This window comes from Rhinolophus ferrumequinum, chromosome 12 (genome assembly GCF_004115265.2).
Source record: "Rhinolophus ferrumequinum isolate MPI-CBG mRhiFer1 chromosome 12, mRhiFer1_v1.p, whole genome shotgun sequence".
NCBI classification, from domain to species: domain Eukaryota; kingdom Metazoa; phylum Chordata; class Mammalia; order Chiroptera; family Rhinolophidae; genus Rhinolophus; species Rhinolophus ferrumequinum.
Genome location: NC_046295.1, coordinates 82,549,816 through 83,100,017, shown reverse-complemented (window position 1 = coordinate 83,100,017; position 550,202 = coordinate 82,549,816). Strand labels below are relative to the sequence as shown.

General features: G+C 58.2%; 25 protein-coding genes and 1 long non-coding RNA gene across 44 annotated transcripts; 10 read left to right on the top strand and 16 right to left on the bottom strand.

The window, feature by feature from the left end:
• Positions 1 to 4,838: 4,838 nt before the first annotated feature.
• Positions 4,839 to 26,624, bottom strand: TRAF2 (TNF receptor associated factor 2). The gene is made up of 11 exons (XM_033122164.1): positions 26,527 to 26,624; positions 18,827 to 19,045; positions 18,205 to 18,283; positions 17,861 to 17,959; positions 13,504 to 13,665; positions 12,446 to 12,520; positions 10,420 to 10,494; positions 8,302 to 8,631; positions 7,655 to 7,832; positions 6,154 to 6,302; positions 4,839 to 5,613 (listed from the first exon to the last, which is right to left on the bottom strand). The coding sequence occupies exons 2-11, from the start codon at positions 19,012 to 19,014 to the stop codon at positions 5,395 to 5,397; spliced, it is 1,554 nt and encodes a 517-aa protein (XP_032978055.1). The 5' UTR covers positions 19,015 to 19,045; positions 26,527 to 26,624; the 3' UTR covers positions 4,839 to 5,394.
• Positions 26,625 to 38,490: 11,866 nt separating this feature from the next.
• On the top strand, positions 38,491 to 42,073 carry EDF1 (endothelial differentiation related factor 1). Its single transcript, XM_033124121.1, has 5 exons — positions 38,491 to 38,676; positions 40,169 to 40,220; positions 40,546 to 40,706; positions 41,038 to 41,131; positions 41,608 to 42,073. The coding sequence occupies exons 1-5, from the start codon at positions 38,599 to 38,601 to the stop codon at positions 41,667 to 41,669; spliced, it is 447 nt and encodes a 148-aa protein (XP_032980012.1). The 5' UTR covers positions 38,491 to 38,598; the 3' UTR covers positions 41,670 to 42,073.
• A 1,019-nt stretch (positions 42,074 to 43,092) lies between these two features.
• On the bottom strand, positions 43,093 to 52,069 carry MAMDC4 (MAM domain containing 4). The gene is made up of 29 exons (XM_033123449.1): positions 51,104 to 52,069; positions 50,441 to 50,536; positions 50,192 to 50,365; positions 49,984 to 50,109; positions 49,662 to 49,792; positions 49,492 to 49,576; positions 49,198 to 49,323; positions 48,890 to 49,027; positions 48,708 to 48,796; positions 48,449 to 48,622; positions 48,054 to 48,138; positions 47,792 to 47,971; positions 47,542 to 47,664; positions 47,255 to 47,386; positions 47,004 to 47,140; positions 46,806 to 46,917; positions 46,569 to 46,685; positions 46,301 to 46,435; positions 46,025 to 46,161; positions 45,744 to 45,957; positions 45,484 to 45,621; positions 45,224 to 45,342; positions 45,049 to 45,139; positions 44,766 to 44,912; positions 44,491 to 44,625; positions 44,248 to 44,375; positions 44,058 to 44,166; positions 43,393 to 43,571; positions 43,093 to 43,272 (listed from the first exon to the last, which is right to left on the bottom strand). The coding sequence occupies exons 1-29, from the start codon at positions 51,192 to 51,194 to the stop codon at positions 43,231 to 43,233; spliced, it is 3,690 nt and encodes a 1,229-aa protein (XP_032979340.1). The 5' UTR covers positions 51,195 to 52,069; the 3' UTR covers positions 43,093 to 43,230.
• A 430-nt stretch (positions 52,070 to 52,499) lies between these two features.
• Positions 52,500 to 54,018, bottom strand: PHPT1 (phosphohistidine phosphatase 1). Its single transcript, XM_033123192.1, has 3 exons — positions 53,787 to 54,018; positions 53,318 to 53,442; positions 52,500 to 52,798 (listed from the first exon to the last, which is right to left on the bottom strand). Exons 1-3 carry the CDS (start codon positions 53,944 to 53,946, stop codon positions 52,706 to 52,708), a joined length of 378 nt encoding a protein of 125 aa, XP_032979083.1. The 5' UTR covers positions 53,947 to 54,018; the 3' UTR covers positions 52,500 to 52,705.
• A 444-nt stretch (positions 54,019 to 54,462) lies between these two features.
• AJM1 (apical junction component 1 homolog) lies at positions 54,463 to 61,456 on the bottom strand. Its single transcript, XM_033123187.1, has 3 exons — positions 60,993 to 61,456; positions 59,297 to 59,380; positions 54,463 to 59,221 (listed from the first exon to the last, which is right to left on the bottom strand). Exon 3 carries the CDS (start codon positions 59,160 to 59,162, stop codon positions 56,241 to 56,243), a length of 2,922 nt encoding a protein of 973 aa, XP_032979078.1. The 5' UTR covers positions 59,163 to 59,221; positions 59,297 to 59,380; positions 60,993 to 61,456; the 3' UTR covers positions 54,463 to 56,240.
• Positions 61,457 to 62,498: 1,042 nt separating this feature from the next.
• RABL6 (RAB, member RAS oncogene family like 6) lies at positions 62,499 to 83,995 on the bottom strand. Of its 3 annotated transcripts, none has more exons than XM_033123188.1 (15): positions 83,718 to 83,995; positions 76,209 to 76,343; positions 75,094 to 75,141; positions 72,766 to 72,818; positions 71,934 to 72,025; positions 69,895 to 70,035; positions 69,109 to 69,217; positions 67,564 to 67,667; positions 65,587 to 65,903; positions 65,276 to 65,426; positions 64,601 to 64,804; positions 64,299 to 64,521; positions 63,967 to 64,138; positions 63,164 to 63,225; positions 62,499 to 63,081 (listed from the first exon to the last, which is right to left on the bottom strand). In XM_033123188.1, the coding sequence occupies exons 1-15, from the start codon at positions 83,845 to 83,847 to the stop codon at positions 62,899 to 62,901; spliced, it is 2,124 nt and encodes a 707-aa protein (XP_032979079.1). In that variant the 5' UTR covers positions 83,848 to 83,995; the 3' UTR covers positions 62,499 to 62,898. The 3 variants fall into 3 exon arrangements, with proteins under 3 accessions (XP_032979079.1, XP_032979080.1, XP_032979081.1); XM_033123189.1 differs by having other exon boundaries at positions 69,109 to 69,214; positions 83,718 to 83,993; XM_033123190.1 differs by having other exon boundaries at positions 76,209 to 76,338; positions 83,718 to 83,856.
• Positions 83,996 to 84,380: 385 nt separating this feature from the next.
• CCDC183 (coiled-coil domain containing 183) lies at positions 84,381 to 93,209 on the bottom strand. Its single transcript, XM_033123191.1, has 14 exons — positions 92,790 to 93,209; positions 92,126 to 92,247; positions 91,557 to 91,634; positions 91,205 to 91,372; positions 90,893 to 90,997; positions 88,959 to 89,081; positions 87,647 to 87,772; positions 87,502 to 87,553; positions 86,880 to 86,980; positions 86,100 to 86,260; positions 85,746 to 85,914; positions 85,553 to 85,663; positions 85,357 to 85,453; positions 84,381 to 84,619 (listed from the first exon to the last, which is right to left on the bottom strand). Exons 1-14 carry the CDS (start codon positions 92,857 to 92,859, stop codon positions 84,501 to 84,503), a joined length of 1,602 nt encoding a protein of 533 aa, XP_032979082.1. The 5' UTR covers positions 92,860 to 93,209; the 3' UTR covers positions 84,381 to 84,500.
• A 2,118-nt stretch (positions 93,210 to 95,327) lies between these two features.
• On the bottom strand, positions 95,328 to 97,398 carry TMEM141 (transmembrane protein 141). Its single transcript, XM_033123193.1, has 5 exons — positions 97,171 to 97,398; positions 96,811 to 96,877; positions 96,533 to 96,616; positions 96,154 to 96,261; positions 95,328 to 95,737 (listed from the first exon to the last, which is right to left on the bottom strand). The coding sequence occupies exons 1-5, from the start codon at positions 97,222 to 97,224 to the stop codon at positions 95,724 to 95,726; spliced, it is 327 nt and encodes a 108-aa protein (XP_032979084.1). The 5' UTR covers positions 97,225 to 97,398; the 3' UTR covers positions 95,328 to 95,723.
• A 4,474-nt stretch (positions 97,399 to 101,872) lies between these two features.
• Positions 101,873 to 105,958, top strand: LCN15 (lipocalin 15). Its single transcript, XM_033123634.1, has 7 exons — positions 101,873 to 102,058; positions 102,411 to 102,550; positions 102,633 to 102,703; positions 102,903 to 103,013; positions 103,681 to 103,782; positions 104,140 to 104,206; positions 105,802 to 105,958. Exons 1-6 carry the CDS (start codon positions 101,945 to 101,947, stop codon positions 104,172 to 104,174), a joined length of 573 nt encoding a protein of 190 aa, XP_032979525.1. The 5' UTR covers positions 101,873 to 101,944; the 3' UTR covers positions 104,175 to 104,206; positions 105,802 to 105,958.
• Positions 105,959 to 108,372: 2,414 nt separating this feature from the next.
• Positions 108,373 to 110,998, top strand: LCN8 (lipocalin 8). Its single transcript, XM_033122001.1, has 6 exons — positions 108,373 to 108,483; positions 109,513 to 109,643; positions 110,091 to 110,161; positions 110,482 to 110,586; positions 110,691 to 110,780; positions 110,863 to 110,998. The coding sequence occupies exons 1-6, from the start codon at positions 108,400 to 108,402 to the stop codon at positions 110,979 to 110,981; spliced, it is 600 nt and encodes a 199-aa protein (XP_032977892.1). The 5' UTR covers positions 108,373 to 108,399; the 3' UTR covers positions 110,982 to 110,998.
• A 5,975-nt stretch (positions 110,999 to 116,973) lies between these two features.
• Positions 116,974 to 119,790, top strand: LCN6 (lipocalin 6). The gene is made up of 6 exons (XM_033124044.1): positions 116,974 to 117,090; positions 117,294 to 117,433; positions 118,176 to 118,246; positions 118,740 to 118,850; positions 119,244 to 119,345; positions 119,655 to 119,790. The coding sequence occupies exons 1-6, from the start codon at positions 117,001 to 117,003 to the stop codon at positions 119,693 to 119,695; spliced, it is 555 nt and encodes a 184-aa protein (XP_032979935.1). The 5' UTR covers positions 116,974 to 117,000; the 3' UTR covers positions 119,696 to 119,790.
• A 1,149-nt stretch (positions 119,791 to 120,939) lies between these two features.
• Positions 120,940 to 124,395, top strand: LCN10 (lipocalin 10). Its single transcript, XM_033122071.1, has 6 exons — positions 120,940 to 121,050; positions 121,755 to 121,894; positions 122,378 to 122,448; positions 122,725 to 122,832; positions 123,892 to 123,990; positions 124,367 to 124,395. Exons 1-6 carry the CDS (start codon positions 120,940 to 120,942, stop codon positions 124,393 to 124,395), a joined length of 558 nt encoding a protein of 185 aa, XP_032977962.1.
• A 9,135-nt stretch (positions 124,396 to 133,530) lies between these two features.
• LOC117031598 (beta-lactoglobulin-1-like) lies at positions 133,531 to 142,440 on the top strand. Its single transcript, XM_033122070.1, has 6 exons — positions 133,531 to 133,629; positions 134,301 to 134,440; positions 134,704 to 134,777; positions 135,791 to 135,901; positions 136,610 to 136,714; positions 142,238 to 142,440. Exons 1-6 carry the CDS (start codon positions 133,531 to 133,533, stop codon positions 142,438 to 142,440), a joined length of 732 nt encoding a protein of 243 aa, XP_032977961.1.
• A 4,293-nt stretch (positions 142,441 to 146,733) lies between these two features.
• On the top strand, positions 146,734 to 150,682 carry LOC117031597 (beta-lactoglobulin-1-like). The gene is made up of 7 exons (XM_033122069.1): positions 146,734 to 146,832; positions 147,499 to 147,638; positions 148,212 to 148,285; positions 149,299 to 149,409; positions 150,118 to 150,222; positions 150,305 to 150,326; positions 150,430 to 150,682. The coding sequence occupies exons 1-7, from the start codon at positions 146,734 to 146,736 to the stop codon at positions 150,680 to 150,682; spliced, it is 804 nt and encodes a 267-aa protein (XP_032977960.1).
• An 874-nt stretch (positions 150,683 to 151,556) lies between these two features.
• On the top strand, positions 151,557 to 155,424 carry LOC117032471 (lipocalin). Its single transcript, XM_033124027.1, has 6 exons — positions 151,557 to 151,784; positions 152,162 to 152,295; positions 153,049 to 153,122; positions 153,306 to 153,419; positions 154,107 to 154,202; positions 154,937 to 155,424. Exons 1-6 carry the CDS (start codon positions 151,674 to 151,676, stop codon positions 154,978 to 154,980), a joined length of 573 nt encoding a protein of 190 aa, XP_032979918.1. The 5' UTR covers positions 151,557 to 151,673; the 3' UTR covers positions 154,981 to 155,424.
• A 3,755-nt stretch (positions 155,425 to 159,179) lies between these two features.
• Positions 159,180 to 171,222, bottom strand: GLT6D1 (glycosyltransferase 6 domain containing 1). Its single transcript, XM_033122068.1, has 5 exons — positions 171,101 to 171,222; positions 169,949 to 170,019; positions 166,934 to 166,981; positions 162,244 to 162,381; positions 159,180 to 159,849 (listed from the first exon to the last, which is right to left on the bottom strand). Exons 2-5 carry the CDS (start codon positions 170,011 to 170,013, stop codon positions 159,180 to 159,182), a joined length of 921 nt encoding a protein of 306 aa, XP_032977959.1. The 5' UTR covers positions 170,014 to 170,019; positions 171,101 to 171,222.
• A 12,380-nt stretch (positions 171,223 to 183,602) lies between these two features.
• SOHLH1 (spermatogenesis and oogenesis specific basic helix-loop-helix 1) lies at positions 183,603 to 188,084 on the bottom strand. The gene is made up of 8 exons (XM_033122067.1): positions 188,020 to 188,084; positions 187,594 to 187,731; positions 186,945 to 187,092; positions 186,448 to 186,569; positions 186,262 to 186,359; positions 184,881 to 185,067; positions 184,407 to 184,477; positions 183,603 to 183,820 (listed from the first exon to the last, which is right to left on the bottom strand). The coding sequence occupies exons 1-8, from the start codon at positions 188,082 to 188,084 to the stop codon at positions 183,603 to 183,605; spliced, it is 1,047 nt and encodes a 348-aa protein (XP_032977958.1).
• A 3,545-nt stretch (positions 188,085 to 191,629) lies between these two features.
• KCNT1 (potassium sodium-activated channel subfamily T member 1) lies at positions 191,630 to 256,489 on the top strand. Of its 6 annotated transcripts, none has more exons than XM_033123160.1 (32): positions 202,427 to 202,585; positions 204,116 to 204,274; positions 227,212 to 227,291; positions 227,861 to 227,960; positions 230,185 to 230,241; positions 231,202 to 231,250; positions 231,569 to 231,628; positions 231,734 to 231,808; positions 231,874 to 231,957; positions 232,431 to 232,525; positions 233,683 to 233,863; positions 236,250 to 236,414; positions 236,613 to 236,749; positions 237,635 to 237,698; positions 237,797 to 237,905; positions 238,286 to 238,394; positions 239,104 to 239,253; positions 239,557 to 239,792; positions 240,174 to 240,399; positions 241,467 to 241,572; positions 242,936 to 243,108; positions 243,528 to 243,599; positions 243,770 to 243,904; positions 244,357 to 244,468; positions 248,439 to 248,540; positions 248,988 to 249,071; positions 249,162 to 249,290; positions 249,594 to 249,614; positions 250,376 to 250,700; positions 252,127 to 252,189; positions 255,263 to 255,347; positions 255,481 to 256,489. In XM_033123160.1, exons 2-32 carry the CDS (start codon positions 204,180 to 204,182, stop codon positions 255,599 to 255,601), a joined length of 3,600 nt encoding a protein of 1,199 aa, XP_032979051.1. In that variant the 5' UTR covers positions 202,427 to 202,585; positions 204,116 to 204,179; the 3' UTR covers positions 255,602 to 256,489. The 6 variants fall into 6 exon arrangements, with proteins under 6 accessions (XP_032979047.1, XP_032979052.1, XP_032979051.1 ...); XM_033123157.1 differs by lacking the exons at positions 202,427 to 202,585; positions 204,116 to 204,274 and adding exons at positions 217,555 to 217,717; positions 222,574 to 222,615; XM_033123156.1 differs by lacking the exons at positions 202,427 to 202,585; positions 252,127 to 252,189 and adding an exon at positions 191,630 to 191,802.
• Positions 256,490 to 261,175: 4,686 nt separating this feature from the next.
• CAMSAP1 (calmodulin regulated spectrin associated protein 1) lies at positions 261,176 to 318,344 on the bottom strand. Of its 6 annotated transcripts, none has more exons than XR_004424622.1 (19): positions 317,983 to 318,227; positions 298,614 to 298,876; positions 297,562 to 297,723; positions 288,781 to 288,861; positions 287,845 to 287,880; positions 285,155 to 285,296; positions 277,822 to 277,961; positions 277,635 to 277,731; positions 273,649 to 273,796; positions 273,119 to 273,210; positions 272,534 to 272,618; positions 269,545 to 271,882; positions 268,602 to 268,738; positions 268,133 to 268,341; positions 267,882 to 267,984; positions 266,316 to 266,434; positions 265,760 to 265,878; positions 262,077 to 263,006; positions 261,176 to 261,956 (listed from the first exon to the last, which is right to left on the bottom strand). XR_004424622.1 is itself a non-coding variant. In XM_033122609.1 (19 exons), exons 2-19 carry the CDS (start codon positions 318,140 to 318,142, stop codon positions 262,704 to 262,706), a joined length of 4,734 nt encoding a protein of 1,577 aa, XP_032978500.1. In that variant the 5' UTR covers positions 318,295 to 318,344; the 3' UTR covers positions 261,176 to 262,703. The 6 variants fall into 6 exon arrangements, 5 of the variants coding, with proteins under 5 accessions (XP_032978500.1, XP_032978503.1, XP_032978501.1 ...); XM_033122609.1 differs by adding an exon at positions 318,295 to 318,344 and having other exon boundaries at positions 261,176 to 263,006; positions 317,983 to 318,142; XM_033122612.1 differs by having other exon boundaries at positions 261,176 to 263,006; positions 287,845 to 287,877.
• Positions 318,345 to 324,516: 6,172 nt separating this feature from the next.
• Positions 324,517 to 345,208, bottom strand: UBAC1 (UBA domain containing 1). The gene is made up of 10 exons (XM_033122626.1): positions 344,865 to 345,208; positions 340,352 to 340,472; positions 339,444 to 339,517; positions 335,498 to 335,605; positions 334,361 to 334,463; positions 333,930 to 334,038; positions 333,057 to 333,276; positions 330,129 to 330,215; positions 329,219 to 329,357; positions 324,517 to 325,095 (listed from the first exon to the last, which is right to left on the bottom strand). Exons 1-10 carry the CDS (start codon positions 345,000 to 345,002, stop codon positions 324,980 to 324,982), a joined length of 1,215 nt encoding a protein of 404 aa, XP_032978517.1. The 5' UTR covers positions 345,003 to 345,208; the 3' UTR covers positions 324,517 to 324,979.
• A 24,360-nt stretch (positions 345,209 to 369,568) lies between these two features.
• On the bottom strand, positions 369,569 to 435,032 carry NACC2 (NACC family member 2). Of its 3 annotated transcripts, XM_033122464.1 has the most exons (7): positions 401,876 to 402,300; positions 400,178 to 400,605; positions 399,661 to 399,817; positions 378,413 to 378,577; positions 376,129 to 376,234; positions 375,634 to 375,731; positions 369,569 to 374,327 (listed from the first exon to the last, which is right to left on the bottom strand). In XM_033122464.1, the coding sequence occupies exons 1-7, from the start codon at positions 402,177 to 402,179 to the stop codon at positions 373,825 to 373,827; spliced, it is 1,761 nt and encodes a 586-aa protein (XP_032978355.1). In that variant the 5' UTR covers positions 402,180 to 402,300; the 3' UTR covers positions 369,569 to 373,824. The 3 variants fall into 3 exon arrangements, with proteins under 3 accessions (XP_032978355.1, XP_032978356.1, XP_032978354.1); XM_033122465.1 differs by lacking the exon at positions 401,876 to 402,300 and adding an exon at positions 434,906 to 435,032 and having other exon boundaries at positions 399,661 to 400,605; XM_033122463.1 differs by having other exon boundaries at positions 399,661 to 400,605.
• A 17,933-nt stretch (positions 435,033 to 452,965) lies between these two features.
• TMEM250 (transmembrane protein 250) lies at positions 452,966 to 457,166 on the bottom strand. 5 transcript variants are annotated; one of them, XM_033123930.1, is made up of 3 exons: positions 456,895 to 457,166; positions 455,826 to 456,003; positions 452,966 to 455,414 (listed from the first exon to the last, which is right to left on the bottom strand). In XM_033123930.1, the coding sequence occupies exon 3, from the start codon at positions 455,362 to 455,364 to the stop codon at positions 454,876 to 454,878; it is 489 nt and encodes a 162-aa protein (XP_032979821.1). In that variant the 5' UTR covers positions 455,365 to 455,414; positions 455,826 to 456,003; positions 456,895 to 457,166; the 3' UTR covers positions 452,966 to 454,875. The 5 variants fall into 5 exon arrangements, with proteins under 5 accessions (XP_032979821.1, XP_032979819.1, XP_032979822.1 ...); XM_033123928.1 differs by lacking the exon at positions 455,826 to 456,003 and having other exon boundaries at positions 456,895 to 457,164; XM_033123931.1 differs by lacking the exon at positions 455,826 to 456,003 and having other exon boundaries at positions 456,779 to 456,903.
• A 9,478-nt stretch (positions 457,167 to 466,644) lies between these two features.
• LOC117032452 (uncharacterized) lies at positions 466,645 to 467,463 on the bottom strand. The gene is made up of 2 exons (XR_004424734.1): positions 467,262 to 467,463; positions 466,645 to 467,025 (listed from the first exon to the last, which is right to left on the bottom strand). It is a non-coding gene; the product is annotated as an uncharacterized LOC117032452 (long non-coding RNA).
• A 40,841-nt stretch (positions 467,464 to 508,304) lies between these two features.
• On the bottom strand, positions 508,305 to 515,226 carry LHX3 (LIM homeobox 3). The gene is made up of 6 exons (XM_033123450.1): positions 514,987 to 515,226; positions 512,595 to 512,766; positions 511,772 to 511,974; positions 510,995 to 511,146; positions 510,742 to 510,910; positions 508,305 to 509,824 (listed from the first exon to the last, which is right to left on the bottom strand). The coding sequence occupies exons 1-6, from the start codon at positions 515,078 to 515,080 to the stop codon at positions 509,406 to 509,408; spliced, it is 1,209 nt and encodes a 402-aa protein (XP_032979341.1). The 5' UTR covers positions 515,081 to 515,226; the 3' UTR covers positions 508,305 to 509,405.
• Positions 515,227 to 518,627: 3,401 nt separating this feature from the next.
• QSOX2 (quiescin sulfhydryl oxidase 2) lies at positions 518,628 to 545,981 on the bottom strand. The gene is made up of 12 exons (XM_033123081.1): positions 545,654 to 545,981; positions 534,786 to 534,886; positions 533,189 to 533,237; positions 532,458 to 532,563; positions 532,230 to 532,320; positions 530,483 to 530,628; positions 529,045 to 529,176; positions 528,691 to 528,820; positions 527,140 to 527,262; positions 526,412 to 526,562; positions 522,963 to 523,151; positions 518,628 to 521,177 (listed from the first exon to the last, which is right to left on the bottom strand). Exons 1-12 carry the CDS (start codon positions 545,979 to 545,981, stop codon positions 520,648 to 520,650), a joined length of 2,076 nt encoding a protein of 691 aa, XP_032978972.1. The 3' UTR covers positions 518,628 to 520,647.
• LOC117031988 (translation initiation factor IF-2-like) lies at positions 535,818 to 539,160 on the top strand. The gene is made up of 7 exons (XM_033123080.1): positions 535,818 to 536,854; positions 536,938 to 537,042; positions 537,127 to 537,293; positions 537,451 to 537,680; positions 537,768 to 537,880; positions 538,198 to 538,441; positions 538,843 to 539,160. Exons 1-5 carry the CDS (start codon positions 536,764 to 536,766, stop codon positions 537,841 to 537,843), a joined length of 669 nt encoding a protein of 222 aa, XP_032978971.1. The 5' UTR covers positions 535,818 to 536,763; the 3' UTR covers positions 537,844 to 537,880; positions 538,198 to 538,441; positions 538,843 to 539,160.
• Positions 545,982 to 550,202: the final 4,221 nt, after the last annotated feature.

Sequence of the window (550,202 nt, the reverse complement as noted above, 5' to 3'; positions counted from 1 at the left end):
CATACGGAGTGGAAAAGAAGAAACAAAACTCTCCCTATTCCCAGGTGATGTAATTGTTTATGCACAAAATCTCCCCCCAAATCCAAGAGCCCCCTCAAACCAATATGTGCATTTGTGAAGCTTACAGGATGTGAATGTAACTCACAAAAATCAACTATCCCTCTAAACACCGGGACCATATAATTGGAAACCAAAATTTAAAAATCAAGACCTTCCACATCAGCTCAAAAAAGTAAGAAACGCTTAGGCGTAAACCTAACAAAACATGTACAGACACGTATGCTGATCCTACAAAATAATGAATACAACCAGAGACCTAAAGAGGCAAATTATATTCCCGGAGGGGAAGACCTGCCAGAGGTGTCATTGTTCCCCAAACTTATCCGTAGATTTTCCCGTCAGAATCCCAGCAGGGTGTTTTGTTTATACAATACTCACAATAGAAACAAATACAGCTGAAACAATTTGAAAAACAAGAATAACGTTGGAGGAACCACCTGCTTGAGCAGATGTAATGCTTACTGCAGATGGTGGTGAAGAAGACACACAGATCAGTGGAACACAACACTTCACATGAATATGGCAGGTGAACGTTTTTAAAAAGTACAAAAACAAGTCATTGAGAGAACGGAGAGGCTACAATTACGTCAGCCAAATGATGGAGAGTCAGTTCAGTACATGGTGCTGGAACTGGCAAAAAAAGGGAACCCAGAGTGGAACCTCACACCTTGTAGAAAAATGGACCCAATGGATCATAGACCTAAAGGAAAATTGTCAAACAACGCACACTTCTAGAAGAAACTATAGAAAACCTTCGTGGTCTGCATTAGGCAAAGACTCTCAGACGTGACCCCAGAAGCACAATCCATGTTAGAAAAAGTTAGACTTCAAAACTTCCAACTTCTGTTCTGAAAAACACTTTTTTAAGAGGATGAAAAGGTAAGCTACAGACTGAGAGAAAATATTTACAAATTACATATCCAACAAAGAACTTGTATCTGGACTATATATAACTCAAAACTCAACAGTAAGAAAATAACCAACTCAATTTAAAAATGGGCCAAGAATACAGACACTTCACCAAAGTAGTACCCAACATCAAACATTACAGAAATGCAAATTAAAACCAAGACAAGATGGCACACCTGACACTGGCTGGTGCTTGCACACATACACACACACACACACATATGCGCACACGCGCACGCACACGGCTCGCGAGGACGGGAGCCGACCTGCACGGTGGGAACACAAAGGGCCACAGCTACTGCGTCAGCCCACTCGGGCTGCAACAACCCGACACCACAGGCTGGGGGCTTACACACAGACCCTCGTTCTCACAGCTCTGGAGACTGAAGCCTGAGGTCGAGTGCCAGCGTAGTGGGGAGGGTCCTGTTCAGGTCACAGACTTCTCACGGGGCCCTCGCATGGCAAAGGGGCTCTGGGTCCCTCCCATCAGGGCACTGATCCCATCCATGGGTCCCACCCTCACGACCTCACCACCTCCCAAAGGGCTCCCCCAACACCTTCACCTCAGGGGTTAGGGCTTCAATGTGTGGGCGGGGGGCACAAACATTCAGACCCTAGGCAGCTGCTCTGGAAAAGGGTTTGGCATTTTCTCATGACTTTAAACTACACTCACCGTGTGACACAGCAATGCCACTCCTTAGGGAAATGGACACTTATCTCGACAGGAACCTGTGCTCACGTGTTCACAGCAGCTCGACCCAGAACTGCCAACAGCTGGAAGCACCCAAATGCCCTTCGACAGCTGTAGTCTCTAGACCAGCCGTGCCGTGGGGCGCTGCTCGGCAACAAGAGGCAAGGAATTTTTTACACACAGCATCCTGACCCCACGGCACTGTGCTGAGGGCCAGAAGCCGGCCTCAGGTTACACACTGAGTCGTTCCATCTACATGTCATACTTGAAAAGACGTAACTGGGGGAGGGGTGCGGAGAACAGGCCCGTGGCCGTGGGGATGACGATGGGATAGCATCCAGGGATGTCTGCTTGTCAGGGTCTGGTTACATCAACCGACACCCATGTTAAAAGTCACACGGCACACCCAGGGGGACAGAAATCAGCTTTACACTGTGACTAACTGAAAAGCTACTAGGGAGAAAATGTTTTACCTGAACAAAGAGTAACAAACTTGCAGCCAACTTTTCATCTGCAACAGGCCCGGTGACAGTGGTGTCGATGTTCAAAGTGCTGAGAAAAATAACCATCACCCCAGGATTCTAAACCCAGGTCATCAGCACTCAAAGTGAGGCTGACGCTGTGCAGACAGAGGCCAGAGGCCTCGGGAGAACGTCCGTGGCGCCTTCTCAGGACACGGGACACTGTCCACAGTGAGCCGATAGCACGTGCCGCACCAGGACCTCCGCGGGACTTTGACAAATAATTATTTTTCTGTTGGAAAGAATAAAATGGAACTGAAATTGTAGATAACATGGAAGATGAGGGAGGAGGTGGTCAGACTAAGGCATAAATTAAAATCGCGTCCCGGTGGGTTTGTCCACGGGTGCAGCCACTGTGGAAAATGATGGGGCAGCTCTTTCAACAGCTGCACGTGGCCGGGTCCCCACTCACAGGCACCTCCCCAAGAGAAGTGGAAACGTGTCCACACGGCGATGTGCCCTGTGCTCGCGGCTGCCAGGGGTGGAACCGCACTGTCCCCTATGGGACAAGCAGGCCAGACGCCCGTGCACACCATGGCATGTCCTTCAGCCTGAGGAGGAGGAAGTCCTGACTCAAACTCTAGAGCCGAGAAGTCTGTGCTCCAAGAAGCCAGACACAGGCCATGAAGTACACAGTCCAGGACAGGCAGAGCCACAGAGACAGAAAGCAGGTCTGTGGCTGCCACGGGCTGGGTGGCGAGGTCCGAAAACTACGGTCACAAAGGCAGCTGTGTAAACCAGCTGGCCCTCAGTTGTGGGTCAGCTTGCTGCCTCCCGGGAGGGGATAAAGTGGCTGCACAAGGCCTGCTCACGGGGTCTTCCTCTGGGGCCCTGGGTTTCCCCAGGGGGACCTGCTTCCCTGTGGTGTCACCCTGTGGTCGCTGGCACTCAGGAACAGCAGAGGGCTGGTGGTCTGCAGGTCTGGGTGTGGACTTCTGAGCCTGCCCCTGCTCTCTGCACTGCGAGGCAGGGGTCCTCAGCCCTGAGGTCCTCTGGCAAGTTCTCCAGGCTGAGGCCTCCCCCTTCCAGGCAGGCAGGCGAGGGGTGGAGGGCACCCAGCTGCCCTGGAGAAGAGTAGGGGAGGACCTGGGGGGCATGCGGCACCCTGGGCCCACCCCCCTCTGCTTGGATGCCACACCCCACCTTCCAAAATAGCTCCAGACCTTGCTTATGCTATTGCCTCCTTCCCTCTCTCTCTGACCTTGTATTTGAACACCTTTCCATTCCTCTCACTTTACCGTTCTGTTTCATTTTAAGGGAAGGGAAATAAACTCACCGATCTACTTGGTATAACCTGAACTGATCAAATAAAAAACACATAAATATGGAAATACACACACACTACATGTCAACAAACCCAACGTTAAAAACAAGACTTTAAAACCAACACAATGACATGAGGGTGTTTTTCCACCCTGGGGAAGGTTAGGATTTCTTAAGTGGTCAGTAGCAGCATTCATAAAAGAAAGGGTCACCCCCTAATGGTCTCTTTCTGTAACCACCAGCACAGAGCCAAGGCACCAAGGACCAGTGTCCTCGGATATCAGGACCTCTTTCCACCAACAGGAAAACAAGACGAACGACCCAGCAGACAGATGGGCCAAGGCAGGCCGGCCATTCTCAGAGGGATTCTGGAGGGGCAGGCTGGGGGCTACACCAGAAGCCACACCAAGGGTGACAGCCAGGGACCTCCCCGTCCGGGTCAGGAGAGCAGTGCCCAAGGGACCTGGAGGGGTACCATCTGCAAGCGGGTGCCATCTGCGGCTGGCCGGCGGCGGCAGTCAGACCCTCCGTATAGAGTGTGCCAGCATGCCACGTTTTAAAGCCCAGGGGGTGGAAAACAACTACCTGCAGGTGATTCAGTGTATGAGTCTTAAGGGAACCAAATTTGTGTGGACGGTGCCTTTTAGAGCTAAGGTGACAAGAGGAAAGGAAAAACAGGCCTCAACTTCTCGACATGTCTCTAATTAAAACCTATGCATAGTTGGAAAGGCACATATGTGTCCACATAGGTGGACACACGTGCTTGTTTCCTTCTTCTCTGTGCTTTTCTGTTGTTTAACTCCTCAAAACGGACGAGTGAATGAGTGTCAAGGGCAGTCAGGTGTGTCATGGTTCTCTCTGAAGACCCCCATGCAGCCGGAGCCTGGCTTCGGACTCACAGGTCCTGAGAAGACACAGCTACAGTGCAGCAGGGTGCAGAAAGCCATCTGCTGGGACCCCCGAGGCGAGGCCCACCCTGTGGTCAGGGTGCCAGGTGCTGCGGCTGTCGGAACGCCTGGTGCCCACAGAAGTCCTGGTTCCAGGGGGCAGTGCTGCTTGTCAGACCCCCAAACGCAAATGAAGCCACTGGTCACTCTTCCAGGACTGGGGTCGCTGCACAGCGGGGTGAAGTGGGCCCAGAATTGGGAGGAAATGTGGTCCCGCTTTCAAGGCAGCCCTTGGCAAGGCATGAGGGAAAAGGAGCCAGCAAAGAACATTCCAGAAGAAAAAGCCGCAGGCTTCACCAGGCCCGCAGGCATGAGCTTGGAGTGTCAGGGAACCCACATTAACTGCTCAAGGAGCTGGAAACTCAGGCGGGGCAGGGCACCTGCGGGGAGGGATCTAGGAGGGCCACCACCACCAAAGCTGGAGCCAAATGGACACCACTCACCACAGAGGTTTAATGGTTTAATAACCACTTCTCCACAGCCTGACAGGGCGGCTGGCACCCGTCTAGCGAACAGGCTGAATGTGCACCCCCCACATACCACAGGGACAGCTGTTGGGATGCTCCAAGGACATGGGCCACCTCCCTGCCCACTGGTCTGGCCAGGCTGACACACACCAGGAGTTGCCCTCAGGGCCAGGGGCCAGGCCTGACATCGTCCCTTCTCTCCAGGGGCCGAAGGGTGGGACCAGGCACCAGGGGGCTTCTCGCTGTGGCCGGATGGGGGCAGCCCTCTCCTCATGGGCCCACCTCCACTTTGCTTGCCTCGGCCCGGCCGCTCCCGTCAAGAGCTCCGAGCACCACGCAGGCCGGCAGCTGGGCGGCACCCGCAGGCCCACGGCCCAGCCATGGCCCAGGGCTCAGCGCCCTCTCCCCGGAGGTGGCCCCCCCGTGGGACGTGAACTTGGCACCCGCCCGCTGAAGCAAGGCTCAGGCGCAGCACGGTGGCTCCTCACCAAGCCGCTGGCCAGGCTGCCCCTGACCCCCGGCCCCAGTGAAGGCCGCTAGAGCCCCGTCAGGTCCACAATGGCCTTGATGAAGATGGCATCGTCGCGTACGTAGGAATTCTTGGCCTCCATCTTGGAGACAGGGCAGAAGAGGGGGCAGCCACTTGCGATGTTCATGTCGCTGACCGGCCTCTGGAAAGACGACGAGGTCACGTCGGGCCTGAAGGCGTCGATCACATGCTCCCGGTTGTTCTGGTCAAGCAGCATTAAGGTCACCTGGGAGGACAGTGCCCCAGGGAGGGGCAGCAGTGAGCCCAGCCCTGCCCGGCTCCCCCACATGCCAGCCCCTCTGGTGAATGTGCCCATTTCGGCATTTTCTGTCACAGACACCTGGGACCTGAGGACATCTGCATTATGGAGTGGTGTCCACCTGACAGAACTGGCGGAGCACCGCGGGTCCCTGCACCTGCAAGGGCCGAGGGCCGCCAGTGGCACCCACGCACAGGACGATTCCGTGCTGTCCTCGGCCCTGAACCTTCAATTCCTGAACCCAAAGTGGATTCTGGTTTTCAAAGGGCTTGATCACACCTCAGACCAGGGCCCCAAAGCTGTACTCCTTCCTTGGAAACAAACTCTGAGGTGGCATTTCCCACTGCCGGTCCCAAGTGGCTGTGAAGCCGGGGACTGGCAGCGTCGCTGACACTCGGGAGCCGTGGAACTAACGACACGGCCACAGTGCTCAGTGACAGCGGCCCACGAGCCGGTTCATGGTCCCAGGGGCCCCACAGCGCCCGCGGGACAGACAGGCTCACACACCTTTTGGTTGAAGGGCCACCGCAGGAGGGCATCGTTGGGGCCCTTCATCACCACGAAGAAGAGAGACAGGTGCGTCCCGCGCCCGGTGCCATCCCCGTTCAGGTAGATACGCAGACACATCTTATAGCCGTACCTGCTGGTGTAGAAGGCTGTGGGGCAGGCACTGGTGAGCTGGGCCTGCAGGGGCTCGGCCCCCACCCGGCCACCTTCCCCGAGAAACAGACACAGGACACACTCAGGTTAGGGGGTGCCAAGTACACAGAAGCAGTTGCTAGTGAAAACAAATTTCTTTTTAAAATGTAGTAATTATAAATAGTGTTTTTAAGAAACTTAATATAACCCCAAACCAGCCTGAACTGGCTGTGACCCTGAAGTCGGCTGGGACATCACATGGGAGCCACAGGCTGGGGCTCTGCCAGCCTGGAAGAGGCGACAGCGGGTGACAGCCGGGGATGAACCAGAGCCGCTGGTATCCCTGCTATGCAGCCGGAGCGCAGAACAAGAGCAACAGCCAGAGACGAGCTGGTTGCCATTCAAGTAACAAGACACGACAGAACCGTGGGCCGTCTCGCTCGTGCCTCCAGGATCACCTTCCCTTGGCGCTCTGGCTGCCCACCCAGTCCACACCCAAGACACGTCGGTGGGTCAGGCCAGGCAGCATCTGCCGGAGCAGGACCCACATCCACAGGTGCGCCTCACGGGGCCACCCCAACCTGGACTCATGTTCCACCACCGGCCCCCTCACCCCAGGTCACTCTTGGGGTTTGTGAGAGCAGAACTTGCAGGAAATGAGTCAGCATTGACTTCAGCTACAAGGAGGTGCCAGCCTAGGCCCGTCCAGAGGGGACAGAGCCCGCTCCCACACTTCTCATCGCAGCCCAGGAGCAGAGCCTGTGCATCTGGCCCAGTACGTGTGGGGAGACAGCACGTGTCGGCCGCCACGGGAGCTCGCTGCAGCTCCGCACATGCTGCCCACGCTCAGAGCGGCCACCTTCCCTCCCCGCCCGTTGAGTTCAAACAACACAGGAGCCTGTACCCACTCGGCCCGGACTCTGGGACCCCCGATTTCAGCAGCAGATTCACCAGAGTACACATTAAAATAAAGGGCACTTGTGGCACGTCACTGGAGGTGGGGTCAGGGTACAGGGAGCGAGATGACGGCCCAGGCCGCAGCGCACACAGGGGCCTCACGGGAAGAACCTCGTGGCGAGGCCGCGGGCCTGACAGGAGCACGGGCAGCTACGCAGGCACAGCAGACGCCTTCCTCCACCCCACCCCCCTGCACAGTGCCCCAGACCCCGAGCACCCAGAGGGGACCCATGAACAGAAGGAACAGCCAGCGGCCTGGCTGAGCTGGCGTGGGGAGACCACCGGCGCCGCTGCACCGCTGCCCCTCCTGGCGGCCCACAGCCAAAGCGAGTGCTGAGGGGAGGTACGGTGACGAGGGGCCTTCTGCCCCCCCAGGACAGCAGCAGCTTGAGCACCAGCTCCAGAACAGCACCTGGGGAGAAGATGGCGGGCGTGCGGCCAGCCACAGCTTCCTGGCGCTTCCTGGCGAAGTCCGAGATCTTCCAGACGAATACCCCATCGAAGGTGGACGCCTCCATCTCATGGACCTTCTGCTCCAGGTCGGCCATCGCCAGGTCCTTCAGGCCGATGCTCCTCTCCAGCTGCTGTACCTGGGGGTGCGGGGAGCCCCGTGAGGGGGAACCCTTCAGGACGGGCCCGCTGGCCGCTGGGCAGGGGGCTTGCCCGGCTCGCTCTGTGAAGACCACCTTCATCTGGCCGGAGTGAGCTCACAAAACCGCCCCCACACCCACCTCTCCTGCAGTGTCCCAGGACTGAGGTCGCGGGTCAGCCTTTGGGCTGGCTCTGTCCCCACGAGACCCCACCCCACTTGGCCTGAGGTTCAAAGACTGTATCAGGAAGCACCCTCATGGCACCCACACAGGGCACGAGGCACATGCTCCACGGCCTGCTGTACCCCCAAGTCGGGTCCATCGGTGAACGGGGCTCACAAAGGGGCTCGGCTCAGAGGCAGAAAATGCCGCCACGATGAAAATCAAGACGCTGTCCCCAGAGTCCTGGCTCTGAGGCTCGAGACTCCTGGAAGCTGCCCAGATGAGACGGCCCTGCCTGGGCACGAACCTTGTTACTCAGAGCTTCAATCCGGTCCTGGTCCAGCCGGTGCTGCCGGCCGCAGGCCTCGGCGGTCATGGCCACCCTCTCCACCTCCCGGTTCAAGACGCAGACGATGTTCTCGAAGGTGGCCGTCTTCCTCTCCAAGGCCTCGCACCTCTGCAGGAGCTCCACGGCCTTGGAGAGCCCCGGCCCTGAGCCCAGCACGCCGGCCTCCCAGCTGACCCCCTCGCTCTGGCCCGGGGACCGGCCCGTGGCCTCTAGGAGGACGCCCAGCAGCATGGCCAGGTGCTCTGGGAGCCGCTGGGCCTCGTGCTCCTGCTGCTTCTCGTTCTCTACCTGCAGAGACAAGATGGGGGGCTCGCCCCCACACCTGCACTCAGCCCTGACCCAGGGACCCCTGGTCCACGCGGGTGTCAGCAGAGCATGGAAGTGCCACCTCAGCTGCCAGCCAGCCTTTCATTTGTCACCATCTGAAGTTCATCCTGTTTCAAAACGACAAACCTTCCCACTATGTCACTCGTTCCTGTTCAACGTAATAGAACACAGCATCAGACAAGGTGCCCACGGGGGCGGCGGAAGGGCGACAGTGGCCAGCTTCAGTCTTACTGCACAGAGCTGACTTGGCAACCAAATGTCTTCCAAAGCTCCACAACAAAGGTTAAAATGTTGGAAACTCCAAAAACCAAAAGTAGGGGCGGCTGGATGGCTCGGTTGGTTAGAGTGCCTGCTCTTAACAAGGTTGCCAGTTCAATTCTCGCCTGGGATGGTGGGCTGCGCCCCCTGAAACTAAGATTGAAAACGGCCACTGGACTTGGAGCTGAGCTGCGCCCTCCACAACTAGACTGAAGGTCAATGGAGATGATGGGCCCTGGAGAAACACACTGTTCCCAAATATTCCCCAATAAAAAATTAAAAAACAAACAAAACCAAAAGTAGAAACAAAAGACCTGCATGAGAGGCCTGCCCAAGGGGCATGGCCAGGTGCGCTTAGACGGGAGACGCCCAGGTGTTCCAGGGAGTGCTTCTGGGACAGCTATGCAGGTCACCCGGTAAAAAGCAGACTGTTACTGTGCTGGAGCTCAAGGTCCAGTGTTAGATCAGCAAAGTCAACGCAATGCGAGGCCTTAGCTGGCATTAGACCCATTACGTGTCCTGACTGCCCACTGAAAGGCATGGTGGCAAGTGCCCTGGGCCCACACACAGGCCCCTGACAGCCCCCATGTGAAGGGACCTGGGTCTGAGCGGGAAATGGACCAGCATGGTGTCGCACAGAAAACAGGTCTGACACAGACTGGAGGGACAGAGCAGGTCCTGTCCTTGTGCACTGTCCTTAGGGAAACAAAAGCAAAACACCTGAGACCACATCAAGTGGCAGCACCGCCAGGACCATCACCACCAGAAAGGGGGTTCTGCAGAGAAGCGGAGCACCGGTGTGCCCCGTCTTTACAGGCCCCAGGCCCTCAGTCGGCAGGACAGGGCTGCACACTCCAACCCCTTTGGGGCGACACCAGTTGGGAAAGGGGAGAGAGGGGAGACGTGGACAGAGCTGCCCGGGCCTGAGGGAGCCGCACAGAAACTGGCAGGTGTGCGGCATGTGGACAGCAGGCGGGTCAAGGTCCTGGGGGGGGGAAGAGGTCAGTGGACTTGAGAATGGCCAGGCCAGTGACAAGGGAGAGTGAAGGTCACAGGGAGCCAGGGCCAAAGTCACACGAAGGGAGGTGGGGGCAGCAGGTGGGTTTCGGAACCGTTGCCAGGCAGGGTGGTGGATTTCCGGTGGACTGGACGCGAGACACGAGGGTCCAGAGTGATTTCTGGGCGTTTGGCCAGAGCGGTGGGGTGAACCAAGGTGTCCCTTCTGGGCAGAGGGGGAGTCGTGGGGTGCGGCTGAGGTCTGAGAGGCCCACTGGACGTCAGGGAGGTGCGAGGGGGTGGTCAGGGCTCAGCCACCAGGCGGGGGACATCAGCAGGGGGACAAGTAGGTGGAGCAGACTAGGGACTGGGCTTGGGCACCTCCGGCTGGGGCAGTGGACAGGCAGGGAGGTGGGCGGCGACAGGAGGCCTGTCCAGGAGCTTGGAGACGGGACCCCCAGGAGGACCCAGGTGGCCCCGGCAGACTGCACTCACCATGTCGGGGCAGCCGACGTCGTGGAACCGGCAGGGCACCTGGCATTTGCCACACGTCCTGACGTGGTCCTGAAACTAGAAGGCGTGGCGTCACAGAGGCCGCACTCCTCAGCCGAGGTCAGAGTCCACGCGAGGTTCCTGGGCCCACCCCACCCGCCTCTTCACTCTCATCACCGAAATCCTGCAGCCCATTCCAGAGCCATCGGTGCACGCCCGCACACGCGTGCTGGGTCAATAACCCACGTGGGGGCAGGCGGGGCGTCACACATGGCCCCCCAACACTTCAGAACGCCTGCGGAGACTGGTCCCCTGCAGCAGTGTGTGGGACACGTCATGTCTGAGGCCCAGATTCCTGGACCCGGGAATGAGAATGAGGGGTGCTGGCCTGAGCTGGGCCAGACGCCAGCACCGACCTAGGCAGCGCTGGCCCCCGACGACACACCCGAGACCAGCAAGGTGGAGCACAGGGCCCAGAAAGAGGAGGCCCCCCAGTGAGGGGAGCACAGGGCCACAGATACACAGCCAGGCTCTGTGAGGCAGCCACAGGACAACCTAAAAGTGTCCCTCTGCCTCCGTCCTGGGGGACGGAGGGACCTGGAGTGTGAGCAAACCAGACCTCCGACAGCCCAGGAAACGTGGGGCAGGGAGACAGCCCAGCTCTGCAGTGAGACACCCTGAACAGGCTCCCCAAACAGAAATAAGCAAAGAAAAAGGACAATGACTGCAACAGAGTCCCTTACAGTTCCCCTCACAGGGAAAGCACAGAGCAGAAGCCAGCAGGAAACGGGCAGCAGCCACAGATGTGAGAGACATAAAGCATATGAACTTGAGCAAAACGATGCTCAGGCATGCTCCCAGTTTGAGAAATGCAAATTGCAGCCTCCCCGAGACACCACTTCTCACCCTCCACACGGGCGGGCGGGCGGGCGGGCGGGCGAGCCCACATTCTGCTGGCTGCTGGCGGGCCAGGGCCCAGGGCTCCTCTTTGCTGCTGGGGTGCAGGTTTCTGCACCGCTGGGGACAGCCTCAGGCTGGGATCTGAGCTCTGCCGATGCCTGCATGTCCCTCTGACTTCTCAGAATGCCCCGTTCTAGTTGTCACTTTGGAGCCACGTGACAGATTTCCAAAAGTACAAGACAATCTTTTTTTTTCCTTCCTTAAGGAGAGCGTACCTCACAGTGGCCCGTGCTGGGATAGAACCGGCAACCTTGGTGTTATTAGCACCAAGCTCTAACCAACTGAGCCAACTGGCCACTCCAACAATCTTTTCTTTTTAAAGAGCAATCTTAAACACGCAAAAGCAAAAGGAAACAAATGAGCTTAATGGAATGCTGACACGGCAGCCTGCCCACTCTGGAGCGAGAACTAATCCCCACGGAGCTGAGTCCAGTCAGTGGTGATCTTGGTGCTGTCGTCATATTACTTCATACAGTCAGATCACAGAGGAAACCGCTGCCCGTGTCACTAGGTACCGTGTTTCCCCGAAAGTAAGACCTCACCGGAAAACAAGCCCTCGCATGATTTTTCAGGATGCCATCCCCTGAGCATAAGCCCTGATAGTAGTGTCTTTTGGAGCAAAAATTAACATAAGACCCGGTCTTATTTTCGGGGAAACAGGTACTAAGACTTCCTTCAGCGAGAGCTGTAAACGGAAGTGAGGTACAGAGCCGGACTGACGTCACTATGAAGCCGTGGTGACTGGCTCATGAAACAGCGGTGGGGTCCTGCTCCTGCCCCTGAAGCTGTGCTGTGGGAGGGAGGGGCCGACACGGGGGACGCGGGGGACGCGGCTGCCGCGCACCCTGAACGTCAGGAGCGCCCGGGGTCCCACAGCGCTCGCTCGGCTCACCGCGGCTCTTGTTTGCATCACTGCAAGAGTAGCAGCAAAGCACCCCCGGCGCCCCCACACCGGCAGGCGGCCGCTTCTCTCTCGGGCCCAGGCCGTCACCCCCCACACCGCGCAGGGCGGCCCACGGCCCAGGCTCCCGCCGGCCGCTGGTCCTGGAGGAGCCGGGAAACTACTTACTTTCTCACGGGGGATCTTCTTCTTGCCGCAGCCGTCGCACGTCAAGGGGAACTTGGGGCAGACCTCGTCATGTGCCTGAAGAGACGCGGTCAGGACGTCAGAGCTGGGACGTGGGGCATGCCGCCACTGGGGCCAGGACTGACACCACTGTCCTCGAGACACGGGGCCTGCAGGCACCCAGGAGTCTCAGAGTTCTTAGGACCTCGTCTCATCTGGTGGCCACCAGAGCAGCATGGGGACAAGCCGCTGACAGAGACTTGACGAGAGCAGCACCGTTCGCTGCCCTGACAGAGACGGGCCCATGCGAGCTGGAGAACGGCCGCGCTGGCCAAGGTGTGAGGCTGGCAGGACCTGACCATGAACCTGGGAGCAGCTGGAATGTCTCTGAGACCCTGACAAGAGGCTGCAGGGTCCCTGGCACTCCGATGTGCCCGAGCCCTGAGCAGTCCTCGAGATCTAACAGTTTACGGGCAGAGGGGACAGAGGGACGTGTGAAGGACACCTTGGGGACACACTCAGCTACCACAGAATGGCCTGCTTCTTCAGTAAGTGGCAAAGAAAAAGACACCCACAGGGAACCGCTAAAGATGAAGAGACACCTCGGAGGGACCAATGAAATGCAGGCGGGACCGACTGGGTCCTGATGCCAACAAATCCACCTGACAGACACTTCAGATGCGCAGAACGACAAGGAACCACCATTTAGATGTGGGGGTGACACGTACAGTGCCCCTGCCTTTTACACACACATTTGGAAGACATTTTAGATGAAACGACACGAAATCTGGGACTTGTCTCTAACTGTCTGGGAGGCTGGACGCAGCCTGGCACGTGGTGACCCTGACACAGCGAGTGAGGTGATGTGCTTCACCTGCCCTGCGAGGGAAACGCCTTCACACCCGACCACTTCCCACTGGGAACCTCCTGCCACGTGGCTGCCCGGGAAGGGCTGAGGCGCTGGGACAAGCGGCAAAGGCACCACGCTGGCCCCAAGAGGAGGGCCAGGCCAGGCCAGACCGGCCGGCACCACGCCCGGGCCCTGCGAGTCCCGGCCTCACCTTCATGTCGGCCCAGCAGCAGGGAGCCCTGCAGTGCCTGCAGCGGAGGCTCCTCTCCGGGCACTCGAACTCCGCGTGGTGGTCCTTGTCACTGAGGCGGACCAGGCCTTTACACGCCGGGCACTCAGTCAGCATGAATGGGCAGTGTCCCTCATGGCAGCTCTGGCGACAAAGGGAGCAAAGTGTCAGCAGAGCTCTGCGGGCAGCCATGCAGCTGAGACTCTGCTTCGGTTTCGGTGCTGGACCACTGGACCCGTGTGACCCCAATTGGGACCAATTCCAGCTGGCAGGACCCCAGCCATGCCATGACGCCCAGAACGTCCGTCCCTGCACCTGAGCCATGGGACACTGAGGGGACTGCTGCGAGTGACGTCCAGGGACCACAGGACCACTGGCCAGTGAGAGGATGGGCAGGACGGGACGGGGTGCAGAAAGGCAGGAGCAGAGGGTGGGCCCCCGCAGAACCAAGGCCTGGTGACAGAGGGACAAAGCTGGCTGGGTGCCGGAGACCAGGACACAAGGCAGACAAGTGAGCAGAGCAGACGTGCTGTGAGGAAAACGGGCCACGGCGGCCAGAGTGAGACGCAGAGGAGGCACTCGGGAGTCGGCCACTCATGCCCACACCCACGCCAGGAGCCGCTGGCGAACCCCACCCTCCCGGAGCTCACAGCAGGTGCAGGGTGACACCTCCCAGGCAACAGGCAGGACAGGTCAGTCCTGGTCCCTCAACAGCCCTGCGGGGGCCGCGCGCTGAGCAGCCAAACTGCAGGCAACTCTCGGGCAGTCTGCTGTGAAGGGGACAGAGGAGTGGCAGCAGAAACAGGGAGCTGCAGATTTGTTTGCTACGGGTTTTTTATTACTCTTATTATTGTGGTAAAACATAACACTGACCATCTCAGCCACGTTTCGGTGCCAGCTCAGTGGCATTAGGCCTGTCACCCTGTCGTGCGGCCACCACCTCCATCATCTCCAGGACTTTCTCATCTCCCCAAACTGACATTCTGTCCCCTTTACACACTCACACCCACCCTCTCCCAGTCCTGCACCCGTGGTTCCAACTTCTGTCTCTGTGAGTCTCACTCCCCTGAGGACCTCTAAGGAGTGGGGATCCTATAGGACTTGTCCTTTGGTGTCTGGCTTCTGTCACCGCGCATGATGGGAGGTTTCAGACAGAACACACTAGAGCTTGTTTTGTGTGCTGACGGGGACGGTGCAAAGAAAGGGCGCCTGCTGGGGGAGGGAGAGGCCCCGGGACAGGAAGTTCCGGAGAGGCCAGAGCCGGCGGCCCTTCACCGTGGGGTCAGCACCCCACAAAGATTCGGGCTGGGCAGCTCAGGGCCTCCCTGGAGAGGCAGGAGAGCCTGACGCCTGTGTCTGCACGGCCCCCCAGTTTCCAGGATGTGCACACAGCCTGGTGATGGCTTGGCTGCTGGGGCCGAAGCTCACCATTTGGGAGAGACAGAAGGGACAGGTGAACTCGAGACGCGGCACATGGGCCATCCTCCGGCACTTCAGACATGGCGCCCGGTGGCGCCCACGCCTCCTCACAGGACCCCACAGCACTTGCCTCCTGGACACACACAGACCAAGCACTGCCTCCAATCCAGCCTCCCTGGGGATCCCGTGGCAGCTTGACGGGTGCCGGATGTAGGCAGACCAGGATGGCCCTGATGCTGCAGCAGCACAGGGACGGGCTCCCCAGGGAGCACCCCTGCCACCCCCACCCTGCCCGCTGCCACCATGCAGGCCCCAGGCTGAGCCGTGCTGAGCGCGGAGCAATCAGTCAACCCCCCTGAGCCAGAGGGGCCTTGCAAAAACATCTCCCATCACAGTTAGGGCTCGGAGCCACTGCGGGGTGTGCTCTCAGCCAGGTAACACCCTCAGGGGCATGTGGGCAGCTGAAAGGACACAGGCCCAGGCACACAGCCACCAGGACCGCGCCAGCCCCACAGGCCATGCTCACAGGCCACACAGCTCTGCCCGCTCTTCACTCCCAAGAGACCTTCAGAGAGAAGCGCCACTTCGGAGAAATCACTTCTGGTTCATTCAACCAGAATTCAAACTAAATGTTCAAGCTAGCGGGTGGGAGGCGGGGCACGCCGCCTCTGCTGGCTTCTCCTGCCGCCCGTGTCCTCGAGCGGCCCCTTCTCTGCGAGCCACCCACAACCCCCTCACTTCCAGAGCAGCTGGGAGCCCTGTAGTTCAGCACCAGGATGAGCAGTGAGGAGGCTCCACAAACCTCTTTTACTTCATGGAGCCTTAAATCACTGAGTTCTTAGAGAACAGTAACCATCACTGCAAAGGCAGAACATGCTCAGAAGCTGCTAAACACCATTTTCCCTTTCGTGCCACACTTTCCAAACTCAGCCGCAGTGCAAGCATTTCCTGAGGCCACCCCAGTTCTGAGGGGCCCGAGGGCACACGTGCCGGCTCAGAGAGAAGCGGGGCTCCTGCTGCAGCAAATGTGGTGGCACCTGTGTGCCCAGGCCAGTGGCCTTCACAGCCAGCAAGTGTCCCCGAGCAGCGGCCACCCGCCCACCCTCTCACATGACCAGCCCAGCTCGCAGGGACTTTCCGAGCTCCGGGGCAGCCAGGGACTTTCCAGCCGGGTGGGCGGGCGACAACCCAGGGCTGGCTGCAGTTCCTGCCCTCAGCCAGAGGCCCACGAAGCCACGACCCACACCACCGGCCTGGAGGCGGCAGAAAACCCAAAGAATCAGAAGCGAGGGTCCGTCCTCCTGTCCCCAGGGGCTTCCTGGTCCCCTGCAAAGGCAGCTGGTGCCCCACAGGGGCTGCCCCCCCTGACCCGAGGCCCACTCTCTGGACAGCCAGCAGTAACAGCTGCAGGCCCCTCCTGCTGAGCGGGCAGCAGCGTCACCACTTTTGCAGGTGCAGCTCGGTGGTCTCTGGGCGGCCGGGGCTCTGCACAGAGGCAGGGGTCTCTTGCTCCCAGGAAGGGCACAGAAGGGTGCCATAGTTGCTCCACTTGCAGCACCCCCGCCCCATCTGCCCCACAGAGGCCCCTCCCCAGACGCAGCCCAGCTGTTCCTGTAGAACATGGCGGCCTGAAGACCATGCAGTCAAGTCGGCCCCGAGAGTGAGGGCAGCTCAGCACACGGAGCGGCGAGCAGGAAGGGAGAAGCCCGCCAGGAACCCAGGATCCCACTAGGCCCGGCACCCCCACCCCCCTGTCCCCTGCCGTTGCAGCTCAGCCCCAGCCCGGCGCCCACCCCACGGCAGGGGGCTCCTGTGGCCTGGGCAGCCTGGACGGGAGCTCGTCTGGCTGTGGGAGAGCCAGGGTTCCACACAAATAGCCCCTGCAGCCTCGCCAACTGGGTAGCAGCAGATGGCACCAAGGAAGGCCTCACCATGCTGACAGCTCACCTGTCACCGTGCCACTGACCTCAACCCCTCCCACAGCCGTGTCCACCACCACTCCACTTCCTGTCCCTGAACCTGACTCCTGTGGGGCACTCACAGAAGTGGGTCCTGCAGGGTTTGTCCTTCTGGGACTGGGTCATCTCACCGAGCACAGTGTCCTCGGGGGCCATGTATGCTGCAGCCTGTGTCAGAATTCCCTTCTATTTTATGGCCGAGTGACCTTTTTAGGGCTCATGGTCTGAACACAGCACGTCTTGTTTGTCCCTTCATCAGCTGGTGGACACTTGGCCACTGTGAACCTCTGGGTACATGTAACCATGAAGACGCCAGTTTCTAAAAGGCATTCATTGGTTAAGAAGAAGCGATGGCCAGATAATCAACCGCATGAGCTCCAGCGCCTCTCGGCCTCCACGCGGCAGGGCCAGCAGCCAGATGCCGTCACGCAGAAACCCCGACATGTCGACGCAGGGACGCAAGCCAGCCTGGCCAGGCACAGACAGGCCATGGAGCAGACGCGCACACGGACGCTGCCCGTTACGAGCCGGGCGTCTTTCTGTTACCACAGGACAAATGCACAGATGACATCCGCAATTCCCAACATCAGTCAATTCAAAATGTGAAAGCCCGTGTCCGAAGCACGACAGAAACGTCCTACCAAGTGAGAAAGCTGGTTTCCTGCATGAACAGGAACACGCCGCGGGGACACTTGGGCTGGCACACTGCTGCCACACCGCCACAGTCCACAGCAGGGGACTGCAGCCCCATTTGACAGACCAGGAAACTGAGGCACAGAAAGGGAAGTGCCCCCCCAGCCACGCCACCCGGGCTCCACGGTGCGGGCCTGGGCTCTGCGCAGTTGAGTGTCTAAGGGGACGGGTCGTAAGCAGCAGCCCCCCTTTGCAGGCGTCAGACATGCCAACTCCAGCAGGTGGGAGGGATCGTGCTCCAGGGAGGCTGTGCCGCAAGGGAGCCCTACCTCGTACTCTTTAAGGGTCCCCTTCCAGGTGCAGCCGTCGCTGGGGCAGACGGCCGGCAGGCTCTCCACCTCCCTGCGGGCTGCGTTGTCCGGGAAAGCCTGGGGAGACAGCGCGCGTCCCTGCGGGTAAGCCCCTCCCCGTGGCCCACCGGCCCACACACCCGACACGGCACCTTCCCGGACAGCGGCTCTCTGCCTGCGACTGGGGCAAACTCCAGACGTCACCACAGCAGCAGGGAACATTTTTAGCTGTTAAAAGTTTCATCCGCCATCGGTGTTGTTAAAGGAAATGCAAAAACATTTTCTGTTTATTGTGACATTTTTAGTGTAGATTTTCCACTTACTGAGCTGCTCTCTAAAATAGAAATGCCTTCTTCGTATATGCCCTCGTGCACGCAGGCGGCACAGTTCTGAGGCCCGGAGCTGGTGGGGAGAGAAGAGGGTCCCTCCTGAAACCAGGTGCCAAGAATACGTGAGCATTCCACACACCACGCCACTCCACATACCACTCGGCACCTACAAACCCATCCCAAGTCAGCAACAAGCACATGTCAGTGCTGTGATGTGAAAGCATTTAAAACAGGTCAGATGGTTCGCTCCTCTGATGATCAATCACCCCCATCGTGACGAGGCGCTGGCCACTCAGAGACACACGCCCCAGAACAAGGGCTGCGCAGGCGCGTCTCCCCTCCCGCCCAGCCACCCAGGCAGGTGCCTGCGTCCTAGGGTGGCCCCCCAGCACCACCAGTGTGAGCCGGCAGTGTCCAGTGCCCACCTTAAAAAGCAGGACACACAGCAGAAACCACCTTTCATAATCAATAGGTTTATTTCACCCCCTGCACCCAAACAGCGCGTGTCTCTCCGGGTTATTAACTTCCCAGTCCCGTGGGCAGTGAACTGCACCCACCGGCGAGACCTGGAGCCACCTCTCTGGCCAGCCCGCCTGGGCCGCCCTGCCCAACATACCTCAGGATGCTGCTGAGACAGAAGGAGCAGTAGCGGTGGCCACACTGCGCCTGGAAGGGCCTGCGCAGGACGTTCCTACAGGCCGAGCACAGGTACTTGTCTTCCAGCTTAGTCCCCAGGAGGTTCTTTGAGAAGCCGGGCTGTAGCACGTCTAGGGAGCCAGGAGGGGTCACGCTAGCTGCAGCCATGAGAGCTGCGCGCCCCGCAAACCACCAGGCCCTAAAGAAGAACACAGGCTGCATCAGGGCAGATCCCAAGTGGTACCCCAACTCGAACATAGTCCTCCAGGGAAAACGGCCCCTGCCTGGCGGTGAGGGGTCTGGGTCATCAAACGGACCCGTGGTCCAGAATCTGAGAGCAGGGTTTTAGCGCTCTGGGAGCCTGGACACGATCCTCGTCCGAACATGGAAATCAAGGCTCGGCCACAGTGCAACCTGCCCAAGCCATGGCTGGTGCACGCCTGTCCTGCAGCCTCTGGACCAGCGGGCTGTCCTCAAGGTCACCTAGTGCAGACCTCCACTCCCAGGCCAGCGTGCTGCATGGGACCTGTGGCCAGAGCACGGCTGATGCCTCCTTCCCGCTGACAGCAGTGCCCTGCAGGGCTCGGTCTCTCCTCAGGGTCCTACAACAAGTGTACATTCAGAAGGGTGGACGGCTTTTGCCGTAAGTCTTACACATCTGGCTGTGCCCAGGAGAGGGCCGCACCAGCCAGTGGCCTCTCCCACGTCAGCTTGGCGCAGCCACTCTGCTCCCCGTCCACCATAGTGAGTGTCCTCTCACTTCAGGGCCCCCTCTGCCGTGCGCTAGGCCATGGCAAGGTCCCCAAGGCAAGGCCATCAGGACGGGATGGGGGTGGGGGGCACAGCATTCAGAGACCTTGCATGGAACTCACTGTTCAACATCCACCGTCTCAAAAACCCCTAACAAATCGTATGAGCCCTTGAAAAGGGGCAGTGCCCAAAGCCCTTGAACACGAGGCACTGTCCCCCCAGGAAGCCTGAGGCCAGGACCACCAGCCCCTTTGCAAGACCCTCGAGTGAGGGTTTCCTTCCCGTGTGCCCTGGAGACACGTCCCCTGGGTCTTGTGCAGGAGTCACACCGACTTTCAAACCAGGAAGCTATGAAATGACACCCCTTTTCCAGGAGGAGAGAGGGGTTTGCGCAAAGCAGCAATGACATTCTCAGGCTGTTTCAGTACCCTAAGCTGGTCGGACACCGCAGGAAAGGGTGACAGACAGTGTGTTATCCGGGCAAAGCCACTTTCAGTGAACATGTTTGGATTTGTGACTGACGGGCCCTCACACGTGGATGGCACGCCACAGCCCCCTATGTTTTCATACCCTGCATTTACTCCTCCAGTCAGCTGGCTGAGGGAGGGGACACTGTGTCCAAGGTCGCTCAGCTCAAGGGCACACCGGTCTCTTGCTCGCTCACAGGTCCGTGTGCTCTCCACACACGGGGCGCCTGGGGCCCTGGATGACCCACCCACCATCCAACAGCTGGGCCATCTAATGCTTTCAAGCCCTCGTGGCACAGGTGTGTATGCGCTAGAAGGTCCCTTTATTAAAACCGTTTGGCAGAAGCTCTAAACCAGAAGATGGGAGGCCTACAGACATGCTAATAGTGCCCTCTGGCCAGGGCACCGAGGCGGGAGGACCCTGCAGCCAGATTTTCCCAGGCCCTGCGGTCACCTGCCCCCCCCCCCCCGCCCACAGAACTGGAAAAAGGCCCACAAGAGCACACTCCTGTGTGACAGGCACCCACATTTTCTATTTTACTTCTTTTTTCTGGTCACACTACCAAACTGATTCCAAGAACCATTCGTGGTCTAAAATCACTGCTCTAAACTACATTCAACAGAGGAATTTTTTATATCACTAAAAAAAGTCACCCTTTTTAGGTCAAAACTCTACCGTAAGTTTGCTACGTTAGAATATGAAATGTAAAGACTCTGATGGTGGTCCTGTTTTATACGGGCAAAAGGTAAAATACAGAATGAAGGCCACCTCACAAGCGTCCGCGCAATGCTCTTTTTGCAAAATGTCGCTGATAGCTTCCTGCAGCGTCTGTCACACAGGCTCTGTTCTTTCGAGCCAGCATCCCACCTGAACACAGCCAGGCCTGGCCTTGGCACCCAGCCACACCTTCTGTGGCAGACTGAACCTATTTTATTAACCCACTGACTATGACTTCCGTTAGACACAAAAACAGTGTCCTTTTTGACTGAAAAGAAAGGGAAGAGGCCCCAACACACAGCCAGGTCTCGACATCTGTCAGTCCACTCCTCAGTGACCTCATAAATACTGCCTCTTAGCAGTCACGACTACCTTACACGCAGGAAGGCAGGGATCTAAGCTCACCCAACAGCAGGGCCCCAGCCACAGGTCAGACGGGCAGGCCCACGGGAGTTCTCAGTGCTGCGAGCCTTCCACATCGCTCCAATCTCACTTACAAATACATTTTCACTTTTAAGAACTGGAATGAGAAATGCATGCAAGTGTCACGTCACAATTTCCCCCTCTGAGAGCCACCCACATGCTCAATCCTGCGCCTCCTGCGCTTGTCCAAAGCTTGGAAGAAAATGTCCACATCTCTGGCCGCGTCTGAAATCACACAGGGCTCGGGGAGCCCCAGCTGCCCGCTGCGGGCAGCTGCACAGACACAGCTGAGAGCGGCCTCTGTCCTTACAGTAGTGGCCACGAGGGGTCAGGTGTCAGGGCGCTCCAATGAGGAACCAAAATGCCCGCCTGGTCCTTTCAAGCTGCGGTTTGTTTTCCAAACCCTGCCTCTCTCAGGTAAAGTGATTAAAAACAAGAACTACAAACTATCTATTTGCAATGACTCCGTGAGTGTGCAAATGAGCCATCCGACTTCATATTTCATTCCTCAAACACGCTCCACACGTAAGTGAACTTCGCATGGCAGACTTACACTTTTCTAGAAGGGCGTTTCTGCCAGATACAAAGCAGTGTTATGGGATAATTCCAGTCTATAATGTCAGGGACAGTTCAGCACGCTGTGGTGACAGAGGTGGGACAGCTCAATGAGCTGTGGTGACAGAGGTGGGACAGCTCAATGAGCTGTGGTGACGGAGGTGGGACAGCTCAGTGTGCTGTGGTGATGAAGGTGGGACAGCTCAGTGCGCTGTGGTGATGGAGGAGGGGCAGCTCAATGAGCTGTGGTGACGGAGGTGGGGCAGCTCAATGAGCTGTGGTGATGGAGGTGGGACAGCTCAGTGCACTTGGTGATGGAGGTGGGACAGCTCAATGAACTGTGGTGACAGAGGTGGGACAGCTCAGTGCACTTGGTGACGGAGGTGGGAAAGCTCAGTGCGCTGTGGTGATGGAGGTAGGACAGCTCAGTGCACTTGGTGATGGAGGTGGGACAGCTCAGTGCACTTGGTGATGGAGGTGGGACAGCTCAGTGCGCTGTGGTGATAGAGGTGGGACAGCTCAGTGCACTTGGTGATGGAGGTGGGACAGCTCAGTGTACTTGGTGATGGAGGTGGGACAGCTCAGTGCACTTGGTGATGGAGGTGGGACAGCTCAGTGCACTTGGTGATGGAGGTGGGACAGCTCAGTGCACTTGGTGATGGAGGTGGGGCAGCTCAGTGCGCTGTGGTGATGGAGGTGGGGCAGCTCAGTGCACTTGGTGATGGAGGTGGGACAGCTCAGTGCACTTGGTGATGGAGGTGGGACAGCTCAGTGCACTTGGTGATGGAGGTGGGGCAGCTCAGTGCACTTGGTGATGGAGGTGGGACAGCTCAGTGCACTTGGTGATGGAGGTGGGACAGCTCAGTGCACTTGGTGATGAACATAGGACAGCAATTACTTTGGGGGTGCAATAATCATTAGATATTTGGTCTCTGCACAGAGCTCCCCGAACCCCAGGGATTTATTTCCTGAGTAATGGGGACAGAGGAGCACGCTTTATCACTCATAAGCCCCTTTCACTGCCACCACCCACTCCCGTCCCCTGAGAGGGGAGAGAGGCTGCAGAAATGACGTAATCACCAACGGCCAACAATTTGATCAATCATGGCTTCATGATGGACCCCCCACAAAAACACCTAACGACGGGGTTCAGGGGGTTTCCGGGTTGGTGAACACATCATGATGCGCGGAAGGTGGCACGCTGAAAGGACATGGAAGCTGCGCCCCCTCCCCTCCCCTTGCCCTGTCATCTCTTCCATGTGGCTGTCACTTGTGCGAGTTTCCCTGAACCGGCTGTGTGAGTGTAGGCTAATGGCGTCAGGTGTCGTTACAACAATCCAGTGCTGCCCAAACTGACGTCAAATCAGGTGTTGCAGCACCTGGCTGCCGGTGGCCCCACCCCGCCAGTCGAGGCCATCTGATGCTCAGCGATGCTGTCCCTGACGAGCCTCCTGGAAACCTCCCTGTGCCAGGCCTCCCTCCTGCGATGGCACAGCTCTCTGTCCTCCGTGGTATTGCGGACCTGCGCCCTCCAGCACGGAAAAGCCAGGAGGCAGGGACTGGGGTGGGGGGAGATGGGGCCCCGGCTTGTACAGGGGTGCATGAGCACCCTCTCTGCTCCCAGCTCTGCACACTCATTCCGACACCCCTAACCCAGCCCTTCCAACACACTGACCACTGGCCTCGCCGTGACCCACCCCACTCCAAAGCAGGGCACCTCGCTCCTGAAACCCACACCAGCCATTCCTTCTACCCTCCTCCTCTTCTCCTCCTACCCCACCCCTGCTGTGTATTCCCTAAATCACAACCAGGCCACCAGTCCACCTGCCCCAAATACCATCTCCACCGCTGCTGGGCCCCACAGAGGACCTGGTCTGGACCCTGCCCCCACTCAGGGCACAGCTGGGCACAGCTCAGCTCAGACCCCAGGACCCTTCTGCTGAGCCTGCCTCTGCCTCACCCAGGCTCAGCCCCTCTGGGTGGGGGAGGTGGTGGCGGGGCACCGTGCTGGGACAGTCATGGGCCCTCTCTGTGGCCACATGGTCCAGCGCACAGGGAGGACGGGATGTCAAGCAGTCCTGGACTCGAGACAGACAGAAGGTGCACCTACTCTTGCATGATCTGTGGGGCCTGTGGGTCATTTTTTCTGGATTTTCCTCCCTGGACCTTTCTGCCATTCCCTGTGCACACCCTTGGTGTCCTGTGTGGAAACCCCCCTGCCAGGCCACACTGGATCAGTGCACTCACCAACCACTGGTGGGAGGGCGGGCAGGCTGGCATTTGCCACCTCACCTCATTGCCAGAGAGGGGGCACAAACCCGACTCTCAAAACAAAAGGTGAAAGGCCTTTTTCTTCCTGGAGAACACGCTTTATCCAGCAACAAATGGTCACTGGAAATCCTACACTCTCATCCCCACATTACAACTGTTGTTGAAACAACCTATTCCTTCAGGTCCCCAGAGGAAAGACATTCGGGTTTATTCCCTCAGTAAGTTTAGAAAGTCTTTGAGAGAGAACCCCTGGCTGAAAGCCCCCTCCCCCAAACCCTTGCAGCAGCATATGGCCTTCAGTCTAGCCATGGCCCCGCAGGCACGCTTCCGGGCTCCCGCCATGGCCCCCTGTGCAGCTGGGGAGACTGGTGCCTTACTACCCATGCAGTCCACAGGCCAGAGCCACATGGCACAATACAGCCTCAGGTGGCAGAGGTCGGGGACACAGGGGGACACAGGAAGAGCATTGTCAGGAGCCTGCAGGGCTGCCCCAGGCAAAAGGCCCATGTCAGAGCGGGTGCCTCTGGGAGCTTTGTCCTGAGAGTGAGGGGGCTGAGGTGGGGGAGAGGGAGGGTGGGCGAGGGCTGGAGGCAGGAAGGGCAGCTGTTCCTATGTATGACACACCACTGCTGAAAACAGCTCCTGCTGCTAGGAAAGGCTTTCAGAAAAGCAATGCGAGGATTTTGCTCACTTGAAATTCAAGCAAGTGGGGGCCAGCCCGGTGGCTCAGGCGGTTGGAGCTCCGTGCTCCTAACTCCGAGGGCTGCAGGTTCGATTCCCACATGGGCCAGTGGGCTCTCAACCACAAGGTTGCCAGCTTGATTCCTGGAGTCCCGCACGGGATGGTGGGCTCTGCCCCCTGTGGCTAGGATTTAACACGGCACCTTGAGCTGAGCTGGGCTTTGACTCCCGCAAGGGATGGTGGGCTGTGCCCCCTGCAACTGGCAACGGCAACGGCAACTGGACCTGGAGCTGAGCTGCGCCCTCCACAACTGAGACTGAAAGGACAACAACTTGAGGCTGAACGGTGCCCTCCATAACTAGGATTGAAAGGACAATTTGACTTGGAGGGGAGTCCTGGAAGTGCACACTGTTCCCCAATGGGGTCCTGTTCCCCTTCCCCAATAAAATCTTTAAAAAAAAAAAAAGAAAGAAATTCAAGCAAGAGTAGGTTTTGTGGTATGTAAGCTATGTGCAATAAAGCTGTTTAAGTAAAAACAAAAACAAAAACAAAAAAACACAAAAAAACCTCGAGCAACAATTTTGGGTTGGCTGGAACCTCCACCTGAAACCAGCAACTGACTCATAAACACCACAGTCCTTGCAGGTGACATGTGGCCTCTGTGCGCCTCTGCTGTGGGCTGGGAGGCAGGTCCGGCACACCCCCGTCTGCGGGACTCAGCCCCGGTTCGAGTGTCTGCTCTCACACGTGCAGCTGTCCTGGGCTCTGCACTGTCTCGGTCAATGAAGACCCACTGCGACCAGAGCGCCTCTCACCCACTCCAGGCTCCATCCCTCCCGGCAGCTGCCTCCACTCTGGATCCCAGCGCAGGAGGCCCCTGGGTGTCCCAGCCAATTTCCATGTCCTCACCACCTACCTCTGGCCTCAGTTTCATCCTGGGACACGCACCAGACTCATACAGGCCAAAAGCGGATATCCCAGCCTCCATCACAGGCTTCCCGGTGTGAAAGGGGCGGGGCTGAAGGCTGACCTGAGGTTCCCTGGCAGGTACCCTCATATTAACCCAACTGACGGAGAAGCGCTTCCAGGAAGGAGGGAACGGGGAGGGGCGCAGAACAGGAGCGCCGCGGAGGGCAGTGGAGGGGCCGAGGAAGGAGTTGGGGGGCAGGGGGGTGAGGAGGGAGGCGCGGGGAGGGGGCCCTGGGGCCTGCGGGACAGGCTGCAGGGGGCAGCAGTGAGAAAAGGCCGTCCCGGAGGTCGGATCGCAGAACGCCGTCCTGAAGTTCGGGGGAGCTTGCTCAAACCCGAAGCAAGTCGGAAAGCCCCTCTGTGGGCAAGAAGAGACTAGGTAGGGACAGGTGAGCCCACCGCCGGAGTCAGGGCAGGAAGGGGTGAGACGCCCACAGGCAGCAACCGAAGCTCGGGGCAGCTAGGCTGGGGAAGGGGGGGTGCCAGGACCCCAGGCCGAGACCCCAGGTCATAACCCTGCATCGTGACCCCCGCGCCGTAACCCCGCGTTGTGGGCCCCGAGCAGTGACCCACAGGTCGTGACCCTGCGCTGTGGACCCCGGGTCATGACCTCGGGCCGCAGACCCCTGGCGGGGCGCCCGCGGGCGTTCGCGAACTTTCCTGCACCAGCCCGGCTCCGACTTTCAGTTTCCGGCTCCCCCGCCCCGAGAAATCCCCTCAGGCTCGCGGGGCGGCGGCCGCCCTTCCTCCGGACGCCGCGCGCCTAGCCCGCACCCCGGAGCCGGAATCCCGACCCGACCCGCAGAGACCGAGACGCCGACGCGGAACCCCAAGGTCCAACTCACCAACGGTCGCCGCGCGTCCGGAACTGCGCGCCCGCCTAGCCGGTGCTGCCGCCAACACGGACCCGCCCCCAAGCTCGCCTGACGGACTGACACCAGAGCCTACCGAGAGCGCGCGGGGGCCCCGATTGGCCAGCCTTCTCTCCGCCCCTCCGCCTTGGGCCCGCCCTGCTGACGGATTGACACAAGAGCCTGCGGCGGGACGGCCGGTGGCTCAGGCGGTTAGAGCTCCATACGCCTAACTCCCAAGGCTGCCGATTGGATTCCCACAGGGGCCAGTGGGCTCTCAACCACAAGGACGCCGGTTCAACTCCTCGAGTCCCTCAAGGGATGGTGGGCAGCGCCCCCTGCAACTAAGATTGAAAGGACAACAACTTGACTTGGAAAAAAAGGCCTGGAAGTACACACTGTTCCCCAATAAAGTCCTGTTCCCCTTCCCCAATGTAAAAATAAAATAAAATAAAATAAAATAAAATAAAATAAAGAGCCTATCGGGAGCTTAGCAGGGAGCCGCATAGGGCGCCTATTGGTCGGAGCTGCTGCAACCCGTGTACTCTTACTCACCTCTCGGGTTTCTCCGACTGGAGCCTGCTGGGTTTCCGTGCACCGCCAGAGGACCGGACTCACGCAGCAAAGCCCTCCCGAGAACCTGGCAGGTGTCCACGAAGAGTCAGGCCCCAGCAGCCGGGTAGCAGCACCTTCCCCTTTCCAGGGCCAGGCTCAGAGCAGGGCCCCACCGTGGGTTACATTTACAAGAAAAAGCACGAAAGGACCCACTCATTACGGGCACTAAGGCGATGAGGTCTCCTTTCCAGGTAGTGAAGTGTTGTGGAAGTAGATAGTGCTGGTGGTGGGCCGACATTACGAATGTACACATGACACTGAATTGTATGGTTTAAATGGTGACCTTTATGTTATGTGTATTTTACCACCAAACAAAACAAAAAATGCACAATCTATGGCCTCCAGACACACGGACTGAAATACGGAAATGGAAACATCTAGAAACAAGGCAGTAGTCTTGGCCAGAAAAAAGGGAGCAGCACTGGGACTGCGGAGTGTTGGCCCCATCACTGCCCCTAAGTGTGTGACCTGAGGCCAGGCTGTGTCTTTATCTGCCAAGGGAAGAGTCGGGACAAAATGGATTGATTATCTGTCATCGAACACGTCGTCTCATACCAGCGTCTGGAGAGGGGGACTGCTCTCCTCATTTTGCAGAAAAGGAAACAGAGACCCAGAGAAGTAAGATTCCATACCCCAGGTCATACAGCACAGCTGGCACATCCACTCCAGCGGGTAATCTGAAGCAATGGGAACTGCTTGAGGACAGAATAAACCGAAAAACAGGCAGGCTTTGAAGTGACGTATTTTGAATGGTTCACATGGTGTCAGACATGCTCGAGTCATTGCTGCATCAATCATTACTTTGTTTGGAGTCTGAACTCCCTGATCCAAAACACCACATCCCTAGGAGACAACAGAAAGGCCCCCCTGCCTCTGATAGAAGATCCAGGAATTCAAGCCTGAATTGGCCACAAGCAGCCGTGGCCACCTCCCCAGTTCAGTAGAGCTTTCACCCCAGCCCCATAGCCAAGCGAGCTCTCAGGTGTCCCAGGGGCCGTGAACCCAATAGCAACACTGCAGGAAATGGTTTCTGTTGCAAAAAGGAGGTTTGGCTGCAGCAGTGCACCCCGCTTCCTCGAGAGTAAAGTCGGGCAGTGTCAGACCTCACTCCCCCAGGGTGGGGACACTGCCGAAGCTGTGGCTAGGAGCTACCTCAGCCCTGCCCCGTGTCCAGAGATTTGGTGACTAAGGGCTTGCCTCCTTGGAAAGCAGCCAGCCGCCAATGGACGCCACTGAGACAACCCTGAAGTACCTGACAGTGCTTCTAGCATGGAAATGCTTTCATTTACTTTATTTTTATTTATTTATTTTAAAGATTTTATTGGGGAAGGGGAACAGGACTTTATTGGGGAACAGTGTGCACTTCCAGGACTTTTTTCCAAGTCACGTTGTTGTCCTTTCAGTCTTAGTTGTAGAGGGCGCAGCTCAGCTCCAGGTCCAGTTGCCGTTTTTTCTAGTTGCCGTTTTTTCTAGTTGCAGGGGGCGTAGCCCACCACCCCTTGGGGGAGTCGAACTGGCAACCTTGTGGTTGAGAGGACGCACTCCAACCAACTGAGCCATCAGGGAGCTCAGCGACAGCTCATCTCAAGGTGCCGTGTTCAATCTTAATTGCAGGGGACAGAGCCCACCATCCCTTGTGGGACTCGAGGAGTTGAACCTGCAACCTTGTGGTTGAGAGTCCACTGGCCCATGTGGGAATCGAACTGGCAGCCTTCGGAGTTAGGAGCACAGAGCTCCAACCGCCGGGCCAGCCCGCTTTCATTTACTTTAAACATTGCTGCTTTTACAGGATATTCATGCACACATTGTTTGGGGTTTTTGTTTGTTTGTTTGTTTTGTGTGTTTTTTTGACCCTGACAACTGGCCTGCAAGGTGTGCAGGATTGAGAATAGAGGGAAAAGGAGCCTCACTGGCACGACGCTGACCAGGAAGTGGCTGACCCACCACTGATTGCCAGATCAGAAGGGGTGACACCTCTGTTCTGGCAGGCTGGAAAGGGGTGACTCACTCAGGGGATTCCCACTCAAGTTCCTTCCTGTCAAAAAGAAAGCAAAACTCAGCCTGAGGAGGAAGCCACAGTGGGGAGGGGCCAGGCATCACTGGGGACAGCCCCAAGCAGACCTGGGACAGGGCCAGGGCTGGGGTTTCAGGGGCAGCAAAGGGCACGCAGGGTTCAGGCTGGGACCCAGCCGCTGTCCTGTGCCTCAGTGCCCCCCAGAGAGAGGCGTGGGCCTGATGGCAGATGGGCCAATGCCATGTGGGCGCCCACTGGTCACGGGCGCGGCAGGCAGGAGGGGCTCTGTCAGCTGGGCCTGCAGACCATGGCGTGGGGGTTTGCTGCCACTCTGGCCAAAGGCTCCGGAAGGCAAGCAGCTCACCCCCTGCCCCCAACCTCGGACAGCCCACCCTGTCCCCTTTGTTTTCCTTTCTCATGTTGGCATCTGTGCCCCGAGGACACTTCTGAATGTTAGTGGTACCTCTGCCCCCCACAGGCATGGCCTTCCTAAGGCCCTCCCCTCACGTCCTCTACTTACTCAGGCCTTTGGGAGGACACATGCCAACCTTGCCCACAGGGCAGGAGGCAGGAAGGCTGACCTGGGCCTCTGCTCGGGACCTGGATGTGTGACGTCCCTCATGTGCCCAGTGCTTTCCCCACGACCTCTCGAGGTGGGGCCACCTCACCACTTCTCCTAAGAGCTCACCCCTTCCTCTCTTTTCATTTTTCAGATATTTGAAGGTCAACCCTGGGCTGCAGCTTCTGAATGAAGCCAGTTTCGCTCTGTCCTCATCTGAGGGACTCTTTTCCAGAAAGGCCAGCGCCCCAGGCACTGTGTGAGAATTCCCCTGCCCTAGCGCCAGCCAAGAGGGGCTTCCCCTCCCCGCCTCTTTCCTCCCAAAATACACAGCCAACATGGCCCCTCCCCCAGGGCAACCCCAGGAAAAGGAGAAAGACACCAGGTAGGGAGCCCCCCCCCCGCCCCCCGCCACTAATAGCACCAGAGCTCAGGGACCAGGATGCCGCTCCCAGAACTGCAGGAAGGAGGGCGTGAAGCCCACATCAGAAGTGTCAGCCCAGGGAAAGCCCACCGTGAAGAAAGCACAGCAGAGCCTGTGCCACGTGTGCAGAGCAGAACTAGGAAAGAACAGGTCCACATGCTTTGCATTCTCTGTAGACTGGGGAAAGAGACAAAGTGATAAAGGTGGAGGGGGACATGTAAACTGTTCGCCTTCTCACACTTTTTAAAACCACTTGATGATAATATCGATTCAAAACCCGTTTGTGTTTGAAGCAACAGAAGGTCACTTTGGAAGCTCTGGAAAACACAGAAAAGTACCTAGAAGAAAGCAGAGATCACCCCAAATTCCCCCACCCAGAGTCAAGCTCTGCAGAGATTCCCTATGCAGTTTAACACCCACCTCCTTTCAGACAACCTCAGGACACAAATGCCACCCCACCATCAGAGCCAAAGGCCAGGCGGCAACCTCGCAGGCAGAACTGAAAGTGACCAGGTTGTCCTGGCGGGATCCCCCAGCCCTGCAGCAGGGCCGCCTGTGCGCAGGGCCTTTGCACCAGCCAGGTCCTCACTTACCAGTTCCCTCTCTCCCCCTGACGCTGTGCAGGCCTGGGCTCTGTGCGGGTCTTGGCATCTCCGGATGGAGTCTCTTCCTGGCCTTGTGTTGAGTGGGACCCCCCCACTCTCCCGACGTGACCAGAATCGGTTTATGTGCCTGTTCTACCCCAGATATGAGTCCCTGGAGGGTAGCGGCCCCTTCGGACTCATTGGGGTTATTCTTGCCTCATTCTCGCTGGACGGAGCAAGGCTGAGTGGACACGAATGGCTGGGCAGAGTTCATGTCCCAGGGCTCCCTTTGGAGCCCGGCGTAGTGACGGGTCCGCGCGCGTCATCTACCGGCCGCAGCCTGAACTGTCCGCGAACCCGGCCCTGACCCCCGGCGCAGGCACCTCGCTCCTCCCACCGCGGTGCGTGGACTCCGCAAGCCCTGCTCACACGCGGACCCAGCAAGTGAGATCACCTGAGTTCGGGAGGCTCCAGGTACCCTGTGAGGGTCTCCCCTGCACACTGCCGCAGTGGGCGCTGCCCCCCTCCGCAGCGCTCCCCACCGGGTTCAGCTGTACTGCTCCGGGACCCCCAGCGCTCTTCAGCCCACCTGGGACCTCTGACCCTGGTCCTGCCTCCTGTCCACCGTCCTTCCTTGCTTCCCCAGACCATGCCTGTCCCCACTCTCTCGCTGGCCGCCTGCCCTGCCCTGGCCACCTGTGACGCCCTGCACCTGTCTTCTGCGACTGGCTGGAGGGGCGATGGGTGGGGGAGTCGCTCCCCAGTGCACTGGAGAAGCGGGTGGCCCTCCTCCCCCGCCCACCCTCCCGGCCGACAGCCCACACTTCCCTTCTCCTGCACCCTGGCCTTGTGTCCTCACTGAGGCACCCGGTGGATCCTTTAGACCCTCCTTCTCCACAGGACCAAGGTCTGTTCAGCGACCACAACAATGGCCGGGGAAAAGAACAAGCAGAGAAAAGGTGAACTTCACCTACACAATCCTGCCACTGGAAAAAGAAAACCCTTCAACAACAGAAGAGGGCAAAGTGATGGACCAAGACCTCGTTACATTCACCATTCACGTATTTGTTTCCAAAACCAGAGAAATACTTACACTAACATGTCGGTTTTTCTCAGTAATGAATAATAACATTATAGTCCAGTTTGTTTTTGCATCTTAATGTCTGCAAATTTGGCAACAATTTTGCCATAATCGATCTTTTTCTTCTTGTCATGTTCAGTAGACAGTCCAACCATATTTGTCCATCTATTTTCACTCATAGTTGACCAAAGGACACTTTTTATCAACCTTAATTTTGGTAACTTTCTTTCACTTCAAGCCACAGATACGCACAGTTAGGAAGAAAGTTAAATGTAGGCTACGTCTGGTACAGATTCATAAAAATGCCATTTCCCACTACATTCTAGAAACTGATTCTACCCAAGTTTGGTCGAAGCGGATCCTAGTGGCTTTCAGACATCTCTGCAGTTGGACAATTGTAAATTCGAATGAAAACTCCAAGCGGCCACATAGAATGACAGGCCTGAAATAACTTCAACACAGTGGCTGCACTGTTGTCTGCTCTGCTGGTTAAAGGCAGGAGCGAAAACTTCTACCAGAGCTGGAAATATACACTGCACCCAAATTTTTGGAGCTTCCCCTTGAAACAAAGTGTATAGCTTTTTCCCTTCCCACAGAGGATACAATGTGTATTAAAGGGTCAGGTCTAGAGCCTGCTGTACTGCACGTGGGCCAACAAAAGGTATTTCTAGGAGGGGTACTTTATTACTGACATTATTTAGGATTACTAGCACATGGAAGTAATAGAAACCAAATGAACTTTTGGTTAATTTTGTTACTACAATCCACCCTTTGGGTTGCAGAATGAGGTGAAGTCATGGGAGGTAGCGGCACCACGATTGCACCAGAGCTGGCTGGCTGGGCTGCAGGGAGGGACTGAACACAGCAGGACTGGCTGGGAGTATGTGTAAAGACAGCGCGTCAGCCAGATCTTGCTCTTTGGGACCCTTAGAAGAAATGGCTCTGTCCCAGCTTGATTGCCCTGAAGAGGAGCTCACCCTGGAAAATCCTGCCATGCACACAGGCTCCCAGCTGCTCCCGAGGGGCTCCCTCTGCAATGTGACAGCCAGCCACGGCCATCATCAGACACTAGAGGGAAAGACAGACCCAAACTGATGAAAGCAGCGGGGAGGAATGGTGCAGGAGCCAGAAGAAAACAGGAAAAGAACTGACATTAGTAACCTCAGAAGAAAAGAGAGAAGTATTTGTGAAGCAGGACGCTACAGAATTCGGTGCTGAAAAAGGAACTTATAGGATATAACAGGGAGCACTTAGACATTAAAAATGTGAAATGAACTTCAAGACAAAAGTCAGTAAAAGGGAATCTCCCAAAAGTAGAAGAGGAAAAAAAAAAGTAGTTTAAAAATAGAAAAGATAAGAACAGTCAAGTCTCAGTGAGAGATTCTGAAATCTTAGTAATAGGAATTCCAGGAAGTGAAAACAAACAATGAAGGGGAAGAAGTTATCAAAGAAATAGCACAAAAACTATCCCTAACTGAGGGGCATTCTTTTCCAAATTTAGAGGGACTACAGTGCTGAGCAAATGACGGGGGGAAAGGCACACCAAGTCCGTCATCATGAAGTTGCAGATAAAGGATAAACAGAAGACCCTAAAAACTTGCAAAGGAGGGGAGGGCGAGGGCATACAAGGCAGACCATGTATAAAGGACAGACCACCAGACAGACATGGGACTCCTAACGGTAACATGGAAATCAGAAGACAATGGAGCATGCCTTTGAAATTCTAAGAGAAAACATATTCCAACCTACAATTACTTGCTCAAACTATCACTCAGCCTGAGGATTGGATAAAGATATTTCAAACATGCTGTATCTCAAAAAATATGCCTCCCATGTACTTTTGTTCAGAAAGCTAATGGAGGATGCCCACCATGGTGAGGAAGGAAGGAAGTCAAGAAGAGGCTGACATTGGCCGCAGGACCGAGGAGAGAGGCGTCGTCAGCCCTGAAGGCAGCTCCTGCCGGCCCTGTGTCTTGGGTCGGGAGCCGGCCCACCCAACAAGGCTGTGGAGAGCAGGCTGCAGAGGACGAGGCCCTGGAAACACAGGGAGGGCTGTGCCCAGTCTGGGCTGAATTAAGCGGGGGACATATAGACATGTGAGTAAACAAAAAAATTAGAGACGATTGTCAACACAGGGAATCAGTTACGTGGGAAAGGAAACACAATCCTAGCGCATTCTGTGGATCTGCTGTGACCAATACTTATATAACATTCATCAAAATAGTGACGAAGGATGGAACCAATCACTTTTACGTTAAAAATCAGTTGCACATAGCACGCTGGTCTGTTGATCCAACCTGACACCACTGGCTTCCACAGGGTGCTGAGCCCCGTGCACTCCTCCCACCCCGGCCAATCCAAATCCCCGGCAGTGCTTCCCTGTCCATGCCTTGGCCCCGCCTATGCACCTCTGTCTTCCACACTGTGGCCAGCAGGCTCTTCTCCAAAGGCAAATCTCAGCAGGTCACTCCTCCCCAAATCCTAAAAAGGCTCCTTCTTCTCAGAAGGTGTCTGTCTGAAGGTGTCAGACCTGTGACACCTTCTACACTGGAGCTGGAGCCCAGATGTCACCTTCTGTGATATTTTCTATAATGGAGACAGAGCCTGGTTACAGTATCTGAAAAGAAAACTGTTTGGCCTTCATATCATATTGGTGATGGCAGAAAATAGAATGAGTGATCCTGAAGATAGAACCCTAGAAATTATCCAACCTGAAGAACAGAGAGAATAAGGACTGAAAAAAAACAAAAAACTGTGAGACATAACAAGCAGAATTATATACATTAATTGGAGTCCCAGAAGAAGAAAAGAAAGAGAATGGGACAGGAAAACAAATATTTAAATACTGATAAGAACGTTCCCAACTTAATGAAAATCATTAGTATAAAGAAGCTCAGCAAGCTCAAGCAGGACAAATACAAAGAAAAGTACACTTGGGCACATACTAGGAAACCACAAAAACCAAGAGAAAATCTTGAAGGCAGCCAGAGAACAGGTCACATTACATGCAGGGGACAAGGATAAAATGGATATGAAGAACAGCTCACTTCTCAGAGGAAACAATGGAAGTCAGGAGACAATGGAATATTTATATCTTTCAAAAGTATGGTGGTTACTCAAAAATTAAAAATTACAATATGATCTAGCAATTCCACTTCTAAGTATACACCCAAAAGAATTGAAAGCAGGGTCTTGAAGAGATATGTGTACACCATGTTCATAGCAGCATCACAATAGGTAAACATGGAAGCAACCCCAGTGTCCACTAGATAGTCGAAAAGTGGTTATGTACATGCAATGGAAAGAAATTGTGACACATGCTACATGCATGAATCTTGAGGACACTATGCTAAGTGAAAGAAGCCAGTCACAAAAAGACAAATACTATAGGATTCCACTTATATGAGGGATGTAGAATAGCTAAAATTATAGTGACAGAAAGTGGAATGGCGGTCACCAAGGACTGGGGGGAAGGGAGAATGGGAGTTATTACAAGGGGCAGAGATTCAGTTTTACAAAATGAAGAGTTATGAAGATGGATGATGGTGATGGTTTCACATTATTCATGTATTTAATATCACTGAACAGTACACTTACACATAGATCAGACGGCAGTTTTTATGTTGAGTGTATTTTACTACAATAAAAAAATGTTGGGGGTATAAGGAGAAAGGATTACACAAAGTCTGGACTACCAGGAGGCAGGATAATGGGACCACCTTCGAATCTGTCTGCCACTGTCATCATGAATAGTCCTTAAATATGAGTAACCCCTCCTTCACAAGGTATTCGAACTCTCACATTTACTAGTTTTTAATTGATAACTTTTAATGCTATTTTTCCTTAGGTATACAATATTCAAATTAATATCCTTATTTTAAAAATATAGAAATATCTGGGGTTTTTGTTTCCCAGAAAGCTTTGGAATTGTCTCTTCTCTATGTATGAAGATAAGTGGATGACACTGTAAACTGCTTATCTTAAAAAATGCAGAAGAGGATTATTGAAATGGCAGTGTGGCACCTCTGGAGAGACAAGAACTGCCAACCTGGCCTCCCAAAATGGGCTCTCCATGCCACCTGCAGCAGCTTCATCATGAAGACTACTCTCCTCTGGCCCTGAGTAAAGTAGAAGCACCCAGAGCCAGGAATGGGTGTGCACAGGTGAGCTGAGAGGGAATGGATGGGCAGTGGTAGCAGTGCAGACACCTGCTCCATCTGTGCTCTGGTGGTAGCAGGTGCCACGAAAACAAGGGTAGAAGGGTAGAAGTCTTTGTGGCATCAGGCCTGGACTCTCGACCAAAAGTCAGGTGGGACGGTGGCTATCGTAGCAGACCCCTGCACTGACAGAGGACACCTAGATCGAGATGCCCCATCTCCAGGCCCGACCTAACCAGGATAGATACAACACCACGGTGCTGATGCAACTTCTGCTGGGATGCCAGCCATGCTCTGGAAGAGGGTCTTGCAGTGGATTCACTTAGCCAAGTGTTGGTTAAATTTGCTGAGTAGGATGGTTTAACTGCAATCAGCGAAGACGGCTGCCTCTTGGTAGGCAGACCCCTCCTTCGTCACCCTCTCCCTGGGGCCCACTGGAGTGACCACAAGCATTTTTCAGACCCCATAGTGAAAAACAAAGAAAACCTCAACTAAAATTGGGAGTAGGGAGGGCTTGTAGGGAGAGCTCTCCTGCCCTACCACTCATTGTCCATATCTCCAACAGATGTTTTCTAGGTTACTACCCTAGCAGGAAGATGATTTTCTCCTGGCCTGGGTACAGCTCAGCCAATGAGAGACTCTCACAAACCAGCCAATGAAAAGCCACTACCCTTCCAATTTCCATTTTCTTCCAATGAACTCTTTGTAACAGCCCCTCCCAACCCCACACTTGCCTTTGTTCTCCAGACTTGCCTGGGGTTTTGTTACAGGTTGCACGTCCTGAATTGTGATTCTTTGCTGTTCCTGAATAAACCCATTTTTGCTGGTAAAATAGCTTTTATGTTTAGGTCAATACCACGAAGGGGGACTTGAAATGGGATGCATTTAGTTGGGGTTTATGGGATATTTTCATGCAGTTCAGTCTGGCTGGTCTGTCCTGGGGCGGTATGTTCTCTATGGTTGCCAACTACCCACTAGAACAGTGCCCAGCACTGCAAGTATTCGGAAGTGAAGAAGAAACAGAGTCTATAGTATGAACCAGAAGTGAGTCTGTGCGAAATTCTTCCAATCATCCAACATCCAAAGGTTCTTCTCCCTGGATAAAACGAAAGTTGTCTCCTCTGACGAAATGTATCCCATAATACAGCATATACAATTTAATACACCATACGCCTTTTTTCCTTCTGGCTGGGGATTGCATTGATCAGGATTCCTGTCTTTGTGCAGCACTCACCTGTAGGAATGACACAGTGGGCACTTCTATGTGAAGCCCCGGGTATTACCCAAGCCAGTGTCAGTACTAACACTAACAATCAGATACCAATTAGACCAAACACGCTAGAGAAATGTCTGAATCATCTCTTCTTTCCAGAAAACAATTCTGCTAAGTCATGATGTGGCATTCAAAGAGAACACAGCCAAAATGTAAGCAGAAGCACTAAAGAGATGTATCCGTTAATCCATACAAATGTTATTTTTCTAAATTTTGTGACGTTTGTGATCTTTGTCAGGTTTTAAAATTTATAATTTGAGTTCTCATTATATAAAATTATTGTAAATTAACTGTAAAATATTACCGTATTATAAAATATGTACACATTATATAAAATAGACATTACACAAAAATATATTTCTAACTAATTTTGGTTTCCTAATTTTAGTTTTCTTAAAGAGAGCCCTACCCCAAAATGTACCCCAAACATTTCTGCATCACGTGAGCACAACTCCAGAAAAACAGAACTTCGAATTGCATGCAGGGTGGTAAAATAAAGGCATGAAACAGAAACTAAGTTCAACTACATAAAAATTGATTGAGATACATTTCCCTTGCACCCACTTTGTGAATGGATATCCGCACCCCCTTTGAGCACGTGGCCAGGCTGGGTGCTCAATTATCCATCCTTACCCCCAAAGGTGCGACCCGGCAGCTGGGTGTGGGCCCACTGAGAGCCAGGGGAGCTCTCACAGGTTTGCCGAGAGGCTGCGCAGGGTGCAGACCCGCTGGGCTCGGGCCCCGGGGATCCTGCCCTCCCAACCCTCCCTCCCGTCATCTCCTCCTCCCCCCAACGCCCTCCTCTCCACTATTCGCGCAGCCCCTCTCCCCAAGCCGCCTCTTCTAGCCCCGCTCATGGTCCGCGCCGCACCCCTTCTACTCCTGTGGCCCCCAGTCTCCCTTTCCCTTACAACGGCCCCTCTTCCTCCCGAGCCGCTCTTCTCCTCTTCCCCACCCCTCGCACCCCTCCCTCAGCCCAGTGTCCGGGGAGCATCCCCTCTTCGCCTCTCGTCCCAGCCCGCGCCCCCTCCGCGCCCCCTCCGCGCCCCCTCCGCGCCCCCTCCGCGCCCCCTCCGCGCCCCCTCCGCGCCCCCTCCGCGCCCCCTCCGCGCCCCCTCCGCGCCCTGACGTCGCCCTCCCACGTCGCGCGCCGCCCTGGCGTTTCCTCAGGCGAATCGGACGCGGATTGGTCCCGAGCCGCGGGAAGTGCCTGCCCTTCAGTCCGCCGGCCAATGGGAGGCGGGGGCGGGGCCGTGGCCGGCGCCGGAAGCAGCCGAGCGACGAGCGTCGTAGCGTCGCCGGGTTTGGAGCAGCTGCCGCGGAGCCGCCGGACGGATTGTCGGACTCGCCCGCCCCGCCATGGCCGAGAGCGACTGGGACACGGTGACGGTGCTGCGCAAGAAGGGCCCCACGGCCGCGCAGGCCAAGTCCAAGCAGGTACGGCTCCGCGCCGGCCTCCCGACCCAGGAGCGGCCAGGTGGACCAGGCGGGGCGGACGCGGGGCCAGGGGCCGTGGGTCAGGGGGCCGAGCCGGGCACTAGAGCAGGGAAGGGGCGGAGGATTGGGGTGGGGCCGGGAGGGGGACGGGGCACGGGAGAGGGCCGGTCTGGGACAGTCCGGGGCGGACGTGGGGGGGGGGCAGGATGAAGACGAGCGAAAAGGTAGGATCCGAGGAGGGGCTGTAGTCCGGGGGGTGGGGATATGGGGCGAGGACCAGGGGCTGGGACAGGGCAGGACGGTAGGGAGACGGGAGCCAGGAGGGCAGCGTGGGTGTGGACAGGGCCTGTGCCCCGAAGAGGGCAGAAGGGTCGGGGTTTCCTACGACTGATACAGGCCTGAGGGCGAGGCTCGGGCAAGGTCCCCAGGCCTTAGACCTCTGGGTGTGGACAGGGAGGACCTTGGGGCAGGGACAGGGGTGAGGTGGGACGGGGGCAGGGTGGGGGCCTCCCCCCAGACGGTCTATTCAGTCCAGTGGAGCCCATCCAGGCCACATTGCAGGCCGTAGGGAGTTTTTGTCCCCAGGCTGAGGTGGCTTAACGGCCCAGCAGACAGGTGGACCTTGCTTCCCGGTCTTGCAAGTGTAGACGAGCCCTAAGCAGTACTGGGGCCAGAAGGTTCCCAGGCTGGCCAATCCAGGTTCAGCTGTGAGTCCAGCTAAGCGGTGCAGGGCTGGTTCAGTCACCACCCCTGGAGGGTTTTTACCTCCAGAGGAGCCTTAGATGCACGGTGGTGGGTCTGGGCCAGGACTGGCTGCGGCCCTGGTGACCAGCATTCAGTGACCTGCCCTGGGCTCATTGCATGGTCAAAACCAAATTCACTCTTTTTCTACAGGAAACTTAATAGCCACAAGCTAGGAGTCATGTGAACACGTCCAGAAAGAATCTTAGAACGCATCATGCTTAGTGACCCACAGTCACTTCTGTGAAGTGTGAAAAGCGCCAAGAAATGCTTCACTGTTGGGCAGCTATAGGTCAAGGGGTGTCGCTCTCCCTGGCGGGGCTCTGTGCCATGTGCCATCGCTTTTACTGGAGCCAGATGCCCTGAGGAAGGCACTGACCGGTCCTCCCTGCTTTTGCAGGAGAGTCTAGTAGAGAAATAAATCCCATCCAAGTGTGAACTTCTCAGAGGAGCCTGTTGGCGGGTCTTTCTCAATAGCAAAGAAGTGAGCTATTCCTGTCTCCTTAGCAGCAACTGATTGAGACTTGCCTGGATATTTGGTCGTGGAGGGTTTTGCATAATGAGCTTCGCTTTTGAACCCAGCCCTGGTGTGAGCCCTTGAAGGAGCCTGGCTTGCGCACACGCTGAGTGGACGGCCGGGCTCAGGCAGCCCCAGGCGTCAGCGCTGCCTGGCTCCCAGCAGTCCCAGCTGGTGTTTGCCAGACACTTGCTAAAGCTGATTTTGACCAAAAACCATGTTCTCATATTCTAGGCCATCTTAGCAGCTCAGAGACGAGGAGAAGATGTGGAGACTTCCAAGAAATGTAGGTACTCATGCTTTCACTCACAAATTGGGGTGTGCTGGCAGGGTTCACCTCTGCAGACGTGTGCTGGCACCTGGGCTGGGGAATGCCTGGGACCTGAGCAGAGCAGCTGCGGTGGTCACGGGTCAGGAGGGCTTTGCTACCTACTCCTGCCGCAGGGGGACAGTTGTGTGGACTCTGTGCTCTTGGGCCTGTGAACTTCACATGTCACCTGGACGCAGGGTGCTTGTTGGGCCTGGTTCCTGTCCTGAAATGGCTTTCCTCGGGGTTTGTTGCAAACCCTGTCTCTGCTCTCGTCCCCCCACACACACACACACCGGTCCAGGGGCTGCTGGCCAGAACAAACAGCATTCGATCACCAAGAACACAGCCAAGCTGGACCGGGAGACTGAGGAGCTGCACCATGACCGGGTGACCCTGGAGGTGGGCAAGGTGATCCAGCAGGGCCGGCAGAGCAAGGGACTGACGCAGAAGGACCTGGCGACGGTGAGTGTGGCAGGTCCCCCCCTCTGGGGCTATTGGCAAAGCGCCTGTGGCCCAGGCTCTGCCCACCTGCTGACTTAGGGGCTTCAGGTTGCCCTTGGCCCAGGGCCCCTGAAGGCCTCTGGGGAAGCCATGAGAGGCCAGTGTAACTTGCTCTCGTGTGTGATGTGCCTGCAAATGTGTGCAGACCCCAGAGTTGCTCTCCACTAACGCCCTCAGTCCCTCGCTGTCACAGAAGGCTGCGCCCCAGAAGGCGGTGTGTCACCTGTGTGTGTGCTAGTTCCGCAGTATTTCCTTACTGAACGGACACACATGCAACCCGTCTTCTCCTTAGAAAATCAACGAAAAGCCGCAGGTCATTGCAGACTACGAGAGTGGACGGGCCATTCCTAATAACCAGGTTCTGGGCAAAATCGAGAGAGCCATCGGTGAGTGTCTTTGGGGCCTGGTTGGGTCTGGGCTGCCACTGCCTGAGCAGTCCCGAGGGCCGCCCCCGGGAGGGATTAGTGAGGGTGGGGCCCAGGAAGGCCAAGACCACAGTTTTCTCTCCCCTTCCCATGTCCCCTACCACCCCCTTCTTTGAGCCTGGGAACAGAAGGCTCCCGAGTTCTCCCCTGGCGCTGGTCACATCCTGCTCCCACATGCCCCTTTGTGGTGTCAGCTGGGACCTGGGGCGTGGAGCTCCCAGAGCACTGGTGCTGGGAAGGGATGTCTGCTCTCGTCCATCGGACAGCCCAGCCAGGAATGGAGCTGTGCTCGTCCCTCCCTCCCCTCTCCTTCCTGTGGGGTCAAGTGGGCACCCGCTCTACTTCTGGCCGATGGCTAGGGACGCTGTGGCGCTGCCCTGTCCTTTGAAGTTCCAGAATGGGAGCTGCAGTGGTCAGTGGGCCGATGGCTCTTTCAGGCCTCAAGCTCCGAGGGAAAGACATTGGGAAGCCGATCGAGAAGGGACCAAGGGCGAAATGAATACACAGCCTCGAAATCGGTGCGTTCCGGCCGATCTCGCCAGGCTGGTTCCCTTTGACCACCAGCGCCAGCGTGGGCCTCTTCCGTGGCCGAGCGGAAACTGGGTATCAGCCCTGCCTGGGAACCCCCTCTACCCGAACCTGCTGTCAAACAAAACCTTGCAAAGTGTTCGCTTCTCCAGATTGTTTTGCCTCCCGACTCCCGAGCCTCAAATTGGGGTGCAGAATGCTGCCATCCTCTCCCAAGGTGTCAGCCTAGCTGTGGGTGTGGCTCCTGGGGGAGCAGAGTGGGAGGGTACGGGGTGGAAGACCCAATCTGGTCGACGGGAGAAGGTTCCGCCTCTGGTCCGGCTGTTGGAGAAGCTAATAAACCTTCGCAGCCCTTCCTGCTGCTGTGTCCTCGTGTCCCATCCCACCTGTGTCATCCTTAGCACCCCGTCCCTCTGGCCCCCAGCGTGGGGAGGGGGAGTTTTCATGACAAACACTGTAGGGGGCATCTGAGGGGCCATGAAGGTCACTGAATCCTGAGACAGTTCGTGGGCATTGGCTGACCTCTTGGCAGTGGAGCCCACCCTCCCGTGGCGCTGAGGCCCCGGCCACACCCTTCCCAGCAGAACCGAGTGGGCCAGGGTGGCAAGGTGGAGCGGGCGGCAGGGGAGCACGTGGCCGTCACCCCCCCAGGACAGTCCTGCCCAGTGGGGCCTTCTAGGTCCATGCGAGGTCCTGTCCGAGTCCCATGTGGGCGTGGGGAAGCAGAGCCTGGGACCCTCCCTGCGTTGGAAAGCCCTGACTCCGTTTCATTAGATGAGGATGGCGTGTGGGTGCACCAGGGTTCATGACACATCCGGGGAGTCACCTCCCTCAGACCTCATGAGGCCAGCAGTCAGGGACTTTGGCTGGTGCTCAGGCATCACGGGGGCACTAAGTGACCTCTGCTTTGAGATGTATCATTTCAGGGACTGGTTGGACCTTTAAAGTGGGGTGGTGGACGTGGGGAAGTGTGCCCATGGGACAGTGGGCCCTTCCTGTGGGACAGGCACAGAAGGGCGTGACCCCTACCAGACCAGCACTGTGCCACCTGGGATGGGTCAAGTGTTTGCTCCTCAGACTGTCATCTGTGCCCATGGGCGTGTCTCCCCGTCCAGATCAAGTCACCCAGCAGGGCGGGCCAGACACCTGGTCAGATTCCATCACGTGGGGTCGCCTGCCTGGCCTGGGCAATGGCTCCTCCTCAAGGTCCTACTGCGTCTGCCTCCTGGTGCCTCTAGCTCCTGGCCTTGTCTGGTATGGCCTGTTTCCTGCCACTGACACGTGGCCCAAGTGTGGCCTCGGCAAGTCTGGGTTGGGGATCCCAGGAGCCAACTTTTGGCAGGCGGGCAGGGCAGGATGCACAGACCGGCCTGAGAGCAGGGCTGTCTTCATAGGTTGGGGTGTTTATTGGGGTGAGGGCTGTACCCGGGCACTGGGTGGCATTCTGTGCAGGGTCAGGGATGTGAAGCTTAGCCTGCCTGGGGGGGGCAGGGCTGACAGGATTGGGGGGGCGCTCGTCTTCTCTGGGTCGTCTATGGGTTGTGGGTGACCAACGCAGGCAGGGTGACCTGATCCTAGGATGGAGGAGAGGCGCTCGGTGACCGCTGATGGTGGGGGTCCCACCGCTCCCAGCTCCCCAGGGCCAAGCCGAGTGTGGCTGCGGTGGCCTCCCGCCCCTCCCGCAGGGCCCCTACCGCATTGAAGAGAATGTTGTCAAAGCCGGGGGCCGCGGCCACAGTCCTGCCCGGGGAGGGGCAGCCCCCCTTCTTCCGCAGCCAGAGCCGCCCCAAGAGTCCGAGCAGCACCAGGAGCACGAGGAGGAGGAGGGCGCCGCCGACTGCGGCCGGCACTGAAGTGGCCACTGCCGTGTCCCCTGTGGGCCACGGGGCACGTGATCCTGAGACTCAAGCCCTCCCTGTCAGCCCCACACCCAAGGCCAAGGACGATGCTTGGGGGTGGCTGGTCCCTGCAGCCCATGGGTTCCTGGGTTCCTGGGGTGCACCATCGTGCCAGCACAGGCTGCAGGCTAAGGCTGGGAACTTGGCAGACGGGTGTCAAGGCCCCGACTGGACCCCGCTTCACTGTGAACTGACAGCCAGTGCACGCCCCAGCAACGGGCTGCCATCAGCATCCGGCCTGACCAGCCTACACGTGCCCTGGGATGGCACCCAGGGACCAGGGACCAGGGAGGGGGAATGGTCCAGCCCAGGAAGGGAGGGGACAGTAGGTGGAGGGAGGGGATGGTGCAGAGGCCTGCCTTGCTGGCAGTCCTGGCCTCTCCAGCAGCCAAGTGGGCCCCGAGCTGCCAAACCGCAGATGCCCAGACGCAGAGCGGGCCGGCAACCTGAGCAGGGCTTACCCTGGCTGGGTGCAGGCAGCTGGCAACGCTGCCCGGCCAGATACTCAATGTCGTCCAGGGCAATGGGCCCCAGGGATGGCTGACCGCCCAGAGTGGCTTCAAACACGATCTGATTGGGAGGGAGGAGAAGCTGTGTGGCCTCGGGGAGGAGGACACCCCGCCTGAGCTCTCCCGAGCAGCCCGGCCTTACCTGGAACTCTTCGCTGCTGGCCAACTCCACCTGGCCTTCCAGCCACTGGTGCCGCCGGTGCCCGCCTGCGCCCCACACAGCCAGCTGGCCACGGGCACTTCTCAGGAGCACCCTCAGCTCGCCCTTGTCTGAAATCAGGGGCCGGGGAGGCGGGGGTGAGGTCCCTGACCCAGCATGACGCAAGGCTGCCCCCCGGCCTCTGCTGCCCCCACTGCCCAGGGACCGCTGGCCCGGCCGACGTACAGAATTGCTCAGGAAAGCCCATCTGGTACCAGAAGCGGAGGCAGGAGGCCTCGGTGGCAGGCAGAGGCTGGCTGCGCAGCCAGGCCGCCCGGCCCCCTGGGCCCAGCACACTGGTTTCAAAGAGAGCAAAGTGGCCTGGAAACAGAGAGGGAGGGGCCAGCCCACAGGACTTGAGGCCTCTGACCCTGATGGCGTGGGCTGGTTGGCCTGGGACAGGGTGGGTGTGTGCCCCTGGGTGTGTGTGGCTCTGGGGTCCCTTCCCAGTTCAGACCCACCTGCGTCAGTGCCCAGAGTGTGGTCCACAGGGGGCTGGGGGTAGCGGGAGGGTGTGGCTCCACTGCTCCAGTCCCAGCTGTACCTGCCCAGGTCAGGCCAGGGCAGATGGCTCCAGCCACACAGGCCAGTCTCAAAGTCACAGGAAGCTGCAGGAGACCGAGGCAGTAAGTGGAGCTGCCCCTGCCCCTCCATCCCCTGGGGCAGCACCACTGCTGGGGGCAGGGTTGGCACAGCTGGCGCCACCCACGAGCCAGGGCCAGGGCCAGGCGGCAAGGCTCCCACCTGGCCGAGGGCAGGGTCCGTCCTGGAGGAGCAGGTCATCCACCGCCATGTAGGAGCGCTCTACCCCAGCAGCCACGGCCTCGAACACCACCTGGGCAGGTACAGGGCAAGGTGTGCTCACAGGTGGTCTGCACAGCCCTTGCGGGTGAGGAAGGACCCTCCCCCAGGCACTCACCCTCCAGGCCCGCTGGGCCTGCACGTCCACGCTGCCCAGGCGCCAGGCAAGCCCTCCGTGGTCACTGATGCTGAACACCTGTCGTCTCTCAGCCTCCTCCACGTGGACCTGCAGGGTACCTGCCACACCAAGCAGCCAGCCTACGTCAGCAGCAGTGGAGGAACAGTGCTGGCTCAGGGCCCTGCACTGATGGGCTCCCAGGTGGCCTTGGTACAGGGGCCTGGGTGGACCCCATGGCCCCTCCTCCTGGCAGCCCTCACCTGGATTTTGGAGGCTCAGGTGGTACCAGAAGGTCAGGCAGGAGGGCTGGGCCAGGGGCCTGTGCTCCTCTGAGGTCAGGGAGGCAATGTGGCCTCGTGGCAGTGTCTGTGGGCTTGTGTTCACCACCATATAGTGCCCTGGAGTGGGGGTGTCAGCTCCAGCCTGCAGTCGAGCCCACCTTTGGCCCCGCCCCTCACCCTGGCCCCGCTCCACCTGAACCCTGGGCCCCTCAGTCCTCAGCCCCACGCCCGGCCCACACCCTGAGCGGTCTCTGTGGTGTGGTCAGTGCTGGGGCCCCAGGCGGCACGGCCAGTGGTATTGGTCTGGCGTGTCCAGAGGCCCCCAGTGGAGAAGCCGCAGGCTGAGTCTTCAAAGGAGCAGCGCTTGGGGGCCCAACAGGGCCCGGGCCGCAAGGCCACGTCATCCAGTGCCATGGTGCCATGGTACCCATCCCGGAGGCCCTGGAACAGCAGCTGGGGGCAGAGAGTGTTAGCACTGGGGCTTTGCCCTGCCCCTCACCACCCAGGCACCGGGCCTCACTTGGTACTGAGCACCAGAGTCCATCTGGTGGTGGAGAGTGGCCCAGGCCTCATGCCAGCAATTGCCATGGGTGCCTGACTGTGACCACAGGTACGTGTCTGCCTTCCCATCCTGTCTCATCACTAGGCGCAGTGTCCCTAGAGGAAGAGTGGAGTTTAGAGGGAACTAGATCCCCACTCCTGATAGCTTCCCACCCTCTCCCGATTCCCTGAGGGGCAGAGACAGAACTCGGGCCCCTGTGGGTCTCCTAGCCCTGCCCAGCTCCAGGTCACTCACCAATCTGGGGCCCGTGGAGATGGTACCAGAAGGAGAGACACTCCTCAGAAGCTGTTGGCATCTGGGGCTGGGTGAGCAGGTGCCCACCAGGGCCCCGGGCTGGGGGGTCCGTGGGGTTCAGGAGCACAAAGTAGCCTGTGGGGTGGGGGTGGGGGACACGGCTGAGGTGCAGAGATGTCAGGCTCCAAGAGGGGCACACGCCGTGTGAGCATGCCCCCACCACCCAGGTCTGGGCGCTGCCTCCCGAGTCTGGGTGTCCTCGGCCTACCTTCGCCTGTGGTGTGGTCATATCCAGGGCCACGGCTCTCCATCCGGTGCCAGTGGGCATCTGTGAGGTGGCCCGTGTGCCAGCCACACATGTCCCGCTCAAAATTACAGGAGACCTCTGGGGTGGGGCAGTGGTGGGGTTAGCAGCCCTCCTGAGTCCTCAGAGGTTAGGGGGACTTGCTCTCTGGAATGGGTCTCCCAGAGGTCTGGGTGGGGACGGGGCGAGGGAGGGAAAGACCTGTGTCTCTCTTGGTGGCCACTGAGGTACTGCAGTTCTTCATGATCACGTTGTCCACCCCAGCGCCTTGCTGGCCAGGGCCATCCAAGTCCACCAGGCCGACAAACTCCAGCTTCATGGGGGGCACGAGGGAGGACGGAGGGGCTGTTAAGTCAGAGCCTGCTTCTTGTGCCCACGCCCCCAGGCTGCCCTCCTCACCTGGAAGGGCCGGCGGCGTGCCCCCAGAAGGACTGTGTCCACCTTCCAGCCCCTCCTGCTGCTGCCGCTGTTGCTGCTCGGGGCCTGCCACACCAGCTCCCGGGTGCTGCCCTCCACCACGACCAGTGCCAGGAAGCCTGGCCGAGGGGGTCACCATGGGTAGGCCCGCCCACCCCTACCCTCCCACAGGATGCACCTCAGACTTCTCACCGCCCCAGGGCTGGGCAGAGGGCCTAGAGGGACAGCGGTACCTTGGGGGTGACTTTGAAAATGGTAAGCCAAGTGGAGTTCACAGTGGGGGCCTGAGGGGCCTAGGGGGGGTGTGAGGACCCGGGCCTCCGCTGTCAGCTGGCCCCAGGCCTTCTGCAAGGACAGGAAGTGCCCTGGGGAACAGCAAGGCAGCTCAGAGCAGATTCCTTCCAGGGACCCCCCCAGCTCAGAGACCCTCCCTAGCAAAGAGGCAGAGCAGGGGACCCCTCTGGGGGTACAATTCACAGGCAGGCTCCAGGCTTCCCTGGGCAGGGAACTGGGGCCTCACCAGCAGCAGCTCCACTGGTGCCAGAGTCCCCGCTGTCCTGGGCCAGGAGACGCCCCCACTGAAGCCGTCCCACGCTGGCGTCCTCCCAGCCCCCGGCCGTGGGAGGCTCGAAGTCTGTAGTGCCTGCGACACAGCGACACAGCGGGCACTGAGCCGCTTTGGGCCCAACGCCCAGCAGTGGGGAGGGTCTGGAGGGAGGACACACACCCCCTCCCCCTCCCCCTCTCCCCACCTCCCCTCCGCCCCTCACCACACTCCTGCTCATCCTCGCCCCCCTCGCACTGCTGTTGGAAGTCACACAGCTGCTCCGGGGGGACACACAGGTCACCACAAGAAAGATGTCCTGGCTCACAGACCCCTTGGGGCTGCAGGCTGGACGGGGCGGGCCAGGATGCTGGGGTCCAGGGCCCAGGAGGTGGGTGGGAAACCTCTGTGGGGGCAGAACAAAAAGAGGGTCAGGTGGGCGGGTGGGGGGCTGCGCTTGCCTGGGGGGAGGGGCTCAGCAGGCTCACCCAGGACTGGTTTGCAGCAGTCAGACAGGATGAGGTCGTCCAGGCCCACGACACCTCCTGGACCCGTGTGCCCTGCCAGGTGAATCTGAGAGCACAGGGGGCTCAGGGCCGCCCACATCCCTCTGTTGTCCCACGTTGGCTCCCCTGACCCACACCTTGTACTTCATGATCGCACATCCCTTCTCCCATCCCACCCCCACAGACCTTCAGGAGGGGCCATCGGAAAGCCACCCCGGCTTCGCTCTGCTCTCTCCACACGCATGCTGCCCACAAAAGAACCCACGAGCTTCCTGCAGACAGCCTGGAGGCCCCGACCTGAGCTCCCTTCCCCGGCTCTCTGAGGGGCCCCCTGGGCCACCCGCCTGTCCCCCCAGCGCTGCCCTCGCTGGCCTCACCCGGAAGGGGTGCTCGCTCTGGATGTCAACTCGGTCTCGGACCCAGGCGGCCCCCAGCTCCCCATGGCGCCTACGCAGCAGAATGGGGACCTGGGGGGCACTGGGGCTCTGAGTCTGCAGGAATAGCTGGAGACAGCTGGTCTCAGCCCCGTGCAGGTAGTAATAGAAGACGAGCTGGGAAGGGACGGGGACGGTCAGGGGAGACTGTCTGGGGCCACAGTAGCCAGGACAGGCAGCCCTGCGTCCCCCACCGCCTCACAGAGCAGTTGTAGGGGCCCGGTGCTTGGAACTCGGGGCTGGAGAGGACGGCAGGGACACCGGGCTCGGCCATGGACACCAGGAAGTAGCCTGGGGAGAGAGCAAGCATGAGCCGGGCGGCAGGGCGGGCGCTGCGGTGGGCGTGGGCCAGGGCGGCGGCTGAGGGTCCCCACTCGGCCTCACCCTGAGCGCTGTTCCGGCTGTGGTCGCGGCGAGGCCAGGCAGGGCGCGCAGGGCCACCAGCGCTGTGGTTCCGAGTCCAGCCCTCAGAGAGCTTCCACAGGCCCAGGCCCGTCTCAAAGTCCGTGGACATGTGGTGGCCTAGGGAGGGAAGCGGGGTTCAGGCCACCTCTGTGCCCCTAGCATCCCCATTGGTGCTGCCTGCCCCAAGCCGTGCGGCTCCATCTCCAGGTGGACAGAAGCCACCCCACCTCCAGAAGGGCCGAGCCAAGGAACAGCCCCCCCATGTTCTCTCAAGGATCCCTGCTCACTGCAGGTGGGCGTGTCCTCATCTGAACTGTCCCCACAGTTGTCGTCCCCATCGCACAGCTGGTGGAGCTCCACGCAAGCCTTGTTCCGGCAATGGTGATGCCCCAGAGGGCAGCGCGCCTGGGGGGCTAGGGTGGGGGAGGGTTAACTCATCACCCTGGCCCCAAGACCCTGGGGCTGGGGCAGCTGGGGAAGAAGCTCAAGACCTTGTGGGCCAGGACCGAGCAGGCGAGGGGCTCCCGCTAACCCATTGTCCCCCAGGTGTGGCCCCCCTCCCCTCCCGCACAGGGCCTTACTGGGCAGTGCACAGCCCCAGAAAGCTACGTCATCCAACGCCACAGCGCCCCTGTGGGTGGCATTGCGGGTGGCAGAGAAGGTCACCTGAAGAAAACAGGGTCCTTACGACCTAAGTCAGGGCTCAGACCTTTCCTGCTACACCCACCAACCAGACCACCCCACAGCTCACCCGGAAGTCACCCCGGATGCGGCCGGTGGCCACCACCAGCTCCTGCCAGCCTGGGCCCCAAGGTCCCGAGCTTTGCCACAGGGTCAGTGTCTCCGTTCCATGGGTCAGCTCCAGCCGCAGCTCAGCCACATCTGTAGTGGGGGGTGCTGGGGCACTTAGGCCCCTCTGGTGCCTCCCAGCCTGCTGGCTGTGCCCTGCCCCAGGACCCTTACCCCTTCTTTGGGGCACCCTGCCAGTCTCTGCAGCAGTGCCTCTTCCTTTTCCAGTCCCTGGGTTTGGGGCACCCCACCCAGGCCACAGGGTCGGGGGTCCGGGCGCACACCTGCAGAGGCTGCGTGGTACCACAGCCTCAGCTTACAGGTGGGGGCCGCCTCGTGTAGGACAGGGGAGCGCAGGGCTGCGGTGGACGCCTCTTTCCCACGGTGGATGCCAACCGCCACATACCAGCCTGAATGGGCAGAGAGGTCAGATGAGGCAGGAACCCAAGAAGGAAGGGGGTGGCATGGAGACGTCCCCACACCAAGCCTCACCCAGGTCAGTGCCAAGAGTGTGGTCTGAATGGAGCCCTGGGCCCTCTGACACAGCCCCTGCCCGGTCTCGGAACCATCTGTAGCCTGAGGTGCTGATGTCTCGCCAGCCACAGGAGTCCTGTTCGAAGTCGCAGGTGAAGGGGGCACCCGGGGGGGGTGAGGTCCCATCGTAACCTGGGATAGTGGGCGGTCAGGTGAGCTGCCTGTGGATGACTGGCCCTGCCCGCTCCCTGCACAGTCCTGGCTCACCACACTGGGTCTCGTCCGAGCAGCTGCTGCAGTCACACACGAAGTTGCACATGGCCTCGCTGGGGGTCCTGCAGAGGTTGGGGACCCAGGCCCAGCCTGGGGACCTGGCTGCCACCAAAGAGACAGCTAGGTGGTCTGGGGCAGCATGATCCCCCACCCCAGTTGGTCAGAGACTGTCCCAGTTCTCAGAAACCCCTCAGACTCGGGCATCCCAGGACGTTGGCCATCCTGCTTTGGGGCCCAGGCCAGGGGGTCGAGAGAGTGGGCTGGGTCTGCGGCTGGAGGCCCCCTGTCAAGGCCAAGCAGAGCACATCTGGCCTGCGAGAGGCTGGCTACACGTCAGTACTTGGGGGATGTGGGTCTGCATGGGACCAAGGGCCCCCCAAGGATGGAGCACCCCCTGGGGAAGGAAGCAGCAGCCCAGCAGGGAAGCAGAGGCCCTGCCAGGAGAGTGCCCCCACAGGAGGCATCATGGGTGACCCCGGCCCCCTCAGGATCCATGCAGTCCAAGGGCGGTCCTGCCTCCAGGACCCTCTCACCTTGGGCCTGGGGGGGCGGATGTTTTCCCTGGTGGGACAATCCCCAGGACCCCAAAGGCTCACCCTGGGGTCCCCCATGGCCTTGCACCCAAACCCCGGGCCAGCCCTGCTTCAGGAACAGGACCTGATGACTCACCCAGGAGCAGGACCAGAGTGGGCAGGAGGTGGCTGGGCAGAAGCATGGTCAGAGCAGAGGGTGCGAGGCCAGGAGCCATGCCTGCACTGGGCAGCTGGTGGGGACTTTGCTGGGTTATCAACCTGCGGCCCCATGGGCTGACTGCTCTAATTGGAGAGCGGCCCCCTGGCCAGCCCCTCCCCTTGCTGATGAGGTACACTAGGTTGTAAAAGTGTCCACAAGGGGCCCCTGCCCCAGGTCAGCCCCCACCTGCCCGGCAACTTCAGATCGAAGGTCAGGCCCCACTCGTCATGCCTACTGCCACACAGCCCTGCCTGGTGGCAGCACCAGCTGGGGAAGTGCAGACAGCACCGGCTGCAGCCACTTCTCCCAAGGCCTCTGTCCCCACCTGGCTGAGAGGTCAGCATGGCCCAGGGCTACCAGCAGGAGCCCAGCTTGTGCAACCCGTCACTGCGGGCGTGGGGCAGCAGCCAGACACCTTGACCATGTCCATCCATCACTCAGTCTGCAGTTCGTCTATGAAAAAGCACTTATTTGTGGACAGCTGTCCTGAGCAGCATGGCTGGGCGTCCAGGGGCCTAAAGTGTTATGGCCAGACCAGACCCCCAGGGCAGGGTTGGGAGTCAGGGTCTGCCCACAGTTTACACTGACCTGAGAGTTTGTGTCACCTGAACCTGTTTCCTTGTCTGTAAAATGAGGTGGCAATAGCACCTGCCTGGCGGTTACCCTGCGCTCACCTATGCACACGACGTGATCACAGCCAAAGCAGGAAGCACCCCCAGTCAGTAGCCAAAGGGACATCTGTGCCTCAGTGTATCTGGCCCTGCCCTCCGTGTGACCCCCCTACAGCCTTGCACCCAGAAAGGAGAGGGTTCTGGGAGAGGAGAGGGGCTTCCAGTGCCATGTTGGAAGCCCTACCCATTCACTTTGAGCAGGAGACTTTGGCTGTGGGACCTGTTCTTGGAAGCAAGGTGTCACAGGTCACTTTCACGTGTGACCTCGGCTGGCCAAGCAGAGACAGAAATCAGGCAGCCACGATGGTGGTCACTGGCGCCCTCTCTGCCCTGTGCCCTGGGAAGGCTGCCCTGCCCTGGCCGGCCCTGAGGGACCAGGCACTAAGCTCTTGCGTAAGGGCCAGCTGTGCCTCCTCCCAGATGTCCTTGGGGATAGCAGCCTCGTGGAGAAGCAATTAGGCCATAAACGGGGACAGCAGCTCCAGGGCTCCCTTATCAGACCCCAAAGGGCTGAGTATGCACTGCCACACCCTGGGGCCCCAAAAGGTGGAGTCAAAAGGGATCCCAGGGCTGCCTCTGGCTCTCCACCACCCACCTGCTTTAGTCAGGGGTCCGGAGGGGTGACCCATGAGCAGAGAAGCCAAGACACATAGCATCCAGGGACCAGAAGGGGTGACAATGCTTTTAATTCCCACGGGCGAGGTAAACCCAGGCATTGGGGCCAGGCTGCTGTCTGTCTCCCAGGCTGGGCCAGGGTGGTCCAGTGCCGGGGGTGCAGCCCAGCCCCTCAGGAGGGGCTTCAAGGGCAGAGTTCAAGGGCAATGGACGGCTCGAGGCAGGGGGCCTCAGATGGGCGTCAGTAGCCGTCATCAGCCCAGGTGACCTCATAGTCGGGGTACCTAGCTTTGATCTTCTCAGTGGAGACAGAGTGCTGGGCTCGACCGTATCCCTGAAGAGAGAAGACAGCTCTTACAGCCCCTGTACTGGCTCTGGGTGGCCAGTTAGCAGGTGACACCCAGGAGCCAGATTGGGGAGGGGGGCAGGGCGGACCAATCACCCCTAAACACCCCCGAGAGCTGTTCTGCGGAAAGGTGGCCACAAGGTGAACAGACCTGGATGGCGAGCCCTCTAGCCCAAGGTCTGAGCTATGCTAGGTGCCAAGAGAGCACCCATGTCCTCTGATGGCTTGGTGATGGGAAAGGGAGGGGCCTGAGTTTCACTCCAGTACTGACTGGCTCAACGAGCTGAGGGACAGCGACAGCCCAGCCGGTCCTCTTGGGTGGGACAGGACTCAGCTCAGTGTAGCTGAGGGTCAGGCAGCCGCCCCCCCCCCCCACCCCATGTGCTTCCGGCCCCATGTCACATGGGAAACCGGACTGTCCGGGCCCTGGACTGGGGTTGTGCAGTTGAGACAGCAATGGGTGCTTGTGAGAGCGGGCCAGGCAACTGCGAGGGCCAGCAAGCTCACCATGGAGTAACCGTACACGTGGATCTTCTTGTCCTGGCTCTGGTGGGAAATGCGCCCGCCTCCCATGCACTCGCAGCCATACCCCTTCTTCTGCATCTCGCCAGATACCCGGTCGTAGATGTCGGCTGGGAGGAGGAGGGCGGCTCAGCACTCAGCTGTGGCTGCCCTTAGGGCCCAGGGGGTCTGTAGCCCCAGCTCTGAGCAGCTCCTTCCTCAGGACAGGAGCCCCTCCAGGCTGGGGAGGGATGAAAGGGAAAACGGGGGCTCCTGGGCAGGGGCGCTGGGACTAGGAGAGCCGGGTTCGGGCCGTGGTATCTTCTTGGTCTCCCGGACCCCCCCTCCCTGCCCACGATCAGACCTGACACAAGATCAACTCCCACGACGTCCCCTCGGCCCCGCCCCACAGCGGTGGCTGAACCCGCCCACAGATTCCGGCGGCCCCGCCCCTGGCCCTCCGCCCCGCCCTCACCGTGGTACTCGGCCCACTTGTAGCCGCGCACGATCTCCTTACTCTCCCCTGCAGGGGCCCCGGAGGGAGCCGTGGCATGGACTCGAATCAGCACGTATTTGAAGACGCCATCGGAGTCGATATCCACATCGGGAATGTGGACGAGGTCCGCCGCCGCCATGTTCCCCGGAGCGCACCCGCCCCTGCGGCCCGCGGCCCTTCCCCCACACAACCCAGTGCAGGAGGCGGGCTCTGGGAGTCCGTAGCCAATCCCGCGGGGGCATGCTGGTTTGCCCCTCAGCCTATCGTGCCGCCGACCCGCAGCAAGGACTGGCCAATCGCAACCTAGCTCCTTGCGGCCCTGAGACCACGTGGGTCCTACTTAAAGGGGAACGTGGGATCCTGAGTGGATGGTGGTTAAAACCTGCGTTCCTTTCCAGCCCGGTGACAGGCTGGTGGCAGTTGCCTTTGGAGGGGGTTAGGGGGCCCATGAGTTCGGGAGAACATTCGCTGGCTCTGACCGCCTACCCCACCGTATCCGAGAGTCTCCCTCCCCGGTCCGCCGCCCTGACCGAGGGCCGCCCTCCCGTCTCCCCCACCGTGTCCGGAGGGTGGCCTCCCCCGCCCCCTACCGTGTCCGAGGGCTTCCTCACCCCGTCCCACCCGCGCCCCCGCACAATGAGGCAGCAATGGCTATATTCGAGTTGTTTTACTTGGTTTGAAAAGCGCTCGCCCTCTAGAAACAATCCCGGTTCAGGGATCTTCCAGGACGGCCGGCCCTCAGGCGTGGGGCTGAAGGCGAGTGGGGCAAGCGGGGCGTGTGGCCGGCACAGACGCGCGGGGCCGAGGCGGGCGCGCAGGCGTGTGGTGGAGGGAGGTATAGGGGGCACAGTCAGGGGAGAACCGGAAAAGGAGGCGTTCACAATTTAATTTGAGGACCCTCAAATTCAATTGATGCCCACTCCCGGCCCCAACTGGGTGCTGGGAGCTCCAGGAGGGCACCTTGAGGGCGCCCAGCCTCGCCGCTTCTTAGGGTCACTTGTCCTCCATGGAGTCCGGGCCGGGGCCAGATGCAGCCCGGGGGAGGGCGGGTCCGAGTGTCACCCCAGCGTGCGCTCCCGAGGGCCGGAGTCGGTCGCTGGCCTCGCGTTTCCAGCTCGCAGCACAGGGCACTGCCAGAGCAAGCGCGCGCGCGCGCGGGCGGGGGCAGTTTGTGCAATGGCTCCCCCCACCCCTCGGGTGGACCCCTGCCCTAATTCGTTTCCGCACCTGCTTCCACCACGCTTTTCCTGCCCCACTCCCAACTGGGAATCCCCTGTGTCTCCCTACCTGCTTCCTGCCTCACTGTGAGGTTAGGGCTTGCGCTGCCGTTTGCAGCCCCGCTCTGCCCTGGCACCTGCCTCGGCCCATCCTGTCGGGTGTGGGCAGGCAGCTGGACTCACGCCCAGCCAGATCTCAGCTTTGGGCTGGCGCCTGGCCTGCGCCCCCACCCACACCCTTTGTTTCCCCTGGCCGGGTCCTCCTCCCCTCTGGCTGGGCCGAAGACCTCGAAGTACTCCTCCCCTGCCTTTTACCCCAGCCCCTCCTGTAGGGTGGCCTGTGGTGAGAAGAGGCAGGCGGGCAGCAACGCAAAACGTGCGGGCTCGGGGGCCGGCTATTTCCTCTCCAGCCGGAGCTGGGATCAGCGGAACGCACCGCGCGCCACCAAGGCAGGGCGCGCTGGGGACACGGATACACCGAAACCAATCAGGGTGTTCGCCAAAGAGGAAAGGCCTCTGAGCAGGACGCATCCCAGACCACGGGGGTTGAAGGGGACAGGACTAGTCTTTGGTCAATTCGGGCCCTTGGACCAGGGCAAACCAGGGTTGGAGAGGTTCCAGGGAGGCCCTGCAGACGACAGGGGACGGACGAACCGGATCTGCGCGGTGGGGTCTGCAGTAGTGACCCCTCCGCTTGAAGGCAGGGCTGGGCGGTCCTCAGGCCCACCCCGCCTCCCAGCGGGGAGCACCAAGTGGCCAAGGACCAGACTCTGGGTAGGGCCGAGGGAGGGCTGGGAAAGGGGTAGCAGGGCTGGACTGGTGCGGGAGACGCAGGAGGGGAGGAGGGAAAGACGCGGCGGGTGGAGAACACAACGGGGTGCGACCTGGGCGGAGCTCTTGGAGAGCAGGACAGGGGCTGGGCGAATTTGAGGAGGGGCTTGGGAGAAGCAGGGGCGGGTCTGAGCGGACCCTAGGTGAACTGGGCAGGGCCTGAGGGTTGGGCGGGGCGTGGGCCCTTGTGGACCCGTCAGAGCCTGAATGGGGTGAGCAGGGCTCGGAGCATCCCTGGGTGGGCTGGGCGGGGCCTGAGTGTCTTGGGCGGGGCTCGGGGCGGTCCTGGGTGGAGTGGGCGGGGCCTGAGAGTGGTGGGAGGGCCCAGGGTGGACTGGGTGGGGCCTGGGTGGATTGGACCGGGCACTAGCGCGCCCCTCGCGGTTCACATGATGTCGTCGAGCAGGTTGGCACTGGCCACCCAATCGAGCGCGCGAGGCTCGGAAGCGGCCATGATCATGCACATGAAGGGGCGGCCGGTGCGCCGGTCAGTGGGGTAGATGGTGGTGGGAGTAAAGCGCCGGTTGGCCTCGACGAATTCGCAGAGCTGTTCGTAGACGCGCGGGAACTCGTGGCGCAGGAAGACGCCACGCAGCCGCAGCTCGCGCTGGATGTGGATGAAGGCCACCTCGCGTGCGCGCCGACCCGCCTCGCCCTCCTGGTCCAGGCCCGCCGTGCCTGGCGGCGGTGTCAGGATCAACGTCTCCATGTCGGGTTCGCGGCCCCGGGCCGGGGGTGGCCGTGCCGGGCTGCCCGCCGCCAGCGCCACTTTGGCGAACTTGCGCACGGTGGGCCCAGGGCTGCGCGGGGCGGGCCCGGCGAGGCCGCCGGGAGGTGCGGCCCCGGGGCCTACGGCCACCGACACGCTGAGCAGGAAGCACTCGGCCGGCTCGTAGAGGCGCCCGGCTGCCGCCAGCTCACGCGCGTAGCTGCCCAGGGGTGCCGCGTGCGTTGCCAGCTCACGCAGCGACAGGTAGGTGGGCGACAGCAGCAGTCCCTCGAGGCCGAAGCGCAGGAAGTTGTCTGCGGAACCAGGGCTCGGGAAACCCAGGAAGAGCACACCACGGCCGCGCGACAAGAAGCCGACACGTGCGATGCGAGAGAAGGCGCGGTGCACTGGGCCGCTGTCGCGGCAGAACTGCAGTACGTGGCGGCACACGCTGCCCACGCGGCCATACACGCAGCGTGCCTTGTGTGCGTCCCAGTCCTCGCGGCGACACAGCCGCGAGCAATAGTAGGTGTAGCAGCTGTGGCAGGACTTGAAGTATAGGCAGGCATTGAACATGGTCTCAGTGCGCCGGCAGCGCGCGTTGGAGCACGTCATCAGGTCGTCCTCATCCGCGCTGGGCTCCGGGGATGCGTCGGCCGCCTGCCCCGGGCCTGTAGGCTCCTCCGCGCTGCCCGCAGAGGCGGGTGGTGAACGCGGCGCCAGCGCGAGGACCCCGGGGCCCGCAGGCCGAGAATCCAGCAGGCGGCGAAGCTGGCGGCCCAGGCCGTTGGCCGCCGGTTCGGGGATTTGACCGGCCGGGGGCCTCGAGTCGATAACCAGGTCAGTGATGAGCTCGTCCAGCTGCTCGAGACTGCGCTGGCGGCCAGAGGTGGGGCCGTCGGGGGCAGCGCGCGGGGGCGGCCCGGGGCGGCCCCCAGGCAGCTCCCAGCCCCTGGCAGTCGGGCGCTCGGCGGCGCGCAAATCATTGTCGGTGATGGTGATCTCGGGCGTCACGTACCAATTGCGACCGGGGCCCTCGCCCGCGCGGCCCTTCTCCGACAGCGAAGTCTCAGACAGTGACAGTGCCGCGTAGCGTCTGGGCGAGGTGGACAGGTTCACGACGATGGGCGGGCGCCGGCCTTCCGGGGAGGCGCCTTGCGGCTCCCGTGCCTCGCGCCCTAGCAGGTTCTCGTAGCTGCGGCCGCGGCCCAGGGGATCCTCGCGGCGCGGCCCAGGCGCCAGGATGTTGTCCCAGGAGCGCGAGTAGTGGCGGCTGTCGGTCGCCAGCCGGGGCGGACCGGTGCCGGTGCCACCGTGCCAAGAGGCGAGCAACGGGCCGTGGTCCGGGGGAGGCGCCACCTGCAGGGTGCGGTAAGGCCGCGGGCCCCAGTCGCCCCAGGCCTGGCTGCCACGTGGGTGTGGGTAAGTCCGCGTCACGGTGTCGCGGTCGCGGTACCATCCGAAGTCCTCTGTATAAAATGACCTGGCGGCGGGGTGGGCCTGGGGCTCCTCGGGAGGATAACGGGGGCCCCAGGGTGGGCCGTAGGCTCGGAGTGCCTCCCCATAGTTGGAACGGGAGGGAGGTTCCTGGACAGGGAAGGTGCGCACTTCCCCTGCATAGTAGCCGCCCCCGTGCCTTGGATTGGGGCCGGGGTGCTCCCCGGAAGGGAAGGGCCTGGGGTAGTAGCTGTTGAAGTGAGGACCGGGGCTGGCTGTAAAGCCGCCGGGGTGGCCCTCAGGTTCCTCGGTGTAGAAGAATTGGGTGGGGCCCGGCGGGGTGGTGAAGGGCAGACTTCGGCGCTCCGAGTAGTCCCGGGGCCCCGGTAGGGGCCCGTCGCAATACAGCGCTCGAGGGTCCGCGCAGTACAAGTCACTGGGGGTGGGGGTGCGCGACAGCGCCATGTGGCGAGGCCCGGGAACTGTGAGGCCGTGAAGCTGCGGGGCGGCTCTGGCCCAGGATGTGGTCTCGGCGGGTCCGCAGGGCCGCGAGCCCCGGACCGCGTGTTGCAGCACCGCATCGTCAGGCTTGATATCCAGGCGGCAGCGGACGTGGGGGGCGGGCACGGCGGGCGGCTCAGGAGGCGCGCATCGGCCGGCGGCGGCGCATAGGGGCGCGATGCGACCTGGGCCGCCCCGCTGCGGCTGCAGCTTGATGGGGTGCAGCTCGTTGGCGAGCGCACGCAGCGCGGGGTACGCCGGCTCGCGGCGCGGCGACCCCTCAGCCCGCACCGCTCGTTGGGCCTCCCTGCCTCGGCGCGGCAGCACTGGCGGTGAGGCAGGCGCGGGCGCCAGGCCAGGGGGCGCGCGGGGCGCACTCTTGGAGCGGGCGCGGCGCCGGGGTTCGCCGTCGCGGGGCCGGGCGCGGGGCCCCGGGGGCTCCGTGGGCGGCGGCTCAGGGAGAGCCTCCATGGCCGCCCCGTCCAGCGCCTCCAGGAAGTCGAAGCTGCGGCAGTGGCGCTTGTTGAAAGGCGCGGGCGCAGCAGGCCGGGCCACGGGGCGCTCATATGGCGGGCGCCTGGACGCGGGCCCTGGGGCCGCCACTTTGATGTCCTGGTACACGGTCGACACCAACAGGTCTGGCGGGTCCGTGCGGGTCATCTTAAAAGAGGTTCCCAGAATGGCTGCTGCAGCTCACTCGGCCTTGTGGGGCTTTCGCCCTGGTGGGAGACACGGGTCAGGGCTGCCCCTTCGCATCCCAGGCCCGGCTACACACACGCGCTGGCCCGACTTACCTGGGGCGCAGTGGGCAGAGCAGCCCTGATTTTGGGCCTTGGCTGAGGCCACAGGCACTTGCTCCATGCCGGCGTCAGAAGCACCTGCAGGAGGAACCCATTTGTGCAGCCACTCAGGTCCTTCCCCCACGCCACCATCTTTGGGCCATTTTCTACTGGGATGGAGCTGGGATGGGTCAGCTAGAAAGGTGATGCCACTGCTATGGTGCCCGAGCTCCTGGCCCTAGTACTGACCGCTGGACAGGCTTGGTTAGATCCCCTTTCCTGGGACAGGACAGGGTAGGAAGAGTAGGGGTACCGCCCTCTCCCCCTCCCATGCCCACAGGCTGGAATGACGGTCAGCTCATTTGGAGCATCAGGTACAGATAAGACGACTTTGTGACTTTGTGGCTGTTGGCTCCACAAAACCGATGGGTGACAGAAGCCCCCTCCTAGCGTCCTGTGCAGAGAGAGCCCACCCCTGGCCTTGGCCTTAGCCAGCTCCGCGCAGTCTCCTGCCCCACCTGCTGACCAGGCTGGGCATGGAACCCTTCCCCTAGTGCTGCTGCACTGGGGACAGCCCACTGTGCCAAGCCTCAGTGGGCCCTGCGGTGGTCCCATTAGGTCTAGGCTTGGTCCCTAGGCTGACGAACTGGCACATCCCACTGTTGACACTTACTATGGCCCAGGCCAAAATAATGTCCCCAAAGAGCATACTGGGCCCTAAAGCCTCCTTTCTTTCCTTTACAGAAACCTGACTCCAGCTATCTTGAGCTGGTTGAAACCCACCAAGCTCACTGGGGTATCATGACAAGGCCTGGAAAGTGACCCACTAGCTTTGCACCCTGCCCGCTGCAGCCTGGAAACCCGCTTCAAGACCACGTGGGTGTGTGAGAGCCATGGTCATGGCTGCCCTTTTCCTCTGAGTAGAGCACCTGGTCAGGAGGCCGCCAGGGGAGAAGGCAGGGTGGTGGGCGGCTAAAGCCCCTCCCCCCTTCTAAGGAGCAGCCCTCCCCCCAGCAGCTCTGGAAGGCTCCATGGAAACCTGAGGTTCCAGGCCTCTGCGATGCTAGCTAGGTTGGGGTCCACCCCTCTGCACCGGGCCCACAGACTTGGGCCACCCGCCCCTCTAGACGGTGCTGACAGGGCCCCACCTCCTCACAGCCTGGGGGCGCATGTTCAGGGTGAGCTGGGGAAGGAGGAGCTGGGCTCTCATCTGGCAGGACTTCTGGTGGGGTAGACCCTCTGTGCCAGGTGGCTACGGGGCTTCCCACCAGCAGGGCTGTTCTTCTGGGTCAGGGCCACTAAAGCCCGTTGCTTGTCCCCATCCCGGCCTCGCATCCACCCCAACTCTCCCTGGTTCACAGGACATCCCCCACCGCCTCCTGCCATCCATCCTAAGCTCAAAGCCAGGCCGGAATTGGGGGCCATATGACAGGGTGAGACTCCGCCCCAGGGAGGTGACAGCCTGGCCTTGCCGCTGCGGTGGTAAGCGAGACACCCCACTCCATGGGAATGGGGGTGGTCTGCCCCGCTTGGGTCCTAGGCCTAAGCTTCGTGGGTGGCCCTCCCCACCGCGCAGCCTGGCCCTGGTCCCCGGCCCGGAGCGGCCCTCGCGGGACCTGCCGGTGTCGGCCAGGGGCGGGACCCCTCCCCCCATCTTGTGGGCGCCCCATCCAAGACATGGCGCGCGGGGCAGTGGCCCCCGACCCCTTACCTGGGCGCTGCTCTCCCGCGGAGCTCAATGGGCTGCGCAGGCCCAGGCCCACCCGTCGTCCCCCGCTCCACCGCGTCCCGGGCGCATCCGCGCCGCGTCCCCGGCACCGGCAGAAGCTTCGAGGCAGCGGCGCGGAGGCCGTCCGGCCGCTCAGTGCTGCCCCCGATGGCCGCCGGTGGATTTGCATTTAAAGGGGCCGCGCCATGGGCTTGAGACCCGCGTGGCCCGCTGGCTCCCCACTGGGGCTGTGCTGGGCGCTGCGTGACGAGCCCTCCTGCATCCGTAAGGGTGGGGTGTAACAGACCTGGGGGCTAACTAGGGTACTCGCGCCTAGGGAGCAGCCTACCCATCCTGCCAGCCCCTACCTGGTGTCCTGGAGGACACCGCCCCAGGGCAGCTGGTGGCCCAGCAGGATGTGGGAGCAGGGCTCTGGAGGAACCCCAAGTCCTGGCCGGGGCTGTGGACAGCTCCCACAATGCACACCTCGGGTTGGGCCCAGGCAGGAGCAGATGGGCTGCTCCCTGCCCTGCTGGCTCTGTGCTGCACTTGAAGGCGCCAAACTCTGCAGGTACCTGGGGCCATATGGCTCCATACCCGAGTGGGCCCTGAAGCCCCGTCCCCTGAGGCCCAGCCTCTTCCAGGCGAGAACACGCTCCTGGTTCCCCCCTCCCGCCCCGGCATTCAAAGGCTGTCACTACTCTGGGCAGGTCTGCAGGTGGACCACTCATAAGCCACATGAGGACATCGTCTCCAGCCCTACCAGTCACTCCCAAACAAGATGCCAAGCCAGGGAACATTCTAGCTTGGCAGAGGCTGCAAAGAGCAGGACCTGCCCATTGTGGGTTCGTTAGATGTGGGCAAGTCCACTTCATATTGGCCTTGTCCCCACATCCGGGGGCACCACAAGGATGATCAACCTCAGGTTGTGTAATAAAGGGAGTCCCTACATCTCAGCTTCGTGCCTGTCCCCCTCCCCCGCACAACACTCCAGGCACAGGAATTGGGGACCGGAGGCTTCCTGGGACTGGGAAGGGAAGGCCCAGCCACCATCCTCCCACCTGGAGCACAGCCTGCGCAGCCCTGGAGGGAGGGGCAGGTCCAGTATCAAAGCTGTTCTCATGGCAACTGTGGGAAGTGGGAGGAGCCAGGTGCTGCAGGCCGCTGGAGGAGGCAGGGCCTGAAGGTGGATGACTGTCAGCAGGGAGTAGGGAGGTAGCTGGGACAGGACAGGGACTCTCAGAAGCCAGCAGGGCAGAGGCACACACCTGCCCTCAGGGCTGGACACCCCCAGGTATTCCCCAGGAGCAACTATCCAACCTTGGCCTAGGCGGGCTGGGACAGGCACGCAGGACAGTGGCCATGGCGGGGCCGTCCTCCGAAGATGTCTGGCCAGCTCCCTGCCTTTCCCACCAGCCACAGCGGCTAGGGGCAAAGGGGGCCTCCCGGCAGGTGTTCCCACCTCGCTGCCCTGGGAGCCCAGCAGCAGGGAAAAGCACACACAAGACGCGCAGTAAAACAGGAGAGCTTTATGGTTGGAGTGGAGTGGAAGGAGAAAAAGGAAATGAGTGAGGTGTCCCGGCTCTGGCTGGCGGGCACGCCCATGCAGGTGCAATGCTGGACACCGTGCCTGGGAGAGGCGCCTGCACTGCCCAGAGGACCAAGGTCCAGGACGGGCACTCCGCAGCCCTGGTGGAGCCACGGCAGGAAGCCGAGCACGACCGCATGCGGGGGCTGGGCAAGCAGGAGCCGGTGCCGCGAGGACGCCCCGCCCCTGTAAACAGCCTCACGGGCCTCCGGGGGCCTCAATCCCTCCCTGAGAAGCACTGGGGGCCTGCCGCCTGCTGCCCCCTCCCTGCAAGGCGGGCCCAGCAAGCAGAGTGGGCGTGCCGCCCGCCGGAGGCCAGGCCTACAGCTCCTCGTAGTCCCCGCCCCCGCCGTGGCCGGCTGGGGCCCCGCCCCCCAGGAAGGCCTCCAGCTCGTCCAGCGCCGACCTCTGGCCTCGCGGCCGCCGGCGCCGCTCCTCCCTGCCTTCCTCCTTCTCCTTGCCCTTCTTGTGCTTGCTCCTCTTCTTTGCAGCCTTTTCTTCCTCCTGGGGGCACAGCGCCGCGTCACTGGGGCGCCGAGAGACCAGAGCCCACCAGAGACCCCGGGCGGCACTGGGAAGCGCTTACCTCTCTGCCCTTCTTCTTCTTTTTCTTCTCCTTCTCCTTGGAGGAAGGCCTGCCCTCCTTATCTGCACGGAGAGGACACAGCAGGACACTGCGTCAGCTCCCCCACTTGGCTCCCTGCCAGTGTGGGAGGCAGAGGCTCCATCGCAACCAGGTGCCAGTGGGAGCACTGCCAGTGGGAGACTGCCCCTCAGCCTCTGGCCAGGGTCTGAACCACAAGGCTGACCGGCCGGTGACCCTAGTATGCTCACTGCCGTGCCAATACTTCAACCCCAGGACAAGCCTAGGGAGGTAGTTTCCTCTCCATCCTGGGGACCAGGAGCTTCTGGGACATATCCCAGGTGGCACTGCTAGTTGGGGCAGAGCTGGGCTCACGGGGCAAAGGGTGGGGTAGGCCCAGGGAGCCAAGGCGCCAGCCAGTGCCAACACAGACCATGAGTGCTCATCAGGCCTGGAGACCACACCAGCTTGTACGGAGCGCTGGACTCGGGGTACATAAGGGCTCGGCCAGCTCCCAGCAGTGCCATCAAATCCCTCCTGTGTGGACACCTGGTCAGATCCTTCCAGTCTGGTCATGGCCTGCTGCCTGACCCCGAGAGCCTGGGATGTCATCAGAGCACAGCTGGACCCCAAGCAGGGCCGAGGAGTGCCTGCGTGGGGCTTCTCAGGGCCCCGCTGCTCTGAGCATCCCGGGGTAGAAAGGACAGTAAGGGGTCAGAAGCATGAACCCGGGCTGGGCTGCCCCAGGTCATCCAGCACCCAGGAAGATGGGGATGAAGACAGGATGTGAACAGGCCCCCAGCTACCTTCACTGCTGCTCGTCTTCCGGCCTGTCTCCTCCAGCCCCAACCCGAACAGGTCCGCGTCATTCTTCACTCGGAAGGAGGGGACCGGGGGCTGGCGGGGTGGGGGCGGCTGGGCAGGACCAGCATCCTCGTCGGTCACATCGGACAGGTCCTCTCGGACCGGGAACTCATCCTGGAGAAGGAGTGGGCAGGTCAGGCTGCCAGCCCCACCCAGGTCCCTCCATCACGGGACTCCCATAGTTAGGCTCCCCTACTTCCCAGGCATGTGACAAGCCCCCTCGCACACCTCCTTCCTGGCCCGCCCTGCTCAGGGTGTCCTCGGGGCTCCTCACCACTCTCCTGGGAGTGTCAGAGTCGCTCTCGAAGTCGGGGTCGTCCATGACAAAGGATAGCATCTGGGCTGCAATGGGCCCCTCAGGGTCGCTCTCTGAAGACGCTGCTGGTTCACCCGGCTCATCCGCGTGCCCTCCAGAGGAGCCCTCAGCAGGGGGCCCTCGCGGCCCTGCAGCCTTGGGAGCTGCGCCCCTGTGGGGCCTCGAGGCCTTTGTGGAGGACCTTCGGGACAAGGAGCTGGTCAGGGGGTCCACAGGCGCCCCATCCCAGGGTCCCTTTCCTCGGCGACCCCTCCACATACCGTTTGGTCTCTGGCTCCGTGCACTTTTGGGGGGCCAGGACAGTGGTTTTGGGGTACCCTGCGACCTCCTCACTGGAAACAATGATCTTCTCCGTGGGGGCGGGACTCGTGGGTCGCAGGGGCCTGCCAGGTGGCTTATCTTCGAGGTCCACGTCGTCCTGGAAACCTGCCACCATCGGGTTTCCTCCTGGGGCCTCCCCATCGCTGCAAAGGAGGGGCAGGGCGGTCAGAAGTTACGAGGGATACTGAGCTTTGGGCACTCGTGGTATCCACAGGCACTGGCTGTCCCCTCGGCACCAGGCATGGACACTGCGGGTCTGATGCCCGCGGTGCTCACGTTCCCGTGGGGGGACAGACGGCAAACGGGGACCTACTTCGAGGATGGCTGCAGGGCTGCTTTGAGGAGGGGCCCTACTGCTGTGGCAAAAGCGGCAGCAGCATGGAGACCAGGCTGGTGGGAGCGGGGCCTGCTATCTCCTGCAAGCTGGTGGGTAAAGGGCGCGCCTGCAGGTGGTGGCGGGTAGGAGCATGGTGCTGCCTTCAGTCTGTCATTTTGCATTTTACAGGGACGTGGTGACGTTGCATGTGCAGGAATGTGGGGGTGGCTGAGGCTGAGAAGGGCAGCTGCTGGCTGTGGCGGTGCCATCGAGGGCACAGGCCCAGCGCCACCCTCACCTGTCACTGTCCTGAGGGACCTCGGCCCCGACTCTCTTCTCATCCTTCGGGGGGGCTGTGTCGTCCAGGAAGTCACGGTCAAGGCCGTCTGCAGGAACAAAATCCTCCACGTCTTGGACTTTCGCTGGGGCCTCTGCAGCTGGGGTGGGATCTGTGCCCGCAAGCAGGGGTGATGTGTGACTGGAACAGCAAGCTGCCCACCCAGGAGTAGGGGACCCCATCCCAGGCTGGGGGAGCTTGTGGGGGCCAAGGACACAGCACCAACACCACTTGGGCCGCCCACACCCTGAGGGGCCTCGCCTGGGGCCTACCTGGGGGCGCAGGGGCGGCCTCAGCGGCGGGCGTGGTCCCAAACAGCCGGGAGATGATGCTGCGTCTTGGGGGGGTGGGAGCCACGGGATGTGCTGGGGGCAGCGGGACCTCCGAGGGCGACGTGGGGGAGGGGCAGGCCGAGGGGGTGTGCAGGGCCAGTTGTGGGGCCGGCTGGGGTGTGCTGGGGCTGGAGCTCCCCGTGGACACGGCACTCGGAGGCACCACTGGGGACTGCGAGCCCGAGGACGGGCTCTGCCCATTCGCCGCCAGTGGGGACGCATGGCCCCGGCTACGCGCCTCCATCATCTCCAGGAAGCTGGGAAAACAGGGCAGAGGGACAATCCTGACTACTGGTCTCGTCCAGATTTGCTGGCACTGATGGGGTAGCAATGTCCCTGTCCCCAGGCTCAGCAGCCCTTGCGCCCCATGGCATCAAGCAGCACATCCCTGGGCAGGGGCGGGGGCTGGCAGGCAGGCCTTGCCCCTCCCCCCCCACGCACAGCTTCCCCATAGGGACTGAGCCCCCGACAAGCCGTTGTCCTTGGGCTGAGGACAGGTTCTCTAAGCTCGGAGGAAGGCCTGTGTCCTTCGAGGGGGCTTTCTCCCAGGTATGGGGAGGAGCTGGCCCCTGCTCGCTTGCGGGGGTCCCCGGGGACCAGGAAGGGGGTGTCGGCTGGCTGCCCTCACCTCTAGGTTGGGACTTTGGGGCTGGGGCTTGGGAGTAGAGTCCAGACTGGCCCAGTCCTCAGCCAGCCCCCATCTCCTACGGGTGGGACATGGGCACAGACCGCCATGTCCCTGAGACAGCGTGCTGGGTGGCGGGGGTGCATAAGCTGTCAGAGGAAACCTGTGGGAGCGGGTCGGCAGCTCCTGGGCAGGGCTCCCTCTGGGTGCACTGTTTCCAGAGACAACAGCCAGGTCTGGATCCAGGGAGAAAGACCCAAAGCCCTTCTGAGAGTCCCCCTGGGGACAGACACCTGCTGGGGGAGCCGGAAGGGGTCAGTCTCCCGCCAGGGCCGCCGCCAGAACCAGTGTTCCCGGGGCCCTGACATTCAGGTGCTTTCTTTGGGAACCACGTGTCTTCAAGAGCACTTCAGGTTCTACCCATGCTGAAATACAAGCACCTCTCCCTCTCCTAGCGGCCGCGGACACTCCAGGGACCCCAACAGGGCAGAGGTGCTCCGCCCTTGGCCTTCTCCGCAGGGGTGCTAAGCACCCAGGCAGGGCCAGGACAGTGCCCCGCCGTGAACGCCAGCCCTCGCTATCAAGGAGCCCACACGCCTCTGCCACCCACACCCTCCCAAGGTCGAGGAGCTCTCTGAAGGCCCTACTCTGTGTTGGTGTCAACCTGGGAAACCCAGCTCCAAAGACGACAGCCTCGGCCAGAAAATGGGGTGGCTGGTCTTGTCTGGGCCTCGGCTGGAGAGGGCCCCAACAGGCGAGGCTGGTTTGGACAGAAGCACAGCACCAACAGCTGCACCGCCTGTGTGTCCGTGTCCCCATGGCCAGGTGGCTGTCCGGGGAGGGAGCCGAGCAACCATCTCGTGCCCGCCAGCTCGGAGCCACCCGTGTGTGGGTCCTGTCAAGCCGATCAGGACACGGCCACACCCTGCTCAGTGTCTCTGGAGGATCCAGGTATCTTCCTAAGGTCAGGTGGGCTACACTTAAACTTTAACCCACTCGTTCTAGACAAGTGCTTCTTTTACTCTAAATATTTTATTGTTGCACATTAATAATAAAGCACCTGACACGGGGAACAGAGCTGCAGGCCTCCAGGCTCAGTGAGACCCACCCTCACCCACCCCGCGGGGCCTGGGCTGTCCCACCTTTGCAGCTGAAATGACTGGGTTTTTCTGGAGTCCCATAAGTCGCCCAGGCCCACAGAGCTAGGGACAGGTGGCGCTGCCCCTGCTGTCTCGTCAGCACGAGCCCCGCCTATGATCCCGCCCCCACCCCCGCCCCCAGGGCCCACGTACAGGCTGTAGTTCTGCTCCTCGGTCTCCTGCTGCACAGACAGCTCCTCCAGTGTGGCGTCGATGTCCAGCTGGTTCGTCTCCAGCTGCCGCAACAGCGTCTCCCTCTGCGGGAAGGAAGCAGAGACCTGAGCAAGGCTGTTGCTGCAGCGAGCTGCCCCTCTCCGGCCTCATGACCCCACCCGGCCAGCTCTTGATTAACTGAACAGCAGCCGAGGCACGGACGCTCGGAGACCTGGACGCCCACGGGCCACCTAAGTCGCTCAGTGTAGCTACGAGGACGGACCTCAGTGCTGGGACAGACCAGCCAGAGATGGCCTGATGACACAAGGTACTCCGGAGGTTCAGGAAGCCCCAACATTAGTTGAAAACAGTCTTCCTGCCATCTGCTTTTCCACGCTGAGTGAACACGGTTCCCCGCCAGTACCAGAACTCAGCCCTCACATGTGTATCCACTACAGAATATTCTGTCACTGGTCTGACACCGCATGGCACCCACGGCCTGGGACGGAAGGTGGGGCCTTCGGAACCCACCCGGGTTCTGTCCCTGGGGAGGGAGGGTGTCACACTCGGGTAAAAAGCTAAAGCGACACCAGGCATGCAGTGACACCCAGCCCCCATCTAAGTGGGGACACCACCACCCCCATCAACCAGCAGGATCCGTGTTTCTTTTAAAACAAATAGGCAAGAGGAAAGGAAGACCACCAGTCTCCTGAGCAAGTTTCCTGTCTTCCTGGAGAAAGAGCAGAAGCCACTGCAGCTGCACTGGGGCCGCGACTCAACACGCTGGTGACAAGCATGATGGATGTCACGTGCCGAATAAAGGGACTACTGCGTGTGGAGTGGGACAGAAGGACCCCGGACGTGCAGAAGGCAGACGAAGCCTGCGGTTCTGTGGTTTTGACAAAAGCACCGTGCAAATGTGATGGGCTAACACTGAGCGAGGAGCACAGAACCCTGTGCCCCGTCTCTGTAACTAGGAATCACCCCCAACAAAAAGTTTATAAAAACAGGTATGGCACGTAGGCCCAGCGGGCTGCAAACCTGGGGCTGCATTTGCACAGCATGGGGAAGGGGCATGGGACATCTGGGTGGGAGGCTGGGCACCTTCAGGACAGTCCTCATGGCTGCTGAGAGGGGCCAGGTCCACATTCGGGGTGGCTGGCCCAGACACAAGGGGGTCAGGGGAGCTGGGGTGCAGCATGGGCACCCACGGTGAAGAGGGACAGGCCATGGCTCAGCACAGGCTGAGGGGAGGGAGTTGCAAAGCCCGCTGGTCCAGGCATCTGGTTCTCAGCCCGAGAAGGATGCCTTAGGATGCCCACGGGCTCCTGCTGTCTGTCGTTCTAGAAAGGCCCGTCCCACGCCAACCTGGCAGAGGGAAGGGGACAGAGCGAGCTGTCCCGGGGCCACCAGCAACATCACACAAAATTCTAACTGGTGACTGCACTCTGAGCTAACTGCCAAACTGCCTCCTCAGGCTCAGGAGCCGGCTGCCCTGTGCCAGAGCACGTGGAGAAACATGTCCCCACCTGCAGGCAGACTTACCTGGAGCTGCAGAAACGGAATGTTGAAGAACTTATGAAGGTACTTCAGGCCAAAGCTGTTCTTCATGGAGGACTCAGCGTAGCGGAAGTAGGACGAGCCTGGGGGCCTGCTTGCAGAAAGAACAGACCTGGCACCGTGGTGGCGCTGGGCAGTGTGGCGCGTCCCCCGAGCCGAGGATTGCCCCTGGGCCAGGCTGCCCTGGACACCCCGTGGTCTGAGCCGCCTTCTACAGTTGACCACCCCTAGTGGAAGGACAAGAGGCAGCGGCCCCACGTCCCCTGGGCCTAGCCCTAAGGCTCAGTGGGCCCTCCTCAGCTGAGCGCCCAGCGGGCGATGGATGACTGGACTAGGCCCCTGAGCCCTCCCTCCCGGCCTGCTAGTTGCCAGGAAGCCAACTGCCATTCCTGGTCCTCAGTTTCAGGTCCCTGCTGCAGAGCGGTCCTGCCATCCGCCACTACCCTCCAGCCCTTACTGCCCGAGGCGTGGTCCAGAAGGCCCGCCCTTCCTTCCTCCCTACCTCCCATCAGGTCCACGTCTGTGTCCCACCCTCACCCCCACTGTCCACCTCAGCACCATGACTCCAGGGGCTGGGACCACCATGCAGGGTGGCCCAGCTGTTTGCCTGAAGGTGGTGCTCGTCTACCTGACGGGACTAGAGGGCGGGGCCCTAGAGCAGGGCCGCTGGTTGCGGATGGAGCCCGTGGGAGGGGAGGCCAGGCCAGGAGCAGGTCTCACCCACAAGGTGACAGGAACGCAGGCTCCCAGGCCCTGGCTGATGGCACTCACCTGTCCAGGCTGTTGATGAGTCCGTGCACGTCGTCGGGCAGGACGACGCGGTGCTCGCCCATGTCACGGTAGTTGCCCAGCACGCACACCGGCACGTGGGTCGGCACCTTCGGGAGCTCCCGCAGGATGTAGCTGAAGGTCCTTTGGAGCATGGAGGAGAGATCTGCCTGAATTTCAGCCCGAGACCCCAGACCCAAGGGCCCTCATGTGCACAGAGCGCGACGGGACAGCATGGTGGGCGTGTGCGGACCCTCCCCCACTGTTGTCACAGCTCCGCCCCGCCGAACAGCCTTTGGTGTTTGCCTGTTTTCAGCTGCTCCTCAGTCCCCTTCCTGCGTGTATCCTTTCACGATTCGCGCAGGTCACGGCTGTGGCTCTCCAAGGTGTCCTCCTGGCTCAGCGCTTTGCTCTTGTGGACGTGAGGCCTCGCACGGTCCCCTCAAACAGAGGGGCTGTGGGGCTGATGGTCATTCAGTCGAACAGCTGTCACACAGCGTCTTCCAAATGGCGCGCAAGGAGTAACTAATGGGAGTGTGACGACACTTCCCTCATGCAGAGCAAGCCAGTGTCAATCGGTGAGAGGTACAGCACACACCATGTTTACGGCCTGACTCCATCTTATTTACACACGTACTTGAAACTGTTGCGGGACCACAGGGCTCAAGAAGCGACTGCTCCCCAGCCTGGCACCACCTGCCCTCTAGACACCTGTGCCCAGGTCTCATGGCCTCACAGACACACTCTGCCACCACCTCCTCGGGCCCGCCTGCCCTGTCTCCCATGCTTCACAGGCCCAGGGGGCCCCAGCTCATCCGCCCGTAGCTTTCCTGTCACTCTTCTGTACTTTGGTCACTGCTTGTCCAGCAAAGGCTACAGAGCACTCCAGTAACGCTGGGTGGCCGAGTGTCTGCCAGACACAGCCGCACCTGACTCCCCGGGCAGCTCCCACAGCACACAGGCCGGTCTCCCCCGGCGAGGGGAGCTACTGCCTCTCCCACAGCAGCTGGGACGGATCTAGGATAGGTATGCTCCGCCATCCTACTCCACACGTGTCTCCAGCATGCTGCCTGCTGCCACCCAGGGGTGTCACGCGTGTTGGCAGTCAGTCCGCACTGGGAGGTGTGTCCCTGCAGGGCAGCACAGCTGGGCACCGGGGACGTGCCCCTCAGGAAGCATCGTCTGCAATGTTCCAGTTCTGTAGCGAACGTCATGTGCAACGCTCAGGAGACCTTGGCTGGGTTCCACCACACGACCACAGGGAGGCCTCGTGACGGGGTCCATTTTTCTCCGCATGTCCCAGTTTTTCTACAGCAAGCGTGGATTCCATATGCAGTAATAACGGTCACCCTCGAAAAGCACAGCAAAAGGGCAAACACCCCACAGGCCGTTTGTAAACATGATGCTGTCAGCTCCTCCTTCGGCATCTTGAAGACTGTCCTTCTGGGCGGCACCAGAGTGGCCCAGGGAAGGCCCGGCCTCGAGGCTGCTGCCACACTAGCTCGGGACGCCGGCCTTTCTGCGGGGTCAGGAGTCCCACGTGCTTCGTCCCACATGGTTCCACGCAGACAGGCCCTGGGAGCTGGAGCCCTGCACTCGCCCTGGCACACCCCTGCCCCCGCCATCTCGCTCTGGAGCCTTTCACTGGGGTGGGTCTTAGCTGTGCATCCTCTTAGCATGACTCAAAGAACGGGGGGTCCTGGAGCCCCCAACACAAGTGGCCACTGGCTCCTGCTGAATTTTAGACGGTGTTTTCAGGAAGGTGCACACCTGGTCCCACCACCTCGAGCAAGCCTACCTTCCACACACAGACATGAATACTGCCCCACCTGGCCCCTGCCCACATGTGCAGATACCCAGACATGAGGGTCGGGGCTTCCGTGTGGCTGAACCGCCAGCACGCACACTCACAGCTGGCCCTCGAGACTCAGCACCAGCAGGGATGCTGACGAAAGCAGCATGTGTTCAGCCACGGGGTGGTCCTTGGGGTGGGGTGGTGGCAGGAGCCGTGGTGGTGCTCGCCAGCCAGCGTCTCGACTTACCACTGCTTGGTGATGTCAAACATCATGACCACCCCGTTACAGTTCTTGTACACGTCCAGGAACTCTGCGTCCAGGGCCATCTCAGACTCAGCCTGGGGACAGGAAGGAAGAGGCATGAGTCGGTGTTCCAGGCGGGGTCCCCCAGGTGGGTGCCCACATCTGGAAAAGGCTGGACAGGACTTTTACCATCTGAAAAGATACCAGCTCATCTCATTTTAGAAAAAAACATGTAAACGTAAGGCCATCCGGTGTGGGGTCTGCAAGCTTTGCCGTAAAGCATCTGGCAGTAACTATTCCAGGCTCTGGGCCCACATCACTCTGCCTCTTCTCTACTAGCCACTTGCGGCACCCCACCCTCCGGGTCCTGAGCTCCTCAGCACTCAGAAGGATAAGGGTGCCGGGACAGCCAGAGCCCCATGGCAGGACGTGCACTGCAGCGCCGAGGAACCTTCTAGAGCATACAGATCGGGGCGGCAGACCTGGCCAGGCGGTCACTTAACCATCCTGACATGAAAGGGAGTGAGGAGGCCGACTACGGATAGCAGGACAGAGCAGGGCCCTTGGAAACACCTGGAAAGCTTCCCTGGAACAGAGAATGCCGGTCGGCCCCAACTTCTGTGTGCCCAGGGCAGTGACTGCGTGAGAGCCCCCTGGGAGTCACGCCCATGCCCACCTGTGCCCGGGCCACAGCTTGAAGGCATGTCCTGTGCTTTTAAGGGCTGAGGCCTCTGTGACAGGGATGTAAAATTTGGCCAGGTCACCTAAGCCCCTCTCAGGTCACTCAAGCTCTGCGTAGGGTCTGGCAGGCGTCACAGGGCAGGACTCAGCTTACCTCCTGGGGGTCGTTCTCCATCTTCAAGCCATCACCTCGCTTTTTGCATTTTCCTTATTGAAAGACACAAACATGACTGGGTACTCTCCAGGCCCAAGGACGGCCTGAGGCAGGAGCACCCCTCCCCATATCCACCCCCACCTCCAGTAGGCACCACACTGACTGAAGGCCCTGGGAGCCCTGCCGATGGCAGGACGCACTGGGACCCCAGTGAGGCCTCCTTGGCAGCTCCGGTCTGGACAAAGGCCCCCCCTGGGCCTGGCCTTGAAGGCATGGGCAGGCATCGCACGGCTCAGTGGCTGCATGGTGACACCACCCTGATGCCCCGCCAAGCTCTGCTTCAGATGCAGGCACTTCCTTCCTGGACTGATAAGCACCAGCTGGCCCAGCCTGAGCAGCTGACTTCAAGGCCGTGGCGGGCTGAGCTGTGCTGAGGGTGGACAAGCTGACGGGGGCCCAAGAAGGCCCCCGGGGCTGAGGCTGGGCTCTCGTGGCTCCTGAGAAACAGCTGCTCCGCCATCACCCGCTCTCCCCTTTGTGGCTGAGATGTTACCAACCAAGGCGGAAGGACTGCTTCTCACCCTGGGAGTTCCAGCCCACCGTCTCAGAGCAGCAGGTCGGCAAAAGTAACAAACAACCCCCAGAACAAATGAGTTCGTTTGTTAGAAGACCGACCACTGCCTCTTTCCCCAGCTTCTTCCTGAACCGCTCACCGTCTCTGACCCCATCCCACAGACGACAAGTTAGGGTGGTAGAGGGAAAATGCCTTTTCTCCACTCAAGAAGGTTCTTATCGCAGGAGAGCCAGGAGACATGGAGCTCAGAGGACGCCGAGGGCTGCCATGGAGCCCTGTGCCCACTGGCCCGCCCGCTGGGGACCTTCCCCTGCTGTGCAGCCCCGCCTCCTTCCCAAGCCACCGGGGGACTCTGCCCTGGGAGCCTGCCCGTGACTTCACGGTGTGAGGTTCATGCCTTACATGGGCAGGAAAGGAGGCGCGCAGAGGTCCCCTGCGATGAGCAGTGTCTGCCTCTGCACCCCGGGACAGTTCCCAACCAGGAGAACACATGCTACTCAGAAGGCGCCCGTCCCCAAATAGGGACCCCAGTCCGGACACATATCCCACCCAAACGAGGGCAGACCTAGGGGTCCGGAGCTGGGCATGGGGCAGGGGCGGCCGGGAGGGGGTGCACCCAGGGCATGGAGGGCAGCTCTGGCTGAGCGACAGCTTCTCCTTGCCCGGGACAGTGACCGGGCTGCGAAGGGCTGCCTTCCAAACGTGCCCAAGTCCCCACACCCGTGACGTGCTGCAGGCACACTCAGGAAGCACCAGGCCCTACAAGCCCCACCTGGCTTAAGGTGTCCTGGCACTCCTGCTGGCGCTCACTGTCCTTCCTGTGCCAGCTGAATTGGTCCTCGACACCCACGCCCACCCCAAAGAGCATGGCAGGGGCAGGGGCCTGGACACTCTGCACCCGGAACCACCAGCTCACAGAGGACACGGCCTCCTTTGTCACTGGAAGACGCGTGCAGCTAGTGTGCCCGTGAGGTCAGACGGTGCTCAGCAGCAGGGTGGGACGTGGGTCCCCCCAGGGATCACAGAGGAGGGACTTGTGACCTGAGTGTGAGGGGGAAACAAAACAAGGCGCCCAAAGGGGAACCCGCCGCCCTCACCACTGGGTGCACACGGCACAGCCCGGTGGCTTCGAGGGGGTCTGTGTGTGTGTACTGGGGTCTCTGACAGCTCAAGTGCTCCCCTGTGAGGGCATGGAGACAACACAGCTGGCAGCGCCTGTGAGGCAGAGCCAGATGGACACATTGCCCCAGGGACGGCTCCTTCGGAAGCCAGGGAGCTGGTCCTGGGCTCTGGGCGCCCATCCACAGGGGCTCTGATAAGTGGGGTGCTATACTAGCGGCACTGCAGGAGGGGCTCCCAGAAGGGCCTCATGGAGGCCTCTGGGTTTGGAGCCCACCCGCCTCCGCTGGCCATGTCTGCCCGCACTGCCCTGGCCTCGGTTTCAGCGGGCGAACAGATGTTTTCACAGCACAGACCGTGGTCCCTCTCAGGTCACTGCTGTGAATCCCATCCATCCACCAGACACCGGGGAGCTGGCCCGGGACCCAGACACTGAACGGACAGCTAGCTCCAACCCAGACCTCCTACGGCCAGGGCTCCGCAGTGAGGAGAGCCGACACCAAATCTGACCGGCCAGCAGAGATCTGAGGGACATGCAAACGAGCCAGGGAATAAGGGGGGAGGGGGCGGGCTCATCTCTCTACAGGAAGAATAAAACATGAAAGAAAGGTACTCGTGATAAAGACACGACTTACCTTTGTCAACTACGTCCCAGACCTCAACTTTTACGATGTCATCAGTGGCTAAAATGGGGAAAAATGAGGATTAGTACCCAAGTGAACTGTCAGTTTCACAAAGATGGGCTTTCCAGCAGCTGTCCTGGTGTCAGTGGAGACACCGGCCCCTACTTGGGTGCTGTCCCCAAGGGCACCCAGCTCCTGCTCAGGGCATTTGCATGTGCAGGGACCTGGAACACTCCCTCCCTAGATGGCAGAAAGGCTCGTGGCAGTGGTCCCACCTCTCTACCCCAAGGAGAACTGCCGCGCACCTGCCCCAAGCTGGGGGGCAGCTTCACCCAGAACTGGGAAGGGGGTGCCCTGGGTGGGTGGGTGGAGCTTGCCATGCTGCCCGAAGGCTCCTGTCAGCCCCTGGCAGGACGCGAGATCATGCAGGTGCCCCAGGACGTGGTCTGGCTGCCACCAAGTGGGAGCCAGAACTTGTACCAAGGCCCCCATGGGTCCTGCAGTTGACCCACTACATTTTTTTCTCAACGAAACGAACTTTTAAAATGTTTCATGATTCCTAACATGCAAAGCAGCCCACCTGGCTGGGGGCCGAACACCAAGGAGCGAAAGTGCAGGCAGCTCTGGCCACGCCCAGAGGCCGCCAGGTGCATTCTGCTCACCAATGGGTCTTGTAAACCAACCACCTCCCGGCACTTTTGGGGACAGGTACTTTACAAACCCTGGAGTAAAGACCTGGGCTCAAGGGGACGGAAGGCACCTTTCCTCTGGTGGAGCAAACGCGCGGCTCAGGGGCGGCAGCACAGAAGCTCCACCTGGGGGAGGCCTTGGCTCCCCCAGGACGTGCCTCCAGCTTAACTGGCGCTTTTATGTCGCCAAGGTCACCAGGATGGAGAGTGGATTTCAGGGCCCCAAAGCAACTTAAATGAGCACCCCCATGACAGCCCCTCTGAGGTCACGGGGCCTCCCACGCATGTACAGTTTCTATGACGACAACTGGTTGAGAAGGTGTCTCCAGGGAACTGAGGCCAAGGAAGGGCAATGGGATGAAAGACCCCAACCTGCAAAGGCGCTGCACCTGCGCTCAGCAGCTGCCCCCCTCGCCCCGCCCCTAACCCAGCCCTCACTTTTGTAGTTCCAGTGGATGCTGGTGACCTGGATCTCCTGCGTGGGGATGTACTCTTCCACAAACTTCTTGCCCTGCAGCCGGTGCCACAGCGCGGTCTTGCCGGTGTTCCTGTCCCCTCGGATCACTATCTTCACTGGCGGGAGGCAGAAAGGGCAGATCAGGTAAATAAACCAAAAGCAAACTTGAACTTCCCCGACAGGTCGGATCGCACATATGGCAGCCTGTGCGGCTGGTGAGCAGGGAGGAGCCGAGTGCTGGGGTAGGGGGCGGAGGACACCGCCACCTGCACAGCTGTGCAGACCAGAGCCCCCGTGCCCACCCGCTGCACACCTGGGGGTGCTCCGGGGCGACCAGGCCTCTGCTCTCCCTCCCTGCTCACAGAGGAGGACCTGGGAGGCATTTCCTCCTGGGCTGACGGACTGATAACCTGCTTGCACTGGACTCTGTACTGGCAGAAAAGCCACCTCCCCTAGAGCTGGACACCCAGGAGGGCTCACAGAGTCAGGGTCAGGGTCGGGCTGCGGGAGGTGGGGCGGGGTGCGCTCCTTAGGCAGTTTCCTGCATCCAATGGTTTGCTCTGTACTGTACTTTTAGTGCACAATTCTGCAGAACGCTAGGCTTTTCCAGAGCACAAGTGTGGGCTTACAGCAGAAAGCCTGTGCTCTATTTTGCCCTCTCGACAAGTATTTATTGAGCGGCCTGTGTGACAGGTGTGGATGCGGGAGGACAGCACAGGGTCCCGGAGAGCACAGGTCGGCCCGCTGGCAGGACAAGTTGGGGCAGGAGCTTGCAGGGGCTGCAGCCCACAGCTCCATGCAGGGGCTGCCTCTGAGAGAAGGCATCGGTTCAGCACAAGAGTGCCAGGGTCTGGTCTAATCTGGAAAGATGCTGAAGGAGAGCAGACAGGACTACCATGCAGAGCCAGTGTGGCAGACTGAGGATGGGAGTGGAGATGACAGCCTTTGGGGGGCACTGGACCTCAAGGGAGATGGTGTCAAAAACGGCTGAGGTTCTGGCCCATGAAAATGCGTGCTGGCGGCCCTCTTCAGTGAGATGGGCAGGCTGCGGGAGGGCCTGAGATGTTTATGGACCTCGAGGAGAAGTGGAGGGCCCCGCTGGTCGGCTGGAGCTCCCTGAGTGGCCTCACAGGCCATGTAAACTGGAGAAGGTGCTTTATGCCGAGGGGCTGGGGGAGGCCATCAGGGGGCTGCTGTCCTGGCGCCCTAACCTGGCCAGCTGTCCAGGGCCGTCCAGCTGCTCTCTCCTCGCTCCACTCCCCTACTCCTATTTCAAGGCCTCTCTATTCTCAAGAGACACTTGCTTCTTTTTCCATGAAACTCAGTCACCAAGTCAACTTCCTCACCCCATTCCGTGTTCCCCCAAAGTCCCAACCTTAGTCACTGGAATGGATGGGTTGTTCTCAAACTTTAACATCTCTGGTCGGATTGCAGGGATGTGTCTCTTCCACCCCCTTTACCGTGTCACCAAACAGGACACAAGGAGCCACTGCTCTCACGGTTACAGGCAGCCTATCCCTGATCCTGGCCAGAGGCCAGACATGGCCCTGAGAGAAAAGTCAAGACAGGCTGGTGCTATGAACACAGCTGTGGGCCATGCGCTGGGCCCGTGAGTGTGGTGAGCCCAAGCTGACGGGCAGGCGGCGTGCTGGTCCATGGAGCTCCCTGCACGGGCGGCCCGGCGGGAGCCCTGAGGGGAGCGCCAGGTGGACAGAGAGGCCTCTGCAGCCTGACCCCAGGTCTCCCTTTCACTCCGAACACCTCCCTTTGGGGTACCGTGTTCTCACTTCCTATTGCAGGTTCTTACCTTTTCTTTACTCTCTTCTAAATCCACTTGGTCTTTCTGTGGAGCCTGTAGGTTCCTGCCTATATTTTCAAATCTCTTTTACTTCTTTCAATATTCTGCATGTCCTGACTTAGTGGGTCTGATGTGTGCTGTCACCGCTGCTCCCACTCCTGGGACTTTGTTTCCTGCGCATTTCTTTCTTGATCTCTGACGGGCAGCTTGTGGTTTCTTGCAATCTTGCGGTGGGGGTTGAAGTGGCAGCCAGCAGAGGGTATGTGTGATAGACAGGCCGGCCTGCAGCCTGGAACACTTCCAACCAGGAGGGACCTCCTTACGCAAATTCTCCACTTGAGATTTTTGGGACCATATTGACGGTTTTGAGGCAAACCCACCTGGAGGTCAACTTGGGTCACAAGTACTCAGAGAACAGGCTCTGTGCAGGGACCTCCCTCCTCAAAGAGGCTCCAGGTCCCCCCATGGAAACGGAAGCCCAGCTCCCAAGGGCGGCCTGGCGCCCTCCCAGCACCCGCCTCCGCTTTTGAGGACAGTGAACAGCTGTGTGCCCTTCATCCAAGCTGAAGAACTGAGTGAGGGGTTAATGTTTTTCTAAATGTTTGATTCCAACTTTAAAAATTGTTTTTAAGGGCAGGGCTGTTCAGGTTATCAATTTTATCATACTGCCCGAAATAGAAGTTGGGCGCTATTGTAAAAGCCATTTTTCAGTCTAGTGTTCAGTTTCTTACACATACAAACATGTGTATGTATATGTAAAAAAAGAGAAAACTCACATTTCTGATTTTGTTAATTTTATCCCCCAAAAGGGGCTTATTTATACCCACCCCCAAGCCCCATTTTTTATTTTTCTTGTGCCGGGCATAATTCCAAACACCGAAGAAAAGCTCAGTGAAAGCAGGGAATCCTTGTCTTGGTCCAGATTTTAAAAGGAAGGCTTTTAATGTTTCGTTGTTTCATCTGGTTATGGGCTTTGGTAGGTACCCTGGAAGAGGTCAAAGAAATTCCCTTATGCTCCCAGTTTGCTCAGAAATGGGCAGTTTTGGGTTTTGTAAACCATGAACGGGTGGTGAATCTTACCAAGTCTTTTCTTGCACCTATTGAGATAATGTTTTTCTGCTTTAAATCATACAATATATATTTTCTGCTCAACAACGCTTACATTCCTGTAATTCTACTTGGAGCCAAGGTCATAAATTGTCATCATTAGTATTTTAATGATTTTCTACACCCGTATTCCTAATCTTTTAAAAGATCCAGACTCAGACTTTCCCCTTTGCCTGGTGAGTCTGCCTATCCGCACCGCCTGTGACGGGACAGGTGGGGTCACTTCTGCCACTGCAGGCGACAATTTCTAGTTCCTGCCGCTGCTCCCACCTTCTGTCGTGTCAGGCAAGGTTCTTTTGTTCCTCGTTTTGCCTGGTCCTTGGAAGAGTTGCAATCTGTTTCTATTCTCTGAATGGTAACTCCTAAATTCCAACATCCCCATTTGCTGTAATAGAGTGTGAAGTTACATTTCTCCGCCGCCCTCCTAAATAAGACAGGACTTTCACGGGCCTCGGCTCTGGTCGGCTCCCTCCTGCGTGATGTGATGTGCGGACTTCTGGGGTTTGTTTCTTTCTTCATTCCCCATATTAACAATCAGCACCGTGATTCACAGAACCAGCGTGTGCCTAGACTTCGCCCACATGTGCCCATCTCTGTGCCTGTTTGTGCCCTGTGAACCCACTCCTACCTCCGAGCTCCGTTTCCGTCTGTCCAGAGTACATCCTGCAGTTTTTATCTTGGCAAGAACCTGAGCACAGGAAGCTGTCCATCTGAGACTACAAATGGGTTTAATCACACGCATCCTGAATAGTGGCTTACCTGGTAGAGGTTTCTAGGCTGACGAGGAGTTTCCCCCCGGCCACTCATGTTACTGTAAGTTGTGTTATCAGTTTATTGGCTGTTCCTCTAAAGACAGTCTTTTTGCTTTGGTTGCTTCTATGATTTTTCTTTTTTGATTTGATGTTCTGAAAGTTTCCAAGGATGTGTTCAGCTGTGGATGTTTCTAGAATGCTGGACTGCGATGTCGTGGAGTTTTATGTATTTCATAATTATGGAAAGTCCTCAGTCTTTTTTTCCAATATGGCCTTTGTCTCCATCCTCGTGGTTCTTTCCATCTGACGTTTCCATCCAACGTGTTGGGAACTCTCGATTCCTGTGCCACATGACTCTCCCCCAGGCACTAACTCTCTCTTCAGCTGAGTTACGCTGACTTTTCCATTTTAATTACCATGTTTTCATTTCTCTTTGGTTCTTCTCCAAAAACTACTTATCTGTTCAGAGTCTTGATAAAATCTTAGAGCTGTCTCCTTCCTTTTATCTTTACCAATTTTAACACGTTTTCTATTCTCTTTCAGCTTTTGTGAATGAAAAGTTTTACTGTGTCTCTCCCGAACTGAAATCCTTTTAAAATGTGAAATTTATTAATTAAGAAAGTTAACTGGAAGAAACCCTATAATGTTAGAAATAAATAAAATGGTCTGGTTTCACATGTTTAAAAAAGTAACTAGGCCCTACTTTTAAGTTAAAAAGTCAAATCAATCTCAGAACCTTAGACACTGGCTCAAGTAAGGCGAGTAAGGGATTCACGTAGGAAACCTTTCATTAAGATTCTTTCACCCACCAAGTGATAAGAGAAGCCCTTTACCCAAGAAGCACGTGGCAAACTAGCTGTTTTACCAACAGGTCGTTAACTCTCGACTGCTATTCTGAGCTGTCCTTTTAGTCTAAGTGAAAACACAATGCAGGAAGCGGGGCTCTACTGCAGGACCGTGGATCTTTTTTTACTCCTTGATTTAACTTTAATTCACTCACAGCCCCAAACATTTCCTGCAAAATAGGGAATCATTTTCTTTCACACCAAAAAAAAGCATATGGTTCATCTTAGATGCAAACGTGCATCACTTCTGGAGGATGCATGAGTCTAGGTCCTACCAACGGCCTTTCCTGGGCCACCATCACCTTACCAGGGTCACTACCACAAACTCCCAGTGGGTCCCCCTGCTCCGGCACAGCTTGTTCCCAACACAGCACTCGCTCTTCTGCTCTGAGCCCTTCAAAGTTCTCTCATTCACAGAGGCCCTGCGAGGGCCTAAAGGCCTGCATCACCCTCACCTCTGTGGCCTGGCCTCTGGCACTTCTCTCCCGACCACTGCACTGCGACCTCGGCCCAGACACACCTTCTGTACATCCATCCCCGCGTCCTCCCTACCTTCTGCTCTACCAGGCCCGCTCTGCCTGACCTGCTATTTCAAGTCCAAAGCCCGTCCCCACCCTCACCTTGTTCTACCTGTTTTTCGTAGCACTCAACCCTTCACAGGCTACACAGTTATTGACTTATTATGTTTACAGTAAGCTCTCTGTCTTCCACCCTCCACTAGAATCTAAGTCCTGCAAGGCAGAGATTAGTGTCTGGTTTTTCACCAAGGAACACTCAATAAATATTTGCTAAATAAATGAACGCTACAGAAGGGAAACCTTTACTGTAAAGGAAAACATGGCATGTCACAGACAGCAAAGGCTCGGGAACTTGCAGATCGGCCCTACTGGGACAGGTCAAATAACTCACCAAACTCACCTGCTTATTTCCTACAGGAAAAGCTCTCTTAAACCTGAAATCAACGTTTCAAAAGGTTTCCTAGTGAGGAAGAGTTGAGGAAGAGTTCAAGTGCATTTTTAAATTCTAGCACGGAGATCCGACTGGCCAGGACTCTGGCTGTGGCACAGCCTGGAGGCTTGCTTGGTGAGGAACGCAGGCCTGAGCGAGGGCAGTCTTCCCAGGTCCTCAAGACTGGCCTCTCCTCACCCAGGAAGCTGCCCCCAGTGACAGCTTCGCCACCAAACCCAGCTGATAAATTGTGTCCAACTGCGATAAAAAAGGTTCAGACTAATTCAGGCAACATTCTTTCAACCAGTCTATATACAGATGGCTTCCAAAGTACAAGTATGGTCCAGTGTCTAATTCAGGTTTTGTTCCCATTTGACTCGTATTCTGGGACTCTGCATGTGACATGACTCACTTCTCATTACCACAGCAATTTAAAAGAAAGTGACCTATTCCCCCCAAGAGGATGACATTCTGTAAGAAACATATACTCGGAAATCTTCAACTCTTACCTATAAAAAGCCTGAATCTATAATTATTATATTGCTGGTCTGTCCCTCTAAGGAAGATATCTTGGGAAATAAATACTAGAAACGTTCTATTCTACTGACTAATAATGGAAATCAAGAAGTCTTACATTTGCATATTATTCAACTCTAGGGACAGCATCCCTCTAAACTGTAATTCACGTACAAATCCCAATTTCTGTCCCCAACTACTTGAGGGTGGGGTTTCTTCTCTGGGCAATTTCACTGCCCTTTCTATTTCCGCCCAGCGACACTAGGGGGCGTGCTCATCAGGGAGTGCTTTTCCAAAGGACTAGGATTAAATTTAAAATAATACTATAAGTAATAAAATTAAATAAAGGATCCAAGTGTAGATTTTAAAAATTTGTGTAAATGCGTTTGACTTACTATTCTCTGAATATGAGAGAAATACATACAAAATTGTGAGCAGAATACATTTACAACGACTTCTTTTAAACCTGCACAAAAGTCTTTCCAATCAGTTTCCTAATATCATACATCACCACCAAAATACGTCATCGTAGACTGGAAGGCTCCCCTTAAAGTAGCCAGGGGGAGACAGGCCCAAAGCACGTAGCATATATGGAAATACTTGAGAGGGAAACAACTTAAAAGCAGATAACATAAAAAGCCTTTAAATACGGCTAGGAAAAAGCCGGAAGATGGAAAAACTTAAAAGAGGTCAAGAGGACGGTCAGCATCGAGGAGCTATACACCCTACATAATTTATAACGGGACTGGGAACGTGCTGGACTCTGGGGAAGCTGTAAATAGCTCCTTGCCGCTGGGGAAGAGAGGTCTCCTACAATAGCAAGAGTCTCTGTGCCTTCTCGGGCTTTCCTAAATGTATCCCTTACAAATACTTCTTTTAAAAAAGGGAGGAGAGCAAAAACGTGTGGCGTAGCTGCTATTCCGTCTTCAAACTGAACACGAAGTCTACAAAGACAAATCCCCCTGCTCAAACTACCAGAGCCAGCTGGGTTTCACCGCTGCTTTTGCAGGTTATCAACGTTCATTGGCCGAGAACCCCTTAAAAAGTGTCACAGACCATAGAGCTCTCTCCACGTTATGTAAGAATTCCTCTTAGACGAAGTCACCGGGGCCAATCGGGGACCGCCTGGACGAACTGATGTGCAAACACACAGATTTCTGACTGTGCCAGCATTCCTCGGGAAGGATCCACCAGTCAGAGGGAAGCTCAACCTCCGGCACAGGGGTCCTGTAGGACCTAGCCTCCGGCCAATAAACGCCCTAGGGCACCCGCAACATGCCCAGCACAGGTCAGAGGTCACCACATCTTAAAACAGCCGGACAGCACCAACCACAATCTCCCCGCAAACGGCGAGGTTCCCAGGGCGCGACAAGGCCCCCGACCAGGGCGCGACCCAGTTTCTGCCAAGTCCCAGGTGCAGCGGCCCGGGCCTGCGGACCCCGCAGGACGGCGCCCTCCCACAGCCGGGCCCTCGGGCTCGACTTTCCACGTCACCCCCCCGCGGAAACCCCGGCCCGTACTCACTGTTGTACTGCACTCCCTTGGCGAAGCGCCTCTGCAGTGCCTGGTTCATGGACTGCAGCCCGGCGGGGATGTTCTTGTCGCGACCCGGAGCCTGCTCCGATCCCACCAGCTTCTTGAGCGCGGAAAACATCTTCCCGCTCCCTCGGCCGAGCTCGGCGTGGCCCGCGAGGTCAGCAGCGGCGGCGGCGCGGCGCGGATGGCACCATGCCCCGCGTCGCGGCGGCCGGGCGCCTGCCTCGAGGGCAGCTCGGGGGCTCAGCCGCAGCGGCTCCGCTCCGGCCCCCGCGGACCCCGGCGCAGCAGCCCTCCGCCCGTCAGCACCGCCATCTTGGTGCCGGCTCCGCGGGACGCGCGGCTACGGGGCGCCGCGAGGATCAAAGGGTGCGGCGGTGCGCATGCGCGGGCCCGGGCGCGCTACTACAGGGCGCCGTGAGGGTCACAGTTGTGTGGCGGGCGGCGCAGGCGCAGGCAGGCGAGAGCGCCGGACCCCGGATTCGGCGGTCCCGCCCCCGGAGCGGCCAACGTGCCTGACCGCATCTCAGCCAGGACCCTGTTTCTCGCCCTCACCCGTCGGGGGTCCACACCGAGCACCCCACTTCCCGCAGCCTTCCCAATGTGGTCCCCCACCTCTGGGTCCCCCAAGTTCACTTTCTGAGACTTCTGTCTCCCCGCCACCCCAGGTGTCTCCAGCAGTCCTGGAAAAATGTTTATTTGTGTAACAAAGCGCCGGCCTGGGAGCGGGGGCTGGGGAACCACGGCACGGTTCCCCCTTCTTCTGGGGGGTCACTTCTTCTTCTTCTTAGTTATCTTGAACTTCCCCTCGATCAGCTTCTGGGCCTGCCTCTTGATCTCGGCCCGCGAGGGCACGTAGCTGTGGTCCACGTCGGTGAACTGGAAGGTTTCTAGGAAGGAGGGAGAGGAGCAGGGAAATGCCTGTGGCCCCTCGGCTCCGCCCGCGGTCCTGAAGCCCTGGGTTTGCCCGCCGGCGTTCACGCATCACAGAGCCCGGCGGGTGTTAGCGTCTTATTTTCTGTATTCCTGATGCTCTGGCTTTTGGGTCTTACAGACCCGGGGAGAGACTGCGACCCGGACTAGCCAAGTCTTAGAGGCCGGTTGCGCGCGCTGGGCGCTGGACGTGTCTTCCACGCAAACCAACCCCTGCAGAGCCCTGCCCCCTTAATCAAACTCACACCAACTCACCCAGGGCCAGGGACCGAGCAGACAGACGGGGCACAGCCCCCATGCCTCGAGCCGAGCCCACTGGAGTTATTTCAAGGAGCTGATCTCAAACTGTTTACCCTGCCTTTCTTGCAGAAACCCCAGTAAGGGCCCGGGGCTCCCCTCGCTCCTCTCTGCCTCCTGACAGGGCTGGTGCTCCTCTGTCAGGAAATGTAACAAATTCTCCTTTCAAGGGCACCAGCCTCTCCATGTGCTCAGTAAGTCACCTCCATCAATTAAAATCCTGCGGTACAACTGACACACCCTTTCCAGACCTGACCCTCCTCAAAGCTGCCCTGGTCAGATGGAGCGAGTGGCAAGTGTCATGCCCAGTCTCTGTCCCTACACAGCTCAGAGCAGCCACCCACCCCACATCTACCCCCACGCAGGGCAGCCTGATGCCCCAGCCCTGAGACAGTACCTATCATATCTTCCTCCAGGTCCTCAAAGCTTATCCTGGTGTTCTGCTTCTCCTTCAGAGTTGAAGACTCCAGGGCGTCCCTCACCTTTGTGTTGACCTGCAGGGCAGGGGGCGGGGAGAGGGATGGGGGGAACTGTCTGCCGGCTCCGAGGGGACGTGGGACAAGTAGGCGCCCCCACCCCCGACCCAGGGCTACCTCCTCAGTCCTGAACAACATCTTCACTCGGTCAGCCAGGTACAGCAACTTCCTCTCGCAGTAGGCCAGCTTGCTGTGCACGTCTAAGCTTTCGGAGGGCACCACCGACTTCTGCAGACCAGGAGGAGGGGCTGGTCTCCCAGGAACGCTGCGTGGGGGCGGGGGCTCCGCCCCACTCCCCACAGGCGGGCACCTGGGCCCCGGGCAGGGGGATGCCCATCAGCCGGAAGTACATGTTGTCGACGCCCGTCTGGATGGTCAGCAGCAGCTTCTGGCTCTTGGTCATGTTAGCGTGGGCCAGCTGGAGCCTGTCCTCCTCCTCTCTCAGCATGTCCCTCATCTTCTCCTGGATGGACTTAAAGCTGTTGAGGACGATGGGGAGGGAGGTGGCACAGTCCCGACGGTGAGCATCCCATGCTGGCTGCTGTGCTAAATTCAGGGGCTCAAGAGCTCCTATGTGGGTGCATGAGTGCCCCGGCCCGTCTGCAGAGCACTTGCAGCCGCACCTGCTGGGTGGCTCCCGGAGCAGGGCAGGGCCCCCGGGTACCTGACGGAGCTGGGTGTCTGGTGGAATTTGAGCAGTGTCTGCTCTGCTTCCAGCTTCTTCATCAAGGCCTCCAGCTGACTCCGCCTGTCCTCACAGTCCTGCATCTGCAGCTCCAGGTTGTTCTCCGTGTTCCTCTGGGCCAGGAACTGGCCGGTGATGTCCTGGCCGGGCCGAGAGGAGAGAAGCAGGTGGGGCCAGGCGAGCAGGGGCCCCACAGGACTAATGTTCTGGGTCCTTCCCAGTGGTCGCTAATGATGTTGACCACAGCCAGGCACTGAGGGCTTGTGAGGGGCCAACCATGAGTGAAGCCCTCACAGAGAGCAGAGGGCAGCTGATCCAAGGCACGCACAGGAGACCCCGCTGAGAGACTGCACGGCTTTGAGCTGCTTGTCCAAGACCGGACAAGCTTCTGTCGGCCCTGGACGGGAGCTCAAGGCTTACTACTAATAAACCCAGATCAGATTAAAATGAAAGGGGCGGACAGGTGGAGAGGCGGCTGCTGATTGTGATGCTGTCCAGTTTGGGAAGGGAAACGGCTGCACGTGGAGGCCATGCTCTTGTGTGGACCCTCAGATTCTGTGGTTCTGTGCGTCCCTGGAATGTGGCTGGGATGTGTTAGCCATGTCCCAGGTGGGCCCTCTACTCTGAGCTGTGGGGGCCACAGCGTGGGTGTCCATTCACTCAAAAGGTGCCTGCACAGCCTGGCCCAGGGCCTTGGGGGGGGGCGCAGGGACCGCACCCGCCCTCCCCCCGTGCCCCAGGAGCTCCAGAGAGCAGTACCCAGAGGCGGGAGCACCGCACAGTGGTCTTGACTTTCTCCACCAAAGCGGTCAGGTACGTCTGGTATTCGATGTCTTCCTTGGAGTTCTCTCTTTTCTTCACTGGGCAGAGCAGAGGGGAAGGACGGCCAGCATGCAGGAATGGTGTGGGAGCTCTTTGCAAGGCCTCGGATGCCTCCGTACGTGTCCGGTCATCAGAGAAGGCCACCCAAGAGCTGGGTCTCCTCAGGTGTCTCCTTAGGAGGCACCTTACCCTTCCTTACCCTTCCTCCTCCTCTGACCCGGCCCTTCATGGGTGCCCCAGGGCAGCCCCATCCAGAGGACCAGAAGCAGACCTCCATGGGGCTCAGGCCAGGGGACTGGACTCATCTCTTCTGAGGAATCACTTGGTGACTGGGCCCTGGGTTGCCAGTGTGGTTCACAGCGCACAAGCCGGGGGCTCAGCCAAACGTGGCCGCGAGCCTGACACCGGCTCTCGGCCTCTGCAGGTATAGCCAGGGAGAGGCAGGGGCGTGTCTGTGTCCCTCACCCCGGCTGCAGCAGGTCACACCTGGACTCATGGTGACCTGACCCGGTGGACCCCCAGGGACCCCGGTCGGGGCGCTGAGGGAGCTGAGCATTACCTTTCAGCATCTCTGTACTCATCAAATTAGAGAAATCCAAGTCCTTCTGGCCCTGATGGGAGGACGGGGAGGTGAGCAGCGGCCTCTGCTGAGAGGCCACCCCCACTTTCCTCGTGCTGCAGTGGAGGTCATGGACGGGACTCACACGGCGGTACTTCTCGCTGGTCTCCTTGGTATGGACCTTGTCGATCAGCTTCTTCTTCTGGTTGAGCTGGTTTTCCCGTGCCCAGCGTTCCTCGATGAAGGTCGCCTCCCCTTGCCTCATGTTCATCTGGGGACACAGGGAGGCAGGTGGGGTCTGTCTCAGCACGGCATGCCATGGCCCTGAATCCGGCAGTCACTCTTGGTCCCCATCTTCCTAGATTTGGGAGCAGCGTTCAGGGCTGTGGGCCTCGCCGTTCTTCCCACAACATGATGCCTGCCGCTTCCTCCGCCGTCTTGGTTTCCGCCATCCTCTCTCCCACCTGGCTTCTGAGCGGCTGTGCCTTCCCTTGGAGGTACACTCCTCGCGGGAGCCACCCAGCTGCAGCCACAGCTCGGGGGCCACTCCCAGGTGGTAAGGGATTTCTCTCTCCAGCCCAGGCTCACGGCTGCCTCCTGGTGGGCTCCATTTACAGCTCACTAAAGTGTCTAGAAACAAACTCATCATCTTCCCCAAACCTGGTCACTTCCAGTGTGTCCTGCTTCAGTGGCTAACCACTGTCCATCCACGTCTGCTGTGGCATCCTGGATGCCGCTCTCTCCCTCACCACTCACATCTAACTTGGTGCCAAACCTCATCGGGTGACTTCTTAAAGGTTTCTCGGCTTCTTCTGCGTTCGGCCACCCACTCCACCACTGGTCTGGCCTGACCGACCAGCCTCTCGGCCCTGGTCCCCTCCAGCTTCTGCAGCCAGAGAGCACTTGTTTGAAAACACATGTCTGACCCGGTTTCCTGTCTCTTCCCAGGACTCCAGGTCATCTGAGGGCCGACACCTGAGCCCAGGATCGCTCGCTTCTCTGCAGCTCCTGGGCTCCCGCTCCTCATGAATCCTTTGGGCCCCGTTCTGCCCCCGGACCTCTGTTGTCCTTCCGCCTCCAGGGCCCCTCTCAATACCAGCTCCCTGAGCAGGTCAGCACCCCACAGCACCCTCTCTCTCTGCAGCGCTGGCCTGAGGCTATGTGACATGGACGGCTGGATGAACGCTGCCTCCCCATCATGCCTTGCAGGGGTCTTGAGGCAACCTTGGCACAGACTTTGAGGCGACCTTGGCACAGAACTGGCCCAGGCCCATTCTCTCCCTCCTCTGCTACCCCATGGCTTCCTGCTTAGTGGGGCTCCCTCTGTCCATAGCCACAGTGTGAGCAGAGCAGGCTGGCAGGGGGGTGGCACTGGCCTCCTCCAGGTGGCATGGGCATGGTAGTGTCCTGATGGGTTCTAGAGTCCTGCAGGGAGCCCAGCTGGTACCTGAGCTCACCTTGACCTCATCCGTAATCATAATGGCGTCTCGGGACATGACTGTCACGTCTGACAGTTCTGAGCAGTAGTCAGCCACGAGCTTCTGCAGCTTGTCCAGCTCCGGGGGGTATCCTGCCAGCTCCTGCACCCAAGGAGCAGGGAAGGTGGGCATAGAGCCAGGCACATGCCACCTGTTCCATGCCCACGCCCTGCCCCGCCCCCTCCTCACTTTTCCTGTGGCCTCTAATCCCACCCCTCAGCCCAGACCGAAGGCGCAGAACAGTGGACTGTGGCCCCGGCCCCCCACCAGACACAGAGCAGGTGAAAGGAAGTGTTTTGGGGACGGCACAGCATCTTCCTGGTAGACCCTCCCACTGCCCGGGCCCAGATAGCCCAGAGACACTTCCGATGAGGTTGCGATGGGGTGTCCCACTGTGGAGAGGTGACTCTGAAACCCAGCGAGGCCTGCTGCTGGGGAGCAGCTGCTGTCGGAAGTGAAGCAGAGGGGCTCAGAGGGGCTCAGAATGGGTTTGGGGTCAGAGGCTCAGGGCTCAAGGCCAAGGCCACCCTGACCAGCTGGCTGTGGGCCTTGGGAGAGCCACTTAACCTCTGTGAGTGTCCCCATCTGTAAAAAGGTGATAATGGCTCTTTCAGAAGGTACTGTCAAGGTCGACTGAGGACATAAGTGAGGTACTTAGAATCGGGCCAGGGTCATAAACGTCCAAGGTATCTCAGCTTTTAGTATTTTGTCGTTAATAACTACAGTGTAGAATCTCCGCTGTGTTGTGTTTTTTGTTTTGTTTTGTTTTAATGCAGGTGATCACTGGTGTTATTAGTATTTTTAAAACGCATATGTTCTGAGAAGAGAGGAAGGTGTGTAGGGGGCGGGGTGGACAACACAACGTGCCCAGGTGAAGGAGGGGTAGACCCTGGGGTGCAGTCGAGTGGGAAGCTGTGTGAGGAGGAGTGGGCCCAGGAAGGAAAGGTGAGCAAGGCCTTCAGGTGAATGTCCAAGACAGGGGACCGAGGCAAGAGGCACAGGCTGGAGGAGGAAGCTTTGTGCTGCCTGGCTCTGGGGGCCACAGTCAGGGTCTGGCTGTGACCCCAGCCGGGAAAAGCTGCAGTGCTGAGCCACCCACCACGTCTTGCTCCCAAACCACACACCTCTGTCACCTTCCCGGCCCCACTGCCCTCCTGCCCTCCAGAGCTCCGCCTACTCCAGCCTCAGGATGAAGAAGTTTCGGGTGCTTCCCTCACTGTCCCTTCTCTCAGCACCTTGGCACCCACCCTCCGGCCCTCCTACCATCTACACCTGTGGCAGGCGCCTGTGCTCTGCTGTGTGGGGGCGAAGGGGGGCCTCGTGTGAAGGCGTTTTGCCTCACAGTGGTCTCATGGCCCCCAGGGGCCTCCGCTTGGCCTCCGCCACAGGGAGCAGGGCAGCTGGGACAGAAGAGAGGTGGGCAGGTGGGCAGAAGACGAGGTGACAGGCCTGCTTTGAGGAAACTTGCCCTGTATGACGCGGGGACTTTCTGAGGGTGCAGGGCTTATCGCTTGCCCTCAGCGGCTGGGCAACGAAAAATGACGGGCAAAACAAAAGCCACACTATACCATCAAGTACATGCAAGAAATCCAAACAACTCCCATTTGTCCCATAAGATGCCTTCTTGGAGTAGTAAATGATATTCCTAAAGGAATGTTTTTTAGGTGCTGGTGCCCTCAGGTGGTAGGCCTGGAGGAGATCGGTAGGCCTGGAGGAGATCGGCAGGCCTTGGGGGCAGGCCTTGGGGGCAGGCCTTGGGGGCAGGCCTTGGGGGCAGGCCTTGGGGGCAGGCCTGCCCAGGAGGCGCCTGTCCCCACGGAGATCCCAGCCCTGCGAACAGGCTGGTGCCTGAGACCCCTGCCCCTGCCGGCCAACTGGGCTCCCTGGGGCTGGGCTGCGGGTGAGAGGCTCACTTTCTTCAGGTAATCCAGCAGGTCCACGTATAGCAGGTGGATGTTCTGACTTGTGGTGATCTTGATCATGGTTTTCTCAATGTTGTTCTCCAGCTGGCGGATAACCTGGGGATCGCCCAAGGGCACAATGAGAGCCAGGCCATCTGGAGCCTCAGAGGCCAGCCCAGGATGAGGCTGGGCTTTCTTCCAAGGGGGGGGGTCCCATTCACCTAGCCCCGCCTTCCTCATTAGCCTTGCCCCACCCCGCCCTCGGATCCCCAACCCGCGGAGCCCCGCCCCTCACGAGCTCCGCCCCCAGGCTCCTGTCGCCACCTGCTGCAAGCGCAGCTGCTCCTTCGTGGTGTCGGGCTGGTTCTGCAGGCGGGTCAGCTCTAGCTGCTTGCTTTCCAGCTGCTTCCCGCGCAGTCGCACCAGGTGGATCAGCACGTTGTGCACGTTCACGCGGTCGAAGATGTGCTTGCGCAACTTCTCCCGCGCCACCTGGGTCGGGGAAGGACACGGCAGGCATGTGAGTGCATACGGGGCCCCGGGCCCGCCTGCAGCCGGGCGGACCGGGAGGGACCCTGGGGTAGGAAACGCGCTGTGTCGCGTACCGGCTCCCCAGCGTCGTTTAGTGAAGGGTGCACTGGCTGGGCTGGACTGAGGGGCCCTCCTGAGGTCTTACCTCCATGGTGCAGCGGCAGTGCGCCAACCTCGTCGGCATGTCCCTCCCGCAGGCCTTGGAGATGGTCAGCTGGTCATACTGTGGGGCGGCAGTGGCCGAGCTGGTGGAGGTCCTCTCTGCACCCCAGGCCTCCGGCCCCTCCAGGCATTCTCCCTGGGCCTCTTCTGCCCAGTGCTACCCAGTAGCAAGACCTGCAGAGTGCTACAGGACCCCATCCAGGCCGTCCTAGCCTGGATGTGATGGGGTCCAGAGAGGAGGGCCCACGTGTCCCCTACATGGCCAGAGAGCTAGAGGGGCCCCAATTGCATGGGGCAGCCCAGGAAAGGGAACCTAGTGAGGGAACCGGCCCTGCCCTCTGGCGTGGGTGGTGGGGAACCTGCCTGCTGGGCTCTCTGGAGCCAGCACAGGCCCCTGCGAACCTCTCTTCAGATGCTCCCTGGCTCCAGAAAGGTTGGGGTCAGAAAGGGGAGAGGAACAGAGCTGCCGGCCCTCCACCTGTGTGTGTAGTTTCAGCATGTGCCTGCCCCACCCCCACCCCCAGACAGCACGGAGAGGGCAGGGCTGTTCACCTTCTTGGCCAAAGCCTCATCTTGGGCCCCACGACGGATGTTTCTGCGCAGGAGAGCCATTGTCTCCTTGTTCTTGACTGTCTTCTCCTTCACTGCCTGGATCTGCAGCGCCCGGCATTGCTCTGTGGCCCGGGGGACGGATGGGATGGCCACGGTGTAGGCCAAAGCCCTGGCAGATTCCAGGGGACAGGGGCGGGGAAGCTGGCAGCAAGGGGCGCTGCCTCTACCGCCATGCTCCTAACTCCTTCCCGGCTGTCCCTGCCAGTGTCACTGCTTAGCAGTGCTCATCTGGACGGCGGGTAGTGCACAGCTGTGCTGGGCAGTGATGGAGAGGCAGAAGCCAGGGATGGGAAAGTCCTGTGATCCCCTCCAGACCTGCTGGCCACAAAGGGGGTAGGTCCCTTCCTGTCCCCTCTGGCTTGGGGCCCACAATGTTCACGGATCTCCTTGAAGCCCCTCCCAGCTTCTGTCCCCCACCCCTGTCCCCTTCTTGGCTGGCCTCTTTGATCCCTTCTCCCAGTTCAGTTTGGGGGGGTGGGCAGTAAGGCGACCACTAGCCCGTTTGCCCTGGACTGTCCTTATGTTAATTGCAATGGTAAGTCCTGCCCCTGGGAGCCCGAGCCCAGTGCGGGGGTGGCAGTGGTCACCCCAGCAGAGGGCTCACCCTGGAGCCGAGTGATTGTCTTCAGCTCCTGGATCTGCTCGTCCGTATCTTCCTCGCTCTGCATCTTCATGGTGGCCCTCTGGGCCCTGTGCTCTGCCTGCCCACCCTGCTCAGCAGGACGGCAGTTCAGATTGCCCCGGAATCCTGGCCATTGTGATGGGTTCCCAAGGTTCCCAATGCCCAGGGAACCCTGGAATTCCTGGCCAGCCTCCTCACCGCCGTCTGCCCCAGCCCGCCTGGGGTGTCCCCTGGACACTGGAGTCTTATGGCTGCCCTCTGCTCAGGAGCGCTGTCTGGGCCAGGCACCCTCCTTCCACAGGGAGGTGACATGCGGTGGTTTGGCAGTGCACCCCACACTGGCCCCCCGCACCCTCTCAACCCCTCCATTGAGCTTCCTACAACTCCCGACCTCACTGCCTTACAGGATCCCCACCCCCCCACCCCAAGTGCAAACTGCACGCTCTCGGTGGCCTGGCTCACGAGACCCCCAGCCTCGGCCCTCACTGCCCAGCCTTCCCTCCCCTCGCCTGCTGCCCGGAGCCACGCTGCTCTGCCTCCACTTCCCTGGGGAATTCCTGGGTCTAGCTTTAGCTGTTTCTCCAGGAGGGGTCAGTCCCCTATCTCTGCACCCCCAGCCCAAGCTTCCCTTAGAGCGCTGTGCCCCAAGCACTGGGCAGCCCTGGGATTCCAGGGGCGCACACCAGATGGGTGACTTTCCCAGTCATACTGCATGAAGTCGCTGGGACGGCCGTACAAAAGTACCAAAGATGGGCGTCTTCAACACCGTTTCCCCGAAAATAAGACTGAGCCGGACAATCAGCTCTAATACGTCTTTTGGAGCAAAAATTAATAGAAGATGCAGTCTTATTTACTATAAGACCTGGTCTTATATAATATAAATATAATACCTGGTCTTATATTAGTTTTTGCTCCAAAAGACGCATTAGAGCTGACTGTCCGGCTAGGTCTTATTTTCAGGGAAACAGGGCAGCAGACATTTATCGTCCCACATCCTGGAGTCTGGAAGTCCAAGGTCCAGGGCAGGGCTGACTCCTCTCATGGCCTCTTCCCTGGGCTTGCAGACAGCTGTCTTCTCCCTGTGTTCTCATCTGTCCCCATCACAGATGAGGACACCCACCTGTGTCCTCATCTCCTCTCATCAGCACACCAGTCAGGTTGGATCAGGGCCCACCCTCATTTGAACTGAAACACCTCTCCAGAGGCCCTATCTCCAGATGCAGGCATACTCTGAGATCCTGGCGTTAGGGCTGTGATATGTGACTTTTGGGGGACACAGTTCAACCATACCAATGGCCTTCACCCATATGCTCTCACAGCGCCCGCCTTCTTCTATGACCTCTCATACAGATACTTTACCTTTACGATCACGCTCAGTTTTTAAAAAGTGAGTCTAGTTTGCTCTAAAACTCCAAGTTCGCCTTCTGCTCTCCCTCCGAGCCCAGGCCTTACCTTCAGGGAGTTGGAAGGACCTGACATGTGCTCCCTTTTCTCCCAGGGCCTGAAGCAGAGCCTGCTTGCTGCTCCCCAATATTGGTTCTCCCTTTTTGCTCAGATATATAATAGAACCCCTGAACTGTAGTGGGGTACTTGGCTGCTCGGAGCAAGGCTGGCTGCCTTCCTCAGTGCCTTTGCACAAATGTACCACACGACTCAGTTCTGGCCAGTGGAGTATAAGCCGAATGGTGAGTGAACTGCCCTCCTTTCTCCTTTCTTTGACTGGGAGTGATGAAGACATGATGGCTGGAGCTGGCACAGCCACCTGGGGCCACAACAGGGAACAGACTGAAAGCAGCCTGGGTCCCTGACTTCGTCAGCCCAGGCTACCCACTTGACTTTGACATAAAGGAGAATTTCGCTTGCTTATACCACGGTTACCCTGGGCTTCCTGTCTTTCTGTCTTCCCACCAACAGACCCCTGGTGCACAGTAGGTGTCAGTAGACGTTCCTTTGAATGACTGGCAAGGCCAAGAGGCGCAGGGGCTGAGCTGGGCACAAGCGCATGGCCCTGACGTGTGTCTTCAGGGTGACAGGAAAGCCAACCGCCAAGGAGGACGGACTTGCCTGTCTTATATCATCCCTGCCTCTTTCTCTGTGGGGGTGGGCGACGCGGGGGGTCTTTGCCCACTCAGGAGCTTTCCTTCCGTGAGGACAGGGCTCCAGTAAGCTGGCTTGGGCCTCCCTCTGCCCCTGGAGAGAAGTGACTTCATCTGATAGGTGTGTTTGGGATGACAGGCAGGTGGGCAGAGCCACTTTCTGTCCCTCACGTCTCCAGAGCCAGGCGCTGGGCTGCACACCTTGTACTCTCCTCCATGCCAAGTGGTACAGGAGCAGACCTCCATGTGGCGAGGCCTTGTGGTCCTACAGGGCCCACAGGGCCAGCACAAATGCCTAATTTTGGGCTTCGGTGTTAGGAACGGACTGGCATGGCCTCTAGTATCAGCCAGGTGGCACTAAGGTAACATTTGTTGCTCAGCTTCCTCCTGCTTTGGATGCTTCCCAATCACTGTAGAACTCAGGTGGGAAAAAGAACAAGGCATTTATTAGTCCCACAACCCCAGCAGCATGTGTCACCTGACTGTGGGGGATGCAGGGCCAGAAAGGGAGTGTGAGCACCCCAGAAATCCTCCCCACCACGTGTCCCAGAGCTGTGCTGTGTCCACCACGTTTCTCGATGCCCTACAGGAGACCAATCCAGCAGTGGCCCTTGGGTCTGACCTCCTGGGCAGGGCCCAGCCGACTGTGTGGGCTTGGCAGGTCTGGCCATACCTGTGAGCAGTGGACATGGCTGGGGTACCTTAGGGTGTGGGCAGGGCCTCTATGAGGGGGGAGGGCCAGCCTGCGGTGTGGAGGCACTGAGGGCTGTGTTCTAGAACTCTCCAGCTCCAGGTCTTTTGCGCCTTGGCTGGAACTCTCCTAGCTGTGCTGATCTGTAAGAGGCAAATGGAGACAGCTCGATCCAAACCCTAAAGCTGTCCCTGCATGGTCCTTGCACCCATTTTATCGTAGGCCTCAGGCAGTGGGGGCCAGGCCTGAGATTCACCAGCTCGGTGTCTGAAGCCTGGCCTCTCACTCTGGGTGGCTGCTCTTCTTGGGGTGCCCACGCTCCTCACTCTTCACTCCCCCACCCCAGGGCCACCCAATGCCTCCTGGGTCTTCTTTCTGCACCAGGGTTCTGAGAGGTCCATCTGCTGTCCACACTCCCACTCCAGATGCGCATGCCGAGGGCTCAGGCCAGAGGGGAGAGGCCCTGTCCAGCCCACACCTCGGGCCCTGGGCTTTCCTGCCTGAAACTTTGGACATCGGAAACTACGTTTCTGCCTCCCAACGCTCCCGGGCCTCTCACCTGTGCCGGTGTCTGTGGGGAGCTGCCCTGTCTCCAGGAAGAGCCAGAGGTTACTGCATTTCTGTGACTCCACTCGGGTCACCCAGTAGCTGGCCACTGAGCCTGCAACTGGGGAGCAGAGGCAGGGGCTGGTGGGCCCAGGACTCTGTACTTCTCAGGAAAGGGAACCTTGGCACCTATTCTGCTGGGCAGATGGTGGTCATGGGCTTGGGCAGGGCTCTTACCGAGAACTGGGGCCCCATCCCAGGATGCAGGGATGCCTGGAACGCAGCCCCCGCCCCCACTCCTAGTGGGGACCCATCCCTGCTGAAGAGCCAGCACCACCCCTGGCAACTGGAGTACATTTCAGGGCCCCTGGGACCGACCCTGGAGTACCCACCGAGGGCCGCCAGCACGTTCCACTGAAAGGGGTACTTAAACTTCCTCTGAATGAACATCTGCAGGCCCAAGGTCGCACCGGTGCCTGCCAAAACACACGGTCCCCATCAGCCAGCCTGTCCACAGAGCTGGGGACTGCCTGGGTGCAGCCTGAGTGCCCACAGCACCTGCCAGACTCCTAGCACCTGCAGGCAGCTGAGCTGGCGCCACCTGCGTGGGAATCAGGGTGAGACAGGAAGGTGAGGTCTCTACACCAGAGGACACCTGGACCCAGCCTACCTGTGACAAAGGTGAAAAGGCCCTTCACGAAGGCTTCCGACTGGCATGCAGCATACTCCCCCAGTCCCTGGGAGGGGAGAGGGGGTTGAAGGCTCAGTTCCTCTCCCTCTTCCTTCTTCCTTCCTCCTGTCCTTCCTTTGGGCACACTCGGGTCTCGGGCGGGGACCACTCCTAGTGAGGCCCTGGGAGGTTGGACGCATCCCACCGCCCCCATGCCCACCCAGGAAGCCCCATCCCCATAGCAAGAAGGTTCGGACTCTCTGCCCCTCTTCCCTGACAAGGACGCCCCCACCGAGCCCCCCGCCCCGCTCAGATCAGCTTCTGAGGTCCTGGGCCTGCCTCCCAGGCCGGCCTTCTCACCGGGTGCTTGGCAGCCACGGCGTCGTCCACCCGCGACAGGCCCAGGTTTACCATGGCTAGCTGGCCGGGCTGTCGGGCGGTTCTGCGCAGGACCGGGAGGAGGGGCCTGGCGGAGAGGGGCGGGCCCGGCGGGAGGGCTTTCGCAGAGTCTGACGGAACCGGCAGGAGGACGAGGGGACGTAGGCAGGCAAAGGGGGCGGAGCCTGTTGCGTCCTTCCCAGCCCGGGCTGTGAAGTTGGGCGGCGGGCGCAAGGAAAGGGGGTGGAGTCTGGCGGGGGGGTTCTGCAGAGATCGGTGGAGTGGACCGTGGGCGGAGCCGGGCGGAGGGAGAAGAGCGAAGCCGAGGGGGCGTGTCCTGACGAAGGGGGCGGAGCCTGAGGCGACTTCTCTACACCGGGCTCTGTGACCTAGGGAAGGGGGTGCCAGGCCCAGGCAGGCGTCCGGCCTCGGTCACCCCACGTCATTTCCACGCTCGCAGAGGCGTAATGATATTGATAGTATTATTTGTTGTGGTGGGGCTTTGTTTAAGGGATTAAATCTCTTGGAAACGACCACGGGGTAGCGAAGTATGGAATGATTATTTAGCAAATTAATTCCCAAAACACTATAAGCCCATACTTGATGCCAATTTAGTGCTAGGAGCTGGGAGTCCCATGGAGGAGTCAGAGCCCCTGCCCTCGTAAAGCAGACAGGTAAACAGACCCAGGAGAGAGATCAGGAAAACCAGCAGGCCCTGAGAGGGAGAGACCTCAGGCAGAAGTCTTTCAAATGTGAACTGCTGAGTAGAACTGAGCGAGGCCTATTTGCAGAATGTTCCGGAGGCCCATGTGGCTGGAGCCAAGGGCCAGGGGACGGGTGAGCCCTGAGATCAGGTCGACACCTACTGTGCCTTGAAACCTGGTGCTCAGCCTGTGTCAGAGCTGGACACACTGCCCTGCAGTGGGTTTGCAGCTCCAGCAGAGGCTGTGGGGGGAGGGACCACCCAGCCCTTGAGACCCTTACTGTGTCCTTCCATCCAGGCTCCGCTCAAGGCTGTGGTAGGGTGGGGGCTGAGCTGGGTTGCATTTCCGTTTCCCACAGGGACCCCCCCTCAGCCCCTTCATCCACAGTTGGGTGGGTCTGTGGCAGGAGAATTGAGTGTTCTGTCCCTTGGTCCTCGGTGACTCCTGGAAGAGGACTGAAGTTTCGTTCTTGCCCTGTAGTCCTGCGTTCAGAGGTCCAGCGTCTGTCGTGCCCCATCCCCGCCCCCACCCTTTCCCTGGTGCTCTGGACTTGTGGCTGGGGACTTAACACGGGCCACCTGCCCTCAACCCAAGAGGCAACATTGTAGGGAGATTGTATATGCATGTACACAAGGTCTGACAATGAAGTTGGCGAACTTGTTGCAATGATGTTGCTAACCTTTTTTGACATCAGAGGGATTATTTATTATGAATTTGTACATTATGAACTTAGTTAATTTGGACAAAGTTAACCAAGTTTACTATTTGGAAGTCCTGAAAAGGCTGCATGAAAAAGTTAGACAAAAACGACCTGAACTTTTCACCAACAATTCATGGCTCTTGCATCACAACAATGCACCAGCTCACACGGCACTGTCTGTAAGGGAGTTTTTAGCCAGTAAACCAATAACTGTATTGGAACACCCTCTCTACTCACCTGATCTGGCCCCCAATGACTTCTGTCTTTACCCGAAGATAAAGGAAATATTGAAAGGAAGACATTTTTATGACATTCAGGACATCAAGGGTCATACAATGACAGCTCTGATGGCCAGTCCGGAAAAAGATTGCTTTGAAGGGTGGACTAGGCGCTGGCGTTGGTATATAACTTCCCAAGGGGAGTACTTCGAAGGTGACAGTAGTGATTTTCAGCAATGACGTATGTAGTACTTTTTCTAGAATGAGTTCATGAACTTAATTGCCAAAAATTACGTATTTTAAGAGATGTTATCTATTCATTATTTTTTGAAGTTGAATTGAATTATGGTAGCAATGTGTAGTATGACGTTTGTTCAAAAAATGGTGTTAATCAAATGAATGCTAGCGTCACCGTGCGACAGGCATGACAGTCAAAGAAAATGGCGGAAGCACGGTTGTCGTTCAAGGAGCACAAGGCCATTTTGAAGTGGTATTTGAAATTCGGGGATGTTGTGGAAGTACAATGATGGAGGCATGAGTGTGCAACAGAACCTCCAACACACCTAATAATTGCACACGTTTGTGATAAGTCTGAGACGCATGTGCTGTGTGTGACGTGCACACGGGAAGATCCAGGAGGCCTCACACAGCAACAAGTCCTGCTGCTTCTGCTGTGGTGTTGGAACATTTTGCACACTCGCCACAGAAGTCTTCCAAACAATGGGCACGTGAGACAGGAGTTAGCGGAACAAGCATTCTTAAAACAGCAAAAGGGGAAGTTTTCATCCCAAGATTATTACGTGCACTGAATGAAGATGACCCTGATCGAAGGGTGCCGTATTGTGAGTGGTTCCAAAATATGGTACGAGAGGATGAGGGGTTTGTGGGGAAAATGGTTTGGTCTGCTGAAGCACAGTTTAAACGGAACAGAACAGTGCACCAACATAATTGTGTGTATTGGGCTCCAGAAAATCCACACGTTCATGTGGAAAAAGAAATCAATGTACCAGGCCTCAACGTCTGGTGGACTGTCATTAAGGTGACTAATTGAACCATTCTTTTTTGAAGGTGCCGTTACTGGTCAAGTGTACCTAGACATGCTACGCACATCCATTTTACCTGCAATTCATACACTTTTTGGGAATGATCGATTTTACTTCCCACAAGATGGCGCCCCACTGCACTTCCACGGAGACGTGAGAGCTTACCTCGATGAGAATTTTCCAGGACAATGGATAGGACGAAGAGGTGTGGTTGAGTTTCCCCCACGTTGTCCTGACTTAACACCCCTTGACTTCTACCTATGGGGGACCTTAAAGGATATGGTGGAAAACCAGGTACATCGGCGGTACTTCTGGAAGAAATTGAAATGGCACATGCAGCGATACAAGTGGACACTTTGGTCAGCGTTGCTCAAGCAGTTCGCCATCATCAGAAGTGTCTGGATGCTGATGGGAACCACTTTGAGCACCTCTTGTAATTGCAGAAGTCAAACGTGACTTGTATTCATCTTTTGTTATAGGTATATATTATTACAATTTTAATACAGATTTTTTCCTTTCTTAAAATGTGTATACATTTTTGGGGCACCCTCTGTATATAGGGGCCATCTTGGGAGGAGAGTTACTTTTTGCACGTGGGTGGCTGGCCGGAGGTGTGTGTACTCACACTGCTGTAATGGTTTTGCTTTTTGTCTTTTCCTGAATAAATCCTCTTTTGGTGGACCACCTGGAAAACTACTTGTCCAGTCAACATTCTAGGGTAAGTCCCTAAGTGGGATGGTCAATGAGTGCTGAACTTTATAAGACTCTGCCAAGCCATCTTCCCAGTGTGGTTCCATCTTTCCCTACCTACTCAGCAGCGACAGTATTTATTTTCAGACTTGTTGCCATTCTGATAGGTGTGTAGTCCTGTCTCAGATGGTCTTGGTTTGCATGCCCCCAGGATGAATGACGTGGGCATCTTTTCATGTGTTTCTTTTCCATCCGAATATCTTCTTTGGTGAAACGTCTTTTTAAATCTTTTCCCTGTGTTTTTTCTTTTTAATTGGGTGGTTTGTTTTTCTATCATCAAGTCTTGAGAGTTCTTTGTAGATTCTGGATCTAAGTCCTTTATCGGATGCGTTTTGTAAATATTTTCATGGGAAGGCTTTGCTGCATTCTCTCCGGTGACTCTGGAAGCTGGTTGAGAGCTGGCGCCTCCTGAAACCCAGTGGAGGCGGCCAGCAGAAGCCTCGGCTCCACCCCTCCTTCACGCTGGGACATGAGGGTCTTTCTCTCACCCTGTACCCCCCTCTGCTCCGGAGCGCTGATAGTACTGGTCCTCCTCGGGGAGCCCTGCCCTGACCAGAGGCGTCTGGGTGGTGTGCCTCATGTCACACACGTGCTATTCCTTGTACAGCGTCCTGCGTGCTCTGTCTGCGTGGACTGGAGGCATTGCCTGTAGAGGCTTTGCCAGCTCCCCGGCGACACTCCTGCCCACATGCTTATGCAACCGGTGATAAGGTGGTTTTGAGACCATAATCCTCCCTAAGCTGAGGCTCAGCCCCACTCTCCGGATGACCCAGCTGGTGGCTGCGTGGGGGCATTGGGGGGTTGGATTGGGGCACCCAGGCCTTTGATGTCACCTCTCTCACAGCTGCCCCTACACAAGGTCCAGAGGCCTGGCCAGTGGTGACTCCACTCCTGTGTGAAGAAGGGAGGGCGTGAGGACTCTGGGCAAGCCAGCCCCTGAGGGACCCGCTGGGCAGAGCAGACCCGGGCCTGGCTGCCTCCCAGTAGCACCCTGAAGTCCCCGGGCCCCCAGCCCCAGAGGTGGACAGAGGTGCGTAGGGGCCAGGTCCCAGCAGGCCATGGCAATCTCTGCTTGGGCCCCCAGACTGCCTGGCAGGTTTGGAGGACAAATCCTCAGCTCAGGGGAGCCAGGTGAGAGCCTGATTCTCTGGAGCCCCTGAGGAAATGACCCCTGGAGCCGGTGTGGACACAGGAGTGATTGTGCCAAACAATGGACAAAGGAGGACTAGAGTTTCTGGAGCCCAAGTGCCTTCCGCTCCCCCATCTGCTCGTCTGCCAAGCCCAGCGGCTGGGCTGGGCTATAAAGCCGGGTCTGCTGGGGTGTGGACTCAGTGCCAGGGAATGAGCACAGCTGTGGGGATGAAGTCTGTCGTGCTGGCCCAGGTCCTGCTGCTACTCTGGGTGTCCACAGCCTGGGCTGAGGTCCTGGTGCAGCCAGATTTTGATGCCAAGAAGGTACCAGAGGCCTCCATGCTGTGCTGTGGGTGGGGCTGGGGGCTGAGCCCCTCTGGAGACAATGGCGACTGACCCCCACCCCACACCTGCTGTCCTCGGGGCTGCGAGCCCTTAGACTCATGCTCCATGTAAGCCTGAACACACATTGTGTGGGGGTGATTACTGACCCATTCCACACTGGGTACTGAGGCTCACAGGTGATGTGACCTGCTCCAGGTGAGTGAGGACAGGGTTCTTTTCCATCCAAGAGGTAGACACTCTGGAGACCTGGCTTCGGACAGGTCCTGGTTCTGGGCTGTCAGCCTTGTGCCCCTGGGTTCCCTGGCCTGCCGCCCACGGAGCCGTCTTGCAGTTCTCAGGCCTCTGGTTCGTGGTCTCCATGGTGTCCGACTGCAAGGTCTTCCTGGGCAAGAAGGACCACCTGCTGATGCCCACCATGGCTGTCACAGCCGCGGCAGAGGGCAACCTCAGCGTCCACCAGCAGTTCCCTGGGTGAGCCCGGTGGCCATGGGACGCAGCTGGTGGGCCGGGGTGACCTGGGCAGCTGCAGAGTGAGCGGGCTGTGCACCCCCAGGGCTGACGGCTGTCGCCAGGTGGATGCCGTGTTCGTGAGGGTGGGTTCCCAGGGGCACTTCAGAGTTCCAGGTAAGTCCGGGCCCTCCTCCCGTCTTCAGGGGCGTCTGACACCGCTTCTCCATGGGGTGACATTGGACTGTCCTTATATCCGGGATCCCCGCCCCCGTTGCCATCTCCTACCCCTCCCCCGTCCCTCCTCCTCCGCCACTTGGAGCAGAGGCCGGCACGAGTGGGGGTGGGTGCCTGGGCCCTGTGCACTTCTCCGCAGCCCTGGGCTTCCTGGACGTGCGCATCGTGAACACGGACTACAGCTCCTTCGCCGTGGTCTACATCTACAAGGAGCTGGAGGGGGCTCTCAGCACGATGGTGCAGCTCTACAGTGAGGCCCAGGCCCAGGCCCCGCCCCCGCCCTCCCTCTCCTCTTGGTCCCGCCCCTTTAGGACCCGCCTCAAGCCGTCCTCCTCCTCTGCTCCGCCTGGTCACACTCCCAAGTCTGGGCCCCGCGAGGATCAGTTGGGGGGGTGGTTAGGGGCAGCGCTTTGGATGGGTAGCGGTTGACTGGAGGCGCCTCCGAAGGACCGGACACTCAGGCCCCACTCTGGCCCTTCTGAGGGTGGGGACCCACCTTCCCCTGTTGCCTGAGACCCTGAACCGGGGCTGAGATCCTTTTACGCTTTAATCTCCTAGGAGATAAGCAGAGTGGGCCGGGAGCGCCCCAAGGTGCAGAGGGCAGGGTGAAGGCCGGAGGGTGGTCTTCGAGCTGCAGGAAAAGATGCCTAAGTGGCGTCGCACTCAGGGGCACATGGCCAAGGAGAACAGCTGGGCCACCCCAACCTCTTGGACACCCTTGTGTGAATTAGGAAAGGGCGCCCCTCTGGGCTGCTTCCAGTCCCCAGGTCCCTCAGCCAGGCAGGCACTTGGGGCAGGGGGTGGCAGACCTGCTGTCAGCCCTCAGGGAGGTGCAGCCAAGGCCAGGAGACCCCGTCTCTCCTTTCCCCTCAGCTCTGTGAGCCGCAGGGTTCACAGGGTCCCCTGCTCTGCCCTAGGCCGGACCGAGGAAGCGAGCCCCCAGGCCCTGAAGGCCTTTCAAGACTTCTACCCAACGGTGGGGCTTCCCCATGACATGATGGTCATGCTGCCCAAGTCAGGTACCCCAAGAAGCCCCACTCGCTAAGCCCCGCCCCCATCCTGCCTCCACCAGGGCCAGGCCCCACCCCGCCAAGCTGCACCTTCAGCTCCCCCTTCCTGTTTCCCAAAGGGTGAAGGCAGGAGGTGGTCTTCTTTTCTGAGGGTGGGTTGGCAGCTCCTCCACCACTCCTGCCCACAACCCCCTTCTTCCCCCACCACACACCAAGGGAGAGGTTTTGGGGAGCCAGGAGGGAAATTTGTCCCCACCCTCTGGCGGTGGATGTGGGAGCCCCGGGCATCCAGGGGTTGGGGGCTGCAGGAAGGGGTGGTCAATCCTGGCCAGCTCAGCTTCCCATGAACTGTTTTTCTTCCCACAGATGCGTGCTCCTCGGGGGATAAGAAGGCACGCTGACACCTCTGGAGACGCACCTTGACACTTCCCAGGTGGGGGACGGGTTAACCCCTCCCTCCCATTCCACAGGGCCAGAGTGCTTTGCCCCTGCGGCCTCATGCCTCCTGCTCTCTCACCAAAGATTCACCAACCCCCTGTTCTGCATGGTTTGTGTGCTGCAGGTCTCAGCTTACACATCACCTCTTCCAGGAAGTCTCCCGATTCCCTAGGGCTGCCATAACAAATGAGCAGTGTAGCTTAAAAAATAGACATTTACTCTCTCACAGTTCTGGAGGCTGTAGGTCCAAAGTCAAGGTCTGGGCAGGGCTGGTTCCTTCTGGGGCCTCTAGAGGCAGATCCTTGCCTCTCCAGCTTCTGGTGGTGCCAGCCATCCTTGGTGTCCCGTGGCTTGTGGACGCATCACTCCCATCTCTGCCCCCATTGTCACATGGTCGTCTTCCCTCTGTGTGTGTCCAAATTTCCCTCTTATAAGGACACCAGTCATGGGATGTAGGGCCCCCCTCATCCAGGGGGAGGTCCTCAACTAATCACCTCTGAAAGACCCTATTTCCAAATGAGGTCTCACTAAGAATTCTAGTTGGACTTGAGTGTTGGGGGACCCTGTCCAACCCAGTACTTTCTGTGTCCTTATACCCCCTGGCTCGCCCCTGGCACAAGGGGCCCTTCCTTCGGATGGCCTGGCTCCTCTTCCTCTCCCTGAGTGTCCCATGAGGTGGGAACTACCACCTTCTGTCATCAGAGGGCTGGGTCCCCTGGAGCCCATGGGACATGGATGCAGGTCGGTTCTTGGGGATACCTTCCCCCAAAGTAGACACCAGGAAACCATAGGGCCCCTTCCCCAAGTTCATCGCAAAGAATTTGGGAACCTACATAAAACAATAAATAACAGAGAAGGCATGACTGTCACCAGAGACAGGAGGCCAACCTGTGGCCTCTCTTGGCATTTGCCTGGTGGGGACGTCCTCATTATGCTGCAGTCAGTGTTCCCTACATCCCTCCACGTCCTTCTGCTCTCCCTGGCTGTCCTGGCTACCAGCGACGTGGAGCTGGGGACATTTGGGCAGTTTTAACTTTTCATGGGTCTAAATGACACCCAGCATCCTGGCTCTGTGTTCCATCCCATGTATGGTTGTTTCAGAAATGTTACTGGATGGGAGAAGGGGGCAGGGAATGGAGCCAAATCCCCCTCTGGAAGATTCCACCTGCGGAGAGTGTGAGCCTTGTCTTCATGCTCTGGGCCCCACCCTCCAATTATCTTAAAAAGAAAAGCAGCTTTGGGGGTAAAGTGCCTGGTGTGGACCACCTGTCAGGTGCTGTGGTTTAGTGGCCATTTTGGGGCTTTCTTCCAACATCAGCCCCCTCACTGCCAGCCAGCGAGCAAGGCACAGGATCCTGGGGAATGGGGACAGCCTGGGACTTCCGGGAGCAGTGGTAGAGTGGTGGGTGTTTCCACATCTGCAGAAGTTTTGGTGGCACACGGGCCACACGGGCCTCGCAGGTGATGCGAGGAGCAGCTGGGAGTGAGAGGGGATGCCCTGCTCTGTGTTCGGGGCAGCTGGGGGCATCTGAGGCGTGTTGGCTGAGTGAGTGGACGGATGGAGTGACTATGCGTTTCCTGTCTGTGCAGGGCAAGCGGGGGCAGCAGGCCTCATCACCCCAAGTCGTCCAGATCCGGCCCTCCCTTTACCCCACACCTTGGGTCACCCCCTCCTGCCCATTCCCCATCCCCAGTGGGGTGTCTCCCTGGGCCTCCCCTTTCCACTCAATAAACAGATTCTGCAGTCTCAAGTCTCCTCAGCTCTTTGGAGAGGCCCTCAGGGAGGGCACAGTGGGCCCCATCTCAACCCTGGGCTTCTGAGTAAACTGAGGCAGGGAGGTGGTGGTGAAGGGGACTCTGGCTTCTGGGCTCCTCCTGGCTGAGGGGCAGGAAGCTCCAGCCAAGCTTGGACCCTGTGGGGGGCTGCACCCCCAGGCAGCACCTAACAACCACCGGCCCGGCCCCCATGGGTTCACAGCACCTGTGGGAAACCGAGGCACCCTGTGGAAACCAGCCTGCTGCGGGAGCTCTGCTGGCTGTGGGAGCTGGAGGCAGACCAGCATGGGGCTTTGGGGCTTTCCCTCCTACCTCTGGTGTGACCTGGACCCTGGGCTCACATGTAAACCTCTGAGGCCTGGAAATGGGTCACGGTTGTGGCCAGCGCTCTGAGTCCTCGCCCGCCGGCCTGGCCTGAGGGCCTCACAGTGGATCCCTGGACTCCCACAGTGAGCTTGTTGTTCTCTTCGCTTTGCAGATCAGGAAACTGAGGCACAGAGAATCAGCAACTGGTCCAGCAAAGGGCCAGGCTGGAGTTCAGGGCCAGTGGTCAGGCTCCAGGACCTGAGCTCTGTGCTGACCCTCGATGAGAGGTGGGGGCATCAGATCCCTCCCTGGGGGACCAGTGCCACCGCCACTCTTGTCCCTGACGCTGTGCCTCGTGATCTTCCTACTAGGAGCTCAGAAAGTCCAGCTTCTGTCCACCGCACACACTTCAAAGGACAGGCGTGGGGGCTGGGCAGGAAGGCACTGGCGGTCCTGCTTCATTGCTCACGGCCCGCAGCCCCCGCAGGGTTGGAGCCGGAAGCACTCAGCCCTAAGGGGCATTAGTCCTCATCCTGTCCCTGGTCACCCAGAGACAATGGGTGTCCTTCATATTTTCTGCCCTCCCTCTCCTGTCTGACCAAGCCTATCCCTGGGGGCCCGGGCTTGTCAGTCCAGGCTGGGGTCAGCCCAGTTCTAGGGTCAGCCTGGCACCGGGGCCAGGAAGTCCTCAGCCCCTGGGCTCCCACCCCCACCGCTCCCGCTTTTTGGATGGTCCCTCTTGGTTTCCAGTGTGCCAGCCAGCTCTGCGCCACTCTGTCCTAGCTTGAGCCCCCCATGGCTGCCTGAACCCAACCCAACAGCCTTTGTCGGAGGGCAGTGCCATATCCAGGATCCCAGGTGGCCAGCCCCTTGGTGGGTGGGCCTCCCGAGTCTGGAGCCATTCCAGGATGGCATTTCCAGACCAAAGGTGGGAAGGCTGCCCCCTGCTGGCCAAGGACCAAGGATGCCATGGGGTGGGAGCTGTTTTGGGCACCCGCAGACCCCCTTGGCCATGTGGCACGGGCCTCTGTGCTTTGTCACCATCACAGATAGGGAAACGGACGCAGAGCAGCTCGTCCTGGGTCACACGGCTGGAGGGGTCGGGGCTGGTGCCCAGGAAGCCTGAGTCATCTTCACCCTGACATGTTTCTTGTCTGGTCTAGGGTTTGTGGGTGGTGAGGGGCCTGGGCGCGGGTGGGGAAGAGGTGGTCGCTAGTGTTCACAGCCCACGCTCAGATCCTGGCTGTGTGCTCACCGGCCTCGGAGTGTGAGCAGGACAGGGCCTCTCTGGGTGGCCATCTGGGCTGGGGGTCCCACCTTGTGTGCATGTGGGGCCTGAGTGAGTCATGCAGGACACTCCACGAGGGCCTGGCACGGGGTGGGGCTGGTTGTTATCATGTGTGGGAGGACGCAGGGCACAACGAGAGAAAGGACAGCTGGTGACTCCTGGCTCCTGCAGGTCCACGAGGCCCAGCTTGACCCCCAACTCTGTCTCCCGTGGGCCCCCCCTACCAGGCCTCGGTGCCTTTGTCATGCTTCCCCCTCTGCACAGAAAGTCTGCCGTGGAGACTTCCCAGGCAGAGGAAACCCCTCATTCACGTCCCCCACCTGGAGGGCAGGACCCCCGCTCAGCTCTGTGCTGCCTCAGGCAGCACCACACCGAGACTTCAGAGCATTTGTCCCAAGACTCCTCAGAAAGAGCCGGGAAACCTTGTGCCCATGGGGAGGTGCCTGCGGTGTGTGCAGGAGGCCCTGAGCCCATGGGGCCGGGCTGGCGCATCTGTCCTGTCAGCCCCTGCGTGGCTTGGAGATGGGGTCCTGTGCTGCCCCTGGGGGGAGGGGCTCCTTCTGCTCTCAGGCCCCCAGGCGGGCGCCTGGGAAGCGTCCACAGTCATCCCCAGGCCGCTCTAGTCCAGGCCAGCCCCACCCCATGGCTGTGGACGTCACCGGGCCTGCATGGCCCTTCTGCAGAATGCCGAGTTTCTCCCAGCAGCCCGCAGCCAAGTTTGCCTGATGACATTCTCAGGTGATTGCGTAACACTGGCCGTCCCTCCAGCTATAAACTCAGATGCTGGGCAGCAGAGGCACTGCGAGCGCTGACCTGCCATGGAGGCCAGGCTGCTGAGCGCCATCCTGGGCATTGCCATGGTGCAGGTGCAGACAGCCGTGCAAGACCTGGACCTGCAGAAGGTGGCTTCTCTTCCGTGCCTTGGGGAGGCTGGGCAGGGGGGCCCAAGTGGCCAGCTGCACCAGTGTCCCGTCACTCCAACCCTCAGCAGATGTTGGAGCAGCTACCTCGGGGGCCTCAGGACCACCCAGGTCGGCCCCCACAGGCAGGCAGGCAGTTAAGGGTCTGAGCAGAGCCTGCCTGGTCTCTCCTCCCTCTGAGAGATAGTGCCCAGGGACAGGCAGGGGCAGAGACGTCCCTGAGGGTCTCCTGTGGGCAGGCCTGGTCCTCAGCCAGGTCGGCTGATCCTCGGAAGTCTCAAGGGTCCAGGCCTCAGTGTGGCCACCTCCGGCTCCTGGGTCAGTGGGGTCCCTCCTGCTCACTGTGGGCACAAAGGAGGCCTGGCCCACTGCTTTGCTTCTCATCTAGATGATTCCCTCTTTGCTGGGTCTGTGTTGGCAGCCAGGCCAGGACAACATCAGCTCGTTCAGAGATGACAGGTGTTGGGGACACAGATTTTTTTTTATTGCAAAAATGATCAGTTTCCAGAAGTTTCAGATGGAAGTTCTAGGCTCTGGGTGGATTTCTTAAGGCAAGAGATCCCCTCTGCGGTGAGCTCAGACAGCGCTGTGCCTCTCCCATGGTGACAGGGCTGCTGGTTGCTGGGGGCCCCACACTGCCACCTGCTTCCGGACGTTTTTCACAACTGGCGCTGTCCAGCCCATCTCTTGTGGGCCGTACCTACCCCTGCCCTCTGGCACCCTCTTCCCAAGGCAGGCAGCAGCAGAGGCCCTTCTCCTGGGCGCCAGGCCTGGGTGGGGAGGGGCTCATCCCGTAGGCATCACTGTCTGATGACCTGAAGGGACCCCTCGGATGGATGACCACCTGCTGCTTTGCCACTCACCCTTGCAACTGTCTGCTGACCTTTTGGAGCCTACCAGCTTCCTGCCCCAGGAGGTCCTGGGGGATGTGCCCCCTGAAGCCTGGGGTCAGGGTCTCTGTCCAGTTGCCCCAGACAGGCTCAGAGGCTCAGCTCCAGCTCCTCTCTCTAGATTACAGGATTCTGGCAGGAAGTCGGTGTGGCCTCCAACCAAAACCTGGCACTGAAGACCCCGAAGAGGCTGGAGGCCTTGTTCCTGACTTGGAGTGGGGACCAGCTGACCGTGAGGGCTGCGTATAGCAGGCAAGGGGCCTAGGGCTCTCGGGGGCTTGGGTGGGAGCAGCCTCGGGCCATGTGCCTGTGAGCAGCCTGGCTACACCAATTGCAGCTGTGGGATCTGGATGGTGGTGTCACTTTGGTGGACCAGCCCTGGCTGTGTCCTCTGCCCAAGACCTTCACCCCTCCCCCCAACTGGCACCGCCCCCTAGAGCTGCCAGACGTAGACCTGCCCCTAGAGCTGCATATTCTCCCACATGTAAGCAGAGATTTTTGATAAAGCCCCCTCAGTTTATGAGAAAGGGAAATGGGCAGGTGGCTCTCAGGTGGTCCCAGAGCCACGGGGAGAGGCTGCCGGCCCCTGCCCTGCACCTCTGCCCTCCCTGTCCTGCTCCAGGTTCTCCTTCCTGAAGACATGCTCCCCACCAGTGCGTGGGCTGGCGTTTTCCTAATGTTCACTTTGCTGCCTTCCAGCTCAGGAAGTTGTGACACAGAAAACATAGTAGGCTCAGGGACAGACGTTTCGGGGAAATTTGTTTTTCCTGGTAAGAACCCTTGCCCTGTTGCTTCAGCTACAGCCCCTGACCCTGCACACAGTTATTTTTGGCCTCGCTGTTCCCTATGCTGTTCCCCACACTGTTCCCTGCACTCCTCCTCATGCCCCAGATTCTCCCATTCTCTCACCAACAAGCCCGACGTCCTACGGGGGCTGCTCTAGTCCTCCCTCTGACCCCTGGCGTTATGGGCGGGTCCGGGTGCTGGGCAGGGAGACACTGGATGTGACCCTGCACACGCCCACCTGGGAGGTCCGCCGACCCCAGGGGTGCCGTTCTGCACAGTCTAACCCGTCCCGCTCACTCCCCAGGCAACAGGGAGATCCATGTCATTGACACAGACTACAAGCACTACGCCATCCTGCAGCTGACCCTCCGCTGGCAGGGCAAGGACTTCCGTGTGCTCAAGTACCTCAGTAAGCTCCCGGGGCGGGGGCTCTGCCCTGCTACTGCCTGCATGGAAGTTCTAGGCTCTGGGGGGGGCAGGGGGAGGCACTGCTCAGTCCCCGGTGCCACACAGCTCGCAGCCTCGAGGACGAGGACGGACCAGGCTTCTGGAGGTTCCGGGAGTTGACAACAGACACGGGGCTTTACCTGGTGGCCCGGCACGGTGAGCCCCAGGTCTTTGGGGTGAGCAGTGGGCTGGGGACCCCACGGGTGCTGCAGCCCCTCACACTGTTTCTGTCCCACAGGGAGGTGCGCCAAGCTGCTGAAGGAGGTGAGCCTACGTCCAGCCTGTGTTGAGCCCCACCTGGGTCCCTGGCCTGATGGAGGCCCTGGTTCCTCTACATCCTGTGCTCCAGGGTGGTGACAACAGGCTGCCAGGCCGGAACCCTGGAGGTTGGGTGTAAGGGTGGGGACGGATGGAGGCAGGGGAGGGGTCTGGGCCCTGGTCCCCAGGCTTCACCCAGCACCCTGGGCAGGGATGCTGGTGGCTCTGCGTGCCCACATCCTGCCCGGTCGGGGCCCTGTGGGCATGTCTCGGGCCCCTGTGTCCCACACACATAACCTGCTCGACCCCTCTGTCTCGACACAGCCCCAGAGGTGGGGACTGTCACCCGCTTTGCAGGTAGAGGAACTGGGCGTGCTTTGCTCAAAGCCACACAGCAGTTAGGACTCCCGGTCCTGGCTGTGGCCCTGACTGCTGCTCGGTGGCTTTTGGGACGGCCAGCCCCTCAGGCCCTGCCCTTCTGAATTGCAGGAGCTGATCTAGAGGGCCCCCCGCTCCAGCCACAATGCTGGGAGCCCCCCCACCCTGCTTCTCTGGTCCTTGCCCAGGGTGCCACCTGCACCAGTTCCAAATAAACCCACTACCAAACCTGCTACCCCTAGTCTTTCCTGGGAGGCCGCCGGGAGACAGGCAGGGGAGGTGCCCTAAACCTGACAGCAAACCTGACTATTGGGTGGTCTTCACTGTCTACTGTGACAATCGCTGCCGAATGTGAGCCATGTCAGATGACACCCCTGGCTGGACCTCCCCTGAAGGAGCTGAATGGGGGGCCACAAAGTTACATGCAGGGTGACAGCCCCCTGTCCTCTCCCTGCCTCCCCCCAAGGGTTTTTCTCTGCCCTGCTCAGAGCCTGAAGGTCAGGCTGCCCCAAGGTCACGCTCTCTGCTAAGCCTCATCCTGCTCCTGAGAGCCCGAGGCCACCCCAGGCAGGGTCCCCGAGCAGAGCTTCTGGTTCAGATGGCTGGGATGAAAGGTGACCACACCCCACTCCTGCCTACATTCTCCCTATTGGGAGAATGGCTCTCAGTTGTCCCGACTCCAATCCCATGGACATTGCTTTCCAAGGCTCGGGTCATGGCTGCTCTCCCAGGCCTCCTCCTCCCTGCCCTGCCCATATGGCCATCCCGGCTTTCTGGAAGGCCTGGGTCCCATGATGGGTGGTCTCGCCCAGACCTGCACTATCGCCCCTTTTTCTTCCATCTGCAGGGGCTGGAGTTGGTGGGCAGAAAGGGTGGTCTGGCTCAGGTCAGGGGACCCGAGCCTCATGCTTGAGGTCATCGGTGCTGGGGGGCAGGGGGCAGCCCAGCTAGAGTAAGGACCACCCATGAGTAGGGCCTGCCCGGGACTCGCCTGAACGAATCTTGAACCAGATCCCAAAGACCCACTGGAGAGATGCCTGGAGGCTGAATTCTGACAAGCAGAGGAGCTGGGAGCCGCTGGATGTCCCATGGCTCTGTGTGGCCACAGTTTGCGGCAAGCAAAGGGGCCTGGCCTGATGGAAAGCGCTCAGTCTGCCTGCGGACATCACAGAGCGCCACTGGCTGGGTGACTGAGATGACAGGAAGTTATCTCCTCAGGGTTCTGGAGGCCGTGCGCCCACGATTGGGTGGCTGACGGCTGGTTTCTGCTGAGGACCCTCTTGACCTGCAGACACGGGCCCCCTGCTGTGTCCTCTATGGTCTCTTGTCTGCCACACGTGGAGAGGTCTCTAGTGTCCCCCTCTCCTGTAAGGGCATAAGTCCCACTGAGTTGGGGCTCCACCCTTATGACCTCGGTTAACCCCATCACCCCCGAAAGGCCTGACCGCGAACACACCGGGGGTGAGGTCTCCAACATGGGAATTCTCAGGGGACACACTTCAGTCCATGACAGACGCCAGCGCCGTTCAGAGGGTGATAATGGAAACCAGGGCTTCTACGGAGGCTCAGCACTAGGGCCAGCACAGAAGCTACTGGACACGCAGAGAAACAGAAAAGTGTGAGCTGTGGGTTCAAGAGCAGCCAATGAAAAGGCTCCTGAGAGGATCCGGGGCTGCACTTTGGAGACCCGGTGCTTAGAGCAGCTACTACACTGAAGCAGTTGTTCCACTTGGCGAGGCTGGCTGCTCCACGCCGCGGCGGCTGTCAGAGCATGAGAGCCGGCTCGGACATCTAGCCCGTCTCCAGAGCCATGCTTCCCTGCTTCTGCCGTCGTCCACGTGCCATCCACGCACCGTCTGTCGGTCATTTGCCTATCTATCATATCTGTCATCTATCTATCATATCTGTCGTCTATCATATCTGTCATCTATCTAGCTAGCTACCATCTATTTACTATATCATCTATCTACCTATCATCTATCACTTATCCATCTATCATCCACCTACCGTGTTTCCCCGACAATAAGACCTAGCCGGACAGTCAGCTCTAATGCATCTTTTAGAGCAAACATTAACATAAGACCCAGTATTATATTATATTATATTATATTAAAGACCCGGTCTTATAGTAAAATAAGACCGGGACTTACATTAATTTTTGCTCCAAAAGACACATTAGAGCTGATTGTCTGGCTAGGGCTTATTTTCAGGGAAACACAGTATCTATCTATCTATCTATCTATCATCTATCTATCTATTTCTTAGTCTAACAGGATAAAACTTGACAAACTGAGTTTTCCTATAAATTTATCCATTTCATTTTGAACTTCAAAATTATTTGCTTGGAGGCCAGCAAAGTATTTTCTGTTGATGAAATTTCCCCGCGTCTGTTCCAAATATCATCCCCTGCTCTTGTCATTTGTTACTTTGTGTGTTTATGGTCTCTCATCTTTTTCTTACTTGCGCTAGCTACTGCTTTCCCTGTTCTGTTCATTTTTCAAAGGATTTTGGTTCATTAAGTACATCTGCTACTTTCTATTATTTACCTATGATTTTCTGCTTTTATCATTATTATTCCTTTCCTGTGGTTTGTTTACATTTTGTTCTTTGTCTAGTTTTAAAAACTTAAATTTATTGAGGCAACACTGGTTATTATATAAATTCCAGGTGTAAACATTGTAATACGATATCTGTCTGCTTTTTTGCGTTGGGGATTTATTTTTATTCTTTCATTTTTCATGGTCTAAATGGTTAAGGCTGTGACGTTCATCTTCTGATCACTGTTTCACGGTGTTTTTATGACATTTCTTTTAAATACATTCTGTAATTTCAGTTTGTATTTTTTTCTTTCATCCAAGAGTATTTTTTAAAATAGAAAGTGACAAATTATCCTAGTTTTATTGTATTTTTGTCAGAGAAGTTTGTTTGTAATAATTCTGCTTCGTGGATGCTTTCTTTGTGGCTTAAAAAATAATTGATTGTGTACATGTTTTACTGTGTGTTAATCCAGATGCAGCGTGACGTGTATGTCCCCGGCGTCCCCGGCCACCTTGGTCCTGACCCACATTGGGTCTGTTCAACCCACTTTTGCTGCAGTGCTGTGGCAGGTCCCTGTGGGCAGTGTGTTTCTAATGGCTTTGCTTGCTGTACAGTTTGCTCTGGAAATTTTGAAGCCAGCTTGCTGCTCGCATCCTGAAAGACATTTGTCATTTGCCTGGAGACGCTGAAGCACCTTGCTGTATCAGTCAAGCCCTGTAGTCCATTTGTTTCCTAAGCACAATCAATTCCCATTTCATTTTCTCCTATTTTTGTTCATTGCTGCTCTTAGCTTTTAAAATTCCTCATTCGAGATGTTCTTTTCCTACCTTCAGTGCATTTAAGTTACTTCGGAGTGTGTGTCACAGTTTTCTTCTGCTTTCCCGCCCTGCAGGGTTTCCATTCGGTAAAGGTTTTTATTTTTGTTTTTGTTTCTCCTTATAGTAGCGAAGTACAGCCTACTTGAATCTGTGCATTTCCTGGACCGGGCTGGCAGTTTGGGTGGCTTATAACTTTCCTAATTCATGTGTACCCACCAATGAGAGTGCAGTAAATTCTCTTTAATGGATGGCATTTTGGGATATGGGTGTATGTATGACATTTGCTTGTTTTGTCTAGAAAGGCATCCTTAGCCCGATCTGACTCTTCTGTGCCAGCAGTGCCGCCTTTCTGAGGTCACCTGAGCCTCCCAGTCCTGTCCCATGGAGTGGGGGGGCACTGTCCTACCCGGGCCCCTTTGCAGAAGTCTTGCAGTCAGAGCAGACCCCTCTCCTATGTCTCATTTTAACCCATTTTTGGTCTTCCCGGCCGGCTCCTCTCTGCGGGTTTTGCAGACCTCCGAAACTCTCCACAGAGGCTCGAGTGAGACCCCTGGTGGATCTTTGGGCTTTTTATTTACAGACAATGGGAGGTTTCTAACATGTTTTTCCCCTTTCAGAGCCACTCAGCTTTCAGAGGATTTTGCAGAGATTCAGTTTGAGTGATTGTTATTGTCTTGTGTTACACAGAAGTCCTTCATCTACACCGCTTTTTGTAGGTTCCATCTGTGTTATGAAAATCATGCAAATTCAACACAATTTCAAATATGGCTCTCAGCTCGTTAAGCAGAGGAATCGCAGCCATTTTTACAGGCTTTGCAGTCTGTGTCCCCAAAAGTTCATCTGTTGACATCCTAACCCCCGATGGGAGGTGGGATGTTTGGGAGGTGACGAGGTCGTGAGGATGGAATCAGTGCCCCTTCCGTCCCGTGAGGACACTGACACTGCGAGAAGTCTGAGACCTAGAAGGGCGCCGTCCCCACCCCACTAGGCATCCTGCAGACTGTGAGAAACAAATGTGTGTTGTAGATGAGCCCCCGCCGGTGCTGGTGCCTGAGCCGGTTGGCCTTGTAGTTCCAGAGCAGGAAGCTGCACACGTCTGCCTGTATCGTCTGTTGCGCTGCGGCTTCGCGCACACACACCATCTTAGTCTCCATTCTTGTCAGGAAGCTGCACTTGACACAACAGCAGACAGGATTGATCTGAAGAATAGGGTGATGTCTTTGTCTTCCTGTTTCCGTTTTCTCTGCCAGGCATCTAGGAAGCTGGCAGTCGGGGACCATCCTGATCCAAGTTCAAGGCCTGAGACTTTCTGGGCCCCAGAGGGAGTAGGGAGCTGAGCTGCGGGTTTGTGCCAGGCTAGTCTACTTTTGTTCACCTTACCCCCCTGTGGGTCTGCCATGGTGGCATGTCAGAGGCCCCTCCTTGGAAAGCCCTGGCTGGACAAATGGCTTCATCTTTCTTCCACCTTCCAAATCTTGCTTATTCTTATGTCAACAGGCGAGAAGCCGACCAGCCAAGGGTTCTGGGAAATGCAGTTTGTACGTTCTCCCCACCCCCCTGGCAAGGACCCTCCAGGCCTTCTTCCCCGGGTTTCGGGTGCTCAGTCAGATTCTGTTGAGCCCTCTGCCCTCGCTCCCAGGGAGCCCTGGGGGACGTGCAGTCCCCAGATGGGCCTGCCAGGGTCATGGGGAGCAGAGGTGGCAGGCTGGCCAGAGTGGGTCGGCCTGGATGGGTGGAGCGGAGGCTGGAAGAGCAGGACATTCTAGGCTGAGATGCTTGCTGTGTGTGGGGGCAGGGGGCCAAGGCCGGCAGAGCAGAAGGTGGGTGGGCCAGGACGGAGTGGGAGCGTTTTTCCTTTTGATTTTGGGGACGTTTTGTATCTTTAACGATTGAACAAAAAGATATACAAAGCCACAGCTTCTGAAAGAACCACTTGTTCTTGGACCTCTCCTGGAACGTGACCTTGGCCTGCTGTTGGCCTGGGCTTCCAACCAGCATCTCTGGTCTTCCCAGACAGAGCAGCGAGGGAGTGTTGGACCACCTAAGGAGGGGAGGAGCCTGGGGTGTGTTTGGCCTGGGATGAGGGTGTTTATTCGGAAGCTCCAAGTGGAAGGAAGTGTTGAGACTCCGGGGGTGTAGGGCAGGGCTGGGCACACATTGCCCGCTCTCAGTGTGTTTGGGCAGGGTGCAGAGGCCACCACTGAATTATAAGTCCCCTCCTTTGGGTAATTTCGCCACCGTGCAAGAAGAGAGGCTGAAATGGTGTCTGGGTAGTTACTGGCCGCCCACAGCGACACATTCAGAGACATATAAATGGGTTTCCAGCAGCTAGAGGGACTGTACCCCGGCCCGAGGAGTGTGCGCTGGTGTGTGGGTCTGGGAGAATGAGGGGTGTGCTGCTGACTGCCCTTCTGGCTGTGGTCTCACTGCCCAGGGCCCAGGCAGTGTGGCTGGGGAGGCTGGACCCTAAGCAGGTAACAGTCCTCCTGTGGGGGTCTGCACATGCCATGGGGCACGTTGGTCCTGGAGGCCAGGCCCTTCGGGGGCCACACAGCCTCTGGGCTACCCCAGGGCCAGCCCAGACCAACACAGGCTATGGGGGATGGGCTGGTCGGTGGGAGGGGTGCCTGGGCTCCCAGGTTGGGGGGGGTGCCTCACCCACCCCTCCTCCATCCAGCTTCTGGGGTCCTGGTATGTTCTTGCTGTGGCCTCTGGTGAAAAGGGCTTCGCGGCAGAGAAGGCCACGAAGAATATCGAGGGGGTTGTGGTGACTCTCACTCCAGAAAACAACCTGAAAGTGCGGTCCTCCCGGCACAGGTGAGCAACGGTGCACCGTGCCCACGGCCAGGCCTCGCTCAGCAGGTGGGCCGAGTCCGATGGCCCCCCCACCACAGAGGCTTCCTGGTGCCCGCCTTCCCTCCCCTCCCCTCCTTGCCCACTCTGCTCCGAGCTCCACCCTCTGCCTGGCCTCTCGAGTCTGCAGAGCATCTTTGAGGCATTTGGGATTTCGCCCTGGGGGAGAACGTAAGGTTTGACTTCGTTCTTTTCTGGATTGCTACCCAACTGCCCAGCGTCATGTAGGACCCAACTGTCCTCTCTCCTGCCCGACCCGAGACGTCAACTGTCCCGCGTGAAACACACGTCTTTCGATTTATCTTCAGACTTCTTGTTCTGTTCCTTTCATCAGTCTATTTATTTGCCAAAACACTGTTGTTTTAACTACCATAGCTCTCTAATATGCGTTATTTGTTGCTTGGCTCGCTCTGGCTGTTTATTCTTCCTTCTAGAGTTTTCCTATTTCCTCGTGACCGTGGGCATGAGCTCATCCTGGCGTGCAGAGACCATGGCACACTTGTTGGGTTTGTGCACTGCCGCTTTCAGGATGCCAGCCCCATGGTGTGCGTACTCAGAGGGGTCCAACTGGGCCAGGAGTAGGGTTCCGGGTGCACAGGTCCCTGAAGAGGAAGATGCTGGCTGGCTGGGCTTGGGGGGCAGTGCTCCCCTCCAGTGCTGAGTCTGGACCCCGAGCTGACCATGGGCCCTTCCCTTTCTTTCCCAGGCTGGAGACATGTGACCTGAGTGTTATGGAGTTGCTGAGACAAAACTCTGGATGGGTGTTTGAGAATCCGTGTAAGGAAGACGGCACTGTGGGCGCTGGCTCCATTTCCCTGCCTGCAGCTCTGGGCCCTCTGTCCTCTGCAGCGTCCCCAGGCCCCCTGCAGGCAGGGCCAGTGCTGGTGGGGAAGGGGTGGGCCCCATCCTGAGGCTTCAGCATAGCTCTGGGCCAGGACATGAAAGGACCTCATTTTGCCAGAAGTTTGGCACCAATCCTGAGGATGGAGAACTCAACTGCCCTTCATGCTCAGCTGGGTCCCCAGGACTCCCTCTGTAGTGTGTGTGGGTGGTGGGACCCTGGCACTCGGTCCCAGTGGGAACAGGATCCAGGAAATGTGACCTGTGGCACCCCAGTTACCCCCAGGATGTCGCTGTCCATCAGTCACTGAGAGCAATGCATGTGGCACGGGTTGGGCAGGGAGGAGGACAAAGCTCGGGGGCTGTTGGCCTGCTGGGAGGGCCTTGCGGAGGTCTGACGGCCCCACCCTCCGGGGCTCTTGTCCCCCAGCCCTGGGCGTGTTGGAGTACCGGGTGTTGGGCTCCAACTTCAGAGACTACGCCATCGTGTTCACGCAGCTGGAGCTGGAGGATGAGGCTTTTAGCACCGTGGAGCTGTACAGTGAGTGTCCGAGACGTGCTAGGCGTCCATCCTCCGCATGTCAGGGCTACAAAGGCACATGCAGGCTGCAGCGTGCCCCCACCCCAGTGAGCCTGTGCCTCGTTCTGCTCCTCATCCCTGCATGAAGTCGCCAGCTGTGGTCCCCACGCCTTCCTTCCGCGCCTTCATCCCCCACTGTCCTGCTCTTGCTCCGTCTGCAGAAGGCAGGGCCCTGCATGCAGGGAGCAATGGGGCCCCCTGACGCCAGTGCTGGGGGTGGGGGAGGGCCCCACGGGGGTGAAGGGTCTTGGGGTCAGAGGAGGGCGGAGCCCCTGCCAGCCAGCCCTCCAGTCCTGCTGCAGACAGGCCCCCCAGCCCCAGGGCTCTCAGGGCACCTTCCACCCCGCTCCCCAGGTCGGGCGGAGTGGGCCAGCCAGGCGGGCCTGAGCCTCTTCACCAAGTGGAGCCAGGGCCTGGGTTTCCTGTCACAGCAGCAGGCCAGGCTGCAGACTGACCGTGAGTGTCACTGGAGTGGCTCGGGGCCATTCTGATGTCCAGGGGCGTGCTGGGCCATCAAGGACTGACCTATCAGTCTTGGGGACCCTCCTGGCCTCAGGGAGTTAGGCAGGACTGGGGGGTCTTCAAGGAGTCACTCATTCCCTGCCCAGAGTCAAGCCTGCAGGGACGGCCCCATGGCCGGTGAGGCTGTGGGCAGGCATTAGAAGGGCACCCGGGTGCTGGGGTGGCTGAGGTCTGTCCTGGGCAGCCCAGGGGTCAGGTGAGAGCTACCCTACCTCACAGCCCATCTCGCCCCTACCCCTGCAGCCACCTGTGCACGGAAAGCCTTCCAGGTAAGCTGCTTCTGAGCGTCACCCCGGGCTCCCTGTGCAGCAGCTCGACCCTGGGGGCCCTGGGAGCCGCCACATCCCAGTAGGCAGGAGGGGCCAGTGTCTCCACTGCCGGGAAGGACTGGAGGGCCAGGGGCCAGGTGCTTTTTGGGGTGAACCTGGAGTCTCCCAGTACTCTTCTCATTTCCAGTGAATGGTGTAGCCGCTGGGGGGCCAGCACCCACCTCTCTCAGCTGCCCGGTGCTCCCAGGGGATTGGGTGCTGCAGACCTGAATAAAAGCATTCCAGAAGCCCGCCCGTGCCTCCCGTGTGTGCTTGGGGCTCATGTTGGGATGGGGTGGGATGGTGCTTGGCTGACTCACAGAGCAGAGAGCCAGCTCTGGGACAAGATGGCTCACCTGGACCTGCGTCCCTCACAGAGTCCCTCTGGGTCTGGGACACCAGGACTCAGGCCCTGGCTCCGAGGTGGGGCTGGGCTGTGGAGAGCACTGCTCTGCAAATCGGAGGCTGCTGTGCCTGGGCTACAGCGAGACCCGGTGTTCTGGATGCACTTCGGACAGGGTGTCGGGCCGAGGAAGCTGGCACTGGTGCCCGCCAGGGCTCCTGGCTGGGCCACCCTGGTGTCCAGGGCATCAGAACTTGGCTTTCCCTGGCTGGGCTCCAGGCAGAGGCAGCAGAGGGCCTGAGCCGCTCGGCCCTACTGTGTTCTGGGGGCCCTGCCTGAAGTCCTAGAAGAGCAGGGCTGTCGGGGGAGCTGGGAGGGAGGCCGGGTGGGAGCTGCCCCCACTCACGGCGAGGTGCACACGGGCCTCGCTCTTCAAGGCAGAGCGCGTGCATGTCCAGCCCAGGTCTGCCCATCAGCCTCTGCTCGGGCACCGTCAGAGCCCCAGCTGCACATGGGTGTGTCCCATGCAGTGAGTGACTCACAGTGATGCCTCTCTCCCACGGGCTAGGATCGGAGGCCCTGGGGCTCCCTGCCAGCTGAGATAGTTCCAGGGCACACATGGCGACTCGAGGCCAGGGGAGTGACCTCGGAAACGCGATGGCCTCTGTCTTCACGGCCTCCCAGGCGGGCAAGTCCCAGAGTGGCTGTGCAGCTCTATGCCCGGGGGAGGGCCCAAAGCCCCGGCCCTCCCCGCCGGCCCACCCCGCCGGCCCACCCCAGGCTGTCTGAAGGCTCCGGGTTGGCTGGACGCCCACGGCGGGGCAGGTGGGCGGGTAATTTAAAGTCGGTGTTCAGTGGCTAAGGGAGTAGGGCCAGGATGGGGCTAGGGCGGTTGCCACCTGTGCTGGTCTTGGCGCTGGTGCTGCCTGTGGGGTCCCAGCCGCAGCGGCAGCTCCCCAGGGAGTCCCACAACCTCAACTGGAACAAGGTCAGCCTGTGTGCCGTCTCTGGGCCAGGGGCCCGGCCACAGAGGGCCAGGGTACAGGGCGGGCAGCTGGGAAGACATTTCCTGACAGTCTTCAAGTGTCACCATGGGCAGCCCCCCGGTGACAAAAGGGCTCTGCCGGCCCAGCAGGCTGCCCCCCTGCTGCCCACCTCTCCCTCAAGGGCTGATGACGGCCTCTTTTAGGGACAGGCTAGGATTGCAAAACTCAGCTGACAACCATGGGCCCCACGGGCTAGGAGCCCCTGGGTGGGGAAGAGCAGAGAGCCCCAGACAGGTGCGGCCTGAGGTTACCTGGAGATGCCAGGTAGGTGGGGGGAAAGGAGGGAGAGCAGGGCATGTTCTGGAATAATGAGATCATTGGCCAGTGGAAGGTTTCGGTGGGGGTGGCCGTGGGCACAGGCTATAATGGACTGGCCATGCCTGGGAGCGCAGGTTTGCAGCAGGATGTCTGTGGGATGGGGTGCAGGGGTGAGCTGGAAGGAAAGGGGTGCCAGGGAGGCCCACACAGGAAGGAAGTCCTGGCACGCAGCGCCCACAGCTCAGCTGGGCATTTGCCCCACACCCACGGCCCTGGACGTGGACAGGGCCTCAGGCAAAGGTCACTGGTCCAGTAGGTTCTCAGGGGCTCTAAGAGGAGCCCCAGAAACTGGGAGAAGTGTCTGTGCTCCCCAGCACCCTCTCTGCAGTTTTCAGGTTTCTGGTACATTCTTGCCGTCGCCTCTGACGTCCAGGGCTTCTTGCCGGACAGAGACAAGTGGAAGCTGGGGGCGTCCGTCGTGCAGCTTCACAATGTGGGCCAGCTGAAGGTGGTCTTCGCTTTTAGCCGGTGAGGGGATGAGCACAGGGGTCCCAGCACATCCTCCACAGACCACTGGCCGCAAACAGGGTGGCTCCCTTTCCACAAGAGAAAGGGGCTAGGGTGCAGGGCCATGGCTCAGGCTGCAAGTCCCACAAGGACTGTCTGTGCAGCCACGACCCCCATCACTTCCTGACCCTGAAATTCAGGGGGCTGATTTGGGGAGAGGCCATTGCAGCCCATGGGACCCTCGACAGGCAGCAGGCGTTTGGAGGTTTCCTCGAAGCTTTGGGACCAGCCCTCGTTCAAGTTGGAAAGTTCTGGAATAACAGAGCCTTGAATGGACAGGAGTTGGGGAGTGAATCTTCGAGGTGCTCCTGGCCTCAGCCAGCCCCACGGAGCAAGGGCAGGAGGAGGGGGACAGAGAGGGTCGACTTGAGGGCCCTGGGGGGCCCCAGGTGGGAAGAGGGGCTCCCTGGCCACGAATTGGCAACCCCACCTTGCCCCTCCCAGGTCACGGGGCTGCCAGTCCCACACATTAATTCTGCGGAAAGATGGGAAGAAGGCCGTGTTCAGGAATACCTGTACGTATGGGGAAGACCGAGGGGTGGAGGGGCCACGGGCTCACGGCCACTGAGACACTGGATGTGATGCCCCTGACAGCACTGTCCCCCAGGGGTCCCTTTGCCCTGAGAACATGGCGGCAGGCTGGCCATGGGCCCAGAGACTATCCTTCCCAAAGGCCACAACAGGTGTCATCCTGGCACCTGGGCCTGCAGGGCGGGGTCAGGGGAGACCTTCCAGGTGCCCTGTGTGGGCGGGAGGGTCAGCGCAGCTGTCTTCTCTTCCCGTCCGTCTAGTGAAGGGGGTGGAGGGCTTCCGTGTGCTGTCCACTGACTACAGCTACGGCGTGGTGGACGTGCGCCTGGGCCGGGCCGGCCGGACCTCCAAGACCCTGCTGTTATTCAGTGAGTCCAGTGGGCCAAGCCCTGGTCCGGTGTCCTGGGTAGTGAACGAGGAAGGTGAGGGGGGTCGGGGGGGCTCTGCCTCAGGCAGTTCGGTGCGGGCGGCACCGCAGGGCGTGGATTACAGAGGGACATTATTTCTCAGGTGCCAGCAGGGGGGGTCTGGGGAGGGCCCTCTTCCTGGCCGGCAGGTCCTCACATGGTGGGGAGAGCTCTGGCCTCCTCTTCTAAGGACACCAATCCCATCCTGGACCCCACCCCGGCCCGCGCCTGAAGCTCATCACCTCCTGATGCTATCCCACTGGGGCCTGAGCGCATGAAGGGAGGACAAACGAGCAGCCAGCCCACAGCCGTGCAGAGTGGTGGGAGGGGAGAAGTGGGAAGCGGGGCTGGTGGGGAGTGGGGAGCCAGGTGGGTGGGCAGAGTGGGGCCCTGGACACCGAGGCCACACAGGCAGGTCTCCCAAGTGGCCACAGTAGGGGTGAGGGGGGAGGCACTGCAGCGCTGAGGTGAGAAAGTGAGAGTCTGGGAGCAGGGCCTACTATCTGCGTGGATGCAGAACCCCCACTCCAGGGCTGAGGTGGGATTAGGGGAGCAGGGGAGGTGCTGACAGAGAAGGTTCACATGGAACCAGGTTGGGAAGGTAGGGGCGTGACCCACTTCCAGGTGTAGAGGGGACGGTGCAGGGAAGGGGATGAGCAGCCCGCTGGGAATGCTGGAGAGGGCAGGGAGGGGCCTGGGGGGCCTCAGTGGCAGGCCCAGCGATGCAGCGGGAGGGCTGCCAGCGGGGCCTGGGCAGACGGGATTGGATGAGCAGAGAGGGCTACCCGAGGGACCTTGCGTCCTGGGCCTTGCTGGGGACACCCGCCGGCCTGGGAATGGAGAGCACACAGAAAGACATCCACTGGTTTTCGTCTTGCCCTTAGCAGCACCCTTGCTAATCCGCCTGAGAATTCCGAGGCATTTCGGTGTCTGGGGCGGGGTTTGGGGGGGGCGGTCAGGGGAAGCCCCAGACAGCGGAACTGGAAACTCTGATGGTGAGATTGTGCTTCCCAACTGCAGGCAGACAGAACACATCCAGCTTCCTGAGTATGAAGAAGTTTGTGGATATATGTGAGATTTTGGAGCTCACAAGGGGTTCGACCATTCTCCCAAAAGATGGTAAAATGTGGACACAAGGCTTTCGGGCAACACCTCTCCTGACCCTGCCCCTTCCGTTCGAGAGCTGAGGGAAGGGTGACGATGCCATCTTCGCAAAGATGTGAAGCCACTGTGCAGACAAGCCGGAGTGTGATGCCCTGTGCCCCACTCCTGGCTTTTACTGACATCGGGGCTTGTCACTCGGGCAGGCCCTGCACAGGCGGGCGAGGTGGCCCCGGACCATCCCTGCTCCGTGGGATCAGGTCTGCACTGTGGCTGGAGGAGCAGGCTGTGCATGGCTTCGCCCTCTGCGGCGCCCCAGACTAGCACACGGGAAGGTAGGGAGGGCAGGTGACAGCACCCCTGACTCTCTCGTCCCCTCCTCCCTCTCCCACAGCCTCCTGCGCGCACACCATCCTGCCGTGAGAGCCAGCCGTCTTCCTGTGTTTTCCTGTGGGGCTGATTTGTGACCCCCCAGACCCCAGAGCATTGTTCCAGATGGCAGGTCTTCACATCCAACTGCTTGTTGAGAGGTGCTTTGTGGTCCCAGGCCATCGACGGTGTGACACCGAGGGACACAGCTTGAACCTACACGATCACCAAGAGAGGGGGGTAGGAGGGCACGTGCTGACGGGGCGGGGAGGTGCCAGACCAGGCCCCTTCTGCCGTGTCCTCTGGATTACACGGCGGAAAGATGCTGCCGTCCCTTAGCTGCTGCGAAATAGACCAGGGCCAGTCCAGTGTCATCCTTCTCATGTGCCTTCTCTGCTGTGAGTCTCTGCCACCATTCTCTGTGTTCTTGGACATCCTACACTTTCTTGGGAAGCCACTGGCTTATTCATCAAACATTTATAAGCACTTGCTGTGTGCCGGGCATCAAGCTAGCTGCTGGGGGAGGGGGACGAAGCAGTGAGCAAAACAGGCAAAAGAGTTCTCAGACGTGATGCCTGGTCAGGAGAGCCAGACCCCGGAGCAGGCACCAGGCTCACTGTTCCTGACACTGAGAAACAGACCTAGAGGGACCAGCACCACACAGCAGCAGGGCTGACGGTCCGGGTTGGGGAGAGCTTCTTGGAGGAAGTGCCATGTGAAGCTGGGAGTCCAGTAAGCGATGGTGGGACTGGGGGTGCAGGGCCTCCTGGGGGGGAATCTGACTTTGAAGAACCCCTTGGGGAGGTGGTGATGGAGCCATTTGGGGGGCAAGGGGAGGGACTGGGAGAGGTGGGCCAGAGCGGGTGGCAGCCACAGGAGAGGGGATGCCAGCAGGGTGTGGGGGGTGTGCCTTGGAGTTCCTCTAGGACATTCCGCGGACATGTCATGTGGGAGCTGGAGTTCAGAGGAGAGGTCTAGGGTGGAGAGAGATGTTTTGGAGTCACTGGTATGTACTTGGTCATGGAAGTTGCGGCATGGATGAGGACACCCACAGAGGAAATCACAGGAGTGCATCAGGCAGCTCCGACTGCGTAACAAACAGCCACCACGGCACCTGCTGTCGCTGTCCCACCTGGGTCCATCGCTTCTCCAGTGGGACACACTGCAAAGCCCTGGGCAAGGGCACGGATGCAGGAAGGGGAGGAAGCTCCAGGCCCTGAACGCAGCCCGCACCAGCTCTCACCTCGGCCACACACTTCACGTCCCTTCTGTGTGTCAGATGTCTTCACCCCAACTTGCCTCTCAGGTCCCCTGAGTCTCATTTAATCAGGGTGTTGGGCTCGAATCAGGGATCTTGTGGTCTCCACTCCACAGAGGTTCCTCTGGGTCACACACCTGAGAAGTAAATGGGAAGTTACCAGATCCCCACTTGCTCAGCACCCGTGGTGGGACATTGAACACGTGACTGCAATAAACGGTCCCGTCAGAGAGAAGCATGGGGGACATGGAGCAGCCGCAGTCCAGGGCAATTCCACAGCCTGCAGGGACCACGTGGCTGGGCTCGCTGCCCTGGCAGGTGTTCCCTGAAGCTTCTGACTTGGGGTGCCCCCCAGCTCCCTGAGACTGCCTTCCTTCTTCACATGTTCATCTCTCACTTTGGCCACTTCTGAAGGAGACACGGGACACGGCCGTGTCCTCAGCGGGTTTCCTGCCTGCAGGAAGTTGGTGGTCCCACAGGCCTTTTTCCACTTTGCACCATCTCAGTCAGTGCTTCTGCCAATGCAGCTCTTTGAACCACTTTGTGGGTTTTCTATGTAGTGGATTCTAGCTTAATCCAGGTGCCAAAAACCACACCCACAGTTCCGCAGGGAATAGCCTGTCTCTCCATTTGGTTGTTAGAATTCTGGGGCTTTCCGCCTGCTGAGGGACAGTGCCTCAAGCATTCCAGGATCCCATCTGTGCAGCTTGAGAGGCTACGTGACACCCCTTAATCCCTGCATAGGTCCCAGCAAAGACTTCACCCTGGGTCTGGTTTGTCCCCAGTCTCTGCTTCCATGGCCATGTCCTAGATTGGCCAGGGCTCAGCCATCCCATGGGGTTTGCCTTGGAAATGAGCGCCCCTGAGATCCTGGGGGACCCCTGCCCACCTCCACCCATGTGCTGCCCACTGCTCTGGGCATCCCCACGGGGCACAGGCACACACACACACACACACACACTCTGACTGCCCAGCTGGGGGTCAGAAGGGGGAGCTCACTGGGGAGGTAAAAGGGGTTGGAGGCAGCTCTGTGTGGGCCAGGGACATCCAGGCCCCCGGCAAAATGCCTGAGACTCATAGCAGGGGGAGGAGAGAGGTGCAAGGCTGATAGGCAGGGGGTGCCCAAGGTGCCCAGGGCAGGAGCCTGGGGTCTGAGGTCCTGTGTCCACCACTCTGGGTACCTGGAACTAGGAGGAGACCCCTTCAGTATGGAGGGGGCTTCCAAGAGAAGCTGGGGTCCATAGGTGGTATGACACCTGGCGTCCCACGTCCTGCAGAAGAGTCTGTTCCTGGTTCTCCATCATGACCCACTGCTGTCCCAGTCCTTGGAAAATGTGTCTGCTCCCTCGAGATCCTTCTGAGCAGTGGGCAGCCTGGGGTTTGGGGATCTTGGGACCTGGGTAGTGCAGAACGTGACAGAGCACTGGACCACTCGTCTGGGGACCAGGGACAAGGCCATCCTTGTTGGAGCCTTGAGTCCTCATTTGGAAGTTATGTTCCGGCTGCGGTGAGGACGCTTTGTGGATGAACTGGACACCAGGACAGTGGAGTGAAAGAGGGGAGCGAGAGAGGCTTCTGAGGTCCCTGACGTCGCCCCTGCTCCTTTGCCTCCTGAGCCCTGGTGGAACCACTGCCTTGAGGACCCTGAAGGTTCATTATTTTGTTTATGCTTTTTCTGTCTGGGGCTGCAGTTCTGAATATGACCACCAGGGGGAGGGTTGTGCCCACTGTGCTCACTGGAGCAACGAGCAGAAAAGGGACACCCAGGGGTCATTCTGGGTCGCCCCCTGCCTCCAACCAACACGCACATTTATTATTAGCCCCCATGTCCACAATGGGAGCTGCTCAGAGGTAGGAGGGACACTGAGACCCTTTCATCAGTCATTCAGCTACTCTGCCCCCTGTACTCACCCTGAGCAGGGGCCCTGCTAGACCTGGGGGAGGTGCTGAAAGGACCCACGCGGTCCCTGCCTTCCAGGAGCTCGCAGCCTGGAGGGGCAGGTGAAAGCAAATCCAGGTGGGGGAGAAGGGCAAGTGCTCTAGGGAAATGAAGCAGGTGTGGGAGGGAGGGAGGGCCGCTGCATGGTGACACTTATCTGCGACCAGCAGGACAAGAAGAACCAGCCCTGCACGTGTCTGGGAACAATGGGGGGTGGGGGGGTGAGGTACAGAGACTTGGAGGCAGAAGAGGAATCAACCAGTGGCTGGAAAGAGCTGGGCAGCCAGGAGGGAGGGAGCCAGGAGGGAGGGAGCCAGGAGGGAGGGAGCCAGGAGGGAGGGAGCCAGGAGCGCAGGGCCAGACCAGCCTGGAGGGATGTGCAGGCTGTCTCTCTTGTGTGACAATATTGTCCTAACTCAGCACTTACACCAAACGTTGAGCGTGTCACAGTCTCTGTGACCGGGATCTCTCTCGGCTCAGCTGGGAGCCTCTGTTTTAAGGTCCCCAGGGAGGCTGGGGCTGTGGTCTCAACTGAGGCTCACCTGGGCAGGTGTCTCTGAGATCACTCACGGGTTATTGGCAGGATTCAGTTTGGACTGGGGTGGGGGGGCAGTTCTCAGATCTTTCCTGTCTGTGGATGGGGACCCCCTTGGTAATCGCTCGGGAGCCCCATAGGACAACTCATATTATCTGATCTTGCTTCTTCAAAACATGGGATCAAAGAGACAGAGGGACAGAGACAGGGAGACAGAGGACAAAGAGACATAGACAGATGGATACAGAGAGGAAGGAACACAGGGGAGAGGGAACCAAGGTTCTGAAAAATGGGGTCCCAGTCATCTCAATACGTTGAGCACACCGCCTCCCCACTTCCAGGGATCCTGGCCGATTTTATTTTAGGAGCCATGGGCCCTCCTCATGTACATTTCTTAACTAAACGGACCAATTTGACCCAAAGTAACTTAGAACACCAATAGCCATTAGGGGGCACTTTTGACCTCCTTAAGCTTAGTTTCCTGGAAACCAAATTGGACAACCGTATCTCAGAAATTGTCAAAATGGAACGGAACACCTATTTCAATTGGTATTTTAAGGCTTCCAAAAGTTACCAGGAGTATTAAATGGTCTCTTTGCAAAGTACAAATTTAAGATTAGCTGAGGCAAACAAACAGAGAGAGACAAAGTGACTCCTTTGTCTCAGGCCCCGCCTGCTGTCATCCTTTCAGAACCCGTCCCTTCAAAATTAAGCCTTTGGAGGATCGAAGGCTCAACCCTCGTTTCTAACATTCTTTGCATGAAAGCTGAACTGCAAGCCATAGACAAAGATTTTCCCAAAGTAACTGAGGACCCCACAGATTTGCTGAGGAATTTAATATAATTATTCAAACCTTTCAAACTGGTTTCTCGAACTTACAGCAGCCAGAGTGCATGCCTGCTGGTGCTCTCTGAAAGAGAGAGAGCTCAGGTCCGCTTGTCAACACACACAGGGTAAAGGCCACGCGTGGGGTCGAGCTCTGCAGGAAGGCCAGCATTTTCTTCGCAAACAACCTGAAGTCCATGTAACAGTCAAGAAAAGCTTCACTGGGCTTCTGCGAGCAAGCCTGAGTTTTGTTTCAACCAATAGGCTTTGGGGGAAGAGCTGCTGTCATTGCGTGGGGGACGTCCCCAGTGAGTGTTCCAGCATTTTACCAAACATTAGGGTTTGTTTTTATAAATCCCCTTCTGGACGTTCCAATTGGGCAAGCTTCATCCACTGTTGGGTTTGACCCTCCCCAACAAACATATGAACCAACTGGCATAAATGTGAGAAACGAGGCTGGTAAATGTGAATAACTGTGTTCATTCTTCACCAAACATATGGGGTCCCCAGTTATTTTAGGAGATCCTTTAACTAAGGATGGCAATGGGCCTTAGTCCAGGGAACATAAGAAATTGGGGTTTATTAGGACCGTCAGAAGGTAAACTCGAAAGGGGCTGATTGCGATAGGTTTCTACTGGAAGCTATGATGTCTCCCTTTCCCCCAAACAAAGCAAAACAGAACAAAGGAAGCACATGAAACTCTGAGAATTGGGACAAAGCTGAATCTCTTGCCCTCTTTTGCCGACAGGAAGGTGGTAATTTCGGAACTGAGCCTTGGAAGTTGTGGGTCTGCCTGGCTCCACTGTCTGGTGGTCACTGCTACAGCTTCACCTCCCCACGGAGCGGCCATGCCAGCTAAAACCAGCGTCTTCATGGGTTTGATGCTGGCTTTCCGTGGGACTGGGAACTGCCTGATTGGCTCAGAGTGAGGACCGCAGCTCGAGACAGGCACGGTTCTCCTCCGGCGTCTTAAAGGTCAGGTTTGGGAGACACATCCCGTCCGTTTGTCCAGGTGCCTCTTTCCGTGTGGCTGGAAATCAGCAGTGCTGCTGCTTTTGATGGAGGCCTCTGCGGAGCCTCGCAACCCCTACTCCTGACCTGTCACTGCCGGATCTGCCTCTCCCTTGATGCTCACGTCATCGTCACCTACGCCTCCCTGCACCCACAGCACCCTGACTGTCCACTGCCCACAGCACAACTGTCCCAAACACTCACGGCACCCACGCCAGGCATTGTGCTTTGACCCCAGGTGCTGAGTCAACCTGGCCGTGCATCTCCTCGCATGACGGGAGCCTAAGCATTGGGCAGGCTTCTATGATATCATCCAGGACCTGGGCACTTGCCCTGCTCTGCTCGAGGGTCCACAGGGTTGGCTCATCTTAACCGGGATTCTCGTGGTTCTCAGAGGCCCTCTGCATGTCTCTTCTCATCTCTCCCTGGCCCACGTATGCCCCCTCCAGCCGTCCCCAATCCTGGCCGCACTGACCCTCCCCCCTCCTAGGGCAACAGGCACCATGCTCCACAGCAGCCCCAGAGCGGCGCCCCCAGGACCCTCCCCCAGCAGGACATGGAAGGACCCCTGTGGCCTGAGCCTGCTCTGCATTCCCGCCTCCCAGCTCTCCTTCCCCCCCAGCCCGGATCCACCATCCTTGTCCCATGTAAAGAGCTTCAGCGGTTCCTGGTGATTCTGCCTGTCTGTGGGGACCTTCAGAGGGGCTGGGAATGGGGAAGGGGTGGGGAAGCCGAGGTGGGAAGGACGGGAGGACCCAGTGATGTCCTGGTTCAGAGGCGGGTGCCACAGGCCAACGGGCACAGGGGTCCAGGCGGGGGACTGGGTGCTGGTTCTCCGCCCGAGGTCCTGTGGGTGCTTTCTGCAGCTTCTGGATGGTCGTGTGCTAGGGAAGAAGGGGTGGGTGTGGGGATGACAGCGTGGGCTGTAGCCCTGAGGTGGGGACACGTGAGCAGGTGGGTCACCTGGCCCTCAGGTTCCTCCCTGGCTGGAGGCCGTGGCAGGAGTGAGGAGGGAGGCCAGCATGGAGGGTGTGGGCAGGAGGCCGGGCAGCCCAGAGCCCACCAGGATGGGGACCGCAGGGCACTGGGCCCCCAGCCGGTGTGCGACTCTGCTCCTGAATCTGTCGTCACGGTAGTTTCCAGAATCACCCCGGGGCTTTTGTAGTGTGTTGCCTGACAGCCAGCCACCCTGGCCCAGAGTCTCCTTTCTTGCTGTGGGAGGGGCAAACCCAGCCCAGCTTCCCTGGAGACATGGGGTGTGGGGGACTCCCTCTGTGCTAACTGGGAGAGCCATCCCCATTGGCAGGCGTGCCACACCCCGCCCCCAGCCCCAACGGCCTCCGGGCTGCGTGTCTCTGGACTTGCATCTTCTGAGCGTCCATCCTACGCTGTGGCCCCTTCTGTCCGGCTTCTTCCACTCAGTTTGTCTCCAGGTCCCTCCAGCTGCAGCCTGAGGGCTGCACGCCATTCAGGGCGGAGTGATTCCTCACAGGGTGGGTGGGCCCTTGTGCTTCTCCCCGCCGGTGGCTGGTGGGCACTGGGGCTGTCCTCACCTCTTGGATGCTGAGGTCAGCCCCGCTGTGATCGTGGGAGTATGCGGACGTGTTCCAGTCCGTGTGCGATCTTGTTGGGTGGGATGAGTGTCATGCAGGGTCTCTGGTCCCGCTCCCCGCACCAGAACGCTGGACGTGGTGAGGCCAAAAAGGAACAATGACAGAGCCATGGATAGGGAGAGTCACACCACTATATTCTCCCTGGCGGCTGGGTTAGAGACACAGGAATCAGGAGCCACACGATCCGCAACCTGCCGTCTGCTTCTCTGCCAACCGACCCCACTTGCTAATTGCGTTTGCTTTTCGTTTGCTAGCTCAGCCACGGCAGTTACATCAGTGTCTAATGACTAACCGGTAACAGCTGATGGCCAACTAGTCACAGCTGACGGCCATCTACTACCCGAGCCAGCACCTTTCCACGTTTGGCCGAGAGCCTGGAATCTGCTCTCTGGGACTCTGTCCCCACAATGAGTTTTGCAGGCTCTCAGCACCTCCCACGGTCTCTCTGTCCCCTGATGTTCCTGCTCATCGTGCTTTAGTCTCACAGGCCTGGCGCTGGAACGCTGGGAGGCTGGCTCTGCCACAGACTTCTGGGTGAGGCCCCAGGACCCATTTTTTCTTTATACACGTCTGGGCCGTCAGAGTTGTTGACAACGAGTACCAGAAATCGACTCTGGCTACTTTAAGCAGAAATACGATTCCACAGGATGATCCTGTACTCACAGAATTCACAAGAATCTGGACAATGAGCCTGGAGCGTGTGAGGATACCCAGGGCGGTGGTCAGCCAGGGACCCCCCAGCCCCACGCTAGGAAGAGCCCGGTCAGCAGGCTGCCCTGGGCTTTCTGACACTGGGCCCTGCCGCAGGCTTCGTTGGGGTGGGGTACGAACGGCTTGGCTCCCTGCAGACACACACAGCATGCACACACAACACACACACACACACACACACAGACACACACACACACTTGACAGTTATCATTCACGACCCCTCAGCAGCCTCTCCACCCACATTCACATTTGGGGATTGCGTTACACACAAACGTGGCAGGTCAGTCCCTGCCTCAGTGGCTCTGGGTGGACCCCAGGTGAGCTTTGTCCTGGCAACTTTCTCCAGATGATTTCAATGAACCCTCCAGGTCAAGTCCTCCCTAAATAATGGAAAACACCAGGAGGCTGGTTGGCTCAGTTGGTTAGAGCACAGTGCTCATAACACCACAGTTGCCAGTTCTACTCCCAAATGGGCCAGTGAGCTGCGTCCTCCACAACTAGATTGAAAACAACGACTTGACATGGAGCTGATGGGTCCTGGAAAAACACACTGTTCCCCAATATTCCCCAATAAAAATAAAAAAATAGAAAATAATGGGCAACACCGAGATGGAGTCACTTACGTTTATAGAGAAGAGTAATACGGTCATATCTGCACCTGAACCTTTTCTCTGGCAGCGGAATGAGTGAGGGGTAGTGGAAGGGAGGCCAGTTACAGGGTGTTCCAATCATTCTGCTGATAAGCAAATGTTTGTGTGGCCTAGAATTAGGGGAATGTTAGTGGGAACACTAGTGAAGACGAGTTTAAGAGATCATTTTGGGGCGAAGGCATCCAGGCCTAGGGGACACACCAAGGTGACCCCAGGTTTTCTGAACAGGGGTACTGCCTTGGTGCCAGCCACCAAAACAGGTGGAGCTGTGGGACACAGAGGAGGTGTGGGTTGGGGGGACAAACAAGTTCAGGTTGTCATGTCCAGGAGCCCGACCCAGGAAGTGTCCCTCACCTTGGCAGCCAGCCTGGCCCCGTGCCCCAACCCTTCCTTCTGGGCCCTTCCAGGAAATGTCCAGGCCCCGGGGACACAGGGGACCTTCCTGTTTGGACTCAGGTAGAGAAGACCTCCTATTGTCCTGGTTGAGGAAGCCACCAAAGGCTGAGGATGAGCCACGGGGATTCGGGGAAGCGCGTGGCGGGGGCCCCGGCCGGCCCTCCTCCTATATAAGGCCCCAGCCCCGCTGCCGTGGCCTCGCACCTCAGCCTCCCTCTCTGGAGCTCAGAAGTGTGCCCGCAGCTGCAGCCATGAAGTGCCTCGTGCTTGCCCTGAGCCTGGCCCTCGTGTGTGGCACCCAGGCCATCTTTGTCCCCCGGACCGTCCCGGAGGACCTGGACGTCCAGAAGGTATGGGGACAGAGGATGCTTTGCCGGGGGACGACTGCAGTGGGTAGTGAGCTGCAGGTGGACGGGAAGCTGGGGCCTCAGAACACAGAGGGGCCTGTGATGTCAGGGGTCTGCGAGAGGTCGCTGGGGCGGCCGTAACAAAGCACCGCAGATGGGCGGCTTACACAACACACAGGGCTTGTTCCTCCCGCAACCCCTCTCCTGGATTTGCAGACCGCCCTGTCCGTCTCCCTGTGTCCCCCGTGGTCTTTCTCTGCACCCGTCTGTATCTTCAATGCCTCTTGTACAATCCCCAGTCCTACTGGGTTTGTGTCCGAGCTAGAGACCTCCTTCTACCTTAATCACTTCTTTAAAGAACCATCTCCAAATAGTCATGTTCCGAGCTGCTGGTTGTCAGGATTTCATTCAACATATGAATTTGAGGGGACACAATTCAGTCCCTAACAAGGCCCCGGGCTTCCCAACCTTTTCTTATCTCCAACCACATGTCTCCAAGGTCCAAACACTCCCCACTCACTTGTGCAGATGGGCTCCTCAAGGTCCTTCTTTGGGCTCTGATGGGGGTGGCCAGAGCACTGCTCAGCTCAGCAGAGGAGGGGTCCCAGGGCTGGCCCAGGCAAGGGTCGGGGCGCCCTGAGAACCCCCCCGCCCCAGCTTGTGCGTCCCCCCAGGTGGCTGGGACGTGGCACTCCATGGCCATGGCGGCCAGTGACATCTCCTTGCTTAACACTGAACGCGCCCCTCTGAGAGTGTTTGTGAAGGAGCTGAGGCCGACCCCTGAGAACAACCTGGAGATTGTCCTGCAGAGATGGTGGGTGTCCCGGGCTGAGGGCCAGGGGGACAGGTCCAGGATGGGTGGGCGGGAGGGCTCCTGATGGGACCCGGCTCTCCTGTGGGCAGCATGGTGCCCCAGGGGTGGCAGCGGGGCTGGGAGGTTCCGGGTCCCCTCGGAGCCCCACCCAGGGCTCTGGCTCCACAGACCGACCAACCCGGGCAGCCCCGGGGTCGGCCCTTGGTTTGTCTTTGTCACAGCAGAATCTTCACAGGTGGCTCATAGAGACCAATGTCTTCCAGGGAGGATGGCAGCTGTGCCGAGAAGAAGATCTTGGCAGAGAAAACCGAGGTCCCTGCCGAGTTCAAGATCAGCTGTACGTGCTGGCTCTGGGCCGATGTCCCTGGGGCTCTGGGGATGGTGAAGGTGCTGGCGCTGTCCCAACACCAGCTTTCACTGCCCTTCTCCTCCCACCTTCGGGGACCATGGACAGGTCCCTGCTGGGCTGGCCTCACTCCCCGAGGTGCCGAGGCCACGTGTGTGCCCTGTCTCTAGAGAGGGCGGGTCGTGGTCCCTCACCTGAGCTCAGGGGCACCTGTGCATGCCCATACTCTGTGCTGTCCTCCCAGGCCCCCTATGTGGAGCTGGGAGCCACTGCCCGTTCCCCCAGTGGCCAGGGCACCCCAGCCAGCAGCGTAGGTTGCTCCATCTCCCAGACTTGGGGTTCATCCGCTCCTCTGCTCATTCCTCACTAAATTCAAGACGAGAAAGGCCATGGATGGGGGAGTTTCCACCAGGGACGTCCCCCCACCGGCAACCTGGGCCAAGTCCCGCTTTCTCCTCCCTCGGCTGCCTGTCCAGATTGACTGTGATCTGCGTCTACATAATGCCCACTGACTGACGCTGGGCAGCTGCCCAGAGTGCCAGGGGCTCCAGCGGCATCTGCCCGCAGTGGGGTCCAGACACTGGCCTGACCTCAGAAGCCGCTCGGGAGTCCGCCGAGCAGCCGGGGGTGCCAGGGCCACAGTTGGGTCAGCCCCATCTCACTCCCTGTTCCCCCGACGTGACCGTGCCTCAGAACGGTCCTCTCCTCCCTCACTGGGCGGTGCCCAGTCTCACCTGAGATCAGCATGGAAACCCCATTTCTTAACTGCTCTGGGTCCCGGGACAGGGGGGTGGGGATGGGACATCTTGGATTGAGTCCCAGAGGTGATGGACACTCAGGCGGGTATCACAGTTCACAGCGAGAGCCCACAGGAGGGGACAGCCATGCAGGAGCTGGTCCCCACCCAGTCCTCGCCAGGTGGCCGAGCAGCCGGAGCTGACCAGCACTCCTCCTGCTGGACAGAAGAGCCCAGACTTAGCCCGTCCCGTTGGTCTTCCTTCCAGACCTGGACGAGAACAAGCTGCACGTGCTGGACACTGACTACGAGAACTACATGTTCCTGTGCATGGAGAACGCCGCTGCCCCAGGGCAGGGCCTGGCCTGCCAGTACCTGGGTATGTGCCCTGACGGCGGGGTCCTCACTGTGGTGAGTGGGCGGGCAAGTGGCACAGGGGCCACGTGTCCCGAGGTGCGGGGCCCAGGGTCCCTTGGGTTGGGGCTGGTCGGGTGCTGGCACTGTGGGTGGCTGACGAGGGACAGACAGGCAAGCTGAAGGGGCAGGTAGGTGGAGAATACCTGTGACGGGTTTGACAATCTCGACGTAGCTGATGAGTCACTACAGACCCTAAAGTCTTTGCTTACGGAGAGTTTCAATCATTTCACCAAAGAAGTCAGCTACAGAAATGTCTTTAGAATGTCCTGAGAACAGACATAAGGTGACATCCTCACGGTCACAGAAGCGGTGCCATTGGGCATTCCCAGGGCTCCCGAGTTGACCACAGGCATTGGGTTTTGAAGATGCCCCCTGGTCCATAAAGCAGCCAGTTGGGCCGTGGGTCCTTCTCCTCCTGTGACCATGCGGACCCCTCAGTGCTGCCCTGGGAGGAGGAGGGGCAGTGGGCGAGGGGCGGGGATGCAGGGACGTGCAGGGCAGGTGGCCTGAGCCCTGGAGACCACCTCTGGGAAGCTGGGCCAGGCCCAGGTCTGCAGACCTCAGGACGTCCACGAGTCCTTCCTGCATTGACTCCCAGAGTAGGTCCCTGGGCTCCTTAGCTGTGGTCAAAGCCCCCGCAGTCCAGGCACTGACCCACTGTCCCTTCCAGCCAGAACCCTGACGGCCGACGAGGGCGTCATGGAGCAGTTCCACACAGCCCTGAAGCCTCTGCCCGTGCACATCTGGCTCCGCTTCACCCCGACCCAGGCGGAAGGTGACCCCTGGGCCCACGGTGGCTCTGCATCAGAGCGCCCTGGGCGCTGGGAATGGGGGTCTCCCCTTTCCCCCAGAACCCCCAGGAAGCAGTGGGAGGTGGGGGTGCAGAGCCGCTGAGGTGGGGTCCCCCGGCAGAACCCCTGGGCCCGGGGTCTGTCGTGGCCGACCTGTGACCTCCCTATGCTCCCCCTCCTCCTGCAGAGAGATGCCTTGTCTAGGTGAGCTCCAGCGGACCGCCTCCTGGGTAACGTGCCGGTCCTGCCCCCACGTCCTGTGCCCGCGCGTGGGGTCAGTGGCGCCCCCGACTTCCTTCCGTCGGGCCCTGCTCCCCCTTGGGACGCTGCTGGACATCACTCCTCCTGGGACCCTGGCACCTCTGGCCCAGTCTGGGATGTGCTGCTCTGAGCTGATCCCCTTTAGCAATAAAGAAATACCTAGTGATCCTGGCTGCTGAGTCTTTCCTGGCAGTGGGTGTGGGATGGAGCTGGTGAGCGGGTCTGGGGATGAGGGTGGGCTTGGGGACAGGTGGTGTTGCAGCTCCCTACCCATCCCGGAGCCGCATTTAGGCCCCAGTGGGGAGCCTCATCTTCCCCCATGTAAGTGGGTTGGACACAATCTCCCTTCACACTTTATCTCATCTCTATCATAGGCTATGGGAACCCTATTCGCTGGTAGGGCAATACACCTGGAAATCGTAATTTTTCATTTAATTTTCTTAAAAGAGAAATGTCAGGAAGCTTCTTGGCACCTCCTGCCTTCTGCCTTCCTGGAGGTGGTGGTGTCACAGGTCCAGGGGTGGGGTGCAGCCTGCTCTCTGAATGGACTGGTCCACAGAGATCAGTGTGGAAGGGCAGGGAGGACCATCCTGCCTGTGCAGGGCTCCCCACCTAACTGCAGGGGTGACCCCTCCCCCAGAAAGGGGAGGGGACTAGAATCGGGCAGGCATTTCGCTTTTCTCTGTCCTCACCAAGCCCAGGGCGCAGCAGCTCGGTCCACGTGTCCCGGTCAGAGGTGGAGCTGGACGGGGACCCAGGCCATGCTTGCTCCACACCCCAGCTCTCAGCTGACACCAAACTCCCTCCAAAGGGAACACACCCAGATCCCAGCTGCAGGGACAAAAATGATGGACAGGAAAGCAGGACAGGATGTAGCCACAGATGGGTGGGAAGGACGTGAGTGTGGAGGGCAGCGGGTGTGGGGTGTGTTCCACGCTCATTAGCCGTCATCCCGGCCTCGTGCTGGTGAGGCTGGCAGACCTGCACTCAGGAGCAGAGGCTGCCTGGTGCCTTGCTGTCACCTACTTGCCAGGTGTCCCGGGCAAGCTCTTCACCTCTCAGAGTGTTTCTTATGTGAAAATGGGTATTGCAGACCTCGGGTTGTTGCTGGTGAGGCTGGGAAGAGAAAGAGTGCCCTACCCCTGCTTGGAGACTGCACACAGGAAGTGCTGCCAGCCCACCCACCATCTGCCCCGCCTGTTCTCATCCTCGCCAGTGAGCGAGTGGAGCCCCAAGTCTCCCCAGACTCAGGAGCGGCTCGGGGAGGATGTGTGACAGCACGCTCCCTCCTGGGCACCACCTGTCACCACTGTTGTTAGTTGAAAACAAGCGACACCAACTCTGGCTGAGTTTATTAGTCAGAAAGTTTCCTAATAAGACCGTGGGCCATTGGACTTCCAGTCCAGACAGGACAGTGGGGACTCGTCTGTCCTTGCTCAGTGCAATTAGAAACCCTGAGGCCAACACAGGCTGCAGCACAAAGGGAGCCCTGGAAGGTGGCAGAGGAAGGCACACTGGTGTGCGACCCTGGGATCGGAGGGACAGCGCAACATCAGGCCTGTCACTGCCCCCACTCAGGAGATCAAGATGACCCAAGCCCGCTCTTTCCTGACACCAGCGTAGCAACAGGGCAGCCCAGGGGGGCTCATTCCCCACCTGGCAAATGGGGTCCCTCTGAGACAAGGGCCACCCATGGGGGCCCCTCGCATAGTAAGCCACCAGGGGACATGCCCCCCTTCTCTCAGGAAACCAGTCGGAGGTGCCCCTCCCCACTGAGACATGCGGCTGTCCCTGAGGCAGCAGCAACAGGGCCAGTGGCAGCCCCAGCAGATGCCCCAGGCAAACCAGACTGGCACCACGAAGGCTCTGAACACTAGACTGTCACTGGAACTACAGTCCCCAGTAGTAAGCCAGAACCTGCGTGCTGAACCTAAACAGGGAGCCTTCCTGCTACAACAAAAAAGTCAAACAGAACCCAGAGTGTCCTAACGTACCAGTCAAGATGTCAAGGACATAACCGAAAATCACCCGTCACACCCAGAACTGGGAAAAGCATGACTTGAATGAGAAAAGACATCAACTGACCCCGAGATGAGCCAAATGTTGGAATTAGTTGACAAAGATTTTAAAGCAACTGTCATAAAAATGATTCCACAAGCAATTACAAATTCGAAACAAATGAAAAATAGAATACGTCAGCAAAGAAATAAAAGTTGCATAAAGAGACAAATGGAAGTTATAGAACTGAAAAATACACTAACAGAAATTAAAGGTCCACTGGTTGGGCCCAATGGTAGAGAGCAGACGACAAATTCAAAGATACAGGTAGGTTGAAAGTAAAAGGACAGAAAATATATGCCAGGTAAACATTAATAAGAAGGAGGCAGGAGTGGTTATTTTAATACCCCATAAAGTAGACTCCGGAGCAAAGACAATTAGTACAGAAAGGGACTTGAAATGATGGCAGACAGATTGCAACCCTGGAACACGTCACAGCCCGGTGGACACACCAAACATCAGAGCACCAACCACGAGGCGAGCGGACCCGAGGGACAGGTGTGCAATTAGAGTTGGGACTTCAGCATCCCCTCCGAGCGGCTGACAGACGACAGACAACAGCGGACGTAAAACCAGCAGGCGTGTGGATCGGAGCAGCAGTCAACCAGCGGGTTTCACGGGCTGACACAGAACACTGAACCCAGCACCAGAACACACATTGTTTTAGTGCCCATGGGACAGTCACCAGCGGGACCCAAAGCCCAGATCCCACAGGCTATGTGCTCTGTCCGACCAGAACCGCCCACACCCTCACCCCCCACTTCAGACGCCAATCGGAAGTTGTCATCTCTGCTTCTGAGCACTGGCTACTGGTTGGAGGTTCCTGTGACCGCTCCTTGGTTTGATTCATTTGCTAGACTGGCTCACAGAGCTCAGATTTTTTTTTTTTTTTTTAAGGAGGGCGCAGCTCACAGTGGCCACATGGACATTGAGCCGGTAACCTTGGTGTTATTGGGACCACGCTCTAATCCACTGAGCTAACCGGCCGCCCCTCAGAGAAACGTTTTACTTACCAGAATACCAGCTTATTATAAAGGATAAAACCCAGGAACAGCTGGATGGAAGAGAGGCACAGGGCAAGGCGTGTGGGAAGGGGTGAGGAGTCTCCACGCCGCTCCAGGTGCCAATCTTCCCACATCTCCATGGGTTCACACACCAGGACCTCCCTGAGCCCCAGCCTCTGAGGTTTCCATGGAGACTTCCTTCATAGTCACGACGGATTAAGTCACTGGCCATCGGTGATTGAATCAACCTTCAGCTCCTCTCCCCTACTCAGAGGTGGGGGTGGGACTGAAAGGTCCAAGCCTCTAACCATAGGCTGTTGGTTCCCTTGGCTTTCCCTGTCACCTCGTTAACATAAGCCCAGGTGTGGTTCAAAGAGGCTTGTGAAGAATATAAGTCACCTTTATTGTTCTTATCGCTTAGAAAATTCCAAGGGTTTCAGGAACCCTGTGCCAGAAACGGGGAAGAAGCCCAAATGCATACGGATTTCCTATATAAATCCCATCATACGTTCCATCTCAAAGCTCCCTTCTTCCCTGTGTTCGCCCCTTAACTTTCTGGCTGGAATCTTTTCTCACCCAACTAAGACCCACATCTCACTGCAGTGGGTTTCCCTGATCTCCTCCATCGCTCGCTACTGTCAAGGTCAAACCTTAAAAGCAAGACCAGGAACAAGAAAAGGAACTGTTTCCAATTGATCTAACAGTGTCCCAAGACAAGATAAAAAAATATTTGTTATCCAGAACCCAAGAGGCAAATTCACAATGTGTGGCATCCATTGGGATGGCCCGGCCTGGGGGGATGGAGACAAAGCCGCTCCTGAGGACAAACCAACAACCCGACCAGCCCAGGACTAACACAGAGGCTAGACTGGCCAGCCAGCAACACGAAAACCTTTATTACAGCTCTATTTCGTACAAGTGGAGGCATAGAAAAGGTGCAAAAGACCCACATCCAGATTTTAGAGATGGTTGCTACGATGTCTGAGATGGAAAAACAAAAACCCCCTGGATGGGAATGACAGCGGGTTACAATGCAGAAGGAAGTATCGGTGAACTTAAAAATACAGGAATAAAGCTATTCAAATGAAACACAGATGGGGAACATGACAGAGAGAAAACAGAGCGACAGGGAGCTGGGCAACAACTTCAAGTGAACAAATAAATGTATGTATCATTTGGAACCGGGAGGCAGGGGAGGACAGAAAGCCCCTTTGGAGAAATAAAGACCCCGAATGTTCAAAATCTGATGAAAACCATAAACACACAGACTGAAGAAGCCCAGCTAACACCCAGCCCAGAAGCAGGAGGAAAACCAGGGAATGGCATTGTCCAACCGCGTCAAACCAGTGACAGAGAAAGTGACAGATCACGTGTGATAAGGTTGACAGCATTTCTAAGAATGGCTTTGCTGGGAGCTTTGGTTTATCCTTCCTTAGGAAAGCCCTTCCATTTCTGTGTTGCCAGGAGGTGAATTTTGTTCTGTTTTGAACTAGGAGCTGCTGTTAGACTGGAACCAACGTGTTCTTTGGATCGACGGCAGTCACCGAGCAGTCCTTCTCTTTAACCTGCTGAGGGTGTGAGTTACATCCATGTCATCCGAAATGTCTCTGCTGTCGAACTGGACTTTCTGCTGTTTTGCTTAGGAAGTTTCGCATGTATTTCTGGGGTCAGCTTCCACGACCGGCCCGTCTGGCTGCTGTAACAAGGTTACAGCGTCCTCAGAGGACGGGGTAGGGCACATGCCCATTTCCTGTTCCCTGGACGTGTTTGCTTACTATTGGAATCAGAGCAGATTCAGACATATCAGCGTTTACTCACCGTACAGCAGAACTCAGCTGTAAAACCGGCTGAGCTGGTGCTTTCCGTGTGGCAATATTTTCAACCACTGATACAATAGCCTTAATGATAAAGGTGCCCACCCTTCCTCATTCTCTTTTTTCCTAGGAATTGGTTTATTTGATCCACGTTTGCAAATCGAGAAGCAGAAAGTTGTCAGTGGTCTCGTAGCCCTTTCGTATCTGCTGTCTCCATAGTCATGTCCTTTCCTTCCATTGCTTTTCATGGCCTTTCTCTTCGTCCTTGCTCACACTTGCTGTGACCCGCACAGGACCTTGAGGGGGGTCCACATTGTTGAGCATCCCCTCACTGATCCGGGGGCACCCCAACCCCTCTCCTGTCCCACAGCCGGTCCCACTGTCCCCTCCTTGGGCCTCGAGAGGCGTTTCTCCCATCCCACCCACAGCCCTGTTGGTGTCGGTGCCGTGGGTCCTGGGCGTGAATGTGTCCTCAGGGCCCCCGTGCTGGGACACCCGCCGGCCACCAAAGGCCGCATAAGAGGCGCTTCTGGAGCCCGCAGCCTGGCGCTGGGACCTTACCTCCCTGCTTGACCGTTTCCACACTGTTGACAAGGAAACCCTACGTGGACCACAGTATGGTGACCGTGCCTCCTGGTTCCCATCTTCACCTTCACTGTCTGCAGTGCCAACCCAGCGGCTCGCTCTCGAGGCCATGGGCCACACACTGGCTCGTGTGTGCTCATTCTGCCACCAACCTTCGAAAAGACAGCACTGAGTTGGGTAGTGAATCAGCTTTTCTGTCTCCTGTAACGGGTCCACAGGATACAGCGGGAGTGGGACCTCCGTCGTTCTCTGTGAAGCACACTGTGGGGCGGACCTGTATAGCAGGTCAGGAGGACCCTATAAGGGAAAAGGATGTGCAGAGGGGACAGGGAGGCAGGGAGGGGACGTTCCATGTGGAGTAGCTGAGACTTGGACAGAGTGAGGCGCAGACCATGAAGATACTGTTGGGAGAATGCACTAGATGGGGGTGACAGGCTAGACTTGCCGGCACTCTTGCAGAAGACCCAGGGGCTCAGGTGGCCTCAGAGAGGAAATGAGAGTGCAGCCCCACAGGTACTGGGGAGCCCAGCTCCCAGGGCTGCTCCCACAGCAGTGAGGGGGGGTGCGTTCAAGGGTGGTGTGCCTGACCATTTGGCTTTTTACAGAATTGTGGTACAACACACACAACATTGACCCTCTCAGCCAGATTTTGGTGCCAGCTCAGTGGCATTAGGCGCAGTCACAATGTCGTGCGGCCACCACCTCCCTCATCTCCCGGACTTTCTCATCTCCCCAAACTGACACTCTGCCCCCATTAAACACTCACACCCCTCCCCTCCCCAGCCCTGACCCCCATCTACTTCCTGTCTCTGAATATGACTCCTCTGGGGACCTCCTGTGAGGGGGTCCTGCAGGGTTTGTCCTTCTGGGACGGGCTCATTTCACTGAGCAGTGTCCTCAGGGTCCGTCCACGTGGTAGCGGGTGTCAGGACCTCCTTCCTTTCAGGGCTGTGACGCTCCACTGTGTGGAGGGACCCCGTTTGGTGTATCCGGTCCTCTGTCAGGGGACACTGGGGGTGCTCCCACCCCACCCCACCCCAGGGCTGCTGAGGACGTGGGGATGCAAATCTCCCTCTGAGACGTCTTTCTAGTTCTTTCGGGTGTCACCCAGAAGTGGGATCGCTGGGTCATGGGGGCATTGTGTTTAGTTTTTGAGGAGCCGCCATACTGTCCCGTGGTGGCAGTAACTCGGCTGTAAGAGGCACGGGCGACCACACTCTGGGAGTGTTGGCACGCTGGATTTTATTTGCAGTGAGGAGGACGCTGCTGAGGCCCCCTCGTGGTGTGGGAAGGCGTTTGGAAAGGTGTGCCTCCCCGGCAGAGAGTGGCCCATGATGGTGGGTGCACACTTGGGGGCGCCTGGTGCTGGGGCCACGGTCGTGACCACAGAACCCAGACGAGCGCTCATAAGTGCTCTACTGCTTCCCGGTGTCCTGGACTGACGGCTGCGGGGAGGGGGCCTGGGGGAGGCAGGTTGCGAATCGAAGGGAGTTGACAACCAGTTGAGTCAAAGCCCATTGCCATGTCCCCGTTCTAAGAAAGTAATTTCCCGCGTCTGTAATTATAGGCCTGACCTCCGACCCCGTTCTGAAGTGCCAGGGTTCAGGGGGAGGGGCTGAGTGCCCACCGGGGCCAAGTCTCCTTCCAGGTCCCCACTCACTGGGCAGCAACCTGGGGGAAGTTGTGTCCCCCAGGGCTCAGTGTCCCTCCCACGCTGGACGACACCACTGCTCGAGGTCAACAGTTGCCTTTTCCTTTGTTTTTAAGGTATTCTGTGGATCATCTTTCTTGGAAATTATGACTGCATGTGGCCTGAGAAGCAAGCTTTGCGGTCACTGTTGGCAGAAACACAGCAGGAAAGGTGCCCTGCGGTTGGGGGCAGCCAGCATTTCCCAGGCTTCCCAGGAAACAGGACGTCTGTTGTTCCTGGCTGACCTCCCTCTGCTCTGTGAGACCCCGCCAGGCAGTATCTGAGAGGACGGCCTGTCACCTCTGACACCTGGGTCACCGTGGATGCCTGTCTAAGCTGCCTGTGCTGGTGTCCTGGGGTCACCATAGGAAAGGACCACACATGGGGGGCTTCTAACAAGTGGACTTTATTCTCCCCCAGTTCTGAAGCCAGAAGTCCACAGCCAAGGTGTTGGAAGGCCACGTTCCCTCTGGAGGCTCTGGGGAGGGTCCCACCTGCCTCTCCCGGTGTGGGCACACCTTGGCTCACAGCTACCTCACTTCCATATTTGCCTCCGCCGTCCTTCTCCCTGTGTCCCCCTGTGTACCTGTTTTCTCCCGTAAGGACACCAGACATTAGCCTAGTGTCCACCCTATTCCAGTATGGTCTTGTCTGATCTGATAGCCACCTTCTGAGGGTCTAGGTAGACATGAGTTTTTGGGTGACACCATTCAACCCAGCATGCTGAGCTGTTCATCCTAAAACACGAAAGCTGGGAAGACCGAGCTGAGAAGGTGGTTGCAAGGATTACAGGAGATGGTACAGAGAGGGGCTCTGGCAGGTCCTTGTGCCCAGTACCTGCTGATAAATGGCCGATGCTAAGAAGTTCATCTCACTCAGGTCGTCTGAGTCTCCTAACGGGGAGTGTCATGTCCTTGCCAGGCCCACCCCACTTTGCTTCAGCTCAGCAATGACGGCCTACACGAGGCATCTGAGGATGCAAAGCCTCCCTGAGCTGGGGTGGTGCCTGTGCTGGGACCGGCACCCACCCGGTGAGCAGAGTCTGTGGCTCTTGTTCACCAGGAGAGGAGGACCACACCTGAGTTGGCTGACTGGGTAGGGCTGGTGCCACTTGAGACCCTCCTTTCTCATCCCCCTCAGTAGAAAAGGGCACTGGGGTGGCCTGGGGTCTTCTCTCCTGTGGATGAGCTCTTTCTGAGTACAGGGAAAGAAGCCAGAGGCCAGATAATAAAGCAGAGCTAGCCTAGGAGACGCTTCAGCCTCCATTCAAGATGGTGACAATGACAGGTGGGTGGCAAGGCCCACCTGTAAAGACTCCCTGGGGGACCGACCTTTCCAGGGTCCCCACCACCAGGACACAGAGTCTGCTCCTCTCTAGGACACCTTAATGGCAGCTGTGCCCGCCCCTTATCTCGAGGCCCACTTCTCCCCCAAGATGAATAGGTAACCATGTGGGACGTCAGCCTATGGCCTTTGCGTTGGGCACAGGGTACGCACCTCGCACTGTGGTGCTGTTTGCTAACATGGAATCAACGAGACAGCTTCCTGTGTGACTTGCTCTGTCCTCTCCGAACTAGTCAGGGTCACTTTGGAGCCAGCACACTGCAGCTCCCAGGCTGTTCACAGCGGCGTGCCTCCACGTTGCGGGGAAGGAGGGCTCTAGTGGGCTTACAATTTAAGCCCAGTATCGGTAGATTGAAGATTCTGATACTGCGGACACTTGTGTCACACTTACCCATGGGGGACAGGTTGTGCTGCCTTGCCGTGCACACCGCCGGGAGGTCCAGGCACGTTTCCATCTGGACCCGCATCTGGGTGACACGGGTGATTACTGTCACCGTGACTGTCACCGTTGATATCATTTTTACTATTAGCAGCAAATGCAGGTGGGGCGCCATCGGAACCTCACTCCCGTCCCCCCCATACAGTGGGGTGTGGTGACCTTACAGGAGGCCCGTCCACCCAAGGCCATGGCTGTAGCTTGTGCAGGAGGTGGTGCCCGAGGCAGGAGAGTAAAGCAGAAACAGGACCAGGAAGGACCATAGCCTGTCAAGGAGGCCTCCTCCAGCTGGGAGGGGAGAGACAGAGCTAACGCTGGTGGGAGAGGGGTGAAATGTTGGGGGGCATCGTGTGGTCCCCTGTGTGGGAAGGATGGCCAAACACTGACGAGACCTCCAGGGGCTGTGGTGCTAGTACGAGGCACGCCAGCCGTGGGGCCCACCCCCCGGGACACAGCTGTCCTCAGTGCTACCTCTGACCTGTCATGTCCAGGAGCCCGACCCAGGAAGTGTCCCTCACCTTGGCAGCCAGCCTGGCCCCGTGCCCCAACCCTTCCTTCTGGGCCCTTCCAGGAAATGTCCAGGCCCCGGGGACACAGGGGACCTTCCTGTTTGGACTCAGGTAGAGAAGACCTCCTATTGTCCTGGTTGAGGAAGCCACCAAAGGCTGAGGATGAGCCACGGGGATTCGGGGAAGCGCGTGGCGGGGGCCCCGGCCGGCCCTCCTCCTATATAAGGCCCCAGGCCTGCTGCCGCGGCCTCGCACCTCAGCCTCCCTCCCTGGAGCTCAGAAGTGTGCCCGCAGCTGCAGCCATGAAGTGCCTCGTGCTTGCCCTGAGTGTGGCCCTCGTGTGTGGTACCCAGGCCATCTTTGTCCCCCGGACCGTCCCGGAGGACCTGGACGTCCAGAAGGTATGGGGACAGAGGATGCTTTGCCGGGGGACGGCTGCGGTGGGTGGTGAGCTGCAGGTGGACGGGAAGCTGGGGCCTCAGAACACAGAGGGGCCTGTGATGTCAGGGGTCTGCGAGAGGTCGCTGGGGCGGCCGTAACAAAGCACCGCAGATGGGCGGCTTACACAACACACAGGGCTTGTTCCTCCCGCAACCCCTCTCCTGGATTTGCAGACCGCCTGTCTGTCTCCCTGTGTCCCCCGTGGTCTTTCTCTGCACCCATCTGTGTCTTCAATGTCTCTTGTACGATCCCCAGTCCTACTGGGTTCGTGTCCGAGCTAGAGACCTCCTTCTACCTTAATCACTTCTTTAAAGAACCATCTCCAAATAGTCATGTTCCGAGCTGCTGGTCGTCAGATTTTCAACATACGAATTTGATGGGACACAACTCAGCCCCTAACAAGGCCCCGGGCTCCCCGACCTTTTCTTATCTCCAACCACATGTCTCCAAGGTCCAAACACTCCCCACTCACTTGTGCAGATGGGCTCCTCAAGGTCCTTCTTTGGGCTCTGATGGGGGTGGCCAGAGCACTGCTCAGCTCAGCAGAGGAGGGGTCCCAGGGCTGGCCCAGGCAAGGGTCGGGGCGCCCTGAGAACCCCCCCGCCCCAGCTTGTGCGTCCCCCCAGGTGGCTGGGACGTGGCACTCCATGGCCATGGCGGCCAGTGACATCTCCTTGCTTAACACTGAACGCGCCCCTCTGAGAGTGTTCGTGAAGGAGCTGAGACCGACCCCCGAGAACAACCTGGAGATTGTCCTGCAGAGATGGTGGGTGTCCCGGGCTGAGGGCCAGGGGGACAGGTCCAGGATGGGTGGGCGGGAGGGCTCCTGATGGGACCCGGCTCTCCTGTGGGCAGCATGGTGCCCCAGGGGTGGCAGCGGGGCTGGGAGGTTCCGGGTCCCCTCGGAGCCCCACCCAGGGCTCTGGCTCCACAGACTGACCAACCCGGGCAGCCCCGGGGTTGGTGTGGGGAGAGGCCCGTGTGGAGGTCACTGGTGAGCCACGGCCCTGTCTGCCCCTGGAGCGGGTGTGGGGGGCGGAGATGAGGACTCAACTCCAGGATGCCTGCAGAACGCAGGTCAGTGCTCCTGACCACGGCCGAGGGCGCACCCCGCCCGTTTTCTCTGGCTCCATCTGACCTCTCGTGGCCCTGTCCAACCCGCTCGCCTATGGCTATGAGAGGTTGCAGTGGTGCAACCTGGGCCAGTGACCAGCCCCGGGGGCCCAGACACCCTGTCTCCTGGGACCCCTCCTGGAGACGGTGGCTCTGCTCGCCCCTTGGTTTGTCTTTGTCACAGCAGAATCTTCACAGGTGGCTCATAGAGACCAATGTCTTCCAGGGAGGATGGCAGCTGTGCCGAGAAGAAGATCTTGGCAGAGAAAACCGAGGTCCCTGCCGAGTTCAAGATCAGCTGTACGTGCTGGCTCTGGGCCGATGTCCCCCGGGCTCTGGGGATGGTGAAGGTGCTGGCGCTGTCCCAACACCAGCTTTCACTGCCCTTCTCCTCCCACCTTCGGGGACCATGGACCGGTCCCTGCTGGGCTGGCCTCACTCCCCGAGGTGCCGAGGCCACGTGTGTGCCCTGTCTCTAGAGAGGGCGGGTCGTGGTCCCTCACCTGAGCTCAGGGGCACCTGTGCATGCCCATACTCTGTGCTGTCCTCCCAGGCCCCCTATGTGGAGCTGGGAGCCACTGCCCGTTCCCCCAGTGGCCAGGGCACCCCAGCCAGCAGCGTAGGTTGCTCCATCTCCCAGACTTGGGGTTCATCCGCTCCTCTGCTCATTCCTCACTAAATTCAAGACGAGAAAGGCCACGGATGGGGGAGTTTCCACCAGGGACGTCCCCCCACCGGCAACCTGGGCCAAGTCCCGCTTTCCCCTCCCTCGGCCGCCTGTCCAGATTGACTGTGATCTGCGTCTACATAATGCCCACTGACTGACGCTGGGCAGCTGCCCAGAGTGCCAGGGGCTCCAGCGGCATCTGCCCGCAGTGGGGTCCAGACACTGGCCTGACCTCAGAAGCCGCTCGGGAGTCTGCCGTGCAGCCGGTGGTGCCGGAGCTGCAGTTGGGTCAGCCCCATCTCACTCCCTGTCCCCCCGACGTGACCGTGCCTCAGAACGGTCCTCTCCTCCCTCACTGGGCGGTGCCCAGTCTCACCTGAGATCAGCATGGAAACCCCATTTCTTAACCGCTCTGGGTCCCGGGACAGGGGGGTGGGGATGGGACATCTTGGATTGAGTCCCAGAGGTGATGGACACTCAGGCGGGGATCACAGTTCACAGCGAGAGCCCACAGGAGGGGACAGCCATGCAGGAGCTGGTCCCCACCCAGTCCTCGCCAGGTGGCCGAGCAGCCGGAGCTGACCAGCACTCCTCCTGCTGGACAGAAGAGCCCAGACTTAGCCCGTCCCGTTGGTCTTCCTTCCAGACCTGGACGAGAACAAGCTGCACGTGCTGGACACTGACTACGAGAACTACATGTTCCTGTGCATGGAGAACGCCGCTGCCCCAGGGCAGGGCCTGGCCTGCCAGTACCTGGGTATGTGCCCTGACGGCGGGGTCCTCACTGTGGTGAGTGGGCGGGCAGGTGGCACAGGGGCCATGCGTCCCGAGGTGCGGGGCCCAGGGTCCCGTGGGTTGGGGCTGGTTGGGTGCTGGCACTGTGGGTGGCTGACGAGGGACAGACAGGCAGACTGAAGGGGCAGGTAGGTGGAGAATACCTGTGACGGGTTTGACAATCTCGACGTAGCTGATGAGTCACTACAGACCCTAAAGTCTTTGCTTACGGAGAGTTTCAATCATTTCACCAAAGAAGTCAGCTACAGAAATGTCCTTAGAATGTCCTGAGAACAGACATAAGGTGACATCCTCACGGTCACAGAAGCGGTGCCATTGGGCATTCCCAGGGCTCCCGAGTTGACCACAGGCATTGGGTTTTGAAGATGCCCCCTGGTCCATAAAGCAGCCAGTTGGGCCGTGGGTCCTTCTCCTCCTGTGACCATGCGGACCCCTCAGTGCTGCCCTGGGAGGAGGAGGGGCAGTGGGCGAGGGGCGGGGATGCAGGGACGTGCAGGGCAGGTGGCCTGAGCCCTGGAGACCACCTCTGGGAAGCTGGGCCAGGCCCAGGTCTGCAGACCTCAGGACGTCCACGAGTCCTTCCTGCATTGACTCCCAGGGTAGGTCCCTGGGCTCCTTAGCTGTGGTCAAAGCCCCCGCAGTCCAGGCACTGACCCACTGTCCCTTCCAGCCAGAACCCTGACGGCCGACGAGGGCGTCATGGAGCAGTTCCACACAGCCCTGAAGCCTCTGCCCGTGCACATCTGGCTCCGCTTCACCCCGACCCAGGCGGAAGGTGACCCCTGGGCCCCACGTCAGGGTGGCTCCGCATCAGAGTGCCCTGGGCGCTGGGAATGGGGGTCTCCCCTTTCCGCCAGATCTCCCAGGAAGCAGTGGGAGGTGGGGGTGCAGAGCCGCTGAGGTGGGGTCCCCCAGCAGAACCCCTGGGCCCGGGGTCTGTCGTGGCCGACCTGTGACCTCCCTATATTCCCTCCCCCCGCAGAGAGATGCCTTGTCTAGGTGAGCTCCAGCGGACTGCCTCCTGGGTAACGTGCCGGTCCTGCCCCCACGTCCTGTGCCCGCGCGTGGGGTCAGTGGCGCCCCCGAATCCCTTCCGTCGGGCCCTGCTCCCCCTTGGGACACTGCTGGACATCACTCCTCCTGGGACCCTGGCACCTCTGGCCCAGTCTGGGATGTGCTGCTCTGAGCTGATCCCCTTCAGCAATAAAGAAATACCCAGTGATCCTGGCTGCTGAGTCTTTCCTGGCAGGGGGTGTGGGATGGAGCTGGTGAGCGGCTCTAGGGGATGAGGGGGCCGGGTCTCCCGCACTGGGTCCCCCAGGGCCAGGGGAGAGCAGTGATCCTCCCATGTGAGTCACACAAGTCTAGTAGCCCAGCTCAGAACATGCAGCCCACACCCCTGTGCCCGCTGTCTTGCCCATTCTACCTTGCCTCTCGCTGGGGCTCACTGCTAAGACACTCAGTCACTGGACCCTCCCAGGGCTGACGAAGGCCCTGTGGTGCGTCACCTGAGATCCCAGAACACACCCTGGCTGCCCGCAGGGACCAGACTTGGTGAGGGCTGTAAGTGGCCGCTCTGCAGCCTGGCTGGTAGTGGGAGACGCTGCCAGGAGCTGGTCTGTCCCCTTCAACCTCTTTCCCATGTCATGGGTGTTGGTGGATCCCAGAAAGGCAAGGCCAGACAGCACTTCACCCTGGGATACAGGTGGTGCTCGGATGGCCAGAAAGGCTGACCTGTGTGTGTGGCTGACAGTCCCCAGGGCTCCCAGGGCCATTGGAAGGAGCACACAGTGAGCTGACTGCCTCCTTAGGGTGTGTGTAGTCTTCACTCCCCACCGTAAGACAGTGGGAAGTGAGGATGGAAGCGAGTGGTCCTCTCCGTTCTGGCTCTGGAGGATGGATGGATGCCCCAGGAGGAGCACAGGTGGGGCTGGAGACCTGTGTGACGAGCAGACACGCCTCGTGCCCTCCTCTCGCCTCCCATGGGTTCCCAGGACTGACGTGCAATGTGGCTAAACTGCCCCGACAGCTTCCAGCCGCTGACACACTACACGCCCTTTAGACACAGGCAGGCAGCATCATTCCTGTGGGAACGACTCTGGAACTTTCAGTGTGTCTGGAAGGGTCAGCTGGGGTGGGTTGGGCGGTGCATCAACCCACCGGAGGGTACATGTGAAGAAGGGGTGTGGGCTTCCCGGGCTTTCCTCCCTCTGGGCCCCCGAGGTCATGGCCCTGCAGAGAGGGCCACTCCTGCTGCTCACCCTCAGCCTGGGCCTGGCCAGTGCCCAGAAGACTCTAGAAGAAGTGCCGGTGCAGCCAGGCTTTGATGCCCAGAAGGTAACCGTGGTGCTCGGGTCCCAGACTCAGCCCTGGGACGAGGACCTGGGTACACGTGTCACCTGGAGTCTGTGCTTGGGGGTAGCAGGCAGGACACAAAGGGCAAGAGGCCAGTGAGGGGTGAGGGGCATTTCAGGCCCAGGCACAGCCTCCCTGGATGCTCCTCGGGCTGGCTGTCCTGCCCAGCCCCAGGCAGGAGGCGGCTGTCTTCTTCCTGCACAACCCCCACTGGCTCTGGGCAAGGAGGGACCCGCCTGCCCTCACCCATCACCGTGGGGAGTGCGGGGGTGTGAGGGGGTGCCTAGGAGCCAAGCTGGAGGCTCTGGGCGCCACACAGCACAGGACCCTCCCCCACTCCTCCACCTGCACCCCTGCAGGTGGAGGGGCGCTGGCTGACCATCCAGCTGGCCACCAGCGACACACTCCTGGTCTCCCCAGAAGACCCCTTGAGGCTCGCTCTCCATTCCATTCGGACCTGGAACAGGGACCTGGAGTTTGTCTTGTTCTGGACGTAAGCACGGCCCCTGCAGGTCCTGGCAGGTGTTCATGCTCAGGGCCCCCCAAGAGACAGTGACCAGGGGTTAGAACCAGAGGGACCCATGGCACGGAGCTGGGGCTGGAGACGCTGCCCTGAGAGGTCTGAGGCTCCAAAGCTTTAGGACAAAGGGCCTGTGGGAAGACCCTCCCCCAGCTGGGTCCTTCCTGCCCATCAGCTGGGGGTCCTGGTGGGGCTGTGCTGAACTCAGTGACACTGAGAACAGCTTGTAAACACAGCCCCGGAGACCGTCAGGGCCACATCCTACTGATGCTTGGCCAGAGACACCAGAGTCTGTCAGCACACAGCCCACTCCCCACCCACCCCAGATGGAAAACTAAGGATCCCAGGGTGGGGGGCATGGGGTGGGGCCAAAAGGCGTGGTCTGTGCGTGTAGCCCAGCTGATTGGGGACACCAGGACAAGGTCCCCCACCCCGAGACCTGCAGCTCTGAGCCAAAGACAGACTGGGTCCAGCCCCTTCTGGGAGGTTTGGCTGTATCCCAGAAACGAGAAAGCCCCGTTCCTCACTCCAGCCCCTCCCCACCCCCACGGGCCCACTGTGCTCTCCCAGCTGGGTGACCCTCCAGAGCCCAGAGAGCCGAGAGCCTCAGGCAGACACAGGGGACCTCAGCGGGGAGCAGAGTCTGAACTGGCACCAGCCGGGAGGCCGGGGGGCCAGGGAAAGGCAAGAGGGCGACCATGTGTAAGCTCCTTTCTCTTTTTTCAGAGGAAAGGGGGTGTGCAAAGGACTCAATGTCACCGTCCACCCAACTGGGCCCCACGGCCAGTACCAGGGCTTCTGTGAGTAGCCCAGCTCTCTGGCCGGCGTCCCATGCTGGTGGTGGGGGGCAGGGGAAGCTCAATGCCCAAACAGCCCTGGGGGAAGTATTGGTGCGGGAAGCAGATGTCCTCCCTCCCAGGGTCTGGGCCTGAGGGGCGGAGGACAGAGGCACCACTGTCACCGCCTGGGGTCTGTCCCCACAGTCGAGGGAGGTGGCCGCATGTTCGTCCGCTTCGTCAGCACTGACTACAGCAGCCTCATTCTTTATGTCCGGTTCGAGGACGGCGGTGAGGTCACCAGCCTGTGGGCGCTGCTAGGTAGGTGGTGGCTGACCCTAACGCTGGACACTCCCCACGTCTGCCCAAGACACATGTTTAGTGCCTGTTGTTCTGAGGGTGCGAGTGCCAGCCTGACCTGCTCAGAGCTGCACCACCACGCCCCTCCGCCCAGCACCCGCCGTTCACACACTTACCCACCCACAGGTGCTCGCCTCATCCCTACCTCGTCCCCGCCGTGTGCTGGGCGTGTCCTGGGAGCTTGGATTTTCCGTGGATAGATCAGAAACAGCCCTCCCTGTCTTCCATGGGGGGAGGCAGCCCCTTCCATGATGAACCACATAAGTCCCTGCGTCACAGCGGGAAGCAGTGGGGAGCACATTGTCCCGAAGACTAGACAGATGTGAGAGGGGGGTTGGGGGCCACAGCACCAGGGTTCCGGTAGACTGAGAAGGATAGGGGTGCGGTGAGGGTAGGGGTGCCGTGTCACACAGGCAGCAGGCCCTGCATGTGAAGTGAGGACCTTCTGGGGGTCCTTGCCCGAGGGGATAGGGCCTCACTTGCCCCTTCCAGGAGCGCTGAGCCCACTCTGCTTCTGGAGAACCCAAGGCAGGCCAGGGGGCTGCTGGGTAGCGGGCTTGGGCCTGGCAGGGAGCCAGGAGCAGGGGACACGCCTGAGAAAAGCCTCTGGCTTCTCAGCTTCCTCACCAGCAGCCCCTCTGATTTCAGCCAGAAGAGTGCTCAGGGACCCCAAGTGGCTGGGGAGATACCAGGGGTACGTCAGGGAATTCCAGCTGCAGGAAGCCCCAGTCTTCAACCTGGATGGTAAGCACTGCCCAATGCCTCTCCCCTGTGGGCAGGCTGGCGGGCTGGGTCCGGAGCCCCCACTAGCCATAACCACAGGGCCAGAGCATGTAAAGACACGGCCAGCCTCTGTGGGGCAGCCGGTATAGTCAGGCCTGTGCCAGGCACCTCAGCTGCCAGCGCTCACAGAGACCTTGTCACGTGGTGATGTGCACACAAATGTGTCTCCATTCTATGCTGTGGACTCTGAGGCTCAGAAAGGTTCAGAAACAAGGTCAAGGTCACACAACCGGGAAGAGGAGCTGGCGGGCACTGGCCTCCCCCTTGTAGCCCCGCCCCTGGGCGTCATTCAGTCGATCAACAAACACACAAGCCAGGCCATTCTGGGAGCTCAGGATATAGTTCGAACAAGACAGGCACATTCTCCAGCCCATGTGCAGGTTCCATGGGGACACTAGTTCCGTCATTAATTTGTTAGGGACAAGTGCTGAGGTCGTGGGTGGGAGACCATGCTGTGCTTTGGACAGGACAAGAGACCAGGGGCAAGGCCAGGGAGGCTGCCTGGAGGATGGAACCATGTGGGCTTGTGGCAGGAGCACTGGGAGGCCAAGAGAGGGTCTTGGTGGGTCATCGAGAGGCACAGGCTGCCACTAGGGGTGCTGGTTCCCAGTGAGGGACGGTGGTTGTGTGCTGCGTTTAATTTCAAAATGAATGGACAAAGGCCTTAGAATCCCCTTGTTCTCTTCCCTCCACAGCCCGGTGCTCCCCACCCGCAGCCTATGCCAGGGCCGGTTCCTGAGTCTTCCTGCCGGGGGCCCCCCTGCCACGCGGCCCTCGCTTCCCTGCCTGCTCCCTCCCTCCCACTCACCCAGGTATCTTCCCACCCCCTCTGCTACCCAAGGACATCCTTCCAGACTGGCCATGCCCACCCTCTCTTTGTCCCTTTCCTTGCCTCTCCCTCACTGGGTTACCAGGTCCTGCCAGCCAAAAACTAAGAGGCCCACGGCCTCCCCCAGCCTGGGCATGGACCTGAGAACACTGTGGGTGGTGACGAGGGGGCAGGTGGCCTGGAGCTCCCAGCCACAGTGGGCACAGCATTACAGTCCAGCAGATGGAGCCACATGAAGTGTCCTTCAGGGAAGGTGACCCTGCGAGCGGCTGGGCTGGCATCCTCTGACCTGCCTCCACCTGGGTCCTGCTCTGGGGCAGTCCCCGCCCTGGTCACAGGGGCGTTAAGTGACCACAGAGCCAGCACTTGCTCCCCAGAAGAGCCAGGTAAACAACAGGTGAGCTGAGACAGGCCACCGCCCTCTCCTGAGTGTCAGGGCCCTATGAGGGTAGTGCCTGGATGGAAGGCGCCCACCTCTGTCAGGTGAGCCAGGGGCCACCCACCAGCCGGGCAGGCTCTTAGGAATCTGGGTCGGCGGCCTCGATACTATGTCTGGAAATGCCAGGGAGACAGGTATGACCAGTACCTGTCCCAGAAACGCCTCAGCAAGGCGGCTTCCACCACAGCCAGTCGTCAGCATGATGGTGAGAACCAATTGGCCACCTGTGTGGGGTCCGTCTGTGGCTCACACAAAAGCTGGTGCTGAACAGGTGTGCAAAGCGTGCAGCTTCCTACGAATCAGCAAACCCAAGAGGGAAAGTGGGACGGACACATCATCGTCTCAGAGCACATGCTTAGACGCTGAGCAAGAAATCTGCAGAATTTCTGCGGGGAACTTTTTTAAATCCTTACTCTGGGTCATGGAAAAAAATGACTTGAATAAATAGATATGAGATATTCCTGTGTGGTCAACATCGTAAATATTTACCAATCCTCAAATTAACCTGTACATTTCAAGCACTTTAGTCAGTAATCCTTCGGGATATTTCCCCCAAACTGTGAACATGAATCTAAAATTCACATGAAGGGATAAAAGTTTTGAAATGTTTTAGAAGAGTCATGCAAATTGATCAACCATTGTCCACAACTGACATCGGACTACAGTGACTAAAATTGTGTGGCCTTAGCTCAGGGGACAGAAAGAAAGATCAGTGAAACCGGTTACAAACTCAAGAAGTGAACACAAGCCAGTATAATAACTTAATATGTTATACAAATGGCCCATCTTCAAAAACATTATTTATTCCACACTAGTGTTGAAGGAAATGGCTGAGATACTTGGAGGAAAAAAATAAGGCTAGATATCTAACTTGGCACGTTATCTTAAAATTAATTCCTGATGAATTCTGAATCAAAAGAAACAGTGAAAGTTCTACAATACCTGTAAGTTGGGGATGGGAGGGAAACACTGTGGATGTAAAAACCAAGGGAAAAGATGGTCATTTTGAGATCTTCAACTTTGGTACGTCAAAAACATCCTCAACAAAGTGAACATACAAGCGGCAACTTGAAATTAATGTTTTCGACAAATGTGACGGTGTTCATATCACATCTGTGAGTATGTACAGTACCTTTTCACTAATGTTGTTGACAGGCTACGTGAACTGACGTCTGACAGCACCCACTTACCATCGGCCAACTGCCACAGTCGAGGGTAAGTGCCTGGGCATCTCACCAAGGCCGTATGGAAACCACCCTGAACGGAACGTTACTCGATGACCGGCTATATGTCCAAGCTCACCGGAGGACGAAAAGGAACACTTAGCAAAATGAACCCCACAGGTCATTCGCGCAGACACACATCAAAGGCTGATAAAGGTAGTTTAAAAGAAAGTTTGACCTCATAAGGAATCCAAGGAAAGAGATGCTATTTTTGCTTATTTAATGGGCAAAGTAAAAATTTCAAAAAGAAATAAAAACAAAATCCCCCCTCAGTCAGTGTCCGCTGAGTGGGGACGCGTGCTCTTGCTAGGAGGGGCAGGAGCTGGAACAGACGCGCCGGATGGCCTGGAAACAGACCTGTTCTTGGACCTGGGAACTGTAGAATTCATGGAACTTACCTGTTCCATGAACAGGTAAGAACTTACCTGTTCTCCGTCCCAAGATCACCTTTCATATCGATCCCATGCTTTTTTTAAGGTAAAATTTCAGAACTGCTCTCAACAAGTGTCAGCCTTATCCATAAATTGTCAGGAAAAAATAGTTTCTGTTTGTTTCAGTGCAGCACTGGAATCAAGTCGCCTCCTCTCTTCAGGCCCAACCTGAGGTCACCGTGGACATAGGGCTTGTGGCTAAGCGGACATCTGTTTTCTCTGTGTTAAGACCTTTGTAGGTCTTTTTAAATGTCAAGAGTTACTCTGTGACACACCAAAATGAAGGAGTCACAGAAACGGCATCGTAGTTCAGTCAGAGGAGACTCTGCGAGACAAAGCTGCACCCTGACAAGTACCCAAAAATAAGACCTAGCTGGACCATCAGCTCTAAGGCGTCTTCTGGAGCAAAAATTAATATAAGACTCGATCTTATTTTAATATAAGACCGGGTCTTATTTTAATATAAGACCAGGTCTCATTTTACTATAAGACCGGGTCTTATCTAACATGATATAATATAAGACCAGGTCTTATATTAATTTTTGCTTGAAAAGACGCATTAGAGCTGATGGTCCGGCTAGGTCTTATTTTCGAGGAAACACAGTACAAGCTCTAAGAAGGTCTTTGTGGTGATCGTACCAGGAGAGGGGGTGGTGACATCACACGAATGAAAGGGACAGCAGGTCTCAGCATAAACCAGGGGGTAGCAAGTTCTCGGCCCCAGCTTCTGTCCCATGAAATCATTGCCAACGTTCCTTAACATTTTAGTGTCTTAGCTGCCATGACCGTGGGATGCTGCTCACTGCACGTCTGCCTGGGCCGCCATGGCAAAGCACCGCAGACGGGCAGCTGAAACCACAGGTCCACGTCCCACATGTGGAGGCTGGGCGTCCGAGGGCCAGGTGTGGGCAGGGCTGGGTGCTGCCACAGCCCCTCCCCTGGGCCTGTAGACGGCCGTTTCCTTCCTGTGTCCTCACAGCTTCCCTCTGTGCGTGCCTGTGTCCTCATCTCCTCTTATATGGTCAGCAGTCCTAGGGTCAGGGCCCACCCTAGTGACCTCATTCCACCTTAATCACCTATAAAGACCCCATCTCCTAATACAGCCACATTCTGAGGTCCTGGGGGTGAGGCTTCCACCTATGAATTTGAGGGGACACAATTCAGGCCACACACTTACTAAACTGTTTTTCATGTCATAAAAGAGGGCTAAGAAGAGCACTCACTGTGACCTTGGGCCTTCCAGCCCTCACACGGACTCTGTATCCTTTTTCTCTCATGAACCTCCACGGCGCTCCGGGCTACCCACGTCCTCGTCACTTCTGAACTTGCAAAAGAAATGCCACCAACAGCCTCCCCTCTCCTGCCATGCCACGGGCCACTTGAGGGAGGGCATAGGTCTGTTTTGAACTGTTTCCATTCCTCATGGCACCTGCAGGGGGCCTCACCACAGGGCTCAGTACACATCTCTCCTTAAGAAAAAAGACACATAAATGCCTAGAGCTTTAACAAACTGGAGAGCTCTCCTCGTAACAATAAAAGACATGGCTGCCCATGTCCGGCCACACTGCACAGTGAGGCTTTGAGAGGATTAGACTCAGCAATAAATACCCCAAATCTGAGGAACGCACTCGTATTTCATGTGCGAGACTTGATGAACCCTGCTTTCGTTCACCTACACTCCTTTTCCCTTTGGTATATGTATTTGTTTGTTCGTTCGTTCGTTGTTGTTGTTGTTGTTTTTTTTTTTCTGAGCGAGAGTCTTCCTCCGTTAAAATAATTCATTTTGTGCGTCCAGAATTATTTCCAGGCTACCTACAACATACAGACACTAACGTCACTATGTATGAAACATTAACTAGTCATCCTTTTATTCTTTGTCGGGCATTGGCCACATTGGATGGTTCAGCAGCGCAAGAAGAAGTTTCCCCTGGACCGAGGCAAGCTTTCCTGCGTGAGGACCCGGAAGTCTTGCGTGGTCCTGTGCTGCATGGCCCCCGGGGGGGAGGGGCCGCGCGGTTACAGCGCCCCCCTTGTGCGCCGCAGCACCTTGACTGACCGAACCTGCCGGGGCGGGAGGAACGCGGCGTCCCAGCTGTATTCCGGCGACAGCAGCCGCGCGGGCTTGTGCAGGAAAAAATACTTGTTCAGGTGGCTTTCATAGGTGCTGTTCAGCCCATTTTTGGTGTCATGTGTCACTCCTTTCAGATAGTCTTTGATGAGGTTTAAAACCTGCAGGGGCGTGCCACCGACAAGCTCACCGTCATAAAAGAAGTCCCCCTGTCCAAACGGGATGCAGGCTGCAGATCGGGGCCGCCTCTCATAGGGAGCATTTTCGGTGTCTCTGAAGTACCACCAGGCATGGAGCTGGGCCACGGAGGTGCCCAGGGTCTCCACGCCAAAGTCGCCCTGGAAGACCTGCTCCACTGTCATGCTGAACAGGAAATCAACCTCGTCCTGGATGTGGCTGACAATGTGCTCACCTAAGCTCGTCATGCGCACGAGGTCGCGGTTGTGCCACCTGCTGTCCTTGTCAATGGTCAGCACCTGGAACGTCCGAAGAGGGTCCGGCTGCAGGTCTGGCATTCCATATGGGTCCTCCATCATGACGTAGAAGACAACCCGGTATCCCGCCATAAAGTGCTTGTTTGCGGACCGTAAGAACAGCTCCAGGTACTGGTCCACGGTCCTGCAAAACACACCCACGTGGGACCCTCTGACTGTCCCAAATGGTTTCCGGGGAACATGCGTCATTATGCGTGTTGTCTGACACACGATGCTGAGGGGTACAGGGGACTGGGGGCCTGAGGAAAGCTTTTGAAGTTTTGGAACAACTGTTGGACAGAGAGAGAGAACTACTGTGTTTCCCCGAAAATAAGACCTAGCCGGACCATCAGCTCTAATGCATCTTTTAATAAGACCAGGTCTGTGGGGACAGAGCCCCAAAAAGCAGTTTCCAGGCCTCACATAGAAAGGTGCTGGCTCAGGTAGTAAATGGTCGTCGACTGTGATCAAATGGCCATCAGCTGTGGCTAGTTGGCCGTCAGCTGTAACCAGTGAGCCATTGGCCACTAATATAACTGCCGTGGCTAGGCTAGCAGAAAAAGGGGAGCTAGCAAGAAGATGGTGGCTGAGTCTGCAAGCAGCGCAGTGAGGGTTGAGAATTGTGTTGCTCCTGGTTCCTGTGTCTCCAACCCAGCCGCCAGTGAGAGTATAGTGGTGTGACTCCCCTACCTATGGCTCCGTGGGTGTTCCTTTTTGGCCTCACCATGTCCTGCGTTCTTATGTGGGGAGCAGGAGCTGAGACCCAGCAGGCCGCCCCGCGTGACACATGGCGCAGCAAGCAGGGTCCCCTGCACGACAGATGGCGCAGCGAGCAGGGTACAGTGCCGGCCAAAGCTCTCCGAAGTGCAGTGAAGCAATTTGTGCGTGAGTCTGAGGAAGACCAGGAGGAACAGCTGCCGGAGAGCTGGACCCCGTGGAGGGGTGGGAAGACGTGGACGGTTCCCCAACCAGCAGAGGCCGGAGAAAGCGAAGGTTGTTGCGGCCCTGTGGGCTGGGAAGTTCTTGCTGAGACAGCCCGGATGCAGGACTAGGGGTCCCAGGAGGAAAGGCTTGCTGAGTCCTCTGTGGGAGCTGAGGGTGAGGTCAAGGTCATCCCTCACCCTCAGGACAGCCCTGGCAAATGACTATGGACTATGGGGAATTGCCTTCCATCCCTAATTTAATGGACCGCTTGACTGTTTGGGAACATACCACCATGTAGTGGAACTGGCGGATGTTTGCTTTTGTGTCTTGACCGGCCACCATTGAGAATATGTAAGCACCTTGACTGTGAGCCGCTGTTGTTCCAGCACGGTACCCTGAGAGGCTCAGAGAGAGTGGCAGTACCCTGAGAGCCCTGGCTATGTCCAGGAAGTCTGGCTGAGCCCAGAGAGAGTGGCAGTGCCCTGAGAGCCCTGGCTGAGTCCAGGAAGTCTGGCTGTGCCCAGAGAGAGTGGCAGTGCCCTGAGAGCCCTGGCTGAGCCCAGGAAGTCTGGCTGTGCCCAGAGAGAGTGGCAGTGCCCTGAGAGCCCTGGCTGTGTCCAGGAAGTCTGGCTGTGTCCAGAGAGAGTGGCAGTGCCCTGAGAGCCCTGGCTGAGCCCAGGAAGTCTGGCTGTGCCCAGAGAGAGTGGCAGTGCCCTGAGAGGCCCTCACTGTGCCCGGGGAGACTAGTGGTACCCTAAGAAGCCCAGGAAGTCTGGCTGTGCCCAGAAGTACTGGTGGTGCCCTGAGAAACCCTGGCTGTGACCAGAGAGCCTGGCTGTGTCCAGGAAATAGCATTCACCTCCAGGCTCCTCGCACAGGGCCCCTTGCGGAAGACACTTGTCGCGTAGATTGTGAGGTGAGAGCCTGTAGGGGTGGAGTGTGGGGACAGAGCCCCAAAAAGCAGTTTCCAGGCTCTCGGCCTCACATAGAAAGGTGCTGGCTCAGGTAGTAAATGGCTGTCGACTGTGATCAAATGGCCATCAGCTGTGGCTAGTTGGCCGTCAGCTGTAACCAGTGAGCCATTGGGCACTAATATAACTGCCATGGCTAGGCTAGCAGAAAAAGGGGGAGCTAGCAAGAAGATGGTGGCTGAGTCTGCAAGCGGCACAGTGAGGGTTGGGAATTGTGTTGCTCCTGGTTCCTGTGTCTCCAATCCAGCTGCCAGTGAGAGTATAGTGGTATGACTCCCCTACCTATGGCTCTGTGGGTGTTCCTGTTTGGCCTCACCATGTCCTGTGTTCTTATGTGGGGAGTGGGACCAGAGACCCCGCCTGACACCCCGCATGACAAGGTCTTATATTAATTTTTGCTCCAAAAGATGCATTAGAGCTGATGGTCTGGCTAGGTCTTATTTTCAGGGAAACACGGTAGTGCCAAATGGATGTTAGTAAAAAGATACAACCCAGCTAAGGATGCGGAAACATCCAGGTCACACGTCAAGCACGGGGCAACCAGCAGCAGTGGTCCTGGGTGACATGAGCAGCGTTTCAGAGGCAGGAGGACCGTGGTGCTCACTGCATTTCTCCCAAACCAAAAAGTGCAGAGGTAGCCCTACCTGCCCACAGCAAAGACTGCCAAGCCCACGGTGAGGTTCCGCTCTCTGTAACGGCTCCACAGGGCCTGTCTATTGAAAGTGCCTTCCCATATGACAGGCGCACGCCAGTCCGTGGTCGCTATGACGTCAGGGCGTTTTCTGTCGAGCAAACAAGGAACAAGTGACACTGGCCCTGCCGCGGCTGTGACCACAGCACAGGCTGCCCGAGTCACAGGCACCTGCAGAGCCCGTGCCACGTGCCTGGCACTGTGTTTGAGGGCCCTGTGCACCACTCACTAGTACAGTCTTTGTCCTCCATGTGGGGAAACTGAGGCACAGACTGGTCGAGTGACTTGCCCAATACCACAGAGCTAACCAGAGCAAGTCAGGGTGGGAGACACGGCCAGTTCCTGCTTCCTTTTGAGCCCAGGGCCGACCTGCCTCTTGAGCCCAGGGCCGACCTGCCTCTTGAGCCCAGGGCTTACCGTCTTTGAGGTCTCACTGCAGCTTAAACGTAGGCTCAGTCAGAGCATCCTCGGGTTCCTGCCTGCAGCTAGCACTGTGGGCACAGGAGCAATGCCACCCTGTGTGTCCTGTGTTTGTCCCTCCTCCTTTTCCCTTATCTCCTCCTCCTTTCCTAAAAGATATAGAAGGTGCTTTTATTTTTTTAGTTTCCCCTCATGCTTGAAGTCCCTCTGCACCATCCATCAGACATGAAAAGGTCACTTCAAAAAGGGAGAGAGACAGCCGATTGGCTTTCAATAACAAAATAAAAATAGCATTTAAGATACGCAAAGCTGGCTCATCAGAAAAGCATTCGGGGCAACCTACCATATCAAGGAGCCACAGAACAAGTCGGGTGCCCATATCAACTGACACAGAAAAAAAGCATCATACAAAGTCCAACACGTGTTCATGATAAAAAAGAAAAACTCTCCAAAACACTGGCCTAGAGGAGAATTACCTTCACTTGATAAAGAGCATCTACAAAGATCCTGCCGCTGACGTCACACTCAGGGGTGACAGCCTGACTGCTTCCTCCCTAAGTCTGGGAACAAGGCCACGATACCACTCACCAGAGGAAGAGGTTCTAGCCACTGCAACAAGGCAAGAAAGGCAAGAAAAGCATCAGGCGGGAAAGGAAAAATGACACTTCCCCTATGTGCAGATGACTTGATTGTCTACACAGAAAATCCTAAGGAATCTACAAAAAATCTCCTAGAACTAATAAGTGGGTTGTGGGGACAGAGCCCCAAAAAGCAGTTTCTAGGCTCTCGGCCTCACATAGAAAGATGCTGGCTCAGGTAGTAAATGGCCGTCGACTGTGATCAAATGGCCATCAGCTGTGGCTAGTTGGCCGTCAGCTGTAACCAGTGAGCCATTGGGCACTAATATAACTGCTGTGGCTAGGCTAGCAGAAAAAGGGGGCTAGCAAGGAGATGGTGGCTGAGTCTGCAAGCGGCACAGTGAGGGTTGAGAATTGTGTGGCTCCTGTTTCCTGTGTCTCCAACCCAGCTGCCAGCGAGAGTATAGTGGTGTGACTCCCCTACCTATGGCTCCGTGGGTGTTCCTGTTTGGCCTCACCATGTCCTGTGTTCTTATGTGGGGAGTGGGACCAGAGACCCTGCCTGACATCCCACGTGACACATGGCGAAGTCGGCAGGATCCCCTGCACGACAGGGTTCAGCAAGGTTACAGGACACAAGATCAGCACATACACAAGTTCATCTGATTTCTACGTACTAATGGACGTGCCGGAATGGAATGCTATTTACGGTTGCTCCCAGAAAATAAAACACTTTGATAAACCCCTCTGCCATTAGCAGTAGCTCTCCATACCCGCCCCCATCCCCACACAGCCCCCGGCAACCACTCATCTACTTCCTGTCTCTGCAGAGTTGCCGGTCCTGGAAATACCGGATAAATGGAACCATACCACTGTGGACTTTTATGTCTGGCTTCTTCCACTTTATATGGACTTTCTTATCCATTCATCCATTGATGGACATTTCGGTTGTTTACATTTTTTGTCTATTATAATACTGCTATGAACGTTTGTAAACACATTTTTTAACACATCTGTGAACACGTTTTTAATTCTCTTGGGTAGGTACCTAGAGGTGGGATTTCTGGGTCATATTGTAATTCCATGGTTAACTTTTTGAGGCCAAGCTGTCTTCTATATTTCTACATTCCTGCCAGCAGTTTGTAAGAGTTTAAATTTCTCCACCTTCTCTTCAATACTTTTTGTGGTCTAACATTTTCATTCTCATCATCTGACAACATTTACACACCTTAGGTGTGAAGTGGCATCCCATTATGACCTAGATCTGCATCACCATGACGACAGGATCTTTTCAAGTGCTTATGGACCATCTGTGTGTGTTCTCTGGAGACCCATCTATATGGATCCTTTGCCCATTTTTAATCGCTATTTGTCATTTCAATTTAAGAGTTCTTTATATATTCTGGATACTAGACCCTTATCGGGTATATGGTTTGCCAGTATTTTTCCCATTCTCTGGGTTGTCTTTTCACTGTCTTGATAGTGCCCTTTGATTCACAAAATGTTTTAATTTAAAAATGAAATCCATTTAATCCATTTTTTTCTTTTGTTGTGTTTTTGGTTTATCAGGCTAAGGAAGTTCTTTTCCCTTCCTACTTTGTTGAACGTGCATATTGTGAAGGGATGTTGGATTCTGTCAAATAATTGTTCTGCATATATTGAGATGATGGTGTGGTTTTGTTTTTCATTCCATTTCCACTAATGTAATCTGTTACATGATTGATTTTCATCTGTTGGGACATCCTTGCATTCCTGGGATAAATCCCACTAGTTTGTGGTGTACAATCCTTTTCATGTGTTACTGGATTTGGTTTTCTAGTATTTTGTTGAAATTTTTTTTAAAATTAAAGTTTATTGGGGTGACAATTGTTAGTAAAGTTACATAGATTTCAGGTGTACAATTCTGTATTACATCATCTATAAATCCCATTGTGTGTTCACCACCCAGAGTCAGTTCTCCTTCCATCACCATATATTTGGCATTTTGTTGAAATTTTTTGCGTCTATATTGGGGATACAATTAACATCTTAATTTATAACAATCTGGATCAATTAATACCAACTTAATTTCAATAGTTTACAGACTTTAATCCTATATATCTCTATTTCCTCTCTTCTGTGCTGTTGTCAGACTAATCACACCTTTATACACTCTGTATAAACTCTGCCACCAACACAGATTTATAATTGTTTCTTTATGCAGCTGTGTTTTCAATCAGATAGGAGACAATTGCAAACGAAAATATGTGTAATCTGTCTTTTATATTTACCTATGTAGTTACCTTTACTGATGTCTTGTATTTCTTGACATGGATTCAAGCTACTGTTCGCTGTCCTACCATTTCAGCCTAAAGAACTCCCTTTAATATTTCTTGTACAGCAATTCTGTTAATGATACATTTTCTTAGTTTTTGCTTTTCTGGGAATGTCTGAATTTCTTCTTTTTTTTAAGGATAGTTTTTCTGGATAGAGAATTCTTATTTGACAGCTTTTTTTCTTTTAGCACTTTACATATGTCATCCCATTGCCTTCTAGTCTCCATGGATCTGATTAAAAATCTTGTTAATCTTATTGGATCACTTCTCTTCTGCTGCTTTCAAGATCCTTTCTTTGTCTTTGGTTTTTGTTAATTTATGATCCACCTAGTAGTGGATCTCTTTGAGTTTGTACTATCTGGACTTTGTTGAGCTTCTTAGATTATTGATTCTTCCCTCCCCATTCCCCCACCCCCGCTGAAATCTACTGTTGAACTCGTCTAGCAAATTTATTTCAGTTATTGCACTTTTTAACTCCACAATTTCTATTTGGTTATATTTTACGATTTCTATACTTTGTTGATATTCTTTCTTTGGCAAGACATTGTCCTCATACTTTCCTTTAGTTCTTTGAACATATTTAAAAGAGCTGATTTAAAGTCTTTGTCTAGTATGAAAAAGGAATTCACAGAAGATTAAATACAAATGAATGATAAACATATTAAAATATGCTCAAATGTAATAATAATTACATAAATGCACATTGCATTGGGATATTTTAACTAGCAGTTTTGCCAAGAATAAGAGAGTTAATGATACTTTAGTTTATCCGTTGTAGATAAGAAAAGAAAATGGTATGATTGTTAAAGGAAAAATTCTATCAAACCTCCATCAAAATGTTAAATATCTGCCTTCCTTGATTTTATAACTCTGTTTTGGGAATTTATCCAACAGATAAAGCCACGTGACAGTGTAAAAATATATACGTACCAGGTTAGTCACTAAAACATCACTTGCAAAAGCCCCAAACAGTCTAAACAATCTAAAACCAATAGGGAATGAGCTGAATAAATTACATATATAACCATCAAGTGGAATACTCCGTGATTATCACAAAAGCACCTCCCCACCCCGGGAGCTGGTACCAAAATCCAGAGGGGTCGTTCCTGACATTTTCAAGCTGCCGCTCAAGAGATTTTGTCTTTCACTGAATGAACAGGAAGGGTAAACCATGTGGAGTTTGTCCATATTAACAGCCTTGAAAATTAAAACCCCAACTGCTGGGCACCTCCCAGCACAGTTAAAATTTGGTGATTGGGGGGAAAAAACCCTATCATTCCAAATTGAGTTCTACTGTGCGTGTCTGTGTGAGCAGACATTTTGCTCTTACCTAGGATTAAACCAGTCTGAGAGCCCAGGTTCTTCTACTTGGTAGTTCCTGAGTGTGAAGGGAAAAACGAATTATCACATAATTCATTTGTTCAACAAATCCTTGCTGAGCCCCGTGTTGGGGATGGTGCATTTGGTGCTGGTTCTGCTGCTATGAACATACAGCCCAGACCTGCCCTGATAGCAGAGCTGATAGCAGAGGAGCCAGAAATCATCCCGGCAGGCGGTGCTAACAGGAGACAGGGCTTCTGGGAGTGCAAGTGGCACGTTCGCCCCAAAGCATCTTGGAGAGGAGACAGCTCACCTGGGTCAGGAAAGAACAGGTGGTCAGGAAAGGGTGTAGGGTGAGGAGGTGATGGCTAGAAAGGCAAGAAAATTAGAGAATGCATATCCACACAAAATGCAGATTTAATTCACTCACTCATTCATCACGCACGAGTGGTTTTGTTATGTGTTGACGTGAAGGGGTTGGAGTAGGAGTCCCATGTCTTTAATTTTCATTAAAATCTGTGATTCATCTAGTTTTTTTTTTTAAAGATTTTTATTGGGGAAGGGGAACAGGATTTTATTGGGGAACAGTGTGTACTTCCAGGACTTTTTTCCTAGTCACGTTGTTGTCCTTTCAATCTTAGTTATGGAAGGTGCCATTCAGCTTCAAGTTGTTGTCCTTTCAGTCTTAGTTGTGGAGGGCGCAGCTCAGCTCCAGGTCCAGTTGCCATTGCTAGTTGCAGGGGGCACAGCCCACCATCCCTTGCGGGAGTCGAACTGGCAAGCTTGTGGTTGAGAGGACACGCTCCAACAAACTGAGCCATCCAGGAGCTCAGAGGCAGCTCAGCTCAAGGTGCCGTGTTCAATCTTAGTTGCAGAGGGCGCTGCCCACCATGCCTTGTGGGACTCGAGGAGTTGAACCGGCAACCTTATGGTTGAGAGCCCACTGGCCCATGTGGGACTCGAACCGGCAGCCTTCAGAGTTAGGAGCATGGAGCTCCAACCGCCTGAGCCACCAGGCCGGCCCCATCTAGGGTTTTATTGTGCTTTTAATTATTCAATCACCAACCTTTTAGGCAATGAATTTCCTTCCATAACCCTGGTGTATTTTGTCAACACGAGAAATAACTCTGGGAGGGCGTCCCGTTGTGACATTACCAGAGGCGTCCTTGGTCACAGAGACGTCATTATTGCGTTCCCCAGGACAACACTGTCAAAGCCCAGGCCAAATGTCACTAAAAACATGAAGTGACAAAGAAGAAACTTACAAAAAAGTTGTCCTTCTTTTAGAATGTTGGTGTTGTGGACTCCTGGGGTCTGACAGAATGATGGATGAGTGGAACACGGTTGGCTGAAGGAGGGTCCTGACCTAAGGAGGGACACTTGAACTACTGGCAGAGGCAGCCTGGTCCTGGGCAAGCAGGGGAGGCAGGCCATTGAGGCCGGAGGGGGACTGTTACCACGGGCTCCTGTGCCGTCCACGTCCTGAGCCCAAACCACATTCTCACATGTCCAGCTGCTTCCAATGCAGGCCCGACAAGCATCAGTTCAGCCGCTACACATGAAAGTGAGCCCCACGTCCGCTCACCACACAGACAAACCCGGTCTCTGCTGCTCTTCGGGGTCTCACAGACGCCCTCCCAGCTGCTGGTGACCAACCAGACAGGCAGCGCCCTCCCCAATCCCCTTCAGGGTGGGGAGCACTGTTTCCAGAAGGGCTGCTGTTCAATAAAGCTGGTGCAATACTGCCATCTCGTGTTTTGTGCCTTCCCTGCTCCACACACACGTGTGCTCACAGTACATACATGTAACCGACACACAGATATGCACACCTCTAGACTGCTTCTGAACCGACAGGCAGGAAGCCAACACTGGGGGTCTTTGGGGGTTTCCGTCTTTGCTTTTCTGGTTCCGTCACCATTGGAACCGCTTGGCTGCTACAGTGTTGCTCTCCAGCTTGTGGGATCTTTATCCACAGATTCTTGCTGGCAGACATGCAGGTCTGCCAGACACCACACGGGCTCCGGTTCAATGTGGGTTTAAGATAAGCAACGAGAGAGGTTTTAGTGCAAGTGTGTCCCAATGGTGCCTGCCAGAAAGGGTTCACCGTTGATCAGAAATTCAGTCATAACTCGGCATCCTGTAGTTTTAGTACCTAAATTTGTCAGCCCTAAAGAGTCAGTAAACAACACTCTTTAATAAATGAAAAAATTATTTAAGTTTTGAATTTGAACAAGGCCTATTGCAATTTTAATCACAAAAATTCTAGAATTCAGATCCATTTATTTTAACCAAATAATTATTGAGCACCTATTACGTGCCAGGGGGGATTGACAGTTGTGGGCACATGCCAGAGTCCCGCCGTGGACGAGTGGACGAGCGTGGGGGCCAGAGCCCCCTTCCTGCCGAGGAGGGCACGTGGGTCACTGTTGTCACCGCAGCGCCGCTCTGAGTACTGCTGCACCTGGCCACAACCCCTTTCCTTCGGGTGAGATGCCACAGGAAGAGATGCAAAATGGTACAGGGTACCAAAGCAGTGGGCTAACTTTTTCTTCTTTGGTTTTGCATATTCATTTATTTTACTGTATTTCTCCTTCCTTTTTAAACACACTTTATTTTTAGAGAATTTTTACAGAAAAAGAACAAACACAAAAAACAAAACCTGTGAAGATAGCACCTGGCAGGCCCTGAGCCCATCACTTGTCACCAAAAAACCTGGACGACACTGATGGTTACGCAGCAGCACTCAGGTCCGCCCTGCCAGCCCCTCCAGCTTTCCCCTCGTGCACTCTCGCTTTTCCAGGGTCCCACCCGGGACCCACATGACGCTTCATTGCTGCTGCTCAGACGGCACTCGGCAAATAATCACTGAATGTTTAAAATGGAAAGAGTCAACATGCACGTGCTTTGTCCCACAGACAGGAGGTATACGCCTGACCAATTTCAAGAGTGTTGTTAGTATCTGTGGACCAGACTCATTTAGATCACGTCTGCCAGTCGCTACCGGTCATGGATATTTTACTCTTACCTGAAATAGCGTTCAACGCACAGGACAAACAAGGCCAGAAGCAGCAGCTTTCTCGTAGAATTCATTCTGTCCTGGAGGGAAAGAAGAAAAGTCAATTTCAAGTAGTACCACGTTACCCCTCAGCCATCTTCAGCAGCGGATTCGTTTACAGACCGGGGGTGCCATCTGAAGTGGCTGCTTCCCAAAGGCTCAGCTCAGGGGCCAGGGAACCCCTATTCTGCTGGAATGCCCTCCGGGTGCCGCCTGGCCCTCTGGGGGCTGAGCACACACAGCCTGTGACACTCCTGTCACTTATGAAAGTCCACCCTGTTGCATAAAAGGAATACGTTCCATCTCTCCCTGCTCAGCTGGGAAAGAAAAGGAGGTCATGCCGAGGGTGTCCTGAGCGGGAGGGTGTGATCTGCCCCCAACGCCCACGTTTGACAGTTTCTTCTTCACAGAGGTGGTAATGTGGGTCATTCATCCATGACTGCGGTTTTCTGAACACACATGGGCTCTCGAGGTAGGTGCCTGTGCACGGGGACTGAAGCCTGATCAGAGGCGTGACGCTGTGACATGGCCCCGGCCGCTGTGTGGGGCGTTCTCATGGGCTCCTGTCCACAGGTCTGCAGGGACCAGGCCACTGGGGGTGCTGGAGCACAATGAGGCTCCCGACGCTTCATCCCTGGCACTTGTGTGACCAACAAGCCCTTCCGATCGGTGCCGACCCGTTGGGCAGCCACTGGACACGTGACCACAGGGCGCAGGGAACGTGGCTGGTCTGACTTAAGAGGAGCTATGAGTGCACCAGACACATCGGGTTTGAAGACAAAAGTCGGAAGAAAGAACTTAAATGTCTCATCGGTAATTTTATATTTATCGTATAAAACGATAATAGTCTCGAGCCACTGAACTAAACACAAACACATTACGGAAGTTAACTCGCATGCATCTTTTCACCTTTGGTTACGTGGCTACTAGAAAACTGGACATTGCAGATGCAGCTCGCGTTATGTTTCTACTGGATGGTTCTTAGACTCCACCATCAGGCCTGCTCCCTCTGGCTGGCCCCCTGGTGACCCCACAATGCAGTCGAAGCAATGCCGTATGGACAGGGTAGGACAGGGTGACACCATCCAGACCTCCCACATCCCCTCTGACGGGTGGCTTTACCTTGGTTAGGGTGACATGAGACGCCCAAAGATGTCCTGTGAGGACAGGTGTTTTCCAAGCGTTCTGTCTTTGGGTCTTTGTGAAATCACGGGCCACTGTTCTCAGCTCTCCTGGCGGCTGAGCCCCGGGTGGCTGGTGATGTCAGCAGGTCTTTTGATGACACAAGTGTTGGCAAGTCCGTCACAATGATGCACCTGCCACCGGGGGCTTCTTGCGGTTGCCAGACGACGGCCTCGGTCCTGTTGGAAAAATTCAGGGGCATTTGTAAATGCTCCTGTGTTTTTTATTTCCTCTGCTGTCCTCCTTGCTCCCTGGTGGCTGACCCTTGCCCACAGGGACAGGCTGGCACAGGCTGTGCTCATGCATATGGCTGAGGGCTGGTGCTGCGGCCCTCTCTTCCGTCCCCCGTCCCCCAGGCAACGTCCAAGTCACCCCAGGAGGGCAAAGCCCTTCTCATGCTTCTAAGCGCCCATCTTTCTGACTATAGGAACAACACGTCTCATGTTGAGACCCGCCAGATGCATGAAGCACAGTGCCTGGTAACACGTGTCATCTGCCATCCTGAGGTACCATCTTGAGTGGTGACACTGACATGTACCTTCAGTGGAATGAGCTCACACCTCCCTCCAACGTCTCCGCAGAGGCCTCAGCACTGCAGCCGCTGGGAGACCCCTCGGAGCAAGTGGCAAAGGCTGCCCGGCTGCCGCTCCCACTCGGGGGCCAAGGGAACAAGCCATAGGGTGAAGCGATCTTGGCTTTCCCTCTGCTCCCGCTCTGAGGGGCTTCACTGCCACCAGGATGCTATTTTGGGTCCATAGGATGGACTGGCTCCTAAAGCCGGTGACACGCAAAGACTGCAAAGAAGCAATTCACCAAAGAAAAATTCAAATGACCGATAAAGATATGCATGCGTGCTTCAGCCTCCGAGCACAGAAATTGTAATTAAAGCAGTAAGGCTGGCTATTTTTCAACCATCACATTGGCAAAAATTCAGGAAAACTCAATAATTTCCAGTATTCAAAATTAGCAACATGAGCTTCTTTGTGCCAGAAACTCCAGTTTGAAAGGGGAACCATCCTATCGAGTCATCTCCATGTAGAAAAGCCCAAGAGACGGCCGGCCCAGTGGCTCAGGCGGTTAGAGCTCCATGTTCCTAACTCTGAAGGCTGCCGGTTCGATTCCCACATGGGCCAGTGGGCTCTCAACCACAAGGTTGCCAGCTCAATTCCTCGAGTCCTGCAAGGGATGGTGGGCAGTGCCCCCTGCAACTAAGATTGAACACGGCACCTTGAGCTGAGCTGCCTCCCGGATGGCTCAGTTGGTTGGAGCGTATCCTCTCAACCACAAGGTTGCCAGTTCAACTCCCGCAAGGGATGGTGGGCTGTGCCCCCTGCAACTAGAAACGGCAACTGGACCTGGAGCTGAGCTGCGCCCTCCACAACTAAGACTGAAAGGACAACAACTTGAAGCTGAATGGCACCCCCCACAACTAAGATTGGAAGGACAACAACTTGACTTGGAAAAAAGTCCTGGAAGTACACACTGTTCCCCAATAAAGTCCTGTTCCCATTCTCCAATAAAATCTTTAAAAAAAAAGAAAGAAAGAAAGAAAGAAAAGCCCAAGAGAGACAAACGGCCTCCCCCACCACTGAGAAGGCACCGGCCGATGGAAACCCAGGGACACACATGAGAGAGGGGCTGCGGGGAAACGTGGAGGCGTGAGACGTCTCTGGGATGGAGCAAAACCCAGGCTGCACTGCGTGTTGACCAGGGAGCCGCCCACAGCAAAGGGGGATGAACACACAAAAGGACGAGAGTTCCAGCAGGCGGAGAAGTGACAGCAGCAAGGGAGGTGACCTCCCAAAGTTATTATGAGATGGATATGAATGAAGCCAGAGCCACGGTGAGATACATATTATCACTTTGAATAAACCATCATTTGTATCGTTTGTCACGACAGCAAGACACCGCATGGCTAAAGCTTTAGAAGCACAGGACCTGCTGGGGGGGACCTGCCAGTGACCGGTGGTGCTGGGCTGTCCTCTCGGTCTTTTCCTGATCGATAGGCACAGGCCAAGGGGAGAGGAGGTCGGGGGGACCCGCACCCTGAGCGCCAGGATCTTCACAAACACACACCAGGGCATCTCGGTACAGCTCTCCCCACTGCAATGGACAGACAGAAACACAAAACTACAGAAGAAAACCCATCCAGCCCACGTGGTCGGGAAGGACGCCACATCCCTCTGCACCAGGATGGCTCGGACTGAACTGGAGAGGAGGCAGGACCCAGCCGCCACTCCCAGATCATGACCATCCCATTAGCAAGGGCAGGGAGGTGCTGGCCGGTGAGGTCCACCTGCTCCCCCAGCAAATACGGACTGACCTCTGCAGATGTCGGAGGGGCAGGTGACGGGTACAAGGAGTGTGCAGAGACTGCCCCAGGGGGCCGGGGTCGGGCAAGGGGGGTGATGTTCAAAATCACATAACCCCCAGGGGGTGGGGGGTTACACGCTAATGTAGAAGCTCAGAGAATTCACCCTGACGGGGGAGCTAGGAAGCAGGTCTCTGGGCTGGAAAGAGTGAGCGAGATGAGGGGCTCCCGTGGGCGCTCTGAGGTCCACGGTCTAGGATGGGGTGCCCCACCGGGGCGGAAATGCTTTACCCCTCCCCCCACCAGTGAAACCCCGCAGCGTCCAGGACTCGACCCCTCCTGCAGCTGTGCCTGTGGTCCTGGGTACCCTTTCCACCCTCCGTGGGGTGGAGGCTCCATGGGGGGCGGGTTGGGTGTGAGCAGGATCTGAACCCCTCCCACCTGAACTGCTGGCAGGCATGTGGGCATGTGCTCGATGACTGCCAGCCTGTCCCAGCTGCCTGGTGCTGCAGGATTCCAACACGACAGGCTTGGTATGGGACAGAACAAAGACACCTGGCTCTTGGTGCCGCCTGACAGAGATCTGCCCAGCGGGGCAGCACAGGGAATGGCCTCTCAGACAAAGGATGCTGGCCGTAACTCTTCAAGGTGAAATATTGAAAAACCTCTTCCCCCTGGGACTGAGAGCTGAGAAGGGTCACGATGCTGACATGGCTTCGGGAAGATGGGGACCCCTAGTGACCTGGCGTGTCACCAGCTGAGAAAGCCTTCTGCCTTCTCTGTGCCCCCAAAGGGTTCCACGACCCAGCAGTGTGCCGCTGAAGACACCGGAGGCTAGCCTGGGCCCTGGGCGAGTTCGGGGTTGGAGTGGAGTGGGGTTGGAGGCAAGTTCGGGGTTGGAGTTGGAGTGGAGACCGGGAACCTGCAAGAGGGGCTGCAGTGGGCATGGCTGAGTGGGTGTCCCCTTCCTGCTGGGACGGTCCCTGAGGTGGAGGCCACCTGCTTTGCTTTCACCTGGCAACCCCGGCCTGTCTGACGAGGCATGTCTCAGCCTCGCATAAAGGGGCTTTTTCCAGCTATGGGGGCCAGAAACCTGACGTCAGTGTCACTGGTCTAAACCCACGGTGTGTCAGCAGGGCCACGCTCCCTCCGGAGGCTCTAGCAGGGACCGTTTCCTCACCTTTCCCGCTCTCCAAGTCGGGGGCACAGCACCTTCATGTGCCTGCCCACACACCTCGCCCCCTCGGCTTCTCCACCCTAAGGACACCCCTACGAGAAGGTGGTTGCACGGAGCCCACCGGGCACCCCAGGCTCATCTCGATTCAAGATCTTAGCACAATCACACTTGCAAAGTCTCTTTTGCCATGTAGGTGACATCACAGGTGACACCGGGGACTAGGACGTGACGTGTTTGGGGGCCACTGTTCAGCCTCCTGTAGTAACTGATGGGACAATTAGACAGGAGTCCGTAAGGACGCAGAGGAGAAGGGCAATGACCCACGGGCACCCACGGAGCAGCACCCCTCCTGGGGCTGCCGCGTCCCCAGACATCCAGGCGTGGGCCGTAAGATGAGCCTCAGTACATTTCAGAGGACTTAAACCATCCAATGGGAATTCCTTTTCTATCTCATTGCTAATTTTTCCCCATTAAATCATTACACTGAATTTTAAGGAAGAATACCCAAGTGACATATATCTGAAAAAGAGCTCATGTGCAGAATATATGAAGAACTCCTAAAAATCAACAGCAAAAACCAAACAACCCAGGGAGAACGTGGGCAGCAAATGGAAAAGAACGCTTCACCAGAGAAGGCCCAGGAATGGCCAGTGGGCACAGAACGGGTTGTCTCCTCCCCTCGCCACTCCCGAGATGCCAATCAAAGCCCAGGCGTCCCGCCACTGCTCACAGCCACTGGAACAGCTACAACCAAGGGCTGACTCACCAACTTCGGCAACAATGTGGAACAAGAATTCTCAAATGTTGTCGGTGGGAATACAAAATGGTACAGACACTGCGGAAAAAGCCTCGATGGTTTTTAATAACATTAGAAGCACATCTACTCGTGACCCAGCAATTCTACTGCTAAGTAATTAAGTGTAGGTTTTTTTTTTAAATTTAGAATTTAGTACTGAATCTTTGCTTAGGATTGAGGGTTAAGTATTTAACCCTCAATCCTCGGGGGACCCCAAACAGCCCAAACAATCTTGGCAAGAGAAGGTCACAGCTGGAGGACTCAGACTTCCTGGGCGGTGGCACGGGACAAGCACGCAGACCACGGACTAGAACTGAGCGCAGAAGGAACCCGCAGTGTATCACACGAGCTTCAGCAAGGGAGCCAGGACCACCCCGTGGGCAGAGGACCGTCTTCATGTGTGTTCCCACGGGTTGCCACGGAGCTTCCCCAAACATTGTGCCGCTTGTTTGTCTTTAAGCCAGCTCTTCAAGGACCCGGACACCCACACACGTTCCTTGTGCCCCAGCCCTTTATCCCAACGTGCAGGAGACAAATGGATAAATGCCCGGGACAGCGATGACAGAGGCGACCCCACCTGAATGTTGAGCGGAACTCTGGGGCCCTTGCCTCCTCCTCTCTGACCCAGCATGGGCCCATCTGGGCATACCCCTCCCACCAGATCACAGCAGCTCCTGTCCCCATGACCATGCTTGCACCCCGAAATCTCGACCAGCCTCTAAGCCCCCAGAACCCCACTGCCCATTGTCCCTAATGACCAGCGAGAGGGTCAGCCCCCATCGCTGTCTGCAGGCTGGTCGTCCAACGTGACCCGGGAGGTCCTGCTACTGCAAACGCCACGAGATTAGTCTGCACACCATCGTGGACCTGACCAAAGCCACTGGGTGCCCGCCCCTCCCTGGCCTCGGGAGGCCCAAGGGACTGGCTGGGACTCTGCTCAGCACAGCTGCTCCTCTCCTCACAGATTGCTGCCTGTTCCCGACGACAGGGAGGCTGCTGGGTCCAGGTGGGTGACCTGGGACCCTGTGGGGGCTGCAGCAGGTGCAGCCCAAGGGTGGGCACTGGGGGGGGAGGGGCCTCAGCTGAGCAGCAGGTTCTGCTCCACAAGCAGGGGCCACCACAGTGCTGGCCACAGGTGCAGCCAGGCCAGCGGGAACTGACGCCCGGGAGACATTCAAAATGCTGGTGCCGTGGGCAGGACCTGAGGTGAGGATGCCCATCCAGTTCCCTGAGGACCCATGGGCAGGGTGGGCGGGGGGGCAAGGTGGCAGGGCAGCGGGTCAGGTGCACACGGGTCTGTAGGAGGAGGGGTGTGGGAGAGCGGGTGGGGGGTGGTCCTGCACTGTGACAGGTGGCTCCAATCCCTGCCCATGGGGAGGCCCCAGGCAGTGGGGGGAGCCCGCCCCATCCCTCTTGCAGATCTGCCCCGTCTGCCCCCCACTGCCAGCCCTGAGCCCACCGTACCCCCGCTTCCTCACAGGGACATCTCCCAGGTGCTCTGCCACGCTCACTGAAGGACCAGAAAATCATGGTAACCCAAGGAGCCCCTCGGCTGTACCCCAGGAAGCAGCCCCCTGGATATTTCCTGGTGTGTCTAAATGATTGCCCCCGCACCGTGTTCCCTGTGGGGAGAGGGCTTCACTCTGTGTCTCCAGCATGGCCGGGAGTTGCCCACTGACACCCCATGTTAGGGCCTGAACTGCTGGGGTGGAGATAAGGACCCTCCGCTGAGGCCAGGCCACCGAGGGCTCACGTCCACTCCGTCTGGGGAGGCCGCTTTGGGTTCACCAGGACACGTTCAGAGCACAAACTGGGCGACAGTGCAGGGAGGGGTGAGGCCGGACCCTACGACCTCCCTGGTGCCGTCTTGGGCTGTGGTCAGGGGCGGTCCCTGGGCTGCCACCTGGTGGTGAGAGCAGTGGTCTTGCTGCAGTGGGACCAGCCCTGGTCTGGTAGGCCAGCTGAGCCACTCAGCCTCGTCCCTTGATTCCAGGATGGACCAAGCTTAGGGGGCCTCTTCCGGCTGCACACTCGAGTCTCCCCTAAATGACAGTGGCTGAGACCCTGGGGGCAGGGCCAGTCGCTGGGCAGGTAGCAGGGGACACTGCCTTTTGAGTCCCCAGAGCCCAGTGGGCACCTGCCTGCAGCCCCCGAGCCAGGGCTCCCACGGCACCATGCAGGAGCCCAGGCGTTCCAGCTGAGCCCTCCGAGTCCCCCTCCGCTGCAGCCCCGCCTCCAGGAGGATCCCTGACACACAGTGGGCCAGCATCTTCAGGCCATGCATGAAGCCCACTCCCCTGGGCCAGGTTCCCCCGACGATATCTGTCGGGACAGGCTCTGCCAAGTGGCACCAAGGCCTCTGACAATCAGCCCTGGTGAGGGGACATGGCTGCATCCCAGGTGGCTCTGCCCCAGCCCACTCTGTCGGCTCCCCTCTGTGACCCCCACCTGCCCCTACCCCACCTGTCTCGTCCCCCAGACCCACGTCCCCACCTGTGTCTGCCTCCCCTGCCTCCACCTGTGTCCCTTCCCTCCAGCTCACTCCTCAAGCAGGAGCTGACACTGGGAGCTGCCTTCCGACCCCTCAGCCATCAGGTTGCTGCCCCTCTTGCTGGCCCCCAGGGCCTCAGGTCACCCAGCAGCCACCGTGACCATCCTCAGCTGCCTCCATCTCTCTGAGGGTGGCCTCAGTTGCCTGGCCCTGGCTGGCTCCCACGAGAGGTCGCGGCCACTGGGTGTCCCTCCTCCTTTCTGCATCCTGTGCAGCACCCAGCCCTCATCCTCGGGCAGCACCGGCCCCTGGCCACCGCCTGTGTCCCGCCTGTCTGGTGGTGTCTGGGGGTTCCAGGCTCCTCGCTGCCTCTTCACCTCAGCATAAGCTGCTCTCACACCTGAGCACAAGCCCTGGCCCGCACCACATGGCCTCCTGGGGCAGGCTCGAAAGCCTGTTTTCAGTGACCCTCCCATTCTTTCTGTGATTCGTTTCTGGTTTACACCCCAGGACACCGAGTCCCTGGGAACCGCAGGTGTCTCCCCACTGGACAGTGCCTGCAGCCTGACCGCACTGCTGTCCGCCATACAGACAGCACGCTGCCCAGTCCTGGCCGAGGAAGGCAGTGGCGGGCAGCCCTGGCACTTCCTGACCCCCAGCTTGAATGCCACCCCCAGTGCACTGTAGGCGGTGATGGGGGCCAGATAAGAACAAAGGGATTGGGTCCCATCATCAGAGCTAAGCCCATCCCCCCTCCAAGGTCAGAGCTCCCACATCCTCCCCCTTGGGGCCCCAAACAGCACCAAAGACATGACTGGGGTGTTTTAGCCCCTGGGATCCCCCCTATTTGTAAGGCAAAAGCCTTTAAGGGGGCCATGGGTTTAGAGGAGAGAGGGAGGTGGGGTCAGGAGGCCCTGTTTCCCAAGTCACCCCGGAGAGTCAGACTCTGGCCTGTGACCCTGCTGGACGTGACCCCTGGAGTGACCATCAGGAGGGGTGGGGATGCGGCAGATCTGGACGACCCCTCCTAAGTGTCCGTTTGTGCTGCTTAAGACCCTCTCTGTCAGCCCCAGGGGCCCAGGGAAGGGGCTCCGTGCACCAGGGTCTCCGGTGCTCTTGCTCCCGGCCCACAGCTGAAGCTCTGCACTGCAGTGAGCTCGCATACCGCGTCCGGGAGCAGCACGCATACTGCTGGGGAGCTGGGCTGCCTGGACCGCTTGGCCACACGCAACCCCGGGGAAGCGCCGGGACCCCTGCCCAGCTCGGCACCACAGAAAGGCCAGGGCAGCCCCCAGGCCCAGCGTTCATTCCACTCCTGAGGGGTCTGTGTCTTGGTGGCCCCTGTGCTGTCATCCAGCCCCCGACGTCCATCCCAAATCCAGACACGGGGCACTTCTGGGGCAGTCCCCAAGCTGGTTGGGTGGCCACCAATCATGGAAGAATGCTGCCCCCAGGAGGGCCTGGCCCGGAGAAGACCCAGCACTGGGACACACAACCCAGCAGCCCAGTGGTAGCCAGGCGGGGGACTGGGCAGGGTCACCTCTGACCCTCCTGCACGTGCAGTGTCCCCTCCACCTGTCACCCTGCACCTGCCCCATCGTTACCTTTCCGATTAGTGTCCCCAGCATTCAGACGAGGTGAGTATAACTAAACCTCATACTTTACAAGGATAAAATCCAGTTCCTAAAGGCGCAATGTGTTTTCCACCTTGAGGAGGCAGCACACAGCATCCACACGTCCAGCTAGACCTGGTCTAACTCACGGGAGGTAACGTGGGGACTGGGCTGTCAGCTCAATCCATAGTATCCAGAACCTTCTCTCCCATCAGCCCCCGGGAGGCAGAGGCGCCCATGTCCTCAGGACCCAGAACCCATGTCCCTTAGAACTGGCACCATCGAGGGCACTCCTGAGGGCAAGGCCAGCTGGCCCCCAGGACAAAACCAGACGCCAGCTCCGGCCTCTCTGGGCATTCCCCTCCCCCACACCCAGCCCCCAATGTCAGGAGCTTCTGAGCGGCCCCTCACCATTGGCTTTGCACACCTCCACGACCCCTCCTGTACTGTCAGCAGTGGGCAGGCTGTGATCTGCTGACCCACGAGTGGACGCTGTGAGGCCCCAGGGCCTCCCTGCTGGGGCCCTACCTGGTCAGCAGCTCTAAGGGCACCATGTGCCTGCATCCAGGAGCTGGGGGGCTGCCTGTAGTTTGCCAGGAGTGCAGAGATGGCGGGAAGGAGAGGTCCCCAGGTTGGGGCGGGCACCCATCTGTCCGCTCCCCTTCCACTGCCAGCCCTGAAGCCCACTCCTGCTGAGATCCCTCAGAGGAGGGTCAGGAATCACGCCCCCTGCACCTCCAGACCCCCACACCACCATCACGTGGCCCAGCTCCCCTCGCCACGTCCACCAGCACATGGCCAGAGGGGTGTCCTCTTCTCTGGACCCAGTTTCCAGAAGGTTCTGGAAAAAGGAGGTGGAGTGGGACAGACTTGTGGCAGGCCCTGGAGGGTGACCCAGCATGGCCCCCACAGGTGACATCCAGGTCCTGGACGAGGTGTGAACTCCGTGGGAGGGCCATACTGTGGCCGCAGCTTCTGCCCTCCCCTGGTGTCACGTCCAACCCTGAAGGAAACCAACAGAGCAAGGTGGCCCCATTGTGCTAGCTGCGGTGGGCCTGAGATGGCTGCCCTGGGAGCCACTTTTGTGCCAGGGGCGTTCACTGTGCTCAGGTGACAGACAGCTAGGCACCTCTGGGAGACGGCAGGGCTGGAGCAGGACCCAGCCGGTTCCTGGTTCCCGAGGCCAGTAACAGCTGAGTCCAGCTTCCCGGGCAGGTGTCCATGCAGGGTGGGTGCTGGCATGGGGGGGACTGGCTGGTCGGGCAAGGGTCTGGGGAGGGTCTCCTCTCACTCACTCACTTGCTGGGCACCTGGGCTGGGAGATGGATGGGTAGGCACATGCCTGGTGTAGGGCAGGGGCCCCAGGCCCTCTCTAAGGTGGGCAGAAGGCTTTGAGCTGTGCCGGGCTCCAGCGTGGGCTCGAGAGAGAACAAGGAAGCTGGGCAGCACTGGGCATCTCTACCAAAACACTGACACATGGTGACCACAAGGGACCTGAGGTCCAAGGAGCAAGGTGGGCAGTGGGGTGGACAAGCGGGCGGGGCAGGGAGGACAAAACAGCTGGTCAGCTCCCAGCCTGGAACACTGTCACCAAGGCCCAGCCAAATACTGTCACCAGAATGTCCCAGCTGAGGGTGGGTGGGCCTGGAGAGGGTGTGGCCTGACAGGGTCTGGGGTCCCGCTGGGCCGTGTCCCCCTGTGTCCTACTTCCTGGTGGGGCAGGAGGGAGGGGTTTGAGTGGCCTTGAAGATGGAGAGGGGGTTGTCTGAAGTTTCCATCCCAACCGGATGCCCCAAAATAAACTGCAATCAGCAGCACGACGGCTTTCCAAACCCGCCTCTGAACACGCAATTATGTCCAACACAGCTGTAATTTGGATCAAAAAGGGCCCCAGGAGAGGAGGGGGCAGGAAGAAAGCGGTTCCTGGACCCCCACGGCTCCTTTCAGCTCCAGCAGCCTGGGACCATCCTTCCTCCTCTGCACTCACCTGGGGGCTTGGGCTTCAGAAGAGTTGTCATCACTCCTCAGGTTGTCACAGCCTCAGGAGGGAGGCCAGCCCCCACAGCCAGCCAAGGACAGGCCTGCAGTGGGCGGGCACTGCTCCAGCTGCCAGTCCCTCACAGTCTTTCTCAACACTGGCTCCAGGGACCCCCTCCCTGGGCTCCAGGCCGCAAAGGTGAGCCCTCCCTGCCACCAGACATGGGGTCTTGCCCCTCACGGGATGGGAAAAGGTCCCATCTCTACCCCCTCAGGGCCCTGGTCGGGGCTGGAGTCCCAGCTTCCTGACCTCCCTCACAGGCTGTCAGGGTGAGGTCAGCACATGGGGGCACAGGTGAACCCCCGGAGCTTAGGGCAGGGCTCGTCCAGGTCGGCCTGGCCACAGACACCAGGGGCTTCGATGGAGCCCTGCCTGGAGCCCACTAGGCAGGCCTGCTCCCACGTGAGTGGGGGTGGCAGGGCTCAGACAGCTCAGTAACTCTGCCCTGGGTCCCCTCCTGGCCCCTGGGACCCTAACTCACCGCCCAGGGCCGGGTGCTGGCCTCAGCCCAATGTGGCACTCGCCAGCAGGCATCACCAGAGCTCTGAGCCGATGTCAGGGGACCTGCAGTGTCCCACCCCCCGAGGGGAGGCACTGGCCTATACTGGACACGCACACACGTATGCACACGAACCCAGTGTGCACACCAGCACACAGACACGTGTGTGAGCACACATGCTCGTGCATACGTGGTCTTCCAGGAGATACTCTTGAAATCAGGGGCATGGGAACTGACGTGGTGACTAGGGGGCGACCAGGCCCAACACCCTCATGTCCTCGGGGTCGGGAGTGTTTCTGGAATCCCAGAAACTAGGCCCGTGGAGACCCGTGCAGAGACGGGGCTCGTGAGGCAGGGCTGATACCCACTGACCGCAGCTCCGCTCAGGGTCTTCAGAAAACTCACAGGGCATGGGGTCCTGCAGAGAGCGGTCCAGGGGCCACAGGCACCCCCTACCAGCCTGGACCTGGGCCTCCCCCAGGCCCCTCCCCAAAGCCCCTGCTCCGCTGCTCCCCAGCTCCACCCAGGGCCCAGGATTTGTGACTGACACTCACGTGCTGCACCTCCTCCCACGCCAGCCACTCCTCAGCTCTGTCTCAATGACTCACACTAGGAAGGAATGGAACTTTCCACTGGGGGTGGTGGTGTGTATGTATAGGCACAGGAGAGGGGGGCAGGGGACAGCAGAGTCTGAGGTCATTCCCTACTGGGGGACAGAGAATCCTCTGGGCCCTGGAGCCCTCACTGGCCTGGGGGCATCGGGGGCCTAGAGCCCAGTGTCTCCAGCAGGGGATGAGCAGGGTGAGCCCCTGGCTGCCTGGGTCAGAGACAGCACCTGCCTTGCTGTGGCTGGAAGGCACTGGGATTCATAGCAGAGTCAGCCCAGCCAGACGCGGGTCTTGGGCCACCCCTCATGGTAACCCTGGGGACAGGAGCAGCTGGAACTGGAGCTGTGTCCGCCATGGAGGGGAGGGAGGGTCCAGACACCAATGCCAGGTGGTCTCTGTGCCAGGCTCCCCAACACCCCCTTGGCAGGAAAGCAGACACCAGCCCTTTCCTAGGGGCACCCCGGCCTGGAGAGAAGGCACCAGGGCCTCCTGATGGACCCTGTGGGGACCCCTCAGGCCAGCCTCATGGACACGAGGCATCAGGTCCCATGCCCACCTCTCCGGGGAGCTGCCCAGAACACAGAATGCTCAGTCTGTGGACCCCTCACCTCCCCGGGCTCCAGGGCTGGGTTATTCCGGGGTACACCAGGCTGAGAAGGCACAGAAACAAAACCCTGGGTAGGTGCCACACTCTGAATGGAAGTGGTGCCAGGTGCCCAGTGACTCGCATTAATTACACAAGAAAAGGTTGCTTCCTCCAGGAAAACTGGTTTTCCTCTTTAATATCCAGCCTCCGCTTGTCACGGCCCTGTCAGCCTCACTCAGATTAGAGCACAGATGCACCCAACCCGAAATAAAGTGCCCAAGCATATGTGTGCCCTTCCCCTTGGCCTGGTGGGACCCAGCTGCCTAGCAGGTAAAGAAGTCGGGGAAAATGCTGTCCACCTCTTCCCGAAGGGCCAGGCTGGGGCACCCCACGTCGGAGCCCCAAGCCTCCAGCGGGCCGTCCAGAGGCTCCTGGGAGCCGGGCTCAGGGTCTGCAAGGAAGCCCAGCTCTGCCCTGTCCAGTGGGCTGCTCCTGGCTGGAGCACGAGAGGGGGCACCGCCACCTCTGCCCTCCAGCGACCCTGGAAGCAGAAGGGACACATGAGCGGGGCAGGCACAGGGGCCTCAGGAATGCAGGATGAGTCAGTGCACAGAGAGGGGCACCTGTGCCTGCCTGCCCCAACTCAGAGCTCTCTGCTTATCTGTGACACGGGAACAGGAGGTGCCATGGCCGGGGTGGGCCCACGCCTGCTGGCCCCGCTCGCGACCAGGGTGGACCCGGCTGGCCAGAACTACTAGGCTGTTGCCCCAGCATTAGACCCTGCAGACGCTCAAGTCAGCACACGTCCAGACGCCCTTCTCGGAGTCTAGTCTAGACAAAGGGCACTGAGGTGATTCACAGACAACACACAACCAGCCGCTCACACCGTGTCCTCACACTCACGCTCACACATACTCCCACCGCCACACACAGCACCTTTCATTCCTCTCGCTGATGACAACTCCAGCACAGGAAGAAACGGGAACTTAGTGATAAGACATCGGGACTTTGGTGTCACGCAGCAGGCTGGTCACATCATACAATCCTAGCCCCGCATCAGGATGGCTGAGGCGCCACAGCCTGTCCCTGATCAGGGGAGGTGGCCCCCCCGAGCGTCCCTCACTCACCCTCCCACCAGTCTGGACTGGCAGTCAGCAGGAAGGACACCCCGTCTTCCGCGTCGCATCCTGAAACACACCTGGAGGGACAAGGAAACCCTACCCTGAGTGCTCGCCCCAGGTGGACCCTGTCCTCGGTCCTCAAGGAAGGCGTGACCCCAGAAGGCACTTCAGGTTCAGACACAGAACAGCTGCTCCCCGGTCTGCTCCAGCTTGGAGCATGGATGGCCCACTGGCCCCCTCCAGCCGGCACCAGGTCCCTTCCCACACCCCAGCTGGTGCTTACAAAGCTCACGCTCATTTACCATCAACCAAAACAGAACAATTAGCAAGACAAAAAAGTGGTTTCAGAATCACATCAGAAAGCCCCGCTCACCTGGGCCTTGGCTGTCCACACACACAGTGAGAAAGTGAGGGGTGAGGGGCAAAGACCCCCACACCGGGGGCAGGGCGGGAAGGTGCACACACCCACCGGGGACCCACCTGGGGTCTGGAGTCACAGCCCTGTCAGTCCCCTGGGTCAGGGGCCCAGCCTGGCTCAGGCAGCTCAGAGCCTCTTCGCTCACCAGCGTGGAGGTCGGTGGCTGAGAGCGGAGAGGCCAGGGTTGGGACAGCCGTGGGTCCTTGGAGGCACTCAGGGTAGGGGCCCCGGGCACCAGGCTGGGAGGTCCTATGAGAGAAGTGAGGGGTGGGTCAGCTTGCCCAGTGGCGAGCAGCCCTCCCCTGCAAACGTCCACCCTTCCCTGAGCCCTACAGGGAACTCAGAAGCAGAGGCAGGCAGGTAACCAGGAGAAGGTAAACACCCAGAGGTGAGGTGCCTGACACCTGGGGCCAGGGACGCTACCTGGAGGCAGGGCCCACCTGACCTCAGGGCAGCCATGTGGGCTCACACTTGGAGGTCCTCAGCTCTGGCCGGCTTCACCCTCCACCTACCCCACAACCCCTGACTTCAGCCCGCCTCAGGACAGCTCCCTGCTGCGTGACTTCTGAACCCTCATGTCTTGCCTGTGGGTCCTGGAGTCCCCTGGTGGCCCCAGTGCTATGGACAGCCCTCTCCACAGCAAGACCGATCCCCTCCTCAGTGGGTGCACTCGGGGAGTGGGAAGGCACCGCCTCGCCTCCTGTGGGACTCGAGGATAATGGCATATAGCAAACACAGGCAGGCAGCTTAAACGCTGTCACTAGGAGTGACAAATAGCCAGGCGGGGGCAGGAGTCCAGCGTGAGGGGAAGGCAGCCATCAGAGGTGCCCTGTGGGCTTCGCTGGGGGCAGCGTCAGGGAACAAAAGCCCCACGTAGGGGAGGGAACAGCCGCAGGCCCATGACTCACCCAACTGCAGAACAGCGAATGACAGGGCTCAGGGCAGCCAGCCCCCACAGCCAGGGGCGGGGGTGGGGTGGGGGGAGCAAGGCCCCTGTATGGGCAAGGGCTGCTCTCAGGAGCCGCACACAGAAGTGACCGCAAGGACAATGAGGATAGAACAAGTCCCTCCACCTTCCACACTTCCTGGGGGACCCAGCGACCCCTAGAGGCCCAGAGTGAAGGAGAGGGTAGGGCCCTGTCCTTGGGGGTAGGGGCGGTTGGGAGAGCTGCTAGCTTGGACCCCGATCCCTGGTAGAGGGAGGTCCTGGCAAGAGACACGACAGGGGACAGCCAGTCACTCCTGGCAGGACACCTGAGGCACCACAGCCCACACACCTGTCCCTTGTGAGAGCCCTTGCTTGGTTTCAATGGTAAGTGTCCAACGCCTGTTCAGAAACAGACCCTGCTGTCCCCAGGCCTGGAAGACATCCTGCAGAGCTTGCCAGTCTCACCCCGGACAAGGATGGCACTCACCATCATGCTCGTACCCACGCACACTTACCAGGCAGGGCCACTGGCTTGTCCAGCACTTCGGCTACCCCTGTGGGGGCCTCACCCTCATTCACACCCGTGGCCGCACAGCTTGGGGGGGCCTGCTGCCTGAATGGTGCAAAGACAAAAGGGGGGGCTCTGAGCGGTCTACACCTGCAGCCCCTAGGGGTGCCCCGGCCCCACAGGGGACACTAACATGATCACACTGGGTGCTCCCATCCCGACGTCTGCTGCACCTGCGAGGGTCTGACTCGCCAGGGCCAGCTGCAAAATGTCCTTCTGCCACTGGTGCCATATCTCCTTGGAAGGAGCAAGAACCTAAAAGTGAAATAAGCACAGAAAATGGAGATGATGAATGGGAAAATCCACAGGAAAAGTGGGCTGTGGTCCATCACTGGCTGCCCTGCCTGGGTTCCCAGAGATCCACCCTGAGCACAGAACTTGGTCCTCAGGACTGGGCGCAGCGGGGTGAGGGGCTGTGACCCCATGCTGGCTTGGGCACTGTGGGCAGGGAACGGACGTAGGGGCTGGAGGTGGAGGCCACAGTGTCACGCCCACAGGAAGTACAGTGACAGGGACACATCACACAAACACAGGAGCGCCTGCACCAAGGCGGCCAGCGGGGCTGTGCAGGGCGGAGCTGGCCCCCAGCCCCACTCCTTGCGGGGCTGACCGGCACTGCACAACACTCACAGCGTGCGGCTCCCGGCTGGGTACCAGGCTGCCGGCCAGCCGCAGGAACTGCACCGACATCTCCAGGACGGTGGCCATGTCCTCCCGCCGGCCATCGAACTGGGGCAGAAGTGCCCGCAGGCGCTCACAGCTCGCTGAGATTCGCTTCCTGCTTCAGACAAGTGACAAATGTCTGTCCGTGAGCCTACCTAGCCATGGCCGGGAGAAAGGACTACAAGCCCCCTCTGAGCAGTTCTGGGGCTTCCCAGGTAGGACCACAGACCAAGGCCACTAGCTGGCCCTCCGACTGGTCTGAGCCCCTCAGGGATCCATGTCAAGGCACAGATCTGGGGCATCACTGCTTGGGGGTGTGGGCAGGGGCTGGGGCCCAGGCAGAGTCTGCGGTCTAGAGGACCCAAATTCACAACCTCAAGATGCCCAGGGCTTTAGAGAGGGCTGCAGGGGTGGCCCCTGCCTCCACCCTGGGGGTTTTGTTTCCCTTGGGGTCAGGCTGTCAGCTCCCTTACTGAAGAGACGCCAGAAACTTGTTCCGGCTGCCTGAAATCCAGTTGCAGCCACAAATCTGACCTGTGGCACCCACTTCCCCCCCACACCCCTTCACAGGCCAGGTGAGCCCACCCCCACCGTCGCCACGGAAGCTGATGCCCACCTGCGCTCCCTCTCGCTCAGCACGTTCCGCGGGAGGCAGCAGCTGGGACCCTCCGCCGCCACGGGGGTCTTGCCCAGGCCAGAGCCCCGACCGAGGTCCTTGCAGCGGAACTGGCCACGAGTCGAGGAAGAGCTGCTGCTAAGAGGTCAACGGCACCGGGCTCCGTGAACCCCAGACAACCCAGATGCGCTAATGGATGTCTTTGGGGGCGGCTGAGTGCCGGTGCAGGGCAGGGCCTGGGTGGCCCAGGAACACAGCAGGTGCCCGGCCTCCCCTCCCCCCACTGCCAGGTGGGCCATGCTGGGTGGGGTTGGGGACTTAGTCCATTTGATTGGGCGGAAGCGCGGGGCCCGGGAACACCGAACACCCCTGGGCAGAGGCCGGTCACCTCACGCCCTCCCGTGCCTCCAGGCCCCAATTCCTCACCTGCATCCCCTGGAGATGGGGACTTGGAGGAGCTCAGCATTGGGCTGGGGGCCCTGGGAAGCCATGAACTTTGCAGGAGGCGCAACAGGCCTGGGACCCATAAGCTCGCCGCCCCACACGTGAGCGTCCTGCCAGCCCCGCCCACTCACGTGCACTCTGCCCGCCCCCACGTGCTCCCCAGCCAGTCAGCACCTGACCCACTGCGGTTTGCCTCACTGCGCCCTTGCCCCGCCTCCGCACGCGCCTTGCCCCATGCTGCGCTCTACTCCTGGCCGGCTTAGCCTGTGTGCCCCAAAGTTCCCCCCACGGAGAAGGTGCCAGAAAGTGGTGACCGGTGTGACCACACCAAGCCCCCAGTCGTGCACTGGGAAAGGAGGCCGACCCTGAGTAGTCCTGCCCCACTTCCGGGGAGGGTCAGCCCAGCCCCCACTCGGGTGTGGTCTCCCCTCACCTACCCGCCCATGGGTGCCTCCTGGGTGCCAGCTCTGAGCTAGGTGCTGGCCATTTGGAGGTGTGGGCCCTGCCCTAGAGGAGCTCACGACATGATGGACAAGTAAGTTACTAGCCTGTGGAGGGAGAGCGTCCTCAGGGAGAAATGGTGACTTCCAGGACAGCTGTGTTGCATATCAAGCTGGGACACAACAGGAGCCCGGCTAGTCCCTCGACTGGCTAGTGGGCCTGGTGTCCAGGGGCCCAGACGTGGGCAGGTAGGACCCCCCTTTTTGGGGAAGGAATTGGTCTTAACCTGAGAGTAGAGGGGGGCCTACCATGTTTCCCCGAAAATAAGACTGGGTCTTAATATTAATTTTTACTCCAAAAGATGCATTAGGGCTTACGTTCAGGGGATGTCATCCTGAAAAATCATACTAGGGCCTATTTTCCGGTTAGGTCTTATTTTGGGGGAAATACAGTACAAGGAGCAGATGACGATTTCTCGAATCTTGTGTTCAGTCTCCCTTTGTTCAGTCTTTCTGTGTGTCTGTCCTCTTTCTGTCTGTCTCTCCCTCTCTCTCTGTCCCTCTGTCACGCTCCTGTTCATTGAGAGTCTGGAGAGCAACAGGCTCCTGGGCACTAGGACAAAAGGTAGGGCCACACCTGCCGGGCGCGCTACGTGAGGGCACCTGAGCCAGGTGTGAGCAGGGGCCAGGGGTGGATGTGCTCGGGGCCTGCATCAGGACTCTCCTTCCAGGGCAGGTGGGAGTAGGAACCAGGTATGGGGGCACAGACAGGGAGTGGGGAGGCTGGTCTGTCTGAAAACTGTTTAGCCAAGATCTATGGGACTCGGGCCGGTTAAAGACCAGGTGGAGGGTGCCCACCTGCCCCTAAAGGCCAGCAACTCCAGGGCCCACGTGTGCCCACCCCCCCAAATTGCATCCTCTTAGGGTGCTCTGCTTAAGTCGAGGGCCACCATCCACCAAGGAGCAGGAGGCACCCTGAACACCTCCCAGCACCATCCACCCCGGGGCTCCCCACCCCCGTGCCTTCCCCAGCACCCTAGCTTCAGTGAAGGCTGCCTGGCCTTCCTGCCTGCCCCACCCCTGCCCTGGGCTTAGCTCCAGCTCCGCTGTGACACTGTCTCACTCCTGCCTGTCTTCTGCCTGGATCCTTTCCTCAACTCAAGTGTCACCCCCAGGGAGGCTCTCCTCAGAGCTCCAGTCTCCAGCAGGTTCCTTGGAGGGGTGGTCCCGGTGCTCAGAGCGAGTGGTCCCCGGGCCTGTGTGCTCATCTCGCTGGTCCACCTGGGCCTGGCTGTGCTGGGCAGGCTAGAGCTGCTCAATTGGTATTTGTTGGAGGACGGATGGAAGGGAGGGAAAAGAGGGAGAATGGAGACCCCTTCTCTTTCAAGGAGGTTCTGGGGCTTGGCTCCTCCGGCAGAGCGGGGCCAAGTTTTGAGTTCCCTGCAGCTCTCAGAAATGTCACAGAGCTTGTCAGTCCCCATTGCTGAGAACACGCTGATCTGTCATTGAGCAACCAGCTGAGGGGTCTGCAAGATGGACACACACCAGCAGGAGTCCCGAGGGAGGTCAGAGTCCTCCTGGGGACTGTGCCCGGCTGGGGAGGCTGAGACTCTGCGGTAGTGTCCACTGCTCTGGACAGAGAGGGAAAAACCCCCAAGATGTACTACCTTGTTTGCCTGAAAATCAGATCTAGCTGGACAATCAGCTGTAATGCATTTTTTTGGAGCAAAAATTAATATAAGACCCAGTCTTATTTTACTATAAGACTGGATATAATATAATATAATACAGGGTCTTATATTAAATTTTGCTCCAAAAGACGCATTAGAGCTGATTGTCTGGCTAGGTCTTATTTTCGGGGAAACGTGGTACTACTGCCGTGCCAGGTAGGGGTGCAAGGTGCACCCCTACTGAGGACTTTGGAGTGTGCCAGGCCTCTGCCAAATGCCACCCCCCGCAAGCATCTGTGTTCAGCCTGCGGTCTTCTGGAAGTAAACAGGCAGGACCTCAGGAGAGACACTGCAGGTGAGGGGACCACCAGGTACACCATGCCCCCTCCGGATCACCTGGCCCAGTTGTGCCCTGGGGAGGCCCTGCACTGACCACCCCACAGGAGGCTGGGATGGTGCCAGGTCTTGAGAAAAGCTGTGGGTGAGGCTGGCTCTGCTCCCCCCACCCTGTCTGACTCCCCAGCCCCTCTCCCTTTGTTCAGTCTTTCTGTGTGTCTGTCCTCTTTCTGTCTGTCTCTCCCTCTCTCTCTGTCCCTCTGTCACGCTCCTGTTCATTGAGAGTCTGGAGAGCAACAGGCTCCTGGGCACTAGGACAAAAGGTAGGGCCACACCTGCCGGGCGCGCTACGTGAGGGCACCTGAGCCAGGTGTGAGCAGGGGCCAGGGGTGGATGTGCTCGGGGCCTGCATCAGGACTCTCCTTCCAGGGGCGCCTTCCCAGGGTCTTGGGCTGCGGCAGGGTGGGGGTCCTCTGCCCCAGCTGGGCTCCTCACTGCCTGTTTAGATGGGTGAGAGCAGAGCAGGGCGGTGTGCGGGGGGGCAGCTTGCAGCCAATCTGGCCTGGGGGGCAGAGGGCCCTTCCCTTTCTTCAGGCCCACCTGGGTCTCCCAGGTGTGGTGCCTGCCAACGGACTGGTCTTGGTGCAGGTTTCTACAGGACTGACCAGTGTTCTGGGCGGGTAGGTGGATGGGGGGTGGAGCTGCTGCTTTGCCCAGCAGCTCAGAGCCAGGCAGGACCAAGCAGCCTGGTGCCGTCACCATTGCTTGTGCGCTTTAAATACAAATGTCCTGGAGTCCACCAGCCCCTTCGGAGGCTCTTGTGGGACCAAGTGCCCTCCCACCACGGAGCCCAACCCCTAAGGGCGCATGGCCCTGGCGCGCTTGAGGTTTTCTAGCCACTAAAGAGCCCCCTCCAGTTCCTCCCGGTCGGAAGGCTCCCAGCGCCGCGATCCGGGCAGATCCGGGTAGGGACGCCGGCGGACCCCAGCCCCTCCCTTCGCTGCCGCAGTTCCAGGCGCGGCCGGCAGGGGGCGCTCAGGGACAGACGCCCGAACCCGATCCTAGATAGAACACGTTTTTCTGTGCGTCCTTAAGCGGAGATAGAAAAGTATTTCAGGACTGAGCGAGGGAAGAAGTCTCCAGTCGCTCCCGACTCGCTTCTCCCTCGGCTCTGGGTCCTAGCTGCCGCCGGCCCGTATGCCCTTCCAGGACGGGGTGCGCAGCCCGGGAGGCGTCTACAGGGGGGCGCGGGCCAGGGCGCGGGGCGGGGGCCACACCAACCGGACCTTCGTGTTCGATGACGGCCGATGCGCCACCAGGTACAGTCGGCTGCGCCCTTCCCCACGCGGAGGGACTTCAGTCTGGGCTAGCGCCAGTCCCCCAGGACCCTCGCACCTCCAGGGCCCCACTTGCCCAAGATCGCCATTTCCAGGACCATCCACTCCCCCAGGACAGCGAGCTCCACCCCCAGACCACCGTGGGGAACGGGCGCCCCTCAGGACCCGGTCGGGGCGAGGCGGCGGGCACTCGCTCCAGTGATCAACCGATGTGCCCAGGTGGTGTTCATCTGAGTGTCCTTAAAGCGCAGGTGGCCGGAGCAAGGCCATTTTTAGATGCAGGGCTGAGCTGTCTCCTGCGTGCTTGGAGGTGCAGACCCCAAAAACAGGGAAGCTGGGCGCCAGGCATGCCATAGGGGCCGGGTGCTGCTTGAGCCCCCCCAGGCCCCTGGGTGGAGCCTGGAGGAGGGGCCCATTTGGGGTGCTCCTGCTTGGGTGTGGCAGCACTGTGCCCAAGTGGGGCATGAGTACCCACACAGAAGTGAGTGTTTGAGGGCCTCTCTTCCCAGGAAGAGCCCTGATTGGGGTGCACGTGTGAGGTGCTGTCAGGTGAAGGGCAGGAGCCCTGGGCTCCAGCCACTTGTGATTTTCAGCTGGTCACTTCTCTTTCCCGGGTCTCCATTTGCCCATCCATGTGAGGAGACGGTCAACTGACAAGGGCTTCCAGGTGGCTGGGTGGAGCCCTGTCCTCGGGGTCCTGCATGGTTGAGTTCTGAGGCCAGAGATGAGTGGACAAGCGCACCTGGAAGGTGGGTGGCCTGGGTTTGAGGCCAGGTGCTGCTGCTGCTGATTTCTTTTGTGGGACTTGGTCACCCAGTATGTAAAGTGAAGAGGGGTGGAGAGGATGGTCTTTCAGAGTCCTTCCTGGTGTGGAACCAGGCTCGGGGGGCAGGTTTCGAGTCACGTGTCGAAGGTCAGGCTGTTTCCTCCACAGAGACAGCCCTGGCCTGGCACCCGTGGGGACGCTGGGGGCTCAGCTTGGGGGGAGGAGCGCATGCTCTGAGAGCCGGCCGTCACTGTGGTGTCTTTGGGAAGCAGACTTAACCCCATGAAGTGAGTGTAGCATGAACCTCGGGCCGCTCTGAGGGATCAACCAGGTCATGTCCACCAGGCACAGAGTGACCCTGAGAGGGCTCATGCCCACATCTGTGCAGAGGCTGCCCCTCTGCCCATCTTCCTTCTTGGACAGGTGTCTCCCTTCCTGGTTTTCCATCTCCAAGTCCACCTGCCTGCTGACCTCCAGATGAGGCGGGAGCTCTGCGTCCCCAGGGTCTGGGCCTGGTGGGTCAGTGTGCCCAGACAGCTCCATCTCCCCGGCTTGCCTCCTGCCCACTATTCGAGGCTGGCGTCTCTCTCCAGATCTACTGTCATGCTGCAGGCGTGTCTGGAGGGGATGCCAGGGCCAAGGTCAGGCTGGGAGAGGCCCCCCCCCAGGAAAGGCCAGGCTGGGTGAGGACCCCCCCCAGGAAAGGTCAGGCTGGGTGAGGATCCCCTCCAGGAAAGGCCAGGCTGGGTGAGGACGCCCCCCCCCAGGAAACAACAGGCTGGGAGAGGAACCTCCCTCCAGGAAAGGTCAGGCTGGGTGAGGACCCCACCCCCCAGGAAAGGCCAGGCTGGGTGAGGGAGTAGAGCCTGGCTGGGCTGGATGGGAGCAGCTGAGGTCAGGCTGGTGGCTTTCAGGGAGGTGGGCTTCAGCAGGAGAGGAAAGACCCTTCTTGGCCAAATGCGGGTCTGGGTGGGGGGAGGTCTGCAGGCAGCTGCCTGCACCAGGCTTCACAGCGGGTTGGCCCGGGGTCCTGTAGCCTGGCTTTGCTCCCTCCTTGGATCTTGAGCAGGTCTCTGTCCTGGATGGTGTTAGTCACAGCGCGGTGTTTCCGACTGCGGGTGCTGGGGGGAAACCCCACCTCACCCCCAGTGTCTGTCCGGCCCTACTCAGGTGGGGGCCAGCCTCCGAGCTGTGAGGCCAGGCGGTGGGGGTCCTGGGAGTCTGCTCTGGTGCTTGGCCCCTGTGTGGACCCCATGCCGAGGTCACCAGGCACTTCGCTTCTTGCTGGGCTCCTTCCCCAGGTCCAGACGCCTCTGTCCTGGAGGTGACAGCTGTTGGGTAGAGGACCCTGAGGAGGTCCTGGCCGCCCCAGGGCCCGCCAGTGTCACATCCTGCCCAATGGCTTTCCCATCAGAGTTCTGACCTGGCCTTTCCCAGAACTGCTAGTTCCCAACAGCCCCCGCCCGCCTCCCGGCCAGTGTGGGAGCCTCTGGGCCCTGATGGCAGAGGGTGCAAAAATCAGGGCCTGGCATCCTGCCAGGGTATGTGTCTGGCCGGAGGTCCCATTAGGGAGTGGTGCCTGCCGAGTGGCAGGAAGTGGCCTGGGCTCCATAGGAAAGGTTCACAGGGCCTGAGGTTCAGCCCAGCCCTGGCTGGCCGGCAGGAGGGGCAGCTTCCTGGTCTGAGAGGCTGGAGGGAACTCAGGGGTTTGCCTTTGGCCGGGGGTACCTACAGCAGCAGCCATCTCAGATGGGCAGAGGTGAGTACCCGCTCAGAACTCTGCTTCTGTTTGGGTTCAGGTTTGGGTGTCACCTGTGTCCTCATGCCCAGGTCTGCTGCACGTTGCAAGTGTACGGGCCTGGTCACCAGCCACGTGAGTGTCCCATCCTGTCCACGTGTCTGGGTCTGATTAACCCATGATGTTACTTAGGACCATCTGGTACAGCCGAGGTCGTCCCCTTTCCTGGGAGGGTTTCCCCTGAGGTTTCTCCCTCGCACCCCCGCCACCCACCAGAGGATTTGGTGATTTGCAGCCAGTGCCCCAGGTGCGTCCGGCCTTGGGGACATGGCGCTTCTGTGCTTGTGTCAAACACGCCGGGGTTTCTCTGCGATGGGAGCACTCGCACGCATGTCCCAGTCCTCGTGGGAGAAGGTGCTGATGGGTAGGGAGTGTGCACACACTGTTGTCCGTGGACCTCGGCCCCAAACACACATAGTTGAGTGTGTGCGCATGTGTGTACCCTCGTGCTTTCCAGGTGGGAGGCCCGGTGCTGCCTTTGCCTGGGGCTGGGGGGGGAGCACTGGACGTGCATGGGAGCCTCTGGGTGGAGTCCCCAGATGGGTGCTGATTACGTGGACATTTAAAGGTGTCTTGGGAACTCTCCAGGCTGTGAGTGGGGGTGAGGCGCCCATGTCCACCCTAAACCTCTTCCCGGTATGGAACTCGGGAGTGAGCCAGGGGCCTAGCCCTGGGATGTGAGGCCCAAACTGGATGCCGGCAAGTTTAAAACATTTGCAGGGGATGGAGGCAGGGCCAGGGGCCCGGGAAGACCTTTCCCAAGAGGTCTGCTCTGTTGTTGAGACCTCCCACAGGGATAGCGGGTGAGTTGTTCACAGGTTCCCTGTGCAGTCGCTCTGGCTGTGGCTGGCCTGTTCTGTTTAGGGCAGTGAGGCCCAGAGGCAGAGGACAGGCCAGCCGGCCTGCAGTCGCGGCTTCACACAGGCTTGCCTGGCAACAGCCCTCGCTGGCCTGTGACGCTGCTGGGCCTGATGACAGTGCCCAGACCAGAGGCTCCATGCAGGGACCTCAGTGGCACTAGTCTCTTGGTCCAGTGCTTCTGCCTTGGAAGGGCAGCTACCGCTTCCCAGCCAGTGGAGGGAGCCCAGAAGGCCCTGGGAACCCAGCTTCAGGCTGCCAGGCAGCCCCAGGAGGGTGGTGTGGCTGGGACCTAACCAGTGCCTGCGGCAGTGGGCGATCCCTGCAGGGGTGCTCTGTGCAGGCAGATGGCCCTAGCTCGTCCCTCCTTCAGCTCCACCCCTGCCAAACAGTTTGAGCTGTCTGTCATCCATTGAACAGAGCATGAAAAAGCATGAAATCATGTTTCTCCTCTCAAGGTCGGCAGGAAGCCGGGGGCGGATAGCAGGTCATGCTCAGCGTCCATGCGTGGCATCTGTGATGACTGCATAAGAGGAGGGGGGGACGAGTTTTACAGCATGGACCAGCAGTCAAGGACCCAAGGGGACCTGGTGGCCTGAGGGGGTCCTCCCTGAGCCGCCTTGAGGGCCGTGATGCTATGTATTGTGGGGCTAGCGGGGCCCAGGGAGGGGGGTTGAAGGACATCTCCCCCGCCCAGCCAGGTGACTCCGTTCTCCTGACTGCCCAGGTGGAGACCCCGGCCACAGCTGGGGGTCTTGTACCAGCTGTGACATCTCCAGGTGAGCGCGGGCCCAGGGCTCTGGAGAGGCCAGCAGCCTGGCATGGAGCCCTCGTGGGTCCCTTAGGCCACCACAGCCTGGACTGCAGGCGCAGCCCCTCCCCCCAGGACAGGCCCCATGTGAGCCTTCAGAGATCTTTGCAGAGACCCTGGATGCTGGGCCCGAGGCCCCTGCTGGCACCTCTTGGCTGCATCTGGTGTCAGGAAGAGCTGAGTCTCAAGTCAGCAACAGAGGCCCTGGGTATGTGGCAAGTGCAGAATTCATCCCACGTGGCCGACATGGGAGCCCCTAGGGTGAGCCTGGAGGATGAAGGACCAGGAAGCCACGCAGGCAGTTGGGTTCTCTGGGACGCTGAGGCACAAGTCCTAAGGGTCCTGCCAGGTATAAGGTGTGTGTAAGCACGAGGGTGTCCTCCCTCGGGCCTCAGTTTCCACATAAGCCTGGAGCACCTGTGCAGGCTGTGCCAGCCGTTGGAGCTACTTGGCATGGCCAGCACAGGGACCCAGGGACCTGGTGTGACTCTGGGGCTGAGCTGGGGAGTGGTGGTGCTGCCTGCAGCCGTGGAAATGGGGCTGACAGGCGCCCTCCTCCTCCAGGTGTAGCCTGCACACCCTGCTGTGGCAGAGGGGGCGCCATGTCCCCGCCTCAAGCTCTGGGGGCAGCCCCCGCCCCTGCACACCAGTTCCCGATCTGGGTCAGCACTGCCCCAGCAGCTCAGCCCAGGCCTGTGTGTGGTTCCTGGGTCTCTCTGAGCAGCCACCATGTGTCCAGGCTGCTTCAGCCAGAGAACGGGATGCAGCTTGCGGACCAGACCAGACAAGGGTCTCAGGCACCTGGGGGTGATTGCTGGGCCCTGCGATCTGGACTGGACTCCACCAGACACTGAATGGCCCGGGCATGCTGCATGTGACACAGGTGTGTAGCAGGGGGCTCTCTGGAGAGGCTGGACCAGGCGGGTGGCCAGGTGGGTGGTCGGTGTCTGCCTCGGCACGTGTCCGTGGGGACAGACCTGTGAGCTCGGGGAAGGCCAGGGTGGTGATGGCCCCCCCCACCCCTATGTCCACACTGCTGCAGGGCCCTTCCTCCCTGTCCTCTGGGCTCGCCTAGTGCACAGAGAAGCTGCTAGAAGCGTCAGTTTTGATGACGCTTCAGTTTGAATTCAGCTCAGTGATGCGTCTGAGCTTCTACTTAGAATGGGACGCATCCTCTCTGAGGTGGCGGTGAGCGGCCAAGCCCCTTCCCCAGGAGAGGGCGGGCCCCCCAGAGATGCCCTCCCCCAGCTACGGGCTTTTATTGTGCGAAGGAAATGCTTCACTTGCTGTCTTGTGATCAGCAGAGACGTTTGGCAGCTTTCCCCTTGCCTGGGCACTGAGCCCAGTGCTCAGCTGCCCCCACGCAGGTGACACTGCAGTGTCCGCAGGACTGTCCAGGTCACGGCAGGGATGTGTGAGCTGTGCACACACACATGTGTGCACATACATGCATATGCATGTGTACATGCATATGCATGTGTGCGTGCATATGTCACTACACACACGTGTGCACAGATCCACACATATACCCGCATGCACACCTGTACACACATGCACATACATGTGTGTGCACAGATCCACACATACGCCTGCATGCACACGCACACCCACACACGTGCACGCACACCTCCGCCCCCAGTTCCTCTGTCAAACGCAGCTCCAGGCTCCTTGGAAATTTTGATCTGAGTGTGAACAATGGAAAAATGCATCTTAGGAGAGGGACCAAGTCCCTCAGCCAAAGGGGGTGGCCCTCAGTCACACTCCGGCTCCTGAAAGGTCAGTCTGAACATGACAAGCAGTCTAGAGGGGAGGGAACCTTCTCCCAGGATGTCCCGTGTCCAGGCTGAGAAGCAGCCCCTCCGCCCCAGGGCCCGCCCAGGCATGGGCAGGGACACGCCTAGGCTGCAGCCAGGTGACACTGGGGCGGGTGGGAGGGCCCATGGCTTTCTCACGTCCAGCAACAGGAGTCACACATGTTTGGTCTCCTCGTGCGACTTGTGGATGACACACACGGCCTTTAACCCCCCTCACCCCACCCCCACTGCAGTCACCGAGCAGTGGGGGTCATCTGTGCCTGGCTTACTCACTGGGTGCTCAAAGACACCACCGTCACTGGCGACCCCTGGAACCGGGGTGTGTTTGGCGTTTTACATCACTCGGTCCCATTGAAGGGTCACTCTGTGTCTACGTGGGCCACGGGGACCTGCTCACAGCACCGCCTTGTCCCAAGCCAGTGGACATCCAGGCAGCTGTGGCGGGGTCCGTTCCCAGGACGCCTTGTGCACTGTCGGGCATCCTGAGTAGAGGCCCGGCGTCAAAGAGCTGCTGTAATGTCACGGCGGGTATGTGGCTCTCGGCTCCAGTGCTGTCACTCATGGACACAAGCACAAGACTGTGGAGTGCACAGTCCCTGCCCTGCATGCTCGTGACCACTTGGCTCTGCACACCCCCTGCCCTGCGTGTTTGTGACCGGGACCCTGCTGCCCGTTGACAGGGAGGCAGAAGGTCTGCGTACATGATGCCTTAGTTCTTCCTTCTCCCTCCCTTTGAGCCGCTGTTGCTTGCCTGTCCTTTGCCGCGTTTCCCTCATGACTGGCGGGCGTTCCTGCGGTGGCTGGAACGTGACTGCTGTTGCAAACACCTCATCGCCGCTCCTTCCTTTTCTTGATGCGTCTTTGCTTAAACAGAAGCGTCTTGTTCTGACACGGACATCGATAAACCTGTTCCTCTACGCATTCTGGTTTCGTGGATTAAATAAGGGGCCTTCTCGACACTAAACATATTTCTCTGTATTCTCCCCCAGTCTGTTCCCCAGTTTGGGGCCTTGGTGGGTCTGAGCCACTGGGATGCCTGTTCCCAGCACTGGCCTTGCTGAGGTTAGGTGAGTCACGTCACCTCTCTGTGCCTCCATTTCCTGTCCCCACTGCTAGGACATCGAGGCAGCCCTCGATGGTAGAGCTGCTCTCATTCCCACACCGCCCCCTTTCTCAGTCCTCAATGCCCCTTCTGTGCGCCCATCCTGTGCCGCAGCCCAGGGTTTCCAGTGCTGTGGCTACAAGTCAGTCCCCTCAGCTGGCAGGGCCCGTCCCTTCTCTGTTTTCCCCTCATATCCGTCTCGGCTATTTGTGCACATTTATTCTTCGGTATGAATTTTGGGATTAATTTGTCAGGTTCTGAGAAAATGGCCATGTGTGTTGATGGGTGCTGGTTAACTTGCTCGCCGGTCTGCAGCTGTTGCGAACAAGGCTCTGCCTCCAGTTAGTTGCTTGCTGCTGGCTTCCTGCTCTTGCTGCTGGTCCGAGCGACGCTCTGAGGCCTGGCCGTGTCGTCACATTTGTCCTGATGGTTTGGCCATGTTGGCACAGGTGCTCGTGCCTTCTGATCGTTTTTCAGTGGATTCTCTCAGGTTTCCCGGGTAAATGAGCCAGCTGCAAACAGCCCTTTGTCCCTTTCTTGGGCTCACTACTCTTTTCTTTGTCAGTGTCCAGGCTGGAATGCGCACCCATCCTGGGCAGACCTGCACCCCGACTTAGTGGAAATGCCTCCAGTTTCACCGCGGCTGTGATGTTTGCCTAGATTTCTGATCAATTCGTTTTGTTGTTCGTCAGATTAAGAATGTTTCCATCTGTAATTTATTAGTGGATTTTGAATCTTAAATCATTTTTCTGTATATGCTAACGTGATCATGGGGAGTTTTCTTCTTTCTTTCTTCTTTTTAAAAGGTTTTATTGGGGAAGGGGAGCAGTATGTTTTTCCTAGGACCCATCAGCTCCAAGTCAAGTCATTGTCCTTCAGTCTTAGTTGTGGAGGGCTCAGCTCAGCTCTAAGTCCAGTCGCTCTTTTCAATCTTTAGTTGCAGGGGGCACAGCCCACCACCCCCTGCGGGAATTGAACCAGCAACCTTGTTGTTGAGAGCTCACGCTCTAACCGACTGAGCCATCCGCCCCTCTGAAAGCTCAGTGGCAGCTCACTGTCTTCAATATGGTTGTGGAGGGCGCAGCTCACTGACCTATGTGGGGATCGAACCAACAACCCTGTTGCTCAGAGCTCACACTCCAACCAACTGAGCCATCCGGCCGCCCTCCTTTAATTTCTTAATGTTGTGAAGTGTGTTGCATTTTTTCTAGAACAAACCCTATTCACCTTTGGCGGTACATTGTTGTTTTAATACACTGCCAGGTTCCATCTACCAGCAGCTGCCTTAGGGTTTTGCACCTGGAGCCATAAGGGAGCGTGCCTGCTATCCACGTCTGACTTCGGCCGGCCTTCCCAATGAACAGAGTAACTTCTGTTTGTTTTGTGCTTTGCAGCGGCTTGACTGAGGCAGCAGAACCTGACTAGTAAACCATCAGGGCCTGGGGCCTTGGACCAGAGAAGCAGGTTCTGACCCGTCTCCCTCCCTTCAGTCCTGCTGACTGACTGCTTGACCACCAAGGGGACAGATGTGGGAGGGACAGAGAAGCAGAAGTGCTGGGCGCAGAGGGGCCCCCCACCACCCACCGGCAGCATGGCCTGGTGGTAAGCAGATGGCTTCAGCGTCAGGCTGCCCGGCTCCCAACCCAGTGGGCCTCATCCTAAGCTGCAGGAGCTCGGTGGAGCTCCCTGGGCTCTGACCCCAGGTGCTCATCGCATTAGAGAGTCCTGGCTTCGTACACCGCCCTTCAGTGGCCTGTGGCGCCTGGCATGCAGCTGGCACTCCTACTGAGGCTCTCCCTCCCGTGGGGTTGGCGGGCCAAGTTGCGAGTGCACAGGCTGCTGAGGCGGGCTGCCTGTCGTGAGTGCCCGCGTGTGCCCCGCCTCTCTCATCTGCGCCTCTCTGGCTGGATCCCTCGCTGGCACTGAATCTGAGCTCCCTAGGGGGCCTCCCACTGACCTGCAGGGGGCATCGTGGGGAGCTGGTGCTCAGGATCAGGGCCTTTGTCCACCAGAACTCGGCCAAACAGCTGGCTGACCAGCCCCAATTAAAAACTGGAGCCTTCGTGTGCCAGGCACTACACTGAGCACCTGGCACTGTTTCCTTACCCCTCCATCATCGGCCCGTAAGGTTCCGTGGCATCAGGATATTCATTTATGGGCTCAGAGAGGCGAAGTGACTTCCCCAGGGCCACCCAGCAGGGACTGATAGGGCAGGACAGGGCCACACTCATGTCCTCGGGACCCTCAGCTGCTCCCTGGGCCTGGCAGGTTTGTGCCCTTATGCCGACCGCCGACTGGCTCTGAGAGTCTCCAGAGGAGCAAGCGCTCCCTGGCCTGGCCTGGGAGGGGCACTTAGCTCTGCCCTAACTCTGGGGGACGGCAAGTCCCACAGATCAGGCTCTACACCTTGTTCTGAAGGCGCGTGAGGGTGAGGGAGGTGGGCGCCTTCCCAAGCCACCAAAGCACAGAGTCCTCGCAGAAATTGGCCGTCCTTTGGTGCGGCCATCACACAGAGGACAAGAGATAACGGGCGTGGTGTTGGGGCCCCAGACTTCCTCCAGGGCCCCTTAGAGTAACGTAGGGAGGAGCGAATGGGATGGGAGAGGAGGAGGCATAGACTGTGAGGCGACCCCTGTGTCCAGGCGGCTGTGCCAGGATCATGTTCTCACACCACCCAGACTATCTCAGCTTCTTCAAGGACCGACGCCTCCCCTGACTCCCGAGTGCCCAAAAGCTCTGAGTGACCCAGGCCTCCGGGCCCGGGGAGAGGCCTCAACCAGACCCTGGTGACCAGGTGAGCAGCTGCTCACATCCCTCCCACCACAGGCACCTTTCCAGGAGACCCCAGGGCCCTTGGTCACCAACCAGCATTGCAAACAGGTTCGTGTGGACGTGGGCTCTGCCGGGGGACGAGCAGGGTGCCAGGAGCTCAGCTCACCGCCCTGAGCTCCCTTGAATGTCCAGTGTCACGGCCACACCGTGAGGGCAGAGGGGCAATGTACACTTGTCACCGTCCCCAGGCCGCATTCAGGAGTGGACAGGCCTCCAGACTCCTGCTGCCCTTCCTTCCCTGTGTCCCCGTCAAGCTAACACGAGGTCCTACCTCTGAGCTCTTCTACAGGCCCTACCAAGTCTGGGCCTTGAAGCCAGGAGAGAACCCAAATAGCTCAAAATGGGAGGAGGACAGCCGTGCCTGGGGAGCCAGCGGACTCTTGGGGTTCTGCCGCTGAAGGGGCTTTCAGCAAGAAAGGGGCAAAACCGAGAGAACACAGCCTGTTCCTCTGGCCGTGAGGCTCCCCGCGGCCCAGCCAGCTTGTGACTGAGGAAAAACATGCAGTGCTGATGCAATTAGGAAAATGTTATTTTTCAAATGTTGCCAGCTCCTCAGGGTTGAACCAGTGACCTGGGAAAACAGCTTTGGCCTAGGACGGTCCTTAAGCAGCTCCCAACGGCTGTGGGATGGGGGTGCTGACACATGCGAGCTGCTCGTCTGGGGGGCCAGGGACGTGGGCCGGGCCCTGAAGGGGTGCTCAGGGCATGTGCCCACCCTTCTTGGCTTGAGGAGAGAGAGGAGGGTTCCCAGCACCTGTCTGTCTACGTGCACCTCGAGTTCCAGGTGAGTGGCCTTCACTCCCGCTCTGGGTACAGCCTGCCCTCCATTTTCCAGCACAGCTGCTGAGTGTGGTCAGCAGACTCCCACACCTGCTAGGAGGCCAAGCCAGCTCCTCCGTCCTGCTGCCCTCCCGCCCGCCATGCAGCCTTAGGGGGACAGGCCAGACAGGGTGGGCAGCCCCCTTCCCCTGAGCTTGTTCTGCCTCCCTGGAGGCACTAGAAGGGGCCCAGGAGGCCCCTCCTGAGTCATCCACACTGAAGAGTCAGCTGCCCTCCTGGGGGTCTGGGCTCCTAGAGGAGCCAGGTGAGGGCGAAAGGCTGAGCCCAGCGTGCAGAGGCTCCAGGAGGAGAATTCCTGCTTCCCCTCACAAGCACCGGCTGGGGCTGTCTCAGGGGCAGCACTGGGTGGGGGGCGCTGGGCTCACCTGCACAGGGGATGCCAGAGGACCAGTCCAGGGCTGGTTGGAGCCAGGAGCACTGAGGTCTGACCTGAGTGTCCCACTCGTGCCAGTAGCACGGGCCTCCATGTGCCTACCTGTTCTGTGATGTGTCCCCACGGCATCCTGTTAACGGGGGCATGTGCTTGCTCTGCTGGGTCAAATGCCACCGTGCTGTGACAGGGCTGGGGGGGGCACCTAGCTGTCCTCTGGTTTGGAGGGCAGAGAGGTCCTGGTGCTGGTGTTCCGAGGACCTTGGGGTTTCTGCCCCAGTAGCCTGGTGGTGATTCTACCCCCTGCCCCCACCCGCTATGTAACTGTAGCCAAACCTCACTTATGGGGGGTGGGGGCAGGAAAGGTGCGGGAGCCCCAGAAGACCAATTTTTGAACCCCCAAAGGCTGCAGATCACCAAGGACCTCCCAGCCTGGGTCCTCCCCCTGCTCCACACCTCCAGGGACTCCTTAACTCACGTGAGTGGGGCAGGGGTCGCTGTGCTCCCACAGTCCTGATGCTGACAAGGGCAGCTCAGGGCCCAGAGGGTCCCCCGCCCCCCACGAACACCCCCTGCCATGTCCTCATCCTATCTGAGCTGTGTGGCCCAGGCAGGCGCCAGACAAGGGTCTCTTCAGTCTCCTGGTCATGCCCAACCCCCAGCAGCCTGAGGGTCTGAGAGGAGGTCTCTGGGGGCCGAGGTGGGTGTTCTGGACCCTGAGGAAGGCTGTGCGGTCAGCCAGCCTTGGCAAAGGCTGTGTGGGGGAGCTGGGAGGGCTTGCATGGCCGTGGTGGGGGCCCAGGGGTGGTGTGAGCGCCTGCACCTGAGTTGGTGGTGACAAACTTTGCAAGTCCCGGAGGCGCCTCCGAGTGAGGCGGGCAGGTGCGGTGGGCATGGCGGCTGCAGGGGTGCGCTGCTTGGCTGAAGGGGCAGAGCGACTGGGGTAGGAGGGCCGAGAATGCGAGACTAGTCTGCGCAGGGTGAGCGCGCGGGTGGGGGTCGGCGCAGGATCGGCGGGGGCTGCGCGGGGTGGGCCGGGGTGTGCGCCAGGCGGCTGAGCGAGGGGGCGGTGCGGGCTGAGGGAGCGCTGGCGTGTCCCCGCAGGCAGCCCGGCGCCGGGGACGGCGGCCGCGGGGACGGCGTGCTCCTGAACACCGCTGGCCTCAAGATGAGCGACCTGGAGTCGGAGGTGCTGCCCTTGCCACCGCGGTACCGCTTCCGGGACCTGCTGCTTGGCGACCAATCGTTCCAGAACGACGACAGGTAGGGCGGGGGCGGGGGAGGGCGGCGGGGAGATGTGTGTGTGTGGGGGGGGGGGTCCGCGCGTGGAGCTGTCCGCGGTGCTGAAGGCCGGCCGAGCCCTTCAACTTTTTCGGGCTTCCGGGACAGAAGTTTCGGATGGGGGTGGCGGCCTGAAGGATGGGACAGGATGCTTTGTGCCAGGGCGTCTCCCCAGAGACCGACTCCGGGCCTGGCCTCCCAGCCCCGCTGGCAGCTCTGCTGACTTCAGGACAAGCCAGGGTCGGAAGCGCCCCTGTGGCGGAGCCCTGCAATTTGGCGGAGGGCTGGTGTCCTCCAGACTCTGGCTGTGGTCATTTATTATTAATTGAGGGATCGTGTCCTTCAAGCTCACGCCGGTCACCTTAAATTCTCCTGGGCGGAAACAAGCAAAATGCACTTGAGTCTTTCGGTAAAGGACCCCAAAATGAGCCCTTGGGAATAATAATTCCTGCGCTGAGGGCCTGACAGGAAGCTGGGAGAAATGTTGCTTTCTTCTGCCTTTTCCTCAGATGGCTGTCTCAGTAAACACCCAGCACTTTAGCGCTGTGGCCTCAGGGGAGGCGCTTTGACGCCTGCCAGAGAAGGAGAGTGCCAAGGGCTCCCGCTGGGCTGGAGTCTGTGGGCTTAGGGTCCCATCGCGGTCCGCTTTCCTCACCGTGTGTCGGGGGCCGGGGGCGCTGCCTGCACCCTGGGCTGGGTGAGCACATCTGCAGTTCCCCCCACAGTGCAGTTGGAGTTGTGCATAAGGTACAAGGGGTTGAAAGGTGTCAGGACGCAGATTGAGCGCTCAGAATAATCCACGGCTGACACTGCAGCTGGGAAAACATGTCCGTGAGCAAGGTCAGACCGTGAGTGAGGACCTGCCCACAGGGATCTGCTCAAGCTGTGGGGAGGGGCTGCAAATCGCTCTGCTGCTGGAGACGGAGTGTGCTGCCAGACCTCGCAGGACACGCGGTCGCATTCCCCAAGTAGGTCAGGAGGCGAGCTTGCGCCCAGCGTCTTCGCCGCTTAGAATCAAGGGCTTCGAGTCCAGCAAGGGGCTTTCTAATTGCGATGCTGTTTCATCTTCTTGGACCGAGTGCTACAGTAATAAATAAATCCACCCAAGAACACATGTCCCAGGTCAGAGTTTATTTTGACTGCCTGCATGGGCAGAGGCAAAGGTGGCCAGGCCAGTCCTGGCAGGTGTATGTCGCTGGGGGCTTCCCTGGGTCATGTGCTCAGCATCTTGCTAAGTCAGCACCAGCTCCCTTGGTGCCCGCTCCGCTGGACATGGTTCTTGAATGCAGCAGCCCCTGAGAGCCTTGTGTCGGGCAGGGAACAGCGGCTGCCTCCCCGCGTAGGCCCGCGGCTTCCGGATGCCTCAATAAATGCCAGTGACTGTGGCTGATGTAATTGGAGTGACTGTGAAGCCATTGCTGGTTGCACAGCAGCAGTGGCCAACCTTGGGGTGGGGGCCATGAGGAGTGAGGTGGGGGCCTGCAAGGGGTCAAGAGGCCTGGAGGGGATTGTGGGGCTTGGAGGGGTCCGTGGGGTCTGGCAGGGACCATGGGGCCTGGTGGGGGCCTCTCTTCCGCTAGCTGCACAGGGAGTCCCATCATGAGTGTTTCTCTTTTCTCAAAACTTCTTTGCCCAGAGGCGGTGGTTGTGGCATTGGCGGCAGGGCTGGCCAGTCGGGGCTGGCCCCTCATGAACCCCTGCGCTCACAGGCCGTTCTCCCAGGTCTCATTGGGGCAGGCAGTGCAGGACAACAGGACAGGGCACCTGGAGAGGCCTGAGGTCACCTGAGTCCCCATCCATAAGGACGCACCTGTGGAGGCTCCAGCTGGGCTCTGAGCTGACACCCCAGCCTCAGAGAGGGGAGGGGCAGAGATTGGAGGCCCCCCCGGGTGCCTGTGACACAGGCACGCAGAGCCTCCACGTCCCTCCCCTCCCCCAGTACCCCACCTCATCTTCAGTGCCTGGGCCCCGCCCCATCGCTGATTCCGTGTGTGTGGGGGGGTGGGGGGTGGGGAGCAGGCTTCTCCCTGCCTGTCAGGACTCCTCTGAGTGTAAGGAGACAGTGGTGAGAACGTTCCCCAGGGCGCGAGGGGCCGCAAGCATGGTCTGGGTCTGGGGTGGCCAGAGGTCCCGAGAAGTTTGAGGCACAGAAGACCTGCCCTCCCCCCACCACCACCCCGCATGCCCTGGGCGCATTCAGCAGGTGCTCGGGGTCTCACATGGGCGTGGATGTACCCCAGGGAAGGTCCCACAGAGCTCAGGGGTGCTGGAATGGGGCCTGGACAAAGCCCATGCTGAGGGGCATGTAGGGTCAGAGACAGCTGAGCTTGGCCTCCTTCTCACTGTGGGGGGCAGTGATGGGGGACCCGCCTCCAGCACAGGGCTGACCCTGCCCCCACACAGCCTTCTCCCAGATTCCTGCCCCAGAATCCTCTCCCTCCTCCCTGCTCACACCCCCGAGTGCAGGCTCTGTGGGGTGAGTGGGGGTGCTGCCACCTCCAGCTTCCTGCAGGCTGTGAGCGGGTGGGCAGGGCTATGGGCTTCCTGTTCTCCCAGGAAATAAAGCCACAGCTATGAGTCACCACAGCCTCACACAGGGGCCTTTGGGGGCAGGAGGGGCTCGGCCCCCGTGGGTAGAGGAGGCTACACTGCTGTGCGGCCTCTCCAGGAGGGGGTGCAGAGTCAGAGCGCCCACACCTTCCTGGGCAGCTGAGCTCCTGGAGAGCAAGGCTCACAGAGGTACAGCTGGGTCCCAAGGCCTGCGGCTCTGGGCCCCCTGCGCCTTCTCGGGCAGCTCAGCTCCCCTTCGCCCGGAGCCAAGTTGCTGAGGGAAGCACTGGCCCCTCCTGGCAGTGCTGGCCCTGCAGTGAGCCTGGAAACCGGGGCGCTGGCACCTGGTCCTGGGGACAGACTTGGGGGTCAGGGCCTCCTCCACTGCTCAGGGGCTGCAGACCCCAGCCAGGCTGTGAGCCTTTCTATAGGGGGCGAAGACAGCCCATGCTCCCCAAAGGGCGGCTGTGATGCGGCAGCAGCAGAGTGGGAGGGAAAGGCTTTGCAGATGGGTGCTTGGTCACTGTAAGTGTCCCATTGCCCAGCCCCCGGTCTATAACATGGGCATGCAGGCTCAGCCACCACCCCCCAGGCTCAGCCGGGGGCTGTCACACCACGGGCTTGGCCCCCACAACGGTAGAATGACTAGAAGGCTGGGGTCAGGAGCCACAGGTGAGAAAGAGCCTGCCAGGTGCCACCTCCTGGCCTGCATGCCCAGGGCCAGCTGCTTCCCACACCTGCCTGCCTGGTGGGACACAGCCCAGGGGGTCCCCAAAGCCACAGTGGGGGGTGATGTCAGGGTCTGTGCCCTCCCCACACTCCCGGGCCTCCCAGGAGGCCCAGGCAGTGAGAAGCATCTTGGGGCTCCAGGCTCTGGGGAGTGCTGGGGGGCTGCAGGAAGGACACTGAGGCCAGGAGGTCTGACACCACCCCAAAATGTCCCCTTTGCTGTTTCCCGGAGCTCCTCTGACAACAGAGGATGGAGTTGAGCAATGCCAAATATTGTTTCACACAACAAGCCAGAGGAGGAGGACAGGCAGCCCGGGTTGCTGGGGGCGTGGGGGCAGCCCTGAGGACAGACCTGGCCCTGCCCAGCAGGGCTGTTGACAGCCAGACAGGCTGGGGTCTCCGCTGGGGGCATGCCCCTGTCCGCAGCTGCAGAAGTGGATCAGGCAGGCTGTCCCTGGGTTCCAGGCTCTCCCTGTGGGGCAAAGGCCCCCCGGAGGGCGTGGGGTCTCGGGGAACAGCAGGTGCTCAGAACCTCTCACCTGTAGTTGTTAGTAACTCAACACTGCTGAGCTTGCAGCACCTTCCCCCTTGCGGGCCTGCCTTGGTTCTCTTCCTAGGCCTGGAACCTCCCACATCTTGTCCCCTCCCCCAATCTTCTATATCCTGCCTCTTTACCTGGGGCTGCGTGGAGACAGCAGGATGTGGCTTGGGGAGAGGGGGTGGCAGGATTGGGGGAGCCACCAATGTATGCTCACTGGTGCAGGACTCAGGGGCTTCTCGGGGCCCAGAAAGCACAAGCACTGGCAGGGGTTGGGGTCTCTCAGCTGTGGGGTGTTCCGGGAGGAGTTGGGGCCATGGGGGCCGATGTTGACCTGCTGCCCTGGTGGCCTCCTGCCCGCGGCGTGTCCCTGGGGTGGAGAGTCAGGGTGCACCAGGAGGAACAAGCAGGGAGAAGCCTGACCCATGGCTCAAGGGAATCAGGGACTGGGTGAGAGTGGGGACGGGAGACCCCCGGCTGGGAGTCAGGGATGGTGGTGTTTCAGGGACAGTGTAGGTGAGAGAAGGCACAGGGAGTTGCTGTGAGAACAGGAGCTCAGGGTTTGGGGAAGGTTGTCTACCTTTGGGGCTGGGGACCCCACAATCACCCCTGGCCTGAGCCAAAGCCGGCCCAAGCTTTGCACCTGTGGGATTCATGCAAACTGATGGGTCTTGGGAGGACGCTGTCACAGTGGTGGGTAGCTGCGGAGAGCCAGGACATGCGCCCACCAGTGCCGGTCAGGCTGAGGCAGGGACTGGCACTGGAGCAGGCCAAGCCCCACTGCTCCGGCCCCTCTGCTGGCCCTGTCCCCTGGGTCCTGCCCGCACAGGGCTGCTGAGCTCAGGCCTCCTTCTGCTCCGCACAGGTGACTAACGGGGCTGGGCTGGCTGGTGGCTCCTGAGCCACAGTTTGGGTGGAGTGAGGTGGGATCCCAGCCCCGCTCCAGGCCCTTCTGCTCGCCCCACCCTCGCTGGGGGCTGTGTCCATCGCAAACGTGCAGCCACAAGACGAGGACCAGGCCAGCCAGGGAATTGGCCATGGCCCAGGCTGCTGGGGCCCAGGCAAGGTTGGGGGTCTCCTGCCACCATTGGTTCCATGCAGAGTAGGACTTGGTGGTGCCCTGGGTGAGGGAAGGGGGGTCAAGTCGCCGGCACCCAGGAGTATACCCGTCCAAACCCTGCAGCCCCTCCCCAGCCCAGAGCGGCCACCTGGCTGTTCAGGCCCCAAGCCCAAGGGCTCTCCTGGGCGCCTCTGCCTGCTCTCAGTCGGTCACCCCCGCCAGCTGCCCTCCCTCACACCGGCCTCTCCGACGGGCCCCAGCTCACCTCTGCCTCCCTCCCCCATGCCTCAATCCCACCTCAGCTCCCTCGGACCTGAGGCCTGGGGTGCTTGTCCCGGTCTCCGGGTGCACCCTCGTCCTCCCAGCCTGTGTAGTGTCCCCATGGCCATAGTTCCAGGCTTTAAACTACACATGACGGTGGCAAGGGTGCTGGCACGTGGATCCCAGTGGCCGGCCCCAATGTCACCAGGCTGCCTCCTCGTGTCCCTGTGTCTCTGGGACTCGCTCTTCCTCTGCCCACATGATTGAATGAAGGGAAATCCTGGGGTTGGTGCTAGGTTCTGGCAGATTCTGTGTGCTGTACGCGTACGGTGAGAGGGAGTAAGATCTGTGTCGTGGGTCCAGTAGCTGTCTGGGTCCGGGGACCCTGAGATGGCGAAGTGTACATTCCCCAGGAGCCCTCCGGGCTTGTGTGTCCCGGGGCACCCCTCTGCCTCTAAGCCTGCATCCCGAGGTCGTGTGCATGACTCAAAATTAAATCCCCTGAGTTAGTGGGAAGCAGACCCGGACGCCCAGTGAGGGGGTGGCCAGCACCCTCCAGTGTCACCACGAGTGAAAACCACGAGTGATGTCGGTTTCAGGTTGCGATTCCCACTCACTCCTGGAGCCCCCATGGCCCACCACTTAGACTGAAAGGGGGCGTCCTGCATCAGGCGGGCCGTTGGGAATGAGATGGGACCGTGATGGTGCACAGGTGTCCCAGTCGGCTCGAGCCGCGTAACAAGCACCCCGATGGCAGCTTAAACAGCACACACCATGTGTCAGTCTGGAGGCTGGGCGTCTCCCTCAGGGTGCCAGCATGGTGGGGGCCCTGGGGGGCTCTCCTGCTTTGCAGCTGCCCCCTGACTGTGTCCTCACAAGGTTGGGGTGGGGACACAGAGAGATGGAGTGAGGGTATTAATCCCATCAGGAGCCCCACCCTGTGAGGTCATCTGACCCTAGTCACCTCTCAAGGCCCCACCTCCTGGGGGTAGGGTCTCAACATGTGAATTTGGGGGACACAACATTTGGTCCGAAGGAGGCTGGCGAAGTGAAGTTAACACCAAAGGAGATGGAAGGCAAGCCTTCCTGGGATTCAGCGGTGCTATGATTTTAGTCCTTAAGCGTCCAGAGTGTCCCAGGACCCCTGGAGAGGGAGCCTGCTTCAAGCTCCCCGTGCCCCCTCCAGACTGGCTGAGGTACCTGGTGGGTGGAGGCCAGTCCCACAGGAAAGGGAGCTGTGCAGGGTCACACAGCTAATTGGGGGAGCTTCAGGAGGAGGGAGTCTGTAGTGCTTTGAATTCTGTCTCCCCAAGAAATTCATGTCCACCTGGAACCTCTGGACGTGACCTTATTTGGAAGTAGGGACTTTGCAGGTATGACTAAGGTAATGACGCAGATGAGTTGATCCTGGCGCAGGGTGGGCGCTAACCCCCCCGGCGGGCTTGTTACACGAAGGGGAGAGGGCACAGACTGAGCTGGCAGGGATGGGGCCCCCAGGCGCTGGGAGAGGCAGGCAGCACCCGCCCCTAGAGCCCCTAGAGCCCCCGGAAGGCAGCCTGGCCCAGCCCACACCTGGATTTCTGAATTCTGGCGTCAGAACTGAGAGAATGAATTGCTGCTGTTTTAAGGTTCTGTCTGTGGTAGTTGTTACGGCAGCCCCAGGACACTGACAGCCCCCCGTCAGAGGGTATAATTGTGGTGGCGGGGCGACCCCAACAAGCTGGAGCCCTAGTGATCTGGCGCCTGCCTCCTCCTCTGGTCACTAAGGAAGATTCCAGCTTGGGCCTGCAGGGTGGTCACTGCCCTTGTCAGGTGGGACCCTCAGGCAGCCGAGGGTGGACAGCCTGTGAATAATATGGCCCGTCCTTTTGCTGGGCTGTTTTCCTGGGCAGGTCCTCAATTGATTGAAAATATGCTCAAAAGCGGAAATGTTGGAAAAGAGAGACCCCCTCCCACTGGCCGCGGGAGCTGGAGTCGGGGAGCAGGGTTGCCGCCCCCAGCCAGGGAACAATGGTGACAGGCTGGAAGGATCACACCAAGGGGGCGGGTGCCTCCGTCCTTCATGACCTTGACCCCTCAAGAGCCCAGGAAGGAGACCCAAGGAGCACAGCTCCAGTGGGGCTGCTCCCCGTGAGCCCCCCAAGGGTGGCAAGGGGTGAGGCAAAGGCCTGCAGGAGTGTAGGGGGGACAAGAGCAGCTGGGAAGGTATTTGGGCTGGCCTGCGGGCTCGGCCAGGTGCAGGCTATGCAGGGGGAGGCTGAGGGGTTAGACGTGGACGCCCCCAGCTCCTCTCCATGGCTCTGTGGTGGGGGGCTCCCCAGCCTGGAGGGGCCCTGGCCAGCCCCCTGTGTCTCGGTCCCTTCTGGCTGCACCCTCAGCCCCAGGCCCGTTGGGGTTCGAGTCCTGGGCCCCCTTTCTCCTCACCCCCATTCCGAACCTCAGTGGGCCCTTCAGCAAGTGGCCATCTCAGGGGTTTTGACAGAGCAACCTGAGGTCACCTCTGGAAGGAGAAACATCCACCCGCCCACCCCCCCACCCGTCCCCCACAACCTGGGAGCCTCAGACCTTGCTGAGCCTGCCTGGCCCGACCCCCACCCGGCTGACCAGAGGCTCGGTCTTGTGGGCCTCTCTCCCCACCCTCTTGTTTGCCAGTTTTGCTGTTGTTCTAGGGGACCCATCCAGTCATTCACCAGGGCCCAGTCAGAGGGACCCCACGAGCCCGGTGTCCCCTTCCAGACGGGAGGGCGGCCAAGGACTCCACCCATGCCTGGCTGTAATGCCCTTGGGGGCCTGTGGCACCAGGGCCCTGGCAGCCCCCCTCGTGTGGGGCCGGCACTCCACACACCAGCCCTCTCTTGTCCCTCTGGATCCTCTGGGCAGGAAATGGGGTGCACAGTGGGGAGGTGTCAGGATTAGCCCAGGCTGAGGACAGCCAGGCAGGGTCCAGGACCCTTCTCAGGTTGGCTGGATGTCGACCCTCCAAAGATGTCCAGCCCTAATCCATGGGACCTGGGGATGTGACCTCATGTGGCAGACTTTGCAGACGTGATCAGGTTGAGGACTTGGAGGTAGGAAGGTTGTCCTGGTGTGCCCTAAATGCCATCACAGTGATTGCCTCGTTTCCATCTGGGGTAGAAAGCAGACCAAGGAACCTCAAGGTCAGGAGGCCCTGCTCACCCCCAGCTAGTGGCCAGGCCGGCCCCCCCCCCCGCCCCTCAGTGGGAAGTAAGCCTCCCACAGGAAGCACAGATTTTGAGGGGTGATTATGGGGCATCTCCCAAGACTCACGCCCTTCACGGGAGGGGGCAGGAGGCGGCAGAGTGTCCTCACCAGAACTCAGGGAGCCCAGGGGGTGCCAGGTGATTAGAGAGCCCGCAGGTGAGGGAGTGAGGAGTCTGGGTCTGGGGAGCCAGGGTGGTAGTGCCGGGGGGTGGGGAGCATAGACCTGGCTTGGGGCACACGTTGCCGTGGCCACCAGCACGTCCGTCATACTTGTTCAGTGCAGGAAAACGGTGTTGTGTCCTGCGAGTAGGATTCACAAACTCCTTGTACTCGGGGGTGACCCCCGAGACCTCCACCCTGATCCCCAGGACAGTGAGATGTCACCCAGGATTACAGTGGATTATACCGTGTTGGGGCCGGACTGCATCCCTCCAAAATTCGCCTGTTGGGCCCCTAACCCCAGCACCTCAGAACGCGGCCTTACCTTACAGGTAATTAAGTGAACAGAGGTCATTAAGGTGGTCTTAATCCAGTGTGACTGGTGTCGAAAAAGTGGGAAATTTGGAGATAGAGTTGCAGAGGGGAGACATTCAGTCCAAGCCGAGGAGAGGCCTGGGGCCGACCCCTCACGGCCTCAGGATAACCAGCCCTGCCCTGGGCCTCTGGCCTGCAGGATGTGGGACGACAAATGTGTGCTGTTTAAGCCGCCCGGCTGTCTGTGGCTTTGCTACAGCAGCCCAAGGAAGCTTATACACATAGCAAAAGGGACTTCGCAGTACAATTAAGGTAACCAATCAGTGGATTCCGAGTTATCCAGAGGAGATTGCCCCTGTGGGCTCAGTCTAAACCCAGGAGCCCTGTGGAGGCAGAGCCAGTTCTCTGGCTGGAAGCGGAAGACTCGAGGCCCAGGGGTTTTGCGATGCCATTGCTGGCCTAACAGATGGAGGCGCCAGGTACCGAGGAATGAGGGCGACCTTTAGGAACTGAGCCACTGACAGCCAGCAGAAAACAGGGACCTCAGTGCCGCAGCCACCAGGACCTGCCAGAGACTGATGAGTGTGGAGCCAAGTCGTCCCAGAGCTCCAGCTGGGAGCCCCGAGCTGCCCACTGAAAGCCAAGCTCAGCAGCACCGAGAGAGCACGGTGCGGCTTTAAGCTGCGAAGATGTGGAGGTTTGTTACGCGGCGGAGAAAGCGAACGCACCAGGCCTGGGTCCTGCCGAACATCCTGCCGTCTCCACGTGTCTGCCTGCCTCTCCGTGGGCCGGTCCCTTTTTCCTTTGCCTCCAGTAATCCTTGTCAACCAGATGTGGGGCCTGAAGGCCTGGTGGGCCAAACCTCAATGATTTAGGCGAGAGAGCATTTTAAGTGCCACTGGCCTCCGTGTGGCCTCATGTCCTGGTTGTTCCTCCATTAGAGATGGCCAGATGGACACCCTTCCATGGGGCCGTCATGCTCCCCACTTGTCACCTCAAGGGACCCGTCATCATGTGCACATCAATCCCAGCCCCCATGGAAGGTCCTCACTGAGCCCCACGGGCCGCCTTTGCTGTTCTGTGTCCCCGTGTATCAGCCGTACCCTTCTAGCAGGAGCGCTAGCATGTACCCACAATGCAATTCCTGCTGGAAAGCTGGAAAACACGCCCCACCCTGCCTTTCTCTTTACTCGCCAGCTTTCAAAGTGGGGCAGCCTGGAACAGGGACCACTGCGGGCGGTTTTTCCCTGGATTCCTCTTTCTGGGTACCCTGTATTGACCCGTGGAGCTACACCACGTGTGGGAGGCTGAACGGTGCCCCCCAAAGATGTCCGTGTCCTAACCCCGGGACCTCTGGATATGTTACGTTAGGTGGCAGGAGGGACTTTGCAGATGTGAAGGGTCCTGAGATGGGGAGGACCCCATCTTGGCGGGGCCCCTGTAGTCGCGGGAGGGCTGGAGTCAGAAGGGAGACCAGAAGCAGAGGTAGGAGTGACGGAGGAAGGGGCCCAGCCAGGGCAGGCAGACACCTCCAGGAGGAGCCCCCACCCACACTTCATAGATTTTAGGTCTCTCATCTCCAGGACTGGAAGATAATAAATTTGTGTTGTTTTTAAGCCACTCAGTTCCTGGTAATTTGTTACGTAGCCGGAGGGAATGCATATACCATATTTTAGTGACCACCCCTGCTGATGCTCAGTTGTCCCTGTCTGGATCATAGGGACCCTGCCAGCTAGATTCAGTACCCTGTCTTCCTGTTGTGTTTTCATTGTGGTCAGACACACATAACACTGACCATCTCAGCCACGTTTCGGTGCCACCTCCGTGGCATTAGGCGCAGTCACACGTTGTGCGGCCACCACCTCCATCATCTCCAGGCTTTCTCGTCTCCGCAAATTGGAACTCTGTCCCCAATAAACACTCACTCCCCACCCGTCCCCTCGCCCCGGCCCCCATCTACTTCCTGTCTCTGAATCTGACTCCTCTGGGGACCTCCTGTGAGGGGGTCCTGCAGGGTTTGTCCTTCTGGGACTGGCTCGTTTCACTGAGCAGTGTCCTCAGGGTCCATCCATGTGGTAGCGGGTGTCAGGACCTCCTTCCTTTTCAGGACTGAGTGACGTTCCCCTGTAATCACTAGCATTGTCTGGTGGGCACTTTGAGAATGTAACTGACTCCCTATTTGTGCCTCCCGTCCCCATCTCAATCTCAGGGTGTCACCAGCCACCCATTTCCTCACCCTGGTCTACCCGTTCCCATCCAGTCCTGCAGGAAGCTTGGCTAGTTTCCCCTTCAAACACACCTTGGACGCCTGTCCACTCCTTGGCTCAGCTGGCAGTCCCACTCTGCATAGAGGAGACAAAATGACCACCCCTCCCACAGGAAATACTCGACTTTCTATGACAAAAGCAGATGATTGTTTTCAAAGTGAATCAAACCTTTCATAAATGGTGCAGCCACCAGCTGAAAAGGCTGCCCCACCCCACTCAGCTGTAACCAATGCTGGCAGTTGGCTGGTGGTCTTTCCATACACGGTCGCGGCAGTTCTCACCACATCTCTCCATACAAAATGTTGGGCATCTTGCCTGTCACGTGACTCTGACCCTGGACCTCAGACGCCATTGGTACCTGAGGACAGACGGCACTCAGCTAGGAACGGAAAAGACACCTGCATTTGTGTGACCAAGCCCGGGTCTGAGCCTTCCGGTGGATGGATGTGACGCGTCTGCCACCCTGAGCCCCCTGAGACGGCTGTGGTTTGCCACCATTGCTCCAAGCACACAAGCACCGTGTTCTCTTTGTGAAGCCTGGGCAGATCCCCAGGGGTCCCGCAGCCTGAGACGCCCTCTTGCAGCTCCCTGCACCTCCTGTGCATTGACATTGACAGACACATGGACGGGCCTCGGCGTTGCCCTGTGGGTGGGCGGCACCCCTGGGCTGTGCAGGGCACTGCCCGTGCCAGTGGTCCTGCTCGCTCTGTGTCTCAGCCTCTCACAGGGTGTGTCTCCGCACCAGCAGCCCGAGACACTGCCAGCGCTCATTCTTTGCAGCTGCTGCCCTGTGTCGTCACAGGAGGGGCGAGCAGTGGACGCCACCTGCCTGCCCCCTCTGCCCCGGGCAGGCAGGGGCAAACACCTCGTCTCTCGGGCAGATACAGGTCATGAACCTCGGTCAGGGAAATGCACGTGTGTTTGCCGCGACCACCAATAGCCCAGCGATGTCTGGGGAGGGGCTAGGCAGGAGCTGGTTGTTCTGAGGCCCACCTTCTTCCCACAGACCTTCCGTAAGTGCCAGGCCCTCCCTGGTGGCTGGTGGATCACTAGTGGGGTGAAGAAACAGGCAGGCCGTGCAGGCTGGAGCTTCCGGTCCGGCGAGTCAGGAGGGCTTGGAGCCCCTGGCGGCTGTTGAAGACAGCTGTGACTCGTTGAGTCTCCTCCCAGCTGGGCTCCAGGGCAGGCAGACCAGGAGCTAGTCCTCCCAGCACCAACACCTGTTACCTGGCCGTTAGTTACCTCCCAGGCCTCGGACCTTGTCTGTGAAATGGAAGGAGCTGGGCAGAAAATAATGTAGAAGCGAGAAACGAGGCTCCATCAGCCAGTGGTGGTGGGAGTTCTTGCTCCTCTCCTAACTGTCTGGTCTCCTGGGAAAGCCACTTCTTTCCTCAGAGCCTCGTCTTCCCCACCTCGCAAAAGGGACACAAATCTGCACTGCCTCCTGGTGTGCGCGTTCATTGAGCCGGCCAGTGCCTGCCACTGTCTGCAGACCAGCATTCCACCAAACAGCTTCCCCCACGGCTGGGATCGCTTGCCGACACCGAGCAGAGCCTGGCTTATGGGCATGGATAAAGGAATGCCCATGTGGGCTCACTGATAGCTTTGAGGGGAGGGAATGGGGTCGGGGGACCCTGAGTGCCTGCAGGGGGGAGGACAGATAGCAGTTTCCCAACCTGGGCAGGCAGCAGAGCAGGGGCTGACAGGTGGTCTCTGAGCAGGGATTCTGAGCACCACCTGGACCCCCGGGCCCAGAGGCGGTGTGAGTTGGGCACATGGCCCAGCACCAATGCGGAGGTGAATGGCCAAGAGCCACCAGCTGTCACCGCGCCACTCTTCCCGTCATTAGGATTATTACTACTACTTCCGTTACAAGGCAGCCCCTAGCAGCCGCGGGGCGCTGCGACCCCCTCCCGCATGGGGCGTCCTTTGCGCTGGGGGCCTCTTGGGGTGGGGAAGGCTATGAGCCTGGGCGTTCCCTGCCTGCGGCGGCGCGGGGTGGGGGAAGCGGCCGCCTCCCCTCAGCTTTCCAGCACCCGCTCCCCTATCCCTCCCTCTGGCCGTTCCACTGCGGCGGCAACGCGGGGAGGGCGCGAGGTGGTGCCGAGATGGTAGCGCCCGGCGCCGCCCCCGCCTCTCGCCGCCACCGCCGCCGAGCGCTCCCGCAGGATGGCGCGGGCCAAGCTGCCGCGCTCGCCGTCCGAGGGCAAAGCGGGCCCAGGGGGCGCCCCGGCCGGCGCCTCGGCCCCCGAGGAGCCGCACGGGCTCAGCCCTCTGCTGCCGGCCCGCGGCGGGGGCTCCGTGGGCAGCGACGTGGGCCAGAGGTAGGGGCGGGGGCACCGCCGCGGGGAGGGGCTTTGCATCCCCGCCGCTTGCATCCTGCACTGGCTCCGCTGGGCTGCACCTGCCTGGTTGCCTGCAGCCCCGAGAAGTGGGGGATGGCCGGGGTCTCCCCTCCGAACTCCCACCCAAGCGCCCTGACCACCCAGTGTGTCTCCAGGCCGCTTTGGGGACCCTGCTCTCCCCTGCTCTTAGAGGCTGAGTAGAATGGGCCTGCAGGTAACACTGGAGGGGAGAAAGGAATGGGGACCTGGGCGTTGTGCCGTGTGGCTCAGTGACCCCAGTCTGAGCCTTGTCCCACTGGAGACCACACTCATGTTGCTTCCAGTGGCTGCTTGAGGGGAGGCAGGGCTGGCATCTGTGTCCCCACTTCAGAGGTGAACAGTGTGAGGCCCAGGGAGGCCAGGGACTGGTGGAAGGCTGCACAGCGGGTTGGAGCTTGTCAAGGCTCAGGCTCCCTGGCGCTAGCACTTGGAGCTGGTGGCCGCCAGGGTGCAGGAGGCAAGTTCCCTAGGAAAGGAGCCTGTCTGGGCAGGGGGCAGAGCCGACCCCTACCCGGCCCCTCTGTAGGTGTGGGCAAAGCCAGCACCCCCATTTCACTGATGAGGACACTGCGGCTGGGTCCACGGCACTAACACCAGCCAGCACCTTTCCTGTGTCGGGAGCCCTTCTAGAGGCTGCGGGGGAAATGGAGATGAATCACAGCTGCCCCGGTGTGGGCACACGTCGTGGGCACGACACCTGTGCCTGGCAGACAGAGGTGCAGGCTGGGTTGGGGCCTTTCTGGAGCACAGGGACATGGGCAGGGGGCTTCCAGGCAGAGGGAACTGGCAGGGCCAGAGCCTGGGGAGGGCTGACTGGCCATGTCAGGGCTGCAGTGGAGGGGAAGTGGCAGACACTTGGCCTGGCAGATGGCAAGACCCAGGGTGCCTGGGGAGCCTCTCCCCGGCCCCTCCCACCCAGCCACAGGCTGGCCAGTCCCTTCCTTGCCCTCACACCCTGTTTCCTGCTCCTCAAAGCCTCATGGGGGAAAGCGGCCAGCGGTGTTCCCATTGGCCGGAGTAGACTGCTAAGGCTGGACAGTAAGTGCCTCTAAGAGGCCCTCCAGCAGCTAGTGAGCAGCCCCTGGGCAGGAGGGAGGTGGGTGCTGGCCAAGGCCCTGGGGAACAGATTCCTCCGCTCTCCATCCTCTTCCTGGATGCTGGGGGAAAGAGGGGAGTGATTCCAGAGGCTCTGGTTACAGCCAGCCTGGCCCCTATGAGGGTCTGGCTCCCTGCACCGTCCAGTTCCGGCATCTGAGCCCGCAGTGCAGCATGGGAGTTGCAGCTGCCTGGACCCCTCCTCCACGAAGCCTGCCTCTCATCCTGTGCTGACCCTTCATGAGGGCGGCCTCACTCTGTCCCCCAGCAGCCCCTGAGGTGCAGGGTCCTTACCAGCCTCCTTTGCGGAGCAGAGAAGGGGGCTATCACAGCCTCCTGCCTCCTGGTGCCCTGCAGCTTCCCCGCCCCAGGCGCTGGACAGGTGCTGCAGACTTTTCTCTAGACAGCAGCAGTAGGGAGCCATGGCAGATTCCCAAGAAGAGGAGGACTCACAAGGAGGGAGATGGGTGCCCTCCGTCAGAGGAGCTGCTGTGGCCATAGCTCCTGCAGCTGCCCCCATCCCACATGCCTGGCTACCTTCCGGAGTCAGCCAGGGTCAGGACTCGCTGGGTCCAAGGTCCCCAGGTTGGCCGCACCCCTGCTGGGAAGGCAGTGAGCAGAAGGAGGGGTCTCCACTGCCCTTGGTGGACGGAGCCACAGGGAGGTGCCTGCTATGCCCAAGCCCCCGACGCCTGCTATGCCCGAGCTCCAGACGCACCACCCCTCTGTCTTTTGGATGCTGTGGGCCTCACCTCCCCCGAGCCTGGGCTCCCTGGGCTTGGAGCCCATGGGTCTTCTCCTTCCTTCTCTGCCCCACCCCTACAGTGCGAGGTTAGAAGGCCTGACCTGGGTAAGGGTGATGAGATCATTGAGAGCTTTTGAGCAAAAGAGCCCAGTGAGGGAGGGGCTGGCCATGTAGTGAACTCCCCAGGTGGGTCAGGCTGGGCTGCTGCCACTTCATGCCCCCAGCAACCCTGGAGCTGGATGGCCTGGCCCGTCCCGGGGTCTGCCACCCAGCCTCACACCTGGCTGGGGCCCCAGTGCCAGGTGCGCTGACCTGGAAGGAAGGACTAAGTGGAGGGGTAGGGTGGGCAGGCAGGTGGGGCTGGAGAAGAAGGGCCTGGCTCCTCAGCTGCCCCACGGTCTGGGTTCTGCCCCAAGTGAGGGGCTCCTTGGTGTACTGTTGGAGGGTACCCCTGGGGGAGAGTGGCAGGCATGGCAGTGGCCTTGGCGGGCTGGAGAGTGCTCGGGAAGGCTGAGTTTGGGGTACCTGGAAGCACAGCAGGGGAAGAGCCTCAGGCCAGGGAGTGGGAACCCTCATGTGGGTGTGGATGGGCCCTTGGGGAGGTGAGGAGCAGGAAGCCAGGGGCCAGGACAGAACTCTGAGCTTCCATGGGAGGCAGCAGGCAGAGCTCAAGGGGGTCCTCGGGGCAGGAAGAGGGAAAGAGGGGTCCACAGGAGGAGGGGAGGATGGAGGAGTGGATGCCATCACAGGTGAGGCCAGTGAGCTCGGCCATCAGGCTGTTTGAGCATGGCCCCCTCCACCCCCACACGTCTCCTACCCCTGCCATCCCCACCCCCTGCCATCGGGTAGTTTCAGGGGTGGGGCTCACTGACCCAGGACCCTTCGTCAGAGGGAACATCCATCAGAGGAGGGGGGCTTCCTCAGAGCTGGACTCACCGGAGGGTTTGGGGAGAAGGGAGGAACAAAGGCCCAGAGGTGGGGTGTGGCCTAGGGAGGAGGCCTGGTGGAGGTGGGCGGGGCCTGGCTTGCAGGGGCGGAGCCTGATGGAGACTGGGCGGGGCCTGGGAGGAGTGAGGCTGGCACAGGTGGTGCGAGGGCCCCGGCTGGGCAATGGAATCAGCTTGAGCCCTAGGCTGGAGCTGCAGAGAGTTGCCAGGGGGCCAGCTTGACCTTCCAGGACCCCCTCTGAACCTGACTGCATCTCTGTCCACTGAGGACAGGCCTGGAGGGTCAGGTCGCATCTAGGGGCTTCTGGAAACCATGGGGGCTGGGGAGGGGAGGGGAGCAAGGGCTGCAAGAAGCACCCCTCACCTGCCAGCTCCCCACTTGGCCAGCCCAGAACCATCTGTCCACTTTGCTCTGCGGCCGAGCGGGCCCACTCTGCATGCCCACACCTGGCCTAAGGCGTGCTCTGAGCACACAGACCTCTCCATCCCACACCTGCCTCCCCGCCCCCATGCTCTGAGCCCAGCACCCAGCCTCTGGTCTCAGGCGCTGCTCTCCCAGAACTCCTGCTGTTAATGTCCCGTGTCAGCGGTGACCTCAGGCCTGTCAGAGTTCAACTGCGGTTGAACCCCGCCCCCACCCCAAGTCCATGCCCCCTGGTACCCTAGGTTCAGGAGATGGTCCTGGGGCTGCTCCCACTGGGCCCCCTCCTCCCTGCAGGTCCATACCTACACGTGGCCCCTCCCCTCCAGGAAGCTGGACAATCTCCACGTGCTGAGTCTTCTCTCCGGTCAGCCCCCCTCACCCCTTCACCTACTCTCTCTTGGTGAGTTCCTGGTCCCGCTGCCATGGGCTGCGGTCCTGTCAGGCTCCTGCCACCCCCTGATGCAGCTGTCACTTCACCTCAGAGCTGGGGCAGCACCCGGGCCAGTCCAAGAGAACCTGAGCCCAGCAAACAAGCTATCTTCCAGAAGCTCCCAGCGACCCCAGCCCTGACTTCCCAGCCCCACACCCCACCCTGGCAAGACCTGGCCCACCCAGGCACCAGGAGCTGGTCTCATGTGCCTGCGACCCCACCCTTGCAGGCCGGCCCCCTCCTCCCTGCTGTGGCCTCTTTAGGAAGGCAGTGGTCCTCCGTGACCCTTGGTTTCCTCTTCTGCAAAATGCCTGCTCTGAGGATTACGAGAGGGCCCTGTCATCCTCTGGAAGAGCTGGCCCATGCCTGCATCATCAGCAGAGTGGCCCCTGCCCAGCCCCCACCCAGGCCAGTACTCAGAGCTGCTGGGCTCTCCCACCAGCCTCTTCCCTCTGTCACAGGCCACGCCCACCGTCTCAGTCTAGAGAATCCTGGGCCAGGCCCAGTGGAGGGGGTGCACCTGAGGGTCCCCCAAGAAGCATCAGGTCCCCACCTGGGCCTGTGCTGAGGAGCAGGGCGGGTGGTGCCGTGGCCCACAGAGGGCAGGGGAGTGGAGGGGAAGTTGGCAGTCTTGTAGACCCGAGCCCTGGCTGTCGCATCTAGCCAGGTGGCCCCGTGCAGGGACTGCCCCTTGCTGCCATCAGCTTCCTGGGTGTAAAGTCGGGCTAATCATGCCCCTTCCTGGACACCGGGGTCACTTGGTGCCTGGGTGGGCTTGCAGAGGAGTAGTGACAGAGCATTTGTCAAGCCCGCCAATCAGCTGTTGCTCGCTTGGCTGGAGGCAGGTGGCGCAGTCCTCTGCGCAGGCATCTGAGGTGCGGCCATCACGCCATCCAGCATGCGCTGGCACCACCACGCCCTGTGCTTTCTCGGGCACTGAGGGGGGCCAGGGCCGGTCAGAGTGTGGGCTCCTCCCGCCGGCCTGGGGGCTCCAAGGGGCAGGGGTGTGTGTGCATGGGCGTACCGTACCCTCTTCCCTTGGACCCTGCCTGGAGCCTCCCTGCTTGCCTGTGCCACCTCCTGGTCCAGGAGTCCAGGCCCCTCTCCATCAGCTCATCTTCCACATTGACCTGTCTGCTCCGTGTCTGTCTCCAGGCTTCATGTGGAAGATTTCAGCCTGGACTCCTCTTTGTCTCAGTAAGTGCTCTGCAGGGGAGGGGACACACAAGTGTCCTCGCACCGCAGCGGACCCTGGGAGAAGGGCAGCTCGGCTGTGCTAGCCCTGAGGGACAGTCCAGTCTCCCCACACCACCAGCCTTGCAGCCCGAGGGCAGGGGCGGGGTGTGGTGGCCAGCAGCCCCCTGCAGTGTATTGCTGGGCCTGGGGGTGGGGCGAGGTTGGGGACAGGATGGTGGGTGGTCCCCCGGGGTGGAGCGCAGGAGTAGGAAATGGGCTGTCCAGAGGCAGATACCCCCCGGCCCCCTACAGTGGTGGCCAGAGGGTAGGATCCAGGAGACCCACCTTGTTGCCTATATGAGGACAGCCAGGCAGATGACGGCTTCAGCCCACCTGGGCTCCTTCGCAGGGCCAGGCCCTCAGGTGCTTTTCCTGCCTTCAGTAAAGATTTAGGCAGAGGTTGGTCTTGAGGTGGGGCCCAGAGTCCCCTCGGAGCGCCCAGGTCCCAGTGCATTCCCGGGAGAGAGCCCCACCTGCTCAGACCCACCGCCTTCCGTGTGGTCACCGAGTGGGGCCTCATTAGTAGTTTCATGATTAAGATTGCCGTCAGCAGCCACGTTCCCTGCTCCCTCGGTGATGCCAGCCGTGACTCCAGGGCTGGGCCACACACTGGACTTCGGTCTTCCGGCCACGTCTCCCGGGTGCAGTGAGATGGAAGGTGCCTCCACCATTGGCAGGGCCCCCCAGCTCCACCCCGGGCTCCCCAGGAATGGGTCAGGCCTGTGGGAGGGAGTGGACGGTCTGCAGCTGCCCGAGGGCAAGGCTGTGGGTCCTGCTGTCCCAGAGTTGTCATGGAGCAGACGTTCCTGGGCCCTTGGAGGCCCAAGGAGGCTCGCCCTGGCCCCTGGCCCAGCGGGGAGGTGCCAGAATAAGGACCCGCTGGGACGTGTGTGCTGTGGTTGCCCTGGTGCTGCCATTGGGGGGAGTGGCGCAGGCCAGGTCATCTGTTGTTTTGAGAAGTCGCTGCCCACCCTCCCTTTCCTCAGTTTCGCAGTCGGCTCTGTCCCCACAGGTACTGAGGAGGTTGACCAACAAGAACGGAGGTGGGGGTGAGGGTGTCTGTGGTGGCAGGCTAGCCTGGAACAGCAGGTGGCCCCAGGAGCTAGCCTGTGGCAGGGGGCCAGGAGCTAGACGACAGCCTTGCACCCCCTTCCAAGTGGCACCCCTTTGAGGTGGATCCAGACCCCTGATGAGCGTCTGGGGGGATGGGGAGAGGAGGGATGTCCCCAGTAGGGGTCTCTTCTGACGCCCCCACCAGCCTCCCACAGGGGAGGCTGCAGGCTTGGGCTGGGGGTGGGGCGCCAAGTGGCCTTCACACCCCACACCCCACAGCCCCTCGCCCCCAATACTCTGTGCCTCCAGCCCAGCTCTTTGCTGGCCCACCCATAGGACACGGGGCTGCATGAGGGAGGGGCGGGGGGCACACCTATCTGTTCTTGCCTGGGCCCCTGGGCTGCTCACAGGCTCTGCCAGGTCTCAGAATAGCCGGCTGCAGCTTAGTGCCGGGCCTGGGTCCCTTTGCCGCTGGCTCTGTGGGCTAGTGAGTGGAGCCCCAGGCACCTGCCAGAGTCACCAGCAGCGGCGACAGACTGAGGGAGGGAGGCAGGCTGACCTCGGCCCCATGTGAGTGCATGGCTGCCATGGCCTGGAGGGTGGGCCGGCCCCCGCCGTGTGCCCGGTGCCTGGCCCTGTGCTTACAGCTTCCTGGCACAGGCCATCTACGCCAGAGCCGCCTGCCAGGAGTCCCTGAACAGCCTGCCAGTCAGCCTGCGGGGCAGCAAGGAGAGCTGCGCCCCCGGCCTCCACGCGGCCCCCTCGTCACTGGGTGACCGCCCTTGCCTGGCAGGTCCCATCCTGGTGGGGGGTGTGCACACAAGGGGCCTCCTCAGGTCCACCAGGTGTGGGCAGGACCCCAGGCGCAGGCAGGCAGCAGGCCTGGGCTGCACCCAGGGCCGGGGCCACTAGAACACAAGCTTAATTTCTCCATCGTCACAGCACCCCCTGCCAGGCACCCTATAACACCCAGGACAGGCGGTCCCTGTCACTGCCTGGTCCCCAGGTGAGGAGGCCGAGGCTCAGACAGGTGCAGGGTGCTGAGCGGCAGGGCAGGTGAGGGGCAGGCCCAGGTCTGGCCGCTGACAGCCAGGCCGGACCATCCGTGGAGAGCCCTGGGGGCTGCCGGTCCGGGCGGTGTCCAAAGGGCTCTGCATCAGCTGGGGCTGCCCAGCACCCACCAGGCTTGGGCCAAATCATGCCCATCACCTTACATGTGCTTCAGGGCAAAAGGCTCGTTAGTAATTAACGTTCTGTGGTGGTGCTACAGGAGCGGGTGGCCACGGCTCATGAAGAATTAAAAGTGAAGAGGGTTTTGAGCATCCCTGGCTCTGCGGCTCGACCTCATGGGCCCAGGTCTGCGCCCGGAGAGCGCCTCCCTCTGCAGGTGGACACTGCCTCTGAGGCCGAGGGGGTCCACACCCACCTGGGCGAGGGGCCAACAGCCAGCCAGCACTCACCCCATTGAGGGGTGACTCCGGATTCCCCTGGGGCACGGGGAGGGGCCAAGGGGTCTGGAAGAGAAGGCCGGTTGGAAGGGGGGTTGAGATCGGGGTTGGGGTCCCTGGGGAAGGAGCTGGGAGGGTCCCTGGCAGAGGAACCAGGAGGAGCCAGCCACTGGGGGCTTCCCGGCCTTTGCCTCAGTTTCCCAGCTCTGGGCTCAGTGGGGAGGGGGGGTGATGGCATAGGAGAGAGGGCCAAGTGGGGCCAGATAAGGGCTCTGTGTGGGGCATCCTGAGTGTAGGGGCAGAGTGGGGAGACCCCTCCACTCAGGCTTGGCTGTGACAGGGCAGGAGAGTGTTGGGGAGGGTGTGTTTCTGAGCTGGGTGTCCTGGGGCCCGTGTGTCCCTTGGGGACACCATGGGCTCCACTATGGGGCATCTGCCCCCGTGAGCTGACCAGACGGGGCCCAGGTCCAGCCTGGCTTGTCTGAGCCCCACCTTCATTTGACCAACTCCTCTGAGACCTGCTGGCATGTCCCCTGCCTCAGCTCCAGGTGGTGCCTACGGAGGGTGGGATTTAGGGGTTCAGAGGTGAGCTGGGAGGGTAGGGGAAAGCAGTCTGTGCTGGGGTGCAGTGGGAGTGCTGCGTGCACTGACCTTGGCTCTGGGTTGGGACCCTGCTGGTCTGTGGGAGGAGTGTCCTGTGGCCCTGGCCCCAGGAGCCCAGGGTGTGGCCAGGTGACCCACCTGCCCCAAGACCTGAGAGTGGGGAAGGCCCACACCCCCAGGTCCTCCAGGGCTCTTCTTGAGCCCCGTGACCAGCAGAGGCCACAGTGGCTCCAGCCGGGCCTCCAGGATCGCTTTGGCAGAACTGCTCAGCCCCTCTGCCTCCTGTGGCCAGATCGTGGCATGGGACTGTGGGTGAGCAGGCACCGTGCTCCCTGGACGGGCTTGTCCCACCCCACGCCATCCCCAGGGAGGCGGGCTGCTTCCACCTGACATCTGGGGAAGGGGAGGCACAGGGCATGGCCTTTCCAACTCAAAGCCTTTCCCCAAACACTTGGGTTGCTGGTGTCTCTGTGTCATCATGGGGGAGTCCAGCTTATAGCAACGCCCACGGGCTGGCCTTTCGGGATTCCTAAGACTGACCTGCCAATGGGGACAGACACGGCCTGTGACAGAGGGCCCAAGAGGCCATGCGTGTGGGGTGGCCATGCCAACTCAGAGCAAGGCAGGCCCAGTACCCCGGGCATGGGCCACTTGGGGCGTGTGTCCCCTGCGTCCAGAGGGAAACAGTGTGAGATCACCATGCCTACCTGCTCCATCCATCCCGCCTGCTGTCAGCACTGGGGTCCTCATCCCCGTGGAGTGACGAGCCTTCGCCTGGCCAGCGTGCCAGCACAGCCGTGATGTCTGGGCAGCTGCTCATTGTCCCCAGGCCCACATTACCCGGGAGACCAGATGGCCCTTTGCACTCTGCCCTCTCCACCTGACGTGCTCCTGCTTGGACCACTGGGATCTGTCCCCAGGACACTGGGAGCCTGGCAGGGCCTCGGGGTGTCTGGGGATTGGCCGGGGGTGCAGGTGGCCCATCTGCCCAACCATCGTTCAGGTGCAGTGAGCCTCCGGGCATAGCCACCAGGGGCCATCATACAGTGCAACTCGCCATCAGCTTCTAGAACATTCTGTGTAGAGGATGTAACGTGTTTTGAGCCCCATGCCAAGGGCCACACAGGGCACATTTAATCCTGGTGGTGGCTGTGACAACTGAGGCCAGGCGCCCATGAATGTTCACCTTGGAGGGGCCTGGAGGGCCCTGGGCGCTGAAAAGGGAGCAGCAGCTGGCAGCCAGGTGTGCTCAGCGGCTTTGGAAGGTCCAGGAGGCAGATCTGCTGGCGGCACCTGGGGACCCTCCTGGTCCCAGGTGGACTCTGCTGTCATCCATCCCCTTGTCCTCTTGGCTCCTGAAGCATGGGACAAGCCAGTCTGCCCGGGGCTTTTGGGTTTGTCTCCTGGCCAAGCCCGCCAGCCCAGAGCCCCCACACCCCTCTCCTGTCCCCAGGGTCCAGGTGGAGTTCTACGTCAACGAGAACACCTTCAAGGAGAGGCTCAAGCTGTTCTTCATCAAAAACCAGAGATCCAGTGAGTGGGGCCCGTGGGGCAGGCTTGTGAGGGGAGCGCAGGAGCCTGTGGGCGGGGCCTGTGGGGGAGCAGATGGCGCACCTCGGCTTCACAGTTTCACTCCACCTTCCACCCATCTGGAGGTGAGACCCTGCCCCCTGCTGGAAAGCGGTTGGGCCGTGGCGTCGGGCACCCGCCTAGCCTCCTCCGCTGTGGCCCCCGGCCCTGCGGCCCTCACCCTGAGGGGTACCCCAGCCCTCCCCCTGCAGGCTCCGTCCAACTGCAGGAGCTTGGCCACTCAGCCCCGTCCTGGGTGCAGGATGGGGTGCAGGTCGTGCCCCTGGTCCTAGCCCACGGGTGTGCTCCCCAGATCCCCACCCGTCCTGCCCCAAGGAGGGAGCCGCATGGGAATCCTCTGCTCCCACCCAACCCCAGGACTGGCCCCATAGCACGCCCTGGGATGCAGAGCACCCCGCCGTCCTTTGGGGGCGCCCAGATCAGGCGTCCCAGTGTGGAGGGAGGAGCTGTTGGCCCGAGACTAGTGGGACGCAGCCCCGGCCCAGCAGCCCTGACGCGCCCCTCTCCTGCAGGCCTGAGGATCCGGCTGTTCAACTTCTCCCTGAAGCTGCTTACCTGTCTGCTCTACATAGTCCGTGTGCTGCTGGATGACCCGGCCCTGGGCATCGGGTGGTGGGTGACCTGGGGCTGGGCCATTGCAGAGGCCGACGGGGTGGACGTGGAGCTCTGTGCCCAATACCCGGCTGGAGTCCTTCCTTCCCCAACGTGACCCCTGTCCCAGTGTCCATCCCCCAGGGAGCCATGGCTAGATGCTTCCCCAAGGGGCCTGCTGGCCAGCAGCCTCAGCGCCGGGAGAAGGGTGCCCCTGTCCGTGGACCACGGCTGTGTTTGCAGCTGCTCTGGGCCCTGGAGAGCCTGGGATGCCACCCCCCACCCCATGTTGCTCAGGAGGGTCTCAGCCAGTGGCCCTGGGCTCCCTTCGGCTCTGCAGGCAGGGGCCGTGAGGCCCCTTGGACTGGCCGAATGCGAGCCGGGGAGGGTCTCTGCCCCCTCCTGGTTCCCCCTGAGCCCCCAGGGGTCCGCTCCTTTAGCCTCCCCTTCACTTGCATGGAGCACGTGCTGCCGCGACTTCGGTCAGAATAAGCTGCCTGCCGCCTTCAGGTGGGAGGCGGCCCGGGCCCACAAGGATGGCCCGGCTGCGCCATCTTCCTGCTGCGATGGCTGCTGGTGAGATGTCCACGCCCGTTGCATTCGGATCGTGTGGGGCACGCAGTTTCTTCCATGGAGGCTGCTGTGATCCCCTTGGTGCCCCTTTCTCTTCTCTGTGGCAGTCCCGGGGGACGCCAGACGGGGTCCTCACAGGGCCGGGCTTGTCTTGAATGAGGTCTTTGAAGGTCACCTCCCATCTGCTCTGCGCATCTGGACTCCCTGATGTTCGGACGTGGGATTCTGGGACAATCCTGCGCATTTCTTGTCCTCTCTCCGACTTTGCCCCTTTTGCTCTTTCTGGGGGATTTCCTTAGCTTTACCTCCAGCTCTTCAGTTGAGTTGCTACTTCCCGGGATCCTTGTCTGTAGGTGTCAGTCCTTGCGACAGACCGCACTGCCTTCCCACGGCACCCTTTCCTCTTCAGCCCTGCCCCTCCCGAGCTCTCCTGAGTGCACTTCCTCATGCACACCCTTGGCGCTGCCCCACTGAGGGTGGCCACTCCAATGCTGACAGCCTGCATGCAGTCAGGGCATGGGGCCTGGTCGTCGTTGGCGTCTGGGTGGGCCGGTCACTTCTCTGGCCGGCTCCTCAGAGTGGAATCTTCCTACCTCTTCCCTTGAGGGTGAGGCAGGGCCGCCTGGCTCCTGGGGGGCAGAGCCGGGAAGGAGGCCAGGCCTGGAGGCTTGCGGTGCCAGCTTGCACGTGACCCCCATGCACGGGGGGCTTGGCGTCCCCAGGCCAGACTCTCACCCTCTGCTAAGAACAACTCTGTCTTCATCCCGGTGGGGGAGGGCAGATCCCACTGTGGTGGTTTGAGAAGGAAAACGGGGGGCTCCAGCTGATTCCCACACCACTTTGATGGGTTCACCCTACCTTCCCCCACCCCCAGAGGCACCTGGGCATCTGGTTCCCCATCCCCATGGGGACCAGGTCTGTGGTGGTCATTGCACAGTGCTGGCACATGGATGGGTGGGAGGTGAATAGATGGGTGAGGGGGCTGGTGGAAGTATATAGGATGGATGGATGGATGGCTGGAGGAGGATGGATGGGAGGACGATCTCCCACTTCTGTGGGCATTGAGTTTGGACAGCCACAGTAAGGCTCAGGGGGACTGAATCAGTTGAGAAAAGGGGTCGGGAGCTGCCTGTCACCCTGGGCTCTGTGAGAGTGAGGTCCCCTTGGTCCACGACTCTGGCGTTGGTTAAGGTTTGGGGCAGAACTAGCATGTCTGCCATGCCCGTCTCCTTCCCAACAGCCGGGCGTCCGGGGGGCTTGTCCTCAGGAGACACTTAGGAATGTGCCTCCGGGAGTCAGCACCTGGGGTGGCAGCGGCTTCTCTCCGTGCTCGCGGACATTGTCCAGCCTTGTTTGTGGCCCCTCCGGCCATGCGTAGCTCTTCCCCAGCAGCCAGCCATCAGACCAGGAGGAGCCCTAGCCGCCTCCTGGACACACCTCTCACATCACCGAGGGGTCCCGCTTGTCCACCTCTGTTAGAGACCCTCCCTGGGGGCTGCAGGGTTGGGGCAGGCTGCCTCCTCCCCCAAGTGTTCGAGCACAGACGCCCGTCTGAGATGCGGGGTGTTGGCCCTGGGTGGTGGAGAGGGTGCCCCCCATACTCCCCACAGCAGCCCTGGAAAGGGGCAGTGCGGGGAGGGGCTGCGGCCGGGCCAGCTCTGTCTCTCCACAGCTGGGGCTGCCCGAAGCAGAAGTACACCTTCAATGAGTCGTCCTCGGAGATCAACTGGTGAGTTCACGGCCGGCTCTGCGTGGAGGCCCAGGGCGGGGTGGATGGACGGAGGTTCACACTGCGCGACCCAACGTGACAGGTGTTCAGCCTCAGCCCATGGGCCCTGGGTTCCCTGAGGACATGTCCAGCTAACCCCAGGCCAGCAAGTGGGGGGCAGCACTGGGGGCATCCCTGCAGGGTACCCTGAGGGCTCCGGAAGCAATGTGAAAACAGGGAGTGTCACCACAAGCCGGCCCAGCCCCACGTCTGTGGTGCACAGGAGGGGAGGGGAGACGCAGGGTGCCACTTCCTGGGAATAAAGGTGCCCCAGTCGAGCATTGGGAAGTGACCCCAGCCCCGGGGATGCCTGGTTCCGAGGGTAGGACGTGTCCCCGGGGCTTGGCCACGACCCTGTGGGGGCGTCTCCCTTCCAGCCTCCAACACCCAGATGTAGGGACTGCCCCCTCTCAGTGCTCGTCCTGTCCCTCCCTCAGCCCCCAGGGGCCTTGCCAGCAGCCCTGGTCATGCTTTTTACCACAACCAGCATTGGTGCAGAGGCTGCGTCTTGGCAGGGATACCCCTCCCCATGTCACTTCCGTTCACAATAGCCCTGCCAGGGAAACAGGTCAGGAAAACGAGAGGGTCACTTGTTAGCACCTCCGCTCAGTGACACGTGTAGGAGCCTTGTCCCCAGGGGCTGGGGAGAGAAAGGGAGGCCTCCTGGGCCATTGGGACTTGGCCTACAGCCCTGCCCCATGTCGGGCAGCTCGGCCCTGGCCTCGCAGGCACCTCCCTGGAGACCTGCCAGGGCAGCCCTGCTCAGCCTCCTTTCTCGGGGAGCCTCATCTTCCCTCTGAGTTTGCATCCCCTCCGAGGGCAAGGTGGTGCCCGCAGTCCAGCCTGAGGAGCTGATAGGGTTCAGCAGAGGCCCGGGTGGCTGGGCGATGCCTGCCTAGGCTCACTGCCCTCTCTCCCCAGGGCACCCATCCTGTGGGTGGAGAGGAAGATGGCTCTGTGGGCGATTCAGGTGAGTGGGTAGGGAAGGCGTGGCTCTAGGGCGGGCCCAGCCCTCCCCAGCCCTCCCCCAGCCCTCCCCAGCCCTCCCCCAGCCCTCCCCAGCCCTCCCCCAGCCCTCCCCCAGCCCTCCCCCAGCCCTCCCCCAGCCCTCCCCAGCCCTCCCCCAGCCCTCCCCCAGCCCTCCCCCAGCCCTCCCCAGCCCTCCCCCAGCCCTCCCCCAGCCCTCCCCCAGCCCTCCCCAGCCCTCCCCCCCAGCCCTCCCCCAGCCCTCCCCCAGCCCTTCCCCAGCCCTCCCCCAGCCGCTCTTAGGCTCCTGCCCTCTTCCCAGGTCATCGTGGCCATAATAAGCTTCCTGGAGACCATGCTTCTCATCTACCTCAGCTACAAAGTGAGTGCCCCCGGCCCCCGGCCCCCGGCCCGGCCACCAGCCCCATTCCCTGGCCAGTGGTATGTTTGTCTCCCCCCCCGCCTCACCCCGTGTGCCCCCTCCCAGGGCAACATCTGGGAGCAGATATTCCGCGTGTCCTTCGTCCTGGAGATGATCAACACGCTGCCCTTCATCATCACGGTGGGTGAGCTGCTGCCGGGGAAGGGGCCGCCAGGACCCCCGCCCCTGACCCGTGTCCCCCGCAGATATTCTGGGCGCCTCTGAGGAACCTCTTCATCCCCGTGTTTCTGAACTGCTGGCTGGCCAAGCATGCGCTGGAGAACATGATCGTAAGCTGGGGTGGCCCACATCCTCTCTACCTGGTCCCCCAGGTGACAATTGGAAACACGTTATCTCTGTCCCCATGATGAGACGCACCCAGAGCTTTTCCTGACCCTGGGAAGTAAATGGCTGGGGGAGGATACACCAGGGCCACAAACACCAGGACCACGTGGCCTGGGGCCACGGCAGACCCCCTGCTGAGTTCTAAGCAAGGTCCCTTTCCCAGAAATGTCAGCAGGCAGCATGAGGGCTGTTTTGTCCCCAGTAGCCAGCCCCTCCAAGCCCAGACCCCTTGGATTTCCCCGCATCTAACTGGAGAGCGAGGTACAGCACTCAGCCCTCACTCCCCACCCCGACGGCGGCACAGGGGGCGCCCTTCTCCTCGCACTATGCACATGTACATTTGGCACATGCCGGTCGTGGGCAGGGCCCCGGGCTCCAGGGCATCGGGTCTGTGGCGGTGACGTGCCATGTCCCACAGAACGACTTCCATCGGGCCATCCTGCGGACGCAGTCGGCCATGTTCAACCAGGTCCTGATCCTCTTCTGCACCCTGCTGTGCCTGCTCTTCACAGGGTGAGTGCCACTGCCCAGGGACAGCCCACACACTGGCCGGAGGTCACCCAGGGCAGCACCAGTCCCTGTGACCGAGGGGCCAGGAAGGCCTCAGGGTGGCGGACGGTGCCCCAGCTGGCACCGAGGACGGGAAGGCAGCCGCAGTCCATGGCTCCTGGCCCGGGGAGACCCCAGTCTGGCTCCCTGGTCACTGCCTTGGGATGCAGCTCCACGGCCCCTGGCCCCTGGCCGGGTGGGGACCCTTTGGCAAGAGGTTCAACTGAGAGCAAGGTCTGGGAGCAGCCAGAATGAAAGGTGGGGCATGTGGCACCCCATATCTGCCAGTGCTGCCTCCGAGGCCCAGCCTGGTTCTTGTGAGGCTGGTCACCACCTGCTGTCCCCCAGCAGGGACACAGGGCAGGTTTCCTGCCTCCCCTTCCCCACTCCTGCCAACACACACACGGATCTCAGCAGAGCTGGGTGGGGCGTCCATAGGATGATTTAACCCAGTCCCGACCCCCCACCGGCAGCCAGCAAGTCCACCCGTCTGCGCAGGGGTGGGGTGGGGTGAGGGCAGGTTCCTGAGTACTGCCGTGTGCTACCCCATGCCGTGTGCTGTGGGCCCCCAGGCCCTGCGGTCGGCACCTCCTAGTCTGGGGTGGGGGAAAGGGACTACGGGTCGGGCATGGGGAGGACTGTCCAGCTCTGTGCACCCGGGGGCTGAGTGTCTCATATCGTTTGACCTTCTGGGTGAGGACGAGGCCTTGAAAGGCGAGGTGGCCTGTGGGGTTCACAGCCTGGGCGCCACACCACCCCCACTGACCCCTGAGTGTAAGGGTTCTCACTCAACCCTTACAGCCACCCTTACTGTCCACACTCCCAGTGAACTTTCCAGGGGCCTCAAAAGAGCCACCAGGCAGGAAAGGATGGTCCGGGGGAAGCCCCACCTACTGGGTGTGCTGGCTCTGGCGGGAAGCACTGGCCAAACTGGTCCAGGTGCTGGGGGCCTGTCAGTGACAGGGCACCCAGGCTCACCCCTGTGCCTCTGGGTGACCCGGTGACGTATCACTCAGTCTTTGCGTGATGAGGTTTCGTGGGGAGGCAGAGCTGCACTCCAGGGGCTCAGAGGGGGCCGAGGCCCCGCCCACTGTCCCCTGACGGCTTGGACGGACGTGCAGGACCTGTGGCATCCAGCACCTGGAGCGAGCGGGCGAGAACCTGTCCCTCCTGACATCCTTCTACTTCTGCATCGTCACTTTCTCCACGGTGGGCTACGGCGACGTGACACCCAAGATCTGGCCGTCCCAGCTGCTGGTGGTCATCATGATCTGCGTGGCGCTGGTAGTGCTCCCTCTGCAGGTGAGCGCGGCCCCCACTGCAGCCAGCAGGGGGCAGCCATGAGGGGCAAAGCCGGAGGAGGGTACAACAGGGTGCTCCAGGGAGGGGCAGCGAGGTCGAGACTCTGGTGGGGCCAGGGGAGGGAGGGGTGGCCCCACTTCCCATGGACCCTACTATGGGCTACTGGGGGGTCTGGTAACTAGCAAGTAGCAAGGCCCATGGCTGTCAGTGCAGTGAGTGGGGGGGGTGGCATTTTCTTGATGGGGAGACGTGGGTCTCTGCATGCTGCGTGCAGGGTGTGGAACAGGAGGGGCTGACAGGGTCTCCTGTGGGTGAGGCATCAGGAGCCCTCAGCTGGTGCAGCACTTGCTGATAGGACCATGTGGGCACACCTGCCACTGTCCCCAGCTGCTTCCTTGTCACCTGTCACCGAGGCCAATCTGCTGGCTGAGCTGTGGTGGGGGCAAGACCCTAGCCCAGCCCTCATCAGTGGTCAGCTATGACAACTGGAGGCCTGGAGAGGGGGCCAGCTGGCTCCAGGCACTCACTGTTGGGGACACTTCTTGCCCTGCCCCCATTAGTCTGGAAACACTGAGCATTTGCTCAGGGATAGAAGGGGGTGGTCCCAGTAGTCTTCATTCTTCCACGGGACTATAGTTGTCAGTTTACACCCCTGGAGAAGAGTAAAGATGAAATGCCAACTTGGAAATGTCCCTCCTGGAAGGTAGTAGGGAGGACAGATGACAGCATCCTCCCGGCTCAGGCCTGTGTGCCCTCATACGTCAGTGTGGTGGCTTCCTGCAGTGGCCATAACACAGCACCACAAACCATGGGAGTTTAAAGCAACAGAAACGTCCTCTCCTGGTTCTGGAGGCCAGATCTGACATCAAGGTGGACAGGGCTGGTTCTCCCTAGAGGCTCTCAGGAGAGTCTGCTCCAGGCCTTTCCAGCTTCTGGTGCTGCCGGCCGGCTGTGGCTTGTGGCCACATGGCTCCAGTCCCTGCCTCCAGCGTCACTCCATGGCTTGTCTCTCGCCGTGTCCTATCGTCTCCTTATAAGGACACCAGCCGTTGGGTTTAGGGCTCACCCTGATCCTGCCAGACCTCATCTTGACCAGTTACAGCTGCAAAGACCTACTTCCAAGTAAGGTCACATTTGGAGGACCGAGTGGACGTGAATGTTAGGGGTCACTATGGAACCCTCTCCAGATAGATCTTGTAGGTCGTCACAGCCCTGGGACACAGGCACGCCATGCCATTTTGCAGATGACGGCACTGAGGCTCAGAGCTGCACACCTGTGGCAGGTGAGGCTTCAGCTCAGGGTGTCTGCCAGCAGTCCCACCCTGCACAGGCCTCGGGGATCACGCTGGGCTCTCGGGCCCCTCTCGGCTGTGGAGCCCATCCTGGGCTTCAAGTCCATGGGGTCTTGTCACCGGAACCCAGGAGGCGCTCGATAAACTCAACAAGATGATCTCATTTCAAGAGACACATCACATTGCCCAGTGCAGGTGACCAGACAGGGTGCTGCTGCTGTGCCTCATGAATGTGTGAGATAAATGGGTGACCTCAGTGCTGCACACACAGAAGGCTGGAACTCTCACCCTGTCAGGCTCCCTCCCACAGACGTGGAGTCAGAGAGACTGTGGAGCGAGGCCTCGGACAGTCCAGCACCCTGGACAGCTCCACCGAGCCCTGCTGTTTCACCCCGACGCCCACTTTTACATTTTCCTGATTTAAAATGGCTCCCAGCACCTGCAGCTGACATCCAGGAAGCATGGGCCAGGTAGATGGTGTCCCCAGACCTGCAGCCTCGAACTGTCCACAGTCTTGACATGGGCTGGTAACTGCGGAGCTGGACGTGTTTCTTCACACCAGGGGCTGGATTCTTAATTCTGTGGCTGAGACTTTCCTAACACACTTTCACGTTTCTCCAAAATGGGTCTCAGGTGCTGGTGAAGACCCAAAGGGCTCATCTTTCCTGGCTGTCCAGAGTGCAGACTTTGGCACGCACTCATGGTTGCTTGGCCTCCTGGGGCCGGGAGCTGGATGTGCTGTGTGTGTCTCTGGCTAGCCTATGCACCAACTGTGATGTCCACTCGTCCACTGTGCCTTTGCGTGGCCCCCACATGAGCTGTGCTGAGCACACCCTCAGTCCGAGACGTGGTCAGCACATGGCTCCATCTTTGCCCTGCTCAGGCCCCTGCCCAGCCGCCCTCCTCCCCTCATCCCCTGCATGTGCTGCCAGCTGCCAGCCCCACTCTGTGCATTCTGCTCCCACGAGGGAAAGGGCCCTCCCTGACATCACCATCACCCCACGGCTGGACCCCAGGTGCCTTGCTCGGGGCCCTCGCAGCCCCTCGGACCAGGCCCCTGGCACTCACCCGCTGTCACCCCCTGTCACCTGTAGTTTGAGGAGCTCGTCTACCTGTGGATGGAGCGGCAGAAGTCTGGGGGGAATTACAGCCGCCACCGGGCCCAGACAGAGAGGCATGTGGTCCTGTGCGTCAGCTCCCTCAAGATTGACCTGCTCATGGACTTTCTGAATGAGTTCTACGCCCACCCCCGGCTCCAGGTGAGGCCCCGCCCACAGCCCCGGTCCCCTGAGGATGGCCCTGAGCTCCCAGATAGTCTCCCACACCGTCTTCCTCCCCTCGGATCTGCCATCACAGGGAGGGCTGGGGCCCAGGGGCAGCGGGTATGAAAACAAGAAGGCAGGGCGGGCAGGGGCCGGCAAGCTTGCACAGGCGCTGACCCCATCCCCCACCTGCAGGACTATTACGTGGTCATCCTGTGCCCTACCGAGATGGACATCCAGGTCCGCAGGGTCCTTCAGATCCCCCTGTGGTCCCAGCGCGTCATTTACCTCCAGGGCTCCGCGCTCAAGGACCAGGACCTCATGCGAGCCAAGTGAGCCCTGGCAAAGAGCCTCCGGGCAAGCCACCCCGGGAGGCTGGCTTCCCAGAACTTCCCCCCCACACCGTGCCCGGCGTCTGGGGGATGGACATTCTTCACCAGGTCCTAGGGAAGCTCAGCATGGACGGGGTGGGGCGGTCACTGCTGCGTCGGGTGGGAAGACCTGCCTGTGGGTGCGTTTCTTTTAAAGACAAGCCGACAGAGTAACTTGAGGAAAGAAGACTGAGTTCTTAAGTGGAACTTCCCAGAATGTGCCCGCACACGTCTGGGACATCCCAGGAGCCCCGCCCCCATCAAAACTTTATTCCGGGAGCCTGACGTGGTGAAGTGTGGGTTGTACAGAGGCCCAGGGGATGCCCGGGTCCTCTCACCTGCCCACCTCCTGAGCCCTGGGCCCCACCGTCTCACCCGTAAAACTGGGGACAGGAATCAAGTCCCCTGCCTTGGAGGTGGTGGTGAAGCCAGGAGAAGCACCCCTCTGGTGATCCCCTGCCCAGCTCCAGGCCTGAGGGGTGGGGAGACGCAGTGGCCGCCGGGGGTTAGGGGTTTCAGGGTGATGTGCTGGGAGGGGCTGGGGCATGAGTGGACAGCAGCTCTCAGGGGCCGGAGGGGAGCAGAACTGGTCACAGGTCCCCAGACCTTGGACCGTCTGTCTTAGGAGGGGACAGGCTGGCAGGTGGGTTTCAGCATCTCTGGCACCAAGTGCTCCCTTTCTTTCGATGCCCCAGCCCCGTCCTGGGTTAATGGGCCCCCACGGTGGTCAGGTTGTTAGCACGGAGGGGTCTCAACGGGGCCCTCCCCGCCCAGCCTCTGTCCACAGCCGACAGCCAAGACTGGCTGTGGATGGGCCCAGGCGGTGCTCAGCCCTGTGCTTTGCAGGATGGACAACGGGGAGGCCTGCTTCATCCTCAGCAGCCGCAATGAGGTAGACCGCACAGCAGCGGTGAGTGCCACAGGCCCCCCAGCCCTGCAGACACCCCAGCCCCGCAGAGGGCACGTGCTGCTGGCACTGACCACGCCCCTTCGCCCCCTCCGCCCCAGGACCACCAGACCATCCTGCGGGCCTGGGCTGTGAAGGACTTCGCCCCCAACTGCCCCCTCTACGTCCAGATCCTCAAGCCTGAGAACAAGTTTCACGTCAAGTTCGCAGGTACATACACGTGGGGTCCATGTGTGCACACAGGTGAGTGTGCACCTCCCAGGGCTGGGATGGGGGCAGCTGGAGTACCGTGGGCCTGGGAGCGTGCAGAGCCGCCGCCAGGGGACAGCTCCGTCTTCACCAAGGGCGGGTGGAGGGGGCCTCCTGCAGGTCCAGCTGCTGGAGGTGCTGGTCCTGCACCTGGGGGCCCGGTCAGTGAGGGCAGGAGCCAAGGTAAGGAGGACAGGTGCCCATGATGGGCGTGCCCAAGCTGGGGACCTGGGGGAGCAGGTGAGCGGGAGTTTGATGAGCAGAGGGGGCCCTGGGGGCGGGGTCTGCCGTGGGGGCGGCTTCCAGACCTGGACAGGTGGCCCTGACCGCCCTGCCCACAGATCACGTGGTGTGTGAGGAGGAGTGCAAGTACGCCATGCTGGCCCTGAACTGCATCTGCCCGGCCACGTCCACGCTCATCACTCTGCTGGTGCACACGTCCCGCGGCCAGTGAGTGCCCGCCCACCCTGCACCATGCTGGGAGGCCTGTGACGGGGAGGGCGAGCAGCGGGCAAAGGTACTGCCCAGGGAGGTGGGCAACCCCCGGGAAATGGCCTGGATGCCTTGGGGGGGGCCACTGGTATGTACCCGGCGGAGGACACCGGCCCACTCAGGAAGCAGCAGGTGTGGGGGGCTCTGAGCAGACAAATGGGGGGCAGGTCAGGGGCTGCTGCTGGAAATTACAGGCAGGGCCCACCTACAGCAAGGGCCGTGGCCCCGGCGGGAGAGCTGGATCTTGGGCCCAGCACTGGCTGGGGGTGCTTGCTCTGGGGGACAAGGTGCGTTTGGCTCTCAGCACCTGGGTGGGGGTCCCGGGCATAGCCTGGGGCAGAGGAGGGGCGCTGTCTTCTGTTCGGGGAGACCAGGCTGCGGGCCCTGCTGCGGCCCTCAGCTCCTTGGGCGGCCTGTGTGGCACTGGGGTAGGCACCAGGCAGGGGAGGTGCACCCACCGGCTGTGGAGGCCAGCCTTGACCCCAAAACATTTTGGCGCCCCCTGAGAATCAGACCCTTGTGTTCACAGCTTTTTAAAACTGGCCAAGTGACCCCTCAGGTCACCCTTGAGGCTCAGCCAGACTTGGAGGGGCCAGGGGTTAGGGTCAAGCTGGCCAGAAGCTGGGGGGCGGGGACATCCCGCTGAGGTGACACCTCGCCTGCCCAGGGAAGGCCAGGAGTCGCCGGAGCAGTGGCAGCGCATGTATGGGCGCTGCTCGGGCAACGAGGTGTACCACGTGCGCATGGGCGACAGCAAGTTCTTCCGCGAGTACCAGGGCAAGAGCTTCACCTACGCGGCATTCCACGCCCACAAGAAGTACGTGCAGGCGGGTGGGTGGGGCCTGGCGTCGCCCATCCCCCACCCGGTCCGGTCAGGGCGGGGCCCCTGGGTTGGACGTCGGAGGCCACATTTGGCCCTTCTGCCCACGCAGCGTGGCCTCCCCTTTCTGACTCGGATCTTCAGGTCAAGTGTGAAAGGAGGCTCCCACATGAGAGGAGAGCTCGGCCAAGGGCCTCACCCCAAATGGGGCCCCTGGAGCTGGCCTCCAAGGAGCCGAGGAAGGTGGCTTTGGGCCTGCCGGACCCCTGAGTGGCCCCCATCCAGCTGCCCCCCCACCAGGTACGGCGTGTGCCTCATCGGGCTGAAGCGGGAGGAGAACAAGAGCATCCTGCTGAACCCAGGGCCGCGACACACGCTGGCGGCCTCGGATACCTGCTTTTACATCAACATCACGAAGGAGGAGAACTCTGCCTTCATCTTCAAGCAGGAGGAGAAGCAGCGGCGGGGCCTCGTGGGGCCTGGTGGGGGCCAGGGCCCCTCCCGCCTGCCTGTGCACAGCATCATCGCCTCTGTGGGTGAGGCCCAAGGTCCTGGGGACAGGCACGTGACTCTGGGCCCCAGTGGGAGGTGCAGGAGACCTCACCCAAGACCCCGTTCTTCAGTCCTTGGGGCTCGGTGTGCACATCTGACCTGTGGGGGCACCCCTGCCACCTGCGGGGACTTTGCATTGCTGGCCAAGTGCCTGCCCCGGCTGAGGCCACCCTGTGTCAGGACCACTGGTCCCAGTATACTGACGGGGAAATTGAGGCTCGGAGAGGTGCCAGATGCCCCTGGGGCAGTGCAGCTGAACATGACTCTGCGTCCTGGGAGCTGGCTGTGTCCACCTCCCCGGGAATCCGCCACCCCACGGTGAGCCTGAGCGAGAGGCTGCCAGCCAAGTCGCCACTCTGTTCCAGGGACTGTTGCCATGGACTTCCAGCATACGGAGTGCCCGCCGGCACAAGGCGGCGAGGCCGGCAAGCTGGCACTGCCCACAGAGAACGGCTCAGGCAGCCGGCGGCCCAGCATCGCGCCCGTCCTGGAGCTGGCCGACAGCTCAGCCCTGCTGCCCTGTGACCTTCTGAGTGACCAGTCAGAAGACGAGATGACACCGTCAGATGACGAGGGGCTGTCGGTGGTGGAGTGAGTGTTGCCTGGGGAGGCAGAGCTTTTGACAGGAGGGGGAGGAAATGGGCTGCTGAGTGGAGACGTAGGGGCCGGAAGTGTCCCAGGAAGAGGCAGGCCAGCGAGTGGTGGCACTGGGCTCCCACGGGTGTGGGTCCTGGGTCATGCCCCTGCTCTCAACTGTGGCTTCTAAACAGCCTCGCAGGGTACCTTGTTTGGCAAATGGAATGTTCTGGAACCCTGATACGCAGACACCACAGCCCACTCGGTGGGGTGGCTGTCCTCAGCATGGTCTGCAGAGGTCACAGACAGGGGAGCTCTGGGTGACATATTCTCCAGGCCTGGAGGCCACTGGCCCATCCTGAGCTGTCATCCTGCCCTGAGTTTGGGGCCAGGTCCTGCTGTCATTCCCGCTGTCCAGTCTGTCTCCAGCAACTCTCGGCCACGTGCCTTGGGTGGGACAGACAGGCAGTGCTCTGACAATGGCCATGGCTGGCTACAGCCTGGACTTCCCAGTCCTCCCAAGCTGGGCCGTTACCATGGCCACTCTGCTTCTGACCTTTCCCTCTGGGATGAAGTAAACATGCTATAAAGATAGACCAGCTGTGGGGACCAGCTCTGAGATCCAGGGGGACCAGCCAGAGCAGCTGGACACTGCGGCAGGTGGCGGGGCTGCCTCTGAGGGTGTGTCCCAGAAGCCAGCTGGGGGAGAGTAGAAAGCCAGCCCCTCTCCACTCTGCTTGGGCCAGCGTCCTGGCAGGGTGGTTGCCTGCCACCCCCAGGGGTGTGTGCTGGGTGCTGGACGGAGGGTGGCAGCCTGCTGACACCAGCCTGGTCCCGGGGAGCGAGTAGAGAAGGGGCTGATGGCCAGTGTCCACCTGTCACCTGGGGTGCTGGGGGCATCAGGGAGGGGTTGACCAGGCTGTCAAGCAGGGATGTGTCCATGGGGTCTGGCACCCCATGTGGCCACCCAGCACGGCCTGCAGGGAACACTTGGGCTAGGGGCGAGGACGGGGAGGAGCTGGCTGCCCAAGGCTGGGGGTAGGGGGGCGTGCTGAGCCCACCGTGTCCATCTTCCACCCCAGGTATGTGAAGGGCTACCCCCCCAACTCACCCTACATCGGCAGCTCCCCCACCCTGTGCCACCTTCTGCCCGTGAAAGCTCCCTTCTGCTGCCTCCGGCTGGACAAGGTAGGTGTCCTCTCAGCCTCGCTCTGCGTGACTCTGCACTTCGTCATAATTGCAAGGATGAGGAAATCCTTGGCCCTTCCCCGGGCTCATGCCCTTTTGCCCATCTTCTCTCTTGTTCCCCCTGGATGCCTGTTTCCCCTTTAGAGGCATGTGTTTCCCAAAACCCTGGGAGTGGGCGGGAGCCCCTGCAGCAGCTGTTCCTGAAAACAAGGACGTGCCTGTTATAGCCACAGCTCACCAAACTCGAGACACGGGTGTCTGATCCATGGCCATTCTCAAAATGCGCAGTTGTCACAATAGCCCTCATTGTCCTTTATGGCGACACTGTCCCAGCCACACTCAGCATTTAGCTGTCCTGTCTCTCTCAATCTGGAACTTGCCTCGCCCTCCCTTGGCTCCTTTGGTCTTAGCGTTTTTGAGAGCACAGGTGGGTTTGCAGATGTTTTCTTGTGACAAGACTCAGCTTGTGCATCAGGGGCCCCCCCGAGCTGATGTGTGTCCTTCTGGTGGTATCTGTGCTGACACCGTCTTTGACCACGTGGTACCGGTGGCTCGGCCAGGGTCCTCCAGTGTGAAAACACTCTGGTTTTGCCTTTGCAGTTAATAAGTCACTGAGGGGACAGGTGTGGGGGTTGGGTAAATAGCTGCCCTTCCCGCACTTCCACCAGTGTGAGGCGTCAGTCTGTGGTATGATCCCGCATCCTTGTACTCACTTGTGACGTGCTGCTGTGCGAAGCCTTCCCCTGCCCAGCGAGTTTGTTCTCCCTCGTTTACATGAGCCCCTGTGAGCTCCCAGGTTCTTGTCTTATTTGGGGGTTATAATCATTGCTCGTTGTTCTAACATCCTCAATCATCACATGTCGGTATTCTGACATTTGAACTTTTCTGGTTTCACTGGTGGGGGCCCTCCGGCCTGGCTTCCGGGTCCTAACGACAGGTCCTGTCACCCTTTGAACACTTCCATGCTTCCCAGCCCATCATGTTCCCGCCCCACCTTGTACTTGCCCTGCTTCAGTCCTGGAACCACCCACTTCTCCAAGGAGCCGACGCCTTCTAGTGGGAAACGATGCTTAGAAACCAAGACCGGACACTTGGGGTGCTCAGTGCTGCTGGGGTGTCACTACGTCTGGGCGTCTCGGTGGTACACACACATGCAGACACACCACACGTGTTTTATTTCTGTGTCTGCCGAGACCATGTGTTCCCAGACCCCTCCTTCCCTCCCTGACGTGACGTGCGAGCATAGATGGGTTGGGTGCTATGTGAGGCTCCGGAGGGGCTCATACGGGCTGTGAAAGGATGGGGGTTGGGGCGCCTGGCTTCTAGGCAGCGGCCAGCGTGGGTTCTGGCACCTTGTCTGCAGGGCTGCAAGCACAACAGCTACGAAGACGCCAAGGCCTACGGGTTTAAGAACAAGCTGATTATCGTGTCGGCCGAGACGGCGGGGAACGGGCTGTACAACTTCGTCGTGCCGCTGCGGGCTTACTACAGGGCCCGCAAGGAGCTGAACCCCATCGTGCTGCTGCTGGACAACAAGTGAGGCCCTGCCACGCGGGGGCCTCCCTGGTCTTTCCCACCGAAAGCACCCCCCTGGCTCCCCACCAGCTCTGGCTCCCGTGCCCTGTGGCCCTGGGTGGTGCCCCATCATCCTCTTTTATGGTTTCTCGTGTCCCTGTTGCCCCCCCCACAATTGTGAGCCCCCACAGGCCCCTGCAGAGGCTTAGCAGCCCAGAGCCCATGGTCCAGCCTTGGCTGTCTGGCCTGGGCAAGTCCCACCCCCTAGGGCCTCAGTTTCCCCTGGGGTAAAGTAAGGACAGCCTGAATGGCCTCTAAAGGCCCCCAGGCCTGAGATGCTGTAGTCCTGGGGACCCCTGCTCTGTCCTGCCCTACTCACCCAGGGCAGGGGGTGGGCAGCAGGGCAGGATGGATACCTCCAGGAACTGCTGTCCCCACAGGCCCGACCACCACTTCCTGGAGGCCATCTGCTGCTTCCCTATGGTGTATTACATGGAGGGCTCCGTGGACAAGTAAGGCCCGGGCACCCACCCCCACTGCCCAGAGCAGGCCAGCATCTGCCCACTTGTTAGCAGAAGTTACCGGCCTACCCCCCCAGGGAGTGGGGGCGGGCCACAGGTGGGGGCAGGCAGGCACACCCCAGCGGGGCTCCTGGACCCTGGCCACCTGGCTGCCCCTCCAGCCTGGACAGCCTGCTGCAGTGTGGCATCATCTACGCCGACAACCTGGTAGTGGTGGACAAAGAGAGCACCATGAGTGCGGAGGAGGACTACATGGCCGACGCCAAGACCATCGTCAACGTGCAGACCATGTTCCGGTGAGGGCGGCGGGCCACACCCAGGGCAGGGCGGGGACCTCTCATCCAAAGCGCCCCCACCAGTCCTACCGCCCCACCCCGTGACCACTTTGCCCTGACCCGCCACGCCCTCGGCACCACCTTGACCCCGCCCCATGGCGGCTCTACCTTGGCCCCGCCCCTGTTGCCGCCCCACTTTGGCCCCGCCCCCACGGAGGCCCTACCTTGGCCAGGGCCCTACCTTGGCCCCGCCCCCATGGCGACCCACCTGGCCCCGCCCCCGTGACGCACCCACCTTGACCCCGCCCCCGTGACCGCCCCACTTTGGCCCCGCCCCCGTGGCCGCCCCACTTTGGCTCCGCCCCATGGCGGCCCTACCTTGACCCCGCCCCTGTGGCTGCCCCACTTTGGGCCCCCCCCCAGTGACGATCCCCCCACTTGACCCCGCCCCACCCCATGCCCCGCCCCCACAGGCTCTTCCCCAGCCTCAGCATCACCACAGAGCTCACCCACCCTTCCAACATGCGGTTCATGCAGTTCCGCGCCAAGGACAGCTACTCGCTGGCTCTGTCCAAACTGGAAAAGGTGAGCCTCCTGCACCTGCTGAAGCCTGGAGGGAGGGGGAGAGGCCCACAGGAGGCCTGGCACTGCCCTCCTCCCACAGGGGCTTCAGAGATGGAACTCAGCTTCCCTGTGAGGCTCCCGACTGTGTAGCCCCAGCCCAGGGGGCATGGCTGGGGGCGGACATCGCTCCCTCAACCAGGTGCTGGCCTGGGAGCCTGTCGTGTCAATGACACGAACACAAGTGACACCGTGACTGCTTTCTTCTGCCCAGCCCCCGCATCCAATCCTGAAATGTGTTCCTTCTGTCAGCTGCCCAGCAGGTGCATGTGGTCACCGCCAGTACAGACAGGGGCTGGGATCAGAGGGAGGCACTTCCTTAGGGCACAGAGCAGAGCAGGACTCCGTGAGGGCATCAGCTGGGGAGGGCTATGAGCACAGGGGCATGGGGACCCACCAGGGCCATGGGGTCAGGCCACCGAGGACACAAGTACCAGCCAGGGACGGGGATCAGCCACCAGGGACACAGGCTCCAGCCCTGGTGGTGTCACCCTGGCATATTCACTGACCCTGGCCCCTCCCCAGGCCCCTGCTCAGGCCAGTGGCAGCACCGCCTTCCACAGCAAGGGTCACGGCTGGGTGGTGGGGTGAGGGCAGCGCTCAGGTTGCCCAGGCTGAGACTGGGAACAGCGAGTTGCCAGAGGGCCCCAGCGGCCGCCGTGGTCAGGAGCAGCCACCATTCCCTGCGAACCTGCGCTCCCCAACCCAGGCTGAAGTTCCCACCAGGGAGTGGCCCGCCACCTGCATGGCTGACCCGCACCACACAGGTGACCCTAGAGCTGGGCCTGGCCATTAGCACCAGACTGAAGGGACGAGCGCTGGAGTGTCATCCACCCTGCACTGGGGTGGACCACGGAAGTGGGTCCACCCAGCCACGACCAGGATGCCCAGGGGACCCTGGAGCTCCGCTGCTGCCAGAGGGGTGGCTGGAAAACGGGCAGGTGTTCCCCAGGCCTGCGGAGCAGACAGAGGAGCCCCTACCTGGAGGTGGCCACCTGACCTCAGCTCAGGGCCAGCACCTGCCTGCCACCCAGAGCCGCCCTGCAGCCCCCTGGGGCCACCATACACTGGGAGCTGGAACTGTGGGAAGTCGGATTCTGTGTCCACATGCTGGGCTGCTTCCAGATCTGGGGAGGAGTTTCAGGATGTGAAAGGTCCAGTGGACCTGAGCACGACAGGTGACCACCGTGGAATCGGGTTCCAGGCTGATGTCCTGGCAGGGTCCTCCCTCCCCGGGTCCCTGAAGCAGACCAAGCTGCTTGCAGGCCTCGCGCCCACCTGTTCTGGGAGGTGGGCTGAAAGTGGGTCAGCTTGGCACACACGGCACACACGCTCCAGTCCCCGGTCCTTCCTGGACAGGCAGCAGGCTGTCGGCACGCGTGACCGCAGAGGCGGCCTCAGGAAACAGCCCTGGCCCTTCCGAGGTCCCCATGGGACTGAAGCCTTGGGGCTGGGGGAGCTGAGGAGAGAGCCAGCAGAGCCATGGGGCGATACCCACTCTCGGGAGATGGTCGGAGTTGACACCTGGCCACCGCGGGCAAGTACCTGACCCGCGTCGGAGGCCACTGGAGCCCTTGTCTTCTCATGCGCTGGCCAGACTTGGCCTGGGGTCCCCTGAAGGTCTCTGCCACCTTAAGCATGTCTCAGCTACCGACGTTTTAGACAGATGGCCCAACGAATGGTGACAGCTTCCCTCAGGAACAGCTGGGAACATTTCTTTAAAGCACGGTCGTTTGTTGTTATAAAGTGTGCATGTTTGTTATAAACGTGTGTTCTACTTCAAGTATGAAGAAGAAAAGAAACCAAAGGCCACACAGGTCACGGCAGCTTCACAGGCAGAGAGGACGCTGCAGGAGGATGGGGGCAAGGCGGGGGGGTGCTGTGTCCCCTGGGCAGTTTTCACCCTAGAAAAGCAGCAGCACTGGACATTTCTGGTCTTCAGGTTAACGTGCTTTTTGAGAGACTGGGGTTGCAGACTAGAGCGGCTCCCTGGAGGTCGTGCTCAGGAAGATCTCCAAAAGCCAGACGTGAGAGTGAGGGGCTGCTCTCCCCGTCCCCACGCCCAGGGCCCCTCAGTGGCCTCATTGTTCTGACACTCTCCATTCTGACCGTGGCCGCCCGTCACATCCAGTCCCATCTTGCTTCCTGCTCTACGTGAGGCTCCTGGGCCCCAGGATCGCAGGAAGGGCTCGTCCACACGTGTTCCTGCGTCTCGCTGTGCCATTTGTACCCTGATGCTCTGATCGCAGCTCTCGGGTCCCCCAGGGCCAGCCTGGGAATCTGCAGAATGAAAAGGTGGCCGTGTCCAAAAGGCAGGCGTTCTGACGGCTCTTACACCTCTGGGCCTGGCCTGGGTCTGCCCACCTGTCAGTACCGTTCTGAGTGAGGCCATGACATCGTAACAATTTTGGGAAGTTCGTCTGTCACTCTCATCACGTGCTGTGCCAGTTCTAAATGCCACATGTGTCTGGCTGGGGAATCCACACGGTCACATGGTTCTCATGTTCCTCGGTCACACGCATCTCATTCTTGCTGAAAGGAACAGCGACATGTGCCCCAGACTCACTGTCAGTTCCCCATCCCACCACATCTGCCAGCGACACCCTGGACGTCCTGCCGAGTACGGAGGGACCGGAAGGAAGGGGTCGTGTCCTTTGCAGTGAGAGATGTGCCGTGCAGGAGGCGGCGAGAGTCAGAAAGGCGGCAAGCGGCTCCCTGGCCTCTGTTTCGCACCTTCTTTCCGAGTCGGAAGCGAGACGTGGTTCCAGCGGGAGTCGCGGCCTCTGGGGCTGTCACATTCCGCTCCTCAGTCGGGGACGTGCCTTGTGTTGTGGTGATAATGTCCCCGAAGACGTCCTCGTCCTAACTGCCAAGACCTGTACGGAGTGTGGTGTGTGGCAAAAGGGACTTTGCAGCTGGGGTTGCGTTAAGGACCCTGAGATGGGAGATGGCCCTGGGTCCCCAGTGGGGCCCCGCGCAGTCACTGGGGTCCTTTGGGAGCCAGGAAGGTGCAGGAAGGGCCCTGAGCCAAGAAAATGATCGGCTTCTAGAAACTGGAAATGGTGAAGGAAAGGACAGTCTGCTAGGGCCACCAGAGGGTGTGGGCCCCATGGCACCTGGACTCCAGGCCCGGGAAGCCCGTTGGCCTGTGGACTTCCAGAATGTGAGAGAACAAACTTGTGATGTCTCAGGGATTTGTCCTAGTGGCCACAGGACACGTGCTGTGGGTCCCCCACTTCTGTGCTCATGGACCACTGGGTACAAACGGCGCACATGGTTCTCTGGGCTCTGTCACACACACTCTGTTGTGCCATCATCCTTCACTTATGAAACACCACTTTCAGGATGACGTCACCAAGATGATTGAGACTTGGGGTAGCAAGAGCAAGCAGTAACCCAAGCATGGGGCCCTGTGTGACTACCGGGGTCCCACGTCCCCTGGGCCCCAATTCTCTCTCATCAGGGCCCCAAATCCTTTCTCCCAAGTAGGGTTTCCGGGCGGGAATTCCTGCCCGTTCTCAGGAATTTTTTTCTCTTTCGCATTCCCGAATCCCGAGATACACTGTTTTCTGTTCTCCACGATGAATCGTTTCCACAATGTGACAGCCGACACTACCAACCACCTGGATTCAAGGAGCCGATTTTCCCGATTTCCCGACCAACTTTTCTCGGGATTTGGGAACGGGAAAACCAAAAAAAAATTCCCAAGGACGGGCGAGAATTCCCGCCAGGAAACACGACTCCTGAGCTCGGGCCCCAATGTGACCAGTGGGGACACAGCCGGGCACTCGCTTGGCTGTCTGCCGGTGCATGCACTCACGCATTCGTGCACGCTCGTACTTACACGTGGACTTGTGCTCGTGCTCACATCCTGCACACCTATGCGCCGTCATGGCTGTGGGCACTGGCCCATCTGAGCCCCCCTTTCCTGCAGCGGGAGCGGGAGAACGGCTCCAACCTGGCCTTTATGTTCCGCCTGCCGTTCGCCGCCGGACGCGTCTTTAGCATCAGCATGTTGGACACGCTGCTCTATCAGGTCAGCCGGGGGAGCAGGTGGGGAGGCCCGTGGTGCCCGCTGGGAGCCCTGGCCATTGTCTCCATCTTCTGCTGACGTCGGTCCCATTTCTGAGTGATGTGCCTCCCGCCGAGCGGCCCTCCTTGGGTCCAGGGGAGCCCAGGGAACATTGGGTGGCTCTGGGTCCCGTCCCTGCCCTGGCACAGCAGGGGTCCCCTCTAAGTGTCCCCAGCCCTCCTCCCTCCAGAAGTCACTCCAGGGACTTGGCTCTCGGCAGCCTTTGTTTCTGGTGTCTTTTGACCTGACGCGCTTGGCCAAGGCCAGCGAAGGCTTCCCAGCTGTCTGCTCGTTGAGCTGTGCTTGGGGACTGGCAAGCAGGTGGCTTCACGTGCGTGTGCGGAGGCTCAAGGAGCCGGTGGGCGTGCCCCGGGTGGGCGCCTGCCTCACTGTGGCCTCCCTCCTGGCCAGTCCTTCGTGAAGGACTACATGATCTCCATCACCAGGCTGCTGCTGGGTCTGGACACCACGCCGGGCTCCGGCTACCTCTGTGCCGTAAGTGATGGGGCCTGGCTGGGCACCGGCGTGCTGGACACTGCCCACCCGAGCTGGCCCGGCTCAGCTCAGGGTGCCTGCACGTTGCAGATGAAGATCACCGAGGACGACCTGTGGATCGGCACCTACGGCCGCCTCTTCCAGAAGCTGTGCTCCTCCAGCGCTGAGATCCCCATCGGCGTCTACAGGACCGAGTGCCACGTCTTCTCCACCTCGGAGGTTCGCGAGTGGGCGGGGCTGCAGAGCAGGCAGCCCCCCATTTCCCTGTGCGATTCGGGCTGTCCCCATTGGTGGTTTTGGGGACCTGGGCCTTGGCTGTCAGGCCCTTCAGGGGTCCGGTCCACGTGCCCCACATGGGGCACATCTGGTTGGGCGGCTCTGAGCAGATGGGGCGGGGGGGCTGAGCCTCCGGGAACCACAGTGGGCGGCCTGCCCCACTGATGCCCACGAGGGACTCAGGCAGCGTTGGGGGGAAAGCAGAAGCACCCCAGGTACCCAGGCCACTCCTGGTTTCCTTTGCAGTCCCACGACCTCCGAGCCCAGGTGAGCGGCCCCTTCAAGCTTCCCGTCGAGGTGTTGCTGTGCAGAGTCCTGCCTGAGCCTGGACCAGCCCATCGTGGGAGGGCGCAGGGCCCTGGGCTCCGGGCAGCACCAGCGTCAGGGAGCGCGTCCCGGGACATGTGGGCCACGGATCCACTAAGAGAGGGCCCATGGCATCACCCTCCCACACAGATGGGGAAACTGCGGCCCCTGGTGGGAAGCCCGAGCTCCCCCAGACACACGTGCTATCTGCATGTCGTGCTGTGGCCCACCATGGCGGGTATCCCCCTCCGTGTGAGTGAGGCGCCACCCGAGGTGCTGCCTGGATGGGGCTCCCCACATCACCCCCAGAGCCCCAAGTGCCCACTGAGCCATGCCCAGGCCCTGGCGTTTCCCAGTCCGTCATGCTCCCAGCCTCTGATTTCTCCTGTCCCTAAATGGGGAAACCAAGGCCCAAGAGGAGGTAACCCTCCACGGCCAAATCAGGACATGCAGGGCCCAGAGGGAACCCTCAGAAACAGGGCCCACAGATGTGAGGCGGCCATCCTTGCCCACCCAGCAGATTGAGACAGGCCTGCAGTCAGGGCTGGAGGCCGGGCAGTCAGGGGTTCAGGAGGGAGGCTCCGGCCTGGCGCCCCCTCCCCAGATGGAGAAGGAAAGCACCGTGTCCCTGAGCCCTGGGCCCACCCTCCTCCTGTCCCCAGCAGCGCCCTCCCCCTCCTGGGTCCCGCCCCTCCGGCCCTCACCCCTCCTGCCTCGGCCAGTCCCAGATCTCGGTGAACATGGAGGATTGTGAGGACACAAGAGACATAAAGGGGTCCTGGGGCCCGCGGGCAGCGGCGGGCGGCGGCAGCACCCACGGCCGGCACTCAGCTGGCAGCGACCCGGCAGAGCACCCAGTACTTCGGCGCAAGAGCCTGCAGTGGGCGCGCAGGCTGAGCCGTAAGTCCCCCAAGCCGGTGGGGAAGGCGGCCACCGAGTGGATCAGCCAGCAGCGGCTCAGCTTATACCGGCGCTCCGAGCGGCAGGAGCTCTCCGAGCTGGTCAAGAACCGCATGAAACACCTGGGGCTGCCCACCACCGGCTATGGTGAGAACCAGCAGCGCGGCTGGGCCAGATCGGCCACAGCAGGTGACCTTGATGGCCAGGGGTCCCCGCGGGCCTCCTGTAGGCACCACCACGTGGCCCATCAGAGCCCTCTGGTGTGGGGAGGGCATGGGCTCCTCCCAAACTGGTGCTGAGCCCCATAAGGAAGAGCTTATCCCCACCATTCTGGGGCCTCAGTTTCCCCATCTGTAAAAAAGGGGCTGGAGCAGGGTGAGCCCGCATGCAGCGCTCCTGGAGGAGGCTGTGGGGTGTGGCGAGCCAGGCTGGGCTCCCTGAAAGCCCAAGGCGCAGGCTTTCGGGACAGAGTGGCCACCTCCGACCAGTCCTGCTGGACCTCAGGAACGCAGGCCCCACCCACTGTGCCCTCGTGGAGATCAGGGACGTGGCAGGGAGACCCCAGGACCCCCATCCTAGCCCTCCCAGCAGCCAGGGCTTGGGGATGTGTCAGGGAGCTGGGCAAATGGCACCACACACTCGGCTGTTGACCCCATGGAACCCCACTGCCATTCGTGTGGCACAGTCACCCCATTTCTGCTGCTTTGGGGTGACATTCGTCTTCGTCAGCAGATGGAGGCAGCCCCTTCTCACTGTAGCTTGTTTTGGGGAGGTTTCTGAACTTGACCAGTAACAGGCTTGGCTGACTCAGAAGAGAAGCTCATCCTCTCCCTCACTCTGGAGACGCTGCCTCTGTCGATGGGACCGAAGGGGGGGCCTGAGCTCCCGCTGCTGCGTGGCCACGTCCATACCCTGGGCTACGTCGAGGCTCTGGCCTGCACTGGGTTCCACTCGCGGCCTCTGCCCATCGCTCAGGCCTGGCTCTGCCCCAGCAGCACCTGCTCTCCCCACCCTGCTTCCTGCCGTCTGTCTCCTGGGACAGGGAGGCTCCAAGTGGGACCAGACAGCTCAGGGCTCTCCTGGAGCTGCCCAAGGGTCACTCGGGTCAGGCCATCCACTGGCTGTGCAGACCGGGGCCTGGGGCGGGGGGGGGACTCAGCAGTCAGGGTTTGGGGCATAGGTGACCCACGAGAGCCATCCCAGCCCTGTCCCCATCACGTCCCAGCCCCACGAATTACCTTTTCCCCCTGTGCTGTCCCTTTTCGGGGTACACTGATGCTGAGGCTCCAAGTGGGTTGTCTGGGGTTCAGATTCCGGCCCACTGTCTTCCCAGAGCTGGCTCCTGCTCGCAACCCTCTCGGCCTTGCCACCCCCGCCAGCCAACCCAGAGCTTGGCAGAGAAGGAACCGGCTTCCATACAGGGGCAGACTTGCTTCCCAGGTGGCCGGCACTGGCCACCGCGGTCCCGGTGCAGCTGAGCGCCCCACCCTGCTGTGCCGACCGCCGCTCTGCTTGCTGACCTCTCTCTCTCTCTCTCTGTTTCTGTCTGTCCCTCTTCCTGTGTGTTCTGTAGAGGATGTAGCAAATTTAACAGCCAGTGATGTCATGAATCGGGTAAACCTGGGATATTTGCAAGGTAATTCTGCTCCGGCGGACTCGGCTGCCGCCTAAGGGGGCACGCCCACCCTCCGCCCACGGGCAGCCTGGTGCCCGCCCCGCCCTGGCCAGACAGGCAGACAGGACAGGAGACAAGAGAGTCCCTGCAGGCAGGGTCTCGGTGCTCCCAGATGTCCCATTGCAGGGACTTTGACACCCCTCTCCTCCTCCAGCATCTGCTGGTGACTGACCAGGAAGGCGCGTGGTTTATGCTGGTCCCTAGATTGTCACTGTGCAGCTCTGGGGTCGCCCAGCGCTTTCTCTCCCGTTCATTGTCTAAGATGATAAGCCCTGCGTCAGTCTGCCCTGACCTCACAGGTAGGCCACCCCGGCCTGCAGCTAACCCCCTGGATACCCAAGGACCCCGACCCTCCCAGCTCCCTCTTGGGAAGCATCCAGATGGATGGTCCCAAGCCAGGGTCCTCCCACCCTGTGGTAGAACATGGTGAATCCTGGGAGAGGGGTTGGCTCTGCCCTCAGCTTCCGTGGGCCGCCTGAGCCAGGTGGGGCTCCACACCCCAGCTGGGGCTTCAAGAGGGGCATTTCTCTCTGTAGTTGGGACAAAGCCCATTGGTACCCCATGTCTGGACTGGGCCCCCCGTTTCTTCCAAGAAGACACCCCACGGCCCCCAGACCTGCCCCAAGACCCCAGCAGAGGTCAGAGCGGAGTCCAGGCCACAGGCCTCCCTGCCAGGACCCCTTCCTTCCCAGGAGGCTGCTCACGGCCGCAGCTGAGGTCAGAGCCCACATACCTGGCCCCCCGGGGGCAGCCTCTGTACCCAGGGGTAACCTGGGCCCAGAGAGACATTAGCTCAGAGGGCGCCGTCAGGCAGGCCCAGAAGGGACACCTCTGTGGTCCACAGCCCGGGCCAGAAGGGCCGGCACTGCCTCTCCTGGGGTCTTGTGCTTTTCTCTGCCCGAAACCCGCAACGGCGTTCCTGGAAGACCTGCCAAGCCAGCACTGATCAGTCCGGTGGCTTCCACGAATGGTGGTGTCGCCCCCCTCCCTGAGCCTGGCTGCATCTTGCTTCCTGCTGAGGTGCCCAGTGGGGGTGGCCTCCCCCACAGTCACCAGGACTCCCTGGGTGGTGTTGGCTGAGCGCCCCACCATGTGCTGACGTCAAGGGCCAGGACACAAAACCAAAGAGGCGTGATCTTGGAGGCAGGTGGCCGTTAGCCAGGACGGCAGGGCGGTCCGTCCTGCGCAGGTTGTGGTCACGAGGCCCCCGCCCCAGGGCCCACTCACTGCCTTCCTCACATCCACCCACGGAGGGAGGCAGTACCGCGGCTCCCAGTTCATAGAGGAGAAAACGGGGGAGGTGCGAGGAGAGAGTGTGGATGCCCAGAACCCTGGGGCTGAGTGGTCTGCAGGGCTAGGGAGGAGGGGGCCCCCTGGAGGCCGAGAGCGCACAGTGGGGGGCGGGGTGTAGGCACGGGCAAGGGTGAGGGGGAGCGGCCCTTGGCCATTTGCCAGGAGAGCCATTGCCAGCCCCACCCCCAACCCTGGCCCCACCTGAGCACACGGGTCCTGATGAAGCTGGCTCGTCCTGGGGAAATCATGGTCAGTGTCTGATGACTGACCACACCCCCCCGGGAGTGCAGCCGGGGCCCCATGTTCCCCACCCACCTCTCAGCTCAGTGCTCCGAATACAAAGCTTGGCCCAGCCACGAGCTCTGCCTGTTACCTTAGCTCTGTGGTCCATCCACTCCAGTGGGGTGGGGCCAGGCCGTGCGGGGAGGCCCCGCGAGTGAAGACAGGCTCCTGGCTCTCACCCAGGCACCAATGCCCCACACCCAGATGAGTGCCCCGTGCCCATGGAGGAGAAACTAACTGGTGGCCCCATCCTGGGCCCCAGCCTATTGGTTTCATTGTCCCGACTGGGTGTGTGAGTCAGCATGGCTGGCCTGCTGGGGGCTACGGTCCATGGGGCGGGGTCCCCAAGTGCTGCTTCCCTCTCCTGCCTGCATCACCCGCTGCTGCAGGCTCCAGGCACCCGGTCCTCCACCCTGGAAATGCATGCCGGCCACTCTGGGCTGGGAGGGGCCCCGCCTCGCACAGCCTCCAGCATGAGCCACCTACTTGGTGACTGGCAGCTCCCACCAAAGGGCCCCAGCTGAGGGTTTCGGGAACAAAGACAGTGGTGGCCCTTGGTCGGGTAGAGCTCGTGGAGGGGCAGGGTGGTCAGGCCACCCCGTTCCCAGACGTGGACATGGAGGCTGACACCAGGTGACCGCCCAAAGGTCTTGGCATGTCCGTCAGTCCCAGCCCCCGCCAGGCCCTTGCATGCCTCCCTGGAAGCACGTGCGTGACCTGCCCTGGGGGGTCCTGATCGCTGTGGGGATCAGATTCAGCTCAATGTCCCAGCTTCCCAGCTTTGTAGAGAATTCTGTCCCTTTATCAGTGGCCCAGGCGTTTACACTCCTGCCAGGAGGGGGCGCTGCACAGAAGAGGAACTGGGGGTAGCTGGGGTAGAGGTCACCCAGGGCTGGACCCCTCTGGAGTGTTACAAGGTGCCTTTATACATCACAGATGGGTAAACTGAGGCCACGAGCCATCGTTTCCCTGCCAGTGTACTCGGGGCCACTGCCAGGAGAATGACCAACCCTGACCCTGGATTTGGCCAGGGAGACACCTGGGAGGTCACGGATATTTCACCAGAACCTGTTCTCATCCCTGACAATCGGTGGGCCAGGGATGCAGGGCACTGAGGGGCGGGGGACAAGCCTGAGGGCTGGGTTAGGTGTGTGTGCAGCTGTGTGCAGGTGGCAGGTGTGTGCAGGTGTGTGCAGGTGGCAGGTGTGTTCAGGACCACGCCTGTGAGATGCTGGCTGCTCAGGCTGAGCAAGATGCTTGGGGTGTGGGTTGGAGCCAGTGCCCGCTGCCCCTCATGGTTGCACAGTCCTGGCTGAGTTGCCAGGTCAGGGGTTCGGGCAGGATGGCCAGAAAGGCTGGGAAGATTGTGCAGCTGGAGCGCCCGGCTCCTGCGCCTGGGCAGAGCGGAGGTGGGTGGGCCTGAGTGGTAACGGCCGGCCGGGCCCTGTCTCCTTTGCAGACGAGATGAACGACCACCAGAACACCCTCTCCTACGTCCTCATCAACCCCCCGCCCGACACGAGGCTGGAGCCCAACGACATTGTGTAAGTACTGTGTCCCCAAGCAGTGCAGACACTCGCTCCGATCACTACTGTTGTCGACACTGCACCCCGACGCGTGCTGGCTGCCCTGAGTGGAGGGCGGCATCAGAACCCAGGGTCTTCCTGCCCACTGCAGGTACCTCATCCGCTGCGACCCCCTGGCCCACGTGGCCAGCAGCTCCCAGAGTCGCAAGAGCAGCTGCAGCAACAAGCTGCCCTCCTGCAACCCTGAGACCCGTGACGAGACACAGCTCTGAGCCAGCCCTGCACGGATCCCTGCGAGTCGGCACGCAGCGTGACGCGTGGGTGTGCAGGGACCTGGTCTGCGACGCTGGCCTGGTCCACCTGGCCCGAAGCTGCTCCCAAAACTTGACGGAGAGGGGACCGAGGGGGGAGACCCCACGCGGGCCAGGGGCGAGACTGCAGGCGGGGAAGCTTTTTTTAACCTGTTTTTACAGATCAACACAAGTCTCTGCACAAATGTACTGCAGCTCATGCCCGGGCCTGCTGAGGAGCCGCCACGGGGTGGCGGCTGGACGCTGCCCGTTGGCGGGCACAGCTGCGTTTTCAGGGCCACGCACCCACGTTTATTCACGGAGATTTGGCACGTGCTCGTGTTCTCCACTCTGCGGGGCCCAGCTGGTCCTGGGCGCATGACAATCAAGCCGAGGCACTGCCCTGCTGGTGGGAGAACCAGGGGAGCCCCTCCCAGAAGAAAATCAGAGCAACGCAGGCCTTGCGGCTTAGCCAGGAGCCCGAAGCTGGGCGGGCTCTGGAGAGCATGTTGGCAGCCTGGGCACGTGAGAGGGGAGCTGGGCCTGCCAAGACTCGGGGGTTCCCGCAGCCACTGACTGGGGGAAGCGAGTATTTTTAACTGAACTTCCCCAGCCACTGCGTTCGCAGGCCCGGGGCGGTGGGCGGTGCTTTCCCAGCCTGTTCCACGCCCGTCGAACCTCCGTTTTGAAGCACAATTCAGCCGCTGGGCCTGCTGGCCACGTTGGAATCAGCTTTTCTCCTCAGAGGGAAGGACTGGGTGGCGGTCATCCATGAGGTGCCACCCTGGTTCCTCCATAACTGTTTGTGACAGGTTGTGCTCGGGCCATGCTGGAACCTTCTATTAAATGGATGCTTTTTGCAAGCATGAGGACGGTTGTAAGGCATCTCCTGGGCGGCTTCATGCCCCGGGCCTTGGTCTCTCCTCCCAGCTGCCCAGTTTCAAGAGTTAGAAGCATGTGCAGTGACCACCTCCCCTAACCCCCCCAGACCTTGCAGGGAAGCCCCTGCACCCAGGAAATTACATTGGCCTGGGCCCACCCGGAGCAGGAGACAAGGCCTACTTGGTGGGAAGGGGGTGGCATCTGGGTCCTGGCAGCTGGGAAGCCTGGCTGGGGGAGAGAGTGGGGGCCACCTGCCCGGCTCCGGAGCCTGGGCGAGCCCCTGGAGTGATCACAAAGAGCCCAGGATCTGCCCACAGCCGTGCACTTGGCTGTGGGGGCCCTTAGGTGGCAGGGGACGTGTGGCTGGCCAGCAGCAGGTGCCTGAGTTCTTCCTCAAAGTACCCAAGAGGCTGGAAGGGTGAGGACCAGCGCAGCACCAGGTGGTAGGGCACTGGCCCTGAGGGAGGGGTGTGACCCAGGGGCCCTTGGGTGGTCAGGAAGGAGCTGTTGAGCAGGGTGGGGAAAGCCCAGGGCCCCTGATGGAGTGATGGGCCACCAAGGAGGACCATGGCCCGTCCCTGCAGGGTCAGTGGCTCCCGGGTCCCACCAGCGAGTGTCCCCTCTGGCAACATCAGCAGCAGGGCCCCTGCCACTTGCCGGCACCCACGCCTCAGCTCCCTGAGGGAAGGGGGTACCTGCAGAGAGGGAAGAGAGGGGGGACTTTGCCTGCCTCTTGGACCAGGGGCTCTACGGGGAGGGGCTGCAGCACCTCGAAACCTGAACTGGGAGGATGGTGTGCTGGAAAGCCGCCCGACAAGTTCAGGAGACAGGACGGTGGTGGGGCGTGGTTCCCCTCCAGCCGGGGACGGCACCCTCTCCACAGGCCGAGTGAAGACGAGGGTCCCGCAAACGCTGAAGGAGGTGCCACCACCCTGAGTGGCCAAGAGAAGGTGTTGCCCAATGTTCTGTGGTATTAGTTTTCAAACAAAATCAGCGAGAACATTTTTATTTTTTCATTCCTAATCTAATAGAAAATTGCTCAAAATAACAGAACACCGCGTTGGGTGATTCTCGCTTATGCAAGAGTGACATGAATGCCAGAGAAGCCCATGGGCCAGGGGAGGGGACTTGGTGATCAGGTGCCCGCATGCCCCACGGTGCGGTGGCGACGTACCCGGGTCTCAATGTGTACCGCACACTTGAGGGCCACCGACCGAAATCTCAAAGTACAATTGAGAGAGATGCTGGGAGAGGAAAGGATGTGGAATTACACAAAAAGCTGATTAAAACCAGAGAAGGCAGAAAAGAGGAAGAATAGGAAGAAAGGATACGGCAGTGAGAGCACCAGTTAGCAGGGTAGAGGCCAAGCCACCTATGCCTGTGCCCAAGCCGAGTGTCCATGCCAAGTGCTCACACTAAGCACTTATGCTAAGTGCTCACACCAAGTGCTCACGCTAAGTGGTCACACCCAGTGCTAAGTACACTGGTCAACAGACAGACCCACAGAGTGGATGGGAGAACGAGGCTCCAGGCTCGGTGGGAGGAACACTGGCCCCTCATACCCCACCCCACACGTGGATGCGACTGGGCTGCAGGATTCTAATCCCAGATGGCACAAGTCCACAGCAAGGCTTTCAATCGGTCTCCACAGAACCACTGAGGCAGGCGCCCCCCTCATTCTTGGACCTCATCTTTATGCTGGTGCATACCCGATGGCCTCAAGGTGCCTTTTTTGGGGCTCAAGCTCGCATCAGGAGTCTCGTAAGCTGCACATGCTATGATGGGTGGCTCTGTCTTAGGAGTCGGGCGTTTCCTTTTGAAATAGACAAGCTAACAGTGCCTGCGGGCCAGGGGGTGGGGTCCCATGGTCCTGTAGGTTGGACAGCACACCAAGGTCCGAGGTCCAGGGCAGCAGGCATGAGTGGCTCCAAGTCCAGGACCTCAGCCATCTGCCTGCAGCCTCCGAGGGCTGGGGTAGCAGCTGGCATCCCAGGACCGTGGGCAGCCAGCTGGCCAGAGCCTTCGTCCCTGGTGAGGTCAACAGGAGCTTGGGGGACTCAGGAAACCCCCGCGTGGGGCCTCTGGCCTGAGACTGCCCACCGGCGGGGCCGAGCCCGGCAGCATTTCTCTGCATAAGCAGTGTTGCTGGCGTCTCCGCCTTGCCCTGGTCGCAGAGCAATGAGCCGGGAAGGACACCATCAGGTCTGGACAGGTGGCCCTGGGCCTGGCCATCCGTGCCCATAGCGCCCTGCAGGGGCACTTGCCTGGAGCGGGTGGCCTACACAGCCTCATGAGCCACGCAGGCTGGCCCCACACTCTGCAGTCCTACTGCAGTGGGGGACCCCCTGGCCCCCAGCGTGTCACTGTAGGATCAGGGAGGCATGGACCAGGCTTGGGGGTGCCTTGCTCTCCCTGCAGCCCTGCCTCCACTGGGGACTAGGTCCCAGACCCCACCTGCTCACAGCCAGGACGGTTTCTTTCCCTGGTCAATACCTGGGGCCTGCATTCGGCTCCCCGCCGAAGACGCAGAGGCAGCAGGAACTCTGAGACAGACCATCTGTCAGGGAGGGGCCCTCAGTTAGGATGTGATGCTGCTGCCACCACAGGACAGGCGGGGCCACGTTCTTCGATGCAATATATGCAGATCGAGTTAGGCAACCCCAACACAGGAGTCATGCTCAGGTCCCAGCCATTGTCCCCATGAAGGCTGGCTGTACTGGGAAGGCACGATGACTGGGGACATCGTGCAAGGAACCCCTGAAAGGTAGGCTGCCTCCAGAGTGAAGGCACCTTAGCCTCCAACGAAAGACGCCAATCAGCATGAAAAACAGGCCCACAGAAGTGACGCCAGGGCCCAGTTTGTTGGCTTCTGACCTTCATACTACTGCTGGCCTAGACGCCACTTTTATGGGAAACCTGGTTTTACTGAGGACAGACAGGGAGAGAAGGAAGGCCAAGGAGCCCGAGGTTCCCACTGAGGCACGTTCCATCCTGAGATCTCACACAATGTCACACCTGGGCCTTCAAATGTCATCAAGGACTGCGAGTGGGGACCGTGAGAGGAGCCGACAGCCCCTATAGGGGAGACCCCAGGGCGCTGTTCAGGACGCAGCCCCTGGAGGGCTCGGACCACAGCAGGCCCTCTCTGGGCTCCTCTAAGAAAAAGCCTGGCGTAGCTGAGCCACCAGTGCATGGCCGGTTTGCTCAATGATTAGAGCGCAGTGCTCATAACACCAAGGCCGCCGGTTCGATTCCCACATGGGCCTGTGAGCTGCACCCTCCACAACTAGATTGACAACAACTTGACATGGAGCTGATGGGTCCTGGAAAAACACACTGTTCCCCAATATTCTTCAATTAAAATTAAAATTAAAAGAAAAAGCCTGGCCCGGGCCGGTCCTCCCACCACACAACTGAGAGAAACAGCTGGAAATGCACCTGAAGGAACCACTTCTGAAAAGTGAAACCCTGTCTCACAGGATAATCAGGCTATCCAAGTTAATTTCACCAGCACATTTTCCTTCAGGTACTCCCCTCTCGCTCCCCTACTCCGCCCTGCGCCGCAAGTAACAACTACAGTTTCAAGGAATAAAAACCTAATCTTGAAGTAGCTTTAGAATTATTCTGCTTTTAAGTTTTGCCTGGGAGAAGAGTAAAGCTTCGGTCCCAAGACCTGATGAGAGACTGCTCTGTAGGAACACGCTGACAACCTTGAGCCGGGGACACGGTGAGGAAAGTCACTTCGGCACGTGTGTGCAGACACCTCCCCGTCTGTGCATGCTCATGCACACGTGCGTGTGGGGATGACATAAATGCACCTGCACATATATTTGTGAAACAGGACTTGAGTACTCTAAGTTTCACTTACCTTAGATACCAACCCTCTGGGGCTCCCAGAATCCTATGTGATCAGCAAGGACTCACACAGAAACTTCACCACAGTCAAACGCTTTCTTCACAAAGTGAAACTCTATATATGGTTAGACAAGGGCAGCTTGTCTTCAGTAACTCAGAGAGGCAGTCAAGGACACACGACCGTGCCATCCTGAGACACTTACAACATGACACAAAGATTTTGGGTGCTTTACAGCTCAGTTCTACAAACTGAAAAACAAGGCGCGACCACATCCAAGCCAGAAAGGACTGGAATCTCCACCCCAAAGGGAAGCCCTTGTCCGAAACTTTTCATATGAAATGGAAAAGGTCACTGTGCGGATCGACGCACAAAGCACCGGGAGGCGTCTGTCAGCCAGTCCAGCAAGCACCGGCCTAGAGACTTGGGACAGCTGCTCGGAAGTGGCAGCTGCTGTGTCACTGTTTGCTGGCTGGCGTACCAGGGAAACTGTCATGTGCTAACGAGCAATTTCAGGATGCTCGTACATTGACAACTCCATGAGTCTGGCAGGAATGCCATTTTCCGGCGCTGTGCCAGCGGGACCCCAGAATCCTCCTTAGAAACCACCGGGCTGCACTCACTTCAGCAGGACTGTTGTGACACAGAAGCTGTCACCCATTCTGGCTCCCTACAGGAAGAGGCTGGAAAGCCTCACTGCCCCAGAGGCAGAAGAAGGTGATTTCCTAGTAAATTGACTAAGAACAATGTACAACTCCTCTAGAGCAAGAAGCTGGGGACGCTGAGCAACAAACTGAGCCATGACAACCGCGCACACGTGCTTAGCAAAAAGCAATTAGTTAATTACTTTATTACAGTGGAGTGTTTTCTTAAAATAAATACCATATAATATCAAACATACAGTGAGAAATAAAGCACACGTGAACAGCATGGTAAGGAGAGCTCACGGGGACGTTAGAACCACACCACCTTCCATCACGTGTACAGGGCAAAGCCCTGGCTGACACGTGTATGTACACAATTGCAACAAACTTTCTGCTCGGAGGACAGGACAAGACCACCTACAATTCAGTCTAGTGTTTCTATGTTTCGTACCATGTTTCTGCCCTCATCTATCTAAAAAATTATGGGACAATTGTAGTTGTCTGACTTCCTCTCTACCGAGCTTTTGTTTCCTGCAGTTCAAGATAGATTCAAGTAACACTCCCAAGAAAATATGTGCAAAACTAATACGAGTGACTCCAGAATCTTCCGGCAGTCGGAGCTGCTGGCTGTCACGTAGGTGTCAGCAGAGCTGCAGCGCCACATGAAGTCTGGGGCAGGGTCAGGCCACGCGCCCAGGTGGCTGGACTGGACCGCCCGACCACCCTACCCCACAACGGCTGCTCTGGAGAAGCGTGCAGACCGCTAAGCCTAGGAGGGAGTCTGAGCCCATCCCACTTACTCGGAGCTCCGAGAAAACGGCAAATGTCGGTTTAAGTCGGCAGCAAAACAAAGTGACCAGTGTGGACCAAGGACCGCACTCCTCCAGACCGTGCTGTGCCGGAAGCAGGAATCGCGACAATAAAAATGCTAGAAGAACTGTCAGCTCACGTGCATCACCTTTAAGAGAAACATGCTCAGAGTGAAAAATATTCTACTTCACCAAAATCTGTCTTTATTAAAGTGAACAAATCATTAGAGTACTACCCCGACTAACGAGCGAGGGCTGCAACGTGCTACCTTGCCTATCTTCAGTTAGCAAACACCAGCTGAGGGTACCATTCGCCGTCCTCACGAGCGTGCCCGGAAGAGCCATCGCCGTGCTGTACACGTTATTCTAGCAGACAACTGTGCAGATTTCAGTGCTTCTAGGGAACTGGTGTTTTCAGTAAACTTTTTCTGAGCAGCAAAGAACACGAACTGTTTTCAGAAACCTCAGAGCGGGATATAAACGTTGGCAGTAGACACAATCAATCAATAAATATACAATTTCCCAAATGGAAAAGGTTCCTCAATACGAATTCCTTTCCTGAAGACATTCAGACACCCTGACCCGAGAGCCCGTCTCAGTCCTATAACCTCACGAGGTCACAGCCGCCAACGTGAGGGGCCGGGTCATGTGCAAAGGGGGTGGGGCGAGAGACCAGAGAGCAAAGTACATCACTTCCAATTTGCTGAAGAACTTCAAGTAAAAGGGATCCGGCTACACGCACCCCGGGTCCGGGAGCCCTGGGGCCGCACCGTGCACGGTGGCCGCCCTGCATCCTCGCTGTCCCCGGCATCCCCGCGCGCTGGGAGCTGGGGTCTCTTCTGCCGGGAGAAGCCTGTCTGCGAGGCCTGGGAGTGCACGCCGCGGGCCCACGCGCCTCACTTCCGGGTCTGCGTCTTCTTTGGCACCGCGGGCCGCTTGGGCTGCCAGAGGTGGCTGTGAATCGTGAGTGCGTCCACACTGACGGACATGGTTTTGGCTGGGATCAGGTTGAACTGTTTTCGGTCCGAGCTGTATTTGTACAGTTTGTCGATCATTTTCTTGGTGATGCTCTTGGGCCCCGTGCCAGTCAGTTTGTAGATTTCCTCCGTGTCGGGGTAGTAGCAGTAAAGCGCCCTGAACTGGCAGCCGGCATCACGGAACAGGATGATGTAGTGGTTGGCATCACACTTCTCCAGTTCCTGCATCGAGGGAGTAAAGAAGAGACAGGAGGGCTTCAGAGAGGCTCCCACAGCCCCCACCTGAGGCGCTCCACAGTTCGATGGCCGGCGAGCTCCCGAGGCTCACTGAGGCCAGCGACAGCTCCCTTCCTTCCTGACTCTACAATCATCCACTCAGAGGAGCACTGGACGCCACCGAGGCGTTTTTTTACCTAAGCAGCAGGAATGCAAGGAAAACAATGCTCTCACGTTAGGTGGAAAGCCCCATGAGGAGAGCTCACCAGCCCTGGCCATCAGGGAAACGCACAGCCAACCAGTGCGGATGGCGACAGACAGACAGACAGACAGACAGTGACGCTGGCAAGACTGGAGAGACTGAAGGCCTGGCACCGCGGGGGAGTGGGAGATGGCGCAGCTGCTGACAATGTTACACATTAGTTAGCATGGACTCGGCAATGCCTCGACAGTGAGCCACCAGGAATGTCACAGCAGCCCTGTTCACAGTGGCCAAAAAATGGCAACGACCCCAACGTGTATCAGCGGACGAGTGGATACGAAACGTGCTGCACCCACACACTGCGCTCTTATTCAACCATAAAAAGGAACAAACACCGCACGTGCTACATGGATGAGACTCGAAAACGTGACGCACAGAACAGACCCCTGCATGTGACATGTCCAGAGGAGGCTGGTCCGGAGACGGGCAGTGGATTCCTGGACCTGGGGCTGAGGCAGGAGTGTGGGGAGTGGTAATCGGTTTTGGGAAATAGAACGTGCTGGGATTTGACAGTGGTGATGGCCGTGCCGACTGCAAACAGACTCAGCCCCACTGAGTCGTATACCCCGAAAGTGGGGCTTTAGGGCACAGGAGTGAGAGGTGTGCCCCCAAAAGGCACCTGAAGCCAGCATGCTTACGGGTAGTGTCTGCATCTCACCTCTGAACTCTGAATTTTTTGTGGTGATAACTTTAAAAATTACGCCCACGTCATGCCTGACAATATCTAGTTTAACTCTCTACCCCAGCAGTTCTCAAAACATGGTCCGGGGGTCCTGAGACCTGCTCATGGGTCTCCAGGATCAAAGCTGAGATGCCGCCTGCCTCTTCACGGCCCTCTTAGCGGTCAGGGAGCTTCCCAGCGGCTATGCGACACGTGGCCTCGTTACAGACTGGATGGGGAAGCGGTGAGGACCCAGCAGCCTGTTCCACAGCTGGGCATTAGAAAGATGCGTAAAACGAAAATGCCACTCTTCTCACTATTTTTGTTTTAGAAATAGTTACTTTTCACAAATGTATTGTTTTTGTCAGCACATAATGGATTCATTACTTTAAATCATCAAATACATATTTTAAAAGATTAAGTGGAAAACGCAGAAAGCAAAACTACGTTATGTACGTGATACTGATTCCAACTCCATAAAAACTGTGATTAGACATGAACAGAAATAGATGCAAACAGCAGCACGCCTGATGCGCTCCCCCCACCAGCCACTCGGCCCCCGCCTCTGCCGCTCCTTACCCGGCACAGCCCACTTCCACCCTCGCTCTCCTCACGTCCATTCTTGCTCCGGAGGCGGGTCGGCTCAGACCCCTCTGCCCACAGCTGTGTTCACCGTCTGACTCAGAGCAGAGCTGGAGCCCCTCCGCTGCCTGAGGCCTCCGACCCCAGCTCCCACTGCAGCCCCTGGGTTCCCAGGAGCTCCGGAGCTCTATTCCTCAAACTTGTACAGCCCTCCCTCCCTCCTCCAGGTCTCTGCTCAGATGTCATTTTCCAGTAAGAGCCACCCTGACCCGCTATGACCCTGCAGCTGCCCCGGGGCCCCCGTCCTATGAGCAGTGTGTTATGGGGACCGAGCCATGCCTGTTTGGCCACGCTCCGTCTGTGGTGGTTTTTGCGCTACGACATCAAGAGCTGAGCAATGGACAGTGGCCCAAGCTGGAAACCCTTCCTGTCTGGCCTGTGACCCCTCTACCGGGACCGCCCCACAGCTCAGCACGCCAGCCCCCGACCCAGGCCTTAGGGCTGCGCCCCGCCCCTCCCCACCGAGACCCGCGTGACCACATGAACCGAAGAGGAGTCCCCGCCTCCCGCATGGTGGGAACCTCGTCTCCCACCCGAGCCTGAGCTTCAATCCGCTTAAGAGCAGGCAAGTCCTAACCTTAACCCTCTATTTCCAACTGCCTTCTGGATCTTTCTACAATGGCCCAGGGCCCGACAGTGTTCTTGCTGATGTGAAGAACAGTGCTACCCTCAAGGACGTGGCAGTCATGAGAGCAGAAACGACCAGCACTTTACCCCCGAGTTTCCAGGTGTCCACTGATCCTCTCTATCCCTAGAACCACCCTCACCGGCTCCTGCCTCCCCCGACACAGCGAGGCCATCCTTACGACACCGGAAGGCCCGCCCTCCCTCCCGCTCTCCACCTGAAACCACAGTCCTCAGCTACCCAACTAAGTTGACTGGTTTCCTCCACTTAGACAAAAATGTCACCTGTTTTCCGTTCCCCACCGCGTCCCCTCTGGTCCCCCACCCTGGACCAAGAGGGCTTCTCACTGGAGGGCCTGCCCCAGGCTCCCAGCTCCGTCCAGTGTCATCTGTCTAACCAACTCCTGCTCGTCCTCCGGCGCTAGTGACGCCGTGCGGTCCATCAGGCCCGAGCACATGCTCTTACACGTGTGTGAACTGCTACCGAGGGCGTTTTCTTTCACAAAGAACCCTAGTGTATAAACACCTTGCATTCTACACAAAAAGTGAGCAGTAAAACTTGATACTTGCCTCTAATATTGAGTTCTTGTGAGGTTCGTTCACTTTTCCAGCCAGACAGCAGTGGGATATCGCGTTATGAATGATTGGTTTGTTGGATTTGCTGCTGGGCTCCTTAAACAGCTTGGGACCTATGAAAACCAGGCCAAGATTTGCAAGGTCAAGATTCAAGGCACATACACAAAAGAAAACCAACAATGTCTCACAACCAAGCAATGGGCAGGCTGCTTCGGGATGTTTGTGATTGTTTGAAAACGGGAAAAGCCACTTCAAACCTATCTGAAAGAATTCTGAGTTATAAACTTTAAATAAATTTAAAAAAGACTAAAGTCATTAATCAAGTCTCCCCTTTCTAATTTCAGTTTGTTGGACATAAAGAAAGCAAAACAAAACCAGGAATTAATCATTTTTAATGTCCAAGGTTCCAAAGCGCCCAGGACACGCCCCAGCCATGGAGCTGTGCAGACGTACAGATGCGTCACCTGCCACCAAGGCAGCTGGAGGGCCAAGCAGTGCCCATCCCGACCAGATGTGCGCCTGGGACCACTACGGAGAGCAGGGTTGTCACCTGTGTACTCAGCCACCGAGGCGAGGGAGGACGCTGCGGACGCCGTGTCCCAGTCTCTGTCCGTGCTCCTGCTGGCGTTGCGGCTTAATACGGGCAAGGCTTCCAGTGACTCAACTCTGCTGAAAGAAAGGGACACGGGTGGACAGGGATGGTCACGTGCACACGTCCTCTCCCCCACAACTGCCCACGGGCTTGTGGAATTCCAGCCTGAACTGGGCCAACCTGCACCCTAGTGCAAGGACCATCAGCAGTGGCAGGGACTCCACAACGGCGGACGAGCGCACGTGGCTCTGCTACCCGTGAATGCAACTATACGAACGCAATCAACTTTGGGCTAACACAAGTCCAGCACTTGAGGCACCAGAGTGACGAAGGCGGCCAGACCGGAGGGGCCACCTCCATCACAGGAGGTTCGCCTTCATGCAGCCTCTGTCCAGCAGCTGGCTGGGGAAGCTGGAAGATGACATTTGGGCCAAACAAGGGACAAGACCTGGGAAGAGGGGAGGCGACACGGCAGGCCGAGTGCAAAACCCCAGGCCTCAGTGACGCTCCGATTCCTGGCAGGCCTGAGCTGCGTCCCTGCAGAGCAGTCTGCACTGAACATGGCAGAGGCCCCTGGTGGTGCAGCTGAACACAGCTCCCCATGAAAGGGAGGCAGGCAGGGCTGGAGCTGGAACCCAGCTCAGGTAGCCGACGGCCAGGACCAAAGTCCCGCCAGCACTCAGAGTCCCTGAGAGACGTCCTTCACGAAGCCCAGGCAGTAAGAAGCCACCAGGACACTGGCTGCGACCACGGATGCACACACGTAATAAAGGACAGGTGGGCGAGGGGACCCTGATACCAGAAGAGGAAGTGAGGAGAACGCGCGGGGTGGGGAGGGCCCTGAGCAAAAGCCCAGCGGTACCCACAAGGTCCCAGCGTCTCCCCCCAAGTCACTCGCTCTAACGGGACTCATTCAGGGACTCACTCAGTGCCGGCCTTAAGCAACCCGAGGACATGGGACACACAGTCCCCTCTGGGCTGTTCCCAGCCTAACTGCAGCTGGAAGCTACTCGTGGGCGACCCCCACTGAGGGGCAGTCAACAAATGAGTGGCCTGCACATGCCCAAAGTGTCAAGGTCAAGAACGACAAAGAGGGCTGAGGAACTGCTCCGAGGCAGCGACAATTAGGGGGACATGCAGGCCTGACCAGGACCCTCAAGTGCGGAAGCACGGCTCTCAGGGACTCGCTGGGACAACTGGTAACAACTGGACGAGGACTGGATCCGATGACGGTGCTGCCTGACAACGCTGGTTACGTCCTCATCCATAGGTGACACACACCGAAGCATTTAAGAACAAAACACACGATGCTCCCACCTCAGTGTAAAAATGCAATTGCCAGCGTGGGCTGGGGAGGCAGGGGAGAGGGTGACAAGGCATTTGTGCACGTGACCACCGGTGGCCTGGGCATCTCGCAGTCCCTGTGAAATGACTGCAACGGTTCCAGACCGGGGACATTATCAATTCAAGCTCCAGCACCACCTCCCTACATTGTCCGCGACGAACGTGGCGCCGCCTCCTTACCGCTGGGAAGGCGTGCCACCCGAATGGATGCTCTCGGGCTCGGTTGTCGCCGCGGAGGCCAGGGACAGGCTGGAGCCCGACTGGGCCCGGCTGAGGTTATCAGCTGCCAGAGACAAGAAACGCTCTCGTCAGACATGCACGTGTCTGTGTCCGGGACCAGGCACCCAGGAAGCCACCCGCATGTCCTCGCATCGCAGTGTCACCCGGGTGAGGGGAGCAGGGCCGGCGCCCACACCCCCAGGCCTGCTCACGCGTTGAGGAGCACTTGGTGCCCGCGTCGCCGCGTGGCTCTTCCCGGTGGACTGACTTGGGCCGCGGCTTTCTCGGCTTCGATTTGGGGTTAGCCAGGCCTTGCTCCTCTAAGATCTGTTGCTGCTTCCGTCGTAAGTACTCCTGCTTGATCAGCTCTCGCCGTGCCTTCTCCTCCTCCTTCCGGATCCGATCTTCTTCGGCTTTCCGGCTGAGGGGCAAATACGTCAGGACCATCCCCGTCAGAGGACATGCCGGGAACTGGGGGCCCGCATCACTGCCCCCGTCAGAACCACACCTCTCTGCATACTCCCCGCGGCACATGACGCCGGGACAAACGCACCCGGCTCCCGGGGTTGGGCTGGGGACTCAGGGAGGGGACTCCAGGAAGTACGTAAGCCCGAGCAGGACGGAGGGCAGAGGGCGTGACAGACGTGGTCCTGGGGCAGGCAGCGGCGGACTCGCACCCACCGGGCCTCGTCTCTCTTGAGCTCCACTTCCGCCTCCAGCTGCAGCTTCCGTACGCGGGCCTCCTCAGCCTTGCGCTGCTGCTTCAGGAGGAAGGCCGCCCGCTTCTTGGCAAGCTCGTCCTCCGCCTTCTGCTCATCCTGCGGAACAGACATGGCCGGACGTTATGGAAACAGCCCAGATCGCCCAGGCTCTCCTTCCGCCCAGCAGCAGGGTCTAATACAGGCTTAGAAAGTTTCAGTGCAAAGGCTTTCTTACGCTTTTTAATTGACGACTAAGCATATCTTCCTGATGCTAAACATACACAGAAGACACCACACCACTGAGAAAGCGTTCATAGAGCCTGTCGACTTTGCAAAGGTCTGCCCTGGGTTCAGCTCGCCTCAAAAACTGAGCGTGCTGCCACAGGTGGGCCAACACCCACGGACTCGTTTGTCCATCTCTGAAAGGCACTGACGCCACGTAAAGTGAGCTGTCTTGCTAAGATAAACGAGATGACTGTACTTATGGCACCACCTGCATAACTGCCAGGAGGAAGGAGCCACTACTAGAACAGAAGAGAACTGCTCACAGCTCATTTTCCTTTTTCCCCTAAGAAAAAGGACAAGTGAGGCACCACCAGAATCAGAAACGTTTCTCAACGTTTCTGCAGCCATCCAGACCCGTAGCAGGCTCAGCACACTTTGGCCCAGCACCCGTTTCTGTGGAGCCTGTAAGCTAAGATTGTCTTCACATTTTAAAAGGATTAGAAAACCATCAAAAGAAAACGAGTACTTTGTGAGCCACGAAGCTACTGGGAGCTGGCGGTCCAGGGCCCCCATAGCCACACTCGCCTGGGGCTGTCCTGACAGACACGGCGGCTTCAGCCGGGCTCCGGTAACGCCCTCACCACCAGGACGAAGTGACCACCTGGCCACCACTTGCCACCACACTCCCAGCCATTTACCTTGAAGAAGAAGCCGACCCCCAGCTTCTGGTCACCCTCACCGCCGAGGTCCACCGCGCTCTCGTGGCCCTCTGTCTGTCCGTCCTCGTCAGGGGCCTTCAGGTCCGACAGGTCCACCTCAATGAGGCTGGCCTTGTTCCTGGGGGGCCCATCCCCGAGGACGTCCTCCTTTCCCAAGACCGCACCCCCGGGGGCACTGAGCCCGGCCTCCTTCACACTGCTCTCCAGAACTTCTCTGAAGCTCATTTGTTCTGACAGAACGTTGGCGTCTTTGGAAGATGACAGGACCAACGCCCGCTGGTTGTTCTCATCGTGCAGCCGGTAAGTGTCGAAGAAGCACTTCTCGTGAGGATCACTGGTGGGGTCTGCGTCCCAGCCGGGGTCAGAGGGCGTCCTCGGCGGGAAAGGCCGTCCATGGGGCAGGGCCTCCACACTGGGGGTCGGGGTCTTGCTTCGGGATGAACCCTGCTGCCTGTCTTTTGCAACCTTCAGCTCAGCTGGCCTTCCCGGGCGGGAGCTGCGCCCCTGACCGAGACGGGGAGGTCTGCGGGGGCCCGGCACCCCCGGCGGAGAGAGCGGCTCCACGAAGTGGATGCCCGCCTTGACCTTCTGGTCCTGGCAGTTGTTTCTGGAGCCTGGAGCTGGCACTGCAGGGGACTTGAGGAGCAGCTGCTCCTGCTGCTGGGAAATCTTCAGGATGGCCTGCTGCAGCGTGCTGATGGTCTCGTTCAGCTTCTCGATGGAAAGGTCGCACTCGCCCACGTCGGCCACCTCGCCCGCATCCCCCAAAAGGGCGGCAGAGAGTGCTCTGCTCTTCTCCAGCCCGTGCAGTGCGGTGTCTCGGGCTCTGTGCTGCTGAAGGAAAACCAGGCTTTCCCGGTCCCCATCCTGACACTCGCTCACATCTCGCTGCTGCTCCTTGACCAGAAACTCCTCTGTTCTGGACGCGCTCCCACCGAAGTCCTCGCCGTTGTGCTGGGGACCCTCCCTCGCCACAAGCCCCGGCTTCAGCGGCTGGGGGGCCGCCTCTGCCTTGCCCTTCTTGACCACGTGCAGGAAGGCCGCCTTCCCCAGCCGGAGCCGCTGCCGGGCGGACAGCGCCTCCATCTCCTTCTTCTGCGCCTCGATGGCCCTGCGCTTCTCCTCCAGCTGCATGTGCAGCCGGACCAGCTCAGAGGCTAGCAGGCTGGCGTGGTCGCGGCCCTGTGGCCCAGGGCTCTGCTCTCGCTTCTGCCTCCACGTGGTGAGAGGGGGCGGGCAGCTCTCCGAGGCGTCGGGCGTGGTCTTCTGGGAGCTGCTCGTGCTGGACTTGGTCTCACAGCTGTTGAGCCTCTGGAGCTTCCTCTCCGCGAAGCTGGTCATCTTCACGCTCCCACTGGCCACGGAGACGCTGCTGGCCTGAGAGACGGTGCTCAGGCCGGGGCTGGAGCGGCCGCTGGCGTCGTCCTTATCCTCATGCTCTTTCACCCTCATGTCGGCCTGCAGCTTGGCTGACTCCTCCTCGCCGCCATACGCAGCGGTCGGCACGGGGTGGTCGTCGCCGACGAAATCGGGCTCAGCTTCGTCGAAGTCAGCGACGTCCGAGTCGGAGTCCTGCCTCAGGAGCGTCCATGGCTCTGGGTCATGGGCGCGGGGGCTTCTCACATGGCCGACGCAGAGCCTGCCCTCCGAGTCCTCGTCCACTCCGGCCACGTGAAGAAAGAAGCCGTCAGCAGACTGTCCCTGAGACAGCGGATCGAAAGCACTGCTGCGGGCGTCCCCGGCCTCCAAGGACGCAGGGGCCGCACCCACAGGGGGTTCTGAGCAGATCGGGGTAAAAGTCCTATTCAAGTCGCGGCCGCCGTGGCTGCTGGGCACCTTCCTCCGCCCCAGAGGCAGGTGGGCCTCGCCGGGCCTCCTGGACGCGCAGGTCCTTGGCCGCCCTTCTCCGTACTCGTCCTCCTTGGTAACCGTCTGCTTCTCTTTGGCCGGCCGCAGGACGGCCGGCATCAACGGCTCCAAGAAGAAACTGTCAGGCTTACTGTCTAACGTGTCTGCCAGCCTCGGGGGAGACCTGGCACCTGTGGGGCCTGGGTCACTGCCGTGGGGAGCCCCTCCCACCCTAACGATGGCCACGAGCTCTTCGTCCTCGTCCTCAATGTCCACATTGTTCAGGAGGCTTTTTCCAGGCGCCTTTGGGGTTGCAGGGTGCGGCTGGTTCTGTGGGGTCAGGGTAATGATGTTGGATGCCAAACTGTCCTTGCTGATGGAGCGGGCCAGGCTGATGCTGTCGCCAGAGCCGGCGTCTGTGTCGTAGCTCGTAGCAGGATGGACAGCAAAGGGCGCCGCTGACACAGGCCTGCAATGTGGGAAAGAAGCCCATTGGACACGTCGCTATCTACACGAGAGGCGACACCAACAGTGACACCAACACCAGTTATGACAAGAGAACGCGAATCTTAACTATGGAGAGTAAAACCCTTTTTGTGGGCAGAAGAAAACCACAGGTGATTTCAGTTCAGCAGTTCTCAAACATTTTGCTCCCGGGACCCCTTTACACCTTAAAAATTACTGAGAAGAGCTTTTACTTATTATAGTTATCAATATTAATCAATATTTACCATACTGAAAATGAAAGCCAAGACATTTTAAAAACACTGATTAAAAAATGCAATAAAAAAACCTATCACGTGAAAAAAGTCCATATTTTCTAAAATGAGGAAGTTAATGGAGAGACGAGTCGGCGTTACTTGGCACTTCCGCAAATCTCTCCACTACCTGGCTGGGTTCTTGTCTCACTGTGACTCCTGATCTGCTGCCACAACACACGTCATGGGTGTCCTCTGCTTGAGAGAGGAGCAGAGACGCAGATAACACGGCGGCGTATTCTGGCCCATGGGCCACTGGAAGGACCTCGGGGGGCCCCAGGGGTGCCGGTCTGCATCAGGACAGCTGCTGCTAGTCTAACGACATTTTAATCGGAAACTTATTTGAAATGTAGACAGTTTACCTGGTTTTTTTTTCCGGCCATGCTACTGCTATCCCCCGTGGCTGACCATCCACTCGGGTTAAAGAATTAGATCGGTGTCGCTGATCTGGTGATTGAAGGAAACAGTACATGTGTTCAGCGTTAAGTAACCAACTTTAGATCACGTGTAACTCAACACAAAAACCATTTCTCAAGGAAACGCATCATAACTCACACCCATTCAAGGAAAGCAGATAATCACAACCTAATTTTCAATAATATCAATAGTAAGTAATGTGCAATTCAACAGTATTCAGTCCACACCATGAAATGAAATAATCAGGACTCTCAGGGAATGTCATCAACACATGTTAAGTTCTTGCAAGAGTACAACACAGCATTTTCTGTATACTTCATATAATTTACTAGATTTTAATGACATTTCCACTATAAAGACTATAAATACTAAGGTACATCAATACAAATTGAAATTTATGATGCCATAGTTAGTCTTAACTCAAATTATCACGTCATAGTAAGAGTTTAATTTTGAGAACTGTTGCTCTGATGAACTACCGTGAGAAGAACTGAGGAGGAGGATAGAGAAAGTGGAAAGGGCGTTCCTACCGGGGGGGTCCTCTCCCTGCACTGTCTTCTGCTGCTTCTGCCTCAAAGGCAATAAAGGATGCGATGGGCTAAAGGCAGAAGCGCCCTTGCCCCTAGATGGAAAAAGAATGGGAGAGAAAATCACCTAGTTAGCAATCTTCAAGTTCAAAAGCCAACGTAAAAGGAACTACAGACAGTCTCACGAATTCACACTCATCTGTGAGAAATTCATAGGTTCTTTGGGAAAAATTAATTATTATAAAAATGAACCAAAATAGTACCAAGAATTTCAAACTTGGGATAAATAACCAAAAACTGCAACAAGGGGACATGCTGACTTCTGGTTACAATTTATAATAAAACAAGTTCCAAATTCTAACAGCAAAATCCAAGTTATTTTTCTCGGGGGGGTGCAGGGGCCAGAGGGGGGTGCGGGAGGAAAACCTCTCACTTCCGACTCCGGTACTTTCAAGAGGTAACGTCAATTAAAACTGGACACTAACGAGGAGGGGAACCAGGACGGTGACAGCTGCGCGAGCAGACAGACTCACAGGTGTTCCGCCTCCTCGGCAGGCAGGTGGGCAGGGGGCTGCAGCTCGGCCGGGCTCGCTGCTGTGGGGCCGCCCAGGAAGCTGCGCTTGGTGGCGTTGGAGATGGGAACAGGGGGCCGACTGCTTTTTTGGTGTGACACTGTTTTAGCTGCAGAAATAGCAATTTTACAGAAATGTTTACGTTATTTACAGTCACTTACATTAGCAAGAAGCATCTAAAAAAAACCCTACAGCTTTTATAAGCACTAAAAATACAAGTTTTACCTGCAACCAAACTTCTCCCAAAAACCTGGTTTCTAGTTCAACAAATGTGCTCTGTACTAACGAGTACTACGAATATCTCAGCAAAGTGAGTACCAACGTTAGGGCACGGCCTGAGTAGGTAAGGAGAGCTGCAGGCACCTGGAGCACTTCTGACGGCCACGGGGAGCCCCCAGTGTGTGAGCAGCCACCCCAGCAGTCACTTCAGCTCAGTCTTGAACAGGGACCCCATCTCTCAGGCTGCTCCCCAGAGCTGGCCCGAGACGTGGTGCCAGGGCTAGTCCAAGGCAGCAGGAGCTGGATTCGGGCTAGACCCTCCCCGGCCAACTGGCAACAAGGAGCCAGCAGCTTGGCAGCTGGAGCCCAGATAGCCCTGGCCTGGGGGGCAGTCCACTGTGGGGGACACAGTAGCTAAGGTGACGTGAACGTGGGGAGGAGCTCCCGGAACGACAGGCTGGGTGGCTGCCCGAGCCCACTGGAGAGCGAGGAGACAGGGAAGGAAAGGCTGAGACAGCGAGAGGTGGCCAAGTGCCGCCGTGAGAGCGGAGGACAGAGGGTGTGGCGGGCAGCCGGGGCCAGGCCCAGGCCCCATGGGCAGAGAAGCTGGCTGTGGAGGCTGCTATGCCAATCCTGACACACAGGACAGAGACTTCTGCACCTCGAAAAGCTCAAATTCCTTGACTCCCTGGGACTCTGTAGACCCCTCCCTGTGGAGAGCCCCCGGCCCCCAGGCTTGGAGACCTCACAGGCCTCCCGCAAGATGGCATGTGCCCTGCAGGACCTGGCCACCCGCCCCCCGCCACCAGGCCTACCAGCATGGCTGGGCCTGACAGGAGGAAGGGGCCACCTGGGGCAGCCAGCAGGTCCGATTCGGGAGGGCTCTGGAGACCCATGCAGAAGCGACCAGGCAAGCTGCGCGCACAACTAAAAGCAGGGCCCTCGCTAAGCGAGGGGAGCCACGAAGACTACGTGGCGTGTGCAGAGCCGAGGAGGCAGAGCGAGGTGGGGGCCAGTGGCAGCACACAGGGCCTGTGTCACTGCCCCCGAGGGCCGGGCGGCTGCGTGAGCCCGCAGAATCCACGTGGACACAGTGCCTGTGATGAGGCGCCAGGCGGAAGGGCAGCCACCAGGCGGGGCAGCAGAGCTGTGGAACAAGAACGGAACACAGCTTCCCCAGGGGCAAACGGACGGCAGCCATCCCCAGGAAGTCCCTATTCCAAGCTGTCTCTGGGCCCGAACTGGTTGTGCCTGAGCCAACTGCCTGGAAAGGAGTCCACGGCAGCGACCCAAGCCTGCCCCACAGGGACATACACCTCTACTCAGAGGCCTGCGCGCTAGGGAGAGGGAGCTGGCATCGATACCCAGAGGCCCCAAGTGTCATCGTGGCCCATTCGGGTGGGGGAGGGAAGGCCCGGCCAAGGTCCAGTGCACCCACAGGCCAGGATAAATGTAGTTGGTGGCTGGTGCACCAGCCACACTGGGTGTTGGCTCTGCCGAGGAGAGCCTTAAAAACTGCCCCCCAGATGGTAAATGAGAACCATGTCCTGCCAAACATCCGACCTCCAGGACACAGCGAGTGGCCCGTGACCCGGTGCAGAAATGGGGACCTCAATCTGATAAACGCCAATGACAAGCTTGGAGGCAGCCTCCAGACAAGAACGACACCTTTGTTTGGCCTGAGACCCTCAGCAGAGGCCCAGCCACGCCACACCTAGGTGGAGACTCCGGGTCTTGCCACACCAGTGACGGTTTTAGGGGCACACCAGGTCATGGCACCCAAAGTAAAACACAAACACGTCTGCATCCCACCTGTCACTGGGAGGCGGGTCTGGAGGTGGCACACTGCACACGTGGGGCACCGCTCCAGTGAATGACACGGGGGCTGTGAATGGGGACCGAGTAGGAAGGGCTCGTCCACAGGGCGGGCCACACAGCCCAGCAGACCTGGCACGGCAGCTGTCAGTGGGGAGAAGGGCCGCGTGCTCTGAGGCCAGTCCCAGTGGGAGAAGCACAGAGCAGCACCCTGGATTCTGGGGCAGGCCATGCTGTGGCCCCAAAGACCCACACACCTTCCCACTACAGCCCTGGCGTCACGGGCCGTGGCTCACCGCACACCTAGTGAGCGTGCGTCCCGAGCGGAGTCCTGCCAGACGCCGCCAGGCACAGGGGAGAGCTCGCCCCTCATCTCTGACAGACGAGGGACCTGGCGCCGAGCCTGTGGGGGCTGCCAGCCGCATGTCATCCAGGACCCTGGCACCAGCATGCCCTCGGCTCCGGCCTGAGGCGGCTAACAGACGGCCGACTGAAGTTTGCAGACAGATGCTGCTGGTTGCTACCAGCCAGCCTGTCATCAGCCACCGCCATGGAACAATGGGCACACGCGTGAAGTGGCCAGAGGCAGGGATGAACCTACGCATGGGAGTGGAGGACACAGACTCCCACCCACCAGGCTGCCCGGGGCCAATGCCAAGGCCCCGGCACGCAGTCTCCAAGGGGCCCGCTGGCCACTTGGTGGTTGTCAGCTTCACTGGGCCCTCGGGGAGGGCCAGCAACCACTTTGGTCAGACAGACACATACTCTGCTTCACGTGTGCCTTTCCGGACCCGGGCCAGCCACCCCACTGGCCAGCAGCTCAGAGAGCGCGTGGCCGGGCTGCATGGACCCCGCAGATGGGGACACGCCTTACAGAGGGAAGTGCACAGTGGGCCCGTGACCACGAGACCTGTGGGTCATGCCCAGCCCAGAATGAGTGGCACCACAGCTGCTTCCTGGGCATTTCCACTGCAAGGAGAGGTTGCCAACAAGACACTGCAGGCGTGGCGGCCCCGCCCACAGCGCTGTGTGGCTCCCCACGCTGCCTTCCCGGGTGCCTGCTACAGCCCCAGTGCCTGCCCCACAGCGTCCTGCTCAGGGAATGACCATGACGGAGGGAGTCACACTCCTGGGAAAGCACTGGGGTCCGAGGTGAACAGGCAGCGAGGTGACCTCTCGGGACACCTGTGGGTACCAGATGCGGGGAACAGGCCGATGGCCCTTCTGGCTTGGGGAGACATGGAGGTGCCCGAGCTGGGGACCAGGGGAGGAGCACACCCTCACCAGCGGCCCAGCCGGCCCGCCACCTGGTGGGGGTGTCTACACAGCTTCGGTGGGACCAGCAGCGAAGCCCCGCGCCTCCAGGACTCGGAGGGGCATGTGGAGCCCACTTTCACGAAGGATCTGGTCAGGTCTTCTGCTCATTCTTCTGTTGGGTTTTCTTTCACTCGTGGATATGAATGAGCTTTCTGCACATTCTAGGTGCCAGGTAGCCCTTGGAGCCAGTTGATTTGTTTTACTTTTTAATGAAAAAAAGGTCTTAATCTGGTCAACACAGATGTTTTCTGCCTTGTTTGAGGGACAGAAAGTAAGAGCTGTGGAGGGTGAGAACGGCCCCCAGACCCATCGGGTTCACTTGCTGCCAAGCGCGTCCATCAGAACCCCGCTGCCCCTTGGGTGCTTGTTGTGTGGTGAGGACGGTCCCAGGGCTGTGCAGTCTGGAAAAGCTCCTGCAGGGACGGGCCCCAGGCGGGCAGCCAGGATACGACACAGGTCTCTCCTCCCCAGAGAAACCATTCAAACTGAAACAGACAGCACTGCTGTACAGAAAGTTAGGAACCGGTTAAGGACACCCGAGTACTGAAAAGCTCTCAGAGGAAACAGCTAGCAATTCACCGAAGTTCGTCACTCACCATCTTTCAGTTCCTGCACGTCCCTGGGTTGAACAAAATCTGGTCTGACATTCTCAAACCACCAGAAGAGTTCAGCAATAAAAACCATAACGTTCGGCTAGAAGAAAAAAACAAAAAAGCCAAGGACATGGTAAGGAGCTTATTCACACACGGTTTTAAAAATGTGTGTTTAATAATTCATTATTACCTTCAACACTAAGGGAGCATACAGCATATCTTCTAAGGTGAGATAAAAGCATTTGTTAAGATATTCATTTGAGAATTCTCTCAGAAGCCGAATGTTATATAGACTGTCAGCCATCGATGTTACCTCCTTCAAGCATATATCTAATAGATAAAAAGAAAACTACAATTTATTATAAAGATATTCTGCTTCATAAGTGTATGTACATAAATATAAACTCTGAACTGAAACACATTTTTAAATGAAGACAGTGGTGGTATTTTAAAAAGTAGTAACATTAAGAGATTTAAACATTACAATAAGTACTATAAGTAACAGTAAATACAGAAAGAAAACGCTGGAGAAAAAGATCTGAGAAGTGTCCGAGATTTGAATTTAACTGTTAACATCTAAAAAGCGTAACAGAAATCATGGGATTTTAAGACTGGGCTTCCAAAACGGACAGTAACAACCGCCTTCCAGTTTATGAAAGGACTGGCCGCCTCAAGCTAGTTAATGTTTCGCCGAGTTTCTTTACCCATCAGAAATCCCCTGATAAGGTTCCTTGCAGGGCTGCAGGAGGGATAAAATCAGAAAAGCCAGGCTTATCCAAAGAGTAATACAGAAAGAGTACAAATCACGAATTCAGGCCACGGTGCGTGCCGGGGTATCCCTCCGGGAAAAGAGATGGGGGACTGGGGCGATCACCCTCTGGGGCCAGACAGCTTTCCAGTTCAGGGTGCTCCACAGGGCTCGATTGGCCAATCCCAGCACAGGCGTCCGGGGGCCACGAAAACGCCATCCCTTGAGCATGATGCCCTTTGGGGGCGGGGCAGGGGGACAACTGCTCTCAGACAGGAAGCACTAGAACTAAACATAGCTCAGGACTGAAGGAGAAGTAGCTGTACTGATGACTTAAGTTAATTTGGCCTGTAAGTAGACAGATAAGGCAGACAGATAATGACAAAGGGTTTTGCGAAATAGAAATTAACTTGATTTCTAAGAAGCCATTTCTGAGGGTTTAGAAACCTGCACAAGCCCGCCTCACTGAGTTCTGTCCTAGACGGCGTCCGGGACCAGGAAGTCTCAGAGACCCGTTAGAAGATGACCGACTGTGCATGCTGCTATTACTGAGAAATATTTCTTTCAAGTTCTGATCACAAACCATCACAAATGTAAACAATCAGCCGCCCAGGTACCTGTACCCAGATGGAATGGTAACGTCAGCCCTTATATGATTCAGACTTTCTTCCAGTAAGAAGCACCACACACGGTGCAGGAGACCAGCCCCCACCAGGTGGCCAGCTGCTCCCCCAGGGCCGCGTGACTCTTCCATGCGGGGTCAGTGTTTTCATCACACTCGGCCTGTGTCTGTCCCTTAGTGAGGTGCCCAGAAACAGGACACTGCTGACTTGGCTTCTTAAATATACATTCATGACAACAAACTACGCCTCGTGTGCAACCCGTTTTCTTCCTGAACTCAGTGTTACGTCTGTACACAGACCTCCGTTGGTGCGCACAGACGTCAGTCACTCATGTGAATGGCCACGCGGTATCGCAATTTTCATGGTCACGAAAAATGCTCTCTGCACCCGCACACGCCTCACGCCAGGACAACCCACCGGGATTCTGGAGCTTGGTTCCCCCTCGGCCCCCCACCATACACACACACGGCTGTGAAACGTGTCCCTGGTCATGGGTGTGCTGTCACTTGATTCCTATTCTGTGCAAAACCTATTCCTGTGTCTCTGGGTTGTTCATCTTTTCCTTACTGATCTGCAGGAATTCTTCACGTTACGGTTACAGAAGGACTGTGGCGGGTCCTTTGACAACTTACATTTGTTGCAAATACTTTTTCATGAATACAGTTATATCCCTTAATTTTATTTGCTGATGTTCCAATAAATAAAAACTGGTTAAATATCAGGGTCTTTTCTATTATCTGTGCTTTTTTGTAATGTAGGCAATCCGTCCCAACACCACCATCGTACAAGTACGTCAGGTCTTTCACGCGGGGCAGGGCTGTTGCTGTCTCAGTGCGCTGTCCCCATACACGTGGCCATGCGGCCCCACATTCTGACCCGGCCAGGACCCTCACCCTAGCAGCACCCGTGGGCCACCCCACAGGCCCTGGGTTCCCTCCACAGTCACTGTCAGGGCTTCTCTGCACAGCTCCCCTGGACCACTGACTACTCCTGAGCCCCAACCACACTGGTCCAGCCCACGCAGTTAAACGCAGCGTAGTCTTTGTACAGCGAGGACCCCGCCCTCTTATTCTTGAAAATCAGCCTGCCCGAAATCTGGAACAATCGAAGGAAGAGAATAATGAACACGATGGATTATAATCTGCTGAATAAAACTGGAACCCCTGAGGCCATCTAAGACCAATCACAGGCATACGCAGAGAAGGCGCTCCCCTGCAGCAGATGGCCAAGTGACAGATGTAGGAGGAGAGGCGGTGCACATGCTCCCAACGGATGGTGGTAACACTAGTGGGCAGATGCTTCATGAGAAACAGGAAGTTAGTGTCACAGCGTCTCGCCCCAATTACTCGTTAATTACAAAGGAAAATTAGTGATCTCAGAGTGGAGAAACCCATCACCTGTCACCTGAACCAAAGGACCAAAGCTGGTGTCTTGGGTGCACTGCCATCAGGTCCCCAATCAGATGCACTGGAAGGACACGTCACTTCTGCGGCATCCTTACTGAAACTGCACACCCTGAATCTCATCAGGAGGAAACACTGAACAAAGGACATTCACCAAACTAAGTGGCGTGTACTCCTCAAGAAAGACACAGGAGGGCTGGGAAGGGGCTCCGTCCAGATCCCGGGAACCAGAAAGCTGACGACTGGTGAGCGTGCTGGGCCAGCGCCTGCACGGGGGCACCCGGGGTGGAGGACATCCCCGGGACAGCTGACAAAATCCAGACACGACCAGATTAGTGTCGCACCACTGTTAAGCTTCCTGGTCCTCGCTTTGTTCTCCAAGGTACTCTCAAATGGGTCAGAGACCAAGAAATATAACACAAACGTGACAAAACGTAACGACTGAAAAATCTGGGTGAAAGTATGCAGGAATTCTTTGTATACTCCTCTGTAAATTCAAACAAATCAAAATAAAATGCTACAAACATTAGTTTTGTCCCTTTGGCCTTTACCCTTTACACGCATTTTTTACATTACTGTGTCAATTTCTGAAACAAGACAATTATTTACTGGACTGGCAATAAATGTATGACCTGGGAAAATTACAATTTTATACTACTCTTGGCATCTCAGCATACGGTTCAAGTCCTCTCCCAAGTACTACAGAAAAGTTCCGTTTCTCCCAGGGGTCTTCTACCTTTGCTGAGTTTACTCACAAGCATTACGAACAGCTCATTTCGTTCACAACATTCTAAGAGCTCATAGGAGCGGGCAGGGCAGGCGGACAGAGCTGCTCTGTCTGACGTCCGGTGAACAGCCCGCCTGCGGGGACATGGGGTCATGTTCTGAAAGCCGAGTCCATGCATCCTGCAATTACAGGTCCACTTAGGTTTCTCATCTTTTCTTGGTTCCACAGAAAACTGTCCACTTCATCTAACATTTCAAATATATATGGCCTACAGTATTTTCAGTATTTTCCTTAGTATTTATTTCAGTGTCCACTAGATCTGTATTTAATTTTCTCAGCTACTCTATTCTTTGTTTTTGCCATCTTTTCTTGATCAGTCTTTCCAGACGACTATTTCAGTAATCCTTTACAAGAATGGCTTTAGTTCTATACATTTAAAATTTCTGAAATGTCTATTAATTTTTGCTATTGAATTGACCTAAAAATTTTCTTTTAACTTTTAACAAAGTACATAAAAAGTCTTTAAAAAGGAGCTTGTTGAGCAAAACAGCAATTCTCTGGCCAGCCTACCGCCACCTGCCACCCTCTGCGTCTGGCCTGCAAGCACCTCTGTCCAGCCCGCCCCTGAGGGCCACCACCTGTGAAGTGCATTCAGAGCAGAGGATGAGCAGGGCCCACGTGGCCCTCCTGCGGGGTCAGAGGGCAGTGTGTGTGGTTAAATCCAGCTGAGTCTCGCATCACCATGAAACTATTTCTGCTGCTGAGCTGATGGTGTTCCGTTTATCCTGGATTTAATACTCGCCTCATTTTTCCACGTCCTTTGTTTGAACACCCCTCTGCCTCCTCCCTGGCTGCCCCGGTGCCCTCCGGCCTGTGCCTCTGTGTGGGGAGTGCGCCTGCAGTGCGCTCTGACACCCACTCAGGAAGGCCGCGGCTGTACCTTTCCCCATGGGGCGCTCTGAACCAGCCTCCCCCCTACCCCAGACGATCAGGCACTCTGCGGGGAACCGCTCTCCCCGGGACTGGGAGGCACGGGAGCCGCTGTCTGGACTCCCCGTCCTGTGGCCGCTCTGTCCCAGGAGTTCTGGAGCTGCTGTCACATGCTCAGCTGTGGCCCTTCATCAATCACACCAGCCACCAGGTGGGCCTAGCACTTCCTGTCACCTAGCCCTTGTGAATTCTTCATGTCAGTAAGAACACACCCTGCACACACTAACATCTGGCCCAGCCTCTTCCAGCAGCTGGGCCCTGGGCACAAATGCCCGGTGCTCTCCCCACCAGCATTTGCTCCTGCCCGCCCGCAGGGCTCGGTCCATCGGGCTTCCCATTCAGGACGGTGGCTTTCCTCCAGTGTCAGATCTTCAGCAGACCAGAGTGAAGAGTGAGGCAGTAAGGGGGCTTCGTGACAGGGGACTGGGCGGGGAGCCAGTTGGCTGCTAAGGACATGGCAGTGGCGCGGGGGCGTTTGCCGAAGCCAGAGGCCAGCTTCTGCAGAGAACCCATCCCTGGTCCCTGGGCCCCAAAGGCAGGTCAGCATTATGGAGCCAAGTCAGGGAAGGCGGCTTCCTGGGCGGGCGAACGGGGACGAGAGCCGGTCTCCACAAAGCCTGACTTCCCGGCGTCACCTCATCCCTGATATGTGTGGGGTCTGAGAACAGAGCCCGTCTCCCCCCAATCTCCTGAGTGTGTATGGAGAGGTGTCATCATTGTCTGAAGGGGCAAAGGGACCTAGGCTCTCGCTGCTCTCCAGCCCAACTGCCCCATGCCTGTGGCACGTCCGTGGCAGGCCCGCTGGAGCCTTCCTGGGACCCTCCGGGAGTGAGCCACTGGCCTCTCCTCATCCCGAACCCTCACTAGGTGCTGCTGCCCAGAAACCAGAGAGATTCGGGTCCTTCCCCTGGTGCGGGCGGACTCTGTCTGACCAGAGGACACAGGTGCCCACTCACTCTTTGGCATTTCCCTTCCTCTGACTTTCTGGGGCTCACGTCCATGTTCTCTCCTGACCCACTGAGGGTAAGCCAGTTCATAACTGTAAAATTCCTTCCTTCCAGAATACACACTGAGTTTCCTTTTCTCAACCACACTGAGCTGCAGCCCACAAGCTCTCACAAGGATGTCGTTCACTCATTTATTCACCGACTTGTCCCAAACACGACTTTAGATGGCAGATGGCTGGGATGTACCAGTGAAGAAGAGAGATAAAAATCCCTACCCTTGGAGAGCTCTTACTAGAAAACTCCACGTCGCTTTCTACTTTGATCCGCGAGGTGTCTTCTTTGGTTTCTAAACATTAGCGACGTCAGGTCTGGAGAAAGCAGGTGCATGGTTTTGTCACTGGTTTCATGTTTCCCTGTGTTGAGCGGAGACTATCAACTCCCTGCAACCTGCTGAGGTTTCCTCTGTGGCCTCAATGGAGGCCAGTTGTGTAACTACGTCCACCTTCACTTACTCTAAAGGTGCTCAGGAACAGCGGGTGCCTGGACCACGCCTGTGCCACACTCACGGCCGCACTGCCCCTTACCTCCTCCTCAACCCGCTTGTGTGTGGCGCTTCACTTCTCCCTGGAATTCGGTGTTGATGTTCTGCCACTAGACGCGATGAGCTCTGACACTGCATGTCCCCGAGGTCCTGCATCACTACGCACCCCTAGCCCCCCCCTTTGTCTTCCACCCCCAGTGGAGCGCTTGGAAGCGGCCTGACACGACTGCAGCAAGAGCTGCCTGGGTCAGTGAACTGGAGGGAGACTGAGAAAACATCCAGAATAAGAGGGGAAAGGGATGAAAACACGAGAAAAGATGCTGAGGACAAGAGAAAACTCCAGGAGACAGGTAATACTCCCATTCCCTCATCTTTCTCATGGTTTCTATTTCTTCTTTTTTGTCTTTGTCACATTAAACACTGTGTTCTCATTCAGATATCCTTTGTCACCGATGTCTTGGAGCCAAATCTATCTGTTGCATCTGAGGGCTCTGGTGAAGGCTGTCTCGTCGTGTGGCTCGGCTTTTCCCCAGAGCCCACCTTCCAGCGGCGGGGTTCTCTGGGGATCTGGCATGCCCTGGCTCGTGGCAGTCTTCCTGCACAGCAAAACTCCGCGCCCACTCCTGTGGGACCTACGAGCTTCACAAGTCCGGGGCTCCCACCCATGACGCAGCCTGGCGGCTCTCTTTCCTCATGAAAGGTGCCTACCCCCGCCCCTAGGGCCGCAGCCTCAGCCAGGCTCCCTAGTTCCTGGCTGGCATCTGGAGCTTTCCTGGTCCTTCCCAGGGTCCTGGTCACAGCTCCCAACCACACAGGCCCAAGGTCAGATGAGCAGCACAGGCCCAAGAGGCCCCTGGGCGATCACGTGTGATTCGTGGGTTTTCACTGAAACATAAAAACCCTCTCCTGGAACCCGGATTCTCCTTCTCTCGACTTCAGCGATGTTTTAAAAACTGTTTTGTCTACAGGAGCCATATAACCCAGCACTTGTGTCTTTGGAGCAGGAGCAGGACCGTCGGCTCACCCCCACCCCCACCCGTGCCAGAGCCTCCCATTTCACGTGTGGGTAGTATTCTGGGTATTCTCTGGGCCTGGTGTCTTCCTCCCTCAGGAAGGAGGGTGCTTAGCAAAACCTGCATCAGAATCCCTGTTGCACAGCCCTGTACAAACGTCACTGTGGGCGCCTTACAGACACACACTGGCATCACCAAAGAGCATGGAGGGTCGTTCACAAACGGTCTGTAAACAGACTGCATTCTGCACTCGTTTTCCAGCCCCAAACTAAGTTCCAGATGTTTCAAAACAATTGTAGCAGGACCAACAAAACCTTAACCATTCTGAGACTTAAGTGAAGTCACAAATATTTCTCACATTATCCAAACACTGTCTAAGTCCAATTTGTTCATCAGACAGAAAGCAGGTTAAGCACATGCACACCAGTCTCAAATGTTTGCACCTTCACGCCTGCAGCCCCGTGGTACTCGGGGCTCAGGGTTCCTTCCTGGCACCAGCACAGGCTGTGGTGCCAGGCCCACGCCACTCACCCTCCAGTCTCATCTGCTCGGGACAGTAGTAGTGGACCACGGCCAGGAGGGCGGCCCCATCGCTGCTATCTCTCATCAGATCCTCCAACAACGGGAAGTAGGGTGGCTGCCTCGCAGACAGGTGCTCTCGGCGGTAGCGCACCTGCAGTTGATAAAAGGAAAAACGGTCTCTACACATGATGTGCTTCACTGCCACCTATGTCACAGGCAGACTGTGACATCTAGAATTAACACAATGCCCTCTGGACAATGCTCAGAACAGCAGCCACCGCATGATAAAAGCTCCAAATGTCTGGATCACATACTTTGCCTGAAACACATATGTCAAGATCCAGGGAACTGAGCTTCGTGGGTACAGGGGGGTGACAACAACTAGCTGCTGATGACCCCTGGGCCATCTCACTCAAGAGAGCCGTGGCCCAGACAGGAAATGAGGCAGAAGGCACAGACACTACCAGAAGCCAACAGACTATAAACACAGGAGAAACAAGTTAAATGGTGAACAGCCTAAGCAGGGAAGACCCCGCGTTACTGTCACTTGTCTCAGTGTTATCAGCACTCACCTCGGCCAGTAACACAAGTACAGAAGAGCACTGATAATATATTTGAGAAATTTCCGAAAGCCGGTTAGACAAAACGTTGTCTACTACATCAACAGCCCGTCTAAGAAGTGCAACGAAGCATCAGGAACCTGGATGCATTCAAGGTGCTACGTAAAATGCCTGTTTTCTCAGCGTCTCCGGACTCCGCCTTCAGGGGAAACCGTGGGCACAGGTCGTGCTGCCCCAAGCCCCCGGCGCCACCCCCACAACTGGGTGTCAGTTTAGGTGTGTGCAGACACACGGGCCGTCGAGGGATGGGAAGTCAGCACAGGAGAGTGTCCCAAACGTCCCGCTATCCCCTTGCATTTCTGCATTTTCATAAGACAGCTTTAAAACCTGGTGTGTCCTGCAGCCACGTTTTCTCCAGAGGAGGAAAATACACAAGACAAATCAGAGGAAGAAAACCAGCTGTCTATATTGACGACTGTGGATTTCTCAGTGCTGTAGGAGTTCAACCCAAAGAAAAACGGTCTCTCAGCAATCTAGAATTTCAAGCCGTCACCTCAATAAGCACAGAGCGTAGCATCAGCAATACTGATATTTAGTATAGAACATGTCTAACGCATCCTTCTGAAACCAGGACTAAGGCTTAGCTCATGTGCCTGACATCCGTTTGCTGAACTCTTTAACTTGTTTCTCGGGCTGCAGCACAGGCTCTGACGTGGACACGCCCACTGTCCCGGCAGGTCCTGGCTCCAGCATGCAGGTGTGCAGGCATGCGCCAGGCCAGCTCCCACACGACAGACAGACAGACAGACAGCACACACAGTGACCGAGCACAGCATGCAGTAAAGCAAATGGTTTCTCGATTGAAGATGGATGGTGTGAATTTCAAATCAGGGAAAACACCAAACTACAGGGCCCAGGGGGCTGTGTAATTACCTTCCGGTCGGGTTTGTTAAGCCTCTCGGCTATAGAGCGTTATGGTGAAAGCTCAGAACCTGCCGTCTGACCAGACCTTTCTATACTCATCCTCATCAGCCTACCTGTGGGACACTGGAGCCCGACAGGCAAGGCTATCAGGCGCTAACAGGAAACCTGAGTGCTCTTGGTCAACCTTTCAGTTGCTATAAACTCTCATCTGAAACCTTACTTCCTAGAGGACAGCTCAATTTTTTACTACGTCCTCACTAAAGCACGTAACTTTTTAATATTTAGCTCTTTGGCCTTCAGGATTCAAGTTGAAAGATATGTAAATATTCACAAAAACGCTTTCTTCTTTGTTGTTAATAAATTTCAAAGAGAAGCAAAATTGACCGTGAGCTACCAGTAGACCATGTGCCCCTCACACGGGTCCACCCTCCCAGCTGTATCCCTCGTCTCTCCTTCACGAGAAGAAATTTTAACATATCCAAGTGGTTAATGGAGTCTGCAAAGCCCTGAACTCCAGACCTGCACTTGGAAATGACACTCTCGCTTCCAGAGTGGGTGACAGCATAGAAGCAAATCACCACCTTTCACCTTACTTTTTATGGGAAAACTCACACTTCACGTTAACTTGGATTCTAGAAAGCCTGTACTTGTGCTGACCTGACGCAGGCCCCTGCGTGGGGCGGAGCAAGGGGATGGCCCTCTCCCACCGTGCAGGGACAGGCCCTCCCTGCCGCATGAGCGGGCGCCCTCCTACAGGGCAGCCACCTTCCCGATCAGACGCCCCAAGCTACAGTTACTGCAAGCTGGCACGTTCACTCACACCACTAGGGACGGTGACACGGGACCGACCCAGGAGCTTAGCGGTCGGTCCTGGTGTCTATGAGAACAGAGAACAGATCCTACCATTTACATTCACGTTCATCACACAGTGATGTGTCCCAAGGAGAAACACAAAGACTACCTGTAAGATCCCCTAAGAAACGGGCAGACCACTCTGTGCTCTGACATGCAACTCAGAACTCCAAAGCGCCACGTTATGAAGCCCTCTCAGGCCAGAATCAGGTCACCGCGCGCACTGCACAAAGCGTAATAACAATAGCAAGGAGGACATTTAAACAAAGGAAAAGGTTCAGGTGGTGCGAGCTAGTTTGAATGGAAGCAAGTGATTGCAACAGGATGGCGCGGATGGCGGCTGGCGCACACGGAGTCACTTACAGGCACTAACTTCCAGTACCACTTGGAGGGAGACTGCTGAGAAGCAAGGGAGGAAGGCAGGAGAGGAGCATCAGCGTGTGGGTCCACGTGTGGACGGGCGTTTGCACACTTTCATGTCTACACGCGAGGTGAGGTGCCCTCTGAGCAGTCCCACCGTCCAGCGCCCGTGGGCCTGGACGTTCTATGTTACCAGATGCCTGAAGTGGAAGGTCCCAGGCGCTTCTACAACACTAGCCTCAGCGGGGCAAAGAACACTCCAGAAACTCGGCACAGGGTGTGCACCAAAAAGGACGGATGCCAAATGCAACTCGGGAGGGGCTCAGTGCATCGTCTTGCCCATCTGAGGGACAAGGAACAAAAGCGGGCACGGGGGTGGTGCCCACGGCACCCCCCCAGTCCAAGAGTGGAGGGAGGGAGCCAGAGGACGCCGGAGAACACAGACATAGCCAGGCCACGTCGTGCAGACGTTCAAGTCATATATGTGCTTGGTAAAAAATAGTAATGTCAGGGAAAGAAAGGACGGAAATGACCGAATGCACAGACAGCATGTGCGTCACTCCATCGGCTGCGTGGTGCTGCCCCCCGCGATGCCACGCAGCCTCCCGGACCTGTTCTCCTCACTGCTGACCTCTAGAAACTACTCCCAGTGCCCTGTATGTCCCATCCTCAGGCTTCCCAATACCTCCCAACACCCCCCCGCCCCCGAGGTTAAATATAAGACCCCCCCATTGCCAGGGAGAAAGGGCGGCAAGCTGCCTTTCCCACTGCCACAGAGGTGCCGCGCCGCAGAGCCAGCCTGCCGGGGCGCAGGAGACTTGCTCCTTCCTTGTGAGTACAACTAAAATAAAGAGTAAGCAGGTGGTAGACGTGGCCCAGGCCTTTCCGACGGGGAGCAACATGAACTTGGTGCTTTGCAGACTGCAGTTCACCCTTTACCTTCTGATGAGCGGGACTCTCCAGTAACTGCTGTTTTAACTTAACTTCTTTCTCTGTTATCTCTCTCATTTTAAGATTGACCTAAAGTAAAAGAAAAATGCATTAAGAAGGCAATTGCTTTCTCACACTGGTCACCATGTCACCACCCAGAGACCCCACCTCCCTGTTAACTCTCTTAGACACAGGTATTACTGGGCCCATTACACGTAAGTGGAAACATATGCACCCCACGTGACCTGCAACCGGTGTGACCCGGTATGGAGACCTCCCGCCTGCAAGCAGTGCCCCCACCTCCGGCCGGCAGAGAGCCGGTGCCCGTCCTCTGCCACCATCCACAAAGGCCGCTGATGAAACAGCCTGACGGGGGCTCCCACAGTCCCGGACCATACCAACACAACACTGAAGTACCCTCTCCTGGAATGAACAACTCAAAGGTCAAATCAAAATTGCAATTATAAAATAATACCATGGAGGAAAACACTGGTTGGCACGCACGGTAACGTGGGCAAGCTATCAACAGATGAAAGGCACAGAGGTGGGTTGTTTATTATTACACATGAATAGAGACATGAACTCAGGCTACTCAAATCAAGAAGGCTGAAAAGTTGTTTTTTAAAAGAAAAATCAATATAAATTTAAAAATAAATGAATTAGAAGACACAGAAAAACGGATGGGTTAAGTGGTAAAGCAAGTATTGTACAATGTTAATTGTAAAATCTAGGTGGTGGGTACATGGGTGTTCTCTGTGTAACTCAACTTTTCTGCACGTTTCAATTTTTTCATAAAAAATGTTGGGAATAAAAAAATGCCTTTGGAAAATTAAGCTAGATAGCTTCCTAACATGGAAAGGATTTTCTCATTAGATTGTTGGTGATGTTAATGACGTAATTTTTGTTTTTATTAGTTTCAGGTGTACAATGTACTAGACATTTATACCTCTCACAAAGTGATAATCCCGTTCCCCCAATCTACTACCCTCTGATATCATATAAAGCTGTTACAAATGAATGTAATTTTTGAAAGGTGACAACACTGGGGAAAATCTATGCAACTCAACGAAAAAATTTCTAATGGACCAATACATAATGTTACAAAATCATCAGTGAGTAAAGGGCCAGGAAGAAACAGACTGACATAAGAGGGTACAGAAAGCTGACTGATCTAGTAACTAGAATATATGAAAGAATTCTTACAACAATAAAAAGACAAGTTATCCAACTCTAAAGTGGGCAAAGGATCTGAAGAAACAGGTCTCCAAACAAGATCTAGGAAGGGCCAACAGGCACACAGTCACCAGGGAAATGCAAATCTAAACCACAGGGAGACACCACCTCACACCCTCCAAAGCTCGGGAATAAGTGCTAGCACGGATGCTGACAGGTGTGCTGGTGGACACCTGAATGGTTCCACTGCTCTAGAAAACAGTCTGCCAAGTCTTCAGAAGTGAAACACACGACCCAGCAGTTCTACCCCTAGAAAAGTGAAAAGCTATCTACCCAAGAAAAGATATCTACCCAAGAAACGTGAAAACATACCCCACCAAAACGTGTCCTTGAATGTTCACAGCAGCTTTATTCACAATGGCCAGAAGGTGGAAACAACACAAACGTGTCAGCGGAGGACGGCTAAACCATACCAATGATTCGGCCACAGAGAGGAGCGAGGTGCTGACATGCTGCGACGCACATGAGAGCTGAAAACATTTGCTAAATGAAAGAAGTCAGAACAAGAGGCCACAGACTGGATGACTGCATCTACGTGGAGTGTCCAGAACAGGCAAACCCACAGACAGAAAGCAGATGAGTGGGGGCTGGGCGGGTAATGGGCATGAGCTGACGCGGACAGTTTCTTCTGGGTGTGACAGGTATGTCTGGAATTAACGGTAACAGCTGCACAACCCGGTGAACAGACTAAAAACCACTGAGCTGTACACTTCAAACAGTGATTATAGCATGTGAATTATATCCCAATTTTTAAAAAGTCAATTGATAACTTTCCACATTGCAATTAACCTTCCAGAAACTACCACTTGTCAAGTTTTGATGCAGAATCAAAAAAAGATGTGCATAATTATCTGAAAAGATTATGAAATAGTCTCCCCTCTTCCAACTATGTATTCATGTGAAGCCAGATTTTCTTCACACCCTTCAATAAAAACAACAGACTGTAACAGATTAAACTGAAAAGCAGGTAAGAGAACCGCTGCCTGCCAGTGAGACAGACAGGAAAGAAACTTACAAAACTGTAAAATGCCACCGCTTCTTTTCGTTTCAGAAAATTGTTATTTTTCATATAAAATACATTATTTATGGTAACATGACATTTTTTTTACTAAATATTTTTAAATTTTCTTGTTCTTAACTTTTAATATGGTAAATATTGATAAATTAATTTTTTAATTGTTTGAGGTCCACAGTAACTTTTAAGAATGTAAAGGGTGCCTGAGACCAAAACGTTTGAGTGCTCTATCTATACAAAGGCACAAAGAGCAACAAAAATTAAAAATGTGGATAAATGTTATTCTCCATTTTAATTACTTTAAAAGATAATAAACCATTGAAAGCAAAATTAACAGTATCTGGAGCTGTCATAAAACGAATGACAACAGCAGCACAGAGGACACGCCCGTGAAATGGCATTACTTTATCTGAAGGCAGACATGGTAACGGAGAAATGCATATTGTAAACCTTAAAGTAGCCTCTACGAAACACTGGAGGCAAAATGGAATACTAAAAAATACCCAACCCAAAATAAGCCAGAAAAGAAAAAGAAAAAATGAGATAAAGCAAAAGCAGACATGACGGTAAAATCCAGCCATCTGGATAACCACACTAAATGTTGTTGGTCCACACACTCCAACCATAAAACCGGAGTGTCAGAGTGAGTAAAGATGTGAGAAAACCATACGGTATCCATAAGAACCTCGTTTTCAGTAGAAAGACAACACGAGGTCAAAAATAAAAGGAAGGGAAGAGCTCTGCCTCCTACACACTAGTCGTAAGGACGCTGGAGCAGCATATTAAATGACTACACTTCTGGGACCAGGGTTATCACCTGTGTGTGACACAGACAGACATTTCATGATGACAAAAGGGTTAATTCATCAAGATATAAATATTCTCAAAGTGTGTAAATGTAATAACAGACTGAAATAGATAAAGCAAACACTGACACATGACACAAGCAAAAGATAAAACAGTTATAGCGAGAGACGTCACCTCCGCTCCCAGTAACTGAGTGACGGCCAGAAGACGCCAGATCAACCACCACCAACCAACCTGAACTTACACTTACAAAGCCTCCCCCCAACCCAGCACAGCGCAGCTTCTGCTCGCGTGCACGTGAAGCCCCGTGAGACCCCACCCCTACACATCCCCATGCACCACAAGGAGCACGTTGTCGGACCACAGGCCAGGTAAAAACAGAAGCGATGCGAGACACTTAGGACCATCCCCACCTGGGGAACAACACTACGAACTCCTGGACAAGCCACTGCGAAAAGAATCTGCAAGTGAAATGAAATATTTTAAGGAGAACAAGGAAACCACAACATGTAAAAATGTGCAAGGTGCCACTAGAGACACTGCTTAAAGGGCGTAATGGCTTCAGAGGCTTCTGGAAGGAGTAAAGCAAGACTTAAAGAAACTAACTCACTTTCTACCTAACAAACTGGAAAGGAGAGCAAATTAAATCCAAAGAAGTAGAAAGAAAAAATAATAAAGGCAAGAGGAGAAATGAAATAGCAAACAACAGAAAAAACTGATAAAAACCAAAAGCAGAAAACGGGACATCACCACAGATCACACACATATTAAAAGGATAATAAACATTATGAACTTTATGCTAATGAATTTGACAATTTAAATAAAGCTGACAAATTCCTCGAATGTCACAGGTTACTGAATGGACACAAAATTAAATAGAAAAACCTAAATACCTTACAAGCATACTAAAATAATTAAAATTCCTAATTAAAACCTTCCCGCTAAGGAAACTCCAGGCCATGATTCCATCAAAGATTTAAGGACAAAATAATACGAATCACACACAAACTACTTCACAAAATAGAGGAGGAATATTTCCCAACCCATTTTCTGAGGCCAGCATTACCCTGACACCAAAACAATAAAACACACCTTACAGGAACACGTATCCAACAAAGCACTTGACGTGTGTGTGTGTGTGTGTGTGTGTGTGAGAGAGAAAAACAAATTCTTATTGCTCATTAAGACAAACAACCCCATTAAAAAGTGGGCCAAATATTTGAACAAACGCCTAACAAAAGAATCCACACAAACGTCTCTAGTCATGAAGGAAACGCTAAGTGACACTATCTGGAGACATGAATGGCTAAAATGAAGGACAGACTCCACCAGAAGTGCTGGCAAAAGGGCGGGGCAACTCCAACTCTTTTCTCTTGCTAATGGAAGCTGAAAATGGTGCAATCCCTTTGGCAAATATTTTAGCAGGTTCTTCTCAAGTTAAAGATATACTTACACGACCTGGCTATTCCACTCCTAAGTATTTACTCAAAGAAATGAAAACATACCTGCACAGAAATGCCCCTCGCAGCTTTATTCATAACAGGCAAACCTGGAGGCACCCACCTGTCCACCAACAAGTGAGTGTGTAAACAAACTGGTCTGTTCATACAACGTGGCTCTACCAGGCGTAACCGAAACGACTGACAGACGCAACGAGGTGACTCCATTTCGAACACTTTGTTCAGTGAAAGAAGCCAGACAGAGAACATACCACATGATTCCATTTTTATCAAAACCTAGAAGAGGCAAAACTAACCTCTCGTGAAGAAGGCAGGTCAGTACCGTGTTTCCCTGAAAATAAGACTGGGTCTTATATTAATTTTTGCTCCGAAAGACACATCAGGGCTTATGGTCAGGGGATGTCATCCTGAAAAATCATGCTAGGGCTTATTTTCCGATTAGGTCTTATTTTCAGGGAAACATGGTAGTTATCTGTGCTGGGGGTGCAAAGGAGCAGGAAGGAACTTTTTCCAGGTGATGGAAATGTTACCTTGATTGTGAAAGTCACTTGTCAAAAACGCAAAGAACTGCATCCATTTATTGCATGGAAGTCATATATCAGTAAAGCTGGGTTTTGTTTTTTAAAGACTAAAGCAACTGGCTGGGCATCGATAAAAAGTAAAAAGCCACAGCAAGATGGTTCACGGTAAAACCCAGAACTCCTGGGACAGAGCGACCACAGGACGGGGAGTCCAGACAGCAGCTCCCGTGCCTCCCAGTCCCGGGGAGAGCGGTTCCCCGCAGAGTGCCTGATCGTCTGGGGTAGGGGGGAGGCTGGTTCAGAGCGCCCCATGGGGAAAGGTACAGCCGCGGCCTTCCTGAGTGGGTGTCGGAGCGCACTGCAGGCGCACTCCCCACACAGAGGCACAGGCCGGAGGGCACCGGGGCAGCCAGGGAGGAGGCAAAGGGGTCCCTAAGGCAAGTCCCGGGGGACAGGTGTGCCTGAGGTCTATATAGCAGACATCTCTCGTGGGGTGGGACAGCCCCGGAAGTGATGCCACACAGAAAGAGACTCGTAGAGGTCACCTAACAGGCCCCACTCTGACTCCAGAAGTTACTGAAGGGGATGAGGACCCCCCCCAGCTGCAGACAAACATGAAAAGGAAGCGAACCCCCAGAGGTGTCCTCACAGGTGGGAAGCAGGCCAGGGTGCTGCGAGGGAGCTTAAATCTGCACCCAGGTGCAGGCACACCGCAGGACTACTGGGAACAGTACTTATGACCAGTGTTTCGGAGACTCCCGGCCCTACTGGGCGTCAGAGAACTGATGCCGGAGAGAAGTCTCACCACACGCTCACCTGGCAAGAACCCATGCCTTCCTACGCACGCAGCAATTTCCGAAGGAAGGAAACCATTAGCATGGCGAGGTGGAAAGCTTCCTGGGCATCAGGGAGCCACACCTGAGACTAGGATGGGCGTGGGAAAGGCTTCAGGAAAGCCCACTGGGGCAAGTCTTCGAATACAAAGGATGTGGGCGTGCATCTCGTCCTGCATCTGGGAAGTTACACCTGAGAGGAGCCCCACAAAGACATGGATCCCCAGGGAGCACACCTGTCTGACGCTGGAGAGAAACTCCCTGAAAGCAGCAAGGATGGGGAGCCCTGGCCACTCAGAGCTCAGCCAGCCTCGGAGGGGGCACATGATGGAAAATCATTAATGTAAGAAACTTATTCATACGGAAATGCCAAGAAAACAGCAAAACTTGGGAAACACCGAATAAAAATATAAATATTGGGCGAGGGAAAAATAGAGATGAAAAACAGAACGAGTATTAACTCCAGGAACAACGGTGTGGAGAAGGGGCAGGAGCTGTGAAAAAGTCACACCCAGTCATCGCAGCGTCAAGTTCAACTACAGCTCTGACCCAGCGGCCCGTGTGACCAGGGCAGAACAGCGAGGACCGGAGGGGAGGGTCCGTGAGCTGAGTCACCGTCTCTCCTAATCTAAGTCAGAGGCAGACAGACAGGTCAGAGAGGGCGTGTCTTTAAAATACGGGGTAAATAACCAGAACATTCGAGAGAGCAAACAGCGATGTCATGGCACTGTATGAAGATCCTCTGCGGTCAGCCCAACGCACAGACAGAGACAACAGGCACTTGGGAAAGTCAGTTACAAAAACATGGCAAATGGACAATACCCTTTACATGTATGAGAAACCTGAGCAGATCAGGGGAAAAAAGGAACGTAACCCTCCCCGAAGAAAAAGGAGAGCAACCCTCCCCAAGGAAGTATGACCAAACAACAAGCAAGCAAATTAACAAAAAGAAAGGTAACTAGCCAAACACATACTCTCTGTTTAATTTCACCCATCGTCCCTCCCTGCCCCCCTCTGTATCTATGGGTCTGTGTCTGTTGTTTATTCATTTATTTGGGGTTTTTGTGATTCCACATATCACTGAAATCATACTGTATTCTCATCTTTCTCCATCTGACTTATCGCACTCAGCACAATGCCCGCTTGGCACATCCATGTTGTCACAGATGGCGAGATTTCCTTTTTATGGCTGAGGAATGTTCCATGTGTACATGTCCCATCGTCTGCTGATGGACACCTAGGGCTGTTTCCACATCTTGGCCATTGTAATGTTGCAGTAAGATGGGGGTGCAGACATCTTTCTGAGTTAGTTTTTTGTTTCCTTCAGACAAATACCCAGAAGAAGGACTGCTGAATCATATGCTAGTTCTATTTTTAACTTTTGGAGGAATCTCCATACTGTATTTACTGTTTCTCAAATTTCAACTTTACCAGTGAATGAAAAAATGAAAGTCAAAGACACTATTTTTCACCTTTCAAATTGGCAAGTATTTTTACATAATATCCAACATATGGGAAGACCTGGGGAAAAAACACTTGCACAAACAGTATGAGGAAAACAGTACAATCTCTATGATCAGAAATTTGGCAAAAACTGATCAAAAGTCTTTAAAAATGAACCTTGGCTAAACTGCAACCATTGCCCACCAGACACGAGTGGGAGGGAACCCGGGGTGGCCGCCCATGGACACCCAGCTTAGAGCAAGACCTCGGCAGACGGCCGTCCCCAGAACGCCCTCGGGGAGACGCTCACCACGTCTGCCCGATGCAAACCTCAGCTCCAGTCCGATGCCAGAGAAGACCCACCTGTGCTTTTAAGTCTACATATTTACGCCCAAGTAAGTAAAAACTATGAGCATTTATACCCAACTACACTTATGGGTGGTAAGCTTATAGGGAATTTACGTTTTGTTCTGTTTGCTCATTCGTGTTTTCTAAATTTTCTGTAGTAACCAAATCATTTCCTTTAGAAGGCAAAAAAATCAATAAAAGTTTTTAAAGGAAAAAGCGAAGTTACAACTTGACCTTCTGGCCACAGGCAGCTCGTGCTGAGACAGCACAGACATCAGACAGGCTTGGCTCCCCTGGAAGTGAGCTCCAGTCCTGAACCGCTCTCTAAGCGAGTTCTCGCGGTGCTTCCCACACACACAGCATTATGCGAAGCCGGGGACGAGTAAGGTGTGGCACCCGCCACCAAGGGGCGACCTCATGGGCACTGCCAGCTTCTGAGTGCAAACCAGGACCTGACGGTCTCTCTACCCACTGCGGCTCGACCTGCCCACCCACTTGAGTTCCCAGACCCGCATCAAGGCAGCAGACCAAGTAAAGGCAGGGCCAGCCCTCGCAGCAGTCGCCGTGCACGTGACGCACGCCTTGTCACTGCTGCAGGCGGCCCCTCCAGGGGGCCACGCTCGGCCACCGATGTGCACCCCCCATCTTACAAAGCCCTCACGTTCTGAAGTACGTGCAGGCTGCCTCCTGGAACGCCCTGAAATTGTTTGCACACAACTTTGCAAGGAGCTGCTCAATCTTTCGTTTCCTTTGCTTTATTAGCAAAGGGTTCCTAACTGAACATCTTCTTGTAAATAAAAAGGATTAATAACCAAAGGGCTTTGGTAAGGTAATCTTATAATCACATGCTACTAAAAACAACCATTCTTTACACACTGTGTATGAGAGATCCCACTGGAAGCTTCTAAACGGAGCAAACGGCATTTAAGATGCAGGTTTTCTCCTCATCAAAATGCCGTCTCACACGTGCGTCCTTTAACGCACGTACTAACAGGTGCTCAAGACACAAACAGAAGGGACTGGTACCGCTGCACACTCACCCCCGCTCACGCCTCCTCCTCCCCGAGCTCAGGACAAGCGCATGCATCCCGCAGCCCCGGGCCCCCAGGGCCCCCCAGCAGGGCACTCACCTTGTTGATCCAGAACACCATGGCGTCCTCCAGGTCGTACGGAAGCTCCTTCGAGGCGCTGAAGGTGGAGAAGCGCTTGACGCTGGCCACCACCTTCTCGATGCTGATCATCCCCACGGTGTAGGCCATCATGAGGGCGTCCACCATCGCCATGTGAGCGCCCTGCGAGCAGAGCAGCCATCGGTCACCCGCTGTCTCCCTATCTCCCCCCGGCGCCCGGTGGCAGGGAGGGCTCCGGCCCCTCCTCGCCTCCCGACCGCCCGGGGGCAGCCTCGCTGCGGGGCTGTGGGTGAAGGTAGAGGGAGCCCGACGCGCCCGACGCCGCACCCCCGCCCGCCACAGGTCCGGGAAGCCCCGGGAGCTGCTCTGCGCACTCAAGCCGCGCCAGGCCTTCATGCCGCTTCTCCTCAGAATCTGCGTCACATCCCCATGACCCACCAGCCATCGTCCACAAAGTCCAAGAATTAAAAACGGCAGCGCACAGAATGGCAGCGAATGGCCTAAACAAAAGCACGCAGGAGGCATCCCCCAACGGCTCAGACCTGGAATGGTCTGGAAAAGTCATGTCAGGGGTGTGGCCGTCAGAGAAGGGCGGGGAGGGGGTGCAGAGGGGACGGAAAGGCATCTACCTCTACTGAGGCACAAAAATGCTCGCCAGATACACATGAAACAACCTGAGAACGGGCTCAACGATCACATATCACATCTGCAAACAGGCCACCTCCCGATGCCTATACGAGCTGCACGTGGCCCGGCTGGCAGAGCACTCACGACGGGACAGAGGACACGAAGCCGCTCTTCTCCCCACTTGCCAAAACAGTCAATGACTCAGTGACACATGATGCAGGAGGCCACCACACTCGACCATTCCACACCTGAATTTCCGGGCCAACTCTGCCTCGCCCGTGACGCTGAGCTGCAGAGGGACAGCTGGTGACACGGCAGGCTGCTGCACCACAACAGAGCCCGTCACACCAGAGCCTGTCACCGTCCCCAGAACATGCACATGACACACTAGGGCTGGGGGTGCGGGGGCTGCACGGGCCACTCACCATCTTTATGGGGGCATGGCTGAGGTCGGGGTCCGTCACGGGGGTGTCATCGCTCTCCATCACGTAAATCCCTTTCCGGGACAGGGCCTGGATGACAGACTGGTGTCCCTGTAGGGCGGCCACCTGGTCCCCTTTCAGGATGAGGCTGCAGACGCGGCAGTACAGCTCACTGGACAGCAGGAGCTTGGTGACCGGCGGCTTGATGTGCTCCTGCTCGTACTGGTCGATGTAGAAGGGGTCCCTGAGGTCCTCGGGAATGTTATCTGGGCCGAGGGAAAGGTGACATGTCAGCATGACAGGCAGCCTCAGAACGCTCAGAGGACACAGCTGCCAAACGTAACGTGGGCACTGATAGCCTAAGAAGGCCCCGGACACTTCACGACCCCACCACCTCCTCGACTGGCACACTGGCTGCACACACCACGTGGGGGACACGGACCATGCACGTCACTTAGTGACTTCACCATCATGGCCTCTGGAGCAGCTTTCCTGACACAGGACAGCGAGAAGCAGGTGTGGGAGCCCCGAGGGGCTTGTGGGGCCAGAGGGAACCCAGATGCAGTCGGCTAGGACTGCTCGCGCCTGGTCATACCGTGCACCCTCTTTCGGATGGCAATGGGAGATGACAAGAAGTCACACACCATGGTCTTTACAAGAAGAGAGCACCAGGCCTGCTGCCACCGTGACGAAGGCAGAACAGCGGCAGGAGGCCTTCACCTTTGGACCAGGTGGCGTTAAACTCGACAGGAGCCATTTTACCTCAGTGTCACCACAATTCTATCAAATCAAGACTCTGTCTCTATGTTACATATGAAGAAACTGAGGCACAGAGAAAGTAAGCACTGTGTCCAGGGTCACGAAAGGCAGAAACCAACTGTGAACCCACAGTCTGATCCACAGCGTCTATGCCACCCACACAAATACACCAGCCAGTTGTGTGAAGCTGGGGACCCCACTTCCTGGATGGCTGACACAGTCTCCCCAACTGTGTCCCTCACCCTTGCTCTGCAAGATGTCAATCGCTACCCCCCAAAGGGGGACACCGCTGGCAAGTACACGGGGAAATACCACGTTAAAGAGCTAAGCTGACGTCTAACATGCCCCACGCCGAGACCGCCCCCACGATGCCTTCTGGAACTAGCCCGCCTCCGGAAGACTTCAGATAGCCTAGTACAGCAGTGCCCCCTTACCTGTGATTTCAGTTTCCGCAGTTTCAGTTACCCCGTCAACCATGGTCCGAAAATATTAAAAGGAAAATTCCAGAAATAATCAAGTCATAAGCTTTAAATTGTGTGCCATTCTGAGCAGCGTGATGAAATCTCGCGCCGTCCCACTCTGCCTGGCCAGGGACGCGCAGCATATCCACGCCGTGGACACTCCCCGCCCATTAGTCACTCGGCAGCCACCCCCAGGACCAGATGGACCGTCGGGGGATCGCAGTGCTGGTGTTCAAACGACCGCTAAGTTACTTCACGGCGGCCCCAAAGCACAGGACTGGTGATGTGGCGATGCCCATACGCCCGAGAGGAGAGGAGCGCTTACTGTAAGCGACCCGGTGAGCGGGGAAGAGCGAGGCACTGTGGGAAAGCGCCCACACTCACACCCGTTCCTACAGTGTGCTTGGGTAACGGTCCTCGTTTACGATCAGTTACTGCTGTTAACCTCTTTCCTGTCCTGATTCACGACTTAAACTTCAAGAAGGGGACGTCACGCACTGCCCTGGTCTCAGGCACCCCGAGTGAGGGTCCTTGAGCATGCGCCCTTGGATAAGGGAAGTGACTCTCCAGACCCACTGGTGGAGGAAAGCCGACCCCAGCCCTGAGGGTGGCCCAGGCTGCCGGCCGCACACCCTCCTCCACCCTGAGCCTGTCCAGGTGCTCCCACCCTCTACCCCCGGAGCCTGCGACTGCAAGTGATGCCGCCAGCCCCGCTCTGCTTCCTCCCGCTCCCCTCACTCTCCTCACAGGCGCCAGACCCGGGCCTGCGGCTTCGCAGGTCTTCTCAGCACTTCACACTGGTGCTCATTCCTACCAGCGGTGAGCAGGGCTGCTGTTTCTGCAGCACTTCAGTCTCTGGCACTGTGTGCACGTCTCACTGGAGCTCCACGGCAGCCCTGGGGGGCTGGAGGACACCCCCGGCTTAGTGCATGCATGTCACCCTCATCGGGAATCATCTGGAGCTTTGAAACAGAGCAGAACATACCAACAATAAAGAGGTCCGGGCACAGAGCACAGTGGGGAGAGTCCTGCTTTCCTCAGTGATGTGTGAGCAGGGAGCTAGGGAGGGAAGGGAGCTGTCCCAGGGGACAGACCGCAGCCTGGGAGGACGTGGGACCTGGTTCCGAACGGGACGGAGTCAGGGGAGGACGCTGAGCCAGGAAGGCCCACGATCCTATTGCATTTTCGTAAGTTCATGCCAGATGCTGGGGGAAGAATGCAAGGGTCACTTTCAGCAGCAGCAGCCCCGCCAGCCAGGGCTCGGGTGACAGTGTCAGGACATGTCCTCTCCCCCGTCTTCCTCTCCATGCCTGTCCCACCTCCATCTCCTCTGCCAGCTCTCTCACTTCTCCAACCTCACGGCCTAGGCAACCACAGTCAGTCTCTTGGCTTAAAGGACTACGTGTACGTGGTCACCCCCAAACGCACATCCTGACCCCAGCCACTTCCCTGGGTGCCTGTACCCCTCTGCCTCCGTGAGGGCTGCACCTGGAGGCCCAGTGGCCCTGGAGCCCAGCGTTCTTGGAAGTGAACTCGAACGCGTCCCAAGCCTGGCCCTCCTGCGCTTCGTCTCACGGTCAGCGGCTCAGACCAAACGCTGTGGCATCGCCTGCTCATCCCAGCTGACTTTCCCTTTGAAACGAATCCAGCAAATGACAGCCTCCCATCACACCATGGCCACCGACCGCCACCTCCACCTAATCACCCTCTTCTTCCACATGAATGACTGACGGGCTCCCCGCGAGGGAGCAGGGACCTGCACGACTCAGGAGACAGAGATCCCTCCAGGTCATGGCTCTGGGAGGAGGGGACGGGACACAGGTGCAGAAAGAGGCTCCCTGGCACGGCCAGGGAACAGCGACCGTGGCTCTGAAGCCGGCTTCTCTCTGACCACCGACCCAGTAGAAATGTTTCCACAGGGCAGCCCACTTGGTGGAACTCTCAAAAATGATATAAACTGACTCACAGAATCAATTTGTGAACTGTATGTGAGCATGAATACATGAATATGAATCATATCGATTCACATCAACTACAAACTGAAGACAATGAGCGGTAAGGGGAAAGGCTGCATCTACCACAGGCAAACGCTCCGGACGACGACAACGCGGATGCGACGTCCATTCTGCTGAGGGCACCAGCCCCTGCCCTGAGACGGGCTCAGTCAGCTAATGACGCGCTTCCGTGAAGTCCGCGAGTGCAGGGTTTTATGCTCAGTTCTGAAGTGTATTTAAAAGAAAGCCTCTCTGTAAAAGCCTCCAACCTATTTCTAGTGGCTTGGTTTTCATCTCCCCTTAGACCAGTGAGACCGGTTGGGAGGATTATTCCTTTGTTCAGCAGTTCTTACTGAGCACCAACGTGCAGAAGCCGAGGAGGAGGTGACGTCACTGCTCTCAGGAGCGGAGCCCTTTAAGTGAGACATCTGAGACGTCACCAGTTTCCACACAGCGGCTGGGTGCGCCCTGGGGTGCAGGGAGCCATCCAGCCCAGCACCGTGGGGGTGGGAGGGCGGAGAAGCTCCCCACCCAGGAAAGGAGGCAGGCAGGACATGGGGAAATGACCCCAGTGAGAGGCTCCCGGGAGATGGCACGCTCAGGGTCGCATGCAGCAAACGGCTGGATATGTCGGTCACTGAGTCACTCAGCGGGTCCCCACGGGGCACCCAGCGCACGCCTGCAGAGGACAGACTGAAGACGCCAGCTGAGGAGCTCTGAGGGCCCACAGAAAGGGACAGGACCAGTCCAGGTGGGTCGGAGAAGCTGGAGGACCCCGAGACACTCCCTGTTGGGGCTGCAGAGCACAAGGGTGGAGGACCAGCGTGTAAAGCCAGGAGAAGCCACGTCTCCTGGCTGTGGCAGGAGAGAGGGAAGGAAGGAAAGGTGGTGAAGCGGCAGATAAGCATGTGGCGGGGACACAGGGTGAAGAAATGCCCAGCAGACACCTGCTGGAAAGCAGGAGGCGGGGCGTTGGCTGGGCAGAAGTGCCCAGGCGAGAGGGCACTGACATGCACCAATGCAGGACTGCCTGCTGACGGACTGGGCCAGAGCCTGAGGGACGGCGCCTACGACACGGGCTTGAGGGAGAGTGCTCTGCAGTGACATCAGCCTGTCCTCCAGAACCCAGCAGGCAAAGCAGGCTCAGTCGTGTGGCGGCTGGAGATCTCGGGCAGGTGTGTGGGCACGTGACAGGACGGCAGCACGAAGGATCGGAGGATTCTGACAAGCCTGCAGTCCACAGGGCTCGAAGCCCAAGGCAGAAGCACCTGGCAAAGGGCAGAACAGAGGGGGGAGCCCAGGGTCCCTGGAAGGCAGGGCAGTGTGTGGGCTGAGGGTAGGACCCAGGCACACATCTGACTTGGCCTCCGGGAACCTCAGCGCCCAGTGTAATTTCCGGACACTGAGACGGCCGGTCTCCTGGGACTGGGTGGGGACTAAGTTAGGCATGTACGTAAGTCACGTTGCAGACAGCAGAGGCGGGAGCTCAGTAAGACCATCCTAGCTATTATTCTTAGTATCGACACCACTGTCATGAGGTCAAAAAGATGTGCAAACAAGCACTCTCCCAGTGCTGTGTCACAACTTCCCCACCCTGTCAACCGAGGCCACATCTTGGTACCCAGGGCAGGATGAGGGAGACGTGGCAGCACACAGGGGTGGCAAGGACCCTGGAAAGGTGCCTCCATCGTGGCCACCCCAACCTGAGGCCTCCAACTCAGTCTGAGGGAAGAAAAGACTGCGTAGCCACACCACACAGTAGGACAGCGCGTCTCCATCACCTGGGAGCTGTCCAGCCCCCCCCCCCCCAACTATCAGAATGTCCTCTGGGTACCCGGCAGTAGCATTTGTACCGCAAATGGAGAATCACCACTACATGTGCTCCAAGGTGGATTCTCGTGAAAATAAGCACAACTATAATGCGAGGGAAAAATGACCACGGGGCTCCTAATTCTGGATCCCGACCCCGGTGCTGGGGGTGCCAGTCAGCAGAGAAAGAAGACCGCCAGGCACTCACTGCCCGTCCTCCCTACCCCAGGGGAGCGGAGAACATCCCCATGTCCCAGCAGTGGCAGTAGCAGGTAGGTGGCACCCCACAGATTCTCCTCTCCCCTTTGCTCAGCTGCAGGGAGCTCCCAGGCTCAGTTAGTTTGTAGCCAGAAAACCAGGAAGGGGAGAGCCCTGGGAAGCCCTGGGGGCTGGGATGTCACAGAGGTGAGCGGCTGGAGAAAGGGATCCTAAACCTGTGTACACGGTCCTGGATGACCCAAGTGGCCCATGTGTGACGCTAACTGGACCCAGCACAGCAACGCCTTAGAGGACTGAACTGGAGCGCAGCTCGCACACTGGTGTCCGGCGCACAGACAGACGCGACGGCAGCACGGAGGCTCTGAGCGCTCAGACAGCGGGACTGCGGACATAGAGGGGGGCCACCAGGACTCGCGGCCTCAGCCAAAGGGGGTGGTGGCGACCTGACCTGCATAAAGATCAGCGGGACCCAGAGTCTCAAACATAAGCGTCACATTGGCCAAGACACAACCCAAATTGACTCAACAAAGACAACAGAGGGAACTAGGGTTTTCAGGTGAGAATTCCCACCCGTTCTCAGGAATTTTGTTCGCTTTCCCAATCCCAAATCCTGAGAAAGGTTGGTCGGGAAATCGGGAAAATCGGCTCCTTGAACCCAGGTGGTTGGTAGTAGCGGCCGTCACTTTGTGGAAACAATTCATCTGGAGAAGAGAAGTTTGTATCTCGGCATTTAAGAACGGGAAAGCGAAAACAATTCCTGAGAACGGGCGGGAATTCCCGCCTGGAAACCCTAGAGGGAACCTGCAAGTCCCGGGAAAGGCAGGCGACAGACCCAACCCCACGAGGACCCAGGTATCAGAACCATCTCAGCGAGCCGCTGCTGGCAGTCTGTATAACCGCGCTGGCAGAAGGAAGGGCGGCTATTTAAATGAACAAAAAAGAACTGACACAAAACCCTGAGGAGCCCGGGGAGAGAGTCCCAGGACGGAGGGAAACCTGAGACGGACGGAGGGCCAGGCGCTGGTGGGGGCGCGGCAGCCGGGACATCAGGACGCCGGGGAGGGGAACCCGACTCGGGCGGGAAGCGGACCCATCCACCCCGACACCCCGTGCTCCTCACCTCCATTACAACTCACTCGGAGAACAGCTCTTACCAAGGACGGTGCCAGGGAGAGGGACAGACTTCCCAGGGGCACAACAGTTCAGTGGGAAGGTGACAAATGGCAATGGTTAAGCACAGGCTCGAATGCCAGCATCTCTCCAGGCTGAGGCAACTCACCTCACTCCCGCCTCAAAGACTCAGGCACTAACTGCCCCTGTCCCCAGACAAGCGTCCCCACATGCTAACATCCCAGGGCTTCCAACACAAACAACGGCTCAGGAGCACAGCCAGGGTGTCTGTACCTGGCAAGGGAAGATTCAGGACCAAGCAGATGCCAAATAAACAGTAGTACCTGTGGACTCAGTGGCCCGTGTTCTCCCAGTAACCGCAGGGCAGGCTGGGGTGAGCTGACAACATGGTGAAGGGTCACCAGGCCAAGTTCACGGGGAAACTGCAGTCCAGAGACCCCAACATCCTGATACCACTCTCACCTGAGGGGGCGGTCTAGCCCCCCCACCCCTACCCCCAGGGGGATCTGTCCATTCCAGAGGTGACAGGGAAGAGGGTAAGCTGCATTTCTGGCACCTCCCAAGTTATAAGGACAAAACATGGACTCCAGGGCCTGACAAAGGGAGAAAGGGACCCTGGGAACCTCAACGGCTGCACCCTAAGAGCAGGCACGAACCTGAGGCAGTGTAGCCCTCCAAAGCAGCAGAGCTGTGCTGAGTGTCTAGAAGCACACATAACCTTTCCTGGAGGAAGTGCCATCTTAGGCCTCAAATGAGTCCTACCATCTTTCTAACACATTATACCTTCAGTGCAAGTAGAAAACAAGCAGATAAGCAAAACGACAAGGCATCCTGACCGAAACCCAGAACAATAAAGGACAGACACAGGCTCGTGGACCTGTGGTGCTGCCAGGCTGCAGTCAGCCAAGTGACCCCAACCAAAACTCTGGATGGAAGACCAAAACAGCCACCTGGGGATCTGAAAGGTAAACCAGAGCAGGCAACCTGGGCGAGAGAGACGGAGCTTAAGAAGCCCCACTTCCGGGGTGCTGGCTCTGTTTCCTCTTCCTCCCCGGCTTTGACCAAGGCTGACTCAGGACTGTGCGGCACACACACAGCCAAATGCTGAGAGAAACCCCATCTTTCTGGCCAGAGGAGCAGGAAAAGGGCCCTGCCGGCTGGACAGTAGGGTGCAGGGAGGGGGGAATTCTGGGTTTTAGTTCCCTCTTTTCTCGTCCAGCCTGCCGCAGTCACAGACCTGCAGAGACAGCGCAGGCAGCCAACGTTCTAAGAGAAACTCATCTGACTGCCGAGAGCAGCCAGCAGAGGGGCCTCAGTGGTCCAGACAGCGTAAGGGGTGCCTGTTACTTTTCCTCTCTTCTGTCACCACCATATGGCCCCAACAGTGGCCCCCGTTGTGCAGAACTGCACAAGGACAGCACAGGTAGCTCAAACTGAGTGAAGCCGTGTCTTTCTAGTCACATAAGGAAGAGGGGGTTCTTTGAACCATAAAGTATGAGGGGAATTCAAGGAGAGAGCCAGAAAGGGGACCCCTAATTCCGTGTATGAACCCACACAACCCTGGGCTCCCTCCTGAGCTGCAAGTGCGCAGATTAGCCTAGAGAACTGAAATGACCTTGGAGCCCCGGCCCACAAACGCTGAAACAGACTGGTCAGAACCTAACACAGTTTACTGCAGCCCAGCAGCAAAACCAACCACCAAAAAATATCACCAGTATCCAAAAGATTTTAGCAGGCCCCGGAGAACTGTCTCACAATGTAATATTCCAAATGTCCAGGACACAGTCCATAATTACTCAACATAAAGAACCAGGAAAATGTGACCAATTCTCAGGAGAAAAGACAATCAACAGATGCCAACCTCAGAGGACCTGCATGTCAGACTCATCCAAGGCCTTGAAGTACCTAACATGACCAGGCTCCATGAATTAAAGGCAAGCACTTCTGAAATAAATGGAAAGACAGAAGCTCTCTGCAGAGAAATAAAAACTGTTTTTAAAAAGGAACTAAAATTGCAGAACTAAAAAATATAGTATCAACAGAAAATTCAACGATGTTCAACAGAAGAATGAAGACGACAGAGGAAAGAATTGGTGAACTTGAAGGTGGGTCAACAGAAATGATCATTGAAGAGCAGAGACTGAGGTGGCGGAGACCCCTTGGGAGGCGGGGACAGCAGCACAGGCCTTACCTCTGTGTCACTGCAGACAGACTGGTGCACAAGAAGCAGTTGAGTAAATAATGGCCAAAATCACCCCATATTTGGTAAAAGACACCAATTTACAGGCTCAAAAGCCCAGATAACCCAAAGAGAACCAACGTGAAAAAAACTGTACCCACATTCATAATCAAACTGCAAAGAATCAAGGATGAAATAACAGCACCCCCTAACTAGAGGTATCAGCCACATATTTCAATGACTATGAGGTCTGACAACTAAGTTCGCAAACTTGTTGCAACGATGTTGCTAACCCTTTTTGATATCAGAGAGATTATTCATTATGAATTTGTACCAACTGGACAAAGTTAACCAAGTTTACTATTTAGAAGTGCTGAAAAGGCTGCGTGAGACAGTTTGATGACCTGAACTTTTCACCCACAATTCATGGTTCTTGCCTCACGACAATGCACCAGCTCACACGACACTGTCTGTGAGGGAGTTTTTAGCCAGGAAACAACTGTACTGGAACACCCTCCCTACTCACCTGATCTGGCCCCCAGTGACTTCTTTTTTTTACCTGAGGATAAAGGAAATATTGAAAGGAAGACATTTTGATGACATTCAGGACATCAAGGGTCATACAACGAGAGCTCTGATGGTCATTCCAGAAAAAGAGTTCCAAAACTGCTTTGAAGGGTGGACTAGGCACTGGCGTCGGTGCATAGCTTCCCAAGGGGAGTCCTTCGAAGGTGACAGTAGTGATATTCAGCAATGAGGTATGTGGCACTTTTTCTAGCATGAGTTCGCAAACTTAATTGTCTGACCTGATATGTTTAAAACCATAAAAGGGGAAAAAAAGATTAAGAATTTTGGCACAAAAATGGAAATCATGAAAGAAAAAAAAGAAAGAAAAAAGAACTTGGCAGATTAGAAAAAGAACCAAGTAGAAATTCTACAACAGAAAAATACAGTAATTAAACTTAATTTTATACAACGTTGAACGGCAGATCAGAAGAAAAGAAACTGACAGACGATGTGTCACAGAAATGTGATTGGAGGCCCAGAAAGAAAGGAGAGAAAATATGGGGCAGAAACAGTATTTCAACAAATAATGGACAAGTATTTTCCAATACTTGTAAAATTCATGAAACCTAGTAGGATAAAAACGGCAATTTACACACCAAAGAATATCACAGGAATACTGATGAAATCCAAAGACAAAGAAAAACCTTTTAAAGCAGCCAGAAGGGGCTTCTGGTCAGGACAAGATGGCACAGACACCTCGCTATGGTCTCTCCCTGCTCCTCTCCACTAAGTACAACTATAAACCTTGGAAACAAGTCAAAAGACAATCGAAGGAGAACTCTGAAAGGTGGCAGAGGACGGCAAACTGGTTTGGGACCCCAGATTAGAGAACAGCACAGCAACAGGGTATCCCACAACCCCCCACCCAACAGAAGGTGACCCAAGCCTTGTATTTCCTGACCCCCTGGCTTAGCAACAGAAGACAAGCCACGCGGGTTCCTTCCTGCCCCAGGTGGAATGGGAGTCCCACCTACTACACCGGGCCACCTGGTGGAACCGCCAGATGGATGGGAAGCCCCACTAATAAACAGCCTGGGACACTTACCTCAACCAAGCACCCAGCCTGGAAGCTCTCTGTCCCCTGGGCAGAGAACCCCACCCACCCACCCACAGGCACCAGGCTGTCCAGCCCCAGGAAGCTCCTTCTGCCTCCTAAAGCAATGCCAACAGGGCCAGTGGGAGCCCCAGCAGACGCCCCAGGCAAACCAGACTGGCACCACGAAGGCGCTGAACACTGGACTGTCATTGGAACCATAGTCCCCAGTAGTAAGCCAGGACCTGCGTGCTGAACCTAAACAGGGAGCCTTCCTGCTACAACAAAAAAGTCAAACAGAACCCAGAGTCTAACATAACAGTCAAGATGTCAAGGACATAACCGAAAATCACCTGTCACACCCAGAACTGGGAAAAGCATGACTTGAATGAGAAAAGACATCAACTGACCCCGAGATGAGCCAAATATTGACAAAGATTTTAAAGCAACTGTCATAAAAATGATTCCACAAGCAATTACAAATTCGAAACAAATGAAAAATAGAATACGTCAGCAAAGAAAACAAATTATAAAAAGAACCGAATATAGAACTGAAAAATAGAGTAACAAATTTTAAAATTCACTGGATGGGCTTAATGGAAAAGTGGAGATAACAGAGGATAGAATCAATGAACTTGAGGAAAAATAAACAGAATTTACTCAGTCTAAACAACAGATAGAAAATACACTGAAAAAAATAAATGAACATAGCCTCAGGGACGTGTGGGAGAATAACAAAAGATCTATAATAACATTATTATCACTGGAGTCCCCAAAGAGAAAATGAGTGGGGTTGAAAGAGTATTTGAGGAAATGATGGCTGAAAACTCCCCAAATATGGCAAAAGATATAAACCCACAGTTTTCAATAAATTAAGTGAATCCCAAATAGAATAAACTCAAATAAATCCACATCAAGACACATCATAATCTAACTTCTGAAAACTAAAGACAAAATATTTTGAAGTAGCCAGAGTGAAAGGACACCTTCCTATGGGGGAGCACCGACTCGATGATAGTGGGTTTCTCCTCGGAGCCATGGAGGCCAGAGGGAAGTGACACACATTTTTCAAGTGCGGAGGAAAAGAACTGTCAACCACAGATTCCACGTCTGGTGAAACAATCTTTAAGGAATGAAGGACAAATAAAATAGAAAAACTTAAAAAAAAAAAAATTGTCCTAGCAAACCTTAAAAAAATGGCTAAAGGAAGTTCTTCAATTCAAAGAAAATGATAAAAAGGAATCTTGGAGCATCAGGAAGGAAGGAAGAATAATGGAAAGAGATAGGTAAGATAGCAAACACAGCAGACTACCCTTCTGCTTATATGTCTTCCAAATTACATCTGACGACAAACAAAAACTACACCTTCAGATATTCAGGGCACAGGTATTTAGAAGTGGGGAGAAGAAAGGGACTTAAATGGAAAAGATTTCCACACCTCACTGGAAATGGTAAAACAATACCAGTCAACAATCGCAAGTCAGGTGTGTATATTGTAACACCTGAGCAACCACTAAGAAAATGAGACACACCCCAAATCAATATAAATAAATCAGGGTGGAATCCTAAAAAATAAGTAATCCGGAGGAAGGCAAAGAAAAAAAAGGAAACAGGAACAAGAAACAGAAAACAGAATAATAACACGTCAGACTTAAACCCTAACAGCAACAATTACATTAAATGTAAATACTCTAAGTACACCAAGTAAAAGACAAAGACTGGCAGAGCACGACACAACTATACAAGAAACTCACTGCAAATTCAAACAGAAGAGGCCCCTGTGGGGATGAAATGTCCTATCTCTAAGTTATACCATGTCAATAACCTGGTTGTGAGATTATACTATGGTTTTGCAAGAAGTTACTACTGGGGAAACGGAGTCCAGGATCTCTCTGTATGATCTTTTTTAAAACTGCATATTAAAATACAATGTCTCAAAATAAAAGTTTAATAATTTAAAAAAATTGGCCAAACATCTGAAAAGACATTTCATAGGAAAAAAAAACAAAAACGATTCAAATGGCCAATAAAAGCATGTAACAAAATGTTGCCCAGGAAGTGCACATGAAACCACAGAGCAATCACAAGCCACCCCCTGGAATGGCTAAAATGAAAGGAGACGAGGTCACACGCTGGCAAGGACGCAGAGCAACTGGAACGCTCCCACTCCGCTGGTGGAAATAAAAAATGACACAGCCACTTTGGGAAAAAGGGGGGCAGTTAAACACCCCTATGTGACCCAGAAAGACACATGCAAACATACGTGCACACACACACTCTACTCGTAACAAAGACTGGAAGCAGCACACGCACCCACCGCCAGTGAACAAGGAAGTGAGACGTGGGCAGCCGATGATGAAGGACTGCTCAGTGGGAAGGTGTGCTTGTGGGTAGGCCTCGCAGCCACGGCACTGCGGGAGGGAGCCCACGGAGGCCCCCTGATGTGTGACCACAGGCTCAGTAGGCCGGGCCTGGCTGAAGGGACTCGAGGGAACACGCGGCAGAGATGTCTGTACTTATATCACTGTGGTCCTGCCCACAGGGCTGTGATGTTTAACGTCATCACACTGGACTCTTAAGGTTGTGCATAATATCTACCTTACTGTGTGGAAAGAAGACTCCAATCACTGGTGCAAACTGCAAAGTGTGGGGTCTCCGCACGCTTTTCAGGGCCCATAGAATGACGTGCCCACAAAGACCTATGACGTGAGGCCGTGGACAGTGGTGCCCGAGCGCGGGGCAGTGCTGTGGCAGAACAGTAAAGGGGGCAGGGACGCTCCCCTTGGGGTCTGGGATGTGTCTCCAACAACAGGCATTAACCCACATACAGAGACTTCTCTGAAAAGCCCAGGTTTAGCACAGCTTCTCCCCTCAGACTCCTCCCACGGCTCCTAATTCACTCACACAAAACCCCCATTTAGCCAGCAGCCACTAAGGGCCTTCCGAGATCTGGCCCTAGGCATCTGTCCCAAGCTCCGGCCACCTTCCACCTCTGCTGCAGCTCGGTCCGCGTTTCATCCCCAGAACTGAGCCTCTCCTTTAGCGTGAAGGACACCCTACTCCTGCCCCGTCCTGGTTTCTGTGCGTTCCCTGTCCTCCACCCGGGTCTCGCCCACCTAGGCCACCCCTCAGCCTCACTTTCCTGACTGGAACATCCCAGACCCCCAGGGGAGCGTCCCTGCCCCCATTACCGTTCTGCCACAGCACTGCCCCGCGCTTGGGCACCACTGTCCACGGCCTGCGTCATAGGTCTTCGTGGGCACGTCACTCTATGGGCCCTGAGAAGCGTGCGGAGACCCCACACTTCACAGCACGTGCTCAGTGAGTTTGAAGTGGCTGGAGGCCAGTGACCGAGGGGTATTTAAGGGAACTAGTTCGCATGAACAGTTAAGAAAAACAGGGCGAGGCGAGAGCACAGGAAAGAAGTCAGAAATAGAAATAAAAACTCAAAGATGACATTTCTGCATGTGGTAACAAAGCCATGAAAATAGAAAGGCTCCATGGAATAGCTTATGAATGCGCCCGTCCAGCGCACGCCGGCCGGCTGCAGGCGGCCGCCCCAGCTGACTTCTGCCCACTTGCGCAGCTCCCACCCCGCCGACAATCAACCCAGGCCCAGGGCCTCTGCTTTCTACCCCGCGCTGGCTCCATCCAGCCTCTCATGGCCCTGCAGACCCGCGGGGCCAGGCCGCGGCACTTCAAGCCTGAACAACATCAGCCCTGCTATGGACACAATGTGTGTGTGTCCCCAAAATTCACATACTGAAGCCTAACCCCCAAGGTGGTGTTAGGAGGCGGGGCTTTGGGAGGTGACTAGGCCACGAGGCGGGAGCCTTGTGAACGGGACCAGTGCCCCTTCCACCCTGTGAGGACACAGCAAGAAGACAGCCATCCATGAACCAGGAAGCAGGCCCTCGGCAAACACCCAAGCTGCCGACGCCAGGATCTTTAACTTCCAGCCTCAAAGCTGTGAGCAGTAGATGTGTTATTCGTAAGCGCCCCAGGGTGTGGTGTCACAGCAGCCAGGACAGATGAGTCCCCAGATGTTCCGCCTGACCACGGCCTCTACCCACTCGAACCTGCTAGACTCTTGCTGGGCTCTCTCACACCACCCCCCACACAAAAACCTTCCCTGGCACACATGGTAAAAGAAAGCCCTAGCCAGCTTGGAACACCCTGAACAATCTGGCCCAGGCTATTTTCTATACTAATCACCTACTATTTCAGTCCACAAAGCCTCTGTCACAAGGCTAATCAAGTGCCCACAAACACTTCTGCAAGGAACCCGGCCCGACACCCCCGTCCCCTCGACTTGGGAGGCCACCATACCTTACCCATTCTTCAAAGCCTACGAAGCCTCCTCAAGCACCCTTCCCACAGGGACCACTACCCCTGGAGCCCAGGCAGTTCGGCCCCATTCATCCACCTGACAGCTCCACATTCTGCGTCAGACAGCTCCTGGAGAGATGTCCGGTGGCATTTCAGTCCTTGCATTATTTCATTTTCCTTCGTGTATGTCAATAGTTCATGCAAATTTTAAGCAACTAAAGAGAGAGCATCATTTAACTGCCCTTGTATTTCCTGTAGTGCAAAAAACAATTATGCACAGGAAAGTTACGCAACTACTAATAGATGAACGAATGTAATGTTGGCTCCATCCCGGTCACCTTCATATTCGATGAAAAATGAGAGCAATGTGAGTTTTTCAATAGTTCAACTAGAAAGTAAAAAAGAACACTGGTACATATACTGGTGATATGGCCACCAAAAAATCAATAGTGGAAGAAGCCTAGAAGCTATCAGGACATGAATCTAACACAAAGAAGAAAGTATTAAGGGCCTTTTGGAAGAACATTTGCACAAATTTAACATCCTGGAGCACAGTAGTGGTGACCCTTTTGAGAGTCAAACTTAAAGGATCAGGACAGTTTGAACTTAGAGATGGATTTATGCTCTTTAGTTAATATTTAACTTGCGGCATCAAGACAGGAAAGAGAGCATGTGCAGACAGATACATCTATAGCAATACACATTCATCATGTCTGGCCACCACGCCAAAAGTATAAAGCACACCTTTCTCTTCCACCTGTCCCACTTGTCACCAGCTCCTCTATTCATCCGACAAACAGGTGAGCACTGACTCTGTCCTGTAGATATGGCATAAGCACGACAGCCGTAACCCCGGACCTCAAGACACCAGGCAGCTCTCAGCGCTCCAAGCAGAAGCAAAGTCATGCCAGCGATACAACCCCCGTGTCCAGTACCACTGAGCACATACACCCAGGTTGCTCTGTGACCTCCCCCACCATCTCAGAAGCACCCAAATCCCTTGCAGGATCAAAAGACTATTAAAAAGATTACATATATCAATAATCTGAGCAAATCGTCATGTTAAAAATGTAACAGGATGCTTATGAATGGGGTCGTCCCCCCTAAGACGCGCATGGTGGCTGTGCTCACTCTGGCCCAGGGACAAAGCAGAAGCTGGCTTTCACTGCCAGTTCTGGGGCCTGGAGAGGGGTTCTGAGCCTGAGGTTCATTTTACCCAAGTGTCACCACAACAAAGTTAGGTGGTGACCTCCTGGAGTTGACATGAAGGCATTTTTCTCCTGCTATCAATTAAGCTAAGAGAGTCCTAGCTCTTCTGTGGCCCATATAAGGCCGCACTGCAGCGACTGGATCACATATCCCGTCCATGGCTGCAGAGACCAAGACGTCTGTGCAAGGATTTCCCACCCCACAACACGGTTCCCAAACTGGTAGTTCACTCTGGCCAGAGAGGGAGAGGATGACAGCGTCAACCCCTCACTAGCAGTGGGCAATGGACAGCCCCAGGGCCTCTCCACCCCAGTTTGCCGCCAGTAAAACAAGAAGGTTGACCTTGGTGGCCCTTCCAGTCCTGCCCTGTTCCAAGCAGCACAGCCCTGTGGTGAGGTGTTGGTGAGTCTCCACTTGGTTTCCAGGGCTCCTCTGAGGGTGACATCACCACCACTGCACTAATAGCACCATGACTGCAAATAGTGGGTGCCTTCTAGTACTTTCCCTGGGTTGTTTTGTCAGCATTGTCCTTGGGAGGTAACAAAAGCTATTATTCAAAATCCCAAAACTGAGACCTAGATACCATTAAGTTTCCTACAGTCGTGGACTAAAATAAAAACCCAGGAATGGACTAAAATAAAAACCCAGGAATACAGGAGCCCGTCAGTGCTCTATTCTGTAAAACAAGCAGTACTTCAAGTCACCCTTTAAACTTTTTCACCAATTTACTACAACTTTCACCCAAAAATACATCACAAAATATTCCAGCTAAGCAGGTTCTAAACCTTATAATAAGATACTTTTAAATGAATAACTTGCAACATGTCCAACGTATTATTTCTTAAAAAATAATTAAAACACTGTCAATGAAACGAGTTCCTCCCCAAAAGGAGGGCCAGAACCTAAAAACACCACCACAAGACGGCCCCCAGTTCTTGGCTGTGGCCCGGAGATGAAGGAGGGGGAGGAAGCGGTCTCATAACCATATGCCGCCCCAAGGCCCAGCCAAGGGTGTGCTCTGAGCCTCCCCACTCACTACCAACGGCAGCCAGCGGCCCGGGGACACTGAGAGTCCTAAAAGGCAAACGCAGACCACGAAGGCAGCCTCAGAGCACGTCAACCTGGGGTGTCCATGCTTCCTTCTCCTGCACAGGCAGAAAGACTGTCACATTGGGCTACTTCGTGAACAGCCACATAACAAGTAAAACATTTAAGCACTTTCACCATCATACCCCTCAAAAACTGATTCAGGATTACAGCGTGCAGACTAAAAGAACCACGTCTAACTCACTGAAGACTAAGCTGCAGAGGCACATGGAGGCATCCAGAAGAAATAAAGAATGGCCCCTGGAGTAGGAGTCGTCTAGGGGACAAAATCTCTACCACCTTACCAAAGTCCCCTCCCCACCCCGCTCCTGAAGGACTGGCCCCACACCAGGCAGTGGAGACAAGGCTGCCTGGGTAGGCACGACCCCATGCCAACGACATAGATGAAATCACTTCAGCTGAATGCAGAGCTCCCAAATTTGTAAATTTAGAGAGAGCTTCTCCACCAGGAAAACTCTACATCTGCTCCCCTTCCAGAAACGAGGTACAGAATGGAAAAGCCCTCCCATTTAGCAAAAAGGAACAGAGGCCAGACCTCCCAACATCAGTGTCTGACGGGCACCTGGCAGCCGAGGGATGGTGACTGATGGGCACCTGCAATCCGGCCTTAGGTCCTCAGCAGGCACCTACCGTGTTTCCCCAAAAATAAGACCTAGCCAGGCAATCAGCTCTAATGCATCTAATGAAGTAAACATTAATACAAGACCTGGTCTTATATTAATGTTTGCTCCAAAAGCCGTATTAGAGCTGACTGTCCGGCTAGGTCTTATTTTCGGGAAACCACAGTAGTCTCCTTCAGCTCCTGCTCATGTCATTCTATAAATATCCACCTCTAATAATGTCAAAACTGGAAAGCCTATTTTAACATCAGCTTTTGAATTACCTATCTGATGAGTCAACAAGGATTAAAGAGCGACCGGGTACTGGAAATAAAACTAGACTAACCCAACAGTAACACTGAGAAAGACACACGTTTATTTCCAGATAGCTGACAAATCCCACGCTGAATGCCAAAGCCAAATGCAACAGCACAGAAAGGCCTGCACTGGCTAGAACCTGGAGGGCAGACAGGAGAGGCTTCGTACCAGTACCGTCTCCAGCACGTCACTACCAGAGCCGTGGCCATTTCCACGGGCAACATCTTCAACAGTCACGGGAGTGAGGCCTGCACGTGCGCCCCAGCAGCCAGGCCTGAGAATGCACTGGGCTTAGGGCGAAGAACGGAGCCCACGCAGGATGGTGGGCAGGCCTCCCGTGAAACACTACACAGCGGCACGGAGGCCAATGGGCACGAGGCTGGGAGGCTCTAAGGACAGACCGTGGATAAAGCAGTCTCAGAGAAAACATCACTAACGGTGCGACACACGTCCAACTACAGGACACTGGTCCATGATGGGAACGTCTGTGGTGAATCAGAGAAAGGCGAATCAACGGCCAGCACAAGACCAGTGGGTGTGAGCGCAGGCCGCACACCCCCAGAGGTCCACGGCCCGTGCTTCTCCTTAAACCCACTGCTGGACTCCAGCGTGGCCACGCTGGTACTACTCTCCATCCCTCACTCTGAAGTCTATATACGCTTTGACATGTACTTTGGATCAATTCCACCTTTTCCCCCAGATCACGTGAATTCACCTGCGTGGCAAGCATTTCCCCATCGCACTACATGGACAATGCATAAATTTCATGGAGCTGTAAACAAGAATTCGAAAACCGAAAACGGCCAAACAAAGGAGAACAACTCTCCTTGCACACGAGAAACTCGACTTAAAATCAGGTGATGCACTTAATCCCCTGACCTGCGGAGCGTGTTTGTCCTCATGACCGACTCCCGCTGTGGCACAGGCCACTCCAACTGGTGAGATCCCACACAGGGACACGCCTGCTCAGCAAGTTTGGAAACTGGTCCACCACACTCCTGCCTAGAACGGTGCACTGTCCACCTCGCTCCCACTCCACAAACAGAAATGTTTTCCCCAGAATAGGGCAATTTTTAAAAATGCTTCACATTGAAAGAAACAGGACGACACGGTATTAACTCTTAATTTTGTACCGGACTTGACAAAGCACCTGAAATTAATAAGGAAAGCCTTCCGGGCCAAGCAATCCCGGGAGTCGGTTGGTCTGCGAAACTCCGACAGAGGGGAGCACGAGAGTCTTAACCCACGGGGCGTATGCGGGCCTGACAAACTGCACCCGACCCCAGGTGACCCAGCTCTTCACGGCGGGAGGGAACCGGGCGTGAGCATCCGAGGACACACAATCCACGCCAAAGCGGTTTCTCGCTCGGGAATTCCGCAGGTGAAGTTCCGCGAGCGTCAAGCACCGCTGGGCAGCCAGCGTCGTCTCCGGACTCGCCCCCGCCCCGCACCAACGCGGGAGCAGCGGGGAGGCGCGACCCCGCGACCCCGACCCCGCGACGCCGAGGCCCAACCCGGCGACCCCCGCCCCGCGGTCCGCGCGCGCCATGCCACTCGGGAGCGACCGCCCCGCACAAAGGCGCCCCGCCCGCGCCGCACCTGCGGCCCGCCCCCGCCCCCGCCCGCGCCCCCGCCCCGGCCCCGGCCCCGCGGCCCACCTCGGCCGTAGGCCTTGGCGCAGATCCACTGCAGGTTGGCGGCGATCTTGGCGCGCGCCGGGTCGTAGCGGTCCAGCGGCACGATGTCCGCGGCGCCGTCGGGCGCGGCCTCCATCCTCCTCCAGCCGTCCCCGGCCGCGCGGCCGCCCGCGTCCACCATCTGCACACAGAGAGGCGCTGCGGCGGGCGCCCGGCAACAAAGGCGCCGCGCGGGCCGCGTGGGGCCGCGGCTGGACACACTGCACGGCCCGCGCCGCGCGGGGCCCGGAGGCCGCCCCGCCCCCGCGCGGCCCGCCCGCCCGCCCGCCTCACCTCAGAGCCGCCGCCGTCGCCGCCGCCGCGGGTGCTGCTGCTGCCGCATGCTGCGGGGCCGAGCCGCGGTCGCCCGGGAGGCCCGGGAGGCAGCGGGCGGGGGTCGCGGGCTGAGCCGCGCGGGCCGGACGGGGGGCGCGTGCGCGGACCCGGGGGCGGCGGCAGCGGCGACCGCTGAGGAGGCGGCCAACCGGCGAGAGCGCGCACACCGCCCAGGCCCTGCGCAGGCGCACTGCGCGCGGCCCGCCGCCCCGCCCCTTTCCGCACGCGCAGAGGGCGCTGCCCGCGCGGTCCCGCCCCCAGCCCGTGCTCGCCCCGCCTCTTTCCGCAGGCGCTGTGGGCTCTGCCCGAGGGTCCGCCCCTTTCCGCGGGTACTGGGCGCGAGGTCGCGCGGCGCGGGCTGCGCGGGCTGACAGGCCCCGGAGGGTCCCGCAGCATCCCTTTGTTTGCGCCGCGCCTCCTCCTCTCCGGCACTGGGTCGTCCGGACCGAAGGCCCAGTCGCTGCCCGACGGGGCCGAGCCCCTCGCGGAGGCTTCTGCATCCCTGGGGGACCGCGCGGGCCCAGCCCCGGCGAAAGCCGATGGCGACCCCCACCCCCACCGCGAGGTTTCCCCTTCCCAGAGAGCAGCGCTGGGAACCAGGGGCCGTCCCCTCCCACAGCGGGGCTAAGAGCCGGAAACCCCACCCTGGGAGCAGCCCCGGCGATACACTCCCTCCTTCCCCCAAATCAGCGCTGGGACCCGCATAGCGGCCCTTGGTGCAAAGGGGCCCCTTCCCCAAAGTGGCACTGGAAGCAGCACCGGGAATACCTTTTCTCCCCTAAAGCCACGCTGGGAACCAGGGTACGCACCCTCCCACAGCGGGGCTCGGAGCCCCGGGGACCCCACCCCAGAGCAGCTTCCAAGTCCCTCCCCTCCCCCCTTTCAGAGCTTAGAGCCTGAGGGCTCCCCAGAGCTTACCGGAGAACGCTGTGCCTGGGAGCGCCCCAACCGGGCACTAGCCACGGTCTCCAGGGTTCTGTCCAGGGAAGGTGGGCGTCTGGACACCTACGACACACTGAATTGTCCTCACCCTGCACTAGCGGGACCATCGGTAGGAGCCTCGGACATCCCCCGGGAGGGGCTCGCTTCATCCTAATGAAGTCAGCACCAGAGGGCCTGTATTCAGCTAATAGTCCCAACACCGTGAAACCTTGTATGTACCTGTGCTTGTCTGAGGACCTCACAGCCAAACACAAAGGGGTGCTGGCTTTAGACCACCCACCACGGTCCAGAAATCCAAGGCTGAGGAAAGCAGGAAGAAAGTTTCCTCTGGGTAAGGTGTCCTGGGAGTGAAGGACAGGATGGTTCCCAGCCTCCAGGGGTTTTTAAGGTGCTACCAACCTCCACTTCCCGAGCCAACCTCAGCCAGAAAGAAGACCCAGATTCTGCAGTGATGGAAGCTCAGGACCCAGCCAGCCAGTCAACAGATGCATTCATGTGCAGGCCTGGGCCTCACTCTGGCTCACAGCAGAGAACAAAACACCGCCCCCCCCCATGGAGCTAAGGTCCAATGAGAGATCCAAACACTGCACAGTGCACGAGGCTGCGAGCAGCTCCGTGGGAGATAAATAGGAGTGCTGGGAGGGCATCAGAGCAAAGACGCAGGAAGTGAGGGGCAAGCGGGAGCATTTCTGGGGGCACAGTGTTGTGGGCTGGGGGTGCAGTAGACAGAACCCTGATTCTGGAGTGCCCGGTTGTAAGAAACGGGGAGGCTACTGAGTCCAGAACCCAGGATGGAGAGGTACTGGGGGGAAATGGAGGTGGGGGCTGGAGGGGTGGGGGCAGATCTGGCACAGGAACTCTGACCACTTCTCTGAATGAGATGGGAAGTCATGGAAGGATTGGGTCCGGGGACTGTATCAATTTTCTGTAAACCTAAAGCTGCTCTAAAAAACAGAACCTATCACTTAAAAGAACAAAACAAACCTCAGGCCCAGCTACCCAGCCCCAGCTTCAAGACCAGCCTCCAGCCTGGGCAGCCCTCGGCAGCTCCGAGGCTCAGAGAACCCACCAGCTGCTGGAGCCCCAGGCTTGCTCTGTTCTGCCAGCTCTGTCCCCCCTCCTGCCCAGCTCCTCCAGGGGTCTCAGTCCTGTGCCCCTTTCCACTGGACGGGCCCTTGATGTTCCCTGCCTGGACATCCTTCCATGTGCTCGTCCCTCCCAACCAACGGCTGAGGTCCCCATGAGTCACCATTCCGGTACTTCACTGCTGAGACCTAATGCTGGTAGCATCTGAGCAGGTCTGGTGTGATGGGGAAGTCACCATGGCTGGGCGCAGCGGGGCACAGCAGCTCCTCAGCAAACCAGCACTGCAGGACGCAGACCAGGTGTGGGGAGGCCCAGCCCCCGAGGGCTCCATCCTCGTGGGTACAGTGGACTCCATGATCCCACAGCTAACCAACCGCTGTGGGAAACCTGTGGACCCTTCCAGTGAAAACTGTCGCTCTAAATGTGTGCAGGGGTTCGACCATTCCTGACTCAGACCTGGCCACCACCAACCATGGCACCGGACATTTGGCCCAAATGCTCCCCGGCTGGCCTCGGGGGAGCTCAACCCCCCAACCTTTTCTTCAGTACTGCTCGCCCGGGAGAAAAATGCTAATTCAACTTAAACTTAATGGAATGAATTAAAATTTCCCCATTGGGAGAGAAATTAAACAGGAGGGGAGACTGTTGTCGGCTCAGTCGGGCTGTAGAGGACCTCAAACCACTGTAATACTCCACATTTCTTTTGCGTCCCCTCCCCCAGGGAAAAGGGATTTCCACCCCTGGGGACAGGATCAGTCCCCTTGGAGAACTCAGGGCTTAAGGGCAGCTGGGGACGGCAAAGGCTTGGGCAGACACAGGGCACTGGAGTGGGGGTTGGCAGTGCCTCCCTGGGCCCGCAAGCTGGATCCCAGCCTGTCCTTCACACCTTCCTCCGGCTGTGCTCTGAGTGAAGGGACATGTGACCTCATGTCTTCGCCTCCTTGACACTCCCACCTGCAAAGAAGAGTCATGTGGATTTGCTCCCCTCCCCTTCCTCGAGGACAAAGCATCTGGGAACAGCCACCAGTGTGCCTGCCGCCCATGCTTCCAAACCTGTGATGCACAGACACCTGGTGGCCTGGGGACCACTGAAGGCACTACACTGTGCAAAACCGGCCGCGGGCTTCTGCGCAATCTCGTCATCCTTCGTGGGGGGCCTGCACTGGTGCTCACCCCTGTGCCAGCTGATACAGTGCAAAACCGGGCGGCTGAGCCCTTCTCCCTCCCGGGAGCGTTTTAAGGCTGCAAACATCATTCTGTACGGTTTTCAAGGTGCAAATTACACACCTCTTGGGGATTCAGGAATGAGTCATTTTTCCTCTTTCTCTGAAACCTTAGGACCTGGGCTCCAACACAAGGTTTTGACAGTCCGCTCTTGCCAGCAGCAGAATGCATGATGGGAAGAAGGGCCACTGAAGTCATGAGGCCAGGCACCCCTCCTACCCCGGTAATGGAAGGGGAACCAGAGGCTCCAAGGCGTGACACGTGTGTCACAAGTGAGGCACCCTGAAGGTACAGTTGTGAAACGGCCCCAAGCAGTGGCACCAGCAGTACACATTCCAGGTCTGTCTATGCCTCGAGGACCATGGGAAGGAGGCAAGGGAGAGAGAGGACGTGCGTTCCCAGGGCTGCTGGTACTTGTTAAATGACAATGTTCTGTCAGTTCCTGAGCCAGAGTCTGAGATCCTGAGACCGGGTGTTGGGAGTTCCTCCTGAGGTTGAGGGGGACTCTGCTCCAGGCCCCCCCAGGCTCCCGTGGGGTCCCGTCCTGGGGCTCCCATCTCTGCCTCCATCTGCACAGGACCTTCTCTGGGTCTGTGTTCACGTGGCTGCCTCCTTCCCGGTGCTAGGGGATCAGGGCCCACCCTAGTGACCTCGTTTCACCTCACTCACCTATCTATGTAAAGGCCCGTCTCAAACACAGTCACCTCCCAAGGTCCTGGGGTTAGGGCTTGAGCATCTGTTTTGAAGGACACGACTCAACGCCCAACAGCTGCCTACACTGTGTGAGGGGTCTCAGCGCAGACGATGTGGGACCCAGGACGAGCCTCCAGGACGCCGGTCCCCCATCCATGCCACTTCCCCCCATCACCCCTGATGCTGGCTCATGCCTGTCCCTCACCTTTAAACTCAGGCTTCCAGGAGCCAAGAACATCTGCCAAATGTGAGAGCCTGGAGCCACAAGACAGGGCTTGCTGTCACCCACCTGGGACTCAGTGGTGCCAGAGGCGGCATTACATATGCTCCTTCCTCAGGAGAGGGGCCATGCCTCCTCCTCCTGTGGGGGGAGCCCTGGCCCCTGTGTCCTCCCGGACACCTCCTGGTTTAGTCCGTCCACCACCAGGCGGCCCCTCTGGCCCCTGCTGCACTCTCCTCTTTGCTCGCGCCCGTGTTCCACCTCAGGTTCCTGGAGACAGGTGAGCCCACACTTCTGTGTGGTTCCCCAGAGCTCGTGTGACACCACTGCGGCCTCCTCCCGCCCTGGAGCGACTGCCTGGCCCCCAGCCAGCCCCGTCCTCTCGCTGCAGCCGTCCTGCACCACCATTGCTGGCAACTGGGCAATGGAGAGAGTGGACTGCTTCCTGCCACGGAGCCCCCACGCCGGCCCTGGATTCCAGCCCTCATGGCAGGACGGGGTGGGGGGGATGCCTCGGAGTGGATCTTGGCATGTGCATCAAGTGCCCATAACCCCAGTCCAATGTCGGGGTCTCCCAGCCCTGCAGTCAGGGCCAGCACTTTCTGGAACACTCGACTCTGGCCAAATGACCCTCAAGCATCACACCCCATTGCCCCTGGGAACACAAATGACTGGGGCAGACCTGCTCCCGACATCCCCTTCTTTGGGACCTTCTGAGTTTAGAGGCAAAATGCTCTGGAAAAGGATAAATTCTGCAGATGTGCCTAAGGCACTGTATCTGTTGACTGGAGCAGATGCTCCCCACTTCTTTCTGGCCGTCATTTGACTTAAAATAGCCCCTCAGTTCCTGTAGGGACAGAGTGCAGGGAGGGCCACTCTGGGGGACATTATGACAGCCACCTGGCCCCAAACCCCTCATCACGCGTTGCCACTTCAAAAGGATGGCAGGTGGCAATATGGAGATGACAGGGAGCGGGTCCGGGTTGGCGTGCCAACTGGCAGCTCCCAAGTTCCTGGTCCAGGCGAAGGTTGGAAAGTCTGGGTGGCCCGGCCTTGAGGTGGGGCTGCCGGAGCTTCTGGGGATCGTGTCTGAAGGAGGGCTGGCCGCCAAGGCCAGGAACTCTTGCTCCAAGTGTGAAAGGTACAGGGCTTCTTCAACCAAAGCCCACAGCTCGGGCTGCTCCAACAGTGGACAGCCTAGGAGAAGGGACCCGGCAGCCCCACCTGTGCACCGCACCGCGTGCTTGTTAGTGAGGGCACGCCTGACATGTGACAGAAAGAAGGTGCACTGGTGAGTCTGGGACCCGCCCCAGGCGCTCCGCACGGCCACCTGCACCCTCCCCTCTGGCTCGTGTGAGGCCAGTGCCCAGGCTGTCAAACCGAAGTGGAGTGCCGAGCAAATCCCCCGAGCTCTTCACACTACAGCTTCACGGATATTTCTAACTGTCTAACGTGAGGCTTAGAAGATGTGAGATTCACTTTAAAAATTATTTGTATTATTTCTGTCCAGAAGTTTTAAATCTGAATCTCAAGAACAATGAAAACTGTTTGAAAACATCTTCAAACATCCTGGCTCAGCTGAGATGGGCGGGAGTGGCGGGCAGCGGGCGCACACTCACCTGCACACGGGGGCCAGGCCGGTGGGGCTGCTTCAGGAGAAGTTTCAGGAAATCATACCCAACAGCCAACTGCTTTATAAATAACAAGCGGAGTTAAAAAAAAAAAAAAGGAAAAAGAAAAAGGAAACCCGCTTTCTCATTTTAAAACCCAGATGTCTTTACAAAGGGCGGCCAGAGGCGCAGGGCGGGGCAAGTCTGCGGTGCTCAGACTCTGCCTTCAGAGACCTGGGACGGCACTGGGCTTCAGGGACTGTCAGTCCCCTGACACCAACGAAAACGGGTTTCGCTGACACGTGGATGTGGCGCCGCACGCACCCCAGGGGGTGGTGAGCACCCTAGCTTTATCCAGCACACAAACATACAACTTCTCTGGCACTACAATAATAACACTACAGAGAAAGTAGGAAAAGGGTAATTTATTAAAGAAAAGTCATCTGTGAGTTCCTCTACTTAGTCACGGGAACACTCGGGATTAAAACAGCCTCTTCCTAACAGCAAGTGGACTCTACAAGCAGCGCCTATGGGTCAATTCAAGTAGCGTTTCAAGAACCCAGAGGGACCCCCTGGAGGGAGGCGCCCCTCCCTGTGCACAACCACGTGTTTGTAAACACTGTCACAGGCTGGCTGGACTGCCGGCACCCAAGTTTCTAAGCAGTAAGATTGAAGCATGAGAGCAGCCCAGCGCCCTGACAATCCAGGGCCGGGCTCTGAAGGCAGGGTCCGGGGACAGTCCCCCTCCCCCCAGGGGTCTCCCCACTCTCCCCACACTTGGTTGAAAATTAAGAGGTCCGCCCCCTCCCGACCAGGACCCGCCCCCTCCTGGCCAGGCCTCTGGGGTGGCTCAGCAGCCAGGCACCGCCTACGTGCGGTTCAGGGTCTGGAAGATTCTGGAGATCTGCAGCATGACCGGCCCCGTCTCGGGGTCATTCATCCACTGGGTGCTGTTCAGTGGGTTTTCAAGCATGTCTTCAAATGCTGTGGGGAAAACAAAGCCAAGCTGAGTAACCACTCCCTCCTGTCGCACACACGCGCTGGAGGAAGCTTCCACAGGTTCTTAATGAAGACGGCCTGCCTAGGAAACCCAGGTCACGCAGAGACCCCTGCTAACCACTACCCACAGTGTCTGGCCTGCTTATCAAACCAATAGGCTTGAAATCAGAAGACAGTGTCTCCATTCTGGTGGAGGGGGGACATGCCTCTGTGTGTTCCCTGGAACACCGATTCTGGAAAGCAATTTGGCAACAGCTATCAGGAATCTTAAAAACAGTCTCAGCGGGTGGCCAGATGGCTCAGTTGGTTGGAGCGTGAGCTCTGAACAACAGGGCTGCAGGTTCAATTCCCACATGGGCCAGTGAGCTGTGTCTTCTGCAACTAGACTGAAGGACAACTACTTGGAGCTGATGGGCCCTGGAGAATATTCCCCAATAAAACTTTAAAAAACAAAAAACAGTCTCAGCCCGTGACTCAGTAATTCCACTTCCAGTCCTACCCTGACAGAAAAAAATCTGATGCAGAAAAGACTTACATATGAAGATAACGTTGCAAATTTGATAACATCTAATTGGAAAAATCAAAAGGTTCAATCTTAAGAACACGACTTCAAAAAAACAGCACATGAAAAATGTAACTGAGCAGTTCTTTAAAATGAAAACTGATTTTCCAGTTTTACAAAATTGTCCTCCCAGAAAACAGAGGTGCCTTACCAGCCAAAAGCTCTCCAGTCCACACAACACGGCTAGGAAGGAGAGCAGAGGCTGCAGGGCGGGTAGCCGCGCTGCCATCTGGGACGAGGTCTCACACAGGCCCGGCCCCTCAGCAAACTCTCAGCCAGCCACGGCGGCGGCCCCACGTTCACAGGCTTCAGGGGAGGCATTCAGTGAAGGGGTTCACAGCTACTCAGGGTCCCATGGGCTGTGGCCCATTCTGCTTATGACCTGACAACCCTCCCAGCTCTGAGACAATCACCGGGGGTCCCCCTGATTAAAATCCTCTGAAAACCAGCTAAACATATCAGGAAGACAACTTGGCATCTAGGAGAATGAAATATAAAGTCCGGCCACATGGCAGGCAGATCACGGAGGTAAGAAGGGCAGGCAGTTCCATGAACAGTGCTGGGAAGCTCGTGTCCCATTTCCTCCCAGCACACAGCAAAATAATTCCAGGAGGAGGAAAGAGCTGAACGAAAAGATGAAAAAAGGAGATAAATATGAAAATCCACACAGAAGAATATTTATCTGAGGAAGGATTTTCTTCTGCATGTCTTGTGAATTAAAAAAAAAAAAAGTTCCATACAAAATGAAAGGGCAAATAAAAAGTTTGCAACATGCAATAAAGTAGAGTCCTAACACGGAAAGAGCTATTAACAAGGCTAAGATTAATATCACACTGAAATACGGACGACAGACAGAGTTAGTACGTGACAGAAGAAATGCAAATGGCCGGCAGACACATACTCAACTTATTAAGAATAAAGGAACAGAAATGCGGTGACCAGGGCTGTCTGTGGAATGGGAGTGGACAAGAGTGTGGCACAGGGGGCAGGCACTCGGGTGGCGGCTGTGTCACTGTAAGATGGGACAGCAAGCTGCCAGGATGTTATCAACAGAGTCTAAAACGCTCCACACCAGGGTGGTCGGATGGCTCAGTTTGTTAGAGCGCGAGGGTTGCTGGTTCTGAACAACAGGGTTGCTGGTTCGATGCCCACATGGGCCAGTGAGCTGTGCCCCCTGCAACTAGATTGAAGGACAGCTACTTGGAGCTGATGGGCCCTGGAGAAACACACTGTCCCCCAATAGTCCCCAATTAAAAAAGAAGAGGAATTAAAAAACAACAACAACAAGAAACACTCCCTACTGTCTGACTTGGCCTTTGAGTCCCAACTATGTATCGTAGGAAATACGAGTGGCACCCAAAGCAGGGGCACAAAGTTTACTGCAGCCGCAGTTCAAAAGTAACAAAATGCAAATAATTTAAGTAACCAGAAATAAGGAAGTAGCATTTGTTCATTTGTGGCATAGCTACAGAATAAAATACCTGCACCCCCTAAAATCTCTTGTTTTCAAAACAGTAGAGACGAGAAAAGACACCCGATGGGATACGAAATAGGCAGCATGACACCGGACCTCGCTGTCACCACACCCGTCCCACAGAAACGGAAGGAAACCCACCAATGGGGACGTTAGAGGGACTTCGACGTGCTCCTTAATCCTTCCCTGCATGTCCCAAATGTTCTATAATGAGTATCTTACTTCGTCTAAAACAATGACGGTGATTTAAAAAAACACACGCCAAACATGAGCTGAGGGCAGCGTGTGACCGCAGAGGCAGGGCCGTGGGCCTCAGCACGGACAGGCCATTCTCTCTGGGTGAGTCAGAGACTGCAGGGGGCTGGGTACCAGGGCCGGCCGGACGCAAGCAGGCCGGACGCAAGCAGACCGGCAGCACGGTGAGCGCCCCGAGCCCTACCCCCAGTGCAGTCCCGCCGTGTGGCGACAGCGGCTCTCAGCTCAGCTCCACTGACTAGGAGCCCCACCAAGTGGGCGGTATTCACTCTGCGTGGTTTGATCTGGAAACGCGAGGAAGTCTGGACGTTAACAAACGCAGACGCCATGATCATCTTGATAGAGAGGGAAAAAGCAGTAAAACTGACACGCATGCAGGTCTCAAAACTCCCAGCATCTGAACTGGAGGAAACAGGCAACTTCCTTAATCTGACCAAATATATCTTCAAAAGATACAAAAAAGCCTGCAGCTCATCGCAGTGTCCATGGTGAAGCATGGAGAGACAGCGCTTTAGCAGAGGCGCTGGGACCGTCCAGGCGGCAGGCCTGGAGGAGCAGGAGAGATGCTTCTGGGGAAGGGCTGCAGGGGCCCGGCCCAGCTGGGAATAAACACACAGCAAGACACGGATGTCATCAAGGTTTGGAACTGGGGTACAAAGGGAAAATTCCCACCTCACGCCAACACACGGCCAGGTAGGTTACAGACTTAAGTAAAGGTGGACGTCTTCTGACCCTGGACAGAGGGTCACGTCATAAGCACAGATACATTTAACTACATTAAAACACAGGGCTTCTGTTTAGCCACGTGAGCAAATAAAGAAGTCAGAAGCTGGAAAACAGTATTCACAATACAAACAACAGACAGGACCGGTGTCCAGCACAGGTGAGGAACTTATTGAATGAGGAAAACAAGCCAAGAGAAGGGGCCCAGAAGTGAGGCAAACGCCTCCAGAGCTGAGGTCCTGGCAGTGCCGACCTTCTGGAAGGGCTGAGCCTTCAGATCGGGGCGGTGGCAAAGCACACCAACACCTGTGCCTGCTGGGCAGCACATGCCAGGGCCGCCGACCCTGGGGAGCGACAGGGCTGAGCACTGCAGCTGTCCTGACACAGGCTCATCAGGCACACACTGGCCCTAGGGACGGACCTAGAGACCCTCGTGCATGCAGCAGGGGACAGGCATGAGAACGACCAGTGCGTACCCCTGGCCAGCAGAACGGAGGAGCTCAGTGAGCACTGCACAGCACCTCGGTCACGGAACCTGCCGAGGACGTGGCTCTGCCCACACAGAGGCAGGGTGAGGGTACGTCTGCACGCGCAGCCCTCCCAAGGACAGAAAGGAGTGAGAAACACCCAGATGACGTCACGCTGCAGGAGGGGTGCGGGGAGGGTGCCCAGGCTCCACAGGGCTTGGGACGCTCTGGGCTTCTTTACAGACTGTTTTTTTAAGCTGAATGATAACTACATGCTTATCAGTTTCATTATTACTCTCTAAAGTTTCAAAAGTTGTATCTGCTTTTGTGCGTATATTTCACAGGCAAAACAAAGGAAGAAGTCGTGACACGTTGAAGGCCAGGCCCACTCAGGCCTCTGTTCACCAGGTGCGGCCGCTCTCCTGGGCCCTCATAATTCACCGTATCTGGTTTGTCAAAGCTCGCATGGACCCATCCGCACAGGAGCCTGTCACACCACGAGCAGAACCTGGTTTCCTGCCTACAGTGACTCAGGCAGGAGCCACGCTGAGGCCGCTGCAGCGAGCAGGGACAGCTCCCAGGTGTGGCAACACCTGCATGTTGAGGGCGGGAAGGAGGCACACGTACCTAGCAGTGTCTTAGGGTTGGTCAGGCCCAGCTGCACAACTGGGTTATCCAGGATGGCTTGAAAGAGAGGGCTGTCGGGGTCGATGCCCTGGTCCAGCTCCTCAGGTGAGGGCTTCCGGTCTCCCAGCAGCCACTCGCACTGCAGAGGCAAGAGGGCAGGCGGCCGTCAGCTCCTTCTGGACCCACCATCACCGTCCAACACTGCACAGAGAGCACCTGGCCAGCCCAGGGCCGCTCTAACTGGAAAGGACCTCAACACAAAAGCAAACCAGGCTGGCCTCCAGTGCGGCCACGTCAAAACAGGCCAAACGAGAGAAGAAAGTGCCAACCTGGTTTTCTGGGCATTTCCCGGCACTGAGGTTCAATTTAACAGCTGCAACTTCTCCAATCACTGAACAAGGTACCGCACGACCCGCCCAGAGTACTGGGAGAGGAATTAAGAGATGCATTAACCCGGGTTTTGTTCCGGGGAAGAGGCCTGGGTATGGCTGAGTCCCTGTGACGGCTCACCAGTGAGTCCCGAGACGTGTAGAGCACAGCCGCATGCGTCTGTTTCATGTGACCACTGGCTCTATCGCCTGCAAGTGGACAGCCATCAGCCCACCCTCGGCCCCTCCTGGCAGCTCTCGTCAGCAGCCGGTGTGTATTCACAGAATGGGACTCAATCTCAATTTGTTAGAAACCGTCTAACGAATAAACAAATTATACGCTCATTGAATATGAACTCTTTTAGAAAGGCCGAGCCCAGAATTTTCTCAGTACTTAAAACATCTCCCCTATTGTTTCACTTCAAAAGCAACGGCGCGGCCTGCACCTGCCGGGGAGAGTCACCCCCCACGCAGCCGTCATCACATTGGTGACGTGAGGAACCTGCTGGCAGGGGGGACGGGCTGGTGGGCCTGGTACTCACGGCCGCATTCTGCTGGTTGTTGTTCACTCGGAGGGCGTCGAGCACTTCCTTCTCGTCAAACCCCATCTCCATCAGGGAAATGACGGCCTGCGGGAGAGGCAGGGTCACTCGGTGCCGCGTTCTGGGGACACGGCACGGACCTGTGCAGTCAGGCCGCAGCTCACGGACAGTGTCTCAGCAGAGGGATTTGAAAACAGTGCCACGGGATCATCTATTTCAAAACGGTCTCCTGACAGCTCCACTGGAACACTTCCTGGCTTTGTGAACCACAAAGGGCCTAGAGACGGGTGCAGGGGCGCACAGCACTTGGCAGGACCTGGCCAGCCGGGGGCCGCACATCGATGGGGACACTGGCTGACCAAAGGGCCAAAGGCGGGCCAGACTCACTTCAGGTCCCTGAGGTTTGTCCCCGTGTTGGGGGCTAGAACCGGCTTCACAACCACACGTGAGCTCATCACAGAGGACCTTATCACCAGGAGGACTGGCATTACAGAAAGGTCACAGACGCAAGTCCAATCCAAGTGGAGACAAAGGAGCATAGTAATTTGTAAAGAAGGGGTTTTCTTCAGACTTTACCTTTAAAATCATGAAACTGAAATTAATTTTAAATGTCTGACATTTAACCAAATTTAAGCTTTTAGCATAAACATATGCTAATTCTTGGAGGAACCAATAGCCTAATGATCAATTTTTCTTTTTTATTGTTTTTTGAGGGGGGGTATGTACGTTTGCAGGACAAAAATCATGTAACAAGACAGTATGTCCTCAGCTTTGTTCTTGACCGTTATCGTACAGTCCTTAAAAGGCTCAGTTTTGTTTAAAAAAAAAGGAAAGGTTTCATCAAATATTCAAGGACTTCTTAATTCTTTGAAGGTCAAATCATGCTCTTTTGAAGTCCCTAATGTTTTCCTTCTTTTTGACTTCCCACCATGGTTACCTGCTCTAATTCCGCTGGCCCCTGGGGCCAGTGCCGTGGCCAGCATGGCCCCCCAGGCACAACAAACGCCACCTTCTGTAGGACGCACCTGCACTGGACTGTCAGAGGTACAAAGAGAAGCTAACGGAAAGAAGTCAGCTGGGGACATACTCAGGAAAGAGCAAACGAAGCCCGTGGGGCCAGTGAGCTCAGAAGCCAGTATTCTCTACTTAAAATGGATTCCACGTCCTGACACTGGGGCTCCATCACTGAGTGCTGGGAGAAGAGCCCACCACACCATGTTTGCGTATCAAAGCCACAGAAAATCACCTGGGATCCACTGCTAGCTACAAGGATAGGATGGCTTCTTCCGTTAGTCTCAATAAAAAGGATCCTCTCTCCGCATTTCTATCTCTCGGCCCAGGAAATGATGCCCCAATACTTCTGAGAGGTGACCCCTGGCGACACGCCCCCACCCTTCTTCCCAGCCGATGAGGAAAGGCCTTCTCACGGGCAGCACTGGACAATACTTCCAAGAGGTGACAGCTGGGAAGAGCAGCAAAAAGCCCGTTTCGGTCGTGAGCCAAAGCCCTGCCCTCTCACCAGGAATTAAGCTGGCATTTCGGTCCTTAAGACGACTCTCCCGACTGGGTAGGAGAAGGGCCCCTGCAGCCTCGACACCTGTTTATGACGATTGTTAGGGAGGAAAACACCTGTGGGGTGTTTCTACCAGAGAGGAGAGGGAAGGAGTGGCAGCACATGGGGATTTGGGAAAAGGAACATGTTCCAGTAAGACCGTTGAGAACAACCCCTGCATAAAAGGGTTAAGACGGAACCAAGCCTATGAAATGACCCGACACAGGCCTCACAGGACCACAGAGGAGACACGGGGCCTGACGGCTGAGCACAAAGGGCCCCCAGAGAGCGGCCACCCAGGCCAAACAGGTCTCAGTGCTACACACGGACCTGGGCCCCTCACTTCCTTCTAGATCCAGACACCATGAACTAAAATAAGGCAGAAACACTTCTAAACACATAGCTGAACTCACAAGAAAGAAATATCTCCAAGTGAGAAAAACAAAACAGGAAAAGCAAACTAGCAGGAGAAGAGGGTGTGTGGGGGCGGGGAGGGGCATTAGCAGGGCCCAGGGCTGTGGTTTCACACAGCTAGGGAGGTGGAGCTTAAAGCAGGACCCTGAAAAGGTCTGTGTCCCAAGAGGAGAGGAGCTGGACACGGCACATGCCGCTGCTGCAGGGGAGGCCACCCAGAGCGGGGTCAGATGTCCTGGCCCACAACCCTGCCTGGTGATCGGCATGGAAGTGGGTCCCTGAATGAGGTCCCACTCAACCCGCAGAAGCATGGTCCCAGTCACAGGCGAGCCGTGACAGACCCCACATGGACAGCTGCACCCCAGCAGTCAAAACACATGGGGCCAGAGCTGACACATCCATGACGTGAAAGGAACAGAGCACGCTTCCAGTGGCAAAAGCATCCAAGAAGACATTAACACCTAACAAAGGAACAGACCAGGGAATAAAGGAGGGAGATGCAAAAATGTCAGAAAGGAGGGGACAGTGACATGAAGAGGTGGCCATAGACGTGAGCATGTCAGCTGGCCGAGCACAGCCAGGAGTCCCGGGCCTTGGTTCCCCCGACCCCACAGACCCACGGCTCCACCCTCCTCCTCGTCAGCAGGCAATCCCACACAGCGCCCCCAGCAGCCCCACAGCTCACGGACACATGGAACACGGACAGGAACGTAGTGCGAGTCTTTCAGCAGATGACGGATGCTGACTAATTATTCAGAGGAAAATACAGCCACCTGGATTCAGCGAGGACTTAAAAGTGGACTTGGGAACTTCAGTCGGCCCCCAGGCCGCACCCAGCTTTCATCCTCCGGGACCAGGGCTGGGGCCGGCTCAGTTCACGGTCACAGCCATGGCTGTGGCGGTGCAGCCTTACGTGGGGACAGCACCTCTGCCTGGCTGGAACCAGGTCCTTTGACACGTACCCGAGCGTCGGGCCGAAACTCCCTTTTCCGCCGGATCTTCTTGAAGATTTCTGTCAGCTCGTCTCTGGCCTCCTCGTCTCCCTCACTTGGCCCGGCAGCAGCTTCGGCTGAGGCCTCGGCCCCCGCCACTCCGGGTGAGGCTGGGCCTGGCAGGGGTGTGTCTATGGTGGGGTCCTCCGCGTGCTCAATCAACCACTCCATGGCTTGAGGTACCGACATGCTGAAAGATAAGGACAGACGCTTTCCAGCGCTCCCGGGCCCCTCACCAAGAGCCCTTTATGTCCTCCATGTCCTCAGAAAAGCCACTCCCATTTCAAAGGCTTCTCTAGCAGAGCTGCCCACCCTTGTAATGGACTCTTAATAGTCTAATGCCTGGCACTCTGGCCCTCGCCCTAAACTGCCCCAAGGCCATGGCCAGACCACAGACACCCCGCCTTTGGAAGCAAAGGGAACAAAACATGCAAGGTACACGGGACTTCAGGACCGGAGCCAAAAGGAGCGTAGCCCACTGCCCACCCTTTGGTTCACGGATTATTTCTTAGGTCTGACCAGAGACGCAGAGACCAGGAAACTAAGGAAGAGCATTACAGACAACACTGGGCCACCTCTGGGTCGTCAGCGCCCCTCCTAGGAATGGGCTTCGATCTGCATTGTCAAGAAACGACGGGGGCGTTTACACAGCCACCACTATGTCCTGTTGCCAGCGAGGGAGTTGATCTCAGTGTCCTGGACGCTCCGCCCCATATACTGACTTGGAACAACTCACGCATGCTAGACACAAGCCAGTCAGACAGGGAGGGAGGCTGTCGCCCGCGAGCGAGCTCCAGCAGACCGAGCCCCCAGGCCTGCGGCGAGGGGTTGGCTCCAACCTACTGGTTCAGCCGGAGGGCCTTCACGGCCCTGCTCTCCGGGAAGCCCATCTCCGTCAGCTGCCGCAGAGCCGCCTCGTCCACGCGCTCATCCTCGTCCTCGTCCAGCATCGCTGCGGAGAGACGGCAGCCGGTGAGGGCCGCAGGCAAGCAGGGCCCGGCCCGCGAGGGGTGCTTCCCGGGGCCCCCCTGGAGCTCGAGCACCTCGGCTGAGCACCAAACATCTGTGGCGACTGGGCCTCAGACACCCTGAGATGTGACTCCCAGCTCTCACGGTACGAACAGGGATGAGGCACAAGCAGTTCCCTGGGCATCTGAGTACAAAGTCGGCTGGATGTTTCCAGTTGCAGTGCCGAGGGCCGTGGAGCAAAGGGCAGGAGCCACAGGCACTGACCCAGGAGGTGGGGTCACGCCGCCCCCTGGGTGTGCTCGTACCGTTCGCCCTCGTGAATAACTCGACGGCACCGGGGCTCAGCGCCAGCAGCTTCTGTGCCACCTCGATGAGAGACAGCAGGATTTTCCGGAGCTCCGTCTGGAACTGCAGGGCAAGGGGCAGGGGTCTGGTTTCACCAAGGGCCCAGCAAGTTCACTTGGACCCGCAGCTACATGCCTGTCCTAAACTCCCAAGGCGCGAGTCAGAATTGTTGCTTTTCACTGAGACAAAGGGACAGAGTGGATGACACGACACACTCTGGAGGGAGGAGCAGCAGGCAGGAGGGAAGGCTCTGTTGGCACAGACAGCTGCTGACACAGCGGACACCCGTGACATCGCTCGGCCCTTCAGCCAACACGGCAAGCATCTGGCCCCCCCAGTCGCTGAGGAAGCTAAGAGCCCTCCTTTGGCTTCGCTGAGGACAACAGGCTGGTCCCAGAGGCTGCACTGTCACCTGGCTGAAGGAATGGCCGGCACCAACAGTGTCCGCTGCAGCGAATCCACCTTCTCGACCAGAAATCAGACGCCCTGTCGACTGGCCCCTGGTACCGCGGGCGGGCCTGGGGACCCGCTGCGCCTCTCACTCACAATAAGCCTCAGCCACCGTGTGAGGACACCGCACCGGGGCAAACGCACACAGGCTGCGGGGAGACACAGTGCCAGAGCGCCGAAGCCCTGGTCCTCATTGAACTCTCTGAAAGAGCCCCCCAAAGAAGTCTGCTGCTAAAACGAACCAGGGCTGGGGTGGCACGTAGCCCAGATGGGCATGGGTGCAGGGGAGGCACCATCGCTCCCGCTCCCGCGTGCATGGGCGCCCAGGCCTGCCGCGGAGCACTGCGCACGCGCTGCAGTGAGCTTAGAACTTTCCGATCCCAGCGAACTCAGGCCTATCAAGTTTCTATCTAGAAGTTTGGGTCAAACTCAGGACAAAACTGACGTTTTTCCCCAAAGCAGCTATGCTTTCAATCCCGCCTCAGATGTCTTTTTAAACCTCTTACTTCAAAATAACTTTAGGTTTACAGGAAAGTAGCAACAGGTACACAGTTCCTGGAGCACCTCAGCCAGCTTCCCCAGCACTCATGAGAGCTGCTGCGGCCCCCATGCGTGGCGACCCCCCCCAGGCCCCTGGCAGCACTCACGTCTCTCATGCTGGTCTGGACCACGGCCCGGTCCATGTTGCAGGAGGGCAGGCTGGCGGTAGCTCGGACTATCGCGTCTCTGTCTGGGGCCTTCTGCTCTTGTTTTTTCTTCACATCAAAGTAATTAGAGTCAGAAATGAATATAAGAACAATACAGGAAAGATTACGTCAGCTGAACAGCTCTAACCCGGAAAGACGCGCTGGGAGGGTTCTGGAGGCTTCTGAGCACGCCCTTGGGAGCAGGCGACATGATGCTCAGGACGCAAGGCCTGCCTCCATAACTAGGCTGCGGCAGTGCAGGACGGGAGAGGACGGACGGTGTGTCTGGCGCCACAGAACGGCCATCACATGCTCTGGGGCTGGGCTGGGCGAGGCCCTCACAGGAAGCACAGACACCTGCAGCGAGGCCTGGCCACTGGGAACACCCCCACCTCAAGCGACAGTAAAGGAAGAAAGATGGCAGGAACTCATGAGAAGAAACAGGATGGGAGAGGAAATAAGCCAGAAGAGATGGCGGCCAGTGCCCGGGATGCCAGTGGGTGGAGGCGGCATGGCTACAATAGGGAGCCCAAGAGCGTGCGGAGCAGCCTGGCCCGGGGTCCGGCCCGGGGCCGAGGGAGGACAGCCGTGCTCCTGTACCACCTGCTTAGCCGGCGATTACCACGGAAAGAGCGAACTTGAGGAGCTGGGGAGCCCAGGCTAGGCAGAGGGAGAGATGCCATCCTAACCCCCGGATTGAGACCCAGCCACCGTGCTACCCGGCGTCAAGGACGCTGGGCAGGAGGGATGCAGCTGTTTGTCAGGAGGGGCACAGGGGCTGGGTCTCCGCCTCAGTGCAGCCACAGCAGGCACAACCCGAGGCAGAGAGCGGCCCGGGAGCCTCCCGTCCTCCTCAGGGGGATGGACAACAGCCAAGGAGAGTCAGGGGTGTGGGGAAGGCCTCCAACAGGAAGACAGGTGCCAACATAAAAACGGGTAAAAGAAAGAAGCATGAAAGAGAACGCAGGGAAGAGCGTTTACCAACCAGGAAACACCGCTGCACTGAGACGGGACACAACAGGACGCCATAAAGATAATCTGAGAATAAGTGTCCAATTGGAAACATAAAAATGTTACTGCCAGATAAGAAAGGCTAGAGAAGAGTGAGAAGATGAAGTCCAGGAAATCTCTCAGAAGCAGGTCCAACGTCCAACTAACAGGCGTTCCAGAGAGACAGGGAAAAGCGGGAAAACATCCAGAAAAACGTCTGGAACTCGACGCCGTGAACCTCCAGCGTCAATGTGCCAGGCAGGCCAAGGGGAAAGACCTGCGTCAAAGCAGACCGTGACATTTCAGAGCATCAGGGGAACCTGGACGGGGCCCGATGGGGTGGGGGCGGGGAACAAGGGTCAGAGCCCACGGCCCCCACCTGCACATGGAACCAACGCATCTGTCACATGTGGCCCACGGCAGGTGTGCACACAACAGCCCTGAATGCTGCAACGCAGGGCCTCAAGGCAGCCTTCCCTTGCTGGACGCTAGAGGAAGCCAGGCTCCCCCACACCAAGGAGACCAGGCAGGAGCAAGACGCTCGCGTCTGCAGTGGGCAGGCTTCCGGATGGCCCCCAGCTCCTGGCCCAGCGGTCACGCCTGCACGATGACGGGGCCTGCGAACAGGATGGGTTCACTCTGGGGTTAGGTCGTGTCACGTGGCACAGCGCAAAAGGACGTGACCCCTGGTGGGCCTGGCCTCATCAGCCTCGCCCTTACAAGGGCCGAGGTTCTTTCTGGCCAGAGGGATTCAGCACGAGCCAGTCTGGCTCTGGAGACACAGGGGCCCCGAGGCAGCAGCCCCAGGAGCTGAGAGCAGCCCCGCCGCTGACGGCCGGAGGAACACGGGGCCTCAGCCCTTCCACTGCAGAACCGCGCTCTGCCTTAGCAGATCCAGCCACAGAGCGTCCAGGCAGGGACGCCAACCCACCGACATCTGATCTCACTTCTGAGACTCTGAGAGGGGCCCAGCTGAGCCACCCAGACTGCGGAGCTATAGGCTGGGCTCTGGGTGCTGCTATAAGCTGGCAGGCCTGTGGCAGTGTGCTTGGTGGCACCAGGAAACATACACAGACCTAGAGGATTTCCAGGCTCTGACACGGGGGTGCGGCGGGAAAGCCCGGGCCACATTGCAGGCCTGGATGCAACTGGTGCCGACGGACGCAGCCAAGGAGCTGGAGGGGGTCTCCTGGGAAGTGGGGACTGGCAGGTGGCCTCGCACCTGTGACCCGTTTTCAGAGGGGCTTACCAATTCTGGTGAAGAATCTGAAACAATCAGTGATTAGCCCATGGAAAACAAAACAACGAGGCAACCACTGACTCGGGGCAAAGGAAAGCTGTGAAGAAGGATAATCTGAGCGCACTTCGCTCAGAGCGAACATTGATATAATAACACTAATGGAAGCGAAATCCTCCCCAGCCAGCAGTGTGACTGATCCATCTCTCGTGGGAGGAGAGACGGAAGGAAGGCTGGGGGAGGGACTACACCGAGATGGTCAAGAGGCAGCCAAGGGCGTTTAACCCTGACGGCCAAGAAACAACACGCGTGCTGATCCGAAACCAAGGAGAGAATTAGTGAAGCAACAGTGCAGAGGTAGGTACACAGGGTTGCCCTCGGGGAGCCTGACTCAGGAGGGCGGGAGACCACTCATTTGCATTCAAAGATTTACAGTATTACTTGACTTTTTAAATGTCTGTGTTACTTTCACTTAAAAATGAATAGTAACTCACAAAAATAGGCATTAACATCTTACAATGTTCATTCTGCAAGTGTGTGCAGAGAAAAGGGGGGCTGCCGAGTAAGGTCCACAGTACCCTGCAGGTTACATGGCGGCGGTGGGGACCCTGCCATCTGTATTAAAACTGGAACTTGAGAACAGTGACCGACCCGGCTCTCAGAAGCGTGCCTGACTCAGGGACAGGCGGAGGCAGGCCCGGGTCTGTCTTCTGGAGATGGGGCGAGCAGTTGGGCTGGGGCCAGGTGTGGCCGCAGATAAGGAGGGCACCGAAGCCCAAAGGCACCCCTCCCTCACCACCTTTCCCAGCGGACACCCTAAAACAGCTCCTTCCACTATCAGCCCCGTGGCCCGGCCTGCGTCCTCCAGGATGAACGCCCTCCCAGCAGTTCAGAGCACGAGTAAGAAGCTGTCCCCTGGAGATAAGTAAGGGGAAATCGTAACCTGAACATGGCTGCCCCTGTAGAACAGCACACGTTGCATGTGGGCGCAGGCCTGAGACCGGATGGAAGAGCAGAAAAGGGCCAGTGGACAGAATGCAGCTTCCAGTGGGCGGGGGGCTCTGCTTCCGGAGGACGAGCTGCCGGGCAGCCCCTGCTCGGTCCTAAGGCACCTGCCTGAGAGAGGACACGCGGGGGAACGCGACCTCCAAGGACATCTAGCTGCCGTGCAAGACGCAGACAAGACAGGCGGCCTGGCTTCCCCAGGACTCACTCCCGGGTGGGGGCGAGTGCGCCCTTCGCTGCCCCCTCTGCACCCGTGTTCCTTGTTTGTTTTGCGGGGTGGGGTTCTTCAGCAACTTTCTGAGCTTTCTGTCAGGGCTGTTTCGGGGGCTTGAGGAGTGAAGGGACGCGCACAGGCACGTGTGAGGGCAGCACTCACTCGACACCTCAGCCAGCGTGCCTCTCCCCTCCCCGCCCTGCCCTCCCCTGCCCTCCCCTCCCGTCTCCTCTCCCGGCCTGAAAGCAGAGCCAGGTTTCCCTGTGCTGGTCACATGACCAGCAGCCAGAACAGGCGTCAGTCGCCCAGCTCAGCCATGACAGAAAACCCCCTACGACCCTACATCCTGTCACTATGGGACTGGGCTGGCTCTGTGAACACTGAGCACATGCTCTTCCTAACGGTCTTCAGCGGGGGGCTTGTACTAACAAGGACCCCCAATCCCAGAGGTTGAGACTTACCTTTTCTTCTGCTGAGACGTCAGCCATCTTAGGCAGCGGAGATGGAGCACGCTTTTTGATCAGCAACAAGACATCTAGGAAAAACACGTGTCCACCAAGCGAGATGACCCAAGCACAGAAAACCGAGTGTCTACACAAGCCCACCCTTTCCTCAGTTTTCATGTCTGCACACCCCAGGCTCACATACAGGCTCGGGCTTGGCAAGGACCCGGCTGTGGGCCACCCCCGGGGACCGGTAGCGCAGGAGGCACACACAGCCCGGCTGTGACAACCATGCAGACAACTGGTGGAAATGCTGCAGACTGTTCTCACTGCAATGGGCTCTGTCTGGAAGTCGGTGAGGTGAGGTGAGGTCAGCCACAGAGCACGATGGCCCCTGCCCCCCACCCCTGTGCTAAGCTTGACCATCACACTCGACAGAGGTCTGTAAACCACACTCCCAGTATTTTCAAATCTGATTTAAGGGAATCCAGAATCAAAATCATCTTTTGAATGGCACACAGAAAACCAGGGTTTTCTCCCCGAAGGCCTCCAAACACAAAGCCACGAGCGGTGGATGGAGACGTGTAGTAAGAACACCTTCCGACATCCTGACACAGCCGCCACCCCTGCCCTTCTGGGCCGGGGTGAGATTCGCAGCAGCTCTGGAGACCTGGTTTTGCTTCGACACAGAATTAAAACTAAAGCTCACATGTGGGTTCTCAGAGTCACGCTGCAGCTCAGCTGCAGCCGGCTTTCACCTACATTATGTCACGCACACTGTGCTTTTCGTAAGGGAGAATAAAGCCATTTTAGTGGACCGGTTTTCTTGCTGGGATCCAAAGCGAACACTGACTCAACACTATGGGGGCCTTTCTCCGGCCCCCTCCCACTGCTCCCACTGCAGCCGGCCACGGGGGTGCTCTTACCTTGGTCCTGGATGTTCTCTTCCAAGATGGTTTTGGTATCACTCAGCACCCTCTCGGAGGCTGCGTGTATTAATTTGTGATGGGCTACACTTTTGGGGTCTTCTAAGCTGCCATGAGCACACTGGGAAAAAGAATCAAATGTTTGAAGATAAAAAATAATAAAGTGTAATACTCACACGTAGCACCCGGCACCCCAAGCCACACCAGGAATTTACTGGTTTTTCTTACCAGCTAAGAAATAAAGCATAAATAAAGCAAAGAACCTCTGTCAACGTAGAAGCCAAATGAAATGCCGATCCCCCAGGCCACAGATCTGCTGGCCAGCCCACCAAGGACTCCTGAAATAGGGTCACAGGCTGCCACGAAATACCCTTGCGGTGATTAGTGGCAACCTGAGTGGCTTCCTGAGTCTGGAAAGATCTGGAGAAGTATTTTAAAATGCAAAGAGCAGGTCCGTTGTGTCCTGAAACTGCAAAGTTCTATGTGTGATTTGTGTGCTTGTGTTCCTTAGTAGTTCCACCGAAAGGGAGCGGAGAGGCAGCAAAGAGAGAAGGCCACTCCAGAGAGAGCAGCACCTGGGGGCCTGACCACTTAAATGCCCACAAAACCCTGAGAAGACACTCCTGGAGTCACCTCAGCTCCTGGCTCCCTGGGCGACGGCCACAGACACCCCAAAGCAAGGGGCAGATGCTGTTGGGGGCCCTCCCAGGGCGGTCCAAGGGGACTGTCGGGCGGAACACAGCGGGGGGACAGGACGCACCGAAGTCCTCCCCCGTGCGCGGACGGCACGAGGGGCGGCAGTGAGGGGCAGGACCAAACCAGCAGTCACCCTCCAGTGCACACAAGTCAGCGCGCCCTCCTTGCGCCCCGAATGCACCCGCCCCCAGGTCCCTGCCGATGCGTTCACGCTCCGAGCCGCTCACCTGTGCCACCAGAGTGGCACACTGCACCTGCCTGCTGCAGCACCCATCAGCCTGGACAACTGCACCCACCTGATGGACTGCAGCCCCTCCCGTGGGCCAGCATCAGTGGAGCAGGTGGGCACACCGGGGCCACTCAGACAAGACCCACAGACACTTCTGCAGCCAGGGCTGACTGACGCCCTTCGGCTCTGAACACTCCCCTGGCCCCGGGCCTTCCTGAGGTCAGACGCTGGAAAAACCTAAGGCCAGGAAAGCAGCAGCCGGGGACACACTCCCTGGGCGCTCTGAGCACCTGCTACCCACACAGCCGTGGGTGGGAGCAGTGTCCAGGCTGGAGGGCGGCTGCGGCCACACTCGGGATGGCCCCCAGCCCCAGGGTCCTCATGTTAAACACGGCAGACCCTATGGGCAGCTTCACCACCTCCCTTGGTCACCACGGAGGCTTGGACAGCAGCACGCACAACTGCTTACCAGAAAAGGAAAACCTCAGCACGTACCCCACCTCTCAGCCCTGGCATTTTAAGAATAACTATTAGGTTGGTGCAAAAGTAATTGCAGTTTAAAAGGTTAGAAATAATTACAAAAACCGCAATTACTTTTGCACCAACCTAATAGAATTTTCAGTAATCTAACAGGAAACAGGAAAAAAGGATGGTGGACACTTCAGGGGCCGTCCCACATGCCCACAAAACTGGCAGGTGGGGCGGGGGCGGGGGGGGGGCTCCAGCCAGTAGTAAGATACACTTTCACCATTGATGACAGAGCAGAGAAACACCCACCTCTTCCCTTGAATTTGACAATGGCTCTGCTCCCAGAAATACTGGGTACGCTTCTTCTAATTCCAAAATGTGCAGGCTAGTTGATTTGACAAGTTCAGAACACAGTCTAGGAAGCACGATTTTCCAAAACAATCCTCACACTGGTTCCTGAAAGTACTACTCCAGCTCGGCTTGTCACCAGCTGCCAGGAGGACAACAACGTGCCCATGAGTCACCACAGGACACAGGGCTCTCACTCAGTCTCTTTGTTTTCAGGAGAAGCAGGCAGGAGCAAGGCAGGGTGCGGGGCCCAACGCCCACAAGGCCCAGGGCCCGGGCAGGGAGGCTCCGACGCCTGCTGAACCTGCTTGCTCCCCAGAATGGAGCTGGAGTTTCTCGGACACCTGATGTAATTTATCATCTGAAGCCACACACTCATGTGACCTAAGAAATGCTCACAGCCACACTAGCAGATACCGTGCCACGTACTGGCAATGGCGTAACAGTTTACCAGACACAGAAAACACCCCACCACATCACAGGTGTCATTTTCTTAAAATCACTGCCCTCCTCTTAACCTCACAGGATGGTTCGCTTTGCCCTTCCTCCACTCCCGGGCGAAGAAGGCTGGCGACCACCAGGCTGATCTCCCTTCATGTGAAACCAAAGAGGCAACCCGCGCCTTTAAGAGTTTCGGTAATAAAAGGCCCCTTTAATAAAGCAATACACTAGGAGTACTGTGGGGGGAAGAGAGGAAGGAAGAAAAGGAGAGCATTTCAGCAAGCCCCGGGGACACCTGGGGGGAGGAGCGTGAGCCGGCGGCTTGGCCAGCGTGACATTCCGGGACCGGTTTCCAGGGTGACATTCAAGCACACAACTTGAGAATTCCCTTTCTACCTAATGCCTGACTGGCTAAGCGGCAGCGGCTGTGCCTCCGGAGCGCATGGGCACGGCCGTGGGCACACTTTCCGAGGCTCAGCTCTCAGGCCCCTGCTTCTGTCGGCTCTCTGGGCGTGAAACCCGCTGGGCTGGACCCTCCACGCCTGGAGAGACTGCAGAGGGGAATGGAATCTCGTTTTAAAGTAGGATAGTGTCCCCAGATCCCAAGCAATACATCTCAATACTGACTGGAAAAAAGAAACATCAGGAATCAAATAATCGGCATCCTGTTGAAACTGGCTGCCCGATTAACCCCAAGCACTCCTGAAATTCATTAGCAAGCATCTGTGCATCAAATAGGTCTCATTTCCTGTTCCTCTTCATGAAAGAATATTCTACCGTGTTTCCCCGAAAATAAAACTGGGTTTTATGTCATGTTCCAAAAGATGCATCAGGGCTTATGGTCAGGGGACGTCCTCCTGGAAAATCACGCGAGCGCGTATTTTCCGGTTAGGTCTTATTGTCGGGGAAACACGGTAATCGTTCTGTAAATCTGTACCATTAATGAGTTAAACTAAATGCCACCCGCTTTACCATCTGACTTCTCCCTGCCTGCCTCAGCAGGTGACAGGCTGTGTCAGCAAAGACAGACTGGCTTAACCCAGTCTTCTGGTTTCTGCCATTAACCCACACGTTTGTCTTGAGCCCACTCGGAGCCTGGCCCCCAGGGAGCTTCCTTCCTGGGTGGCGGAGGACACAGCATCTCGCTGCCTGGCTCTCACAGTCCAGACACCCATGGAACCCCGAGCCTTCCAGCCTAGTGTTGCCCTGGTGGTTAGCTAAAGGGCGAAGCCCCACCAACGGGGTCAGAAGGAAAATGAGACAGCGGCCAGACATCCCTGCCTCTAGGGTGTGAGCAGGGAGCCCCCTCCTCCTGGATGTGTATCCCTGGGGCCAAGACAGCGCTGCTTTTCCTACCCAGCGTGTTTGGGGGCTGCCTCGTACAGCTACAGGCCACCTTCACAGAACCTCAGTCGCGGAGGTGACTCACAAGTGTCTCTGTGGGTAGTGACCGTGACTGCACGTTTATCCTTAGCTGTAGTTTAACAAAAAACCTCGTCACAAGTATAGATATGGACCTTATCACAAGGAATCCACACTAAAAGCAGAGGCCTCCTGTAACCTAAATTCTGACAAGGAAACAAGACGTCATGCTAAGTACAGAGTTTCTTTAGGCAGCCAGAGGGACAGACAGATGTCAGCCTGCCTTTCTGAGTGCAGAAGGTGACAGAAGTAAAGCTACCAAGAACTAGGTCCACAATTGAGCAACCTGAGGAACTAAATAACTACAAGACTATTTCACGTGAAAAAGCTTTAAAAAGTGCTCTCTGGGCGAGGAGACCCTCCTCCTTGGACCTACCCACTTAATTTAAAGGCCACCACGGGAAAGCAGAGGCACTATTTTAAGCGATTCCCTCGAAGAGGCCCAAGTGGCCAGAGCCAGGTCGCGGCTCTCATGCCAGCCAGCAAGAAACAGCCGCAAGGAGCAGGCTCCGTCGGCTCGGGCAAGGGACTTCCCCACTGTGGGTCCCTTCATCCTCGGGCACTGATTCCCAGCTCTTGGGGGAGCTGCAAACAAACCAACACCCTCACCCCGATAGCAAGTCAGCGCAAATGCTCGAAAACCAGGAGGCCCTGCTCCCCGCGGCGACGTCGCCTCTCCGGGCCTCAGTTTCCCGCTCTGCCCCGACCTCTCCGCTTGTACAAGTTAAACGAGCGGGTTGAGTGTAAAGCGCTCAGCCCGGGGCCGCTCGGGGAAGAACGCCGAGGGGTCCGCAAGAGAGGGTGGCTGAGCAAAGGGGCGGGAGGCGCAGTCCCCGCGCGGCGGAGGGCGGGCGGGCGGAGGGAGGGAGGGAGGCGTAGAGGCCTGGCGCCGCGGTCGGCCCTGCTTACGTGCTTCAGGCAGCGTTCCTTGAGCTGCTCCACCGACGTGTCCTCGGTCGCCTCCTCCAGCCACTCGGCGCCGTCGGACGCGCAGACGTGCAGCCGCAGCACCTTGCCCGCGAAAATCTTCTCCTCTTGCACGAACATCGCACCGCCGCCGCCGCCCGCCCGGGCCTACGCCCGCCGCCCGGGCCCTGAAGGTCACCGGGCAGGGCGGGCGGGGCGGGGGCGGGGCCAGGCCGCCCGCGCGCTCGCTCGCGGGCCGCCGCCGCCCCGCCCCGGGTCCGTCGGCCGGCCGCCTGTCACTCGCAGCGGCCTGAGCAGCCGCCTCGCTTCGCTGCCAAGCTGCCGGGAAGTGCGTCACAGGACGCGCCCGGGGCTTGCCGGGAGATGTGGTTCTCCGGCGGTCGCCGCGCCGGAAGTGCGTCACAGCGTGCGCCCAGAGCTTGCTGGGAGTCGTAGTTCTTTTGCCGCTCCCTCCCTCCCGCACCTTCCTGCGCTTTGCAACTCAGGGCCTGTAGCTCGGGACCGTTGAGCGTGCTGGCCCGTATTGAGATAGGCTCCAAGTGTGAAATACACACCGGATCTCCGAGAGTTAGCAACAAAAAATAATGTAAAGTACATCAATAATATCTGTATATTGATTGCATGTGGAAATAATAGTTTGATTGCATTGGGTTAAGCGAAGTATATTGAAATTGTTTTCACCTGTTTCTTTTTGCTTTTTAAAGAGGTGGTTACCGGAGACTCTTAAATTGTATCTGTAACTGCTATTGTGTTTCTTTTGGAATGAATTGCTCTTGCACAGAGTTTCTCCAGGTGTGGTCCCCAGACCAGCAGCCACACCTGGGAACCGGTCAGCAGTGTGTAGGGCTCCTGCCAACCTGAACTTCTTCTCCCAGAGCCTCAACTGGGGCTGCACAGCCGCTGACATACACTCCGGCGGGCTTACGGACACCTGTAGGAAAGGAAGCCACCCAGGGAGTCTGCACACTCATTTCTGTGGCGTGACAAAAGTCTGTGCTGCAGTTTGGGCCAGCCCTAGACTAGGTGGGTGAACTACACTCACTCACTCATTTCATTCATTCAAAAAACATTTCCTGAGCAGAGATGCGTGCGACCCAGTTCTCCAGGCTGGTGGTCTAAGTAGGAAGACAGGTCCCAGCATCCATCGCCTCCAGGAGTTCACTCTCCACACCAGTTTGTACACACGTTGTCCGTTTTCCTATGTGATCATTCATCTGCGTCTGAATTCAGTTTGTCTAGCCTACTGTTTACTAATTGCCTCCATGAGCCAGAACTGCCACTCACTGAGCATGTAGTGGTGATTGAGGCTGGAGTCCAGGATGCCGTCCTGAGGATGGGTGTGCTGTGCAGGAGATGGAAGTGCAGACTGTTACGCAGTCTCACATGACAGGAGACCCGGGGCAAGCAGGGTAAATAAGAACAAAATCAAGAATGGCATGAACGCTCCCAGCGTGGGTGACAGGGCACACAGTGGTGCCACCGCCTGAAGGAGGAGGAAGAGTAGGTGGTGTGGGAAGTGTGAGCTCAGCCCTGCACGTGATAACTTGGGTCCGTAGAGGGACGCCCAAGGGGATGTTGCCAGGAGGCGCTTGAATGTACAGGGCTCAAGTCCAGGATTGCTGGCAGCGCCCACCCTGGCCCTGGCTCCTGCCTGGCACCGACAGTCTTTAGAAAGAGCCTGAGCTGCCCTGGGTGGTGGCAGCCAAGGGAATGACCCACCCCTCTTCCCATGGTCTCCCCACTCTCACTGAGTTCCTCCTGGATTCAGTCCCTCGTCCCCAAGCAGCCATCAGCCAGGCTGGGAAGGCTGGGGAGGGTCTCCCGGCAAACAGGACTCCCAGTCTGGCCCAGAGGGATGTCCACCGAGGCTCTCTTCGCCCACAGAAAGGCCAACCACTGTGAGGCCCCAAACCCTCCAATGGTGGTGCCTCAAGGCAGCCACAAGAGGGCGGGGGCGAGCTGTGGTCCTGCCTGGGCGGGAGGGTGACTGGGAAGGAGCCGGGGTGACCAGGCAGCCGGCTAAACTCAACCGCGTCAGGGCCCCTGCTGGGAGCCTGACACGCCATGCGTGTGTGCTGAACTCTAAGGACACAGCAGCTCATCCAGCACCTCCAAGGATAGGTAACGGGAAGGGGCAGTGAAGGGTAACTAGGAGCCCACTAGGCAGCAATAGGGGGGAGGGGGAACTGAGCACTCCAACAAGAGGAAACAGCCCCCACCATGCCTGTGGGTGCCCTGGGGAGCCCAGTCTGAAAACCACAGCTCTGGCCCCACCCCTGCAGCGGAAGAGAGAAGAGGGACAGTACCTGGTCACTTATCCCCTTCCCAGAAAAAGCCAGCAGCAGGCTGCACAGCCAGTTCCTGGCCACCCCCTGCTCCCCCATTCCCTCATTTGGCCTCCAGTAGCACCTCCCAAAGGTCACCAAGTGAAGGAGTGTCCTGGGGTGGCCGGAATAAAGTCTCACAAGCTAGGGGGCTTCAAACAACAGAAATTTACTGTCTCTGGGTTCTGGAGACAACAAGTCTGAGATCCAGATGTCATCAGGGCTGGTTCTCTAGGATGCTGTGAGGGAGGATGTGTCCCAGGCCTCTCCCGGTTCTCAGTGTCACCAGAAACCCTCAGTGTCCCTTGGCTTAGAGACACCTCCCTCTGACGGCTGCCTCACCTTCCTTGGTCTTCTCTCTGTGTTCCAGCCTCCCTCTTCGTGTCTCTGTCCTCCCCTCGTCTTAGAGGACATCAGTCATTGGATCGAGGGACACCGTAATCCAGGATCTCCAGACCCTGAACTAATCACGTCTGCAAAGACCTGATTTCCAAAGAAAGTCGTTCTGAGCTTCCTGGTGGACAGAAGTTTGGGGGGACCCCTACTCAGCCCCCAGCTGAAGGGTCACGGGTATTTATTCGGTGGGAGGCTGGTGGGGTGTGGCTTCATCCTCTGGGCTCTGAGTGGAGGTCAGTGCCGAATGCCCGCTGTGTGTGGGGCTGGGACAGGGAGCTGGCCATGGGAGCCCGGGAAATGCGAGTGGTCCCAAGATTAATTGTTACATTAAAAATGCACCCGCAAAGGAGCCCCAAAACAAGAAAGTGTTAATCACCCGTTTCCTCCGAGTGACAAGTCCATTTCCCTAAATCCTTCCGCTGCTGACTTAACCAAATGATAATCTCCTGGCTGCTGCCATTTCTTGTGAAGTCATAGCTCATGAATATTCTGTCATCGCAATTTGCTTTTTAAAAGGACTGACTTATTATTGCATTTTTAAGTTTGCTGTCATGAATAGTAATTTTCCAGGCCCCAAAATGATGAAACGGTGGTGACTGTTCTGGTCAGCCAGACAGTTCCCGGGAGCCAGTCGCCACCCTGCAGGGAGTGGGGTGGGGGTGCCAGGCCTTCCCACAACACCCCAGGGTCAGCCCACGGAACAAGGCTGAGTGAGGCTGAGTGAGCCGTCAGGGTGCTGTGCCCTGGCCCCTCCCCTTGGCGCCTTGGCCCCTGTGTCTCTGCAGCCCCTCTGCAGGATGGGTCACAAAACCATCACCATCTCAGCGGGAGCGTCCCTGCACCGCCAGGCCCACCGACCACCCCTCCACCAGGTTTGAGTTCGGGTCCCTCTTGGTGCCCCCCAGACTCAGGGCCGCGGGGGCCAGAGCCCAGGGCTTCCCATCTCCCCCGTTTGCTCTGCCCCTCCCTTCCACCCCAGGTCTGCTTGTTTCCAGGACCTCAGCCTCTAATACAGGGCTCATGGGAGAGCAGGTGACAGCCAAGGTTTTGTTCATTATGAATGAACGAATTCATACTAGAGGGCCCGTGACACAGGCTCATGCTGGAAAGGAGAGGCATTTATAAAGCATGATCCACGAAGGAATTGCTCCCAGCGAATCACGTCACTCCTCACTTTCCACGGGAGTCATATAGGATGCCATGAAGAAATGGGATTGGGACCTCCAGGGGCCCGCAGTGTCCTCTGCTGACAAGCACAGTGTGGCATGCGGGCCCCGGGAATGGGACTGACCACGAAGTCACCATCTTACAAGGTTAGGTCCTCCTCTGCCGTTCCCCGTATGAAGCACACACCCGTGCTGGGTAAGCACGTGCCCCTCTGTGGACAGACAGCGCTGTACTCACACGAGGCATTGATGACCCGGGGTGTGACGATTGCCTCAGCACTAGGGGAGTTCTAGTGTGACCGGATGTCTCTGACCTTCCCTGGGAATCTTGTTGCAGAGACTGAGTGGCCGGAGCCTCCCGAGGCTCCGTTTCCAGAAGGCTGTGTGCTCTTTGCTGAAATGGCATTTATGGAACTTGACGTGATTTGTCACAGGGACAGCATCCGCCCTGTGAGGCGGATCCTTGGGGGCAGAGCTGGCTCATGCATGGGTCCTGGCCCCTCCGCCCACCCCCCACTGCACTAAATGCCAACACCATGCCCCCTTGCTTCCCTGTGACAAGAACAAGGAGCTCTCCCAGGGGGCGGGGGGGGCACACCACCCCAGGTGAGAATGTGCTGCAAGGAGACTCAGACAGGAGCACACAGGAAGGAAAACAGACGCCCCTCCTCCCTGAGCTGGCCTCACCTGAACCTCCTGCCCTGACCGTAGGTAGATACCTTGGTTTCAGGAATCTCCAGTGGCTGATTGGAGTCAAGAGGCCCCGTGAGGAACCAGAGCCTTCCCGAGGTCATGGGGTGGGGGAGCAATGCAGGAAGCAGGATCTAGGCCCCTGAGGGACTTTCAAAACGACCCTGCCTCCCGTGGGGTGGGGCAGCCCTCGTGTGCTCAGCCTCAGGAAGGAACAGCCCCCATTGCCAGGGGAGCCCTGCAAAGCCAGACCTGCAAAGTCCTGGCAAGTCTCGCCAAGCACCCTCCTGCTGCCACCAGAGCCGGGAGCAGGCAGACTTCAGAGTGGCCGGCACCTCCTGCTGCCGGCCTGTCCAGAGCCTCCCTCCTGGCAGTCAAGGTGCGGCCATGTCCCTCTCCGAGGTGCTGAAACACACCCCTGGCACCTGGCCACCCTCCTGGCTGGCGTCATCCCTTCAACCACAGGCTGCCTGTGCATTCCTGTTTTACCATCACTCCCTGGACTCATAAGGCCTCTTCACCATTCTCATCTTTTTATTTTTATGTTTAAAATTGTGGTGCCACACACATAGCACAAAATTTACCAATATACCCAGTTTTAAGAGTACAATTCAGTGGCATTAGGTACATTCACGTTGTTATACAACTGTCACCACCATCCCTCTCTGGTACTTTCTCATCTTCCCAAGCTGACACTCTGTCCCCATTAAACACTCACACCCACCCCGCCCCCAGCCCCGGACCCCCATCTAGCTCCTGTCTCTGAATCTGACTCCTCTGGGGACCTCCTGTGAGGGGGTCCTGCAGGGTTCGTCCTTCTGGGACGGGCTCGTTTCACTGAGCACAGTGTCCTCAGGGTCCGTCCACGTGGTAGCGGGTGTCAGGACCTCCTTCCTTTCAGGGCTGTGACATTCCACTGTGTGGAGGGACCCCGTTTGGTGTGTCCAGTCCTCTGTCAGTGGACACTGGGGGTGCTCCCACCCCGAGCTGCTGTGGACGTGGGGTGCAAATCTCCCTCTGAGACCTGCTTCCAGTTCTTTTGCTTTGCACCCCAGAGTGAATTGTTGGGTGACAGGGCCATTCTCCGCTTCATCTTTCGGTAGCCGCCATTCTGCTTTTTACCCAGCGGCGCCACCATGGTACGTTCCCACCAGTGATGCCGAGGTCCAGTTTCTCCCCATCCTCCCAGCACAGTTGTTTCCTGTTTGTTGGATAGCAGCCGTCCCCATGGGTGCGTCCTCATCTTCTTTGCCACCTGGTGCTTTTGTGTTTTGCTTTGCCTTGTGTTTGTTCACAGGCAGGCAGGAGGTAGAGGCAAGCCCTCACCTCAACGCTCAGCAGCTACATGACCTAAGGCGGCGTCAGCAGGATTGAGAGCGGGCCTGTGAGGGGCCAAGCACGGTGCGTACGTGAAAACATGGCAGCTCTTTTATGGTCATCGTTACTGACGGAAGGATGGCAGGGTAAGGGGGCCTTTCATATGGACGATGGCTCCAGGTCACTGGAGAGCCAGGAGGCCTGGAGGGGCCGGCGAGTCCCCAGAGATGGGCAGTGGCCACAGCTTCCCCTCCACCCGCTGTCTCCTGAGAACAGCACACCAGGGCCCAGGAGCTGGGCCATTGGTGGTAGCCGGAACCACGGGGGGCAGCTAATAGCCCAGAGGAGCCCCAAGAGCACATGCCAACGATGCAGATACGTGGGGGGGGTGGCGGGGGGTGGCCCCTGCCCCAGGATCACCTGTCCGCTCTGTCCTTTCACCTGTCACCCACCCCGCACGAGGCTGCCATTCGCAGCAGTGATCTAATGCTTCCCAGTTCTGAGATAATGGGCTCTGAAGACGCACAAAAGAGCTGATGTTTGAGCGCCCCGAAGCAGGAAGCACTCGGCACTGTTTCTGGGAACACGAGACATTTAAGTGACTTCCTTGTTGAATATTTCATGATTTACATTAATGGCTTTCTGGTGTTTTTCATAACAAAACTGTCCACATTATGATGGGTTAAAATGTGGTTATTCCGGCCACTCTCCCTCCAAGTGCACCCACTCCGAGCGCAAGGCCCACTCGTCCCTCTGTCTGCCTGACTCTTCTGCCTTCAAGTCCGTGTGTTCTAGACGAGGCTCCCCTCCTCCGGGACAGGCGTCACTTACCTGTACATCCGGACGATCCTGCTCGCAGCACAGACTCAGACGCGGAAGTGGAGGCTGGAGTGAGTGACGGCTCTGGCCCCAGGGAAGGTGGGGGAGGGGCTGGAGGGAACCGCACACGCCCTGGTCCAGGCATCCAGTCCTGAGGCCGTGACTCGCCCGAAGTCACATCTTACCTGAGAACTGCCTGGCAACCCCACGAATATACTTTTATAATTAACTAAAGTCCATACATTATTCAGATTTCCTTAGTTTTTACCTAATGTCCTTCTCCATCCCAGGATCCAAGACCCAGATGACAGTTGGGTCATCATGTCTCTTTAGGCTCCTCTGTGACAGTATCTTGGGCTCTTCTTGTTTTTGATGACCTTGACCGTTTTGAGGAAGACTAGTCAGGGCTTTTGTAGAATGTCCTTCCATTGGGATTTGTCTGATGTGTTTCTCATGCTTAGATTGGGGTGGGTTTGGGGACAAAGCTGACAGAGGTGAGGAGCCTCTTCTCAGGGGTGGCTGCTCTTACCTGACTCGTCACCTCTGGTGCTGGCCTTGGTCACTGGCTGAGGCGTGTTTGTCAGGTTTCTCCCCTGTGGCATCACTCTTTCCTCCTTTTCATATTTCATTCTCTGGAAGGAAGTCACCGTGTGTAGCACACACCTAAGGAGGGGGTCATGCTCCCCCGGGGGTGTCTGCGTGTGTTTTATTTATTCAACTATTTGTTTACATCAGTGGCCTCATGGATATTCATCTTCTACTTTGGATTAGAATCCAATACTCGTCTTTCGTTCAACTTGTTTCAGCTCTGGCGTGCTGGGGCCACTGTCAGGCGGCTCCTGTGTCCCGTATGGATTCCATTCATGTGGGTCCCTTTAAATTTTTAAATTGTAGTAAAACACACATAACACTGACCCTCTCAGCCACGTTTGGTGCCAGCTCAGTGGCACCAGGCACAGTCACCCTGTCGTGCGGCCACCCCCTCCATCATCTCCAGGACTTTCTCGTCTCCCCAAACTGACACTCTGTCCCCAGTCTATACTCACTCCCACCCCTCCTCCAGCCCCCCCCATCTACTTCCTGTCCCTGAATCTGACTCCTCTGGGGCACTCACAAAAGTGGGTCCTGCAGGGTTTGTCCTTCTGGGACTGGGTCATCTCACTGAGCACAGTGTCCTCAGGGGCCATCCATGCCGCAGCCTGTGTCAGAACTCCCTTCCTTTTTAAGGCTGAGTACCTCCAAGAATGTTTTGACCGTACTTTCATTGACCACCACAGAATCTGTCAGTCCCCAGGAAGGCACCCTACCCTTCAAGGAGGGGGCAAGCTCCAGACACACAGAGGGGGCTGTCCCAGACCCTCGGATTCCCCAGCCCAAGCGGACCTTGGCTAACGGTTCTCCACACAGCTGTCACCGGCTCAGCACAGGTGCTGCCCTCCTGCCCACTGTCCACCCCAGGGCCTCAGGCCCTGCCTTGCCACCTCTGGACCCCCGGGACCTGGCACATTGTGGGCCTCCAGGCTTCCTGGAGCCCCTCTAGGAATACACACGGCCTCACCCCGTCTTCTCCTTCTCCCTGTGCTGAGAGTATGTGGGCCTGGCTCACAGGAGGCCCTGTCAGCGCCAGAGCCAGGTTTCATCCCTGTTCTGTGGGCAAGGACTGAGAGTCCCTCCTGGTCACACGGCCACAGGGCAGTGGAGGCAGGACATGTGCCCAGCCGCTTGGCACTCCTGCACCAGGGCGCCCAGTCTATGGGGCAACTCAGCCAGGCCAGGCGAGGGCACTGGCGGGAGCAGAATGCAGGCACCCACCTGGCTGTGCCCAGGCCCTCTCACTCCCACGGTCACCACTCCCGTCCTGCGGGCAAGGCTGGCTAAGAGACGGGGAACGGAGGCACAGAGACGGGCGGTGACGCTTGCACCGGGCAGCTCCTGGAAGTTAATTAGCTCCCCCTGCCCCACCGCAGCCCCCCAGTGAGATCAGAGCTTCGGGGAGCAGCAGCATTCCCAGAGGCCGATTCTGCCATGGAGGGACCTCCCTGGGAAGGTCAGGGGCTCCTGTGGGGGTGGCTGCTGGAGGCCCACAGCCTCCCCGCTCCCCGCCCCCAGCCTGGCATTGCTGGACTTGGGCCTGGGCCTGGGCCTGGCACACACATCGTATTCAGATCAGGCCCCAGCCAAGGTGGTGGGAACACGGCGTTCCCTTGGTGCCTGGCCAGACGGCCACCCACACTCCCTCCTCCACGGGCACTTTTAGCAGCAGCTGAGGTCCCGGGCACTGCCTACCCCAGACACACACTATGCACAGCCCAGACCCTCAGGACACCCCGCCCAGCCTGTAAATGAAAGAAGTCAGAGATGGGTCCCGCCTGCCCCAATGCTGGGATGCCAGGAGCCCCACAGGGCATAAGCCTGGCCCTCGCTGACCCATCCGGGCTGGACTGGGTGGTGGCTCCAGGTCACCCCTCCTTCCTCCAAGTGCAGATGGGCCCTGGTCTCAGGCCTGACCGAGGTTTGCTGGCTCTGCCCCCTTCTCCACCGTATATGGGACACCTGACACTTTGAACGTGTGGCCATCCCCAGGCAGCGATTCAGAAGTGCCCCGTGGTTGGTCGTTCCTCCCAGCACAAGGAGCTGAATGGCACCGTCCCTGGGTAGTCATGCCAGCTCCACAGCCTGGCACCCGGGGCCTCTTGCTGTCCTCCTCCTTGCTCCCTGCCCCATGCTTGCACATCCAGGCTTGCTCCTTCCCGGACCCTGGCCCACACTGGACACAGGGCCTTCTCCAGAATCCCTCCTCCGTGAAACCTCCTCACACTGCTCCTCTAATGTCTCCCAGCTGAGGTGGACCTGCGGTGTCCTTCCAGGGCCTAGGGTCAGGGCCCACCAGGACCCCAGCAGCCCTGCCAGGCAGAAGGTGGGCATGGAGGACGTGGGACGGGGCCACTAGCCCCTGGCTGGCAGAGCCGGTCCCTGACTCAAGCCTCATATGGGCGCTGAACATGGGATCAGTAGGACCCCCCCTCTGTGGGGAGGATTCGTGGCTGGGAGATTTGAGAGCCCCTGCCCAAACCTGCCACGGGATCCTGAGAAGCGGGCCTGCAGGGCCTTGTCCCTCACAGGGCAGGCTGAGAGGCAAGGTGGGGGTGGTGGCCAGGGCAGAAAGGCGGGGCTTCAACCCCAGAGGAAGTGGCCGGAGCTGCGTCTCAGCCTGCACCCTTCCCGCCACTGCCTGTTTATTGTCTGCCTTGCAATATCCCCAGAGCCATGTGAACCTCCATCCAGCCCGGAGGCCCTTGGAGTCCCCCAGGGCCCAGGGACCAGCCACCAACCCTTCACAGATGCCCTGTGATCTGGGGAGGATATCTGCACTTCATCCAAGAGCAGACACCCCCAGAAGGTGCCCTCCCTATTGTGCTGTCCCTAGAGCCTGGACAACCTGAGGCAGCATTAACCACACACCCCAGGAGAAAATGAGTAGGGAGGGGTAGAGGGAGGACACAGGGTGGGGTGCAGCTGGGGGCCAAGAAACTATCACCTCCTACAGACCCCCAGGGAGGTGACCCTCTGGGCTCTGGGGTGGTCCACAGCAGTGGTTGGAAACAGAGCTTTCCATCAAGAAACTGCCCCCCCTGGTGACCCCAGCCTGTTGCCCTCCACCCATATGTCCCATACCATGATAAGGGGACAGCCAGGCTCACCCCAGGCCACCTAGGAAAGGGGAGCTGGCCAGAGCTGGCACCCTGTCCTCCCCGCCCTCTGCTCCCCATAGGACGCCACCTCAGCCATCCCACCCCAAGGTCAGGGTCTCCACTGCAGCTGACCCTCTGCCTGTCCACCACTTCACACCCCAGTGGCCTCTTGGGCCTCAAACACTCAGTGGGTGCTGCCTGAGCCCAGAGACCCCTCCACTCCCCCTCAGTCTCCAGCTGGTGCCAGTGGTTCCTGATAGTTATTCCTAATTAAACAGAACTGAAAACGGGGGCTGCAGAGCCATTCCCCAAACCGGTGAGACTGAAGAACAAATATCCCGTTGACACCACTTCTGCCGATCACACATGGCCATACAACAGGGACAGGGCGAGCCTAGCACTGAATACGGAGGCCTTCCTCTCCGGGATGGCGCCTCCGGAACAGGCCGCTTCGTGGAGAACAGGCGGAGAGAGCACGGCCGCCCGGTCTGATTTATCTGCGCAAACGCCTCGCAGTACTTTAGTTAATAAAAATATTTAATAAAGAATCAAGATGGTTTCTCTGTAATGCAAAGAGAATCCCATTGCCTATATTTTTATTACTGAAAAATTGGAAGCGGGAAGAAATAATGATGGAAGCTACTGTATAAATGACAAAAGTACCCATTCTGGTTACGGCTCCTCGTCAGATCCCGCTCAACCCTATAAACATAATCTATGCGCGCGCCTCTTTCCGCCGATGCCGGAGTCGGCTGTGCGCTGCGGAGTTTAATATCGCCCTGCTCTCAACAGCACGGGGAAGTGATTAAATAAGAAATAAATTTGGCTGTCACTGCATTTAAAATCAAATCAAGGACCATTTGTTACCCTAAATGAACCAGCTCCCCTTCCCGGCCCGTAAGTGGGCTGCTGTGTGCTGAACCATTTAGAAATGTATCTATAGTCAGCTCGGCACATAATGGCTGGACTATAATGTCACCTTTATGGGGCTGCCGCCCGGAGCTGCCGGGAGAACCCATAAACAGCCTATGGCTTTTTAATTTAAAGTTATAGGTGTGGGACTTTGCAGCCCCGTCTGCCTCGTTGGCAGAGGCCACAGCAAGAGGTGGGGGCGGCTGTCCCATCACCCCCCTCCCCCCCTCCCCACCTGCCCTCTGGGGTGCTGAGCCGAAGCCCACCCTCGTGGGCAGGACTGACCTGGAAGTGGCTTAGGAAGGAAGCAGGGCCTGGGGGAAGCACTCTGGCAGGAGGGGCCGCAGACTCACCTGGAGCGGAAGGTACAGAGCCAGACGGGAGTGGTAAACAGCCCCCCAAGCCCGTGGGACTGTCTCTCCTTAAGAAATGTCTCCAGGCTGGGGCGCCTACCCCAAGCCTGGTGGTGGCTGAGAAGCAGAGGGGGCTGGAGGAGACAGACGGGGGTCAGAGAAGTGGGGAGCCCAGGCACTCCCCACGATGGCCCATCCCTAGCAGCTTTCATGATGCGCAGCAGCCCCTCCTGAGAGGCAGGGCCCCAAAGTTCCCAACAAAAGGGTTTAATAGAGTTTAGCATTTAAAGGGGTCGAATCTCAGGAAAGGCATTAAGGATCACCCTGGCCCTCCAACCAGGACATGTCTAAGAGTAGCCCTGAGAGGGTGACAGGAACTCTCACGTGCCTGAGGGGGTGGGGGCTGGGCGCCCCTCTCTCCCAGGCCCAGAGAACTTGTTCAAAGCCCAGACAGGAGCAGTGGGGTCCCCCCACACCCCACTAGCCCCAGGCTGTCCTCTTCATCCTTGCGTCCCTTGGGCCAGTCTTCAGGGCCTGTGTCTGACTCAACTCAAAGCCTCTCCCCACTCGGCAAGGTCTGAGATGGCACCACCAGTGCATCTGTCTTTTGCATTTTTGCAGCTGACCAGACACTGCTTTGAAAGCTGATTGAGATGCTCATCCAGGCCCTGCAGAGGGAACATTGGGGGGATGAGGAAGAGTGGCTGGCCAGGGCTGACTAACTCCCATGTGGCCCCACCTCCAGCCCCCAGAGCCCTCTAAGTTATGGTTGGAGCCGCCTCCTCTGCTCCAGCTGATGCCAGCAGCAGAAGACCCGCGAGAGACACCTGGCCAGCCAGTTGCTCCCAGGTCAGGGGGACTGAGGCCCAGGAAAGGTAGGAGTGCTGGCTTTGGGGTCATATCAAACTGGAGCGGACTCCAGCCCTGTCGACCGTGACCTTGAGTCCAGCACAATGCCCTGACTTTCGAGTCCTCCCCTGCAAAGTGGGGCTGCTGGGAGGAAGAAAGTGGGGAGCAGATTCCTGGTGCCTGGAGCCTGGCAGAGATGGGCGCCCCCTCCCAGGGCAGCCATCAGCTTCCAGGCGTCCCACGCGCCCCGAGTTGGCTTCCAGGACAGCAGTGCTCCCAGAGCCCCACGTCATCGACCAGGCCTTGACAGAGACCCCAGCCCCATGTCTGGGGCTGAGACCCCAGACAGCCCTGACCTCTGACCCCACCCCTGACTGAGCCTAACACCCTCTGCCCCGCCCCTGTCCTGCGTCTACGGGACATGCAGTCACAGGAGGGTCTGTGCAGCCCACCTCCATCCCTCCCGGGGCGGACATCATCACCACCCAAGGCTGAGGCAACCGTCCTGCCCGCCTGGATGCCGGGTGGAGCCCCGGTGCCGGGCCGTGTGGCCAGTGTCCTGTGAGGCCCACAGCTATGTCTGCCAAGTACGTGAAGGTGAATGTCGCCACCTCCTCATGGCTCTCTGTGCTGTAATGTGCAACAGAAACTTAAAAATTAATTACCTCACCTTCTGAAGTGTCTTTAACTGCTCTTGAAAGGAAATATAGCTAATAACCATAATTTTAAAGCCAATTCTTGTTAGAAGATGATGTTTGACCAAATTTCTTTTGTTAGCTCATTTCTTCACATTTTCTCCTCCCTCGCAAAAATCTTTTATGTATGTTCCGGCCCTAATTGTTTAAATGCTCAAAGGAAAATGGACTCATCCTCTGCCGGGGGAAGATCTGTGGGCGCAGGATGAGGCGGGCCAGGGGGCAGATGCGACCCACAATCCTGAACAGCTGCTGCCCAGCGCCCAGCGTGCTGCAGGCTGAGCGCGGGCACTGGCGGGCACACACCCTGCAGGCCGCCCAAGTCTGTCCTCTGTTCCACCCACCACTAGGCAGAGCCTCACTCTGTCCCTCACTCCCAGGAGACAGGGAGTGGGCAGATCATCACCCCTTTCTGAGAGTGGAGAAACTGAGGCCCAACTGGGACTTGGAAGAGCCAAGACTAACCCAGGCGCAAAGACCCCCAGCTGGGGCTCTTCCCCCAGCCCTGGAGAGAGGCCATGGAGTGACTGTGCCACGTTCATGGTGTGCAGTGCACACAGGTGGGGGACACAGCACCCCAGGAACCCTCGTGTTCTCTCCTGGAACCCCTGAGCCCGAGGGCAGCCCAGGCTCCAGGCTGCCGGCGACTCCCCCTGCTCCCCACTCTGCCTGGCAGCCCCCAAGTGCACTGAGGAAGTTCCAGGGCCACCTCCAAGATCCCAGGGTGTCTGAAATGAACGCCAAGGGGAGGGTCTCGCAATCTGAGAGCAGCTGGAGCTGGGCCCCTTCCTCAGGGCTCTCGGGCTGCAGGCTGTGGGGCGGATGCGGGGAGACATCTGAGCTGCTCCCAGGCCCTCGCCTGAAGCAGGTTGGTTTTATTGCCAGAGAACAACAAATCACTCTGTGACAATAATCAGGAAGAAGAGACACTTAATTATGAGGCCACGAGATGGTAAGATTATTAATTTTAAACTGTGCAACCCAGTCTTAAAGACTGAGAAGCTCAGAGGCTGGGGGCTCCAGGTGCCGGGACTGGAGGGGCAAAGGGGAAATGGTGGGGGGAGAAGGCGAGTGGGGGAGCAGATAAACCTCTCCCTCCCGCCAGTCAGCGAAGGGCCCGGGGAGACAGGGCCACAGAGCCTGGTGTGGTCTGGGCTGCAGGGGAGCTGGTGGAGCCCCGGCTCTGACCTCCTCAGAGGCTGTCCTGCACACATGCCCCGGGGTCTGACTGGGGTGTGACCAAGCCAGAGCCTCCTGCGTACAGGGGGCCAATCCAGCAGAGCTTACACCCTTCCGGAAGGGATTTATGACCCTGAATTGCCACCAGGGGTCAGTGGAGGGGACCCCGAAGGCAGACTAGGGCTGGGTGGAGTGACTTGGGTACTGGCACAGGCCTGTCCCCAAGGCTCAGTGACACTGCTCCCTCCTCGGGCCCCTCAATTCTTCCCAGAGTTCTGTGATTCCTCCAAAGGTGTCTCCGAGCTGTAGGGTTTCCAGATTCTTCCTGGGTCCACGGGGTCTTAGGGGCTGCCAAGGCCACTGAGGGAGAAGGCTGGGACATGTAGGTGCTGGAGCCCGGTCATGAGGCTTCAAGACGAAGGGCGCTTGGGGACAGCCCTCCAGGCCGGCTCTGAGGAAGGCCGCGTGGAGCCCGTGCCAGGCTGGGCAGCTTGTGCGACGCCTGTGAGCCAAGCTGGCGGCGGCACTTGGCAGGCGCACAGCAGAGCGGGAAGGGATGTTTGCAGACTGCGGGCGACAGCTTCCCAGCTGAAACCCCACCAGTTAAACAGAAGAAGTGAGCAGCCGGTGGGGCAGGCGGAGACGCAGAGGGTGCCTCCCCTCCAGCCTGGCCGTGCGGCCTGGCCTGGGCACTCTCCAGGCTCTCCCTCCTGCTACCTGTAGGGACAGTGGGCCCTGGGAGAGATCTGGGGGTGGCCCTTGGGCCCCTTTGACGGGGGTTCCTGTTCTACCCGTCCCTCCTGGGGACTGCCAGCCGGGCTGGGCTCGCCATCCTCGCCTGGGAAGGAATTTGGGCAAATCGTTCTTGGCCTTTGTGCCTGCCACACCGTGTGGTGGGCGGGTGCCCACTGCCCTCCTGACTCCCATGGAGTGGAGGGCCTGAGTGCCTCAGTCTCCCTGAGTGTTTGAGCCCACAAGTGTGTGCATGTCCAGTGCATGAGTCCAGCTGCTCAGGACTCAGGAGCCCGGTCTGGGCACCAGCCTCAGTGTGTGGCCCTCAGTTCATGTGGGAGGTACGGGGTGGGGGTGCACCACAGGGAGAACCCCTGAAGCTCCACGGGCAGCCTGGAGGGTGGGGCGACTGCATTGTGGGTGGGGGGTGGAGGGGAGAGAAAGACCCGAAGGGGGCACCTGGACTTCTTCTTATCCTCAGTTTCCTATCTGCAAACTGGGACAGCAGTGGCCCCCGGGCAGGTTCCCCTCTGTGACCCAACATCCCCAATGTCCCCATTCTCCAAGGGGCAGTCTGCAGGTTCTCAGTTCTTTAAAGGGCTGTGTCTGCCCCTTACTCAGCCCCTGTTCCAGGTCCTATGGGGGAATGGAGGGGCTGGGGGTAACCTGAACCCCCACAGCTTGGAGACACCAGGAAACTGTTACCTTAGGAGGAAGTGCAGAGCTCTGGGGAGATGGCTACTCGGCAGGGCTGAGGAGTGAGGGTCGGGTAGCCCTGGGGGTGTGGGGGCCCCTACAAGCAGAGAGGAGCTTGTGTGTTACTGGGAGGACTTCAGAGTTAAAAGACCAGCTACCCTCAGGCACACGGCAAGCGCTGTCATTATTAGTTGTCCTTATTATTACTGTTTTAATTTAGGAATACATAATGCAACTGTGACAGGAGCTGCTTTGTAGAGTAAATTGGTCGTGGCCTTGGAGGGGGCAGAGTGGGGTCCAAAGGGCTCAACGAGGCGGCCCCCGCGGAACAGGCAGGCAGCTCTCCCTGCTTAATGTGAGACTTTCAGGTCCCCGGTTGCGTTTGATCTTCCCGACAGCCCAAGAGATGATGCATGCTGACTGCGGCCCTCCTCCTTTGGTCTCTGTTTCGGGGATCCCCCATATGTGCACCTCGCTGGAGGCAGAGCTCACCCCCAAAACCACTCTGAGGCCCCAGAGGCTCCCAGCAGCCCTGACCGTCAGTCTCCGTCTTTCACTTGTACTGGGGGGTGGGGTGGGGCAGGGTGGAGGGAAGGGCACTGGTGCCCACGCAGTTGCCTCATTCTCACTGGGCTTTCCCGTGACCCTCCTCTTGTCTCTCCCGTGACTCTGTGGGTCCTCACTGTCCCTCAAGAAAAGCAGCTGAGGTGGCTTCTGCTGTCACTAAGAACCAGACTTCCCAGATGGCCACCATGCCCCCCTTTTACAAACGAGGAAACAGAGGCCCAGTCTGTGGGCCGTGGTGGGCAGGGTACCCTGTGGACCAGTGTTGCGCCCAGCCCAGGGCTGGCCAGAGAGAGCAGACCAGGGCTGAGCTCAAGGAGAGTGGAAGACACGGATCCCATCCAGTTCAAGTTCACGTGAGAGCTACGTGCCACGAGCCATGGAGAAGGGACACTGTCACCACCTGGGGATGTGAGCACTGCCCTCCTGGGGAGTGACCCTGAGCCTGGCAGGGGGTCCTGTTTGGTAGACAACCCCCCTCCTGGCTCTCTGGCTACTTCATCCAAAGTCCTTTCCTAGAGGTGACAAACTGAGGAGAGGCAAGTGCTGAGCCAGGCCCCACACAAACCAGCACCTTTGACGGGCAAAGCTGGTGCCAACCTTTGTCCCTGGAGGCCTGGCTCAAGGCGCTGCAGGCCCCAGGTGGATCCAGCGCCCCAGGACCGGCCCCCATCCTCGCTGGGCACCTGCAGGACTGGGGGCAGGCCCTCAGCATCCGCCCCCCTGGCCAGGCCTCCTGCAGGCCCCCGGGAAGTAGGTAAGAACATCTGCTTTCAGGGTGGATTATTATACGATTGATTATTAACAGCACAACTGCCAGTTACAGGAACAGAACAAGGGCGCTAAGCTGGGGGAGGGAGGGAGAGCTGGTTTCCTCCACTCTGGAGACCCAGGACCCCAGCCTCCCTTGTCTCGGGAGGGACAAAATGCCCAGATTTATTGTGACCACAGGAGATCATCGTGCACTTAGCGCTTCCAGCTCCTTGTTTCGGGGGAAAGAGGGCTGGTGCTGGGGGCTGAGATGGGCTGGCTGGCGGGGGTGGGGGTGGCCCTGCTCCTGGAATCGCCCCTTCCCAGCCCCCACTGCGTGGGCAGGTCTGTGGAGGAGGCGGGGAGGCGCCACGGCCCAGAAGACCCCAGCACTGTCCCTGCGCAGCGGTTTTTCTCCCCAGGCCCCTTCCTCCCTGCGTCCCCCTCCCTGGCCCCAGCCCCCTACATCAGCCTTCCACACTGGCACACCCGATTCCGAGAGTGATCTCGCCAAGTCCCTTCCGCTCTCTGAGCCTCAGTTTCCTATCCCCCAAAGTGGACAAAGTAAGAGCGGCTTCTGGAGGATTCCATGGCACCTCCCAGGCAGCCCCAGGATGCACCTGGCCCTCTGGGGCTCGATCACCGGAGCTGTTGTGAGTCCTGGCGTGAGAACCGAGGGACAGGGCTTTGCAAACTGAGGGTCCCAGGGCGCCCGCCCCCTCAGTGCACTCACACGCCCTCCATATAACCAACGGGGTGAAGGACCGGACCTCAGCACTTCCGAGTAATTGACGGGTCTCTAATTTCCATACCGTAACTGTCTTATTAAATCTAAATTGAATGTGCTTTTGGAATCCTTAATTTCAAGTGTTACTGCACCCACCATCTGCTCTACTCTCCACATACAAATGCAGGAAGCACATGACTCAGAGCAGCGCCAGGAAACCAAGGCACCGGGTAACACGCAGACTGTCACTCCTGGGGGCTGGCCCCCTCCTCCGGCCTGGCTCTCAGGGCAGCACAGGCGATTGCCAGGAGAGAGGGATGGCGCAGGCCTCCCGTCTCACCAGGCTGAGGGCACTCGGGCCGGTGTAGAGCAGCGTTGGCTCTGGGCACCCCGTCTTTGTCCAGGCTGTGCCTCTGCCCGGGCCCCCTTCGGAGCCCACCCTGGGCACCTCCAGCGGGAAGCTTTCCTTGACCCCTTACCACGGCCCAGAGCACCAGACCCATTGCCGCCTCCCTCACTCGACACAGCTCGGGCGTCCTGCAAACGCACCATGGGTGCCTGTGGGCCCACCACACTCGCACCCTGGACCCTAGACGCAGAGCCCTGGTCAGCATCTTGGCTTCTCCTCCAAGTGCCAGGCCTACCCAGGGAGCTCTCCTCCCCGCTCCCCGATGCCTGCCCACACCCCTGCACAGATCACTTCTGTCGCAGGACTGGTCTAAAGGGCCCCAGCCTCTGCCGGAGGCATCACTGGGAGAAGGCAGTACAGGGCGGAGCCAGCCTCCACGTGGGGTGAAGGCCGAGGGTCCAGACTCACCACATTCCTGCTCCCAGCAGAGGACAACCAGAGGGGAGGCCACTGCGACCATGCCCCTGCAATGTGCCACATACCTGGCACACAGTACCCTGTCTCTCTCCACAGCTCCTAGGAGGGAGTTACTGCTCCATTTATAGAGGAGACTGACGCTCAGAGTGGCCAGGCCAAGGTGCACAGAATGGATGTAAGCCCAGGTGAACCCTTCACAGGGCTTGTCTCCACTCGATCTCCTTGCCTCCCGGGTAATTGGCTACGGCTGCGGGACCCAGTTTCCCCAGGGTTCTTGGTACCAAATCACCTGCTGAGTTTTTGCCCTGCCCAACGGAGCAGAACCCACCTGGCCCTCATTCACTGACTGTATGCTATGCCCAGGCACCAACGCGTCTTTGTAAACATGTCCCCTCCAAGGCCTGGAAACCCTGAGAGGCAGCATAAGCATGGTCCCATTTTATGGAGGAGAAAACTGAGGCCAAGAGGAGCTAAGTGCGTGCCAAGGCCACACAGGATGTGAGCGGCAGGTCCGCTTCACACCTCCCACCCCGGGCATTGTGCAGAGCTGAGGGTGCTCTCTGGGAGGTCTGCCCCTCCCGCCTCAAGCCCCTTCCTGCCTCCAAACCCCCACCCAGCATGCATTTCCTCAGAAAGTTTCCCATGTTTGGCGAGCTGGCTTTGTGGGGTCAGCAGTCCTCACGGTAATTGACTGCTCTCTAATCAAATTGATTTCCATTCCAGAGTCCTGCGGCCTCCTTGGTTCCAGGAACGTGTTTTGAGCATTTTGAGCACAGATGTATAATCAAACGGCAAAAAGCAGAGGGCACCGTGGGCCTCTCTGCCAATTGAATAAAGCTAAATGGCCGGGCTCTCATCCTAATCACTTATGAATCCCTTTGGGCTGGGCCTCCAGCAGGCCCGTTGGTGCGTGCCGGTCTCATCTGTGTGTCCGCATTGGGTCCCAGTGATCTAATTTCCCTCCCAGCCAGGCCGCCTGGTGGGGTGATCCTCGCTACTCAGTGACCCCTTCCACACCAATGTCCAGTCTGTCCTCTGAGAAGGGCTCTGTCTTGCAGGTGCCACTCTGGGCCCAGCGTGGGGCAGTCCACTTCCCCAGGGCGGACTCAAAACCCGGAGCCCCCAGGGAGGCTGCAGCCAGGGCACTGAGCCAGCCTCTGGGTCTGCAGGAGCCCCGGCCTGGGGGTTCTCGGAGGGGTGGGGTGGCGTCCTGAAGCCACATGACCTCCCAGGGCCGATGTGGGGAGACAGACCTCCAGCACCTTAGCTCCGTTCCCTTTGCAGCCCCAGGACCCTTATCAGCCCCCGCAGCACTGCTGGGCTGTGTGGGATCCGGCTTCACCTTCCTCCTCTGCCCACCACCTCCCGTCTCCCCCACCCCACTCCCTCGCCCGGTGGCCCTCATTTTCACCCCACTAAGCGGGCAAAGAGTGGGCAGCCATCCAAGACCGGGAGCCCATCCTGCCCAGAGCCCATCCCTCCTGCCCAGCCCCCCACCCCAGGGCCCTGACCTTGTGGGGAGGGTGCCCTCGGTGCTCGGTGGCTTCCAAGGGGCAGGGCAGGGCAGAGGCCGAGGGCGGACCACAGTGTGCCATGCGCTCTGGGGCGTCATGGGGAGCGCGGCCACAGGCGATCACTCCCTCATGACAGATGGGTGCTTTGAGGGCCTCCCGGGGCTGATGACGGCCTTGGGGTTGAGTGCCAGGGGTCTCTGGCTACCCCCTACCCCTCCAGAGGGTCCTTGTAGTTCTGCAAAGGATGCAATGTTCCCCTCAAAGCATCACCGCTGACAGCTACCCCTGCTGACCCTGACTGAGGCCCCAGGCTCGACACCAGAGTCCAGCTCTCACCGCTTCAAAACTGTGACCCCAGAGACTGAGGCTAGAGTACGGGCAGGAGCCGCGGGGTCACAGCTGGGACAGCTGCCTGGCCCCCACCCTCATGCCCTGGGACACGGAGGGAGGGGCCTATCCCTTCTGATTCAAGGTCTGTGCCCTCCCTGCCCTTCAGCCCTGCCCCTGCCAGTCTCATCCAGCCTGGGATGGGCAGACAGCTCGTGCCCCCGTCGGTGACACAGCCTGTGGTTCCCCAGACCGGCCGGCCCTCCCCTCTCCAGCACGCAGCTCCAGGCTTACTGGCATTGGCCGTGGTGCAGTCACACAAACTAGGCGGTGGGTTCTGCTGCAGCCGGCGGCTAACCCGCTCTCCCATCAGCCGGGTGGGGGGCCTTCCCCCAGGAGGGACCTCAGATGCCCAATCCTTCTTCCCACTGAAGGGGCCCCCAGCTCAGCAGCCTGGGACGGCTGGAGTCCGAGCCCACGCGACAGTGTGCAGGCATGTCTGTCCTGCCCTGGGTCTGGGGGCGGGGTTACTGCAAGGCGGCGGACGTCACAAATCGGAGCTTCTGCTGGCCCATTACCACCTCCTGCAGAGGGCAGGGCGGCTGGGCCACGGCAGGCCTGCCCTGGGAGGGTAAGGGTGCCGTCAGCACCCCAAGGAAACGCAAATCCGTGCCAGACAATTTGCTAATGGGCTTTCAAACAGCGGATCAGAGTGTGGGTTTTGGCCTGCCAGAGGGGGTTAGAGGGGGGGACACCTCCCCCAGGGTGTCCCAGGTGAGCCAGGCTGTGAGCTGGCTCCTGTCTCTGCCACTCTTCCCTTCTTCAAAGAGCCCCTCGGGTCACCTGCAGCACAGCTCAGGCGCCTCCTCAGAGGGAGGGCCCAGGACGCTCCTTGCAGCGGGGGAGGCACAGGCAGTCCACCCTCCCCGCCCCTGCCGCCTGACCGACAGGTGGCACCTGGTGGCAGGAGGAGCTGGAGCATCCTCCACTGGCCCTGCCTGAGCCCATCCAACCTGCCAACCTGGGGACACTTGCTCCCCTCGGCCAGGGGCACTGCCCAGGCAGGGGCAGTGGGGTCAGCACCCTGCAGGGACCTGGTTCAGATCCTGGCTCTGCCACCTTCCAGCCGTGACCAGACGACTTCCTAAACTGCTGACCCTCAGCCTCCCCGTCTGGAGAACGGGGCTGTAATCGGATGACCTCGCAGGGTCACGGTGGGACTTCAGTGGGGCCCAGCAGAGGTCGGCCCGGGGCCAGCTCCCCCCCAGTGAGGCCTGAGGTAATGCCGCTTCCAGCACAGAGACCAGGGGGTACGTGGACAGGGGCCAAAGGCAGGGCTGTCCGTGGATGCTCTCCCGCCCCCACCCTTCCCAGCCCTTGGGTCCCCGACGTGGGATCCTGTGGGGTCCTATCCCTCTCTGCGCTCTGTGTTTTTGTGGGTGTTGTTATTGGTGTAACGCACACAGACCCCAGCAGTCCCCTCCCAGCTCCAGTCCTCACCGCTGGCCACACACCTCACCGGAGCCCGAGAAGCCAGCCGACCTGCGAGCTGGCCTCATGCCCCTCCCTGGGCACAGGGACCTCGCCCAGGCCTGCTACCTCCACTGTCACAGCAGGCATCCTGTTGACACACTGTCACTGATTGTCCCTCTGTGCTCAGACCTGTGGGGGCAGCGGGGGGGGGGGGGCTGACCACACCCCTCCTCCCCCTCCCCCACCTCCTCCCTTCCTGACCCAGGGCCCTAACCTGCTGGCCACCTGCTACCGCTCTCCTTCCCTTTGCTGTGAAGACCCCACAGCGGTCCCTTGACAAGTGCCTGTGTCCACTTCTAGACCCTCCTGGGCCCACTGACAGAATGGACACACACAGGGCTGTGACTAGCCCGCCCCAAGCCTCCTCGTCAACAGTGGAGATGCTGGGACCCCCTTCTGGCTGGGTGTTGCCAGCACGGCATGGGGTGCTCAGTGTGTGGGGGGCAGTTGGAGACTCCTCTGCCCACAGGGCCCGTCTCCCCCTCTCGGGAACGGTGGGGGTCGTTATAAGCATGCTGCTCAAAGCTTGCCAATCACAGTGGGAGCTGGCACGAAGTGGTCAATGCAGCCCCAGCCCCCCCTTCCCACTTCCTCGCTCACCCCTGTGCTGGCCAGGCCCTCCCCAGGGCCTCTGCCTCCCCCAGCTGGGTCAGCAGCGCCTTTCCCCACAGGCTCAGGACCCACCCCCACCCCCAGGGGTGCCAACCCTTTGTGCAGAAGGACAAAGGGCTCTGGGCAGAGCCTCTGGGTCCTGCTGACTCCACACCCTCTTCCGGGAACAGGACAAAGGGGTGAGGGAGGGAGAGGCTGAGGGAACCGAGGAAGGGCTGATGCAAAGGTTCTGATGCTTCCACCCGTTTCTGTGGGAGGCTGCAAGGGCAGGAAGGCCAGCTGAAGGACGGAGGCCAGAGTGGACAGAGCGCAGGCTGGCAGGTGCCTGGCTCCCCTCCTACACTTCACCAGGAGGCCTTGGGGCTGGGCAGCCGTCCCAGAGGAACCACGCAGGACTCGGGCTCCAGCCAAGACCTTGCCACAGCACCCCTGCCCCCCCCCCCAAATACACACCCTGGACTGCACCTGTCCTGACTGCCGAGGGGCTTGGGGTCTTCCTGGGAGAGGGCACTTGGAGGCCTGTGACGGGGCTTTGGGGCCTTCCAGCTGTGAGGCCCAGAGGCCGGGTATCTCCACCCGCCCAGGTGGGTGACCTGGGAACCCACCCCACCCAGTGGCTTCGAGGCTGGGGTGGCAGGAACAGCTCTGCCAACAAAAGCGGAAGCAGGAAGCTGAGACCCAGGCACTGACTGGGGTGGCCGGAGCTGGGCTCAGCAGCGGGGTGGCATCATGCATGCCCAGCACTCCCTGGCCCCGCCTGGGACCAGGCTGCTTGGGTACTCCTGGGGAAACTCACGTGGCACCTGCAGGAGGGCACTGCACAGGGCCACCCCAGACTAGCATACCCACTGCTGCGCAGGCCACCAGGGCAAAGTGCCCTTTGGATACCAGACGCTGTCCTGCTCTGGGCTGGCCATGGCTCCAAGGGACCGCTTCTGGGAACATCACCAGGAAGCAGATACACAGACCCCTGCCTGATAAACACGTGAGCCAACAAATCCTAGCAGGGGCAGAGCAGGGACTGCGAGGTCACAGCCGGGGTGCTTCTATAGGGTCAGCGTGGCCACTCGGACGAGACCCTAGCAGGACAGAAGGAAGTGAGGACCCCGCCACGCAGGCGTCCAGCTGTGACAAACACGTGCGAGGGCCAGAGCCCTGACCTACATGCACTGGATACAGCAATGCAAAACCCCGCCGGCCTGGGCCCAGGGGGATCTCAGAAAGGTCCTTGTGGATCCAACACAGGAAGAAAGGGGAGATGGCTGCCAGGCCTGAATCTGAGGACCCCAGCCCTGGCCTGGCCTGGGGAGGTGGGGAGGATGCTTCCAGACAGTTGGGAGAAGGAGTGCATGGGCCTGGCTCCAGGGCCTCCCAGTGGGCCAGGCGACCCACTCCACCTACTTGCAATTCCTACTTGCAATTCCCGCTACGTCCACGTGGGGGCGAGTCCGGTGCAGCAGAAGGGGGCGGGGAGGCATCTGCACACCTGGCAGATGGCTGGCAGGTGAGTCAGGTGAGGTGGCTTTTCCAGGTGGCAGACAATAGAAAGAAAAGGAGAGCCCCTGTCTCAGACACGTGACCCCCCAGGACCTCCTGCCCGCCAGCCCCCTTTCCTTATAAGACATGAAGGGGGGTGGACAGTGGGCAGCGAGCGAGCTTGGGGATGGCCCGTTCCCATTGGGGCTCCCGGGTCCTGATGTCATCCTGGGATACTTGGTCACTGTCTCCAACAGCCCAAAACCCCCTCCCTGGCTCCTCAATGCCTCCCCCCACAAGCCCTTGGTCAAGCAAAGTGCAGGCAACTTGGGTTTGAACTGACTTTATTATTCTGTAAATGTGAATTTTACAAAGCGCTTTACAATTAACAATCACATCCTGTTGTCTCTTTGTAACGGATTTCCACCTTAGCGGCTCTGAGCCGCTAGGAGCCCTGTTTCCTGGTCGCTGGCCGACGTTTCTGTAGGTTGAGTTACTGATACAGCGTCAGCCATGGCTACGAAGCAACAGTCTCGCCTGCGGAGTGGCAGCACAGGGACCGAGGACACAGGAAGAACAAAGGTTTCCCCCATTGTCAGAGAAAAAAAACGAAAAAAAAGCTAGCGTCTTCTGTGGCTGAAATCGAAGTCAGTGGTATGTGAAACCAGCCTGTATACAGGAACAGTTTATTTGATTTCCTTGTTTCTTAACAGTCGTGAGTTACAGTACTACCTAACCCGCAGCAGACTCTACAACCGGCTCCTTTGAAAAGTCTCTTTTCCCAAACATTGCGTGCAGAGGGTGAATGGTCTGTTTGCACCCCGTGCCATCCAAATGTTCAAGTCAAAAATATGTATACATTTTATACTTGGTTCTTTTTTTTGTCTGCTAAAAATAGTATTGCAAGTTTTGGCTTCTGTTGACATAAAAATTACAATCATGTGCAAAACGCTAACAATGAAGCGAAGCGACTGATCAGAATTCAAGCAGGTTTGTCCAATCTGAATGCTTTAGATTCTGTATAATTCTCCTGTTCACTTTTTTTTCCAGAGAAATACAACAAACAAACAAACAAACAAAACCCCCAAACCTTTGCCACGTTAGAAACGTCTTGTACCAAGCCCTAACGGCCTCGGGTCTCCGGCAGGCAACGCTCGGAGCCGGCTGGCGACAGACAAAATGACGGATTTAGGCAGCAGCAACACTCTGAAACAGTAGCTAAAGCTCGAGACGGCTACGAACTCTCGATTCTGCGTGTAGGATCCACTGCTGGCAGAGGCAGACACAGGCTCCTTGGACTTTTCAGTTGGTTAACGGGCCATCGGCCTTTTTCTACCGCAGCAAGTTATTTCCACAAAACCAAGTTGTCTGAGGGGAATCTAAGGGTAAATGGTTGGGGGGTGCACTGTGCCGGTGCTAGAACGTTCCCGCCGTTCAGGGCCGGCACCCCAGCGTCCCGCAGAGCCCGGGGCAGGCTGCTTGGGCCTCCCTGCCCCTCCCAGCCCACACCTCTGCCCTCCCAGCTCTGAACACAAACACAGAATGAGTGTCCCCGCAGGAGAAGTACACCAGGCTCCTAAGCCCCCACCGGGCCACAGTCACCCAGCCCCAGACAACCGGGCGGGGGCGGCAGGCTGCACGCCTGGAGTCTCTCCCCCCGGCCTCTAGTCCACATTCAGGGGCAAGGTAAGACAACAGAATCCAACGCAAAGTTATGCGACCACAGAAAACTCTGGGCGAGGCCCGACACAGTGCAGAAAACAAGACAGAGTTCAAGTACCGAGGCACGCAGGCCGGGGGGTGGGCCCCACCCGAGCTCACAGTATCTGTCACATCCCGGTCCCTTCCGAGGGACCTCTTGCACTCCACCCCAGCTGCCTCCTGCAGCAGCTCCCATCCCGCGGGGGTTGGGGAGGGGCAGCTGCCCGATCCAGCCAGCTCCAGCCAGCGGCCACATCAGCTACCAGGCCATCCAGTCCCCTCTCTCCTCCCCAAAAAGGCGCTGCTATGACTTAGCTCTATAATAGACTCTATGTAGTATATGTGTATTGCTAACAGTCAAGCTTAGGAATAAAGGTGCAGACATGTCATAAATACTCAGTGGCTCGTCTCTCCAACATCAGGGTCTGGGTGTCAGGATCACGCCGACAGGACAGGAATTAGTCGTCTTGTAAACAGAGGAGGGGGAGGGTCCGGTTTTCTTAATTGGTTTTCCTTGGGAAAAATGATCAAAAGATGCTAAGGCACTCTGGAAGGCCCCTCCGAGCCCAGGCCGCCGCCGCCCGCCCCGCGGAACATTCAGGACGCGGACAGACGCCCCACAGATACAATCATTAGCCATGCCCGTCTGCGAACGCTCCGGACCAGGTCCACCGCGGGACACACTTAGTGCAAAACGCTCGCCCGGCCCACCCGGGGCACGGAGAGCTCAGAACCCATTCACATTTAATGATTAAAGTGTCACCTATAGCTCTTGCCTTCCTTACCCAGAACACAAAACAGACGGCGATTATAAACAATTAAGGGGCAGAGGTCACAGGACTTTGTGCTGGCCTGGGCAGCGGTCAGGCCTCCTCTGTGCGGCACCCCTCCCCGTCCCGGCCCCGCGCGGGGGGCCATGCCCACTTTAGAGCAGAGGAGAGAGAGGGAGACAGAGAGAGCCCTTCTGTCAACAGCCAGGGCAGGAGGGCCTGTCTCCTGAAGGTCCCCAGGAACGCTCAAATTAAAGTGCAAATTTGGGGGGGTGGGGAGAGGGGCAGATAAAGGGACACTCCAGAGGGGACAGGGGTGGGGGTCAACCTCACCCACCGTCACCTCCACTGCCCTGTGGCCACCCGAGGGTGCCAGGGATTGTGGCCTCCTCCCAATTCCAGGAGGACTTGGTCCTGGTTCCTAGTGGGCCAGAGTCTCAGCCAGGGGAGGAAGATGCAGAGAGAGGCCCGCTTGGGGCCAGGTGGTTACTCGAAGCCCCAGCAGGAGCTGGAGCCCTTTTGGGCCCAAGACCAGAGCTTGGACTTCCCTGCTCAGGAGAGGGGCTGAGATTGGCTTTCACATGCCTGCCTGCCACCCAGGGTCCTCCCACCCCTTTCCAGAAGCTGTTAGATCTTTCTGGAGGGCAGGCACGTGTTTGGCCTGGCTGGAGGCGCCCAGGATGCTGCATGCAGTCTGGGAAGGAGCCCCTCCCCCGGTCCCCCCGGGGGCCTCTCCCACAGGAAGGGTGGCGGTCAGCAGGCATGAGGAACTGGAGTGGCAAAGAGCCAGACACCCCCACCCCAGGCTGCCCACGGTGGGACCCGGCACACAGCTCTGCAGCTGGGGGACTCCCGGGTGTCCTGTGGGTCCTGGTTGGGGCTGAGCACCCCCCCCCGCCCAGCCTTGTGCATACACACGGGCAGAGCGCTGGGGACAGAGGCACAAGAGCTCCCGTAAGTCTGGGACGGAGGGGGTGTTCTGGCCCTGCCTGAGCGCTGACGCAGAGCCCCTGGGCCAGTGGCTACATGAGCACTTTGGACAACCTGTGCCCCTCTCCCCCTAAAACCAGCAATTAAGCTTCAAAGGGAACATTCCAGCCTCAAACCAACCACCAAACTCTACGGGCCCTTCCTTGCTGCTCCTCCCCACCACATTGCAGACCTTCTGTACCTGCTGCCCTGGGTACCCCTGCCAACTGCCGCACCTCAGGCCTGTGCCCACCACCCACCCACCCACAGCCTCTGGCACGTACCCCAGGGCTCAGAGCACAGGATGGAAAGGCCCTCCCAGCCCCAGCCTGGCCCCTGCTCTCCACCAAGCAGCCCTGCCCTGCTGGCCTGAGTGGCCTCCACCTTGCCACACACCCTGGCTGCATTTCTGGGGACCGCCTGTCCCCAGTGGGAGGTGAGTGGGACCTGGCCCCAGGGTGGAGGGACATGGTATACAGATGACCCTACCCCCAGCCACAGTGGGTTGAGGGCAGGGACCTCCAATCCTCCCCAATTTTTTGCTCTTTGGGTCTGAAAGTTCCCAAACCATGTATGAAATAGATCTAAATCAGGACGAAAACAAATCAACAAAAACAAAATCCCAACCAGGCTGAGGACGGTGTGGGTGCAATGGGGTGATGGTCTCCCGCCCCACAGGACAGCGAGACCCAGGCGGACGGAGGGCCCGTGAGCTGTGGGGGCGGGAGAGCAGACACAGCCAACCACCCTAGCCCCTCCCTGCGCTGTCACCACTGCTCCCCACACACACTCAGACGCACACGCTCACTCGCTCGCACACACCCACACCCCACACACACCACGGACCCAGCAGGCCTGACCCCGAGTCTCTCGGAAGAAGGAAAAACAAGGAGTTTGGCCCCTGGGGGCCAAGCCCTGGCCGTGGTGGGGAGGGTGGAGTGGCGGGGGGGGGGGTCCTCACCGGTAGGTAAGGACACTTGCCCCCACGCCACAGGCCCCTGGCTTCGTCCAGGCAGAGAGCAAGAAGGGTGGGAGGCTCGAACAGGGCTGGGCACCAGGGCTTGGTGGCCTGCCTCTCGCCCCCTCCCCAAGAAGAGGGAGTGGGAGCTACGACTTGGAGACTGACCTAGGGTATCAAAAGGGGCCCTGGAGTCTTTCTCGCAGCCAGGCCGCCAGTGGCCTAATAGTTTACAGTGTCACGAATGCGTTTGTTTCCTTCATAGATTTTAAATACAAGCAGAATAAAAATCACATTTTTTTCAGGCAACAGCAGTTCAGTAGGTAAGTGGCTTGATCACATTTGTTTGTATTAGTAACGCATGCAAGCAGCTAGCACAGTCCCTGACGAGCCCTCTACAAGGTCCCTGCATAGGCGCCTTCCTGTCTCCTGGCTGCCGGCGTCTGGGGCCGGCTGGAGCTGGCGCTGCCCTGCTCGAAGGGCTGCGGGGGGCTCTGACCATCGGGGGGCAGCGTCTCGGGCGCTGCCACCTCCTGGATGACGGAGCCGGCGCCGTCGGCCTCCTCGCCAGCTTCAAAGGCAGGGTTGGCGGTGGCGCCCAGGTCGACATTCACGTTGTCAGTTCTCAGAGCCACGATGGTGGCGGCCTCGCCCCGGCGCTCGGTGTAGAGGCGCTGCTCGAACACCGGCGCCGCCGTGGCGGGCGGGAACTCGGGGTCGAGGGGCGCGCTGGCGGCCGAGCCCATGACGCTGCGGTACATGTCCACGCCGTCGGGCAGCATGGACTTGATCTTGGGCAGCCAGCGCTTGCGGACACGGCGGGCGTTGGTGCACATGTCCGCGGCGATCACGTTCATCTCACTCTCCTTGAAGCTGGGGGCGAAGTTCTGACAGTACACTGCGAGGACAGGGCGGGAGGCGGGCGTGAGGGGGCCACTGCGGGGGCCACGACTGCCCACCCTCGGGTCTGCCTCCCAAGGGGCCACGGAGCCGAGACACCCAGCATGGGCCTCGGGGTCAGGGCAGCTATGTGAGAGTGGCCACTCCTGGGTCAGGGGGGACAAAGGATGGGGGACCTCCAGGGACTGCCCTCCATCCTGCTCCCCACTGGCACTGAGACCACGTGGCCACGCAGGGCTGTTCTGACCTCAGCTTGAAGACCAGCAGTCACCCTTCTCACAGCTCAGCCCTGACGGCCACGCCACGCTTTGTGACAGTCTCTGGCCAGAATGTCTGGGGCAAGAGAGACAATCGGCTGTGACCACAGAGTGCCCAGCGGGCTCCGGCCCCTCCCTGACAACTGGATGGCTCTGTGGCCTTGGAAAGGCCCCTTGGCATCTCCGGGCCTCACTTTCCCTCTGTCCCGCCCACCTTGGATCCACGGGCTGGGTAAGACAAGCCTGACCGATATGCCCGCCCTGGCCAGAACAGGACTCAGAGCAGGACCTGGACGAGCAGTGAGGACAGAGAAGGCAGCAAGCAGCCACGACATCACCATCATGACACCGTTACTAACAATAACCCCTCCCCTCCTTTCTCCACCAGGAGCCACAAGACCCAGCTCTCCAAGGGCATGGAGCCAGGAGGCAGGTCCCCCGTGCCAGCCCCCCTGACACCCCTAAGCCCTTCCCAGACCCAGGTCCTGTCCAGGTGGACACGTGCCCTTCCCGGCACCCCACACTTTGGGACATAATCCCCTACCGCAAAGGCCCCTCTTTGCTCTAAATCAAGGGATGTTTTTTAAACAAGAAGCTGAGACAGTGTTTCGGGTGCCCACAGCTACAGGAGGACGTGCATTTGGTCAGGGTGGCCCTCACCAGGCACCGGCTGGCTTCTTCCGAGATGGGGCTGCGGGACAGGGAGGCGTCAGCCACGGAGATGGCCGGGCTCCACCCCCGCGCGCCCAGGCGCGGGAGGCAGAAGCCGCTGAGCAGATGGCAAAGGCTCAAAATAACCTCCAAATGTAAATAAGGGGTTTTGTTCAAAAAGGAAAATTAGATCTATTTCACATATTAAAATAGTTTCGCAGCTGAATTCATCATGCTTGGAAACCGACCAGGGATGTTCACACCTGGAGACTTGCTCCCGGGAGCTGCTCTCCCCTCTCTGGTGCTGGGGAGAGGCTGCCTTTCCCAGGCTGAGACCGAGGGGCTTCCCGAGCTCCTCCAGACCCTCCACCCCCACCAGGCCCCGGGCCCCCTTACGTTTCACAGCATTGAGGACTCGGCTGTCCAGTGGCTTGCGGCTTGGGTCACTCGTAGAGGAACGGATGCCTGTACCACAGCTGTTGGCCAGCGTGTTCCTAGCAGAGGGAGGCGGAGTGAGTCCCTGGCCACAGGTGACGGCAGCACGGGGCTTCCCGCTCACCTGCTGGACGGGGCCACCTGGTCTCGCTCATGGACTGGTGCTCACTCGCAGGGGTTGGGGTACAGTGGGGAGAGCAGGCCCGTGCCCTCCAAGTGCCGTGGAGGGGAGAAAGGAAAGCCCCTCGGGGGAAGGGGCTGCTCTGACCCACCCGTGTCACTGTTGGGGGGGGGCCCAAGACCCCCCCAGACCCAGGTCCTGTCCAGGTGGACATGCCCCCTTCCCAGGACCACGCGGCCCTCAGTCTGACACTGCGGTGTGAAGTCAGAAGCCTTGAGGCAGACAGCTCACTGCTCAAGGAGACTCTAGGAGCTTCTGCGCGCCGAGGGACCCACCTGTCAAAGAAGGTGGCCAGGAGCCGCCGCAGGAGCACCTTGTGCTTCACCCCCGCGCAGAGGTGGCAGTTCATCAGCTGGCCGCGAGTGATGTAGACCCCGGAGCCTGCAGCCGCCAGACAGAAGACAGTGAGGCCCAGGGCATGGCCTCCCTGGGTGCTGCTACGGCCGGAAGGGGCACACTCTGGGCAGCAGAGGGCCTTCCTGACCACAGCCACCAAGCAGGTGCCCACCCAGGCCTGGGGCCTCGCAGGCGGGAAACGTCGCTGCAGACTTGCCTTGGGGCACTGAGGTCCTGTCACTGGAGGAGGCAGCCTTGGTGGCACACTCAAAGGCTGTCCCCACACTACCCTTCCAGCTTCATGGGAACGCCCTGGCTCGGTGGGGGTCAGGGAACACTCTATCCTGCCTCAAGGTCCCTTCCCGAAGACCGGAGTCACAGATAGTGATGGGGAGCCAGCTCGTGGGGGCCGACCTGGGGCCTCTGGGGGCGCGTGGGGAGGGAACCGCCAGCCCAGGGCCGAGGTGCAACCAGCAAGCCCACGCAATGCTGTTTAGCCTGAGAAGCCTGCCAGGCCCGGCACCCCACCGGGCTGCCCACAAAGGGCTGACATAGCAGGTGGGACCTGCCAGGAGCTCGGGGAGGCGTCCACTTACACTGACATCACCTGTGGGAAAGGAACTCACACACGAGTCAGCAGGAGGAGAAACTGTGAAAAGCAGCGAAGGGCACACACGGTGCTCCCAGGCCTCAGGGGCTCTCTGCGGGGATGGCCACGTCTTTTTTGGCCTTTCTCTGTGACCTGAGTGTGCACCCAATGTGCTTACCAGGAAAGAGGAAAGGCAGGGCTCCCTCCTGGGGGGCACGGTGGAAGGCCCTGCTCTTCTTGGGGGGCTCCCAGCTCGGTGGACAGAGGGGGCCTTTCCTAACTTAGCAACGTCTCCTCCACGAGCCAAGTCTCTGGGGAGCCGGCAGCCATGGGTTCAAGAGACACAAGGCTATTATTATCAGGGCGTCTGGTCAGTGGTGTCCCACAGTCCCCGGCCACGACATGCCAGGTGTCCGAGGGCCTCACATCCACCCATCTCATGTCTGCAGAGCCTCAAACTCAATAGCAGAGCAGGTCACCCTGAGCCACAAGAGCTAGACACCCCCTCATTGTGGGGAGATATGCAAAGGGGGTGCTGGGGTACGGTGGGGCCCGACAACCTGAAGTCCAGCTGTGGGCCAGACCAGGGAAGGCGGCTCGCCCTTGCCCCTCCCAGCCCCACACGCTGACAGACAGGCTGCTGCAGGAAGGCGCCCGCTGGGGCCATGCCCACACAGCAGCCCTCAGCCAGGGAACCCACCCCACGGCCTCTCACCACCCATCACAGCCCCACACTGGCACTCCCCGGACAGGGGCCCCGCCAGGCCCTGCTGACAATAGCGACAGCAGCAGAGGCAGGGGCTCAGGGCACAGCCTGGTGTGGTCCCACCCCACCGGCCTGGCCAGACCAGTCTCACCACCCAGCTGCTGTCCTGCCAGCTGAAAGGGGCGGCCACTCTCTGTGCCAGTGGTTCCCCGTAGAGGGGACAGGTCTGAAAGAGCCCCGCGATGCTGCTGGGGTGCCAGACAGGAGCAGGGAGCCCAGAGGCCGGTGGAGGACCCACACAGAGCCCTGAGGCGGTGGGAGGTGCCCATGGTCCTGGGCAGCCCATGTTTGCCCCCCACCCCCAGCCCGTGAGGGAGGGGAGCGATCCCTGGAAAATGCTCCATGTCCACCAGCCAGAGTGGCAGTGTCGTCATGTCCATCTTCCACTCGAATAGCCTTAAAAATCTAGAAAACAGATTCCGACACTGAAGGGAGAAATATTTCTGACAGAGGCACCAGCCCTAACGCGCCTCTGACTCAATCGTGTTGGTTCTGCTACAGAAGAGCGCCAACTCCGTGCCTCTAGCCGTCACCCTGAAGCGGAGGCAATGGGACCCCTCAGGGGCGGGGGACTGGGGGCTAGTAAACTGTACTCCACTTGGTTTTATCTGTGACCTAAATTAAAACACAGTCGTGATTGCCGCCCCGCCAATCAGCAGCGAGACCAGCCCAGGGGATTCAATTAAAATGCTAAGTTCATTCAATTGAATAACTCCTCTTAGTGACACGTTCTTCTAAAAGGAAATTAGAGGAAATATAAGATGTTCTGTCTTTGACTGATTGGTGATGAGTACATCGTTCACAGTTCTGGAGAACAAATACACGCGAGGGCATCTGCACATAAAGGCGGGGCGCCGCCAGGCCTCACCTGCCACCAGCTCCAGCTTCTCGCCGGGGTCGCCCTCTGAGTAGAGCTTGGGGTGGCAGCGGTACCCGATCTGGCTGATGAGGCTGGCGGGCAGGGCCACGAGGTCTCTGCGGATGAGGACGCAGGAGCGACTCTCCAGCGGCACAGGCTCTGGTTTCTCTTGCACTGTGGGCACAGAACCGACCCACTCAGGGGGGCCCCGGGAGGAGCCCCAGGCAGGCCCAGCCAGACCCGCTCTCTGTGCCCACCCTTCATGGTCCCTGGGGCCCAGGTGAGACCCGCTCCCTGCCGGCCTGGTCCCGCCCTCTGCAGGGAGGACCAGAGTAAGCAAGTAAACAAGGAGGAAGGCAGGCGACAGTTGCCCGGCCAGGCCTGGGAACTACCGTGTTTCCTCAAAATTAAGACCTAACCGGAATAGAAGACCTAGCATGATTTTTCGGGATGATGTCTTTTGCAGCAAAAATTAATATAAGACCTGGTCTTATTTTCGGGGAAACACGACAGTTGCTGAGGGCCTGGGAGGTTCCTGGGAGACATCCACCAGGTGGGGGCTGGCGGGTCAGACAGGAACGAGGGCAGAGGGCACAGGGCAGAGTGGGCTCCTGAGTGGGCACTTCCCTGAGCCTTCCCCCTAGACACCGGGCCAAGAAGTAGCTCCGTAAGTATTTGCCGGCAGTAAAGTCGCGTGGGGGCATAGCCTGGCAGGGCAGATGTGGCATCTGGGAATGTTCCAGACAAAACACTGCTGAGGGATAGTCAGGGATCCCTGAAGGAGCCAGACCTGCCGCTATAAAGGAGGGGACAGTAAGGCCCCTCTGATGTCCCCAAGCCACACTGGGCACAAGTGGGTCGGCCTGTCCCCGCCCTCCCGACCACCCACCTGGGCCTGGCCTGCCACGTGCCCTCTGGGTCTCTCTCCTGTGGCCGGGGTGGGGGTTCCCCTGTGGTGCTCACGGAGGCCCCAAGTCTACTGGGCACTTGCTGGCACCCACCACCCCCACTGCTATATCATGTGCTGGGAGGCCGAGGGGGCAGTTCCCAGTCAGGGCTTCAGGTAGCCAGGCAGGGTGGGGGCCGACACTGCCCCACCAGGCTCCACCAGGCTCCACACCCCCAGCCTGCCCCGCACCCCCAGCTCCCACAGCCCCCTCATTTCCTTACAGACCCTCCTCATTTTCTGCAGGATCAGCGAGAGGCCTGCACAGAGCAGGGCTCCAGGGCGCAGCCCGCCTTCCTCCCCCAGCAGGCCCCTTCACAGGGCACGCAGCCACCAGCCTAGCACTCTTCACCCGGCCCAGACAGACGGCGTGCCCCCTGCACATGGGCGATTCTGGGTCACCTTCCGGGAGGGCCACCTGCTCCCAGCCAGCTGTCATCACTGAGGACACACACCTGCTCCAGGGTGGCCCCCTGCACACCTGGCTGGGTAGCAAGGCCTGCGGGTAGAGGCTCCCAGAGCCCATCCCTCCCTCCCTCGCCCACCACAGGTAGGGTCTGCATGTTGGAAAGGCCCCTGGCTGCTCAAATGGCCACTCGGGGTTGGATTGTCCTTGCCGGGAAGGTGGCTCTCCTTAGCAGCCTTAGTAGTCCCTGGGCAGGAGATGGCCTGCAGAACCTTCCAGTAAGTTGGATCCTCAGAGAACAGGGCCAGGCTGGAAACTGCTCCGCAAGCAGGCTCAGGGTAGGTGCCCCTGTCCCCTCTCTTCTGTGACCCCCTCTTAAGTCACTGGAAAATTCAGCAGAGGCACCTGAGCCTGGGGGTGGGAGAGGCCGGGTGGGAGAAGGACCTGGGAAAGCCGAGTGGGGGCTCCTGCAAAGGGGCCTCAGAAGGACGGAAGGCGAGGAAGCGTCCTGGCAACTCTCCCCTCACGCCTGCCCCCCGACTTTCAGAATGGGGAGTAGCTGGACATGAATTAGCCCCAACTTATCTTTGCACCAAGCTCCCAGGGGGGTGGGGGGCCGCACAGCCCCTGGAGGGCCAGTATCCCCAAAACCCCAAAACCCAGAGTCCCTGGGACCCACCTGCTGCTCGGGCCCCTGCCCAGGTCTGGAGTCACCCCAAATCCCTACCCAGGGAACCCCAGGCTACTCCTCCACCCTATGCCCTGGGCTCAGCCCCTTGGCAGAGGGGCACCTGCTAGCCCGTGTGTGGGGGCGCGTGATGTGCTTTCAATGCAGCTGCAGCCCAGTCCCAGGCGGAAGAAGGGAGTTCTCCCCAGGTAGCAGACCCTCCAGGTGCACAGATCAGGGCAGAGTCGGAGAGGGGCTACTGGGGCGGTGGCATTTCCCACCAGGCATGCTGGTGAAACACAGCAGGGTTGGGGGAGGGATCAGCAGGGAGCACCTGAAGAATCTTCCCATCCCAACCCCTCACTCCTGGGGACCACAGGAAAAACAACCGGATGACACTTTCAAACAGAATTCCCGCCCCCTGCCCCTCCCCCCAGCCCGCTGTGACCACAAAGGCGGCGGCAGCCCGGCGCCTGGCATTGACAGAGCGCTCACTGGACCCACAACTCCCCTCTATGCTTTCTCTAGATCGCCCGCATTGTTTGCGCCCTCACGCTGCCCGCACAGCCTGAGGCTGTCGGATCCAGAACCGGCGCGAGCCTTCTATTCCTGCCCCGCACGTGCCGGTCGCGCCAGCTAAAAATACCTAGAGGGGGGCAGCTGCGCATCTGGAAAGGTGCTCCGAATTCCTTCCTTGCCCCTGCCTTGCCCCCGCTCCCCCTGCCAGGGACAGAGGGGACGAGGTATAACTAGGTTCTGGAAACCAGGAGAGCTTGTGTAGAGTGAGATTGGGGGGGGGGGGCACAGTGACCTGGTCGCTCTCATGTCCCTGGTGGCCTTTGGACGGCTCACTCCAGCTCAATCTCAGGGTGGTAGGAGGCCCCTTGGTGGGCACAGGGGACCCGGAGGCCTCCCCTCCTTCCAGGACCAGCCACATGGCGAGCTGCCAGCCTCACCATCCATGGCTCAATTTCAACCAGCAGCAACTCGGTTTCCAGGATTGTGGGCTCCAGATATTTGGCACCATGAAATGTGGAGAGAAGTGTGGGGAGAGCAGTTAGCTGCTTGTACCGGGAGGTGAGTAATCGCTCTGGATGTGGGAAAGGTGAGTCATGGTCATAAAGGTCCCCATGGATGGATCCAGAACAATAGCTAATCTGGGCGGGCGAACGGGGCAGCATGGCAGGCAGGCAGGCAGGTCACACTGCCTGAAGAAAGCACAAGTAGTCATGGGACACGTGGGTGGCCCTCCCGGGCTCTGACTGGGGATCCATAAGGGTCCCTGTGTGCCTTGGTGACTTTGTGACTCTGCATGAATCCAACCGGCAAAGGAGCACTATGACCTAAGGACACCACGCTGAGCGAGACCTGCCAGTCACAGGAGGACAAACCCTGCAGGACCCCCTCACAGGAGGTCCCCAGAGGAGTCAGATCAACAGAGACAGGAAGTAGATGGGGGCTGGGGCTGGGGGAGGGTGGGAGTGAGTGTTCAATGGGGACAGGGTGTCAGTGTGGGGAGACGAGAAAGTCCTGCAGATGATGGAGGTGGTGGCCGCACGACAGGGTGACTGCGCGTAATGCCACTGAGCTGGCAGCGAAACGTGGCTGAGATGGTCAGTGTTACGTGTATTTGCCTACAATACAAAAAAACATAAAGGCGGGGCCGGCCCGGTGGCTCAGGCGGTTAGAGCTCCATGCTCCTAACTCCGAAGGCTGTCGGTTTGATTCCCACTGGGGCCAGTGGGCTCTCAACCACAAGGTTGCAGGTTCGACTCCTCGAGTCCCACAAGGGATGGTGGGCTGCGCCCCCTGCAACTAGAAACGGCAACTGGACCTGGAGCTGAGCTGCGCCCTCCACAACTAAGACTGAAAGGGCAACTTGACTTGGAAAAAGTCCTGGAAGTACACACTGTTCCCCAATAAAGTCCTGTTCCTTTTCCCCAATAAAATCTTAAAAAAAAAACGGAAAGAAAAATGCTGAATCACCCATCTCATTGTAAGACCGACGACCAGCGTCAGTAACCAAGCCTGTACGTACAGGTAAATGGAGACACACACAGTTCATGGTCCACACACAGACTCACACAAGTACACTCAGCTGACTAGCGACAAAGGTGCACACGCCACTCAGTGGAGCAGTGACAGCCTGTTCAACAAATGGTGCCGAGTAACCGGTCACACCCAGGCAAAACGCAAACAAAACAGCCTCGATCTAAATCACCCCTCACACGAAAATGACCAAAAAGGGATCGTAGACCTAAATGCAAGACACAAAGCAATAAAACTTTTAGAAGAAAACCTCTGTGATCTTGGGTTCAGCCGGAAGCTTAGACATGACCCCCAAAGCACACCCCATAAAACAAATCATTGATAAACCAGACTTCATCAAAATGAAAAACTCCTGTCTCAAACGATGGAAAGAAAAGCCAGATATAGACTGGAGGACAAGTCTGCAAATCACATGTCTTCTAAAGGAGCCACGTCCAAAGTACACGGAGCACTCTCAGAACGCAACAGTAGGAAATGAGCAGCCCAGTTTTCAAAATGGGCTGGAGATCTAGATGGACACTTCACCAGAGAAGATCCAGATGGCAAATTAGCACACGAGAAGCTGCTCCACATCGTTAGCTCCCAGTAAAAGGCAAATTCAAGCCACCAAGAGACAGCATGTTGACCTTCTGAGAAGGGCTAAGCCTGAAAACCGTGAGCACAGCCAGCGCAGGGCCGGCGACCCCAGCGGGTGGGAACCAAGGCACACGGACAGGCGCACTGGCAAACAGCTGGTCCGCTTCTTAGACAGTCAGACGTACACTGAGCACGTGACCCGCCACTTCCACTTCTAAGTATTTACGCAGAATAGAAGTGAGGACTGTCCACCAAGAAGCCCCCTCCCCCGACCATGCAGGAATTTTTCCATCCATTCTGTCCTCAAATGCCCCAAACTGCAAACAGCCCCAGTGTCCAGCATCTGGGGACAGACAAACTGGGCACCATCCCTTCGATGGGTCATTGCTGTGTGTATAAAGGGACCAATTATTGATGCACAACTCGGATGAACTCAGATCCATGTGGCCGAGGGCAGGAGCTAGTCTCAAATGGTCACGTGCAGGACGGTTCTTTTGCATGGCATTCTCCAAAAGACAAAATATGGGGACAGAGAGCCGATCAGTGGCTGCCAAAACTGGGGTGGGTGACTATGGGAGCAGCATGGAGGAGCCCTGGGGTGACAGAGCTGTCCCGTATCGTGAACGCCCAGGCCACACGACCCCATGCCAGGGGGCCTCTGCTCCAGGCGGTCTCCACTCATGCACAAACAGAGCACAGTGGACAGTGTCAGCCATCTCTGTAGCTGCCAGCTCAGCACCGACCAGATTGGCAGTTCTGAAAAGGCCACACCCGTGAGGGACATCCGTCTGTATGAACACCACAGTGCCAGCATCCTGGAACACAGCAGGTGGCGGTTCCTGCAGGTGCACTCAAGCCCGGGTGGGAGGGACAGGGTCACGGTCAACACTGTCATCCTTTTGTCCTTTATGTGCCAAAAGGCAGAAATGCCACCACTGTAACCGTGGTACACCACCAAATGTAAGACGCACCCCTTTTCATGGATGCTAAAATGTGAGGACTAGATGCATTTCAAACCATCTCTATATAGTGAAATACAGTGTCGGGTAGACAATGACAAAAACCAGGCAGGGAAAGCCAGGCAGAAAGGAAAGTAGAGGTGGAAACAGAAACAGGAGGTCATGACGGGGGAGGACCTGTGTGCAAACACCAACTGTCCTGAGCTTCAGGGGAGCTAAGACGTTAAGGGACGTGGCCGGGGTCTCAGGCCCCATGCTCAGGAAGGTCAGGCCCACGGGCTGGGGAAGATGCCGGCGGAGAGATAAGACCCTGGACAGCACCCCAGCGGGCCTGTGGCCAGTGTGATCCTGAACTCGGGCCACCAGTCCGGCTGAGCGGCCCCTCTGGGTCACAGCTCAGAATCCTCGAAACTCGCGCTGGGCAGCTCCCCGTGCGACTCAGTCCGTCCCCCTCAGAGGTGGCACCACCGCCACCAAGCCCACTGCCCCGGCCCAGATCCAGTGGATTCGTTGCTCTGTCTCCTGCTCCCTCGCTGGTTCCCCAGCCCTCCCAGCTCTTAGTGCCCATCTGACCGCCCCTTTCTGCTCTCTGGCTTTCTGGGAATTCCTTGGGCGCGTCCAGTGCTGTACTTAAGACAAACGCAGCCTCCATGTCCACTGACCAAGTGACACTAGTCGCTCTGGGCACCCAGCAGGGCTCTGGGAATGTGTTTATGTGAGACGCACACACTTGCACGCCGTGTGTGTAGAGGAAAGACCCAGGATGCACAGTGGGCTGCGTGCACCTCTGAGAGGCAGCGAGGGGCAGAGGGGCCGCAGGGAGAACGACTGCCCCCTGTGTGATCTTTTCTAATCTGATGCGTGCGCATCAGCTGTGCAAAACCAAATGCACTTAACTTGTAATCCCCCAGAGCCACCACTGCGGCCACAAGACAGCAGCCACCACTAGATGAATCCCCACCAAGAACAACCCCAAAAGTTGCATCTAAAAGGGCCGCCTGGGCTTGCAGGGCCCAGGAGAGGGGACAGCAGCCGCGGGCTAAGCAGGAAGGGTCTGCAGGGCCCCAAGTGTGCAGAGTCCCAGCCCTTGGAACCAGCATTCCCTGTGTCTTCCCAGCTTTCCCTCAACGGTCCTGCTGACCACGAAGCAGAGTATGCGGGATGAGATTCAGAAAAACAACTGCCAAGAAACTAAAAAGAATAAGTCTAGCAATTTGGTGTCTCAAGTATCGGATAGACAAACGGATTTGGGGGCCTGCCAAGGAGGAGGTGCTCTGGGGAACCCCCAGGCACTCAGTTGAGACCCAGAAACGGCTGTGCCCAAAAGCACCGGCTGACCTGCTTGGGAGATCACAGCACCATGGGAGGGACCTACTTGGAGCTCACAAACATTTTTATGCTAAGTCCAGCATCAATTAAAAGTTACCAGGAATATGAGGAACAGAACCAAATGCTAAAAAGCAACTTGGAAGATGTCAGATCAGACTCCCCGGGTCATCTCACCAAGGCCCGGTGGCCACGCCCCACACTGCTCCCACTGTGTTCAAGACATGAGAATGGCACCAGACAATGAGAACCAACACAAAGCACCAAGTCCTAGAAAGACGATTAAACAGAGCAGACGAGATGTGTGAGCTGGAAAATAACACAATACAAAATATCCAGGTGGAAGCAGGAAAAAAGAAAAAAGGCAGGTCAGAAAACAGTAAAATCACTGGGACATGTGGGCCAGGAAGGGAGCACAACACACATATAACAGGAGCCCCAGGAGACCAGAGGGTGCGGTGTGGTGCTGCAGTGACTGACAGACCCCCAAATCCACCGGCACGAAGCACGTGAAGACGGGGACCCGATAAGAGGGAGACGCAGGGAGGAGTGAGGAGAGAAATGATAAATATAAAACCACTATTTAAAACGGCAACAAACAAAAGGGTGGGTGGGCGGAGCTGAAAACGCACAGACAGCGCGACAGGAGGGGCGGGGCCCAAAGTGACAGAAGGCCTCTCCTGTAAGGAAAATGTGAGTCAGGATGAATGCTGCAATCTCCAGGCCTTGCAAACTTGTAATAGCCTCAGAAAGGGGGAACGAAACCCGAATAAAACACTTGGTTAACCAGAAAGAAGGGGAGGAATGGAGAAATGACAGAAGACCAGAGGGACACATGGGACACGATCAGTGAGATGGGACACGAAACCCAAAAATATCACCAATGAAATGTAACTGGACTAAATACTCCAATTAAAAATTAAAGTTTGTGGAGACTGGATTAAAAAACAAAACCCAAGAGACAGCCTTAAACAAAAGGACAAAGAAAACTTGAAAGGAAGAGCTGGGAAAAGGTGTGTCACTCGGTGCCGAGGGCATGGGGTAGCTACGCCAAGGAGAGAACACGCAGACTTTACGGCAAGAAACACGCCTGGTATCACTGAAGGCTATTCCACAGTGATCAGAGGGCCCACGCAACAGGAAGACAAGCCAAGCCTGCAGTGAACACACACCCAAGTCAAAACCTCGAAACGGCTGGCAGATCTAAAGAAGGAAGGGCAAATAAAGCTGCCCCCACACTCGGAGACTTCAGCACCCCATCTGTTCAGCCAACCTGAGAAGTCAAAAGCAGGTCGGAAAGGGTACGCAAGACGAGACTTACAGGTGCCGTTTATTAGGCTCAGCAAGGCAGAGTTCTGTAAGTCTCAACAAACTGCAGGGCAATGAAGTGGTCTGAGTCTGTTCTACGACCACAAGGAATTTCATTTAGAAATTATAAAAAGGGGTCCAGAAAATCCAAAACGTGTTTGGAAACGAAGCAACACACCACTACACGACCCAAGGGTCGTCAAAAAAAAAAAAAAAAAATCGCCAGCGCATTAGAAAACACTTTTAACTCAGTGATGATGAAAATATGACATTTCATATTGTGTGGGGCAGAATTTCAGCAGTGCCGACCAGGAAATGGACAGCCCTACGTGCATATACGTTAAAAGGCTCAGAAATCAATGATCTCAAGTATTAATACCTCAAAAACTAGGAAAGAGCCAATTAAATTCAAAGGAGAAGTGAAATCAAGACACATGTAAGTATATATAGCAGAGAAAAAATCCACAAGTTGGTTCTTTGAAAAGGCTAGTACGATGGAAAATCTCTAGCAAGTCTGAATGAAGACAAAGGAAGAAAGGGCACAAGTAACAACCCTGAGCGCACGACACGGCGGGTCCAAGGTCAGGTTCAGCCCTTCTGTGAAGGCCAGAGAGCGAGGCTCTGAGGCTGCCTGGGCCACATCTGGCTTCTGTTGCACAGCCTTCTTCTTCAAAAATGTAAACAGTGTCCTCAGTGTGTGGGCCAGACCAAAACAGGCCCGGGGACAGTTCTGCCCATGTCACAATGTCCCCCTCCCCGCTACAGGCATTCCAAGGATCTTACCGGGAAGGTATTTAAACGTCAAGTCACGATGTTGCGCGCCTGAAATTAATATAATATTGTATGTCAACTAACTGTAATTGAAAAATACATTTGAAAAAAGATCTTATGAGGATATTACGAACAAATGCATACCAATAAATCTGAAAATTAGACGAAGCCGACAAGCTCCTGGAGAAACACAGCTTACCAAAACTGACACGAGAACGTCCCGCAAAGGACACAGACCGAACTGGCTTCACTGTGACTTATGTCAAATGTTTAAGAAAGAAATAGCCCGATCTCATACAAACCCTTCCAAATCATTGAAAGAAAAAGAGGGAAATCATTCTCCAATCATTTTATGAAGACAGATAGCCTTGATAGCAAACCGTGAAATGTTCCCTTAAAGGAAAATTAGAGGGCACGCTCTCTCGTCGACATGCGGCAAAAATCCTCAGGAAATTATTAGCAAATAAGGAAAGGAATGGCTCGTGCCGCGTGGCTGGTGACCACTCACTGCACTGATCAAACATGCGTGGCTTTTACTGCTGTCCCCGGCCCCGGCCTGAAAGCCGCCTCCTCTAATTTGGGCCTGGGGTATCTACACCAGCGCCCACACTGCGTGTGCTGTCTGTGGGGGAGCGTTTCACGGGTTTCCTCGTGTTAAGGCTGCAGCTCGGGACACATGGCGGGGAGGGTACCCTCTTCAGAGTCTCCTATCCTCGGTGCTCAGGGTCTGGCCAGAGGGGGTGGGTCCCCTCCATGTGGCTACTGCTGGATGCCTGGCATCCGCCTGCCTTTTCTGCCCGAGGCCCCTTCCAGGAGATGGACACCAAGGAGGGCTGCTCACCTCAGGACAGTCACCCCCAAAAGGGCAAAGAAAACCCCCAAAACCCTAAAAAAGTAGGAAGTTGACTCCAGAGATCTGTAAAGAAAACACTCCATCACTATTAGGGCAAACTAATGCCAGGAAGGCAAGGTTTTATGTCTGTTTGTTTGTTTAATATTCCCAAAACAATCAATGTAATTTGGAACATTTAGAGTAGAAGAGGAAAACGATATGACCGTTTCAGTATTTAGCAAAAAAGCTTTTGCTAAAATTCAACACTTATGTACGTATGGAGGGGGGGAATAACCCTTAACCTAGGAAAAGGAAAGAATTTCCTTAATCTGATAAAGTGTATCACAAAAAAAATCCTACATCAAATATCCTACTTAAAGATGAAACAGTGAAAGCTTTTCCTGAGTCTGGAAATGTGACAAGGGTGGCTGGGAGTTCTGGCCAGTCCAGTCAGGCAAGAAAGGAAATAAAAAGGTTAAGAATAGAAATAAAGAAATAAAAATGTCGTTGTTACCAGATGACATGATTGTGTGCAGAGAAAATCCAAAAGAATCTGTAGGTAAACTAGGAGAGTAAGTTATTTTATCTAGGTGGCCAGATTTTTTAAATGATCCAAATTGTTTCTACATAGCAACAAACAATGAAAAAAATTTAAATACCACGTAGATTAAAACAAAAATTGAATTTCTAGGAATAAATCCAACAAAAGATGGGCAGAGAATTAACTACGAAATATTCCCAAGGAAAACTGAAAAAGATGTAAATAAATGGAAGGATACACCTCCTATTATAAAGATATCAGTTCATCCCAGACTCATCTACAAAGTCCATGAAATCCCAACCCAAACTAGCAGCCACTTGTGTGGAATTTGACAAATTGATCCTGAAAGGCATATCAAAACACAAACAATAGCCCAGGCAAGGCGACTGCAAGGAATAAAAACCTGAAAGATTGACACTATAGAGAAATTAAGAGGATGTGCATTTGCCACGGTAGCAAAGAGACCAATGGAACCGAGCAGAGCTCAGCCAGAATTCACACATTTTATAGACATCTGGTCTACAACAGAGGGGACGCCACAGTGCAGTGTAAAAAAGGTGGTCCTCGCGATAAAAAGTGGTAGATCAACTGGAAAGTTAATGGGAAAAAAGTAAATCTTGAGCCCCATATCACACCACATTAAAAAAATCAATTCCACATGTACTACAGAAATACAAGCCTTTAATAAGAAAACAGGAAAGTCAGAGTCTTGACTGACAGAGGAGAAAAGCAGACATAAGGAAGAGAAGGAAGCACCGGGGGTGCTGCATTAGACTCTAGATATCAGTATGAACTCATGATATTTAAATATATAAATCCTTAGCTCTGACTGTTAAAAGGGTATAAAAACAATGACACACCAGTTGCAATAAGTAAGCCTCGCATTGAGATCTTGGCTTCTAAGCACCACTCCCACTAGAAGGAAAACAGCTAATTCCAGGGCTGGAGAACAGAAAGTATGAGATGAGCCTGGATGATTTTGCTGAACAAGACAATAAGAAACATGCTTTAGAATAAAAACCTCTATACTAACCCTAAATAAACAATAGCAATAAACAGTGGAAGAAAATTAAAAAGTGGGGGACATGGGGAAGCTCTTTCCCACAAAAGACTGCCAATTAATAAACGTAGAAAGAATCATCAATAAACACTAACTAACGGGTGAGAGGCTGATGATGCAGTGTCTTCTCAGAAGGGAAAACAGTAAGTCTACCTGGCAGCGGTCACCTTAACCGAACGATCAAGGGCAACATCACCAACATGAAGCCAAACTGGTATCGTGTGCCTCCTGATACGACACACTCAGAAGGACGCAGCATGGCTTCTGTAGAATTCCAGCTGAAACGCACAACCTGCATCCCATCATGAGACAAAACCTGACAGACCGAAACACAGGGACTTTCTACAAAATAACTGAACCGTACTCTTCAGAAAGGAAAGTGTCCTGCAGGATGGAGCTTGGGAAACGATTCTAGAATAAAAGGACCAAAGAGAATAACCACAAAATGCAATGTGTGATTCTGAATTCAATACTGGACCTAACCCAGCAGCTATAAAGGACAATCGTGAGATAACTGGAGAAATTTAAACATGGGCTGTGGATGACATAACGGCCCTGAGTTGAAATTGAACGTCCTGAGTTTTGAACACCGTATTGTGTTTATGCAAGAGAATGTCCTTGTTTACAAGAAATGCTCAGTATTTTGGGGTAAAGGGGTATAAGCTCTGCAACTTGTTCTCAAATGGTTCAAAAAAAAAAAAAAAAAGAAAAAGAATGAGAAAACAAATGGGGCAAATTCTTACCAGTGAGTGACTGAAGAGTATACAGGAGTTCTTTGTACTTATCTTTAAATATTTCTGTAAATCTAAAATGACTGTAAATCAAACTTTAAAAAAAAATACACAGAGGAATATCACAATGCTCTTCAGACAAAAAAAAGACTCAACAAAATGTGAAAACTGCTATTGATAAAGAGAAAACATTAATAAAGTTCACTACATCAAAATTATATTAAGAAAATGAAATGGCATTTTGCAGATACTTACGACACAAAAATCTGACAAGAGGCCTATCCAGAGTTCGTAGAGCATGAAAAGTTGTAAGAAAAAGACAGACAACTAACTCACTCTATGCAAAGTGGGACAAAAGACTATCACAGGCACTTCACAAATGAGCTATCCAAACGGCCACAACTACGAGAAGGTTCTTGACGTTGCCACTCATTATGGAAAGTCAACGTAATATCACTGTGAGACTCAGGGCACCAGCCTGCAGGCGCTCATCAATGTAATATTCACAATGTCCCACATCTATTAAGAAATTAGTAGACACATGAAGACCCACAAAAGGGCAGTGGTAAGGAGGAGAAAAACCAGCCAGAAGAGACGACAAAGAGAATGGCATTAGCAAGCAAAGGCTTTCCACCAGCTATAAAACATGACTAGAACTTAAAAAAAAAATGCAAAAGTGGGAACGCAGTGAGGGGAGAAATGATGAGTATAAATGAGAACAAAATGGAACTGCAGAAAAGATCAGTCATCATGAAGAAAGAGCAAGAGGAACTATCCAACCTAGAGCCTGGACAGGAAAAAGGCTAAACAGTAAGTAAACAGAGCCTCAGTGACCTCAGGGACAAACACATGTTTCCCTGGAGTTCCAGGGGGAGGGGCACAAAGACATTTGAAGAAATTAGGGTGTAAACACACGTGTCCAAAAGCTCAGCAAATCCGAAGCAGAACAAACACAAAGAAAACTACACAATCACATCGTAACCAGAGGTAAAAACAGCCTGAAAAGAAAGACACAATACATCCAGAGGAACAAAGGAATGACTAGTTTCCTATGAGAAAAAAAATGCAACCCAGAAGACAAGACAATGACCTCAACTGAAAGAGAAGAATAACTGCCAACCTAGAATTCTATATCCAGCAAAAATACCTTTCAAAAATGTAGGTGACGACTGTACAATAAAAACTGATTAATTTCACTGAACATAAATTATACTTTGATAAGGCAGATTTTTTTAAATGGTGATATAAAGACCTTTTTATAACTTTTCAGAATTCATTACTAGTCCATCACTAAGACCGTAAGAAACATGAAAGGAAATTCTTCGAGCAGGAAGAAAGTGACACCAGATGGAAACTCCAACCTGTACAAAATATGAGGAACAAGGTAAATATGTGGGTAAATAAAAAAGGTTTCTTTTCATATCTTAAATGTTTTCAAATGCACATTGGACACCTGGACATCCACATTAAAATAAAAAATGGAACCTTGACCCATACCTTACACCCTACACAAAAATTAACTCAAAACGAGCCGTAGAATTCATGTAACCTAAGCCATAAAACACATGGAAGAAAAAATAGGAAAATATCCTGTAAATTTTTTTTATTATTAAAATCTATTGGGGTAACGATGGTCAACAAAACTATATAGGTTTCAAGTGTATAATTCTATAATCATCTATACCGGGGGTGCCAAAAAAATGTGTACAAGTGGACACTTCGGTCAATGTTGCTCAAGCAGTAATTCGCCATAATCAGAAGCATCTGGATGCTGATGGCAACCACTTTGAGCACCTCTTGTAACTGCAGAAGTCAAACGTGACTTGTACTCATCTTTTGTTATTGGTATATATTGAGTATTACAATTTTAATAGCTTTTTCCTTTCTTAAAATGTGCGTATGTTTTTTTGGCTCCCTCTGTATATTGCAGTATGTGTCCACCACCTAATCTTCTTAGGTAAACAGCCAACTACAACACCAAAGCCTCTAGAAGAGGAATCATTTAACTTCATAGAAATTTTTAAAATGTCTGTAAGAGGCACTACTAAGAGAATAAAAAGATAACTCCAGTCTGGGAGACAATGTTTATGAATCACCTGTCCAACCTAGGATTTTGATCTAGAATATATAAAGAATGCATGAAACTCAACAATACTCAATCCTCCCAATCCTCACACAACCCACTAAAAAAGGGGCAAAGATTGAAAGAGGCCTTAGAGCAGAGCAGATTTACGATGGCAAATCAATACATGAAAGAGGGTAACTACCTGTTTCAAGTAAAAATAAGGACATACGCGTATTATGAGGCTCATAGCACATGAAGAAGTAAAACATGTGACAACAGTTGCACCAAGGACCAGAGGGGGGAAAAGAGACACATGTTCAAACAGTCTTACGTCACACGAGGGTGTGATCGGATTGAGAAAGGACCTCGGGATAAGCCAGCGATGCAAGTGCAAACGCCACGCAGCGGACGCACGAAGGAGGTGCGACCATGAAGTCAACGGTGGGGCTTAGAAGCAATACAGAGAAAAGTCAATCAACAAAAGTGCCAGAAAAGCGGGAAAAAAGGGCAAATAAAAAACCAACAGCAAGATGATAGACTTGAACCTAATTCCATTGAAAATTATGTCAAACGTAAATGGTCTCAAGACTCCAAATAAAAGACAGATTGTCAGACTGGATAAAAATGCAAATCTCCACCACATGCATCGATGAAAAATACACTTTAAGACTCAGTGAGTTAAAGTAGAAAGATGAAAATGCTAAATATAAGGAAACTGGAATGGCTACATTAATATCAAAGTTGACCAGAAATGGACAAATTCCATGAAAGACAAAAATTACCAGGGCTGCAGCAAGATGAAAGAGAAATCTGAATAGTTCTATATCTAAAGTAATAGAATTTGTCATTAAAAACCTTCCCACAATTAATAACAGAACTGCAGGCCCCAGTGGCTTCGCTGTGAATATGAATTCTATCAAACTTAAGAAAGAAGGAACATCAAAATGACACAAAGTTGGGGCCAGCCTGGTGACTCAGGCGGTTAGAGCTCCGTGCTCCTAACCCTGAAGGCTGCCGGTTCAATTCCCACATGGGCCAGTGGGCTCTCAACCACAAGGTTGCCAGTTCAATTCCTCGACTCCTGCAAGGGATGGTGGGCAGCGCCCCCTACAACTAAAATTGAACACGGCACCTTGAGCTGAGCTGCCGCTGAGCTCCCAGAGGGTTCAGTTGGTTGGAGCGCATCCTCTCAACCACAAGGTTGCCGGTTCGACTCCTGCAAGGGATGGTGGGCTGTGCCCCCTGCAACTAACAACAGCAACTGGACCTGGAGCTGAGCTGCGCCCCCTACAACTAAGACTGAAAGGACAACAACTTGACTTGGAAAAAGTACTGGAAGTACACACTGTTCCCCAATAAAGTCCTGTTCCCTTTCCCCAGTAAAATCTTAAAACAACAAAAAAATGACACAAAGTCTTTCTGAAAATAAAGGAAAAGGGAACTCAAGGTGAGCAATGGCCTGATTCCAAAACCAGACAATGCCAGGATGAGGAAACTACAGATAATCAGCCTTCATGAACACAGATGCAAAATCCCTTAAGAAAATATTAATGAAATGAATCCAGCAATACAAAAAAAACAAACCACAAAAAAACGACAATACATCACGACCAAGTGGGATTTAGCCCAGGAATGCAAAGATGGTCCAACTAAAAATTAACTGATGCAATACACCACCTTAGTAAAATTAAGGATAAAACCCACATAATCCTTTCGATAGATGAACAAAAAACATGTGATGAAATTCAAGCTTCACTTGTGATTAAAAAGAAAGAAAACTAGGGACCTGGTGGGCAGCTGGGAGGGAAACACGCACCTCTGGTGTGACCCGGTAGTGCCACCTGCACATGGACGTTCACGCTGTGGGGCACAGGGGGGAAGGTGACAACGGCCCCACCCTGGTGGCATGTCCACAGACTGGGGGAAGTCTGAGCAATCCATCAAGAAGGGCAAGGACCAACACTCAGAACCACACGGATGAATCTCACGAAAAAAGGAAAAACGAAAAGACTGTTCTGTATGATCCCATTTACAGAGATTCTACAAACCTGCAAACCTGCAGTGGCAGAGCAGGTGGGTGGCTGGCGGGGTAGGGTGGGGTGGGCTGGACCCGGGAAACCTTGTAGGGGAGTCAAGCGTTCTGTGTCTTGACTGACTGATTTTGATTACAGTTACCGAAGTTATCACCTGCACACTTGAAATTGGTACCTTTTTTTGCATATACACACTTTCATAAACAAGAGAGAGAGAAAAAAGGCAGGCCTGATCCACACGGCACAGAGTCTCAGATGCATTCTGCTGATGAAAGAAGCCAGACTCCGCTGATGGGACATTCTAGAACAGCCAAAGGGTCCAGTGTGATAGAAGGCAGATCCAAGCTGCCTGGGTGGGGAAGGGGGATGGGTCGGGGCGTGAGAGCCGCTGGGGTGACAGACTGTTCTCCATCCCACTGCCAGTGGTGCCTCAGGCCAGGCTCAAATAGGTGCATCTTGCACCCCTTCCATTATGATACACAGGCTCTACTTCAATGAAACTGGTTTAAGAAGAGCTCTCAGAGCGCTCACGGGTTTGAGGGCTATTGTGACAGGCATGGAAGCTAAGCCTGGTCCCTGTGCTGCACTAGCAGAAGCCGAGGACCAGGGAGCCAGGGAGCCAGGAGCCCAGCCCTGGAGGCTCTCAGGGACCAGCCCCAGATGGCACCAGGGGCCAGCCCCCTGGGTGCTTGGCGGGATAGGCACGCCGGGACTCCTTGGCCCACAGGAGCCTCAGGGTAAGCCATAGCAGGGAGGGAACACCCCCTCCCTCCATTTGAGTCCCACCCTAGCCAAGCCAGGGACAAACAGGCCCGGCTCCCGAGGCCTCTCCAGGGGTTGGGTGGGGCTGCAGCAGTGTGGACATGCCAGGCCCAGGCCAGGACTCAGTGTGGGGCAGTGGGGACTGGGATTTGCAGAACAAAGCAGCCTTCTTCTCCCTTCTATGTGGAGCCTCCTGGAGGTCCCCTCTGAACCTTGGCCCCAGCTATAGGAAGGGACAGCAGCAACACTGCCGTCGTAGGTGGTACGGGAAAGGGCCTGCCCTTCTCCTCCCAGAGCACATGGGAGCACGGAGCCAGCCTAGGGACAGATGTGCTGCCATGTGCCAGGACCCACTCCCAGTGTCTGTCCTGTGTCCCAGTGCTGGGACAGCTGGGCCAAACTTTCCAGAGGTCCCAGTATCACCACAGCTCACAGGCCTGTCTCACAGAGCTGGACCTGCAGCTCACGGACAGTCACCCAAGTCCTCCGCCTGCATAGTGGCTCACAGGGGACAGTGGGCTGACCCGGAAGCTGGCCATCCCCCAAGTGGAAGGAGGAGCAAGACCACACGGGGCCATCAGGCGCATCCTGGAGCAGCAGCACAGCATCCCGGGAGTCCCCTCTGAAAGGGTCAACGTGGCAGCTCGTGGCTGGCTGTAAACACGAGGCTGCGGGCCTTTGTCTCAGACATCCACCGGGAGTGACACCTGCCAGATGAGCAAACATCTACCCGAGCCAGGAGGAGCCGACCGGTAGTGGAGGCACTGTAGGAAGCCTGGCCCAGGGCGCAGGGCTCGGAGGATGATCAGACACGGGAGGGGTCCTTCCACGCACAGAACTGGGGAGAGCCTGCCTGGCTGCCACCCTCAGCTGCGGTGACATTAGCCACCCTGCCATGATTAAACACTTGTGCAGGGTCCTGTTTGCTGTCTGTCTCTCCCAGTGTGAGGGCAGGGGCCACACCCATCTCAGCCACCACTGCTCTCAACCTGTGGGCACAGACGTGACCAAGGAGCACAGGGACCACAGAGGCAGGCCCTTACCACCCCGGGGTGCCCTCCGTGTCCGCCCACCGTGGAGCCAATACTGACCCCCACAGCGTCTCGGCCTTGACCTGAAGACACCTACCACCTCTTGAGCCCCTTGGAACTGGAGCAGGGGCTGTCCTGAGCCCCAAAGAGGGCCCAGCAAAGCCCGCACCCCGTAGGCGGTGGAGGGGACCCCACTGTGAGGCGGGGCAGGGAGTGTGACCTGGCCCCACAATCAAGGCCTTCCCGGTGGCATCTGTCCTGACAGCAACAAAGTAGAAGCATCCACTGTCTTTCCCTGGGGGCCTGGTCACATCACCATGGTGTCTCCATCGATGGAGAAAGATGCAGGACTTGGAGGAATGGAGGAGATGTGTGGGACAGAAACAGGTGGAAAACGTGGCAGGGGCTGCCGGGGGGCTCAGCGAGCTTTATCTGAAATTTAATTCCTTGATTTCCAAAGCAAGAGGCTGGCCACGTGGCAGCTGCCGACAGCTCTCCGCGAGGGTGAGGGCGCAGAAGGGTCCTGCACATGGGGTGCTGGTCAGAGAGTCCTGCAGGTCACTCAGGCCAACCCCACCTTGGCAGATGGGGAAACGGAGGCCAGAAAGGAGAAGTGACTCCCAAGGGTCCTTACGTCACAGGGTGCACCTGAGAACGGTCCAGGTTCCACCAGCCCAAAGAGGGCCTGCCCCACCCTCGCTGGGGCCCCAGGCTGGGGTCAGCAGGCTGCACGGCTACCTGAGGGCACGTGAGGATGTGCCCTGACCTGGCCAGGAGGGAGCCTAGGGTATGGCGGCCAGCACCCGGGAGGCAGCCAGACCTTGGAGACAGGCCCCTCTCTGCTCCCTCGCCCCCACGGCCCCTCCCCCACAACCCTCTTCCCCGCGAGCCCGTCGCCCAGTGATGCCAGCGACGTCACTGCCAATAACCTAGATTTTAACCAAGAAGTCACACCCCCCACTCGCTGCCCCACTTATGGGCTCACCAAGGAGAAAACCCAGACTAGCATCCCTGGCCAGGTGGAGACAGGGTCCGCCCCCACACCTGGCCCGCGTGCCCCCACCCTCTCCCCTTCTGGCCTCTCAGCTTCCCACCACCAGTCCTACCTCCAACACCCACGGGAGGTAGAGGCAAGGGACTCTGATGGCCGAGGGACTCCCTCTTGTCCCGCACGGCATGCGTGAGCCTGCGCCCTGGCCTCAGAGGGACACCGCACCCTCTGAGTACTGGGGTTGGGGGTGCTGGCGAGAAGGCCCAGGCAGTCAAGGCAGTGGCACAGCTCGGCCTCCCAACCCCTACCCTGGCCCTTCCATGGCCCCTGTCCTATTGTTCCTCGGGAAACCCAAGGACACAGTGGGCCACAACTGCCCAGGTGAGAAGAGGGCTCGAGGCTCATCTAGCCAGAGAGGCAGGTGCACTGAGACGCACCACTGCACCCGCTCCCAGCAATCCCGACACCCTAGCTATTTCTCAGTGTCCCAAACACACCATGGCCCAAGGCCACACTGGCTGGAGTAGACACTGTGCAGGGAGGCCCCTCGGGAGACACGCACCGCCATGGGCCACCAGTGGGCAGCCCCCACCCCTGGGCCCTCCACAGAGCCCCATCCAGGGGGTAGCAGGAGGGCGGGATCCCTCAGAGGCTGCAGGGTCTGCCCTAGGTCCGCGCGACCTGCCCTCCTTGGGGGCTCCAGGTGGCCCTCTCCCCTCCTCCCAGGTGGCTGTCAGCACATGGGCAGGTTCCCAGGGGCCCCCACAAGGCTGAGCCCAGTGGGCCCTCGGAAAGCCCAGCCATTGCTCTCAGGTTTCTTGGTACTGGGAACGGCAAAGCCTTTCCTCCGCCACTGAAAGGAAAAACCAAGTTCGACACAGGAGGTGTACCTGCCAGTTCCCTGCGGAATTCATGCAGACGTGACAACGCGCGTTTAAAGTAATGGATTGAGGGGAAAAACCATCCCCAGAGCCCCTGGGCTGGGCGGGCGGCCGGGGCCGGGGGCCCAGGGCAGTGCCTTCCCTGCAGATCTGAGAGGGGAACACGTTGGGTTCAGAGGCTGAGGCCCTCCTGGGGACCCATGTGTCACCAGGCCTGATCCCCCTGGCACTGCTCCTCAGCACAGATGAGGGAGGCACAGGAGGGGTGACAGTGTCTGCCCCATCTGGGCATGAGGACGTGGGGGGAGCAAAGGGGAGAAAGAGTCCCCACACTGCCCCTCAGGGCCTCAGCTCTGGGACGTCACTTCCCGCTGGCACCATGTGTCCGGATCCAGTCCACTGGACACAGGCCCTGCATGCAAATCAGTGCAGGCAGCAGGCCCAGGCGCACAGCCAGTTTTCGGGGAACACAGAAGGCAGGGGGACACCCGATCTGGGGCCCCAAGTACGGGACCCTCTGCCCAACAATTCCTGAACTGTCTCTTGGGACTGTGACGCAGTCTGCAGTGCCAAGCATCTCAAATGAGGGCATCTCGGGTTTGTAGGTCCCAAATGGGGGAGCCCCCCTTAACCTCAGGGGGAGTTCATTCAGAACAGCAGACACTTTCTGGTCTGTCCCTTGGTGCTGGGCCCAGGGAGGTGGCAGCAAATGCGAAGGGTACAGGAGAATCTCTGGCCTCACTGAGAGGCAAGACCATGCTGGTGGAGAAAAGGCTGAGGGCCTGCTGGGGCGCCCGTGGAGCCTGGCACTTCACAGACAGAAACACGGAGGCCTCAAGCAGAGTAAGTGACACGCCTGCGTCACACAGAACCCTGTGAGCCCTCGGGCAGGTCCCTGGGCCACTGAGGCGCTCAGTCTCCATCTGTCCAATGGGAGACAGGGCCCAGTCCCGCATGCTACACTGTAGCTTCCAGTGGGTTTTGCTCAGCTAGACACTTTCCCGTGGCGGCCTCCTCTCATCCAGGATCAAATTCAAAGTCCTTAGCTGAGGCCCTGCAAGGCGGAGCTAGGATGGTTCCGCCTCAGGCCTCAGCTCCCGCCAGCTCATCCAGCCTGGGTTGGGGGCGACCCCCGCATACCTCCAGCACAGTGGCCTCCCAAGCTGTCCTGGGCCCCCGCCTGCCTACCTTCCCAGCCTGGTGAGAGCGACACGGGGTGGGGGTCAGCTTTGCCTCGGGGCCCACACCGGGCCTGGCGGTCCCCCCATGCCTGCTGGCGAGTGCGGCCGCAGGATGGGGTAGGGCCGGCCTCGCCTTGTTACCTGCGTAGCTGCCGGTGGCCTTGATGTACATGTGGCCGTACTGCTCCTCCACCATGGTGTCGTAGGCCTCATCGTCCTCCTCGTCCTCCTCGTTGTGGTAGGAGGTGGGGCTGTCGGTGGTGGGCAGGCTGCTGGCCCCCGGGCTGGTCCGCTCCCCCTGGGAGTAGGGCACCTGCTGGATGCTGGGGATGAGGGTGGCCAGGCTGGGCACCCCGTAGTAGGAGACCCGGGGCAGCTTGAGAGGGGCTGCGCCGGCCACCACTGCAGCGCCCGCCACTGCTGTGCCATCCCGGGGCCCCGACTCCAGTGGGCGCTTGGGGGCCAGGCCCGGGCCGGTGGCCGGCGGCAGCTCCGTGGCTTCGTGCTTCACGCGGGTCAGCAGCGGGATGGGCACGGAGGGGGACACGACGTAGGGGGGGGCGGGGGCGGCTGGCTGCAGCTGGTTGCAGGGGCTCTGGGGCTCGGAGCTGGCGTCCTCCATCATGGCGGTCTGCGAGTCGCAGTGGGGCGAGCTCACCTTGAACATGAGGTCTGTGCCACGCTCCACGATGTGCTGGATCTGCAGGAAGCCGGCCGTGTACATGACCACGAGCTGCTCGCTGGCCGCCATGGTCAGCCTGCCCGTGTAGCAGAAGGACAGGATCTGTTGGAAGCAGGCGGGCGGCACTGTGCCCGGCAGCTCGAACGCGCTCTTGCTGTTGCCGCTGAACAGGTCGCGGAAGTAGAGGCTGCTGGCGGCCAGGACGGCCCGGTGGGCCTTGAAGGCCTGGCCCTTGACCACGATGGACACATCGCAGTAGAGGCCCAGCAGGCGCTGCTCGTTGAGGCAGCCGAGCACGGTGTTCCCGAAGTTGGGGATCTCAATGTGCAGCGTCTGTGACATGGCGGCCAGGCGCTCGCGGGCTCGCCTCAGACTCAGCACGGGAGCGGCCTGAGCAGGCACATCTGCGGGAGAGAAGGCAGGAGGCACGGTGGTCAGCCACCTGGATGGCCAGCGCCAACCTGCAAAGGGCCAAGCCCCAAACTGACCCCTGGGAAAGGCCAAGGAACTGCGCTCGACCCCCCTCTGCCGAGCCACCCCCAGACTCCCTCCACCCAGAACTATCCAGAGGTCTTGGGATGACCTCACTCCCATGGGACCCTGGCTAAGGGAAGAATCAGAGCTGCACGGGACACTGGAAGCCCCGAGCTGTGGTCGGGCTGGGGGTGGGGGGCTGCCCCCAGAGTCCCCCAGGAGACAGAGCCCCCGGAGCCCTTGGGCGGGGGACACCCTTCTCAGCAGAAGACAGAACAGAGGCCTGCACCACAGCAGGGATAGAAACCAGGAAAGGGGCCGCTCTGCACAACTGTTTTCCCAGGAAAAAGTTAGCAGTAAAAGGGCCCCTCACCGCCTCTCCCCTGGGAGGGGCCAGAAGCTAGAGCAGCTGTGCAGCCCCCCACCCTCCGAGCAGAGTGCCACAGGGGGTCTGGTGGGAGGTCTTTCCCAAAGCTTTTGGCTTCTGGTTGGTTTTCCTCTTTTTCCTCAGAGCAGCGTGCAGAAGGCCACAGGGGGGCAAGGAGTAGGGGCACCCAGCGAAGTGAGCTGAAGCTAGGGGAGGTCCGCGGCTCCGAAGGGCCCCCCACCACCTCCGCTCCCCTTCCTGTCCTGCCAGGAGACATCCAGGGCCAGAGCGGCTCTGAGCTGCGCTGGCTCCCCAGGTCCCCAAGCTGCCGTCAAGGACCCCGCTGCGGGACCAGCTGGGAGCCAGTCGCAGCCCCACTTGCACAGCACCCCCGACCCCCCCCCAGCTTCCAACACAGGCCAATCCCCGTTGGCTGGTTCCCAGCCCAGGTGACTACAGGGGTCATGGGGAGACTGGAGGGAGGGACCGGCCAGGGCACCCTAGGGCTAGGGACCCGGCCCCAGCACTGTTGATGCGAAGCCCAAGCCCGATTCCGGGAAGGGGGGCCGGAACCGACGGGCCGGAGGAGACGCCGGCTCAACTCGCGCAGCCGGAGCCCGCACAAAGGGCCGCTCTGTCCCGCGGGAGGAAAGTGCGAGCGGCCGCAGAGGCGCCGGCCGGCCAGCGTAGGGAGGGCAGAGCGAGGGCGGAGCGCCGGGACCCAGCGGCAGAGTTGGGCAGGTGGGCGGCCGCTCGGGGGAGGGCCCGCAGTGCCCCCACTGCGGAGAAGTTGCCGGCCCCGCCGGGTGGCACCGGCCGGCGGGGAGACCTACCTTTGGCCGCTTCCGCTGGTGGCCCCGGCGCTGCCCGCTCAGCCTGGCAGGGGCAGGCTCGCCCGCACGCCGGCAGCCCGCAGCCGCCAGCTGCTCCGGGAATGCAGCAAACGGAGCGGGAGCCCTTGGGGTGGGGAGGGCGCGAGGAGCCGGGAGAGGAGGAGGACGAGGGGAGGAGGGGGGAGGGGGAGGGGGGCAGAGAGTCTCCGCGCTGGGCTGGGCGGCCGCAGCTCAGCTGCACCCAGCCCGGCTCTCCCGGGCAGCGCACGGCATCTAAATGAAGAGGCCGGATGCAGACGGACATCCAGGCAGCTCCCGGGAATGAATAGCTGCCTTTGATTTGGGAGCCGAAGTAAATGCCAGCTCCCAGCCCCGGCTTTAAAAACAGTGGAGTGTTGGTGCCAGAGGAATGCACGGCTCCGGGTGTTGGTACAAGACAGACTTTTGATGACTCACTGCAATGCAAACAAAGATGGCAGAAATACTGTACTGTACGTGGAGAAATGCTTCGTGGTGCCACGGCAACTGAGACAGCCTGGAAATTTATAGTGCAGTTTTGCATATGAATTGCCCAGTAAACTGCCGCCCTGCCATCCAGCACAGCCCGGGTGTCAAAGCATTTAAACTATTCCAAACAGTCTGCAGAGCTGGCAGAGCCCCTGGCGAGGGGGCCAGGGGTGGGGCAGACTGGACAGAAGCTGGGTGACGGACTGACGGAGCCCAGGACGGAGGGAAAAGGGGGAGATGAAAAAATGAGGCAGAAACAGGAGAGCAAGGGGCCAGGAGGAAGAGGTCCCTGCATGGATGGGGAGGCCATGGCCTGAGCCCCTTGCCCCAGCGCCCCGCAGGGCCCCAGTGCCCACCTTTCCGCTTCTCCTTGGGGTCCCAGAGCAGCAGGCCCAGCTAGTCTAGCCCCAACACCCCGACCCCACTCAAGCAGGGCAGTCACCCTGTCTCCCAACCTCAGGCCAGGTTAGCGCATTTGAAAAAGAGCAACTTTGTGGCACAACTGGTGCCCACGGTGGCCGCAAACTGTCCCCCCACAAAGACCCAGCCCCAGCCCCTGACGGACCTGCCCCAGCAGAGATGGCAGCAAAGGCACCACCCCCACCCAGGCAATGAGCCGGGCTGGGCTGCCTGAGCCGGCAGGCCCACAGTGTCCGACCTCCATTGAGCCTTTCCTGGGGGGAGAGCGCACTGTGCACACGGCCAGTCCTGGCCTACAGGGTAGGTGCCTCGTGTTAGGCTCAAGCTGCCACCTGCTGGATTTCGTGGGCCCTGGGGCAAACCACTGGCCTGCCCAGCCTCGGTTTCCCCACCTGCCACCAACTGTGGCCCTAGGAAGAGAATGGGCAGCTGGCAAGAAGGTTCAAGGTCAAGACGGGAGACGGCCAAGGTCTGGTCCCCTGTGGTGCCAGCATCACTGCCATCACCCAAGAATGAACCGTGGCGGCTGGAGCAGAGCGTAGGCTGGGGTGCCAGGAAGAGCCACCTGTACCTCCCCATCGCACACTGTGGGCTCCACTTCCAGGACCAGATAAAAAGCCGCTGAACGGGGAACAGGAAGGAATCCTAGTGAGGGGCACTGCCGGAGCAGGGCCAGCAGAGGCTCTTAGAGGTGGCCTTGTGCCTCCTACACGGGCTGATGGCAACTGGCTGGGTGACACAAGGGCTGTGATTGGGGCATGGTCAGAAATGGTTCCCACAGGGCTGCCCAAGGACCTGGGGGTGAGGAGACAGGGGCTCAGCAGGATCTCCTCCTGCTCCAGGCCCCTGCTCAGGCTCCCAACAGGCTGCGGCCTCCATCTCGGCAGCAGCCAGGCTTCAGATCCTGGCTTGGCCCTCACCCAAGGGGTGGCCAAGCGAGCCCAAACCTCAGGCCGTTGTTTGCTTGTGCCTGGATAAGATGGAAGCAGCACAAGTCCAGAGGGGCCACTGGGCCAGCCCGGGCAGCAGAGCAAGGGCCCTAGCGCCCAGCACACTCGGTCACACCCCTCAGTGACTTGTCCTCACTGCCCTTAGGAGACCGCCACATCCACGCAGGCCTCTGTCTGCACCCCTTGCGCCCCCAAGTAGCCTGGCCAACCCGGCTTTATCCAGACCCAGGGGGCCTGGCCCTGGAAAGCTCCTGCCAGAAGCCCTGTGTCAGGCCCCCCAAACTGGCTGTGTCGTGCTGGTGGCCCCCCCTTTCCTGGGGCCTAGGAGAAGCTCTGTGGCCCCAAGATGAGGGGCTGGAGCCTTAGGGTGGGAGGTGGGGGCACAGCCCCACGTGCCCACCCAGCCAAAGAGAGGGCCAGATGGGGACACAGGCAGAGCTGATGGGGAAACAGGAGGACACCCAGAGGCCGAGGGATGGCAGGACCGGTGATGGGAGGGGGGTGGGGGCCTCAGTACACAGCCCTCCTTTGCTCCTGCAGGAGCCCTCACCTCTGCTGTGCCCACGCTGCCCTCCCTGGTACAGAGCCACCCCACCTCCGCTGTCAGGCCCCTGCTTCCACCTCCTCGGGAAGCCCGCCAAGTGTACCCCTGAGCTCAGCAAGAGTGGGGCGGGCGGGTCAGCCCAAGGCCTAGTGAGCATTCCACCTACTGCTGGACAGGACTGGGGAGAGCAGCAGGAGAGGGCTGTGCTGCTGCCAACACAGACCCACCGCTGGAGCCTCCCAGAGAGTGAGACGGAGTCCTCTGAGCCAGACCAGGGCTCTTATATCATGAGAGGGGTAACCCAGCCTGGCCAGGGTGGGCAAAGGCCAGCAAAGGTGTACACTGTGCACCTGTCCCCAGAGGGTCCCGACTGCCCAGGGCTGAGCAGGCCAGCAGCTGGGACCTAAACTGAGAGCAGGGTAAAGCACCAACCCCCAGGGCCTGTCCCTTCCAGCAGTGGGTCCTGGGGCCCACGGGCATCTCCCCCCCATGCCAGGCCAGGCCCCAGCCACGTCATACCCGTGCGTCCTGTGGCCTCACACAAATGACACCTCACATGAGATGCTTATCTGTCAGTCAGGGTCACGGGTACCCTTGGGTGGTTACCATAGGGTCGAGGGAGAGAATATTAGTAAAACCCTGCACTGGAGCCTAGCACACTCTTCTCCCAGGGAAGCTGCGCCGACAACTGTTACCTGCAGTGACCTGGGCCGGGGGACGATGGGCTAAGTGGGCATCTCATGAGTCCCCGCACCCCCAGGCCTCAGCCCACACCTGCATTTCAGGGGCCTGTGACCCAGGGCTGGGACCAGACCACTCGCCCAGAGAAGGGACCATTATTCCCCTGGAAGGTGACGAGGCTGTCTGGTTCCCCAGGGATCGAGGACAACTGGTGCTGTTGCCGCCGTGTCCTCATGCCACCTGTGCAGGCGAGGCTGGCGCCCCACAGCCCGGCCCATGGGAGCCCAACATGAGCTGGTTTTAGGTTGCTTTCTTAGAAGCCTCGGCTGGGGCAGGAACAAAGCTGAACTTTAGGAGAAAAGAATAAAATAAAGGCTTGGTTTACATGCCCAGGGCCGACCCTTGTGCGGCAGCCAGAAAGGAGAGGGCCAGGGGCCTGAGCGGGCTGGGGGCAGCGGGGATGGCCATGTGCCGAGGAAGGGAGGCACCACCCGCCTTGCCCTGTCCAGGGGGGCCCAGGCCCACTGTGACCACCCTGTCCCTTTCCTACCTCCATTTCCCCACCCTCTGCTGCCCAAGCGAGACTCGCCAGGGACGGTCGGGAAAAGCCAGAATGTCACAGGTACCTAACTTTGGTCACTCCAGCCATCCTCAAAGCAAGTGCACTACGGAACACTCTCCCTCAGAATACCCTTCAGAATGGAACCCCCTTTGGAAAACCCCTGCTGACACTACAAAGCCAGAGTCCAGCATCCTCCCCCCAAACTGTGCCAGCTTTGGGGGAGGCATCCCTCGGAGACTCTACAACTTCCCCCAGAATGAGAAAACGTGGGTGGCGGGAGGAGAGGAATCTCTTTTCTATGGACCTCCCTCTGGACAGCCAGAGTATCCAGGCCCTGGGGTTACGGGTGACCAGCAGAGGTCTTCTCAGGCCCCGGCCGCACCCCCCCAGGCAGCATACATCCCCACAAGAAAGGGGCGGAGTACTGGCCCCAGCAGCTGCAGGCATGCCGGGGGTCGGAGTTCCACATAAGCCCAGCAGGACCAATGCACTGCTCCCCAGCCTCCCGTGCCCACAGCCTCCTGTGGCAAGGGCACGGCAAGGCGCAGGAATGCGAAGTTTAATTTCTGCAGGATCACTACCAACAAGGGAAAGGGAGGCGAGATAAATTAAATTAAGTAAAATTATTTTGCAGGATTTAATTTTACCAATCTAATAAGAGATCTGGACCTCGGCAAGCGCAGAGCCATCAAACACACCCACAGCAGGGAAGGAGGGAGGCAGGTGCGCAGGGAACATTCTGGCAGGAGGAAAAGGAGCAGGCTCACTGCCCCGCCTGCCCTGCCCCCAGTTGGGGGCCGTCCCCATGGCGGCCCCATATCCCCAGCGGCCAAGCCCTGCAGGTCAGCAGAAGCCAGCCTGGCAATAAGGATGCCTCCCAAAAGTCCAGGTGCTCCCGAGTCTGGGGTGAGTCACCTGCAGCCACATCCCCCAGGACGGTGTGTGGCAGGGAAGCTCGCAGGTGACTCTGTGAGTCAGCATGGACACACGTGAGCAAACGGGGCGGCAGTGACACGGCCGGCAGCAGGGCTGCTTTGCCGAGCCTGAGATGAGCGGAGGGCGGGAGGCTCACTCTGGACAGCAGCCTGCAGAGGCTCCAATGACAGCTTTTCAATGACAGCACAGGCTCCAGTTACGGCCGCAGCGGGGGAAGCTCGCCACCTCCGTCACCCACCCACTCATGCCCTGGCTTTGCTGAGAAGCAGAGCAAGGGGCAGCGGCCAGAGGTGGCCCCTGGGGGTCAAGGTGCCGTCGGCGTGGAGGCTGCCCAGCTTGGGCGTGCCAGGTCTCCTGGGGGCTGGGCGAGGCACTAACTGGTTCAGGCTTCAGGTTTGCATTAAACTTTCAATACACCATAAAGCAACTGCTGGGCCGCCACGGGGCGTCACTGCTAATGGAAGGGCCAAGCCGCCTAGCAAACGGCTGGGCAGGCAGAAGCAGGGCTCCACAGCAGGGGCTTGGGTCCCTGGAGCCCCTCCCCACGGTCTCCAACAGTCACCAACCGAACCTACTGTGTGCTCGCATCCCAAACCCCAGTCCCTCTGGGTGGTTGCAGACAAGAAAACTAAGGCACTGAAAGGACAAGCTTCCACCGAGGCCACGGGCTGGAACCAGCAGCCCGTCACCACCCTCCCTAGCTTCCTGCTTTCCACACCCAGTGTCCTGGGACGGATTTGATCATCAAGAGAGCAAAGACGGACCCCACTGGACACAGGGGCAACTAAGCCCCTACCTGCCCAGGGCCCCAGGACGCTGCCACACACATGAGAATTCCACTGAAGCCCCTGAGTTTGGCTGCTCTGGTGTTCCCTGGGCGCAGGTCTGAAACTTCAGGCTCAGCGTGTCCCTGGCTGGGACCCACGTCTAAGACCCCATCCCGCTCACCGTGTCTGAGGCTGAGAAACAGAGGTGACATGCCTGCTTGCTGGGTCCAGCCAGGCCACTGGGCAGCCTCGGCCGGAGACCACAGCCTGAGCCGGCATCAAGCATAAAAGCCGGTTTTAACTGCTCTAACAAATGTTTGCCTGGAAGCTTTTTTTTTCCCAAACAGAGAAGGGCAGCATGCCAGAATCTGTAAATTCAGAAATGTGCTTATCAGACCTCTTCATGCCATCCCAAGGAGAGAGCCACAGAGCCAGGGCTGGTCCTCAGAGCGATACCAGCAGAGCAAGGGGCGTCACCGCCCAGCACCCCAGTCCTGCCCCCGAGGGCTCAGGACACCCAGCAGGCCACCAACAGCCAGGCTCCATCAGACCTACGGCCGCAGGACCACAGGGTTGGGCACGGGCTGGGTGGACACCCCATCAGAAGGGGCAGCCAGCGGGCCCTGTGTCCCACAGCACGTGGCCTATGCAGCGAGACCTGATAAGGGTCCAGTTTGGGGGTCTGTGTGGCCACGCTGAGCCCGTGTCTGGTAACACGCAGCTTGTGGCTCCCTCTGACATGACACCACCCACCAGGCACAACCACCTGCCGCCAACTCACCACACCTCCCACCCTCCACTCTCAAATATTTTGACTTTTGTGTGGGAGGGGAGTCAGGGGCCCAAACAAACAGGGTGTAACCCTAAAGAAACAGTGGTGCTCACTCAGAGAAGGAGCAGGGCTGGCAGGCAGCAGGCAGGTGGCCCAGTCATGAGCCCACCCCCCACCCTGCTGCCCCCACCCCGCCTCCAGCCCTGAGACCCACCAAGTCCCCGCACTGGTCACAAAACGGTTCCAGAAGGTTCCCAAAGAATGAAGCAGTGTTTTGCACCGAGCTGACAATCCCTCACCCGTATTTGTAATTTAAATACCGTAAGCTTGAAGAGTGTCTCCCTGGGGCACAGTTTAATAACGTAAAAAGCCAGCTCCTCTCTGCGTGCAGGCAGCGCCCTCCTCTAACCACGTCGGCCGAGCAGGGTCTTCCTCTCAGCCCCACACTGGGGGGCCGGGGGGGGGTCCTGAGAGCAGGGGTGGCCCAGCTGAGCAGGCCAGTGGCCTGGGAGCTGGACTCCCCTCTGGCCCACGCAGCACCTCACTCTCCCCTCTTGGGGGTGCCTGTGGAGTCCCAGAGCAGCTGGGGACGGGCGGAGGGTCCTCGCGGAGCTGGCCCCAGGGCGGTGGGCGAGGTGTGATGGCGGCGTGCCAGGCCGTGGTCACCCAACTCATTGAGGACAGCGCCTCCGCACACACTCCCATCGTTAATATTCATAGCTCCCCTCATCTGCATATCGTGCCATAAATAGTCGAGGTAAGACACAAAGCTCCCCTGCATTTCTAATTATGCTTAAAAACCTAATGTAAATCAGACCGACACAGAAACACTAAATCAGCCGCTGGGGGTTGGATCCAATGACAGTGAGTCGGGCCACAGCACACCGGGCCCCCACACCGTGCTCTGGCAAGGTGGCGCTGCTGGCAGTGCCACCTGGCCTGGAGCTGGGCAGCAGGATCCCAGGCCACACCCATGTTGGCCCTCAAGTAAGAGACAAGTGTAGGGCAGGGCAGAGGCCCGCAGCACCTCAGGGACCTCCCACCCACTGCCCCAGGACACCCACCCACCCGTCCCACAGAGGTGCCCAGCTCCTGGGCTCCCCCGGCCACATGTGGGTCACCCTCTGGGCAGGGACTATCTCCATCTTCTTGTCCAGAGGGGCATCTGGGACACCCAAGGGTGGCACTGACACACAGATCTCGAGGCCCCCGTGGGCTGGGCAGCAGCTGGGACACCAGGGGCCTCTGGGGGCAAAGCACCACCCAGTGAGCCTGGCAGCAGAGCAGGTGAGCAGCCCTCCACATGGCCGGGCCTCCTCAAGTCCCACAGCCCAGCTGGCACTGCTGCCAGCCTCTCAAACTGACCCCAACACCCAGCACTGGGCCTGGCCTCACAAACACGGCAGGGCCAGCCCGACCTCTGTCCAGGAGTTGAGACAGTGGGCTGTCTCCTGGGGTGCAATGGCAGGGCCACCTTGAGGGACCCTCAGGAGGCACGGGCCAAAGTGACACCAGGGTTGCCCTGCTCTGCCTTTAGAGAGAAACGCAGAGATGCCTGCCTGCTGCCCACATCTGCCTGGCATCGCGCCCAGACCTATTTTTAAGCCCATTTACTAGAAATCCCACAAATTAAAGGAAATACGGATAATGCAGTAAGAATCCTGAGGGCCGAATAAAAGCTGCACATAATTGTCCTCGTGTTCCAGCGTGAGAATCTGAACCACAAACCCAGATCTCCCCAAAGCCCTGTGTAGCTCGGAGAACTGTGTTAAAGAGGAGAGGGTGCAGGGGTGGGGGTGGGGGGCCCTGGGCACCAGGATCAAAGGCTTACGGGCCGGCCATAAAAGGTGATTACTGATACGGAAAATAAAGACCTCAGATACAACACCAACTTCATGGCCCGGCACCCACAGCACAGCAGGTGGGACCCCTCTCCCCTTCCAGAGAAGGCTCCTCTGCAGGGCAGCAGGAGGGGGGCACCAGGCTGCGACGGGGACCCTCCAGCTTCCAGCCTCAGCCCTGCTGCTTCACGTGGCTTCGTGACAAGCCTGGAGGTGGGGGCTGCAGACACCCAGACTTCCCAGAAACTGAGCGGCCCAGCCAGCGAGTCTACCCAGGACGAGGGGCTCAGTGCTGACAGCAGGAAGGGCCAGGACCCCAGGACAAGCTGGTGGGCCGAGGTGAGGGGCTGAAAGGCCTTCCCTGGGTCCGTGAGGATCAGGCCCAGGCCGGCTGGCCTCCGTCCTGCAGGCTGGCGCTCACCGCACATCAGAGGTGTCATCAGGACAAAGGAGAAGACGGCCAGAACGCGCCCGGGTAAAAGGCATCAAAGACGCAGCTGGGTGGGCACCACGTCCCCTGAAGGCCCTCAGGAGCCCTGGGGCACATCCTCGCCAGCCCTCAGGCCTCTGGGACCCCAGCCCTCCTGCTCGTCCCCCCTGCCAGGTATCCACCCTCCAGGGACCCAGGAGCACGCCGGCCCTTCACCAGAGCCTCCCCTCTGTAGCCTGGAAGCCCACCCAGACCAGCCAGCCCCAGACACACGGGGCCCCCTGAGAGACCAGGGGGGTGGCTGCACATGTGTGTCGCCCCCAGATCCCTGGGCCTGAGGTTCCACTGTTCATCCTGGACTATCACAGGGTGGGGACAAGGTCCGCTGCTGCGACCACATTCTGGGATGGAACAGACCCTCCCTCAGGGGCTAGGGGACCAGGAGCAATGCCAGGTGGCTCAGCTGCTCCCAGGACTGGTCCCTGACTGCGCTGGAAGCCTGTGGGTGTCAGCAGGCTCACACCCTGCCCAACGCCAGGTGTCCCCTACTGCCTGGTGGCAGTGGTGAGTAGGTGCTCCTGACACTCCAGACGCACCAGAGCGAGTCACGTGACGCCTCCAGCCACTCAGACCCACAATGGGCACTGTGGCCGGCCACTCCACGCACCGGGCACTGGCTTCACTCAGATGCTTTGCCCTCTCCCTACAGCGCACAAATCTGATGGCCCAGCCCTGCTCACAGGGCACCCTGGCCAGCAAGGATCAGCTGGGCATTCAGCCTGCAGGGGGTGCTGGGGGCAGAGAGGAGCACGCTCGTTCTGAGGGCAGCAGAGTGGAAAAGAGTCAAGAGAGGCAGGGCAGGGAGCAGTGGGTGCCCCAGAGGAGTCAGGGGGCAGCCCAGGACACCCCTGGGGTACAGCCCTCAGCCCCGACACTGCCGGGACAGAGAAAGGCCGGACAAGCAGGCAGCCTGGGCAGGAAGCAAGCTCAGGAGATAGCCGACTGCCGGTTCCAGATGACGGACTGCTCAGGGACTTACCAAAAGTTTAGAACCACAGCAAAGTGTCACCGCTTGTCCACTGAGCACAGCAGGCAAGCACAGCCCGACCAGCCACACAAGACCACTACCGGGAGAACCACCCTGGACTCACGTTCTCCTGGGCTCTGTCCAGTGCCATGCAAACTCAATCATTTCGTCCAGGAAAGATGCAAAGATTTCGCTCCATAGAGAGGACAGCCCCAGAGTTTGTGGGGTTTGCCCTGCAGGGCAGTAGCCGGCTTTAGGTCCAGCCTGGCACGTGTGGAGATGGCCTGTGCTTTCCGGTGCCCCGGCACACACCCTCCCAGCCAGCTGTCCCACCTGCCGGCTCCTGCGCGCCGAGCTCAGCACATCCGTGACATGCGCTCACTTTCTATCTGTACAGGTCTTGTGTATAACTCGTCACGACTGTACCCGACAGGTGCCCAAATGGGCTCACCAGCAGGAGCAACTCAGGTGGAGCTCTGCCCCACCCAGTCTCCCTCTCGCAGCGGACCCAACAGGTGGCAGCCCTAGGCCTTTGCAGGCATCTTTTTCTGTTTTTATCGTTTATTTTTTTCTCCTGAGACTGTTTTTGCTTTTGGTTGTTAGCCAAGTCTGTCAGTCCATCTGTATCCTGTCTAACTTGTGGTTTGGGCCACATCCCTTTCGGTGGCAAGGACCAGGGAGGAGTAGTGACCAGCACGGCCAGGCTGGTCCAGAACCCCCGAGACCTGGGAGCCAGTGAGCAGGGGTGGCAGCGGCTGGGGGCTGGCTTTCCAGCCTGACCACGGGAGGCTCTGCAGGGTGAATGAGGGAAGCCTGACTCTTCCCGTCGGTCATCTGTCTGTTCATCAGTCAAGGCAACAACTCGCGTGCCTGCAAAGAAAACCATCTCCCTGAGACACAGGGAGATGAGCGCTTTCCGTGCTTCCTTCTGACCTATGGCTGGACTATCACAGGGTGGGAGGAAGGACCCCAGAGCAGCCCTTCCTCACACCGAGGGTGAAATGTCTTCCTGCCTCAGGGTGTCTGTGACTTACAGAGTCTCTTACACAGTTGTCTCCTCGGGAGCCAGTAGATAATAAGCAATTTGATACATTGAATATTCTCAGAATTCCCAGAACATGAAGAAACGGAACTTCCAATATTTTTAATGAGCTAGCATTTAAGGGGGAGGGGACCGTAGTCAGAGAAGCTGGTAGCTCATAAAGCACTTCCATGTCGTATCCCAGATCCCTGTCATCAAGGGGAGTCCTGGACAAATCAGACCGCTTGGGTAACTTGGGTTAAAAAACAACTTGCTGTCTTTTCCCTGACTTACAAACCCAGCTCATGTTTTAGCTTGCATATCCGGATGTTTCCTCACGAGGAGAGTGATGTGAGTTTCCCAAACTCTTTGTACTGTTCTGCCAATCAGAGACGCTAGTATTACTTTTACATCATGCTCAAGATTTTGGAAAGAAATGTAAAAGTATATCGTCAACTACACTGAATGATTTTGACAAACTGGTATCAAAATTAATTGTGTTGGATTTACACTTCTGGGACTGTGGAATGCTGGAACCCTGGAGCACTGCCTTAAAACCCGTCAAATGATTCTAACATCTGTCATCTAAAAATGCGTAACACATAAACAACACATGAAAACACTCAAGAAACCAGGAACAGGGAGAACTTCCTCAGCCTGACAACGCATGTGAAAAACCCACAGCTAACATCACACTCGATGGCGCACCAGGGTGCCTCCCCCAAGATCAGGAACAAGGGAGGGAGGCGCACACTGTCCTGGAGGTCCTGGCGAGGGCAGTTAGGCAAGAAAATGAGCTAACAGACAGTTGGAAAGGAAAACGTAAACCTATCTCTGTCCGCAGGTGATATGATCTTGTGTAACGAACACTCTAAGAAATCAACCAAAACACTGTTAGAACTAATGCACCAGTTCAGCCAGGTTGCAGGATAGAAGATCAGTACAGAAAAATCAAGTGTATTCCTATACACTTATGATGAACAATCTGAAAATGAAATTTAAATTATTCCACGTAAGACATCAAAAAACAGTAAGCTACTTAGGAATGAGCTTAACCAGAGGCGTGTAAATCTTATACTCTGAAAACGCAAAACTTTGTTAAAAGAAACTAAGTGTCTAAACAAGTGGAACGCCACCCATGTTCGGGGATGAGAAGGTCTACTGTTGCTAAGATGGGGCAACGCCCCAAATTTATCTACAGAGTTAAGGCGCTCTCACCAAACTCTCAGCTGACATCTTCACAGAAAGGGACAAGCCAATCCTAAAATTCATATGGAAATACAAGGGGCCCAGAATAGTCAAAACAACATTGACAAAGAACAAAGTTGGGGGGCTCATACCTCCTGATTTCCTAAGAGGCTACAAAGCTCCAGTAGTCAAGACAGTGTGGCACTGGCATATGGACAGACGGGTCGATGACACAGAAGTGAGAGTCTAGAAATAAACCCATGTGTGTAGGGTCAACTGATTTTCAACAACGGGACCCAGGGTCCCAAACAACGGTCTTTTCACAACTTAGTGCGGGGACAGCTGGGCATCCCTCCACGTGCCACGGACTGAAGGTGGACCCCACCTCACACAAAACTGAAAGTGAACCAGAGACTTACTGTAAGAGCTACAACTGTAAAACTCTGAGAAGGAAACATAGCACAAGTCTTTGTGGCCTTGGAAAAGGCAATGGGTTCTGAGACATGACAACAAAAGCACAAGCAACAAAAGGGGAAAAAAGATCACTTGGACTTCATCAAAATTAAAAACGTCTGTGTTCAAAGAACACCGTCGAGAGAGTGAAAAGACAGACTGGAAAGGAATATCCGCCAATCATGTAGATCAGAGACTTGTGTGTCTATATACAAGAATGTAAAGAACTACATAAAGAACTCTGACAATTCAACAATAAGAAGACAACCCAATTTTAAAATGGGCAAAAATCTAAAGAGACATTTTTCCAAAGATACACAAATGTCCAGTAAGCACACATGGAAAGCTACTCAACACCAGCAACCATTAGAGAAACGCAAATCAAAACCAGTCAAATAGCACTTCACACTCACCAGAATGGCCAGAATAAAACAGACAAAATAAAACCGTTGGTGAAGATGTGGTGGGGATGTAAAATGGCACAGCCGTTTTTAGAAAACAGTCTGGAAATTGCTCAAAAGGTTAAACATATGACCCAGCAACTCCACTGCTAGGTGCCTACCCAAGAGAAATGAAAACTTACGTCCACGCAAAGCCTTGTACACGAAGATGCAAAGCAGCGCTGCTCACAGTAGCCAAAAAGTGGGGGCAACCCAGGTGTCCATCAATGGATGGATAAACAAAAGGTGGTCCATACACACAGTGGACTATTCAGCCTTGAAAAGGAATGAAGGGCTGAGTCAGGCAACAATGTGGATGAACCTCACAAAACAATACGCTAAGTGAAAAAAGCCAGACTCAAAAGGCCACGTTACATGATGCCATTTATATGAAATGTCCAGAACAGCCAATTTACAGATATGAAATAGATCAGTGGTAGCCTGGGGCTGTGAGCAGTGGGGCTTAGGGAAAGATGGAAGAAATGGGGGTGACTGCGAAAGGGTACAGGGTTTCTTTTTGGGGTGATGAAAATGTCCTAAAATTGATTGTGGTGGTAGCTGCGCACTTTGAATGGACTGAAAATCATTGTATGGGTGAATTGTACAGTATGTGATTTATGTCTCAATCAAGCTATTATTTCAAAAAGACAAAAATCACAGATGCATCAAAATGAAATTTTAAAACATGTCCAGGTGGGGGCGGCCGGTTAACTCATTTGGTTAGAGCGTGAGCTCTTAACAACAAGGTTGCCGGTTCGATCCCCACCTGGGCCACTGTGAGCTGCGCCCTCCACAACTAGATTGAAACAACTACTTGGCTTGGAGCTGATGGGTCCTGGAAAAACACACTGAAAAACAAAATGTTCAAGTGACCACAGGAAGGCAAAAAGAAACAAACAAACAAAAGCAGAATAAAAAAATAAAATGTCAACTGACAGATCAGTAATTCCATTAAACATAAATGGCCTAAATACACTCTCAAGATTATTGTTTTGAACAGCAGCTTGATTCATCTACCATAAAACACACCCATCCCTTTTTACAGTCAAAAATATTCTATCGTAGGGATGGACCAGTTTTGTTTGTCCATTCAGTCTGTACTATTCACAACTGCACACAAATCTACAATTATCTCAAAATGCAAAGTTTTGAAAAGAGTCAAAAGTAACTTTGTGGCTCTCTGGTGTGTCAACTTAAAATAGCCCAAATCCTGTTCACTTTAACACCCTGGGCTAATACCAAATTCAGTTAGTATTTGACGATGTCTAGATGGCTGGGTAATTTGTAAGTACAGGATGAAAACACTCATCAGTGTTTTCAAAACACAGCTTCCGCTCACGTGTCGTCATCACAGACCACATGACCACGTTCCCGCCACTGTGGCAAGGGGTGAAGGCGTGTGCGTGCGTGTGCGTGCGTGCTCCGTGTTGGAGGGACCGTTTGCCTGATGCGTTAACACGCCTGCGTGAGTCAAGCAGGTCCCACCATCCTCCTCTTGCCACCTGCAGCTCTCTCTGTTGAAGTTAGTGACAGAAGGTAAATAAAATGAGGACGCTCGGAGGCACTGCAGTGGCCGAGCAGTGTGACTGCAGATCAAAGCACAGCTGGGCCTTGGACACCAGGGGCTGGGCTTCGTGGGGCCACTTACACGCGGGTTTTGTCAGTGAATACTGTAAGTGTATTCTCTTCCTTAATATGGGTTCTTTTCTCTAGCTTACTTGATTGCAATATAGTATGTAATACATACAAGAGATGAAATACCTTAATCGACTGTTTTTGCTATCGGTGAAGCTTCCGGTCAGCAGCAGGCTGTCAGTCACTGAATTTTGGGGGAGTCAAACGTCATATGTGGATTTTCGACTGCATGGGGGTCAGCACCCCTAACCGCGCATTGTTCTAGGGTCAACTATATATCAAAGGGTGTTTCTATTATCATGGGGAAAAGAGGTATTTTGTCTTAAAGTGAAAAGTCTGGTTGTTCCTGAATGTAACCAGGGATAGAAGGTAAACTCACGTGACTGTACGGAAAACTGGGAGGTGTGCTGAAAGCTATTTCCCTGGATTTATAATACCTATAAATACTGAGTCTGAAAAGAAGCCACTCAATGTCACACTTTTGACAAAATTGGCTTGGTTTTGATGGCTTTACCCATAAGATAGTTTTCTTTAAGGTGGTGGTGCACTGTTACGGCCCAGCGCTATACGTGTTATTGTAAACCAGAGCCTGATGTCTGTTCCACTGGTGGCTGGTGCCTGGGTGCTGAGTCGGCCGGCAGATGGGGTGGTAAAGGTCACCTCGGCCCCACAGCTGACCCCAAGTCTCCCCAGAGATTTTCCCCACTTTGCACGGTCACATCCCTGACTTTTTGCTTTTCTTAAAGTTCTTCACATCTGCAGTTAAGCTTCCTTACAAAGGTGTTCCTGATTCTAAGATTATTCAAAATACTTTACGGTCCCTTTGACTAATGGAAAGCCAGGCTCACACCATACATCGTTCTACTAACCAGAGGCTGCCATCTCTTCTGATAATGATACTCATTTCACCTTCCCTAAATCAGAGCCTAAGATAAACAAGGTCGGACTGTACATGTGCACACTGTCTGGAGTTTCCTGGAGGGCCCACCGTCCACCGTAAACGTTTGCCTTCAGCTTCTGATGGGGGAACCGGGGTGGATGGGACCGGCCGTGTTGCCCGACTCCGAGGTAAGACGCGCCCAGGAGGAGGCATGAAGTCCAGGGCCTACCTTCGGGGGTTAAGCTTGGACCATCAAGAGTGACTCATGGGAATATGACTCCCACAAGTTCCCGTCCAGACCGGCTCCGTCCTCGCTGTCCACTCAAGTTCTTACAGTGGGGACACAGTGGCCACATCTTCACGCCATGGCTCAGTGCAACCCTGTGCAGTTGACTTCCTCCGGGCTGCCGTGTGAAATAACCAATTCTGTCTGGTCATCAACAGGTGGCATCTTATTGCTGGAGGCCAGAAACAGTCTGTCCACACGGAGGGACACTGGACACTTGTCCATTCACGTCTCCAAAGGGGGCACCCTGCACGGGCTCGGCCCTTAGATGTCCTTTCCCACAGGGAAAGGACCAGGTCTCCAGATGGCTTAGCGGTCCATGAAGTCATGGGCTGCTGACAGGTCCACGCTGACTGCAATGAGCAAGAGAACCGGTATGACATCTAACTGGGGGTTCGTCCTGGAATGTGAGGGGACACACTTCCTCTTCCTTCTGGGTCATCGCTAGTCTTCCTTGTGGACTGGCTTCTGCAAACCACAGGAAATGCTCACACACACGTGCCTTCTCCTAGCCACAGGATCAGAAACACCTACTTGTGGAGCCCTGTCTCTCGCAGCAGACAATACAGCTATGACGCTGGTCCGCTGGGAACTGGGCGTCTTTTACCCCCCTCACCGAGCCAGACAAGCTGACTGTGCAGCTGAGAACCTGGGCGCAGCGCTGTGGGAGCCCACGGACATGACTTGGGGAAAGCAAACACATCAGCTCTGCAGCCATCGAGGCCATTGACCGCCACCTACACGTGCTTGCGAGCTGGCCAGCCAGAAGGGGACCAGCTTTCCCAGCGGCCCAGGGCCCACAGCTCTGGAGCCACAGGCCACACACCCAGGGCCCCATCTGCTGGGGCAAGGATGAAACAGAACACAACGAAACCCACCTTTTACAACTACATTTGGCGACCATGTATGATCACAAGGGGATGCTGCTAAAAATGATGAAAAAAAACGTGGAAATATGGCAAAGGGAGACTGCGTGCCCTTCCTGTGTCACAGGACCGTCTAGCAGGTCCACCGGGATTACATCACACGTGTCTTTTGCTATGTGATATTGATTGCATCCCAGCCTCTGTGACATGCTAACGCTTAGATTTGTGACCCAAAGAGCTGCAAGTGATTTCTGTCCAGTAGCAAAGAGAAGCGCAAAGGCTTCCTTTCCTGTGGACCATTAAGCAATTCTGCAGCCAACTGAACAATCGGAGTCCACAATTCTTTCTTCAATGACTATAAATACTCAGTTCCTGAAATGCTCTGAGCCAGCTTCCCTGTCCAGACAGTGGAGCGTCACAGCCCTGAAAGGAAGGAGGTCCTGACACCCGCTACCACGTGGACGGACCCTGAGGACACTGCTCAGTGAAACGAGCCCGTCCCAGAAGGACAAACCCTGCAGGACCCCCTCACAGGAGGTCCCCAGAGGAGTCAGATTCAGAGACAGGAAGTAGATGGGGGTCAGGGCTGGGGAGGGGAGGGGTGTGAGTGTTTAATGGGGACAGAGTGTCAGTTTGGGGAGACGAGAAAGTCCTGGAGATGATGGAGGGGGTGGCCGCACGACAGGGTGACTGTGCCTAATGCCACTGAGCTGGCACTGAAATGTAGCTGTGATGGTCAACGTTATCTATTTTTACCACAATTTAAAATTTTAAGTTTACTTTATCAGACCTACATGTGAAAGGCACCAGCGTCAAGCTTTAAGAACAGAAGAGAAACGTGTCCTTTGGCAACAAGTTCCCAAACAGGACCAATCAATCACAAAGGAAGTTGCCGATAAACTGTTTCACTAAAAAGTGCGCCCCTGAATGGAAAGGACGACAGGAGGGAGGAGGCATTTGCGATTCCTGTAAAGGAAAGGATGCGCAGTGAGCAGGGGTAAAGAATCCTACAGTCAATGAAGAAACAGAAACATCGGACAGGAGGGCGGGAGGCAAAAGGCTCAAACAGGCACCCATGAGACATGACATCCAGACGGCAAAGGCCAGGAAAGGCGGGAGGGTGTCTGTCACCAGGGAAATGCAAATGAGGCCCCGGGAGGATCTTCTGAGGGGTCACCCGTGTGCAGCTCCTGCCCCAGCTGTTCACCCTGATCCTTCCGCACAGAGGGTGCCATAATAGACCCAAGCAGAAAGGACCCAAGGGCCCACAATGACAGATTAGATACTGAAAAAGTGGACGAGTCCCCACGGAACACCTGCCAAGGTCCTTCTCCAATACCACCTGTCCCCAGGACACACCTGCACACCTGCCAGTCCAAGACTGAGCAAAAGAGGCCAGACCCCATTCATTTACATGAGATCCAAGGACAGCAAAGTCCTCTGGGTGCTAGAATGTGGGGGGGAGGGGTGTCTGGGGGCAGCACCCTGACCTTGACCTTCCCCTTCAGCCCACTCCCCTGGGCGTGTGGGTTGCATAAAAATGGATGAAACCCTGCACTTAGGATCTGTGCACTTTTCTGTAGGCTGCATCGCCACATGTGCTTAAAATATCCACTTGTACGGTGATAAAAGGTGAGCGAAAGCAGTCTGAGAACTGAACGAGGAGTGTAAGCACTGGACTGCACTCCATCACACAAATGCGTGCTCTTCTAAGGAGAAAATAAGGTAAACAACAGCACTCTATTATTAGTTTTGATTATAAAATTTTAGTATTATAGCTAAGCAATCTATGCTCAAGTTTCAAAACCAAGATGTTGACGGTCCGGGGCGGGGTAGGCTGGTGGGGGACAAGGCTCGCCCACAGATCCAGGGCCCAGGCACGGCCCCCAGCCCCTCACTCCCCTCAGCCTGAAGTCCCCCAAACCTCAGTCCCTTTGACCTCAGAATCGTTTCCATGAGAAATACATGTTGGGGGGGGGGGTCCCTAACTAATCCCAGCTCTGTGTCAATGGCCTAAATTCCCAGGTCCTACATAGCTTGTCCATTTCTCCTGAGTTTAAAAAGCTCAGGAGAAACAGCATCACCTCATTTTACAAACAGAGAAACTGAGGCTCAGAGCAGACCGGAGCTTGCTCACTGGCCCAGGACCAGGAACCTGGGTCTTGCGGCCTCGTCCACAGGCAGGACTCCAGGCCAAAGTGCTCCTGGGCCATACGCTGGCTGGGCACACAGGCCAGAGGGACCCAGCCCAGTGCCAGCAAGAGGGAGAGCACCAGGGGTCAGCCACGTGGGGGGTCAGTGAAGCCTGGAGGCGGGGGCTCGGGCTCAGAAGGGCCACCAGTCCTGGTCCCAGCAGCCTGGGGGGCAGCGTGCAGCCCCCACCCAGTCTCCGCCCCGGGGAGCAGGGGGGGAAGCTGCCGGGAGACTAGAGCCAGCACTGCTGGGTGCCACCATCCCTGTCATTGTCACCACATGCTGAAGCCACTGTCGCACCTCTCCAATTCCCTAGCGATCCCCTGGGAGCACTGAAGGTAAATATGTTAATTTGACTTCAATCATGGCTTTTTAAAATAAAGTGCACACTCCATTAGTTTAGGGCCCAGCACCTGGAAACTGCTCACTTGACTGTCTGAGTGACTGTCCTGGCCAAAGGCGGCCAGAGTACAAGGGGGAGGGGTGAGAGTGGAGCCCACAAGGGGAGCGAGGGGGAGGCTGCCGGCCGGCTCCCCAGACGTGAGCTGCCGCAGCCCCACAGAATTGGCAGGGCGTCAGCTTTGGCTTCTAGGCAGGGGACGCTCCCTACCAACACAAGGCTGGACCTTGGGGGGCGGCAGGTGGAGCAGAGCCTGCATCCCAGGACACCATGGCTCCCTTGTCCTTCAGGCTGTGACCCTGTCAAGGTGCAGCCTGGGGACCCCCGGGCTGCCCTCTTCACCTCTGGTTGGACTGGAAGAATAACGCGGGTAGAGGTTGAAGCCCAGGTCCACGCACAGGTGGAGTGGAAAAGCCCTCAGGCCACCAGCTGCAACCCTTCATCCCTTCCATCTACCCATGGGAGCCTCTGCAGGGGACCTGCATGGCCAGCTCCCCCGCACCTCAGCTCACTGCAGTGGGGTCTTAAAAAATGTCAACTCCACCTCAGCACGTACACTGCCTCCAGTCCAGGTGGCACAGAATTTAGTTAACAGAGGACACGGTGTGATGCTGTCACTTATCTTATTGGGGGGGAGGTGGACCAGGTCAGGGGGTCTCCTCTCAAGACACACGCAGGGCGGGGAGGGCTCTGACACTCCAAGAGGAAGGGGCCCCGGAGAGCACACCCACCAGACGCCTGAGCCGGGCGGCCAGAGGGTGGCACCAACACTGACCCACTGCACGGCCTTGCAGACACGCCCTTTGGGGTGACAGGGCCGGAAGTCAGTGAGAGGTCAATATTTCCAGCACTCGTGTTAGGCCGACTGTTTAAATTCAGAATAAGTGACCACACTGCTATGCTCTTCACGTCCAGGAGGACAGCTCTCTGGGCGCCAGGCCAGCACTGGGAGGGCCCACGGGCTCTCGCTCTGTCACAAGCAGACGTGACCCAGCCCCAGGAAGGCCGTCTCCACATCAGCCTGGGCGGGAGCCAGTGTGAGCAGAGGAAGGCCTAGGAGGGCCAGCCCCTGTGCCCTCCAAGAGGCGTGGGGATGGCTGACCCTGCAGGCGGCCGCTCGCAGGAATGGAGGTGACAGAGCAGCGCAGATCTGGGACACCACAGCCCGGGGTCAAGGACCTCACATCATCTCCGGGAAAAGAAACAATATGTTCATCTGTGCTCATAAATTCCAGAACCCGCGAGGAGCTCAGGAAAGAGTCCCCAAGGAGGGTGAGCAAACAAAACTGGGAAACGACACAGCCACTTTGGGACCTGCAGGGCCCCCGGCTGCTGGAAACGCAGAGAAAGGGCTGTGGGTGGACACGGGCCAGCCAGCCGCCAGGGGCTCCAAGCTCAGGGGGTCAGCGTGTGAACCTGGACCTGGACACATCACTCCCACAGGCGACCCGGCCGGTGGAGCAGTGGGGGCAGGGGTGGGGACAGGTCAGCACATGGGGAAGCCTGTGAGCACCTCTTCCCAGCAGGAGCGGCGCTCAGGCGCCACTCTGCCCACGTCCGTCCATCGGAAGGCAGCACGGGCACAGCACGCATCGTGGGGCTTCCGCCTGCACCGCCGGCTCTAACGAACTCCCCCGTGACATTTCTTGGAAATCAGTGCCTGTAATGTAATCACAGCGGCCGGGGCTCTGACAAGCCCGCGCGGTGGCTCCGTTCCGTTATAATTATTACGAAAGCGCAGTGCAGACACAGCAAGGAGGAATCGAAACCTTGAGGAACACCCAGGAGCCCTGGGAGGGGCAGCCACCTCACCCCCGCCCGGGACGTGAAGGCACTGCTCCTTCCTTCTGGTCCCTGGCAGAGCCGTCCTGATCCAGGGCTCCTTCTACCTAGAGGCACCTGGCCCAGGTAAGCAGGCAGTGCCAGGGTGAGGTCAGGGCTGGGAGCAGCTGGGGACCACAGCTGCCTGGGCTCTTGCTGTCTTTGCCCAGCCCAGCCCCACCTAGGGCAGCACCCTGCAACCCTAAGAAAACCATCTGGGGGCATGGATGTCCCCACACCACGCTCTGCTCTGCCACCAACCCCTCTGTGCCGTTTCCCTTCCATGAAGTGTGGGGGGGTGATACTCTCCAGAGACCCTCAGTCCTGGTGTGACCTGCCAGCGGCTCTGGGCCAGCTCATCACAAAACAAGACCAGGATGACCCAGGACACCCTGTATGGATGGGGGGAGAGAAGGGGCTTCTCCTAAAAGGGGCGACAGGGGTCTGATGACGGCGGAGCAGCCAGTGGTGCCATCCCAACCAAGCCTCTGCCTTATGGCCTCGAGCTGGTGACGGGACCTCTAGCACACGGGTACCTGTGAGGTATCTATCCATGGTGGGTACAGCGGCCTGACTCCCTGGGGAATGCCGACCAATGCAAACTCTGCCTTGGGACGCCCTCACCAACGAAGCATGCAAGCCTCGGCCCTCAGAGTCACAAACAAAACAAAAACGGAGCCAAGGCGAGGCCCCCACCTGCCACCAGCCGGCACCCCAATCCAACTCCTGGGATCTCCAGACCCCACAGGCAGGCCAGTGGGTGGAACTGCCCGGCCCACTGCACAGCCCTGGCCCCCACCCTGTGTGCCCCCAGCGCTTGCAGGGTCGGGGGCGTGGAGCCAGAACAGTCCCACTGGCGGCCACTAACCCTGGGTGTCTGCTTCTTTCCTTCTCCATACAAAGAAAACCAGACGACCTTTTCCATAAGCAGCTGATTTTATTTTGCTGATTTTACCCCCATGCATGGCCCACGATATGACTAGGATTTCGTGCTGACAGCCTCCATCCTGTCAGATTTCAGAGCGAGACGAGTGATCCTGTGTGTTTTACGGCTGCTATGACTTCTGCCCCATCAGACACACTGCTGACATGAAAGGGATCTGGCTGACACCCTCCTGTCTGACAGAGAACCCCGCGTGGACACCAGCCCTTCTGGCACTGGGCTGGAAGCCTCGCGCCCCTCGTCCTCCACTCGGGAATGGAGCCATCCCAGCAGACAGGTCATGGCACCCTCCCCAGCCCCCAGCAGACGGAAGGTCAGAAGGTCGGGGGACCCATTCGCAGACTGAGGACACCGGACATCTCCCTGCTCAGGGAGACAGCATGGCCATTCCTTCCAAGACTGGGGGTGACAAAGGGAGGGGGAGCAGCCACGGACAAAAGGGCCCAGGGCAGGTGGACAACTTGGCCTTCACTCCTGTACTGGGCTGACTAGGCTCCCCCTCAAATTCACGTCCACCTGGAGCCTCAAAATGTGACCTTATGTGAAACTAGGGTCTTTGCAGGTGAAACCAGTCAAGTTGCAGTCTTACTCAATTTAGGGTGACCTCTAAATCCAACGACAGTGTCCTCCTGAGAGGGAAATCTGGACACAGAGGAGAAGGCCGTGTGAGAACGAGGCAGAGGTGGGAGCCACATGGCCAGGAGTCAAGGAGTCCCCATACCCCAGCGCCGGGGGCCGGGGGAGGCAGGGGTTCCCTCCCCTGAGCCTCCGGAGGAACATGGCCCTGCAGCACCTTGATTTGGGACTTCAACCAGGAGAGCATAAATTTCTGCTTCTTAGATGCCCAGTTTGTGGTCCGCTTTTTCAGCAGCCCCAGGAAACACACAACCCCCATCCCACCAACCCTGACCTTGACCTTGGCTCAGAGGGAAGGGGGACCCTCTGGCTTCAGACAGATCTGCTCAGACTCAGGCAAGGTCCACCAGGAACCAGGGTGGCCCGGAGCAGCACCGGGTCTGAGGCAACCACGTGCCTCCTACCCCCAGTTCTCCTCACGCTTGTCAACAGCAGAAGGGGACACCAGTTTGGGCACAGCCCCACAGCCCAGAGGAAGAGCCAGCCAGGGACAGTGGCAGCAGCGCCAGCCCAGCACCTGGCTCAGGGCTTCTACACTCAGGACACTGGAAGGACATGGCCACTTCCGAGCCAGGACAAGACCTGCCTGTCCAAGAGCAGCTGGTTCCAATATGACTCCAGCATCACTCGTTCAGGTCCCTCGTCACACACCACTCAAGAGCTTCTCCGCGCCTGGGCCCAAGGCCCAAATCCTTCCACACACACGAGGTCCAGTGTGGCCTGTCCACTCTCCCCGCTACGCACACTCCCCACCGTGACCACAGGCCCAGCTGCCAGGGGTTGTTAAGGAAACACAGCATGAGACAGAAATTGCCCCGAGTGACTAGACGTGACACCCACAACAGGACAGTCACAAGGCTGTCACGTCACTGCCCGAGACACACTGCTATGTACCACGTAGCCTCGGGCATCCTGCAAAACTGGCCAGGACTCCAGAGTCCAGGTCACAAGAGCCAAGGAAAGACCACAGAATGTTCCAGACTGAAGGAGCCTGAGACACAACAAGACTCGAATCTGAGCACACAACATCCGCAACAGCATTATACTCAAGGACGAAAGGGGGACACAACCCTGGGTCCATTGACAGAGGGGTTGAGAAGCAAATTGTGGTCCCTTCACACAGTGGAGCATCACAGCCCTGAAAGGAAGGAGGTCGTGACACTCGCTACCACATGGACGGACCCTGAGGACACTGCTCAGTGAAACGAGCCCGTCCCAGAAGGACAAACCCTGCAGGACCCCCTCACAGGAGGTCCCCAGAGGAGTCAGATTCAGAGACAGGAAGTAGATGGGGGTCAGGGCTGGGGAGGGGAGGGGTGTGAGTGTTCAATGGGGGCAGAGTGTCAGTTTGGGGAGACGAGAAAGTCCTGGAGATGAGGGAGGTGGTGGCCGCACGACAGGGTGACTGCGCCCAATGCCACTGAGCTGGCACCGAAACGTGGTTGAGATGGTCAATGTTAAGTAACTAGAATTTTTTTAAATTAACATTTTAAAAGTCGACCGGACAAGTGCCTGGAACACAGACTCCATCCAACCCTCCAGCTGCAAAGGACGCACAGGGCAGGATGAGGGCCGCTGGGCGCCCAGCAGGACTGCCCGGGTCTCGGTGACGGTGCCCCCTGGGGCCGCGTGAGCCTGAGAAGCAGGCAACCGTGGGGTAACCTACTCTCAAACGGTTCTGGAAAAAGTTCCTTGTTCAGTACATGCAGTTTCCCTGTAAATTCATATTTTTCACCTTTTACCTTTTCCTTTGACATCAGAACCAATCTCCCCAGCTGCCCGTGCTCCTCAACCCAACTCACTGTTGGACAGAACGCCTGTGACATAACGGCTGGGCCACCTTCGGGACCCTCGGGCTGGAGGAAACTGTCACCGTGCCCCCAGCCCGAGGAGAGTGCCTGATCCTGGGGAACCCGTGCCCCAATCCCTGGCCGGAGTAAAAGCCTTCAGCAGCTAGTCTCCAGGCTTGAGTGGCAGAAGCTCGTTGCCTGCCTCCCTACAGAAACCATATCAGGAGAGCACCCCGAAAACCAGAAGTCCCCCAATCAGGCTGGGCACCGACTCCCAGGGCTGCGTGAGGTGCTTTCCATTTTCCTGGTTATTAGGCATCTGAGGAGAGGCCCAGAGCACATCAGCCGGCCAGCCCCCATCACCTCCGGACTCCCGCCTGTCGTCCAGCCCACAGGTCGTCTGCACTGGTGGGGTGGGGTGTGAGAGCTTGGTCTGCTCGGCTTGGAGAGCTGGGGGGAGGAATGGGAGAGACCCAGGGGACTCTGCTCCCCCACCAGGAGAGGCCATGGCCCATCCCACCAGCCACAGCTCCTGCTGACATGCCTGCTCTCAAGCCCGCTGCAGCCGCTGCTCCTCACAGTCCCAGGTGAGTGGCAGGGCCCCCCCCACCCAGGCTGGGCTTGTTTGGACTCCATGGACGGCACAACTCCTTGGCACCCCTCCCACCCCCACCTCCAGACCTGTCCTGGGGACCCACCCACCTCTCTGGAGCTCTACTCTGTTTTCTCTTTGCCTGATTTTTTGTTACTTCCCTGAATTTCGCAGCCCTATTTTTCCTCTTGGGGCATGGAAGAGGCACGGGAAGGGAGGGCTCGAAGAGCACGGAGGCCCAAGTCTGTGCTGCAGCTTGGGTCCAGCGAGCAGCCAGGCCCAGCCCCGGGGACTCTACTGTGACCACACGCTGTTCCTCTCCTGGTCCCTTCACATGACACGGACATTACCCACTAAACTGGGTTACGACAATTAACACAAATTCTGCCTCCTGTCCCCAAACTTACGTAACCACAGACACGGTCTCAGGAAGATCCTCCTCCATCAGTGGCCCCATTTCCTGCCCTGCACCCCAGCTCCTGAGAACAAAGCTCATCCCAGACTCCCTGGCCTACACTGGCCCTTCCCACTCCGCAGGGCACACCGCCGTGGGTCTGGCTGCCCACTTCCTGGGCAAGTACAAGGCTGAGCCACACGGCCCCATCTCAGCAAGGCCAGCCCCACATCCGAGACAGCCCCCTGCAGGCACGAAAGGACTTCTACATGACGCCCACCACACTGGGTTGAATACGGTTCCCCCAAATTCATGTGCACCCAGAACCTCAGAATGGGACTTTATTTACAAATCGGGTCTTTCAGAGGTGATTAGTTGAGGACCTCCCCCTGGATGAGGGGGGGCCCTACATCCCATGACTGGTGTCCTTATAAGAGGGAAATTTGGACACACACAGAGGGAAGGCGGCCATGTGACAATGGGGGCAGAGATGGGAGTGATGCGTCCACAAGCCACGGGACACCAAGGATGGCTGGCACCACCAGAAGCTGGAGAGGCAAGGATCTGCCTCTAGAGGCCCCAGAAGGAACCAGCCCTGCCCAGACCTTGACTTTGGACCTGCAGCCTCCAGAACTGTGAGAGAGTAAATGTCTGTTGCTTTAAGCCCCAGGTTTACAGACATACAGGTCCCGAGACACTGATACTGCCCTCAACACGCCAGGGTGCTCACAGGCTCACGCCCTCTTGCCAGCCTGTCACCCCTCAGAGGGAAATAAACATCGCTGCCCTCCTGCAGCTGGCAGACCCCATGGGAACCCCCAGAGCAGCAGTTACACAGTGGGGGTGAAGCCACAACAGGAGAGGGAAGGGCTCTGTGGGAAAGGGAGAAGCACGGCCAGGTCGCAGAGGGCAGAAGCAGATGGGGACCCCTCCCAGGCCTCCAGCCAGTGTGGCTGGGCACAGAGCCCGTAGGTGGCCTTTTGGAGGCCACTCTGGTGACGAGAAGTGCGATGTACCCCACCTCTGTTTCTCCTTCAAAGCTCAGAGTCTGCTTCTCCCACTTCACCTGTGGAGAAACTGAGGCCAAAGGAGGCTTCAGTGTTGGCCCAGGACCCCACAGCATGCAGTGAAGAATGGGGGTCAAACCACAAGACAATACTCCCTCCAAAGTCGGGCTCTGTGCGCAGCGGCGCTCAGCTGAAGATGGCCCTGGCTGACGGTCCCAACAGGATCCTGGGAGCTGTCAAGGCCCCATCCGGTCCCAGGGTCCCCAGAGCTGTGTCTGCCTCCTGCCTGAGCTGCCCTGAGAAGTGAGGCTCTTCCCCCTGCCCTGGGACGGGGCAACACCTCACGCCAGGCACTGCACCCCGACCCCGCCATTCACGACAGCTTTACAAGAAGTGCGGGTGTGTGACACAGAGGACCGACAGCAGCCGGCACTGGGGTGCGAGTATCTGGGGTACCCACGGCTTCTATGGTTGCCAGGTGCACACTGCTCCTGAGAACCCAGGAACAGTGCTTCTGTTGTGTAGGGTCACAGGCATTTTTACCCCAAACTTGTTCTGTCGCACTTTTTTGTTACGGTGGGACAGAGGGGACATTCGGGAGGGATCTTAAAGTTGGGAGACTGCAGCCCCCGTCAATCAGAACAGCTAGGGGGCTATGTGGGGGGCACCGCTCTTCATAACGGAGGGAGCCACCTTCGCATTCGGCCCCCCTGCCTCTGTCCCAGAGGTCGTGGATGTGAGGGGCAGTCCACGCCCCACGGCTGCCACCTCCCTCAGGGGCTGCCCCAGCTCCGGAAGCTGCAAAGGCAGGTGCTAAGTCAGTCAGCAGGGTCAGCAGCAGCACTGGGAGGCCAGGGCTGTGACCTCAGTCCTTTCCTCGGGGACCAACACACAAGCACTGGGAGCCCATGAGTCCCCAGGTCCAGTTAGAGCCAGAGCCCGTCAGAATTAACGACACCTGACCTCAGGTAAGCCCGACCGGCTCTCTCCTTGCTCAGAGCCTCCCCGTGTCCCTCCCATGTACCCCCTGCCACAGACAAGGGATGAGGCCAGGTGTGGAGGCAGGGGATACACTCCTGACAGTGTCCTGAGATTCAGCCCAGGGACCACTGGTTGGTGGGTCCGGGACCGTGTCACTCCTGGAGGGACCGGCCCCGCGCCCCACACACATCCTGGGAGAAGGTTTCCAGCGGGCAATTTGCATAATATTCTTTGCAAGTTAATATCAAGCTCTGATAATGATCTCGACATAGCCATAGCGTGGCGCGCTGAGGCGGCTGTTACAACACTAAGTAATCATATTTTAAATTATGTTTCCCTTTGTAGAAAGGTGTTGCTAAAACACACAGACATGAAATCTGTCTGTTGCAGCCCCACTGCCAACCACCTGACCAGCTTCCCAGCGTGATGACTGTGATGGCAGCAGCGGGGCCCACCAAAGCCCAGCCAGCCGCCAGACCCGGACACCACAGGCCACAGGCCACCCACGCCCCCACTGCCGGAGCCTCGCCCAGACGAGGGCACTGCCCAGGTCTGAACCACCACTGGCTCCGGCCACGGCCAAGGTGAGTCTGTGCTGAGAAGTGCACAGGGCGTGTACTGCCCGCTCATGCCGGGGTCCCAAGTGCCCTGGGGATAGGCAAGGGGGGCTCCCCCTTCCCCAGCCTCACGCCCAAGATCCCAGCACCCACGAGGCCAGACTTCCATGCGACACGTGGGGGACACAGAAGCCTGAGAACTCAATCCTTTCGGCTCTAGTTCCACTGGAATGTCCATGTTCCACCTCAGGCCTGGCCGGGGGTGATGTCACCCCTTTGCCCCACATCAGGGCTCATCGCACACCCACACCACGACTGTGGCATGGGAGCAGGTGGCCTGAAAGAATACAGACCCAGCACTGAGCTCGTATCACACTTGGTGCCCCTGGGGCCACAGGGTGGAGGCAGGGTCCATGTGGATGGAGGGACGGGGAACCACTGGGAAGGAGAGAGGACCAGGCCAGGAGCTCCAGGGGCAGGCGGCCCAGGGCCTGGGAGGGACGCCCCGCCCACTCAGATGGGAGCCCGACAGAGGACGCCCCTGCTCCACGCCTCTCCTTTCTCTACATTCAGGAGCCAAGGCCACCACTCAACCTCTATTTTCTTAAAAGCCTTTTTTTTCTTTTTGTATTAAAAAAAATCCAATTATAGCCCAAATCTCTCAGCAGGGGTCAGTGTGGAATAAGAATAGCCAAAGTTAATGGACATGACACAGGCAAGATTAATGCCTAAAGGGTTTCAAAAGTTATATGATGCAGATTTCATTAACATTTTAATTGTAATGTATCTTTTTAATCTTCTCTCACCCTAATGGCTTTATATCAAAAAAAAGAAAGAAAAAACTGCTGACAACAACAAAAAGTATCAATATACAAAATTTAACAAAGGCGCTTAGCAGTGCAATGGAAACTAAATTAAATGAGCAAAACTATGTTAACATTGTGATTTTTTAACAGCACAGAAGTCAGGAATGCAGCAAAGGCGGTCACTGTTCCCTTCTAGGCACAGAGACAGGGAAAGGTGAGGACCGGGCACTGAGCGGTAGATGCCAAGAGCCAGGATGGGGACTCACAGCCACAGCGGATGACCCAGAGGAACCCTGGAAATACCAGCCAGAAGCCCCTGGTACCGTGGGGATGGGGAGGGGACATCTGGAGGTGCCACCATAATAAGAGGACCATTTTGTGGGGCAAGGGCTGGGGTTGCAGACAAGCAGGCATCCCGCCCCCAAGACCCACAGTGAGGGGCCCCAGATGGCCCTGGACAGGGCAGCCACACATTACTGCCTCCAATTTTCAAAGATATTGTCTCCAGAAATACATTGATTCTGACTACCAAGGGCCCAGGAAATTTTTATTTTCAATCAACAAACACTCCTACAGCACTAAGCCTGTGCCTGCTGCTATATCTGACACTTTGCCCCAAATCCAGCTTCCCTCAGCACCACCCCCTCCCCCAGATGCAGGCTGCCCTCAGGGACCCGGTGGCTGGGCCTAGGGGCCGGCCAGCCCTGTGCCTGGGACACAGCCCCGCAGACCAGCTCATTGCTCACCCCAGTGACTATATATGGACACTTTCAGGCCCCTGTGGTCCCCGCCCCCGGCCCTGCCTGCTTCCCAGGCACACAGGCAGGCGCTGGGCAGGGCCCAGAAGCTCCCGGCCCACCCATGGCCGTGTGCCCTCCTGGATGCCAGGCACTGGGCCGAGGGGGAGGGGAAAGATTCCTTCAGAGACCCAGAGCCAGCCTCTGCTCCCCATGGGACCAGAGACGCTGCCTCAGAGAAAAGTATGCCTCCATCCTCCCTGCACACTGAGAAGCAGCCTCCCCTTAAAGGGGCACTCGCCCCTCGTTGGCCACAGCCCACTTCCTGGGAGGGGGTATCTTGAGGGGGTCCCCAGGCCAAGCCCATCCTACACAGAGGCCCCAGGCTGGTCCTGCTCACCAACACCTCCCAGGCCCAAACTAAGGAAGCCACTAAGTACACCACAACACACAGGCCAGGCCAGGGCTCAGAAAGGGCAAGCAGCCCACCCAAGCCCACAGCCGTGGGCTGGGTGCGACCCTGGAGAGCCCAGATTCCCTCTCCTGTGCAGATGTGCTCCAGGCCGGCAGCGATGGGACCCGTTGTCCTCATGGGTGCTGCCCTCACCCTGAGGATGCCAACCACAGACCACCAGGGAGCCATGCTCCAAAGTTCACGTCCCAAACACTTCCAGACCCCGTGCTGTCCACCCCGCTCCTCCCTTCAGAGACCCTCACCCACAGGCACCCACTTTCAAAACCTGAAAAGCCAGACGCCCCCCGCAGGGGAAGGCCAGCCACCAGCCCTGCAAGCAGCTGCAGGTGACACAGTGGGGGAGCCCAGCGGCCAGCCCAGGAGCATATTTTGCTAATGATCTCATCCAGAGCCAGGCCTGGTGAGAGTGAGGATTCGCTAAACGAGAAGAAGAGGTGACAGAATGCCCGCCCTGCACGAGAGGTAGGCAGTTCCTCAGGCCTCGTTAGGCCAGTGCTTTCCCCAGACAGCACCCTGGGGTCCAAGGCTGGGGAGGGGCGGGGAGAGACACAGGCCTCACCCAGGGGTCACGGTGCAGGCCACGCCTCTCTGAATTGGGGTACAGACCCACATAGAGATTCTGGCTCTAACCACAAGCTCCAGCCCCACCTGGCAGCACCTGCGGGCCAGACTGCTTGTTTCAGGGAGCACCCAGGGGTGCCTGGAAAAGCATGCCATGCAGGAAGGAGGTGCACGGAGAGCTCCCAGGGACAAGTGGCACTAAGACTCCACAGGCAGAGGCCCAAGTGAGCCAGCTCTAAACAGGCAGACCCCACACCCACCCCGATTTTACAAGCTCTTTACAAGCTCTTTACGTCCCCCAGTGGCACCACACCACAGGGCTTTGCTCCCCCTCAAAAGACCAGGCCTGAAAGGCCAGCCCCGAGTTCCCGGGCCCAGGGCACTCCTTCGGGGTGCTGACCGCAGGTATGAGGCCGGCCCAGGCCAGCTAACACTTCCCAACCATGCCCCTTACCCGGGGGCTGTGCAGAAGGCCCTGATCTCACCAGAAACATGCTGGAGACTTCTGGAGCAAGGGGCTATGACCTGGGCTCCAGCTCACACTTCACCACACTGCCCCCAGCCAGGGTGGCTCAGCCACTCCTGCAGCCCAGTGGACAACACAGCCAGGGAGGGTCAGGACGGAGCCGAGCCCCGGCAAGAGAGCACAGGGGGAAATGGAAGGGGCAGACTGGGGCGGGCTGCAGGGGAGGCGTGGAGACGACGTGCTGCCACGGGTGGAGAGAATGAGGCCTCAGGTGGCTAAGATCTGACCCAATTGATGCAACGGAGGCCGGGGCGGGCAGTGGCTGTGAACTGGGCATCCCGTCGGAGGTCAGAGGGGAGTCTGGGAATATCCTTGAAAGGATCAGTGTCACAGTGCTTACTTTCTGTCCCCCGAGGGGTACTGGGCACCCCCCAGCCCATGGCACAAGCCCGGCAAGAGGAATGCAGGCTGCGAAGGCCCCTGTCATCGTCCCTCTGACGTGAATAATGCACACTCACGTTTTAGTTGGAAAACAGAGAGGTTTAAAGGGTTCTGTAAAATGTCACCCATGAGCCCACCTCCCAGAGAGGGCCCCTCTGAGCACATCTGTGAGAAAGAGCCCGGAAGTATTTCCATGCAGACCAGTGGCGGTCGGCTGCTCCAATGTGAGTTACCCTCACACAGCCTTCAGGAGGCTCTAAATGGCTCCCGGGGATGGACGGAGCCCGACACGGCCAGCACAGCATCAGACACCTCGTCCAGCACCGTCCCCGCCCTGGGTGTGACTACGGAGAATAGACCTCTGGCCACGGAAAGGTGACAAGTGATATCTTGTTCTACTTCTGTGCTCCTTCCAGCCGGCTCACAGAAACATCAGGGGGCCAGTCGCCCTGCGTCTCACCTCCTTCTATTTCCTTGGCTCAGGCTCCAGCCAAGGTGCCATCCAACAACAGAATGACCCACAGGGAAATGCCCGCAGGCCTCCTGGAGGGACAGACACCACAGAGCAGTTCGGTGGGTCACAGGGAGGGGGAAGGTGGTTTGTGGGAAGAGGGAAGGACTGGCAGCTGCCTGACCCTTCACCTAATCCTTCCTGCCAAGCCTTGTTTCCCCATCTGTAAAACGGGGCCATTCATGGAAGCTGCCCCTCCTGGCGACCTTGTGAGTCTTACTAACACCTCGCACAGAGACAATCAGCTGGCTGAGAACCGCTGTACTCCACCGTCATCATCTGGACAGGCTGGACGGAGGGAGGGAAAAGGAGGGGAGACCTGGAGAGAGACCGAGGGTGGACCAGACAGACAGGCACAGAGCAGGTGGGGGTGGTGCTAAGGATGGGGGCACAGGCGTGTGCTTTACCAAATGGTGACCTCAGGGAGGGCAGGAAGAAGAGCTGCCTCAGGCCTCCCCACCCAGCCCCCTACTACACACAGAATGGACTCAGCTACAATGTGCAGCCAGAGGACCCGCGGCTGGGTGCCCAACGGGTCCCAAAAAATACCACTAGAAAGAAGAAGCCATATGCCCATGTGGGCAAAACATCTCAGATCAGGGGCCCTGGGGGCAGTGGGGGGGGGAGGATGGCGGCTGTGGGAATGGCCTGACCCCAGCTCCAGGGGACCGACCCACACCGCAAACCCACAGGTTTTAAGGGTGGAGTTGGCAATGGCCAGCCCCAAGACCAAACTTCCGAGGAGCCCAAGAGAAGAATGGAGGTGACCTCTGACCTCACGACCCCCACACCATCCGACAGGTTTGGGCCGCCTGCCCTGGCCTTGGCCTTGGCGGAGGAGGCGGTCAGTGGGTAGCAGGCTCGGAGCTCACCTCTGAGCTTTCCTGGAGAAAGAGCTTGGGCCCCAAGAGCTTCCACGCAGGCACACAGCAGCGAATTTCAGGTGGGAGGCCCCCCTGTGCAGCCCGCCCCCACGTTCTCCCAGGTTGGGTCCGCACGAGGGGGGGGAACGGGTCCAGAGACGCCCCCGGAAGGGGGCCCGCCAGGACCAGGAGGGAGAGGCGCAAGGCCGGGCTGATGCGCAGCCGCGCGGCCCGCGTCGGACCCCCGCCAGGGAGGGAGGTGTGTGTCCCCTCGGCCCTGGCCCGGGGCCAAACACACCCGGCCTCCCCACCCCTGAGGGACGGTCTCCGTCCACCCAGCGCGGGGATGGGGGGGGCGGTGTGGACGACGAGTGACTGGAGAAGCCCGGCGGGAGGGGAGACGCCCTGGGCTGGGGTCTGCCCGTCGTGCGCAGCCCGGGCTGCCCGCTCGGGGGCGGCGGGGCGGCCCGGCCCGGATCCGGACGCCTCCCCAGGCCCCGGGCCCCGCGGCTCCCTCGGCCCGGCCGCCGCGCAGCGCGAACTTGGGCTGCGGGCCGGCGGCGGGCACTGCGGCAGCGCGGGCGGCCGGCGCCGCGGAGTTTGGGGAAGTGCGGCGGCGACCCCGGCGCGCGGCGTCAAGTTGGGCGTACCTGCGGGCGCCCGGCCCGGTCCGGCCTGCGGCAGCGGCGGCCGCGGCGGCAGGAAGTGCTCCGGCGTCCGCGCGCTCCGCTCACATGGACTTTCTCCGGCCTCGCCCAGCACCGGCCGCACCGCGGGGCGGGGCGCGCGGGGGAGGCGCCGCGGGCCGGTTAAAGGGACAGCGCGCCGGGCGAGCGCGCGCACTCGCCGCCAGGTGGACGCCCGGGAGGGTGGTCCCGGGGAGGGGCGGGGAGGGGGCTGGGCCAGGGGTCCCGGACGCGAGGGTCCCGGGCCTGGTGGGCGGCGGCAGCTCCCCGACTCCCCTGAGCGCCGCCCTCCGGAGCTCCGGACGTCCGACCCTCCGCGGGGCACTGGGTCGGGGCCAGACTCGGCTGCCGGGCACTTTAGGACCGCGGCTCGGACCCACAGCTTCCCCGGCCCTGCGGCACCCGCACGGACCCGCGGAGCCCCGGCCCCCGCCTCCCCCGGGGCCTGGAGCGCCACGCCCCGCGTTTGCACCGAGCAGCCTCCGGGATGCGGCGCCAAGTGGGACTGCTGGCCGGAAGGGGTGCGCGGCATCCGCCGCCACTGACGCCGGGGCCGGCCCTGGAAAACGGGGATGCGGGAGCGCCCTCGGGCGAACCACGGGGCGCCTGCGTCTCCTGCGCAGGGCCGGGAAGTGCGAGCTGCGGAGACACGGCCCGGTCTGCTTTCAGGCCCGGCGTGATCCGGGCGCACTGGCTCATTGGTCACTCCCACCACCCGCCTGTGAACAGAGGTGCGGTTTTTAAAACAAGTGTGCATAAATAAAACTGGTCGCACACCCCAAGGGACCCGCAAACGCCACTCCTCTGTCGCCCCACCCTACCCTGGGTCCTGGAGTCAGGACAGGCTGCCATGGTCCTCCAAAGCTCCCTCCTCCTCACAAGGGTCCTCCAGGAAAATGGGGGCGGTACCAGTCCAGTGATCCTGAGCCTGGGGTCCCTAGAATTAGGGGGTTCACAGGAAGAGCAAGATGCCTGCCCATCCTCCCAGAGCACATTCTGGGCCCCTTGGGGGTCAGAGGCTAAAGCCCTGCAGGACAGTGAGCCAAGGTCATTCCTAGGACAAAGGTCAGAAGCTCAGTTCCCAGCCTCACACTAGGTCCTGACCTTGGTTGTAGACTCACCCCCAACCCCAATTTGAGGGTCTGCACAGGAAACATCCCCCTTGCCCTCTGGGGGATAGGGATGAACCCTCAAGGTCTTTCCGGGTGTGCCCTCAGAACCCCTCTTACACCTAAACACGGTCCCAGGTCCCACACCCCTCAGCCCAGCCCACTGCCACTTCTAAGACCTCAGGGCACCCTGACTGTGCTGGGGGGACTCCATCCGCTGGACACTGTCCGTGGCGTGTGCTTCCAGCCCAGGACGTGCAAGGTGAGAGGGACAGGTAACCTGCCCACACAGCAGCCTGCTCCACACAGGGACCAGCAGCAGAGGTTCTGGGGCCAGGTGGGGGTAGCGGGTTCCTGCCCCTGCCCCCCACCCCTACCCCTGAAGTTCAGCAGCCCCAGATTTTGGCTCCTCCCCGCTATTTAGGATCTCAGTGATGCAAACCCTGGGGCCCCTTGGCAATCCAGGCTTCTACAAATGACACATGTGAGCAGAGGCAGACGGCTAAGCGCTTCCAGCCCAGGGATCAGGCCCCAAGAAGCCACCCACTAGGCCCTGAGGTCCTCCCGTGGCCAGGGTGGGGCGCTGTGTGGATGGAACTCACACAGGGTCTGGAGGTGTGATTGTGTCACCACACCAGGTGAGGACAGGCCTGGGGGCAGTTGGCTCCCATATTAGTACAACCTGACTTATCACTTTGATTCTCTAAATACTAATGAAATTCTTTCTTCCTTAATGAAGGACATTTGAAAAGGAAAGCTTTTAGAAGACAAAAGACAACCAGAACCTGTCCCCCGAGGGTGAGGATGGGGTGTGGGGGGGTGTGGGGGGGGCTGTGCTCGTATCCTACACCCGCACGTTTTAAACGCTGATGTTGAACGCCTTCCAAGTTCCAGGCCTCTGCTGTGTTCTGCGCGTTATCTAACTTAATTTTCACCGTGATCCTGTGAGGTTAGCTCTCTTTTTATTCCTGTTTTACTGGTGAGAACGATGCAGCTTAGGAAGAAAATGCAGTCAGCTTAGGGCTCACTCATTCAGGTCCCCAAGCAGGCAGGGCAGGACGGGACCTGAACCCAGGCCGCGTGGCGCCTGCCCAGCTCCATCGCTCCATGACAGTCAGCCGGCTGCTGGCTGACACGCAGGCCAGAGGCCACAGTCCCCTCCCGAGAGACCCAATTAGCCCCGCAGCCCCTCTGAGATGCCGACAAGGGTTTTCTCCACTCAGGAAGGCCCAACCAGGCATCTGGTCCTGGGCTTCCATGGCCTAAGGCCTAATTCCCCCCCCCCCCTTTATTCAGAGAACATCCAGCTGGAGAGAAGAGTGAAGGCACATAAATCTGCAAATTGATGAGCCACCAAGGTGGGGTGTCGGGTGGGGCTCTGGGTGTACTGGCAGCCATGCTTTCACCTGATTATCTGTCTGTCCTCCCCTAGATGGTGGAAAACTTTGGTTCCCTGCCAGGTGCCGCTGCTGAGGTCCTGTGATGGCTGAATGCTCAGTGAGACCTGTCGGAGAAGCAACCAAATGGAGCTGGGCTCCCATGGGGAGAGAGCTGTGGGCTCCGGTGTCCACAACAGTCAGTCATTTTCACAGTGACCCTGACAAGACCGTCCCGACCACACAGCCAAACTCTGCCGGCTGCACTGTGCTCCTGGGCACCACTCGTTCAGAGGCTCCCACCCTGTGGGCTGGGATCCCCAGGGCTGTGTGTGGACCTCGGGTGCACGGTCCCTCGCACTGAATGCAGTGGGAGGGTAGGTCTGCATGTACGGCTGCGTCAGTTCTGGCAAGAGGCTTACTTCCTCCATCCAAGGCTAGAAGGATTAAGGCCCATCAAGACTCACTTAGCCAGTTGCCCCCTTGACCTGTCCACTTGGGCGGTGGACGGCCATCTGAAACGTGACATGGCCAAGCGGAGCCACAGAACTGCTCCCCCCACCTCCGTGGCAGTTCATCCTTCTGGAAGCTCCATTCCTCCAGCAGTTCAGGCCACCCCCCCACCCCCCCACCCCCCCACCCCCCGCCTTGGGCTTCTCCTTGTCACCTTTCTTACACCACAGATCCAGTCTGTCCCCCAGCCTGGCAGCTCGGGTATAAAGCTCCCTCTTACCCTCTTAGTGCAACCCCCTTCTCCTCAGGTGACTGCAGCTGCCCCGTACCTGGTCCCCCCACCTCCCTGTCTTGTCCTGCCTGGGTCTGTCACCACTCAGCAGCACAGAGATGCTTCTGAACATGGCAGCACACATCCCTCCCCTGCTCAGCTCCCTCCCTCCTCAGAACACAAGCCCTAGTCTTCAGGTGTCAGGACCTGGTCCCCCAGGCCACACTCACCCTGCTCACCACCTCTGCAGCTCCAGCCACGCTGGTTTCTGCGTGGGTTCCCCCAACTGCTGGCAGCCTCTGCCCGGGGCCTTGGCACCTGCTTTCCCACTTGCCTGTACCTTCTTCCCCCAGTGTCCCTGAGCTTCTTCTCTCACTTCCTTTGGGTTTCTGCCCAGATGTCCCTGGACCGTGAGGCTCCCAGACCGGGCCACTGCCTCGGTTTTCCCTGACCCAGCCTTGGCACTCATCCACTCTGACCCTCACAGCCCTTGCAGGGACAGGCTCCCCATCTTGCTCACTGCCCTATCGCTGGCCCAATGGGGTGCGTGGCACAGCTGCAGAGAATGGGAGCCTGAGGGGTGCTGTGCCCTCGCTGACAAGGTGCCAGAGCCCTGTACCACCTGCCTGAGTTCTGGTGCCTCATTCCCATCCTCAGTGTCCAGGTACCTGGTCAGCAGGAAGGGCAGCGGCAGGCAGGGGACCCAGGGTCAGACCTTGGGCTCTGACTGCCATGCTGAGAACAGACTGCAGCGGTCGCAGGCCCGCCCAGCATCCTGGCGGCCTGTCCTGGCCAGGAGCCCACGGCACCCAGGGCCTCCCTGCTAGGGGCGCAGGGCATGGAAAGGCCGTTGGGGACATGGCCGGCCTTCACATGCAGCAGCCTCTTATCCTCCAACGAGCACCTCACTGGGGCAAAGGGACCCGTCGGCTTGAAGGAAACCAAAGTATTGCCGCCCTGCAGCTGCCTTTGGGGTGTTGATATTTCAGCTGTTTATTAAGATACAAGACTCAGAAAGAACCTTTCTGAGCCTTCCTCTTCCTACCCAAGAGATTCAGGTGCAAAGGCTGCTGCAGGAGGGGGTCTTCGGGTGCTCACCTGAGCCTAATTGGAATTAAATGTGGTGAGTGGGGGCCTTGGGGCAGGGCCTGGTAGCTAGATGCCCCACTCCCCAGTGTTTCCGGGTTGCCCAGCAAGCATGTCCCTGCCATGTGTGTTCCACTTTTCCTCAGCTCCCTGTGATCGCCCATCTCACTTCTGAAATGAGACCGCAACCCCCCTTTTATCCCGTGTCCAAAATGTCATAGAGCCCAGGGTAGCCTCCCTCGCTGCCTCTAGATTTTCATGCTACGTGAATTCCCCATGCACGTGCGTTAAAACTGATTTTCTCCTGCTAATCTGTCTCTGTGATTATTAGACCAGCTAGAAGAACTTAGGAGGTGGGAGGAAACGTATTAATCTGTTTTAGCTCCCGCAGACTTAGGGTCCCAATCCACCATCAGAAGCTGCCGGGGGGGGGGGGGGGGGGGCTTCCTCAGCCTGTGTGGGGTGGAGCCGTGGGGGCTTTTCTGCAGGTGTCAGGAGCAGGGGCAGTTATGAAAGACCCAACCCCGACCGACCCGGCAGCTGTCAAAAGAGCCAAAGCTCCCTTCTGCCCACCCCCCAGTGGAGCTCTGGGATAGGCGCAGCCGCCCGGTTTGGGGCCATACGCCAGCAGCCCACAAAGCGCCCCTTTGTTAGGACCCTGCTCTGTGCCAACCAGGCAGTGCAGGGGGGCCAGCAGCCCGGGCCATCCCCTTGAGGTCAGGGTTTGAGCGCGCCCTCAACCTCCCCCACGCCTCTGGGACCTAAGTAGGGCTGGAAGTCAGGCCCTCGGTTTAGCAGCTGGCATTTGCCTGTCCCATCCCCAGCCCCAGGGTTCAAGTTGAGGCCACCACCTCTTTTAATACTAAAACGTCCTGATCTGACCCTGTGACCAACCCTGGGCAGGCAGCACTGCCCCCCCCCCAGTCTGCCCAGGACCCCAAGTGGCACCTGCTGAGCCTCTGAGGGGAGCATCGGCGGCTTCCTGGGCCAAGGGAGTTAAGACCTGCCCGTGCCTCACACCGCTCTGGACACGGGCAGGGCCTCACGGGCCACCCACCAGCCCTAGATCCTGCGCATCGAGCCCTGGTGACGAGCCGAGGTGCCAGCCCGCAGGGCGGCATTGTGTGGAGATTCCTGCGTTAGGGGTGAAACCATGGGAAGGTGCTGTTGGGGCTTGTGGGTCTAAAGGGCCCTGCCCCTGCCCCCCAAGAACCACCAACAAATTGGCCTGCAGCCCAGCTTCCTGGAGGCAGGTGGCCCCTGGCTGCTGGCTCAGGGACCCTCCCACTGCCATTTCCATTCTTGTGACGTGATCCTGGAGAATCAGTGAGAACCCCAGACAGGGCAACCCACCCCCTTCAAAACATCCCCCCAGAGTCCCTCTGCTCCCCTCTGGGGACATGTGGGCTGCAGGAGCTCTGTGGCCTTGGACTCAAGACACCTTGGGTCACTGGTGGCTCTTTTGGGTGCCATTGCTGTGCTCGCTCTGAAGCAAGCACAGTGTGCAGGTCGGGTGCCCAACACCCCTGCAAGGCCTTGCTGGGGGGCATTAACCCACACTGCACCCCGCTTGTCCTCCAGGGGATCTGGCAACAGGCTCCTGGGGTCCCAGCCCTCATTCCCCTGCAGACGGTGGAGTGGCTGACCGGACCCCGTATGAGAAGGAGCACGCTGAGCTTCTGTGTTCTGATGGAAGAGTCCGGTTGTCTTGCAGAATAGGAGCTGGGGACAAGGTGTGGTGGGGGGCGGGGCAGCCAAAATGGAGAAGGGCTGGGGGGGCCTCTGTCCTTTCTGTGCTCAGTGACTTCGCACCAGGCCAGAGCGGTGGGCCTCTGCCCCTCCCCAGCCTGGTCCTTCCCCCAGACTCTCTCTCTCGCTGCAGACACAGGCCACCTGTCCTGCTGGCTGCTCCCCCTGCACCCACTGTCACCAAGCCTTTCCACTCAAGACTCCCCTGCCTGGGACATCTCTCCCTGTATTAGCAAGTGAACGCCCACTCATCCTTCAGGCCAACTAGGGTCCTGAGGGAAGCCACTGGGGTCCTGAGGGAAGCCAACAACCCCCCAGCTGTCTTTTATAGCACTGGGCCCCTCCTTGGGGCCCCCTGGACAGCTGAACTTCTCCAGCTGTGAGCAGATGGATTAACCAGGCCCCTAGGACCAGGAGACGGAGCTCCGCCAGCCTGGGAGGGCTTCAGGGGAGGCCTCCCGGTGGTCGGAGGCAAACAGGCTGGCACACCTGCCTCCCAAGGGAACAGAAAGACGCCCAGGTCCTCAGCAGAGTGTGCCGGCCTGGTACTCGGCCGCGGACAGGATGGGGAGCCGGGGCCAGGGCTGCTCTCCTGGGGCTCCTGTTAAAAACAAACCTGAAAAATACCACAGACTAAAAAGTGCTGTGCACACAGAGATGCCACATTCCCCCATCAGCATGGCTCGAAACAAACAAACAGGAAACAACCGTGCTGGGAGGATGGGGAGAAACTGGCCCTCTGCAGCACCGGTGGGAACGTACCATGGAGCCACCGGGTAGAAAGCAGCCTGGCAGCTCCCAAAACATGAAGCAGAGAATGGCCCTGTCACCCAGCAATTCACTCTGGGGTACAAACCAAAAGAACTGGAAGCAGGTCTCAGAGGGAGATTTGTACCCCACGTCCACAGCAGCGCAGGGGTGGGAGCACCCCCAGTGTCCACCAACAGAGGACCGGATACACCAAACGGGGTCCCTCCACACAGTGGAATGTCACAGCCCTGAAAGGAAGGAGGTCCTGACACCCGCTACTACGTGGACGGACCCTGAGGACACTGCTCAGTGAAACGAGCCCGTCCCAGAAGGACAAACCCTGCAGGACCCCCATACAGGAGGTCCCCAGAGGAGTCAGATTCAGAGACAGGAAGTAGATGGGGGTCAAGGCTGGGGAGGGGACGGGTGGGGAGTGTTTAATGGGGACAGAGTGTCAGTTTGGGAAGACGAGAAAGTCCTGGAAATGATGGAGGGGGTGGCCGCACGACAGGGTGACTGCGCCTAAAGCCACTGAGCTGGCACCGAAACTTGGCTGAGATGGTCACTCTTATGAATATTTTCCCCCAGACAAGTGCAATGCAGGCCCTGAGAGGAGGAGGCTGGCGGAGGGGTGGTCTGAGAGGTGAGCAGGAGGTGGGTGGACAGGGCAGGGGCACAGCTATTCAGATGTCGCCAGGAACAGGCTCCCAGTGGGACGGGGCGGGGGAGGGGTGGCAAGGGAAGGGGCCGCGTGCGGGACCGGCCAGTGGGCCTGGACTCTGCCTCATTCTGCATGTCCAGCGAGCCTTCCACCCTTGTGTATGGCTCTCCCAGGGGCCTAGGGAGGGTTGAGAGGGCTTGGACTGGACCTGGAGGTGGAGCCAGGAGGAGGGGAGCACCCACACTGTGGCAGGGCAGGTAGCCTGTGGTGGCCATTTCCTCAGATGGGGAAGATGGGAGAATCCTTGGGGGGTTCAAGCCTGCTGTGGGACCCTCTGGGCAGAAATGACAAGTGGCAGCTGCTGCCCCAGACTCAAGGCCCTGGGAAGTCAGACCAGACGCGGCTGGGGGTCAAAGGCACGGGGATGGAGGCCCCGCTGTCCCCAGTGCCCCAAATCCAGTGGTCTGTCCCCTATTTTGTCTTAACCTTTAGGCATCTGATCACACAGCCGGCACACCCTCCTCCTCCAAACACCTTCCAGTGGCTTCCGGAGCCACACTGCGGTCCTGGGTCCCTGTCCTCAGTGCCCCTCCTCCTCTGCCCACCCCCGGGCCCTGCCTGAGACCCACAGTTCCTGCGGGCCACCAGCTGTGGGCCCAGGCAGTCCGAGGACTGACGGGGGACGCTCTGGCAGCTTAGACCCCAGACTCCGAGGAACGCCGTCCCCAGGCATCATTGCAGGGCTTGGGGTCTGCACGTGCAGGTGGCAGCTCACTTACCTGGAACCTCCGCCTGACGCCACAGAGAGACCTGGGCCCCACGGGATCAGATATGTGTTCGGATCAGGGTCTGCTCCCGGGAGGATAACCAAAGGCTTGGTGCCTTCGGGACTGAAACCATCCATTTTCCAGGGTGGTCACAGATGGCAGGGTGTGCACAGCGAATGGAGGCGGGGCTGCTAGCAGAGCCTCCACTCAGGGCGGGGCCAGGGCACCTCCCGTGGGGCTAGCCAGCTCCGTGCCATGATCCGCCCACAGCAGCCACTCACCCAGGGGGTGTCCTGGGGCTGAATGCTGCCCATGCCCCGTAAATCGGGGCCTCGCAAAGTGGGGGAGATGACGTGTTCACATCGCCCTCTTGGCCCCTGACCCCGCTGGACCTCATTCCCGTGTAACCATGGGCCACCCCTGCCACCAGGTGGGCCTGCACCCCGCAGGCCTCTCCAAGGGCAATTTCACCTTCTCGATCGGGGTCAGGAGGTTTGGGTGACAAGAACAAAAGCCAGGGCCGGCCAGGTGGCTCAGGCGGTTAGAGCTCCATGCTCCTAACTAACGCCAAAGGCTGCCAGTTCAATTCCCACACGGGCCAGTGGGCTCTCAACCACAAGGCTGCCGGTTCGACTCCTCGACTCCCGCAAGGGATGGTGGGCTGCGCCCCCTGCAACTAGCAACGGCAACTGGACCTGGAGCTGAGCTGCGCCCTCCACAACTAAGACTGAAAGGTCAACAACTTGAAGCTGAACGACACCCTCCACAACTAAGGTTGTAAGGACAACTTGACTTAGAAAAAGTCCTGGAAGTACACACTGTTCCCCAATAAAGTCCTGTTCCCCTTCCCTAATAAAATCTTCAAAAAAAAACAAACAAAAACCAAAAACAAAAGCCAAACGTCTTTCCTCGCCCTGGGAGGGCCCCTTGGTAGGCGGCTCCTCTCCATAGCTTCACCAGCACCTAGAGCCTCACACGGGCAGGGCCATCCCTCACCTTTGGGGTCCACATTGAACCCCACCCCTCTGGGAAGCGAGCACCCAGCATCCGTGCCCTTGATGAGCACGTGCCCTCCCAGGTCCTGCCTGCTCTCTGCTGGGGACGGCCCAGCTGGGCCCCTCGCCTGGGTCCACTGCAGGCCTGGCTTGACCCAGGAGAGGGGCGTGGAGGGGCTGTGCTGTCCTAGCCTGGCCCTGCTGGCCTTTGGGGATGGCGTAGGGCATGGTGGGTGGCGTCAAGGCCTGAAGGGCAGTCAGAGGAGTCCGAGGGACACCCAACATGGCTCCCATCCCCTTCCCCTGCCCTGGCTGTTCTGACTCCAAGAGCCAAGTCCTCCCCCATTTCCCAGGTCCGGCAAAGGGTCGGGGGCTGCTCTCTGCTTAGAGGCGTGGCACAGAGAAGGGAGGCCACAGGTCGCTGCTCTGCAAGCCCTGGACCCAGTGAGACCCTCCCACCCCCACGCAGAATCTGCAGGGCTCAGAATGGCAGAGAGGGGAAGCCATGGTCCCAGGCCACAGCCAGTCATGCATGAGGGTGGCCCTGAGCCAGCAGGAGGGCCAACTGAGTGAGCTCCTGTCACACACTCCACGTGCTCCTCAGGAGAGGGTTCTCCTGCTCATGACGTCACCTCCCAGCCCACTTCCCTGGCCTGCGTGTGGTCATGTGGTCACCGCCCCGTGGCCCATGGGCTCCCCCAGGGAAGGAAGCCAAGTGATGACGGAAGGGCAGCCTCTGCCCCTGGAGGCACCGACTGTCCCCTGGGTGGCGCTTAGGGCCTCTGGATGACTGGATCCAGCCCTGCCCTGGGGGCACCATGGGGTCCCCACAGACTATCGTCATCATTATCCGTTTTCTTTTGTACTGAAACACTCTGGGCAAGGACCTGGTAGCTTAGAATCAGGTGCCTGAATGAGGCGCTCAGGCCGGGGGAGGGGAGAGCAGGTCTCCAGGGGCACCAGGTGTGGCCTTAGCTCAGGCCTGGGCTTTGCGCTAATGGATGAGTCCCCATCCATCCCTGGTCCCACTGCAGCTGGAGCCCCAGCGTCACCAGGGAGCGCCCAGTCATGGCTGCTAGGGGCCAGAGCCAAACCCGCCAGGCATTTTCACGTGAGCAGAGCCAGTGCAGGGAACCAAGCCCCTACAAAGCCATTGGAAGGGCCAGGAGCAAGGCCAGGCTTTCAGAAACGCATCCCAGACCACCCAGAACATCCTGCAAAGGAGCTGGTGCCGCTGCAACTAGGGGTGGTGGGAGGAGGTTGGGGGACGGAAGAGGGCATCGCCAGGACGCAGCTTCCATTCCACAGGCGGCCGCAGGGCCAGGAAGCCAGTACCGCCTAGCACCTGCTGGATGCTGCCCAGGGCCACCACCCTGATGCTGAAGCAGGCTGACACTGCTCATGACCCTGGTCACCAGGAGGCCAGGGGTGTGTCCAGGGGAGCAGAGCCAATGAGGACTCGTGTCACCATGCACTCAGGACACACCCAGGGGAGGCAGCAGCCAGGTGAGGGCGTCACGGGCAAAGAGAGCAGGATGCTGGGGACTCAGGGCCTCCACCCCTGGGCGATGGAGGAGTCTGCCCTGCTCCCGTCACCCCATCTGCCCGCCCGCCCGCCCAGGGCTGCTCCTGGGGCAGGACACTCGTCTGGCTCACCAGGCTCGGCAGGTGTGTAGCAGGTGCAGACACAGACATGGCCGCTCCTCAACCATCACGAAGCTGCCCTTCACTCTCCACAGGGAGGGCGCTGGGCGTTTTACTCAGGCGGGAGGATCAGCAGGCAGCGGGTTTCCCGTTATTTCCACAGCGCACCTCACTGCCAGGACCCTGGGAGGGCACATTCACTGTTACGATGCTCATTCTCCTCGCAGGCCAGGGCAGGGACGCCCGTCCCTTTCAGTCCCTCCTAACCCCCTCGACGGGTCTGTCGTCGAGGCAGAAATCAGTGTCAGAGAGCCCAGGTCCCCAAAGAGCCCTAACTCCCGCGAGAGGTTGGCGCTGGGTCCCTCAGCTGCACTCCCTCCCCCCACAGGGGCCCAGTGACCTCAGTGTCCCGGGCACAGACCCCGCTGCAGAGGAGGTTGAGCCAGGACCCAGCATGGGAGACACAGCCAACACCTGTACTGCAGGGCAGGGCTGGGTCTGGGCCGGGGAGGGAGCCCAAGGCCCAACCGCCAGCCCCAGCTGTGCCTTCATCTGCAGCTGGAAGTTGCTGAAGGCTGCTCTGGGAGTGAAGACTTGCTCGCCTGGCCCCCAGACTCCTCCCAAAAAGCCCTTCTCCGGTTGCAGCCTCTGCTTCCGCTGGACCACCTTGCCTGGTTGGCCGGGTGCATCGCAGAGCTGACCTGCCAGGCGGGCCTAGTGCTCAGCACTCACTAAAGCCAGTGCATGGGCCCAGGCACTGCAGTCAGGTCCCACGTCCCAGGCTCTGCTGGCCCTGGGCTGGGCGGCCTGGGCCCAGGGGGTAGGGTGGGAGCTGGACGGGGGCACCTGTCTGCCCAGGTGGTCCATGCTCCCCACCCGTCCCAGCCTCAGCCTGGCCTGTAGGGCAGATGCACTGGCCAGAGAGTCAGCGCAGCCCCAGGGGGTCTGCTGTGCCCTGGGCCAGTGAAGGCCGGCCACAGGATCCAGGGGACATGACAGGAGACAGCGGGCTCCTGTCAGGCAGGTGTGGGTTCTTGGGTACTTGGGTTCCCGCCAGCGCTGCAGAGCCCATGGAGCTCTGTGCGTGAACCAGGGCAGCAGGCTAGCCTTCTGTATGCCTCCCTGTTTAAATTGGATCCTCCAATCTTCTCCCTTTTGTCCTAAATTTCCCTCTCACATGTTGCGCAGCTGTGAAGCAGCTGCTGCCTCCTGCTTCTGAGAAGGCTGAGGGTGGGGCAGCTGCACTGACCACCACTCCCCTGGCCGAGTCAGGTGGGCACAGCGGCATGAGGGCAGTCAGTGCCCTCTGCAGGACGCAGCTGAGAACTGGGCATGCACTCCTGGGAGGAGTCCGAACAGGGCTTGGGAAAGGCTTCAGCGGCAGCAGCTGGAGACACCCAGGTGAGACAAGTGGAAGAACTTCCGGGCCCAGGTCCTGAATGCTGGGGCCAATTTCCAGGATAAGTGACCAAAAGGCAAGCACCTATTCCTAGGGACAGTTGTGGCGGGAAACGCCCTGCCTGTGGGACCATCTCACGGGGCACTGAGTGACCACAGACACGGTCACTCAGAAAGTGAGCACGGAGGGCCTACTGAGTGCTTGGCCCCAGAGATAGGGACGTGCTATTGTCTGAATGTGTGTCCCCAAAATTCACATACTGAAGCCTAACCCCCAAGGTGGTGTTAGGAGGCGGGGCTTTGGGAGGTGACTAGGCCACGGAGGCGGGAGCCTTGTGAACGGGACCAGTGCCCCTTCCACCCTGTGAGGACACAGCAAGAAGACAGCCATCCATGAACCAGGAAGCAGGCCCTCGGCAAACACCCAAGCTGCCGGCGCCAGGATCTTGAACTTCCAGCCTCAAAGCTGTGAGCAGTAGATGTGTTATTCGTAAGCGCCCCAGGGTGTGGTGTCCTGTCACAGCAGCCAGGACAGATAGAGACAGGACAACCCCATTCACTCATTTGTTCATTCATTCATCCCACAACGGTGTGGGAGCACGCAGCCTCCAGAAGAGGATCTGCCGTCCTACTACTGGCTGACCCCACTGTACGTGTCCCGGAGGTCAAGACCAGGGAATGGGTTTGGGAGGGCCTGTGTGCCCTGGCCCAGGGCATGCAGCCTCAGGCCCTGGCTTCTATCACCTTCCCCTGAGAAGCAGGCCACTGAGAATTGCAGCCCACACCCCCTCTGCAGCCCCCGCCCACCCGGAAGGAGGTGGTGGCCTTGGGCTGCACTCCCAGAGCCCTCTCCCCTCCCATTCTGGGAAGAGCTGTGTCCAGCAGCTCTGTCCACTCTGGGCTGTGAGTCCAGCTGCCCCTCGATTTCCTCTCCCTTATCTCACAGGAAGAGCTAGGCGTGAACAGCAGACATCCACGCTGCACGGCAGCCGGGAACAATGTCCTTCTTCATGCGAATCTGCTCAGACACTGACCATCGGACCCAAACGCGGGCCAGGTGAACAAGGCTGTGCCCTAGCCGTTCGGCCTTCACAGCAGGCTGCTGTCTCGGCAGGAATGGGGGTGGGGGGTGATGGCTACCACGGACATGCCCGTTCCCCGAGGGCCTGAGCCCCTCCGTTCTCTTCAAGAGGCCCTAGAGGGAGCATTGAGTGCAGAGCGTGAGAGGCAAGGACCGTCCACCCTGCCCGGCCGGCTCCGGGTAAGCGGGCCAGGACTGGAATGTGAGGACAGTGGAAAACGGGCACGCATACGGCCTCGTACATGTGTGCACAGGCCCACCCACCCAGCTGCATGCGGGAGGGTGGGAGTCGACAGAACTGCGGCTGCTCAGAAGCGTCTCTCAGGCGCACCTGGTCAGGACACAGGTGGCTGCTGAGCCAGCTCGGGCTGGGCCATCGTGCTCATCAGGCCCTTTTATGCACAGAGGGAGCAGGGAAAACAGACGGTTATCGCAAGGCAGTCGGAAAAGCACACAAATAATTCATGTCACCGTTACGTCTGTCACAGTGTTGCTGTGAATAATGAATCCACACTTAAAACCCAGCTTTACATCATTGAAGGGCGGGCGGCAGGGCACACGGCTCGGCTGGACAGCCGGGTAGCAGCCCAGGCCCTGGGGGAGCTGGAGTGGAGGGGGGGCAGAGCCCCTGTCCCCAGGCCTCATGGAAGCAGGGGCGCCAGCTGGGTCCCGGGGCCAGAGTGGGGTCGGTGCAGTGAGCCAAGATGGAACACAGCAAGGGGAGAGGGCATGACGCCCAAGATGCCACTGGAAGGAGCTGGAAGTCCACGCTCTGTCACGCGGTCCGTTCTCTGGAGCATCAGGTGGTCAGAGTGGCATAAACATTCCTGCCAGTGGGGACACAGGGGGCGAGGGATGGGCAGCAACCAAGCCCCAGATTGCATGTGAGGGCTCCCCAGGACTGGTGCGACACCCCACACACACCTGGCCGTGCCTGGCCTGGGGCCCCGACCATCTATGTCCCCGTCTCCTGCTCTCCTGACCTGTGAGGGTCACTCCCTGCCTGCTTGAGGAGCTGCATCCACTGCAGGGAGGCTGACCTCTGGGGCCGCCCCCCAGGCTCCTGGGCTCCCAGGGGGTCACCTGTTCCACCCAGTCCAGAGCCCCATCCCCCAGGGCACAGGGGACACATCTCCTCCAAAGGCTCCTGGCCACTCACTGCTCCTCTGACCTTGACATGACATCACTGTCAGGCTGGACTGATTGATGTCTGATATTCACGTGGCATCTCGGGCAGGACTAATCATTAATATTCTAGAAAGAATGGAGCCCTGCTCCTCGCAGACGAACAGCCACCAACACAGCTGGCGGGAGAGTGGCTTGGGCATTTCAGACATGCACATCAGCCTGGGCTTCCGACTGAAGACCACAGAAGGGTGGGGGTACGACTGCCCCCTCGGGGGGGGCACCTGTCGTCCCCTCCTTCTCCCCCATCTTTCTGGGCTTTAGGCCTGCCCTTCCCCCCCCTTCTCTGGGTGTTTACCCCATGCCCTTGACCCCCTGTACTGGGGACGCTATCACCCCATCTCCCACGCACGCCTTTCACAGGACCCACTTCACAATGCACGGGCCCCTTCCTGCCCCAGCGTGCACCCTGCCGCCAGTCATTCGGGGCTACCCACTGCACTTAGGAGCAAACCAAACCCATGCTGGTCCCTTGGGGTTCCAGCTCGCGCCCTGCCCCCTCCGGCCCAGGCTGGACTCCACCCCTTTCAGCCTGAGCCTGCCTCAGGTCTGGGTGGCAGGTGACCAGGCTTAGTGGGCCAGCTGGGATGGAGGAACTCTTGCCTCCAACCTGGGCTCCTGGGACACTGTGTGCTGCCATCTCTTGGCTGAGGACGCACTTTCTTCCTGGGGCCCACAGTGCCGAGCTCACCCACAACCCTCCTGTGGGGCCTCTCCTGCAGCAGGCCACAAATGCCACTGCATGGGGCCGCCTGGTGGCAACAGCCCTGTCCCCAGCATGTTTGTGCCCCCTCCCCCAGGCACAGTGCGGGCCACACACCGAGAGCCACAGCAACCCTGCCAGAGGCCCCGGGTGACACAGCTGCCAGCGTGCCTGGGCACACTGCCCGGCTGGGGCTGGGGGCGGGGTAAGGCCAGAAGCTGCTGAATCAGCACGCCCGTATGTCCCTGTATGTCCCTGTCCCCTGCCCGGCAAGGATGCTGGTAAGGCGGGTGCTCTTCAGGGAGGCCAGCCAGCCTGGGGAGGGGGGACTGGAAAGTGGCTCCCACATGGAGCCTGGTGCAGTGGCAGCTGGTCTCCCTGGGCTCGAGGGGCAGGGCCTTCCTGGAGGGGCTGAGGCAGCACAGGGGGGCCCTTTGCAAACACACCAATAAGGGAGAGCCCGCCAGAGACGCTACTGCAGAGAGAGCGAGCACATGCCCTCCCAGAAAGTGCTGAATCAGCACCAGTGCCTGCCATCCGCTCCCTCCCTCCTCCAATCACAGGCTGGAAGTGACAGGGACCTCTCAAGGTCAGGGAATATCAATACCCGCTGGGAGCCCCACTGGGCCACCCTCTTGGGTGGGGGCTGTGTCCCTCCCCCTGGCTCTCTAGCTGGCTGCCACCAGCCAGGACAGGGAAGTGGGGGGGGACACAGGGGGCTGCCAGCAGCAGCTGCAGGGACAACGGGCATCTCCAAGGCCACCTCGGTCACCCCTGCCCAGGCCAGGATGGCCCCTAGACTTTCTCAAAGAAGCCTCTTGTTTCTATAAATGCCCAAAGCACCCCAGGCGCCCTCCTCTTGCCCAGGCATCGCCCTCCCCCGATGTGACCACCTTCCCTGCCTGGCTGCCGCTCCTGTGCCCTTGGCAGGCTGCCTACTGTGTTCATCCTGCAGAGTTGGGTCCAGGCCTGCCCACCCTCCTCCACCCTCCAGGTTGAAGATGGGGCTTGGGCACCCAGCTCGACCCCCAAATCCACAACAGCCCACTGCCACTACTGCCAGTCAGGTACTGTCCCCACCAGGCGACACCTTCTGGCACTCTCCTAAGTGTGTTCAGCTGGCCTTCCTTTCCCGGTGTGCACCGGGCAGCAGGTGAGTGGCCTCCCCCCTCCGAGGTCACTGGAGTCTGTCTGAGCTGCCAGGTCTCCTGCATCACTTCCTTACCTTGAAGGAAGGCAGCCAGGCTTACCGGTCCAGGTCATTTGGAGCTTGACGGGGAGCAGCGGAGGAAGGGCAGGGCTGTGAGGAATACACCTGTCTGGGAAACCCGCCCCCACCCCTTGCAGTTGCTGGGATGACTAAGACTCAGGAGTCGGGGCTCCTCCCACAGCCCCTGGAAGCCCCCAGAAGCTTCGCTCATGTAGGTCAGTCCCTGTTTCTCAGCGATGTGGAGCCTGTGACGAACAAGTAAATGTGCCCTACATGACGTTTCAGCAGAATGCCCACAGCCGGAGAAGCCGCCCTCGCGTGTCCCCTCCTGGGACCATACTGCTGCTGGGGTTCCCAGGCTGTGGCGCCCTGATGGCCCAGAACCCTCTCTGGGTGGCGCCTGAACTGGGAACAAGCGCACGGTCTGGGGGAACGAGGCACAGTCCCTGCCTTCCTTCCATCGCCCGGCAGCTCCACCCATCGTCCTTGAAAATGGGAAAGAGGACGGCTGGTTAATTCAGCCAAGAGGATGGGACCAACTGGGGGCACAGTTATAACCCAGCCTGCGAGGTCCCGTCCAGTAAGGTGACCTTGAGCCACGTGTGGCCAAGTCTGATCAGACTTCAGCTGCTCAGCCCCAGTTCCTTGAGGGACAGGGGACGCACGGACAGTGTGTCCCCTGTGAGGAAGTCCTGTTGGACAGTGTGGGCCTGGAGAAACAGAGGAATTCACTCCCACTGCTGAAAACAAGGCAACACTGGGGGCATGCCCAGGGAAGGCCCTGGGGTGGTAAGAGACCAACCTGGGTCAGTGATGGCAGGGCCATGGCCACCACTCACTCAGAGGGAAGCAAGTGTGGTCGAGTGTGCTCTCTGGGGGTTCACTCCTGCACCCGCACCTGGGCCCCTGGCAGCACCAAGAGCGTCGGTCAGGCCTTGTGAAACCAACTCCGCCTCCTCTGCTGTTCTCTTGGGGGCCAAGGCTTTTGTGAAGAATTTCACCAACTCTGCCATCAAAAGGTAAACCCCAAAACAAGTTTTCTTCTGAAACGTCTAAGTTCAAAATTCCAGAAACAGCAGATGTACGGCTCAGGCAGGGCCCCTTTTCCCCAGACACTTTCCAGCCATCGGGGCTGCCTCGAGGACACCACCCTCCCTCATCACCAGGGTGTGTCCCCGTACAGAAGCCACGGCAACCTTCTCGAAATAGATCCTAAGCAATCTCATGTCTCTCATTTTTCAAACTGCTCTTTGGCTGAAAAGAACTGTGACTTTGCTTTTCTGCCTCTTTTCCTGTGCCCATGTCATCCCTACCGGTGAGCGCCCGGCCCGCTAGAGGTCCGGCCCACACCTGTTCCACCCTCCTCAACCTACGGCGCCCCATCTCATTTAAGGACTCCACGAGCTCTTCTGTCGGCTAAATTCAGCCCTCACGGACCCCGTCAGGCCCCCCCAACCCCCGCAGCACGCTGCCCTCCCCGCCCCATCCGTGGGGAGGCTCCCACCCTGGAGCCCCGGCCTTGAGGTCAAGGCAGGCCTCACTACAGCCCATCACACTTACCCTTCCCCAGCACTGCAGACAACTGCTTTAAAATGCATCCAATTTTACTTGTTTTTGGTTGTTCACATCCTTAAAAAAAGGAATACACTTTCTGAGCTTTAGGCAGTCACTCCATTGACATGTTAAAAAAATAAGTGTAATGCAGTGGCTCATGTCACAAAGATTGAACAGGCACTCCAGACCCCGAGCAGGTTGCTGAGCTGTCGACGCCCAGCACTGCCACGCCGACATTTGAGGTGGCACCTCCAGACCCCTCTGGCCATCCCGAGGGTGTGGACGTGCGCCCACCCCAGCAAGAGACTTCAGAGGAGCTCAGCAACGACAGTTAATTAACACAAACAAAGCTTTTAGGAAAGAAACACCACGATTTTAGTGCAAGAGATTCTCCGCAGCGCGACAAGTAGGGCCTCGCAGGTCAGCCCCTCGCCTAGCGCCCAGCGCCTCGGGCAGACTTCGCTCGGCCCTGTCTTCAAGGAGCCCTTCCCACTGCCCTCAGGGAGACAGTCGCCACAGAGCTGGCTATCAATTAAAGAGCACGGTTTACAGCCGAGTATTTTTTGCTTTCTCTGCCTGATTGGCAGACACCTGTCCTGATAGTACCCCCAGGGCCACCGCCCATGCCCGGGGGTGTGGGGACAACTTGGGGTGAAGCAGTGGCAGTCTGTCACCCTCAATACAGAGCCCTATGTCTGGTCCCTGCTCTCTGCCTGCTGTCCCAGCATAATTATTCAGGGCGCCCTCTCACTTGCCAACAAGGCCCAGTGGCCACTAAGCCACATGGCCACCCTGTCCCCCCGATGGAGAAGACCAGAGCGAGGGGTCTGGGCAAGACGCTGGCCCTCTGGAATGCGCCCTTCTGTGGCTGAAAGCCCCCCCCAGACAACCGCCCTGCTCTTTCCTGGCCACCAGCCCCTGCCTGCATTCATCTTTGCTCTGCATGCCCTGGCGGCTCGAACGGCGCCGAGGCAGGACCAAGGGGAAGCCGAGCCCCTCGCTGGCAGAGCCAGCCCTGGCCCACACCTTCCACCCTAACAGGTGCTTTTAAACACAGGGTCGGACCGTATTTCATGGTGCACACTCAGAGACCTTGGTGCACCTCCCAAGACCTGTGACATCTGTCCCCAGATACAGAAGCCTCAATTCTGGGCGTTCCCCCAAAAGAAGACAGACCAAAGCACCCCCTGGAAGCCAGAAAGAAATGGAGTTGCCTCCTGAAACCCACATTTGAAGAGGCTTGACATTCTCCACAGACCTGCCCAGGATGAAGACGGGTCTGCCCTGGGCCAGGTCGTAATCCCTGCCGGACTGCGCCTCTGCGAACCAAGGCGATCCCAAAGAGTGACCTGGGACTCCAGACCCCCACAGCTCAGGGGGACAGGCAGAGGGTGTCAGACGGCCCCCAGTGAACAGCTCTGTGGCAGTGCGGTGCCTCAGCTAGTGGCGCCCAACGCTTCCCTAAGGTGGGGGCAGGGCCGGGGAGTGCAGCCAGGACCCCCTCCAGATCTGCTCCTGGGCAGCACAGCCCTCCCTGAGGCCTCCCACACCACTGGTGGTGCCAGTGTCCTGGAGAAAGCACAGGGCCGCAGAGGCTCTCCAAGCGCACACGCACGGATGGACCCCCACAGCACAGCCTGGAAGAGTGCCAGCTGGACCACAGGGAGGCAGCCTAGGGGACACTGCCGAAATGAGCTTACAGGAGGGCCAGAGAAAAACAATCAGCAGGAGGAAGGGCCAGTGTCCCCTTTACAGGAGTCTCAGCCTGTTCCTCTCCCGGGCCAGAGGCTGGGGTGGGGCTGCGTCTGCAGCCCCTGTCTGCAGGATGGAGCGGGAAGGACACGGGCCCTGACCTACCCGGCCCACAGAAGCACCCGGCAGCAGGCATCGACCCCATGGGCCACAGTAAACAAGCCCCGGCTGGCGCCGAGGTGCTCGGCCCTCACATGTCCACGAAGACCATGAAGCACCAGCCCAGGCCCCCGACCAGCAGCATGGTCACGTGGATGCCATAGACCAGCAGCTCGTTCAGGAGGCGGAAGTCCACGCGACGGCGGCCCAGCAGCAGCAGCAGCGCCGACAGCTTGAGCTGGAAGCGCAGCAGGACGCGCACGCCCAGGTACTGCAGGCAGAAGAGGGCTGCCAGCGCGCCCCACAGCGCGGCGGTGAACAGGCTGCAGCTGAAGTAGAGCAGGAAGCGGATGAAGCCGTACAGCCAGCGCGCCCGCACGTACACGTCAAAGTTGTTGTACTTGGTGCGCGCCAGGCGCGAGGCGCGCGCCGGCCCACAGGCCGCGTGCAGGCAGGTGGTGTGCGGGCCGTGGAAGGAGCGCACCCGCCGCGGGATGGGCATGACGGGCATTGGAGCCTGGGCGGCGGCGCTAGCTCGCAGCGGAGGCGGCGTCCAGGCGGCGGTCAGCGGAGGCGTCATGGGCACCTAGGCCGGGGAGCTCGCAGCTGAGCCCCGGGGGAGGCGTAGGCCTGCGGGAGGGCAACAAGCAGAGGGGCCACGTCAAGCTGAGGACAACTGGTGCACTGTCCCCACCAGGGGCATCAGCTAGCCCTGGAACACAGGATCTGCCGCAAACGCTAATGAGGACACTCCAAAGGGACCCCCAATCACGTGAAAACCCAACGTGCCAATTCCAGCAGTGACGCTGGCACGAAGGGCCCGGATGGTGGCTGACAGCCCCCGCGGAGGCAGTCGATGCTGGAACCGAGGAGGGCCCTTCCATAGGCTTGGCACCAGGCCGCTTCACTAGACCCACCCTCTGGCTTTTCTCTGGGCGCCCGGTACTGCCCGGATTTCGGAGGCCACTCTATCCAGGGTGAATAAAAGTCCCTCGGTGACGTCCCTCACAGTAGGCCCCGGAGGAAGGAGAGGGCACTGACATAGCAGTTCACTTCAGCCACTTGACACCCACGTGCTGGGGACCAGACAACACTGCAAAACGGAGATGCCCAAGGCGCTGTGATCTGGGATCTGGAGGGAGGCAGGCTGGCTGCCTGGCAGGATGGATGACAGCTGACGGCTGTGTGTCATGGCAGGGCACAGGGCCCCACAGATGGGCTGCAGGAGGGGAGAAATAGCAAGCGGGGCTAGTTTTACCCGGGAACTGCCATTTATAGCTCGCCTGAATAATCTGTGGATGGAAGCAGAGAACTAGAAGCACAGAACGTGTGAACTCAAAGCAGCCAGGTTGGTCCCAGGCCACCAGGAGACACTGCCAGGGGCGGCTGCCTCCGTCAGATGGGCTTCAGCCTGCAGCCCTGCAGAGGGGGTTTCTGCAAGCTCCCTGTCCAGCCGCTGGTCAGAGCCAATGGCCGCCCAAGTGCTGCCTGCACCAGAGACGGACGGGTGGGGAGGCCAGGCCCCACTTCTCCCCTGGCCCACAGGCCCAGCCCTTCCCGCAGGGTTTGGCCAGAACCTGGCCGCAAAGCAGCCGTCCGCTCTCTGAGCTGCTCCATCCAGGCTTTACCTGGGGCTCAGCCCGCCACCTCCAGGAATGGCATTCAGACAGTCGTGCCATCGTCCGGAGGGTCACTCAACAGGCGTCCCTCACTCCCTTCACGCTGCGGGGATGCGGCCATTCTCCGACCACCACCTGGCCCGCGGGCAAGGCAGCTCCTGGTCCCCGAAGACGTCCACGCCACGGGCTGGGTGATGGGGGTCAGGAAGCCAAGGCCGAGGCGCGTGGCCCTAAAGGAGCAGCTCCATCCCACCGCCACCGCCCATCCCCGGCCCCAGGCTCCTTCCCGCCGGGACCGGGGACGTTCAGCCGTGCAGGCGGCACCGAATCTCGGATCAACGAGCCCCAGGCACGAGGTGGGCTCTGCTCGCTCACCTCTGGAGGAGCCGGCGAACGCGGGGGAAGAACTGACCCGCCGGGGCCCCCGGGAGCCGCCCGCGCCCGGCTCGTTGCCCTGGAGACGCCCGAGACACCCCTGCCCGCCCGCTCACCGGGTGCCCTCTCCGCGCCGGCGTCCCGGCCCGCAGGCCCCCGTGTCCCTCGGGGCTCCAGGAGCAGGGCGGCCGCATGGTGCCGACGGCGCGGCGGCTACGGGGCCCGGTGCCTCACGCGTCCCCAGCCGCCCCTAAGGGCCAGGGGCTCCCGCGCCCGGCGGCCGGCGGCGTTTGGCCCAGCGTGGGAGCCGTAGCGCCGTCCCTCTGCGGCCACCGTACGAGTTGCCTCACTCCCTCCGTCCGTTCCGACACCGAGAGCGCCTCCCTTCCCCCAGTGTGCGGCCGACTCGCAACGCCCGGAACTAGACGCTTGCTCAGGGCGTGCGTGCGTGCGTGCGCGTGTGCGAGGCGCGCGCCCCGTGACGTTCCCACGGACGCCACCGCCCCGCGTACGCCGCCGGCGTCTCGGCCTGTCCTGCGCAGGCTCAGACAGTGGGTCCGCGCGTGCGGTCCCCTGGCCGCTGCCCGTCGGAGGCGGTTGGCCGTGCGCAGGCGCGGGGCCGCGTGAGCCCAGGTGGGGAGGGTGCTGTTCGTCCTGTACCCGACGAGGGACTGTCCTGGGTCCCGGACCCGCCCAGGCCCTACTAGTCTCTGCGACCATGTGGGGAGCCTGGGCGGGCTGCGTGATACCCACGGGCTCGGGGGTTGCCCTTTCCCAGGAGAAGACGGATGCGGACGTTTTTATTTATAAGTCCACTTACTAAATATGTATTTAAAAGACATTTATTCAGCGTCATGATCAGACTATTACATTTAGCAATCAGCAGCATGTGTGCAAAAAGGACCTGCATGAAAACCCTCTGTTGGAGTGCTTTACACTACACAAAACAGAAACTAAAACAACCTGGTACACAATTAGGCACCAATACAGTCCGTGCACATGAGTATTGTCTAAAACGTGGCTTCTTGGGAGCAGCGAGGCGCTGCCACCGCTGTGCGGGGCTCAGTTCACAAATCTGCTGTAAGCTGTGGCTTCCCTGTCGCTTCTCTGGCTCTCGTCTCCTGCTAAGATTTGTTTCCTGGCAGTAATTAAAACCTGCCACTGCCATAGCCACTGCTGCTGCTGCTGCTGGAACCGCCATAGCCATCTTGGTTTTGTGGTTTGGCAAAATAGTGGCCTCCACCACCACTGGGGCCAGAGCCTCTGCCTCCAAAGACTCCTCCTTCCATGGGTCCAAAAGGTGAAGATTGATTGTCACAACTGCCCAAATCACGGTAGCCCCCAACACCTCCAAAACTGCTTCCATCGTTAACCAAATTCACAATAGCCATTCCCACTGCCACCACCACACGGGCCACCAAGGCCACCTGGACCACTTGAGTTCCCTCCATGACCAAAGTTGTCATTCCCATCAAAACCAGCACCTTGACCGCCACTAAATTTTCTGGAACCACTTGGACCTCTGTCTGGATGAAGCACTAGCCGTCTCTTGCTTAGATAGGGCTTTCCTTACTTCACAGTTTTGGCCGTTCACACTGGTCATTCTGAATGACAGCCCTGTCGACAGAGTCACGGTCATCAGACCTTACAAAAGCAAAGCCTCTCTCCTTGCCACAGCCCCGGTCGGTCATGATTTCAGTCACTCAGTTTTCCCACACTGTTCACAACCATCTTTTAGGCGATGTTCTCCAGTGTCTTCTTCGACACCAACAGCAGTCTTTTTCTCCGCGAGGTGGATACACCAGGTCTTTGAGAGTCTTCTCTCGAGCCGGCCCTCTCCGGCCCCACAGCTCTGCTGTCCACCTGTGCGGCCTTCATGGCTGCCCCCAGCCCTCCACAGAATGGCTCCTCACATCACACTCTTACCGGCTGTTGCAGGGCTAGAACCTCTGATGGAGAGCTTCCGCAGCTCTTGGGAGACTCTGACCTTGACGTGATGACCCTGGGAGGGGAGGCTTCAAGGATCTTACTCCGTGGTGTCCCCTGGAAGAAAGGCCCATGCAGATGTGTTTAAATAGTTTACTCCCACCCTGGTGTCAGCAATGGGAGACACTTCTCCTGCTTGGGTGTAGCTGGTAAGTTCCATCCACCTAAATTCCATCAAGTTCAGAGATTCTGCAAGTTCCACACACGTGGAAGCACAGTCTGTCCCCCCAGGGGAGGGGGTAGGGGAGTTCTGGTCTTAGTCTCTGTTTTCTTTCCTGGACGCCCTACCTGAGTCCATCTCCTCAGAGGTCCTTCACAGGAACGACCGGGCGTCGCCCTGTTGGGCTGACCGCCAGGGCTGCAGCGCTTTACCTACAGGAGCCAAGTGCTTGTCAAGGACGCCTAACCCCAACCCGCCCACACCCACTCCCTGTTGTGTGGAAAAGGGCCAATATCGGTGGCACGTGTGGTCCTGACCCGTGGGCGTCTGCCCTGTGGTGAGGATGGTCTTGCAGGGTCAGGATGGAGAGGAGAGGAAGGGACGAAAAGCCTGAGGCCCAGAGAGTTTGGAAAAGTGTCCAGAGCTGCTGTGAAGCAGCAGCAGGAGAGGAGGGAGAGAAGGGGAGTATTTTAAAAGGTTTTCTTCAAAGGCGTCGTCTCTGCGGGCTGGTCTCTGCTCTGACCCTCTGCTCTGTGCTCTGACCCACCCACCCGCCGTGGTGCTTTCGCTTTCCAGCCCCTGGACCAGTGCCGTCCCGTTGGGACGCCCCTCCCAGGCACCCACCTCAGCTCTGTGAGGAAGCCCCGTCGTTCTAGTCCACGGCTTGCCCTTTCATACTTGCTTTTACTGCCCCTCCTCCACCTGCCAATCTCCTACTCACCCTTCAGGACCCTGAGTAAATATCCCCTTCTCTGGGAATCCGCCTCCAGCCGGGTGGCACGCCTTCCCTGGTACCCACTACCCCCGACAGGGGGCATTCTAACTATTCTCTACCCCCGAAGCTGCAAAGATTCTTTTATTTCATTTATGGACCCTTCTCTCCCACCAGCTCACTTTTCTTACCACAGTAAGATGTATTTCTACCTTGCAACCCAGTCCACACGTCCCATGTTTTAAAAATTCCAGAAGCTTCACAGAACAGTCCCACACACTCTGGATATGTTCTGTTGCTTCGTTTTGCAGAAGCACTAGATGACACTGACCAGGTCAGGAGCTCTGAGGACGGGGCTATGTCCTCAGGGCCAGCTCCGTGGCAGGGCCTCAGAGGCCCACACACACGCTGTTTGGTTACAGGCTTGCCCTGGTGTGGGGGTCCCCATCTCCTCCCCGGTATCCCCTTCCCCAGCTCAGCCCCAGGCCTCGCTGCTGGCAGTGGCCTGGCGCCACCTGCTGGGATAGTGTATGCAGTGCCACAGGTTTCAAGGCAGAGCTGGAAATGGGGGCACCCCAGGGCTAAACCCCCTGCTCCTGGTTGTCTGTGGCTGCTTTCAAGCTATGGCCGAGCTGAGTACTGACAGAGATCCAAGGGCCCGCAACCTCAGAAACCTCTACTCTGGCCTTTCTGAAAAGTTGGTTGACCCAGCTGGAAAAGGGCATTTATCCCCACTGTGTCTGGTGCCGGGTTTGGGACCGTTGTAGGGGTGCCCCATCCCTCCACTTGCTGGCCCAGAGGCACAGTCCCCATTACGGCTCTGTAGTCACCTGCCATTGGGAGAGTTCCTCCCCTCGGCTTTGGGCTGCCTCAGGGACCAGGACCTGAGGACCACGGATGCCTCGCGAGTTCCGGGCCGGGCCAGAGGCAGCACAGAACCCCTCGGTCTCCTGGACAGTCCCTGGCAGCACCCAGCCGCTGAGATGCTGGGCCTAAGGGGGGTACTGAGTAGCACATGGCGACCATGTGGGACTCAGTGGGGCCTGATGAGCACGTGGGTGGTCACGTGGTCGGCATGAAGGGGGCACATGCAGGAGGCGATGTGGGGCCACATGGGGCAATGGGAGCCATGTTGGGGGCACGTTGATGTCATGTGGAGGGGCCATGGTGGGGGACTCCAGTGCGGAGCCCAGCTGAAGCCAGCCTTTGGGTGTTCCATGCAGGCATCAGACCTGTGAGAGAAGGAGCCTCCGGTGATTGTGGCCCCGGCCCCATGTCACACACCACCAACTTGAGTCTTCCCAGCTGAGCCCCCTGACGGCACAGAACAGAGAAGCATCGTCTGCACCCTGGCTGGGTCCCTGCCCCATGGACTGTGTGAGCAAAATAAACTGATTGCTGTATTCCAGGAAATTGGGGTGGTCTGTTCCATGACCAAATGGTTTGAGCAGAACAATGTATCACCTCAGCTTCTTGGAACAACGCACTGGCCAGGTCTGGCTCTGGCCTCACCCCTTTCTAGCTGGGGCAATAGCCTTCCATTCTCCTGGCCGGCTTGAGCCTTTGAGGTGTTTGGGGAGAGGGAGGTGGCCTCCCATCCCACCCCCACCTGTTCCTCCCCTTCTTGCTCTCCCCCCCACCCCCCCGCCCCTGGCTTGCCCCATCCTTCCAAGTCCAAGGCTGGCTAGAGCTGGTCACGCACTCTCACCAAGGTTGTGCTGGGCTGGGAGGCTTCTCGCTGCCCGCCCCCATCCCACCCCTCTGGAGCTCCTGGGGACAGTCAGCTCCTGCTCCCCTGCTGTCTCCCTGGTCCTGGCACAGCAGGGCCCAGAGCTACTGGCTTGGTGGGTTGGTTGATTGAAGTGCCTGACTTGTGCTGGACATTCCAAATGGGAGGCCCAGGCTTTGGGGAGCAGCAGGCCTCAGTCTGGCATCGCCTGGTGACATCATGACATTTAACCCATCCAGGTTCAGTCCAGGCCCCAAACACGCAGCCTGTGCACCGTGCAGGATACAGGGCGCTGGGGAATCGGACCCACGTCTAGGGGCTTTGTGAGTGACGCTGGGGACTGCCCAGGGCTGCTAGATTATAGTCTATAGATCACAGGTTTGCCCTCATTTCAGAAGTGTGCCCTCACCTGCCCCCAAGCTCCAAGAGGCAGCTCTGAAGACAGGTGAACGACTTCATCTTCCTAAGGGACAGCGCATGGACCCCAGCCTCTCACGGTGGTGAGGAGGAGGCCACAGCCCAGCTTCTCGGTGGCTCTGACCTTCTCTGGGGCAGCAGCCCCTTGGTCGTTTAATGGCTGTGCCCTCCTAAAACCCAGACCCAGGCAGTGAAGGGGGTGCGAGAGGCTTGCATCCAAGGTTAGCGCTCACCCAGGTTTGGCCCCTTCCAGCCGCCCACGTGCCCCGGCTGTATTTTCCTCCTGCACTAATTTCGCTAAAGACACAACTCACCCTCCTGTTGATTGAGCAGCACTGCACTGACAGGAGGCAAGATCTGTTTTATCACCACCCAGAGCGTGGGCGACCTGTCTGGTCCCAGGAGCACTGCCAGGAGGATGTATTTTACAGCACACTCAGAAGACAAACATAAGCATTTATATGTCACTTGTTGCAATATAAATGCTAACTTGTACTTCTTTCAAAACTTTTAATGAATTGCATACATTCCAGAAGATTTATAGGGCCAACGCAATGGCTCAAAATGTTACTTTTTACATATTTGTCACTTTGGCAACAGCACCCAAAAAAAAAAAAAATACCAAGGGAAAAAAAACCAACCTGGAAGATATTGCATTCAGAAATAAATCATAAATAGATGCATCTTAAAAGAGGTTTATTTTGGTCGTTAATGGTTGATGGCCCCCCAGAGCAGAATTTAAAGTTAAATTATGCAAAATCAAAAACCAACCTTATAATACTTAATCAAACATGCATAAAACTGTCAGGCCCAAATAAATCCTCTCAATTAACTTCCTTCAGATTGTGATTGCATTTGCTAATTTAATCAGCCCCGGAATAATCTGCAGGCCCGAAATGATGAATGGCTGCGAGCCGAATACCACCAGCAAGTGCGCGCAGGACCGGAGGGGAGGAGGTCCCTACAGGGGGACCCGTGCATTTATGCTTCCTATCTGCCTGAGGCCGCACACCAGGTTTCACTCAGTGCCTGCTCCAGTCCAACGGGACCGCCCAGACCCCAGCAGAGCACAGATGGCCTGAGACTCGCACTAGGATTTGTGCTTTAAGAAGGGAACCGAAGCTTTGTGGGGTATTTTGTTTCTTTTTGTAAAATTTGGTGAATGTACTTCAACCAGAACCAAATCTGCTTATTGTGTAATTCTAGCCTACAAGAAAGGCAAAGCACGGAGACAGAGAGACAGAGACAGAGAGACAGGAGGCTCGTGTGCAGCTCGTTGGAGCTGACCATGGGTGGGCTGGATCACTCTTTGGTTTAGTCTGAGCTCCTCACTGCTACCCGGGTCTTAGGACCCCACCTTGGGGCCGTGACCGCACCCCCAAGGCCCCTCTGTACCTCCTTTTCCCCATTTTGGCAGAGGGTCTCTATTAAGCCACCAGCACACATTCTGTATCCCCCACTTCCCAGGTGCCCGCAGGACCTCCCAGGAGGACAGGCCAGCTCAGCCCTGGAACCCTGGACAGCAGTGTAGTGGCCGGCGTTTCTTGGCACCTGCTCTCTGGCAGGCGAATTGCTTTGTTTTATTTAGTTGTCCATACAGGCATGATGTTGCACACCTGGTTTGCATTCTGCTTCTTCCTCCCTTGACTTCATACAATGAACAGTTCCCACGCCAGTGAACACGCTTCACGTATCTGGCATGTAAGGGCCACGTGCATCCCATATCCAGTGCCCTGTCACTTACCTGCCCTGCCCTGTCTGCCTGGACATGTGTGTTGGCCCCAGCTTTTGTTCTATAAATAATGCTGTGTGCACGCACACTTCATGTCCCTCCAGATGGATGGCCGACGCGGGCTCTTTTTAAGGCTCCTGATACCGGCTATGGCAAGCCCCGCCCCCTGCTGGCCAGCTACAGCCAACAACTGAGGGGCAAGGTTCTGGGCTGGGGTCTCCCCGCCTGAGGTTCTGCCATCGCCACCCTCACGGGCTTTTCCTGGGACACACAGCCCCTGAGAACCAGCCAAGGAAATCATGCTCCTGTCATTTCCAAAACAAGCCACAAAGAATCCCTAACCCTTGGGAAAAGAGAGCCTCCCTGTCACCACCAGCGAGGGGCGGGCTCCATGGATACCTACCAACGTTCCCTGTGGTGTGACACTCATTCTGGGGCCTCAGGGATGTGTCTGGAAGGAAAGGCCCAAGGCTGCCTGAGCAGAATATGAGTTCCCCACTTGGAACAAGCAAAAAATCACCCTCAAGGAACCGCTCAAAGTGGCCTCCCTAACTCGTTCTTGTCTCTACACTGCTCTTCCCCTCAGGGAAATCAAGACCAAGTGCTCTTGGGACAGGACAAAAGTCAGATGTCCAAGGGCATTAACATCCACGTGGGGTTGACGTTAGGGCAGGCGACGTCCTCCCGTCACTCCCACCCATGTCCTTGGGCCGCGGGAGGCCCGCTGCCGGCTCCTGGGAGCGCCAAGGGTCGGCAGGCCCAGGGCTCACGAGATGGGTGGCCCCAGGGCTCTTCCGCACACACTTTGCGAGTCGTGCAGGGCAGGGTGTTCCGCGGGGCTCCCTTTCGCGTCTGGGTCTGGAGCGAGGCCGCCCCCAGTCCGCCCCCGCCCCTCCCGGGAGTGGATCTGACGTGTGGGAGACCCCGCGGCTCGCAGGCCAGCGTCCTGCCGCAGGTTCTCCGGAGGAAAGGGAATAATCGCAGCCCTCGGAGCCTGCCCACCCCATAGACCGAAGACCAGGTGGATCGCAGGCCCACCGCCAATTTACATGCGCCGGAGAAAGAAAAATACAGCCAAACACCGCCCCTGCCCTGGCAGAGCACAGGTGCCGTCAGCCCCGACAGGTGCGCCTCGCACAGGAGCAGGTGCGCGTCTCAGCGCCTGCGCAGTGCCGCAGGAGTGCTCCCTGACGCCTACCGCCGCCACTGCCGTGGGTGACGGCACCGCAGGACAGGAAGACCCCTCTGCGGGCAGGGGTGGCGCCGACACCCATGCTCCACGCGGGGACTGACGAGGATCTCGCGCAGCGCCCGGGTTCCGCCGCCTCCGCTCGGCCTGGCTGTGCGCGCGGCGGCCGGCAGGGGGCGCCCCCGAGCCGGATGCGCGCTCGGGCCTCCGCCGCCTATAGCGTGGGGTCCGCCCCGCCCCGGACTCCGCGCGTAGCTCCAGCCTCCGTCACCCGGGGCGAGGGGTCGGCAGCGCCTCCCCGAGACGGCGCGGACGCTGGGCAGCTCAGGACCCTGGGGCACCCCAGCTTCCCTCCCTCCGCGGGGGCCCCTGGCAGGTCGCTCCCTCTCTCTATTCCTCAGTTTCCTCCTGGGGTCAGCTAAGTGTGACCTGGCACAGGGAATCAGCACATTTCGGGGTAGAGGTGCGGCGCTGCGGGTCGGGGTGCAGCTGATCTGGGATCCCATGAGTCCTTGGAGCACCTTGGGTGTCCCCTTTTCAGGGGTGAACAGAGCGCTGAGTCCAGAAGGGACGTGCACCTTCTTACATGCGGATGCCTGGGGCAGAGAGGAGGGGTAACACAGATATGGGGGGCGTGGGCCACTCCGAGGGGAGGGCTGTGCATCCTGAGCAACCCACTCCCTGAGTCTCGGGCCGGAGTCTCCACCGCCTGACCAGGGTCTGCAGGATCTCACCAGGCAGTCCCCATCCCTGGAGGCCCATGTCCTTCTCTGCCCCCACACCCCCGGTGGGCTCGGACACCCTGGCGGGGCGGTCAGCGGGGGCCTCGAGCCGCGCTCAGTCCGCCAGTGCTAGTGGGCGGCCTTTCCCTTTTCCTCCCGGCTCCTGGGGCGCTGGTGAGCGCGCCGCGGAAGTGAGGGTGGTCATAGTGGGGATGGGGTGGCAGGACTGCCTCTGCAACCGCCTCTCCCAGCACTAAGACGTGCCCCTCTAGCGGCCTGCAGGGGGCACCCGCTTCCTTCCTCCTCAAACAAGGTTGTCATCAGGTGAGGCGTGGGGGGCTGCAAGCTGCAGCTTGTGTGTGCTCAGAAAGTGAGCATAAGGTTCATCCTTCAATCAACAGCAGAGACAGAGATAGAGAGAGACACAAACAGACAGGGAGACAGAGGGAAAGAGGTGGGAGACCCCACTTTGCAGGTAAGAAGATGGAGGTTGAATGAGAAGCCTACCTGTGGACAGGGCGAGGACGGGTAAGGCTGGCACCGGACACCCACTGAGGAAACAGGGCGAGGTCAGGGGCCCAGAAGCATGTTCATGGAGTCTCCCAGCCCAGGGTGGGGGCGCATGGGGGAGATGGGCATTAAATGACCTCCTGTTAAGGGAGGTGAGTGTGGCTGGCCACTCAGGCTGCTGGGTGCTGAAGGAGCCCTCCGCCTGGCTGCCGGCAGTGCTGCTGAGAAAGGCAGTGGTCCTGAGGACCAGCTGCCAGCCTTCCAGGGATGCCCCCTACTCCATCCTGAGCGGCTGCCTGGCCGCTGGCACTGCTGCCGGAGGGTCTTCCTGCAGGTGGTCAGGGCCGCTGGAGTCTTGCAGCCCTGTTGAGCGGCTCAGGCCATCCCCTCCCCAGGGGATTTTTGGGCACAACCTGGGTCTGTCCACCCCCCAGGCAGCCCCAATCCTGCCCACTGTGCCCTGACTGTCCCACTTAGCTCCTTGGGTTTGAGACAAATACCTGTTGAGTGAATGAGTCTTCCTGGCACAAGGGGGGCTCGCTCGCAGACCTGCGATGCCCGGGAAAGACAGTTCCATTAGGTCTGGGTGGGGGCACCACTCAGTGAGTTCAGAAAGGCCTCTTATAGGAGATGGTCTGATAAAAGCCTTTAAGTAATAATGGCAGAAGGGTTGTGCCCCTGAGGGTTTCACTTCACACCCACACACACAATATTTTAGAGCAGTTTTAGTTCACAGCGAAATCGAGAGGAAGGAACAGATTTCCGGTGTATCCCCCCCCCACCCATGTCGTGTCGACCACCCGTGTCGGCGCCCAGCTTCACCCATGGCGGTGCCCAAACTCCAGGCAGACGACACACACCTGGGAAGTCTGGCTTCGCCAGGTCCTGCGGGTGGCCCCTCCGGTGGGCTGGTCATATTCAGGGTGGAACCACAGCCCCAGTGAGTTGTTCAAATGCTGAGTGAAGGGACAGGGCAGCAAAACAGTAGGCCCTGGGGGACACACGGTGGCCCTCAGTCAAGTGCAGGCAAGGCAGTCCACAGGGCACTGGCAGTCAGTGGTGAGTGGCACCTGTGCATGGGCTCAGACAGCTGTGGAAAGAATGAATGACTGCATGAATGGAGGAATACCTCCTTACACGAATCGTCTTGCAGCCCCAGAAGGCAGGACCAGAGGCCCCGCCAGCTGGCTGTCAGAGCTGCAGAGCGATGGCGTGGCCCCCTGTGTCCACCCCTCCCACCCCCAGGACTATTTATCTGTAGACCCGGTCCCCCCGGAGGACAGAGCTCCACAAGAGCTCCCGTCTGACCCGCCACAGAACACTCACCCTCCTCAGGCCAGCTCCAGGTAGCAGTTGGGGTCTGTCAGCCTTGGGGGACATGCCACAGTGGCCCTGGCCCCTGCCGCATTAGCATTGCAGCAGGGTCCCCCGACTGTTGATATCAGCACTTCAGAGTTATTTATGAATGCATCTGTTTGCCGGGACAAGCCTTCGTGCATTCGGTTGCCATGGTTGCCTTAAAGCCGGCATCTTATTAATTCTGCATGTTATGAAATAAATATAGATCAGACAATCGCAGTGAAGGTTCTTTTTTATTATGCAGTTTGGTTCTCGGTGCCTGGGGCAGGTTGCTTCCAGCACACAGCGACACACATCCATCAGAATCTTGGGGTCTGGGAGGTGGGGGTGGGGTGGGGCTCGTAAGCCACAAGCCTGAGAACTGGGAAAGGGACCACGCAACACAGCTGCAGGGCAGGCGTGAGCTTGAAGGTCCCAAGTGGCCTCAGCAGCTCTTGAAGGGCTCCCCATAGCTGGGTGGGCGGCACCAGTGGGGAGGGAGGTCAGGTCCCCTCTGGGGTGCTACAGCTGGAATTGCAAGGCAGAAGGGAGTTGGAGTCACCCCAAACTGCTGGGTGGGTCCTGCTGAGCCAAGGATGACCACGGTGAGGGGCCACTTTGCTGCCCAGGGGACAATTCACTGGAAACAACACAAGCGTCCTGGTGTCCCTGGCATTTCAGGCTGGTGTGGGAGGGATCCTCCTGGAGGTCTTTTGGTCGGCCAGCTGGGTTTGTTGACTCTAGCTTCTGTTCTTGTCGCCCTTTCAGGCACTTGCGAAGGGGCTCCATGCCCACGATGGGCCCAAATCCCACTGATTTTCCACGTCCGGGTTTACAGAAGCTCTGAGGTGTGAGGCCACAAGGACTCCAACACAGGTCCGTTCACTGCCCACGTGGGCCCTTGCTGGTGCCTCCCCAAGCTCTGAAGCAAAGCTTCCCTCATGTACCCTAAGCTCCTGACCCCCCAAAAGCTACCCCAGGCCTGTTCCCAAGCCCACAGCAGACCAGGAAGCTGCGCCCTCCTGCCTGGCCACCAGGTCACCTACGGTTGAGCAGGGGGAGGCTTGAGGCCCAGTGGGCAGAGTGCCCAGCTGACACTGCCAGAGTCTATGCAAACACACCGCTTTGGCCTGGCCAGACCTTTGCTTGCACCGACCATTAGGACCCGGCTCAGGGCTGGGGAGGTTGAGGAGCCCAGGCAGGGCGGGGGGAGTGGGCAGAGGGGCCATCTCTCTCCACGCAGAGCTCTGCAGGGGGCTGTGGGCAGAGAGGCCGGGCTGGACACAGAGCCCGTGCTGCGTGCCTGTGAACATGACTGTGGCGAGGGCGTCAGCGAGACCCTGGAGCCAGGCCACCGGCTGCCCCAGGCAAAGTAGAGGCAAGGCCCCCAGACCACCCCCAGCCCCAGCTGCTGTGTCACTGGCTCTCAGGTCTCCCTTTGGCCCCTCTAGTCCAGTCCCTCTGCAGGGCCGGGTGCTGTGGGGCAGGAACACACGTACAGTGCCTGGCTGCCCAGTGACACATGCCACACCTGCGGCCAGCCCTGGGGCATGTGGCCCGTCGTCCCCTCCAGCCAGCACTAACCTGGTCTCCTCAGACGCTCCCAGCCCCCCCCACCACCACCACCGGGCCCAATCAGGGCATCGACAGAGCTGCACTTGCCATTTAATTAAGCTTAGTTTAATTAAAACCTGGGATTCTTCATTAGACTCGGTAATTGATTTAATTTTCTGTGGAATTCAAGTGCCAAACACTTCTATCATGTGAACTCCCAAATTCTGGGGACTGGAGATAGACACACAAAGAGCACAGAGCTTCCACAGCTCTGGTGACAGGGTCCCCCACGGCTTCTATTTTAGATTGTGGTAAAAATACAGACCATGTAACACTGACCATCTCAGCCACGTATCGGTGCCAGCTCAGTGGCATTAGGCGCAGTCACATTGTCGAACAGCCACCACCTCCATCATCTCCCGGACTTTCTCTTCTCCCCAAACTGACACCCTGTCCCCATTGAACACTCACACCCACCCCGCCCCCAGCCCCGGCCCCCCATCAACTTCCTGTCTCTATTGATATGACTCCTCTGGGGACCTCCTGTGAGGGGGTCCTGCAGGGTTTGTCCTTCTGGGACGGGCTCGTTTCACTGAGCAGTGTCCTCAGGGTCCATCCACGTGGTAGCGGGTGTCAGAATCCCCCAGGGTTTCTTTTCACGGTGCTGAAATGTTCTAAGATTGGCCTCGGTGATGGTCACACACATTGTGAATATACTAAAAACCACTGAATTATACAACCTAACTGAAGGGACAGGGCAGCAAATCCACCTAACTGGGTGGATTGTGTGGCGTGTGACTCACCAGTAGGTTGGGTCCCAGCTGCTGCCCTGTCTCCTCCCCTACCCTGTGGGAGGCTGAGCTTAGAAACCAGAGGTCATGGGTTTTCCAGCCACACATTGGCAGCACACATGTGGCACCTGGTGACGAGAAGACCGAGTGGACAGCAGTGGACAGCAGCCATGGTGCGTGTCTGGCACCCAGTGGAGGGCTGGTGGGACCAACATGGGGTAGAGCCTCCTGCCACACCCACGGTGGCTGGGCGCCCGCACGCAGAGGCAGATGCGGGCTTGTGCAGGTGGCACTGTCTGCAAAGCAGGTCACACTCTAAGGAGCTGTCCCATGACTCTGTCCCCAAACTCACACCTGGTGTTGGTACTGAAGAGTCTCCAGCCAAGCAGAGGGCTCAGGGCACCGGCTCTGAGGCTGGCCCCCCACCACCCCGTGGTTCCCCTCGAGGTCATCCACCCGCACACGCAGCCCTTCCCCCAGGCTGAATCCTGGCTGCAATTTATTCTGCCTGCTTTACATCGTAACACAGGCTGGCTGTGCTGTGTCCCATAGGTATTGATCTGGCTCTATTTTACTGGTTTTAACCTAATGACTAGAAACCCCAAACAAATAAAATTTCCTTTAAAAACTCAGGGAGATCAATGAGTGAGAGCCGGAATCACTATTCTAGAAGCTGAAGGGACAGTCCCCTGGGCCGCCTGGCGTCATCGCTCATGGCCAGAGGTTCCCCGGGGGCTTGGGCGTGCGTGCCTGGGGCCCACAGGCTTCCCTCATAAAGTGAGACCCCCACCTCTCACCTCCAGTGAGGCCATTTAAAAGCCTGTCTCCAGGTTGTAAAACTGGGAGACTCTAAACATGTGATTCATGCTTGCACGTGTCCCAGGTGGCCGCCACCCGCAGTGACCTCGGAGGCCGACCGGGGCCCCCAGGATGGAGATGTCCCGGGAGGAAAGGGCTGCCACTGGGGGGGGCTCTAGGGGATGGGCTGCCGCCCCAGGAAGAAGGGCCCTGGTGCTGTTCCCCTCTGGATGAGTAGGGGCATGTGAGCAGGTGGCCGCACGGGGGCGGAAACCATCTTTACCTCTGTGGACCTCGGCCCTGTGTGTGGATGTGGACCCAGGAGGCCTCCTAGAAACTCTCAGGCACCAAGGCCCGCAGCCCAAGCCACCACGAGGGTCCCGCCTTGCGTCTCTGACGGGCTTGAGTGCCTCCCAGTGCTCCCCACACCTAGTCTGGAGGACACCCTCTGCTCACATGGAGGCCACCCCTAGGTCCGGCTGCCTTTCTGACCCCAGGGTCTCCCGGGGCCCAGGGGAAGCAGGAGCGCCAGTCCATTTCAGGAAGGGGGAGCTGAGGCAGCGGCCCAGACAGGAGACTTGGAGCAAGGCTCCTACTTTTTGGGGCTCCAGGCTGTGGGCGCTCAAGGGACAGCTCTGTGTCCTCAAAGTTGATGGGCAGGCAGACCATTCACAAGAATGGACATGGTGTGGGGGTGAGCAAGAGAGGAGAAACAGGGAATGCCCCCCTGCCCTCTGCCTCCCAGATCTGCTCCCTGCCCTGCAGGAGGGGGAGATAATGGCAGGACCCCCCACTGCACCATGGTCACCAAGCCAGGCCTGTCCCTCCCAAGTCTGAGGCCCAGGAAGGGGTCCCTCCCAGCCCCTCCCCAGGGCCCAACACAGGGTGTCCGGGGGGGGGTCAAGGCTGGGCAGTGCTCTCGGGGGCAGACTGCCACCCCCACGGCTCGTTAGCGTCACTTGGGAAGGTTTGGGCTCAGCTGAGACCAGTTGTGGGAAATCAATCTCTGAGCCCCGTTAGGCCCGCGTGGGAATGTCCAAGTGCCTCCACAAAGCTGGGGCAGGACCCCCTCCCCAGGAAAGCCCCACGTATGGCAGGCAAGGGGCACGTCCTGCCTTCTGCCCACCAGCCCTAGCCCGTTCCCTGGATTGCCTGGGGTTCGTGAGTTCAGACCCAACATAACTGTCCATTTGGAGACATGGACCACTTCTGAGTGGAGGTCCTTTCCCAGGCCTTTGTGGGGGTGCCCTGGCCCCTCAGCAGCTGGAATCCCTGCTCCACAGAGGTCTGCATACTTCTGAAGCCCACCCACCCCTCCATACGCCCCCTCCTACAGGGCATGCTGTTCCCGGGAGATCCGGTCCCATGGGGAGCAGGCTCTCAGAGCACCGAGGGCATTTCTCAACCAGCAAGGATGGTGTTTGGGACGGCCTGCCCCGCTCCGTCTTACATTCTGGGGACCCCTGTTTTGAGTGGGTGGGAGTGGCTGGGCCATGTGGGCACAGAAGCTCACTGCCCACCCTGGGAAATGCTTGAAAGCTAAACCTGCTCCGCCCCGACCTCCAAAACACCTGCATCGCTGCCATGAGTACTTTGATTGGGTTAAAATGGCACAATCCAGACACTCTATAACGTGAGCAGGAGGACGTCCCTGGGGTGGGCCTTGTGATTGCTGTGTCCGTCACACAAGCAGTCTGCCCAGCGGGGTGCTGAGTCCACCTGGGTCTCAACGAGGAACAGAGGAAGATGAGATGCACAGGTCTGCCCACTGTGTCGCCCCGGCACACAAGTCCAGCCCTTGGCCTCAGTTCCCCTTCAGTGCAATGGGCTCGTGCCTCTGGGCTGACTGAAATTGGGTGCTGGGATGGTGGGCCCCCTGGTAGGGCCAGGAAATGGCCACCTGGCCGGTTCACCAGTGCACACCTGGTCCAGCTCTGGCAGTCCGTCTGGAACTGGAGGGGACTAGCAGGGCTCAGTGGCCAGGCCTGTTGCTCTCCCTCAGCTCCACTGCAGGACAGCAGAGTGGCCTGGAGACAGGATGGGCGGGGAGTGGCCATTGGCAAGTACGCAGTACACACACGTCCATTGCCACCCTCCATGGCTCAGATCTGTGGGCAGGGCCCGTTCAGGGCTCAGTCCCGTCAGCTCGGCAGCCCAGCCCTGCCACTTATGAACAGAACAGGGCAGGCAGGTGGCCTCAGCTCTCAGACCTTGATTTCCCCATCTGCAAACGGGCCTGGTTTTTGTCCCAGAGTCCCAAGGTGACGGTGAGGACTCAGCAGGGAAATGTCCCCAAAGTCCCGGCCAGGTGGCCCTGGCCCCCAGGACATGGCAGTGAGTTAGAGATGATAGTGAGGGAAGACAGCAGGGGTTTGCTTGTTTGTTTCTGTGAGAGGGTTTGGGGGATTCTAGCTCCAGTGGACAGATGGGGACACTGAGGCTGAGGAGATATGTGGCTGGGCCTGGTCGCCAGCTGGGAAGTAGAAGTCTCACCAGCTCCCAAGAGGCCAGCTTTCTTAGGACATGGCTGCTCTGGGCGCATGCCGGCTCCCCAGCCCAGACATCTGGCCCAGGGTCAAGGTCAGCAGAGACATCGACCAAGAGACGGCTTTGGAAGTCCAGTAACTTAGGCACAATTAAGGGATGCCGTGGCCGCATTTCTGTAATGAAGAAATCATTGACTCGGGGCTGGGGTGGGGCGGTGGGGCGCACACTGGAAGGGGGGGCCCTTGCGGGGAGCCAGGGCAACGGCGGGCAGGGCTGTTGCCACTGCTGGGCAGGTCCTGCAGGGCCCAGAGTGTGAGATGCCCTGGGGTGGGGCCAGACTGGGGTGGCGAAGGAAGGGGTGCCATCCTAGGCCCCCAGGCCGCAGGCGCTCTGGGCAGAATCTGGCATCTTGAGGCCCATTGAGGCCAAGACTGCAGAGGCCCCTCTCTTGGCGCTGGGTCATTTATTCCCCTTCTGGCCCCCTGGGCTCAGGGTGCAACCCCACTCCCTCTGTCATGCAGGTATTCAGGCGGGGTCTCGGGTCCCGCTCCCCACATAAGAACGCAGGATATGGTGAGGCCAAAAAGGAACACCCACGGAGCCTTAGGTAGGGGAGTCATACCACTATAGTCTTGCTCTTGCTGGCGGCTGGGTTGGAGACACAGGAAGTAGGAGCCCACTGTCTGCAACCCGCCGTCCGAACTGCAATCCGCACTTGCCAGCCACCATCTTCTTGCTAGCCCCCATTTGCTGCTAGCGTAGCCACAGCAGTTATATTCGTGGCCAATGGCTCACTGGTTACAGCTGACGGCCAACCAGCCACAGCTCACGGCCATCCAATCACAGCTGATGGCCATTTACTACCTGAGCCAGCACCTTTCCACGTGAGGCCGAGAGCCTGGCAACTGCTTTTTGGGGCTCTGTCCCCATGCCCTCCTTCCCCCCAAAGCAGGGGTGCTGCCTGGCTTTGGGGAGCTCTTCCATTTCCTCTCCACGGACATATTTCCCAGACCTGGTACTGAGCCCCAGAAGGTTCCGGAGCCAGGATGCCCCTCAGCCCGCAGGTGGGATCCCTTCTCTGGTGGCAAGCTCCTCGTTCAGGCTGCCTGCCCTGGGGCCTCCAGGCCCAGCTGGTGAGAATCTGCCACGTGACCTGGGCAGGGTGAAGGCAGTGGAGGGTAAGAGTAAGGATTCGGGCATCTGGCCGCCTGGGCAGGTTCTCCCTATCCCAGCCTCAGTGTCCTCAGCTGTAAAATGGGTGACAAGGCTGGCCTGTGAGGACTGAATGGAAGGGAATGAGCAGAAGGGTGCCAGCTCGTTCTCTCGAGCATGGCCACTTCCCAGGGAAGGCCCTCGCTGTGTGGGAACTGGAGGACCGCGTCCCTGGTTGGGCAGGTTAGGAGAGTCCTGCCGGAGGAACACTGGGCAGCAACCCCCCACGTGTCCCCCGGGGTCTGGCCGCCTCCCCTGGCCCTCGCACCGAGGTGCTACATCATGTCAAGTCGTCTCTAAGCCCCTGGAAGTCACCACACCCCGCCTGGGCCCCTCCTCGCCCTGGCTGGTCCACTGCTGCCACGCCTTAGCAGGAAAGACACCGCCCAGGTCTGCCGGCTGCTACCCCTGCACCAGGGTGCAGGCCCCAGGCAGCACCTGCCAGTCTCCTTTCCTATCAGGGCCGGACAGGGAAGGGAACTTTCCAACCGGGGCTGGAAGGGGCCCCTGAGGTCCCCAGAGTCAGGGCGGAGGTGGAGGTCACTCATGGAAGGGAATGTGTGCACGTGTGTGACGCCGTGTGTGCATGTGATGTGTGTGTGTCCAAGCAAGTACGCGTGTGGGTCGTGTGCATAGAGCACAGTATGCGTGTGGTATGCTTGCATGTGTGGGCGCATGCACATGGACACGTGTGATGCGTGTGACCTGTTTGTCTGCATGTCGGGTGCGAGTGTGTGTGCTCGTGAGCACCTGTCTGAGCCCACACGCATCGCTGGGAACAGCTGATAAACACGCTGCCCCGTGCACCCCCACCCTGCAGCCAGCGGGGCAGGGAGTGGGCACAGCTCAGGCGCCCCTCCCACCAGCCAGCAGTCAGTTTAACCTGATGCTGCTGACAGGGTGAAAGCCGTCTACCTGCCAGATGTCCTCCAGGGTCGGTTGTTAACGCTGTCATCAATTATTTAAGGGACGGATCCCCCTTTTCTTAAAAAAGCGTCAGAGGAACCGGCTCAGGTTACCTGCTCTGCAGGTGCCCACTTGACAAGAGAGGTGCCGGGAGGGCTGAGCCCCGGCCACGATGGGTCAGAGTCAGTGTCCTAGAAACAGCCACCCAAGGCTTGGGCAGCGTGGGAGTGTCTGTGGGTCCTTGGTGAGCCCCCTCCCTCCACATCTATGTCTTTTGATCCTCACACAGCGCTTCAAGGCAGCCCCTGGACAGAGAGGGAGGGGCCGGAGGGTCCCTTCTCTCCTCTGGCTTGGCAGAAAGTGTCATTGGGGTCATTGCCTGCCCTATATCTTCCATGGAGTGAGGGGCAGTGAGCTGCCGGTCACCCAGTGGCCCGTGGCATGGCTGAGATGAAGAGTCACTGCTCAGACTTCCAGGGTCCCACAGGGCATGTGACACAGGCCTCGGCTGCAGCAGTGGGTCCCCCCGGAGACGCTGAGCAGCCATGTGGGGTGGTGATGGGTTCTAGGTGTGATACCACAGCCTGAGACCTCATCCTAGAGCCAAATTGCCTCTCCAGTTTCCCAGAATGAGAGGACAGCGTGGGAGGGCAATTGGTACCCAGGGCCCAGAGCAGCAGCCCCGGGGTCCAGCCCTGGTCGCCAGGACGCCAACCTGAAGCTGAGCGCTAGCCTGCTGGCCTGTGGGCGCCATGGCTGGCAGGACACCGTGAGGCAGCCCTCACTCAGTGGTCCTCTTCATATTCCCTTCAACCCTTGGTCCATTTCACAGATGAGGAAACTGAGGCCCGAGGGCTGAGGGCGCAGTGACCCAATCAAGGCCACACAGCAGGTGAGGGGCGGGGCTGGGGTCAGAGCGCAGCGCCACCCCTCCCACGCACGCCCCCCCAGCCCGGGAAGACCACTCACACTGCTCCCTGCCTGGCCTGTCACCGCAGTACACACAGGGCAAAAGGACACATGTCCTGTTCATCAAGTGTCCAATGTCGTGACATCTGATCCGGCTGGTGGGGCCTTGTCGATACCCATTTGCTGGGGCCTTGTCAAGGCACCTGAATTATGCACGAGACCCGGCCCCGAGGGTGGCAGCTGGCGATGCACACAGTAACCAGAGCCTGGGGCAGGCAGGCAGTTCGGCGGGGAGGGGGGGCACACCAGGCCCCCTGCTGCCCATCCCGGGGGCAGTGGACACACAGGAGCCCCTCCTGTCCTGGGGTTCTTCTGGGAGGGACAAAGCCTGCAAGCTTGGGCCTAGGGATGGCCCTCTTCGCTCTTTTTTTGTGCTTTCAGTCTTGATGCGCTGTTGGTTCTGGAAGGTGCCTCTTCCTCACGGAGCTCAGATGAGGACGTGGGCACCTGCCTGGGAAGGGTGTGGGAGGCAGGCTGCCAGCCGAGGCCCAGGGCCTCTTGGGAGAGGTGTCAGCCTAGCTGGGCAGCCAGGGCTGGGCTGTAGCAGGGCACTCTGCCCCGAGGAGCCTGGGATGAGGGACCCCACACCCAGCTGTCATTGGACTCGGTGCTGTCTGTCCCTAGGTGCTCCCAGCCCCCAGGGGAGCCTGGCAACACCTGTCTTTCCCTGAAACACCAAAGTCGTGAACATCCCTCTGGCAGTCACAGGGGGGAGGGTGTTTCCCAGGGAAGTGAGAGCAAAGACACTGGGGCTAGATGCTCAGTCACTGTGAGACAGGAAGACAAGGCGGGGTGCTGAGGGGGGCACATCGTGCCTTTTGCATCTTTGAGAGCAGCAGTGGGCAGGCACCCTTGCCCCCAGGGCCCAGGTCCAGAGCCTGCCGTGGGGTGCAGGGCACAATGTGGGGGGACGCCTGTTGCCAGCACGGCCTCTGGGTACTGAGCACAGCCCTTGCAGACGAGCCCTGTTCCTCTTCCTGCATCCCAGAGCCCTGACACCCCCAAGACTTTTTCTGGTCCTCGAGTTGTTGAAATGGCAGCCCTGAGGCCTGGGCTCACCTCCTGGCCTCGGTGCCCTAGGAGGCTCTGGGGAACACCACAGGGCAGAGCCCTGTCTGCACGTGGCTGCTGTGCTCTCTCTACCTCCCCCATCCACCAGCCTCGGGGACCCCAGCCCTCTTCACTGCCCCCCCACACACGCACACCCCACCGGGAAGGACTCCACCCCAGAATATACTCCTGGGAAGAGGAAGAGCAGACCGTTCCAGCTGGGAGCCCCCCAGGGCCCCTGGTCCCCTGTGGGGGGTGGGCAGAGCATGCCTCTCTCCAAACGTTGATTTATTTCAGAATTAAGTGTATTACACCGAGAACTTGCCAGCCCCGTCCCACCCACCAACGTGCACAGGAAATCTGACTAATTAAATATATTATGCAGTGTAGCCCGGATTGTTGGGAATGAATCAGTTTAATTGTGGTGAGAATCACGCATCATAATCAAGGTTGCAGCTCTAAACCCCGCCCTGGCACGGGAGGGAGACTCAGAGGGGTTCCCCAGAGACCCAGGACTCTGGGCCAGCCAGAACCAGCCTCCAGGGCGCCACGCCCTCCTGGTGGGCTGGCCGTGGGTTCCCTTCAGGGGAGAGAAGCCTCAGTGCTTCCCAGAATGGCCAGCGGGGCTCACGTACGTTCTGCGCCATCAAACGGGGCAGTAACAGCACCAAGCCCGTGGGGCTGAGATGCACACGCAGGGCTCGTTCTGGGAGCAGCTCTGCTTTGCACAAAGTGAGCCTCACAGAACAGACGTGGGGGTGGGGTAGGGCAGACAGCAATATTCACAACCGGGAAGTCGAGGGTGTCGTCATGAGGGCGCAGGCCACTGCTGGTCCAGGCGGCCAAGAGGGAGGAGGTGACCTGGGAGTGGCAAGAAGGAGCCGGCCACACAGGTGGCTGGGGAGAGAGTGACAAGTGCAAAGTCCCTGTGGTGGGGACAGGAGGTGCCCAGGAGGCGGGCGTGAGGAGGGGCGGAGCTCCATCTGTCATCCTATCTCTCCCAATTGGCCACTCCTCACCTCATCTCCATGCCGCCCCCATCACGTGGGTGGGTATGGGCGTGACCGGTGTGGCACAGGTCAGCCTGAGTGAGGACCGGGTACCAAGTGGCTCTAGAAAGGTTGACCACAGCCTTGGAGGCCCTTGGAGCCATCTCAGGCCACGCTCGTCGCAGGTATCTCCCAACATTCTCTGTCGCTCCTGCCACAGAAGCAGCTGCATCCTGGCCTGTGTGCCACACAGGGAGAGGCGTGGTCAGGACCCCTCTAGTCCCCAGCCTGAAATGCCACCACCAGCCATCCCGGTGGGTCCTCCAGACCGCTCCCTCCCCTAGGAGCCCTTCTTTGGAAGCTGCGGTCCGATCAGCTCTGGGGGGCGATGGCCATCTTTTCTGTTTTCAGTGCCAGGTCTGAGCCAGGGCAGAGCCCTGGGTGCAATGAGTGAGGGGCACATAAATGAATAGCGCCTTAGGAAATGAGGCCTCCTGTGTTGACCCCCGGGAGAAGGGAAGCATGGGTCCCCAGCAAACCCCCACCCCATTCTGTGTCTTCCGTGGGTCCAGGGGCCTGAATTCCTATCTCGCTCGCCACGGGCCAGTCTGATCAGGGGGGCCACGAACGCACCCCGAGAGGCAGATCTAGTCTGAACCCTCACATTAGGGACCGGCCTCCACATGCCAGGGATCAAGGCGCTCGTGGAACCTGACCCAGCTGGGGGTCCCGTGGCAGGCAGCCCCCCACCGTGCCCTCTGGAAGTTGTCAAGGTCAGGGCCATCCGCTGATAGGCCCAAACCCTGCCGGTGGCAGTGGGTCAGGGGCCAGGCGGAGCCTTGGAGGGCTGAGGCTGGAGTCTGGAGAATACCCAAGCAGCTGAAGGGCAAATCGCAAGGGGCAGCCCAGCGGCAAGGCTCCGTTTTAATTTCACTTCCCCGATGAAACAACAGGATCAATCTGGCTGACCATTTAGCAAGGTGTCCCCATTTGCATGCTTAAAAGACGCCGCTGGTGTGGGGGCGGGCAGAGGTACTTCAGGCTGATTGAAGCCAGGCTCGGTTTGGCTAAAGGGAATTTAATTTCCAAGTGCGCGTTCAGAATAGATTTCAGGCCACCCACAGGATGCCCACGCCAGAGGCACCTCTTAAAAGTGTCCTTAGAGCGGCAATGAGGATCGGCTGTGTCACTTCCCTTCAGTGTCTCTGTCCAGCCACAGGTTTTAGCCAGAGTTATTATTGATTTTTAAACGCTAGCGGTTTCCCAGCCTTCTGGAGAAAGAAGAATGTAGTTCCCGTGAAGGGATGGGTGGACGGTCCCCTGCTTTCCCCGTTTCCCCAAGACCCCAGTGCAAGGGTCTTTTGCTACAACATGGACAAGCCTGGAAGCATCACGGAAGGCCACGCGCTCACTGCCCCCAGTTATGGGAACTGCCCGGGACAGACAAATCCACAGGGACCGAAGGCAGACCAGGGGCTGCAAGGGGTGGGAGTGGCGGGTCGGGAGTAATAGCTAAAGAGTACAGGGTGTGAGTTCTTCTTGTTTTAATAGACTTTATTTTTAGAGCAGTTTTAGGTTCACAGCAATATTGAGAGAAACGTACAGAGTTTCCTGAACCCCTTGACCCCACACACACAGCCTCCCCCATCATGACACCCCTCCAGAGTGGTCCATCTGTTACAGCTCATGGACCTATGCTGACACGTCGTGATCACCCCGAGTCCACAGCTGACGTTAGGGCCGCCCTTGGTGGTGTACTTTCTGTGGGTTTGGACAGACGTCTAATGATGTGTACCCACCATCACAGGATCACACAGAGTGCCCTGGAAACCCCATGATCCGTGTGTTCACCCCCCACCTCCAGCCCCAGGCAACCACCGATCCCATCACTGTCCCCATAGTTCTGCCTTTTCCAGAATGTCATACAGTTGGAATCACGCAGCACGTGGCCTTTCCTTCCCGGTGTTATTGAGACATAACTGACGTATAACACTGCCCTGGTTTTACGCGTACAATGTAGTCATTCGCTATGTGTATAAACTGTGAAGTGGTGACCACAGCGAGTGCAGCTACCATCCACCACCCACAGTTACAGCGTTTTCTTAGAAGAACTTTTAAGATCTGCTTTCTCAGCAATTCCACATACACAGTATTAGTAACTAGTCCCCTCGCCCTACCTGACATCCCCAGGACTATTTATCTTAGAACTGGAAAGTGCACCTTTGACCCCCTTCTCCTCCTGCCTCACCCCCCACCCACAGCCCCCAGGAAAACCAATCTGTTCTCCGTTTCAATGAGTCCAGTTTTTTTTTTTAGATCCCACACATCAGTGAGATCATATGGTATTTGTCTTTCTCTGTCTGACTTATCTCACTTAGCGTAACACCCCCCGGGGCCATCCATGTTGTCACACATGGCAGGGTTTCCTTCTTTCTCGTGGCCAAGTAATATTCCATTAGATAGATGATAGAATGATAGATAGATAGATAGATAGATAGAGATGTGCCACATCTTCCTTACCCAGCCATCCATTGATGGACACATGTTGTTCTCATGCCTTGGCTATTGTAAAGCTGCAATGAACATGGGGGTGTAGATATCTCTTTGAGATTGTGATTTCATTTCCTCCAGATAAATACCCAGAAGTGGGATTACTGAATCATATGGCGGTTCTATTTTAAATATTTTGAGGAACCTCCATACTGTTTTCCGTCATGGCAGCACCAGTTTACATTCCCTCCAACAGGGCACCAGGGTTCCCTTCTCTCCACGTCCTCACCAACCGTTACTTCTTGTCTTTTTAATAATCACCATTCCAACAGGTGTGAGATGGTATCTGGTGTGGTTTTCGTCTGCATGTATTCAGCCTTTTCGATTGGCTACTTTCAATGGCTGGTAGCACGATTGGCTTCTTCCATGTCTTTCCATGGTTTCTTAGCTCATGTTTTTTCAGCTAAATAATATTCCACTCTCTGGAGGGACCACAGTTTATCCATCACCCGCTGAAGGACGCCTCAGTTGCTTCCACATGTTGGTAGCTGTGAATAAAGCTACGTTACACGTCCACGTGCAGAGTTCTGTGTGGACATTGAGTTTTCAACTTCTTTGAGTGACACCAGGAGGTTGTATGGAAGAGCTTGCGAGAAACCTCAGACTGTCTTCAGGGTCTCTCCTTTTGGTGATGAAAATGCTCTAGAATTGACTGCGGCGATGGCTGCACAACTCTGAGAATACACGAAAACCACTGGATTGTGCACTTTCAATGGGTGAATTCTACGGTATGTGAATCACAGCTCAATAAAGCTGTTTCCTTTTAAAAGAGCAGTCAACCCAGCTGATGGCGAAATCCGGGCAGCAGAGGACGGAGCCCTCTCCTCCTCCCTGGGGAAGGGGCACCTCGGGGGCAGTTGGCCAGATGGCGTGGCCCCCTTGGCCATCCCCCAGGCCTCTGGCCCTCGGGGCCCGGGGAGCTGGCCGGGCCGTAATCAGTGCTGATGACAGGCTGAAGGGCCAGATTAAAAGCGCTGAAGGGACCTCCGCGGGTCGAGGTCAATAAATCTTGCCGGCCGCCGAGGCCTCCCTCCCATTCTGTTCAGCAATCTGTCCGGCTGCCTTTCACGGGCCCAGTTGCTCCCCATTACCTCGGGGGAAGAGCCACAAATCACCGTGACAGACCAATCAACAGGCCGAGAAATTTTTATACACGCTGCCTCTTGAAGGATGACCCTCCCTCGGCAGCACATCAGAATAAATCCCTTCAAAACTTTCCCGCGCCGCCTCCCCTGCCCCCAGCGGCTGGTGGCATCTCCAGCCCACTGGCCAACCCACGAGCTCCCCACCCGCCCGGCTGGGCCTGCATCCACCCTGAGTCACCCTGGGAGCCACCCCGATCAGGGGCGGATGGGTAACAGGGACCCCGCTGACCGGGAAGTCCGTCCTGCACCCTGTCACGCCAGGCCCCGTGGGTGGACAGCGCCGTCCCCTCAGCCCACGGCCTAATGGCGTGGTCAGGCCCTCCGGCACGGACAGAACACCTCATTTCAGCAGGAAGAAAGGAAGCTTTATAAAATAATTCATAGGAAACTTAAAACACTCAGACACCAAGAAATTGCAAATGGGGAAATATGATGGATTGTAGGTTGAAAGAAGGCGACTTCTACAGGCAAAATTGATCCCTTGGAAAATGCTTTTGTCTGCTATGAAAAATGGGCACTATCTTGCCGAGGCTCTAGAGCTATAATCCCGAAAATAATTTGCTTTTGGTTTCCTCTCGGTCTCTGCTGCGCCTCCCCTCCCTGCTCAGGGGACCTGGTGCCCGCTGGGCCAGGGGAAGGCTCCCTGATGCCAGGGTTGAGGGGTGCCCCCCAGGAGGCCTCGTGTGCTGGTGCTCACCCACTCTGTGTCTGCCGGTTAGGGCTGAGTGGGGTCAGCGTCCAGACCTCTGCCCACCGTGGCCCCTTCAGTGTCTCCCAATCAGCTTGTCCTGGGCTGGGGGCTTTTAAAATCAAAGCAAAACCGCCACCTTTATGTCCTAGGAGAGCTTGCAGAAACCACACAGGATTCCCCTCCGGGGTACACTGCTTGCTGAGTAATCTCAGCACGCTAGAGCCGAAGGGGGCTGCCCCCTACCTCTCCCCTGCAGATGGGGAAACTGAGGCCCAAGGGGAGGGTCGTCAGAAAGTCAGATGTGGAGCCACGCCTGGGGGGAGTTTGGCTCTGTGGAAGGCGTGGACGCAAGGCCGGGACTCCAGTCCGCGTGGGGACTGCCCCCGAGGGTCCACCCTCTGCCTGGGCAAAGCCACTGTGAGGGACAGCTGTGAGCCTTGGGCGGCTGCCACCAGGCCAGGGCTGCCCCCCTGTGGACCCCTGCTCCTCCCGCGTCTCCTGAGTGAGACTTTGGGTGGGGCGAGGCACGCCCTGTGATTACAACAGCCCTTCACCGGACGCAGCCTCAGGATCTGTGGGCGTCCCATCAGGGTCAGAGTCGTGGATGAAGGGCTGCCGGGACTGGGGTCTGGAGGGGCGTCCTCCACGGCGCCTCATTCCTGTGGCAGTGACCACATTTCCAGGGCCACGGGGGCAGCTGCCTGTGGCAGGAGCCCTCAGTGAGGGCATTGGTCTGGGCCTCTGGAGCAAGTGCCTAGAGGCGGTTGGTCACCTGGCAGCCCAAATGGCCTTTGCCCTTCTGCAGGTCACAACATCCTACCAACCTCACTGTCCTATGCTTTTCCTTTGCAGGAAAGCATACGTGACACGTCCCGGGGAAGACATTTTCTGGAAGAAGAAAGGGCCCGGGCCCGAAGGGCTGGGCAGCTGCCTGTGACCTCAGAGAAGCCAGGCTTCTTGCCCTACTGGCTGACCAGTCTGCTCCCCAAGTCCCTGCAGAGGGGGCGGGTACGGGCAAACCCTGTGACATGATGCACGCGGCCTGAGGGACAAGCAGACCCAAGGGGACCCAACCATTTCCCTGTTTGCTTTATGCAGCCAGGAAGTAGTGCCCCATTCCTGCTCATCTGTTACCTCTGGGCTCTGTGTGTCTGAACGCATGAAACTGTCCCGGAGCTTCCCGGAAAGAGGTGACTGACTGAAACCTTCCAACAAGCCCCCAACCTGCCCCCAACAAGACCGCACGTGTAAGCTGAGTCCTGACCCTCGAGGACGGGCGGAGCCTGGAGTGAGATGTTCTGACTGATGGAGGTGAAATTTCTGGAGAGCTGCCTCATGTGGGCAGTCTAGAGACGGTCACCCAGGGACCCCCGGGAGCAGCAGCAGGCTGGCCCTGCCACAGGCAAAACGACCCCTCCCATTTCCCCCGGGAAAGATTAGCCGTCCCCTCGCCTCCCAGGGACACTGTAAATCTTGGAGGCCTTCCCTGCTGCTCAAGGCCGGCAGCCCTATGGAGAAATTTACCTGCCTGGGCAGATTTCAAAACAACTTCTCACCCTTGGGCGGGGGAGGGGACATGGGCACCATGCTGGGATCTGTTTCCTTTGCCTCAGATGAAGGCCTGGGCCAGTCTGTAGCCAGTGAAGACTGCCCGCCATGAAGACAGCAGCCTGTGCACACCGGCCTGTTTTTCAGACAATTGAATTCCTCAGTGACTACCTGGCATATGTCACCTAGTCACTGCCCGGTGTGACTTTGTCCATCCTCCTGCCTTAATAGTCCTCACCTGATGGGTGGAAACAGGAAGCCTCTCTCCAAGACTAATTCTCAGTTTAGGGAAGGCCATCCATCACTGTCACTCTCAGCCGTCATCTTCAGAGGTGAAGGGTGTCTGGAGGAAGGTGGGTCACCCCTGGGAAGTCGGAGGCTGGGGCACTGGGCAGTCCGGCCACACAGCTGTATCCTAGGTGACCCCACATTTCCCAAACCGTGCAGAGGGACTCCAGGGCCTCAAGTGTTGCCCTGGGGCCTCCAGATGGGGGAGGAGGCAGCCACTCTGCAAAACCTGGGGGGAGGGGGTTGAGTCCCTGGGTCCCTCTCTGGGACTCTCACTGGGACTCTCGGAGGTCTCACATGGCCTGGACCTGAGGGAGAGGCGCCCAGCAGCCGACGCCTGGGGCGGCCAAGAATGTCAAATCCACTCGGCGGTGATGCAGCCTCCAGCAGAAGCCCCATCCCGCTGCCTGCTCCCAGTGTGGCCAGTCTCCAGGGCGCCCCTGAAGTCAGATCTCCTGGTGAGCCTACCTCCTGCAGGCTGGCTGAGACCCCTGCCAGCCTCTGGTTACTTCATTTAAAAAGGAACCGCTTCTAGGGAGCCGGGCAGTTACGGGTCTGCCCTGCCTGCAGGGCTTGTATGGGGGATTCACAGACACAGGGCATGGGGCCCCCGGGCTAGGGTGCCAGTTAGCCAGAGCCAGGGGGCCCGTTACTCCCGGGACAGGGCTGTGAAGGTGGGGGACAGGTCAGGAAACGCTGGGGGACGGGAACAGCACACACATCCTCAGCCCCAAGCAAGGTGGAGTGCGGGGGAGCCCTTAGTGTGGCCGCACCCCAGGCTGGGAGAGAGCAGCCACGCTGACGTCCACAGGGGACGCACTGCCTCCCTGGGTGGGCAGGTCCCAGGGCTTGGGCCAGCAGGTCCTGGCTTTCTCCTCCAGGCCACCATCTAGAAGGAGGGGCTGGAGGGCGGGCAGGAGGCTGGCGGCTCTCGCTGATTATATTGGACAGGCCATCATCGATCCAGCCTGGGTTTATCCCCGCTGCCTCATTTCAATAAACAGCAGTTTGAAAGAATTAGCAGGGGACTCCGCTGTCTCCCCTCCCCCTTCTTCTTCATCCCCTTGTCTTCCTTTGGGTTTGTCAGGAATGGAAGATTTATGAGGATTCCAGTAAGACCCTCATTTGTCCCGGGGATGCAGGACTGGCGCATCGGGCACGGCTGAGCCCTCTTTCTGTGCCCTTACAAGGGGCCGCAGCAGGGGGCTCCAGGCCATGGGGTGATGTCACCAAACTGGGAGAAACCAGGGAAGGCAGCTTAGGGTGGGAGGGAATCACCACAGGATGACTCACCTGCCCTGGCCCTCACCTCTCATTGGCAAAGGCAGGGGAGACGCCAGATGTTCTGTGTGTGTATGTGTGTGTGTGGTGTGTGTGTGTGGTATGTGTGGGGGTGTGGGGGGTGCATGAGTGTGCATGTGTGTTTGCACACATGCAGTGGCTGTGCCGTGAAACAATCATTGTATCACACGGTCAACTTTATTTCCTGACTTTTGCCCATTGCAACAGACATTTTCTCAAGTCATTCGATACTCCTTTTTAAAAAATATTTTTTTAATGACTGCAAAATCCTCAATGGATTGGATGTAGCACAAAACCCTTAGTAATTTCCCTGACATTTAGACACTTTGGAGGACGCGACTTCTTTGCTGTTATAAATGAGGTGACGAAAATCGGCCACGTGGGGTCCAGCCCAGCAGTATTCTTCTCCCGAAACCCTCTTCCCCATGGCTGCAGGGCTCTGGCCTGGCCCCTCCCGGAAGTCTTTCCATCCTTCCCGTCCTGTCTCCTCTTCAGAATCGTTTTCATCACAGCACCTCTTCATTGTTGTCTGGGTCTCCCCCAGGTGCGCTCAGGAGGGCTCAGGCTGCGTCTGTGCTGGCTCCGTCACCAGTCTGTGCCAACTGTGGTGCCTGGCACACCTGCTTGCTCGGTGATTTTTAAAACCGATAGATGCACACGGCTGTCACCGTTTTCTTTTAAACAGTTTTACGGAGACAAAGCTCACAGCCCTACAATTCACCCATTGAAGTCGTACATTATTAATGTGTCAGATTGTGGTAAAATATATACAACACAAAATGTAGCATGTCAGCCTTTTTTAAGTGTACAGCTCAGGGGCGGTAGTAACCTCACTATGCTGTGCAGCTGCCACCACCACCTATGTCCTAAACATTTCTGTCGCCCCAACCTGAAGTCTGTCCCCTTTCAACACTAGCTCCCCACCCCCCAGCCCTCGGTAACCTGCATTCCACCTTCTGTTTCTGTGAATTTGACTATTCTAGGGACCTCATGGCCACGGAATTCCACATTCTGTGGCATTTTGTGACTGGCTCCTTTCACCCAGCACCATGTTTTCAAGGTTCTTCTACAGTGTAGCCTGTGTCAGAGTTTCATTCCTTTTTACAGTCAAATAACACAATCATTGTCTTTTCACTGGGTGTTTAGGCCATTTACGTTTAATGTGACTGTTTCGGTCGTCGCTCTTTGTTCCCTCCCTCTCCTTTTCTGTCTTCCATCAGATTCATTAAGTGTTTTTAGGATTTCACCCCAGCTCCTTTGTTGGCTTCTTAGTGATAACTCTTTATTTTAATTTATCATAGTCTGCCTCCAGATGACGTCACACCACTTCACGTATGTACAGGACCCCACAACAGAGCACGTCCACATCCTCCTCCTGGCCTGTGTGCTGTCGTTTCAGTTTTACATATCACAGCCTCCATACTACATCATTACAATTTTTTTTGCCTTAAACAATCAATTATTTAAGTTTCTTTTTCAAATTAAAAAGTGTTTTATATTTATGCCCGCAGTTATTATTTGCAGCCCTCTTTGTTTTTCTGTAGACCTATCTTTCCACTGGGAATAACCTTCTTTCTGTCTGAAGGATCTCTTTTGACATTTCTTGTCGTGTGGGTTTGCTGGTGAAGACTTCTTTCAGCGTTCCCATGCCTGCAGAGCCTTTATTCTGCATTCACTTTGGAGAGTGACTTCACCAGTTGTAGAATTCAGTGCTGATGAGTATTCTTTCTTTCCGAGCTTGAGGGATGTGGGGTTTCTGAGGTGAAGCTTGGTCCCCTTCGTGTCTCTGCACATCACGTGGTTTTTTTCCCACTGGTTGCTTTTCAAATGTGCTCTTCATCACTGGTTTTAAGAAATGTAATGTGCTTTAGGGTCATTTTCTTCACATTTCTTGTGTTTGGGGTTCGTTGAGCTTCTTGGACCTGTGGGTTTACAGATTTTGTCACTCTGCAAAGGTCTGGCTGTTTACTTTTCATGGGTTTCTCCTTCTCTCTTCTCTCTTGCAAGGACTCCAGGGACAGGTGGATTAGGCCACTTGACTTTGTGCCACTTTCGCAGATCTTTTTACTCTCTGTTTCATTTTGGGCAGTTTCTATCGCTTTGTCTGCAAGTTCACCTGCCATCTTTCCTTTTGTAGTGTCTATTCTGATGTTACTTCCATCCAGTGTGTGTTTATCTCTAGAAATTGGATTTGGGTTTTTTACATCTCTTCCATGACACAGCTTTAATGGCCTTGTCTGCTGAGTCTCTTCTCTGTTTCAGTTCTGCATCATTGTGTCACATTTGGTCCTCCCCTGGGGCCACATTCCCTGCTTCCTTGTGTGCCAGGTAATTTTTGCTTGGATGCCAGACATTGTGGGTTTTACCTTGTTGGGTACTTTGCATTCCTGTAAACCCTGTTGAGCCTTGTTCTGGGGTGTGGTTACCTTTCTGGGAACAGTGTGACCCTTTGGAGGCTAATTTTGCCCCAATCCTGAGGCAAGACCCTTCCAAGTCCTCACCTGACTTCCTGTGTATTGGGGGGGCCTGTCACTCTGGTTGTGGAAACAGCCATGTGTGAGTTCAAAGATGACTCTGTGTGTTCCTTTCCTGTGGTTCTTTCGTAGTGTTGGCTGCTTTTCTCACAGGCACGTGCTCCCTAACGAGTCAGCTGGAGACTTGAGTAAGGCTCGGCAGCTCTCGGGGGAGGGGAAGGCTCCCTCTCTCCACACAGCCCCCCCTTCTCCTCGCATTTCAGTTGCCTCCTCAACTTGGGGAGACCACTGGCTCTCTCTGGGTACTCCATGCACTGGGCCTGGCAGTGAGCTGAGGCAAGCAGAGATTCCCCTCGTTTGCCTCCAGATATTGGGGACCACTGCCCTGTGTTGCCGGGCTTCCAACATCAGACAACCGTGGTTTCACGTATTTCATAGGTTCTTCTGTTGTTTCCTGTCAGCATGGGGGAAATTCAGTCCCCGTTACTCATCGTGCTAGAGGCACAAGTCCTCCGATGGTTTAACAAGTATTTCTAGGTGAGTAGAAGGATAGATAAATGAGTTAAGCTCCTGCGTGCCTTTGAGCGGAAGTCCTCCTACTCAGGCTGATTCTCGTGGCCTCAGCTCCGGGAGGACAGGGACAGGTGTCCTATCCACCTCTGTGTGGCAGTACCTGTCCACAGTAGGTGGGCAGGGCTGGCTGGCTATGCACCGAGCCCCAGAAGTGCAACCTGGAGGCCAACAGTTATCAGCGTACGTAAGTCCTCCACCCATGTGGCCCGGTGCGTCCCAGGTCTTTATGGAATAATCCCCACATGCAGCCAGAAGCCCTGTGCTAGAGGGGAGGGGAGGAAAGGAGGGCATTTGGGGTGGGGGTCAGCCCTTGTCAGTTTCCACCTTGAAGCCCCGGATGAGGGGTTGGGGCTCTCCCCATCACATGCTCATCTGTCCAGTGGGGACCCCTCGGATGCCCAAACGGGCCCCTCCACCAGAGGCACCACCGGCTTGTAGGGCAGGGCATATAGCCCCCAAGCACTGACAGCCAACTTGGGGCTGTTCAGGCCCCAAGGGCCTGCTGGGAGGGTCTCGAGGTCTGCACTATGCGGCCCCTCAGGGAACCTGGGACCAAGGTCGGTGCAGGTGGGGTGGAGATGCTATGCTTCCTCCTGACATAGAAGCGATGGCCTGATGCTGTGTTATAAGGGAGTTCAGAAAGCCAGGCCTTTCTGGGACCTGTGGATTTCCCAGGTGGGTGAAGCAGTCGCGGAGGCGTTGAGGGGGCTCTGGCCTCCTGAGGAAGCACCCGCAGCCTGCTGAGATGAGGTCCTCCCTGGACTTGGTCCCTGCAGCCAGGGTGGGAGGGAGGGGGCGAGGCTGTGGGACTGGTGGGGGAAGGGAGCTTACGGGTGTTGAGCAGAGGGCCCTGTGCCATCTCCTCTGCCCTCCCGGGCAGCCCGGCCCTGTGGGCACCGTGGCCGTTGGGAAGATGGATCGTCAAGGCCGCCAGGATGCAGCAGCCGTGGGGCTACACTTGGCCTCAATCACTCCCCGGGGCCCGATCGATGGCGGCCCAGGCGGCCCAGCAGCCCGTGATGGATGACTCAGCATTGATTTTCACTTAATTGACAATTTGGTGAACGTGTTTGCAAAATCCCAGGTTGGGCCCCAGACGGAGCCTTGAGGTGACATGCTGGGGTCGATGCTCCTAGCCAGGATGGCAGTCAGGGGGCAGCCAAGGCCAGCCAGTCATGGACACGGTGCTGTGCCAGGGCTGAGCCCCCCTCTGTGCCCACTGGTGAGCTCGCTGCCTTGGGAGGAGATGTGTATGAGGCTGGGAGCCCAGCTGCGGTGGGGTCTCCCGCTCAGCTGCCCCCAGAAGAGTGGGCAGACCAAAGTGGTCATGAAAGCAGGTTGAATTCCCCTGGCCGGGATTTGATCCTGACGCCGCCCGTCAGCTGCATCACCGGGGCACTGACTCTGAGCCTTCCTGACCCTCAGTTTCCTCTTCTATAAAATGGAGCCCACTGCAGCATGACCATCCCCCTGCAGTACCATCTTACTGCCTCCATCTCTGACCTCCCCGCCCCCTCAGGTTCCCAGCTCCCTCTGTCTACTCCGTATGGGCAACCTCCTTCCCGTCCTGGCGCACGTCTAGCTCTCCTGCCTCAGGATCTTTGCAGTTGCTGTTCTCTGGTTTGAATGCCCCCCCTCTGACCACAGGCAGGTGGCTCCGCTGTCATGGAAGCCTCAGCTGAGGTGTCCCCAGCCCAGCTGGGAAGGGTAGGGCAAGGATTATGTCTAAACTGCACTGGACACTCATTTCCTTCTTGGCTCTGTTGAAGCACTTCTCACATCTTCCTGGTGTGTGGGCTCTCTGGCCCGTCTCTCCTCTCCACCGGACTGGCAGCCCCACAGGCACAGGGACGCTGCCCCTCTGTGGCCCACACCTGGGGGCTTCCCTACCCTCCCTGCTCAGGGCCCTCATGCACCTGGAGGCCTCACAGAGCCTGGGAGCGGCCACGTGCAGATGGTCACCACGGTGACGGGAAAACAGGCCTCACCCTCACCTCTGCCACCGGCCTGTGAACTCATGACAGGGCAAGACTTGGGAATTGTAACAGGACCCCTGGGTAATCCCCTGTGGGGGCCACGCAGACAAAAGCCAAATTAAGTCGACAGAACTGCAATGTGGAGACCAGAGGCTGGAATCCACCCCCAAGAGCAAACAAAGAATGTACCCTTCTCAGATGTAGGTGGCTCGGAGTCGGGTTCCGTCCTGTGCAATTCAATGCCACCCAAGAACCAAGGGATGGTCCTCCTCTCCCAGGCCAACAAGACAGCTCCAGGCTCCTTGGGGCTGGCAGTGAAGGTCTCTGGCAGAGCCACCCCGCAGCTGGGACACGGCCCTTCTGGCCCCACCCTGCACCTGCTCCTCGGGTGCTGGGTGAACAGGCATGGGTGTGGGGGGAGCCGGGGCACGGGGGTGAGCTCCGGCTGTGGGAGAGTTCTGCATTTCTGCACACGTGCCTCAGGGGGCCTCTGGAAGCTGCTCCCCAAACTGCGCCCTGGAGCCTGCCTCCCCCAGCTCGGGGGCTGCTCTGGGGAGGCTGGTCGGGAGGTGCTGGCCACCCTGGGGGCTCCCCTCTGCTGAGAACTTCAACTGGTGGGTATGCAGATGAGCGAGAGGGACAGCAAGCCTTGACTTCAGCTGGACATGGCCTTGGACCTGAGTGTCCCCGACACCCAGCTCCTGAAGCTGCTGCTGAACTGGAGAGAGTAGCCTCATTTCTGGGAGGCTCGGTTTGCTTATTTGTAAATGGGGCTGAAGGTCTCTACTGCACAGATCTGCCAAAATGCCCAGGGTCACAGGCGTGGCTTGTTGCCTGGCGTGTCTGGCCATGAGGCCGGTAGCTGTGACTGCTGGTGGTGGTAATAGTCTCAGGGGTAGGAAGCCCCCACATGTAAGGTGAGGTTTTGGGGGATGGGAATGGCACAGTTGGAAGAGCTAGAGGGAGGACTCCAATATGTACGTATCCTGGCCCCGAGGGGCCCCACAGTGGCCAGTTACGGGAGCCAGAGCCTGAGAGCAGGCGGGCAGCCAGAGCAGGGCCCGAGGGCTGCAGTGGCCAGAGGCCATCTAGGCCCCCTAGTGACCCAGACAGGAGGCGCACACACCACTGGGTGAGTCAGTGAAGGCACAGCACCAGCCGTTTCCACTGACCCACGCCGAGACATAGTTGGAAATTCACCTCAGCCCATGGCTTCCCCACCAGGTGGGCACAGGGGCATCCAGTGGACATTTGCAGACATCTCTCTGAGACCAAGATGCTTCATTCGGGAGAGCAGGAAAATGCTACTGTCAGCTCAGCGAGGCCTCCGAGTCCTGGGCCCTCCTGGGCCCTCCTGGCTGTGGGGCGTTGCTCTCAGTAGGCTCCCCTGAGGCCTCCCCGACAGTCCTCGAAGCGAGGCCATCCATGTCCGTCTTACAGAGGGGCACACGGGGGCTGCGCAGGCAAGGAAGCTAGCCAGGCCTCAGTCGGCCAGTGAGAGCAGACCCAGGGTCTTTGCAGACGTAATTACTTACAGATCTCGAGATGAGCCCATCTGGGATTAGGGTGGCCATCAGTCCAACTACTGGTGCCCTTGAAAGAGAAGACAGAGGGAGACTTGAGACCCAGACACAGAAGAGGAGGCGTGTGAAGATGAGCAGAGGCTGGAGTGACGTGGCCACCAGCATGGCCACCATGCTACAGTAATTCCAGGCGGGGTGAGGAGTCTGGGGAGCTTGGCCTCAGCTGAGCAGATGGCCCATAGGCCCAGGGAGGGTGTCCAGGGGCAGGTGAAGAACATGTGCCAGCAGAGGACACAGCAGATGCAAAGGCCCTGAGGTAGGAGATTCAGAAAGGAGCCAAGTCAAAGGGGGATGGGCTGGGGATGGGGTGGGACAGGCCTGTGGGCCCCCGGGAGCTACGAGGTAACTGGTGTGAGCAGAGGCTGGTGGAGGCCAGGGACGGGCCTTCCCAATGCCTCGACTCCGGAAACCTGTCCCTGGACAGCCTGGAAGGCCAGGTCAGGAGGCCCCATGGGCTTGGGCAGCTGCAGTCCAGCCTTCCTGCCCCTGCTGGGTGTACCCAGTCTGTCCAGTGAGGCGGCCGTGCCCAGGGCCTGGGGCCCAGGGGCATGAGGATGGACCCTCCCTCCCTGAGGCAGCTCTCTGGGGGGACCTAATGGGTCTCCTGACCCTTGCCCAGGCCACTTCCGGCCTGTTTCTTCCCTGAGCTCAACACAGATGGGGACAAAGGCAGCTTTTGTTTAGACCACGAGACAATTGCAGGTATTCAAATCGGCCACCACCTCCCCCTCGCCGGCCGGGGGGACCAGGACTGGCGCCCCACCTCCCGACCAAAAACTAAATAAAATAAATAGATGGGACTTCCGCGGGGGCGAGGGGGTGTTGGGGAGCGGCTCTTTGAATGCAATCAGCCAAAAGGGCCTGAGTGCTTCCCAAGGACCTGATTCATCAGCATAATGGCTGGGCTGGCCACCAGCGTCTGAGGAGGGGGTTAGCGCTTTTGTCTCCGGTGCCAGCACCTAAGCCCCGGCCCTGCTGGAATGTGGCCCTGCCCGGCCTGACCACGACACCTGAGCTGGGCCCCGGAGTTGAAGTTGGCTCCAGCTTTCTGGGCTCTGTAAGATTTCGTCCTGTGCCTGAGCAATTTCTCCAGCACTTTCCCTGGGATCCACTCTTAACCAAGGCCATAAATCTTTTTGTTCCAAAATGCAGACCTCATTCCTTTTGGTTCCTGACACAGATTCGTGGGTTATTAAACGACAAGCCTGGCTCTGGGCTTACAACCCTCAGTGATTTTGTGACTCGCTTCCGTGGCCACATTACCCCGCTGGATGGCACCACGGCTGCAAGGCACAAACATAGACCCGTTTTCGTCCTCTTGGTCTGAGGGCACCGGCCACCTTCTGCCCAGGGCCAGGTTGTCCCTGGTGCCCTCTCCCACACTGACGCAGAGCAGCTGGAGGGGCTTCCTTCCTTGCTGGTTCTAGAAGCCTCCGCACAGAGTTTGGCATCTGCAGTCCAGCCTTTTCGGTCCTGAGAAAGTTAGGGCAATATAAGGCCCCGCTCAACAGCAGGCTAACTGCCCAGCGCTCACTACCTGAGCAGCACTGCCAGCCCTCCCAGGTGGCGGTGACTTCCTTTCATAGACTAGGAACTGAGGCCCAGAGAGTGGCCGAGGCTGGGTGGGGGCAGAGCCAGGCCCCGACCGCCCAGAGCCTCCGCTTGCCCCACACCCCAGCTGGCCCCACTACTGGCATAAGCCATCCAGTAGGCCACATTCCAGCACAATCCCAAGGCCACCCCACCATGCAGGGCCTGGGCCGCCCTCGAGGGTGTTCACCAGCACAGCCCCCAACTGCTGCACCCGTACCACATGAGAAGGGCAAGCACGGCTCTGTTCTTCGTCACTACAGAGATTTCCAGAAATTTTAGGCCAAGAGCCAAAATGTCATTGGTGGTGAACTGGAGGGTGGAGTGGGGTGGGGAGGGGTGGAGTGGGGTGGCAGACATGTCGGCCGTGTGTCTGGGAGCGAGTCATTGCAGATGCCCGGCTCTGCCACGAAGCCTGGCATCCCCTCGGCCCTGGGCCACCCCACCTTCCCAGGGATGGGAATGCAGCTGGCAGGGCAGGCAGTGGTGAGCCCCACCGGCGCCTTCTTTTCAGCCACTTACTTTGGACAAACACAGTGACCTAAAGCAGAGCCGGGAGCACCAACCTTTTCATCAAGAAAGATTGAATTTATTGGGAGTGCGGACTCACAAATCATAGGCCTGCAGATTTATTGCCTCCAAGAGCGGAACTGACCACGGAGAGAAGGCAGTGTTCCCACGCTCGACTCCCTCCTTTAATAATGTTGAAAATGTAACATGTGCCCCTCCCGCACCAGCAGTGGGCAGTGCACAGAGAGCTCAGGGAAGTAACATGTGACCGCAGGTCCTCTCGTTCAGGCCAGGCCAGGCATTTATAATTTATGTGCCAACAGCCCATCAGCAGGGCCAGGGAAGATGGCAGTCCTGGATGGGGGCTGGGGACGAGGCCAGGGGTTCCCCCAAGCCTCATCCATTCTCTGCCCCTCCCCTCGGGCTGCCCCTGGTTCGCCCCTGAAAATAATCTCCCTCAGCTCAGCGAGGAGCCTCAGACTTGGCAGGTCCTCCCGGGGCCTCCTGTCTGGGAAGATGATACCCTTAGGAAAAAAGCTAATCCTGCCCTCCATCCGGGCTTAATCCCTCTCAGGAAATGCCAGCTCCCCAAGGCCAGGCCTCCCAGGGAGCCTGCACCTTCTGGCCTGTTCCCAGGCCCAGCCACGGCCTCTAGGTGTGTCTCCGGGAGGGAACCGTGTGTGGTCAGACTTGGATCTGACCCCACTGGATGGTTCCAGAATCAGAGACCAGGGCCTGGAATTGAGGAGTCTCGACTGCCAGTCTCGGGACCTCTGCAGTTATAGCTGGGGAAATGGGGGCCCAGAGGGGAAGGATTCACTTCGCCAGGAGGGAAGCTGAGAGCCCACAGGCAGTCCCAGCAGCCTCCAACAGACACATAGACAGTGGGAGGTGACTTGCCAGCTGGGACAGGCCAAGGGTCCCCAGAGACCTTCTGAAGCCCTGAACCTGGCCTCCTGGCCTCCCCCCACCCTCCCCCCCCCACACACAGGGTCTGCCTCTGCCTGGAAGGCTGGTATTCAGATGGCATGTTTGCTTCTAACCATGGTATCTGACCCAATGGTGAAGCTCTGTCCTTGGCTTGAGCCCATTTCTACCAAACAGGGGTTCCTCTGCTCCCTGGACACCCAGCAGTACTTTTGTCTGAGTTTAAATAACAATGTTCAGCGTCTCCCTCTGACCTCCAGCCAGCCTACGGCACAGGTGACTTTGAGTCCCTCTGGGGAGGGGGCACTTGGGGCAAGAACTTTCTAAAGGGAAACTGGAGAAGTAGCTTTGACATGGGAGGTCAAGGAAAGGCTGTGAGGAAGTGTGAGTGTGCGCCTGGGCACATGTGCACGTGTGTGCAATGTGTGCACACGTGTGTGCGGTGTGCACATGTGCACGTGTGTGCATGTGGTGTGTGTCTGGATGGGCATGATGTGGCCGTGTGTTCATGTGTACACATGGGGGCAGGCAGTGACAGGTGTGAGTGTGTGTACATGCGTGCATACGCCCGGCCCCACCTCGAACCTGCAGGAGGCCCACCTCCTGGGGGTGTCCTTCCTTTGTCAGGCCTAACACTCTGGGATCCCAGATCCCCGAGACCCTGGGATGCAGATAACCTGGCACCCCCCTACCTAGGCTCATCTGCTGGCCCCTGGCCCAGACTCATGCCCTTGGGCCTGCTGCTGGGCCCTGGCAGAGGGGCTCTCAGGCTCCCGGGGCCCCACGCTCTCCTCCTGTGCTCCACCCTCAATAGAGGCCCCTTTCCTTCCCACTCAGGGACCACCCGCTTGTCCGGCCCCTGCCTCGCCCCCCCCAAGCACTCTACTTAATGTCTTTCTCATAAGGAGTTTTAAATTATAAGCCTAAACGAGGTCTATAAATTTGACTTCATAAAATTCCACGCACATCATTTTCCAGCAGAAAAGGCTCTCTAAGAAATATTTTCCTTGAGACCCCCCTGGGTCCCCCCCCTTTGCAATATAACATTTATTCTAATATTAAAATGGCAGGTGTTCTATAAATCGTGTGTCATTAGCGCTCTTCATTGATTTTCCCGCAGCCGCCAGCCCGGGGTAGGAGCCACATGCGAATATCAGTCTATTCGATTGAGATTCATACCCTATTTGGGGGTCAAAGAGCGGGACCCCGTGAGCTTGAACTTCTATCAGCCTAAAGCTGATCAATACTTGGAGATATATGGGGGGCTGGCCGCTCGTACAGATTAAGTGGCCATAAATACAAGGTGAGGGACGCAGGAGAGTGGGGGCCATGCTGCCTGACCAACAAGGGTCTGGGGAACTCCTGGGGATCCTGATGGCAGGGGGTCACCAGAGGAGCTGGGCCAGGTGGGAGGATAGAAAGTGGGGTACAGGGCCAAGGTGCAGGATGGGGAAGCTGCTACACACAGCTAGTGAAGGGCTGTCTGGCATACCTTGACCGACCCCTCAGGAAGTGGGGGACCCAGAGGATGACCCCGGGGGCCTGGGGAACCTCGACAATGGCCCAAGACCCTGTCCTGGCCCAGAGACGCCATCTGCCGAACTAGAGGGGCACAGCAAGGGCCCGAAAGGGGTACAGTGTGCACACCCTTCCTTTTAATCGTAACAAAGGACTCAGCTTCGAGCTGCAGCTCCTTGTCTTGGTTTGGGGCACCTAAGGCTGTCCTGTGGTCTGTCCAACTGCCTCCTGCCATCACTCTGGCCACGTGCCCTTCCTCTCCAGGGCTGCTCCTGCATGGGGCCGCCTCCCCCAGCTCGCCTTTCAAGGCCCATCTGTAGCCCCCCCTTCCTGGCACTCCAGCCATTGGGGACCCTCCCCATCCTGTCTGGAATTCCAGTTCATTCTGTCTGGACCCCTGGAGCCCTCCAGGCAGCTGAGAGACTCCCCTCCCGCTGCCCCCGTGAGGCCCCTGGGCTGGGCAACATGGTAACCCCAACATTCCTAAGTGCCCACTGCATCCCAGGCCGTGGAAATGTCTGCAAAAGCCAGGCCCTGACCCTGGCTAGGGCACAGGGGGCAATGTCCCCAGGGAAACCCCTGTCCCATCCTGCATTTTATAAAGGGCCATGTGGGGTCAGCTCGCTAGGCCCAGGAAGGTCACACTGACCCCGCCTCTCACTGGATGGGGGGGCCGGGTCCCCAGCTCTGTGGACATTTCTCAGGCAAGTCCTTGCTGTGCCCTTGTGGTGGGGTCACTAATGCAAAGATCCATGCGTCCCCCACCCCCGCCCCCTCATATATCACCACCCACCCCGGCACGAGGCCTGGACCACACAATGCATGCGATCTGTTAAGTTATTAGGGAGAGCAATAATTTGAACTCCAGCCTTTTACCTTTTCCCCCGGTGGGCGGGCCGCTGCACACCCGCCTGGCCGTCCTCCTGGAGGAGTAATTTCATTAGGGGCGTCCTGGCAGCTGGCAGGGGCCACCCTGTGAGGTCTGCAAATAGAATTTCTTTATGGAGATGAGAAGTAGGAATATGAAAATTTAAGCTGGAGAGGATGTAATTTAACTTTGCATTATTTATCGGGAACACAAATCCTTTCTAATATTGGCGGATTTGGGAAGGCCGGGGCAGGGTCGCCCTGGCCTTGGGGAGAGAGGGGGCAGCTGATGGCTTGCTCCCACCCCCTCAGCCTACAGAAGCCTACGGAAGAGTCGGGGGCAGGCTGGGCAGTGGATGGAAGCTACAGATGCCCTCACAGGACAGCCCAGGCGGGAAGGACAGGACCAGCTGGTGTGGGCAGAGGGGGGCATCAGAGCCAGGGCAGGGAAGGACATGCCAGGCCCCTGGAGGACCTGTGTGAGACCCCTGCGGTGCCCTGGCCTGACCCTGCCCAGCTGACTAGCTCAGGACTAACAGGTCCTGCCTGCCTGTGCCCCTCACGAAGCAGGGACCCAAGTGCCCAAACCACCATCCTGGGTGGACCTGCTGGGGGCCAGTCAGCTCTGGTCAGCCGGCCTGGGGTAGAGTCCAAGATTCCACCCCAGGGAAGGGGGGGACATTAGTGCCAGAGTCCCATGGTGACAAAGGACCCCACATGTATTCTTTCCCGGTTCTGGGGGCCACAGTCCAGAATCAGGGTGTCAGCAGGGCTGGCTCCTCCAGCAGGCTCTGATGAGACCTGTTCTGGGCTCTCTCAGATGCTGGTGGTGGTGCCTGAAATCCTGGGCAGCCCTTGACTGTAAAAGCATCAGCCCCGTTCTGCCTCCGTCATCACACGCCGCCTTCCTGTGTGTCTCCCTGGGTTTCTGTGTCCACACTTCCCTCGTCTCAGGACACCAGTCACCAGGTCAGGACCTCCTCTTATACTTACATCTGCAAAGACCCTATTTCCAAATAAGGGACCGGTCACAGGCACCGGGATTCAGTATGTGAACATCTTTTGGGGGACACAAGTCAACCCGCAACAAGAGAAGAGCACTGGGGCGAGGACAGGGTTTGTCATCTCACACCCAGAGGATACAGAGCCGGAGTATGAAACTGCGCCATGAAAATTTCATTTGGTGAATATCAATATTCTGTGCTCTTGAATTTGTTTTGTTTTTTTTTGCAGAGAAAAGATTATTCAGCATAATGGCTTTGGTTTTTCAAATATTTAATTAACTCACAACTCTAGTTTTTTGCTAAGTTTTTAATTGGAGTTTGATTCTCTTATGGAGCCTAGCAAATTCTACAGACGATGTTAGAGAACTTCACCAGCTCAGTTAAACTCCATTTGGACCCCCCTCGAACCTTAGTGCTTTGTTTCCTTGTTAATCGCCTCAGATGTTGGACCTAACAAAGGGAAATTCCCACAAGTCATTATTTATCTAAAAAAGCACAGTAAGCGTGCCAGCATGGAGACCCTTATGCCTCTGGATCCCAGCGTGGTTCCAACAATGTTATAAGATACTGACCTCAAAGTTTAAGCCGTTTTTTTTTATTAAACATTTTAGTTGGAATCACAAGCTGGCCAATTACTAAAGGGCCAAATTGTTTTCACCAGGACCTATCCAGAAACAGCAGATATGCAAAATGCTTAAAATCCCAACCTGGACACACTCCCATTCTTCAGTTGAATTCAAGTGGGCCTGTGTCATGCGGGGTGTCATGCGGGGTCTCTGGTCCCACTCCCCGCACAAGAATGCAGGATATGGTGAGGCCAAAAAGGAACACCCATGGAGCCATAGATAAGGGAGTCATACCACTAAGTTCTCCCTGGCGGCTGGGTTGGAGACACAGGAAGCAGGAGCCACACGATCCACCAGCTGCCGTCCGCTTCTCTGCCAACCCACCTCACTTGCTAACTGCAACGCTTGCTCGCGCAGCCACGGCAGTTATATCAGCGGCTAATGGCTAACCTGTAACAGCTGATGGCCAACCAGTCACAGCTGATGGCCGTCTACTACCCAAGCCAGCACCTTTCCACATGAGGCCGAGAGCCTGGAAACTGCTCTCTGGGGCTCTGTCCCTACAGCCTGCTCCCAAGGAAATGAGCAAAGGGAGTGTCACGCAGGGAGTCACGTGGGGTCTCTGCTCCCGCTCCCCACATAAGAACGCAGGACATGGTGAGGCCAAAAAGGAACACCCACGGAGCCATAGGTAGGGGAGCCATACCACTATACTCTCACTGGCAGCTGGGTTGGAGACACAGGAAGCAGGAGCCACAGAATCCGCAATCCATACTCTGCCAACTGCTAGCTCAGCCACCATCTTCTTGCTAGCCCCCTTTTTTTGCTAGCGTAGCCACAGCAGTTATATTAGTGGCCAATGGCTCACTGGTTACAGCTGACGGCCAACTAGCCACAGCTGATGGCCATCCAATCACAGTTGATGGCCATTTACTACCTGAGCCAGCACCTTTCCACGTGAGGCCGAGAGCCTGGAAACTGCACTCCTGGCTCTGTCCCCACAGGGAGAGTTGGGGGTGACTTTCCCAAAATATCGTGGGCAGAAGCACCCCCTCGCTCATCGCCTGCTCTGTCACCACCGTGCCCCCTGCTCCTTTCCTCAGGCCCCCGACCTCTGGGCGACCCTCCGAGGTGGCAATGATGCCAGGTGCAGGCACATTGGGGGGCTGGGACTGCTGGAAGTTTACCATGACCTGCAGGGTGCTGGGCACATGCAGTCTTGCTGGGAGCAGGAAGAAGGGGCAGCAGGACACCCGCTGGCCACTTCAGCCCCACCCCCACCCCACACAGCTGCCTGCCTCAGCCCAGGCCCATTAACCAAGTCTGATGACTGGGGGAAGTCAGAAGGAGACAGTTCCGTTGACAAATTCCTCAGAGGATCTGTTAAAGGACGGTGACAGGAGGCGGGCTGGCCTCTTGGCTGGGGGGAGGGCGGGAGGGGGGCCTCAGCCTTCCTAGACCCTCGTGGAACTCCTGCCCACCCGCCCCCTTGGGCCCACGCATAAAGGACCAGATGGACTAGACGGATGTCCAGATGCAGGGGTAGGGAAGCGGGCCCCCGGGATGGGTGCAGGCTGGCCACACGCCTGCATCCCTGGGCCCAAGAGGCAAGCAGGGACCAACGGCGGAAAAGGCTGTCATGGGGCCTCCGGGATGCAAGGACAGCACGGAGGTGGGCGACCTGGCCCAAGGGCCCCCAAAGCCTGAGGTTGCTCAGACGGCAGAAGAAAGGTGGGTTCCCACCCAGCACTGCCCACCATCACACCCAGGAATCTGTGGACGTCACAGTGCCCACGCCTTGTGCCATCCATCCTCTAAGTCCCCATGGCAGCCTTTGGGAGCCCTGGCTGGGGGTCTTTGTAGGGTCTCGGCCATGAAATTATTTCTTTCTAGTTTTCCAGGTGGCCCTAATGCATGGCAAGGGTTGAGAATCACAGTTCAACTCGAAAATACATCATTTTAAAGACGAGTGCAGAACACCAGGAGCCCCTGAGGGCAGGAGCCCTGTGGGCAAAGGGTGAGAAACAGTAGCAAACCCAGGACCCCAGGGGGCGGAGGAGAGAGCTGGGGGGAGAGTGGGGTCCACAAAGGTGGCCATGGGTTCCCCAAAGCTATGCTCAGAGCCCCCCAGAGACATAAAAGATGATGGACGGGGGTTGGGGAGTGGCCTTGGCATAGAATATTCTAGAAAGGAAGAGGAAGGCTACACCAGGTCGTTCCCTTGGGTCAGAGAGATGCCCCTGGAGAAGAAAGGAGATGACCCTTCCCTGGTGGGTCCTGGGCCAACACCTCTGGACTCCAGGGCGTGGGGGGAGGGGCAGGCTGTGCCAGATGGGCTCATCAGCCTGGTGAGCAGCTGGTGGACCCGGAGCTGACAGCCCTAGGAGCCCAGTAGAAACAGTGGAAGGGGCCCGAACAGCCAGCCAGACCTCCGCTACAACCAGCAGTAGAAGCATCTTTGGAGGGACATTTGGTGGCCCAGGAAATGGTCATGGTGTGACGCTAAGTGAGGGAGGAGCAGGTCGCGGTGCAACTGGGTATAAACACAGCTCGTGTGTGATGTACACACGCCAGCAGCTAAAGGCCTGGGCCACGCCCCTCAGGCGGTGTTCCATTAGAGGAACCGAGGGCAGGTGTTGAGGGGGGCTACATTTTCCAAATTTTCCACAATGAGCACATATTAGTTTTGTAACAAAAACTAAGCCATGCACATTGCCTTATAAACACGGAGAATGGCCTCCCTCTTCTCCTGGCAGTGGCAGGCCAGTCCCCAGACCCTGGGAGATAGGACAGGAAGGGAGGGACCCGCAGGAAGGGCCCCAGGCCAGGAGAACCCAGTGGCCCTGACAGGGATGGAGGCAGCACCCACCAGCCACCCGCCCGTCAGTGACATCATGTCCCTGGGCTGTGGTGTCCTGCATAGTCAGTCCCTGGACAGCCTTGCGCCAGCCAGCCCAGCCCTTCCCACCGGCCTGATGGCCGATGTCACCTGAAGGACTGGGGAAGAGTCCCGCCCACCTAAGTTATGACCCAACTTGCAGCAGCCAAGGCTGCCATAAAACTTCCTGCCTCATTATCCATCTCTGCCCTGCCAGCCATATATCCAAACCCCACCCCACCGGCTTCATTTTAACTAATAGGACACTTAGTTTAATGAGGAGAGTTTGCATAAGAGGGACTTGCTAATTAAATTTTAAACCTTGTCATTCTAAAGATTAGCCCGAGCTCTGAACAAAGCATTTGTCAGGGAGAGAGGAGCCCACACCTCTCCCCAAGGAAAGGCCCCTTGGGAGTCTCGGGTATAAAGCATGGACAGGCCTCTGGCTCTTGCGGCCAAACAGGAATCTTCTGGAAGACCTTGGAGGCTCTCAGCCCCAGGCCCCCAAGGCGCCCCGGGACCACTGGGGCCATTGCCCTGAGGGGATGATAAGGGGTGTGCTCACCACACCCACCCCTGATGCCAGGGACCCTTCTAAGGTGCCCGACCACCCTGGCCTCGATTCAGGAGTAAATGCCATGCGAGGGGCCAGTGGGCGCTTGGGGGTCCCTCTCCCTTTCTGTCATCCTTCTCTTCACCCTGCCTGCCATGGCCTGGCAGCCAGCCCTGCAGCTCGGAGCTGGTGGCCAGAGGCTGGCCCACCTCCTCTGTCCTGGAGGGAGGCCATCGGGAGCCTCTCAGGGGTGCACACACACACTGCAGTGCCCGCCCCCCACACTGGCTGTCCGACCTGTCTGCCACCCGCCAGCCAGCATTGTTCCCCAAGCAATGGGAGGGGGCATGTGAAGAGGGTGTGTCTCGTCAGCCTGGAACACCACTGGCTTGACCTCTGACCTTCCTGGAGGTCAAACAAGGCTGGTGGTGAGGGTGGGCCAGCCTGGGGACAATGGCCAAGGGCCTCTTGTGGAGCTTTTGACTGGGAGACAGGACAGTCACTTTATAAATGACCACAGAGGTGGGAAGGGGGGAGGTCTCCCTCATCTCACCTTCCTGTCCAGACACAGGCCCTTTCCGGCGTGGAGAAGAGCAAGTTAACATCCATTCCTGTCATTTACTCGCAGCTAACACCAGGCCAGCTGTGCTCCGCGGGGGAGGGTCCGTCCGCTGCCAGCCCCAGGCCCTGAACACTGTCCCTCCATCCAGGTGCCAGCGGCTCTGCAGACCTCTGTGTGCTGGACCGTAGGGGGAAGAGGGATGAAGCTGGAGTCTCCCTGGAGGGGACCTTTCTGGGGAGAGGGCAGGTTTGGGGTGGGTGGGACACTGACTCCATGACCCCCGGGTGGGGGTGCTCCCCCAGGGCCCCTGGTCCCATGCTGCTGCTGTTTATCATGATTCTCTGTTTGATCTGCGTGGGTGATGCACTCACCCTCACAGGCAGCCTGCAGGGGAGTAAGCGGTGTCCCCCCTTTTAAAAATTGAGGTGAAATTCACACAACATAAAACAACCCATTTTAAAATGTACGCGGTAGAAGCAACCAGCACCTCCATCTAAAGCTAAAGCAGCTCCATCACCTCAGGAAGGAACCCCAGACCTATCAACAGTCACCCCAACCCCCCTCAGGCCCCGGAACCACCAATCCACTGTCCATCTGAGTTCATTTATTTACTGATGGACATTTCTGCCCTCTGCCATTGGGTTATGTGTGGCCGGGCCGGGCTTGAGGCCCGGTTTTAATTCCTCTGGGTGCGTACCTAGGAGTGGAACTGCTGGGTCACACCATACTTCCGCATTTGCGTTCCCAGCAGCAGTGTGTGGGAGTGCCATTTCCCCCCACCCTCGCTACACTGGTTCATATCTGTTGGTATTACCATAGCCATGGGACGTGGCGAGTGGTATCTTCCTGAGCTTCTGGTTTGCATTTCCCTGTAACTAGTGTTATGGGCTCCTCCTGGGCTTGTTGACCAGGATGAGGAAAACCAGGTTCACAGAGGTGCGGGCGGACCTCACGTGTGGGAACAGGACGCGGCTTCCGTCCCAGCTCTCAGGTTCTAGGACGGGCTCCAGACCCACAGCTCACTGTTCCCGCCTGGCCTCTGCCTACCCACCGTGGGGCAGACGCTGCCTAGAGCAGGGCACCGGACCACGAGCTGCCTCTGACCCACCTGGGTTCTTCAGCCCTGGCGCCTGGGTCAGAGGAAACCTAGACTGTGAAACTGAGCACAGCAGTGCCCCCAAGACCTCAGTGCAGAAGCAGTGATCACTGCAAGTTAGGTAGTCCTGGGCTCAGCCTATCCATCCCTCTGCCTCAGGGCAAGTCCCAGCCAGCCCAGCGTGGCCAAAAGACAGAAAGAAGCATTTTTTCCTCGGTTACAATGGACAGGAGGTCCCCCAATGAAGACCCTCTGCAGCCACCACAAATCACGTACCCTTGCCCTTAGAGAGTATGGGGGGGTGAGCTTTCTGTGCGTGCGTGACGTGTAGAGTGGGTGAGCATGCACATGTGTGAGCGTGTCAGTGTGTGCACACGTGCTGGCACAGAGCAGGGGTCCTGAGTCTGCAGATGCACAGGTCTGGCAGGGTCCTACTTGCTCTGGGTCAGTGGGACTTGCCCCTGTTTCTGGCTTTCCCTCAGTAAGCTACTGGAACCCTGGAAAGGAGGTTGTGTTTGTTGCTCTTTACAGGCTCAGAGAGGCTGAGCCACTGGCCCAAGGTCGCACAGCTGCAGGGAGCAAACGAGTAGCGAGTAGCAAGGTCAGTTCCCCCCAGCCTGTCTGTGCTCCGGTGCCTGGCTCTGCCAGGTCCTTAATGACAGACAGGCAGGACTCAGCGGGAAGCCCAGGACATCCCCACCTCATGTCTCTGGCTCAGGAACCCAACCATTCAACCTGCCTCCAGCAACCTGGCTGAGCCGGCTCACCTGGACCGTCTCTCAGGGACGCATGGAATGGAAGGTTTGAAGGCTGTGTGAGCATCTGGCCACCCCTCCAGGGACGACCTCCACACCCGCTGTAACATATTCACACGAACTCTTGCACACTCACACCCATCACACACGTGCATCACTGACTCGGGTCTGCAGAATCTGTAGTTCTTCCCCAGGCTGGGCCTTGGCCTCTATCCGTGAGTCGCCCCCTAAAGCTGCTTCTCAGTCTCATATCTATTTTTGAATGCTAGGAGGGGACTCCGCTGGTCAGGAGGGAATATTTTTATGGTAAAAAATGAACCTCATTGCATCAGCTCCAAGGAGGGATGGAGCCGTCACCGCAGGTCGCCCAGGCAGACTGATGAAAATTCTGCTTATGAAGTCGCTGCTTCCCCATTAATTAGGGGGGAGGGGGCGGTCCACACCACCGTGCACCTCGCCACGGCCAAAAGCTTGTCAACATTTCCCACGAAGAATGAAAATGTAAATAACTTTCAGATTATTCAATGTCACCAAGGTATGGAAAAGGTCGCAATGCTGGGTGCCATTTATCTCGTTGTGGATTTAAAGAGCTTTTTTCCTATTAAATTTCTTAAAATTAATGTTTTATGTTGCTCAGAGTAATTTGAACAATTATGGGCTTAAAGAATTGATCATTACAGCCCCTGGGGTATAGCTGCCAGGCTGATTCCTCTGGAAACACACTGATTTATCGTCTTGCTACTCAACCAACGAGGCAAGGCCCCAAGAGTTCAGGCCCCCAACTCCCCTCTCCAGGTCTGGGGGGCGGGTCCCCAAGATAAGCCAGGGGTGTCTATGTGAGAAGGTGAGGAGAGAGAGGCGGAGGAGAGGGAGGGTGTGTCCCATGGTCTCAGGGACAGCCAAGGTGGCCATGATTGGGGAGGGTTTTTTGAGCTTTCACCGTGTGCGAAATTTAAAAGGAAATATATTGTATTGGTCAAAATTATGTGTATTATTCAGGTATTTAATGTTAGGTAATGTAATGCAATCGCTGGGTTCAAAAGTTAACAAGCCTTAACCCCCCATGCACACGAAATGAGGTTAAAAAGCCCGGTGGGTCCCACGTGCCCACTAGGGTGTCCCTCACCCGGAGCCCGCTTGCCCCTTCTGCTCGCCCAACTGCGGGGCCTCCCACCCAAGCAAACCGAAACAAAAAGGCACAACACACGCCTGCTCCAACAACACCCGTCCTCAGCTCTCCGAGCCCACCAGCTTCGCAGCTCCCTTCCAAGCTCGGTTCCCTCGCCAGCGGTGCCAGCAGACCCCGGCTGGCACAGACGCGGCCCAGGGCGCCGGTCGAGTCCCCTCCTAGGTGGGTACGCTCTACGGGGCGGAGCCTCCCCCACCGTCCCGGGGCCCCGCCCTGCTCGCCACCTCGCGGGAATTCTAGGCGCCGGGACTTCAGGCCGCGGGGCTGACCTCAGGCTTCGGCCTGGGCGCCCCACTCGGCCTGGTTCCGTGCGGAGACCGGGCGCAGGGAACGCTGCATTCTCGGCTGACACCCACACGCTCCTAGACGCTCCGCCCGGCTAACGGGCTTCATCGTGGGAAACAAGGGGTGGCCTCCAGGTGACCCCTGAAGAAGGGGACCTGGCACCATGAGGCATCAGCTTTCCCCTTTCCTTCTCCTGCGAGGGGAGGCCTGCAGACGGCCCCGCGGTCCGCGGTCCTCTTCGCCCGAGGTCTGCTCCTCCCACCTCTGCGCAGTGGAACCTGAGCCCTCACTGCGTGTCGCGGTCCACATCCGACGGGCTGGGCGGGACCCCAGGGGTGGAGCGTGGGGCGCGGAAGGACTGGACAATGCGAGAGCCACCCACTTCGTTCAGACAGGGAATCGGAGGCGGAGAGGTTATGCAGTGAGCAGTCGGGTGACCCTGGGTGTAGCCCGCGAGCCCCATCTTCACGTCCCGCTCGCGCGCGCTGCGCGTCAGTTCCGCCGTCGGTCTCACGTCCCTCCTGCGCTCTTGGCTGGGTCCGGGGCGCACCGGGCCGGGGACGCCCCAACTCGGGGTCATCGACGCGTCGCAGCTGCAGCAAGCTCGGCGGGAACTGCAAATAGGCGGAGGGCCCCGCGGGGACACTTAGCACTTTATTAACCTGTCAGCGCCGAGCAGGTCCCCGGCGGCCTCGGGGCGGGGCCGGAGGATTTATGACACGCCCTCCGGGTGCCCGAGGAGGCAGCGTCTGCCCTCGGCCATCCGCCCCTCATCCCAAGTCCCACCCAGGCTCGGGCCACTTTCCCCTCAGGGCTCCTGTTGCCCCCGGAAAGAGAACAGTCATAGACTCAGGGTCGCGCCCTACCTGCCGCTCCCCGGGATCCCTGACTTTTGAGCCCCAGGCCCAAGCCAGGCCCGCACACCTCACGCTTCCAGCCGCGACGCCGGGGCTTACAACGTCCCCTAATGCGCAAACCCCACCTGCGCTCCGATCACGGCCGGCTCTTCCCTCGTCGCCCACCCCCCTCTCCCCTTCTCCTGTTCCTGCCCAGGCACCCCATCTGGGGAGTGTGCGCTCCTCCTTCCAAGTATGGGGGACTCCTAGCCTATCCCCCCATTCTCTGTTCTGATGTGGTGCCCAGCTCCCCACTCCCCTGGTCTAGGGGCCTGTTCTCCCACCCATCTCAGTGCCCTAACTGTCCAGTGGGGGCCCTCTGGTGAGCACTTACCAGAGGGTAAGCTGGAGCCCCACGTTCATGGACTCTCCTATGTCCCCCCTTCCAGGGGGCTGTGACCACTGTCTCCACAGGAGAAAAGGGGGCTCAGAGGAGGCAGGTCACTTGCTCAGTCACACAGCAAGTTAGCAGATGGCTGGGACTGGAGTCCAAGTTGGAGAGACCCCAGTGACCATGTGCCATGAATCTCCTGACCAGCTGACTCCACCAGCCCTCCCCCACCCACCAAATGGTGCCAGCTCCAAGGTGTAAGCTGTGCTCTGTCAAATTCCCTGGCCACCCCAGCCCCTGCCTCTCACAGGGACAGTGTGGAGGCCCCAACCCCTCCCCCCATGGAGGGACAGCCTGTTCTCCTACATCTCCTTCCAGTGCTTGGAAGTTTGGCCAAGATCCAGGGACAGAGGGGCCCCAGTTCACACCAGGTGCCATCCCTGGCGAGGAGCCAGCAGCGACTCCAACACGGCCTCCCAGCTTTCAAAGAACCGACCCCCACCCCAACGCCAAGCTCTGCCTGCGCTCCCATCCCCACCCCACTGGTCTCACTAAAGACAGGGACCTTCCAATGTCTGCAACTGACAAATTTATTTAAGTCTTGGAAAAAGCCGATGGTCAGAGAATAAATAAAAGACACGGGACGTTCACAGAACCAACAGGCAGCTTGGGACGCAGGTTTGCAGGAAATCCTCGGACTTACACGCAGCCGGCCTTTGTATCTGGGGACTCCAGCCAGAGAACATCAGACAGAGGAGACGGGCAAGCTCAGAGCAGCCCCGCCCCAGCCTTCTCCAGCCGGACGTCCAACCCTCCGGCAGTTAGAGCAAGGGCGGGGACGGAAAGCCCCTGGCAGTTTGGCAACGGAAATGGGTGGTCTGGGCGTGGCCTGGACCCCAGGGCGGGAGACTGTGACTGGGAGGGGTGTGAAAACTTAATCTGTGCGGGGAGGGATCTCCTAGTGGGCTGACAGGGTAGCTCTGGACACGAGGGGCCCCCAGGGAGTCCGGTCAACTCCACAAGCTAGTGGAGTGAAAAACAGAAAGATCTAGAGCCGGCTGTGCCGGGGGGAGGGGTGGGGACGCTCCTGGGGAAGGTGGGGATTGGTGGCAGGAAGGCCCCCAGAGGGATCAGAAAGGACACGGGCATGCCCCTCTCCCCCGCACTACCTACTGCCTCACCCCTGGAGGAACGAGGCCCATCTCTGACCTAAAGTGGGGCCAGGGTGCTACACAACTCAGAAAGATGGACCCTGGGAAATGAAAGCACGACTAGCATTATTTTTTAATCTTCGAAATTAAAGCATCTTCCAGCCTAAGGGCTGTGCTGGTCTGGGCTGGGAGAGGCCACAGCGTGAAGGCCAGGCCTAGATGGGGTGACATTTCATGTCTATTATCAACAGCAAGCCCTCAGTTAATTGGTCGATAAAGGGAGAAATCTGCTTATAAAACAAGGCTTGCTGGGCAGTCACCAGGTGGGCCAGCGCTGTGTCAGAGGACTAGCGGACCTGGACAGCCCCTGCTCCAAGGGTGCTCCACAGAACCGACCCCTCCCTTGGCATCCTCATCCTGTCCCCCGCTGGTGGTGGCACCTGCTTCTCTCGGAGGTCCAGGGCTTCCCAGGGCTTCGGGAGAGGAGGAGAGTGCAGCTCCAGGCCACCCAGCCAGGGGCAGCGCTGCCGACCAGACGCTTCCAGTCAGGTGGAGCCAGGCGCCTGGGTCAGAACTGAGCGTGGTCCACCTCATCCAGCCAGGACGCGGGGCTAGCAGGGAAGTCGGGGTAGCCCCCGCTGCTCCCAGTAGACAGGTCAGAGCTGGGTCCGTTCCCTGCCAGCACCCTCATGGGTGGGGGCCCACCTGGAGCCCCTGAGGGCACAAGGCCCAAGCCAGCATCCGGGTACACCAAACTGGAGAGGAGAGGCTGGGGGCCTGAGAGGCTCTGCAGGGCAGCCGGGGACGGAGGGACGCCGTAGGGGCTGGCCGGGCGCAGCTCTCGGTACTGCTCCGGGCCAGCCAGGCCCCCGTGCTCCAGCGGGAAGCTGCCTGGTGCTCCCGCGGGCCGGCCCAAGGCTGGGGTAGGCTCCGCTAGGCTGCCATAGAGGCCATTAGCAGGGCCCATCTCGGCCATGGACGGTTCTTCTGCAAGGGAAGCAGAGGGCGCTGCTCAGTGCTCGCCCTCCTCCACCTCTGGACCCCTTCAACGCCCCTGCTGCAGGGGTGACCTGCCCACATCACACAACCGGCCAGCCCAACTCTCTTCTGTGCTTAGAACTCACCGGCCCGCTGTCCCCACCTCTCCACCCCTGCGTTGGTTCAACTCCGTCCCACCAGGGGTCTAAGGAATGGAGGATCCCCGTGGGATGGTGCCAGGAGCGGTCAGGTCAGGGAGCAGGGCTCCGGGACAATCCACAAAGCTGCCTTGGGAGAGGTGGCACAGGTACCACTCACCCCCACTTTGCAGACAAGTTACCTGAAGCCCAGAGAAGCTGGGTGAGTAGCCTAGGGTCACAATGCAGCCAAAACAGTCACCTGCACAGCCTCTCTGAGGAGGGGCACTGAGGGGTGGGGTGTGAGGGTCCCTTGGTGTAAGAGAATGAGATAATCGGCTAACACAGAGGAAGGGGGACCCTCCCAACACCAAGCACCCAGGACTGTTTAATCGTTTACCCCAAAATTGTGCTGCCCAGTTTCCTAAAAGTCATTGCAAGCACAGGAAGCCAGACACCCTCTGGTCTGGACCCTCCCCCATAAGAAAGCCTGCTGAAGGACAGGCCCGGTCACAGGGCTTCTGTCCCCAACCAAGGGAAGAGCAGTGCTCCTGAGTGGCCAACTCACCGGGCTTGGGGATGGGGAACCAGAATCTACGACTGAATTGTTTAAAGTAAGGCTAAAGAGGCCACTGAGGAGGCAATGCAGATTTACAGGCCTCCTGCAACCAACCAACCAACCAACCCCACGTTCTTCGGACCCCCAGGACTGCCTGCTCTCGGTGAAGCGGGAGTGCGGGAGTTCGCATGTGCGAGGCGGCCGCGGTGGCCGTGCCTGGCCCGCCGTACCGGTGAAGGAGACCTCGGCGTCGCTGTCCTGCGCCTCCTCCTGGACGCTATCCTTGTCCGACTTGGAGCCGCGGGCGCGCTTCATGCTGCGGAAATACTGGCCCCAGCGTTGCCGGCCCGCGTCCTTCTTGAGTCTCTTCTCCTTGGCCCGGCGGTTCTGGAACCACACCTGAGGAGGGGGCGGGGGCGGGTGAGTGGCCGCAGGACGGGGAGGGCAGGGGGTGCCGCAGGCGCCGGCGTGCCGGGCGCTGACCTGCACCACGCGCATGTCCAGGCCGGTCTCAGACGAGAGCTGCTCGCGCACGTGGCGCGCGGGCTTGGGCGACGTGTTGTACGCGTTCTTGAGCGTCTCCAGCTGCTTGGCGGTGATGGTCGTGCGCGGCCGCTTGGCCGTGGCCTCCGCCTCTGCATCGCAGGGGAGCCTTGAGGCTGGGCCCGCTCCTCCCGCCGCCCAGCGCTCCCTCCCCTCCGTGCGCGGGGACATCGGGGCCCCTAATGCCGACCGCCGTGGCCGCGGGGCCAGAGGGGTTTCGTGGAACGCGCGGGTGCTGGGAGAAACGGAGAAAACGGGGTGGAGGTGTCTGGGCCCCGGCGGAGGGGTGGCTCCGTGGCGGCCTTTATTAGGAACCCGCAGGCCCCCTCTTTGTTCTAGGAGTGTGGGTAGCGCCGGATCTTCTCGGTCAAGGACTTAGGGCGATAATTCAGCCCAGAGGTGACACTTTACGTAATTCAGACCGGCCTCCCTGCGCTCGCGAGTGAGGCGGCTGCTAAGACCGCAGACCCCGGCTTCCCTAAAGCGGGTCTGTTCATTATCCCCCGCTTCCGGCTCCGAGGCCGAAGGGCGAGGGTCCCCTCCCTGCGCCAGCCTGGAGGGAAGGCGCTCAAATTCGCGCCCCTTAGTGAGCGCTCCGCGGCGGGCGCTGGAGGGGGGATCCCTCCGCACCCCACCCGGATTGGCCTTAGCCCCACTTGGCAGTCGAGGAAGAGGGGTGCCAAGGCCAGCCCGGCGACTGTCGCCCCTCCCGCTGACCTCGCTGCTTGGCCGTCTCATAGTCCGTCTTGCACACCAGCCGGCTGTCCTCCATGAGGTAGAACTCGTCGCCCGTGGCCAGCTGCCGCTTGCACACGACGCAGGCGAAGCAGTGCAGGTGATACACGAAGTCCTGGGCGCGGCGCACCACCTGCGTGGGCGGGATGCCCAGCTGGCACGCGGCGCACTTGGTCCCGAAGCGCCTGCGGGACGTACAGGGTGCGGCTCAGCGCGGCGAAGGCGGCCCCTTCGCCCGGAGCGGGTGCGAGAGCCTTGAGCGCGGCGCCGCGCAGGGCGGTTCCGGGAGGGAGGCTCGTGGGCGCTGCCCTGGTCACCTGCCCGGCAGCCCGGGTGGAGCCGCACAGAGTACGGAGAGGCGACCCAGGGACGCCGGGGAGCACAGCGTCCTCGGTGGGGCGTCGGGAAGGTGAATCCCTTAGAAACCAGAGACCTATGCCCGGAAGGCGCCCGCCCCAGCATCAAGCACAAAAACAAGACCAAAACTAAGAGGGAGTAACTTCAACACAGTTCTACAAACTTGGGATTATCTTTTTTAACGATTGCTTCTGCAATTTACAAAATTAAGTACGTAAAAATATTTTGTTGATGTGTTAGCCAGGCTCAGCCGCCCGCCACAGGAGGGGCCCCAGGGCGCCCTGCCTGTGTGACAGGAGGGAGTCTGGAAATGCCGGCTTCCAGGGTTCCTGGTCTGGTTATTGTTGCGAGTCGGGGGTCCCTCGGGGTGGCCACCCCAGGCCTCCTTTTCACGGGGCACATGGTGCCGCTGTCCCCCGGCGCCCCATCCCCCCACAGCCAGGCTCACTTGAAGAAATCCTCCTTGCAGTACACGCTCTCCCCGCGGCTGAAGCAGCGCTCGGCCAGTGGCGTGTGACAGTCACTGCACTTGAGGCACTTGCTGTGCCAGTGGCGATCCAGGGCCTTGAGGATGAAGCGGTCCAGGATGTGTTGGTCGCAGCCAGCACACAGTGGGATCTCTGCAAGGCGAGGAGCTGCCGTGGTCACGGGAAGCACGGAAGTCACCTTCCACCCCAGCCCCAAATCCAGGGCTGCTGAGGGAGGCCCCCTGCCCTGCACACCCTCTTCCCCAGCCAGCTTGAGGGGCCGCCTGGCTCCCCAAGTGCGGAGAGTACATGGCACAGAAGCCCACAGCCCAACCTGCAGTTAAAACTCAGGAAAACCAAAATCGGTTTAGAAACATTCAGGTGAGCGAGAAGGTACCCAGGCCATTCCATTAGGCCAGATACGGTGTCTCAAAGTGGTCCCGGTGCACGGACCACTGGAGGGCTGCACACTGGTCTGTTAGGAAAACCCTGCCCCAGGAGCTCTCTTAGAGGCTGAGCTGGCAAACGGGTCCTTACCATCACCCGGAGGCCAGGCACATGTGGCTGGGGGGCACCCACCACACCATCTCCCTTGTTACTTTGCACAATTAAGCACCCTGGTGGAAGGAAACACTCCTTGTACGCGTGGCTGTCCAGCCCCGTGGCCCTGTCTGCAGGCTACCAAGTTAAAAGCCGATGCCCTCCCGGTCTGCGGGGGGCTGAGGGGGGCTTGTGAGTGGACTGGACAAATGGATTCATTGTACTCATGCTCAAGCATGGGTACCGGAGCACACAGTAGGCAGTTTGCTCTCCCACACAGTTATTCCAGCACCAGGTTCTCACGGGTTCTGCTTCCTTGGGACTGCAGGCCTTGGGAAGACAGGCTGGGGAAACTCGGGGGTGACCTGCAGGGGTCCCGGGGCCATGAGGGACTTTTCAGGGTGCTGGTGAGGTGAGGCCTCCCTGTTAATTCAGAAAAAGTCTCCTGGGGAGGAGAGAGCGACGCGCAAGGAGCTGGAACCCACACAAATATTTCACCCCCATCACCGTGCTCACATCGCTGGCCCCGACCCCTCTGGCTCCAGGCCGACAGGCAATGGGTGGGAAGACAAGAAAAGGACCTCTCTCGGATAGACCTCCCTCCCGCAGCAGCGGGAAACCCACGAAGGACGCGTTCCCGCGTCAGGCAAAACGGCGGCCCCAGGTGCTGAGCCTTGGGGATCCGCCGGGCGCCCCGGTTCCCCACCTCGATCCGCGATGGCAGGACGGCAAAGACCCCTGGCATAGAGCTGATGGCTGGATCGGCCCTCGCAGCGTGTATTCAGCACCGCGGCCCGGACAGCTCCCCAACCAAGCCGCCCCCGGAGCCCGCGTCTGGCAAAAGCCGCACCCGCCGCGCCCTTCGCGCTCCCCGCGAAACCCTGGCGATCGGGGCCTTACGCTGCATGGCGGCTCCAGCCTCGGTGGGTCTCCTACCCTCAGCGCTGGCTGAGCCCAGGAGAGCCTCCTGCCCTCCCGCCGCCCGCTGCCTGCCAGCTCTCCTGAGCGGTAGCCTGGAGCCCGCCTCCCCTCCCTCCCACCTTCATTTCCGCCCTCCCACCCCTTCCTCACAGCCCCTGTGGTCAACCCCTCCCAGAAACAGTCGGAAAATAAATAAATAAGTAGGGGAGGATGGGACCCCACAGCCTGGATGTAACCCCTTTCCCACCTGCTCTGCTCCGGCCAGTCCCCACCTCGCCAGGCCACCTCTGTATCCATCCTGCTGGTCCCGCCAGCCCAGAAGCCCACGGAGAATGGCCCTGATTCCCCAGGAGCCAAAGCACTGGGAGTGAGACTGGTACCAGTAGGAAGTTGGGGGCTTTCCTGTACAAGGGTCCTGAAGATCAGCCCAGAGTGGGCCACCAGAACAGGTGCGTGTGGGTGCAGACGCCGAGACCCCGACTAGCAGCATCTGCAGATGGGGTCCAGCCTCACCTGGGCCCCTGCATCTGACTCTCTTCCCGGAAAAGTGTGGAAGGTCTGGATGGGGGCCGTTCTCTTGGGCATCCTCCTGCCCCGTGGTCACTGGGCCCCATGGTTGTTCTCTGCACACTCTCCCTATCTCGGAGAGGGTTTCCTAAACAGGTCCTGGGATCCCGAGGGCTCCTGGCCTGAGCGGTGCAACGCAGCGACCACACACCCGACAACACAGCTCCAGAGGCCCCGACGCAAACTTGCTGCCCGGGTGCCCAGGTGGTGACATGCGGGGGCCCTTGCACCCACTTCCGCCCGGATCCCATGGGTCCTTGTAGCCAGGGCCAGAAAAGAGCGAGGGCCTCTGGGTGTCCTGGTGGTCCGCCCTCCCTGGTGCAGCCGCTCAGCCGGGGCACCCACCTCGGCGTAAATCCTCCCTCCGTGCCAGCAGCGCCAGCAGCAGGTCGCCGCCCGCGGACTCCCGGCCCGAGCCCAGCTCCCCGCGCGCCTCCATGGGTCCAGCCTCCCGGCGCCGCTGCTCTCCGGCTCTGAACTTTCCCGGGGCCTGGTGAGGCCACGGCCTCAGTGGCCCCGGGCCGGCATCCGAGCGACTCCCGGCTCTGCTGGGCGCTGAGCCTGCGGGCTGCCCCGGGGGCCGGGAGCCTCCGGCCGCGCGGAGGGCGGAGCGGCTGGGGGCGGGGCCGCGGCGCGGGGCGGGGCCGGGGGGGGTCGCTAAGACTCGCCGGGGGCGTCCGCCAGCTCTGCGCGCCTTGGCGCGGGGACTCACGGTGCCCATAAGCTACTTCAAGTGCCGGTGGGAGGGCGGGGACGGGCAGAGGAGGAGCCGGGCCAGGACTGCCCGCGGGCACTGGCTGGGGCCTCGCAGGTTCCTGCCCCAGCGCCGCGGGGCGCAGGCTGAGGCCTGGACTTCAGCGAGCGCAGACGTAGGCTGGGGTTCTGGGCGGAGGGCAAGAGAGGGGGCCGGGTCCTACGCCGCTGAGCTCGGCTCAAGAGACGGAGCTGAGAGGCTTGGTGACAACGTCTGGTTGGGACGAACGCCACCGGAGAGCCAGAGAGCGTGTGTGTGGCGCCCAAGGGCTCACAGCGAAGCCACTAGGAGCCGGACCCAACCTCAGACCTCCCAGCTCTGAGCAGCTTCTGGGCCCCACCCTTGGAACTTTTGCTCGGAGTGGGCATAAGGAAGGAGAGCAATTCTCAGGAGGGAAACTCACTGTCCTCGGCCCGGACAGGCAGCCAAGACTCCAGGTCGGCAGGGACAGAGCTGGGAAAGCCAGAAGTCCTCCCGCACTTTCCTCTGCCCCTCAGCACCCTGCTTTCACAGAACGCAGTGCCTGCGCCTGATTTTCCAACATCCTGCCCCAATCTAAACAGGTGAGCCTGTAGGAACCCACCCCTCCTTGCATGTAGAGAGACGCACCTACCCTAGGGCAGTTGCTCCTGCCCAGAGGGCACACAGCACCTGGCCACAGGCCAGTGCCAACCCTGTGCAGGCACCCACCATCAGGACACAGTATTGAGGGCCCCTTGCAGTGTGGGGCATGGGGAAGGCAGGGCACCAGGCGTGGAGAAGGACCCCCTCCCCAAAGTGCTGAGGGACTAGCAGGCTGATACCATCCTCCAGTTCCCTCCACCTGGGAGTCCCACAGTAATGCCCCACCTCCCCCTGCCTCCTCCTTACCACCGGTCACCTGGTCTGTGCAATTCTCCGTGTTGAGCAAAGGCCCATACGGCCAGCACTGCAGCCCTTCCCTGTGCACTACAGTCGTTACCCAGAAGGACAGGGCATGGCGCACAAGCGGGACCGAGTGGGTGCTGAGCTGAGTGTCAGCTGCCACAGAGGCCTGCCGGAGAGGGGCCTTGTGTGGTTTGACTGGGGAAGGAGCGGGTGGGCAGCGGGTGGAGGAGGCGGCCCCAGCGCTCGGCATCTGGCCGGCCCACCAACAATGCCTCCATTATTGCCTAACGTCTGCGGCAATCGAAAGGCCCTTGGGGAGGGCAGTTCAGGCGGGAGACCCGGCCCAGGGGCCCAGGAGCTGCACTGTTGGGCCGGTTGGTGAGGTCCGGGCTGGGCTGTGTGTGGGAACTGAGGGGCTGGGGTCTCGGGAGAAACTTGGCGCCCTTGCTCTGCTCCATCCCTTTGCCCCAGTACCGGTGAGGCCCCTTCTGTTCTGGGGCAGTCGGCAACAAACCCTGGCCGCACACTTGGGGCCAGGCCCCAACCACCCACCAGCCACAGCAGGCGCTTGCTCCAGGCCCTCCGCCCTCGGGCTCCCTTCACGCTTGTTCCCATCTCTCCTGTCATGCCTGCGGTCCCTCAGACTTTCTTTCCCTCTCTGCACTCAGTGCGCTGTGCCCCTTCCTCCCAGGTGTCCCTTGCGGTCTGTCCCCTGGGGCCTCCTGCTCGGGGCTCTTACCCCGAGTCCCGGCGAAGGTGCAGAGGGCAGCGCCGCGGAGGCCCCGGGCCTATCTCGGTCGGGCTCCGTTTCCAGCAGCATCGCTGCCGCGGGGCCAGGGTGAGCCCGAGTCGCGCGGGTCGAGCTCCTCCTCCCTCTTCCTCGGAGGCCCCCGGGCAGGTTCGGAGCTCCCTGAGGTCTGCGTCCACGTCGGAGCCCACCCGTGTCCCTGTCCGCTCGGCGTGGCCAGACCCGGGGCCTCTGGGTCCGGGAGCTGTCCGTGGTGCTGAAGGAGGCGTGCTTGTTGCAGCCCACCTCCCACCTCCCCAGACCGCGGGTCTCCCGCCCATCTCACCACCCCCGCCCCTGCCCCGCCCCTCTCGGTTCCATGACCCGCCTCCCCCCGCCCCACCTCCCGTGGAGCCGTACCTCCTCCAGCCTTCCGACCTCCCCTGCAGGGGTAAGGAGGTTGGACTGGGGGATAAGGGAAAGGAAAAGGGAAAGGGAGCCGGCTTCACCCCAAGCTCCAGTCGGCCCCAAGGCAAGGGGATTTCACGGGAAGCGGGCGCTCCCCCCTGCTGCTCCTGCTTGCAGCCTCTGGAAGGCAACACCCAGGTTGCGAGTCTGGGTTGGCCCCTCCACCCTGTTGGCCTCCAGCCCAGGCCCCCACCCAGGGCCTGGCTCCAGGTGTGGGTCAGAGGCCTTCAACTGTTGCCTCTGGCCTGAGGCTTTCTGCATTCACCTTCCCCTGGATCTCAGGCCACAGCCCTACCCCCACACCACAGGAACGGCAGCTGGGGTGCCAACAGAAAGTACTCAAGGGCCATGAGCTCCAGGACCCTGGGCCTGTAACAGGCCACCGATGGTGTGTGAGTCCACGCACATAGCAGCACCACTCAGGCCCTGGCTGCTGGCCAGGGCACCCACTGGTCACTGTACCCAGCTGGCACACCAGGGACTACCTGTGCCCTCTCCGGAGGAGGGACCTGGGCGAAGACAGGGAGGGGGCTACCTACCCGCCTCTGCACAGCCTGGCCAGGGAAGCGAATCCACAAACTCCAGCCAACAGGTCTCCCTCCTAAGCCACACACAACTGCCGGAAACCTCCTCCCACGAAACAAGGCTGGGCAGGAGAAGAAATCAGTAATTCAGAATCTGAGACAGCGAACAGGTGTCGGGGGCAAAGGCGCAGGTACAAGGCCCACGAGGCTGGGGCATTCAGGCCTGGGGGCGGAGGGGCAGCCTAGGAAGGCCACGTCCAGTAAGAGCCCATGTCCGGAACTGAGTGGGCTGGCGGCTAGGGGAGGCTGGGGGTGCTGAGAGGTCCCCTTGAATAGGGGTGTACCCTGAAGTGTACAGTCCATCTGCAGCTGCCACCACCCACACCCCCCGATTGGCTGTGTGAACTGAAGGCTGCTGCCCTGTGTCAGTGCAGACTGGCCGCAGACTCGAGAACTACACTTATGCCCGCCTTGCACTGTCTGCCCAGCCTGGGGCCACCCGGTTCCCTACAGAAATCCTAGACCTTCAGGTGTCCAGTCCATACACCCCAGAGGCAGGAGGCCTGCTCCTCACCCCAACACCCTCACTGTCTCTGCAGAGCTGGCTCATGTTTCCAAAGAATTACAACTTTTTTCAAATGTCAGATTTCTTTATTTTTAAAATGTGCACATTAGAGTTTATTAAATACAAAATGTTCACTTTCTTTCCAGGTAAGAAATTTCACTGACATTTCCATGTCAATTAGCTTATTTTTAATCAAAATTCTTCCATTAAAAATAAATACATTTAAATTACCCAACTATTATATTCATTGTCTGAATACTTACAACTGTAGAAAATAGACCTTATACCTAGCCCACAGACAGCATCCAGCTCCGAGCAGGCCACGTGAGGTGTGCAAGACTGCTGACACTTGCACACGACACATTTCCCGTGGCCACCTTGGCACATCGCCTCTCCCTGACGTCTGTTGCAAACCCTGCCCCTCCAGACTTTGTAAACGTGGTGCTCGAGTAGTGGTAACCTCCAACTGCAATATTACAGACCTTAAAAGCCAACACTGCTTTTCAATGTGGCCTCGGGAAGGATACGATGCAGGACGGCGCACTGCAACGTCCCCGCGGCCCACAGTTAGCGGAACGAATGGTTCTATTTCCCTCTGTGTAAATCTGCCTGTTTTCAAGTTGAAAAGAAACAACACGGTGTCTTCAATAACCCAGGCATACAACTAGCTATGAAGACAAGCTCATGGGTTTTAAAAAAGAGGCTTCTAGGGGTTAAAATATGTCAAACAAGCAGAAAGCTCTGGTGGCAGAGAAGTGAGGGGGCAGGCTCAGACCGCCGCCTACCGCCCGCCGCCGGGCACCCTGCCCGGCCTCCCGCCTGCTCTCTGCAGCCACGTCTTCCCATCGGATGGACTCCCAGCTAATGACAGCGTCAGGCATCAGCTGACATTGGGTATCACAGTGGCCTTACTGAGTGAGCACATGAGTGCAAAACAGGCAAAGTGGGGAAAACTACTCACCACCGTCCCAGTGAGACACAGACACACACACACACACACACATTTGAGTTTGTGAGGCGACCAAGAGCCACAAAACATCTCAATGGAAACGTCCCAGGTAGAGTTCATTTGTTTGTTTACATCTTCATTCCCTCTAAATGTTTTGGGTTTTACAAATAATGTGTTAAAATCATTAAATAGTAAAAACTTAACCACCAAAGCCTGAGGGACGAGCCCCTGTGCCAGCACCCTTGGTTAAACAGCTTCAGGCAAGTAAAATTTGGCCTTAGAGGCATCCACCACTCACTCCAGACTTGGGTCCCCACAAGGGGAACCTACAGGTGCTGGATGACAAAGGGGACGCCCCTGGGGACCCCTCCCACTGTACAACCCCCACCCAAGTGGGCAGCATGTCTCCCAGAACCGCCCGGGAGGGCAGGCAGATGGGTCGCCCTGGTTCACTTCTCCCTCTCTCATCACCACATAAACAAGCGAAGGCACAGCCCCTGCAGAATAAGACGAGTCGCCCTCCTGTCCCTTCCAACTGCCAAGTCCACTGCACACAGCCTCTGCGGGTTAGTTCTTGAAATGCAGCAAAGCCACAAACCCCTGGGCTCGCCCTTCATGCTCCAGTGTCCAGTCTGCAGTGAAAGCCAAGCAGGGGGACAGCTAAGGCTTCCCTCCTCTGGTTCTGAGCTGCCGTGGCGCCCGTGCCATGGGCTTGTGCTTCTGCACAGACAACCAAGCAGCTGGAAAGCACAGGTGAGTCGGGAGGCAGAGGCGTCCGGAGGCCGGTGCTGCAGCTCTGTGGCTGCATTCATTCGCCCAGCCGCCGGGGGGAGGCGGGAGGGGGGTGCTCCAAATCCCAAAACAAAGCTTTGCAGACAGACAGACGTGGAGTCTAGTGAGCTCGAGATCAAAGTGGGCGTAACGACTTCTGTTCGTTTGGCCTGGACCCCCCCTGCCATTTTCAGGCCTGGAAGAGTGAAAACACAGAAGCTGCAGATCTGTAAAAGGTGCCCGCTGAGGGTGCCGGGAATGTGGTCCCACAGCCCGCAGGCTCGGAAACCGAAGCTGCCATCTGACGGGAAAGCAGGTTGTGTCTGTGAAACCCCTGATGTGAAATGACGCCAGCGCGTAGCGGGCTGGCTCCCCAAGGCGCTACACGGCCGGGTGGCGGTGCCGGACCGTCCGACGCTTGGACCGCACCCGGAAGAAGAAGAACATGAGCATCAGGAACAAGGAGGAGGCCACGTAGAGCACGACACACAGGCTCATGTCCAGGCTGGAGAAGCCTGACCCCAGAAAGGGCGTGGCCGCTTCGGCCTCCCTGCGGCCGGGGACCCCGGCCCTGTCCTGTCTGAGGTGTGGCCCCTCTGACAGGCCAGGTCTGGGAGGCTGCACGCTGGGCGGACGGAGACTCCGGGAGCCCTGGTCTCCAGGCTTCTGGGGGAAAGCGCGGCCTCCTTCCCGCTCTGAGGTCTCGGCCGGCCCGCCCCCCTCGCCGGCACCGCCCAGGGCCGCGGCGTACGTGTGGTCCAGGTTATTACCGCTGTAATGCCGCTTGAGGAACAGGAGCACCTGGCCTTCGTCCCAGCTGTCCAGGCCTTTGGTCTCCTCGTGGCAGGCCGGGCAGAGGTCTGGAGTGGGCCACGGAACCTTGGGAAACCTGGGGTCCTCACTCAGGTGCCCTGCGAAGAAGAGGGAGAGCAATAGGGGAGAGGCCTTCCAACAACCTGACCGCCCGTCCACGGCCATCACGCCGCGCACGGGCCCTGCCAGTCCCCAGCCTGCCTGCCCTCCACGCTCTCCTCCCCACCCACCTCCATCGTGGGCTCGCGTGGGGTCTGGATGACGCGCTCCCCTCACTCCCTGCAGCCCGTTCCCCTCACGCTCCCTATAGAAATGTCATCTCCACACTGGGACACTGCGTCTCAGCTGGCCACACCCTGCTCCAATCTGCCCGGCTACTTGGCTTCCAAAACGGGCTGTGCCAAGTTCTCACCTCTGTGCCTTTGACCTCGAGGCCCACTGCTCAGCCTGCCCCACCCCTACTTGTCCTTCCTTTCCTCAGGGGCTGTCGGCTCTGCATCCAGCTGTCTGCCAGCACTTCAGGCACAGGGGCTGAGCTGTGGAGGCCACTCCGGGACCCTAACCGTCCTTTAAGGATCTCCAAACATATCCCCGAGGTGAGCCCTCGTCCCTACAGGGGAAGGCAAGTGCGGACAGACAAGCACAGCCCACTGGTCCCCAGAGGTGGGGGCGGGGGTCCTTCCCAATCTCTGTGATGTGGCAAATGCCCTTTCACACGATGACCCACACCCACACTCAGCTTTCACCGGACGTGCACGAACGTCAACGGCCACGGCAGGGCCGACGGGCACAGGAGCCTTCCCACGAGCATGTGTGATGCACAAAACCTGGTGGGGTACAGACCACGGAAGGCCCACAGCTGTGCTCCGGGGTGTCCAGTGGGAGCTCTGAACACACGTGGGGACAAACGCAGAGCTGCCCAAGTCCTCAAGCAGCACAGCACAGAGAGGGCGGTCCAAGGGATCTGGGTCACAACCCAGAGGCCAGAGATGGGGTTGAGGGCACGACGGGAGCTAGGAGTGCCAGCTCCCGCGCCGGGGGTAGAAAGCCCCTCAGCAGCAGCAAAAATGCCTGGGGCAGCTGTGCTGCTTCAGCAGGAGTGCTGCTGGGGTAAGCAGGGGACCTGGGAGAGGAGCGAGGGTGGGAGGGGGATAGAGGGAGGGACAGCTCTGACACCCTGGAGGTACAAGTCCCTTACTAGGGTCGCTGTGGAAGTGCCTTGGCCCGCAGCTGATGGCGGCCAAATCCTGGCAAACACAAAAAGGGACGCAGCCACGTGACTGGAGCCCAGCAGTGAGCTCTGAGCGCAAAGAAAAACCAATTTTCTTTAGTGCTTTAGTTGTAGTATGTTTTTATAATACAGTGGATTAAATAAAAAGCAATAGTTTAGTGGCATTTTCTATTCATCTCTATTAAGATTTATTTCTCAGGGGAATTATTTTTAAGCCTAATTTTAATCTGCCACTGATTTAGGAACAGTTTGAATTACTTAACTCTGAGAAAAACATGCGCCCTATTTAGTTTTTTTAAACAAAGCCATTTTGAGGGGTTTGGTTTACAGTCTAAGAGCAGGTTTTAATGACACTAAAATTCCTTACTGAAAATTAATTCTATTCCAAGTCTCCCACTGCCAAATTTACTCAGGAGCTAGTGGGTAACCCATGGGGGAGTTAAAAGGTGGTAAGAAGTGAGAGAACAATCTGGAAAGCTGGGACACTGCAGGTGGGCACGGCTGTCGTGGTGGCAGCTCCCAGGCAAGGTCACCATCTGATGGGGCAGACATCCCAGCTGTGAGCACGAGGTGGGGCCTCCCGCCCACAGGACACGCCCTCACTCCAGTGCCGGCCACACCGGATGGGCCACACCGTGCGGCTCCCGCCTACCTGCCAGGCGACTGTTCACCAGGTTGTGCTTCTGCCAAAGCCAGAGAATGGCTTGGTCGGGGGTTTTCACAGAGTCCATGGACTCCTTAGCCATCTCTTCAAAGTGCTCCCCGCATTCCTTACACCCAAAGAAGGTGTGGATGTAACTCCTGATGGCCTGCAGCACTGCCTGGGGGTCGCCTTCGAAACCTGCAGAGGGAACGTGCCACCAGAACGTGTCAGACTGTGTCCACAGAGCTCGGGGCGGTGGCGTCGCCAGGAACGGGCTGGGCTGAGCACCCGACACAGGACACGGGGCAGGCATACGTGTCTGCACAGACACAGGAAGGACACGGCACCGGCCCAGACGTGTGCTGCTCCCACATCACCCCCGAGGTCGGCCCGTCCTGTGTCTGGCTGCAGGACGCACACCAGTACCAGGAGAATGAGCCACAGTATCAAGAAGCCACGACTCCAAGGGCCCTCAGGGTGATGGGCTGATGGGCTGCACCTTCAGCTCAGGCTTCAGCTGTCGGAGCCCTAGGCCTCACGACCCAGAGAGCCAGGGCTCTGCCGGGGCGTCTGCCTCTTTCCTGTGTGCCATTTCTCTTGCCTCCAAAGGCTGGTGCCAAGGCAATGGGGACCACTCGCCCTGAATTTGTAGTTGTTTTGCTTTGAAATCTTTGCAAAACACAAGCCCAGTGTGAGCATGGCCGTAAGACATGTCTCCGGGCTTGCTGCCAGCCCCGCGATGTGGTCCTTCCCGAGGGCGCCACGCTGGTCAGCCGCCAGGCCCCCTCTGGGGACAGCAGGGTGGCAGGCTGGCAAGGACCTGCTGAACGTCGCTGAGCAAGGAAACTCCCCAACCTCTGTCAGCCCATCTGCAGCCCTAGGTGAGCACTGACACTGACAGGCCCCGCTGCCTGACAGAGGACACTGATGCTTCAAGAAGGCAAGTGGCCCCGCGCCGAAGGTGGCTGACAGCAGGGTGCTAAACGGGACCCTGACAAAACCGTGGGGGCGGCACGGGGCTCGGCCTGTGGGCCCGCTCAGACAACTGACATGGGGCTGAGCGCACAAGTAAGCGACACGTGAGATTAAGTATCAGCATTAAAAGACTTGCAGCAAAATAACTGAGGGGAAAAAAGGACGCTTTTGAGACAGAATCCATCTTAAACAACAGCAGGCCCTGCGAGTGGTCTCTCCACACGCTGGAGCAGTCCTCTCGCGGTCCCACCTGGGAAGGGCAACGTCACAGGCCCAGTGCACGTCCCGTGTCTGTCACTAACCCTGGGGCCTCATTTACTTCACTTGGAGAAGGCGCGATCTGAGTGCACCGGTGACTCTGGGCTCTGTTTCCAAGGTCAGCTGGGTGGCGCCCGGCGAGACGGATCACGTGCAGGCTCGGGACACGCTCAGGACTCACTGCGGCGGGGTCCCTGGCCAGCAGCCCGCTCGCCAGCCCTCCTCTGCCGCCGACAGCTGCCACACATCACTGTGTAATCCTCCTGTTCTCTCCCCAGCAAAGCTCCGCACTCAGGGCCACCCTAATCTTTAAAGTGGAAAAGAACCATAACGCTACCTGAGGGGGATTAGGGGACATATAGGCTTTCTAGTCGATGGGGTTTAAATGTGCAGGAAGGAGAGGAAAACCTTCCAAGACATAATCCGGCATCTCCGTCTGACCCAGTTCTCTGGCATGACACGCGCTCCTGCCACTCCTGCAACGGATGCTGATGATGGAGGAGGACGCGGGGGCTGTGCCCTGTCGTCTGCTGCCCTCACAGCGTCACGACACGAGCATCAGCTCTGCGGCACTTCTGCACCATACCCTGGGGACGACCCCGGCCCTGGCCGCCACCACACTGCCTGCCCAGTGCTTGTCCTGTCTCGGCAGGACTGTCCTCAGGAAACACGGGGTCTCCATCCTGAGGGCCCGGCCCGGAAGGGGACACGGGCCTGCGTGGACTGCATCCGGCAGTGCTGAGGCTGATATCACTCTGGGGCTCCTGAGGGTTCTCCTGAAAACCCTGCTACTTCTCCTGCATGATTCTCAAAGGGCTGTGCGGTCTGAAAGCCCAGCTCTCCCCACCGGGGCCCTCGGCTGGTGAAGGTCCCCGAAGACGGCCACATGCTCCTTTGCAAGGTGGCCTTGCTGCTCTCCCCTCACCAGGTCCCCACTTGCATGTGGGCTGCATGAGCCCTGTGTGACCAGCAGGATGTGACGGAAGCTATACTGTGTACCCCCCCAGGCCACGGCCCCAAGAACCCCTTCCCAGATGTGCTGCCCCCAAGTGAGGAATTGGGGCTGGCTGGCAGGGCCTGGACCCTCTGAGTGCAGACCAGCCAGCATGGGCGAGCACCCCAGCCCAAGCCAGACCCCCAAACTGAGGCCACGGAACCGTGACCAAATACAGCGGTGGTTGTTTTAAGCCACCGCACTTTGGGCTAGTTTGTTACACAGCAAAAGATAACTAAAAGAGTTTTACAATTTTACTGGGAAGAACGCTGGACTGTGTGAGTCAAAAGACTCCACTTTTGACTTAACATAAACATCAGAGCACCTAAATGATTAGGAAAACAGCACCTGAAAGACAAGCAAGCACCCCGAGCCCGCCGGGGGCCTGCCGACACTGGGCGATACACCCGCAAAGTCCAAAGCGGGCAAACCCAGCAGTGTTGGCATCGTGTGGGGATGTAAAACATGATGGTTCTGACTGAGCTGTTTCCTGATGACCGAGATTAGGAAACCCACCCAAAGCTTTGCAGGTTTAACCTCCTGAGGAGGGCAGCCTGTCAGACGGCACCACGGCCCCCCTCCCACCCTCAATCGATGTCACCCCACCCCTGCGGGCAGGCAGGGCCAATGGCTCCCTTCTCACGACCAGAATACGTTCGGGATGTCACACCAAGGAGGGCGCCCTCAGTGGTGCTCTGACAGAGCCAGCTGCTGTGACGGGAGCTGCCCACGGAGAAGACACGTGGTGAGGAACCGGCCAGGGCCGGCCTCCTGCCACCAGCGAGAGTGAGCACGGGCGGGGCTCTCCCCATCGAGCCTTCAGGTGACGCCCTTCCCTGGCCGACACTGACTGAGACAGGACTCGGTTAGGCCACATCGGACCCCTGACCCACAGACACTGTGAAATGGTAAGTGTGTGCTGTTTTAAGCTGCAAAGTTTAGAATCATGTTATGTAGTGAGAGATCAAACATACACCTTTCCTCATATGTTCACTTATTCTGACTGTCTCCTGGCCAGCGTGTTTTCAGGCCTCCCTGCAACAGATAGCTCCTGCCACACACGTGCCTGCAACTGCAAGTTCAGAAGCTGGGAACTCAGGCTCCCGCAGCAGCCACTGGGCAGTCAATGACACTGCTTGATATACGCAAAACCACCCTCTGCTGAGCTTCAGACGCACCTGCAGGCGCCATGATGGGAAACACATCAGGTGGCCGCACAGGGACACTTTACCTGTGTCATCCAGCGCTTTTGGGTGGGTTCCGGCTTCAACGGTCAAAGTGTGGAACAGTTTCCAGAGAGAACATGTGTAACCCCTCAGCTCCGGTCGGCTTCCTTGACATCCCACCCACTTTATATGGTTAGGAAGGAAGATTCCAGAAATCTGGGGAGAAAAGAAAGAGGAAGAGAGAATTAAATTGCTAGAATTAAAAAGTCGGTGAATGTCCTCTATCCAACTGGGTGGTGGGAACATGGGGACACTTATGAAACCTGTGGGCACATGCCGACCACGCACCGTCCTGACGTGGCCCATGCTGGGTTTGCTCCGTGTGATGTTTTCGGGCAGAAGCAGGGACTCCGGGACCCTCACGGCTGGAGCGGCAGCTCCAGCTGGGGCTTCCACACTCCTTCTGGAACATGTCACTTTCATTCGTTTTCAGGTGTAAAACTGAGATGAGTTTACTTAAAATCTAAATTTTGAAAAGCCTGGCGCATTGCTGCTTGAGCAACCACTCCTTCCTGCGCAGGCGCATCACACGTTTCTGGTGGACTGCCCTTAAACTGGGGACTCGGTACAGGCTGACAGCATCAGACACACGTGGGAGTGGACACAGGTCGTCATGGAAACAGGGACAGTAGAGGGAAACGGGCCTGAAGGTGTTTGCACGATGTCAGGCCACGTGCAGGTCAGCTTGCTGCTCCCCACCTGCCGAGTCCGGGTCCCCCGGCCCTGGGCTCACCCGCATTTTGTTGTTGACCAGGTCAAGGACGGCATTGTAGGGGATCCTCTCCAGGGGCAGGCTGGCCAGCCACTCTTGCAGCATCTCCAACAGCTTCCTGACCGGCGGCCGCCCGGGGAACAGCTGAGCGAGAAAGGACCCTCACTTAGAAACTGGCCAAGAAAAGTGCCCCACACAGAGGAGAGAACATGCGCCTGCCCCACTTGGACTGCGGGAAATGTCTCCAATCAACCCACAGCTTTAACCCAGAACTGGGGTGGGGGTCATTCTAGGAACTACAGTTCCTCTGGGACACAGAGAGGACCTGAGGTGCAGGCAGGGGGGCTCTGGCCAACCCCTTCTTCCAGCGCACCTGCTGTGCCCTCAACCAGCCAGCCCCTTCAGAATGCCCTTCACAATGACCTTCTGTGTGCCACGTTCGTGTCAAGGGCTCTGTGCTCCCCCCTCCTGATAACTGACGCTAATCCGCCTGGTACTTGCATACTCCCTCCGCCTCTTCCCCATGTCGTGGCTGGAGTGACCACTGGGAAAGTCACGGGTGCCACTGGGGTTTCTAGGCTCACGAATGCCCGTCCTCAGGCTGAGCCACCAGGGACCCCAGAGCACTGTGGGACTGCGAGCGGAGGTCACCGCTGAGGGTGTGCAGAATGAAGGCTGCCCAGAGCTCTTAAAACCTGGACTAAACCTTGCAGACTAAACCTTCCTGCCAACGATGCGGACACAGCACAGAAACACCACCGCCAACTCCGTAAAGTGTTTCTTCTACGTAGCTTTCCCAAGACCACTACCAATTCACCAGTATTTAATTTAAAGCATAAGTAAACTTTAGGAAGATGACGAAGATGAGGCAGGGCCACCTGGGCTCACGCCTTTCTGAAACGAGGGTGAACGAGGCAAGCTGGTGGGGCACGTTCTCATCTAACAGCCCGGGCAGGCAAGTGTCACGTGACACAGACCAGCAGGGCACTTTCTTAAGGAAATGAGGACAGCTGCAGATTTCTGAACTGTGAACGGCACAGGGGTGTCAAAACCTGTCCAAACAAGTTTCCTTTATTCATTCGAAACATACAGGCGACTCAGTGTTCCTTTAAACATAAAGGAGCCATGGGTTCCAGCCCTGGAGCTGAGAGTTCTTGGCAGGAACTAGACTTTAGCTAACACACGAGCCACCCACCCACTCCCCGACTACTAAAGGTGGGGTGCCAGCCAGCCCACCACAGGTCCCATCCCACACACCAGACCCCGGGGACGATGGCGGCCACCACTCCTCCCCCTCCGACTGCCCCCCCGCCTTTCTCCTCCTGCTGGTGGCAGCGCCTGTTTCCAGCCACTCTCCCCTGTGCCCTGGGCCCATCCCGGCCCCCTCCGCTCAGTGCCCTCTCGGCTTGCTCTGTGCGCCATGTTCCCAGTGCCCAGGCAGGTCAGGCACACGCTGGGCACCATCTAGCTTAGGTCAGCTTCCCTCCCTCCCAAGTCAGGGAGCCCAGGGCCCTGAGCACCGTCTCCACAGGCCGAGCCCTCGCCCTCGCCCGGAGCAGACACCCCGCACACCTTGGCTACTACGGTGATGAAATCCTTGAGGGCTCTCAGCTCGGCGCCAGCGAGGGACCTGTGAGCAGCCAGCTCCACCCTCAGCAGGTAATGCAGCCCCGACTCCAGGTCTGCCGTGTACAGCCTGGACCTGTGATTAAACGTCAGTCACGTGAAAACCACCTTTTACGTAAATCCCCCCTTTCTTGCTCCTACCCAGAGGCACCCCTCCTCACGAGGACAACATGGGTATTTCCTCCACGGCCAATAGTGGGTCTGTCACTGGAGCCGACCCTGCAGTGAGCCAAGCCTTCCACGCGGCCACACGAACACGCGGCCGCTCTCCGGGCAGCTCATGTCCACAGGAACACTTGCCTGTCAAACTCTCTCCACACAACTTCAGAGTTTTCTTCTTCGTTTGGCTTCACAGGCAACGGAAGTGATTTTTTCCTCACATCCGGCAACGATTTCAAATAAGAGGAAAAAAACGATCGGAGAGGCTTCGCGCTGCGAGAAAGGGGTGGGAAGGGCATGGGCTGAGCCGTCCGCTCCAAGGGACCCACTCCAGCTCTGCAGGATCCAAACCACGTCCTGAGTCACCCAGGTACCTGTCACCCATTACTACAGGTGCTGTGGGGGGCGGGGGGGGCAGAAGCCGGCCTCAGGAGCTGGCCCCTCCGGAGATCAGACAGACCCACACAGCACCCAGCTCTGGCTGTAATAAGTGCTACAATCATTCTTGTTCAGTGGGGACATGGGGACAGCAAGTTGGTTTGTAAGGCTGGCTGAGCATCTGCCAACATCAACTTTATTCAAACTGTGGTTTTCAACAACCCTAAGAGCCTTTGCCCAGTCTGCCAGCTCTGGGTGGGAACTCTGGAAATCAGAGCTGGGAGAAGGGGTGTCCTGGCCCCGCCCAATGGGCTCGGTCAGCTCCCCTGTGCGCTGCCGTGCGGCCTGAGTGAGGACATGTGGAGGCCGTTACCGAGCACTTCCAACGTACCTCAGGGGTCATCAAAAGCGTCCAGGCAAAAATATCAACGTTGCTTTATGTTCAATTGCACAGCTCACGCTTTTAATATAAAATGAGCATTTTTCTTTGAGCAACCAAATGGCAGTGTTAAGGGAAGCTGTCACAGGCAGCAGCGCCCTCTGCTGCAGGGCCGGGGCCCCAGGTGTGCTGGCCCAGGTGCTTACAGCGTCCTAACAAGTCGGATCACAGAGTGTGATACAAGACGGCCCAACTCCACAGATACCTTGCTTACCCTGAATTCCGATTTCTTTGTTAAGACCAGAAATACACCTAAGGAACTGGCATATTTGAGGCTTCTGGGGAGGGCGCCGTTGGTGCCCCCATTAAACTTTCCAGAAGCTGAAATAGAAGGCCTGTGAAGGAGGAAACGTGTCCTGTCTTCTCACTGCTGTGGCCCCGGCACATGGTGACCTGCTAAGAACTGCTGAGTAAACGCAGGCTAAATCAGCCTGGGGTCTCCAGGCCAGCAGCGGGCCTTCCCCACTGCTAAGATGGCTGGGACGCAGCAGACACAGGCTTCAGGACAAGATGTAGCCATCATGCACTACTTTTCCCAACCTTTATTCAATCGAGGTGACCTTACGGACATCCAGGCACCCAGCACAGAGCGCGGACGTGAGGGCTCTAGAGCCGGGCGCCCATCCACGCCCACCACTCACTGTGGAGCAAGGGAGGGGTGCCTTGTCCCCGACAGACACGGACCACACCTGGCCCCAGTGCACTCCCCCCCCCCGGACCCACCAGGCATCACAAACAGTCCTTTGGCCAAACTGTGCTTACATGTTGGTTAACCCGTGTGACCCATTGGGGTAAATCAAGTAACATGAAGGGACGGAAGAGACACCAAGTTTCTCCAGAACGGCTCCGTCTGCAGCCAGCGCTCTCTTCACGGCGATGTTTTCATATGGAATCAGGTCCAAAATCACCTGGATAAGGAGAGATGCGTCACCTGCCCTGTGGATGGCGGTGTCCTCAGAAGTGTCACACTGACAGGTGTGGCCTGCTACAGGAATTGGAAACATCATTTGGAATAAATCTGTATTTTCCTCCATAACCAGCCTGTTACTTACACCTTATTTTGACTGCACTCTAAGGTAACTGCCCCAGACGCACGCCATGGGCACAAACCAGTCTCATCCGGCAGTCCTACAGACTAACCACGAAAATGCTCGTCCGTGAACTTGCACTGCACTGTCTAAGCCAGAACACACATCCTCCACAAACTGACGTTCATCGTACAAGGACACACTACCACGGGGACATAGGGGCTGCACTGCTAAGCTTCCCCTGGCGCACGCGGCCGTGTACCCGCAACATGGCCCGTGTCTGGGAGGCCACCAGGGACAGCAACGTGGCTCTGGTCAGCCGGCTGGAGTGTCAGCAGGCTCTGCACTGGCTGCTCCTTCCCTCAGGACCTGCCCCTGACCGGTCCCACTAGGCTGAGGGTGCAGGGATGGGGTCACGGAGCCAGGTGACCACAGGAGGGGCGTCTTGGGAGTCAGAGCGTGTGAGAGGCAGCCCGTACACCACCCACCCAGCCGGCTGCTGACTTCTGGGAGAGAGTGGCAGGACCAGCTGTGTCCTGAACAGGGCAACTGCTGACTGAGCCGTGTCAGTCCCCACTCAGGTCGGTGTGCATGGGGGTGGCGCAGGATGTCACTCAAGAGCACAAGTGAGACAGGGAGCCTGGGACAGTGGGGAACGGGGTCATATGAGAACGCGGAGTCCTTCCCACAGAGAAGGCGGCATGATGGCACCACCACATTCGGAGGCACGTGGTGGTCAGGTCGCTGCCCTCTGCAGCCTCCTGCCCCAGCCGCACTCACAAAAACGCCCCCGGAGCCCATGTCTCCACCTTCGTTCCCAGAGCTCACAGATAACGAGTAGGGAGGCCCGCGAAAGAGGACAGCTCAACACCGACAGCCGGGCATTTCCTCCATCCCTACCGTTTCTCTGAAAGTAAGACCCAGTGGACAATCAGCTCTAAGGAGACTTTTGGAGCAAAAATTAATATACGACCCATGTTATTATATTATATATTATATTATATTAATCATATCATATCACATTAAAGACCCTGTCTTATAATAAAATAAGACCGGGTCTTATATTAATTTTTGTTCCAAAAGACACATTACAGCTGATTGTCCGGCTAGGTCTTATTTTCGGGGAAACAGGGTAGGGGTCCCTATCAGCTGTCCTGGTATCGGTCTCTGGATCTTACTGAGACTTTGCCAATGGCACAGGCTTCAGACCCTCACATGGGAGAAGACAGGAGCGCAAAGTCTCACGATGAAACAGGGAGTGAAGAGTGACCCCCGGAGCCAGGTGGGTCTCCTGTGAACCCCCAGCCCACACAGGCCGAGTCCACCGGCGTGGGCCTGGCCCTGCTCTGCGCCCGGAGCCATCCCCCTTCCCCCAGCAGTCTTCTCTGTAAACCAGCAGCTCCCACTGCCCAGCAATGTACTCCTGGGCCCACACTGAACCCTGGCACGTGGCAGGACTGGAGGAGACGCTGACATGGTACCTCACGTCCAACATACGAGCTGTTGCTCTCAAATAAAATAGCTACATAATGGCCATCACGGTTGTCAATGAGAGAAAGGACGTCACTGGGCCTTTTAAGAGAAAAAAAAGAGAGGCTTTTAGTGCTTTCAAGAACAGTGAGCTGGCCATCACATGCCAGCACCCATGCCACTTAATGCACATCTATATTTTACGAAATTAAATTCCACGTTGTCACAGAACTACACACCGAATGGGGTCCAAGGCGGGGCAGGCAGGAGGCCTGTTCCCATCCGTGTGGTTCTGCAGGAAGTCGATCATGGCGTGTCTCATGGTCTGCAGCTCTCTGTCGGGCCCTGTGGGAGGCACCCCATCACCGCGCTGTCTGCCGAGCGCCCACCCCGCCCAGGACCCCAGCGGGGGGCGCTGATCCCGTCCGGTGTGCAGTGCAGACAGCAGTGGGTCACACAGCAGGAGACCACACGGTGGCGAGTGTGGGAGCAAATGGGCAACGGATGACCTCACACACATGCCGTGGAGACAGAGGCCAGAGCGCTGCGATGCCCCCGCACCAGGTTCAGAACCAGGCAGGATGACGGCCCCTGGTGTGGAACACTGTTACCTGGGGGCTGACTGGTCCCATTCCAGAGCTTGGTCTGGTCTACCAGGCAGGCTCATTCATAAAAATGCAGCGGTTGTGTACTTCTCTAATATTTTTTCCAACAAAAAAGTTTACTTTAAAAAAGAAATGTCACCACTATGACTGCCAAGGAAGGCAGAGCATGAAATAAAAAGTTCCCGCTGAGCCTGACTGACTGTGCCCTTAAAGGCAGGCAGGCAGGATGGGCTGGTGCCCATGTGTGGAGGTGAGGGTGCGGGGACAGCCCTGTCACTGAGCTTTCTAGCCTCCTGAAGCCATTTTCACTTTGATGGGTTGTGAGGTTAATCTAAGACAGTAAGATATATTGCTTATATCCTTACCTTTAAAATTTTCTCCAGTTGTAAAGTCCTTTGTAAATGCTTTAAAATACTAAGAGGAAAAACACAGAACAAATAAGAAACAGCCTTGCCTGGTGTCTGTGTCAATGTTTAATCTTCAGCAACAAAATGACCATCATCTTGAAGACACAGCGCTAGTCAATTTCCTCCAGGAAGTTTCCGTGACTTAGTGAGGAACCACGTGGTTCCCCGTCTCTGTGTATACTGTGTTTACGGCCAGACTCACAGGGCCAGAACCATAAAGACGGTGCCTTCTCTGCCCCTGGTGTTAAGTATGTAGTCTAACCGTTTCATTCTAACAACACAGGATTTCCGGGCAGGATGACACACAGGACCTGGTATCTCTGAACAGAAGAAAGGATTATCTTAACATTAAAAACCTTCTTCATGAAAAGACATATTAAAGGCAGCTACAAACAGGGTGAGGTACTCAAAGCTGGAAGCAGCTTACCACTGTGAGTATACAAAGGACGTCTGTGAATCAATAAGAAACGATAAACAATCCAAAGGAAATGGGCAAATGACAGGACCAGGCGTGGCACAGATGGGGTGACACAGGGCCCACAAACATGGAAGACAGGGTCGCTGGGAATGTGTCCATGTACCCCTGGCCCAGCGCCTGCGTTCCGAGGCCTGTGCCCAGAGGGACTCTTGTCACGTACAGCAGGGGACACGCATGGGCGTGTTCACAGCAGCGGAAGCCTGAATAGCCAGCACCAACAACAGAGGGGACAGCAAACCGGGCACCGCCACACGGTGAGGTGACTGCCAGCAACGTCCCATTACGTGAGAGAGAAGACCCGAAGCTTCCATGCAGCACAACAGCCTGTGCATAAGGCAGACAGCAAACGGGAGTGCATCGGCCGCCACCAAACCCTCGGACGAGAAAGTAAGAGGACAAGTAATGTGGGGCTCAAGGGAGGGGACAGCAGGCAGGCCAGTGTGCGCGGTCCGTGCGGGCGACAGACCCACAGGGCAGCTGTCGCTACGCAAGTCTGCACCCGGCTCAGTGAGCAGAGTGGGGAGGAACAACACCGGCGCCATGCGGCACAGAGCACAGGACTGCACGGCTGTGTGGGGGGCTGCGTGGGGGGGGAAAGGGGGGCGCGAAGCTTTCGCAGATGTAATATGGTGACGCCTCCCACGCAGGCGTGTGACCGAGCACAAGCACACTAACCAACTACGTGGTTCTGCACCTTCCAGATTCCAGCTTACCCTCCGCCCCCTAGTGGAAGGAACGGGGACGAACCTGTCTGCCGGCCGGGGACAGGTGCACCGGGGACCCTGCCTCACAGGGCCACATGCGTCGCGAGCGGTGCGCTGGGCACGGAGGCCTCAGACCCGGACTCCAACAGCAGAACCCACCATCCCCACCCACTGGGCAAGGGGCGCAGACCTCACTTCACGGTTCACCTGGGGGAGGGTGGGCTGTGTGTGTACCGTGCGCGTCCCACCCAACAGGGCGGAACAAAAGAGGTGACCCTCTGCAAACAAACTCCCACTGAGTTTCAAGAAGCCTGTCCCAAAGGCTAAGAAGGAGGGATTGGGCTGGGGGCGCGGGGCGGGCGGAGGGACTCACCCGGAAGCTGGGGTAGAAGTGGACGTCGTAGGCGCTGCACACCTCGTGATTCTCCTCCTCCGCGCAGTCCAGCGCAGCCACACGGATGGCGGCGGCCCAGTCTGGGAAGCAGGGCCGAGACCGTCAGTGGCCGGGCGGCCCCCAGCCCAGCCCCCAGGCCCATCACAGGCCTGGAGGACGTGTCTGCCGTCTCCTGTCCCCAAGCCCCGCAGTGCTCGCTGCAGGACACAGGTCCTCTCTCTGCGGTCTGCCACCGGCGGGGTTTTGCAGACTGCGCAGCCCTGGACTTTCTATAAGCTTGTGCCCCGAGATAGAGACGTGCACCCAATTCTTTCGGGAGATGACCTCCCAGGCGGTGTAGCAGGCTTCCACCAGGAGGTGGGGGGCCCTTGGCTGCCGCCCTTCTTACTGAGCACCCCCTGACCCCATTAACTCCCGGGGCTGCAGCCAGGTGGTGGCGTCTCACTCCTCCCAGCCTTACTTAGGGGCAGGAAGCTTCTGGTCTGAGGAACCTATGCTCATGGTGACCCCGAGGTGTGGGGTGGGGGTGGGGGGCGGGCTCGTCGCTTTAGTCACCAGTTTCAAAGGAACGGTCCCCAATATCCTCCGAAGGCAACTAATGAGGTTTTCTCTTTAAAAGGTGTGTTCCCTTTCTCTAGGACGTTCACACTGATTGGCGCGAGGCCTAAGGAAGCAGGACATGTAAGTGAGCTGGGTGGCCTCTGCAGACACAGCAGCAGGGCACACACACTGGGCTCGGGCCCTCGGAGGGGGACAAGCCACTCCCCGCCAGGTGAGTCCCGCCCCCCTCTCCTGCAGTGACAACTGGTTGTCACTGAGGTGGTGAGGCTCCTCACCGCCCCTGTTCTGACACCACACACTGATCTCAACAGGACTTTGGTTAAAAATCAGGTAAAAAGAGTTTTCTCTGAGTTCTGCTATGACCCAAAACTCCAGAGGTTGTATTAAAAACATGCCCGGCCGGAGAGAGAAAACACGACCATCACTGGACGCGACACAAACACGAACAGCAACTTCCCACCTCAGACACCACTTGTGATTAACCGTACACGCCTTTTCCTCTGTAATTCTAAGAAGTTAGCCAACATTCATACAATGCAAAGGCTCAAGTAACACCAACAAAGCTACGCCTTTCACCATCAATGACCGAACACTGTTCCACACGAGCCTCCGGGAACCAGTTCACATCCCAAGGCCATTTTCAGTGGATGGAAAAAAAATGTCACAGACTCTCCAGAATCACAGGTCACATCTTTCGGGAGTCTCAAATTACATAGGCCTGAGGAAGAACAGTTAATACTCTCATCCAGACAGTGAAGCACCTGGCACAGCTGCCGAGCAGGTGGACGGCAGGCAGCGGCCCAGCAGCACCGTCTCCCGGACGGGCCCCGGCACTGGGCTGCGGGACCCCATTCTGAGCCTGTCATCTTCGCCGCTCACCCCACTCACCTTGCACAATACCCCATATTTGCCATCTCTCTCCGGGCTTGCAACAGAGCTTCACTGTTTATTGGGAATTTCCATGACACACTTCCATTTCACGATTAAAAAAAAAAAAGCGCCCTACTGCCCATAAAGTGTGTAAGAAAACGAGAAACGGCTCCGAGAGCTGACATCGTGCACACCGCATGAGCACAGGGAAATGTCAGAGAGGCGCCAGACACTCACGGATATTCACCACCATTTGCTTTTCACGGTGGGACTTGGCCCTACATTTGGTTTTCCAGGTTTTTCTTACTAAGTGTATATTACTTATAAAAACAAATGTAAAGACACTCTCGTCGCTGGGTGCTTGTGGGGACCGTGCATCACGCATGGGTGCAGCTGCCCACTTGTTCTCTTTCTGATTCTGCCTCCCTGGAGTTCCCAGGGTAACTAGGCTGGGGGGAAATGCTGCCCACAAGGTCTGACCCCGGCCAAGGTGGTGACAACCGCTTTAATAACTGTCCTGAGCCTAATGCAGCACGTACCTGGTAGGGATGGCTGTCAGCCCTGTGGTAAACACCTTCAAACCCGGAAGGCAGGAGCCCGGGCCACTCCCCGGCCAGGTGAGTCGCGCCCCCCCCCACCCCGTCCCGTGTGCCCAAGCCACCAGAACAGGTGGTCCCCATGCCCCTGCTCAACTTCGCAGCTGCCCCCGCTCCCGCACCCCTGCACTGCGACTACCTGACCCTCAAGCCAGCTCTGACGACATCGTCCCCGTCACATACCCCGCCCGGCTCTCCACACACACAGGGTACGTCTGTACTTCCAGGCAGCCGGGGCTTTCCAACCTCCACCCAACCCACCGCTGACTGACTCCTGCCCCCTGAATTTCCAGGTTCCGCAGCCTGTCCGTCGCCCACCATCGCAGCCCACAGCACAAATGAAGGTAACAGGCCTGCCAGTGAGGCCTTACCAGAATGTTCCCCTCCCCTCACCCTACTACCTCCAGATGAAGACACTCCCTCTTCAAACCCCATGCACTTGTCCACTTCCGAAGCAAAGGTAAGTTCCCCAAACTTACAATCAACCGTTTCTTCCAACAGCGGCTTTCTAAAGCCTCTGCATGACATCCTGCCTTCTTAACTATGTAGAAAATCAATTCTTTGGAGGAATAAATTGTCCTTGGCCCCCCCACACCTTTTATACTTCTCTCCACTAGATCATGGGCAGACACACTCCTTGGCACTGCAGGGGTCCCTTCCTGGCCAGCAGGGCGCAGCCAGTGTCCAAGGGACGGATGAGCGCACGCAGAGTTCTCTCCCACTCACAGCAGCACTTCAGATCCACGCGACCGACACACCACACGACACGGGAGGGGGGCCCCGGCCCGCTGCCTCCCTGCCCTGCCCTGCCCTGCCCTGCCCTGGGGCTGTGCCATCCTCTTAGATGGTAAGGGGTGGGGAGACACTGCCAGGTGGGCGACCCCCTCGCCTCCTTGCTGCACTCACGACACTTTTCTAACTGGTCTCCCTTCAGGGGCCCGGGTTCATCTAGCCCCTCACACTTTCCCAGCTCAGCACGACCATCACATTGCAGTGGAATGTCGGCCTGACAGGACATTCTTGGGGGGAAAACGAGAGTCCCGGCAGGTGAGTCTGGCTGAGATGGGCGTTGCTGGGGTGGGCCCCCGCACACACCACCCTTGGCAGCCCTGGGTGGGGGTGGGGGGGTCGGCGTGCACCCGCCATCCTTCACTGGACGGGCAACAGCATCCTGCAGGGACCCAATGGCTCCCCATGGTCTCAACCAGCCACAGCCACACAGTCCAGACGAGCCCCCAGCCCTTCTGGTCCTCCAGCCACACTGCACGTCCCTCCAGTGTCTTATTAGGCCACGTCCTGGAGTCCGTAGGCCTTTGCGCCTTTCGGAGCTCACTCTCCTTGCCTCTGGGTCTGTCTAAACGCAGCTTCCTCTGCCGGCTTTCATGACTGCTGGTCTGCGTCGTCCCCACGGAGTGGCCTGTCCCGTCCCAGCACCAGCAGGCCCATTTACACAGCAGACGGATGGCAGGCAGTGCCAGACGACGTAAGGACAGCAGTCTGGAGGCAGCGTCCAGCCCACACGCTGCTCTGCCACTGACCGGGTTCTGAGACTGGGCGGCTTCTCAGGTCTCCGTGGCTCAGCTGCCCCCCTGAAAACGGAGAGCCCAGGTAACACGTACCTCCTGATGGGCGAGCAGCCGTGGCCGCTGCTAGAGCGCCCTCTGAGTGCGCCTCACAGAGGCTCTGGCTGGCAGAGCAGCAGGGCACACCACGCTCACGGGGCCCCCGGGGGCTGCTGTCCCCCTGGACAGTGAGCACAGACCAGAGGCCCAGAGGCAGGCGAGAGGACGGAGACAGCGGCACAGCACGTGGGCTGAGCCAGTCCCTGTGAGGCTGCCGATCGCAGGAGGGCTTCCGTCCCTTGGTCCCAGTTCCACGGCAGCCCCTGGCCCACTCAGGGCCTCAGGAACAACTGTGGGCGATGACTGAATGACAGCATCATCGTGACAAGCAGCGTTGGGTCACAGGGGCCGCAGACACTGCAGAGTGGCTTCCTTCTCAGGGTCCAGCATTCCTCAGGGCTCTGGCATGGGGCAGTGAGGCCAAGACGGCGCCTGTCCAGGGCGGGTCCCCTGGCTCTGGGGACACAGATCCTTACGCCACCCGCACCCACAGCCGTTCCCTAATGTAACACTGTAACCACCACGCTCTGGCCTCAGAGATCTTGGGGGACTGAGCACGGATCACTGGCAGAAGAGTAAGCTTGTCCCCTGTCCCAAGTCCCCAGGGTGAGGGCGGGGGTGGAGGATGCCCTCTGCCCCACACCCCACCACAGCCCGGACGGTATGCCTCACCCACCCACTTGCCACCCCAGGTCGCCAGCAAGAGACAGAACCAAAAGAGGATCCTGGGTCCTCCGCCTGCCCCACACCCCGTCCCCCGGAAGTGGGGAGCCGGCTCTCCTCCCTGGGGCCCCAGCCCAGAGGCACCGGCTGCCTGCCCACTGAGGAGGGGGTGACCGGCTGCAGACCCCTTATGCAGGGAAAGTGGGGTCCACGCGGACTGCAGCCACCACGGTGGGTCTTCAGCCTCTAAAGCGCCGCCCACGTCCCCAGCACCCAGAAGGTGGACTCTGCCCTTTGAAAATGGGTACAACAGCTGATGGCACAAAAATGAAAAGGAGAAAGGAAAACCTTCTCTCCAGTGTGCAACCAGCTGCTTATTTCCACCGCAATGGTAGAAAGAGCTGGGGTCCCTTAGAAAACAACAGTCTGGCTGCAGGGTATTCAAGAAAAACCTGCACTGGCCTAATTCTTCCTGACACCTCCGACACATGGGACACCGGCAGACTTGCAGTGGGAGGGCTCCTATGCCAGCGTCAGCGCCTAATGCTGGAAAGCCCGAGGCCCGACTCATGCACCACGACCAGGGCCACGGGTGTTCCCGTACCGTCTGCTGGCGGACCTGCTCGGGGCTGCGCGACACGGGCCGTGGCCAGGAGCGGCCGCTGGGCCACAGAGCGCCTGATGCCGACCAAAGTGGCGTGGGCACCGAAGTCTCTCACAGCGTCCCAACAGTGGCCCTGCTGGTCTCCGGCCCTCGGTTCTCCAGGGAGCAGACACCAGGTCCCTGGACCCCTGCTTAAAGCCGCTCATCTGTCCTGTGGCTCAAGGGTAAGGACACGAGGTAGCAGCCCAGAGCCGGGGCTGCCAGCTTCCACGGCTGCTGGCCCCATCGCAGCTGCCCTACTTCCCCACCCCGGCCCCTTCCCAGCCCTCTGGACACGGCATGGACAGCGTGCTGGCCCCTCCCCTCCACGGCGGCCCCTCCCCTCCACGCAGCTGCCCCACCTCCCCTTTGGGCCTCACCGCCCTGCCCCTCTGAGTCCTTCCCCCGCTGCCACATGCCAACCCAGCATCCTGTGCATTTCCCCGCATTATCACCTGCAACCAGCCGATTCATTGTGTTTTTCTGTTCACTGCCTGGTCCTCCCCTGAAGCACAGGCTCCACTGGGCAGAGCCCTTCCATCCGTCACCGTTTCTTGCACCTACCACAGTGCTCGGTGCAGGGGACGCCCAGGTACAGGCCCCATGAATTACCAAGCAGACACCACATCCTGCTCCCGCAGGGAGCTTGCTGGGGCAGTGGTGGGAAAGGACAGTGCTGAGCCCACGCCCCACCTGCCTCCTCAGGATTCCTGAGAATCAACAAGTCCGTTGGCAGAGCCCCACTCACAGCCAACGTCCCCTGGGAACCGGCTGCCGTCCTGGTGGAGGGCACAGGGCGACACTCACGAGGCCTTTGTCTGTCTTTGAAAGAAGGCGCCAAGGGGAGAATTTCGGTTACAGTCACTGCAAGGCTCCGGCAGATGGACTGGCATTGAGGGAACACAAAGGGGACACAGCCTGTGTCACCCACATGAGGCACACAAACCATTTCAATGGTCTGCTCCGGGGTAGCGGCCTCGTTCAGCGCGGACCCTCCCCTCCTGCTGCCTCTCCCACCTGTCCGGGTCCCAGCACACAAAGGAGAGAGACGCTCTGAACTGAATGCAAACTGCCAGCTTTCATGACATCTTCGGGCCACCCCAGCTAAGGGTGGGGGGGGGGGGGCTGGACCAGCTGGGAGACTGCTGCCAGGGGCGGCCACTCCCTGCGGCCTGTGCACCCCCACTCCTCACTCTCACCCACAGTCCTACCTACTTTTAGTACCACAGGCTTAAAAACTACTTGTGCAATAATTAAGCTTCTGCACACAGTAGACTGAAATGTCTTTCCAGTTTACTTGTCAAATAACCACACTACTTAACCTAACAGAATTAAACCTTTCACTGTGACTTGTCAAGTTCTATCGGAAAAGTCTAGGAAAGTCTGATTTATGGTCAAGCATCAACTAGTTCTAGAAAACGACGATGGTGCAGATTAATTAGCCTCCCAAGTTTAAAAGAAGGCAACTGCAGAGTTGTTTTTCAGGCAGAGCACCCCCCACCAATATGGCTTCTCCATCCTCGTGCAAACTCAGGGCAACGTGGGGGTTCCCATGCCCACGTTCCAGCCACCGGAGGGCAGTGCACTGTCTCTCCTGGTGCAGGCCCCTTCCTGGCTGAACAAAGGTCTTTCTGGGTTAGGTCAAGTTCAAGCCACAAGTTCAGAATATCTAGGCCCAGGTAGAAATGAAGCCCACAGGCTACTGAGCAGAGGCCAGCACAAGTCATCCAGACGCTACCCAGAGCTGGCGTGAGGAGTCCAGAGTGCTCTCTTAGCCTCAGCTGGAGCTGGCTCGGTGGTCCGTGCCCGCCTCCCCCCACCCCTGGCTCCCAGCCCAACGTGAGCTGTCCAGAGTCCCCGCCGGGCATTCCAGGCTGCAGAGGTGCGAACCGTGCCTTGTTGGTTCAATGCTCAGACGTCACACTGCTGAGAAAGGCAAGCTACAAGCACAAGTCCACACACAACTCCAGCGCTGAGGCAGGGCCAGCAGCATGTGTGGCTCGCTTCCTCCAATGTCCCCAGCAGTGGAGCGCCTCTGAATACCGCAGCCATCGTGGAGCCTGCGTCTCACAGGCGTCTGGGCCACCACGGGAGGACGCTGCCGCCTGCCTGCCTCTGATATCCCCTTCCAGAGTCCAGGGCAGCTCCTGGCAGCCCTCCTGGGGCTCTCCTTCGGGCTGCACCCTGCACGTGTGCTAACCCGTCACTCTCGCCACCGTTAGCACCCATCCTCCCTCAGCCCCCGTTCCTCCTTCCAGTGAAGACAGTGGGCCCGTGGGGAACGCCAGGTCCTCTACTCTAGTTCACCTCCAAGAAGCCTGCCCTGTAGCCACAGATTAAGTCCAGGCCAGGTGGGGAAGAGCTCGGAGGGAGGCAAGACCCAGAGCCGACGCCACGCAGCAGCAAGGCACAGGGAGTGGGCCCTTGGGGCACTGGAGTCCCCCAGCCTGTCACTCAGCTGTGACCCCCAGTGGGTAAGCCTCACTCAGCCTATGGCACACACACCATCTTCAACCTGAGCGCACCAACCCCCCTGCAGGACGGGGAAGACCAGGTGTGCGTCGTGGGTCTCTGGTTCCCCCTACGCTGCCTCACCGCAACCCTGGGACCACGTCTCTACAGAGATATCTCAGCGATATCTCAGGGGAGGGGCTGCCCCAGGCCAAGGTGTCAACTGCCAGCACAACGGGGTGGCAGACCAAGGGAGCTGCCACCACAGCTCTGGCGATAGGACTTTCAGGAACACTGCAGGGCTTTGTTAGACTCCTCTAAAGTGACAGGCCCGAGCCAGAGTACCATAAACACTGGAGTGACACTTGGCTACACCCAACAGTATACCTTTTGTTGGTGAAGCCACCTTCTTACTCGAAAAAAAAATTTATCTTCAAAATCTGAGAAATGTCAGTGAAGAGCTAAATTAAAGTTCACTCCAAATCTAGGAAAATGACGGTACCTACCTATGCTGTGGACAGAGTCCCTGCCCAGCTGGGGAGGAGCCCCCCACCCCCCCATTCAGGCTTTCTGCTCCCGAGCAAGCACAGGCCAGTCAGGAGGCGAGGCAATGGCGTGGGAGGGAGCAGGTACTCATCTAGCTCGATGTCCGCCCACCCCCCCTGCGCCCATTGCAAGCCAGGGAGCAGAGCTTGTTATCATAACTACCCACTTTCTAGAAGCCACTCAGGTGTAGAGACTGGAAGGAGGGCGGCAGATGGGGAAAGCTGGCTGGATACTCTGCAGTCCGAGGTGTGCAGGGCCTGGGGGGCTGACTGGACAGCCCAATTCCCAAGTGACTGATGGGGTACAAAGTGTGACCATGGAGTGAGCTTGGCACTTGGACTTGTTAGAGAAAACCAAGGACCAAACGGCAGCACTGTGTTAGAGCCACGACACCTGAAGTGAGGCAGCCCAGCTCCCGAGTGCAGCTTCAGCCTCTCCTAGGGGTGCCACTGCAAACCAGTCTGCAGTTTCCTGCTCTGCACTGGTGAGGTGACCTGCCTGATCAGACCCCCGCCTTCCCCTAAGAGAGGGTGTCCTGGCCTGAGATAACCCACCTTAGCTTCTCAGTGCCACCCTCTTTCTGCCTATAAAACCCCTCGGAGCGCCCGTCTAGTTGCCAGACAGCATGCTGCCCGATCCATGAATTGCTTAATAAAGCCAATTACATCTCCAGTGGACGGGGCTGAATTTTGTTTTTTAACAGGCTGGAGCACAAGTGTATAGGCACCCTCTTCCCTGCGAGGTGGCCCACAGTGGGGAGCACGGCACCGAGCTAGGGGGGCTGCCCCAGACTTCCAAGGTGAGGGTGAGGGTGGTTCTTCCCAACACATGCCATGGTGAGTCTGGGGAAATAAGGCACAAAAAGGTCCGGGGTCAACCACGTGGGAAGCAAAGGATCAGCGTTAACAGAGTCCTTAACTGAGGAACTCTCGTGTGCAGTAGGCATCCACGAGAGGGAGGCACACGCCACGTTTCCCATCACCTCTGGCCATGGGCCATTTCTAGCAGGTGTCCTGCAAGGTGTCCCTGAGCACAGTGACCCTCCACCTTTGGGGCTTGTGCTGACAGGATGTTGGGCCTCATGCCCAGTTTCTGACCCAACTGGGCTGGGGCTGACAGCGTGCGCTTCTGACAAGTCCCCAGGTGACCTCCCTTTGGGGACCCCAAGTGGGACACTCCCTGGTGCCGAGGGCGCTTGGGCAGCCCTGCTGGCATGGCACCCCTCCTCCCTCTCACCCTACTCTTGCCTCAAGGGTCCTTCGGGCCACAGCTGTCTTTCACTTTTAGCCACATCTCCATCCGGTCTCAGGCCTTGATCTTCCGGCCTCGACCTGGACAATGTCCAACCCTTTTAAGATAACCTTATTTGGCTAATAGTTAAGTTACTCATACCATTCGGTATGGATTTGACTGGCTTCACTTGTGGAAGTAATCTTCCAAGTTTCAGGGACAATTCTCAAGGGTCCTCACGTGCTGGTTTCACAATGGAAGTTTGCAATGCTTCAAGCTGGTTTACGACTTTTATAGTTCAGAAACTACACGGAAAAAATCAGAATATGCACAAAACAGGTGACAAATGCTTTACCAGAACTACCTGCACCTTAACGGCATGCATACCCGCCGCCACCGCCACCGAATGACAACTGAGAACTGAAAGTCCTCTGCATTACTCAGGGGCTTGTTTGTTCTCTAAGCAAAGGCTTGAGGCAAAAAAACCTACGAGGACGAGTTCTCTGCCCACTTCTTAGCCGCTGATCTCATTTCTGACCAGGGCAGGACATGCAGGACTTAAGAAAACACCCTCAGAGAGCAAACCCTGTAGAACGGAAAGGCCCACCACCCTGAGGTAAGACGAGAAGCATCCTAAAGAGAATCGTTTACAATTATGCCCAGAACCCCTAGTTAGACTGCTTTCAAGTTTCTTTGGGAATCAGTTTAGATAGGAGACAATCACAACAGGGTTGGATGTTAAGACTTAAAAACAGAGGTAGGAAGGAAACAGCAATTTGTTACCCTCTCACCCACAGAAATACTTAATTAGAGGTTAGCTCAACACCAGCTAGAGTCCAGCCAAACCTCACTCTTGCTGGGGACAAGCTCCTACTTCAGGGCGATTTACACTCCACTTTAGGTCCATTTCAAAGTTGGGCCAGCTTGCAAGAAGGATGCTACAAATGTTCCCTCCTGCCTCAGCTCTGCCATTCAGAGCAGGCAACTACCATAGGGAGTAACAACTGCAGCGGGATTACAGTGGCAAACAGCAATACAGTGTGGGGACATAACTGCTAGTTTGGTGGATGACAGATTTATCAAAGGCTGCGTGTCCAGGAACAAGGAACCTCCCAATGAAATGTCTTTTTCTGCTTCTACAGACGTCTCCACAGTATTTGGACGTCTAAGGTGAGGGTTCATCATCTGGCCAGCTACCCCAAGCAGAAGAGGGTGATAACCATGAAGGATTTAGAGGGAAGGGGCTTGATCCTCAAAGAACGGAGATTCTAGCCATTGAAATGGAATTACTGAGGACGGGGTGTGTATCAGGAAACAGCTGGAATAAAGGCTTGGGGGGCTTAATAAAGCTTTTGGGAGTTCAGACGAGGTGTTTGAAGAGCTGGGAGGCACTGGGAGGGCTACCCTGTCCCCAACTGTGGAGTGAGGCTTGGTGGAAAGGGTTCCTGTCATTGTGACTTGAGACAGCAACTTCCCAGGAAGGAGCCCATGGAGGGCTCATCTGAGGGACCCGGGGCGCAGGCCAGCAGTGGCCGAAGCGGGGTGCGCTGCAGGGCAGGGGAAAGGGGCCTGGGAGGCTGCCGCGAGCCAGAGGGGCGAATCCCAGGGGCTGCAAGGGCCAGGCCGGGCAGGCCAGAGTCGGGGCTCGCACGGGGCGCGCCTCACCTCGCACATCCCCGGCCAGGGCCCGCCAGGTGGGCGCGTAGCCGATGCAGTGGCCGCACCACGAGGAGTAGAACTGCACGAGCCACGCCGCCGAGCTGTTGGCCGTGGCTCCGCGCACGCTGCCGCTGTCCAGCACCCACACGGCGTCCTCGCCCGCGCGGTACAGCCGCGCCGCGCCGCCCGCGCCCGGCCCCGCCGCCGCCGCCAGCAGCACGAGCAGCGGGGGCAGCCGCGCGGGCCGCACCGGGGTCGGGCGCCGGGCTCGAGCCGCCGTCCCTGCCGGGGCTCCCGGGCTGCGTGTCACCGCCACCGCCCCGGCCGCCGCCATGTTGGGAGTGCCGCGGGGCGCCTGACCTTTCACCCTAGCAACCGCCGTCACGTGAGCCGCAGCACCCGGCCCCGCCCCGAGCGCCGGCTCTCGCCTCAAGCCCCGCCCCGGAACCCCAGACCCCTCCCCCCAGACGCCTCTCCACGCCCCGTCCCCGCCCCACCCAGCTTCTGTGTGCTGGGACACGCCTTCAGCCCCGCCCACACGCGCCCGGCCCCGCCTCCAGTCCCGCCCCCGAGGTCCGGCCCTGGTCCCGCCTCTCACTCGCCCCTGCAGGCCCCGCCCCCACCGCCTAGTCCTCCCCCGTAGGGGCCCCCCCCCTCACCCCCCAGCCTGAGCTAGAGTCGGCAGACTTAGCAAATGAAAATTCAGGACGCCCAATTACGGGTGAATTTCAGATAAACAGCGCGTCGTTTTTAAGTCTAAGTATATCCCGTTAAATTTGCATATCAGATATGGGACATACTTACACTTAAAAACGACGCGCTGTTTATCTGAAATTCACCTGTAACTGGGTGTCCTATGTTTTATCTGGCAACCCTACCTGGGGCTTCAGAGGTCTGCCACCCTGACCTTGATATCTTAACATGAACTTTGAACTCCTAGAAAATGTAGCAAAACATCCATACAAACTGGGATGCGTTAGGGTGCTAAATTTTCGAATTGTGGAGTTGACCAGAGCTGATCTCTCCGTAAACCTGGGAAATAAAGCTTCATATGACATTTTGCTTAATTCAACAGGAGAGACTGGCTTTTAAATTGCTATTCCTAATTTCCTAATTGTTATGCATATCTAAATTTTCTTGGAACTGACCAACACAAAAAAGGAAGTGGGTCACAGAGAAAATATGAGTCAGCAGTGGTCACCCATTTGGATTGGAAGTTCAAATTCGTATGTTGGGGCCACCTTGCTCTTATGGGTGATTTTCTTTTAAATAAGTAAGTGATATGATTTGAACGTAAACTATATTTATACCGATGCAACCATCTCTCTCTGCTCCTTACATTGGGAGGTTCTGTGTAAGATTTTGTTTGCACCCTCTCCCCGTGTCCCACCCTTCCCCATTGACTATTCCTGCCTTCCTTCCTTGACATTTACTGGGTTTCTGCTCCCTGCTGAGCCTGTGCACAAAGTAGGGTCACTGGGTATGCATCCCAGGAGAGAGACCCAAAACAAGCAAACAAGTGAGTAAGATGGAGAATATTGTAACAATGGCACTAAATCTTCTATTCTGAGGTTTGGATCTCTGGTACAATTCGAATGAACAATTTAGCTTGGGACTTTTTGAAAGCTTTTTCTTTCTATTCTCTGCCTCCTTTTTGCCAAATCTTAATGACTCTGTTTACTATACGTTTACTCTGCAGACCAGTTCCAGTGGTTCTGTTTGGTTCGGCCCCTGTGACTTGGAAAAGGTTTTGCATCTATATGGGATCCACTCCTGGCTCCAACTTAAATTTACATAACATATGCAAAGGTTTCAATAACCAGTTTAACCACACCTCCCCCCACGCACCCACGGACAAAGCTGAACCCAATAGAAAATTCCACTACAGGCCAAAGCAATTTACATTCTGGTTAGAAAATATAAAACTTTGGACGAAACAAAGACTCAATGCAGTGGTCTCCAGCAGACTGCCCAGCTGACCCTCCTCTTACTTTAATAAGTCTTCCTTCTGTATTTCTACCTGCCTGGCAAATGCTTTCACAACCCTCGAGGGAGCTAGCAAGCAGTCACAACAGAGAGGAGTGCTATAAAAAGCAGTAAAACAGGCCAGGGGCAGGGAGTGGGGAAGCCTGCAGAGAAGATGACCTGAGAGGAAGAAGGAAGTAAGAAAAGACGAGAGCAGCCCACGCAGAGAACTGTAGGTGCAAAGGCCCTGAGGTGGGCACATTGGAAGAGGAGCCAGAGGCCAGCGTGGCTGGAGCAGAGCAAGCCAGGGGAAAGAGAGGGAACTAGAGAAGCAGCTGAGGGCAAGGTCACGCAGCTCATCCCTAGCCTGGGAGGACCAGGCTGGGCTTTGATAATGAATGTGATGGGGGCCATCGGAGGGTTTTGAGCTGGATGTGGTTCTGGCTGCTGGGTGGAAGTGCAGGAGGGCCAGCAGGAGAACCGTGAGGGCCATCGCAGCCCTCCTAGAGGTGGTGACACTCAGGCAAGGGATGGGTGGTGGTGCTGGTGAGAAGGCTTAGACTTTGGGGATATTTTGAAGGTAAGACATATGGCGGGTCAAACCCAGGGTGTGAGACAAAGGGGTTTGCCTGCAGGGTTTTGGCCTAAGCAACTGCAGAATGAAGTTGCCCTTGGTTGACATGAAAGACGGCAGGGGAGGGATCACCCGGCAAGAGGAGAGCAGGTTTAGACGTGAGAGTGCAAGTCAAGAGCTTGTTTTGGACCTGTTGAATTTGAGAGATCTTTCCAACATCTGAGGGAGGTGTCAGGCCACGGGTTGGCTTTGTGAGTCTGGAGCTCAAAAGGTAAGATAGACTGGTTGAGGTCTGTGCACCCAGGGAGCCCCAAGGCAGGGCCGGGGGTGCATGCATGAGCGAAAGAGAGGCAGAGAGAGAGAGAGAGAGAGATCTTATCCTGTCCCAGAGCCTGCAATCAAGTTTTGTAAACACCGCAGGCCTGCCCCCAGCTGAGCTCATGGAGCTGTTACGTGGGAGGCTCTGTTCTTTTTGCCCATGCAGTGAAGAATCAAAGGTCAGCAAGCTGATAAGCATGCAAGCAGGGTTTGGTAGTGATGCCTTCTCAGGGAAGAAAACAGGGCCTAGCATGGGGGAGAAGGGGAGAGAGAGAAAGGGGGAGAGAGCGAGGGCAAGAGTGCTGGAGGGCCAGAGAGAGAGCTGGTGCAAACAAAAAAAAAAGGGGAGAGCTCAAGTCTAGAGGACTTAATACCGTGTTTCCCCGAAAATAAGACCTCACTGGAAAACAATCCCTAGCATGATTTTTCAGGATGACATCCCCTGAACATAAGCCATAATGTGTCTTTTGGAGCAAAACTTGATATAAGACCTGGTCTTATTTGGGGGGAAACACGGTAGTTTGCTGGGTGGGGTGAGGGAGTTTCCTATTGATTTAGTGGGAGGGCGTGACCTCCTAAGGTGGGTGGAGGTCTGTTGACTTCAGATCCTTATTTTGCTCCAGACTATTGGTCAGTCAGATGCGTGGCTGAAGGCATTTAATCAAAGCTAGTTATGAGCTTTTTCTGTAGGCACTACAGAGGCCCTACCCCTTCTCCTCCCGCATTTTCTATTACTAACTTCTACCTAACAGAGCATTAGGGAGGGCCCTTTGCTTGGGGCAAAGGACAGGACTGGCTAGGTGGAGGACAAATGCAGAGAAGCAGTTTGGTGTTTGATCGGTTGATGGCTGGCATAGTGTGGGCGGGTTGGACGAAGGACCAGCAGGGACACAGCTCCACGTGGGAGGCTGGCGTGCTCAGGGAGCCAGACCCCAGGCACAGGTGGGCACCAACTAAACGGACACTGCTGTGCTCCTCGGGCGTGTGTGCAGCCACCACCCCCACTCTGGAAGGGGCCGTCAACCCTTCATTTATATTTATGAGAGTGGCCATTATGGCCACGCAGAGTAAGGAATCAAACCGACTTGTAAAGCTGGTCTGCTGACTTGGGATTTAAAGCGCTGAAGGCCGTTCATGGGTATTTTATGCAGGAGGGACCGTTAAGCGGGGAAGCTGAAAGAGACAGATCACAGGAAAATTAAACGTGGGGTTTAACTGAGAAATAATCATTTTCTATGAAAGATAATGACTTCTCTGGAGACAGGAATCAAGATTTATTGGCCCAAGAGGTTACCGGGGATCGGAGCCAAGCCGAGCACGGTGAGACCTGGAGGGGAGTAATCCTGATATTGAAGTCTTGCTGGGTCAATATATCTGAACGCCTGAGTCCACGGCCCTGCGCACATCACGTTGGCTGAGATTAAAAATGTCTGCCACCTCGGTGAACACACTTCTCCTCTAGCCAGTCATTTTATAGCCTGGCCTCCCTTGGACCCTGCTTTCACATAAGGCGTGGTAGGATTCTCATTAGTCCCCCTTGACCAGCCTCCCTTCAGGGGCACAGGGCCACAGGCCGAGAGACGACTCCAGCGACACTGTGGCCTGCTGTCACCCAGGCAAGGTCATGTCGGGAGGCCCTCGTTCCAGCTGTGAGCACAGCCACAGGCATCATGCTAAGCCATCAGCACCCACCCCATA

Excerpts from the sequence above, each read along its gene's own strand:
- TRAF2 (XM_033122164.1), bottom strand. The coding sequence starts at position 19,014 with ATGGCTGCAGCTAGCGTGACCCCTCCTGGCTCCCTAGACGTGCTACAG. Across the intron at positions 18,284-18,826 it reads TGTCTCAGCAGCATCCTGAG|CTCCGGGCCTCAGAACTGTG; the intron begins GTATGTTGGGCA and ends TCTCCCCACCAG. Across the intron at positions 17,960-18,204 it reads CTATTTTAGAGAGCAGCTCA|GCTTTCCCGGACAACGCAGC; the intron begins GTAAGTGGAAAA and ends CTGTCTCCCCAG.
- EDF1 (XM_033124121.1), top strand. The coding sequence starts at position 38,599 with ATGGCCGAGAGCGACTGGGACACGGTGACGGTGCTGCGCAAGAAGGGC. Across the intron at positions 38,677-40,168 it reads CGCAGGCCAAGTCCAAGCAG|GCCATCTTAGCAGCTCAGAG; the intron begins GTACGGCTCCGC and ends CTCATATTCTAG. Across the intron at positions 41,132-41,607 it reads CAAAATCGAGAGAGCCATCG|GCCTCAAGCTCCGAGGGAAA; the intron begins GTGAGTGTCTTT and ends TGGCTCTTTCAG.
- MAMDC4 (XM_033123449.1), bottom strand. The coding sequence starts at position 51,194 with ATGGCTCCTGGCCTCGCACCCTCTGCTCTGACCATGCTTCTGCCCAGC. Across the intron at positions 46,686-46,805 it reads GGCCACCAAGAGAGACACAG|AGGTCTCCTGTAATTTTGAG; the intron begins GTCTTTCCCTCC and ends GCCCCACCCCAG. Across the intron at positions 43,572-44,057 it reads GCTGCCTGCACCCAGCCAGG|GGGACACGGCAGTGGCCACT; the intron begins GTAAGCCCTGCT and ends CGTGGCCCACAG.
- PHPT1 (XM_033123192.1), bottom strand. The coding sequence starts at position 53,946 with ATGGCGGCGGCGGACCTCGTCCACATTCCCGATGTGGATATCGACTCC. Across the intron at positions 53,443-53,786 it reads CAAGTGGGCCGAGTACCACG|CCGACATCTACGACCGGGTA; the intron begins GTGAGGGCGGGG and ends TCCTCCTCCCAG. Across the intron at positions 52,799-53,317 it reads ACGTGTACGGTTACTCCATG|GGATACGGTCGAGCCCAGCA; the intron begins GTGAGCTTGCTG and ends TTCTCTCTTCAG.
- AJM1 (XM_033123187.1), bottom strand. The coding sequence starts at position 59,162 with ATGACCCGCACGGACCCGCCAGACCTGTTGGTGTCGACCGTGTACCAG.
- RABL6 (XM_033123188.1), bottom strand. The coding sequence starts at position 83,847 with ATGTTTTCCGCGCTCAAGAAGCTGGTGGGATCGGAGCAGGCTCCGGGT. Across the intron at positions 70,036-71,933 it reads TTTGACATCACCAAGCAGTG|GACCTTCAGCTACATCCTGC; the intron begins GTAAGTCGAGAC and ends CATGCTCCAAAG. Across the intron at positions 64,805-65,275 it reads GTCCCTCAGGACAGTGACAG|CGATGGGGAGGCCCCAGGAG; the intron begins GTGAGGGTGGCG and ends CCTCCTTTGCAG.
- CCDC183 (XM_033123191.1), bottom strand. The coding sequence starts at position 92,859 with ATGAAGATGCAGAGCGAGGAAGATACGGACGAGCAGATCCAGGAGCTG. Across the intron at positions 91,373-91,556 it reads ACTGCCGCTGCACCATGGAG|GTGGCGCGGGAGAAGTTGCG; the intron begins GTAAGACCTCAG and ends TCCCCGACCCAG. Across the intron at positions 84,620-85,356 it reads CCTGGAGGAAGATATGATAG|AAACCTTCCAGTTCACCGAC; the intron begins GTACTGTCTCAG and ends CCTCCTTCCTAG.
- TMEM141 (XM_033123193.1), bottom strand. The coding sequence starts at position 97,224 with ATGGTAAACCTGGGCCTGTCGCGGGTGGACGACGCCGTGGCTGCCAAG. Across the intron at positions 96,878-97,170 it reads CCGTGGCTGCCAAGCACCCG|GGACTGGGGGAGTATGCTGC; the intron begins GTGAGAAGGCCG and ends CTCCCCTCCCAG. Across the intron at positions 96,617-96,810 it reads CCTTTTCACCTTTGTCACAG|GCACCGGTGCGACCTTGGGC; the intron begins GTAGGCTGGGTC and ends GTGTTTTGGCAG.
- LCN15 (XM_033123634.1), top strand. The coding sequence starts at position 101,945 with ATGAGCACAGCTGTGGGGATGAAGTCTGTCGTGCTGGCCCAGGTCCTG. Across the intron at positions 102,551-102,632 it reads GTCCACCAGCAGTTCCCTGG|GGCTGACGGCTGTCGCCAGG; the intron begins GTGAGCCCGGTG and ends GTGCACCCCCAG. Across the intron at positions 102,704-102,902 it reads GGGGCACTTCAGAGTTCCAG|CCCTGGGCTTCCTGGACGTG; the intron begins GTAAGTCCGGGC and ends ACTTCTCCGCAG.
- LCN8 (XM_033122001.1), top strand. The coding sequence starts at position 108,400 with ATGGAGGCCAGGCTGCTGAGCGCCATCCTGGGCATTGCCATGGTGCAG. Across the intron at positions 110,587-110,690 it reads CCGTGTGCTCAAGTACCTCA|CTCGCAGCCTCGAGGACGAG; the intron begins GTAAGCTCCCGG and ends GGTGCCACACAG. Across the intron at positions 110,781-110,862 it reads TTACCTGGTGGCCCGGCACG|GGAGGTGCGCCAAGCTGCTG; the intron begins GTGAGCCCCAGG and ends TCTGTCCCACAG.
- LCN6 (XM_033124044.1), top strand. The coding sequence starts at position 117,001 with ATGAGGGGTGTGCTGCTGACTGCCCTTCTGGCTGTGGTCTCACTGCCC. Across the intron at positions 117,434-118,175 it reads GTGCGGTCCTCCCGGCACAG|GCTGGAGACATGTGACCTGA; the intron begins GTGAGCAACGGT and ends TTTCTTTCCCAG. Across the intron at positions 118,247-118,739 it reads ATGGGTGTTTGAGAATCCGT|CCCTGGGCGTGTTGGAGTAC; the intron begins GTAAGGAAGACG and ends CTTGTCCCCCAG.
- LCN10 (XM_033122071.1), top strand. The coding sequence starts at position 120,940 with ATGGGGCTAGGGCGGTTGCCACCTGTGCTGGTCTTGGCGCTGGTGCTG. Across the intron at positions 121,051-121,754 it reads ACAACCTCAACTGGAACAAG|TTTTCAGGTTTCTGGTACAT; the intron begins GTCAGCCTGTGT and ends CCCTCTCTGCAG. Across the intron at positions 122,449-122,724 it reads GGCCGTGTTCAGGAATACCT|TGAAGGGGGTGGAGGGCTTC; the intron begins GTACGTATGGGG and ends CCGTCCGTCTAG.
- LOC117031598 (XM_033122070.1), top strand. The coding sequence starts at position 133,531 with ATGAAGTGCCTCGTGCTTGCCCTGAGCCTGGCCCTCGTGTGTGGCACC. Across the intron at positions 133,630-134,300 it reads AGGACCTGGACGTCCAGAAG|GTGGCTGGGACGTGGCACTC; the intron begins GTATGGGGACAG and ends GCGTCCCCCCAG. Across the intron at positions 134,441-134,703 it reads GAGATTGTCCTGCAGAGATG|GGAGGATGGCAGCTGTGCCG; the intron begins GTGGGTGTCCCG and ends AATGTCTTCCAG.
- LOC117031597 (XM_033122069.1), top strand. The coding sequence starts at position 146,734 with ATGAAGTGCCTCGTGCTTGCCCTGAGTGTGGCCCTCGTGTGTGGTACC. Across the intron at positions 146,833-147,498 it reads AGGACCTGGACGTCCAGAAG|GTGGCTGGGACGTGGCACTC; the intron begins GTATGGGGACAG and ends GCGTCCCCCCAG. Across the intron at positions 147,639-148,211 it reads GAGATTGTCCTGCAGAGATG|GGAGGATGGCAGCTGTGCCG; the intron begins GTGGGTGTCCCG and ends AATGTCTTCCAG.
- LOC117032471 (XM_033124027.1), top strand. The coding sequence starts at position 151,674 with ATGGCCCTGCAGAGAGGGCCACTCCTGCTGCTCACCCTCAGCCTGGGC. Across the intron at positions 153,420-154,106 it reads CAGCCTGTGGGCGCTGCTAG|CCAGAAGAGTGCTCAGGGAC; the intron begins GTAGGTGGTGGC and ends CTCTGATTTCAG. Across the intron at positions 154,203-154,936 it reads CCCAGTCTTCAACCTGGATG|CCCGGTGCTCCCCACCCGCA; the intron begins GTAAGCACTGCC and ends TTCCCTCCACAG.
- GLT6D1 (XM_033122068.1), bottom strand. The coding sequence starts at position 170,013 with ATGAATTCTACGAGAAAGCTGCTGCTTCTGGCCTTGTTTGTCCTGTGC. Across the intron at positions 162,382-166,933 it reads TCAGACTGGTTTAATCCTAG|AAAACGCCCTGACGTCATAG; the intron begins GTAAGAGCAAAA and ends TTTGCTCGACAG. Across the intron at positions 159,850-162,243 it reads GCAGTCTTTGCTGTGGGCAG|GACCGTGGACCAGTACCTGG; the intron begins GTAGGGCTACCT and ends TGTGTTTTGCAG.
- SOHLH1 (XM_033122067.1), bottom strand. The coding sequence starts at position 188,084 with ATGGCTTCCCAGGGCCCCCAGCCCAATGCTGAGCTCCTCCAAGTCCCC. Across the intron at positions 187,732-188,019 it reads CCCATCTCCAGGGGATGCAG|CAGCAGCTCTTCCTCGACTC; the intron begins GTGAGGAATTGG and ends TTGACCTCTTAG. Across the intron at positions 185,068-186,261 it reads CAAGCCAGTGGCCCTGCCTG|GACCTCCCAGCCTGGTGCCC; the intron begins GTAAGTGTGCGT and ends CTTCTCTCATAG.
- KCNT1 (XM_033123156.1), top strand. The coding sequence starts at position 191,681 with ATGCCCTTCCAGGACGGGGTGCGCAGCCCGGGAGGCGTCTACAGGGGG. Across the intron at positions 230,242-231,201 it reads TCGTCCTCGGAGATCAACTG|GGCACCCATCCTGTGGGTGG; the intron begins GTGAGTTCACGG and ends CTCTCTCCCCAG. Across the intron at positions 233,864-236,249 it reads TGGTAGTGCTCCCTCTGCAG|TTTGAGGAGCTCGTCTACCT; the intron begins GTGAGCGCGGCC and ends TGTCACCTGTAG.
- CAMSAP1 (XM_033122609.1), bottom strand. The coding sequence starts at position 318,142 with ATGGTGGACGCGGGCGGCCGCGCGGCCGGGGACGGCTGGAGGAGGATG. Across the intron at positions 268,739-269,544 it reads GGGTCGGCTTCTTCTTCAAG|GATGAGCAGAAGGCGGAGGA; the intron begins GTAAATGGCTGG and ends TCTGTTCCGCAG. Across the intron at positions 265,879-266,315 it reads CTCGGTGGCTGAGTACACAG|GTCCCAAGCTGTTTAAGGAG; the intron begins GTGACAACCCTG and ends TGGTTTTCATAG.
- UBAC1 (XM_033122626.1), bottom strand. The coding sequence starts at position 345,002 with ATGTTCGTGCAAGAGGAGAAGATTTTCGCGGGCAAGGTGCTGCGGCTG. Across the intron at positions 340,473-344,864 it reads AGGAACGCTGCCTGAAGCAC|TGTGCTCATGGCAGCTTAGA; the intron begins GTAAGCAGGGCC and ends TCTTTTTCCCAG. Across the intron at positions 339,518-340,351 it reads AGAGAACATCCAGGACCAAG|ATGTCTTGTTGCTGATCAAA; the intron begins GTAAGAGCACCC and ends TGTTTTTCCTAG.
- NACC2 (XM_033122463.1), bottom strand. The coding sequence starts at position 402,179 with ATGTCCGTCTGCATCCGGCCTCTTCATTTAGATGCCGTGCGCTGCCCG. Across the intron at positions 378,578-399,660 it reads GGCCACCGGCAGCTACGCAG|TGCAAGAGAAACCAGAGCCT; the intron begins GTAACAAGGCGA and ends CTGTGCCCACAG. Across the intron at positions 376,235-378,412 it reads GAAGCTGGAGCTGGTGGCAG|GCTCCGGGGTCTACATCACT; the intron begins GTGAGGCCTGGC and ends TGGCGGCTGCAG.
- TMEM250 (XM_033123930.1), bottom strand. The coding sequence starts at position 455,364 with ATGACGCCTCCGCTGACCGCCGCCTGGACGCCGCCTCCGCTGCGAGCT.
- LHX3 (XM_033123450.1), bottom strand. The coding sequence starts at position 515,080 with ATGGAGGCGCGCGGGGAGCTGGGCTCGGGCCGGGAGTCCGCGGGCGGC. Across the intron at positions 510,911-510,994 it reads TGGACATGCGCGTGGTGCAG|GTGTGGTTCCAGAACCGCCG; the intron begins GTCAGCGCCCGG and ends CCCCCTCCTCAG. Across the intron at positions 509,825-510,741 it reads CGCCGAGGTCTCCTTCACCG|AAGAACCGTCCATGGCCGAG; the intron begins GTACGGCGGGCC and ends CTTCCCTTGCAG.
- LOC117031988 (XM_033123080.1), top strand. The coding sequence starts at position 536,764 with ATGCAGCACGTACCTGGTAGGGATGGCTGTCAGCCCTGTGGTAAACAC. Across the intron at positions 537,294-537,450 it reads TGTCCACTTCCGAAGCAAAG|ATCATGGGCAGACACACTCC; the intron begins GTAAGTTCCCCA and ends TCTCTCCACTAG. Across the intron at positions 537,681-537,767 it reads CTGTGCCATCCTCTTAGATG|GGGCCCGGGTTCATCTAGCC; the intron begins GTAAGGGGTGGG and ends GTCTCCCTTCAG.
- QSOX2 (XM_033123081.1), bottom strand. The coding sequence starts at position 545,981 with ATGGCGGCGGCCGGGGCGGTGGCGGTGACACGCAGCCCGGGAGCCCCG. Across the intron at positions 534,887-545,653 it reads CCTGGCCGGGGATGTGCGAG|ACTGGGCCGCCGCCATCCGT; the intron begins GTGAGGCGCGCC and ends CCTGCTTCCCAG. Across the intron at positions 533,238-534,785 it reads ACTTCTACCCCAGCTTCCGG|TATTTTAAAGCATTTACAAA; the intron begins GTGAGTCCCTCC and ends TTTTCCTCTTAG.